The sequence below is a fragment of the Perognathus longimembris genome, chromosome 17, assembly GCF_023159225.1.
Source record: "Perognathus longimembris pacificus isolate PPM17 chromosome 17, ASM2315922v1, whole genome shotgun sequence".
Taxonomy (NCBI): domain Eukaryota; kingdom Metazoa; phylum Chordata; class Mammalia; order Rodentia; family Heteromyidae; genus Perognathus; species Perognathus longimembris.
The window spans coordinates 24051184-24614809 of NC_063177.1; the positions used below are offsets into that span (position 1 = coordinate 24051184).

Here is a 563626-nt window from a genome sequence, read left to right on the forward strand (position 1 = left end):
TAACTGTAAAAGTATATCTTGATTTAAAGTACTTAGTACACAACAATGCAGAATTCCAATAGTTTATAATTGTTTTACATGACAATACTTTTACATATATAGGATTAAGTAAAAATATTAAGATTAAAAAAAAAAAAAGCAAAGAGGAGGAAGCCCAGAACTTGAGATGCTAAGAATCGAGAGTTCACATCAAACCTAGGGTACCCAGCAAGACTCTTATAAATCAACACCCAGGAGACACACACCCATCCACAATACAAAGTTGAAAAGGTTTTCAATTGATGGTATATTTGGAAAATAAATTGTACTTATAAATATATATGTATCATTCATTCTTTACAGAAAAGTTGGAAAATACAATTAAGATTAAAAGACAACTGTTGGGGCTGGGGATATGGCCTAGTGGCAAGAGTGCTTGCCTCATATACATGAGGCCCTAGGTTCGATTCCCCAGCACCACATATACGGAAAATGGCCAGAAGTGGCGCTGTGGCTCAAGTGGCAGAGTGCTAGCCTTGAGCAAGAAGAAGCCAGGGACAGTGCTCAGGCCCTGAGTCCAAGCCCCAGGACTGGCCAAAAAATAAAAAATAATAAAAAATAAATAAAGACAACTGTTTGTAAATGGATACCCAGAATATACATATTAATTTCATAAGAAATTTTAATATGTCATTACGTCCCTGAGTGACTTAACACACAAACTTTTTTTTTTTTTTGGCCAGTCCCGGGCCTTGGACTCAGGGCCTGAGCACTGTCCCTGGCTTCTTCCCGCTCAAGGCTAGCACTCTGCCACCTGAGCCACAGTGCCCCTTCTGGCCGTTTTCCATATATGTGGTGCTGGGGAATCGAACCAAGAGCTTCATGTGTAGGAGGCAAGCACTCTTGCCCACTAGGCCATATTCCCAGCCCCACACAAACTTTTCTGCTCTCACAGAGTTGATGGGTAAAAATGCAAGTGTGTGTGTGTGGGGGGGGAGGATCCACATCTTGCTCTCTGGCCTCCCTCACACCTTTGAATTTTAGGGACAGTTTCATTTACCCTCATCAACCTCTCTCCAGTTCCATATCCTGGAACCGAGGTATTCATCTTGGGAGAAACCTGTAAGCTACAGATTTTATTTTGTAACATTTAGACTTCATTGAGGTTGTGGAGGCATAAACTTTCCTAGTCACACTCAGGGCAGGGATTTAAACTTATAGGAATTTATCCGAGAAGCCGCATATTGAAGGATTGAATCTGGAAGTTATTAGAGCATTAGCAATCTGCAGGCAGCCCAGTTGTTACAAAGGCCTGCAGCCCCCAAATATACTTAACACTATCAGGAAACAGGCCAGAGAGGGATGAAAGAACAAAAACACTACCAACAAACCAATCTAGTGCCAATGGAGAGCTGACTTGGGACACCATGGTGATCAGAGACAAGCCAGGACACAGGATAAGAACATGGAGACATGTGGTTTGTCCTAATGGTGCCTGAGGTAGCTTGACCCTGATAGGGTCAGGCCAGGGGGCAGGGTCACAGGAACCTCCCAGGCCCAAGCACTTAACAGATTCAGTAAACTATAGGCCCACCCCTGTCTCAGGATTCAGGAACAACCATCACCTGGGGATGGGACTTTCCTTCCTCTAGGCATCCAGGCACACCCATCAAGATGCCAGATAGTACAACTCCCATGTGGCCAATGGTAGCGCTGGCCATATCTGACCTCCATATTACAATCTGATGCTATCTCAATTTCTTTGCACCTCTTTCTTCGTGTGTGTGTGTGTGTGTGTGTGTGTGTGTGTGTGTGTTTTCCTGGCTGTGTCATCACTGAGGGACTCTGAGCCTGCCAGGATAATTTGTTTTAAAGAAAGGAACAAGATAGTTTACCCTCCATGTATTTAAGTTTGGAAAAGAACTTGCTTCTGCGAGGAAACAAATCCAGAGAATTGTTCCCTTGATCATCTTTTGAGGCTCAGGTGTCCAGGCCTTGGCCCCTAATCCAAGGAAACCTTTCCTTCATCTCCAAGGCAACCGCCTACTGGTTCTCCCGCGCACCTCGATGACGTCGCGCGACGAGGCTCTCTGACGTCAAGGTTTCCGGCCCACCATCTTTGTGCCTGGCAAATTGGGTTTTGCGCAGTGGAGACCTAAAGAAAGAATCGTGACGGGCAGGAAACCATTACAACCGCTCCCTGGCTGTGCTCTCTGACTGCTGCCGCCACCTCGCCCTCGCCTCAGGTGAGTTTCGAGCCGCTGTTTTTTGGGTGTGTCCCTAATTAATGTGAAAGCAGGGGAACCCCAGTCGGGCCGGGCCGCTGACCGGGCGGGGGTGGATCCGGGGAAGCGAGACGGTTGAGGATGGAGGCACCGTCGGGGTAACGGTTGTGAGGAGAAAGGTTGGCAGGGCTCTTCACGCAGCCGACCCTCGGGGTGGGAGCTGGGCGGGCGTGCTCTGGTGTGTCCGCAGGGAACTGGGGGGCTTTGGGAGTGAGAGAGGCTTCCGCGTCCGAGCTTTCGGCCGGAGGGCGGAGGCCAGGGGTGTGGCGGGTCGAGGCCGGAGTCGAGGCCGGGGGCAGCCCTTCCCCTTTCGGCGCGCTTCCCGAGAGACAGGGAGGTGGCCAGCGAGCAGAAGGGAAAAGGGGGTCCCCAAGCCTTTGTCCCCGCAGGCCCTTGGGGTTTTGAAGCACCCCTCTCTCCTTCCCACCTGGTGGAGGGGGGAGGGGATGAAGAATACACCCCGAGAGTTTCTGACCATCTGGGGGAAGGAAGAGGACTTCCTTGACACCTCGAGCCAGGCCAGAACGAACCTCCATAATTGACCTGTTGTGAGTGGAGGAAGTCTTTTTCGTCTTCTTCCTCCCCCACTCCCCTCCTGGTCTTGCAGGAGCAGTCTAGTTTGGGAAAGGCTGTAGATTCTACTAGAAGTAAAACAAACAAACAAACAAACAAAGAACACTAGAATTTCCTGTTATTTGCGAATTCTTCTCGCGTTCAGAGAATGTGTGCTGGTTTGTTTTCAAGACTGTTCTCAATTTGGCTTTTATTGAAGTCACTCAACTTGGCTTCTTAAAGAAGCAGTGGGAAATGTGGCCTCCCCCTTCATTAAACTTTTGACATTTTGGAAGAAAAACGCTTTGTAACTGCCTAACATTCTTGTAGCGGTTGTGGTTTAAAAGGAAGAGTAAAGAAAATGTTACTAGCTCAGAAAGATTGGATGACTAAGAAAGAAGGTGGTGTCAATGTGGAACAATTTAAATTATTAATTACCTTTCTTGTACAGCTCTCTTAGCCTTAGGGTGCACTTACAAAGTAATAATACAAAGCAGCTGTACAAGAAATCAAGTAACACTTTCCAGTGATGACTAAGCTGGTGGCAAGGTGAGAGCCATTTGCAGGTACCTTAACAGCTAGAACTCCTGGAAAATCAGAAAGGATAGTGTCCTGCAAACAGCCTCCTTGGAAGTTGGATGGTAAAATTAACATAAAATGAGCATTCTAAGAGACTCAAGCAGGTTCTCTTCTTTTAAAAAAAAGATCACTATTTTAATTGTGATTGAGGCACAGGTTTGAACTCAGTGGACACAGAGTATGTAGACAGAATAGTCTTCTCAGGCAGTGTCTTGGTATTTCATTCAGTTGGATGTAAAACTGCTGAGCCTTTTTTTCTGAATGATACTATATTAACAAATTAGTCATACTTAAATAAAAGTCAGGTGGTTTTAGCTCTCCAATCTTTCATGATTTCTATGGTCTTTTTTTTTTTAACTGAATATTTGAATGAAGATGAGCTTAGCACCTCTAAGACTTGTAATAAGAGGTGGCTTTACTATTTGCCTGACTTTGGTCAGTTTTTCAGTATGACACCGAACTGTGTAAAGATGAGTTTATATGGAAAGACAGACAATTTCCCAGAGTTATTTGAAATTAAGATCTTAATAGTTTTTTTCTGAAGTTGTATTATTAAGCTATTAATCTTGTTTCTCGTTGGGGAGCTGGAGGGAGGGGGGAATTGAAGGAGAGGAGGGACTTCCACAACCTATATTTGGCAGAAACTAGGTTATGTTAAATCTAGATATATAATCCTGTGTAGGTAGCTCTTCTGTGAAATATGGTGACATCACACTTTGGGCTAGGACAAGTAAGAGTGATTATGTGCTTTGCCTGGGGCAGCTTTATTGTTTAACAATGTCCCTAGTACATAATACCATCAGTCAGAACTGCAATGAGTGACTTTCCGGGTTTGGGTTTGATCAGAAAGGTAGTGGAGTTCAAATTCTATTACAACTTTATTTTTATTCTAGGCTCTTCTGAGGAACATTACTTCCCTTCTCTCTCAGAAGAACTTTTATTCTTGAGGCGCTTCAGTAAATTATTAGTATTTGATTTTTCTTTGATGGTATAGGAGGTTTGCATTCAGGTCCTCCTAGGGTTCAGGAACTAAGTGCTAGCTAGGCAGGTACTATGAGAATAATTTTTCCCAGCAAATTATTTTTCTTCAGCCTCATCCTGGCTATGTTTTCTGTCCCTTCTAGTTAAGGCATTGATTTTTACCTTCCTATATGTGGAGCATCTGGCTAAGATCATATCTGGCAAGTGATTGGGTATACTTTATTTTAAAAATATATGAAGTTTTTCGAGATGGCATTTTAATAACTATTTTAAGGTGAAAATTTCAGTGGCCTTTAGGGCATTCACAGTGTGTAACCATTTTCTCTTGTTTTTATTTACTTAGAGCCTTAATTTTTTTTTTTTGTTTTGTTCCTGTACTGGGGCTTGAACTCAGGGCCTTTTGCATTTTTCACTCACAGCTGGAGCTCTACCATTTGAGCCACATCTCCACTTCTACCTTTTTGGTGGTAATTGGATATGAGTCTCATGGACTTTCCTACTTGGGCTGGCTTTGAACTCTGATCCTCAGATCTCAGCCTCCTGAGTAGCAAGGATTACTATGCATTGATTCTTCTGGCTTAAGGCAGAGACTAACTTGTTAAAATGTTTCTCTGACAACATAGATAGGGAATATTTCTTTATAAATTGTTTTCCTTGGTGTCAGCTAACAGTTATGTTTTCCTCTCTTTTATTTTTTGCGTCTTGCCGGGGGCAGGGATACTGGAGATCAACCCACCAAGGTCTTTAGCCTGCTATGCAAGTTCTCTTACCCCTGAGTTACATTCCCTACCTGCCTGCCCCTGTGTGTCTCTGGCTATCTTTAAAAGAAACTATGAGACAAACTATGAGCCATCTCATAAACTGGGCACTGAGCTCATGTCACTGAGCTGCATCCTCAATTCTTCATTTTTATTTACTTTAGAAAAGATCTAAATACATTACCCCAGGCTGACTTTGAAATTACACTCTTCTTGCCTCAGCCTGCCAAGTAGCTGGGTCTGTTTTTTTTTTTTTTTAATTTTTTTTTTTTTTTTTTGCCAGTCCTGGGGCTTGGACTCAGGGCCTGAGCACTGTCCCTGGCTTCTTTTTGCTCAAGGCTAGCACTCTGCCACTTGAGCCACAGTGCCACTTCTGGCCATTTTCTATATATGTGGTGCTGGGAAATCGAACTCAGGGCCTCATGTATACAAGGCAAGAACTCTTGCCACTAGGCCATATCCCCAGCCCTGGGTCTGTTTTCTTGAAAGAGGGTCTTGGTTTAGGACCTGTGTTTTCGACTTCTAGAGATACTTGATCCTCCTCTTTTCCCTAATATTTTGGGGTTTGGTACATTATTCTCTAAGATAAAATTCTTTTTTTTAAGATATATTTTATTATTTGTTTATTTATTTTTGCCAGTCCTGGGCCTTCGACTCAGAGCCTGCACACTGTCCCTGGCTTCTTTTTGCTCAAGGCTAGCACTCTGCCACTTGAGCCACAGCGCCACTGCTGGTCATTTTCTATATATGTGGTGCTGGGGAATCATGTATAGAGGCAAACACTCTTGCCACTAGGTCATATTCCCAGCCTAAGATAAAATTCTTATAACGAAACAGTACAAATATATGCTTTAACACTGAAATTTGTTAGAAGAGACAATGAAATGAATAGAGTGACCACTAATAAAGTCATGACTTAAGACTAGGTTATTATTTAAGAGAATGTGATGGAAATTCCTGTTGAGAATTTAATGGGGGGAGGGGGCTGGGAATATGGCCTAGTGGTAGAGTGTTTACCCTCATACATGAAGCCCTGGGTTTGATTCCTCAGCACCACATATATAGAAAAGGCCAGAAGTGGCGCTGTGGCTTAAGAGTGCTAGCCTTGAGCAAAAAAAAAAAAAAAAAAAAAAGACAGGGACAGTGCTCAGGCCAAGTCCCAAGCCCCAGGACTGGCAAAAAAAAAAAAAAAAAAAAAAAAAAAAAAGGGATTTTGCAAATAAAACGGCACTTAAAAAAAGAATTTAATGTGGGTATATGTATGAAAACTTTAGAGAACAGAATAATTCTATGCATTTTTGGTGAAACTGGGTGAATTTTCAAATAAAAATTTGTCTTTAAATCCAAAGGAAGTTTTAAAAGTTTTGATGATGTTGTAGGATTTAAAATGTTTTCTCCTCAGGCTCTAATAATCATTTCTATATATTGGCTTTTCAGCTTGCATATGTAAATTCATAGATGATTTCAGGCTTATTCCAAGTCTTTTTTCTATGAAGATTTCTTCCATGAGTCTACTCCATATTTAGTTTACAATGTGAATGGATTAAGTGATTATAGTACTTTTTGAAGTTTTGCCACAGAGGCATTATGAAAATGTTGTATAAGGCAAATCTCTGTTACAGATTAACTTTAATTATAACTAATACCAGGACAGACTTTTTTTAAATATTTACTTATTTATTGTCAAAGTGATATACAGAGGGTTACAGTTTCATACATAAAGCAGTGAGTGCATTTCTTGTTCAACTTGTTACCTTCTCCCTCAGGACAGACATTTATATAATTAAAAAAAATTTTTTTTGCCTGTCCTGGGGCTTGATCTCAGGGCCTGAGCACTGTCTCTGGCTTCTTTTTGCTCAAGGCTAGCACTCTACCACTTGAGCCACAGAACCACTTCTGGCCATTTCTCTATATGTGGAGCTGAGGAGTCGAACCCAGGGCTTCATGTATATGAGGCAAGCACTCTACCAGTAAGCTGTATTCCCAGCCCAAATTTCTATATTTTATAATGATATAAAATCATAGGTTGTGAAGCACTTGGAGTCAGTCATGGTTTTGGTACATTTCTTCTAAGAAGGTAACTTAGAAAGGTTATGATACAACTTAAAGAACTATTGTATTAGTCAGGTACTGATGGCTCACACCTGTTATTCCAGTTACTCAGGAAGCTGAGATTTGAGAATTGTGGTTCAAAGTCAGCTCGGACAGGAAAATCTGTGAAACTCTTACCTCCGGTTAACCCCAGAAAACCAGAAGTGGCTCTGTGGCTCAATGTGGTAGAGTGTTAGCCTTGAGTGAAAAAGCTCAGGGATAGTGTCCAGGCCCTGAGTTCAAGCTCCATGACACCCCCCCACCCCCCCAAAAAAAAAACCAAACCAAAACTATTGTATTAGGATCCAGACCATAAATAATAAATGGTTGGCTGAAAGATAGCAAATTAATCTTCTTTCCATTAGATTTTACAAGAAGCATATCATAAAGATCATTTTAAAGCAGATTAATTTCATATTTTAGGTTTGGCTCTTTTTCCCTTTAATTACAATGATCTTTATTTTTTTGCTAGTTGGAGGTCCTTTTTCCCCTCTCATCCATATTTATTATTGTCAAATGTGTTTTCATTTGAGTTTGCACACGTGTGTGTGTGTGTGTGTGTGTGTGTATGTCCTTATGACTTGAACTTGGTCGTATGCTCTTGCTTAGCATGTGGCTGGAGGGCTACTACTTGTGCCACGCTCCCAGTTTCTGCCTTTTTTTTTTTCTTCTGGTTTATAGGAGATAAGAATCTCACAGATTTGTCTGCCCCAAGCTGGCTCCATGTAGGTCTCATCTTACTAAGTAGTTAGGTTTTTTTTTTTTTTTTTGGCCAGTCCTGGGCTTGGACTCAGGGCCTGAGCACTGTCCCTGGCTTCTTTTGCTCAAGGCTAGCACAAGGCTAGCACTCTGCCACTTGAGCAACAGCGCCACTTCTGGCCATTTTCTCTATATGTGGTGCTGGGGAATTGAACCCAGGGCTTCAGGTATACGAGGCAAGCACTGTTGCCACTAGGCCATATTCCCAGCCCCAGTAGTTAGGTTTTTAAGCAGGAGCCAGCAGCACCAGCTGAATTTGTGAGTTTGCCATTAGATTTTTGCTTAAGTTATATTGACATGATAGTAATGACTGCCAGATATCGCGCCTGAAAATTGGTAAGAAGCATTATTAATGATGGTGGCAATTGAGAAGATACACATTTTTTAGTGCAGAGAAATATTATTTAATGAAAATTGAATGTATTTAAAGAGTTAAGTACTTTGGACAAAGTCCAAAACATTGTCTCATGATTTCGGGGTGGGAAATGTAAGCAGTGCATTTTATCTTCATTTTGTTTATTTAAGTAGTAGAGACATAAATCCACAGAGTAAATTCTCCTGAGAATTAAGGCAGGAGAATTAGGGTTGAGGTTGAGATCTATATCTAATTATAAATCTCCCTCACCTGATGCCCTGTCTTTCTTTGATAGAGGATCTTGGTATAGTTTGGGTCCAAATTGGGAGTACAGTTTGGGAAAGATCTTCTAAACAACTTTTTTCTTACCTTAAATGTTTGGGTGAATAGTTGAAAGTGTTTTACAAAGAATTATAACTTTTGCCCTTGGAGAGATAATAGCAGAGAAAAATCACAAAGCAAGCCAGCCGGGCACTGGTGAATCATGCCTGTAATACTAACTACTCAGGAGGCTGAGATCTAAGGATCATGCTTCAAAGCCAGTTTGGGCAGGAAAGTCTATGAGACTCCCATCTCTAATTAACCACCAGAAAAGTGGTGCTGTGGCTTAAAATGCTAGAGCTCTAGGGTTGAGCAAAATAGCCTAGGGACAGCACCCAAACCCTGAATTTAAGCCCCAGGACTGATTGAAAAAGAAAAGAGGAAAAAGAAAAAAATCAGAATTCCATAATACTGCATGGAATTAGTATAGCGTTTTATTTGGCCTTTAGACTTTGCTCCTGTTTGTTCCCAGAGGCTGGAGGTTTATCTTTTATTTTCTATGTATGAATTGCCAGTATTGGTGGTCGGAAAAAGCTACTCATTTTTGAATGCAGAAATTCTTAAATAGAAATATTTTTTATGCTAACTGAATTTTTGTATGTGTTTTGTGGAATGCATTTTGATACAACTGAATGTTTTAAAAATTTATAAAGGGGCTGGGAATGTGGCTTAGTGGTAGAATGCTTGCCTAGCATGCATGAAGTCCTGGGTTCAATTCCTCACTACCACATAAACAGAAAAAATGGTGCTGTGGTGCATGTGGTAGAGTGCTAGTCTTGAGCAATAGAAGCTCTGAGACAGTGCCTAGGTATTGAGTTCAAGCCCCAGGGCTGGCAAAAAAAGAAAGAAAGAGAAAGGAAGGGAGGGAGGGAGGGAGGGAGGGAGGGAATCAGATGCCTTACTGGATATACATATACATAATTGGGATAAAGACATTCTTTTCTCTTGTTTTAGGTGCACATTAAAGATCCAAAATCATGACTGACTCCAAATACTTCACCACCAATAAAAAGGGTAAGTAGTATAATTTTATCACATATTTTAATATTTTATAATTTTATCACATATTTTAATATTTTTCAAAAATTGCCCCATGGAGAATGTTCCTGACTATTTCAGATATGCTATAAATTCTACAGGTAAGTATATTTAAGTTTTTACAGTTTAGAGTGTTCATTTGTTCTGCAGTGCTGGAGACTTCATATATGCTAGGCAAGTGTTCCATTCATCAGCAATAATTTTTATCTTTTTTACTGCCTTCATTTTTGTGACCAAGATGTAAGATTAGTTTTTACATATGCATATAGGCTCTAGAATAAGGGATTCATCTTGGGATAGTCAAACCTGTTACTTGTCCTCTTCTGTAAAATTATTCCTAATTAGCTAATTTGTAGAGATCTGGTTCGCCCTTCCAATCAAAGACAGATGAGCTTAGTTATTCTTAGTATACTGTACCCTTAGCTGAGCTGTTGTATTATGTGATTTTTGTATTCAGTAAGCCTCATAATTACTGATGTATTCTGGGAATGACACTGACTGCTTTTCTTGTTTTCCTCTTGTTCTTTAATAACTCGGCTTACTTCTCAAATATATGTTTTCTCCTCTCCTCCATGGCTATATTTCAAATTCTCTGGCCCCAAATTTATCTTCTTGTAGTATTCACTGGTACAGTTGTCTCCATGATTAGCATATTTTACATACTACACATCTATGTTTCACTGGTCTATAAATATTGAGCATCTATGTACATCTTAATGTTGAAGTTTCTGATTAAATAGCCTAATTTCATCCAAGTCAGAATAGATATAGGGGATTCCTACTACACAAATCTTAGTTTCCAAATACCATTTTTCACTAAAAGGAACCAGAATTTCTTGGAGAAATAACTTCTAAGGTTGGTTGAGGAAATGTACAGGCTGGACACGATTATCTCATAAGTTCTCAAATGATGGGACATACCAAAGAGCACTGAAACTTGAAGTGGTCCCCACTGGCAAGTGATCATGATCAGTGAATACTAATAATAATAATAAGACTATCTGGTGGCTCACATTTGTAATCCTAGCTTCTCAGAAGGCTGAGATCTGAGGATCAAGGTTCAAAGCCCGTCTGGCAGGAAAATGACCTTTTAAAATTTATTTTATTACTATTATTTTGTTGGTCCCAGGGCTTGAACTCTGGGCCTGGGCACTGTCCCTGGGCTCTTCAACTCAAGGATAGTGCTCTAATCCACTTTGAGCCACAGCTCCACTTTCAGTTTTCTGGTAGTTAGTTGGAGAAAAGAGTCTCACAGACTTTCCTGCCTGAGGTTGGCTTTGAACTGCTTTGAACTGTGATCCTCAGATCTCAGCTTCCTGAGTAGCTAGGGTAGCAGGCAGGAGCCACCAGAGCTGAGCTGACCTTTTTTAAATTTATTCATAAAAATTTGAGACTTAAAGATTGAGTCACTGCTAGATAAATACCATGTTTTAAAAATGGATAGACTGTGTTCTTTTTACTTCCTGCAACACCCACCAGAACTGCCACTGGAACATATTCCTTAAATGTATGCTCAGTACTGAAATAATTCCAGCTACATCCTGTTTTCATTCTGCAGCTCCTGCTGCTATTCACAGTTCAGACTTTCTGAACCGTGCTGTTTGTCTTTTATTGTTTCCAGAAGTCAGTAATGGGAGCCCTAAGAGCTGGATTTGGCAGCATAGGACTTGTTAAAGAGGTAAATGACTCTGAAGGCCCAGCTGTGCTATTTTGCAGCTGTTCATTAAATGAAATAGATTTTGTAGCATTTTGCTTGTCTTTTAGGGATGGATATTGATGAAACAAGCTTTTGTAGTTAGTGCTGAGTGTCTTTGTGTGCATTCATACTGGTGAATGAGGTCTGGGTAAAACCTGGAGACCAGTCTTCCCTTCCTCCTTTCTTTGAAAAACAGTTTTGACACCAGCATCTTGAAGTAGGTGGGCTTTTAAGTAAGTGGGAAGCTTCTGGCATTTTATAGTACTGGGTCTGAACAGTAAGTCAGGATTATGCTTTTAGAAATAACTGCTCTAGGGCTGGGGATATGGCCTAGTGGCAAGAGTGCTTGCCTCGTATACATGAGGCCCTGGGTTCGATTCCCTAGCACCACATATACAGAAAACGGCCAGAAGTGGCGCTGTGGCTCAAGTGGCAGAGTGCTAGCCTTGAGCAAGAAGAAGCCAGGGACAGTGCTCAGGCCCTGAGTCCAAGCCCCAGGACTGGCCAAAAAAAAAAAAAAAAAAAAAAAAGAAATAACTGCTCTGGGCTGGGAATGTGGCTTAGCGGTAGAGCCTAGCATGCATAAAGCCCTAGGTTCAATTCCTCAGCACCACATAAACAGGAAGGTAAAAAGAGAGAGAGAGAGAGAAAGAAAGAGTGAAAGAAAGAACTCTGCTCTGTACTATTTTTTTTTTTTTTTTGGCCAGTCCTGGGGCTTGGATTCAGGGCCTGAGCACTGTCCCTGGCTTCCTAGCACTCTACCACTTGAGCCACAGCGCCACTTCTGGCTTTTTTTTATATATGTGGTGCTCCTCAGGGCTTCATGTATGCGAGGCAAGCACTCTACCACTAGGCCATATTCCCAGCCCCCATAATTATTCTGTTTTTTTTTTTTTTTTTTTTTTTTTTTTGTCGGTCGTGGGACTTGAACTTAAGGTCTGGACACTGTCCCTGAACTCTTTTGCTCAAGGCTAGAGCTCTACCATTTTGAGCCATAGCTCCGTTTCTGGTTTTTTGGTGGTTAATTGAAGATAAAAGCTTCACAGAAGGACTGGAAATATGGCCTAGTGGTAAAGTGCTTGCCTTGCATACATGAAGCCCTGGGTTTGATTTCTCAGCACCACATAAACAGAAAACTCTGGGAGTGGTGCAGTGGCTCAAGAGGTAGAGTGCTAGCCTTGAGCAAAAAGCAGCCGGGGACAGTGCTCAGGTCCTGAGTTCAAGCCCCAGGACTGATTAAAAAAAAACCTCTCACAGGCTTTCCTGCCCCGGGGTTGGCTTTGAACAACAATCCTCAGGTCTCAGCCTCTTGCTTCGCTACGATTAAAGACATGAGCCACCAGTGCCCAGCTTCATAATTATTTTTGGTACATTGATTAAATAGATGAGACCTTAAAGATTATAACCTTGGCTTGGGTTTGGAGATGGGTGAGAATGTCAAAAGGGGTGAAATAAATGCATTGTATTCATAAACTCCATTGTTGAATGGCAACTCCTTTTTACAACTACTTAAAACTACAAATATTTTTAAGACTATAAACTTATTAGAGTACTAATTAGTACAAGGATTCATGGAAGAGATCTCCTTGATGTTCTTAGTGGAGCATATATATTGTTGTCCTTAAGTATTTATCGGGCAGTATGAATGTTTGGCCAAGTTTTGAACATCTGGATTCAAGAGATAGCTGAGCACTTGTGGCTCATGCCTGTAATCTTAACTACTCAGAAGGCTGAGATCTGAGGATCATATTTCGAAGCCAGCCTTCGAATGGCTGTGAGATTCATCTCCAATTAACCACCAAAAAGCCAGAAGTGAAGGTATGGATCAAGTAGTAGAACACCAGCTTTGAGCAAAAAAGCTAAAAGATAGTGCCCATCCCCTGAATTCAAGCCCCAGTATTGGCAAAAGAAAGAAAGAAAGAGAAAGAAAGAAGATGAGACAAATAGAGATTTCTAAACCTGTTCCCTACTACGTTTACTTTGTTCTTAGGACCTTAAAATTTTGCTGGGAGATTATCCCTCAGTATTCTCTCCTTATTATAGTTCTTTATAGTTCAATATATGAAATTTGCTTTTTTCTACTCTTACGGGTCCTAAACATCTACACTGTACATTAAAACTGTAATTTAAAAGGTTTTTATTTTTTTAAGCTTTTTGGTGGTAACCTTATCAGTTTCCATTCTAATGCTCTGAAGTTTACCTAACCCATAACTTTTTTTTTTTTTTTGTCAGACATGGGGCTTGAACTCAGGGCCTAGGTGCTGCTCCTAAGCTCTTTGTTCAAGGCTAGTGCTCTACCACTTTGAGCCATAGTGCCAATTCTGGTTTTCTGGTGGTTAATTGGAGAGAGTCTCACAGATTTTCCTGCCCGGGCTGGCTTTGAATTGCAATCTGCAGATCTCAGCCACTGAAGTGAGTAGTTAGGATTACAGGTGTGAGCCACCAGCCCCTGGCTCCATAACTTTTTAATAATTTATTTCAGTTTCTGCCTTGTTCTCCTGGTGTTACTGCATAATGCATCATTTAGTATTCTGTCCTGGGACCTCACCCACTTCCTCTCATCTTTTGTAGGGGAAATCTTTGAATTAAAAGCTGAACTCAATAATGAAAAGAAAGAAAAGAGGAAGGAAGCTGTGAAGAAAGTCATTGCTGCTATGACTGTGGGGAAAGATGTGAGGTAAGAGCAGTCACTCCATCATTGCTCGCTTTAGAGATACTCCTTTTAGGTCCTTTATTAATTGTACTTTAAAATCATAGACTTGTGGGGCAGTAATGCATGCTTGTAGTCTTAGCTTTTCCACAGGCTGAGGCAGGAAGATTCCTTGAACCCAAGAGTTGGGGCACTACTTGGGCATCACAGCCGGTCTCAAAACCTATAAAAAGTTAGTTTCTGTGGAAGTATCCTCAGGTAGTGTAGTGCTTTTATATAAATGCTCTGATTTAAGTGTTTTGTTTGCTGAACACTGATTTTTTTGCATTCAGACCTAGCATAAAATCTGAGAGCTGGTACAGTTACAAATATGTTGCATGAGATAGTTTTAGAAGATGATAAAACTATACTGAAGGGCTGGGAATGTGGTTCAGTGGTAGAGTGCTTGCCTAGCATGCATGAAGCCCTGGTTTTGATTTCTCAGCACCACATAAACAAAAAGCTGGAAGAAGCGCTGTGGCTCAAGTGGTAGAATGCTAGCCTTGAGCAAAAAGAAGCTCAGGGATAGTGTCCAGGCCTTGAGTTCAAGCCCCAGGACTGACACCAAAAAACAAAACTATACTGAAAAGTAAAAGCTCGCATAATATTGGCTTAAGCCAGTGCCTGCAGCTTTATAATTCTACATTTACTTGTTGAATTAAAGATGAAAATCAGTGCTTACAAAATTCATTAGGTCTTATTTTCTTGTTCATTTTTATAACAACACATTTGGAAATAAGTAGGGACTGTATATAGGCCCTTGAGATGTTTTCCCAGGGTCCCTGGGGTCTTAAGTTGTTTATTTATGATACTTACATATTACTTATCCTTTTCCTTATATTAATGTTTACACTGATGAAGTGAAGCAATGGAGCATAAAATTGCCAGTGTCTCCAGTGTAAACCAAAGCAGTGGAATTGGTCATTAGTCACTATGTTTTTTCACCACCACTGTCTTTCATAACACATTATACATTTATTTTCTTAAAACTTGAACTTTGGGCCAAACATGGTGGTGGTTCATGCCTATAATTCCAGCTACTCAAGAGATATATATCAGAAGAATCATGACCTGAGGCCAGCTCAGGCAAAAAGACCCAGTTCAAGCCTGGTGTGGCCACAGGTCTATAATCCTAGCTATGGAGACAGGATGGCCTACTTAGGTTGACCCTAACCATAAGCTACAGATCTTATCTGAAAAGTAACCAGAGTGATTAAGGGATGGGTGCATGGTTCAAGTGGTAGAACACTTGCCTAACAAGTGTAAGGCTTGAGTCAAAGCCCAGTACTATTCTTCAACCCATAAAAATTTGAACCTTGAGTACAGCTCTTTTTTAATATACTGTGATGATGAAATGGGAATTATGCATAGAGCTTATTTGTATTATAAAGGATGGTGATTAAGAAAAAAGCCCTATGTTATTAATTGAATTGTAAATACCCTTCTTATGTGAAAGAATGATAGCTGATGTTTGATCAGATAGTGGTATTTTGGGGACATTTGCTCAAAATGAACTGTTACTTCGAAGGAGAAATGTTGACAGATACATTTTGAACTTCAAAGTAAACATTAGAGCTCCTTGGTCTTTGAAATGTGGAAAAGGGGATGCACACATTGTAAGATGCACACATTGTGCAGTCCTGTAGTGGCAAGGCCTAGACCTTCAGAAGTTGGCCTGTGGCAAATGTAGCCTGAGAGGAAGAATAATTAAGGGTGCCAAGGCTAAGAGATGAAATACTGCAGGCACTGTGTGAATGAGAGCAATTCAGGCCTGGATTTTTGTGAAAAATAGCTAAACCCAAGAGGGGAGCTGTTGCTGCGTCCAGTTCATCTTAGAATTTCCTTGAGTGGTCACACAATACTTGTTCTGATTTTAAAAGATAAATATAAAATCAGGATTTTGTTAACCTTGTATCTCTCATCATTGAGCTTGTCAATTTCTTGAAACTTGAGCACCTATCTACTGAAATAGGTAGTGAAATAATGTAGTTATTTGTTGATACTCAGTGAAATGGGTCAATATTGTGAAGCTCTGCATAGCTCAGTGTTGTTCAGTGTGTTGCTGTGGACCACTGCCCGTATCACACAGATGCAGTAAAAGATCTGTAAATTATCACAGAATTATGCAGTAACAGATCTATTCAAAATGCATGATAATGTATAGATTTTTAATGCAATCAAGTATTGATGGAGTTTCAGAATGATTGCTCACTATAACTTGTAAAGAATTACCACTTGTGTACTAAAAAGAAGAAAAATTTTCACATCTAGTTCCTTTATTATAGCACATATGAACAAAAATTCTCTAGGATCTCAGCAATTTTTAAGTGTAAAAAGATTCTGAGAGGGGCTGGGGATATGGCCTAGTGGCAAGAGTGCTTGCCTCGTATACGTGAGGCCCTGGGTTCGATTCCCCAGCACCACATATACAGAAAATGGCCAGAAGAGGCGCTGTGGCTCAAGTGGCAGAGTGCTAGCCTTGAACAAAAAAAAGAAGCCAGGGACAGTGCTCAGGCCCTGAGTCCAAGCCCCAGGACTGGCCAAAAAAAAAAAAAAAAAAAAAAAAAGATTCTGAGATCCAAAAGGAGAGAACTGTTTTCATAACTAAACAGGAAGCCCAGATATGACTGGGCTGGGAATATGGCCTAGTGGTAGAGTACTTCCTCTTGTATTCCCTTCCTGTGGTTGTCCCCGTGCTATCACTGTATCTCATCTGACTGGATACTGTATATACTGGTATTAGAACTAGGGAAGGGAAAGAGAATATCAAAATTGAAAGATAAAGGATAAAAAGACAAATGACTCCAAAAGCAATACTTACAAAACCATTTGATGTAAACCAACTGAACAGCTCATGGGGGGAGAGGAAAAGGGGGAGGGGGTGGGAGGTAATGAGGAAGGAGGTAAAAAATTATACAAGAAATGTCCCCACTACCTTATGTATGAAACTGTAACCTCTCTGTACATCACTCTGACAATAAATAATTATTAAAAAAAAAAAGCTGGAAGTGGCGCTGTGGCTCAAGAGGTAGAGTGCTAGCCTTGAGCAAAAAGAAGCCAGGGACAGTGCTCAGGCCCTGAGTTCAAGCCCCAGGACTGGCAAAAAACCCCACAAAAACACAAACCAACAAAAATACAGGTGTTGTTGTTCTGAGGTGGGTGTGGATAACTGTTCTGTTCCATCTGTTAGCCTATAAGGGATATTTGGTTCTCAGGTAGGGACCAATAAATAGTAAATACTTGGAGTTAGCAGATCAAGAAGCAAAGCAAAGGCTAGCAGAATGGATCACATGGTTACAGCATACAGTTTTCAAGAAGCAAAGCAGAGGATTATTTATATAGGCATTTCTGTAACCAGGCCTGGGGGCTTGAATTCAGAGTATAGATGTAGTCTCAGCTTTTTTGCTCAAGGTTACTACTGCTCTAGCACTTTGAACCACAGCTCCACTTCCAGATTTTGGGTGGTTAATTGGAGATAAGAAACATACAGGCTTTCCTATCCAGGCTGACTTTGAACCTCAGTCCTTAGATCGCAGCTTCCTGAGTAGTGAGGATTATAGGTATGAGCCACTAGTCCCTGGCTCAAGAAATTTCTTCATGAAATTCATGTAATAATGATTAAGGTATTGTATTACAAGTCTACCAATGAAAACAATGTGATTCTTGTTTAGCAAGAGAAAACATTTTGTTTGACTGAGGTTTATAACTAGTATTTCCTGTCATCAGTTGTACATGCTCGTCTGAAAAAAAAAGTACTTTTAGCTCGTGGTTTGTACAAAAAATCTGGCCCACAGGCTGTAGTCTACCTACTTATGATCTTCCTCCTCCTATTCCTCCTCTTCTCTCTTTTCCTCTCCCATCTTTTGCTTTTTTTTTTTTTTTTTTTTTGAGACTAGCTCAGATTAGTTTAATGCTCTCAAGTGCCTCCTAATTGCTGGGGTTACAGATGGGCATTTCCATACCCACCCAGCCTGATCTTATTGATCTGTGTAGGTTGTTGGCATTACTTAGTCTCTAGCCAATTTACTATTAATGTTTGACATTTATTTTCTGGTTTTACAGCCCTTTTGCACATGGGCTATTCTAGAAAATGGAAAGCAAACTCAATTTAGGAAAGGGTTTAAAATGTATCTAGATGTGCATGAGATCTCACTAGGTATGCCTAAACTAATAACTTGTTCCCTTCCAAAAGAGAAGTTTGTGGTTCATTGGAGATGTGATGGATTGAATTTGCAATCTGCTTCCCTTTTGTAAATTTATTTCTGTACCCTATTTTTGTGTATATACAAAAGTTGTATGATGTGATCAGTTATTTCAGTCATTCTTTTACTTATCTAGAGAAATATACTGATGTTCTAGTGTAGAAGGAAAGATAATATATATTCTAATAATATATTCTAATAATATAATATATTCTAATAAAACCTTCAGGGGTGGTTAATTTACTTTCCATAAAATTATAGTTGGTCTACATTAAAAAAAATAGAGTTTAGGACTGGGAATATGGCCTAGTGGTAAAGTGCTCGCCTCGTATACATGAAGCCCTGGGTTCGATTCCTCAGTACCACATATATAGAAACATACAGAAATGGCACTGTGGCTCTAGTGGTAGAGTGCTAGCCTTGAGCAAAAAGAAGCCAGGGACAGTGCCCAGGCTCTGAGTTCAAGCCACAGGACTGGCAAAAAACAAAACAAAACCTAAAAAGTAGAGTTTAGGGCTAGGATGTAGTTCAGCAGCAAAGTGCTTGCCCAGCAAGTGCAACATTCTGGGTCCAGTCCTCTGTAGCAAAAAAGAAAAGACAAAAAAAAGTTTTTTAAAACCCCCAAACAAACAAAAATATAGCTTACACTTTAAAATCCAGCAAGATCAGTGCTTCCAAGCTAATGATGTTGTTTGTGAATGGAAAGAAATTTCTCCTTTGTGACCTACAGAAGTTAAATAATGAAATGACTAGTACTTGGGAACAGAATAGACTATGTTTATATTTGATTATTATAAAATCTCAGTACATATCAATGTGCAATGTTAAAGAAAAGTAAATCCCACTAAAAGGGAATCAAGATGTTTTTTAGGCTGGTCGCAGATCTCGGATTAGAACGGTCGACTTGAGTCTGGATGAGGTGTCATGTTATCTGAGAAAACAAATGATTGAAAATTCAGGGTCACAGCACAAGAACACAGGAACTAAGTTTCTACTGGTCAAGGATAGGCAAATATGAGCATGGAGAAGTGTAACTGCCATAAGTACTTAAAGACTTCATTTGACTGAATTGGTATTTTTTTGTGTGATAATGTAATGATTTTTCTTTTCTTTTCTTTTTTTTTTTTTTTGCCAGTCCTGGGCCTTGGACTCAGGGCCTGAGCACTGTCCCTGGCTTCTCTTTGCTCAAGGCTAGCACTTTGCCACTTGAGCCACAGCGCCACTTCTGGCCATTTTCTATATATGTGGTGCTGGGGAATCGAACCCAGGGCTTCATGTATACAAGTCAGGCACTCTTGCCACTAGGCCATATTCCCAGCCCATGCAATGATTTTTCTAAAAGATTCCTAAAGATGTACACTGAAATATTAATAGATGAAGTGATATGATGTGCAGAATTTATTTTAAAATGATATAGGGTTTGCAATGTGGCCCTGGATTTTATCCCTAGTAACTCTAAAACAAAAAGAAAGGAAGGAAGAGAGGAAGAGAAGGGAGGGAGAGAAGAGAAAAAGAATAAAGGAACAACCCCTATTTGAGACCTTGGAACTGTACTTTTATCTTAGGAATTTATTTCCACATATCAAATTATTTTTTAAGAATGTTTCTAACATCTGGCACCAGCCCCCTTTTACTTTGTCTCTTTCTGTCCTCAGCTCTCTCTTTCCAGATGTAGTGAACTGTATGCAGACTGACAACCTGGAACTAAAGAAGCTTGTCTATCTCTACTTGATGAACTACGCCAAGAGTCAGCCAGACATGGCTATCATGGCTGTTAACAGCTTTGTGAAGGTAACATATTCAAGGACCTCTACCTCAGATAACTGTGTGTGTGTGTGTCTGTGTGTCTGTGTGTGCATGCACAACAGTACCCAACAGTACCAAGGCCTGAAGGCAGGGCCATATACTCTTACTCAAGGCTAGTGCTATATATACCTCTTGAGCAGCTAGGGTTATAGGTATGAGCCACCTGTGCTTAGAAGATCTGTAGTGAAGGACTGGCAGTGAGTAGCAGTGTCATGTTTAAAGTCATCTATTTGCCAGTGTGTGTCAACTACGGAACTTCAAACCATATGGTGAACCGTCTGTGGGATTTGGTGCATGCATCTTTGCCAGATGGATAGAAGAAATCCAGGTGAAACCTCATTGTTGATACCTTCCAAGACTGACAAAGGTTGGGTATATCATTAGTTTCCCAAGGCTGCATCCTTGTAAAAATTAGGCTTTTGACTTAAAAGCTGAAGGTATTACTTTTGTTTGATTTAATGATTTAAAAAAATATTTGAAATTTTCAAGTAGAGGGAGTAGTTAACAAATTTCATGCAGTTTTAAATGTTACTCACATACTAATGATTAACTTATATTTTTATGTGTTTCTATACTTTCTAGCTACTTCTCTGGTCCCTATTCTCTTTCTTGGTAGATAAACCTATTGTTTCTTCCTTACATGTGTCAGAGTCAGATAATTTCCCCCATATCCTCTTTGTGGTACTGAGGTATGAACTTAGGGGTTTGCACCTTCTTGGCAAGTGCTCTACCACCTAGCTTTTCAGTAGGGTCTTGTGGTTATAGTTGGTTGATTGTTTTTTTGTCTGGAGCTGGCCTGAGATTTCAGTTCTCCTATCAGTGCTATCCACAGCTCCAATTATAGGAGTATGTATGCCGCCATTCCTGGCTTGTTGGTTTTTTTTTTTTTTTTTCAAATTTTTATTATCAAACTGATGTACAGAGAGGTTACAGTTTCATACGTTAGGCATTGGATACATTTCTTGTACTGTTTGTTACCTTGTCTCTCATGCCCCCCTCCTTCCCCCCCCTTTCCCTCCCCCCCCCCCCAGGTGTTCAGTTCACTTACACCAAACAGTTTCGCAAGTATTGCTTTTGTAGTTATTTCTCTTTTTTTACCCTGTGTCTCTCAAATTTGGTATTCCCTTTGAATTTCCTACTTCCAATACCAGTAAACACGGTTTCCAATATACTCAGATAAGATTACAGAGATAGTGTAGGTACAACCATAGGAAGGTGATACAAGAACATCCTCAATAATAGAAACTACACATACACATAGGACATTGAAAGTAGTTACAACTGTGATATAACAATTGTTTCCATAACATGGAGTTCATTTCACTTAGCATCATCTTATGTGTTCATAAGGGTATAGCTGTTGGGTCTTGTGATGCTCTGCTATGGCTTGCCTAAACCTGTACTAATTATTCCCAATAAGGGAGGCCATAGAGTCCATGTTTCTTTGGGTCTGGCTCACTTCACTTAGTATAACTTTTTCCAAGTCCTTCCATTTCCTTACTAATGGAACAATGTCATTCTTTCTGATAGAGGCATAAAATTCCATTGTGTATATGTACCACAATTTCCTGATCCATTCGTCTATGGAGGGGCATCTGGGTTGGTTCCAGATTCTCGCTATGACAAATTGTGCTGCGATGAACATTGTTGTGCTGGTGGCATTACTGTGATTTTGTTTGTGGGCTTTTGGATAGATACCCAAAAGTGGGGCTGCTGGGTCATAGGGGAGTTCTATATTGAGCCTTCTGAGGAATCTCCATACTGCTTGCCAGAGTGGCTGAACCAGTTTACATTCTCACCAACAATGAAGTAGGGTTCCCTTTTGGCCACATCCCCTCCAACAATTGTTATTATTAGTTTTCTTGATATATGACATTCTTGCTGGGGTGAGATGGAATCTCAATGTTGTTTTGATTTGCATTTCCTTTATGGCCAGTGATGTAGAGCATTTTTTCATATGTCTCTTGGCCATTCTCATTTCCTCATCAGAGAAGTTTCTTTGTAGGTCTTTAGCCCACTTGATGAGGGGGCTATTGGTTCTTTGCGGTTTTGTTTTGGAAGAAGGTAATTTTTTTAGTTCTGCATATATTTTAGAGATGAGGCCTTTGTCTGTTGAATGTCCGGTAAAGATCTTCTCCCAGTCTGTGGGCTTTCTGTTTATCTTGAGAGCTATGTCCTTTGCCGAGCAGAAGCTCTGCAGTTTGATGCAGTCCCATTTGTCCAACCTTTCTTTGATTTGTAGCCTTTCAGGGTCTTTGTTAAGTAAGTTCTGTCCTGTGCCAAGGAGCCCAAGTGTTTCTCCTACTTCTTCCTTTAGTGTTTTCAGGGTGCCTGTTTTGATTTCAAGGTCTTTAATCCATTTGGAATTGATTTTGGTGCAGGGTGATATATAAGGATCTAGTTTTAGTTTGTTGCATGTGTTGAGCCAGTTTTGCCAGCACCACTTGTTAAAGAGGCTATCTTTCTTCCATACTATTGTTTTAGCTCCTTTATCAAAGATTAAGTAGGCGTAGTTCTGTGGGTTCAATTCTGGGTCTTCAATTCTGTTCCATTGGTCTTCAGGCCTGTTCCGGTGCCAATACCAAGCTGTTTTTATTACTATAGCTTTATAATACAGCTTGAAGTTGGGTATTGTAATTCCTCCAGCACTGTTCTTTCTGCTTAGGAGTGTTTTTGCTATTCTAGGTCTTTTATTGTTCCATATGAATTTCTGGATTGCTTCCTCTATTTCATTAAAGAATGGTGTTGGGATATTAATGGGTATTGCATTGAATTTGTAGATACTGGCTTGTTGGTTGACATGGAGTCTTGCTAACTTTTTGCCTGGGGTGACCTCAGTACTGTGATTGCTCCCAAGTGGCTGGAATTTCAGTTTATGCCATCATGCTTTTAAATGTGCCTGACACTGTAACACTAGAAGAATTGTTCCAAATACTAGTTGCACTGCTCTGTTTATAATTGTTAATAATAGACAAACAGTAGACAATAGCAACAGCACATCAATTGCATTAGCGTAATATTGTCCTCATTGCATGTGTAGTTTGAATACACATCCCAAACTTACGACTGAGTTTCTTCTAGTCCAAGCAAAAGCTTCTCTTTTCTTTACTCAAAATAAAACAAACAATTGGATTCTCTGTGGAAAAAAAAATAAAAGAAATTTTCAAATACTCATTCTATTTCCATGCTGCTGAAGCCATGAAATAATGTGTTTTGTAATCAGTCTTGTTTTGTTTTTTGCTGGTCCTGGGGCTTGAACTCAGGGCGTGGGCACTGTCCCTGGCTTCATTTTTTGCTCAAGGCTAGCACTTGAGTCACAGAGCCACTTCCCACTTTTTCTATATATGTGGTGCTGAAGAATTGAAGCCAGGGCTTCATGTATGCGAGGCAAGCACTATACCACTAGGCCATATTCCCAGCCCTCAGTCTTTAAAAATCATACAGAAAGGGCTTTTTTGGTTTTCTTTCCTCCTGATTGGTACTGGAGCTTGAGCTCAGGACATGGGTGCTATCCTGAGTGTCTTTGTACTTAAGGCTAGTGCTCTACCACTTGAGCCAAAGCACCACTTCTTTCTTTTTCTGAGTAGTTTATTGGAGGGTAAGAGTCTCTTTCCTTCCTGGGCTGGCTTCAAAACACTATCCTCAGATCTCAGCGTCCAGAGTAGCTAGGATTACAGGTGTGAGCCATTGGTGCCTGGCTCAGAGAGGTATTTTTGTTATTGCCTGTTATTATGTTGATGTAATAGAGAAAGTGAAATTTATATAAACGTTATTACAGTTACACCGTATGCTGTTAACATACTCACATTTTGCAAAGTAAAAAAAAAACCTACCTTTTAAAGTCAGCTCTGAAACAGATGCATTTTCATTAATATATTCATCTGCTAGGTTTGTTCTTCTAAGTCAGGAAGAAATAGAGTTGTTATTTATTTATTAAAGAATAAACTCAAGCTGGGTGATGGTGGCTCAAGCCTGTAATTCTAGCAACTCATGAGGATGAGATCTGAGGATCATGGTTTGAAGCCAGCCTGGGCAGGAAAATCCATGAAACTTATCTCTAATAAACTACTCAGAAAAAGCCAGAAGTGGTACTGTGGCTCAAGTGGTAGAGCCCTAGCCTTGAGCACAGAGATGCCCAGGGACAGAGATCCTCCTTTCAGTATTTAAGGTTAGAATTAGGGTAATGTACACCTGTCATCTCCATTATGGAGCAAAGTATGAGACAGAAGGAGGTCAGTGTAGTAGGTCTGGGTAAAACCAAGGGTCCTATCTTAGAAATAACCTGAGCAAAAAATACTGGAGCATAGCTCAAGTAATTAGGCCCTGAGTTCAATTTTCACTACTAACAAAATTTCAAAACAATTACAAACACAAATGACTGTTGCCCAGCCCTTTCTAAACTCTTGAGCAAATGGCTTGGAAAGGAATAGATGGGAGGTCGGGTTTTGCTGCAGAATGTAACTGGAAACTTAATGAATGTAATACACTTAGTTTTTGGATCTGGGGATTAGAACTAGGGCCTCTTGCATAGTAGGAAGGCTGTTTACTTTGAATCATTTTGTATACTTAGAGCTGATGATTTTTTTTTTTTTGTAGGACTGTGAAGATCCCAATCCTTTGATTCGGGCCTTGGCAGTCAGAACCATGGGGTGCATCCGGGTGGACAAGATTACAGAATATCTCTGTGAGCCCCTCCGCAAGTGTTTGAAGGATGAAGACCCCTATGTTCGGAAAACGGCAGCAGTCTGTGTGGCAAAACTCCATGATATCAATGCCCAAATGGTGGAAGATCAGGGATTTCTGGATTCTCTACGGGATCTCATAGCGGATTCAAATCCAATGGTAATCAATTTCTGCTTTTATAAAGAGAGCAAACTGAGCATCAGTATGACTCAGGCCTATAATCTTTGCTATTCAAGAAACAGAGATCTGAGGATTGGGGTTCAAAGCCATACTGGGCAGACAGTATGCTGTGCATACTGGGCAGTGACTCTTACCTCCAAATAAAGAGTTAAAGAGAAATAGTTCAAGCCCCAGTACCAGGAGTATAACACAGACAAATGATAGGTAGGTAGGTAGATAGATAGACAGGTAGATAGCAAGCACATGTATGTGGGTGAATGAGTAGGATTAGGCTGGAGATGGAGTCAGTAGTACAGCACATGCCTGATGTGCACAACTCTGGATTTGATCCCCAGCAGTACAAAAGCACCCATGCAAATGAAAAAATAGAATCATTTTAAGACCAATGTAATAACTTCACATTGTGATCACTTCTGAGGCTGAGGCAAGGGAGGATGAAGATTTTGAGGCCAAAATTGGGTAAATAATGAATGACCTGAAAGGGACATATAGTGAGACTATCTCGAAAACAAACAAAAAAGAGCAATATTTAAAATGTACTCTTTTCGGAAGTGGTTCTCTGGCTCAAGTGGTAGAGCACTGTCCTTGGGCTGAAGAGCTCAGGGACAGCCCCCAGCCCAGAGTTCAAGGCCCACGACCCATGACCAAAAAAAAAAAAATTTACAAGAAGCATAAAATGCACTCTTTTCAAGGCATGACTCACACAAATGTTTTTGGACACTAGAGCACAGAATACCTCTTGGGAACATATTTTCTGCTTATCACTGATTGTCTCATACCCTACATGCTTTTTGTTTGTTTGTTTTTAAAGATTATTTCTTCAAATAGAAGTTTGTGGTATATTCTGGTATTATGAAACTAGAAATGAATCGAGGTGCCTAATTACTCTTTAAAGAAAAGTTCTAGAACAATATTATTTTAGCTAACATGATTATGTTGAGTGGGTAGCATGAACATAACACATTAAAACTCATTCGTTTATTGGAGATAATAGCCAACCTGCCCAGGTTGGCTTCGAACTGTGATCCTCAGATCTCAGCCTCCTTAGTAGTTAGGATTATAGGCGTGAACCACCAGCACTTGGCTACCTTTACATTTTTGTTTTTGTTATTTAACTTTCTCAAATGGAGGGAGAGTTGGAATTTACCTGAAATAGGTATCATCTCTCATTTGTCTTTCACTTGCTTCATATAGGTGTTTTGACATCTCTTCTGGTTCATTTTAGTCTATGGGTAGCCTTGGTTTCTGTTTATTATCTTCCTAGATTAGTAGTAAGATCAAAGGATGAAACAAGCTGCATTTAAGAAAAGATACTTCTGCTAGGCACCAGTGGTTCACATTTGTAGTCTTAGCTACTCAGGAGGCTGAGATCTGAGGATGGCTGTTCAAAGCCAGCCCAGACAGGAAAATCCATGAGACTCTTATCTCCAATTAAGTGCTAAAAAAAAAAGCCAGAAGTGGATCTATGGCTCAAGTGGTAAGATCGCTAGCTTTGAGCACAAAAGCTCAGGGATAATGCCCAGGCCTGATGTCAAGCCCCAGGACTGGCACAAAAAAGATAAATAAAAATATTTTTAAAATTTAAGAAGGCATTTCTTATACCAATTGTCAGATCAGATATCTTTCAGCCATCCTCTAGGCTTCAAGGTGGGATGGAAGAGCTACTTAAAAGTTTCACCAGAAGTACCAAAAGATTAACCCAAGCTTTCTGTTTCATGAAATGTCAGCTGATACCCACTTGTGTTTTTATCATTACTGTGATTCACACTGTCACTCTGAGCAGCCATCTTTGAAATTCTCTACTTGATGGCATGTGAGAAGATGACTAGGGTTCCAGTCACCAACCAGATAAACAGAGTATCATGTACCCTTTTGAAATAAAACTTGTTAAATATTCTGTGGTACTAAAGATGGCGTAAGGTAGAAATGAATTCTAGCCTCTGTAGCCAGTTCTAGTTTGAATGGAAAAGTCATCTTTTCCTCTGTCAATTCTTCCATACAGAACCTGTCAAATTCTGGGATAGGATTGAGGACTTAGTACTGTTTTTTATTTTTAAATTAATTAATTAAATAATTTATTTTTTTGCCAGTCCTGGGCCTTGGACTCGGCATGAGCACTGTCCCTGGCTTCTTTTTGCTCAAGGCTAGCACTCTGCCACTTGAGTCACAGCGCCACTTCTGGCCATTTTCTGTATATGTGGTGCTGGGGAATCGAACCCAGGGCTTCAAGTATACAAGGCAAGCACTCTTGCCACTAGGCCATATCCCCAGCCCTGTTTTTTTTTTTTTTTTTAAACACAGTAGTACTTGGAGATCTTTATCAGATCACTTCACTGAATACAAAGTTTCTGTAACCAGCTTAATTTGTTTATTTCTGTTTTTCTCTTGTAGGGCTTGTTTCATTTTTATCCAGTCCATGGTACTCAAGTGACTTGTGTATGCTGTTTGTTTATGGTTTTGTTTTGTTTTTTGCCAGTCCTGGGGCTTGAACTCAGGGCCTGAGCACTGTCCCTGGCTTCTTTTTGCTCAAGGCTAGCACTCTACCACTTGAGCCACAGTACCATTTCCGGCTTTTTCTATATATGTGAAGTTGAAGAATCAAACCTAAGGCTTCATGTATATGAGGCGAGCACTTTACCACTAGGCCATATTCCCAGCTCTTGTTTATGCTTTTTTTTTTTTTAATGCAAACCTTCAAACAGTTGAAATTAGAAAGAAGAGCTTATTTCTCTTTCCCCACCCTCATGCCTTTATTGATCAACAGCTTTCATTGAGATTGTCTTTTTCCATATATACTTCTATTACAAAATAATTGAATATATACTTTTATCTCAACAGTATCCCTTTATTTTTAACCTTAAAAAAAAACTGTTGCAATTACAAAGGAAAAAAAAAGAATTACCAAAAAATCAGCCTTAAAGTATTATAATTGTCACAGTTTTGTTGTTTGTTTTTCAAGTCAGTGGAGTCAAATGTTGATGGGAGGTGGTGCTGTGGCTGAAGTGGTAGAGTGCTAACCTTGAGGAAAAAATGAATTTCAGGGATAGTGCCAAGGCTCTGAGTTCAATCCCAGGACTGGCAAAAAGAAAGCTCATAGGAGAAGTAGATTAAGAGTGTGGGGGCTGGGGATATAGCCTAGCGGCAAGAGTGCCTGCCTCAGATACACGAGGCCCTAGGTTCGATTCCCCAGCACCACATATACAGAAAAAAAAAAAAAAAACGGCCAGAAGCGGCGCTGTGGCTCACGTGGCAGAGTGCTAGCCTTGAGCGGGAAGAAGCCAGGGACAGTGCTCAGGCCCTGAGTCCAAGGCCCAGGACTGGCCAAAAAAAAAAAAAATGAAAAAATGGGCTGGGGATATAGCCTAGTGGCAAGAGTGCCTGCCTCGGATACACGAGGCCCTAGGTTCGATTCCCCAGCACCACATATACAGAAAACGGCCAGAAGTGGCGCTGTGGCTCAAGTGGCAGAGTGCTAGCCTTGAGCGGGAAGAAGCCAGGGATGGTGCTCGGGCCCTGAATCCAAGGCCCAGGACTGGCCAAAAAAAAAAGAAGAGTGTGAATGCAAGGAACTACTTGGGGTCTAGTGGCAGAAATTAAGGTTCAGTAACTCAAACATCTCAGAAACTCCTAAGGCCGATTATGGTTCATGTCACTAGGAAAATATATTTAAATGCAGATGCCTTTTATGTCAGTCACAATAGTAAATACTTTTATGCACAGTATTTTGCTTACCTCATATCTGCTCTGTGAAGTGGAAGTTATTCCACAGTACATGGGAGGAAATGGATACTAAGACTAAAATATCCCCAACTTACAAAACTACTAGTAATGTAGCCAGGATTCTAAGGTCATGATCCTCATCAGCACACCGTATATTTACACTCTAGAATCAATATATACACATTTCACACACTTAGGTCTACTTCATTTTCTCAAAATGGCTGTAATTTTGAACATATAAATATCTAATTGTGTGGATCCTGTTCTATGAAATTATGTCAGTCCTCTTATTCTAATGTTGTAGATAAGTGCTCATTTTACTGCTCTTGAGGATTATTCCACATGGTGGCAGCACAGAACCAGCAAACACTGATTGTCTTACAGAAGGATGCTTGGGGACAAGCCTGGGTAGGAAATCTGCCTTAGTATTCTTGGAACTCACTTCAGAAGGGCTTCCTAGATGTGAAAGCACCAGAACATCTGCAGAAATGACTATGAAACCCTTTAATAAGAGAGTACAATGTTGACCAGAAGCTGACAGTTCTTAGGGTTATATTGATTTTGCCTAGTTCCTGGGAACAGTGCTTTGCTGTAAGGGGTAGAAATTTTATTAAATTTTTTATTCTCTGCCTTTTAAATTTAATTTATATTTTGTCAGTTGTTGGGCCTGGGCACTGTCCTTGAGCTTTTTTGCTCAAAGCTAATAGGGCTTGAACTCAAGGCCAGGGAACTCTTGTTTTTTTTTTTTTTTTGCCAGTCCTGGGGCTTGGACTCAGGGCCTGAGCACTGTCCCTGGCTTCTCTTTGCTCAAGGCTAGCACTCTGCCACTTGAGCCACAGCGCCACTTCTGGCCATTTTCTGTATATGTGGTGCTGGGGAATTGAACCCAGGGCCTCATGTATAAGAGGCAAGCACTCTTGCCACTAGGCCATATCCCCAGCCCCATGTTTTTGTTTTTTTTTAAATATTTATTGTCAAAGTGATGTACAGAGGGGTTACAGTTTCATACGTAAGGCAGTGGGTACATTTCTTGTACAATTTGTTACTTCCTCCCTCATTTCCCCACCTCCCCTTCCCTCTTTCCCTCTCCCCCCGTGAGTTGTTCAGTTGGTTTACACCAAATGGTTTTGTAAGTATTGCTTTTGGAGTCATTTGTCTTTTTATCCTTTATCTCAAGGAACTCCTCTTTAACTTTCTTACTCAAGACTGGAGCTCTACCACTTGAGCCATATATCCACTTCCTGCTTTTTGCTGATTAATTGGAGACAAAAGTCTCAGGAACTTGTCTGCCTTTCACCGGCTTTGAAATGTAATCCTCTGATCTTAGCCTCTTGAGTATGATTATAGGTGTGAGCCACCAGCACCCAGCTCAGATGCTGATTTTACTAGTCGATTATATGAAAGTTAATCTGTATCAAGAATGAGGAAACACTTTAAAGTTAGAGGAAAGCAGGTCTCCTATGAATTCTTCACAGATGCTAGAATTTTAGAAATGCTATCTCACAAGAAAAAACACATTTTTTGAGTGGTGGTTTCTCTTTTTACTCTCAGGAATTTAGGGTTATTCTAACTTCAGTTAACATATTGATATTAAATCTGCTAGAGAAACTTCTTTGGCATCCTAGCACATGTACTTTGGGGTTTGTTTTTGTTTTGTTTTGAGCTCAGTTATCCTAAGGCCCTTTTGCTTGCGATAGAGTTCCTGCCTTCCATCTTTTACGCCCTCTGTATCTCTTAGAGCTGCCCATGGGTTATCCCTTTTCAGTGCTCTGGTTCTGAGAAAGTTGTGACCTCATCAGTAAGAAACAGTTTCTGTTTGTTAGGGTTCTTTTAAGTAGGTGCAACATCAGAACAGCCTCAGTTTAGGCTGGGTGTAAAAGTTCTGGTTAAACTGCCAGCTCCTTTTCATTTGAACTTTTGCTGGAAAAGCATTTTATGGAAAACATTAAGGAAATTTGTGTTTTAATGGTGTGTTAGGAGGCACACACTACATGAAATCATGATGTTTTTCAAGCAGGGGTGATTTTTTTTTTTCTCCTAGCAAACTTTTGGAAATATCTGGAAATAATTGGTTGTTACAGCTGTGGGAGGAATATTAGCAGTGTCTAGTGGGTAGAGTTCAAGGATACTTTCAACATCCCACATGCACATGGGAGGCCCCATTATCACAACAAAGCTTATCTGACCTGTCAATAGTGTGAGAGTATATGTTTCCAAAATTGGAAATGTCTAAATTTGGAAAATTTTGAGAAATCCTATGTAGACTGTTATGGCTATACTATTCTAGGTCATCAAAATTATGTCCTGTTTCTTTCTCAGGTGGTGGCTAATGCTGTAGCAGCATTGTCTGAAATCAGTGAGTCTCATCCAAACAGCAACTTACTCGATTTAAACCCACAGAATATTAATAAGCTGCTGACAGCCCTGAATGAGTGCACTGAATGGGGTCAGATTTTCATCCTGGACTGCCTGTCGAATTACAACCCTAAAGATGACCGGGAAGCTCAGAGGTCAGTCCATTTTTTCTGAAGAGTATGTGGTAGTCTTCACAGATGGAATAAATTGTCATTTCTCCTATTACCCGAAGTCTGTCAGATTGAGGAAGGCCAGTAGATTTGGGGCAGACATGGTAAACCACCACCTGCCCCAGTATTTTTCTCACTGGGTTTAGGAACACTATAGATTGTGGAATAAGTCATGCAAAATTGCTGTTTCTAAGATGTATGTGTGTTTCTCATTTCTTGTTTGAACAGTACAGATTCCTTGGCTTCAAAACCCCTCCTCATTGTCTCCCATTTCCCATTCAATAACAAAAGTTATTGAATATCTCTGTCTGTAGGTACTTGCTTCATTCTATTATTAGATAAGTGCTTCATACTTGTTAATGAGTGGAATAACACCTGTGGTTTTGCATTAGAGAAAGTATATTAGTGTCAGCAAGTGTATGCTGCTTCCCTTTATATACAGAAATCATTCTGAGTTTGGAGATTCTGTAAGGCACATCTTGATCATTCTGCTTAGCCTTTTATCACTTTCATGTTACAAGTTTTCTACTTAATTCAATCATACATATATATACACATTTTAATTTGCAAATTTGTAGTTAACACCAATTTTTATTGAACATTTTGTGTAAACACTGTACTAGGCAAAGTACTTCTGAAGAAATGTTGGCTCTTCATTAAAGTTGACATATTTTAATTACGGTAGATAAGAACCCTCCTTGCCTGGCTGAAGCTGATTTCCAAGCTACTAGAATGTAAGTGCTCTTTGCTTGTCTGGGAAATTATTCCCTCTGGATGGACTGAACTAAAATGAAAGCCACTAATAGTTCTTTCCATTGTTGAAAATACAAATAGATTCTGGAAAGAACTTTATCTAGAATTTATTTTCCATTGGTCATTGATTGACATTACACTTGCTCATTCAGTTCATTCATTCAGCAAATAGTGGCACTTATGGAGTACTTAGTCTGAGGACAGGGGTAGGAGTATGCATATATGTATATGTTTGTGTATATGTTGAGATTTTTTAACACAGTATGTAATATGTCAGGGGTGGGTGATTAGTGTTAATTAAGATAAAGAAATAAAGTAGAAGAGATCTATGAAATATTGGGCAGGAGAGATAAAGAATTGTATCTTTTAGAAAAGTGAGGGTAAGGCTTCACTTTGAAGGTAGCATTCTGTAAAGATCTGAAGAAGTTAAGGAGGGAGTCAACCAAATAGATATAGATCAAAAAGAGAATAATACAGCCTACTTGGTTGAGGACCTACTCAGTAGATTGACCAAGAGCTTATCAAAATTAGATTGATTGCAGAGAAGTCTACTGAACTGATAGTTAAATAACTAAGATTTCCAGAGGAATACAAGCATAGGAAGGCCTGGGAGGAGAGGAATTGAGAGAATACTGCAATGATGTTCTTAAAACCAGCCAGTAGCTGGTATCTCATGCCTATAATACTAGCTGTTTAGTAGAAGCAGTAGAAGAGCTCTGAGGATCGTGGTTCAATGCCAGCCCAGGCAAGAAAGTCTGTGAGACTCTTAGCTCCAATTAACCACCAGAAAACTGGAAGTGGAGCTATGGCTCAAAGTGACAGAGCACTAGCCTTGAGCAAAATAAGGTCAGGTACAGCACCTAATCCCTGAGTTCAAGCCCCATGATTGACAAAATATAAATAAATAAATAAATAAATAAATAAGACAAAATCGACAACGACAACAAAAAAGAAAATCAAAGTTTTCATTGAAAGCAAAAGGTTGGATGGTGGTAGTTTTTCCTGTCCACCCACCTTCTCCTGTATCTTTCAGTGAAACCTTAAGTCACAGGTGGGTTGAAATCACTCATACTATGAAATATGTCTCAGAATGCTTAATTTGACTTCCTATAGGTTGAGTAGGAATGGGCTGTAAGGCAGGGAGCCCTAACATAATATGGGGAGACAGAGGACTGTAAAACAAGAAGGTAATTGGTGTGAGCTCATGTGTTTTGGGGTACTGCTAGTTTTCTTATAGTTTGAGCACCCCTTGTTGCTGGTTTTCTAAAGTCTTTTGGTGTTACTGCTCTGCCTGTAATTTGCTAGGCATGAGGTTTCTGCAGTGTTGGATCCCAATTTGACCTAAGCATGGAGCTTTAACTTTTCTAACTGATTCTTGAGTTTCTTGTTACTTGGGCCATGGGACTCTGAAATATTACCTTATAGAATAGAGTAGACAAAGAAAATAAAATTCAAGAGACTAATTTTCTTTTTCTGCCCCTAGCATCTGTGAGCGGGTAACTCCCCGGCTATCACATGCCAACTCAGCAGTGGTGCTTTCAGCAGTAAAGGTCCTAATGAAATTTCTAGAGTTGCTACCCAAGGACTCTGACTACTACAATATGCTGCTGAAGAAGTTAGCGCCTCCACTTGTCACTCTGCTGTCTGGAGAGCCGGAAGTACAATATGTCGCCCTGAGGAACATCAATCTCATTGTTCAGAAAAGGTTGGGAAATAGTGAATTGGTAACTGAATTTGAGTTCAGCTTAGTAAAACATAAATATTCAGTAGGCCAGTGTTAATGGAAATGAAAATGTTACACAGAGGAGCAACTCTGCCCAAGATCATTGGATTTACAGTTGATGTCATTGTATTTTTATAGTAAATGTCTAATGTTGCTCTGTAGTTAAGCTTGTTTTTCCAGGGGTCTCTTCCTGATATACTATCTATTGATAGGTTCGGGCTATAATTTAGAGCTAGTTTGTTGTTCTTCTAGCCATTCATCATGGCAGCATGTACCCTGCTACTTGAAAAGGATAAAAATAATCTGCCAGATGGAACTGATGAGGATAGATGGGCTGGGGATATAGCTCAGTGATAGAACGTTTACATAGAATGTGTGAGGCCTGGGGGTTTTGATTCCTAGCACTGGAGGAAAAAAGAGGATAGAACTTTGTGTGTTTTCTTTCTTCGTAAGAGGAGAAAAAGAAAGAAAAGCACTGATTAGGCATTAATACAAACCCAGAAGGATATATCAATGCGTATATATATATTCACTTATTTTTCTTTGTAACCACAGGCCTGAAATCTTGAAGCAGGAAATCAAAGTCTTCTTTGTGAAGTACAATGATCCTATCTATGTTAAACTAGAGAAGTTGGACATCATGATTCGTCTGGCATCACAAGCCAACATTGCTCAGGTCAGGCTTTATGCAGTCTCAAAAAATCTGGTCTTCAGAAGAGACTAGGCCATGAGACTGATATTTGAGAATCCCTGATGTTTATGTACTTCCTGGGTGTTTTAACAGGTTTTAGCAGAACTGAAGGAATATGCCACTGAGGTGGATGTTGACTTTGTCCGCAAAGCTGTTCGAGCCATTGGACGATGTGCCATTAAGGTAGAGGTAAGTGTTCACTGATAGTTGAAATTACGTTTTATAGTTTGAATGTTCTCTTTTTTCTCTCTCCAAGACCAGGACTGATACTTGTACTTGTCTTTAGGTGCTTTTAACACTGAAGCCACACCTCCAGCCCCCCTTTCTCTCCCAAATCATGGGGCTTGAATTCCTCAGGACCTGTATACTCTTTGGCTCAAGGCTAGCACTCTACCACTTGTAGCCAGAGCTCCACTTCTGGTTTTCTGATGGTGGAGATAAAGAGTCTCGCGGACTTTCTTACCCAGGCTGGCTTTGAATTGTGATCTTTAGATCTCACTCAGCCTTCTGAGTAGCTAGGATTACAGGTGTGAGTCACCAGCACTCAGCTTCCAAACCCCGATTTCCCTTTTTTGAAATACATTTTTAACTTTATCAAAACAGTACAGCATATAATCATATATTAAGGAATTTTTAGAGAAAGGCTGCTGTCTATAGTTTCTTTCTTCCTATCAGGACTATTTTTTCCAAGAGGGAATAATTTTGAATTCAGTTTTTATTCTTTTGATACTTACATATCTCTTAACACTTTTCATGATTTTGGATTATGTAGTATGGACTGGTCTAGAATTCACCATCTTACTGCTGCACCTTTTTTTTTTTTTTTTTTTTTGACTTTTTGCTAGTTTGGGGCTTGAACTCTGGGTCTAGGCCCTGTCCCTGAGCACCTTTTACTCAAGGCTAACACTCTACCCTTGAGCCACAGTGCCACTTTCAGCTTTTTTGTGTGATTAATTAGAGATGAGAATCCTAACAGACTTCCTGGCTGGCTCCAAACCATGATTCTCAGATCTCAGTTTCCTGAGTAGCTAGGATTATAGGTGTGAGCCACTGGTGCCCGCATCTGCTTCAGCATTTTAAGTGCTGGGATTACAGGTTTGCAATCTTACCTTATTACTTTGCAAAAAGAAGCTGAGTTCATATATCTCACCATCTCATTTCTCTATCATTGTTACTTTTTCTTTTGTTTACTGGGGTTTGAAATCAGGTTCTTCAGCTTGCTAGGCAGGCTCTCAACTACTGAGCCACATCTTCAGACCTTTTTCTTCTGCACTCATTATTTTGAGATGGAGTCAGTCTCTCCCCACCACCCTCAACTTTCCTCTCTCTGTGCCCGCTCCCCCACCCCCCAGGGTACATAGTCTTCTTACTTAGTTTTCAACATAGCAGAAATGATAGGCAGACACCACCATGCCTAGTTTCTTTTGTCAAGATACAGAGTCTTCCAATATTTTTTTTTGCCTGGGCTGGTCTAGAACCATGATTCACTTATCACAGCTTTCCCTTTTGGTGGGATGACAGGCTGGATGTTTTTGCTCAGTTTGGCCTCAAACTTCAGTCCTTCCATTCTCTGTCTCCTAAGTAACTAGGATTACAGGTGTGCGCTACAACACCCAGATTTTTGAGGTCTTTTGTTTCTGTGTTACCTTGGTAAATTAAGATCATAGGTCTTTATTATTTGTTCTTTCTACTATAGGCTTGTAAAAGTTATATGTAAATATGTTGGATACAATACAAATAGTTGTCTTTTTTTCCTAGAGATTTTTTTTTTCCTGGAGTTTCTTTAATTGAACCTTGTTTTCTTACATGTGTGTCTTTATTACATCCCTATCATCTTTCAGCTCCTCAAGCATAATATTAGATCCACAAACCACCTGTGTTCCTAGGCCTATCTCTTATCTCTCTCTTGTCTTGCTATTTCAGTCTGGCTGATGGCTTCCTTGGTCTCTGCCTTGGCAAGAAAAGAAAAAATCCTCTATCATATATATTAATAATGAGATTTTGTATATATGTAGTACTTCTCATATAGACATACATCAGATAGCCAACTTCCAGTATAGCTTGGTCAAAGTACTAGTTCATTTAATGTAGTTTATCGAATGGTATGTTTTATTGAAATGTGAAGAATGTGTTATTGGATACATCATCTCACTTCTCATTTTTTATGTTCCTTTTCCTAGCAATCTGCAGAACGCTGTGTAAGCACATTGCTTGATTTAATCCAGACAAAAGTAAATTATGTGGTCCAAGAGGCAATTGTTGTCATCAGGGACATCTTCCGCAAATACCCCAACAAGTATGTACAAATTTTTTCTCTTTCAAATCAGTTAGGAAATAATTAAATAGGGCATGATGACATTGACTAAGAATTACTGCTTTTATTATAACCAATCGTAATGGGATACTTAATTTAAGTCACAGATATATAAAGCAACCAGCTAGTATGGAGTAAAACTCTTGTTTATAGAAGAAATGAAATTCTGCTTGAATAGGCACTGAATATTGGCATAAAGTTATTATTTCCGGGTCTTTGATGACAAGGTTGCCACTGAGTAGGGAACATGTATTCCAGGTTGTGTGTACATACTCTGCTATACCTGTTATACAGACATATAGTGTCACAGTGTCTCAGTATGAATATACCATGTGGCCACTCAGTCATAAAAGCCAGGAAGGTAGCAGCTCTACAGTTATAACAATAAATTACCAGCCTTTATTCTGAGGTGTTATAACTGTTCCCATACCAATATGGAAAATCTGTCTTTTAACTTCACACTTTTTCAGATTGAGGCCTGTAAGTTTGTGAACCAAAATAACTTATGTTGCAAGCAATTAAGAAATCTGAGTAAGCTGGGTGCCAGTGGCTCACACATGTAATCTTAGCTACTCAGGAGGCTAAGATCTGAGGATCACAGTTCAACACCATTCTGGGCAGGAAAGTCCATGAGATTCTTCTCCAAGAAACTACTAACAAAAAGCGGGAAGTGGTACTGTGGTTCAAGTAAAAGGCTCAGGGGGATAGTGCCCAGGCCCTGAGGGTTTTTTCCTTCCTTCGCTGATGCCCCCCCCCCCCAAAAAAAAAACAACCAAAGAAGAAGAAAAAGAAAGAAATCTTGAGTGGAATAAGTCCAGATCTGTGACTATCACTGCCTACGTTTGGTGCTATAGCACTTGAGCTTTGCCTCTAGCTCACTTGTGAAGATCCTAATTCTCATTTTAGCACATAATTATGAAGATATTTTGTGTTAAAGCTTTTGATTAGTCTTTAAAGATAATGTTAAATGAAGCAACTTGTAGTAAAAATTTACTTAAGATTTAATAAATAGAAATATTTTGGCAAGGAATGGTTTACTAAGCATAAAAGTAAACATACTTTAAAAAAAAAAACTTAGAAATGGTACTTTTGGAACGAAGACTGTAAACTTTTACCATTCTCCCAGAAAAGGGTCAGGTTTCTAATTTTTTTGACTAAAGATGAAGATAAATATATATACATATATAATTAGTATGATTAAATAGAGAAATATGTCTCATTTGTGTTTTTAAAAGGTTATGATAGGGGCTGGGAAGATGGCCTAGTTGCAAGAGTGCTTGCCTTGTATACATGAAACCCTAGGTGCGATTCCTCAGCACAGACAGAAAACAGACAGAAGTGGCGCTGTGGCTCAAGTGGCAGAGTGCTAGCCTTGAGAAAAAAAAAAGCCAGGGACAGTGCTCAAGCCCTGAGTCCAAACCCTAGGACTGGCAAAAAAAAAAAAAAGAAGAAGAATAAACATTTAAAAGGTTATGATAGGTTACTTTTAAGAAAAGCAATCAAGAATCAGTTTTAATCAGTAAAAGTAGGGTAGTGTACATAGCCAAGGAGGCTAACACTCTACCACTTGAGCCATAGCACCACTTCCAGCTTTTTCTGATAATTAATTGAAGATAAGAATCTCATGGTCTTCCTGCCCAGGCTGGCTTCTGACCATGATCTTCAGATCTCAGTCTTCTGAGTATCTAGGATTAAAGGCATAAGCCACTAGTGCCCACCTGAATTACTTATTTCTTAGCGGTTCTCTCAGTGTGTGTGTGCTTTAGGGAGAAAGAATTTAAAGGTTTCTTACTGAAAAAGATGGGTACAATTAAGTGACAGTTACTGTTTCTAGTCTGGATGTTGCTGCTTTCTAATTTTATTTTCCTAAAAACAAGGTGAGATTTCTGGCAGCAAAATGACGAAAAAGGAAAGTTCTCTGATTTAGTTTTAACAATGATTGTTAGAAACTCAAAACGGTGGTATTATCTTACACCACAAGTTGCTTTTTTTTCTTTGAAATGACTACCTGAAAGGGTTTTGTTTGTTTGTGGGCAGTAGTGGGGTTGGGTTGGTTTTTAAACATTTCCCTGTGCTTGCTTGGCAGGCACTCTACTATTGGAGTTGTGGCCCAGCCAATTTTGCTCTGGTTATTTTTCCAAATAGATTTGCATTTATGTCTGGCTGGCCTATCCACCTATTTTGCACTTTCTGAAGAGCTGGAATGATAGGTGTGAACCACCATACTCAGCTTTTATTGGTTGAGATGAGGAGTCAAGACTTTTTTCCCAAGTTGACCTTGATTTTCAATCCTCCCAATCTCTACTTCCCAAGTAGCTAGGATTATAGGGATGAGCCACTATACTTAGCTGCGGTGAGTATTCACAACCTACCGGGTTCTAGCTGAACTTACGAACCTAGCTATTAAAACGTAGTTGAGGGGAAATTTAAGACTTTTTTTTTTTTTTTTTGCCAGTCCTGGGGCTTGAACTCAGAACCTGAGCACTGTCCCTTCTTTTTTGCTCATGGCTAGACTAGCACTTTACCACTTGAGCCACAGTGCCACTTCTGGCTTTTTCAATGTATGTGGTGCTGAGGAATCGAACCCAGGGCTTCATGTATACGAGGCAAGCACTTTACCAGTAGGCCATATTCCCAGCCCCAAGACAGTTATAAACTTCTCACAGACCATACAAGTCTCTTGACTAAGTGACTCTTGATAGTTTGGTGTGTAATCTTTTGTCTATAGTTTGCCTTTAAGCTTCCCTATTAAGAGTAGTTGTTAGTTTTGTCACTAGTAACCATAGTCCATTTTCTTGTCAGGTATGAAAGTATCATTGCCACACTCTGTGAAAACTTAGACTCCCTAGATGAGCCAGATGCTCGAGCAGCTATGATTTGGATTGTGGGAGAATATGCTGAAAGAATTGACAATGCAGATGAGTTACTAGAGAGCTTCTTGGAGGGTTTTCATGATGAAAGTACTCAGGTAAGTTCTCCTCTGTCCTATGCCCTAGTTCTCTTTGGGAAGATATCAGAGACAGTTAAAGACAGTTTCCTGTTTGTGTGTGCTTTTATGTATGTATGTATGTATGTATGCATGCATGCATGTATGTATGTATATATGTATATGTATGTATATGTGTGTATACATATACATATATACACACACATACACATAAGTATTCAGTTTTCTACCCAAAGCAAAAGGAAGACTTTTTCATTTGTACTGATGTCTAGTGTAACAAACTTGAATAACCTAGGTCAATGGTTCTCAAAATTTAATAAGCATCAGAAACACCTAGAGGGTTTGTTGAAGCATAGGTTGCTGAGCTTTTCCTCTGAGTGTCTGGTTCAGTAGGTCTGAGATGTGTCTATGCATTCACATTTGTTACAGGATTCAGACTACTACTGCTGCTGTTCCCACTCATGGTAGTTCAGGAACAAATATTTTTTTTTTTTTTTTTTTTGCCAGTCCTGGGGCTTGGACTCAGGGCTTGAGCACTGTCCCTGGCTTCTTTTTGCTCAAGGCTAGCACTCTGCCACTTGAGCCACAGCGCCACTTCTGGCCATTTTCTGTATATGTGGTGCTGGGGAATTGAACCCAGGGCCTCATGTATATGAGGCAGGCACTCTTGCCACTAGGCCATATTCCTAGCCCCCAGGAACAAATTTTAACAGCAGCTGGTTATAGTAGTCTCAGCAATAGTCAAATTTTTGTTTTCTGCCACATTAATCTTAGCAGTTGTTGTGGTTCATTACAGCTGTGGCAAGGCGTGAAAAGATTTCTCTGGATGGTAAGGTTCTCCTATCTATCCCTCTTACTTACCAAAGTAGAAGACACAGGCCCAGAGAAGCAGATCATTTATTAGGTCTTTTCCTCTCACAGTAACTAGGAGTTCATATATGTAATCTAATACTGTAATGTTAATTTTAATGGGCTTGATAGAAATTAATAGTGGCTCAGCAGTCCCCTACTAAATAGCTGTGCTATGACATAATTTACTGTTTTGGCCATTTCCCTAGTGTGACAGGTGATTCCATAATGCCCTAAACTTCTAGGTTTTGGTAGAAGTAAATAGTATAACATTTGATCCGGATCCAGTTCTATCACTATCAATATGTTAGTGTGTAGTTTAAAAAGTACAGGTGGTGGACTGGGGATATGGCCTAGTGGCAAGAGTGCTTGCCTCATATACATGAGGCCCTGGGTTCAATTCTCCAGCACCACATATACAGAAAACGGCCAGAAGTGGCGCTGTGGTCCAAGTGGCAGAGTGCTAGCCTTGAGCAAGAAGAAGCCAGGGACAGTGCTCAGGCCCTGAGTCCAAGGCCCAGGACTGGCCAAAAAAAAAAAAAAAAAAAAAAAAGGCAATCCTATCTGTTTACATTATTTATAAAACATACTTAGGAATAAATTTAACCAAAGAAATGGAAATTATAAAATACTGATTAAGGAAATGGAAAGCTTTCCCATATTCATGGATTGAATGAATTAGTCTTTCAATAAAGTTGGCTAATAAAATTGGATATCTTGCAAGTTAAAAAAAAAAAACGATTAACTAAAAAAAAAAAAAAAAGTACAGGTGGTAAATCAGTCCTAGAAACAAGCCATAGTGCCCAAATGTAATTTGAGAATAAGAGGCTAATGAGTTTTCAGAGCAGCCTTTGGTTGCTGTATTATTATTGGTGGAGTTTCAAACTTTGTCTATAACCAAAAGCAGAAAGACTCCTTGGTAATTTTTAGTCATAGAATCACCATTTTGGAGATGATTCCTGGGAAAAAACCCATATAACTTCTTTAAAAATCAAATCTTACCTGTTTAGGTGCAGCTTACTCTTCTTACTGCCATAGTGAAGCTGTTCCTCAAGAAGCCATCAGAAACTCAGGAGCTGGTCCAGCAAGTTTTAAGTTTGGCCACACAGGTAAGAAATCTGAAAAAAGTGAGAAGTTGATATTCCGTGTTTCATACTATAAGAGTTTATTAAATTCTTTTTAAGAAGGTTCATTTGGGATCTGTTAATTATGAGATGCAGTCTTAAATTTTTATGACAATGCTAAAACAATACCCTTTAACGCATTCCATTGAATTGTAACTGATTCTTACAGCTTTTAAATATTAGGTTGTCTGACTTCAGTTTAAATGATAACTCATAAATGAACTTAGACTTTTTTTTTAACTGACCCTGGGGCTTGAATTCAGGGCTTGAGTTCTGTCCCTGAACTTTTTTGCTCAAGGCTAGTGTTGTACCACTTGAGCTACAGTTCCTCTTCTGGCTTTTTATGAAATATATTGGAGATAAAGAGTCTCCTAGACTTTGGTGTGGGCTGGCTTTAAACAGCAGTTCTCAGTTCTCAGGCTACTGAGTAGTTAGTGAACCACCAGCGCCCAGCTGAACTTAGATTTTTAGTGTTAATGAAGGACCTGTTTATGTAAAAACAACTTTGAATCTAATAGCTTCAGGGTGATTTCAGCTTTCATATCAAAGTGCTTCTGCTGCTTCCCTGGATTTTTTTTTCCATACACAGAAAGAAAAATTTTCTTAATGTTACCAATAAGCAATTCCCACTTATAAGATTAGGAAAACATTGTCATTCATGATAACATAAAAATAACAAACACTTAGAAACAAATTTAGTAAAGGAAGTGAAAAAACCCAATACATTTTCAAGAGAATTAACTATCTCCATAGAAAGATATAGCCTGTTCACAAATTAGAAGCTTCCATGCTTCTTTCACATCCCAAGTTGATAACAGATTTAACACTGTACCTATTAAAATCTCAGCAATGTACCTGGAGGTTTTGACAAGCTGATCCTAAAATGCATGTAGAAATTCAAAGGACCCATAATGCCCAATAATCTTAGAAACAAAGAAGAAAGCTAGAAGATTACATTCTTGGATTTTAAACTTTACAAAAACTTATAGTACTCAGAAGAAAAGATGCCAGGTTAATGAAATAGGAAAGTGTCCAGGGATACTCCCTTCTACCCATGATGAAATGATTCTAGGTGAAGGTGTGAAAATACCTTCAATGAGGAAAAAAGTCTTTTTAACATGTTGCAACATTGACTATCCTCATAAAATAAGATGAACTTAGATTCTTACCATACTCATACACAAAAATTAACTCAAATGGATCACAACAAAACTTTTATTTCCTTCTTATCAAAGTGCTGTACAAAGGGGTTACAGTTTCATATGTAAGGCAGTGCATACATTTCTTATCCAACTTGTCAACTTAGTAACAACAAAACTTTTTGAAGAAACTATAGGATAGAAATCATTGTGATTTTGGCTTGGACCATTTTAAATATATCACTAATTCATAAGAGAAAATGGATTAACTATATTTCATCAAATATAGTAGAAGTAGTTTGCTTTCATAAAAATAGAACAATGAAATTATATTAACATTGAAATCATTTTAAAAAGAGGAAAGAGGGTCAGAGAGAGTGATAGAGGGAAGGGTACATTGTCCACATGTTAAGAAATGTTACAATGACCCCCACCTCTTATATATTCCTGATGTATGATAATAAGAAAAAGCCATTGAGAAAATGATGCAAAATGCAACTACAAATCACACTTCTATAGAAGACTTTTACCCAGGACTTTTCACACAGTGCGCCTTTTCCTATGAGAGAATGGTTACCTAGTATGTATGAGGTCCTGGGCTCAATCCCCAGCACAGCCCAAAACAATGACAAAACTGAAGAATTATGATTGTCTTTGTTTAGTCTTTAACTCACATTCCAAATGGCTAAATTCTTAAGTACTTTCTGAAATTCACTTTGTTGATTTTTTTAATTGCATGCATTTACATCTTGAATTCTTCCAGTTTTGGAGTCATTGTCAATTTTTTTTTTTTTTTTTTTTTGCCAGTCCTGGGCCTTGGACTCAGGGCCTGAGCACTGTCCTTGGCTTCTTTTTGCTCAAGGCTAGCACTATGCCACTTGAGCCACAGCGCCATTTGTGGCCATTTTCTGTATATGTGGTGCTGGGGAATTGAACCCAGGACTTCATGTATGGGAGGCAAGCACTCTAGCCACCAGGCCATATTCCCAACCCTCATTGCCAATTTTATACTGGGCAAAGTGTTGACTTAAGAGGGTGGAACTTTTCTTGAAGTCTCTTTTCCCAGTCTACACTTCCTTGATAAAATTCCACCTCCTTCTCCATTGCTTTCAGTCTTTCCTCCATAGCCTTAAATTCATGAAAAATCAGATAGCTGACTCTGCAGTACTTGCAAACTTTCTCTTCAGGAGACATCTTTTGGATTTCTTCAGGTAAAGCATGTATGGGAATGTGACGGTCCATAACTCCCAAAAATATTCAGAACTCCAACACAAAATATTCTACACCTCCCATTGGTGGGCACGAAACAGCTGGGTCTGCTTGCTTCCCTGGATTTTAAAAAACATTTTTAGCCCTCTGAATTATGTGAGTTTTAAAAAATATTTTTAGCCCTCTGAATTATGTGATAGTTTTAGTCAGAAGAAAAAGATTTGGGGCCAGACATGGGGGCACACACCCTGTAATACCAGGCACTCAGGAAATCACGAGAATCATGGTTTAAGGTCAGCCCTGGCAAAAAAGTGAACCCCTATCTCAACCAACAAGTCAGGCACATGTGCATTATGAAACTCAACTGAGAGCAGAGAAGCTTCTCAGACCCATGCTATTGTCAATTGTGTTTACTCTGTGTCTTCTGAGTGTGTCTCTGCTCTTACTAACTCCATAAGAGAAGATGGTGCCCAAAAAGCAACCAAATGTTATGGTAAGGCAAAAAAAAGGGAGGGAGCATATATGCTTAATTTAAATAATTAAGTGAAAACTTTAGATTTGTTGAAACGTAACATATCTTTAGTGGAAATTGGGTAATATTATGGGGAAAATCGATCAAGCATCCCTGGTACAGTACTGAATTGAGTGTAGTACTTAACAGTTGTGGATCCTCCTCAATGGCTTTGTCCTTGACCCATATACCTGAAGATACCAAGGGTCTACTGTAATGCCATAAAATGCACTTCAATGAAATAAAATATAAAAAGTAAAATAAATAGAATATGAGTTATGTAAACAATATAAAATGGCATTAAAGGTCAGATTACATGGCTGAGTACCAGTTGCTTATACTTGTAATCTTTGCTACTCAAGAGGGTGAGAACTGAGGATTGCGATTCAAAGCCAGCCTGGACAATTAACCACCAAAAAGCTGGAAGTGCAGCTGTGGTTCAAGTGGTAAAATGCTAGCCTTGAACAAAGAAGCTTGGCTGCTGCTGGACAGATGAATACCATACTGTTAATTAGGATTATTTTCGGGATGAGGAATTGAAAGATGAAAGGGTTGAATGATTAGGGGAGATTTCTTTCTGTAATGATATTCTCTTGTTTTTTTTTTTTGTTTTTTTAGCCAGTCCTGGGGCTTGGACTCAGGGCCTGAGCACTGTCCCTGGCTTCTTTTTGCTCAAGGCTAGCACTCTGCCACTTGAGCCACAGCACCACTTCTGGCCATTTTCTGTATATGTGGTGCTGGGGAATCGAACCCAGGGCCTCATGTATATGAGGCAGGCACTCTTGCCACTAGGCCATATCCCCAGCCCCTCTTGTTTTGTTTTTTAACAGTATTGAAGTTTGAACTCCTTGCCTTGGATTTGCCAGGCAAGCACTCTTAGTACTTAAGCCATGCTCCCAGCCCTATATCCACTGCTAAATTGTCTTGTATACCATTAATAATAATTTTTTAGAGCATGTAAACACTAAGTGACCTGTTCTCTTTAATGTTGTTTTTATTATTACTTTGACAATATTTTGGTACTTTGATAATAATTTTCTGTGTTGAACTGGGAGTGTGGCCAAGTGGTAGAGTGCTTGCCTAGCATGCCTGAAGCCCTGGGTTCAATTCCTCATTGCTACATATACAGAAAAAGCCAGAAGTGGCACTGTGGCTCAAGTGGTAGAGTGCTAGCCTTGAGCAGAAAGAAGCCAGGGACAGTGCTGAGGCCCTGAGTTCAAGCCCCAGGACTGGCAAAAAAAAAAAAAAATTCTGTGAACTCCTTAGGTACTTTGTGTTTCCACAGCCTAAACAAAGTCTGTAAGATGCTTACAAATTTTGAGTCAAGAAGGGTAGGTATGCGCTTGTAATCCTAGTTTCTCAGGAAGCTCAAGTCCATAGGATTGAGATTTGAAGTCATCATAGGCATAAAAGTCCATGGTTTTCCATTTCCAAAATGACCCCCATAAGGGTGGACTAGAGACCTGGCCAAAATGGTAGAGCACCAGACTAGCAAGCTTGAGATCCTAATTTTAAAGCCGGGTACCAAAAAAAGAGGGGTAGGGAAGGAAGGTTTTAGTGAAATAATGTAAGATACGTGTATTTTAAATAGTCTTGCTAATATTTGTAGTTTTAAAAAAATACTATTTTTATGCCCAAGGCCATCTCAAACCAGTTTACTTACCAATTTGAAGTTTATTTCCTTTTCCAACTTCCTTAGAATTTGGATCTTAATACTAACTTCATCTTAGTTTTTATTAAAATTCCTTAAAACACTAGACTACAAAATTCTAACTTATATTAAAATTTTATTGAGTCTCAATGAAATATATAATCACTAGCCTGCCTAAACCACTATAGCATAGCCTTGACATAGCTCTAACAGTCTTAACAGTTTCCATTTCTGTTCTAAACTGTGTGTGGGTATACACTATATATACACATATATTTATGAATACATTTACATATATACACTTATATATTAATGTATATTACTTCGTCTTTTCATTAGGATTCTGATAATCCTGACCTTCGAGATCGGGGCTACATCTATTGGCGCCTTCTCTCGACTGATCCTGTGACAGCCAAAGAAGTAGTCTTGTCTGAGAAGCCCCTGATCTCTGAAGAGACAGACCTCATTGAGCCAACTCTACTGGATGAACTTATCTGCCACATTGGTTCTTTGGCCTCTGTATACCATAAACCTCCCAATGCATTTGTGGAAGGGAGTCATGGGATCCATCGCAAACACTTGCCAATTCATCATGGGAGGTATGCAGGTGAACTCAATTTGAGTAGGAAGTGACTCTGTTTAGATAAAGTATCCTGGAAAAGAACTTTTTATGCATTTTGCAAACCTATTGCTATTACTGCCCTAGGGTCTTCCTCTGTTCCAACCTAGTAGCATAGTAAAAGCTTTAGAAAATTATGATGAAGACTTTCCAAGTAGTCTAAAAGTTGCTTAGGTCTTTAATAAAATAGGACTAGAAATATTCCGAGTTGAAAACTTGGCAAAAAAAAAAGCCCTTTTGTACAGGTGGAATCTTTAGTCCCTTATGGTAGCTTTGATTGAGGCTTATAAAGTTAGTGGATGCTGCTTCTCTTAAATGATAAAAATATTAATGAAACAATATTTGCAGGATTGTTTTATATGAACAAAATTCCACATATCAATATAGATTTTTTTGTTACTTGTGCCTTCTTTACCAAGTTGATTATATTAATAGGAAAAATATGTTATGCACATACTACCAGATAACATGGAACTCTTGCTTTGTAGCTCTCCTTTTAAATCTAAGTAAAATATGTTCCCAGGATAAAATAATTGGGCTTTTGTTGATGAATGCCTTCTACCATTGTTTCTGTTTTAAGTGGTTAGTAAGTGGCCAAAGAATAGAATTTATTGCTTTACAAATTGGCATAGTCTTCATTTTAGTGTCTGTAGTCACAGAGAAACAAAAGGGAAAGGGCACCACCCAAGCAAATGATTATTAGCCCGGTGCCAGTGGCTCATGCCTGTAATCCTAACTACTCAGAAGGATGAGATCTGAGGGTTGTGGTTAGAAGCCAGCCAGAGCAGAAAAGTCCCTGGGAGACTTTTATATCCAGTTAACCACTCAAAAACTGGAAATGCTGCTGTGGGTCAAGTGGTAGAGTGCTAGTCTTAAGCACAAAGAGGCTCAGGGACATTGCCTAAGCCCTGAGTTTTTTTTTTTTTTTTGCCAGTCCTGGGCCTTGGACTCAGGGCCTGAGCACTGTCTCTGGCTTCTTTTTGCTCAAGGCTAGCACTCTACCTCTTGAGCCACTGCGCTACTCCCGGCCTTTTCTGTTTATGTGGTGCTGAGGAATCGAACCCAGGGCTTCGTGCATGCTAGGCAAGCACTCTACCTCTAAGCCACATTCTCAGCCCATGTTTCACATTCTTTATAACTTCTTTAATCTGTACTTCCAGGTTTATATAGATGTGTGTTTGTATATTTATGTATATATGGGCATATATATGTATATATACATATATGTATATGTATATATATGGGCATATACACACACACACATATACATAGGATTTCTGGTATAACTTACCTATGTAAACATTCCCCATTCTAGCCTTTTGATAACTTGACCCTAATATGAGGTGAGGAAATTAACAAACAGAAATAACTCTTGAACACAAGGAAAGACTAATATTTAAACTACAACAGAACTGTAAAGTCATCATCTGAGTATTAGCCTTTAGTTTGTTACCTTCCCAAAGCCTTCTATAGTTCTTTTTGCAATAATCTTTTTGGGCTTTTTGCTTGCTTTTTGTTTTTATTTAAAGAATGTACAAATAATGGAAAATACCATTTGATATAAATGGGGATGATGCATTGCTGCAAATGTGTGTATTGATATTACCTAACTCATAGAATGCTAAGTGATACACTTCTGACATTAAATAAAGCAGTGAAGCCTTATTCTGCCTCTTGCATTGGTTAAAAATGCTTATTACTTTACTAGGTCTTTTAAAATCACTTAGGAAAGGAAGAAGTACTCTGTACCTACTGTATTTAATATTTAGCTACTATATGGAAGGGAGGTGGTAAATAGGTTTAATTTAGGAAAAGCTCATCATTAAAAATATTGCCTTGGGCTGGGGATATGGCCTAGTGGCAAGAGTGCTTGCTTCGTATACATGAGGCCCTGGGTTCAATTCCCCAGCACCACATATACAGAAAACGGCCAGAAGCGGCGCTGTGGCTCAAGTGGCAGAGTACTAGCCTTGAGCAAAAAGAAGCCAGGGACAGTGCTCAGGCCCTGAGTCCAAGCCCCAGGACTGGCAAAAAAAAATATTGCTTTGCTGGTGGCTCACCCCTGTAATCCTAGTTACGTAGGAGCCTGAGATCTGAGAATCAGAGTTTGAAGCCAGCCTACACAGGAAAGTCTGTTGACATTCTTATCTGTGGTTCTCTTAATGTTTTTTCATAAGTTGTCTTAGGATGTTTTTCTCTCTTTACTATTCTGTATTTATGTTCCTTCTCTGATTATAATCTTGGCTAATTCGAAAGCTCAGTCTGAGCCTTCTCTTTGCTTCCCCTGTAGTCCTTCTGGAAACTTGCCTGAGGAACTGCAGCTGACAGCTGTATAGCTTACAATGACATCTGCTACTGTACATTATAAAATTTACCATTTCCGCCATTGTTTTCACTTGGTTTTTGCTATAATATAGTAGAACCCTGGGTTAGGAATATTACTTTGTTTTTTTTGATGAGGAAACTGTCTCAGAGGAGTTGCCACCTGTTTAGATTACGGAGCCAACAACACATGATCTTAATCTGATTCTAAACACCCCCCCCCCCCCCCGCCTTACCATCACACCTTCCTCTGGTGACTCACTTGAGATGTGTATGTAAATTTATTCCCATGCTTACTTTCTATCTCTGACTACCACTCTCTTATTCTGACCTGCCTGGTCTTCTTATTTTTTGGACTTGAAACTTAATAGAATTAAGAACTGAGAATCTTGTAACTATGGGTATTGGTGGTAGAGCACTTTCTTAGCATTTGCAAGGCCCTAGAGGTTCAGGCCCCAACACCAAGAAGTCACACACACACACACACACACACATACACATACACACACACCTTGCATATACCCTGCACATCTTATTATTATTGTCCCTACACATTTCCCTGTGATTATCAGGATTATCATTAATTTTTTCCTTGTTTTTGTTTATTTTCTGTAGATTGATTCTTTATTCTTCTTGGTCTACTATATTCAAGTTTTGTCAAAATGTACCTAGGTTTTAAAATTTTTGTTTGTTTATTAAATGAAGTTTTATACTATTTGACAATTTGATATCTTACATTCACTTGCTGCTTTGTTATTTATGTCCCTGATGAAACTAACTTTACTCATTTCTCTGTTTGTATGTGACTATAGCACTGATGCAGGTGACAGCCCTGTTGGCACCACCACTGCAACAAACCTGGAGCAGCCTCAGGTTATCCCCTCTCAAGGAGATCTTCTGGGGGATCTTTTAAATCTTGACCTCGGTCCCCCTGTCAATGTGCCACAGGTGTCATCCATGCAGATGGGAGCTGTGGATCTCTTGGGAGGTGGACTAGATAGCCTGGTAAGTATCCCTCCCCTTTTTTCCTCTGGTTATTTATTTATAGTTCTTCATATGCTAAAGAATGTTATTCAGTTTTTAGAAGTAGACTATTCTTTGATGATCAACAGTGTCCTTTGATAAAGAATAAGAATGTTAGTCTTGAGAGAGTTAATAATAATCACCACTGGTATAGGGTATATCTGCAAGCATATAGGATTATTTTGTTATTCTGCCTCGAAATAGAACTTTTTATATTTATCCAATGTACTGTTTAGTAATCCAAATGATTAATATCCTTTCCAGACTTTTTTTTTTTCCTACTTTTTTTTTTTTTTTTTTTGTGCTGATACTGGGATTTGAACTTAGGGCTTGGGCCTTGTCCCTTGGCTTTTTGCTCAAGGCCATTGCTCTACTGCTTGAGCCATAGCTCCACTTCAGAGTTTTTGGTAGTCAGTTGGAGATAAGAGCCTCAGACTTTTTAGCTCTGGCTAGCTTTGAACCAGGATCTTCTGATCTCAGCCTCTTGAGCAGCTAGGATTACAGGCATGAGACACTGGTACCCAGTGCTCCTAATTGTTAACTCTGGATAACCACTGAAAATTTGACTTAAAGGTTGCTAAAGTGGTTTTATAATATTTACTCTATTTTGAAAGTTTAAAACCTCTTTATTTTAAATGTTTAATTGGCTTATTCCATATTCAGTTCTGGAAGGTTTTGCAGACAGTAGTTGAAGCCATTTTTGTATAAAACGTATTCTTATTACAGTTGAGAAAAAATGACTTTTTTTTCCCTTCCCCTTCTCCACTTTCTTCCCTTATTTCCAATTTAATTAGCTTCCAGGATTCTAATACTAAAAGGCTGGCTCCAAAGTCCAGAATATCTGTGGATAGGTGCCACCAATAGGAACCAAATTGTTTTGCCCTGTGTAAGATCAATGAGAAATATTAAGTGTGACTTTGAATCTGTAGAGAGAAAGCCAGGAAAATAACAGGTCTAAATACCTGGCTTCCCTCAGACTTGGTGCTTAACTGTAATGGAATTAGAAAGGATCTTTTGTCTAGGCATTTGAAAAAGATGTTTGACAACTCGATGACTACAGAGATACCCAACAAATTTGTTTCCCAACATCATTGGAAGGTAGATACGAAGATAATATGTTTTCAGAGATTATATAAACAGCTTATTCTCTGCTCATACTTGTCTCATACTTTAGGGACAATATTGTGACTGAAACATTTAATTTTGGTTGGCAGAGAATCTAAGGACATAGGGTTATGGTCATATGTCTGTGGGTTGAAAAGAATCATTACTGCTTCCAGAATATACACTAACTGGGCAGTGGACTTCAGTGATGACTCCTGTTGTCTCTCTTGGGAATATCACATTTTTTTCATATTCCTTAATAAATAGACCTGCTTGTCTGATTATATAAGCAGAATAGTTTCCTCATATGTTCATTCCATATTGTTGTATAGCCTTCTTATTGACTTGAAGGTGGACCAAGTGAGTATTTCAATATTTAGGGAAGTCCCAAAGAATCCTGTATAAAATGAAAATAGTCATTACTGGGGCTTAAACTTGGGGCCTAGGCCATGTCCCCTAGTTTTTTTTTGTTCACGGCTGGTGGTTCTACTACTTGAGCCACAGCTCCACTTCTAACTCTGAAGGTTTATTGGAGAGGTTTGGGCTGGCTTTGAATTGCAGTCCTCAGGTCTCAGCCTTCTGAGTAGCTAGGATTACAGGTGTGACCCACTGGTGCCTAGCTTTTCTTAGGTCTTGCCAGGCCCCCAAACCACAGGATATTGCCATGTAGCCCAGGCTAGCTTCAACTTTATTCTCCGTGTCAGTTGAGTCCTGGGATTATAGGCATGTGACACTATGACCAGAACTATCATGTTTCTTTCTTATCTTGCCTTCCCTTTTTTTATTTCTTTCTCCTTTTTGGTGGTACTGAGGATTGATTCCAGGGGCTCACACTTGTTAGGCAAGCACTTTAATACTTGAGCCATATTCCTAAATGCCTTAGCAGCTCCTTTTTTTTTTGTACTGGTCTTGGGGCTTGAATTCAAGGCCTGGACACTGTCCCTGAGCTTTTGTGCTCAAGGCTACTAATGCTCTACCACTTTAAGCCACAGCACATTTCCAGATTTTTAGTGATTAATTGGAGATAGAAGTGTCACGTATTTTCCTGCTTGGTCTGTCTTTGAACCTGGATTCTCAGATCTCAGCCTCCTGAGTAGCTAGGATTACAGGTGTTGAGCCATTGACATACAGCTTGACATATCTTAATATCAGAACAGAATCTCACCTTTAGAAGTCAGTAGTGTACTGCTAAGATATATTGCCTGACAGCTCCTAACCTTTGTATGGCTCTAAATCTAGCTGTATAGCATTAACACCATTAAAAAATACTATTAAGGGCTGGGAATATGGCCTAGTGGTAGAGCGCTCGCCTCGTATACATGAAGCCCTGGGTTTGATTCCCCAGCACCACATATATAGAAAACGGCCAGAAGTGGCGCTGTGGCTCAAGTGGCAGAGTGCTAGCCTTGAGCAAAAAGAAGCCAGGGACAGTGCTCAGGCCCTGAGCCCAAGGCCCAGGACTGGCAAAAAAAAAAAATACTATTAATACTTAGGGTAGTAGTAATTGAAACTGAAAGGTAAGACCTGGACATTACTATTTTTAGGAAGTTACAAGTGGTTTTAATTTTGCCACCAGGATTAAGAAATTAGTCAAAATTCTAATAGAATTAGATGGTTGATTTGTAAGACAACATAGTAACTTTTACAAATAAATATATGCATATGTATATTTACATGGAAAGCTTTTGACATCTTTAAAAAGCCAGACATCTGACTTTGCCTTTATTCTCTCCAGGATATTTTTACATTATAATTTTTGTTATCAGAAATTGACTAAAGTTAAATCTGACTTTTGAACTATAACATACTTTTGTTTTTTCCTTTTTATATCTTACTGTCCTTCCCATTAGATCTTTGTGTGTGTGTGTGTGTGTGTGTGTGTGTGTGTAAGGGTAGAGAAAGGAGGTAGAGGAGACACAGAGAGAGAAATACCTTTGATATTTAACCTACAAAACTGCCTGTTCTGGATGGGGTAGTGTGGTTTTTCTTACACTGTGAATTTTTCTTGTTTGGTGTAGTGTAGGTGATGACAACTCTTTTGTATGTGTTCCATGCTCAGGATTCTGACATCTGAGGATTGCTGAAGTAACCATTGAACCTCATTTATTTGTTGTCTATCTACAGAGTCTCATACTAAATAATCTTTCATTCATCCCAGGTGCTGTGCATGATTCTATCTAAGGTTGGAAACTTCTTTTCTACCAAGAGCCATTTGGTGTGGAATGTTAGCTAGTATTAATGTTCTTCTTTTTTTTTTTTTTTTAATTTTTACCAGTCCTGGAGCTTGAACTCTGAGCCTGAGCACTGTCCCTGGCTTCTTTTTTGCTTAAGGCTAGCACTCCACCACATGAGCCACAATGCCACTTCCGGCTTTTTCTGTGCTGCTGAGGAATCCAACCCAGGGCTTCATGCATGCTAGGCAAGCACTCTACCACTAGGCCACATTCCCAGCCCAGTATTAATGTTCTTGTTCCTATGAAAAAAAGCTCCAAATTTCTTAAATTTCAATATCTTAAGCAGACAAAGTGTAGGCTGGACATTCCCCACCTCTTATCTAGATAAAATGATACTCATATATTAAAAAGAAAAAATGGAAAGGAAACATCTCAAGTGTCTTGCTGTATGCTAGCAAAGGACTTCATTTTAGAGAAATATATTTTCATGCTCCAGTTCCTGGAGCATAGTAGCATGAAGAGGCTACCTTTTAAAAACTCATAGTATATGTTTTTCAGAAGAGTGCACATTATTAGTTGGTTGTTGTTTTTCCCCCCCCCAGTCCTGGGGTTTGAACTCCGGGCCTGACCACTGTCACTGGCTTCTTTTTGCTCAAGGCTAGCACTCAACTTGAGCTATAGCGCCACTTCTGGCTTTTTCTATATATGTGGTGCTGAGGAATTGAACCCAGGGCTTCATGTATAGGAGGCAAGCACTCTTGCCACTAGGCCATATCCCCAGCCCCCAGTTTTGTTTTTTTTAATCTTAAAAATACTTTGTCATGGAAGTGGTGCTGTGGCTTAAGTGGTAGAGTGCTAGTCTTGAGCTGAAGAGCTCAGGGACAGCACTCAGGCCCAGAGTTCAAGCCCCACAACTGGACACCCCCCCCCCCAAAAAAAAGATAAATATATATGTATGTATATATTAGATATTTTGTCATGAGCTGCTACATTAATAGTTTTGAGCTTTTTAGTCTACAAGAAATTCACCATCTAGAGGAGTTTTGCATCATCATTTTTCTTCCTTTGGAAGAGCTTTGCAGTGACTAAAGACCTTAGGGGTAATTTTGTTTTGTTTTGGTTTTTTGTTGTAGCAGCACGAGGGTTCAAACTGAGGGCCTTGTGCTGCAGAACTCAACACCATGCTGAGGTTTTAGTAACTTACTGAATTCATAGTAAAGTTCAACTCTGAGTCTCATGCTGTACTACTTCAGGTGTGGCAGACTGACCACTCTTAATAGCCATATGTTAGTTTTATTCTTCATGCCATTTAATGGCCACGAGTACTATAGTTGTGATTGAGGACTAGAGAGCTATCACTGTAGTAGAATAATTGAACTTGAGTATCAGCTACAATGGCTTTTAGGAAAATTCTTCTCATTTTTCAACATTTGAAATATTCTTTTCCTGAAATTGGCACCTTTTCTTCCTTCCTGTATCCTTATTCCATTGGCCTACAGTTAACATTACTGTCCCTTTTTTTTTCTTTCTTTCTTTTTTGAGGGAGAGGCAATATTAGGATTTGAACTAAGGGCCTTCTTGGTAGGCAAGCATGCTACCACTGGAGCCAGACGTCTAATCCAACATTATTATCTTCATGAGAAAGTGGCAGCCTCAAAAAGGGAATTCTGGGAAAAATGCAAAGTGGACAACTTGACACTTAAAAGATAGTATCTACACACCTAAGATTGTGATTAAAACTGTGCTCTTCAATTCAGGCTTTTTCACTCCTGTTTTCCATCAGTTGACAGAATAAGAAATGTTACTCTTGAGTTTTTCGAGCCCTTGTTTGATTGATTTGGTATGAGCCCGTAATTATGAGGTCAGAGTATTTCTAAATAGATGAACATGACTCCAAATAATACTAGCAACTAAACTGAAATTACTGTTGTCTAGTTCAAGTTATAGTATTAAGCATTTTTCTGAATTGCCTATTTCATCTAGCTTGTGATTGTAGTATATAAGTAGGGCCACTTCCTGCATTGTTTTCATCCCTGCTGACAGGTTCCCTCACATACACCCCCCACCATTGTACTGTCACCTTGCCATATTCTTTGAGAGGAGCACCACCTTCTATGGAATTTTTCTCAGTCAAAAAGAAAGATGTAAAATGAAGTCTGAATAAACTAAGACTTGCTACTTAAAAACATACACCAAGGTTTGTTCTTTTCCTTCACTCCTGGACATAGTACAATTAGAGAAACTTTTATATTGCTGCCAATATGACTTTTTTGTACCCTTTGGGCCTTGTTTGGGTCAGATCAGATTGTCTCTAATACAATAAACAAAGAGGGTTGTTTTTCTTTTACAGTTTTGAATAGAGTTAATCAGCAGCATAGAGACTATGTTCAGATTCTTTTCAATTCATATTTATAATATTCAAACACAAGAATAAAATTGAAGAAAATAAGAACTTCCTTTAGCCCTAAAGAACACTAAGTACCTTTTCTCAGTGCCTTTTATTGAATTTAACTATTTCCTTCCTTGCCATTCACTGAGTGTCATCCAGGTCCATGAAGAATTTCGTCTTTTCAGAATTGGGATGTAAACCTGTCTAGAAGAGGAACTCATGTGAGGAGGAAGTGTGAGCCTACCAGAAAGTCATAAAACCACATCAGAGTATAGGACAAATGAGATGTTTTATGGAGGCCCTTCCATGATATTTCTATATGGCTTTCTCACTTTCCTTAGAAAGGGTTTTTCTTTCTGCTCAAATTCTGTTCAAAGTCATTCCTGAACAGATGAATTTTGTCTGACTCCAAATAATAAATTCTCTAAGGTTGTGTTTCAACATTAGAATGAACTAGAGAAGCTTTTCAAAATTCTGATGCCCAGGCTATACCTTAGAACAATTAAATCACTATCTCTGGGTATAAGACTCAGGCAATTGAAGTTTTAAAAAGCACACCCTCCCCTACACACACACACACACACACAGGTGATTGATTCTGTTGTTTAAGGTTGAACTCATAATTACTGGGACATAATTACTAGTACTATTGAAAATCTAAATCTTAGTCTAAGAAACCTCCAGCTGTTTGTTTGGTGGGAGTACTAAGACTGGAACTCTATTCATTCAACTTCCTTGAAAATGACTTGGAGCTCTACCACTTGACCCCATAGCCTGCTCTATGCTGATTATTTTGGCACTGGAGTCTCATGGACGTTTTTGCCTGATCTCGCTTTGAACCACAGTCTTCCAGGTCTCTCTTTTCTCTTTTTCTCTCTTTCCTTCCCTTCTTCCTTCTCTCCTCCCTTTCCTCTTCTTTCCTCTCTTCCCCTTCCCCTCTTCTTTCCTTCCCCTCTCCTTTCTTCCTTCCTTCCCTCCATTTCTCCCTCCCTCCTTCCCTCTCACCAAGTAGTATTGGGGTTTGAACTCAGGGCCTCTCACTTGATTGACTTGCTTGCTCTAATGGTACTGTTAACACTTGAGCTATGCCTCTAGCCTGCTCCAGATATTTTTTTTTTTTTGCCAGTCATGGGGCTTGAACTCAGGGCCTGAGCACTGTCCCTGAGCTTCTTTTGCTCAAGGCTAGCACTCTACCACTTGAGCCACAGCACTACTTCTGACTTTTTCTATATATGTGATGCTGAAGAATCGAACCCAGAGCTTCATGTGTGTGAGGCAAGCACTCTACCACTAGGCCATATTCCTAGTCCCTGCCCCACGTTTTTATAAGGGGAAAAATAAAAACTAAAGATCTCCCAAAATTTTATTGACTTTGCAAAATGACTTTGTACTCATTTTTTTAAAATAAAAAACAAACCCACATATCTTCCATGGGCTTCAGTCTTAATTATTCTGTTTGATTGTGTGTGGGGGGGGGCGGGGGAGGTTTGTTTTTTTGTTTTTGCCAGTCCTGGAGCTTGAACTCAGGGCTTGGGCACTGTCCCTGAGCTTCTTTTGCTCAAGGCTAGCACTCTACCACTTGAGCCACAGTGCCACTTCTAGCCTTTTCTGTTTTATGTGGTACTGAGGAATCAAACCCAGGGCTTCATGCATGCTAGGCAAGCACTCTTTTCCACTAAGCCACCTTGCCAGCCTGATTGTGGCTTTACTCCTACTTTAGTTCTTGCGCATGGTATTTAAGAAATACAGCTGGGCACAAGTGGCTCATGCCTATCATTCTAGTTACTTAGGAGGCTGAGACCTGAGGATCACACTTCAAAGCCATCCAGGGCAGAAAAGTCTTGAGAGACTCCATTTCTAAAACAACCAGCAAAGAGCAGAGCTGGAGGCCCTGAATTCAAGGCTCCTTAAAAGGAAAGAAATGCCCTACACCTATTTTTGCTTTTTAAAAATCACTCCCATTATAATCGCTCATTATAATGGCTTTTGAAACTTCAGTTCATATCCTTAATGCAGAGGAGGGTCTTCCCTCCAGTATTCTCTTTTTGTTTGAGTATGTTATGTGTGGGTTTACATTCTTGTCTTATTTCTCCTGCCTGTTTGCAAAGCCTACTTCTTATCAGTGTAGTCCTTTTATTACTCTGCATCTTTGCATGCCTTTTGTGCAGTAATATTGTATAACTATTTGTCAGAATAAAAAGAATTTTATTCTTTTGCAATGTCGTGCTGTAGATGTACACTATTCTAGGACCAGGAAGAAAGCAGATATGTAATATCTTCTCTGTTTGCTTTCATGCTTTTCCAGTTATTCAAATTCTTGATGGGTATGACTTTTTCTATTTGTTTAAATGTATGATTTCTATCCTATGACCAGCCACTAAGTAATCTTCAGGAAGCAGACTCTGGAAATGTCAGCTCTGTGATTTGAGTGCCCTGTACTGCAAGGCAGAGAGCATGCTGTTACTAAGCACCTGCTGGATTTCTTTTCTGACATGAAAAAGACAATTTTGTCATAAACCTCACTGTTTTTTAGTGCAGTTTGATATTTATGCTTTTGCCAATGCTATTTTGTATACTACTTTCAGTTCATAGGGAATATCAATAAATCCTCATTCCTAAATTCTAAGGACACAGTACAATTTCTTTTTTTAGTACAACCACTGCACAATTTCTACCATTAAATGAGACTACAAAGGAGAGTATCTAGACTTCCAGTCTGTTTTTAGCACAGACAAAGCATTTGATGATTCAGAAGTGTGCCCTAGATGCACAGAACTAGAGAAGAAGAAATGTGGAACTATAGGGGGAAAGGAAGGTTTTACTTTGTAAACAGTGTCATTAGTTGCATGCCAGTTCTTTTTAGCTTCAGTTCCTCTTTAATTAATACTTTTGTTATGAAAGACTAACATAAGGATGAATTACCTATCAAGAAAAAAGGCAACACTAAGACTACGTGGAATTATTTTCCTGTCAGCTAGCTTAGTTATTTTAATTCTCCAGTGCTTTGCATCCCTTTGAGTGTTCTCCAAATAAATAAATCAGAGCCTTTTTCCTTAGTAGTATTGATTATGAGAGATGCCTCCCTACTTTCCCCTAATGGGGGCTACCTTTCTGTACCAGCTATTTTCTTTCTTAGGAATACTAAAAGTAATTTATGTTTCACCTATTGTTTTTGAAGGTCAGTACTAGTTTGCTACTTACCATCTCAGTGATGCAGTTGGCTTTGTAAATTAAAGTGTATTTACTTTTTCTTTGCTTTCCCATTCCCTTTCCCTTTTACATTTCTTTTTTAAGAAATACCAAAACATATCAATACCTTACTGCTTGGGAGTAGAGCTTTTTGGAATATGCAGACTCTAAATCTTGTTTGGGTTTGTGCCTGCATATCTTGATAGAAAGATTGGATCTGAAACATCCCTGAGGTATCCCAGTTCCGTCTTTCTAAGCTTTTGCAAATTCCCATAGCCCATCACTTCAACACTTGGTTCTCCTAGGGCATATTTGTAGCAATCCAGAATTTCCTTAGGCTTTGGGAGATAGGTGAATGGCATATATTTCCAGCAACTTGGTAGAGCAAATTTACAGATTCTATATGGGCATCTAGTACTTAGCTGAATGAACTCTACCTCTCTCTCCTCTCTCTCCTTTCTCTCTTTCAGCTTGGCAGTGACCTTGGCGGGGGCATTGGAGGAAGTCCGGCAGTAAGTGCCATCCGTTTTTTTCACCATGAGAAGCACTGCCCCATTTGATGCCTTTCCTTTGCACATACATTCAGACTCTCCACTGCTGCTCTCTAGCACTGCATGCCAAAACCTTTTTAGTCATGTGTGAGGAGTCTAAAGTAGAATAGGGTTACTTGGAATCTTGGGGGCCACGCAGCACATGTGATCTAGGGACATCTTTAGGGATTGGTATGCTTGGAACCAGTAGAGATCTTTGTGTTTCTGACATTAAAGAGCTGAAGGAAATGGAACATCCCATCTGGACTAGAGAATGCTTTTATTTCCTGGTGTCATCTATAACGCTTTAAGAGAGTCAGCTGGACTCAAAAGTGAGACTCTCCTCATAAATGAGTTGGTTTGGGAGTATGAATATCATCTCCCCTAGGAGAGCTTCCTTCTAGATATTTGTACCTAAAGTGGGTGAACCCAAGTGGAAATGGAATTTCTTATTACATAGGATGCTTCCCCCTCTTTCTGAAGCAAACTCTTCTTTCGTTGAGATATCTTATAGGCCTTTTGCACAGAATCATGGAAGCTAAAATTGGAAACAGATGCAATCTTGGATCACTGTGTTCCTATATCCTTCTGAGTACTTTGTCTTGATAAAGTTTCTGAAATGTGTGTCTTTTATTGGTGATGGAAAAATATCTAATGATTTGGCTCTGTACACTGAGTGTTGGAACTATGCTATTTTCTAATTGGTGTATAAATGCTTTTAAAATAGCAACATTTTAAGGACTATTAATCTGTTCTTCCTGATCTTCTCTCTTCCTTTTTTTCTTTCCCCTGCAGGTAGGACAGTCCTTTATCCCATCATCAGTGCCTGCAACCTTTGCTCCTTCACCTACTCCTGCTGTGGTCAGCAGTGGTCTCAATGACCTCTTTGAACTCTCCACGGGGATAGGCATGGCACCTGGTGGATATGTGGCTCCTAAGGCTGTAAGTAAAGAATTAGCACAACACTACTTAATCAGTGAACAAAACCCAAGTTACTTCTAATATCTGTGTTACATCCAGTAGTAATAAATGCAAGGTTTAGCCTTGTTCTGGCGGATATATGAGAAATAGGAAAAATGGCTTCAGACTGAGCAGAGAGCATTGTTAGCATACTTGTTAAACATTTCTATAATTAGACTTAAAATTAGTAATATTAAGCATTTGAGTTTTGGTCTCATGTTTAGAAATATTTTGCATAGTTTTTCAACATTGAAGTGAATATAGTAAAAATCTGACATCAGCAGGAAAAAAAAATACCATAGAGAAGAACAACCTTTTTTTGGTTTTTGGTGATGCTAAGATTTATAATTAGCCTTCCATTTGTTAGGCAAGGACTCTTAACACTTGAGCCACACTCTTCCCTCCCCACTTTTTTGCTTTTGTTTCTTTTCAAGATTTTGCCCCAATGGGGCTGGGGATATGGCCTAGTGGCAAGAGAGCTTGCTTCGTATACATGAGGCCCTGGGTTCGATTCCCCAGCACCACATACACAGAAAACGGCCAGAAGTGGCGCTGTGGCTCAAGTGGCAGAGTGGTAGCCTTGAGCAAAAGGAAGCCAGGGACAGTGCTCAGGCCCTGAGTCCAAGGCCCAGGACTGGCCAAAAAAAAAAAAAAAAAAGATTTTGCCCCAAGCCAGTCCTTCCTACCTGTGTCCTCTCCCAGGAGCTAAGGTCACAGGCACATTATTACCACCGTGCCCTGCTTATTCATTGAGCTTGGCTCTTGGTAACTTTTTTGCTGGGGCTTGCCTTGAACCATGATCCCGATTTCCTGAGTAGCTGGGATTTCAGGTGTGAGTTGTTTGATTACAATGTGGGAAGTAACATTTTTAGTTCTTATTACATCCATTTCACTTTCCTTGTTGATAATATGTATGGATTCTAGACTAATTCAAGGTAGATTCAAGAGTGCCATTCCTCCAGATTTGGTCTTTGTAGGTTTTTAGTGTACCTCCTTAAACTGCTGATTGGTTTGTGTCATTGTGGCTCTTCCAATCTCAACCTTGTTGATGTCACTCAGATTGAAACTGATGGCAAGAAACTACTAGTAAATGAAGTTCATATCATCTTTTTGGAAAAGTTGTAGCTAGACTAGGGTAGGCTTTGCATAATCTCAACATGCCTGATTGCTTCCTTATTTCTCATCTGATACCATGTGGGGGATCCTTGCTGTAGAGTATAGACCACTCTTCCATCCCAGAAGCCAGTAGTGTGTATATACATCCATTGAATAGAATAACCAAAAATGTGACTCAAGGGGCTGGGGATATAGCCTAGTGGCAAGAGTGCCTGCCTCGGATACACGAGGCCCTAGGTTCGATTCCCCAGCACCACATATGCAGAAAACGGCCAGAAGCGGCGCTGTGGCTCAAGTGGCAGAGTGCTAGCCTTGAGCGGGAAGAAGCCAGGGACAGTGCTCAGGCCCTGAGTCCAAGGCCCAGGACTGGCCAAAAAAAAAAAAAAAAAAAAAAAAATGTGACTCAAAACTGAACCTTAATGAGTTTTTTTTGTGCCAGCCCTAGGGCTTGAACTCAAGGCCGGGGTGCTCTCCCTGACTTCTTTGCTCAAGGAGAGTGCTCTGACCACTTGAGCCACAGCTCCACTTCTGTCTTTTTAAATAATTTATGGGAGGTAAGAATCTCACAGGCTTTCCTGCCAGTCCTCAGGTCTCAGTTTCCTGAATAGCTACAATTACAGGTGTGAGCCTCCAGCATTTGGCTGCTTAGTGTTTTTTTTATTTTTTGGCCAGTCCTGGGCCTTGGACTCAGGGCCTGAGCACTGTCCCTGGCTTCTTCCCGCTCAAGGCTAGCACTCTGCCACTTGAGCCACAGCGCCGCTTCTGGCCGTTTTCTGTATATGTGGTGCTGGGGAATCGAACCTAGGGCCTCGTGTATCCGAGGCAGGCACTCTTGCCACTAGGCTATATCCCCAGCCCCGCTGCTTAGTGTTTTGATACACGTTAGTAGCATTGTCATAAGGTCTACTCTGCCAGATAATATTCGAAAGTCTTTTTTTTCAATTGTACATCAGACATACATACATTTGTATTTTACTCAGAATAACTTTCTTTGTTGCCCTGTTGATCAGTAGCTTTCATTGAAAGTCCTTATCTTCCATCTTTTTTAAATTAAAAATCTATCCAGCTGGACCCTGGTGGCTCATGCCTATAATCCTAATTACTCAGGAAGCTGACATCTGAGGATCATAGTTCAAAGCCAACCCAGACAGGAAAGTCCATGAGACTTATATCTCCAGTTAACCCCTGACTACTGTTTCTGTTAGTAGAAACTCTTATCATATGTAACAGAAAAACATATTCTAATCGTTGGAATTCTCTTTTACTTGTTTATGGATTTTGTTTTTCAATTCAATTCCCAAATTAAACAAGGTATAAAAAAGGCTAGAGCTACTCATAGACTGTTTTGGTTTTTGGCTTGTGATTCTTAAATAGTTGAGATTGATCTCAAACTTCAGAAAGTAGTACTCTGTCTAGTCCAGAACCTTTCACCTTGAATTGTTATTTATAGTATAAAAATCATCGTAATTTCCTGAAGAAGAGAAATATTAATTATATTTTTACATGTTATAAAGGAAATAGCATCAAGATAAATTAGTTTTCTTGGGCTTTATATACTGTTTTAGGTCTGGCTACCTGCAGTGAAGGCTAAGGGCTTGGAGATTTCAGGAACATTCACTCACCGTCAAGGGCACATCTATATGGAAATGAACTTCACCAATAAAGCTCTGCAACATATGACAGACTTTGCAATCCAGTTCAACAAGAATAGGTAAGATAGTCTCCGGGTTGATGTCAACAGTGTACCTTGTATGCACTGTAAAAAACCTTTTAACACTGGGTAAAAAGTCACATATTAAGCCAGGTGCTGGTGGCTCATGCCTGTAGTCCTAGTCACTCAGAAGGCTGCGATCTAAGAATTGCAGTTTGAACCCAGTTAGGGGAGGAAATTTGTGAAACTCCTACCCCCAATTAACCAGCAAAAAGCCAGAAGTGGAACTGTGGCTCAAGAATACCAGCTTTGAGTGAAAAGGCTCAGAGACAGTACCTAGGCCCTTAGTTCAGGCCCTTAGTTCAAGCCCCAGTATTGGCACAAAAAATTAAAAGTCACATAATGGCAGATCCTGAATGTAGAGTGAGCTTTGGCTCTTGCAAGTCTACTTAGTTGTCAACTTCATTTTTTGTTTTTTTGGGGGTGTTTTTTTTTTTTTGGCCAGTCCTGGGCCTTAGACTCAGGGCCTGAGCACTGTCCCTGGCTTCTTTATGCTCAAGGCTAGCACTCTGCCACTTGAGCCATAGCGCCACTTCTGGCCGTTTTCTATATATGTGGTGCTGGGGAATCTAACCCAGGGCTTCATGTAGACGAGGCAAGCACTCTTGCCCCTAGGCCATATTCCCAGCCCTAGTTGTCAACTTCAATTCTTGAAGACCATAGAGAATATTTTAGGGAAACATCCATATGGAATGAAGAAACTAGAATTTATTTGGTTTCTTTTTAAAAAATCTGATAGTACAAGATTTTTAATGCTTTTAATTGGAACCTATTTATCATTCACCACATCATTGTTTAGATCTGTACGCTAAACATTTCTAGGTACTAGAGTAGTCAGTCAAGCATCTGAAGTTTATATTTTGGTAGAAAAAAATTAATATACTTTGATTGGTACCAGAAATATGAGAAAACAGACACTGCTTATGCCAACTAAATAATCATACACAGGCAATGAATTCTCTGCCTTAAAAAAGAAGAGAAAGGGGGGCTAGGAATATGGCCTAGTGGCAAGAGTGCTTGCCTCATATACATGACACCCTGGGTTTGATTCCCCAGTACCAGATATATAGAAAATGGCCAGAAGTGGCACTGTGGCTCAAGTGGCAGAGGGCTAGCCTTGAGCAAACAAACAGTGCTCAGGCCCTGAGTCCAAGCCCAGGACTGGCAAAACAAAACAAAACAAAAAACAAAAAAACAATGTGTCCAGGGCTGGGAATATGGCCTAGTGGCAAGAGCGCTTGCCTCCTACACATGAAGCTCTCAGTTCGATTCCCCAGCACCACATAGATGGAAAATGGCCAGAAGGGGCGCTGTGGCTCAGGTGGCAGAGTGCTGGCCTTGAGCGGGAAGAAGCCAGAGACAGTGCTCAGGCCCTGAGTCCAAGGCCCAGGACTGGCCAAAAAAAAAAAGAAGAAGAAGAGAAAGTATTGATTTCATTGTACTTGCTGAAGCGCCAGTTGCTTTTATCACATACCATGGTGGGAAGAAGGCGGAGAACTGGCTACCTGAGAGATCTGTCCTTTTTTGTGTGTCTGTGTGCCGGTCCTTGGGCACAGGCCTGGGCACTGTCCCTGAGCTCTTTTCCTCTGCCACTTTGACCCAAAATTCTACTTCCAGCTTTTTCTGCGTAGTTAGTTGAAGATAAAAGTGTCACGGACTTGCCTGCCCAGGCTGGCTTTGAACTGTGAACCTCCAATCTCAGCCCTCTTGAGTTGCTAGGATTACAGGTGTGAGCTACCAGTGCCTGGTGGATCCGTTCATTTATAAATACAAATCTTCAACTTATCACAAAGTGATACTGCTAGTCCTTCTACTTAATTATATTAAAAATGGTTCATATTGAATTGAAACCACTTTGTACAACTATTTCAAGACAATAAAAATAAAAATTTAAAATAAAAAGTAAGTTTAAGAAATTTTCTTTTCCTAGCACTACAATTTTTTTTCAATTAAGGTAAAAAGTCATTGAAACCTAGCACTGTGGCTAAATCTAGCCTCTTGATTAATGCTGTGATTTCTTCCATTCTCTCTCTAAGCTTTGGTGTCATTCCAAGCACTCCTCTGGCCATCCATACCCCACTAATGCCAAACCAGAGCATTGATGTCTCCCTGCCTCTCAACACCTTGGGCCCCGTCATGAAGATGGAACCTCTGAATAATCTGCAGGTCAGAGTTTTACTTCACTTGGATAGTACTGGATAACATTTTGCTGATATTTCACTTATATGTAAAACTGCCCCTCGGTTATAGTTTATTTTATGTTGCTTAATGCTGCATATAAAGAAAAGAGGGTGACTTACCTTGCAAGTTTGGTAGGTTCAAGAGCGTGATGCTAACATTTGCTTGTCCTTGGTTTTGTCCCATGTTATATAGCCTCATTGTGGCAAATGACATATAACAGGGAAAAGTCAGGTGGCAGGACAAAAAACCATAAAGCAGGAGAGGGGACAGTTTTTCATTTCTTTAAATGAAAATGTACTCTTTTGAGACTTAAGCAGCATCCCACAAGAACCTGCTATTAGGCCATTCCCCTACCTCAACCCCAGCACACTGAGGGAGGGCCCACTCTCCCAACAGGACAAGCCTTTCCTCCTTAGTCCTCTCTTGCTTAGGTTAGAGTTTTCTATGAGTAGAGTTTGAAATAATTTGTGGTGAGAGTTTATTTTCTTTTGTTCATAAGAAAAACAGAAGCCATAGAGAATAACTCATTTTTTTACTCACATTTATACACTTTTAAACTTCTTATTTGCATATTTTTTTCCTTTAAGGGCTTCCATAGCAAAAGTTGAATGCAATTTATATAACAATAGATTTCAGAGGAAATTTATGTTTTTTTTTGTTTTTTTCCAGTACTGGGCCTTGGACTCAGGGCCTGAGTACTGTCCCTGGCTTCTTTATGCTCAAGGCTAGCACTCTGCCACTTGAGTCACAGCGCCACTTCTGGCCATTTTCTGTATATGTGGTGCTGGGGAATCGAACCCAGGGCTTCAAGTATACGAGGCAAGCGCTTTTGCCACTAGGCCATATCCCCAGCCCCTGAAATTTATGTATTTATCTTTGCACATTGGACCACAAGTAGCTGAGTTACTTGGATTTAAGTGTCCCTGTTAATACATAGCTAAGATAAAGGTTGCAGCATCTTAGAAGAGCTGAAGATTTTATCTGATTACTAGAGCCTACAGTCTTGAAAATTGGAATTTATTAGGATGCTTAGGTTATTAGTTCTGTTTGAAAGTTTCCATGTATCTTTAATTTCTCTGAAAACTATAAACCTTCTGGGTTCAAGCAACATGCTAAAGCTGTAACCGTTTTGATGGGATATTTGCAGAGCTTTGAGTCCTATAGCTTGTGAGTTTTTTGAGATGAGATCTTACTCTGTAGCTCAGGCTAGCCTGCCAACTTCAGTCTTCCTGTCTCAAGCCTCCTCAGTAGCTGAGATGACAGCCATCTGCTATTTTTCCCAGCTGAGATTTGTGGGTTGAACACAAAAGAACAAAAGCAACACCATTAGGGCAATTTAAGATAAGGAACTAGAAAAATATTCCTGATACCTAAGTAGTGATAGTTTCCCTCTCAGAAGCCAGGTACCGATGACTCGGGCCTGTAATCCTAGAGACTCAGAAGACTAAGATGTGAGGATCTTTGTCCGAAACAAACCAGGGCAGTATAGTTTGTGAAACTCTTATCTCCAATTAATCACAAAAGGCCAGAATGGATGGAGCTGTTGCTTAAGTGGTAGAATGCTGTCCTTGAGCACAAAAGCTCAGGGACAGCACCCAGGCCCAGTGGTTAAGCCCTAGAACTGGCCAAAAGAAAAAAAAAGTTCTCGCTGGACTCTTGTAAGGCCCACTCATGACATACAACAATATATAGTCCAAACTTATACTAGCTATAGAGGTATCTAATCTAAGGGTAAAATTGGCCTAGGACAAGTGAAACCTAAGAGTACTTGGCAAAAGCAAATAGAGAACAGCTTAGCTATAGTTGCAAGATTTAGAGCCATTAGGACTCCCAACTGAGAAGAAAAAAAAACAAAACTCTAGGGCTGGGAATATGGCCTGGTGGCAAGAATGCTTGCCTCATATACATGAAGCCCTGGGTTCAATTCCCCAGCACCACCATATATAGAAAACGGCCAGAAGTGGCGCTGTGGCTCAAGCGGCAGAGTGCTAACCTTGAGCATAAAGAAGCCAGGGACAGTGCTCAGGCCCTGAGTCCAAGGCCCAGAACGGGGCGGGGGGAGGGGGGGACCAAAGCAGCAGAGAGAGGGATTAGCATCTCTCCTGCCTAGAAATTGAAATGATAGAACAGTTTGGATAAGATGGAAAAATGTTTAGGAAGATAATTGAAAAATATTGGCCTTCTACTTTCCCATCAAGATAGGTAGGATCCATTTCTTGGTCTTTCACAAAGAGCAGTGTTAGATACTAGTTACTGATTGCTAGAGAACAGACAGTAAATGAGCTTTAGAAGTAAGGCTAAACTGCCCTTAGTATTTCAATTCCAATGTACCCACTTGTTTGTCAGGTCACTACCTTGTTGCCACAGTAGTTGCCTGCTTTTTTTTTTTTTTTCAAAAGCAGTAACAATTTAGAGAGTAGATAAGAGAGTCACAATATATCTTGGCTCAGAATAAAATAAAACAAGAATTACTATGCAGATAGACTTGGCTGTTACTATGATGAAAGTAATGTGTTAACGTGCTTTTCCAGCTCATGGTCCTAAAGTAACTAACCCAAATCTTCATCTAATCTCTTTTCTTGCAATCTTACCTCCCATTGGCCTACCGAGCCTCAAGGCTAATATTTAAGGACAGTCAGCATGCATATGAGAATACTTTCTTCAGAAGTGGAAAAGAGAATTTGGGTCAAAGAAACCAGAGCAAATTCTTAACTCTTAAAAATAAAGTAAAAGCCAGGTGCTGGTGGCTCATATCTGTAATTCTAGCTACATAGGAGGCTGAGATCTGAGAATCATGGTTCCAAGCCAGAAGCCTGGGCAGGAAAACGTTCATGAGACTTTTTTTTTTTTTTTTTAAACTGGTCCTGGGGCTTGAACTTGGCCTGAATGCTATCCCTGGGCTCCTTTTGCTCAAGACTCGTGCTCTACCACTTGAGTCACAGTGCCACTTTTGGCTTTTTTCTGTGGTTAATTGGAGATAAGAGTCTCATGGACTTTGCTGCCTACTAGCTTTGAACTGTGATTCTCAGACCTCAGCCTCTTGAGTAACTAGGATTATAGGCCTGAGCCACAGGGCTCAGCCATGAGATTATTATCTCCAATAAACTACCAGAAAAAGCCAGAAGTGGTGCTGTGTCTCAAGTGGTAAGAATGCTAGCCTTCACCACAAAGAGGATTAGGAACAGCACTCAGGCTCTGAGTTCAAGCCCCAGTATCAACACACACACGTGTGTACACACAGCCCCAGTACCAACACACACACACAGACACAGACACACACACAGAGACACACACACACACACACACACACACACACACACACACACACACACACACACACACACACACACACTGTAAGTTTTCCCTTTCAGGAATGCCATAATCATGGCTTTCTCATTAATTGGTATTTTCTGATGGAAAATATAAGCAAAACTTGACAAAAAAAAAAAATTCCCCTCTGAACAAGTCTATTTAGCAACTGCTGGTAGAAATTGAAACTAATGAAAGATGAGTAAGTTACTTTGAATTTCAGCTTCCATCTGCACTTGTCCCCATAAGATCAAAAAGAATCAAAACTTAATTCCAGTGCTTGGAACACGAACACACACAAGCTCTGAATTCAATTCCTGGTACTGGATTTAAAATAAAAACCTAAAGAAAATCTTAATTCTAACAAATTAGATCATGTAGACCTAGCTAAAGCTAGGTCAAGATCAATTTAGCATTAAAATATGTTTGCATGTTTAGATTCAAGAGTGCAATTTGGAAAATTAGTATTTTTTTAGTTCTCTTAAGACCATAAAGCCAGGAAAGAAAAAAATACTTGGGAACTGAGAAAAAGCAACTTTAAATGCCATGTGGATTTTCACTATTTTAGCTAATTTCATATCAATGTGTAAAATAAAATCAGACACAGCTGTAAAAACTATAATGGATGATATTTTTTAAACTAAATAGTACATGCTCCTTAAACTGCTTAATGGCTTATAGTCTGAAATACTGTTTAAGGGTTTAATATATACCATTACTTCTTAAGATCTAAATAGTTATACCTTAGAGATAGAAATTAAATACCCAGTAGAGTTGTTGTTTTTTCCAATAGAGTTTTTTTTTTTTTTTTTTTTTTTTTGGCCAGTCCTGGGCCTTGGACTCAGGGCCTGAGCACTGTCCCTGGCTTCTTCCCGCTCAAGGCTAGCACTCTGCCACTTGAGCCACAGCGCCGCTTCTGGCCGTTTTCTGTATATGTGGTGCTGGGGAATTGAACCTAGGGCCTCATGTATCCGAGGCAGGCACTCTTGCCACTAGGCTATATCCCCAGCCCCCCAATAGAGATTTTTAACCTTGGAGAGTTTTTCTGCTATACCAGTCTTAGTTGTAGGCTAGGGGTTTGGCTCAGGATAGAGTGCTAACTTGGCTTTCATGAAGCTCCCCAGAAACCCCTTCATACACACATATAAGAACTCAAAGAATCCAGCTTATCCTACACAGAGTAAAGTTAAGCTTGTGCCCATTGTGAACCTCTTCTGAATTTATTTATATCATATAATTATATTCTTAAAGAAGGAAATTGATTCCCTCTATTTAAATAAACAAAAACCTGGCAAGTGACTGCTTCTTCAAGTCGGTGTTTACAAAGAGACAATGGAATTACAGCATACTGTGTGTGCATCCCAGGGTGATGCTGATAGTCTTTGCTTAGATGCTGTAGAATCCCCACAGCTGCTCAGCTTCCCTTTTCACTGAGCTGTTGACTCATGAGAACACTGAGAGCCTCATTCTTCTGAGCTAATATTTACCAAGGTTATAAAAGCTGCAGTTTAAAGAGTCAGCTAGTTCTATAATTAAGAAGAACCCTAGACCCAGCCTTTTCTGCCCAACATGGGCCCAGTTTTTCCTTCCACTGAGCCTCTTTTGCCTTTTAGTTGGTTCTTTTGGTATTTACCTATGTGTAAATAACATGTTTTCATTGGTACTTTGGGGCTTTAGGAATTCTTTGCTCTCCTACATGCTGCCATTGTTTGCATTCCTACTTTCCATTTTTCAATATAGTCACTTTGGACTGTTTAAATCAGTGCTCAGTATTAGAATAACTTGTACTCTTCAAAGCTGAGCCATATATGATTCTTTTTTCCCCTATAATACTTTTTATAATAATTGGAACTAATACCTATCTGATTTTTGTCTGAGTTCTTTTTTTTTTTGCCAGTCCTGGGGCTTGAACTCAGGGCCTGAGCACTGTTCCTGGCTTCTTTTTGCTCAAGCCTAGCACTCTACCATTTGAACTACAGTGCCACTTCTGGCTTTTTCTATATATGTGGTGCTGAGGAATCAAACCTACAGCTTCATGTATACTAGGCAAGCACTTTACCACTAGGCCATATTCCCAGCCCTGTCTGAATTCTTAATGTGATTCAGTCCCAGTTCTATCATTTTCAGACCCTTAAAATAGTCTCTTAGTTTTTCTTTCTTGAATATGTTAAACTAGACCAGTCTCTGATTTTCTTGAATACCTGTAACCTAGCTGTCATTCTGATATTTTCCTTTATCACCATGCTGAGGATTCATTCCCTTCATCTTTCTCCCATGTTAATTAAATTTCCCATTTTTAAAATTTTATTTTTCTTCTCTAGATGCATTTACACCTCTCCCTCCCTCCCCCTCTCCCTTCCTTCCCTCCCTGCCTTCATTGCTAATACTAGGAATTGAAGTCAGAGCCTTGAGCTTGCTGGGCAAGTGCTCTACCACTTAGCCATACCTCCAGCTCTTTTTTGTCTTGGTTATTTTTTTGATAGGGTCTTACTTTATGGCCAGGCTGGGCTGTGATCCTCCTTGTGCTTCCCCAAGTTGCTGGTGTTTAGAGGCACATGCCAACATTCCAGCCATTGGGTTGAGATGGAGTCTCCAATTTCTTTTTGCCTGGGCTAGTCTCAAACCACAATCCTTCAATCTCCACCTCCTAAGTAGCTAGGATTATAGGCTTGAGCTGTTAAGCGTGGCTTCACTCCTCTTTTTTAATGAAACATATCTTCCATTAACTTCTTTTGAATAGGGAAGTAGGGAAAGTTTTTAAGCTTTCACCTACTTTTTAAATGTCTCCTTTTATTCGGTCTTCATGTTTGCTTGGTGTTTTTTACGTAAAATTTTGGGCTAGAAATTATTTTCTGCCTAAGTCAGTATCATTCTTCATCCCTGTGTCTGTTCTCTTCTTAATGTAAGTTTATACAATCTATACTCCTTTCCAAAGCTTGCTCTATGTTATTTTGAAGTAAATCCCAGCCACTTACATGACGTGGTCTGTACATATATGAGTATGTATTCTAAAAGCACACAAAATTCATACCTGTACTCACTGCCTTATGTATGAAACTGTAACCCCTCTGTATATCACTGACAGTAAATTAATTCATTAAAAATTTATACCTTTAATTTTTTCTAAGAACTCTTTAATGTCAAATACCTTTTTATCATTCAAATTTCCAATTATTTTAATATTTGTTTTTGTTTTATTTACTACTGTTTAATCAATAAAGTAGAGTTATTATGATATTGATGTGTACTGTACCACATTATTAAGCTACATCCTCAACTTTCTTTAGCTATGCTGTTAAATATAACTACTAGCTTCATGTGGGTTTATAAATTTAGATGAATTAAAATTAAATCAAATATTCACTTCCTCCTGTCCATTAGCCATATGTAAAATATACCTGTGGCTAGTAGTGGTAGGCTGTAAAAACAGAACATCTACATCATAGCAGAAAGTTCTCTTGTGTAGTGCTTATTTCTTTTTTTTTTTTAATTAAATTTTTATTGTCAAACTGAGGTACAGAGAGGTTATAGTTTCATACATTAGGCATCGGATACATTTCTTATACTGTTTGTTACCTCCTCCTCTGCCGGGCTTCGCTCTACCCTCCCCATCCACGTGGGGAGGGGTCCTGGGCTTATCTCTCTCTTCCGTGTGGAATCCATACTCGCTCTCTCACGTCCCCTCCGGCTGGTAGGGATTAGACGCAGAAGCGGGGTCCCGGGTTAGCCTTGGTTAGCGTGTGGTTGCGAGACCCCATGCTCGCCAGCCCAAGGAAAGACACGAGCGCGTGGTGGTCTCGGAGACCGCCTCTAGGACGTCTGATTTGTTCAAACGAGGAGCCACTGATATACCCCCAAAGGCGGGCATAGGAGAGGGACTACAGGTTGGCCATGAGGGCTGTCCATCAAGTGATGTCAGGGGACTTCCTCTTTGGACGGGGGCCCAGCCCCCCAAGGATTAGGTTTCTGGGATCCCCCCTCCATTGCACACGTGCTCGACCCAAGGGGTGGGGGCTTCTCTTCCTGTTAAAGGCGGAAGAAGAGGGGACAGGCTAAAGCCAGCTGTGGCCTCTCAAAGGCACAGCTGACCCCAACATCTGCTCCTTTTTTTTTTTTTTTCTTATTTAAATAGCAGAGGATGTTGTAAACATATGGCATATGTAGGCATAAGGCAAATGCTGACATAAGACATATATATAAATATATAAGGGGTAGGTAAAGTGGCCATCTGTCTGGTGTCCAGAGAAGCTGGAGTCCTCAGCCGGTCTCTGCACCAAGTGCAGGAAAGTGCAGACATTCCTCTTTTGGCGGTGAGGTAGAAGCAGGCTTAAGTTCTGGCATCTCTGGTAGTCCACCACTGGTGATTTAAACACATGTGATTAGTAAAACATTCTTTTTATATAGACATTGAAGTGAAGGTGCTAAACCTTTGCGCTTACTTTTTAAAAACATTTTTATCATGAAACATTACGGTTGGGTGTCAGACCCTCAGCTCCTATTTCCCTCTAATGGGACCTCCCTAAACCAAACAGTAGGGGGAGAGGAGTGGAAGGAACACGGTGCAAAATTTCTTTAGTTTTTTGTACAAAACTTCAAGCGACATTACCACAGCTAAACATTGCGCCTCAAGAAACGCTCAAGGAATAGTTTAGAAAGCAAACAAACAGGGAAGGGAAGCTGGCTGCTTTTTTACTGCTACTACTGTTGTATGCAGGCAGGTTTTCTGTATTCTTTTAGAAGAGCAGAAGAAATCCAGTATGTTCCTTGTTTTCCTGAAGAGAACACAAAGAGACATTTCTCCAGAGCAAGTGCTCTGGGTTTAGTTTTCCAATCTGTAAAAGCATATACAAGGCTCTTTCCCACTGTTTTGGGAAGATTTAAAATTCCTTAAGATATTTTCTTAAGATATATAATATAAGCATAGTTATTATCCTTACTAATCATGGGGGCTACTCCCCTCTTTCTCTCTCTCCTTTTTTTTTTTTTTTTTTTTTAAATATATGACATGGCAGGGCACCAGGCTGGGCTGGGGATAATGGCGGCGGTCTTTCTTCTGGAGCTACTTCCTGCTGAAAGGGGGCGAGGTGGTCAAGGGCCCCTGGTCAGCCTGGCACCATCCAGTGTGGCTGGCAAAAGTTCCCATCATTACCACGAGAATAGAATGGCCATCCGGGCCAATGGGTGTCCTGGTCTCATCTGGGCACCCTGTAGCTTGGCACAGCAGTATGGAAGAATGAGGATGGCCTTGAACTGCAAGTTTCCAGGTGGTGACTTTAGGGAGATGTTATTCTGTTAAAAGAGACTTTTGAAAAGATCAAGCAAAGTATGACAAGTTCTCAGAGCTGGTTGGCATGAATGACATATAAAATATATCCTGGGCATAAGCCAGAAAAGTAGACTGGTTAAGGGCATTTACATCCCCCAACATATTCTGGTTGGTTGCTGAGTATTCCCTGGCCTTGTCGGCAGATGCCCTTTTGGCTTAAGCAGGGTGATGATTTTAAGAGATTTCTCTAGTTCTAAAATCCCAAGATAATTCTGTGGCTTTTAACAGCTATGGTGCCTTTGATCTGGCAAATGTTGGCACTTTGATTGTTTAAATTTCCATTTAGGAATGTACTTTCAGGCCTTTGTCTTAGCCTTGTTTGCATCTGAAAGACTTTGAACTCAAATGGCAATTTTTTTTTTCTTAATGCAGGAATCACAATTACAAATTTAGAGGCACTTATTCATTTAGCTTTTTAACAAATTAGTGAGAACCATTAGCTTGTTTTGCCATATTTTGTATACATACAGGGTTAACGAGAATTTACTCTTATCCCCATAATTAAACAAACATACTTTAGACACTTGCTTGATTATATATAACTTAAGATAGGAGTCTCACATGGAAATTCAGTATCTGGGTCATCAGACTAATATCCAAGATAACTTAATCGTGTTTACCAGGATTTAAACACAAGGGATTTTGGCCTCAGCATTTCACTTTTTCTAATATCTCCAAATTACGAGAATATCACAGGATCAAATCACTTCAGGCGAGCAAACTTTTTAACCATCCAGAAAAATTTTTTCAATTTCTGGTATCTCTGAGCTGGTAATTATCGGAAATCCAACCAAATTACTTATTGCTGTATCAGAACTATTGTTCGTCTTTTATAAATATCTCCAATCACTCCGTTTTTTTGTCGGAAATCTGGAGCTTTTTTTCTTGCTCTCTCAGCCTGTAGCTGCGAGTTTAACACAGGGAAAGGGTGCAGGCAAGCACAGTGGGGGGGTTTCCACAGACACAAGCACTAGCCCCGCCCAGCTGCAGCGAAATCGCTGGTCTCTTGAGTCCCCGCCTAGCTGCTGAGGCGGCGGGAAAATTTGGAATCTCTTATCTGTTAACCAAGTTTAGAATTTAGCCCGCAAACTCAGAATTAATGAGTCTCCAACTGGCAAACATTGACAAAAAACTGAGAACCCCTTTTGTCTCCTTTAAAGCAGATTAGCCAGCCTTCCCAGGCCTCAGAGGCGGGGCCGGGGGGAGGGAACCAGCTTAAAGCAGTTTCCACCTGCCGCGCTAGAGCTACTGCAGCTCTGTGCTCCGGTGGCGCTTGCCAGCCCAAAGATTTTTGCGTTAGGCGCTCGGCTCCGCCACCGTCGCTCTCGGCAGTCCCAGAGCGGGAAGAAAAGCAGGGGCAGGTGTAAGGGCAAGCCGCTCCAGGTGCCCCACGAGTCTCTACGCTTGCCAAGTCTCAACATTGCCGGGGTCGCAATCTCTCCATGGTGGGTGCGGAATTTGCGCCACTTGTCCCGGACCCCAAGCACTCAGCCGTCGCTGGCGCCCTGAGACGCGTAAGGGCTGCGCGCCGCCCCGCGGGCTGCAGAAATCTCTTGGCCCTTGGCCTGTGCCAAAAATTCGATCCGGTCTCTTGGACACGGATCAATTCTGCCCCACCTTCTCTTTCGGTGGGGACCACACGCCCGGAGAACTCATTTTCTCCAATTTTCCCGAGGGCTACCGATTGCCGCGGACTTACTCCCATGGGCTCTATGCCCCCACGTTCGGGTCGCCATTTGCCGGGCTTCGCTCTACCCGGTCCTGGGCTTATCTGTCTTTTCCGTGTGGGATCCATACTCGCTCTCTCATGTCCCCTCCGGCCGATAGGGATTAGACGCAGAAGTGGGGTCCCAGGTTAGCCTCAGTTAGCAAGTGGTTGTGAGACCCCATTCTCACCAGCTCAAGGAAAGACACGCGCACGTGGTGGTCTCGGAGACCGCCTCTAGGACGTCTGATTTATTTAAATGAGGAGCCACAGATATACTTCCAAAGGCGGGCATAGGAGAGGGACTACAGGTTGGCCATGAGGGCTGTCCATCAAGTGATGTCAGGGAACTTCCTCTTTGGGCGGGGGCCCAGCCCCCCAAGGATCGGGTTTCTGGGATCCCCCCTCCATTGCACACATGCTGGACCCAAGGGGTGGGGGCTTCTCTTCCTGTTAAAGGCGGAAGAAGAGGGGACAGGCTAAAGCCAGCTGTGGCCTCTTAAAGGCACAGCTGACCCCAACACTCCTCCCCCTTGCTCTTTCCCCCCCATGAGTTGTTCAGTTCATTTACACCAAACAGTTTTGCAAACATTGCTTTTGTAGTCATTTGTCTTTTTTACCCTGTGTCTCTTGATTTTGGTATTCCCTTTCTATTTCCTAGTTCTAATACCAGTATATACGGTTTCCAATGTACTCAGATAAGATACAGAGATAGTGCAGGTACAACCACAGGAAGGGTAGTGCTTATTTCTTGATACTTGTCACATCCTTTCATATGACTTTTAGCAATTTTACTTATTTTATTACAAGGATTTCTTTTATATTTACCTGTGTTGTATCTCACAGAGTTTTTGGTTCCTGTAAGTTGATAGTTTTCCCCAGATTTGGGAACATTTTGTTTTTTTTTTTTTCTTGCTCTGTTTATCTCTTCTCACATTCTAAAAGTATAATCACACACATATTAGAACAACTTAAATCATCCATCAGCTCTCTGGAACTATTGTTTTGGGGATTATTTTGTTTTATTTTTCTGTTCTTCACATTGGATAATTTCTACTGATCTGTCTTCAGATACACTGACTATAGACAACTAGGTTGGGAACATAGTTGAGTGGTAAGAGCTTGCAAATACAAGGCCCTTTGTTCAATCTTCAGCACACACAAAAAAGATAACCTTCTGGTAAGCCCATCAGCACATGTTTTATTTCAAATATTGTACCGTTGAGTTCTGGGATTCCATTTCTTTCCTTGCTGAATTTCTCCCTTGTGTTCATTCAGTTGTTCAACTGGAAAACCCTGTTTAGCAGCTTCCCTTTATCCCCACCCTTCATGCATTAGCCATTCTTAGGCCTAGTAATGTGTTTACTGATTCTTAGGAAAAGTGACCAGTGGAAGTGTCTCAAAAGACCCCAGTAGTAACTTTGGGGATATATGGCCAGAGAATTCAGTGTTGTGCTGGCTGGGCAATGCTGTTTAACCCTGTAGATTCCCCAGTTCATAGAAAGGGCAAGACCAGCAGAGGGTCAGAGTACTGGCCCTCTAAATCCTCAGGCCCAGGACAAGCTCTCCACCTGCCCTTCACTAACAGCAGCTAGAGCTCTTATGTAAATATTTTCCATGTCTTTTTACTTGGGCTAGCTTGGTTCTTTTAAAAATTATATTTGTGTCTCCTGTCTGGAATGTAAAGGCTTTCTGCCAGCATTCTGGAATCTAAATTGGGAGAGAAAGCTGGGGAAATCTTAGCATTTAGCGGAAGTTCACTTAATCCACTACCCCTCAGCTTTGTCTGGTATCTACTTCTACATGCCTTCTATCTTATCCTCTCTAAAAGAATTGATCTTTAATTTTACCTAGAGGCTGGGTGGATTCAAGTAGTTCCTATTAGTACGGAATGGAGGTGGAATTCTATGACTCTTCATGGCATCCTAACCCTCCTTTTTTCTTTTGTCTTTATTTTTTATTTTTGAAGGGGTGATTGAATCCATGGCCCCGAGCTTGCTAAACAAGCTGTATCCCCAGCTCCATTTTAAGGGCCCCTCCTTTCTATTCCATGTATTTCCAAACGTACTACAGTCTTAAACCTTTGAGAATTCTTTGGTGTTATTGCTAATTCATTTTTTCAGCTACAAAGATTTTTGTCATTTTTATGTTCCCCTCCTGACTATGAGTTTATGGCTTTAAATTTTTTAAAATTTTCACAGGGCATCAGTGGGTCATATCTGTAATTCTAGCTCCTTAGGAAGTTGAGATCTAAGGATTGCAGTTCGGAGCCAGCCTGAGCAGGAAAGTCCATTAGATTCTTTTTTTCCAGTTAGCCAGCAAAAAGCTGGAAGTTGAGGTATTTCTCAAGTAGCAGAGTGCTAGCCTTGAGAAGTGCAAAAGCTCCAAGGACAACACCTGAGATCCTGAGTTCAACCTCAGGACTGGTGCACATATACACACACATATACCCAATTTTTCCCTGTAATTATGGAAGAATTTCTGCCATAAGGAAGCTTAAATGTGATATTAAGTCTTTCTGGAGGACTGATTGTACTTTCTTAAAAATTCTCTTCTCTGTCTCTGCCTCTCTTTCTGTCTCTCTCCCTCCCTCCTCCCCCTCTTTCCTTCCTTTCTTCCTCTCCTTCCTCCTCTCCACCCATCCCTCCCTCCCTCTCTCCCTTCCTTTCCTCCCTCTCCTCTCTCCTTCTCCTTCCCTCCCTCCCTCCCTCCCTCTTTCCTGTCCTTTCTTTCTGCCTGCCTGCCTGCCTGCCTCACTATAAAAGAACCTTGGTGTAGTGAATTTGTATATAAAGAACTGGGCCTTCTGGATGCTTATGACTCACTCTTGTAATCCTGACTACTCAGGAGGCTGAAATCTGAGGATCTATGTTTGAATCCATCCAGGGCAGGAAAGTTGTGAGACTCTTACTCCAATTAACCAACAAAATGCTGGAAGTGGTAGAATACCACCTGGGCTAGTGGGGCGAAGAACTGGCTCTTTCTAACCACATATAGTTTTTAACTTTTTTAAAAATCTCTTTTGCTGCCTTTAAACTTCATAATCATGATTGAATAGAAGATGAATGTTAATTAGGGAGAAGAAATAGACATGGTATCTCTTGGCTTTTTTCTTGGAATGTCTCTTATAAAATAAAGCAAAATCAATCCATTCTGTTCATTCAGCCTTTGGATGGTGAGGGTAGGAAGTACTAAAGATAATAGCTACAGAGGACATGATCTTCCAATTGTGCTATTCTTGTTTTGTAAGATTTTTGTCAGCCAAAGGGGGTTTTGCTAATGTATGTCCCTGAGCAAATTCTGTCCCTTGTGACTCCTACATTTCAGTCCCAGCCTGGTGAGACAGTCAGTTGCAGATGGTGCCTGTCCCTGATATTTCATGTCTTGCGTATGTCCATTCACACTCAAAACCCACAGCTGTAGCTATTGTACCAGAAAAACTGGTAAATGCTTCCAAACGGAAGACCTTTTCAGCAGCTTCCATCAAATGAAACAAATCAGCTTGGCATTTACGCACTTTTCTTGACTGTTGCACAATCCAAACAAGTTCGGTGTTAAAGCCTGCATTGGTCTTCCAAGATCCACAGTTGAGGACTAAATACTCTGATGGCTTTTATGGACCTGCAGTGCTACTTGTATATGTACTGAGTCTTTGTGTGGTTCTAGAACAGTGCAGATATTCCGAGGTCATACAAATAGATCCATTGCCGATGCACACAACCCATGTAGTCCTAAAATATTCCAGAAATAATATGTAAGCAAATGGAATTTACATTATGAAAGATTAGAACATTTTGCTCACCAGAGAAAATTACTTTCTGTGAGTGCTACTTCAATTGGATGTATTTTTTCATGTCATCAGGATTATGCCCATATCCTTTCATTTTTGCCTGAAAAATGTAATATCTTATGTGTATTTAGTGTCTTTAGTATCTTACGAATATTCCTTTTTTTTTTTTACTTGATTGTCTTTGTTCATACTTTTTATCCTTTCTGTTAGAAAGAGGTAGAGTGCTTGCTTAGAATATGTAAGCGCCCAGGGGTAGGGGCCAGGCTTCTATTAAGCAGTACCTTTTGTCTTGCTTTAACTAATACTCGACTACACATTTTTGGACAATTAATAGTTGCTCGGCTTGAAATACCACACATAAGCAGTAAGGAAGAATTCTGTATAAGCAGAGGTGGTCTAATGGATCAGAATTCTGTGCACAATGACAGGAGATAGTTGTGTCTGAACTCAAAATTTAGTTCTCAAAACAGCAAAGCTAAAAAGCCAGCCACTGATGCCTCATACCTATAATCCTAGCTGTTCACTCAGTAGGAGGCTGAGACCTGAGGATTGCAGTTCAAAGCCAGCACAGGCAGGAAAGTCCATGAGACACTTGACTCTCCAGTTAACTACCAAAAAGCCCAAAGAGGGGCTGTGGCTCAAGTGGTAGAACAGCCTTGAGTAAAAGAGTTCAAGCCCTGAGTTCAAGCCCCAAGACCAGCACAAAAAAAACAAAAAGCTAAATTCCTCATTAAAGAGGCCTGCAATGTCAGAATACCCAAGGAATGGAAGCTATGTCAAGATCCTGAGTGAAAGATGTTGAATTTTATGTAGTAATGAAGTAAAAATACAAGTGATTTCTTTTATTAAAATTACCACCATCTTTATATGATGATTATAAGTTATATCATGAGGATAGAGAATGGCACTACCAGCACCCTGCCAGTGCTGATACACAAAACCTTTACACAAAACCTTAAGGCACATTATAGGTTAGAATTAAAGAAAATCACTGGGGTTCTCCTGAGCTGGATTAATATTCATTTTAGAGTCATATCCTGCTTTTATTTGTATTTACATGATTTAATTTGTATTTATATGATTGCTATAACATTATATATTACAAGTATGAAAATAATTTACTCGTTTAGAACCAAGACCTATAGATAGGATGCAAAATCAGTCTGATGTGGGCATATAATGAGAACATAAATCTGAATTCACTTTTATTTTATTTATTTATTTTTTAATGAGTCATTTTTGAAAAGTGTATGAATGAGTGCTAGAAGTGGCTTGGTAGCAGCCTTCATTTCCAGGACCCATTCAGGGAACTGGAGGACAAATATTCAGGAGAAGCCACAAGACTTAATCTATTCCATTGCTCAGGCGTTGCTCCTTTCAACCTTGTCCCTTGTATATATATATGAAGCATTTCTCTATTGAACTACCCAGAGGCAGCTCAGTGACTTGCCTGGCCAGGCAGTCTTGAGAGCCACATGTCCTCTGTTTATCTATGTAATGTTGGATAATACATCTGGAAGTATGTAGGCACAACTGGAATGCCATTTGACTTACAACTTGCAGCTAACCAATCTGAAACATTATGCTATTACTGAGGCCTTCTAGACCATACTAGACTGGTAGTTTACCAATATATTCTTTACTATCGTGTCATTCATTACAGTATTATTCAGTGTATTTTAAAGCTTAACAAGGGCTGAGGGTGTAGCTAAAAAGCAGAACACTTTGCTAGCATGTACAAGTTCCTGAGTTTCTGGTTTTTTGGTTTTTTTTTTTTTTTTTACCAGTCCTGGGCTTGGACTCAGGGCCTGAGCACTGTCCCTGACTTCTTTTTGCTCAAGGCTAGCACTCTGCCACTTGAGCCACAGCGCCACTTCTGGCCATTTTTTGTATATGTGGTGCTGGGGAATCGAACCCAGGGCCTCATGTATACAAGGCAAGCACTCTTGCCACTAGGCCATATCCCTAGCCTGAGTTTCATCCCCAGCTCTTCCAAAATGTCAATGTGAAAAATTAATCTTTTTGCAGCAGATAGGAGCTCATGCTTTCTCTTTTCCTGTCCCCCCAATATTACTGTAAATAATACTACAAAGTGCACAGGGCTATTATATTCAAGGGGGAAAGAAAGGTTGATAACTGTGGTTACGCTTTTTTCTTTGTTGGTGGTGTCTGTTGCATATATAAGGACTCCCAGAACCTGTTCAGAGAAGGATTTTAGGGTTTGGAGACTTACCTATCAGGCAGCTGAAAGGCCTGTAACGTTGCTTCCTATTTCTGGCAATTAGAACTGTATAGAGTAATCTGTTGGAGGCTACTAAAGGAGGAAAGAATTTGGAGTCTTAAAGGTTTCAAGACAGACATCAGATTGGTCAATAGAGTTTCATAGGTGTGTAAATATGGCAGAAAACGGCTACATATATACTTATTATAGTTTCCAGCTTATTTTGCTTAAGATATAAAGCTTTAAAAAGTGAAGAAGCTAAGCCCTCCACTGGTGGCTCATATAATCCTTGCTACTTAGAAGGTTGAGATCTGAGGATTGTGGTTCGAAGCCATCCCAAGGCAGAAAAGAGCATGAGACTCTTATCTCCAATTAACCACCAAAAAACTGGAAATGAAGCTGTGGTTCAAAGTGGTAAAGTGCTAGCCTTAAGCAAAAGAGCTCAGGGATTGTCTATACCTTTAGTTCAAGGCCCCCCACCCCCACAATGAAGAAGCTACCTGAGTGAGAACAGATGCAGTGTATATTGGAGGGTTTTCTTGACCATACAGTGCCTTGTGAGGCATCCTGCAGCCTCCATTGACATGGGAATGATCCATTAGAGATGTGAAAATTGCTTAACTGGTGGCCACTAACTTGTTATCCTCCAACTCATATCACCAGTCTGGAAGAATGTGCATCCTTAGTTTTCTAAACAGAAAAGCAAGAGTTCTATCAATCTGTACAAGACCATTGGCTGCATCTCCTCCTACTTCCCTTACTCCATTCGTGGACTGGCAATAGGCACACCTTGGATTGACTATTTCCTTGTCAAGGCTTCCACTGAGAACACTTTTCTCCCCATTACTGAGGTTTGAACTCCAGGCCTCTCCCTTTGCTCATCTGGCACTCTAACATTTGAACCATGCCTCCAGTCCAGCATTTTGCTAGTTGTTTTGCAGATGAAGTCTCACAGACTTTTCTGTGTGGTCTGTTCTGTTCGGTTTGACTTTTGATCCTCTGGATCTTAGTCCTCCTAAGTACCAGGATTACAGGCATGAGCCATAGGCACCTGGCTTTCACAGTCTTAACAGTGAATATAATGATCCAACGTCCTAAAGACAAAATAAGTATTGTCTTTTATCTAGGATGCACAGTACGTTGATACTGTTTTAGGGCTGCTTGGCTTTCATGTAATCCTCTCTGATCGTTGGATGGTCTAAAAAGGAATATAGAGAATTTAGAGAGTTCTTATTTGAATCTTAGCCTTGAAATCAAACTACATCTGCCATGCAGATTAGAGTTTAATTTGCAGAAGGAAAGTAAATCGACATTTTCATTTTCTATGGAGGGTTTCATATGTTTCTGCTATATTTTAACTGTATTCAGATATTGTTAAACATTGGGGTTTGAAATGGAAAAGACTGTTAGGATGGAAGCCATTTTTTGCTTTGACTAGGAATAGAGCTACAGGTTGATTTAACTCCTCTAGCTGGCTGGCACTTGTGCGTGGTCTCCAATGACATATATCACACAGTTGGAGTCTGTGCCATTAAAAACATGTCACTCAGAGCCATTCTTCTAGGATCTGTTGACTAGGTTGCATAGTGCTTAAAAAACACATCTGAGGGCTGGGAATATGGCTTAGCAGTAGAGTGCTTGCCTTGTATGCATGAAGCCCTGGGTTCAATTCATCAGCACCACATACACAGAAAAAGCCAGAAGCAAGGACAGTGCTCAGGCCCTGAGTCCAAGCCCCAGGACTGGCAAAAAAAGAAAAGAAAAGAAACACACACACACACACACACACATCTGAATCATTCCTCAGAGAACTGGGGATGGCTGGCGTCACTGCCTGGTCCTAACTTGGACCAGCCTGTAAATAATCTTTCCAAAAGCTAAATAGGGAAGAGAATAAAAGAAAAAACACTCAGAGGCTTGAAAGGTCAGAAGTGGCGTAATGGAAGAGTAGATGAGCTCATCTCAAAAGGTGAGCCCTGTGCTGCTGGTTGGGATAGTGCCTCCTTTGGTTACTTGTGCTGAAAGGTATGGTCAGAGGCCTGATTTGCCAGAGTTCACACTGAGTTCATCTCAGACCTTTTTATAGTGCTTTTGGAGTACACTGGAGCAAGGTTAGGATATTAATTTAGCCTGCTCGTCTCCAGCTGTGCCTCCACAAAGAGGCTGCAGTTACTGCGGCAGACTTTCTGTACTATGGAAAGAAACTAATTGGTAGGTACAGGCTGAAGCTGACAGGCTGCTCTTTCCCCAGCAGCCACTGAAAGTAACTTTTAAATAACATTATTGTTATTAAGCATTTGTAGCCTGCTTTTGTGTTTAAGTGCTGTTTGTTCTTCCTATTGGTGTCCCTGAGAAGCAAGTTAATATTGTTATGGCCACATGTCACACGTGACTTGCCAGAGGAACAGAGGCTTAGGTAACCCACTTCTTGGTGCCATCTGTGATCTGCTTTGGGCAGCTTCAAAGTGGAAGCTGAGGTGTGAGTTCTGTTCCTTTGCTCACTGAACTTATTTCCTCTCTCCTTTGAGTTTGAAGTGTGAATATTGTAGCTTTCATGCTTTTTAAAATTACAGCATACAATGAGAGCTGTATTTTACATCATACTCAACAATACATACACAAAAGTAAAACTGGAAATATTACTGTTTATGAGCTGCATGGTGGGATTTTCTTTCTTTTTTTTTTTATTTGGCATTACAGCACTTACTCTGTACCAGACGCTATTCTAGAAATAGGCAATCCTCTGGTAAACAAAAGACAAACAAAATTTCTTCTTTTGTGGTATATTCTCCTAGGGGTGCAGAATGTGGTATTAGGTCAAGCAGTAAGCCAAAAAGTAAGTTAAAAAAAATAGTATGTGGGACATATGTAGAGAGGACAGTGAAAAAAAGAAAACAAGTATTGGAGAGGTTGGAGGTGAATGATGTGATTTTGTAAATAAATAATTTGGTTGTGGAAGGCCTACCTGAAGATAAAATTTATTCAAAGGAAAGACCTGAAAGAGGTCGGGAATGCACCATGCTGATTTCTAGCCTGCCAGACTGAAGAAACAGAAAATGCCAAAGGCCAGAGTAGGAACAGGACTGGTTTATGCAAGAAACCGCAGTTTTCTCCAGTGGCCGCTGTGGAGCTGGGCAGGGGAAAGTAGCATGGTTTGTGAGTGAAATGGGAAGTCATTGGAGGCTTGAGCAAAGAAGTATTTATGAGGTAGCCCACATCTTAGGATCACGCTGGTTGCTTTGTTGAGAATAGATGGGGAAGCTAGGTGTCGTGAAGTGGGAGTTCTAGAAGAATCGCGAGACAAATGCATTAATAGGTAGATGTTAAAAGGCTTTGCTGTACCTGGGAGTGATGATGCATGCCGGTAATCCCTGCACTCGGGAGACTGATGTGAAGGCTTTGCTGTCTCTGCTGGAGGTGGTGATCCATTCCTGTGATCCTAGACTTTGGAGACTGTTCTAAGGATGGAGGAGAAAGTTCAAGGCCAATATGAACTTCTTGTTGAGACCCTGTCTGGAAAAGGGGAGGGGGGTGGGGGAGAAAAGGCTTTGTTGTCTTCCACTTGCTAATATTTTAAATGATAACAGAAAGCTGGTTTTGGTGGTGCATACCTATGACCCTAACACTCTGGAGGCTGAGTCTAAAGGACTGGAAAATCAAGGCCAGCCAGAAACAAGAGCTGGGGATACAGCTCAGTGGTAGAGTATTGCCTAGCATGCACAAGGCCCTACCACTGTATATATACACACAGAAAAAAAAGATTGTAAAAAAATGAATCTGGGTGCTGGTGGCTCACACCTTCTGATCCTATCTATTCAGGAAGCTGAGATCTGAGGATCATGGCTTGAAGCCAGCCTGGACAGAAAAGTACATGAGTGTCATCTCCAATAAACTACCAAAATGGAGCTGTGGCTAGAGTGTTAAAGCACTAGCTTTGAGCAAGAAAAATTCAAGGACAGTGCCTAGGCACTGAGTTCAAACCCTAGGATTGGCACACTTACATACATAGGAGGTTATATTTGGGGCTAAGAGTGGTAAATTGACACCCTGAGTACAATTTTCACTTCAGCAAAACAAAAGTTTGACTTTGGATGGGTTCCTCTTGGGATGTCTGTTATCAGAGTGAACATGGAAAGTTGGCAGATTTATACGGGTATGGTATTAAAAGTTCTTGGAAAATAGCTCTCTAGCGTTTCAAGATTATATCTTCCTATTCTGAACTTATTGGGATACTGAATCTTAAAATAAGACAAGGAATTCCCCTGAGTGCATTTTATTTCTGTCTCCTTCCCATCAGTCAGTATCATACACTTGCAGTTTGATTCAGTTCTGATAATAGTAGTAACCATCAGGATTGGAGTTTAACTGGTTCCATACTATGTTTCCCCTTGACTCCTTTTTTACCCAAACACCCAAAGAATGATTGGCGTATCTGTGGAAAATCTAGTGTTCTTTGGGCTATGATCCATTACTTAAGTTATTCTTTCTTAAAGTATGTAAATACTGTTTTAGCTCATTGATTTGAAACCAAAAGAACTTCCATACCATCTATTTCCCCCTTCCTCTCTCATTGAGAATCTGTGTTCCCAAGGTGGGATTATATCATGAATGAGGTGGTAGTAGTAGGAGAAAAGTTGAGAAACCAGTGTTTTATTCCCCCTTTATTTCTTCCAATCAGTGTTTATTAAGCCAGGCATTATGCTAGTGTCGTTGAGGGATGGCTCCTGCACTCTCAGAGCTCTGTGTATTTCAAATGAACCCAATATAAACAAATAGTATGTTCTGTTTTGTAACAGAAACATATACACTGTTTGCTAGAAGTGAGAAATTCCAAGACAGAACTGAGTCTTACAATTAAAGTAGTATTCTTTAGATAGTCAAGCTTAAGGAGTAGAATTGTTTAAGCAGAAAAAACAACTTTTTCAAAGACAGAGCTGTGAGCTTCAGTATTGGAGAAATAAATAATTTTAGTGGGCTGGGAATATGGCCTAGTGGCAAGAGTGCTTGCCTCGAATACATGAAGCCCTGGGTTCGATTCCCCAGTACCACATACATAGAAAACGGCCAGAAATGGTGCTGTGGCTCAAATGGCAGAGGGCTAGCCTTGAGCAAAATGAAGCCAGGGACAGTGCTCAGGCCCTGAGTCCAAGGCCCAGGACTGGCAAAAAAAAAAAATAATAATAATAATAATAGTAATTTTAGTAAGATTACAGTTAGGAAAATAGCCTGGAGATGTAGACAGGAGTCAGATCCCAGAGTTATTCTTGAAACTAACATAGTTCTAACCAAGTGTAAAAGTTTGAAACCACTGCAATCTTGAGTGATAGTCTTGAGTTGAAGACCTCCCAATCCCCCCCCCCAAAATAAGTTTGAAACCACACAATACATATACATATACACATATAGTATTTTGTTTTGATGAGGTGATGTACAGAGGAGGTACAGTTACACAATAAGGTAGTGAGTACATTTCTTATTTGTTACACCCTCCCTCATTTTTCTTACCCTTCCCTAGTTCAGGTAAGCATATATACAATATCCAGTGTACCAAAATCATACAGTAACCATGTAGATATGCCAAAGGAAATTCACCTAGTACATTAAACATAACGATAACAATAAAATCCTCCTGTTTCCTTCTCTTGGAGTTCATTTTGCTTAGCCTCATCTTATATAATCATATGTACATAGCTGTCGAGCTATTGTGATCCTCTATCCTAGACCTTTTTATGTTTATTTAGTAATTGTTTGGCTTTAGATACATAATGTAAAGTTGCTGGCCAAAACATTTGGAAATATCATTTGAAAAGAAGTTTGTTATTTTACAGACATGGTCTCTACTGTTCTCCCCCCCCACAATCATATATCAAGGAGACCATGCACCTTTGTCCTGTGTTCTAGGCTTGTCTTGCTCAACATTATTTGTTCAAGATCTGACCATTTCCCTGTGAATGCCATGATTTTATCATTTCTAATCGCTATGTAGTATTCCATTGTGTACAGGTACCACATATTTTGTATCCATTCATCTGTAGTGGGGCATCTGGGTTGTTTCCATATTTTGGCTATTGTGAATTGTGCAGTGATAAACATGGACGTGCAGGTGTCTTTATGGTATCCTGGATCCTGTTGTTTAGGATAGATAGGGCCTCATTCTTGCTTAGCTTTTTTTAAGACATTCTTCCACTTGAGCCACACCTCCCCCTTACAACTTTCATCTGGTTAATTGAAGGAGTCTCTTGTATTTATCTGCCCCATAGGGTGACTTTGAATCACAGTTCTCAGATCTGGGTCTTCTGAATAGCTAGGATTATAAACACCAGCCACCAGCACCCAGCAAGCATACAGATGTTTGAAATCTAAGAAAAGATTACACATTTTCCCAACTGATTTATGCATTTGGGCCTAAAAGATGATATTTTACCAAGACATGATACCAAGAAAGGTTGTTAAGCTTTTCCATGTAAATATAATTATATATATATATAATGTTATATATTAAATGCAATATAATTAATTTTTCTGAGTGCTAAAATTGCAACCTTTTGGGGAAAATTAAAATAAAATTGTTTGTTATATGACAAAAAGAAAAGTTGGCCCAGGCCTATAATCTCAACTACTTAGGAAGCTAATTTAAAAAGATTAGGGAGGGGCCTGGGAATGTGGTTTAGCGGTAGAGTGCTTGCTTAGCATTCATGAAGTTCTGGGTTCGATTCCTTAGCACCACATAAACAGAAAGAGCTGGAAGTGGCACTGTGGCTCAAGTGGTAGAGTGCTAGCCTTGAGCAAAAAGAAACCAGGGGGCTGGGATGTAGCTCACTGGCAAAGCAAGTGCAACATCCTGGGTTCAATCCCCAGTACCAAAAAAGAAAAGACAAAAAAATACAGTTTAAAAAAAAACAACAACAACCAACCCCCCAAAAAGAAAGAAAGAAACAGAAACCAGGGACAGTGCTTGGGCCAAGTTCAAGCCCCAGGACTGGCTAATAAAAAAACTGAATGGGCTGGGAATATGGCCTAGTGGCAAGAGTGCTTGCCTTGTATACATGAAGCCCTGGGTTCGATTCCTCAGCACCATATATATATAGAAAAGGCCAGAAGTGGTGCTGTGGCTTAAGTGGTAGAATGCTAGCCTTGAGCAAAAAGAAGCCAGGGACAGTGCTTAGGCCCTGAGTTCAAGCCCCAGGACTGGCACCCCACTAGGAGGATCCCCTGGGGCAAAAACTGGAGACCCTATCAGAAAAGGAACTAAAACTAAAGTAGTGTGGGAGCATGGCATAAGCTGTAGAGGCCTGCCTAGCAAGCACAGGACCAAGTTCAAACCACAGTGCTGCCAATAAAAATTTTAAGAAGCAATAAAAACTCCTCTTCTGATCTCTTTCTACCATAATAGCAATACTAAGATTTCAGAGAAGTCTAATGTGGTCAGTCATCCTTAACTGTGAAAAATTCTCAGTAAGAAGGTAAAATAGAAGATGGTAAAAGCAGAGGACTTTTTTTCTGTTGTTGAATAGATAAGAGTCAGGTGTTCTATTTGCTTCTTGGATTCTCACTCACCCATACGACAACACTGAGTTCAACACTGTTGTGACCTTTTCTAGAAGGACAGGAAACTGATGTGAATACTATTGCCCGGTGTCAAACGGCTAGCAAGTACCAATTACATACAGAATTTGAAGTCAGGTATTCTGGCCCCTCGTATAAGAGTGTCCTTGCTTCTCAGAGGACAGAGTCTTGGGGGAAGTTTTCAGAGTATCCTGCTATGCCTATAGTTGTATGTGTCCGATTATCACCTCAGTACTTTTCAATAGGATAGTTCCTGGTTTTTATCTGTTTAAAAGAGTTCAGAAGGCAGCTAGCATAGACAAATGTTTTATGGCCTTTTGCTAAAAGGTCTCTGATTGGAATAATGATCTTGGAAGAGCAGTTGTTTATGGACTCTTTCAGATTTCTTAGGAAACATTGTTCCAGACTACTTTTTCTGAAATACTCGTGCCACTAGGTCTCAGATATAGAGATTGTTATTCTTGCATTCAGGTCCTTGGCATCTGTCTGGGTAATTCTAAGATAAGAATTTGGTTAAGAACCAACATCTCCTGAGGGGACAAGGATTAGATTTTCTTTATCTAAATATCACAATAACAATAGATACTTGAATTGGTGGCATATTACAAATTATAATTGCTTTTTTATGGCATGTGCCAGTCCTGGGGTTTGAACTCAGTGCCTGGGCACTATCTCTGAGCTTTTTTTGCTCAAGACTGGTATTCTGCTACTTGAAAAGTTCTATTTTTGGTTTTTTGTTTGCTAAATGGAGATAAGAGTCTCATGGACTGGCTTTGAACTGCTATCCTCAGATCTTAGCTTCCTGAGTAGCTAGGATTACAGTCATGAACTACTGATGGCTTGGGTTATAATTGCTTTTTATTCAAAAACAAGAATAATGATAGTCAAATCAATTTCACATGAAACCTTAATGTGACCCACCCATCTCTCAAGTTTTCATTTTTAAATGTCCTTTACCAAGCTTGGCACTTTCTCAGATCTTCATGGTGCCCTGATTTGAAATAAATAAAAGTTCTCCTTTTCTCCAACTCACCTGCTGAATGCCAGATGAATTAGAAAATACCTCTTTCTCAGAAGCCTGCAACTGGTATACATCTTTGAAAATGATCCTCTGCTGAACCTTAATGTCTTGAGTTTCCTCCTTCTTACACTCCCTTACTTCACCACGTTCAGTCTTTGTGAGAATTCTGCCATCTCAGTGTTTTGAGTATCAAGCTATGTGATGTAGGTCAGAAACTCCTAGGCTTATTACCTTCATATAGTTAAATGTAAGAGCTTGGAAATCATGCAGTTCTGAAGCAGATCTGGCTAATTATTTAGACTGTGTGAAATCATCCCTCTTGTAATCTATAATAAGAAAGCTGTTAGAATAAACTAGTCTGTCTTTCTTTCTCTCTCTCTTTCCCTCCTTCCCTCCCTCCCTTTCATTTTTTGCCATTTTTTTTTTTTTTTTTTTTTGCCAGTCCTGGGGCTTGGACTCAGGGCCTGAGCACTGTCTCTGGTTTCTTTTTGCTCAAGGCTAGCACTCTACCTCTTGAGCCACAGCACCACTTATGTTTATATGATGCTGAGGAATCAAACCCAGGGTTTCGTGCATGCTAGGCAAGCACTGTACTGCTAAGCCACATTCCTAGCCCAAACTAGTGTTTCTTGCTCTCACAAAACGGGGGGGGGGGGGGGGGGGGCGCAGGAAGGAGGGAGGGAAGAAAGGAAAGGAGAAGGGAAGGAGGGAGGAAAGAACTTTGAAAGAAACTCCTAGGAAATAATTGAAAGGTTAGAAGCACAAGTGATAAGAAGGTAAATTGGAGGGGTTTTTCTGAAAGATATCAGAAAGACAGGTGCCAGGAGACATACCAGACAGTTATGAAGGGAGAAGGAAGAAGATGAGTTGGTAATGAGTATGAAGGGACTACAAGTATGTCATAAAGAAGGTATTTTGATTTCTTAGCCAACATTTTGATAAAGAAATAGATGTGGGGGCTGGGAATATGGCCTAGTGGCAAGAGCGCTTGCCTCCTACACATGAAGCTCTAGGTTCGATTCCCCAGCACCACATATATGGAAAACGGCCAGAAGGGGCGCTGTGGCTCAGGTGGCAGAGTGCTAGCCTTGAGTGGGAAGAAGCCAGGGACAGTGCTCAGGCCCTGAGTCCAAGGCCCAGGACTGGCCAAAAAAAAAAAAAAAAAGAAAAGAAATAGATGTGTAGTTGGAAGTGTAGACAATTGCCATAGAAAGGTGGAGGGAGAATAGTTAGACTAGATAAGCACTTCTTATTTTCTAGATCACAATAAACAAAATAGACATGGTTAGTGAATCACAAAACTTGCCCAGAGAAATGTTTTCCTGCAGTGCCAAGAGCATAGGTAGAGAAGTCAGTAATGATAGAACCAGTGGGAGGTAGTGGTTTAAAGCAATTCTCTTCCTCCTCCTCTCCTTTTTTATATGGATCCTATAACTGCTGCACAAAATCTGCCTGTTTAGAATTTCTGCCCCAATTGGTGTCACCCCACCCCAAATAAAAGTACCTCGTGCAGAGTTGAGGATTTTAAAAAATTCTGTTAGCACACTCTTACTGTGTCATGTATGTTTGCATGCATGTATACATTTGTGTGTGTGTGTGTGTGTGCATGCTGGTACCAGGTTTGAACTCATGGTCCTGAATTCTTGTTTTGCTTTTTCACTCACAGCTACCCTTGTACCAGTTGAGCCATGCTTCCACTTTTTCTAAAAGCCACATGTTCAGAATTGAACGAATCACCGTAAATCACAAATTTGTATTGTGAGAAAATTCATTTCTTTGCTTATTTAACTTTTCCTTCTAACAATCATCAAGTTTACCAGCACTTGATACAACAAGCTTTTCCCCACAAATAGGACCTGGGAAACAACCCTAACACCACCTTATTTGTTTGATTGATAGATAGATAGATAGATAGATAGATAGATAGATAGATAGATAGATGAATGAATGAAGAAAGAAAGACAAGACGGTCTGTAGGGTTTTTTGTTTTTTGGGTTTTTTTTTTTTTTTGTCTATTGTAGGGCTTGAACTCTCTCTTTGTGCTAGCACTGTACCACTAGATCCACAGTACCACTTCTGGTTTTTGAGTGGTTAATGGAAGATGAGTCTCATGGGGACTTTTCTGCCTGGGCTGGATTTGAACCTCCATCCTCAGCTCTCAACCTCCTGTGTAGCTAGGATTACAGGCATGAGCCACCAGCACCTTGTGGTTTGTGGTTTTTATGAAAGAAAAAACAGTTTTATGGGTCAGACAAATTTGTATTTGAGTCCTGATTCTTCTGGACAGATTATGTGACATAAAATGCAAGTTTCTTGGGAAATGATACTTCGTGATACTTGTAAAGAGGATTAGAAACAGTATTAGTAGGCACTTAGTAGTAGCATAATCATAGAAAAACTGTCATTAGAAAATTAATACAGAAATTAAAAAATAACTAAATAGATTGATCTGTATGTCGTAGTTGTACCATGAAGACAGCCCTCCTAGAAAGAGGCAAACTGCAGGTGGTCAAAGTTCTGACAGTGGAGTATGTGTTTTGAGGTATATGGGCTAGTGTGTCTTTAATTTGGAGAGGCATACACTGACTACAACGGGGAGGTAGATTTCTAGACACATACCTACCTGGCTTCCACATTGATGTCCTCATTTTCCCTGTTGCTTTTCTGGCAGGTGGCTGTTAAAAACAATATTGATGTCTTCTACTTCAGCTGCCTCATCCCACTCAATGTGCTCTTTGTAGAAGATGGTAAAATGGGTAAGTGTGTCTTCCAGTCCTTTGGCTAAATATACCTTTGCTCTTCCTGTGAATATTAGGCAGAGTATAGCCCCAGATGTACAAGTTATTTTGAGACTTTAAAAATTGGGTAAAGATATTTGAAACCTCTAATAATTGCTCATTATTTGTCAGAGTCACTGTTGTTCTTTTCCTCCCATTGGTGTCAAAATCACTAAACCTATTATCTGAATAATTGAATCATCCCAGGATATAGAGTGAGAAGTTTAGGGACAGATAGGTGTAGATTGAATCTTTGCTTTGACATTTATTGGCTGTGTTATCGTGGGTGAGATGCTTAGCTTTCTTTCTTTTTTTGGGGGGGGTGGGGGGGGTGGATGTAGGGCCTTGAACTTCCTAGGCAGGTACTCTACTACATGAGATATACCAACTACATGCATAGCTTCTCAGTTTCCAAGTGTGCAAAATATAAATTGTTTTTATAACAATTTAATGATATAACAATTTCATAAATGTGTGTATGGAGTTTAAACTGCTGAAGATAGGAATTAAGTAATTGTAATAAGCTCAACAATTTAAGAATTTATGTTTATAATATCCCCCAAATGGCTACCTAACATTTCTCTCTTCTTTTACTTTTGAAACCACCATCCAGTAAAACTAGCTTGTATCAGTACATATTGGCACTTACTTGATTTGATGTTATCAGTGGCTTTTTAAGTAGTCAGGACAGATATTATTATATGTGAAGAAATTAAGATGTAGGGAGGTCACACGTCTTGCCTAGAGTCACCCAAATTAGGAAAATCAGGGAACCAAACCTCTGAATGTAAACTCTTCCATATGTATAAGTGCTAATGATGATGGATTAAATGGCCTGAGTATGTGTATTATAAGAGTTGCATGCCAGAGGAGAAATGGTGATAGACATCAGAAATCATAGACTAGGTAACCACTTTCTTCTCTGCTTCCTCATGCAGAGCGCCAGGTCTTCCTTGCAACATGGAAGGATATTCCTAATGAAAACGAACTCCAGTTTCAGATTAAGGAATGCCATTTAAATGCTGGTGAGTAGTAACTTTTAGGTTTTGTTTTCATCTTAATAAATCAGACTAGATATTTGAATTTTTCACATTTCTTTCACCTGCCTTTTCTTTCTATGTCTAACATGTTTTTGGTGGGTATGTGTTACATATACTTGCAAACCTCTCTTTAAATAACTTGGGAAAGCTGGGTGCTGGTGGTTCATGCCTGTAATCCTACTTACTTAGAAGACTGAGGTTTGAGGATTGCAGTTCAAAGCCATCCCAGGCAGAAAGTTTGTGAGACTTGTATCTCCAGTTGACCACCAAAATGCCAGAAAAGGAGTTGTGGCACAAGTGATATAATGCTAGCCTTGAGCAAAAAAGCTAGAGAGAGCACCCAATTCAAGCCTCAGGACCATCAACTTAAAAACTTGAGATGTCAGCCAGTCATAGTGGTGCATGCCTGTATTGCCTATACTTAGAAGAAAGATACTCAGGGGGCTGGGAATATGGCTTAGTGGCTAGAGTGCTTGCCTCCTACACATGAAGCTCTCGGTTCGATTCCCCAGCACCATATATATGGAAAACGGCCAGAAGGGGCGCTGTGGCTCAAGTGGCAGAGTGCTAGCCTTGAGCGGGAAGAAGCCAGGGACAGTGCTCAGGCCCTGAGTCCAAGGCCCAGGACTGGCCAAAAAAAAAAGATACTCAAACAGAAAGATTAAGAGTTCAAAGCCACCCTAGGCTCCACAGTGATAGCTTATTTCTTAAAAAAAAAAAAAAAAAAAAATTAATTAAAAAGAAAACAAATATCTTGGAATGTTTTGATTAAGGCACTACATCATGCTGACAGGGTTTAAACATGAACTGTAAAGGATCCATCTACCTGGTTCTTTAGTAGTTGACGATATATGTGTTGGTTATGTCACTTAAATATCTTAAGTACAAGTAATTATAGTGGCACTTGGGGCTATATACCCTCTTAAGAATTAAAAAGACTGTTTCAGGCTAAGGGTATGACTCAATTTGTGCTTACTGCATATCAATCACAGTCTCCAGCAAAATTTTAAAGGAAGAGAAGGAGAAAAGGATCATTTCAGCTGGGCATGGCAGCTTAAGCACACAATACCAGCAACTTGGGAGACAGAGGTCCGATGACTGTGGTTTGAGGCCAGCCCAGGCAAAAAGAAATTTGCAAAACTCCATCTCCACCAATGCATTGGCAGTACACGCCTGTGATATCCCCAGTGACCCAAAGAAGTGCAAGGAGGGTCACAGCCCTGGCATAAAGCAAGAGCTTACTTGAAAAATTAAGAAGTTACAAAGGGGTTGGACATGTGCTCAAGTGGTAGGCTACCTGCCTAGCAAGCTCAAAGCTCTAAGTTCAACCCCCAGTAGAGAGAGAGAGAGAGAGAAATGAACGAGGAAGGAAGGAGAGTTTCGTGGACTTTCCTGTCTGGTCTGGCATTGAACCTTGATCCTCAAATCTCAGCCTTCTGAGTAGCTAGGATTATAGGTGTGATCCACCAGGCTTGTAGTTAATTTTACTACTTTATTAGAACATAAAAAAAGGATAATCCAAGTGGAAAGTGAACCAGTGCCAAGCCTGGGGTTTTGTTTTCCTGGAGTCCTATCTTTTGTATTACCTCTCGTTTGTCTCTCTCTTTGCATATGGCAAAGACCAAAGTAATTTTGAAGTTGGTTTTGTTTCAGAGATCCAATGTAAAAGAGACATGATTTTCCATAGAAGAAAGCTGTGGGGCATGCCTATTATACACATACTCAGGAGACTAAGACAAGAGGATTGTGAGTTTGAGGGCAATTTGGGCTGCACAATTGAAAGAAAACATATGTATTTCACATTAGAGTTTTGAACCCTTATTGAGCTTTGGTATATGTGATCTTGCCAAAAAGGAAAAGTCTGGCCTTTTGCCCAGTGAGGCTGTATCCTCTGATGTCGTCCTCAGAGCAGATGCAGTCTTGATTAATTCTGCCATGGCCTCATGCCAGTCCCACCTGCCTTAGGTGTTCCAAATACAGCAAGCCCATTTTCTAGTGGCACAATGCTCTAGAGCAGTGGAGCACATGGAGGCCAAGGCCAACATTTTTCCACACTAACTCACTGCCAATCTTACAAGACCACTTTCTACAACTAACCTTTCATAGCTCTGCCTTTGGCTTCTCCCTGAGGTCTAGAATGCCTTGGGCCTTACATTTTCTTCTAGTCTTAAAGGATCTATTAACAGAAGTGTTTGCTGGTTTCGTGCCTTCTGATTCAACACCCTGTGTCTAGCTGAGAGCTAAAAATACCATCTTTTCCAGCTGATCTGCCCTAATCACAATAGCACCAACACTTAAAATAGCTTTTCTGTGCTAGCGTAGACATTTACAGATGGAGTGAGTACTGAGGGCTACAGGAAGTCACAGCCTTAAAGGACTTTACCAACCTAGCCTTGAGCTTTTACTTTTGCTTTTTCATCTCTTTTTAGATGGAGAAAAAAAATGAAACATCTTCTCAAGTCTGAGTAAATAGTCAGATCGTGATAGAAAATTATAGATGATTAGGGGTTGATGACACTAATTATAAATACTAGAAGATTTTAGAAGTAGCCAGATATGCATGCAAGAAGTAGCTAGATATGCATGCTTATAGTCTCAGCTACTTGAAAGGCACAGGCAGACTAGCCAGGGCAAAAGAAGCAGCACCACCCTATATCAAAAAATAAAAATGAGAGCTGGTGGCTTGGTTTAAATGGTAGAACACTTGCCTAACAAGCACCAAGCCCCTGGGATTAAATCCCAGTACCACAAACAACAAAAATATACAGAAACAAAAGAGGTGGGGGGGCATAGCTCAAGCAGTAGAATACTTGACTAACATGTACCAGGCCTTGAGTTCAATTTCCAGCACTTGAAAACAAGTTGTTTTATTTTTAGGTAAGACAGGTCCTGAGCACCAAGGCACCATGACTCAAGTGGTAGGGTACCTGCCTAGCAAGCACAAGGCCCTGAGGTCAAACTCTAGTACAAAAAAAAAGCACAACCAAAATTTATTGCTTGGGATATAGGGCTAGGAAGAATAGTCTGGGCAACATTCCTTAGACTTTATCTCAAAAAAAAAAAACAAAAAGAAAGAAAGAAAAGAAAAGGATAGGAAAGTTCTAAAGGGACAGGACTATTCCTACTGCAAATTGTTTCTATAGATATTGAGATCTGTTTGAGCAATTAAGTGTTCTGAAAAGCTCAGAGACAAGGTTTCTCTGTTGTCACTAGTTAGGTACTATAGTGAGAAATATTTCTTCAAGCATAGGCACTAGGTAAGAGTGAGTTAAATTTCTGTTTCCTTGTGGGTCTTCCATTCCTTTGGAATATGGCACCCCTGAGTTCAAGCTCCAATACCAGAACAAAAAGAAAAACAAAAACTAGTTAGCAGTTAGTCTGGTTTGTTTGCTCAGATGGTAACAAATGATCTTTTCAATAGTCACTAGTGGTTTTGATACAAATTCTCCCATTCCCAAGCTCTGCTTTGAGAACCTTTTTGTGTGTAGGTGTGCCAGTCCTGGGCTTGAACTTGGGGCCTGGGCTCTGTCCTTGAGCCTCTTTGTGCTCAAGGCTAGTTAGTGCTCTACTTCTTGAGCCATAGCAGCACTTCGGGCTTTTTCTGAGTAGTTTATTGAAGAAAGAGTCTCACAGACTTCCCTTATTGACCTTGTCTAAAGAAAAAAAAGGTGAAAGATAACTGTATTCACACCTTGTAAGATCCAAAGACCTAAACTTATGCAAGGAAAGTGCATCTTGAAACTGGTGTGATTATATTTAACCATTTTTCTTTACTTTGTACTTTGGGGCAGATCTCAGTGTCTTTTGCCCGAGATTGCATCATTAGCACACACTGAAACAATTTACATTCTCAAAGACTCAAAACTGCAAGATTTCTATCCTGTTTCCCAGGAGGTCAGATAGCTTCTCAAGAAATCTATTTCTAAAGCCTCCTTATATCTGGCTCCCATTGCTACTTTTTTTGTTGTTTTTTTCCCCATCGTCTGGCCTTAGCTCCCAAATTCTGAGATTACAGGCATGTACCACTACCATTGTCACTCTGTACATTTAGCAGAGTCCAATTATCCTTTAATCTATAAATCCTCAAATTCAAACTTAGTATCTGGAATGTATAAAGCTGTGAGTATAGTTCAGTGGTACAGCACTTGCTTAGCATGTACAAGTCTATGGGTTCAATCCTCAGTCCTGCAAAAATTACAATTAAAAGTCAATAAAAGATCTAAAAACTGACTCCTACATGCTTTGTTATAGAACTATCCTTTCATTCAGTCCTCTAATAGAAATCACTATACAACCATACTGAAGGAGCAAAACCAAGTTCCTGGCCTGTTCCTCTTAACACAAGTAGTGAAGTTCTAATTAGTCTGTAGCATCTTGGCCTTGCTATGTGTGTAGCCTACAATATGTACCTATGCAACAGGATCACTCTTCAACAAAGGTTCCTACCATATGTAGCTTTCACAACTAAAATCAAGCCCCTGTGTGTTGAAGGCAGTCTGTCAAAAGGCAGTAGCCAAACTCCAGCTGGTGATGGTGCTTAGCAACCAAGTGTAAACTGTAAGAGCCCTTCACTGTAAGAACCAAAGTGACAGCAAGAGTTGTCTGACACCCCCCCCAAAGGTGATTGCAAAACATATTTAGGCCCCTTCTTTAATAGTATTGCAATATTGCGTATAAGTAACTTGAGTGGTAAGAATAATAAATGACATCTTAGTGCCTCCTCTGCATAGCTATTACTGATTTGAGTATCGAAGGACATCACAGTAAGACATACCTCCAAAAGCAGCTGTCATTGGAGCAGATGGTAGCATTATAGAATATTGCTAAGTCAGCACCTAACTCAGAGACATGGTCATGGATATTGATGACAGATATCTGTTGTATCCCTGATGGGAAATCTTCAGAATCCTTGTGCTGAGAGCTTACTGTTTAGGAGGGTAGTGGCCATCCATCATGACTTCCTTTTCCTAGAGAGCACACTAGAATATGACAGATTTTTATGTGGGAGAATTTAGTTCCTGGAGTAGGCATGAGTAATTTGAATTCTCATCAGAAATGAATATAACAAAGTTAACAAAGAACCTGTGTTTATCATATCTGTTCTTAATGATGCTGCAGCATATCACAGAAAGAGAAATGACCTTTACTTATGAACTACTGTGTCTCTGATGCTGTAATCCTGAGTAAGAGTCAAGTACAAATCTTTGCCTATCCTTTGACGACTCCAAAGACTTCCATCATGACTAGGAGTTGGATCTGGGATTTGAGAGTCTGACAGAAGTCACGGTTGTACATCCTGTCATCCCCAATCTTTTGTTGACACATTGTTTCATTATTTGTTTGAAGGCTTATTATAATCTTATGAATTTATTTGCTTGCTAGGCTTGGTGGTACATGCTTGTAATTTCAGCTACAAGAAAATCTAAATAAAAAATTTGAAGCCTACCTAAGCAAAAATTAACAAGACCTTATCTCAAAAACAATGCAAAACGAAAGGGATGGGGCCAGGGCTCGAGTGCTTACCCAGCACATGTGGATCCCTTGTTCAGTCCCTGATAAAATAATCTGATCCAGCAATTGCCTTTTTTTGTGTGCCAGTAGTGGGACTTAAACTTGGGACCTGGAGGGCTGGGAATGTGGCCTAGCGGTAGAGTGCTTGCCTAGCATGAATGAAGCCCAGGGTTTGATTCCTCAGCACCACATACACAGAAAAAGCTGGAAGTGGCACTGTGGCTCAAGTGTCAGAGTGCTAGCCTTGAGCAAAAGAGACTCACAGAGCCCAGGCAAAAACAAAACAAAACAAAAACCTCGGGCCTGGACGTTGTCCCTGAACTTTTTTGCTCAAGGCCAGTGTTCTACCACTTGAACCACAGCTCCACTTCCAGCTTTTTTTGGTGGTTAGTTGGAAGATAAGAGCCTCACTTTTCCTGACAGAGCTGGGTTTGAACTGTGAGCCTCAGATCTCAGCCTTCTGATAGCTAGGATACAGACATGAGCCACCAGCACCTGGCCCAATTGCCTTTTGTAGGGAAAAAGAAAACATTCTTAAGCATTCAGATGAACAAATTTGACTTGAAAGAACAGCTATTCTGTGTCCTTTTCTGATCCTGGCAATTGAGGCCCAAGTACATCACTCTACAGTAATGGTGACTTGGGAAGAAAGGTTGTGGATTTGATCAGAAGCTTGATCCAGTATTCCAGAATTAACACCACCAACAGCCACTGTAGTATCCCCCACACCTATCTTTTGTCCTTTTCACACCATTTTACCCATCTAACAGTTTAATCTTACTAAAACATCTTCAGGGCCATCTATTTCACAATATGCAATCTTAAACTAATAGTTAATGCACTTAATTCTTTTTCTGTCTGAGAATCTGATAGTTGGGGACTTGATAAACCTTTATTTTGCTGTTTGTGAGAGAAAGGTTTCCTGAAATGCACAGATACACACATGATGGTACTTGATCATAAAGAGTGTTGAGAAAGTGCATTTGTCTGAAATGTTCACTGAAGCTTTTGCATTTACATTTCTAGATACTGTTTCCAGCAAGTTGCAAAACAATAATGTCTATACTATTGCCAAGAGAAATGTAGAAGGGCAAGACATGCTGTACCAATCCCTGAAGCTCACTAATGGCATTTGGATTTTGGCCGAGCTGCGTATTCAGCCAGGAAACCCTAACTACACGGTAAGACCTTTCCCAGAACAGGTGGGATGGATTAGAGCATGTTGCAAAGCCTTAGAAAGGAGGTGCTTCAGATCAGAGAAACCTAAAACAAGCAGTCCACAGACCTTAGAAACTTAAAACTAAAGTTCACAGTTGCCTTGAAGAAGACCTCCCTGCTGCAGTGTCTGCCCCAACTGCAAGACGTAGGGCTGTGGCTCTGGAAGCAGGGGATGCAGCCAACCCATCCCTCTCATTCTTGGAGTTTATGACCTAAAGATATTAGGGTCACAAAGACATGACCTGCTTACCTGTCAGAGGTAAGGCAGAGCAGAAGACACACAGCAGTCTGTAAGTGAGCCTTCTCAAAATAAAAATTATGATATAGGAAGCATCAAGACACCCATCATTAAACTCCATAATTCTGAACAAGTCATTCCTCATTCTTAATCATGGTTCGCTAAACCTGTAGGGCATTTTCCAGCCTGCCAGTTTTTCCTTTAGTTTGGAAAACTTCCTTCAGTACTACATTCAAGGAACTAATATAGAAATTCTGGTACTACTTTATAGGGCAGAAGCTTAATTTAACAGCAAGATTGATTCCTTAAGTGTAAAATGTTTTCCAGTAGTCATCTGCATTTTGTAAAATGAAGGGCAGACCCTTGAGATGAAGTGAAATATCTTATCTTGTGTGATAGAATGTTTTAAAAGATGGGACAGAAAAATGACAGAGAGGAAGAGGCTCAGTAGTTATTAGTTCTAAGGAAAGTAAGTAAAATCAGTAGATTTGGGGAACCCTCTAAACACTTAGCTAAGAAAAGTATGTGGCCCCATTTTTCTTTGTTTTTTTTTTTTTTGCCAGTCCTGGGCCTTGGACTCAGGGCCTGAGCACTGTCCCTGGCTTCTTCCCGCTCAAGGCTAGCACTCTGCCACTTGAGCCACAGCGCTGCTTCTGGCCGTTTTCTGTATATGTGGTGCTGGGGAATCGAACCTAGGGCCTTGTGTATCCGAGGCAGGCACTCTTGCCACTAGGCCATATCCCCAGCCCTGGTTTTTTTTTTTAATTAAGTAATTGTACACAGAAGTTTCAATTCTATAAGTTAGGTTATGAGTATAGTGCATGTTGGTCAGTATCTCTTTCATCATTCTTCCCCATTTTCCTCTTCCCGTTCCTACCCTCCAGTTACATAGTTCAGTTTTTACATAATGTACATTGAATATAATGTGTGCATTTGTACACCCTTCCTCCCTCTATTCCTGTGCTTACCACTGCCCCCCCAAATCATGTTTATATATCCTAGTATTCATTTTGTTAAAAGGTTTGTGCAGAAGAGTCATACCATTTGGCTCCTCCCCAAAATATGCCATACTTTATTCAGTTTGTGTGAATATGCATAAAACCTTGTGTTGTTATGTATGTTTGTATTTTAGATCTAACTTCCACATATGAGATAAAAAGTGCATGTGACCTTATTGGTTAACTTTGTCAACTAAGTTTGCTTTCACTAGTACATATCCAAAATAGTATTGTTTTTTTCCCCTACTGGTTCTCTTCCTTGAAGTAAGCTGGAATGAAGCACTCACAAGTCTGTATGTGTTATGTACATGGGTGCACATGGGTGTGCGTGTGTTGCTGTATCCTGTCAAGTTAAATTTAAGGCCTCCTCCCTTTCTGCTCCTCCACCAATCTCTTGTCTTTTTGGACAGTAACTTACTCTGTCATTTGCCAAGTTCCTCAAAAGAGGAAAACCCTGAACTATGACTGAGAGGACAGATTTTCACTGTAAAATCCAAGTCCTGTCAGGTGTGTGCATGCGTGCATATTTCTCCAACTCTTACCTGACTTGAGCCATGTCACCAGTTCTGGCTTTTTGCTAGTTATTTGGAGATAAAAGAGTTGCTCAGACATGTCCTCCCAAGCTGACTTCAGTGATTCTCAGATTTCAGCCACCTAAGTAGCTTGAGTCACCTGTACCCAGCAGTTTGCATTTCTCTTTGTTTCTTTCTTTGTTTCTTCCTTTCTTTGCTTCTTTCTTTCCTTCCTTCCTTCCTTCCTTCCTTCCTTCCTTCCTTCCTTCCTTCCTTCCTTCCTTCCGTCCTTCTTTCCTTCCGTCCTTCTTTCCTTCCATCTTTCTTTCATTCTTTCTGTTGTGGGACTTGAACTCTGGGCCTGAGAGCTGTCCAGCTCTTCAGCTCTAGGCTAACACTCTACCACTTGAGCCACAGCACCACTTCCTGTTTGCATTTCTTAATGTTTACTGAACTATATTCCTTATTTTGAGAAGGGCTTTTTGGTACCTTGGTATCACTGTTATAAATATAGTTTGTGTAAAAATTTTAGAACCTTATGTCATGAGTTTTTTTTTTTAGTAGGACATAGAGTACTGTGTCTCTTTTTCCCAGTTTTTCCTATTAACATCTTATACACTGGTATTTTCAAAACTAGAAAATAGGGCCAGGCACCTGTGACTCATGCCTGTAATCCTAGCTACTCAGAGGCTGAGATCTGTAGATCTCAGTTCAAAACCAGCCAAGGCAGGAAAATACCTGGAACTCTTACTTAAAACTAATCACCAAAGAAGCCAGAAGTAGAGCTGTGGCTCAAGTGTGGTAGGTAGAGCAGTAGCCTTGAACAAAAGAAGTTTAGGGGACAAACTTACGCAGTTGTATACATGTGTTCCCACACACAAGCCTCAAATAGGTATGATAAAGTATGGTTAACTCATAGACATTATTCAGATTTCAACAGGTTTGTTTTTTTTGTCATTCTCTTTTTTGTCGGTTGTGGGACTTGAACTCAGGCCCTGGGCACTGTCCCTGAGCTTTTTTGCTCAAGGCTAGTGTTCTACCACTTTGAGCCACAGTACTACTTCTCCATTTTCTGGTGTTAATTGGAGATAAGAATCTCATAGACTTGGCTAGGAATGTGGCTTAGCGGTAGAGTGCTTGCCTAGGATGCATGTATGAAGCCCTGGGTTCAATTCCTCAGTACCACACACACAGGAAAAGTCGGGAATGGCGCTGTGGCCGAAGTGGTAGAGTGCTAGCCTTGAGCAAAAGATGCTCAGGAATATATGCCCAGGCCCAGAGTTCAAGCCCCAGGACTTGCAAAAAAAAAAAAAAGTTTCCCAGACTTTGCTGCCTGGGCTGGCTTCTCACCTTGATCCTCATATCTCTACCTCCTGAGTTGCTGGGGTTATAGGCATGAGCCACTGGTGGCCAGCCACTTGTTTATTTTACATACTCTCTTTTCTTTTTCCTTTTTTTGGATTGGGCAGTATGTAGTACTGTGCAATTTTCTCATGTGACTATATTTGTATAAATTTACCTACCACACCACTCCTCTTCTTTGCTGATTTTTTTTTTTTTTTTTTTTTTTTTTGGCCAGTCCTGGGCCTTGGACTCAGGGCCTGAGCACTGTCCCTGGCTTCTTCCCGCTCAAGGCTAGCACTCTGCCACTTGAGCCACAGCGCCGCTTCTGGCCATTTTCTGTATATGTGGTGCTGGGGAATCGAACCTAGGGCCTCGTGTATCCGAGGCAGGCACTCTTGCCACTAGGCTATATCCCCAGCCCCTCCTTTGCTGATTATTTTGAAGATGTACCCTAGCAAACTTTTCTGCCTAGAGTGGCTTTAAACTGTGATCCTCCAGATCTCAGCTTCTTAATTAGCTAGGATTACAGGCATGAGCCTCCTGCATCCAGCAATAGTTTGTTCTCTTTTTGTGATCATGAAGCTGTTGACTAGATGCATGGACCATGAGCTCCCTATTCACTGAATAGGAATAGAGACACTGGGGTTTTAACTCAGTTTTTCCTGAGCCCTACTACATATTTTGTTATTTTGTTTAATTCTTATTTTGAGAGTTATAGATTCACACATAGTTCTAAGAAATAATGAGCAAGCTTTTCCTATAGAAGCCTAGGAGTTCTCTGAAAATTATCTCTAGTCACTTAAAACATAAGCATGCAAATGAAGATATTTGGGTCTTCACAGGCACTTTCAGAACACCTGGAAGAACCCAGGCTACCAAAAGACATTCATATCCCAAAAGTTATACACGAAGTATTTTCAAGATGACACTTTGTGGAAGGCCTGTGTGCCTTTCCATATTACAATGGTTGATTTGGTAGGTGTGCCTAAGCCAAATAGTGGAGCCAAACACAGAGTCAGTGACCTAAAAATTAGAATGCTGGATGCTTGCTGCGCATGTGTAAAAATGCAGAATAGTGCTGAACTTAACACTTTAGCTGGGGTAGGGAACTGGGGTTTTTTTTTGCCCCTGACAATTAAGATACTTATAACATTCTGTGGCCATACAAAATAATCAGGCATGCAGACAGCTGACTAGAAGCAAACATGTCTGCCCTCTCATATACCAGATGATTTTGCCATATGGCCCATGGACCAGGAATTCCCCACTCCTACTTTAAACTGGTCATTAGATACGTCCAGATGAACAAAGACCCAAGATGAGTATCTGCAGCACTTGAAGAGCTCATAGTGAAGTTAACCTATGCATGAGCTTCTGCTTGTATGAGATGATCCTCACTAAAAAGACAACACCTGACTTTGGTCCAATCCATCCCCATAAGTGGTGTTCCAGACATCAAAACCACCCAGATCTATTCCTTCTCTCCTTCACTTTAAATGCCCATTACCCCATTGATCTTATCTCAGCTTCTACTTAGGAGGAAAGAAATCTGCTTGAATCAATAACAGTGCACTAAGAACTGATGATGTCTTAGTCTCCTAAGAGATAAAGCACTTTCCCCCAACCGAGATTCCTGTTTTATTTCCTTAAGAAAGTTATGTTTAAATCAGTACAGGTAATCTTAGCTTCTCAGGAAGCTGAGATCTCAGGATCACAGTTTAAAGCCAGCCTGGGCAGGAAAGCCTGTGAGAATCTTAATCTCCAGTAAAACACACACACACACACACACACACACACACACACACACACGCACGCACGCACAAAAGCTCAGGGACAGAGCCCGTGCCCTGAGTTCAAGCCCCCAGAAAACACACACACACACACACACACACACACACACACACACACACACACACACACACACACACACACACACACACACACACACACACACACACACACACACTTGCCTCTATAAGAAGCCAGAAGAGGGGCTGGGAATATGGCCTAGTGACAAGAGTGCTTGCATCGTATACATGAAGCCCTGGGTTCAATTCCCCAGCACCACATATATAGAAAATGGCCAGGAGTGGTGCTGTGGCTCAAGTGGCAGAGTGCTAGCTTTGAACAAAAAGAAGCCAGGGACAGTGCTCAGGCCCTGACTCCAAGGCCCAGGACTGGCAAAAAAATAATAATAATAATAATAAAATAAAATAAGAAGCCAGAAGACAAGGAAATGCCTAAAGTTGCAACTTGAACCAAACTAGGAAGATTTTTTTTCTGCACATATTTACAGTCTTATTATTGTTTGTTGGTTGCTGTGTTTTGTTTTTATATTCATTGGAATTACCTTCCTGGCTGATACTAAGCAGCATGCATGTCAGGAAATGCCTTAAAGAGACTTAAGTAAAGTTAAGCTCTAGTACAATATCTTTTTTCTTTTTTACTAGCATGTATTTGTTCTAGAAAGAGGTGTAGAGTATCTTTTAATGATTTCTTATGATTGGGTTTATTTTTATTCATTTTTACTTTAAGGTATTGCTTTTTTTCAGGGTTGGCCAGTATCTTTTTTATTTTTGATGCTATTTTAAATCATCCAGAGTCTCTAACGAGAATTAGGAGGTAATTTTTTTCTTCAATCAACTGGGCACCAGTGGCTTGTGCCTGTAATCCTAGCTATTCAGGAGACTCTGATCTGTGGATCACAGTTCAGATTCAGCCCAGGCAGCAAAGTGTATGAGAATGTTTGACATTCTTATGTACAGTGAAGCACGGGATAAGCTGGAAGTGGAGCTGTGGCCCAAATGGTAAAGCACTAGCCTTGAGCAAAGAAGCTCAAGGGCAGGTCCTGAGTTCAAGCCCCAGGACTGGCACCAGAACTTAAATGTCATAGAGATAAATTATTAAAGACAGCTTTTTTCTTTTTTTGCCTGTCCTGGGCTTGAACTCAAGGCTGAGGCCTGTTCCTGAGCACTCTACCACTTGAGCCACAGTTGTGCTTCAGGCTTTTTGGTAGAGATAAGAGTCTCACAGACTTCCTTGCCTAGGCTGGCTTTGAACCACAATCCTCAGATCTCAGCCTCCTGAGTAGCTAGGATTGTAAGAGAGAGCCACTAGCACCTGGCTAAAACAAGTTTTGTTTCCCCCCAATACATTAAACATTGATGTCAGTTATACAAAACATATATCTTCCTGGTTCTAAAATGCATTTCAAATGCTTATAATGTGCTATTATTGTTGACAGGATTTTGTCTAAGCTATTAGTATTTAAGGGTTAACCCTGGTTTAAATTTTGTCCTTATCTACTCACAAAGTTAAATGCTCACATTCAACATTGAAATCTTTTAATATTGATGTTTAATTTGCTAATTATTATACTAAAAAACAACAATAGGAGAGAAGAAGAGTGGTATTGAAAATAATTGACTTGCATGTCTGAGGCAGAAAGTGAAAGAATTATGTGTTTGACATGAATGGCTGTCTAGCCATACTGAGTGTCTTTTTGTGTTCTTATCATCCTCCATGATACTCAGAAGGCCTAAGTGCCTTGAACTTACCTTAGACTTGTATGCAGTGGCTTGGTATATCATTCTGAGGAACAGAGGCAGACAAGTGAAATGACTGTTGCTAAGCCAAGGGTTTCACTTGGTAATGACCCCCCCACAACTCTTGACAAAGCATCAGAGCATCTTTTCACCCTGTAATCAGGTTTTGTTGTTTTACTTAGTGTGGATTGTTTCCTTCCTCATAGACCCACATAGAATGCAGCACAACTAGACACTGATGACATTGAAATTACAAAACCCTCACTGTTAAACATAATCTCTTGTTGGCCACTCCAGAAATAGAAGGTTCTCACTCATTGTATCACAAGTTTTCTTGACTGAATACATGGGTAACTTTATAGTCAATGCTAAATAACCTCCATGCTAATCTTCCTTCTCCTTTTCCTCCTAACAGCTGTCGCTGAAGTGTAGAGCTCCTGAAGTCTCCCAGTACATCTATCAGGTCTACGACAGCATTTTGAAAAACTAATAAACTGATCCAGTAACCCCAGCCACCCTGTGATCGGTGCAGACCAAGAACTCTTAACTGGAAAGACATTGTACTGTTGTGTAGAATTTTAACCCAGTCAATCATACTGCAGCCACCCACCCAGGTAGTGACCAGTCTACCCTGTGCTGACATTAAGCATATCCTGTTAGATAGTTTTTAGCTTCCTGTGAACATTTGTAGCCACTACTTCAGTCACTTCTCACCTCTGCTCCTCTCCATCCTTGCTTATGAGCTTTTCCAGGCTGTACCAAATGGCTAGCTTTTTCTACACCTCTTTTGAGGGTAGTTTGATATTTTGTAATTGAAAGCTCATTTCAAAAGCAGACAGGACAATGAATATTAAAGCAAGGAAAAGTGTCACTGAAACATAAACTGCACTTTATTGTTTTATACTTTTGTACATAAGAGAAATTGAGACAGAATAACCAGGAGAAAGTGTTGAAACAACTGACCACAGTTAACTGCAGTCTTAGAGGAAGAGAAGCAATGACCATCCCATTCTGTGAGGACCGATCGTTGTGGCAGCCTTGTCCCTGGTCCTTTTGATTTTCAGAGTTTTTTTTCCTCTCTCTCAACTCCAGCCTTCATACTTCCCTTGCCTCTCTCATCATCTCATTAGATTGCTCTGCAATGCCAATTTTCATTGAATGGTGCTTTAGGATGCAATAAGTATAGGGCCTGGCCTGTCAACACCAAAGCTGAGAGAAATCAGAGCTTTCTATATTCCTTCCCACCAAACCAACCCATTAGCAATGCTGATTAAGGAGGCTGCGTAGATATGGAAAATGGGAACCAAGATGCCCTCTCCCAACCCTGTTCCCTACATTTTTCAGGTCCAATTCAGATCAAATTGGACAGATTCACAGTTGAAATAGACTTTACTGACTTAGCCAATCCCATTTTTCTATGAAGGAGAAAGCTAACGGGGACAAATGTCATTATTTCTGAAGCCTGTCAGCTATCAAGTAGCAGAGCTGAGGCTGGCTCCAACCATGCTGTTTCCAGGGCAGAACTGTCTCATGCTGTTCCTTTCAACAATGTCCTCCACTTTCTCTTTCCCTGCCTCTGCCCCTGCTCTATGGCTCTTACCCATGCTGACTTTGGTACCATGTCTGTTCAGTGGCATCAGATGGCAGCAGATAATCTTTTCAGTTACTTAAAGGTACATACAATGCCAGAATAAAGGTGTGACAAGTGTTTTGTGAGACCAGCTGGCAGGTACTTAGAGGAAGTAAGCTGAGAGATTTCCCTTTACCTTTAGCTCTTCTACATGACTTGGGCTTCAGAGCAAATTAGGATCATCCTGGAAGACAAGGTAGTTCTTATCTTTCAGAGGCCTTGGAGATGTGAAATCCTTTCCCAGACACCACATCAAGGATGATTTGCATATATATATACATATATATATATATGTCCTGTATACCTGCTTAGTAGTACTCACGGTTTTGTTCTGTGGGCCCTTGAGGCAGAGCCTAGCATTCAGTACTCAGGATCTCTGACCGTGACAAGTCTTCCTCAGATCTCTCGGATGGATTTAGAAGCACTCTAGGGTCCAGAGGCCTTGTGTTGGACTCAGACCTAACCCACAGGACTCAGAGAGGGTTGTGGAAAATGAGCAAAAGCCAACCCCCAGCCACTCTGTGCCTGACATGACCCTGTGTCACACCAGTTGCAAAGCTTAGGGGCAAGTGGGTACACAAGTTACAGTTACCTTGAGGATCTTCAAAAGAATTACTGGGTGGGGGAGAGGAAATATGTCCCTCCCTTCCCACCCCTCAGGCACGTGAGAAATAGGAAATAGCACAGGAGTGTGTGGGAAGCGGGTAGGTTGGTGATGTGTGGGGTAGAAAAACAAGTTGACAAAGTTTCCTTATTGGGACTCATTCATAGAGTCCGTTGGAAGCAAGTAGTGTAAAAGACTCATACTACAAACACAGTGTCCTCATTTTAAAGCAAACTAGTTCCAGAAGGAAGAGTATGTGTCAGGGCATGCAGGTAGAAATGGTGTTGGGCCAGGACATGCCCCCCAGCCCCTGAAGCAGATGTCTCTCCACCTCCCCACCAGTGATGGCTAAAAGCCTCTCAGCCCACCTAACTGCGCCAAGTGGTGATGTCTTTACTCCATGGGAAGGCTGCCTCCCATTGCACCCTGAGCAGGGTTAGGAAAGACTTTGCTTCACAAAGGACCTCTGTCCTGAAGAGATGGTGGTTACCTCCACCACGGCTTCCCTGTCCATCTAAGTTGGGTCAGGTTAGTGGGTAGGGTAGAGTTTGCCCAGCATCTTCCTCTCAGCCTAAGTATATCTAAGGACAAAGGAGCAAACTCACACCCAGTACTCTTGCTGGTCAGAGATTCCCTGACCATATGTCCTCACCCAAGCCTGGGCTGTGTGTGTGTGTCGGTGTGTGTGTGGTGAAGCTTGGGGCTATGGAGAGAACTGGGGTTGTGGGTAAGGGTTGTATGAATACTCATTCTGTTCTTGTTGGGATCTGTTCTTGGGGAGGGATGGGTTTGGGAAAAGCTTGACCTTGTGTCTTCGTCAATAAACTCATTTACACAAAAATAAAGTTTGTGGTGTGCACTTTGTTCCCAGAACTGACACTAGGACAGCACAGCTGGCCAGGGGAGAGTAGTTCTCGACCTTTTTTAAGACTCTGTTTTAACTGCCCTAGCCCTCCCAGGGATTCAGCCAAATGAAATTACAGTTGACTTGAAGAAGCAACAGGTACCTCAGGGAGCTCCTGCAGACCACACCTTCAGCCACCAGGCAGGAGTGCCAGGAGCCAGACTTCCTGGCAAGGGTTCCCAGGGGCAATAGGCAGAGCAGCAGCACAGAAGCTCTTGTCTGACTTGTGTAGCTGAGTTGTTCCTGGGTTTTCCATTATGCTGAATGAGGACCCTCATTCAGCTCTCAATTTCCAGAGCCTCAGACTTGAACTCCGGGCCTACATGTTCCCAAGCAAATGGAATTGCCACTGCTTAAGTGGGTGCCGGTGGGTCAATCCTGTTATTCTAGCTTCTCAGGAAGCTAGGGACTGAACATCCTGATTAAAGCCTGCTTAGGCAGACATACCCAATAGATTGTTATTCCAGTTAAGCAGTAAAAGCAGGAAATGAAGATGTGGCTCAGTGGTGAAGTGCCGGCCTTGAGCAGGAAAAAGAAATGTAAGAGTGTAAGGCACCAACAGATGCAGTGGCTTTAAAGCAAGCTTCCTAAGGACTTTGAAGTTAGTGACCTGTATTTTGTGTTGCTGGGGCACACAATCCAGGTGTTGACAAGGGTTTCACCCTGGATTCTGCTGAGCAGACAGCTGCTGAAACCTGCTCCAGCCTACAGCTCGGGCCAGAGCCTGGAGTGAGGGGCCCGAAAAGAGGCTTGAACAGGTCCTAGCACCACTCACACCAAGAGTCTAGGCATGCATAATGTATAGCAAGAGGTAGATCCCCGGAACGGACTACTTTTATTCATTGGGTGTTTAAACACCAGAAGTGAACTACCCTTGTAGCAAAGAAGCGCTGTACTGCAGTTAGCCTGAACTATAACAAAAATAATAACTGGGAGAAGTGAAATATGGGTAGATATAAGGGATAGGAAGAGCAGCCTTGAGTTCCAACTGGGGTTACCATTTAGTGATACAGATGTGCAAGTAAAGTCCCCAGAGAAATACTCAGCTTTTGGGTCTAGTCATTCTAGTGTGGGTCTGGAGAAGTTGAGTTAAACCACAACAAAAACTCCCCAGGGTTCCCCAGAATTAAGATTCACTGCCATAGATTCACTGTTGATGCTCATACCTATAATCCTAGCTATTCAGGAGGTTGAGGTCTTAGGATCACAATTCAAAGCCAGCTCATAAAATCCCACCAAATGTATCTACAGTTCACCAGCAAAACGCCATAACTGGAGCTGTGACTCAATTGGTAGAGCACTAGCTTGAGTGAGAAAAAGCACAAGGCCTTGAATTCAAGTCCAGCGCACATACAAATCTCTGCTAGAGACTCACCTCTGTTTACCTACACTCTTCCATAGTAAATATTCATTCTTCTGGCAGAGAGGGAATGAGAAAGCACTCCCCTGCACGTGACACCTGCTGATTCCCTTGCCTATCAGGAGTTCAGTATCACCTCCTCCCCACCTACCCCTGGTTTTCAAGTGAGAGGGAACAGAGCCACATCTTCAAATTCTCCAGCTTCCTCCTTCACTCTGTGGGAGATTCTCCCCCTCTGCTTTTGCTATACTCAGACATGCTAAGCCTTCCAGATGCCAGTTGCTCAGGGCACACTGACCCCAGACTTTTACTTTGATTGTGCTGTGATTTCTTCATGATTCTCTGCCCCTAGAATGGTAACTGAAGGAGACTGAGACCTCAGGTACATTGTTTCTGAAGCCAGAAAAACAGCTGAAGACTCTCAGGTCAGGCCTTCCTACTCCTACTTCATGCATTAATGCTTTTTCTGATTTTGCTTGGACCCAGATTTCTTTTCCCTGCCACCCCCAGCTCCAGGAGGCAAGAGCCTGTTTATTTTAATACCTGGTATGGCACTTGGGAAAGATCACACCTCCCCCGTTGTTACCCATTTCTATCTCCTGAACACTAATCCTAGAATCCAAACCAGCCCCCAGACATGGTATTAGCAACAAGGATATTTCTTGAAAAGTTTCCGAGTTGGCTCCAAACTTGCCATCTTGGATTCTCATTTAGCTTTTGCCCTGCCATTCTTGAGGCTGCCAGCCAGAGAAAGGCTAATTTGAGGGTTGGTTAGACCCAGATTCTCAGTTGGGCTTAATTTCCAGGAGCATTGTTTAGGGACAAGACTGCCATCTTGCCAGGTGCTGATAGCTCTTGCCTAGCTACACAGGAAGCTGAGATCTGAGGATTGTGGTTCAAAGTCAAACCAGGCAAGAAAATTCATGCGACTTTTACCTCCAACTACCCAACAAAAATCTGACAGTGGAGCTGTGGCTGAAGTGGTAGAACATTAGCCTTGAGTGAAAAGCTCAGGAATAGTACCCAAACCCTGAGTTCAAGCCCAGTACTGGCACAAAAAAACTGTCATTTCTAGGATTATTCTCCTTTGGGCAGGGCTCCAACACTTGCGCTAAGAGCACAGAATTCACCCTTTCCCACCTATGTTAGTATTGGAAAGAGGTTTAAGTATGGCCTCTGCCTTTCCTCCTTTAATCCATTCAGACTTCACTTAAAGGTCCTAGGATCATCAGCCAATCAGCTTTTGAAAGCTCAGTGTGGTTCCTCAACTATGATGGGGAGGAGAGGAATAGAAATAGGCAGGTTCCTGTCACAGTACTTTGTGCCCCACTTTAGTCTGGACCTCGGGGGCTGCAGATGGCCTTTGTGTTTGCTGTCCTGGAACCTGTATGCCATCAGGCATCCATCCTCCACTGAACCAGAGCCACAAGAGGCCCAAGGCCAGGACCTCTCCAACTTTTCCACAGAGGTAAATCCTAAGGACAGAACAGTATGTACTTTTGATCCACATGAACTTGACAAGCCAAAATGAATTAACCACACCTTTTGTTCAAATTGGCCACTTGAAGATATTATTATTGCCTGTTCTTCTTAAATTATCTAACTCCTCATCCCAGCAAATGGGGCCTTTGGGACTTCACCTGGCTCTTTTGGCCTCTTCCCTCACCACTCTGTCTGCCCACGTGCGGGGCTCCTGTCTGCTTCCTGGATATACTCCTCAAACCTTTGTAATTGCCAAAGACCTTCAGTGAGTCCTCTGAGGAGCTGGCCCACACCCAGTGCTCTTCCCCAATTCCTCAGGTCTGCATGCAGGACTGTGGCTTGTCTACTTTTGGTGCCCCCATTGATCTGTCAGCCATATGTCAAAGCCCCTCAGCTAAAGGCTCAATCTTTGTAATTCCACATGTTGTAGTGAAGCAAAAGAAGTTGCCCAGCTCCTCAGTTCAGCTATCTTATCTGTGAAATGGGGGGCGGGGGATAGAGTCTACTGGGTAGACCACCTGGAGATTAGATTTGAGGATGCAGTCACAGTGGGTTGTGGTGTTAGCTACTGATGATACAATGATGTGATGATTGTTGTAGAATAAATACAGGAGCGCATATGCCTTCAAGCATGGTAAACGCTGGTACCTCTCCCAGTCTGTAGCGGAGAGGGGACTGCAGCATTAGGGGAGTGGAGGTCATGGATTGGCAGGGGACCAGCTTGGCTTGGCGCTAGCCTGGTCTGCCTTTCACTGCCGCAGTGAAGGAAGGGTGAGAGTGGCCACCCTGAGCTCCAGCCTTCGGGGGTGGAGAAGAGCGTGGACAGCCGGCGCCCAACGCAGGGCGCACACGGGGACAGGCGCACACTGAGTAGCTGAGAGTGGACTGGTAAGGGTCAGAAAGATCTGGGGAGGTGAGGACTGGGAACTTGGGGGTTACGGGGTGCGCGGGGATACATGGACTCGAGGTCTAGATCTGAAGGCAGAGGCCACAGGGCTTTTCCCGTCCCTTTCTCCCCACTCTGCCAGGTTCCAGCTCCATGCTCGCAGGGAGAGTTTGGAAGGCAGCGGTGAAGGTCGAGGCTAGGGATGGAAGCATTGGTTCAGGGTTGCCCGAATGAATCTGTCGGGCTCGGGGACCCAGCGGAATCCGGCTCCCCCCCCCATCACCCCCCCACTCCCGGTCCGCCTCCCCCTCCCCTCCCCCTCCCGCCGGCGCGAGCGGGCGGCGCGCTCCGCGGGGAGAGCCGGGCTGAGTGCGACCCTCGGCGCGCACGGCCCCTGCGCCCACCCGCCGCGCCCGGGCAGCCCGGGGCGCCCCTCCTCTCTCCCCCCGGGAGGGGGGAGCCGGGGGCAGCGCCGGAGCCCGGGGGGGGAGCGCGGCCACCGCGGGGCGGCCGGCCAGGGCAGGGGGCCGCGGGGCCGGCGCCCGGTAAGCGCGGGGAAGGGGGAGGGGAGGAGGGGGCGGGGCGGGGGAGGGGAGGGGGCGTCCCGGCGGGCGGGAGGAGGGGCCGGCGGGGAGGCTGCGCGGGTCCACCACGTGAACGCCGGAGCTGGGGCCCCCGGACACCCGCGGGGTGCCGGAGCGACGAGCGCGCACCCCCACGCCAAGTCCTAGGGACCAGGCTCTGGGGAGCCGGCGTCGCCCGTCGCCTCCCATCCCCACGCGGTGTGATGGGTTCATCCAGTAGGTATGACCCTAACCCCGGCATCCGCCAAGCCCCTGACCTCTCCTCGGTCCGGGGCTGGAACTCGGGTGTCCAGGCAAAGGGAAGGGGTCCGAAGCCCGGCTTCGGCCTCGGTGTGTGACCCTGGTCTCCTGCCTGCTTGGCGGGCCGACGGGCGGGCGCTGTCTGCAGACTCACTGCGGAGCACAGGCCTTGGGGAGCGAGCTCAGGGGCCTGGGCCCTGCTTCCTAGGACAGACCCTTCTGTTCCCACCCCGCCAAACATGTGGATGGCTAAATGCTTAGACTCCGGATCGCTTCTATCTGGGAAGAGGGAGGGCACCTGTCACCTCTTGAGTTGGACCACAGGGCCACATTTAGGCCTGGTGAGTTCCAAGAGGCTCACCCTGCCTAGGGGCCTCTCTTGCACAGCCCACCCCCCCCCCCCAAGCTCCCAAGCTGTGCCCTGCTCTCATTTCTGCTATTCCCCAGGAAAACACACACAAAAACAAACAAACAAAAACTGGCCTTTGGGCGGGGAATATGGTGTCCAGGAAAATCTGTAAATAGGGTGCATCATGGAAACCTCAGTTGCCACACCCAGAGAGAGGCCAGGACTCTGGTGTTCCTTGCCCTCTCTCTTCCTTAGGGCTTCCCCCCTCCCCACCTGCTTATACTGTTATGTAATTAACCCAGCTGAGTCTCTCTGCCAAGCTAGCAGTATTCAGGGATGGCCTAGGGGCCTGGGGACCTGGAGGGACTTGTGAGGTGGACTGATTGTTTCTTCCCCAGTTGGGAATGGCCTCCAGTGCATGAACACCTGTTGGGGAAAGGACCTGCATAAGGCACATAAGAGATTAGGGTTCTGGACTTAGTTGACAACTCAGCTGGCTAAGAGGTCTTTGACTAAGTATCAGTCTGTCTCTCTTTCTCTTTCTCTTTCTCTCTCTCTCTCTCTCTCTCTCTCACACACACACACACACACACACACACACACACACTGAACCCATGCAATAATGTATAGTGACCCTTTGCTAGCTCTGAGATTATGGAACGCCATGTAACAGTAGCCACAGAATACCCTCTGTACCAGGCACTGGGCTTTGCATTCACAACCTCACAACACCCTGTGAAGTTTTTATGCAGACCTTTTACTTATGTAATACATGCACACCTGCCCCTAGATTCGTCCTCTGAACTAGAACCACCTGGGGGACCCTCAGCTATGAGTTGTGCATAAATGAAAAGAGCACATCCACCAGGAAAGAGAATTCATATATGCTGAACAGCATAGCCCTGGCTGGTCTGGTTTCAATCCACCTAACTCACATGCGGTGGACCTACTCAGCAGTCCCTGGGATCAGAATCCCCAATGGAGGAAGATAGGCTCTTTCCTCCCTGATAAAACATCTACAGGGATGGGTTTCAAAGTAGGGGCTATTGACCCCATTTTGCAAATGTTCGGAGCTCAGCTGTGACCAGACAGATGATTTGTCCACTGGCCCACAGCTAGAAAACATCAATGTTGGGGTTTCTACCCAAGCTCTGCAAATCATGGAAATAAGCATGGAGTTATTGAGTCCCTACTGAAGTCTAACCCCTTAGCAGCTGTGTGCCAGATCCTCTGAGCTTCAGACAGTGCTGGAGAATCAGAAGTAGCCCTTGGTCTGTAGGCAGTCACCATTTAAAATCACTTAATTTGAAAGTTGGAAGTGCTATAAGGTTGTGGAAAGGAGTAACTGTCATTCCCAAGGATGTGGCTTTGGCTACAACAAGTTTCCTAGCTGAGGGGGGAATAGTGCTACCTCTTGTTGGAGGGTATTGTATTGATCCAGGATAACCATGTGGGCTTTCCAACAGCAGGTGCTCTGCTATGTGCTCTCCAGAGCCAGTATAGTCATCTAGTGCAATGATTCACAACTAGGAGCATTGGGAAGTGGTAGTGGTGGTCGTGGTGGCGGGGTGTGTGTCTATTTAAGCCATTGTGATAACAGGAAGCTACTTCTGGCATTACTTGGGAGCCATGAAAATAAAATGTCCTGCATAAGAAGTGCTCTCCCACAAAAGGCCAGGAGAGCCTCCGCTGAGACTCACTTGCCCAGCCTCACCCTTTTAGGATGAGATAGAGACACAGAGTAGTTGCTGTCTTGTCCCAGGCCCCATGGGAAAACTGGGATTTGAACCCAAATCCCATGCTTCCTCCACTCTCCTGTGAAACCAGCCTTGGTTGGGGAGGTGGGCTGGTGGAAAATCAGGTCGTTACGCAAGTCAAGCCGGATGAACCAGTGGTGTGCAAGAAAAATGGAGGAGAGAAGATGGGGAGGTTTGGGATGGGTGAAGACGTGGGTTCTGAGAAAGGAGTGGAGAGTATTTCAAAGGCAGTGACAGCTCCATCAAAGACCAGCGACGGCAAAGTGCAGGGCACACACATGGAAAAGCCAGTACACTAAGCCCCACTCTTTTCCCTCCCCAGTTCAGGTGGAGGCCGCAGAAGGCCTAGGACAAGCAGAGGCAGCAATGATTGGTCCTGACGGTGGCTGAGCCCCCAGCCCCTGGAATATGCAGCCCGGGGGAGCCCCAGGCAAGGACGCGGTGGCGGAGTGGGGCGGGAGGCATGGTCTCCACCTACCGGGTGGCTGTGCTGGGGGCACGAGGTGTGGGCAAGAGTGCCATCGTGCGCCAGTTCTTGTACAACGAGTTCAGCGAGGTCTGTGTGCCCACCACCGCCCGCCGCCTCTACCTGCCTGCTGTGGTCATGAACGGCCATGTGCACGACCTCCAGATCCTAGACTTCCCGCCCATCAGCGCCTTCCCCGTCAACACGCTGCAGGTAGGCCATGCTCTGGGGCCCTGGGGTCCGGGAGGCTGGGGTTGAGAGCTCTGCATTGCACCTTGGCCCTCCTCCCTTAGAGCTATCCATCTCAGGAAGCCATTTGTTTCTGTGCTAGTTAATCTAGCAATTATTGAATGGCTGTTTAATGGGTGCCAGGCTTCCACTGGGCATTAGATCAGAATGGTCAGCAAAACAGATAGGGAAGTTACTTTCAAGGAACTCAAAGTCTGAAGAGGAAAGACTGACAGGCAGCTATTTCATAATAAGTGCTGTGATTGGGAATGAGTGAGCTGCAGCAGCCCTCGGGGAGGCATTAACCCACTCAGGTGTGGGGTCACAGGAGGTGACGTAGGTGTTAGGCAGGTAGGAGGCAGTAGGGAATGGGCAAGGAGCAAGCTGCTTGTTAATCTGGCCTCAGAGCCTCCCTCATCATCTGTAGAAGGGTCATTAGAACAGGCTGGGATCTGAGGAAGGGGTGTTAGCTGAGATCCAGGAGAGCCCAAGTGGTCTCATGTCCAAGACATTGTTCTTATAGGTGATATATACTCTGCTTGACTACCCCTCTCAATCTCCAAACCCACTACAGGGTTTGGATTTAAGTATCCCCAGTGCCTTCACTCATGGTGCCCTTCCCACCAGTAGGGACCCAAGTGAGGGACATGCTGTGGCCAGTGGGAACGGCAGATACAGCCGTCTCTCAGGCTGAGGCCTGGGGCTGGCAGGAGCTCAGAGCTCACATTGTCTCAGATGCTCCCTGGCTCAGCCTGACAGAGACACTTGTCTCTTCCCGCCCAGGTGCTTAAGCTGAGCACCAAAGGCAGAGAAGGATTCACACCTCTGTCAAGAAACAGTGAGGACAAGTGGGGCAGCGTGGTGGGTCTCCAGTCAGGATCTTCCCATCCTCCTCAGTTTCTGATGGTACCCGAGTGAACTCCGGATTGGGCTCTAACCTTGCACTAGGCTTTATTTCTTCTTCACATTTAGTTATCTTCAGTGTAATTTAAATTTTGGAATAGTAAGATACAGTTTTAAAATCTAAACTATGGCCTTTTTCTCCCCCATGATAACTAACATTTTCATTGACTTTTAATTCGTGCTTATAATATTGTGTGTGTGCATATGCGCATGCATGCATGCTGACATCAATGACAAATTGATGTTTGAACTCAGAGCCTGAGCACTGTCCCTGAGCTTTTTTGCTTGAGGCTGGGGCTTTGACATTTGAGCCACAGCTTTCCTTCTGGCTTTTTAGTGTTAACTGGAGATAAGAGTCTGTTTCCTACCTTTACTGACTTCAAACTGCCATCCTCAGATCTTGTTTTTTGCTTGTTTTAAATAAGACATGGTCTGTATAGCTTAGATTGGCCTCAAACCTTAAATCTTGCCACAACCACCTTCTCCTTCTTTTCCTCTTCCCCTTTCTCCTCCTCTTCTGCCTCCTCCTACTGCTTTTTACTGTTGTTTTAACTCAGGGTCTACCACTTGAACCATGTCCCCCAGCCCTCCTTGCTTTTACTTTTGCTGGGGCTGGCCTCAGACCACAATCCCATCACCCACACCTGCATAGCAGGAATTACAAGTGTAAGCCACAGCACCTGGTCCTTGGCCCTGGCTTCTTTAACAGAATCCAGAAGTTATCTCTCCTCGCTAGAGGACTTCTTCATTCTTTCTTGTGGCTATGCTGTACCTTACTAGTATATTCCATGGATCCCCTCTTCATGGACAAAGGATGTTTTCCAATATTGTGCTGTTTTGAGTACTGACACAATAAATTGTGAAGCACATAAATAGTTTTGTACATGGTAGGTGTATTTGCGGAATTGGTCCCTCAAAATGACATTGCTGGATCAAAGGGTACAAGCAACCAGAATTTGGAAGATGTCTCCTGATTCCCCTGTATGAAAGTTGCACATGTAGTTCTGCAAGTGATATTCCAAGAGCCTGTTTCCTTGAAGCCTCACCATCAGATACACTTTCAGACATCTGGATTGCTTTTGGAGTCATAGTCTCCCTACGCACCCCTCGCCTAGTCTGGGACCCACCATCCTCCTTCCTCAACCTCCTGAGTTACTGGGATTATAGGGGTGCATCACCATGCTCAGTTGAGTTTTTTTAAATAATCAGAGCGTGAGATAGAATAGCCTCAGTGTAGTCTTTATTTACCTCTCTGATTATGAGTGAAATTGAACATTTCCCTGTGTTTAGGAACCTTGGGCTTTGTGGTTTTTGTTTGTTTTTTTCTGAAAACTAGGAATGTCTCCTGCCCACTTACTGTTGGGGTTTTGGTCCTTTCTCCTTGGTGGACCCTTATCTTGGGCTCTAGGATCACTAAAGCTTTACTCCTGGAGAATACAGAAGGGGCTGTACATAGAGACATACTGAGAAGGGACTCTGGAAGCTGCCCAAAGATCAAATATAAAACTCACAAATCCTGTTGGTCACTATCTGAAAAGACTGCATTCTTCCCCATTGCTGGATGAGATGCAGCAGTGCTGTGTGCTTCAGCTGGTCTGCTCCCCCCGACAGAGGATGCTGAGATAGGGGGCATGTGAGACTTGTCAGTGGAATTAAGAGCATGGTTGAGACTCAGGAAGTAGACTCTGTTTTCATTGTTCATCTTTGTTTTGTTTCGATGCTAGGGATTGAACCCAGGGCCTTGTGCACACTAAGTATGCTGTACCACTGAGCTATGCACTCGGCTCCTCCCTCTCGCTTAACACAGTCAAGATGGTCTTTTTAAGGACAAATTAGATCCCTGCATAGAGCAACCTCAAAGGAAAGCTGAACTTTCTCCACTCCTTCCTTCAATCAAGGGATGAAAGGATGACACAGCCAATCAGAAGCTTTCTGCCTCTCCCTTTTAGGAGCCCCCAGAGAGGAGTGAGTGGGAGGCAGCCCAGGGTCCCCTCAAGGAGGCAGCATGTTGGGAGAGAGGTGGGGCTGTCACCCTTGAAAGCTGGCAGCTGCTCCCTGTCCCCAGCAGAGAGCTTGCAGAAAGTGGGAACTTCTCCTCCCTCCGCTTCCCACGGACTCCACTTCTCCTGTGGGTTGGGGGAGGAACCACCTACACAGGCAGCCCCTGACTCTTTGAGGGCATTGTGTTCCACACAGTGAGTTCTTCTCAGCAAGTGCATGGACTCCTACAGTTTTAGATTTGTCCTCAGCATCCTTCCCTTGCACAAAACTGAAAACCTCAGCACAAAGTGAAGATGCCACATCATCTCCTTGGGGAAAGCCACAGCAGCTTCTTCAAGCTCCGAAGTCAGAGTGCTCTTCTGAAATAAGACTTCCCACTCCAGGTGGAAGCCGAACTTGTGCTTTTGTATTCTTTCTCCAAGGTAGAGGACTGGCTGGAGTCCTCCCTTGTGTCCAGCCCTTGGCCTAACCCAACTCAAGCTGGGACAAGAACCATGCCTCCTCCTCTTTTAGTCTTTTTCCATTTTTTTCTTTCTTCTTTTTCCCTTTTTCTTTGTGCTGAAGATGGAACCCAGGGCTTCACAAATGTTAGACACATGCCCCTCCTCACCCCTCCTGGCATGAGTACTAGAGGGAAAGAGCCCTGGTTTCCATTGCCCTTGGAAACTTCTGCCCTCACCACTGCCGGGACCCCCTTCTTTCCTATATTGGCTGCCTGAAACTCCTCTTGAAATTGCATCTGTTGGCAGGTTAATTAGCTAATTAAGTTCTTAAGGAACCTTCTCTTTAGCACATCCAGCCTTTCCAGGGATCTATTTATCTTAAGCTGCAGCCCTCCCTGAGAAGTTGACACAACACACATACAGGAAGTTCCATCTCCCTGGAGCTGCCCTGGGGCTTTATCTACTCCTTTCCTCTTTTCACCCACTCTCTCTCTCTCTCTGAACTACACCTCAGTCTTTTTATTCTCAGGCCTTTTGCCTCTTGGTCCTGAGGACAAAAGAGGAGCCAACAAACAGGTAGTATCTTAAGGGTTGTGTGAGGGGTAGGATTTGTCTGGATCCCAGGCTGAAATCTGATTCAGAACCATGGACAGATCACTACCTGGCGGGAGCTCACAGCATATGTGAGGACCTGAAAAATGGAACAACCATATAAACAGGATATGATCAAAGGACGCTAGACACAGGAGATGAAGGGAGTAGTCCTCTCTTGCAAGAAAGGTGGCAAATCAGGAAGGCTTCTTGGAGGCGGACCATTAGAAAATCGGATTCCAATAGTTTCAATAAATAGTTCTGTGTTGGGTTCTTTGAGCCATTTAATCAATGGACTTGTTGAACAAGATGGAAGAGAGGGAGGGAAGGAGTGAGGGAGGGGTGGAGTGGGGAGGAAGGGAGGCAAGGAGGAAGGTTGGTCACAAGACAGCTGTTACCTCTAGATATACACAAGACAGTGAGATGGCCGTGTTAGTCATTCGTCCCAGAACCTGTGCTATCCTGGCTTGCAGGGCTTGCATTCTCCCAGGGCCTGACTTCCTGAGGATGGGTGTGTGCTGAAGGTCTCTGGTAGCAGTGGCAGATGAGAGCACTACAGTCTGATCGAGGGGGTTGTGGGGGGACCCTTGTGGCTTCTCTGACTGGTACTGTGGGGGGGATGTTGCAGGAGTGGGCAGATGCCTGCTGCAGGGGACTCCGGAGCGTCCACGCCTACATCCTGGTGTACGACATCTGCTGCTTTGACAGCTTCGAGTACGTCAAAACCATCCGCCAGCAGATCCTGGAGACAAGGTGAGGGTCTGCCGCGATCTGCGACAGACTGTCCGCTGTCATCCCCGTCGGTGCCCGAGGACCAGCCCGTCCCTGGGCGGAAGGGAAGGGGAGGGGACAGGTGAAGTCCGCACGCTCCCTGGTTCCCACATGCACGCACGCACGCACATATGCTCACAACTCACATTTATGTCCCCATTTCTGTTCATTTATTTGGGGGCCTTCATTTATTTGGACCTTGAGGGGTGCCTTGGCCTGAGGAATAGCAAAGGGCGAACGAGACTGCGAACGAGGGCGTTCAATTGCATGATTGGGAGCACTTCAGCCCGCCTCGGTCTCCAACTCCGGGGAGTGTGCAGGCCATATATAGTGCCCGGGTTTTTTTTTGTTTTTTTTTAATGTACATTGTGCTGATAAGAGACTATAACTCTCCCCCACACACACCCCCTGAGGACCGGGGGCTGCACCTGGAATGGAACCTACGGTGGTGGCTGGGAGTTGGGCCAAGTTCTGAGCTTCCCGCTCGTGTCCCTCAGGGTGATCGGCACCTCGGAGACCCCCATCATCATCGTGGGCAACAAGCGGGACCTGCAGCGCGGGCGCGTGATCCCGCGCTGGAACGTGTCGCACTTGGTGCGGAAGACGTGGAAGTGCGGCTACGTGGAGTGCTCGGCCAAGTACAACTGGCACATCCTGCTGCTCTTCAGCGAGCTGCTCAAGAGCGTCGGCTGCGCCCGCTGCAAGCACGTGCACGCCGCCCTGCGCTTCCAGGGCGCGCTGCGCCGCAACCGCTGCGCCATCATGTGACACGCGGCGCCCGCCCTGCGCCTGCGCGCGCGCCCTCCTCCTCCCCCCGCTCCCACAGGCACGCCACCGTCACGTGACGCACGCGTGCGCGCGCGCGCGCGCGCGCGCGCCGCCCTCGGCTGCTGCACCCTCTTCCACACACACACCCGTGCAGGGGCCGGGGAGGGGAGAGAGGGATGAGCAGCTTCCTTCGCGCCACGGGAATAAAACTCTAGAGGGTCCCGGCCCGAAAAGCCGCCTCTCCCGGCCCCCCACCCCCACCCCGCAGCCGCCACACCTCCGGGTGAGGGGTGCAGGGTGAGCCGGGAGCTCCCCTCCTCCCACCCCGGGCCTTCCCGCACAGCCACCGTCAGCGCTGACCGTAGTGTAGTGCCCGGCCTGCAGGGGGCGCCGTGGCCTCTCCTTGGCTTGGAGGTGAGCTTGTGAAACCGAGGTTGGGGCGAGGTGGTGCTGCTGCCTTGGCCGGACTCCCGCCCGTGCTCTCCGGAGTGTGTGAGTGCGAGTGCGCGTGTCTGTGTGCGATGTGTCTGTCCGTCTTCACCTGTCTTATCCCCCTCCCCGGTCCCCCAGCTCCGCTCACAGGGCTCTCTCATCTCCTCCCTCCCCTCCATCGCAGATCCTGGCAGCTCGGGGATGCCGGGCCTTCCGACCTTCAGCACCACTGGCACAGGGCAGAGAGATGCACGGGGCCCAAGGACCACAACCAAGGGGTCCGGAGTGCGGAGGTCCCAGATTAGTCAGGGGGAGAAGGCTGAGCTCTCCTGCTTTCCAGGAGACCTCCCTTCCCAGCAGCCCCCCCAGAGACACAACAACCTACCTTCCAGCCTTAACTCGATGGTCCGTCCCTGCCGGGTGCCCCTCACCCTCTACCTGACCCCAAAACCAGGTCACCCCTAGGTTAAAACTTGGTTTTGCTTTGACCGAGTGTGGACAAGGGAATCCCCCCTCCCCCTTCCTTTCCATGACGCCAGGTTCCATTCCTCTGTTACCTCCTGCACTGACTGGGTGGACAGCCAGATTGGAGGAATGTTGAGTTGTGTGGGGGGCTGTTGGTGGCGGGCGGGGTGGTGCCCGGGGGGGGGGTACGGTTGTACCAGTGACTATTCTGCCTCCCAGCCCCATCCCATTCTGACTACCCCAGACACTGCCTGCTTCAGATCTCAGATTACTCTGATTACAGTCTGGGCAGGGGCAGAGTCAGGAAAAGAATTAAGGAGAGCCCTGTGCTTGGGGGAGATACACCCGCATCCCCACTCACTGGTGGAGGCCCTCAGGATCTGTCACCCCTTGTCCCAGCAGCAGGTGGCCCTATGCCCTAACTCACCCCACCCCCATTTTCTCCGGCTGCCTGGCCGGGTTTCTACCTCTCGTCACCGGAGCTGATCACTGTCAGTTTTGTACCGAATTAGAAATAACAATAATAGTGAAGATTCCAGGAATGGCCTGAGGGATTTCTGGGGGACTTGGAGGGAGGGAACAGTGGTACCATGTCCCCTGCCCCTGACCAAGGAAATTCTCCTTGGGCCCTCAGTCCTGGTCCGGTGGGAGGACATCAAAGACCCTTGTTAAAAGACAGGCATATAGAACACAGCCTTGACCAAGGCTACAGCACTTAGACCAGGAAATCAAGTACTCAGAGGGGTGATGGAGAGGAGGCCGGGGGAATCTCTGATTCTATCTGGCTTCCCTCACTGCTTCCCATTCCCTCCACACACACTGGAGGCAGCGGAGCCCCACACTCGCCACCCTGACCTTGAGCAGTCTAGTGTTGCTGTGTTCTAGACCCTGCTGTGCTGCATGATTTTGGGCCCGAGACTCCCTCTCTGAGCCTCCCTCTGAGACAGAGGAGGTGGCTCCCCTTCCCCACACTTCAGAGTGGCTGGGAGGGTAAGAAAGAGGGTTGTCTCCTTTGGTCTCCCATAGCCCCACCCCTGGTTCACAGAGGGATGGGGTGAAGGATAGCAGCATCTGTGTGCCCCGATCATCCTCACCTTAGAGGCACCTGAGGTAAGGGTGGGAGCCCAAGCCTTTGGCTGCCCCTTGTGGGAGCTATTGGGATGTAGCGACCCCCGCCCCAACTGTCCCTGCTTCACCCCAGGTATTGAATTTCAGGTCTCCACTCTCATTCTGAGTCTCTGTCCTTCCCCTCCCACCACCAGGGTTTCCCACCACAGGGTCTGGAAGTATGTGTGATGCCCACTGAGCTGTTAACGGAAGTCAGATTAAAAATCAGGGAGTGGTTCCCTTGTTTCTGTATCACGGTATTGGCCCTGTTCCTCATGGAGGGAAGGGAAGGCCCCAGGGCGTCTGTGGGGATCGAGGGTGAGGGGGTGATGTGGGCACAGGCTCAAAGCCCAGATCTAGGAGATGAAAGGAGAAGGGCTTGGGATTCACCACTTCTCCACCTAACAGCAAAACCTCCAACTAATTGTAGGCAGGAGAACGGACCCTGGCTTCCTTACCTCTTCTTTCCACTCCAGGTTGGGGCTTTGGGACCTCTCAGTCACAATTTCTCGAATGTATATTAAGAACTCAAATCAATCATCCCTCTTGATGCTGAATGGACTGTTTCCCCCGCCCAGGCACAAACCTTTATTTGGGTGGCCTTGTCCTTGTCCATGGTGCTGACCCACCAGCCACTTCCTAAGGAGAGTGCCATCCAACAAGACAGCCTCCAAACAAACTCACCCAAACTCCTTCCACCTGTCCCCGCACCCTCCAGTGGGGATAGCACTTGAAGCTGCTCCTTTACCTCCACAGCTCTGGCTCGAGGGAGTCGAGAAGCTTGGGGCTTGAGGAAGACCTCCAAATGTTTAATAACTTAAAAGTGTGGAGGCAAATGGCCAGAAGTGGCGCTGTGGCTCTAGTGGCAGAGTGTTAGCCTTGAGCAAAAAGAAGCCAGGGACAGTGCTCAGGCCCAGAGTCCAAGGCCCAGGATTGGCAAAAAAAAAAAAAAAAGTGTGGAGGCAGGTGGAAATGGCTCCGTCAGGAGTTTGGGGAGCTTTTCTGGGGAAGCACAATATGATAGAGGGACACCCACTGGCCCTGGCCTAATGCTGGTATTGGGGTGATGGAGTGTGTTTTTTCTCAACTGAACAGATTCAGCTGCCCCTCCCCCTTCTTCCTCTCTTCCCCTCTCTGAACTCCTTCCTCCCTTTCCCTGCCATCCTTCCTTCTCTCCTTTTCCTTCTCCCTGTTCAACACCCCCCTCACACACACACACACACTGAACAGGGTTTCATTATGCAGCCCAGACATGCCTCTAATTCTTGATTTTTTTTGCCTCTGCCTCTTAAAGTGCTAGCTAGGCATTACAGACCACATTATCACACTTGACCAAATCGTCCGTGATGCCTTCTGGCTCCCTCCCGTAGGCCAAGGTCTATGTTGAAAGAGTGGATAGCCCCTCTGCTCTTGCACACATGTGTTCCTTTTTGCTTCCTCCCCCAGCCACAGGTTCTTCAGACCCAGGATTCCTCCTCAGGTGGAGGTGAGGCTTGAGCAAGCTGCCGAGGGCCCTGGCCCTCCAAAGGCTGGGGGCTGCTCTCCACTGGGCAGGCTCTCTCTTTCTTTTTCTTTTCTTCCTCCTTTTTTTCACTTGCATAACCTCTGTCTGCCTGGAGTGCCCTCCTGTCCTTGATCCCCAGCCTGGTTCTCAACAGTGTGCTCCTGGGGGGAGCCCTTGCAGGACCCAGGTAGAGATAGGCCAGCGGCTTGGGGATTCGTGAAGGCTGCTTCTCAGGTCTGTGGTCTTTCCGGGGCTGCATCCTAGGCCTCAGCTTCAGCTTATAGATGGATGGGACTCTCTGGGGCTTCCGGAGTGTTCTCTTGACCTTGCCCAGGCATGCCTTGGCTTTGTCAGAATGAGACTCTGAGAGTGAAGGTCCAGGGGCCTCCTGGCTGGCAGACACAGTAAGGGTAGGACATCCCTGCCCTCCTGGAGGGGAGACATTGCTCATCATGGTGTCCTTCCTGCTCAGGCTCGCCCTTTTCTTTGGCTCTCTCTCTCTGCCTCCGAGCTTCCCTTTTGTGCTTCTCTGGCGCACAGCAACAGCTGGCTTATGGGATCCTGAAGGGGTGATCTTCCAGGATTCCAAGTCCACTTTAAGGAGCGTTGGGGGGCTGTGAGCTAGTTCTTGGATGACTTTGTCATAAGGACCACCAGGTGCTGGCCACTGCCCACTCAGGCTGGGGACATATACCCCACTTCGAGGGATGACTGGTAAGTCTGTGTCCTGGGGACAGGCACCCCTTACTTCCAGCAGCTCCATGTTAGCCACAAGCTCTTCTTCCAGGCAGTGGTAGCTGGCTTGCTTCCCGGCCCTGCCAAGGGACAGGGAGGCATGCCGCCTCTCCCGCTCCTGTGGGCCCATGCCCCAGGGCTCCACAGCCTCTGCAGCAACCTGGACATCTGGCTGCTGGTCCCCTTGCCTCACTTCTACAGAGCAGTTTCCATGTCTGGACCCAGCAAGGGCACCAGTGACAGTCTTTGATGAGCTAGGGCTTCTCCCTACTTCTGCCATGAGACCTCCATTTGCAATGCCTGGACAGCTTCTTCCTGGGGTGACAGGGCTGTCAGGGGATAGCTGGACTGGAATCTTGCTGAATCCTTTGACAGGGGATGGAGAACGGGCAGAGGCTGGCTCCCTGAGCTGGGGGGAAGCACCCCGGACTGGCAGCCCGGGGCCTGGCGGCTTGGCTGGGTTTGAGGAACCATGCAGAGGAGATGGTCCTGTTTGTGATGTCACTTTGGTGGTGGCCTCAGGAGCTTGAAGTCTCTGGGGAGTAGGGGCCCTGGCATGGATTCCTAGGCCATCCGTCGCCTCATGAATCCTTCCTTTGGGAAATTGACCAGGGTATTTTTCCTCTTTCTTTCCTTCAAGGGCGCCCCGGGGATTTGGGCCCCTGTGGGTTGGTGAGGACTGAGGAATGGGTAGGCTGCCCCCACCTGATGGCTGCCTCTGAGATGGTCTGAGCGGCCTTTCCTGGGACCTGGAAAGGAGAATCATAGGCTGAAAGGGAAACCGCAAGGCCAGCAGGGACTTGGGAACATGGCCCTCTGGAAAGGAGCAATGCTTCCCCCATAGCTGGCCAAAGGTTTCCCTTGGGCCAGCCATGCTGAGAGAAGGCAACCTAAGCTGGGTGGGGTGATTCCAGACCACAGATTTGGCAACTGGAGGTCATCCATCTTGGGGGTCGATCTCAGTGTCATCTCTACCAGGAGGACCTGTGATATGTCCATTGCTTTTCTGGGCTTCCACCTCCTTTTTTTTTTTTTTAATGAAATCAGGGGGTCATATAAGGTAAGTAGATGATCTCAAAGAATGGAGTAATTTTTCTTGGTTTTCAATAATGGATTCTACATTGTATGGGTGTGTATATATATGTGTGGTATGAGGTTTGAACTCAGGGCCTCCTCTTCACTACACAGGCATTCTAGTGCTTGAATTATACCTCCAGCCATTGTTTTCTTTTGTTTTGTCTTATTTTTGAAGTACTAGGGATTGAACCACAGGGCCTTGCACATACTAGGTAATCACTTTACCAGTGAGCAACATTTCTAACTCCCTTCTTTGAATCTGAGATACATTGCACAGATTGGCCTTGTTCTTAAAATTCTTCTGCCTCAGTCTCCCCATTAGCGGGGATTATAGGTATGTGACACCACACCCTGGCATTCCTGGGGTCTTGTTGGAGTAGAAGCATTGCTTTGTTTATTTTGGAGTAGAGACACCCCTGAGAATATGGACTGTAAAGGACAACGAAATGCTTCCCCGTCCCTCTCCTGTACCTTAAGGATGGTGCCATCTCTCTCAGGCCTGCTGCTGTCTGTCCACCACGAGGTCTGGGGGAGGAGTTGGGAGAGAGTCTGAATCTCCTGGCTGAAGAAGTGTACGTCTTCCAGTCCACTGGAGGTAGAGGGCTCTGTGAGCGGCTGACGGTCATCACAGGCTGGGGTTTCGAGGGCCCATCCTCAACTCTCACTTCATGCTGAACTGGTACAGTCTGGGGTTTCTGGAACCTGCCCGGTTTGTGCGCTGCCAATAAAGTCCCCCAGAGAAAGGAGAAAGGGGAGGGGTTCCATTCCCGCCCATAGGACCTGCTGTCCCCCCTCCCCCCGCCAGATGCCCACATTCCCCCCACCCCACTTTAAAGACACAAGGACCCACAGAGGCTTTTTATATTTTTAGGAGACTGTGTTCAGCTATTGGACTTGCTTAATGTTGTATTTGTACTGCAGATCCACAGCTTTTACTTAGATTTTGTGCTCCTTTGGGATGGTGTGAAGGGCTGGTGGAGATTATGGAAGGACTAAATACCTTCAAAATCGCACACCAGGGCTGGGGATATGGCCTAGTGGCAAGAGTGCTTGCCTTGTATACATGAGGCCCTGGCTTCAATTCCCCAGCACCACATATACAGAAAACGGCCAGAAGCGGCGCTGTGGCTCAAGTGGCAGAGTGCTAGCCTTGAGCAAAAAGAAGCCAGGGACAGTGCTCAGGCCCTGAGTCCAAGCCCCAGGACTGGCAAAAAAATTTTTTTAAAAAAATCGCACTCCACGGAGGATCCCAAAGCCAGACCTTAGCTCTGCAGAGAACCCTGACAAACCCTGATTCTGAGTGTGCTGCACACCACCTAGTGGCTGTACACAGTACTGCGCCATGACTGCCAGGCTAGTGTCCTGTTCATCCTCTGCTTCCCTCCAGTCCTTGGAGGTCCCAACCACCCCTTCTCTCCCCCACCCCTGCCCCTCCAGTACTGGCCTCCCAACCCATAGCTATGCCTCTCCAACTGGCCCCACCAGGGAGGGTTCTCAGGGAACTCACAGAGGGACGTGCACCGGCAGGGGTCGTGTTTGTCCAGATAATGGGCCAGCGTGTCCCAGCCGCCCCCCACACGCACCATCACATGGTCCCGTAGGATCTGAGGGGGCAAGGGTGAGGTTGAGGACACAGTGGAGGGCACCTTGCTTCTTGGACCAGTTGGCAGGCTCCTGGTATGCACTCAGGGACACAACCATCTGTGTACTTGTATACCCCGCAGTCCTCCCTACACGCATGTGGCTGGGAGCAGACATAGTTTGCAGTCCAGTGTGGCATCAACTTTATGCGCACCAGTTAACCCTTGTTTTCAAAGGTAGGAGGCAAATGAGAAGCAGAAAGTTGCTCCCCTGCTGCACCAGAGACCACACAGGTGTTGGGTTTGACTGGCTCCAAGACATTCTTTTCTCTCTAGTCAGAGCAGAGGGGTCTGTGTCTGCTCACATCTTATATGCTTATATGATGTGGGGCCTAAAGGTCTCTGGCATTGCCTCTGGGGGCTGCCTGTGGGAGTCCTGCCCTACTTCACAATGGGGCAGATCACATAGCCCCTCCAGGCTTCCACATCCTCAGCCAAAGTGGGACCACTGGTTCCTTGCCCCAATCCATCACCAGCCTTTTACCTCAAGGTTTGGTGAGGGCTCAAGTTGCTGACTGCTCCCATGTATCCCCTGTGCTCAAGCAAAAAGGCCTTGGCCAGCTGGGTGCTGGTGGCTCGTGCATGTAATCCTAGATACTCAGGATGCTAAGGTCTGAGGATGGAGGTTCCAAGCCAGCCTGGCAGTCTGTGAGACTCTCATCTCTAATTAACCATCAGAAAACTGGAAGTGGGCTTAAAGTGGCAGGGTCCTGGCCTTGGTTAAAAGAGTTCAGGGACAGCACCCAGGCCCTGAGTTCAAGCCCCACGATGGGCTGAAAAAATAAAGGTCTTGGCTGTGCTGTGCTTGAGTTGCTGACCACATTTTGGGCACAGACCTTGTGTGGTGAGGTACTGCAGCCAATGTTGCCATACTGACCTGCACTGCTGCCCACTCTGCAGAATGTACTGGCAGGTGCGAGGGGTGGACTCGGGTCTGTGGCTGGGGCCACGCACAGTACATGGACCTGGGTTCTCAGGTCCCTTACTCTGACCTAGCATGTGGGTGGAGTGGAGTAGAATGGGAAAGTGAGGTACCCTCTTCATGCCCTGCTTCTGCCAGGAGGGAGGGGCACCAAGACATGGCTATGGTGGAAGCGATGAACGGTGGTGGCTTTGGCATCCCCAATGGGAGGGTGGGGTAGGCCTGCCAACTTCATCAGGAATTTACTAGAAATTTCTGAGAGAGAGAGGCAGTTCCAAAGACGGAGGACTTGGTGTGTATGGCGGCTTTCTGTCCTTGTCCCCCACACTTCCATGGAGGATGGGCATTCTGCTGAGGCCCCTCACCCTCCAGAGCAGACTTACCCGGATGAAGATGAGGGTGTTGGAATCTCCCACTCGGTACTTCCCCTCAGATACCTTGACCATGGAGAACTGCACTGGGCATGTGCAGCAGCTCACAAGACTCTGCACCTGTGGGCGAGGGTCACAGGGCTTAGCCCTCCTCCCCAGGGACACCCATGTCTTCCCTCATGCTGAGTCAAGCTAAAATGGGATCCTACCTGCCTTAAAGTTAGTCTGCTGTCCCCCCAGCTTGCTTCTTGGGGCTGAGGAACAAGTAGAAGACTTTAAATGACCCACGAAGACTAGACCTGGAGCATTATCTATGGCCCAAAGCCTTCAAAGGTCAGCTAACAGAGGTCATGAGGAAGTGGGATGTGCATTCTAACGAGCTTGAATCACAGTCCTGTGTCCTCTGCATCACAGGCCCTTAGTTAAGACCTTCCTGAAGAAGCTGGGCACTGCTGGCCCACGCCTGTAATTCTAGCTGCTCAGGAGGCTGAGATCTGAGGATTGAGGTTCAAAGCTAACCCAAGTAGGAAAGTCTCTGAGACTCCTATCTCTAATTAACCACGAAGAAGCTGGAAGTGAAGCTGTGGATCAAGTGGGAGAGCACCAGCCTTGAGTGAAAAAGCTAAGGGACAGCATCTAGGCTCTGGGTTCAAGGCTCATGACTAGCATATGCATACACACACACAGACACACCTCCCTGAAGGATTGCTTGCATTCCAAAGTTTGAGACCCAGCCTGGGCAACACAGCAAACGCTTGGAACAACAACAACAACAAAAAGGCAGGGAAGGAGGGGAAGAAAAGGAAAGAAAAAAAACATCCCTAAACTCTATTACACCCCCGCCCTCGCGCACCCCTGTGGAGAAATGGGGTTCATCACAAAAAGAGCTACTTCCCCTGGAGGAACCCCCTTCCCACAGAGAGTACCCATTCACTTTGCCTGGGCTGGCTCATCTAATAGGTGCTGTTCCTGTCCCTACCAGTACTTGAGCTGGGACAGGGGTAGGGTTCAAAGGGTAGGTAGCGCACCTGCCAAACAAGTTCAAAACCGGGTAAGGAGCACGGCCCCTGCCCACACGGCTGGGATGGGGCCCTGGTGGAAGTGGACTACTCACCTCCACACGGTGGAGATGGTGCTCCGCTGCGCGGCTGGGGTGGGAAAGGCGCCCGGAGGGCAGGGGGCGAGGCGGGCTGGCCCAGGCAGGCGCGCGGGTGTGTGTGTGGGGGAGGGGGACGCTCACCATCTGGTCCAGGTTGCGGAAGTGGGAGGGCCTGCGCCTGGGGGGCGCTGGCGGCGGGGGGTCGGGCGGGGGCAGCGCCAGGTCCTGCCGCAGCTCCTCCTCGATCTCCTCCTCCAGCTGCACCAGGGTGGGCGCCGCGACGCCGAAGCGCCAGGCGCGGCGGCCCAGCTCCAGCAGGCACAGCACCACGTTCTTCACGTTCTTGCGCAGCACCAAGTCCTCGGTTTCGAACATCAGCACCTCTTGGGGTGGGAGGCAGGGGATGGGGGTGGAAGGGGGGCGCAGGCAGCGTTGAGTGGGGTCCCTGATGACTACCCAAGGAAGCCTGGGCACCATCCCAGACAGGGGCGGCAGGCACGAGGCAAAGACAACCCCTAAGAGGGGGTCTGAGGAGGCGGTGTAACACAGCTAGGTCGGGGCCAGGGGAGAGCAGGGTGAAGGGTCCACGCCATCTCGCCTTTCCTCCACCCCCTCAGCTACCACCTTGATGGTCCAGGAGCTGGAAACAGTTAGGTCCACTTCCCACTTCCTCCCTCGGCCGTAATCCCAGCTCAGGTGTAACCAGGCAGAGCTGGGTACACTCTTTGGACAACCCGTCCCCAAGGCCGAGTCCTAACCCGCCCCCGCGGTGTGACCTTGTCTAATCTAATAGCCAAGGTCTGTCAGCTGAGACGTGGTCTGTTTCACCCGGCTGTTGTGAGGATTCGATAAGCTATCATCTGTTAGCATTTGCAGTGATGTCTACTATGGGGTAAGAGCTCTATCAAACGCCAATTTTAAATATTGTTATTATTATTTTGCAGTGTTGGGAATGGAATCCAAAGCCATGGCACATTTGAGTAGACGTTCTACCACAGAGCACTAGCTTTTTTTTAGCCCTCCAGTCCTGCTCTGTGCCACCCTGTCACCAGCTAGCAGCGGGGTTGCGGCCCTCCCCTGGTCTCACTCACACCCACCTTTGGCCTGGGGATGACAAGACACCCCACCGGTCCCATTCCCCCTTGGGTCCCAGGCCAGTGAGATGAGGAATCCTGACGGGTCCTCCCCGGAGTCCTGCAAACCCCAGGATGACTGGGCCTGCCCCTCCCGCCTCTGTGTCCTGAGTCCTCCCGCACGGAAGCCCCACCTAGCCCTGTATCACCCCCCCCCCCCCAGCTTCTCCCAGGCATTGCACTCAGTGCTTGTCCCTCACCTAGAATAACCTTCCCTAGACTGCTGGTTACTCCTTAAGGTTCATCCCACCTCTCCTCCCTCCATGCATCCTTTCCTAACATCAACAGGTCTGCTCCTCCCCCACTCACACCTGGTTTCTGAGTGTGTGTGTGGGGGAGGGGGGAAATCTTTCTCATTACAGCACACATTTCTTAGGCACCCAGTTTCATTGTCTTCTGTACTTTATGCCCACAAAAGTGCTCAGCACAGAAGAGGTGCTTCATACATGGATGCTGTCACATTGACCCATCAACCCTATGTACTTACTAGGAGGGAAACTGAGGCATGCAAGGAAAAGAGCTACCCCAAGACAAATCTAGAAGCAGCCAGACTCTTGCCACCCTCCCCCTCCCCAGTTCTAGCCTGAGCCTCAGAGAGGAGAAGAGTTGGGCATGGGGGGAGGGAGGTTTACCTTGAATCCCCATCTCCTTGCGACACCACTGGATGAAGTTGGACACATTGTCCCTGGCCTGGAAGCTACCTGGCCGGGCGGCCCCATTGCAGGAAACCCCAGTCCTGGGCATAGGAATCCTTTGGGCCCTAGCAGGTGCCTCTGCCAAGAAAGCCAGGGCAGCCTCGGTGACAGTGTTGGCATGCCGGCACAGTACCAGGCCTGTCTCCAGCACCTGCAGGAAGTTGGCTGCGTCAATGTTCAACCCGTAGAGCTCCTGCAGCCACTCAGCCAGGTCTTCCTTCATGGCCTCCAGGTACTGCTCGCTAGACTTGAAGGGCCGGATGCTGCGCACGGGAGCCCCCAGCGGGCTGGGTCTCCTCCTGAGTCCCCTGCGCTGAGACATGGCTGGAGCCTGAGCAGCAAAGGGGGTGGGTGTCTCCGGTCTCACACCTCAACCTTTTCACTCCTGCTACCTGCTAGGTCTTGGCCCAGTTCTCCCCAAATCAAGGGTCCCGGTCTACCTTCAGAGTGCCCAGGACTTCTGGCTTTGCCTCCGCTTGCTTCTGGCTTCAGCCTCCACACCAGGCCCGGCCTCCATCCCCCCACATTCCTCAGTCTCCACCAGAACTTTCCCGGTTTGATGGCCCCTGCAGTGACCTCACTCTTGGCGGGCAAGTCCACTTAGAGTTCAGAACCTCCCAGGATGGGTGGAAGGGCACTCCTCTCTCCCCCAGGGCTGGACAGGTCAAGCTGCTGCCTCCGACTGGCCACTGCTACCACCACTGGTCAGGGAGCCTGGCAGGGCTGCACCCTCCCTGCTCTGCTTTCCTTCCTCTCCTTGGAGACCGAGGCTGCTACAAACACTCCTTGTTAACTCTTCAGGCAGGCTAGCTTCTTGCAGTGGGCCCTGGAGCCTAGGAAGTGGGGCAGAGAGTCTGGGGCTGACCTCTCTTACCCAGCTAACCTGGTGGTGGTGGGGTAGACGGGGGGGGGGGGGGTGTTGAGGAAAGTCTGGAGAAAAGTTGGGGGCTATTGTGCCACTCAGGGTTCAGAGAGCACTGGAGGAGAGGTGTTGAAAAAACAGCAAAGAGAGATGTTTCAGCCCAAGTCCCTACATGAGCTGCATACACTCCCCAGCATGCTGACTGTAAAATGCCTGCATCTCTAGGGTTCTGAGGGGAATAAAAGAATAGTGTATGTGAAACATCAGAGCAGCAGAACATACAGGCACGGATGTAGGTAGGTGATTAGCTCTCAAGGATTCTCTGGGCAGCGCTGTGTGTCAACCAGGAGTCCCACATTTTCTGGAGAACCTGCCCCGTCTCTGCTCTAACCATGTGATCCTTTGGGAACAGACTGTCAATCCTAGCACCTTACCCCTAGGGCCACAACAGGGTGTTCCCTCAGCAAAGATTTCTTGAGCACCTACTCTATGTCAGGCCCTATTATAGGTCTAAGGATAGAGCAAGAAACAGGCCCTTGGACTCATGGAGGCTACTGCTAGGTTACTGGGTAATGGATGAACAACAGATAAATCTGACTGGGAATGGCAGTGCATACCTAGAATCTCAGCATTTGGGAGGCTGAGGCAGGAGGATCAAAAGCTCAAGGTCAACCTGGGTTCCAAAGCAAAGATGTGAAAAAACCCCAAGTCAACCAAAAGTAGTTGTTCACACCTGTAATTCCAGCTTCTAAGGAAGCAGAAATTTAGAAGGTTATGGTTAGAGGCCAGCCTAGGCAAAACATTCACCAGATTACCTATCTCAACCAATAATAGATGTGGTAAAACATGCCAACCAGGTGGGAAGTATAAATAGGAAGATCATGGACCAGACTAGTCTGGGCATAAATATGAAACTCTATTGGGAAAAACAACAAAAACAAAACATAAAAAGACCACCTAAAACAGGGATTCACATGAGCGATTATTTCTTTTTCTCAAATGTAAGTCCACCCACAAGGTTGTTCAGGACCCAGATTCTTTTTATTCTGTTGCATCCTTGAACTGTGCTTACCTGTCCAGTCAATGCTGGCTTTCCAGAACTTTGTTTTCTCCCAGCTTGCAGGAATGGGGCACCAGGCAGCTTCCTTCTTAAGGATGCAATGTGGAAGTTACGTAGGAGGTTCCCCCCCAGAATCTAGGCATTTGACTCCACTGCCCCTACCTAGCTGCAAGAGAGGCTGAAAATGCAGTGGACGGGTGTGTGTCTGGTGAATGTTCAATGACAAGGTCTTTTACTAAAAGGAAGAAGGGAAGAATGGAGGCAATTTGCAATCCCAAAGCAACATCTTCTCTGACTTTACCGTTGTCTAAAGTAGGAGAGACCAAGTGTCCTAGGTTTTTGAGATGAATCATCCTGTCTGTGTCACATAATTACTCTTGGTTTAAGTTCTTAAAAAAAACAAACCAGGAACCTTTCTTAGCTCAAGAGTCATACAAAAACAGGCTCTAGTTTTGGTTTTAGTTTTTTTTCCCCTTCTGGTCCTGGGGCTTTAATTCAGGGCCTGGGTACTGTCCAGTTGAGCCACATCACCACTTCTGGCCTTTTCTGAGTAATCTATTGGAGATAAGAGTCTCACAGACTTTTCTGCCTAGGCTAGCTTCGAACTGCCATCCTCAGATCTCAGCCTCCTACGTAGCTAGGATTACATGTATGAACCACTGGTGGGCAGCTTAATATTTTTCACTTCATTGTTCTCTTTTGTTTTTCCTGGATTGCCAACTCTTTGTTTTGTTTTGTTTTTGTTGCCAGTCCTGAGGCATGGACTCGGGGCCTGAGCACTGTCCCTGGCTTCTTTTTGCTCAAGGCTAGCACTCTACCACTTGAGCCACAGTGCCACTTCTGGCTTTTTTCTATATATGTGGTGCTGAGGAATAGAACCCAGGGCTTCATGTATACGAGGTGAGCACTTTACCACTAGGCTATATTCCCAGCCCCTTGGATTGCCAACTCTTAATTACACAAATTCATGAGTCTTTTTGCATGCCAGTACTGGGGCCTGGGCTCTGTTCCTTAACTTTTTTGCTAAAGGCTGGCACGCTACCACTTGAGCTCCACTTGCAGCTTTTTTGATGGTTAATTGGAGATAACAGTGTCATGGACTTTCCTGCTCAGGCTGGCTTTGAATCATGATTCTCAGATTTCAGCCTCTTGAGTAGTTAGGATTACAGATATAAGCCACCAGTGCCCTGCTTGGAGAGTCTTTTTTTTTTTTTTTTTTTTTTTTTTTGCCAGTCCTGGGCCTTAAACTCTGGGCCTGAGCACTGTCCCTGGCTTCTTTTTTGCTCAAGGCTAGCACTCTGCCACTTGAGCCACAGCGCCACTTCTGGCCATTTTCTATACCTGTGGTGCTGGGGAATCAAACCCAGGGCTTCAGGTATATGAGGCAAGCATTCTTGCCACTAGGCCATATTCCCAGCCCTAGAGTCTTCTTTTTATTTTTATTTTTTAAATTTAAATGCACTTTACTTTTTAAACAGTCTATATAGGATAGGAACTGTTATTTTTTTTTATTTATTTATTTTTTTGGCCAGTCCTGGGCCTTGGACTCAGGGCCTGAACACTGTCCCTGGCTTCTTTTTGCTCAAGGCTAGCACTCTGCCACTTGAGCCACAGCGCCCCTTCTGGCCATTTTCTGTATATGTGGTGCTGGGGAATCGAACCCAGGGCCTCATGTATATGAGGCAGGCACTCTTGCCACTAGGCCATATCCCCAGCCCAGGAACTGTTATTTTTTAAAATATTATTATTATTTTCAGTGTTGGGAATGGAATCCAGGGCCTTGCAAATGGTAGGCAAGTGTTCTACCACTGTGCTGAACCCCAGCACATGTTAAATGAAGAACTAGACAAAGGCTCTAGTCGGCTCTAAAGGAGGTGGGTAGAGATCATTCTTTTTGGAACATTTAAGGATGGAAAGAAAGTGAACTGGGCTTTGAGTAAGAAATGAGAAATTCTATGCTCATATTTTTACTAGGTCATAGGAGTTCTTAATTAGCAGGAAGACACAGACACAGATGGAGCAGTGACAGCAAGAGGGTCTACCCACTCTTTTATTCTTATGCTACTTTGAGTTGGTTTGCTGTCAGTTAACAGCACAAAAGGAATATTTGGAAGACAAAAGTAGAGCAAAAAAATTTTGTATGGAGCCTGTCAGTAACTTGTAAAGGACACATTTTGCGGTCTAGATTTTGAGCCTTCATGTTCATGTCGAGGTCAGCCTTGGAAAAAAAAACCGAGACTCCTATTAGAAAAAACAACCAAAGCAGAAAGATCTGGGGCATAGCTCAACTGGTAGAGTGCTTGCCTGTGAAGCTCTATAGTTTTACATTTGTTTGTTTGTTTATTTAGTAACATGGTTTTTCTATATAGCCCAAGCTGGCCTCAAATTTATAATCCACCTGTTTCAGCCTCCCTGATGAAATTACAGGCATGAATCACCATACCTAGCTTCTCTCTCTCTCTCTCTCTCTCTCTCTCTCTCTCTCTTTCTTTCTTTCTTTTCCTCCTCCTCCTGTTCCTCCTCGTCCTCCTTCTCCTTCTCCTTCTGTTGTCTTATTGTTATTATTTTTCTGGAACTGGGGCTTGAACTCAGGGCCTGGGCACTATCCCTGAACTTCTTTTGTTTTGCTCAATGCTATAATTCTACCACTTGAGCCACAGTATCACTTCTGGCTTTTTCTCAGTAGTTTGTTGGAGATAAGAGTCTCAAGGATTTTCCTGCCTGGGCTGGCTTTGAACCACGATCCTCAGATCTCAGTGTCTGAGTATCAGGTCCCAGCTTTATTTCTGATAACTGACTATGAGAGTTAGAAAAATAATGCTTGAGCTTGCCAATAAATGCAGCATATGCTCTTCTGTTGTGAAGCTATCATTTTTGGATGGAGATCTAGTCCATTCTGAGTTTGCACTGGTTCTCAGTGTAGCTCCTCCCTTCTCTCAGGGCTCTCCTATACCTGTGTTCTGACACCATCTTCTCCTTGTGCTGGTGCTCACACAGAAGATCATGATGAGGTTAGGGGATACACTTGCAACATGCTTTTAGCTAGTGTCTTTATGACTGTCCACGTTTTTATGAACGTCTCATAAGCCCCCAAACTGTCCCCAGGAAGAAGGAATGCTCATTCTCAATGGCAAAGGACTGGTGGACAGATTTGGGATGAGGAGTCAGTATGGATGGATGAGAAGATGGTGGTGTCTTGGTGGGATGCTCCCTGCAAGTCCTCCGCCTGGGCTCCATGGCACAGCTGTGCCTGCTGTAAGCCTGAGATCTTAGGAGCCACCTGAGGAGATTGCTCCTGGCATCTACATCCAGGAAGAGCTTCCAGCTGTGATCTCCCAACTGTGAAAAGATTTTTGCTGAAAGTCAAAAGACTTACACGTGTAGGTAGAGCTAGGATTTGAACCCAGTCTGTCAGGGCTCCAAACCGCTACCCGCGGTGGTTCCTGTCGTCCCAGGGTGGGGTGGGGGGCGGTGGATGTAGGAGGGACATGAGTGCTGAGTGCTTGAGAGGCTCTGGGAAAAGGTAGCAGTTCTTTGGCGGATTTCTATAGGAGCCGAAGTTCTAGCCCCGCCTCCAACGTTCCTCTACCCCACCCTCCCAATCCCCATGAGCCAATAGAGGCCCTAGAGACCATATCAAGTTCTATGGGCTCCCAGCTCCCCCTCACATCCCAGTGTCTGACCAGAAAGTGGGAGGCTCTGCCTTGGGAAGAATGGATAGACTTGGTAAGTGGGGTTCAGGGCAGGCTGGGGACTGGGATAAGGGCCTTTGTGGCCTACCTTGGACCAACCTGCCTATCAGCGTGGCAATCCCAGAGGAGAATTTGAGCTTTTGCTTAATGACCCATCTGTGTAATTACAAGTCCTCTCTTTTCTCCTTCCTGAGTATTTTTGAGGTTCACACCCTCATCACTCCGCCGACTGGGCTCCAATCTTTACCTTGTCTGGCCTGGACTTTGTCAGGCCTCTTCAGTAGTCCACTTGTGCTGGACAGAAGTAGGGAGAAGGAGACGCCTGTCCCTAATTGGCTCACTCGTAGGGCGGCCTTTTCCCAATTGATCGGCTCTAGCAGGGGGACCCTCTTCTGCTTGGACCTGCCCATCAGGAAGCATTTCATAGTCACACAGGGAGGCTCACACACTGCACCAGCGATCACTTTGAGGAAAGAAATGTCACTTAGAAAGCAAAGACAACCGATCAGGACAATCCGTGTTTATTAACTGCCTACACGGAGATCAAGTTTCCTCCTTGGCAATCTACAGGTTCTTGATGGCTTTCCAGCCCGCCTCCTCCTCCCACTCCCCCTCCACAAGCCCGAGGCCGGGGCACTGTACACACACTGTCTTCCCACAACCCTTGAGGTAGGCACTGCTTTCCCCATTCTACAGATGACCAACAAGAGCTGGGCAGACTCCAGGAGACCTGCCAGGATTCCTTATAGTTACGAAGTTACAAGAATCCGGGAAAAGTTGGGCTCAGCCTCTCTTGGAGTGGGGGTGGAGGTGGGGGAGAAAGGGAGGCGTTCCATCACCCCCCCTCCACACTGTCCATCAGGTACCTGCCGCCATCAGGGCGCCCAGGCCCTCCCCTGGGGGACAGCGGACCCGCACTGACCGCTTCCCGGCCCGCAGGTGTGAAGACCCCCTTGTGGAAGAAGGAACTGGGGGAGACCGTGGCCAGGAAGGCGGAGCGCGAGGAAGACCTGGAGCGTTCGGGGGAGGAAGAAGAGGAGGAGGAGGAGGAGGAAGATGAGGAGGATGAGGAGGAGCCGAGGCCAGGCGCGCCGGGCGCCGCGCAGGACGAGGCGGGGGCGCGCGAGGCCCGCGAGCGCAGCTCGGTGTCCTACTGCCCTCTGCGCCAGGAGCCCAGCACGCAGCAGGCGGCGCTGCTGCGGCGCGCCGACCTCGGCTTCTGGAGCTGGCTCAGCCCCTGGGCGCTGCTCGCCAGCCTGGCGGCCCCCGCCGACAGGTGAGGGGGAGGGTCCTCCTTCCCTCCCCTCCCCACCTCCGGAGGGATGGACGCCGGGGCACTGAGCACTCCGGGCCCCCGCCGGCAGGAAGCGGAGCCCCCCGGAGGAGCCGTGCGTGCTGGAGACCCGGCGGGGGCGGCCGCGCCACGGGGGCTGCGCGCGCTGCGAGATCCTGTTTTGCAAGAAATGCCAGGGTCTGCACTGCCATCCGGCCTACATAGCCCACTCTGTCCTGGAGCACCCAGATCTGGGTAAGGTGGAGACCCCGTCTCCCCTTTCCCTCCCGCGCGGGAGGGGGGAGGTACCCCAGTCTCGACCTTTGTGCCTTCCATTCTTGCCTGATACCCAAGTCTCCCCGAACTGCTTTCTCCACTTCCCCTGACATGGAGCACGTTCCCCCTTTCTCGGGAGCGAGCGCCCTCCCTCCGGCGGCAAGGGTGTGGGTGCCCACCTGTCATCTAGCAGAGCCCCGCATGATTGGGAACCCCGTTTCTGTCATTGCGTCACCTCCTGCGAGGACTCTCAGTACCTACCGCTCACCTGAGCCGCGTCCCCAGCCCAAGCTCACCTGCGTCTCTTTCAGGTCCTCCGGGCAGAAGTAAACCCTCCCGGGCGCCCTCCTTACTCTGAGAAACTCCCCACTTCCCTCACCCAATAAAGCCTTGAATCAAAGTGTCAGTGCACTGAGGTGAGTAATGAACAGGGCGCCCTCCCGTGGGTCCAACTTAGAGAAATGAGAGGGCCTGCAGGAAGCTTTCAGGACAAGGAATCTGTCTCCAAGTATTAAGTCAGAGGCCACCCTTTTTTGCTGTGCTGAGAAGAAAAGAAGGCATAGGGCCAGTATGGGGGGGGGGAGTGGAGGGAGGGGGCTGAAGGCAGGACCCCTGCCAGACCTTTCTCCCTTCTCTGGAAGCCAGGCTTGCTGAGGTCACTGTGTATGTTCACATGAGGCTTGGCAGGTGCGGTGGGGTGGAGAAGGCCGAAGACCCAGATGCTAAAATAAATGCAGAGACTGGCTGAGGCAGAAGACAGAGGCTGGGGAACTGATTCCTTCTCCAGGAATCCTAGCTATTCCTGGCCCCACAGCAGCAGTAGTGGGAATGCTCTGTGTGTGGCCTGGAGAGTGAGTTCCCGCCCCCCCCCCCCCAAAGCCTGGAGGCAGCTGCATTCCCCAGGCCTGGGGCAGGCAGACTTCAGACTTTTCTGACATCTCCTGGTTCCTCAGGTTCTCCATCTGGCCTCGGGGTGGCGGGGGGCGGGGGGGAGGGCAGTGCAGAAGGGGTGAAGATATTTTGTGTGTGTGTGTGTGTGTGTGTGTGTGTGTGTGTGTGTGTATGTGTATGTACCCACTCACTCAAGAACTGAGCCACAGGCCCTAAGGAGGCAGGGCAGTCTTGTAAAATACTCCTCACCCCTCTGTGAAGTTTTGGCAGCCTCCCTCGCTGGATTCCAGCAGTATTGCCTCCTCGAAGGAACTTCACCTTCAACAGAAGAAACACAATTCCCAAGGCCGAGGGAGGAGAGAAGCCTCTGGGGAAAGGGACTCTTTTGGTTTCTCCTGAGACACCAGGCTCTCCAGGGAACACATGTGTTCTGCTAACTTCCCACTGTTGCCTCCAGAGAGGCTGAGGCTTCTTAGATAGGCTCTGCCCCTAGGGCAGGGTTGGGCAGGAAGGCACCAGTGGTTCATTTGGGGTGAAGTGCCATCAGAACAGGGCACCCCCTGAGTTGGCATTCCAGCAGCCCATCCAAGGCAGTTCGGTGGCCCAGCGGCCTGAGGTGGTCACTTGCAGCTTAGCTTGGTCAAGGAGCCAATAGCTGTCATCTCTGAAGAAGATGATGGAGCCATCAGGCCTGGGTAGAGCACCGCTCACCTCCTCAGGGACTCCACCCCAGTCCTGCAGGCTGCGAGGGTAGTAGGGCTCCACTTGCAGCCCCCCTCGGGCCAGCACATAGTAGCGGGCACCTTTGAAGAGGACGAGGCGTCGCAGAGGTGGGAAGAAGAGGGCTGCATCGGGGTGGCGGGGCAGGCCCCCTCTTCGGCACAGCTGTGAAGACTTCCATACTGGCTGGGACCCCTGGAATCTCCAGCATCGACTCCCTGTTCAGCATTGGGAGAGCCAGGGTGAGCCGAGGCTCTCACCCACTGGTCCTCCACCTCTGCTCCCCTCAAGATGGAGCACAAGGTTGTTAGCACTGGGGACTACACTAGGAATTGGTTTTGGATAGCCAGGAAGAGATTGTCGTGGTCTAGACACCCGGTAGGTGTCAGCAGAGGACAGAGCACAAGGAACAATCTTACTTCCACAGTGCCACTTTAGCTTTTTCTAAGTAGTTTATTGGAGATAAGAGTCTTATGGATTTTCCTACCCAGGCTGCCTTTGAACCACGATCCTCAGTTCTCAGCCTCCTGAGTAGCTAGAATTACAGGCATGAACCACAGGTGCCCAACTTTTTATCCTCTTTCCCAATAAACCTGAAGTATCATCACTCTCCAAGAAATGCAAGCTCCAAAAGTTACTGACATCCCCGTTCTCACACAGCCCTTGCAGAATTCCAAGAACGACTCACTCTGCTGAATTTCAGAGCTCAAGAGCATCTTTGATTTCCCTCTAGACTCTTCTCAGAATGCTGCTGGGAACAAGCAGGACACCCACTCCATCACCGAAGGGCATCCATTCCCTCGGTCACAGGTTCTCCTGGTGAGAAGAGGCCCCACCAGGGCCTCACTCTCTGGACTCCCCTCTTTCAATCTTGGGCAGACCCTTCCCCCATTCTCAATTTTCTCAGCTTCCCCAGGGCTAGTACCTTTGAAGAAGTAGAAGTCACCATTGTCCAGTGACACTGCAGCAGCTTCAATGTTGGGGGGCAGCCCAGCCCACCTTTCCTGTAGTGGGCGGGGCTCTGAGACATTGCCATCAACAGCTACCTCCCAGAAGTGGCTCCCTTTAAAGATGTACAGTCGCTGTTGCCCATCTGCCCAGGGATAAGAGAGACGTGAGAAAGGGCTATCAGCCTTCTACCATCTTTCCAGGAAGGCACTGTCCTAGACGCTAGTTTCTAGGTCCCACAGCAGAAGGTGGGGCATGCACAGGCGCAGGGAAGGAAGTGGGCAGGAGAGAGCAGTGCTTTGCTTCTGAGAGCCTGGGATGTGGCTTGTATGTGGCTTGGGATTTCTAGACAGTAGAACCTACTCCTGGCCTTGTGCTCCAGCCCTGGGGAGCCCTGGGGTTGTGGAAGAGGAGGTGAGTGAGAAGGCAGGCCCAGGTGGGACCATCTTACCTATAGTGATGGCATCAAAGGAATAGTGGCAATATTTAGGACCCCGTGTTTCAGGGCGCCTGTCCTGGGAGTTGTGTGGGTTCCAGGCCTCAAAGTCAGTGAATAGTTTTCCAGGGAGCTGCATGGCCACTGAGCGCCCCAGGGGCTTCCCTTTAAGGGCAAAGAGAGAAGAGGGAAGGGGATTTGAAATGGGGGTATATTGAATGCTCAGGACTCCCCCCCCCACTCCTGTCATGATGATTTCACGTGAAGGGTGGGCAAGATGAAAGAGGGCAGGCAAGAGCTGCTCTGGTTGTTGATGCCGTCCATAGAGCATTAAACCCTACAGCTTGGGAAAGAGGGACTTACTGAGGTATAATTGAAGCAAAGATTTGGGGCTAAGGGTTGGGGGAGGTGGAGGGGTTCTTTCCTGAGTTCTGGGCAACACAAGTGGCTCCAGGGCAGGGTTCAGGTCCCCCGCCTGCTAACTACTGTTGTAATCGCAATCATTTCAACACTGTGCTCCACTTCTGAAGGGCTGCCAACAAGCTTATAATCGGGCACCAGCTCCTGAATCCTGCCTGGTTTACAATTTCCAAGTTGTGATCTTGGCCAACTCACCCAACTCTCACTGGGCCCCCTTTTCCTCAGCTGTGAACAAAGATACTGGGGGCATGCTGCATGCTTAAGTGCCTGGCCTATGATAGATTTCTTACTGTTACTCTGAGTGAACTTCCCAGTCTTGGCACTTGCTAGTACAATAGCAATGTGCGGTGTGGGATAAGCAGAGTCCCAATTAATGATCTCTCTTCACAGATGGTAAAATTGCTCTTGGAGAACAGGCTTCGGCTCGAGTGACCTGCGCCTCTCGGGGTTTGAAGTGGGGAGACAGCTTGGTAGAGAGCAAGCTTGGCTTGGGGGCAGGGAGGATGAGAGACAGGTGGGCTGGATTGGATCCAGGATAGGGCTGCGACCCCATGTGAGAGGCAGAATTCAGAACTGAAATGCAAGGAGTGGGGGTTGGGGTACCGGAACTGGTGTGCAGGGACCCATGGAGAGTTGGGGGTGGGTGGGAGTGTCTTGTCCTGAGGGGAGCAGGAGCCTGAAGATCTCAGGATTGGTGTCACCATGGAGACCAGGTGATGGGTGAGCTCAGGATGGGAGAATCCAGGAGGCGGGATGGGGGGAGGAGACAGGGGTAGCATGTGTGGGGTGCAGGGGCGGGAAGGGGTGCTCACCATACAGATTCTGCACTGCCAGCACGTCGTCCCAGCTGAGCAGCGCATCTCGGCCCAGCCTCTTGTAGTAGGGCGCCATGAGGGCGCGGGGCGCAGGTGAGTGGGTGAGGCCCAGCGTGTGGCCGATCTCGTGCGCCAGCACCACGAACAGGTTGCGCCCCCGGCGGCGGCTCAGGGACCAGCGCTCGTCTCCATCGAAGTGCGCTTCCCCGCGGCGGGGCAGGAAGGCGTGCGCCAGAGCGCCCCCTGCGGGCGGCGCGGGGAGTGTCAGCCCGAGCCCCGCCGGCCACTCCCGCCCCCGGCTCCCTCCTTCCCAGCCAAGCGCCATCAGGCTAGGGATCCCTTTCTAGTTCAGTCGGGTCAAGCCTGAGTGGAGATGGGAGCAGATGACTAAGCTGTGGGGTATGGAGCCATCTAAGAGGCAGCAAGGGGAAGGATCCGTCAGGCCAGACCCCCTGCGAACTTGGACAGGCAGCTTGACCTCCCCAGCTCAGCTTTCTGCGCTAAAAGGTGTTGTTAAGAAGGCTCAGGTGGGTGTGCCTGGGTGTGCCACATTTGATGCTTGCCCGCATTACTTTACAGAAGATCTAGGGGGAGGAATAGTGGCTGCTCCTAGGAGGAGCATCCTAAGGCATTCTGTTCTGCTTCTGAGCCTGGGTGCTTGGTGTGTCAGGATTCATCTTAAACTTAGGATAGGATGCACTTTTGTGTGTGTGTGTGTGTGTGTGTGTGTGTGTGTGTCCCTTCTCTCCCTCCCATCTTTCTTCCCTCCCTCCCATTCTTTCTGATGGGGTTTTGCTATGTAGCTCAGGCTAGCCTGGAACTCATGATCCTCCTGCTTCTGCCTCCTGAGTACTAGGATCACAAGTGTACACAATCAAGCCCAGCTCATACATGCGCTTGTGTGTGTATGTATTTTTGTTTGTTTTGTGTAATTCCCGGGGGCTTGAATTCAGGGCCTGGGCGCTGTTTCTCAGCTTTTTTTGTTCAAGGCCAGTGGTTGAGCCACAGCTCCATTTCCGACTTTTTGGTCTGTAATTGGAGATAAGAGTCTCATGGACCTTCCTGTCCAGGCTGACTTCAAACCACATTCCTCACATCTCAGCCTTCTCAGTAGCTAGGATTATAGACATAAGCTACCAGTGCCCAGATGTACTGGGGTTTGAACATGGAACCTCACACTTACTAGCCAGTTCTACCACTTGAACCACACGCCCAACACATGCATGAATTTTCTTGCAGTCCTACAATCCCTCTGCTAGGGCTGCTCTGGAGTCTCCATCTCCTTGCTCATCATAGGAGTGAGCACAGTGAGTGGGGCTGATCATTGATTCTCACGTTTTCCAAGGGGACATAGAACATGTTACATATATGGTTTCCAAGGTCCCTCCTCTCACTATTCACTTTCCCCAAGAGTATGTGACCCTGACACATGGGTCAGAAAACTGCACTGCTAATGTTGGCCTACAAGCTAGCCAAGGGTTGTCCTAGCTTCCTTGAAGCCCAGCCAAGCTGTGATCAACAAAGGTCAGGGGCCTGTGGTTAAAGGCAAGCCTCCTGGTGGGCGTGGAGAGCTGGCCAAGGGCTGGAGGAATATAAGCCTGCTGTTTAGAATATGCCTCAAGCTGCTTCCAGCCAAGTTCACTAGTTCACCTTTCCCTGTGAGGTGGTGGGCAGGTTTGACTAAAGTGAAAGAGATAAAGCATTTATCCCCAGAGAGTCGCTCATTAAATCTAAACAACTGATCAAACACTAATGCTGCCTTAGTAGTGCATTCTGTTATGAAAGTAAGTCACCTACAAGCACACATCTGCGCTACATATCTGTGCTGGCAAACCCCAGATTTCTCCCTATCTTGACCTGGCGGCTCTGAGCAGGACCTGAAGGGAAGGGGCTGTGCTGCATATGGGCTTGTTGGAAAACAGGATAGTGCAGGAGAGGTGAGAACCAACTTTCCAGGTAACACAAGACGGAAGTCTCCACCCTGATGGGTTCATCAGGTTTCCCTTCCTCATCAGGAAACAGATGGCAAATATCCCTTATTCAGGGTCTGAAAGGCAACGTTGGGTGGAATGGGAGAAGAACAGCTCATATTGCAGCCAGAAGCCTTTAAACCAGGGACAAATAGAACTTAGCTGTGGGTCTATGAAACACTCTGTAGCTGTCAGGGTAGGGGTAGGATAATGGTAGCGCTGAATCTCTCTGTGTGTGTGTGTGTGTGTGTGTGTGTGTGTGTGTGTGTGTGTGCACGTACGCCAATACTAGGATTTGAACTCAAGGTCTGGGGTACTGTCCCTTACCTTTTTTTTTTTGCTTGAGTTAATGCTCTACCACTTGAGTCACAGCTCCACTTGAAGGTTTTTGGTTAATTGGAAATCAGAGTTTCATGGACTTTCCTGCTCAGGCTGGCTTTGAACTGTGATCCTCAAATCTTAGCCTTCTGAGTAGCTAGGATTACAGGCATGAGCCACAAGCACCTGGCCAGCCTCTAGATTTTTTTTTTTAAGGCTCTTCTCTGGAGCGTAAGAGAAGCAGAAGAGAAGAGAAGCCTGCTAGAAGCAGGGAATAGATAAAGGGACTTCAAAACATCCTCCTGGAATAAGACATGCTCTTTGGAGTTTGCAAAGCACTTTCCAAACAGAGGCTCATCTGACAACCCTTCAAACAGGTAGTACCTTATGGGGCAGGGAGCATCGTTCCCACATTACAGGGAAGGAGACTGAGGAGGAGGTACAGCTTAGCCATAGACTTGGGGAGAGTGTACAATGCATTGTCACCCCCCCACACACACACACACTGCCTCTCCTAGTCAGGTTCCACTCCTATTGTGCTGTGCACAGCAGCTTTGTGTCAGCACCTGGGCCATCGAAGGCGTTGCTCAGTCCATCATTGTGGTCCCCTTGGAAGAAGGTGAGGCGGATGTCAGCGGGGCCCGTGGCTGGGGCCTCCCAGAACTCCAGTCCTGAGACGTTGCTCCATAACTGGAAGGCAGCATGCACGGCCCCTCTCACGGCGGGCTCAGGCAGCTGCTCAGGCCAGTTCACCAGGCGGTAGGAGAGGTGCTGCTTGTACCATTTGTGACCTGCCACCCAGAAAGGCCACATCAGCCACACCTGCTGCTGAGCCTGGGGCAGGTTCCCCTGGGCTCAGCAGGATGGGGAGTCAGCTTTGCCCCTTGGGGCCTCTGACCTGAGGAGGAAGACACAGCCTTTGCCCTGGACGGCCTCCATTTGACCCAGGTAACAGGCCACTGCCCAGGGGAGCACTCATACCAGGAGGACTACCCTTGCCCTGCAAAGTCCCCAGCCTAGTGATTTGACCTGGGGAGGATCCAGCCTGAGGAAGAGATGTCGCCTCTACCCAGGAGAAGCCCCTCACCCTAAGGACTTGGCATGAACTGAGCCAGAAACCAAACCTCTTGCTGGCAGCCAATGCCAGCTGCTGCCTCAGAGTTGGGGAACAAACAGTGGGGCCAGGGCACTGAGATCACAGCTAGGACAGTCCTAGGAGATCCCTCCACCCCCTCACAACCTCTGCCACCTCCCAGAGGCTCCATCTTGCCCTTGCCAGGGCCTCTGGGCCTACAGCTGGCCAACAATTGAATGACCCATTTGGTTGAAGTGCATTCCCGACCCCTTACTCCCTCGGCTTCCTCAGGGGCTCTGAGAGAGCCCTGAGGTGAAGACAAACAACAAAGTGCGTGTGTTGTCATGACCCAACCACAACTTTTCCATCTCTTCTTAATCGTCTTTAAATCTCGATTCTTCGTTGGGAGCTGGCACTCTAGCTTCTGTGCCAGCCCTGGGTGGCAAAACTGGGTCTGTCTACTTGGCCACATACCCAGGAACAGGGCAGTTTAGAAAGTCTGGCTCCAAGTTTCTCATGGCCTACTTTTGTGACCCGGAGTGGAAGGCTCATAGCTCAAAGGCAGGACTCTTGGGCTCTGGGGAGGTGGTAGGGGAGGAAACTGGGGCTTGGGGACTTGGGGGGAGGGGCCTGTCCAGAGCCACGGAATGAGTGAATCGCTGAGCCAGGCCCTGACCTCCCAGTCCAGTGCTCCTTCCATTACACCACAGAGATAAGCAGACCCTTTGCTGGGACGCCAGGCTCATAAATCTGCCAGAACATCACTCGCAGCTTGGCTGAGAGTCTCCAGAAGGAAAGGAGGTCTTCAGGAGCACAGAAGCTGGGCTCATTTGCTCCCCTCCAGGGAGAGAGGAGGAGGGTGGGTGGGGGAGTCCTTTCTCCCACTCTTGAGCCAAGCGCCATTCAAGGCAATGCTGGGCTTGTTTGGCCTGGCACTCACCCAGCCTCTGCCTCCCAGCCAGTAAGCAACCCTTAGGGAGGGAGAGGGAAGGATTATGAGGAAAGGGGGAGATAGGGAGGGGAAGGCAAGGCCTGGGGTTCCCTGGCTCATTTTGTTCAACGAATACTCTTGCCAGTCACTGTGAGACTTGGATGGGCACAGAGCAGCCTATGGTGGGCTCCTCCACAGCCGGCTGTGGGTGAGTGGATTCCAGACTCCACCCTGGACCCAATCATTTCATCTTCCAGCCAAGCGGAAGAGGCTCCTTCTGCCCTTCTGCAGTTCAGGGCAGGAATAGGGAAGGTAGGTAAGTCTTCCGTTTTTAGGGAGCCAGTGAAAGTGAAAGGTCTCAGGGTAAAAGTCATCTGTGAAACTCATGTATGTATGTGGGTGTGGGGGATGTGGTGTGTATGGTGTGTGTGGTGTGTATGTGTGCATGGTGTGTGGTGGTTTAGAGAAGGACAAGGAGGATAGACAGGCACAGAAACAGAGAAAGATGACTGCTCTTCTTGGAAGGAGACAGGGTTGGGGGGTCACTGGTATGCCTGCCAGGAACTAAGGAAGTGCCCCGGTTGGGTGGGGGAAGCCTGAGCCTTTTCCCCTGCCCTCCCCTGCTACCCTTCTGGAAACACACACACACACACACACACACACACACACACACACACACACACACACACACACACTCCTCTCTGGGAGAAGGCTGGCGGCTTCAGGCTCCTATCCTCCATTCCTAACTGGGCAGGGCTGTTATTCCTGGAGGCAGCCCCCAGGCATCAGTCGCCTGTGGCCTTGACCACCACACCCTTGCTTTAAAGTCCTGAAGGGAAGAAGAAAGGAAAAGGAGCTGGGGAGGGGAAGAAGGCTAGGAATCTTTGCCTGGGAGGGACTTGGAGTCTTGACTTCCAGTAAGCAACTGACACTATGGGAAGAACATGAGTTTGAATCCTGCTTCCTCCACTTACATCAATGGTAGACTCTCTCCAGGCCTCAGTCTCCCTACCTGGAAAGTGAGGTTGTCTGGCTTATTCATGGTAATGTCTGAAGCTCCAATGGGATAGCAATATGAAGCTGCCTGGCATACGCTGGGCACTCTGTAAATATCTATTCACAACCACCCCACCAGCTCCATGAAGGAACAGAGGGGACTAAAAATCAGACCTGGAGGTAGAGAAATGAGGTTCCAAATCAGCAAATAAGGATACAGGATGAGCCAGGTGCTGGTGGCTCATGCCTGTAATCCTAGCTACTCAGAGGGCTGAGATCTGAGGATTGCAGTTCAAAACCAGCCTGGGCAGGAAAGTCCATGAGACTCTTATCTCCAATTAATCACCAGAAAATTGGAAGTGGTGCTGTGGCTCAAAGTGGTAGAGCACTAACCTTGAACAGAAAAACTCAGGGAGAGCACCCACGCCCTGAGTTCAAGCCCCATGACCAAACAAAAAAGAAGCAAAAAGAATGCTTCTTTCTGGGGATTCCCAGGTGGAGCATCAAGACGTTCTGAGATGTCCCCTAATTTTCACTCATTCTCACCAGCTTTTGAACTTGGTGCTCAGGGATGGCTCTTCTCTACAACCGGACAAGGCTAGCATCCTGTACAAGGGAGAATAGGGGAATGAATTGCAAGGAGCAGTGACATGGCCAGGGTCATACAATTGAAACTTGAACCAGGGCTTCCAGCTCCAGGGATGATGGTGTCTCTGTTCTACCAAAAGTTCCTGAGCTCACACCTCTCCTTTCCTTCCCTTCTCATTCTTGCCCTCTGCTGCCCCCCACAAAAACATGCCCAGAGATGCAGAACACGCTGGCAGGAACATTCTGACCCCTTTGCTGACACTTTGCTCTATCAGAAATGGGGTCGGTCTATACAAGTTATCTCTGGCAGCTGGATGTAGAAGCAGCTGCCCTCCAGCTGTGGGTAGTTTCTTTAAGGATGAGCAAAGACATGAATGCAAACAGGGCCTGTGCTCCCATTCAGAATGAACACTGCCAGTAAATGTAGTTAGCACAATTAAGAGCCCCAAAGCCCCAGAGTGCTCAGAGTAAAATTAATTATAGATGGGAACTGACTGAAATAAAAAAACTCCATCTTGTTAGCAACCTTGAAAATTGGAAAAATTGATTGAAGTCAAAGCAATCATCATACTAAAATTACACCCAGTAAAATGTCATTAAAAAAAACTGACAGAAGAATCAAAGCTTCATAAATACTACATCTGTATCATTTGGCCCTGGAATAGGAAGGAAGGAAGGAAGGAAGGAAGGAAGGAAGGAAGGAAGGAAGGAAGGAAGGAAGGAAGGAAGGAAGGAAGGAAGGAAGGAAAAGCAGAGGAGGCCGGATGCTAGTGGCTTATGCCTGTAATGAGAGCCACTCAGGAGGCTGAGATCTGAGGACTGCAGTTCAAAGCTAACCCCAGGAAGAAGAGTCTATGAGACTCGTATCTTCAGTTAACCAGCAAAAAGCTGGAAATGGAGGTAAGGCTCAAGTGATAGAATGCCAGCTTTGAGTGAAAAAGCCAAGAGAGAGTATAAGGTTCTGAGTTCCAGCCTCAGTTTTGGCATTGGTGCGTGTGTGTGTGCATGCAAACACACAAACACAAACACACACACATATACACGACAGGAGAGAAGGGAGGGAAAGGACGTAAAAAGAACAAGGCTACAAAGAAAAAAAAATCACAGCAGATATTGCAATGTGTAGAATGTGCTACAATGAAGTGTCCAAACAGACAAATCCTCAGAGACAGAAAGGAGTTGATAGGGGCTGGCGAGAGAGGCAGTAAGGAGCAACTGCTAGGGGCATGCATTTCTTTGTGGGTTAAATAAAATGTTCTGGAACTAGGAGTCACTGTGGTCATGGTTGCACAATTCTGGCAATACTAAAAAAAAAAAAAATCACTGGCTCAGACACTTTAAGTGCGTAAATTGCATGGTAAGTGAATTACCTCTCAATAATGCTGTTAATAAGTGTGCTCCGAAGAAAATAAAACTGATTGATGGCTCATAACTTCATGGAATACTTACTATGAAAAGGAATTGATTCTGATGGAAGTAATTTCAGAAAACAGAAATGAAAAACGTTGGCAACCGGTTAACTGCCCTGCATTAAACAATGATCAAGAAATTACGTGGATTTGATAGGGCTTGATTTGGAAAATACTTACACAAAGAAAATTCACCAATGCAAGTCAGTTGCGATTTAAATGACTGTATTCACAACTATGCTTCTTGAATCAACAGGTCCTACCTGTCACCCATTCCTTGCCCTAGGGAAAGGTGGGTCTTGAGTATATTGAGTATATTGGGGATCTCAATCTGGAAGTCAACAGTGCTCACCTTGCTTGGCAAAGCGTTTCTTGCGTCTCATTTTGGCCTGGGGTCCAGCAAACAAGACACTGGTCCTCTCCCTCCAAGCTGCCTGACTGCCGGTGTCGGCCACCCCGCAGCGGGAACGTGTCATCTGGCGCAAAGTGGGCTCATCCAGCACACCGCTGACAGGGAGCTGTGCCACCCACTGGAACTCTCTGCCGGAAGGAATTGAAATAAAGGCTCACAGAGCCACAGGGGTGGGTAGCAGGGGAGAGAAGTGCATTCCACGGGGCATGGCCAGCCAGCCTTCCAGGAGGAGAGACAAGAAAGTGAGAACGTTGCAACCTGCACCCCTAAGTCCTCCACGTTCCTCCATCCTACCTGAGGGCATTGCTGAATCGAACGGAGGCTGGAGCTCTGGAAACCTTCTCATTGAGGTAACCATACTTCTCTAGGAAGGCCTGGGGGAGAGAGGAACATCAGCTCTTCCTACCACACAGCATCCTGTCCCCTGCCCTGGTATGCTAGTGGCCAAGGCACATACATCCTTCTCATGTACCATGATGGCCTGTAAACTATAGCAGAAACATGGCTTAGCGGTAGAGTGCTTGCCTAGCACGCATGAAGCCCTGGATTCAATTCCCCAGCACCACATACACAGAAAAAGCCAGAACTGGTGCTATGGCTCAAGAAGTAGAGTGCTAGTCTTGAGCAAAAAGAAGCCAGGGCCTGAGTCCCAAGCCTTAGGACTGGCAAAAAAAGAAAGAAAGAAAATAAGAAAAAACAAAAAAGAATTCCAGGATTCAGCCGGGCACTGGTGGCTCACACCTGTAACCCTAGTAACCCTAGCTACTCAGGAGCCTGAGGATCGTGGTTCAAAGCCAGCCCTGGCAGGAAAGTCCATGAGACTCTTATCTCCAGTTAACCACCAGAAAACTAGAAGTGGCTCTGCTAGCCTTGTGCTGGAGAGCTCAGGGACAGTGCCAGGCCCAGACATTAAGTGCCATGACTGACAAAAGAAAAAAAAAAGAATTCCAGGATTCAAGTCAAAAGGATCCAGTTCTAGGCCATTGTTGACTCACTTTCTGGATGGTCTCAGGCAAACTGCTCACACAATGCTTCTGAAGGCCTAGTTTTTTTTTTTTTTTCTGCCTGCCTGGGGCTTGAACTCAGGGCCAGGGCACTGTCCCTGAGCTTCTTTTGCTCAAGGCTAGTGCTCTACTACTTGAGCCACAGTGCCACTTTGGCTTTTTCTGTGTATGTGGTAGTGAGGAATCGAACCCAGGACTTCATGCATGCTAAGCAAGCACTCTACCACTAAGCCACATTCCCAGCCATGGCTTTCTTATCTTGAGGCATTATTAGATATCTAGCATGCATGCTGAACAGTTATGGGCTCTGGACTCAGGCTGGCCTACAGTTGAACTCCAGCAAGTATGTTCCTTCTAAACCACAGGTTTCTCCACCATAAAATGGACTTCATTAAGTACTCACTCTAACCACAATAGCAGTAATAAAGCACTTAACACAGCACCAATCACACAGGAAGAATTCCATACAGAGCAGCTATTAGATGTGTGATGTAAATACACACCATCCATATGTATCACATTTGCTCAGAAATAATCTCATCTCTGTAGATGATGCTCAGGTACTAATTGGGTGCTGTCAATCTGCCACAGCTGGGCAGAGAATCATCTCTCAAATTCTGGCTTGTTCCCAAACAACTCTTTCCACTCTCCCTACCCCATGCAAACATATTTAAGACCTTATGAGCACAAATGCACTTATCTTTAACCTTATCATTGATATAAAAAGTTGACTTTGTAGAAACGTGTGTTTTTTTTTTTTTCTTTTTTGTCAGTCATGGGGAGGCTTGAACTCAGGGCCCAGATGCTATCCTTGAGCATTTGTATTCAAGGCTAGTGCTCTACCACTTTGAGCTGTGGCACCAGTTTTCTGGTGGTTAATTGGAGATAAGAATCTCATGGACTTTGCTGCCCAGGCTGGCTTCAAATCATGATTCTCAGATCTCAGCCTCCTGAGTAGCTAGATGACAGGTGTGAGCCACCAGTACCCGGCAGAAATGTGTGGCTTTTTTTTTTTTTTTTTTTTTGCCAGTCCTGGGCCTTGCACTCAGGGCCTGAGCACTGTCCCTGGCTTCTTTTTGCTTAAGGCTAGCACTCTGCCACTTGAGCCACAGCGCCACTTCTGCCCGTTTTGTATATATGTGGTGCTGAGGAATGGAACGCAGGGCTTTGTATAGATGAGGCAAGCACTCTTGCCACTAAGCCATATTCCCAACCCCAGAAATGTGTATTTTTGAATTAGAAACCTAAACCTTCTTTTATTTGATTAAAGGAGGGCATGCATGAATAGCTAGAGACAGACAATGAAAATACTGGTAACAAGTAAACAGAAAAGAAAAATCAGTGCTCTGAAGAAGCTGGGTGACGGGACTGAGCAATCAGGAGGTCTAAGAGGGACACTTCTACCCAGGATCAATTATTAGACCTGTATCCTAAAGAATGACATGCATCCAGCTATGTAGTGAGATGGGGAAGGGCATTGCTGGCAGAGGAAACAGTACATGCAAAAGTCCTGATGCTGACCTGATCAAAGAACAGAAGGAGGGCTCATGTGGCTCCGTGGCTCACACGGATCCATGGCTCACGTCTGTAATCCTTACCTCAAAGCCTACTGAGACAGGAAAGCCGTGAGATTCTTCCCTCCAATTAACCAGAGAGAAGCTGGAAATGAGTGGTAGAGTGCCAGCCTTGAGTAAAAACAGTGAGGGGACAGCTTCCTGGCCTGATTTCAAGTCCCAGGGGTGTGAAGAAGGAGGGTAAAGAGAAGTTAGAGGGGCAGAAACGCAGGCTAGGGTAGGAAGTGCAGGTTTATTTCAGTCTTGCTGATGAATTCATTGTAGAGAATGCAAGAGAGAAGAATTCCAGATGGCTCCGAAGTTTGCTGTCTGAGGACACCTGAGGGGAGAGCAGGTGCAGCAGCCTGCTGTATCACCTTGTGATGTTGAAGCGATGCTGACTGTGAGATTAGAGCTCAAAGCAGCACCGTCTTTCAACATGGAGATAATGTAAATTCCCCTCCAAGGCAATCAGTATAATACAGCGAACATCTCATAGTCCAGGGATTTACACTGCTCTCCAAGTGAACAAGTTCTTTGAGAGAAAAATGGCTCAGTAGTGTCACTACTGTGGGGAGCTCATGCGCTTGAATTCCTGCTTGCCTGTCTCACTGATAAAGCCCCATAAATGTCACTTTGGGTAAAGGAAAAAAAGTTACCTCTACTGCTTAATTCTAATGAAGACACATGAACTTGCTTTTGATTTTTACCCCTCCTTGTTGTATTATCCAGACAGAAATAATTTTCAATCTTCCTTTACTCTAACCTTTTCTTCCCTCCCTCTCTCCTTTGCTTCTTTCCTTTCCCATCCCTTCCTTCCTCTTTCCCTCCCTCTCTGTTTTCTTTCAAGATCAATTGTCACTAGATATCCCAGCCTAACCACAAACTTGCTATGTAGGTTCTTCCTTTTTGTTGTTGTTGGTCATGGGACTTGAACTCAGGGCCTGGGCTCTGTCCCTGAGCTCTTTTGCTCAAGGCTAGTGCTCTACCACTTTGAGCCACAGCTCTGCTTCTGGTTTTTTTCAGTGACTAATTGGAGATAAGATCTCACAGGGACTTTTCTGCCTGGGCTGGCTTCAAACTGAGATCCTTAGATCCCAGCCTCTTGTGTAGGCAGGTGTGAGCCACTGGTGCCCAGCAAAGATCCTCCTTTAATGCTGGATTACATGCACACAACACCAAGTTTGCCTTCTTTGTTGTAAGTCTTAAAAGTAATTCCAATCAAAATTGCTGCCCCAAGGAAAACACATGGCTGGGAATGAAACTAGACACTAAGAGAGAAGACTGGCAAGTCCTTAAGTCATTGCATGTGTCCAGCCTCCTATTTGTGGATTTCATTTACATCCAGCTTCCACTGAAGGCTACTTTCATAAAATAAAGCTATTTTCCCTAAGGAGTTTCATTCTAGACAGCAGGACACTTTCCAAGTCTGTGTTGTTGTTTTTCTGTATTGATTTATTAGCATGTCATCAGCATTGTTTTCCTCTTCCCTTTTGTAAATGTACATTGCTTTCAGATGTATAATGGATTAAAGAGGATCCTGTGGCTTCAACAGAAAAATAACTTACTGCTCAAAAGAATGTGACCACATGGAATAGCCACAGGGCTGGAGATTGAGGATCTGTTCCCAATCCTGAGTCTGTTAGGTGGCTGGGAAAAAATTAATTGCCTACTCTGTGCCTTAGTTTGTTTTTTTTTTATCCCAGTGTAAGAGTAAGACACACTTCCCAGGATTCTCAAAGGATGAAATAAAGCAATGCACATCTAGAATAGGGCCTGGCAGAAAGTGTTCAATAGATATGCGATCTCATTCTTTACCTTGGAGGGAAAGTGAACTTTTGGTATGCAGCCTTTATTTTGTTTGTTTTGTTTTTTGGTGCTGGTCCTGGGGCTTGAACTTAAGACCTGGTGCTGTTCCTGAGCATTTTTTTTTAATCTCTCTCAAGACTAGCACTCTACCATTTGAGCCATAGCTCCACTTCCATCTTTTTGGTGGCTAGCTGGAGATAAGAATCTCATAGACTTTCTTGCCTAAGCTGGCTTCCAGCTGCAATCTTCAGATCTCAGCCTTCTGAGTAGCCAGGATTAGAGACAGGAATGAACAGGAAGTGTTTTTGAATAAAGCAGGGACAACTCTGTTTTCAATTCAGGAGCTATCGCCTGGTACCTGTCCCTGTTAGGCCAGGTACCTGTTCTCTTCCTAGCCTCTTCAGTTTCCCAGGAGAGAATGAACAGTGGGCTTTCTAGACAAGGCAGGGAATGAATATATCTCCTTTGAGTGAAGTTCTGTGGGACAAGTGACTTGGAAGGCACTAGGTTACAGGTCAAGCTGGCTGGTATAGCCCCGTTCCTCTCTCCACAACCCAGCCCAACCCTTATCGGAGCATTGGCTGGGGTCCTGGAACAGTGGAGCTTCGGGGGCAGTGAGGGCAGGAGGGTGGGGGAAAGTGGAAATTGGCGGCGTCTCCGGTTTCCTGGCTGGGCTGCAGCGGCCTCATATTCTCTGGCAGGCAAGGTAGGGTGGAGGCTGTTTTAAGTGCCATCAATGGGGCAGTGCTGACCTCTGGGACCCAGTGGTGGCCTGGCAGGGTGGAATTCCTAGTGAGCAGAATGAGCACCTCCCTGGGGGACCTGTTACCCAGAGGCATGGAAAGAATGAAAAAGGCATTTGAAATACTGCACAGTTTAGATGTCCGTAAGAGCACTTTAATCTTTTGATGGGGGAGTATCAGGATTTATGGACTCTCCAGCTATGAGGATGAATATGCACATATTAAACATTTTTAAACAGTCTGTAGGAAGGACCTTTGCTACTGTCAGTACTAAGCGTTCACTTTGTGAGGAGGCAGCAGAGTTAGACTCCCACTGACTCAACTCTTGACTGTGAGCCCACTTTCTGTCTCTCCCCATCCCTCTCTCTCTTTCTTTCCTTTTTATGTAGTGCTGAGGAATCGAACCTGGGGCTTCATGCATGGGAGGCAAGCACTCTACCATGAAGCTACATTCCCCAGCCCCTGTGAGCTCATTTTCTGTGGCTCAGTTTCCCCTTGCAAAAGTAAAATGAACACCCTACCCCACCCGTGGAAGGAAAAGGAGGGGTGTAGAGCATGAGCAGAGGTGGCCTCATGGTGGAGAAAGCACCGACAATGTGGAAGTAGGAGACAGTCCTACTTGCCGAGTCATTTCTCCCCTTGGCCTCTATCTCCTGAGGGCTTGTCCTGATGTCTTAGGAACTCTGAGTTGTGCCTAGGTCATCTTTTCGCTCCTTCACAGGGGCAGTGAGTGGGATGTTTCTCCTGCCTAGATGTTGAAGTTCACAGGGTTTTGTCTTCCCTGGTCTCCATCTTCCCTCTTTTCTGCAGAGCCCAAGGCTGTAAATGAACATAGACGGGCTGTGGCCCTTAGGTGACTCACTCTGTCCTGGTCTAAAAGCTTGTGCCAACAGGCTCACTCACTTGGGTACAGACGGAGCCGCTTTCCTGGGGAGTCACCTCTGAGAGTCTCTGGGAGTGGCAGAGGTGTTTAGGCAAATTGAAAACAGTTCTAAAAGACCAGCCAGAAGGTGGGACTGCCACTCTGGTGGCTCCAGTCCTGCCTCTGTCCTGACTTGTCATGAGAGGCTGTGCACAGTCTGGGGAAGGGCCATTTATGAGCAGGGTATGACCAACAGTGAGGTGTACCAGGATGAATCCTAGGGCTGAATCAGGAGCTCAGAGTCATGGGACTGGCAGGGCAAGAGCCACTGGACAGAGGGGCTTGAGTTTTATTCCTGATGTTGTTACTCTGTGTCCTGAGGTATAAGCTCTCTCAGCCTTAGGATCCTCTTCCCTAAAATGTGACCATTGGATGAAGGCCCTAAAATATATTCCAACGTTATCAATTATGGTAGCTCACGTATGTATCTGACTAGCTGTGTCACCCTCCCTGTTTCCCAATGCAAAAATCAAGGTTTTCTCACAGAAGCATTATAAACATTCAGTAATATAAACATTCAGTAAGAACGCTCTGGGAACCAGGTGCCCATGGCTCATGCCTGTAATTCGCAACTCGGGAGGCTGAGATTGGAGGATATGGTTCAAAGCCAGCTTGGTCAGGAAAGGCTGAGGCATGGCTCAGCAGTAGAGTACCTGTCTAGCAAGTTGTAGGCCTTGAGCTCAGACCCAAACATTATTGGGGGGAAAAAAGTGACTTTTTGGCTGGGTGTGGTGGCACATGCTTATAATTCTAGTTATTTGGGGAGGGGCAGAAGCAGGAGGATCTCAAGTTCAAGGCCAGTCTGGGCAAGGTTAGTAAGACTCAAAAAACAAAAACAGGTGGTAGAGTGCTAGCTTTGAGCTGAAGAGCTCAGGGACAGTGTCCAGGCCCAGAGTACAAGCCCCACAACTGACCAAAAAAACCCACAAAAAAAACCAAAAAGCAAAAACAAAACAAACAAACAAACAAAAAACCCCACCAACAAAAGAGGAAAAGACTAGGGGCATAGGACAACTAGTAAGCAATTTCCTGGCATGTTTGAGGCCCTGGCTTTGAACCCTAATACCACGTGTGTGGAGTGTGTGTGTGTGTGTGTGTGTGTGTGTGTGTGTGTTTAGTCACAGAGCTTTATCACTAGAAACTATGTTTGGTAGATGGTTGTAGAACTCAGGCCCCTGCTATCCTCTACATCCAAGAATGTCAGCAGCAGCTAGAATGAAGCCAAGAATGAAAAGATCTCATACTTGCAAACTTAATGCCGGGACCATGTTGCTTTCCCTATAATGTAGTCCATTTTATATTCTATTTTGTCATTATTTTTGTCTCATAGTGGCACTGTCAGTTTTGCTTATCATGTTAGCATTTCAAACAGTCAAGATGCCAGGGCTGATAGCTGGCATTCTGCCTTGACACGTTCTATACATAAAGACATTTGCCAGTAATCAGGAACACCACAAGCCCTTGACAGATGTAGCGACATTTAAAGATGGCCTCCTTTCTTTTCAACTTCACAATTGCCTTGCAAGTGGCATATCCAGGACAGGTGGTGTTAGCTTCTTTTTTTTTTTTTTGTTAGCTCCATTTTATTTTTATTTATTTATTTTTATTGTTTATCATTTTCTTCATATTTTTTTCAAATTTTTATCAAACTGATGTACAGAGAGGTTACAGTTTCATATGTTAGGCATTGGACACATTTCTTGTACTGTTTGTTACCTTGTCCCTCATACCCCCCTTCCTCCTCCCCCTTTCCCTTTCCCCCCATGAGGTGTTCAGTTCACTTACACCAAACAGTTTTGCAAGTATTGCTTTTGTAGTTGTTTGTCTTTTTTTACCCTGTGTCTCTCAAATTTTGGTATTCCCTTTCAATTTCCTAGTTCTAATACCAGTATACACGGTTTCCAATATACTCAGATAAGATTACAGAGATAGTGTAGGTACAACCACAGGAAGGTGATACAAGAACATCATCAATAATAGAAGCTACAGATACACATGGGACGTTGAAAGTAGTTACAACTGTGATATAACAATCGTTTCCATAACATGGAGTTCATTTCACTTAGCATCATCTTATGTGATCATAAGGGTATAGCTATTGGGCTCTTGTGATCCTCTGCTATGACTTACCTAAACCTGTACTAATTATTCCCAATAAGAGAGACCATAGAGTCCATGTTTCTTTGGGTCTGGCTCACTTCACTTAGTATAATTTTTTCCAAGTCCTTCCATTTCCTTACAAATGGGTGTTAGCTCCATTTTAAAGATAAAAACATTTAGTTCCAGGGGAGGACAGGGTCTTGTTGAAGTGATCCTGGTGATTGATGGACTCAATACTTGAATCCAGAGCCTCAGACATTACCCGAGGGCATTTTGCTTCACTTCAGAACAAGATTTTTTTTTTTTTGCCAGTCCTGGGGCTTGGACTCAGGGCCTGAGCACTGTCCCTGGCTTCTTTTTGCTCAAGGCTAGCACTCTGCCACTTGAGCCACATTGCCACTTCTGGCCGTTTTCTGTATATGTGGTGCTGGGGCCTCATGTATACGAGGCAAGCACTCTTGCCACTAGGCCATATCCCCAGCTCCTCACTTCAGAACAAGTGACTGAGGCTTTCACATTGACTGAGAGGGGCCAAATTGCTCTCCTCAAAAAGGAACAGATTCTCAACTAAGAAGAAGGGAAGGCTGGGATGGTTCTGTCTGTGTTGACTCCTTCTCTGAAGGAGGTCTTGGAGAAGAGTGAAGGAGAAGCTCCAGACAGTGGACAGCTTGGCTTTTAAATATAGGCAAGGATCACATTCCCACCACACCCAAGCATGGTGTCTGGCAAACGACAGGTTCCTAACTGGCCAGAAACAAGATATTCCAAAAGGCCAGCCTCTGCTTCCATGAGACTTTGCTTTCTTTCACTCCTGGCTTCTGGAGGCCAGAGAAGCTCTTAGTTCAGTGAGATCAGCTCAGCAACTTTCTACCTCTGGACTCCCACCTACTCCTTCTTTTATTTTTCCCTAGCCTCATGTTCCCAAAGTTCTGACCGGCTGTGTCCAAACCCTTTACTAGATTCCATTCCATCTTTCATTTCCTGTACTTAGGAAGATGTAAATATACAATCTTTCCTTTTTTCCCCTTCTTCCTTTCTCCCTTCCTCCCTTGCTTCCTGAACTCGAGTTTCAACTCAGGGCCTTGAGTTTTGTCCCAGCTAGCCTTGGACTATGATCCTATAGCTAGGATTACAGAGGTGTACAAACATGCCCAGTTTTATTTGTTGAGATGGGGGTCTGAACATAAGCCACCACACCCAGGGGCCAAGTTATTATACTTTTTTTTTTTTTTGGCCAGTCCTGGGGCTTGGACTCAGGGCCTGAGCACTGTCCCTGGCTTCTTTTTGCTCAAGGCTAGCACTCTGCCACTTGAGCCACAGCGCCACTTCTGGCCATTTTCTGTATATGTGGTGCTGGGGAATCGAACCCAGGGCCTCATGTATATGAGGCAAGCACTCTTGCCACTAGGCCATATCCCCGGCCCCTTATTATACTTTTTCTAATGCAAAGCAACCATATTTTATGGTATATGGACCTCACTAAGCAATGGAGCTAAGTTTAGGGCACCAAATAATGCTCCAAGATTGAGGTCAGGTAGCAGCACTAAGCTGACTCTCCCTGCTATGTTCCTGCTTCTATTACCCAGCTCTTGCCAGATTTCATGATTTTCAAACTGGCTTGACAAATGCTTTTCCACCAATTTGTGTTCCTCTGGGACTCTTTGGAGACTCTTCTGTGCTTCTATTCACCCCATACTCATGAGTCACTACGCTGAGCTCTTGGGAATGGCTTCCACACCCCTGGCTTCTGGGTTTCTGACTCACAAGTCAAATGAATGGCTCCAAGGTAGGAGAAAGACACTGCATGGGGTGGGGGGGGGGTTACTCCACTGAAGCACTGACAATGTACAACAACAAAGTGTCGCCTCATACTAGAAATAGTTATGTGGTAGATCCCTGAGCAGAAGGATAGACCTGGAACCATTGCCTGGTTGTTCTAAAGAAGGGCCAGGCAGGGCTGGGAATGTGGCTTAGTGGTAGAGTGCTTGCCTAGCATGCCTGAAGCCCTGGGTTCAATTCCTCAGTATCACATCAACAGAAAAAGCCAGAAGTAGCACTGTGGCTCTTGTGGTAGAGTGCTAGCCTTGAGGAAAATAAGCTCAAGGACAATGCCTGGGCGAGGAGGGGGAGGAGGAGGAGGAGGGGGAGGGGGAGGGGGAGGGGGAGGGGGAGGGGGAGGGGGAGGGGGAGGGGGAGGGGGAGGGGGAGGAGCCAGGCAAAGCCAATGATAATGATGGATAGATTGCTTGGGACAGGCTGGTGGCTGAAGCATAGAATAAAGTCTGGCTGAGAATGGGGGCTGGGGGAGGGAGCAGGGCAATGATGTCATTTATTAACTCTCAATCTTGCAACTCAACAGTGGATGCTTTTCCTACTTCTGAGTATTGTGAACAGCTCTAGTTTTCCCAAGTAGACAACAATGAGCTTGTTCATAACAGCTTTGTAAGCAGAAAATCTCCTCCCAGGCAAAGCCCACTCTGGAAAACCCTCAGCTTTTATTGTTGTGCACACAAGGGACCTGTAGAGCCATGCACACAGGATGTGGGGAAACACAACAAACACTTGGGAACACAGAACACAACCAGCCAGCCAGACATGGCTGGGTGTGGTGACACATGTCTGTAATCTCAAAACACTGAGGCAGTAGAATTTGAGGTCAGACTGGACGACATAGCAAGACCCTGTCTGAAAAACAAAACAAAACAAAAACTAAACCAAAAACAAGCAAAAAGAAACACATAACCTAGCTACACAGGCTAATATGTGTGTGCATATAGGAATGTGTTTGTGTAGGAATACAGCACATCAAAGCCAAAGTTAGAGAATCTTAGAGATCAGGAAGTTTAGTCCTCTTATTTTACAAAAGAGAAGCTATAGCGAGAAAAGTGAGGGGAAAAACTAGTGTATTATCACACAGCTTGCTTTTATTCTTTCTTTCCTTCTATGCCTTTTGAGTTTAACATGTACCTGTACTCTTTATAGCTGTTTGTTTTTTTCCTGTGCCAGTAATGGGGCTTAAATGCTGAACTAGGGTGCTCTCCTTTGTTTTTTTTTTTCTTTCTCTCAATGTTAGTGCTACAGCACTTGAGCCACACCAACAGTTCCAGTGTTTGGCTGGTTAATTGGAGCTAAGAGTCTCATGGATTTATTTGTTTGCCATGGTCATGACTTCAAACTGAGATCCTCAGATCTCAGCCTCCTGAGACGTTAGTATTACAGGAGTGAGCCGCTGGTGCTTGATTCTAGCTTCCTTAAAGTGAATGTTTAGGTCACTGATCTAAAATCTTTCTCTTTTCCATGATAGGCATTTAAAAGTGTAAATTTCACTCCATGCTATATCAGCTGTGATATGTAACCATAAAATGCTGTTATTCAGTTTCAAATATATTTTTAGTTTCTCTTGTGATTTCATCGCTCATAGTTAATTTAATTTCCAAATATTTGGGGCTTTGCTTGATATTTTATCATTACTGATTTCTAATTTAGTTCTGCTTTAGGCAGAGAACATAATCTGCCAGATTTTTACTTTTGAAATGTATTCAGACTTCTTTTATAGCCAGCATATGGCCTGTCTTTGTAGATTATTCACATATACGTAGAAAGAATGTGTATTCTGTATTTCTGGAGTATAATTTTCTGCCAATATACATTGGTCAAGATGGTTGACAATGTTGCTCAAGTCTTTTGCATGCTTACTGATTGTGTGTGTGTGTGTGTGTGTGAGTGTGTATTGTGTGTGATTCTGGGGATCAAACACAGAGCCTCCTGTATGGTAGGCAAATATTCTTCCCATTGAACTACAATTCCAGGCTGGTTTTTTTTTTTTTTTTTTTTTTGGCCAGTCCTGGGCCTTGGACTCAGGGCCTGAGCACTGTCCCTGGCTTCTTCCCGCTCAAGGCTAGCACTCTGCCACTTGAGCCACAGCGCCGCTTCTGGCCGTTTTCTGCATATGTGGTGCTGGGGAATCGAACCTAGGGCCTCGTGTATCCGAGGCAGGCACTCTTGCCACTAGGCTATATCCCCAGCCCCCCAGGCTGATTTAAAAAAAAAAAATCTTCTTGTTTTGCTTATTATTGGGAGAGGAGTGTTAAAATGTCCAACTATCCTTTCAGAAAGGACTACATTGGTATAATTTCATTTATATGGAATTTCCAGGATACATAGCTCTACAGAGGCTGAAAGGCATTATCAAAACTCTGTTTTAATTGGTGTGTGGGTTTGTGTGTGTGTGTGTATGTGTGTGACTTCCTTAATCTATCTAAGCACATCCTTAACCTATTTTAGTCGACTTAGAGTTAATATTACAACCATATAACAGCCCTTTACACTTCCCACATGACATATCCCATTTCCTACTCTCCATCTAACACTTGCATTTCACTAATGCATTAATCCACCTCAGTAGAATTCCATTTTCCTGCCTCCATCCCATGTTGCTGTTGTAACTTTTGCATGTGTTATGGAAGTGCAATTCATAATGTTATTTTAAAGCAGTTAGTTGTCTTTTTGTGTTTTTTATTTTTTTATTTTTTGCTAGTCCTGGGCCTTGGACTCAGGGCCTGAGCACTGTCCCTGGCTTCTTTTTGCTCAAGGCTAGCACTCTACCACTTGAGCCACAGTGCCACTTCTGGCCATTTTCTATATATGTGGTTCTGAGGAATGGAACTCAGGCCTTCGTGTATACAGGCAAGTATTCTTGCCACTAGGCCATATTCCCAGCCCCAGTTAGTTGTATTTTAAGAAAATTATTGCAGGAGAAAAAAAGCATTTATGTCCACCCATTTGTTAAAGCAGGTCTTATCCTGAGGTCAGAGTCCTTAACCTTGAGTTATGGTATCTTTAGGGTTTCACATAGATGCCAGGGGTGTTTAAAGTTTTGTGATTTGTTCCTCCCCCCCCACCCCATTTTGGCTAGACTATACCTCCCACACCATCTGGAATTCATTAATTCCTAAAATCTTTTTTGCCAGTCCTGGGGCTTGAACTCAAGGCCTGGGCACTGTCCCTGAGCTTCTTTTGCTCAAGGCTAGCTCTCTACCACTTGAGCCACAGAGCCACTTTGGGCTTTTTCTGCTTATGTGGTACTGAGGAATTGAACCCAGGGCTTCATGCATGCTAGGCAAGCACTCCACCACTAAGCCACATTCCCAGTCTACAATTTTTTTTTAAGACATTCTTTGGGATGTAACAGCTGTTCTTTGGTAGGCCTCACAGTTTCACTCTACACAGTCCAGCGTGGTCCACAGGCAAGGACCTGCATCCAACCAAAGTCTTTAGGGGCATGCACACCCTTCAGTGTACTTCCTACTCTGTGATGTTGCCTCACAGAGGCCAGCTGCTTCAATAGCCCTGACCTCTGGCCTTTGCCACCCAGGCTCTGCCTGGGGTCTAGTTCCTCTCACTGCATTTAGGGCATATTCCTGGAGGCAAGAACTAAAGTGAGGTTCTGGTTCACCCTGTGAGCATCCCTTTTGAGATGATTATATTTCCTGAAAAGGATGCATGACATTTCCCACAGTAGACTTCAATCTTTCTCCTCCTAAGTGTGGTCTATATGTTCCCTCCCCCTGGAACTTGGGCTGGGCTTCAGATTGCTTTAGCCAATAGAACGCAGCTGAAGTTGATAGAGTGCAACTTTCAAGTGTAGGTCATAAAAAGAATGCAATCTCAGTCTGTGTGTGTGTGTGTGTGTGTGTGTGTGTGTGTGTGTGTAAACATTCACCCTCAGGAGCTAGCCACATGTTGTGGGGAAGCTCAAAACATCACACAGGAGAGATCCTTTGCGTAGGCCTATGTGGAGAAGACCAGAGCTCTCAGCTCACAGCCAGCATCAACTGTCAGCTATCAGAGCAAGAAACCTCTAGTTGAGCCCATCCCTTGACAATGCAGGGCAGAGACAAGCTGCCTTGAGGTGTCCTGGTTGAAATTCTGGCCCACAATATGCATGAACTTAATAAAGGGTAATTTTACTTCACTAGTTTTTTTGTTGTTGTTTTTAACTTTTTTAACAGGTACTGAGGCTTCAACTTGGAGCCTAGGCACTGTTCTTTAGCTTTTTCACTTAAAGCAGGAGCTTTACCACTTAAACTACAGCTGCACTTCTGACTCTTCAGTGTTTATTTGGAGATAAGTCTCAGACTTTTCTGCTCAGGCTGGCTTTGAACAGTGATCCTCAAGTCTTAGCCTCTTGAATAGCTAGGATTACAGGCATGAGCCATCAGCACCTGGGAGTCATTCATAATGTAGCTGTAATAACCACACCACCCTCCCTAGGAGTGGTAGCCCTACGCTTCCTGTTGTCCATTGCTGACAATAGCTGCCTTGCATATTCGGTCTTGGGTTACTGTTGCGGAAGTAATCATCTCCAAACCAGGGCTTTCACCTGAGGTGCTGTTCTCTCAAATAATGATAAGGATAATGATAAGATCACCAACAATACTGAGAGCAGCTTTCTTCTAGAGACTGCTTTCAATGTACTCAGTTCTAGGCTGAGCATTTTACACACATTAACTCCATGAAAGCAAACAACAGTCTTAGGAAGTAGGTATGATTAACCTCCACTGGTTAAATGACTTACTCTGGTCCTAGGCAGGTATGGAAGCCCATGCAACTAGCCATATACAGAAACACTGATACATGCAAAATTTGCATACACACGTGCATCAATTGGCATACAGAGACACTTATATGCCCATTATACATTTCCAGATTGTGCTTTTAAAATATTTCTCATGCTCAGAGCTAAAAGTCTCCCCTTCCCCCACCCAATTTTGTTTTATTTGTTGTTAAATAGACTGAAAGGAACTCAGTCTGCTAGATATTAAGTTTCCAAATTCTCCTCACGATGAAATTCTCTCCATCTGGGGCCACCACAGGCACAGGCGGCAGTGATAATGGTCTCTGTTCCCTTGCCAAGGATTGCCTGGGACCACACGAGGGAGAGATGGGAGTGGGACTCTTTAACAAGACTTGGCTTGGTAGATGAAATTTTCTCCTGGGACCTTGGGACTCTGCAACTTGATGTTGTAAGAGCTTAAATTCATAAAGACAAAGTGAACTCTTGAATATGCAAACATGGAGAGCACAGAGCAAAGGGGGGGGGGGGTCCGCTTAGAAGGGGAGAGGTTGAAGGAGTTGGAGAAAGATCTCTTGTGGAAGCAAGGTCATTTCCAAATATTCCACAGCAGCGGTGGAAGCCGGGAGATGGCAGGAAATCCAAAGAGGGCCCTCTTCATTTTACAGGGTTCCCCAATTCACCTTGACCCCCTCAAGAGAAGGAGGACTAGGGAAGGTATGGAGACAGATCCCTGTCCTATTCTTGGGAAAAGACAGGAACCTAGAGATGCTGCTTTGGGAAAGAAGAGCTGCTGCTGCTATTTATGATCACCTTTGCCTAGAAAACAGACGCCTCATATGAATCCCACCCCTAACCTCGCAGCAAATTACCCGGCTCAGGGATGATGGAGTCCACTGTAGGAAAGTCAAGAGGGGGATCTTTTGAGCCTCAGCTACCCTCCCTGTCTCTTATCTCGTTTAGTTTCAGGGTACTGTTGTAAGCTCCCAATAAACACCTCTACAGACGCTTCCTATTCTCCCTCACTTTATGCAAGTGGAATAGTTGACAGCTTGAACTGCTCTAAGCAGTTTGAGCAGCTTGCTCCTGCCCAGGGCAGCTCAGGCCAGAAAGCCAGGACTGGCTCCTGAATTCAGGCTGGTCCATCTCACTAATCTGGGGCTCCTCCATGGCGCAGTGGGCTTCGGATGGATGAGACTCGGGGTTTCCCCGGACTAGGCGATAAGGCTGAGAGTGCCCGTTCATGTCTTATCTGTCCCACCCCATGCCGATCTCTGCCGGATGATCCGCTAGCCTGTGTGGTTCCACCCAGCCCTCGCCCAGGAACTCTTTGTGTTTCCAAGCGTGAAGAGGACAGCGAGAAAGGAACGCAGTTCGTGGTCTCGGGTGGATCGGCCAGGTGGCCCCACTGCCAAGTTCAGGCGAGTCACACACACACACACACACACACACAACCACACGTGTACCTCCGCCTCCTGGCGCAGTTACACACACACACACACACACACACACACACACGTACCTCCGCCTCCTGGCGCAGCTCCGGGGCTCCGCGCTCCGCAGGCTCCGCGGCGTCCCGAGCGCCCCACAGCAGCAGCGCCAGGGCGCGCAGCAGGAAGCCGCCGTGCGCCACCATGGCGCGGCCGCTTCAGCTGCGGGGGGCCCCGCGGGCGCTCAGCGGTGGCCGCGATCGGGGTGCACCATGCACACCGGCTCTGCGCCACCCTGTGCGGACGCGGAAGGCCCGGGGTGGAGGTGGGAGTGGAGGGTCCGCCCGAGCCCCGGCTCCACCGCGCTGGGTCGCCGCCGCGACTGCCAGAGGCCGTCCAGTCCCCGCAGTGCCTGCCCACGGGTCCGCCGGCCAGAGGACCGAGGGGCGAAGGGAGGGAAGAGGGGCGGGAGTGCCAAGCCCGGGCCCCACCCACCCCGCTCCGCACTGGAACACGCCCGCGGTCCTCAGCTTCTTCCGCCGCCGCCGCCGCGCGGGGGCCGCCTCGCCCCTTGCTGGCCACCGCCCCGTCGCCCTGATCTACCTCCAGTGGTTCGACATCTCTCCAGGGAGAGTCTGGAAATAAAAGTCTCTGGCTGGTCGTCGCTGCCGAAGACTTCGATGAAGAGGGGTCCCGGCGTGCCGAAAGGGTGTGGATGATCTCAGTCAGGAGTGTGGGAGAAGGATCTTTAAGCTGGAGTCAGAAGTTGTGAGTGGGAGATCAATTTCTTTGGTACAGGTGTGAATCTTGTCCCACCCACCTGCTGGCTGTTTGGTCTTGGGCCAGTCACTCACTCTCTCAAAAACTGCTTTTCTCCTCGAGAAATGATGATAAGATATGTAGCTCATGTGATTGCTGGGAGGATTTAATGAGTTAATAATACCTGGAAATAAATGGGTATGGTGCCTGAGATCATGCAAACAGTATGGAAAATAGTAGGTTGTAGTGGTGCGAACTTTGGCAAAGGATTTAGCCATTCCAAGCATCTGTTCCCTTGTCAAAAAAATGCGAACACAAGTCTGGGAATGTGGCTTAATGGTAGAGTGCTTGCCTAGCATGCAGGAAGCCCTAGGTTTGATTCCTCATTACCACAAAGACAGAAAAAGCTGGAAATGGCGCTGTGGCTCAAGTAGTAGAGTGCTAGCCTTAAGCAAAAGAATCTCCAGGACCCAGTGTCTAGGCCCCGAGTTCAAGCCCCGGGACTGGCAAAATAGTGATGATGATGATGATGATGGTGATGATGATGAAATATAATAGCACATGATATTTTCCAGAGTTTCGTGAAGATGGAAAAAGAAAATGAGTGTAAAATGCCTTATTTATTCCATAGGATGAGATGAAAAAGTTTCTTTCCTTCCTTCTCTCTCTCCCTCCCTCGCTCCCTTCTTGCCTTCCTTCCCTCCCTACCTTCCTTCCTTGCCTCCCTCCCTTCCTTTTTCCTCTCCCCTCTCTCATACTCTTCCTTTTTATTGTACTAGGGCTTGGATTCAGGACTTGGGCACTGTGTTTTAGCTTTTTCACTCAAAGCTGGCTTTACCACTTGAGCCACACCTCCACTTCCAGCATTTTGATCTCAGCCTCAGATCTCAGACTCCTAAGTAGCTAGGGTTATAGGAATAAGTCACCTACACGTGGCTGGATGAAAAGATTTCTGTGAAAACATTTGCTAAACTGATTCTGTGAAAAAGTGAAGCATTTGTTGCCTACCTTCTAAACTGAGCACGCATTGCCATCTCTCTTCTAGCCTATTCCACTCATCTGTAAAGTGCTAATGGAACCCTGGTGCCAACCCCTAGAGGTCCATGTCGGATTAGAGGGGCGTGTGTGTGTGTGTGTGTGTGTGTGTGTGTGTGTGTATGATAGTCTGGAGTCTATGAAGTACTAAGCAAAAATAATGCAGTGTTCTAAGCCTGAGGCTCAGGACCTCAATAGTGTGCAGAAGTTTTGTTCAATTTAGAAGACAGCCCACTGGGTAGAAGAATTGGAAAATGTTCTTTGAATGGTCATCTTTGAAACAGGAATTGCTGTGGTGACAGTAATAGGAAACAGGCCCTCTTTACCTTCCAACCAACCAGTCCTGGAAGAACCAATTAGAAATAGGTACTTCTCTGGATTAATGAGAAAAAAGCATCTGTGCATGGGGAAGACATCCTTGTGCCTGTCATCTACTGGTAGCACCAAGTTGAAAACGGATTTCTTTGCCCATCTGTGTCTCTACAGGTGCCCTCATGCACATCTGTAAGGAGCATCCCTTCCTGAGTGGCCACCTCAGAGAAAATAATGTTTGGACCTTGCCCTCAGAGAGCTTCCAGTCTTATTGGACAGACTAGAAATGAAGATTCTCAGGTAAGGGCCAGAGTGAAGCACTGTTGGCTGAAATAAAATCCTGTGGCAGCCCAGGAGAGAGATTTGTAAAAGGAGTAGGATAGACTTAGCAAATTTAAAAAAATAAAAGAAGAAAGAAAACCCCATCCCATTCAACTTGAATATCACATTACTAACAAATAATTCTTTTTTTATGACTTTTCAAGATTTTAATGTACAGTTCCAATCGGTGTCTGCTTCATTTTAGCTCCTTCACCACCAAACCTGGAGGCAGGGACTGCTTCAGCTTCTTGCCCTTCTCCTTGTCTGTGATGACCAGGGTGCACAGGTACCTGCTGCAGTGGACCTTGAACTTCACGTTGTCTTTGTTTTTCTTGATCTTGACGGACTTGGCATCCTTCTGCCTGGCCATGAACAGGAAACAAATAATTCGTTGGTATAGGTGGGTGCCATGCAATATTTGGATTCATCATAGTGGTTACTGGTGGCTCATGCCTGTAATCCTAGCTACTCCAGTATCTGAGATCTGCGAATCATGATTGGAAATTAGCCCAGGTAGGGAAATCCATGATTAACTTGTCTCCAGTTAGCCACCAAAAACCTAAAAATAAAGGTGTAGTTCAAGTGGTAAAGTATCAGCCTTTGATGGCAGTCTACTGTATGTGCCATTTGTGTGTGTGTGTGTGTGTGTGTGTGTGTGTGTGTGTGTGAATCAGAGGGAGATCTGAAGAGAAAAATAGAAGCCTAGAAAGGGCAGGCAGTTATCCAGAGTGGTAGGAGGGATTTGGAGTAGGGATTTTATTTTCATGAATTAAGTGTTTTTAATCAAAAAGCCAACAAGTTGTCTAGTTACAATTCTCTCTCCCCCGCCCCCCCCCCAAAAAATCCCCACATGAACTTGGTAGTAACTGAGTCTCCAGCAACATATTCAAAGTTGAGAAGATTAAAAATGAACAAGAAAGAGTCCTCAGGTCCAATTAAGAGCCCTGCTTCATACATACCAGTTGTCCTGGCTAGAGTCAACCTAAAAGCCCCACCAAGAACATTAACTTCAAGTAGCTTTTTTCCAGTTTCCAATTTGTGAATAGAGACATATTTTGTTAATTCTATCAGAAAATTTGTTGCAACTTATTTACAATGCCAACTTCTAAAAGCTTAACCAAAGTTAACTAGTCAATAAACTAGGCAGAAATTGCTCTACAGAGAGAAATCCTAAAGTGCCACTTTCCACAGAGAACCCAATTGTTTGTTTTATTTTGCGTAAAGAAAAGAGAAGCTTTTGCTTGGACTAGAAGAAACTCAGTTGTAAGTTTGGGATGTGTATTCAAACTACACATGCACTTTACAACTAGGCCATATTCCTCAGCCCTGGAGTAGGGATTTTTTTTTTTTTTGCCAGTAATGGGGCTTGAACTCAGGGCCTGAGCACTGTCCCTGGCCTCTTTTTGCTCAAGGCTAGCACTCTGCCACTTGAGCCACAGCACCACCTCTGGCTTTTTCTTTTTTTGGCCAGTCCTGGGCCTTGAACTCAGGGCCTGAGCACTGTCCCTGGCTTCTTCTTGCTCAAGGCTAGCACACTGCCACTAGAGCCACAGCGCCACTTCTGGCCGTTTTCTGTATATGTGGTGCTGGGGAATCGAACCCAGTGCCTCATGTATACCAGGCAAGTATTCTTGCCACTAGGCCATATCCCCAGCCCCACCTCTGGCTTTTTCTATATATGTGGTACTGAGGAATCGAACCCAGGGCTTCACGTATACGAGACAAGCACTTTTACCACTAGGACATATTCCCAGCCCGGGAGTAGGGATTTTTAAAGCAGATTGTGACAATTACTTGCTGATAAGTCCCTGTATCAATCCAATATTATTATTCTTTCTCTGGTAGGAGTAGGGGTGGGGATAGGAATGAGGAATTCGAACAAACAATAATGATTTCTTTGTTGTGGTTGTTGGTTGTGGGGCTTTAACTCTGGGCCTGGGCGCTGTCCCTGAGCTCCTTTGCTCAAGGCTAGTGCTCTACCACTTGAGCCTTAGCACCACTTCTGGCTTTTTCTGAGTAGTTTATTGGAGATGAGTCTTATGGACTTTCCTGCCTAGGCTGGCTTCAAACCGTAATCCTCAGATCTCAGCCTCCTGAGTAGCTAGGATTACAGGTGTGAGCCACTGGCTCCCAGCAACAATAATGATCAGTACTTGTAAATTTCACATGTGTAATGAATCTTTGAAACCTCATTATTGAGAATGCTACTATTATGAGCATCCCTATCTTCTTTCTCTTAAGTGTGTGTGTATGTGCTGGTACTGGAGCTTGATCTCAGGGCCTGGATGCTGTCCCTTAGCATTTTTGCTAAGGGACATTATGGGCAACTCTACCACTTGGTCCACAGCTCCACTTCTAGCTTAGCTTTCTGGTTATCTGAATTGAAGAGTCTCATGAATCCAGTTACAATCTTCAGATCTCAGTCTCCTGAGTAGCTAGGATTACAGAGCAGCATCCTTATTTTTAAAAGAGAAATAAACGGAGACAAAGAGAATTATTATTTTTGTTGTTGTTGTTTTTGGCCATGGGGCTTGAACTCTGGGCCTGGGTGCTATCCCTGAGCTCTTCAGCTCAAGGTTAGTGCTCTACCACGACAGCACTTCTGGCTTTCTGGTGGTTAACTGGAGATAAAGAATCTCTTGCCTGGGCTGGCTTTGAGTTGCAATCTACCAATTATTTTGTTTGCCCAAGGTCATAAATGGAGCCAGGATTCAAACCTGCACAGTATACTCCAGATCTTTGACCCTTAAACACTATATTATCTTGACTGAGGTCATATTTCTTAAATGGGATTCTCAAGTCACCTGAAGCGAATCATCAAAAGCACTTATTAAAAATTTGTATTCCTGGCTAGGGATGTAGTTTAGGGGTACAGGGTTTTTCTGACATGCACAAGGTCCTGGATTTGATCCCAGCATCCCCCCTTCACCCCCCCAAAAAAAAACAAACACAAGGATTTCTGATTCCTGTGACCTATTTCAGACTTCGAAATCATTAGCTACTCGATAGCACAGTTCAAGAGGAAGACAGCTCTGGGTTTACCCACGGTCTAGCGCTCACCTTTCCTCTTGCTCTATCTTGACTGAGCAGTTTCTGACCCAGCTGGACTGGCAGACTTTACTACCCGTCCTCTTCCCAAAGAGCTGCCTCCCTCTCCTTTCCACCCGCAGGTCTGAAGCGTGGCTCATCCCCTCAGGGCCTCCAAGCCCTCCCAAGAGTGGACAGGTCTTCTCTAGACCTCATGCCAGGCCTGCCAAGGGGAGTAGCTAGCAACTTCCCCTCCAGACCATTCTTCCTGCTCTGACAGAAGGCCACCACAGGTTCCCATGAGTGGAGCAGGACCTGGGAATCTGGATGAGAAATCTCCGTGTCTCCATTTCTCACTTGGTAGGAAGAACAATCAGCCTAGACTCTGCCCTTTCTATCTCCCCAGGAAGTCTGTAGAACATGAAGCATATGGTATCAGACAGAATTCTTGGCTCTGAAAAAAGGCACTCAGCATGGACCAACCTCAAGAACAGGTGTAATGGAGACAAAGCATGAGTTTGAGAGAGCTGAGGAGGCTTTCCTTGGGGCTGTGAGGATTCCACCTGGGATAATGTACATTCATTGCTGTCAGTAGCCTCCACATTTTTAGCTGTGATGCAGTTTCTGAAGCTCTGACTTCCTAGTAACTGCCTCTGCCCTCCATGGAAGCCAACTGTCCCCTCTCTAGCACAGCAGATGCAGTATCATGAGCCTTGGTCATGTTCACAAGTGTAGTACCTGCCTGTCTGCCTTTCTGAACACAAGCACACAATCATGTGAATCTGGAAAAGGCAAGACATTTGGGGAGAGAAGTGGTTTTCCATCTTGACCCTTTCACCTATGTGACCTTTGCAGCTTTACCTCTCTGAGTTTCTGCCATTTTCAAATGGGATCAAGAGAATGTTTGTCTTTTTCTACAATACTGACATGCTTTGGGGAGCGAGCTGGATAATTAGTATCTTTGACCCCATAAAATGCTGGCTCTTGGATGGAAAGATGTAAGTGTGCACTCATGTATTTTATTTTTTTGCCGTTTCACACCTGAGCATACTCACATCCTGGCAACATAGCCCAGAACAATCACAGCGGCACCTTCCACACCAGGCAATGCTCTCCAGCTCAGAACAGGCCTGTCTTTTCTAATGTACATCATGGTTAAACACAGTGTAAGTTTCTTCTGCTTTGTTTTTTACTCACAATCAGGACCCAGGAGATTTGTAAGGAGCACAATAAAAGCCTGGCCAATCTGGCCCGGTGCCCCATTTCCCGTCCACATTAGAGGCTGTCTGCCCGGCAGGCATCTGGCCTGAAAGGCTGGGCCAAGACCTGCTCAGCATCTGCTACTTTGCTTTAGAGACCTGCTAACAGGAAAGTGTCTGGTTCCTTTCCACCCCAAACAGGAAACGCCTGCCACAGTCAGAGGACAGGATAGGGCAGCTGGGTCACTTATAAGGAGTCTCCTGCTTAGGTACCTGGCCCTGGGAGGCCTGCTCTCTAGGAAGGCCAGAGGAACTGGGCTCCGGTGACACTTCCCTGGGGAACAGAGGGAGGAGAGGGTGGTGACAATGGCCACATTCTATCTGGAGCACTTGGCTCAGCGTGGCTGTCATTCTTTCAACAAATACTCATGGGACACTTTGTGAGGTGTCATAGGAAAGTTCTAGATGAGTTCTTGAATCTTGAGGAGTTTACTGACAAGTCAGAAATATGAGTCATGTGGTTTTGTTATTGTTTTCATTTATTTGTTTGTTCATTAAACACAAGGTTTTCTTCCTTCCTTAAAAAATGCCTATTGTTTTGGGCACTGTGGTAGACATTGGAGGGTTAGAGGGGAAGTATGTCACACCTAGTTCGAGAACAAATTGACAAAATATGAAAGCTTTGAATTTTGTGGTCTGACCATTGAGGTCCACAGGATTCCACTGTGGCCTGGGGTTCTGTGGTCTGACCGTAAGCTCTCCTTGCTTCCCTTCCCCTGCCTTGCCACTGACAGTCTACAGCATTCTCCAAACATTAGCCAGAGATACTCTGGTAAAACAGGTCAGGTGTCTGCTCAAATGGCTCTCTCAGATGACTACCTTTCAAGCTAAGTAAATTGTCAGTCCTGATACTGTCCTTACAAAGCCTACACTAGGGGGCTGGGAATATGGCCTAGTGGTAAAGGGCTCGCCTTGTATACATGAAGCCCTGGGTTCGATTTCTCAACACCACATATCTATAGAAAAAGCTGGAAGTGGCGCTGTGGCTCAAGTGGTAGAGTGCTAGCCTTGAGCAAAAAGAAGCCAGGGACAGTGCTCAGGCCCTGAGTTCAAGCTCCAGGACTGGCAAAAAACAAACCAAAGCCTACAGCAGTGGTGGGATGGGATGACAAGCTAAACAGGCAGTACAGGAGAAACTGTGACAAACTGAAAAACAGGGAGAAAAATACTTCCTTATATGTAAGGAACACACAAAAACAACACAACTCTGCCAGCCACAGATTGGAGGGACAAGGACAGGAAGCAGGTTCTATAGCCCAGGAGCCAGGGTTACCATAGAAACTAGAGCTCTGGACATCCCTGGTAAGTATAGCCCTTCTCTGTGGCTGGGATAGAAGACATATCTTCATCCCCTTCTAATTTTCCTTTCGTTTTCTTTGCAAGACTGGGAATAGAACCAGAGGCCTAGAGCATTCTAGACAGTACCTCTAGTCCTTCAGGAAGGAATTGTTTGAACTGAAACAACACAATCTTCAGGGATGGGTGCAAGCTCCTCAAGTATAGAATGTGTTGGAGGTAAATAGGTCTTGGTGTAGAACCAAGACCTTCTTGAAAATCTGTTAGAGATGATGTACTGATTATTGCAAATATAACCATTCTCAAGAGAGTCATCTATGAGGCAAAAAAAAAAAAACCCTTCAAGTCAGGAGGCACAGCACAACTTGCAGTCTGTGGTGGGGAAAGAAGCCTCAGAGCAGTGTGGACCAGGAAGGAATTTCAACTTGGAGAGAGGAGGAACACTATGAATAGATCTCTGAGCTTAGCTTAAAGGCCCAGTAGGAGCTATGCTTTTGTCCAAAATTGGCTATGTGAACTTGCTAAAGAATTTCATCTTTCAGAGCTTCAGGGTTCATCATCTACAAAATATGGAAAACAGCAATATCTATTTTTCTCATCCTTTCCTTTCCCCTCCAGCTTCCTTATATAGTGGTGGTAGGGGTGGGGTAGGGAAAAAAACCCAGCAGCCCCATTACATTTGTGTCAATCTTGATGTAATCCATTATACAAATGAAGGACTGGATTTGTACCAGTCACAGGTCTTCTGGTACTGCACTTGTGCTTTGGATACTGGCATGACCTAGCTGGTAGGCCTTTGCTGAAATCAGCCACCCTGGAGAAGGGTCTAGTAAGTGTCACTTAGGAAGTTGTCTTCCCAGTGCTCAGTATCTCAGTACATTTAAAGGCAAAAGTAATCTTATAAATAGGTGCTTATAGCAAAGGTTTATAATAGTTTAACATTATTTAACAATGCTTAACTTCTATCACAGTGTCCCAGGGAGAGATGGGTCTGTACAATCTATTTCAGTGATATAAACAATGAGTCAATGATGAGTAATACTCCCTGTATTTCATACTTTAACCCTCTGCCTGCCCTAAATACCTAAAACATTCCCTTCTTCCCGTTGTAGCCAGATTCTTTCCTGATATTGCACATGCTTATCTCCTCTGGACTGCCATCCTCAATATGGATGCTGAACAATTCATGGCTCTGTCATAACTTTTATTCCTGTAACTTTGCTTGTTCTGCATCTCCCTGGAAAACAGCAATTATCTATTTCCTATTTGCAGGGAGGGGGTTCATTGGCCCCTCTAGAGGTATAATGAAAAGAGATGGCCTCATTTTTTTCTTATCTAAAGGCATTAATTATGAACTTACTCTTTCCCTTCCATTTCATCCTTTTCTTCTTCCCTGGTACCATGAATGATACCTTCATCTGGCCACTTCTGCATGCAGGAAACCCAAAAGTTACCCCAGTCTACTCTCTCTGGGCTAGTCCTTTCCAACCAAACAGATCACCAGCTCCTGTCTGGTCTAGCCCAAAGTATATCTGGGAATATCTGCACCTGACCTCCATCTCCACAGCTATGAATCCATCCCTCAGCACTCTGATATCTCATTAGATGATTTCTTTGATCATTTAAAAAAATTTTTTTTGCCAGACCTGGGGCTTGAACTCAGTGCATGGGCACTGTCCCTGGCTTCTTTTTGCTCAAGGCTAGCACTCTACACTTGAGCCACAGCGCCACTTCCAGATGCCTTTTTCTGCTTGTATGGTACTAAGGAATCCAACCCAGGGCTTTATGCATGCTGGGCAAGCACTCTACCACTAAGCCACATTCCCAGCTCACTTAATTGGTTTCTAGGCTCATCTCCATGCATCCTTTATTCTGTTGCTGGAAAAATACAAATCTGATATTACTTTTGGTTAAATCCTTGGGTGGGTGATTCTTACTACCTTCAAGATAAAAGTTCAAACTCAAGTGTACTTTGCAAGGTTTCAGCTATTTCGCCTCTTTTCTGGCATGGTCTCTCCCTACTGTCCTCTGGAGGCTATACTCTAAACATTTCTGATTACTTGAGACACACTGAATTACTTTTTCTACAACTAGTCTGGACATATTTTTGTCCACATTTTCAACTCAGTCAACTGGAGTTTTCAACACAGTTACCTGGAGTTTGGCGCAGATAGCACACACTCTGGGAAAATGTCCTTGTCTTGTTAGTTTTTTGAGCTTTCTCAGCCCCAACCCTTTATCATTGAGCTGCCTGTATGTATACCATTATGACTAAATCTTACCAACCCGGGCGATTCACTTGGTCCTTTACTCTCTGTATGGCCCAAGGCAAGTGAATTCTACTTTATCTTGCAACATGGGGAAAAATTTCATCAGTCTGTTTTGAGGCTTAGATGACGTAACTGTTATGGTAGTACTAAGAAATAGAGCTCTGAGTCCATTCTCGAGGTCAGGATTTTGTGTGCTGGTACTGGGTGGCAGGTACTGGGTCTTGAACGCAGGGCCCATTCCTTAGCGTTTCCAAGTTTCTGGCTGGCTCTCTGTGACTTGAGCCACAAGTCCCTACTTCTGGCTTTTTGGTGGGCTGCTCACACTGGCCTGGAACTGCAATCCTCAGGCAGATGCGAGCCACCGCTCCTTTCCAGTCTCACCTAGGTATTCAGATCCGCAAGGTAGTTACTCATCCCAGGTCCTGAGGCGATCAAGTACCAAAGTTCGTCAGGAGCTCGGCTCGGTGGGGCTCTGACTCCGAACGCCCCCAGGTGGCTCCAGCGCGAATCCAATAGGCGAGAGAGACCGAGAGTTTGGGCCATACCATCCCAAACTTGAGGGGAGGATAGAGAATTTCCAAATAAATAGCTTGTGTTTATGAGGTGCCTTCTACTTAGTTTATTAACCTTGAGTTCTGAAAGCTCCAAATAAAGTGAGAAATAAGATAGTAAACGGGACAGAAACAAGAGTTGGACCCAACTTCCTCCCCCATTCTTACAATAATCTTGGTACTTTCCTTTCTCGGTTCCCTCTCAATAGTGGTATAGTCCATAGAGGGGAGAACCGGGAGAGATTCAGGGGCCAGAAGCTAGTGATAGTGAAGAACTACCCCTCTTTCTGTGGCTCTATGGTACGGTCTGCTTTCCGTTGATTGGCTGCCGAGGCCCCGCAGTAGGCTTCGGCCCGCCGCGCAGCCCTCAGAACAGCTCCGGCCGCCGTGCCGCCTGGCTTTCGTTTTCCTTGTTCTCCGCGGGCTGTGGGGGCTCCGCGCCGCGGCCGTTAGTCATGTCGGGTAGGTGACGCCTTCAGCAAGCAGCGGCAGCGGTCTGGAGGGGTTGGGCCGTCTTCCCGCCCTACCGGAGGGCCGTGAGGGCTAGCCTCCGGCTTGAGGGAGGCTTGGGTGGGGGGGCGGCCTCGGCGCCGCCATGTTGGAAGCACGCACGCTTTCAACGCTCTCTGGCTGCAAATCCCCGCGGGAGCGCTTCGGAGCCTCTGCTTTGGACCCCTGTCCTTGGAACCTGAGGAGACGTGTCGCTCCCGGGGAGGGATGTGTGTGTGTGTGTGTGTGTGTGTGTGTGTGTGAGTTGGGGGGCGGAGGCCGTCTACGCCATCCTAGGGGCGGGGAGGGGAAGTTAGGGGGGGGTCGAGGAAACACAGGCTTTTGGTTCTCCGTTCGCCTCACATCACTCAGCGAGGCTTCGGGCCGGACACTTCACCTCCTCGTTCCTCAGTTTTCCCGTCTGCGAAGTGGAGCTGAGCCTTCCTGACTCCCCCGTTCATCAGGTGGGGGCCTGGACGCTCAGGGAGCCCTTTCAAAGGACATTGCCTCTTACACGAGATCACGCTTCTCGCCATTACCTCTGCAATAACCACCCGGATTCGAGTTGAGGGCGGGTGTGTGTATGTGTGTATAATTCAGCTTCCTCTGTCGTTTTATCTTCCTTCTCCAGTTAAATCTGAAAGCACTTGGAAGTGAACTTTGCCGCTTAATCTTGACAAAACCATGTAGGTGTTAGCGGCTTCCCCCTTAAAACATACAGACCAAAGCAAAGGCAATTGCTTCTTCGAAGAAGTTAAATTGGTCGAAAAAAGTTAAGTTGGCCTAAAAAAGGAGGCGTTGGGCCCATGTGGACAGCCAGTTGGGATCCTGCTAAACCAGAATGTGGAGGTCTTGATTTAGCAGGATCCCATCGCACAGGTCCTCTATTGTTGGGCCACATATTACATCCCACGTTACCCTGACCAGAGTATCCACGTGCTAGTAACTCATGACAGGTAACACTTTAATGTCGAGAAAAACATTTCCTGAAATCTTATGGTTTGGGTGAGACAAAAACCCGTTTTTTTTTTTTTTTTTGTACTGTGGGTCTTGAGCTCAGGGCCTAGACTCTGCCCCTTAGACCTTTTCTGCTGAAAGCTGCTGTTATGCCCCGTAAGCCACTGCTCCACTTGGGCTTTTTGGTGGTTAGTAGTTAATTGGATAGCAGTCTAATATATTTTTCTGCTCAGGCTGGCTTGGAACTGCGATCCTCAGAACTCAGCTTCCTAAATAGAATTACAGAGAGTCACCCGTGCCAGTCTTAGTTAAGTTTTATTAAGGGCTAACATAATGTTAATGAATCAAAACACTCAGTAATCTAGTCCACTAAAGAGATTGAAGTGTATGACCAAAGGAAAAACCCAACATTTGGAGCAGTCCAAATTAGCAAGAGAAGTTAGGAGAATTATATAATTTCCTTAGTCCTGACTGTAAGGAGCCAGAATATTGGGGATCTGATGGAAAAAAATCTGTAAACTGCATTGGATTTCAATTCCTGTTTAGTTCACAATCAAAAAAATAGATGTGTGTGTGTGTATGTACACACACATTTACCAGGCATATAATTCAGCATGAAATCTGGTAAAGCTCCAGAAAAGGATGCAGAAGTACTTCCTTATGAGGGTGTACGAATGCTTTACCCATGGCATAAAATATAAATAAAATATTACAGCCATGGGGAAATTTACAAACATGCAGTGTTCATTAAAACAGCCATGTTGGCTTGGAGATGTGGCTTAATTACTAGAGCACCAGCCAATGAGCTGCTGTGTCTGATACTGAGTTTGAGTGCTAGTCTGGCAACAAAAAGCAAAAGAAAATAGGCCCCCCCCCCTTTTTTTTTGAATGGGTCATGAGGCTTGAACTCTGGGCCTGGGCGCTGTCCCTGAGTGTTTCTGCTAAACGGTAGTAGTCTACCACTTTGAGCCACACCTCTACTTCTGGTTTTCTTATACTTGATTGTAGGTAAGAGTCTCAAGGACTTTCCTGCCCCAGCTGACTTCAAACTGTGATCCTCAGATCTCAGCCTCCTGAGTAGCTAGGATTACAAGAATGAACCGGGATGACTTTTTTTTTGAGACAAGCTCTCACATGTAGCCTGGAACTCATATCTTGTTTTAGCCTCCCAAGGGCTAAAACAGGCATATACTACCATGCTCCCAATTCCACCCCCCTCTCTTTTTTTTGGTTGTGGGCTTTGAACTCAAGGCTTGGGCACTGTTTTTGAGTTCTTGCTCAAGGCTAGCACTCTACCACTTGGAGCCACAGTGCCATTCCTAGTTTTCTGGTGGTTAACTGAAGATGAGAGTCTCTTGGACTCCTGCCCAGGCTGGCTCAGCCTCCTGAGTAGCTAGGATTACAGGTGTGAGCCACCGATGCCTGACTCCATATCTCAATTTCTAATGTAATTGTTGATGAAACATTTTTTCTTTTTATAGAGCTGGGTAGTTTTAACAATATTAAGTTTTTCGAAATGTGCCATTTGCAAAAATCAGATTTTATTATATTGTGGAAGAGAAACACCCCAGATATTTGTCACCTTTGATAATGAAGACTGGCTTTCTAGTATGCAAAAGACTAGTTAACATGCTTATTTCTAAATTAATGTTTAGTTAAGTGTTCAATTTAAGTTCTTTTTAGACTTGATATATAGTATTGGTACATTTTGTTATATGTATATAAAATACTTTTAACTTTGTATAATGTTTTCAACTTGGTTTTTTTTTTGTTAAATTAATAAACAACAGATTAAAGTCTCCCTAAGCAGCTAATACTATTAATAAGTTACATCCTTTAAGCATTCCAGAGTACACTTTTAAATCTAATATATCAAATTGATTCAACTACTACAAATGCCTGACAGGGAAGGCCAGTAAAATACAAATATTTGGGCTGAGGGTGCAGTTCAGTGGTAGATCCTTTGGGTAAGATCACTTAGGGCTCTGGGTTTGAGATTTTTTTTTTTTGCCAGTCCTGGGGCTAGGACTCAGGGCCTGAGCACTGTCCCTGGCTTCTTTTGCTCAAGGCTAGCAGTCTACACTTGAACTACAGCACCACTTCTGGCTTTTTCTATATATGTGGTGCTGAGGTATCAAACCTAGGCCTTCATGTATGTGAGGCAAGCACTCTACCACTAGGCCATATTCCCAGTGGGCTCTGGTTTTGATCCCAAGTACTGGAGGGAAAAGAAAAGAAAATCAACATACAAATGTGTGTATTTATATTATAAGGTAGAGTCTAATATTCGGATACTGTTTACAAAGGCGAATTGTCCGAGTTATTCATAAGTATAATGTCAGTTTTACATAGAAAACACAAAGTCAGAATACTTACCTTTTAAGCATTGTGGCAGACCAAGATATCCTGAAAATCATTTTATCCCTCAAGATGGAAAAACTTAAGGCAAGCCACCGCTGTCAAAAGTGAAGCAAAAGCCAGCATGGTGGGGTTAGAGCCAACTTGGCAACAGCCATGGAGAGAAGGGTATATGTCTCGTTTTGTTTTGTCTTAGTAATGTCTTATTTTTTATTTTGTATGTAACTATAAGGACAGGTGAAACCTGTTGGGGCTGTTATACCTAGGTAATTGGGACTGGAACCCTTATATTCTAGTCTTACAAGTGATGGAGTTGAAGGACTTATATTTTCAGTGAAGGAATAAAGTGTGAAAGAAAACCTTCCTACTAACATAAACAAGAAGGAAACTTGTACTCTTGGAAGAAATTTTACTGAGAATTTGTACTTGGGACTTGTGCTTCATAAAACCTTAACAGAAATTAACAAATTATTCTGGGCTGATAACATCTTGTGTTTCCTGGTGAAAAGTGAAAAACCTTTTTCTGAAGCAAACTTCACAGTTTAGATCACAAATAATGTGGGGAAAAAACAAACCTTAGAAAAGATGAATTCACAGTAAATTGTAGAAAATTCAGAGACAGTTGGTTAAATGAGATGAGTGGTAAAGAAGAAAGTGTTACTGTTAAAGTTGACTAAAAGTGAATCAGGCACCAGTGGCTCACACCTGTAATCCTAGCTATTTGGGATGCTGAGATCTGAGGACTGCAGTTCAAAGCCACCCTGGGCAGGAAAGTCCATGAGACTCTGATCTCCAATTAACCACCAGAAAGCTGAAAGTGGCTCTCTGGCTCAAAGTGGTAGAGCACTAGCCTTGAGTTAAAGAGCTCAGGGACAGTGTACAGGCCCAGATTCAAGCTCCACCCCCCCACCCCCCCAAATATGAATCAACCCCAAGACTATGATGGAATTAATGGCCATAGAAATTTGAAAAGGAACCAAGTATAAGTGGTTGTGTAAGTTGATAAAGTGTATAAGTTGAATAGCAAACCTAGCAGGAGGAATATTGATAGAATGTTATGATTTCCCCAGAACTCAGCTTAGAAAGAGATGAAAATGGAAGATGCTTTGAGTCTGGTGGTACATTTCAGTCATTCCAACATTCAGGAAGCTGAGACATGAGCCCCTTGAGTTTGAGGCCAGCGTATGCAAGACTGAAAAAAAGGAAGTTAAAATAGTTGACTACTTTAAAACAGGCAGTAACACAAGACAAATTTATGTGAATTGATTTGAAACTTAGATTATGAAATGCCAATAGCAAATCTACCAAGGAAATAGGGAGCAATTACAGTATAACTTTTCAGTTTTTGGTGCTGGTATTAGGTCTTGAACAAGAGTTCTTGTTAGAATTCTTGTTTAGCTTTCTTATGGCTGGCACTATCATTTGAGCTACACCATTAATCCATTGTCTTTCTGGTTGAAGCTTCTGCCCAGGCTGGCTTTGAACTGTAATCCTATAAAGGTCTCAGCCTCTTGAGTAGCTAACATTGCAGATGTGAGCCACATGCCTGGCTCAGAAGTTTTAAGAGGATGGAACATAATGAAACTATTCTTAGAATTTAAAGGTAGCATAACTTGATTGAGAACTGGGGCTTGAATTCGGCTTTGTGCTTGCTAGGCAGGCTCTCTACCATGTGAGTCATGTTTCCAGCATTGACTGAGAATGTTATACAGAACCAAACTCATGTTTATCTCCAGAAGACTCCAATAAGTCTTTGCTACATGAGCTAATATTGAATCAAGGAAGGAAAAATGGAATTCAAAGAATATTGTAGAAGAAAGATGGTAAATAAGTGACTACTGGCTATACATCAGGTATGAAAATGATTATGTGTAGAGATTAAAGAAGTTGATAGGTGAAATTGTGATTGGCATTGAGTTGTTGTTTTTTTTTTTTTGTCCTGGGGCTTGGATTTAGGGCCTGAGCACTGTCCCTGGCTTCTTCCCGCTCAAGGCTAGCACTCTGCCACCTGAGCCACAGCGCCCCTCCTGGCCGTTTTCCATATATGTGGTACTGGGGAATCGAACCGAGAGCTTGATGTGTAGGAGGCAAGTGCTCTTGCCACTAGGCCATATTCCCAGCCCCAAGCCCGAGATTCTTATCTCTAATTACCCAAAAAGCTGTAAGTGGAGTTGTGACTCAAGTGTTAGAGCACTAACCTTGAGCACAAAAGCTCAGGGATAGTGACTGTGTCCTGAGTTCAATACCCCCTCCTACTCCCCCCCAGCAAAAAAATGCTGTAATCCCAGCAGAGAGCTGGAGGATTAAGATTCAAGGTTAGTTCCAGCAAAAAGTTAGTGAGGCATCCTCTTCTCATTTCAATTTATAAGCCAGTCTTAGAGCCTATCATTTCACTATGTAGGATGCAGCCTGAGGCCAGTTCTGAGCAAAAATGTGAGATCCTACCAGGGCAAAATAAGAAAAAGCAGGTGTTTACAGTGAGAATATATAATATACATACTGTTCAGACACTATACCAAAAGCAAATGTCAAAAGGTAGAGGAAGGTTGACCAGGGAAACACCATCCTAATGATGATTGTATAACTGGTGTTAATTTTGATGTAATGTTAAAAGGAAGTTTACCAGATTTGTAGTTTTCTGTGCCTAATAATGTAGTCTCAAAAGATAGAAGCAAAAAAAATGACAAGAAATAGACAAATCAGGGCTGGGAATGTGATTTCATGGTAGAGTGCTTGCCTAGCATGCATGAAGCCCTGGGTTCTATTCCTCCGCGCTACAGAAACTGAAAAAACCAGAAGTGGCACTGTGGCCCAAGTGGTAGAGTACTAGCCTTGAGCACAGAGAGGCATAGGGACAGTGACCAGGTCCTGAGTTTAAGCCCCAGAACTGGCAAGGGAAAAAAAAAAGATTAATCTGCCTGCAATCAAATGGAAGTTACAAAGGTTTCCTGGGCTTGGTGCATGCATACCTGGGGATTCAGACTGAAGCAGGATTACAAGTTTTAGTTCAGCTACTGGGATTCTGTCTGAAAAACAAAAAAGACCTTTCAGCAATTAATAAATAAGGCAAGTATAACATGACCAAACACTAAAAACCTGGATAATGCTGCAAATTTACAGAATTTGCTTAAAATTTAGAAACTAATTCTTTTGAAGCACATATGGGATATACACGAAGAGGAAAAAGTCCTAACCCGCAAAGAATAATGTAGAAAATAACTTATTTTTTGCCTGTCGTGGGCCTTGAATTCAGGGTCTGGGCACTGTCCCTGAGCTTCTTTTGCTCAAGGGTAGCACTCAACCACTTGAGCCACAGCGCCTCTTCTGTCTTTTTCTGTTAATGTGGTACTGAGGAACCCAGGGCTTCATGCATGCTAGGCAAGCACTTTACCACTAAGCCACCTTCCCAGCCCTAGAAAGTAACTTTTTTTTTTTGATGATCTTTTATTTATTTATTTATTTATTTATTTATTTATTTTGCCTTGGACTCAGGGCCTGAGCACTGTCCCTGGCTTCTTTTTGCTCAATACTAGCACTCTGCCACTTGAGCCACAGCGCCACTTCTGGCCGTTTTCTATATATGTGGTGCTGGGGAATCGAACCCAGGGCTTCATGTATATAAGGCAGGTGCTCTTGCCACTAGGCCATATTCCCAGCCCCCTAGAAAGTAACTTTAAAACAGATTTACCCCTACACACTTTGTAAATTTAAAAGCATTTCTGAATGATTTAATTTCAAGAACAAGTTCAATGTCAAGTGATCATTTGTTTTAGATGCCTTAACATTTGTAAGCTGACGTTCTTTATCAAATATAACACATGAGCTGGTGGCTCATGCCCAGCTACTCAGGAGGCTGAGATATGAGGATTTGTGTTCTAAGTCAGCCCAGACAGGAAAGTCTGTGACTTATATCAGTTAACCACCAGAAAACTTGAAGTGGTGCTGTGGCTCAAGTAAGTGGTAGAGTGCTAGCCTTGCACAAAAGAGCTCAGGGACAGTGCCCTGACAGTGTAGACTAAAAAAGAGCATACATTGTATCACTGAGATGTTTATACTAGCGGCCAGATTTGCTGATCATAATGTGATCATAAGACATATTTCTATTCCTTGAAGTTTTTTTTTTTCTTTTTGTGTGCTGGTACTTAGATTTGCCCTCTGGACCAGCAGCTTTTTTATATTCAAGATTAGTGCTTTATCACTTGAGCCACAACTCCACTTCTAGCTTTTTTGGTACCTTACTGGAGATAGTGTCTCTGTCTTCCCTGCCTAGACTACAAGGAATTGTTATCCTCAGATCTTGGTCTCCTGAGTAGCTAGGACTACAGGTGTGAGCCACTAGCCCTCTGCTTCCTTGGAGATTTGTAATTTCAGAGACCTGAAAGAACCAAGGACGGAGTTAAGGATCTAAGTACTTATTTGAGATAACATTACATAGTTTAGTTGCTGTATGTTTTATAGTTTTGCCTAAATCAAAGAAGACACTGGCGTATTTGACTGGATTCTTAGTGGGAGAACCAATATCGCAGGTTTACAGTTTAAGCCTCACTCCTTCACTCTACCATAATTGTTTTCACTCTGATTTATGTGAAGCAAAATTTTTTGCCATTTGATAGATGCATTTATTCTTTTTATGGTCCAGTTAGATACAGTCGTATCATTTTCCTGTGGGGATTTTTTTGTGGTAGTTAAGCTACAACTAGCCATTTAATTATGGAGACAGCAGTAAATGTATATTTTATATAATTAAAAAAATTTAGGTAGCCTAATGCCTTTTGTGTTCATAAAAATTGTCAAATTTAAGTCTTAAAATTAAGAGTTTCAAAAAACAGGTATCTTTGTGTGTGTGTGTGTGTGTACATGTACGTCTGTACGTGCGTGTGTGCATGCTCGCCAGCACTGGGGTCTGAACTTGGCCTTATGCTTTCACTTGGCTCTTCACTGAAGGCTGGCACTCTACCACTTGAACCATACCTTCCTTTCAGGTTGGGGATCTTCACTGGGGAATTGTGGCTAACCTGTGTCCCCCACTTATATGACCAGTAGCAAATATCTTTATGGCAGCTTTATAGTAATTGGACAAAAAAGTATTACTGATATTATTTGGTTTTGAGGAAGGTTTTAGAATTGTTGGACAAATGTATGTTTAAGATTGAGGCGGATCCTATAGCAGGTTGAGACAGTTTTTTTTACAGTTCGTGTGTGCTGGGGCTTGAACTCAGGGCTGCATACTTTCCCTTGGTTTTTTTGTTCAGTGTTGGTGCTCATACCTCTGTATCTGGCTTTTTGGTGGCTGGCTTTGGACCATGATACTCAGACCTCAGCCTCCTGAGCAGATAAAGTTACAGGTGTAAGCTACTGGCACCTGCTTATTTTATAACTGTAAAATATTTCATGTAATATTGATCTTGTTCATTCAAGTGGACAGGCCATTTGTTTGACTTTGACTAGAAGTCTAATGGATAAAGAGCCTCTTTAACAGTGGGAAGCCTAAAACAGTAGGTCCAAGCACAAAGTGGGGCAAGAAATGAGACTCTGATCTTAAAAATAACTATTGTAGCCTGGTGTTGGCTCACACCTGCAGTCCTAGCTACTGAGAAGGTTGAGATCTGAGGATCACAGTTCAGAGCCAGCCTGGGCTCCAATTAGCCCCCAGAAAACCAGAAGTGCTGTTGTTCAAAGGGGTAGAGAGCTAGCCTTGAGCAAAAAGAGCTCAAGGACAATGCCCAGCTACTGAGTTCAAGCCCTACTGACAAAAACAAAACAAAAACCCAATGTAGAAGGGCACTTGTGGCTTATGCTTATAATTCTAGCTACTTAGGAGGCTAAATCTGATAATAGCAGTTTGGAACCAGCCTGAGCTGGTTCTGTAAGACCAGTACCTCCATTTAAACAGTGAAGAGCCAGAAGTGGAGAAGTGGCTCAGGTGGTGGAGTGCCAGCTATGAGCAGGAAAATCCCAAGGGAGAATGCAAGGTTGGAGTTCAAGCCCCAGGACTGGCAAAAAATAAAACATCCACACAATAACCAGTGCAACCAAAAGGGATGGAAACATGGCTCAATGGTAGTCCTACTTAGCAGGTTTGAGGTCCTGAGTTAAACCCTAAAGATGAAAATGGAGACTAGAAGCAAGTATTGCTAACTTGGCTGAATTCCTGAAAACTTGGTAAAAATTGAAGTCAACATCTAACTGAGCAGCCATAGAACCCCTTTTATTGGTGTTGATAGCCAAAGCAGTCTGATACAGAGGAGTGGTATATATGTTGCCAGGTTTGTTCAGATGGGGGCTTGCTAACTTTTTGTCCAGGCTGGTTTTGAACCATTATCTCTGCCTTCTGACTAGCTGGGACTACAGATGTGAGCTACCTCACTCTGCCTGAAAGAGTGATTTTGTGTGTGTGTGTGTGAGAGAGAGAGAGAGAGAGAGAGAGAGAGAGAGAGAGAGAGAGAGTGTGTGTGTGTGTGTGTGTGTGTGTGTGTGTGTTACTGTGGTTTGCACTCAGGGACTCCAGCCTTATTTCAAGAACTCTACCACTTGAGTCTTTCTCCCAGTCCTCTTTTCTCTAATTATTTAGTTTTTGCCCAGAGCTGGCCTAGGATCATGATCATCCTCTTCCAGTAGCTGGAAGCAGTGACTTAGAAAATGTAGCTATTATTGGGGCTGGGAATATGGTCTAGTGGTAAAGTGCTTGCCTCATATACATGAAGCCCTGGGTTCAATTCCTCAGCACCACATATATAGAAAAAGCCAGAAGTCGCACTGTGGCTCAAGTGGCAGAGTGCTAGCCTTGAGCAAAAAGAAGCCAGGGACAGTGCTCAGGCCCTGAGTTCAAGCCCCAGGACTGGCAAAAAATAAAACAAAAAATGTAGCTATTGTTAAAAAAAAAAAGAAATTGCCACTTGTATAGTTTTCTCTGTATAGTATTTAACTTGTGTTTTTTCTTTCTGCAATTCATTTTTGACTTTCCTTGCCGTATTTCATCTGTATGAACTAAAGTCAGTCATAGAAGAAAGATTTTTAAATAAATTTAAAATTGTTTTTATGTGTTTTAGATTCTGGAAGTTACAGTCAGTCTGGTGGTGAGCAGCAAAGGTAAAGTACTCATATTTTAATAATACCAAGAAAAGCTAGAATTGAGAAAAAGAAATTTAGTTTCAAATTCTGGTAGGTTTCTGTTTTGGGACTTGCTATGTGAATATCCTAAAATAGTTAAATATTAGCTTCTCATTGGGAAGAGAGTTGTCCTATGTAAATAGGTGCTGTGAAGTATTTCCCATTTTAAAAGTGTGTTTGGATAACAAGTATAGATTCATCCTGGAGCTTAAGACAGTTCTCATAATCATTACTTAGTGTAATAATTATGTTTTCTTTAGGAAATTATTAAGTTCTCAGAAAAAGCATTTCTTTTTTTTTTTTTGGCCAGTCCTGGGCCTTGGACTCAGGGCCTGAGCACCATCCCTGGCTTCTTCCCGCTCAAGGCTAGCACTCTGCCACCTGAGCCACAGCGCCCCTTCTGGCCGTTTTCCATATATGTGGTGCTGGGGAATCAAACCGAGAGCTTCATGTGTAGGAGGCAAGCACTTTTGCCGCTAGGCCATATTCCCAGCCCCATTTCATTTTTTGATGGCGTATAATAATGCATAGCAGAATTTCTTTAAAGCACTAGAAAAAATATTTAGCAATTTTTGAGTCCTTATGTTCACAAGAAGAAAGTTTGGAGTAAATGCATACCTTTAGAAGTCTTTTTGCTTGCTAGAAGAAGAGCCTTCAACTTAGGCTATAAATGGTTTGTAGCCTAGTATGTGATATTCAGAATAGCATATCAGGTATCTGTGGTCATTAAGTTAGGAGCTTCTTGAAAACAAAATTGATTTAATTTGATTTTGGTAAGATTGTGTCACCTTCTTATTGTAGGCATCTGGCAAATGAAATGTACTTTTAAAGTTAGGGAAACTGGATGGGTGGCAAATGCTTGTAATCAAAGCACTTAGAAAGCTAAGACAAGAGGATCCCAGTTTTGAGGCCAGCCTATGCTACATAGCAAGACCCTATGTAAAAAAAGAGTTCACAAATTTTCTTAGCATTTGAAAGCTCTAAAATAATAGTTTTTTTTTGTATTTTATTCTTTAATTTACTATTATAGGAAGTTGTACAAAGGGGTTACAATTCTATAAGTCAGATTATGAGCACAATGCTTCTTGGTCAGTGTCACCCCTTTGTTCTCCATTTTTCTCCCTCTGTATCCACCCTTAAGTTGCATAGTTCACTTTTTTTACATAATGTACATTGGATGTAATGACTACATTATATGTATATCTATGTAAAATGACTACTCTCTCCAGTCTTGACTCCTCCTTCTTTCCCTCCCCTTCAAATGTTTATGAAAAGTTTTGTTTGCTTGGTTTTGGGATTTTTTTTCTTTCCCTTTGGATATTCGACTCTTAATTCAGAGGGAAAAAAAGATAATTTTTGAGCTTATATGCTGTAAAATTAATTAATTAAACATCTTAGGAAGATACATATATTCAGTCAGCAAACAAATATTTATTGAAGTACATGCCAGTGTTGTGGCACCGAGTACACTATAGCACTCTGGACATGCATATACTTCTAATTATAGAGGCATTTAAATTGGAATTTTAGTGCCACACTATGCCTTTCCTAGAAAATTTGTAAAACATTTAATGAAGGCAAATGGTGGGAAGACGTTAATTCATCCATATGTAGCTAAATTTAAAGTATCAATTAAACTGGTACTTTAACAAAAGTGTTATTGTGTTAAAGATATGGTTGGTCTTCAGATATTATGGGTCTTGCTATGTAGCTTATTATGTATTATTTGTAAATAAAAAACCCCAAAACATTGTTTAGCTACCATTTAAATATTAGAAAAATTTGAACCTCTATATCTGAGATTAAATAAAAATATACCTGTACAATGAAATTTGTCAGTGGTTACCTTTTGGCCATTTTATTTATCATAAATCTTTTGAGCTTTTGTAGTTCTGGTGAAGTTTTACTTGTGGGCAATTGTCAAAATAAAATTCCTGGTATTTGATGTATGAAAGAGGTCTGGGAAAGATATTTATGTCTTTCATGTCTTTTATGGACTTTGATCATCACATTTTGCAAACTGATAATTTTTCATAAAAGAAGCCTGAATTTGAAGTAAAAGTTGAAAATGCAGGCAGGGTGCTTCATTTAAGCCTTTAAAGTTTCTTCAAGCACATTTCTTTTAAGTCCTACATTTTTTATTTTACAGTTATTCTTCCTATGGAAATCAAGGCAACCAAGGCTATGGGCAAGCACCACAAGTAGGTTGAAAGATAAATTTTCTTTTTTATTAATAGTTACTTTTATCTTAAGTGATGAAACCCATTTACCTGAATTTCAGAGCTATTCTGGCTATGGGCAAACAACTGATTCTTCATACGGACAGAACTATGGCGGTTACTCCAATTATGGACAGAACCAATCAGGTTGGACTGGTTTGTTAACTTTGCTGTTTTAAAGACAGAAAAATCAGAGCTTTCTCTAAATAGTATTCCTATGCATAATCTTTAGGTTATTCACAGTCCTACAGTGGTTATGAGAATCAAAAGCAGAGCTCATATGGCCAGCAATCGTACAATAACCAAGGACAGCAAAGCACAGAATCATCATCAGGGTAAGAAAACAAGTAAGAGTATTGAGATTGTGTTGGGTAGTATAAATAGATATTATTAAAAGTTTTAGGTTTAAACTTCACTGCCTAGGCTGGGAATGTGGCTTAGTGGTAGAGTGCTTGTCTAACATGCATGAAGCCCTGGGTTCGATTCCTCAGTACTACATAAGCAGAAAAAGCCAGAAGTAGTGCTAGGCTCAAGTGGTAGGGCGCTAGCCCTGAGCACAGAGTCAGAAAACTGAGATCTCTAGTGGTTTCTGTCTGTAGTGAATGATATTATCCCTAGTGAAAAAAAAGGCAGAAGTAGAAGTGTAGCTCAAGTGGTCACAGACTTTAAAAAAAAAGTGTGTGTGTGTGTGTGTGTGTGTGTACACATATGTATATACATTTGTCTTTCCTTTTTTGGCACTGGGGATTGAACCCAGGATGTTGCTAAGCAAGTGCTTTGCTACTGAGCTTCATTTCAGCCCTAGCCACAGACTTTTCTGCTCCAGCTGACTTCAAACCTCAACTCCCAGATCTCTGCTTCCTGAATAGTTAGGATTATAGGCACGAGCTACTAGAGTCTGGCTTACTTTTTTTTTTTTTTTTTTTTAAATCACTTAACTGGGAGGAAAGGGTCTCAAACAGTATTCTTAGTTAACTATGGTGGCTCAGGGATAGTGCTCAGGCTCTGAATTCAATCCAGGACCAGCACCAAAAAAGAAAAAAAGTAAAGATCAGTTATTTCCTTGGTTTCTACAGTTCTCAAAGGTACTTGGGGTTCTTTTCCATAGTATGGCTTTTGTGTGAATAACATCTTTTCAGTGAGATAGTGAGATTGGTCTCTTAAAAGGGCATTCTAGTGGTGATGAGACATAGATATAAGAACCAAATAATTACCATGAGAAAATTGTATTAAATATGGTTCAGGTCTTCTACATTAGTTTTAGTCAACTTGCTACAGTAAACATAAAATCTCTCATATAAAGTCTCTCATATTCTTTGATTTCTCTTTAGCCAAGGTGGAAGAGCACCTTCATATGGTCAATCAGACTATAGCCAACATGATTCCTATAACCAGCAGTCAGGCTATAATCAGCATCAAGGCTCATATGATGAGCAATCAAATTATCAGCAGCATGATTCCTATAATCAAAACCAGCAGTCCTATCATTCACAAAGGGAAAACTATAGTCACCACACACAAGGTAAGGTATATTGATACTTCTAGTTTTCTTTTTCCTTTCTCACAATTACTTATATATTGAATTTGGATCAAAAGACTCAAACTAGAATGACTCATACCTGTTTATAAATATTTGAAGTGTCTTACAAGATATTAAAACTGTGGTTAGATTTCTCTTTGTTGATTTCATGGAAACTTGCATATGTTTACATGACTTTTTGATGGCTGACTACATATATTTCCTGTGCTATTTCAAGTGAACTCTGATCATTTGGCAGTGTTATTTTTGCTACTTTTTGGTGATAGAAGTGTACTTGACTTGGGGAAATTATTCTTTATTATCCCTTTCTAACTTTGTTAACAAAGATTAGTCATTACTTCCTCTTGTCCTATAGTGTTTTATATATACCATTGATATTTAAGATTCTGCCTACACCATGAAAATCAGTGATTCAAGGGGAAAGGAACTGTTTTATTTGGTTTTATACCTCAGTGCTTAGCTAGGACTTAGTTTATAGTTAAGTGCTCAATGAACGTTTGACTTTTCTTTTTTTCCAGTTCTGGGATTGAACCCATGGTCTTGCACATGTTGGGAAGCTCTCTGCAACTAAGCTATGTTCCTGGCTCTGTTGAATAATTGAGTGACTGAATAAATTAGAAATTCAGTATATGCCTTAACTATGCTTGATTTATAGTTTTAAAAGTAAAGAAATTAATACATTTCATGATTTGGGTTGTGTTTTATTCAAGTTACTCTTACAAGGTTTTGTTTTGTTTTCAGTATTGATGATTGAATCCTGAGCCTGCACTTGGGCTATGCCTTCAGTCCTCCAGAGCCTTGTGAATGCTAGTTAAGCACTATACCACTGCACTACACACCCAGCCCTTTTTTGTGTTATGTTTATTTTGAGACAGGATAGCGTTAAATTGCTTAGGCTGGGCTTCAGATTTGTAGACTTCCTGTCTCAGCTTTTCAGGTAGCTTATCAGGGATTACAAGCCTGAGCCCCAAAACTTGTCAATAAAAAGGTTGTATTTTAACTCAGACCACATCACCACTTTGCCTGTCTTGATTTTTCTGCTAGAATAGGCTACGGATAGAATTTTTAAATATTCTCTGTGTTTTGATGACTTAGATTTGAGTTCTGTATACATGTGCTTTTGTCCAAAAGACATAGTATCTGGCTGTAAGTGCATTTAAGATTATGTTATATAGCCAGGTGTGACAACCCATGCTTTCAATCCAGCACTTGAGAGACTGAGACAGGAAGACTGAGAGTTAAGGCTAGGCTGAGCTATGTAGTAAGTTGTAGGCCAGCTTGGACTGCATAGGAAGACCTTGCATCCCCTGCCCTCAATTGGTTTTGTTTGTATGAAACATGTCAGAAATGACAATTCTTGCTGGGCATGATGACATATACCAACAAATATTTGGAAGTTTGTTGTCCCTGCCTGTGGGACAAAGACTGTTGAGACTATGTCTCAAAGAAAAATGACAATAGTTATTTATGTATGTAATATTTTCTCTTTGTAGATGACCGTCGTGATGTGAGTAGGTATGGAGAAGATAATAGAGGATATGGCGGGTCACAGGGAGGAGGTAGAGGGCGTGGGGGATATGACAAGGATGGAAGAGGTCCTATGACAGGATCAAGGTAAGTATTTTAGATGCCTATATTTCTCTCTTGTTGCTCTTTTTATTACTTTGCTGATTTGACTTTGGTATCAAATTTAGTTAGAGGTTTTTAAGAGATTATGTTGTAGAAATAAGGGCAGAAATTAATTTATTTGCAATCCTGATACCTCTCAAATTCTTAGAATGAGGTATGTTAATATTTTATATGGTATATGTTAGACACCAGTAAATATGGTGTATATGTTAAACACTCCTACTATGCTTATGTTTAAACACTGGACTTCTTTTTCCAGCGTGAGAATCTAGACTTCCTTTAAAAGATGACTCTGAGATATCAATATTTTTGTATGTATTTGTAAAAAATTAAGTCAGTTCTATGTTGGAAGGCAGAGAGAGGCTACTCCTTAATTTTGAATTCCTTGGGCAAGGGATCTACTAGTCAATAGCAGAGTAGAAAAATGGGATTTGTAAATAAGAAGAAGATTTGATACAGTTATAATATTATGTCCCCCTTCAAGTAGATAATTAGTGGAGCACCACATATACATTTATATTTCATCTAGATAGAGTTGTGGTAAAGGAATAACTTTAATTTAGCTTTTTCCCACTACTAATATTATTAGGTGATATGTTGATTTACAATGTAAGTTATGACATGTGGTTTTAAATTTATTTGTTTATTTTCTTGTTGGTCCTGGGGCTTGAACTCAAGGCCTGGGCTCTGTCCCTGAGCCTCTCTGTGCTGAAGGCTAGCGCTTTACCACTTGAGCCACAGTGCCACCTCTGGACTTTTCTGTTTCTGTGGTACTGAGGAATTGAACCCAGAGCTTTATGCATGCTAGGCAAGCACTCTACCACTAAGCCACATTCCCAGCCCTAAACTTATTTTTAAATATATCTGTAAAATATATTTTAACTCTAAAATCTCCAAAAATATATATTTTAACTCGTAAAAACAAGAATGAAATAGCAATTTGCACCTGTCCTTGGGTCAGGTAAGTAGGTTGCAAATTTGTTTGTGAAATACACAGGCTTAAAGATAATTTATGTTCATTAGAAAATGGAAATTGTCAGTGGCCTGTTACTAATACTTAATAATATAATCAGTAGCAGTTTATTTTTTGCTCCTTAGGGACTAGATGTCTGTCCCTGAGGTGTCCTGCAAAATAAAACCAGTATGAACAGACTTACCTCTACAAGTTAGTCAGAAATTTGATTCACTTTCTTATATACCTCTATTTTTAGTGTATCTGCTTTGGTATTATTCAAACACTAGTGTAAACATATTTGATAAAATATGGTAGAGGTAGAGATTTAAGTCTTAAATGGCAGTCAATTTACAAATATAAGAAAAAATATAAGTGTTAGGCACTGGTGGTTTGTGCTTATAATCCTAGCTACTCAGTTTGAAGCAGCCAGTGCTGGAAAAGTCTGAGACTCTCCAATAACCATTAAAAAAAAAAAAAAAAAGCCAAAAGTTGGAGCTGTGGCTCAAGTGGTAGAGTGTAGGTCTTGAGCACAAAAGCTCAGGGAAGAACCTCCAGACCCTGAGTTCAAGCCCCAGGACCAGCTAAAAAAGAGAGAGGGGGTGGGGGAACCTCTTTATATTATTAAAGGCTTGCTTTCTACCTTAAACAGAATTCCCAAGTCAGGTTTATTTAATTTTCCAGAAGAGGTGTTTCAGGTAATTGGCTGCCTTGAAATGGTGTACATTTTACATTGTACACCATAGATTTAATTTTGTTTTCATAAGGAATTTATAATTATAACTTAATAGATTATATAGTCAACTATGATAGTGTCTAAGTAAGGAACAGATAGTAAAGTTTCTACAAATACATTTTCACTTGAGCATGGACTCATTTTACAACCAGAGGATTGAAAGGATCTTAAATGATTTTCCTGATAGAGGGAAAAAACCCAAAGTAACCTTGGCAATATATTTCAATATAGTTTGTAGTTCAGGTACTAAATTAAGTTTTAGTTTCAGACCTTTTCGCCCCCCCCCCCAAAAAAAAACACTAATCTTATTACTTAATTTTCTTTAATAAAAAAACATTGTTTTTGGTGTAAAAAGATCTGCATGACTTTTGAATGCCTTTGTTTTGTAATTTGACATCTTACAATCTAAATCATTTTTGTGGGGCTAGGAATATGGCTCAAGTAGCAGAGCACCTGTCTAGTTAAAGTGTGATGCCTTTGAGTTCATTCCCTAGTTTTGCCAACAACCCTTTTTATTTACCTGTTGAAACTTCTTTATACAAAAATTATGTGTTGAAGCTTGGTGCATATTTGGTCAAGATAATGCTGATCTGGTTTAAGTGAGGATAAGACTGAGAGAAATGTGTATGGAGTCTTGCTTCTTTACTTTCTCCCCTCCCCCACCCCAGTAAAAAGGATATTCACAAAAGATCTGTTTCAAAACTGTCTGGATAATTATTTTTTGTACTGGGCTGAGAAATTTCTTATGTAGAAGGCCAGGTAGTAAATGTCATAGACTTGGAAGGCCACATGGTTTCAGCTTTTTAAACTTGTCCTTGGAGTACCAAAGTAGCCATAATATGTAAATAAGTAAGCATGGTTTTGTCTCAATGAGTACTATGGATACTACAATTAAAAATTCATATAATTTTCATGTGTTACAACATCTTGTTTAAGATGTGCTATTTAGCATATTCAGGTGAAGTATTTTGAGTTTGAATATAAATGCCTAATTTAAGATTTTTTTCATAATTGGTTTTGTACTTGAATACCAGAAATACCATTTTTTCACTAATTATCATCAACACTTCCATTTTTGTTTCTAATCATCTTAATATGTTGGAAATACTATCTTGGGGCTCTTTGAAGACTAGATGCATAAAAGTATTATCTTGGGCTATTTAGTGGATTTATGTTTATAATTGAAGGAATAGGAGCTTAGTTTCAGATGAGGGCTGGATGTGTGGTAAAGGTTAGGATTTTTAAATTTTTTTATTTTTTTGGCCAGTCCTGGGGCTTGGACTCAGGGCCTGAGCACTGTCCCTGGCTTCTTCTTGCTCAAGGATAGCACTCTGCCACTTGAGCCACAGCGCCACTTCTGGCTATTTTCTGTATATGTGGTGCTGGGGAATCGAACCCAGGGCCTCATGTATTTGAGGCAAGCACTCTTGCCACTAGGCCATATCCCCAGTCCAAAGGTTAGGATTTTTTAGACTTAAATTCTGTGATTTCTTGGTTGGAAGAATTCAGATCAAAAGGAAGCCACCTGCTTTTCAAATATGGAAGAGATAGGGGAAGATTGTAAGGACAACAGGAAACCTTACTCCTTTTTTTTGAAAGCAATTATAGGAAAGAAGATTGTATTTTTTTGTTCTGTAATTCACATTGACACCTTAATGTAGTACAGGCTGCGACTATAAATTCTCCAATTGTTTTTTAATTTTACTGCCTTACATAATTGCCAAAATTTCTTAAGGTAATTTTTTTCATTATTAGTATGCTATCAAGTTAAGTGAATGTTTCAGACTCTCAAGGTAAAGTCCAAAATTACTTTGAGTATTTTCTCTCTTTTACAAGAATGCTTGATTAGTTCCTTTAAGAGAGTATATGTGTACTAGGCTGAGGATGTAACTCAGTGGTAATTGCCTGCCTTTCATGCTCAAGGTTCTGGGTTCTTATCTTAGTGTATGTTTTGGTGAGAATCTGGAATAGCACTGCCCAGTATCAAAACAGAGCTCATAAATGTGAGCCTTATATATAATTTTTATATATTTTTTATGCTGGTACTGGAGCTTAAACTCGAGGGCCTAGGTCTGCCCCTTAGCTTTTTGCTTAAGGCTGGTGTTGTACCACTTAAGCCACACTTCCACTTCTGGCTTCTGGATGGTTAATTGGAGATAAGTGTCTCATGGACTTTTCCTTCTGGGGCTGGCTTCAAACCATGATCTCTCAGATCTCAGCCTCCTGAGTAGCTAAATTTAGAGGTGAGCCACCAGTGCCTGGCTGAGTCTTAATATCCTACTAGTCATGTTAAAAAAAATCCAAACAGTAGCTCAATGCAGTGACATTTGAAATGGTAACTGAATGGAAGGATTGTGGTTCAAGGCCACCCTGTGCAAAAAATTTGCCAAAATCCCATTTCACCCAGTAGAAGTCTGGTGTGGCAGTGTGGATCTGCTATACAAGCAATGGAAATAGCAGAATCACAGTTCAGGCTAGCTGAAGTATAGACATGTGATCCTATTTCAAAAATCATAGCAAAAAAGGGCAGGAAGTGTGGCTTATGTAGTTGAGCACCTGACAATCAAACCTAAAGTCCTTAGTTAAAATCCCAGAACTACCACACAAGAGAAAAAATCAGCAGAGGGGTAAAGAGAAGAAGGTGGGTGGTTGTATAGCTGAGGGTCAGAGCACTTGTCTAGCATGCACTGTTCTCTGGATTCAGTCCCTAGAACCACAAAAGAGAGAAAATAATGGAAATATACTGGTAGATTAATTTTAGTAATTGTTTTCATTTAACCCATTACATTTAAGTAACGTCACGGAATATACAAAACCTTAGTGATAGAGAGTATACATCTTAGAAAATTATACATCTAGAGTTCATCTGGTTTTAGAGTAGCTATATCTTAAGTGTTCAGCAGTTGCAGGTAGCTAATGGATACTGTTTTAGACAGTGCAGCTGTAGAACAGTAATTTTGGTTTGAACTGTTTTTTTTTTTCTTTCTTTTTGTTTTTGTGTTTTTGCCAGTTATGGGGCTTGAACTCAAGGCCTAGGAACTGTCGCTGAGCTTCTTTTACTCAAGGCTAGCACTCTACCACTTGAGCTACAGTGCCACTTTTGGATTTTTCTGTTTATGTGGTACTGAGGAATTGAACCTAGGGCTTCATGTGTACTAGGCAAGCACTCTACCACTAAGCCATATTCCTAGCCCCTGAAATGTTGATAAATGCTGATAAAGGCTTTTTACCTCATATAAGATGATGTGGAAGGAAATAAAACATACATATAGGTACTATTGAGAAGGACATTAAAGTACAGTGACTCATTGACATTTGGAATTAATGTTAGATTTCCCTTATATCCCCAAATTTGAATTCATGATTTTCTAGTATGAAAACCCAAAGTACAGCACGAATATTTGAATTGCTTGTTTTCACATTGTAGCTAAGTTCATTTTTCTAAGTATTGAATTTTGTAGGAATAAAGATTCTTGCAGGTGGGCAAGGTGATGCATGCCTATGTAGTCCCAACTAATCGAGGAAATGGCTAGAGGTATGACAGAGGTAGAGCGCCAGCCTAGCAAGTGCAATGCTCTGAGTTCTAACTCTGCTTCTGCTTTTTTTTTTTTTAACGAATACTCAGAATACTGTAATGTATTCTGTGTATTTGGAGAAACCATCTCCATGAGTTTAAAATTTGCATCTAGCTTTCTTAGTCAGGAAGTACTGAACCAATAAAATTGACTATTGCTTACATTATATCACTTGAATACATCTACTACTTTACCTTAAAATGTCCTTACTTCAGAATTATTTGTGTATGTTTGCTACTTTTTCTTTCTTTCTTTTTTTTTTTTTTTTTTTTTTGGCCAGTCCTGGGACTTGTACTCAGGGCCTGAGCACTGTCCCTGGCTTCTTTTTGCTCAAGGCTAACACTCTACCACTTGAGCCATAACACCACTTCTGTCCTTTTCTGTTTATGTGGTACTGAGGAATCGAACCCTGGGCTTTATGCATGCTAGGCAAGCACTCTACTGCTTAGCCACATTCCCAGCCCGTTTGCTACTTTCGCTAGAATTGTAAAAAACCAATTTGTGTCTTGTCTTGACCCATAGATGTTTATGTCCTGTTTTGCTAATGAGGCTTTAGTAGATGTAGAGAAAGGACTTGTAACTTGACTGTGTTTGAAAGATCTATAAATATAGCACATCTCTTCTTTTATTACTAATTTGAAGTTTATTCACTATATTTAATGTAATTTCCTAATAAGGGAATGCAACTGATCAATATAGAATTTTCTACTGAGAGAGAAGATTGAAATATTTGGGTATGCGATTGATCTTTTGGATCACTACTTAGACTTGAATGTGCATTAAATTACCCAGAGATCTTCTATTTTTGCCAGTTCAGGGGCTTGAATTGGGGTCTGGCCTCTGTGCCAGAGCTTCTTTTGCCCAAGGCTAATGCTATACCACTTGAACCACAGTGCCAAGTCTGGCTTTTTCTGAGTAGTTTATTGAAGATGAGAGTCTCATGCACTTTATTTCCTGGGCTGACTTCAAATCTTGATCCTCAGATCAGCCTCCTGAGTTAGGATTACAAGAATGATTCATAAGAACCCAGGAGGAATCCTATTAACATGCAGCTTCTATTTCAGTAGTTCTCAATGGAGTCTGGTATCTTGCTTTTCTGAGAAGCTTTCAGGCTATGCTTATGATTATTCTTTCTTTTTTTTTTGCCAGTCCTGGGGTTTGGACTCAGGGCCTGAGCACTGTCCCTGGCTTCTTTTTTTTTTTTTTTTTGTTCAAGGCTACAGCGCCACTTCTGGCCATTTTCTGTATATGTGGTGCTGGGGAATTGAACCCAGGGCCTCATGTATACGAGGCAAGCACTCTTGCCACTAGGCCATATCCCCAGCCCCATGATTATTCTTTCTTTAGTAAAGATACAAAAGCTTACTTTGCAGAGGAGGAAATAGAACCCAGGAGAATGTTACTGACATGTCCAGATTTTCAAGAGTTATTAGTGATGATTGACTATATATCATTGAGTCTTTTGGTTTGAAACTTGTTCTTTTTCTAATGTGTTGGTATTTCCATATTTATAGTTATTGTTTGCTTTACTTTCAAAGCTAAAATTTTTACTCAGTAAAGATGGTACATTTACATATTATATTTTAAATATTGTTAGTTTTAAATATTTTTGGGAGTTCTAAGAATCATTAAAAGAAACCTGGGGTATCTTGGTTTATAGTAAAATTTTCAGAAATTTGTTCTCAAGAATTCTGTTGATTTTCCTTTGTTAAAGAGCTGTCACTTAGAAATATAGAGAAAGTTTGAGTGGGTAATATACTGATGTAGTGATCATTAAAGACTGCTACCAATATAATGAAAATTACTTAGCCTTCAAATAGCCTATTCTTCTGCCACAAAAGCTTCCTGCAGACCATAAAAAAATTAAAAGCAAATTGAAATGCATATGGCTATATCTGAAAAAGGGAAAACAGCTGCAAGGATAAATACTTTTATATCAAGGATATTGGATTATATTTATTATAAGGGGGAAATGCTTGCTTATTTATTTAGAGTGTTTCCCCCTTCTCTGGAGAGCTCAGAAAAACCACTTAACGTTGGGTGATTAATCACTAAAGCAAATATTTTTAAGCATCAGGAGACATTACTTTACTTGGATTAAAATCTTGAGTTTGGGGGGTAGCATGAAGATCAGACATCGTCATCTGAAAAGTTCATTATTTCCATGTTAGCACATAAAAAGTGTCTTAAGGATTAAGTATTTCAATAGAAACAGATGTATTTGATGGTTCTTTTAGAGAGAACCTTTTTGATATCTTAGCTAAAAATGACTGCACTAGGACCATTGACTTACCTGGCAATAGAAATTTGCTAAATGAAGTCATTTTCCTGCGGGCATCACTGTAGTACCTTGCATTCTGTCTCTTAATGTGTGTGACAGATATGTACAGACCATTTGACAGTATGAACCTCAGTAGCTATAATTCAAAGAGATCTCATATAGTGGCTGCAGAGGAGGTCGCTTTTAAGTTATGCTTAGTCCTCATTTTACCAGATTTCTGAATGGTTTGAAGTTTTAAGAGTACTTTCGTTCAAATTCACTTTTTTTTATATGTATTTGTGTGTCACTTAAAAAAATTCATCTCATAAAACCCACAGTTTACCACAATAGAACCTAGTACTCAAGTTTTTTACCTTTCCCATTCTATTATCAAAATCTTAACTTTATTTTATATTCCTCTGGTCTTTTTGCTTTTCCTCATATTAAAAAAAAATACTCCTTTGGAAAGAATACTTGTTCTAATTTGGTATTCTTCATGATGTGCCTCCAGCTTTAATTTGATTAGTTTGATTAGTATCCTTTTGTCTTGGGTTGGAAGGACTTAAAAAGAAGAATATATTAGATATGTTTGACATAGCAGCTTGAAAAAGCATCTTGTGGAAATAAACCCTTGGGAAACACTTAGATGGGAACGTTTTGGAATCTGAAATGGAATTTACTGGAAAGTTAGTGGTGCTACTGTTTTCCTAGGCACTCTACTTGTGACAGTTAAGTGTAGATTGAGCCCAGGGCTCAGCACATAAGAGACTTAAGGAAGAAATCATTTCTTCAATTTTTCCTCTGCAGTGGTGGTGACCGCGGTGGCTTCAAAAATTTTGGTGGTAAGTGCTGAGTATCCCAAAATGTTTCAGTGGAAATGCTATATAAATCTAAAAGCCACCAATATCCCTCAGATGCAGTGTATATGTCCTTTCTTACTCTATTGAGGCTGGTGTGGTGTGTGGTTTTTTTTAATAAAATAAAAGTATATATAGTCTACACACATATCAAAGTAAATATTAAAAAACCAAAGTTGATCTCAAATAGTCCAATGGGTTTCTACACAGTGTATATGCATGAAAGAATCTGGTGACCAATGAATAAGAACTTCACTGAGATTTGACAATGTTTTTTCTTTTATAAGGTAGCTGACGTGGTGTTTTAAAATTATTAGGGTTTTCCAATCAGCTTTTACAATCAGAGCTTAAGAAAAATGATAATAGCAATAATGATAAAGTGGTGGTGCCATCTTAAACAAGTTTAAGGAAATGTTGACGTTCATCTTAATTTCTTAAGCCTTTAGTAAAAAAGATTAGTCTGTAAATTTGTGATGATTGATGTTCAAGGATTTTGGAAGTATTGACTTTTTATACCTTGGTTATTACAGTATTGCTTTTTAAATACTTCATATGGTAATGTCTTAAAATAGCCTTTTCTTTTTCCTTAGGTCACAGGGATTATGGACCCAGACCAGATGCTGGTAAGGTTCATGATGGTTTGTAATTTTGCAGTTAAGAAGATGTTCATTTTCTGTTTATTGAAGGGGAGTGTGTGCGTGAGTAAGGATTAGTAGTGGAGAGATTTAATTTAATAGTACTACCCGAAGTGAGGAGTTTCATTTCTAAAGAAATGCCAGGAGAAAAAAATTCAAGGAGAATTTATGGGAAAATTTGCTAGGGAATTATGCTGTCCCATATTCTATTTTTCTTTTCTTTCTTTCTTTTGTTTTTCTTTTTTTCTCCAGTCCTGAGCCTTGAACTCAGGGCCTGAGCATTGTCCTCTGGCCATTTTCTATTTATGTTGTGCTGAGGAATAAAACCTAGGGCTTCATGTATACGAGGCAAGCACTCTTGCCAGTAGGCCATATTCCCAGCCCTCCATTTTTCTTAATTTTGGCTACTAACAAGCATTAGTTATTATTTCAATCAGATTTAATGAAATAATTGATAACCCTGGTAAATTAGAGGTAGAAAGCCATATTTCAGAAATATCCATATTATATAGTCATATATATTATGTGGTGGTGCCTATATTATATGGTGGTGCACAGCTATGATGTGGCTATGATGACAGGAGACACCAGAGCTCAGGAGGATAAGATTTGAGGCCAGCCTTTACAAAAAATTAGCAAGGCTCCTATTTTTACCAACAAGCCAGGCATTGTTATTTATACCTGTATCCGAGCCACATGAGGCATATATGTAGGAGTTTCTTGGTCTGAATCCAGGGCAGAAATGTGAGATCTTAAGCAAAAAATATAAACCAGTAGGTATGGCTCAAGTTGTGGAGCACCTGAAGCATGAAGCCCTGAGTTGAGAACCCATTACTGCAAACAAAACAAAAACTTCTGTAATGGATTGATATCTGTTTGGAGTGCCTCAGAAATTTGAGTTCAAACATGGAAGAATTGTTTTACTCTGGGAATAAGTCACTAATTTTATGTGGCTTTTTATTTTTAAATGAAATTTAAGGCTATAGATTTAGTCATGGAGCTTTTTGAACATAGTTATGATTTAGAGGTTAAAAAATCTATTTGAGCCAAAAATTTTAATATATATTGAAATCAGAACTTTTGTTTTTATTAAGATGCCAAAGTATTCTATATGGATGGCAATTTCTGAATTATCCCTTGATGGACTGAATTTTTATACATCTTTCTTACTTTGTTGTACTAATCCAAAAGTGTGCGTGTAAGGTAAGGTGTGTGTACCAGGTGCTCCTACCCTATCATATGTACAAGGCTTATTGCAATGAATGAGAAACCAGCATTCTGCTTGGCTTGCTTGGAAATCCACAGTGTTGGATTTGGGGGGAATTTTGTACTTGAGAGCCTCTTACAAAAACTGACTGGTCATAAAAAATTCTCCAGAAAAAGGAATCCTAATTTAAATTAACTCTCTCTTCATGAGTTTTAGTCTGTTCCTGAATCTGAAGAGTGAGATTTTTTTAATATATCCCTTAATTATTCTGTATGTATGTCACAGAGTGTGGACTTGATGCACTTTACCAAGAAGTGATTTACTTTCAACTAATGTGAACACTTCGCATGCTTATATAAGATTCTTCCTATGTTCAATGTTCTTTCGTTTTGTTCTTAGAGATGGTTGACTACTAGACAATAAGTTATTGTTCTAGATTACTGAATAGGTTGTAGTAGAACCAAGGAATATATCAAATTAACCATAATATTTTCTCCTTTAGATTCAGAATCTGACAATTCAGATAATAACACAATCTTTGTGCAAGGACTTGGTGAGGGCGTGTCTACAGATCAAGTAGGAGAATTCTTTAAGCAAATAGGAATTATCAAGGTGAGTAGAAAGTGGTATATGTTGAAAATTTCCTAATTCTTAAGATACTCTAATTATATGAATTACAAAACTGGCCTATGTAGAGTATTCACTAAGGATTATCTTAAAGTCCTCAGATGTATATGCTCATCATGTGCATATATCTTTGCTAAATAGAGGCAGATTTATTCCTTGCTTGTGTTTTAGCTTCAATCCCAGGGTTCTACAAATAGTCTCTGATATACTCCAGAAATTGTGAGAACAAGAGGAGATCATGAAAATAAACATTTTATAGATTCTGAAATGCTCATATATGCAAGCTCAAGTTATTAACATTTTCTGGCATTTAATGTGTATTGCATATTAGTGCAATGTCTAATGTATTATTTTGTGATTGTTTATTCTTCACTTGAGGGTACATACTTTGTTTCTATGAATTTTTAATCCTTTAACTCGAAAGCCTGCAGTGTTTTAAAGTAGTGTCAAAGGAATTGGTCTATTTCTATTTATACATGAAATGTATATCAAATTTTTGGGCTGGGATGTATTTCAGTGGCAGAGTACTTGCCTAGCAAATGCAAAGTTCTGGGTTCGATTCCTAGTACCAAGAAAAAAAAGACAAAAAATAGTTTTTAAAAAAAAATCAACTTTTTTCCCCCCTCTTACTCTTTCCTTTGCTTTTTCTTCTCACAGCTAGTGCTCTTATCACTTGAACCATACTTGTACTGTTTTTCACTGGCTAATTGGAATTTTGTATGCTTAGGATTATAGGCATGATCTAGTGACACCAAAATTGGCTTTGTAGATTGGAGACTAAACCTATGGCCTCACATAGGCTAAGCAAGTGCTTAGGTACATCTCCAGTCAGTCTAATAACATTTTTATAGCTTGGATTTTAGTTAATGTAGCATGTCCAAACCTATAGGTAATTATTTTCTCCCCAGAAACTTAATTTTTTTTTTTGGCCAGTCCTGGGGCTTGGACTCAAGGCCTGAGCACTGTCCCTGGCTTCTTTTTGCTCAAGGCTAGCACTCTGCCACTTGAGCCATAGCGCCACTTCTGGCCATTTTCTGTATATGTGGTGCTGGGGAATTGAACCCAGGGCCTCATGTATACGAGGCAAGCACTCTTGCCACTAGGCCATATCCCTAGCCCCAGAAACTTAATTTTTTAAAACTTACCTTTAAATAGTCGTACAAAGGGGTTTCAACTCATCAGTTTATAAGATCAGTGTTTCTTGGTCACTGTCACCCCTACCATTATTCTCCTCTATCCTTTTCCAACCCACTCATAACTTCAAGTTAATGTAGTTCCATTTTCATAAATGTACATCAAGTAGTATGGCTATTAGTCCACCTTTTCTCTCTTCATTTGTCTGTCCCCCAACCCCTGACAAAACATGTTTCAGCTCCCTGATACTCATTTTTGATAACTTTTTTTTAAGAAAGGGAAGAGAAAGTGACATTACTGTAAAGTGAATGTATAAGAAAAAAATATAAAACCAGTTTATTATGCTGTAAAAATTTCAATTTTGAGTTCATTATACATGCATTTCCCTTTCTGTACCTACTCATAAACTACAGTATCAGTGTCATCAACTCCCCTATCTTCTCATGACTTTGCATCCTGAGAATGAAAACCTAAAGGAGGACAGTTAATGCAGCAAAATAGTACATAAAATGAAATCCTTATGGAAGTTATTAGCTCAGTGATAAAAGCCAAAGATCTTTTTCCATATCATCTGGGTCAGGCACCATAATGAAGTGCTTGGGGTATCATAATATTGTAGTGTGGATGTGTAAATGCCTTAAAAATAATCTTTATATGACAATGGCACATGGCTTTTCTTTTTTTTTTTGTACTCTGACTGGGAATCGAAACATGGAGTACTAATACCAATTTGTTTTTTCTTTAGACAAATAAGAAGACTGGAAAACCAATGATAAATCTTTACACAGACAAAGACACAGGAAAGCCAAAAGGAGAAGCAACAGTATCATTTGATGACCCCCCTTCAGCTAAGGCAGCCATTGACTGGTTTGATGGTACGTCTCATTCATATAGTATTGGAAAAGTATTCTGTAAGATAGTGGTTCAGTTTATGCTTACTTTATCAGATACTTAAAATATAGGCTAGAGTTTTTGTGTACCTTTAGTAATGCGATAGATGCTATCTTTTTTGTCTAGAATATTTCTTATATCCCACCTTGCACATGAGGCCTAACACTGATAGAGATATACAGAGTTGATTTGGTTGACTATGAGAGTAGTTCTAAGAATTTTCAATTTTCTTTTGAGACAGGTATAGTTACTGTGTAACTCAAGGCTGTCTGGAACTCTTTAGACCTTCTGCTTCAGCTTCCTGAGTGTTGGGATTATAGACTTGCGTGTGTGCGTGTCATATCCAGTTATATTCCTGTTTTTTTATTTAACATTTCTAATTCTCCTTGTTATTACACATTCATTTTTGTACACTTTTAGTGTACAAAATAATAACTAACAGGTACTGCATGTTAGCCAAGGTTTATGAGCTAGACACAGTTATAAGAGGTATAGATAGATGTATTAACTCTGTCCTCATAGTAATCTTGTGAGACATTTTATAAATGAGCAGAGGCATAGAGAAGCCAAATCAGTTTCTTTTTTTGTTTTTGCCAGTCCTGGGCCTTGGACTCAGGGCCTGAGCACTGCCCCTGGCTTCTTCCTGCTCAAGGCTAGCACTCTGCCACCTGAGCCACAGCGCCCCTTCTGGCCGCTTTCCATATATATGGTGCTGGGGAATCGAACCGAGAGCTTCATGTGTAGGAGGCAAGCACTCTTGCCACTAAGCCATATCCCCAGTCCCCCAAGTCAGTTTCTTTGTGATTGCTAGGCAAGTGCTCTACACTGAGCTACACTTCCTGCCTGAGGCTATGTAGTTTCTAAGATCACAGAGTGAATGAATGACAAAGTCAAGACTTAAAATTAGGCAGGTAGGCTTCACTGTCTCAAAAATCCTTAACCATGCTGGAATGACAGATATGTAAGGCCCTTTCCACTTAATTAACAAGATTATTATGCCATTGTCACACTTGAGGGTAGAAAGCAGAGCTTCCTCTACTAGCTTATAATCTCTGAGGCTTTTTATAGCAGAAGGATAGGATGGTGGTCTTCGCAGTGATACTTCCCATTGCAGGGAAAAGGGATACATAAATATGGTATTCGGTAATAAACACTAAAATAGGAACTGTTGTCTGGTTGAGAGAATTTTTGTAAAATACTGGACTTCAGAAGCCCTGGGTTTTGTAGAACAGAATGGAATAAAAGCCTAAGCCCAGCATTATTTACTTAGCCCCTGAATCGATAGAGCCTAATTGAGGCTCCTGGGCACAGGAAGATAAAAAATTAAGCAACTTTATCTGAGAAAAGCCGTGACTCCCTTAAAGCAAAGAACATAGTCATGAACTCATTACCAAATACCACTTTGCCTGGAGTTTTTACCACATGTGGTGTTCCTGCCCTTAGCATAGCATGGCACCTTATCTTTTGAGTAGGGACCATGGTTTTTTTTTTGTTTGTTTTTTGCCAGTCCTGGGCTTGAAGTCAGGGCCTGAGCACTGTCCCTGGCTTCTTTTTGTTCAAGGCTAGCACTCTGCCACTTGAGCCACAGCGCCACTTCTGGCCATTTTCTATATATGTGGTGCTGAGGAATCGAACCTAGGGCTTCATGTATATAAGGCAAGCACTCTTGCCACTAGGCCATATTCCCAGCCCCCATGTTTTGTTTTTAACCAACTTACTTCTTGAAATTATAGCCTGTTTTCAGTGTCAGGGCTGTGATATATATTGTCCTAGCGGTATGATTGTGTGATTTTTAAATGACCTTAAATTGTTTTCCCACTACCTGGATGATGAATATTTAACTTTCTCGATTAAAAAAAAAAGATGCTGGTGTCTTCAAAACATAATCGTTATTTTTGTGTGTATGCCATTCCTGGGGCTTGAACTTGGGGCATGGGTTGCTGTCCTTGAGCATTTTTGCTCAAAACTGTCGCTCTACCACTTGAGCAATAGTTGTACTTCTGGCTATTTTGGTGATTAATTGGAGATAGTCTTTGACCTGGTCTGGCTTTGAACCGTGATCCTCAGGTCTCAGTCTCCTGAGTAGCTAGGATTACAGGTGTGAACCACCAGCTCCTTTACTTCAGAGATAAAATTATGAGTCTCTGTCTGTCCTCAACTATGTATTGATTTTTTATTTTTAATTATCCCTTATTACAAGTTATAGAATCCCTATGTCAAAGTATTTGTTATATATGACCTGGGATTGTGGGAGCTTGCGAGCTTCAGTGATTAGACCATTAGTCAGGAACAGGTACCTGGATTTACCATCATTATATAGATTCTTAGGTACCTTTGCTTATACTCTATTATTTGTTTAATATAAGATTAATTCCCTAAGATTCTAGGACAGTAGGATATATGTATAGGTGCTTATCTTTTAAGTAATTATATATATATGCATATTACATTTTTAAAGATAATACACATGACAAAAAAATTTAAATGGTACTAAAGGTATCTGATAAAAGATTAATTTCTTTTTCACTTTACAACACCTTTCCCTACCCTGTGATCTTTTTTCCTGTTGTAAAAGATAAGCTGTGCTTATACAAACATGAGTGAGTACATAGGTATATGTGCATGCACATGGACACATGCTCATTCCCTTTTGAAAGCAAATGAAACAAAAAGCATACCTTACTGTTCTATACTTGACACTAAGTGTATAGTGATCAAATATCGGGTTTTTGTTTTTTTTTAATCTTAGTAAGAAATGACTGTCCTAGTAACTGGTGGTTTGTCATGCGTTAGCACTATTACTCTGACTGCTTCAACACTAGTGTGTTTGAATTTGAGGATATGTCAGTTCTTAAAACTAAAAATTTTCAAGAGTCAGTTGTTGGGAGTTAGAGAGTAGTATAGAAATTTATTCAAAGATACTCTTTTTTCTTAGGAAAAGAATTCCATGGCAACGTCATTAAAGTGTCATTTGCCACCAGAAGACCTGAATTTATGAGAGGTGGTGGAAGCGGAGGTGGACGGCGAGGTAATATACTTCTATTACTTGCATCAGTTCTTAGTACCAAAAAAAAAGAAAGAAAATGGCTGTTCACAGGCTCTGTACATGGGTTTGAACTTGAGTTCATATTCCATTCCCCTTGAATCTTAAAATGAAAATAGTCTCAACTAGAGTATCATACCTAAAAAAGTAGTAGGAAAAAGTTATAGAAAGGAAAGCAATATAGCAGCTTGTTTGCCTGGAAATCAGGAGTAATTATTTAATTGATAGCTAGGTAGGTAGTTTTTCTGATTTAATTTTTTTTTTTTTTTGCCAGTTTTGGGCTTGAACTCAGGGCTTAGGCACTTTCCCTAAGCTGCTTTTGCTCAAGGGTGGTAGCACTATACCACTTGAGCTACAGCACCACTTCCAGCCTTTTCTGTATATGTGGTACTGAGGAATGGAACCCAGGGCTTCATACATGTTAGGCAAGCACTCTACCACTAAGCCACGTTCCCAGCCCTTAAAAAATTTTTTTTTTTATAATAGTTCATTATATAGGCAAGGCTGGTCTCAGGAACTCATCATCCTCCTGCCTCAGCTGCCTGAGTGCTGAGATTATAAACATAAGCCACCATGTCTCAGGAACTCATCATCCTCCTGCCTCAGCTGCCTGAGTGCTGAGATTATAAACATAAGCCACCATGTCTCAGTTTTTATCTTACTAAATTTAAACCCCTTGCTAGAGCATCCTTATTTCTATTAGGTTAATTTCCTCACATTTGTAATTTGTCTTATTACTTATCCTTTATCACTGAGGTTCTCAAAACTTAGTAGGGTATTGTAGAAAGAAGAATTCAAAGTCCTCCTGTTAATTTTGAGAGGGTTATGGGGTGGTCATTGTGGGAAGATGTGGTAGTGGTGGCTGTGGTGTAGGTAGAAATGGAAGTAGAGCACTTTTATTTCAGCTCTTCCCCTAATGTTGTAATGTCTACTGCTTCTTCTCACCAGGCCGTGGGGGATATAGAGGTCGTGGAGGCTTTCAGGGAAGAGGTGGAGACCCTAAAAATGGAGATTGGGTTTGTCCTAATCCGTAAGTATCTCATTTATTTTGCGGAAATAGAACTTGGGGTTGGAGTTAGAGGGTTCATGAAAGGATTCTGGATCTAGTGAAACCAGGAGCATTTTTTTTTCCTTCTCAGGTCATGTGGAAATATGAATTTTGCTCGAAGAAATTCTTGCAATCAATGTAATGAGCCTAGACCAGAAGATTCTCGTCCCTCAGGAGGAGGTAGGTCAGCCACTTTAGTAGCAACAATATGGTGCTTATTTTACATTATTCTGCTTGCTTCATTGATTTGCATTTCTACCTTGCAGATTTCCGGGGGAGAGGCTACGGTGGAGAAAGGGGCTACAGAGGTCGTGGGGGAAGAGGTGGAGAACGAGGTGGCTACAGTGGAGACAGAAGTGGTGGCTATGGTGCAGATAGAAGTGGAGGTGGTTATGGTGGAGACAGAAGTGGGGGTGGCTATGGTGGGGACAGAGGAGGTGGCTACGGTGGAGACCGAGGAGGAGGCTATGGTGGAGACCGAGGAGGAGGCTATGGTGGAGACCGAGGCGGTGGCTATGGAGGAGACCGAGGAGGCTATGGTGGAGACCGAGGTGGCGGATATGGTGGAGACAGAGGAGGTTATGGAGGAGACCGAGGAGGCTACGGAGGAGACCGAAGTCGAGGGGGCTATGGAGGAGACCGGGGTGGTGGTGGTGGAGGAGGAGGCTATGGAGGAGACCGAAGTGGAGGCTATGGAGGAGACCGAGGTGGTGGCTATGGAGGAGACCGAGGTGGCTATGGAGGAGACCGAGGTGGCTACGGAGGCAAAATGGGAGGAAGGTGAGTATATGAATGTGTCTGTGAATCCTTTACCTTACTGCTCTTAGATTTTATAGTTTAAGCTGCTTTGTCATGTTTTATTTTTTACATACAACCTTTTATAACTTGAACTCCCTACTGGTAGATTTCAGGATGAAGAAAATCCATGTAGTTCATTTCTTACCAGTTTTTAAAGTTGGGTTTGGAAACTCATAAATCTTTATATTTATCTGAGAGCATTTTTTTCATAGCTAAGGATAATTGGGATTGAGAGAATTTATACCTAATGATATTTGGATATTTAATATCAGTCTGAGAGAAGATTTTGAAATCTTGTGAGCCATCCTGCAATTGTTTCTCTATAGTCTGATAGTACCTGTTCCAGGTGAAAACCACTGATGGGAAGGGGTAGGCTAAGCATATAAATTTTAAAGTTACAAAAAATTGTGCAAAAAATACATGGACAGCACCCAGCCCTGAGTTCAAGCTCCAGTACTGGCACCTCTGGCCCCCAAATCAAAGAACCCATAGGTAAAATACTACTGTACTTGCAATACCTAAGGATTCATATGCCAGAGGCTGTATATGGCAATGAAAACCAATGTATTTGGTTAAGAGTGTAGAGGTGAGAGACAGATTGGGTTCTACTTCCACCACTTTATAGCAATTGAACTTAGACAAGTAGTTTAGCTCTTTGGAGCACAAGTAGTTTCGTCTGTATAATGCAGCTAATTATGACTCCTTTGTAGAGTTGTATTAAACTATAACAGTAACTGACCCAGAGAATATATTTTATAATGTTTTCTATAATAATTTTATAATGTTAGCTATTAGCAGTTATTTGTAGCCTAATTAATGACACTTGTCACTATATGCCAGATACTTATATATATTTAATACTACACTTATTGATCCCTTGAGGTTAGAGATGCAGTTTCCATTTTAGAATTAGAGACATTCAGTAACTTTTAAGTGGCAGCGAGTCAGAATTCATACATGAAATGAATAGGGTTTGCTTAATATTGCTTATACTTAGTATTACTGTGCTTACTATGCTATTCTGTCTGGAGACTGCAACTGGCACAGCTTGATCTGAAATATAAGTATTTGGTAGTTCTAGTTGTTATTAGCAGAGCTTCTTCAAGGAATTTGTATTAAAGGTGATGAGTTAGATATTCATTCATTCATTCCAGTTCTGAGCTTGAACTCAGAGTCTAGATGCATGCTGTCCCCAAGTTTTATTGTTCACAGTTGATGCTCTACCACTTGAGCTACAGCTGCGCTGCACCTCTGGTTTTTAACTGATTTAAATCTCATGGACTTTTCTGCCCAGGCTGCCTTCAAATGGTGATTCTCTGATCTCAGCCTCCGAAGTATCTGGGATTGTAGGCTTGAGCTACTGTTGTCCAGCTTAGACATTTATAAATTCCTTCTAGGAATATAGAAATAAATAATGTATGCTGCCAGCCTTATAGGAATTGTCTAGCTGATAGTAGTCACCAGCACTCTGAAAAGAAGTGTCTGGTCTTTTTGTAGAAAATTTAGTTTCTTTTATTTTTAATTTCTAGGAATGACTACAGAAACGATCAGCGCAACCGACCATACTGATGACTGTTACTGAATTTGTCTCCGACATGATTCATAGTGAAATCGCCAGAGTTTGGCCTGCTGCTTTCCTCGTGGCCTCTTGAGTAGTGAAATTAAATGACATTTGGATTCTTACTGGGTCGGGGGGGGCTGGGACTGTTTTTCTTTTAGGAATGTCCGTTGAAATTTCCCTTTTTAGTTTCCAACCTTTTCCTTCCCAACCTTTGAAGCTAAGTGCGTTGTAAAATATTGCCAAAATGGAAAATGTTTTGTAATATTGCAATAAAAGCTGCTTGTTTTTTGTGGACTTTACTGTATCATTCCATCACAGTTTTTAGGCATAGTCTAACCCTGAAGAAAATTAGTTCTGTTTAAGTTAAAATGTTACTTTCAACAATATTTATGTAGTTCCTGTTGTCTTTAGTAGTTCCCCAAAATGGCTTAATGCGGATTTGTTGGTAATCTGGCCTCACCCTAGGTCTGCTACATCAGAACTGAAGCTGTGGGAAGCAGCAGTACACTGAGAATATTTATTTAGATCCAGCTCACCAGGTGATTTTTATTTATTTATTTTTGGCCAGTCCTGGGGCTTGGACTCAGGGCCTGAGCACTGTCCCTGGCTTCTTTTTGCTCAAGGCTAGCACTCTGCCACTTGAGCCACAGCGCCACTTCTGGCCATTTTCTGTATATGTGGTGCTGGGGAATTGAACCCAAGGCCTCATGTATACGAGGCAAGCACTCTTGCCACTAGGCCATATCCCCAGCCCATCACCAGGTGATTTTTGATAAAGTTAGTTTAGTACTGTTTTGCAGTTAAGAACCATTTAAGGGCAACGTTCTAGATGTTGGGCATATGAAATTCTAAGGGGAAGAGTAAAATTCTATAAGCCAGGGTTAAGCTACCAATATACATGTTATACATGTTATTTGCTATTCATTGGAGAGGTAGCTCTCCTTTCCTATTGATGACACTGGATCACATGATGGATACATTGCTGCTTAAGTAAATAGCAGGTTGATAAGCCTAAGTACAAGGTCTTAGAGCCTTGGCTCAAGTGCTTGGAGGCTCTGGGTTCATGCTTCAGCATTTAGAAGGAAAATGAAATAGCCCAAGATTCCTTGGAGGCTGATTATAGGACACTTTAACCATAAGAGGAGGAAATCTGAATTAATAGAGAATAGGGAGCAGGTTCTGTACTTTGAGAGTTGTATATATTCCAGTGTGACTGAAGGGAAGAATTCAAAGGTGGAATGGAAGAGAGCAGACTGGAGAGAGAGCCCTTGAATTACATTTTTCACCTACCTTGAAATGACATTAGATTTTAAATAAGAGTGACATGATCTTATATGAGTGGCAACAACTGAAGTGATGCTGCTTTAGGAAAAGGCAGAACTGGAGACAGAATGGTAAGCTAGATGAGAGATTACTCTTGGCCTGAGCTGAGATGGTACTGAAGAGATAAGTAGATATGAAAATCGTGAGCAATTTGACAAGATTCAGTTGAATGTCATAATGGTGAAGAATAGTCAGGTTTCTGGCCTGGGGAGAAAACTGATGGAACAGTATTATGGGCAAGATGAGAATGAATTCCATTTGGGATATGTTGAGTTTAGGGCATTTGTGAAGTAGAAAGTTAGACTCAAATCACACTCCTATCTTTGCCTCATTGACTTGTGTATCTCATATGACAAATTCTTGATCTCTGTTGGAAATTTCTTAAGACTTGCTCTAAATTCCTTTATACTCCTTTGGGGCAAGTTCATTTAGGCTGTGTCTTTACGTACCATCCAATACTATGCCGACTACCAAATGTGTTTGCAGTTCTGATTTCTTCTTAAATTTTTTCTCTTCTAGTTACTTAAAGCTTTCTACTTGGTTGTAAAAATAGTTGCTTAAAACTTAAATATGTATTGAATAGGACTTCTGATCTTTCCTTGCAGATCTTTTTTCTTTGTCTTCCTAATCTCAGTAAATATCTTCAATATACACATAGGTTGGATACAATTAAAATTGAAGACTTACCCTTGATTTCTCTCTCATTCATCCTCAGCATTGTAAGCAAGGGTTTGAACCTCAATTCTCAGATCTTAGCTTCCTGAGTAGTTAGGCTTATAGCTGTGAGTCACTAGCACCTGGCTTTTTTTTTTTTTTTTAAAGAAGCTAATGATGCCAAATGTTCAAGCCAGGCCATGTCACAGGACTGAAAGCATTAACATCTTAGCAATATGGAAATTGTGAATTGTTAATTTTAGCATAGGATTTGGAGCTATTGACATTTTGTGTTGAACAATTATTTCACTCGCAATATTGCTTGGTGCATTGTGGGAGGCTTAGCAGCATCCTTGACCTTTTCTTACTGGATCCTAGCTAGTAGGTAGTAGGCCTTGTACACTGCACTAAAATTGTGATAGCCCAAGACACTAGGGGGCAGACTTGCTCCTTGTTGAATACCATTGTTTTAATAGAATTGAATTCAGTACCCAAACTAAAATGGGATAATCAGTAATCAAAATTGTATAAATGGAGAAAATTAATGTGGAAAAACTAAGATTTTTTAAAAAAAATTATTATAAAGGTGATAAACAGTAGGGTTCTTGTTACATAAGTTAGGTAAAAAGTATAATTCTTTTTGAACAATGTCACTCCTCTCCCAGTTTTTCCCTCCCATCCCCCCCCCGCCATGAGTTGTATGGTTCATTTTCCACAGTGTACAGTAAGCACCACTACTGTACTTGTCCACCCTTTGTCCCACCATTTCTGTGCCTCCCTTTATCCACCCAAAGACAGATAAATAAACTAACAAGATGAAAACAAAAATAGCCACAAAGAACAAAACAACTCTTGCTTCCATTTCCTGGAGTTCATTTTGGTAATTTTTTTTTTATCTGATCTGAGGCACACAGGTGTTGTGCCTTTGTCATTGTGTCTCTTTTTTTTTCCTTATTGTCAAAGTGATGTACAGAGAGGTTACAGTTTCATACGTTAGGCCTTGGGTACATTTCTTACACTGTTTAGTACCTCCCTCATTCCCTCCTCTCCCCTCTCCTTTTCCCTCCCCTCCCCCCACCATGAGATGTTCAGTTGGTTTATACCAAATAATTTTGCAAGTATTGCTTTTGGAGTCATTTGTCTTTTTATCCTTTGTCTCTCGGTGTTGATATTACCTTTCACTTTCCTAGTTCTAATACCAGTATATACAGTTTCCAGTGTACTCAGATAAGATACAGTGATAGTGCGGGTACAACCACAGGAAGGGGATACAAGAGTATCATCAACAATAGAAGCTACGGCTTCACGTGACATGTTTTTTTAAAAATTTATTAATTGAACAAATTTTTTGACAAGGTGTTGTGCAAAAAGGGTACAGTTACATAGTAGGGCAGTGTGTACATTTCTTGTGATATCTTACACCCTGTTTTTCTTTCCCTTCCCTAGGTCAGGTAGACATATATACAATACACAGTGTATCAAGAACATATGCAGTATCCACGTGGCCTATGCCCAAGAAAATTCGCCTAGGGCTTTAAATGTAATGCACATGACATGTTGAAAGTAATTACAACAGTGATATGACAGTCGTTTCCATAATATGGAGTTCATTTCACTTAGCATTATCTTATGCATTCATAAGGGCATTGCTTTGGGGCTGGGAATATGGCCTAGTGGCAAGAGTGCTTGCCTCGTATACATGAGGCCCTGGGTTCGATTCCTCAGCCCCACATATACAGAAAATGGCCAGAAGTGGCGCTGTGGCTCAAGTGGCAGAGTGCTAGCCTTGAGCAAAAAAGAAAGCCAGGGACAGTGCTCAGGCTCTGAGTTCACGGCCCAGGACTGGCCAAAAAAAAAAAAAAGAAATGCTGCTATTTGGGGCTGGGAATATGGCCTAGTGGCAAGAGTGCTTGCTGCATATACATGAAGCCCTGGGTTCAATTCCCCAGCACCACATATACAGAAAACGGCCACAGGTGGCGCTATGGCTCAAGTGGTAGAGTGCTAGCCTTGAGCAAAAAGAAGCCAGGGACAGTGCTCAGGGCTCAGGCCTTGAGTCCAAGCCCTTGGACTGGCAAAACAAAAACAAAACAAATAAGGGCATGGCTATTAGGCTCTTGTGATCCTCTGGTGTGACTAGCCTAAACCTGTGCTAATTATTCCCTATGAGGGAGACCATAGAGTCCATGTTTCTTTGGTTCTGGCTCACTTAGTATAATTTTTTCCAAGTCCTTCCATTTCCTTACAAATGGGGCAATGCCATTCTTTCTGATAGAGGCATAAAATTCAATTGTGTATATGTACCACATTTTTTTGATCCATTCATCTACTGAAGGGCATTTGGGTTGGTTCCATATTTTAGCTATGACAAATTGTGCTGCGATGAACATTGTTGTGCTGGTGGCTTTAGTGTGTTCTTGTTTGTGGTCTTTGGGTAAATGCCCAAAAGTGGGGCTGATGGGTCATAGGGGAGCTCTATGTTTAGCCTTCTGAGGAATCTCCATACCGCTTGTCAGAGTGGCTGAACCAGGCTGAACCAGTTTACATTCCCACCAACAATGAAGTAGGGTTCCCTTTTGGCCACATCCCCTCCAACATTTATTATTGTTAGTTTTTCTTGATAAAGGACATTCTTACTGGGGTGAGGTGGAATCTCAATGTTTTGATTTGCATTTCTTTTATGGCCAGTGATGTAGAACACTTTTTCATATGTCTCTTGGCCATTCTCATTTCCATATCAGAGAAGTCTCTTTTTAAGTCTTTAGCCCACTTGTTGAGGGGGCTGTTGGTTCTTAGCGAAAACTAAGATTTTTTTTAAGGACATTCCTAGGGATTGAACCTAGTCTCTTGCACATGCTAGGCAAGCACATGCTAGGCAAGTTTTTAAAAAATTATTTTTATTTTAACTTTGAGATGGAGTCTTGTTGGAAACATCTTAGTGCTTACTTAGCAAGCAGGAAGCCTTGCCTTCAGACTCTAGACCACCAAAAAAAAACAAAAGGGTCTTACTAAGTTGCCCACACTGGTCTCTAACTTGATGTTTTCCTGCTTAAGTCTGGAGAAGCTGTGATTACAGGCATGTTCCACCATACCTAGCTCAAGAACCTTAATTATGAAGGGTGATAGAGGTGGGGTGGTATGAGAGAAGGTAGCAGCTATGCAGGAATATACAGACAGACGGGCAGTTACTTTCAGTTTTTGAAATTTATATTTGAAAATGTTTTGGTAGAATCCTAGCCCTCAGGAAGCTGGTGAAGGTGGCTTATGAGCTTGAGGTCAGCATGGACTTAGTAGTTGAGGTTCTATCTCAACATAATAATAAAAAAAAGCTTTAATCTCTCATAGTCATCTTAGAGAGGTAAGTGTGTGGGTGGTGGGTAAGCATGTTAGAGGAAATGAAGGTTGCCCAATAAACTTCCTAGCATTTTCTTACTGTTTTTTCTCTAGGCTTGGCCTTAAAGAGGTTCAGTCTAGCTTCATCATCAAATTCTAAACCCAGACAAGGATTTGATTGGGAGGCAAGGTGGCTGTATAGAGAAGCCTTGGCTCTTTCCTCTAGTGGAAGGATATATGACTACATAGAACACCCACCAGGAGCAAGGAGAGAACAGCAGACCTGTGGTGGTATAATGATACTCATTTATTTGTGACAGAGAAACCTGGGTGATTTTCTCATGGGAGTGTTTAATGATCATCCTGAAGGAGACAGTAGACCTCACCATTTGTGGTCCTGGATCTGTTTTCTGGTTATGGACTGCCAAGGTCCCTTGGTCTGTGACCTTTGTTTTTGTGGTTTAGAGAAACAGGGTGGGAAAGCAGGCAACTTTTTCCTTTTTCCTTCCTTGTTGCAGAATTGGGAAATAAACAACGGGTTCAGCTTTGCAAGTCGAAAGTCTTGGATGTTTAACTCTTCTAATTTGTCAGGCTCTTTACGGAACCGTGTAGGCTCTTTCACCTTGCTAGTCTCAGATATTGCAGAGACAAAGAAAACTTTGTTCCGCAGCTTACTTTGGATCCAGGGATTCATGGAGGCCCAAAGGAGTAATGTTTCTTGTAGCTGTGTTGAAACAAAGGTCCAGGGCTGGTTCAGTTTGGGCTTAGGCAAGGAGGAGATGGAGGGGTTGGGGGTAGGGGTCCAGGGGAGTGTGACTCAGGGAAGGGAAGCTCTAGCTACATGCCACTATAGCCTCAAGGAATGAGATGCCAAGGCACAGTGTCTCCTGTTTCCTGATAAGGAACCAATGAGATGACTAGGAAAGCTTTGGAGAAGGGGTAGGATAGAGGAAGGTCTTACACTTTTCTTCACAGCCTGGTTCCTTTCTACATCTAGCATATCCAGGAGCAAGTGAAACACTTGTGGGCCGCGTACCCCAAGGACACCCTGACAGAGGCAAAATGAGCCTGCCTAAGTAACCAGCCTTGGGGAGACACCCCACCATCCTTCCCATTTCAAGCCCTTGTCACTTGGAGTTCTAGTTTCCATTATTTACCAAGAAAAGTCAAGACATTCTAAAACATTTAGTAGCATCTTTGATCCCATCTTCTGTCCTCTAGCCCACTTGCCCTGAATCCCAAAGAAAGGGTCATATTGAATTCTTTTTTTTTTTTTTTTGGCCAGTCCTGGGCCTTGGACTCAGGGCCTGAGCACTGTCCCTGGCTTCTTCCCGCTCAAGGCTAGCACTCTGCCACTTGAGCCACAGCGCCGCTTCTGGCCGTTTTCTGTATATGTGGTGCTGGGGAATCGAACCTAGGGCCTCGTGTATCCAAGGCAGGCACTCTTGCCACTAGGCTATATCCCCAGCCCCCATATTGAATTCTTGATAGGGCTAGAATTCTATAGTAAACAACCTACTCAGACTTTGTTTCAGTACAGCCTTTTCTTCCCCTGGGTGACTGCTCAATTGCCTGCTACCCCTGCCATCAGTATATATAGAAAATGGCTCAGAAAAGCAGAGCCTGCCTTACCAAAGAGATGACTGCTTCCTGGCGTTTAACAGCATTTGGGTTCATCAGCTCTCTGTACAGAAAGAAGTATGTTATCCAATTAAGAGGTGAAGAGGAAGAGGGAGGCTGATTGCTTCTTATATCCAGAGTTGGGTATAAGCAATGTAAAATTAAAATTCTCTTCCTTGTTTCTCAGGAAAGGGCTTGGGATGGGGAAAACAGGTGCTAGAGTTTGCTGTGGAACAATAAATATTGATCAGGACTTATCTGTCTAGAGCTTTATGTTTTAAGAATTCCTTTCAGGTTATTTTAATTTGAACTTTTTAACAACCCTGAGTGGTATTATGAGCTGCTTTTTTTTTTTAAAGGAGGAATAAAACTTAGGAGTCTAAATGTGAATTGGCTAACAACAAAGTGAGCTTTCAGCCAACCCTACTGTTCCCAACCCACCACCTAGGATTTAGTCTGGAAGCTCCCAGCCCAGGCCACTCACGCCTCCAGCATATTCATCATCATAGGTTTCATCTTGAGCTCTTCCACCAACTCAGCCACAGCCTTCCTTATAGCCTGCAGAAACCAAGTGTGGCACAGAGGAAATACAAGGGTGTACACTATGTGCTTTGTGAACTTTATTGAGCACTTACTGTTTTGTTCTACAAAGTCCCTGCCTTGGGGGAGTTCATGCTCAGATGGAGGCAGCAGCCAAGTAATTACAGAACTGTAGCATGCACACAGGAAGGTGTCCTGACTCAGTCTTGGGTATGAGAAGATTCTTGGAAGAAGGCAATGCCTCAGTTGGAACTTGAAGGAAGAGTAGAAGTTAATGCGGATTGGGTTGTAGAGAGCAGATTTTCTTGGCAGAAGTTGGGGCATATATAAAATCCTGGAGTCAGGAGAAAGCACGGGGAGAATGAGGAGCTGAAAATAGTTTCATTCATTAAGGCCATCAGATGGGTTCTTCAGAGTACTCTGAGTAATCATATTGGGGCATAGACATCCTAAGCATGGCTGGTATGTGGCTCTGGGGGAGAATGGACACAGATAAAGTTAGAGAGCTTTAGCTGGGCATTGGTGACTCGTGCCTATAATCCTAGCTATTTCCGGAGGCTAAGATCTGAGGATCAGTTTGAGGCCAACCCAGATAGGAAACTCCATGAGATTCTTACTTCCAATTAACCAGCAAAAAGCCAGAAGTGAAGCTGTGGCTCAAGTGGTAAAGTGCCAGCCTTGGGGGAAAAGCTAAGGGACAGTGCCCTGGCCCTGCTGAACTCAAGTCCCGGTACTGGTACACACGTGTGCACATACATACACACCCATGTGCACACACATGCATGCACCCCCCCAAAAAAAACAAACAACAAGAGGTAAGCCATACAAGCAAAAAGACAATAGGTAAGCAAGACTCAAGTTTTGGAGTAAGGTAAGCTGGCTTGAGGAACACTCACTGGGAGCCACTGAGACGTTTTATGCAGAGGTAAAATATAATCAGCATTTTACAAAAGTAGAAGTAGTGTTGTTGATTTCATAACAAGCTATAGTAAAGTTAAGGGGACATAGAAACCAGCACAGAGAAAAAGAATACAGAGAAAGAGTGTGATTTGGGAAACTTTCCCAAATCACCATATAAGGTTTCACCATATAAGGTACCATTTGGAATAGTTTTGAAGGACCAATAGCATTTTAAAAGGTAAAAGGAGGGAATGAATAGTATTAGATATGTTGAGACAACTGCCTAAGTGAAAGCAAGGTGGCTTGAAATCATGGGCTCCATTAGTGGAGCAGGTGTAGATTAAGATGAATGTAATACTAGGTGTGGGGTATGATGGGAGCCAACATCTCACAAGAAGGGAGAAAAGTAAAGGGTTGCCTGGGTATGGGAGCTAGGCTCTTCTTACAAGGAAGGGTTCATTGTGTGTCTTCATCTTGAGCAGGTTAAATGTCAATTCTTGTAGCCCCTGTTGCTTGATTTGTTCCAGTCCAATGGTCTTGAGCATCTTAATGGCTTCATATCTGTCCTGGAGAGAACAGGGAAGGAGGCAGGATGGGAAAGAAAGACTTCTCATCTTCCATCCCTGACCTAGTGCTGAGGAAGGCAGTCCAGAGCTTACCTCAATGACTACAGAAGAAGTAATCTGATCCAGAATGGCCCTGGTGACTTCAACAGAATGTACCTGCATAATCTTGATCAACATCTTAAGTGCCTGTGTAGGGTGAGATGGACCAGGGTGTACTTGAGGGCTAGGCCTCCTCATTGGGAGCAGGTGTGGGGGGGGCTCCTTTCTTCTGCCTCATTTCTTTTTGAGTGAAAACACAAGTTGTTGTATGCACATGTGCACACACATCAAACAAAATACAGATGTGCACACTTCTATTGTGTGCACAATACTCATACAGGGGCATATTTAGAGACACACAGAGGACCCTGCTGTTCCTCAGCTGAAGCTTATTTTCTTTGGGATGAGGATGTCAGGATTCAAACTCCACCCCAGCCAACAAGTAGTCTTCGCTTTTTGGGTGCTCATAGAGAGCCTAACATTCTGCCCTCTCCCCGCCCCCCTCCTACCTTCATCTGATGAGACTTGGGTCCTTGGCACAGGTACTTCACCAAAAACTCTTGGGCTGTGTTGCTGTGGGGCCTCAGGAAACCCAAGCACAGGGCTGCTTCCAGGGTGGTTTCACTCAATGGCTTTTTTATGAGCACCTTCAGCATGCACACCAGCTCTTTTTCATTCTCAACTTGAATCCTCTGAGGAGACAGTAAAGTGTAGGTGGTGTTTTGTGCTTTATTTGTATCTTTTTTTTTTTTGGAGATAGGGTCTTGTTGGCTAGCCCAGGCTAGCCTAGAATTCAATATGTAAGCTAGGCTGGCTTCAAACTTGTAATGCTCCTGCCTCAGCCTCCCAAGTACTAGTGTTATAAGTGTGTGTCACCATACCATGTTCGCTATACTTTTGAAATATAAAATCATGGTACCATTCTGCTTAAAACCTCCAACAACTCCCAATTCTACTCAGAGTAAAAGACTAGTACTTAAATAGGCCAAAAGACTACATGTAAGCTAGTCTCCTATTAACTCCATTGTCCTGAACTTCATGTCCTATTGCTCTCCCTATTTCTACTCTACTTCAGCTATATGGGCCTTCCTGCTGATCTTTGACCATGCCAAGCACGCTCCTATCTTTGCATTGACTGATCCTTCTGTCTGGAATGCCTCTCAGACATCTATGAGGCTAACCCCCTCATCTTCATGGCTGTGTTCAAATGTACCCTCCAAATGAGACCTTCCCTACCTAATATATTTAAAGTACAAACCACCTCCATCCCTACTCAGCATTCCTGAAAACTCTCCTGTTACTTAATTTTTCCTTTGTGAAATAGAAATTAGTTTCTAAATTTATTATTTATTGTGTGCCCTACTAGAATGTAAGCTCCACCAGGGCAAGGATCTTTGCCTATTTGATTCAGTGATATATCCCAAGGCCTATGATGATGCATGACATAGGACAGCTGACTGAGATGTATTCAATCAATAAGTAGATAAGTGATGGGTTTGTTCTCACATGGAGCAGTGATAGAGTCAAAAGAAGAGAATCTTAACATGGAGGGGACTCAGTAGTGTCAGAGGACTTGCTTGGCTTCTCTCCCCTGTTAACAGAGATTTTACTCCGATAGATTGTTTAAGACATGATAATTATGGCTACCATTTAAAGAGCACAGGCATTATATTAGGTGCTTTACATACATTGACTTATTTAGTCTCTCAAATAACTTAGCAAACAATTACTGTTTCCATTTTAAATATGAACACTCTTTAGCTCTGAAAGCTGCCTTTTCAGAGGTTGTCTGAGGACTGAGTGATGTATGCTGGTCATCAGCTCTACAGAAAACTCTGTAAGGTGTTCTATTAAAGATGAGAGCTGGGTTATCTTCTTTCTGACCATCAATCCCCAGCCAAACCCACCAATTTCCTTCTCCCTGTCACCTTGTCTTTAGGGACAGCAGCCCAGGAGTTCAAAGCCACTCGCAGCCCTCTCAGAGTCTCCATCTTTTGACACATATTTGGATTCTTTAACTGATCGATGACAGCCTGTATCACATACTTATTCAGGCAACCTAGGCAAGGAGGGTCCTCAGGTCAGGGCAGAAACTCAAGGACTCTTGTCTACAAAGACTCATAAACTCCATTGTACTCTCCAAGACAGCCCTTCTCTGAGTAGTAAGTTCCAGGTGTTTCCCATTCTCCCAAGGACGCCAGAGCAGCTGGCAGAGCATGAATAGTTTCCAGAGCTCTTCTCCCATTCACCCCACCTTTCCCTCTGCCCAGCAGTATCTGGTAGAATTTCCAGACCCTGGAAAATGCTAGGTTGGAGTGGGTTTTTACCTTGCTTCTTCATGTCTTTACCCAGAGGAGGAAGGGGCTGCACTTCTGCACCTAGTTCCTCATCTAGGGTGAGGATATACTCACCTAGTATGGCCAGGGTTCGATAGGCCTCAGACTTCACTTTCTCTGGACCAGTTTGGGCCTGATTGAAGAGACGTGCCATAAAGTGTTAGAAATGTCAGTGCTTTAGAGATTCTCATGCTAACTTTTCATTTATCAAAGAGAAACTGAGGCCTTGAGAGCATCTTGTTGATGCTCACATATGAACGGGATGCAGACAGGTTTGTACAGTGGAAGCAACACTGAACCTGGGCGTTAGTCTTGTTCAGATCTAACTGGTAGCTAGCTGCTCTGTGGGTTCTCAGACCCTTCTGTTTCTGTTTTTTTTCTTACAGGTACTAATTTAATGTTGTTTTTACAGGATTTAAGTGAAGTTATGAACCAGAATTCATGTTCCAAATTTGAACTTGACATGTGAACCTGGAGCTTTGTTAAAGGTGGTGAACTGGACGTTTCCATTCTTCTGTGGCCTTGCAGGCTGGCTGCCATCTTTTCTGTTAGATCAAGAGGATCTTCAGATTTCCCCTTTCTTCAAGCTGCTCTTTAGAGAGGCCAGGGCATAAGATTGGGGCATGCCACACACTGGAGGCTCTTTCTTCAATGTCACACAGTAGAGCCTCTTTCCTCATGGGACTTGACCTCTCATCCTGACACCCTGGCAAGCCTTGTCTTTGCCTATGTACCCATACTCTATACACCTCAGACTCTGTTTCCTCCTTTCCTGAGCTTCTTGCGGCCCCCAGACTCACCACCTGCCAGAGTGCCTCCATGACAAACTTGTCATTGATGCCCAGGCGCCTCAGAGCCTGCAGGAAAGGGATAAGAAAATTTGGATAGCTCCCCCAGAATTACTGTCCTCTGAACCCAGCTGGACTTTATACTATATCATGTCCCACCTGTAGCTGTTTTACTTTCCAGCTCAGCCACTTCTTAGCAGTAACCACTCCCTTCCATCCTTGCTGCTTCTTACCTGTGCAGCATACAACTGCTCCTCCTCCCGTGGAGATGTCAGGGTTTGTGTTAGTTCCTGCCATTCAAGGCAGCCGATGGGAAGGAAGAAAGAAAAACATAGCACTCTAAATTGAAAAGAGATCAACCACCCTGACTTCTTTCCCCAGCTCCCTCTGTTTTACAGGCAAGGATGGAAGGCTAAAGGATGCTAATGGAACCCACAAGGGAGGTGTCTCCCTGCTTTCCTCCCCACCAGAGTCCTGACCTTTAACCTTTTCCACTTCAGGAGGTCCTTGGTAGGGTCTAAGGACCTTGATGGCGCCAGAGGTCTTGAAATCAGCTTGCTCGTGGGGAGATGGAAAGTTTGGAATTCTTTGAGGAACCTATGCAAAAAACTACTCAAAGTCTTCTCCTCCCCGCCCTCCCAAGTTATAGCCCCACAGAGCCTCAGCCCAAATCAGAGACAGAACAAGACAAAGTTAGATGAGGGCTCAGGGATACCCACCAAGCCAAGTTGCCTTTCTACTCCAGTGTCAGTAGGCAGACTTGCCATCTGCCCCCACCCACCCTTTCCTTGCTCTTCCCTTCTTTCCTTGAAGACATGAAGGTGTGAGGAGTATAGAGGCAGGCAAAGCACACCTAGGCTGGTCTTTGTTTTTTTGCAACACCTTCAAGGTCTCCCGTTCTTTTTGCTTATCAACCAGGGTATGCCAGTATGTTAGAACCTCGGGTACATCGCAGAAACAGTAAGGAATCGCATTTGACCTTCTGGGGTGCTTCCGCCAGTGCTCTGGACTTGGGGGATACTCTTCCCTTGGCATCTGGAGGTGCAAGTAAAGAGTAATCAAAGGGGTCCCATAGGTCCTTACTTGAGCTGGGAGAAAGGGAGAAGGGGCAATGGAGGAATAAAAAGGTGGGAGTTGAGTAAAATGACCTTGCAGTCTCTTACCTGGGCTGGAGTCAGCTACCACCCTAACTCACTGGTGAGACTTGGGCAGATTACTTTACCCCACCGAAGTGTTTGTCTTTTCATTTGTACATTGGAACCAGTAATAATCCTTGCTTAGTCCCCTGTTCAAGCTCGTTTTGAAGATCAAAAGAGATCCAAATCCTAAAATGGTGTGTGTGTGTGTGTGTGTGTGTGTGTGTGTGTGTGTGTGTGTGTGCTGAAACTAGTGCTTGAACTCAGGGCCTAGGCACTATCCCTGAATTCATTTGCTCAAGACTAGCATTCTTTCACTTGAGCCATAGCTCTACTTCTGGCTTTTTGTGGTTCATTGGAGGTAATACTTTCACATTTTCCTGTCCCAGGCTAGCTTCGAACTAGGACCCTCAGATCTTAGACTTTTGAGTACTAGGATTACAAGCATGAGCCACTAGGCACCCAGCTTGAGATTCAGATTTTGAAACCACAGTTGGGTTAGTTTAGGATCTCAAAGCCTGTTGCAAAGGTCATGTGGCCAGGAAGATAAAAAGACCAAGGCTTGGCGGAGATGTGGAATAAAGGTAAAGAAAAGATCATTTTTGAGCTTACTCTATGTGCTAGGAATGCACTTATCTTCCCTGGGGGTTCACAAACTTCGCAGGTTTAATTCATTTTTTTTGTAAAAACTTATTTTTCTGTGCTGGGATCAAATCTAGTGCCTTGTGAACACTGTACAAGTACTCCTGAGATACAAGACTAGCCCTACACTATGCACTACAGGGCTTTTGGAGGCTCTGAGGATCTGGCTGAGACCCAGCCCCGTCTCCTTTCTTTCTTTTTTTTTTTTTTTCCGGCCAGTCCTGGGCCTTGGACTCAGGGCCTGAGCACTGTCCCTGGCTTCCTTTTGCTCAAAGCTAGCACTCTGCCACTTGAGCCACAGCGCCACTTCTGGCCATTTTCTGTATATGTGGTGCTGGGGAATTGAACCCAGGGCCTCATGTATACGATGCAAGCTCTCTTGCCACTAGGCCATATCCCCAGCCCCCCGTCTCCTTCCTTTACAGCACTTCTCTCTGTGCTATGGAAAAGAGGCTTTGGCCCATGGTTCCCAGCTATGTGACCAGAAAGATGAAAGATTTTCAAGTTATGGTTGTGATTTCAGAAAATGGAGCATTGACTTGTGGTAAGTAGTTTCCAGATTTATAAGCAAAACCAAAATAAAGCCTAAACTGGATGTCAAGTGAAATTTGGTTTTTGGGTAATGAATGAAATATTTAGGACATGATTATATGAAAATGAAATTTGTCATAGTTTATCTAAAACTTAAATTGGACATTCTGTATTTTATCTGGCAGCCCTAACTGAAGATCTTCTAACTAAGGATCTCCATGGCAAATAATATGTATTTGGAGGACATGTTGCTATGGCTCAAGTGGTAGAGCACTAACCTTGAGCAAAAGAAGCTCAGGGACAATGTCCAGGTCCTGAGTTCAAGCCCCAGGACTGGTAAAAAAAAAAAAGTATGTTACCTTTTGGGCTTGGGATGTGGCTTAGTGCTAGAGTGTTTGCCTAGCATGCATGAAGTCCTGGGTTCAATTCCTCTACCAGTGGCACTATGGCTCAGGTGGTAGAGTGCTAGGGATAGTGCTCAGGTCCTTAGTTCAAGCTCCAGGATTGACAAAAAAATAAAAAAAGGAAAGAAAGAAAAAGAATTTGATATTTCATTTGGCAACCCTGGCTCATAGTAGCAAGCATTCCCTGAATAGCCCAGGCCTTATAGACTTCTGTGTCATAACAGTTCTATATAGAGGAGTAGACAAGGATTTTCCTGTGATAAAGGAAGCTTTTGAGGCTCAGAAAGGGCAGGTAACTTGTCCTAGGTCATCCAGCACTAATGGCAGTCCTAGGAGTGAATGTCAGGGTTCTGTGAACTGGCCTGAATGGTAAGAGTCCTATTTTGGCATAATTCCTAGAGTAGTGAAAGAGATCTTACCTGGTAGCAGGACAGGGGCAGGTGAACGGGAGCCATGGCCTTTCTGAATTCTGGCAAGAAGGAAGGTTAAGAGTATGTGTATATGTTTGGGGGAGGGGAACACAAATAAGACAGTAGCTGCAAAGGAGTGTGTGTGTTAGACAAGCAATGGTTCATTTAGTCAGCATTCAGTATAGAAGCACTGGGTATTGTACCAGGTACCAAAGAAATAAGGCATAATTCTTGTTCTTAAGGGGGGCTTGTAATCATCTAGTAAGTACTGAGCTACTAGGTAGACACTGTATCGTTTGAGCTACTCTCCAGATATTGTGTTCTTCTAACTGCTATCTGTGGAGGAACAACACAATGTCGTGGCCTGGGAGCTTCTTAGAAATACTGGACCTCAGGCTCCTCCTCAGAGTGAGGCTCTTTAGTTTGACAGGATCCTCAGGTGATTCCTATGGAGTCAAAGTTGTAAGAAACACAGGACCAGCAGGGTACTTTCAACCCTAGATGAATATTAGAATAATTTAGGAGAGCTTTGAACATACCTAAGTCCTACATCAGACAATCATTCTGTGGGGCTAGCATGAGGAATTTTAGAATGTACTCTCAAAGAGTTAAGTAAGAGTGAAAACCATTAGTCTCATTCAGAAGTTTGTGTGTTTGCGTTCATGTGCGCATGCATGTATGCTTTAGAATAATCCGGACAGCTTGTTAAAATACAGAAATCTGGAAACTCATCCCTTAGTCTTTGGCTCACTAGATTTAGAGTGAGCTCTGTTAATTTACAGTTCTAACAAGTTGGTGCTGTTATTGCTCCTAGGATATTTGGAGAAGCTCTGGTCAAGTGGTGAAACCAGAAGTGTTTCACCATAATTAACAGAGAGAAATCATATATGGAGATAGATAGATACAGGTGGTAGACTTGAGAGGCACCTAACCTGGCTAGATCAGGGAAGTTTTCCCATAAGAGATTATATACAAGTTGAGTCTTCAGTATTAGCAGGAGTTAGCCAGATAAATGAAAGGGAGAAAGCACTAGACTTAGGAAAACTTTAGACAGAGATCTGGAAAGTGTAAGAGTTGGTGTGGAGAGCTGACTGCAGGTATAGGGGAAGCTGGAAAGACAAGGATCCTAGCTCTGCAAACTTTGCTGAAGAGCTGGAGATTTATCTGAAAGGTTTTAGGGTGCCATCAACATGTCCAGAGAACCTGCCTTGATGTTCCCCACACATTTGCTAAACTCACTCTTGTGCCTTGTCTGGCTGGGACTTAAAAGCCAGGCAGCCTTGCCTTTTCAAAGCTCCCTGCCCCTGACTCTATTCCTGTTATTTCATCCTCACCTTTGGCCCTGTCTTGATATTCCAGCCATGGATACATGAACATTGATTTGAAGACTTCAAAACCACTCATTGAATTTTCAGAGTTCATCTTTTTTTTTCTCTGGTGGGAGCCAGGGGGAACCTTGGCAGCTGGGAACTCAGGGATGTGGGAGAGTGAAAGAGATCATCCTCTGGCACAAGAGGGACCAAGAGGTAATCCAGACTTCCGGAGGCTTCCAGGTGCTGAGCAACCAGATTGACTAGGTAAACAGAAACGAAGTTCCATTCCTAAATTCCGTCCCTGACATCTGCAGGCCTGTGGGCTGAGCTGGCCTCTTTCCCTCTCTGAGCTTTGTTTTCCGCAACTGGAAAGTGGTAAAGTTGTTTTCCTATCTGGCTGACTACAGGCAGAAATTAAAAAAAGAAAACAGGTTTGAAGTGTCTAGGGCAAAGAAAACCATGTTAGGGGAGGTGTGGTTTTTAGGTTTAGTCATCACACAAATGACAGGGACAATGGGAAAGTCTTTTATATGCACGCTGTTCCCCTTGGTGGTGAGAGACTGTGTGATAAGGAGCTGCTTTTCATACCTCCTCCTCTGAAATATGCTACTCTCCACCTGTTAAATATGCTAGTCTCCTTCCGATTTGTTAAATTGTTACTCAAATCTTTCAAATTGTATATCAAGCCTCTCAGGGAAACTCAAGTCTATACTCCCAGCTATTTGGGAGGCAGGGATGAGGGGACCATAACCATATATATATATATATGTGTGTGTGTGTGTGTGTGTGTGTGTGTGTGTGTGTGTGTGTGTGAATATATATGGTGAGAATCTGTCTCTCTTGATGGCTGGGTGTGACGGAGCCTACCTGCTATCCCAGTGATGTGGAGAAGCACAAATAGGAGGATTACTGTCCAGGCCTGCTGGGATGGGCATAAAGTGAGACCCTATCTTCCAAAAATAGCAAACGTAGAAAAAACTTGTGGAATGGCTTAAGTGGTCAGGCACTAGCCTACTACAACTGTTCTGGCAAAACAACCACAATAAACATTTTGTATGAACAGATGCACACAGCTATTGAACCTCTGTGACCCTTTCCTAAGAATATCCTCCTCAGGTCTCACTGTGTGTATGTGTTTGGAGTCCAGTGTAATTTTTTAATGTATTTTTTAAATCATCCAGTGTGTTTACTTGTAGACTTATAGGCACTTTCTAGTTACAACAAATGAAGGAAGCTATGCAACCTATGTTTCCTTGGGTCTGGCTTAATTTTACTTAATGTAATTTTTTCCAAGTCTTTCCATTTCTTTGTGAATGGTACAATATCATTCTTTGTAATGAATTAATAGAATTCTGTTGTGTATATTGTTAGGTCTGCCCAGGAAAAATAGCCCCTTCTTTCTGGTTTTGATCCATATGAAACCACATGTAGACCCTTTCCCTTTGTTATCTCTCTGTGCAAGACTGTAGGTAGCCCTCCCTAGAAGTCCTCACCCAGTGCCTGTAACCCAGGTAACTGGTTGCTGTACACCTATGAGATAGTGAAAGGTCTCCCAGGCTCTGAGGTCACTTCCTTATATGAAGTCATACCTCCTTCTTGCTCTTTCCTATATAATCTCTCTCCACCATTAGTTCAAGCTGCTACATGCTACACCCTACTCTAGAGTGCAGACCAACAGTTTGGCTCTCCCAAATAAACTCTTTTCTGCCTGAACCACGTGGCAGCCTCCTTTCCACAATCTCTACATATATCTCCATATCTATCTATCTATCTATCTATCTATCTATCTATCTACCTATCTACCTACCACATTTTCTTGACCCATTTATCCATTGAGGGTTGATTCCATATCTTGGCTATGGTAAACAGTGCTGTGATGAACATGGTTGTGCTGGTAGCTTTAGTGTGGCCTTGTTTGTGGTCTCTTGGATACATGCACAGGAGTGGAATTGGTGGGTCATAGGGAAGTGCTTTTAGTCTTTTGAGGAACCTCCATACTGCCTTCCGGAGTGGTGAACAAGTTTACATTCCTACCAACAGTGTAGTTGTATTCCCTTTTGGCCACATCCTTGCCAGTTTGGAGGAGAGAGACTTAGAGATAACATTGATTTATGTTCTGTTTTTTAAAAATTATTATTGTAAAGGTGATTTACAGAGGAGTTACAGTTACATAAGTCAGGTAATGACTACATTTCTTCCCTCTTTTTCTCCTCCTCCCACACAAGTTGCATAGTTCATTTTCAACATAGTAACTAGTGAGTATCATTGCTGCATTTGTTCACCCTCCGTTCCACCATTTCTGTGCTTTCCTTACCCTCTCCAAAACAGATTAACTTACATACAAGACAATAGGTACAGAAAGCAAAAACAACAACAAAGGAGAAAAATAAAAAATTAAAACTTCTTGTTTTTATTTCTTGGAGTTCATTTCAATAAACATCATTTTATAAGAGATGTTAAACATCTCTGGCCATAAAAGAAATGCAAAATCAAAACAACATTGAGATTGTACCTCATTCCAATTAGCATGGCCATTATCAAGGAAACTAATAACAGATGCTAGAGGGCTAGTTAGACTCCATTATGATACATAAAATGAACCTGGTAATTCACACCTGCAATCGCAGCAAAAGGCAGGGAGGTTAGGAGGACCATGGTCCAAGAGTGGACTGGGTAAAAATATGAGCCCCTGTGGACAAAACTAAAGCAAAAGGGACTGAGAGCATAGCTCAAGTGCCTGCCTATTAAATATAAGGGTCTGAGTTCAAACCCCAATACTGAAGGAAGAAAAGAGTACATATAACCCAAATCTAGTAGTTTTAAACCCTCTCCTGTTTTCCCTCCCATTTTGGGAAGAAGATGGTGGGCTTTTGGGCAAGTTATCTCCATCTTATCAAGTGTTTTCTTGGCTGTAAACAGCTAATAATAATACATACCATGTCGGGTTGGAAAGATGATGAATTCAAGGGCTTGGCCAAGGCTTCAGACACAGTGAGTGCTCAGTTAATGCCACCTGCCTTTGGCTTATATCTGTTGTCAGTATGTGTTCATGGAGAGCAGCAGGTGGTGCTGCTGCTATTGTAAAAACCCACAAAATGCCTCAGCCTCCTTTCCACAAAGACCTGAGGCCTTTGGGATTGCCACTACATGCTGTTCCTGGGACAAGAGTGGTATTGGGGGTAAGTGGTGGGGTCCCTAAATTGGAAGGGTCAGATGAAGCCCAAGGAAACAGAGGGACAGTAGTGGGGATATAGTGAATGTCATCCCTCCATGGAGTGAATATCTCTCTGGTTACTTTACTGCGTGCCTGCCAATACCCACTTCCAGAGAGCTTCTGCTCCCAGCCCTGCTGACCTGGCAGTGCCCTGGCCCCTCGAGGCTACTGAGGACAACCAATCTATGTGGTTCTCCCAGGTAGGGGAGGCTGTTATTAAAGTGGTAGGATCTTTGCTCTCTTGGGGATATATTAAGTAGGAGTATAGCAAGAAGCTTCTTAAACTGGTTAGGACAAGAGCAAGCAGCCTGGACCCTAAAAAGAAAGAATGCTTATGAAGAAGGAGGATTCCCAAGATAGAAATCAAACCAGGGAGCCAATTGTCATTGCCCTGAGCATTTTTAATGATGAACAGATTTTACAGTTTCTAGTCAGCACTTGTGAAGGCCTGAGATGGGAACTTTTTCCTATGGGAACCCCCCATCTTCCTTCTTTGTCTCAAGAGGCATGCTAGAGCCATGGTCAGTCCTAGGGATCTGAAGTTCTGAGCCTAGAGACTTCCTGTTAGTAATTCTTCTAGCTGTTATTCTGGGGACACTATTGGGATTGGTGCTGTGTGGTTTTTGGCTTCCGAGATGACTGGCATAGGGTTGGGGAGAAGCTTCCCAAGTTAGACTTGAGTGAGCAAGTTAAACTAAGGTGTGCTCACACAAGGTCAGATTCGAGGTGCCTTCTGTCCTAGCTCATCTCCAAGGAGTTGATGTACTCCCGAACCCATTTCTTCTCAGGATTGGCACATACTTGGCGGTCCTTTCGGGTCACAAAGCTGGAGAGGAGGAGAGAGCAAGACCTTGTTAGAACTGGGACAGCCAGTTTTGAGAACAAGATTGAGGCACGAGGGACATGCTCATAGTAACAGGGAGGGTTTTTATTCTGGAGTCCTATAAGCATTGACTTATTCATTTATCTATTTTTTGTGCCAGTACTGGGGCTTGACCTTAGGCCTCACGCTCCAGATTGGCTTTTTCCACTTAAGGCTGGTGCTCTACCATTTGGTCCACATCTCTACTTCTAGCTTTCTGTTGGTCAGTTGGAGATAAAGAGTCTCACAGACCTTTCTTTCTGGCTTTTAACTGTGATCCTCTTATCTCAGCCTCCTGAGTAGTTAGGATTATAGGCATGAGTAATGTGAGATCCAAGGGCCTGGTGCTGGAGGCTTGTCTTTGCAGTCATGAAGCTCAGTCCAACTGCCTTCTTGCCTGCCTGCTGTGAGACTAGTTCTGTGTGGGAAAGGCATAAATCTGGACAGCAGTGCTGGCAAGGATCCCATAACTTTGGTTGGTGCAACATACTTGGCTCCTTGTCATTTTGGCTTCTTTAGGGTGTGTTCCTATACATTATTATCATATTATTTTAAAATTGCACATTGGCCAGGCATTGATGACTCACACCTATAATCCTAGAGACACAGGAAGCTGAGGATTTTGATTTGAAGGCAGACCAGACAGAAAAGTCCATGAGACTCTTACTCCAACTAACCAGCAAAAAGCCTAGAGTAGATCTATGGCTCAAGTGGTAGAGTGCCAGGCTTGAGTGAAAAAGCCTTGAGAGAGTGAAAAGCCCTAAGTTCAAGCCCAGGTACACAGCAAAGAAGAAACAAACACTGATTTTACTTACTTAGGACATCAATGTATATACTTTAGGAGTTTTCATAGGAAGAAATTAACTATTGTGCAGCGGTCTAGAAGTTTATTTTAAAAAACTTTGAAGTTTATAGGGTACTCTCAGAGGGCTTTGTGGGAGGATTAGCTCTGGGAGCTAGGGGTGTCCCTTCCTCATCCTTGCATCCCCTAGAGAAATCCCTGGGGCTGAGACTCACACGACTGCTAGGTTGGAGCACTTGCTACTGGTGTAGAAATACTCCTTGACATGGGTTCGAGGCAGTGGTCGAGAGATGTAGGCAAAACAGCAGGGGGTGGTGTCCGAGGCATCTGAGGAAAGAAGGAGGAAATACTTTCACTCATTGCAAATGTACACTGGGTAGCTTTGTGGATACTATTATCCTTGATAGAACGGGGCTTCAAGGGCACTGAAGTCATTTGGTCACAAATACACAGTGGCATAGAGGGGATTCTATCAGAAGGATCTATTTGACCCTTGAGTCAAGCTGGTATCCCTTCATATTATAATGCCTTATCCTTACTTTCCAGAAATTCTGGACCTTCTCCTGCCCTGTCTAGGATTCTCTGTCTTCATTCTTTTTTGTTGTTGTTGTTGGTCATGGGGCTTGAATTCTGAGCCTGGGCGCTGTCCCTGAGCTCTTCAGCTCATGGCTAGTGCTCTACCACTTGAGCCACACAACTCCACTTCCTGCCCAGGCTGACTTTAACTGGATCCTTAGAGCTCAGCTTCCTGAGTAGCTAGGATTACAGGCATGAGCCACCGGTGCCTGGCTTCTGTCCTCATTCTTGTTCTTTAAGGGTTCCCAGGTTTGGAACTTGGTTTCCAAATGTAGATAGATTATAGAGAGTCTTTCAAAACTGCAGCTCAATGGCTTAACCAGAAATTTAGTGCGACTCGCAAATATGTATGGCATCCTGGGAGCCCCAGGCTGCAGTGAGAACTCGGAATTGAGAACATGAAGTTACTTCATTCAAGATACTCATAAGAAGCTCATTTACCACTCACTAGCAGAGCTGTGGTGCTTATTGCCCCAGTCAAAGCTTGCTTGAAAACCCATTTCCTTCCTTCCTAGGCAACTAACTTAACCTCCCAGGCCTAGGTTTCTCTTCTGTCAAAAACAGCTACTCAAAGAGTAGTTGCATTAAATAAGATGCCATGTAGAGCAATTAGCACAGTTAGCCTGACCCATTTAGTTAGCCTTTATTCTTCCTCACACCTCATTTTCCCCATCTATAACATGATTGAAGCTGGCCATTGTTGGCTTACACCTGTAATCCTCAGGGAGCTGCCGTCTGAGGATCTCAGTTCAAAGCCAGTCTAGGCAGAAAAGTCCGTGAGGCCCTTGTCTCCAATTAGCCAACAAAAGCTGGAAGGAGAGGTGTGTCCCAAGTGGCAGAGCACCCGCATTGAATGAAAATGCCAAGGGAGAGTCTGGGGCCCGGGATCTAAGCATGAGCACACACACTTCAAAGAAAGAAGAAAGAAAAAAGCAGAAAGGAGGAAACAACTGTCCCAGTAGGTTTTTGTGAATTGTTTAGGAGTTTCTTAGAAACTCTGCTGGTGACAGGTGTGAGTCAGGCATTTTTTTCAAGGTCAGCTTGAGCTAGCCCTGCCAGTGTGAGCTCACACTCAGAGAGCCCCAGCAGGGCTTGGCGGCATGGACCTTGGAGACAGAAAAGCTGTTCATGGTTCTTGCCACTTACAGGAGCACCAGGACACCTGGATAGAACAATCCATAAGCGAATAGCAGGACCATGTGGCAGGCCTGGCTAGTGGGAGGAGGTGGGCCTTTTAGGCAAGAGGGTGGGCTGACTCCATGGACAGAGGCGGCCAAGGATGGGAACTTACATGGGGAGGCAGATGCCGGTGTGCAGAGGGCTGCAACTGTGAGAAGGACAGTGACAGCGAGGGCTGCTGCAGACATCTTCATGGTACCTGGGGTGCAGGATGTGGCAGATGCTCTGTGTCTCAGGATCCCTCTGCAAGCTCTGGAGGGCCCTTTATACAGAGCCACTTCCCCCATCCCCCCTAGGGGGAGTTTCCCAAACAATGCCCAGTGTGTTGGTTATTGTCATAAGTCAAGTTATACAAATTGGAAAAGAAAACCGAAATAAGTCTCTGGAAATGTGAGTGGCTTTCCATTTCCCACTGTTCTCCCATCCAGGGTGAGCTCATTGCCTCCTCTTTTGCTTCATCTTCTGGGGGAGCTTCTCCCCAGACAGCAGGAAGCTGCTGTTCTGCAGGGAAGAAGAGGGGAGTTAGGGTGGGGATCAGAGCCACTGGTCTTCACTTGGTTCCTTTTCCAAGCTCCTGCTTGGCTTTGGTTTTTCTCTCCCTTCTTTCATCTGCAGAAGGATGTTATTAACAGGATGTTTTATTGAGGAGGGTCCTTTGGTCATGAAGTCCCCAAAGGAGGTGGGTGAACCCACCCCGTGTTGGGGGGCTGTGGCTCTGAGTGGCATTGGGGTTCTTTTCATGGGATAGAAGTTGAAGTGATTCCTGCAGTGGTGTGGCGGTTGGAGTGGTGGGGGTGGTTCCAGGGGGAGTTTCTTCCTTGTGGCCGTAGGGTCACCAGGTCACTCCTATTTACTTGCTGAATGATCTTTGGGAAAATATTAAATATCTTAAATATTTATGTCTTAAAATATCTGATTTGTTTCTCTCTCTCTCTCTCTCTCTCTCTCTCTCTCTCTCTCTCTCTCTCTCTGTGTCCATCCTGGGGCTTGAACTCAGGATCTGGGCATATTGTCCCTGAGCAAAATTGTTTGCTTAAGGCTGGCACTCTACCATTTGAGTTATAGCTCCATCTCTCACTTTTTGGTGGTTAATTGAGGCTAAGAGTCTCACAGACGCAAGGAGATGGAAAGACCTCCTATGCTCATAGGAAGGCAGAATCAATATAGTGAAAATGGCCATATTTCACAAAATGTTATACAAATTCAATGCAATCCCCATCAAGATTCCAGCTACATTCTTCACTGAAATAGAGAAAACAACCCATAAATTCATATGGAACAGCAAAAGGCCTAGAATAGCCAAAAGCAATTCTAGGCAAAAGAAGCAGCACAGGAAGAATCACAATACCAGACTTCAAGCTCTATTATAGAGCCATCATAACAAAAACAGCCTGGTATTGGTATCAAAACAGACCTGAATGGGGAGGGGGGAGGGGCGAATGAGGGAGGAGGTAACAAACAGTACAAGAAATGTACCCAAGGCCTAACATATGAAACTGTAACCTCTCTGTACATCACTTTGACAATAAATAAGAAAAAAAAAACAGACCTGAAGACCAATGGAATAGAAGACCCAGAAATAAAGCCACATTCTTACAGTCAGCTGATATTTGACAAAGGAGCTAAAGACATACAATAGAAAAAACACAGCCTCTTCAACTACTGGTGCTGGGAAAACTGGGCAGCCACATGTAAAAAACTCAAATTAGACCCTAGCCTATCACCATGCACCACGATCAACTCAAAATGGATTAAGGACCTCAATATCAGACCTGAATCCTTGAAACTACTGAAGGACAGAGTAGGAGAGACGCTGGAACTTATAGGCACAGGTAGGAACTTCCTGAATATAGTCCCAGGGGCACAACAGATAGAGGAGACTCTCGACAAATGGGACAACTACAAAATAAAAAGATTCTGCACAGGGCTGGGGATATAGCCTAGTGGCAAGAGTGCCTGCCTCGGATACACGAGGCCCTAGGTTCGATTCCCCAGCACCACATATACAGAAAACGGCCAGAAGCGGCGCTGTGGCTCAAGTGGCAGAGTGCTAGCCTTGAGCAGGAAGAAGCCAGGGACAGTGCTCAGGCCCTGAGTCCAAGGCCCAGGACTGGCAAAAAAAAAAAGATTCTGCACAGCTAAAGACATAGCCACCAAACTAGAAAGACAGCCAACCATGTAGGAAAGGATCTTCACCAGCACAGCAACAAAGGCTTAATATCTGTCATATACAGGGAACTCAAAAAACTAATCCCCTCCAAACCCAGTAAACCAATTATTAAATGGGCAAAGGAGCTAAAGAGAGACTTCACAAGAGAAGAAATAAAAATGGCAAAGAAACATATGAGGAAATGTTCAACATCCCTGGCAGTAAAAGAAATGCAAATAAAAACAACCCTGAGACACCACCTCACTCCAGTTAGAATGGCCTATACTCTGAACTCAGGAAACAACAAATGCTGGAGGGGGTGCGGGGAAAGAGGAACCCTTCTCCACTGTTGGTGGGAGTGCAAATTAGTACAACCATTTTGGAGAACAGTATGGAGGTTCCTCAAAAAGCTCAGCATAGACCTACCCTATGACCCAGCCATACCACTCCTAGGCATCTATCCTGAACAATAGTCTCAAGATATCAAAAAGACATCTGTACATCCATGTTTATTGTTGCACAATTCACAATAGCCAAAATACAGAAACAACCCAGATGCCCCTCTACAGATGAATGGATACAAAAAATGTGGTACTTATACACAATGGAATACTACATAGCGATTAGAAATGATAAAATATTGGTAATCAAAGGGAAATGGTCAGAACTTGAACAAACAATGTTGAGCGAGACAAGCCTAGAATACAGAGAACAAAGGGGAATGGTCTCCTTGATATATGACTGTTAGGGTCAGAGGGGAGGGGACAGTAGAGACCAGGTCTGTGAAACAAAAAACTTCTTCTCAAATGGTATTTCTACATGTTTGGGTCAGCGGCCTTACATTATATATAAGCAAAAACAACTCCAAGAGAAAGACACAGGAGGATTCTATTGTTGACATTACATTTAAAGTTCTAGGTGAATTTCCTTTGTCGTATGCTACGTGGTTACTGTATATGATTTTGGTACACTGGGTAATATATATATATTATATATTATATATATTGTATATATATAATATATATGCCTACCTGATCTAGGGAAGGGAAAGAAAAATGAGGGTGTAAGTTATCACAAGAAATGTACTCACAGGGCTGGGGATATAGCCTAGTGGCAAGAGTGCCTGCCTCGGATACACGAGGCCCTAGGTTCGATTCCCCAGCACCACATATACAGAAAAAACGGCCAGAAGCGGCGCTGTGGCTCACGTGGCAGAGTGCTAGCCTTGAGCGGGAAGAAGCCAGGGACAGTGCTCAGGCCCTGAGTCCAAGGCCCAGGACTGGCCAAAAAAAAAAAAAAAAAAAAAAAAGAAATGTACTCACTGCCTTATTATGTAACTGTACCCCTTTTGCACAACACCTTGTCAACAAAATTTAATTAATAAAAAAAAAAGAGTCTCACAGAGTTTCCTGTTTGAGCTGGCTTTGAACTGTGATTTTTGGGTCTCAGCCTCCTGAGTAGCTAGGATTACAGGCATGAACCACTGGTGCCCAGTTTTGATTGCTTTTTAATTTTTTTTAATTTTTTTTTTTTTTTTTTTTTTTTTTTGGCCAGTCCTGGGCCTTGGACTCAGGGCCTGAGCACTGTCCCTGGCTTCTTCCCGCTCAAGGCTAGCACTCTGCCACTTGAGCCACAGCGCCGCTTCTGGCCGTTTTCTGTATATGTGGTGCTGGGGAATCGAACCTAGGGCCTCGTGTATCCGAGGCAGGCACTCTTGCCACTAGGCTATATCCCCAGCCTTTGATTGCTTTTTAAATGAACTGTATGAATTAATTGTACAAATTGCTGTGAAGCAAAAGTGTACTAGGCACTGTGTGGTGAGCAACACGTCAGAGGCTTGCTCCTGGAACGACTCTGTGGGAGGGAGATGTAGAGAAGGGAACAAGATAAAGTATATGTGTGCTCCTTGATTATGAGTCAGCTTCTCACTGTCTTGGTCTCTCGTGACCAAGCATTCTGTGACCATAGCATTCTTCTCTTTTCTGTTTGTCTTTGATATTCTTCCACCAATGTTTTAGACATGAGAGATGCCAAATTAATGTTGAGTTAGTCTTAATAACTTCTCTTAACATTTGAGTAAGTACATGAGCATACCAGAGTTCAAAATCCAGCTGTATTATTTTGCTTTTAAGTAAAAACTGTATATACTTGAGATGTAGCTCATGATTACTGCAAGCATAGGTCTCCTTGCCCACTTACCACTTTGTGTGTGAAGTGAGCAACTGAAGTCTCCCTTAGCAGATCTCTACTGTATAATACAGAATATACTTATATATAAATATAATTTCTGTTCTCAACTAGTAACCCAACCTAGCATCTAGTAAAAATCTAACAAAATTCCTTTAAAGAGAAAAACTGAGATCAAGGAAAGGAAATAGACTTAGAGCTCTCAGAAAACAAAGCAAAACTGAGCATTGGCGAGAGTTGCAGGTTTTCTCTGCAAACAACACAGTGTGTTAGAAATTTCTAGTATATAATTCCAGTATGCATTCCTGCAGATATCTGCAACTTATTATAGTTCTCATGCTACTTATTAGGTGCTATGGTTCCCAGGCTGATTATTAGATCTTTAGATGCATTCATCTTTTTTTTTTTTTTGGCCAGTCCTGGGCCTTGGACTCAGGGCCTAAGCACTGTCCCTGGCTTCTTCTTGCTCAAGGCTAGCACTCTGCCACTTAAGCCACAGTGCCACTTCTGGCCGTTTTCTGTATATGTAGTGCTGGGGAATCGAACCCAGGGCCTCATGTATACAGGCAAGCACTCTTGCCACTTGGCCATATCCCCAGCCCCAGACTCATTCATCTTATAGTACAACTTTGTAGCTTTGTCATCATCACCCCACTTTCCCCACCTCCCAGCCCTGATAATCAGCCCTGATAATTGCACCTCTACTCTTTGCTTCCATAATTTTGACATCTTAATATTCCACATATGAGATCATGTAGTATTTTTATGTCTGTTTCTGTTTGTCCATTGTTTATTAATAAAGACTTTAAGCAAGCTGATTACTTCCTTTCCTTTAGCCTAAATTTCCTCATTGGTAAAGTGAGACATTGCATTCAACCAATTTTGAGTAGTGGACTATTCAGAGATCTGATGAAAGCCATAGGCAATTCCATCAATACATAGAGACCTATACCACACACTTGTTGTTTTGCATATGGGCGTTCTTAGATGTGGCCTCGATGGGTGCTGCCAAGCCTTTATTACTTCTGTCATCCTTTTCCCACAAGCCTCTGTGAAGCCACAAGCCTCTCTTTTCCAGCCAAGTGCAGCCTGCCCAGCCCAAGTTTGGCTTTTCCACTGGCATTCACGTTTTTCCTAAGCAAAGATGGCTGGCTGCCTGCCAATTTCACACTGTGCTGTTAGGAAACTCAATGCAGGCTGAGAAACTGAAACCTTGTTCCGTGTAGATTCCGGTGTGTAGGCAGATCTTTTTACAAATTACGAAAGCAGGGAAAGTCCACCCAGCCTCTAGGAATCTGGGTCCCCAACAGAAATTAGATGCAAAGCCACTTTCTACCTCTGAGTGCTATAATTTTCCTCATTTACAAATAGGAGGCTTGGTCCATCCTTCAGAGGAGGGAAAGAACCACCTTCCCAGTTGGGACAGCAAAGCATGGGTAGTGGTTAGGGACCTACAAGAGGCAGTGTCATTGCAAATTGAAGCCTCCTGGAAGGCTCAGGGGATGTGCCCAAGTGGAGAAGAGATTCAGACAATTATATCCTACCATTGTCTTTGGATCTGGTTCTGATTTGCTCTTTCTGTGTTATTCTATCTGTGTTGTCTACTTTTGTTTTTGTTTTTTTTATTTCTTATTTCTAGTCCTGGGGCTTGAACTCAAGGCCTGGGCACTGTCCCTGAACTGCTTTTTCTCAGGGCTAGCATTCTACCACTTGAGCCACAGCACTACTTCTGGCCTTTTCTGTTTATGTGATACTGCGGAATGGAATCCAGGGCTTCATGCATGTTAGGCAAGCACTCTACCACTAAGCCACCTTCCCAGCCCCTCATCTACTTTTTTCTCTCCTCTCCCTTCTTTGCCTTCCCTGCCACCAAATATGTATTTCAGTAAGTCAGGGGTACTGAATTGAACAGCTGCTTTCACAGTTCTCACCACATTTGGGCTGGAAGGTTGCAGCTTGACCTTTCCCATTCTTCTCACCTCTACCACACAGGGCAATGACTGTGCACCCCCACTTGTTTTCTGCAGATGGAACCAAATGTGGTATGTTTGTTGATGTGCTTATTAGCCTGGGGTTACAGGAGGGACCCACACAATGTACCTTAGGGGTTATGTGGCTGAGTGAGTGAGGCCTTGGGGTATGAACTGGTTCTACAATTGCTGGGCCCTAGTCCTAATACTTTGGAGTTCTTTTTTCTTCTCTTTTTTTTTCTTTTGCTAGTCCTGGGGTTTGAATTCAGGGCTTGGGCACTGTCCCTGAGCTTTTGTGCTCAAGGCTAGTGCTCTATTACTTTGAGCTACCATGCCACTTCTGGCTTCTTGGAGATGAGAATCTCATGGACTTTCTTACCCAGGGCAGCTTTGAACCATGATCCTCAGTTCTCAGCCTCCTGAGTAGCTAGGCTTGCAAGTATGAACCACCCACACTTAGCTTGGAGTCCATTCTTGTTTTCTTTAGCATGGTAGCCAGAGGCCTTCCCTTTTCTTCATGCATACTCTTTCATGAAATCCCCTGTTCTTCACTCTTCAGGAACTCTTATTGTCAGAGCACTGCCCTCCATTTGTGCTGTCCTTGCTTTTCAGCAGAAAGCCTGATGAGTCAGAACAAACTTGAGCTTGAAATCTGATAGCACTTTGTATGTGTCTGGTTAGACATTGTCTATATGTCTTTGAGTGAACTATATCTCTTCGCTATGGGGCCAAGAACACCTAGCTGCTAGAACACCTCTGAAAATTAAATAGGTGCCACAAAATAGGTGCTCAGAAAGCAATTTCTTACTCCCTGCCCCCCAGCCCCTGGAATTTCTGGGCTCTAGCATTTCTTCCTTCACTGACCTCTCTTTCCTGAAAATGATGCTTATCTCAGCTGAGACTTAGGAGGAGCTGGGGTGAGGGAAGAAGAGAACAATGATTTTCCATCAGTGGTCAGATGCCATTGTCAGACTTTGGATGTGTTATTCTTTTATTAGGAAGAAACACCTCGAATGCGGTCTTGACTCAGACTGCCCTGAGTCTTGCACCCTCTGTATAGCTTCCTTCAGACACCTGGCTTCATGTTCTACCCGTCACTAGACCTCCCTTTCAGAGCCTGGCCATGGACGGAGGCATAGTTACTTCCTTATTCCTGGCTGTCCTCACAGGCCAGCACACAGATACTTCTAGATGAGTTTCACATACAGACTTACAAAGGAAGTGACAGAACTTTCAGAATCTAACCGAAGTCTGTAGTTGTGGTCTGGATTCTGCTCCTTTTAAAAATTTTTGTTCTGAGACTTGAAATCAGGGCCTGGTTGCCATCCTCTAGCATTTTTTGCTCAAGGTGAGCACCCTACCATTTGAGCCAGACTTCCACTTCCAGCTTTTTTGCTGGTTAATTGGAGCTAAGCATCTCATGGACTTTCTTACCTGGGCTGGCTTCTAACCTCAATCCTCAGATCTCAGCTTCCTGAGTAGCTAGGGATGTGAATTTGAGCCTGAGTTTGAGCCTTTGGTGCTTAGCTTCTATGCCTTTTTTGATCAGATTCCAACAAGTCCCTTGGCTTCTTGTCTATTGCCTTCAGTCTCAGAGATGTAGGTCCCCAGTGCCTTGTTTCTTTTCTATACTGCTTCCCCTGCCCTCTCTGCCCACATTTTCCCCAGCTCTCAGCTCTCTAGAACATTCTGGCCTGAATAGTGGGAATCTTAGGAGCTCTGCAGCTATTGCATATTTGAGGAACTCCCCTGCGAATGTGAAAATCCCTCTAATTAGGATTTGGAAATGCTGCACTGAGGTCAGCTATTCCTTCTAGACTGGTCAGCCTTGGTGAAAGAGGAAGACACTGGGAAATGGGAGGCTTGAATTTAGTCCCAGTTTACCTTCCATCTTAACTGTGAGATGCTGGCAAACTACTTCTCTTTGCAGACCTGTTTCCTCATCTTGGAATCAGAGGACCAAGAACACTGTTTCTGAGACCCTTTCCTTCCCAGTTAAATGATATGAAAGTAAGCCAGGTGCCGGTAACTCATGCCTGTGATCCTAGCTGCATAGGAAGCTGAGATATGAGTACTGAAGTTTGAAGCCAGCCTGAGCAGAAAAGTCGGTGAGACTCTTCCTTCCTTCCTTCCTTCCTTCCTTCCTTCCTTCCTTCCTTCCTTCCTTCCTTCCTTCCTTCCTTCCTTCCTTCCTTCCTTCCTTCCTTCCTTCCTTTTTGTCAGTCATGGGGCTTGAACTCTGGGCTTTGGAACTGTCCCTGAGCTCTTTAGCTCAAGGCTAGTACTCTACCTCTTTGAGCCACCGCACCACTTCTGGTTTTCTGGTGGTTAACTGAAGGTAATAGTCTCACGGATTTTCCTACCCAGGCTGGCTTTGAACAGTGATCCTCCGATCTCAGCCTCCTGAGTAGCTAGGGTTACAGATGTGAGGTACCAGTGGCTGGCAAGAGACTCTTATTTCAAATTAACCAGAAAAATGCTGTAAGTGGAGCTGTGGCTCACCTGGGAGAGCTCCAGCCTTGAGTGAAAAATCTAAAGGATAGTGCTTGGACCCTGAGTTCAACCCCCTGTATGAGGTACATGTGCTGTGTGTGTGCAGGTGGGCGCACGTGTACATGCATGTGTTCTCTTTCTCTCTTCTCTCTCTCTCCCTCTCTCTCCCTCCCTCTCTCTCTTTCTCCAAGATAAAAAAGAAAATGACCCTGGTGTACTAGAGATCCATGTGGAGTTGGAGACTTGCTGCCCTAAAATTAAGTTCACATCACTCCCCCTGTGGCTGAAGGGTTGTCATCTTTAGTTTCCTACTTTTCCTTCCAAGGCTTGGATTCAGCTTCCTACTTACCTCCACAGGCAATGCCGCACTCCTCCATCTACCCACCACATCAGCTTTTACCCTCTACTCACTCTCCCCTTCACTCCCCCCAACCTTCAGTGCATCCATCCTTTCCTCCACTCATTCATTTCCACGCCTCCTGTTGGTTAAAATTCTTTGTTCCTAAGTGAGTAAAATAACATCAGCTCATTTAGGGAGGCAGTGTATTGGGGAAAAATGTGAAATAACTCATGGAGAAAGCATGGGCAATCCTGATTTGGAGAAAAGATAGGTAAGAAATCAGAAAATCACTGGTTGAGTAGCAGAACAACTCGTGACAGAACTACTCACTAGGGCATCACTGTTTAACTAGATGTACTCCAGCTAATTTTCCCATGCTCATTTCACTCTACTGAGAATCACAGTTTGGGGAGAGGGAGTGTAACCAGCCAACCTTTCATCATTTTCTTGCTTCCTAGCTGGAAGAATACAGACCACATGTTTTTCAGGGTCTCTGGGACTGTATGCCCTGAGGTGGGAGAGTTATTCCAAAAGGATGTCAAGTGGTATTGGCAATGGAGAATAGATACTGTGAAAAAACCCAAAAACAAAACAAATGGACACACCAATACTCCATCCATCCATCCTTCTATCCATCTACCTTTCCACCCACCCACCCATATATTCTTGTATCTATCTAGTCTCTTATCCAGTCAAACAACATGCTTTTTATTAAGTACCCACTGTGTTCTATAGCAAGCACTGGAGTATAGTGCAAGCCTACTAATTAGAAACATCTATTGGGGGATGTAGCTCAAGTGGTAGAGTACCTGCCTTGCAAGCACAAAACTTCAAGCCCCAGTACTGTCTATCCCCACCCCACCCCCAATTGGAAAGAATGACAATAAGAATCCCTGCCTTGTGGAAGTGAAATGAGTTGTAGGATGAGTTAATGGATCTTTAGTCCCAAGAAAGAAAATCACTTGACTATGGTTACTTCAGATTTCCAGAGTGGCTGATAAGGAGCAACTCCTGTGGCTCATGTGTGCTGATATGTTTTGACATCTCGTTGCCCACCATCCAGTTGTGGTCTTGGAGAGGATCTGTTGAGGTGTTTCAGTTCCTTAGGCTAATAGTGAATGTCTAGGGTTATCACTATAGCTCACCTCTGAGAAGTGGATGGACAAGGCTCTGGAGAGGTCTCAGGAAACAGCAGCAAGGATGTAGACGTGAGACTGCTCTTGTTTTTTGTGGCTGGAAGGAATGACCAGCGGAAGCTCTGAGCCTTATTTTTTAATTTTTTGACTATCCTATACTATCTATACATGTTCTTATGGCTCTTTGTGACCATTCACCATTTACATACTGTGAACATTGATTAAAATAAGCCTCCTTGTATCCAGTTTCCCCTCCCAATATGTAGTGATTACTATTCCACACTCGGGTTGACTTGTTGCCTTGTGCATCTGAGAAAGAACATGTACCATTTGTTTTTCTGAGTCTGGCTTATTTCACTTAGCGTAATGTCCAGTTCCATGCATTTGCTACACATGTCAGGATTCTTTCCTCCTCCTCCTTCTTTCTTCTTTTCATCTTTTTTTGTGTCCTGGTATTAAGGCTTGAACTTGAGGCCTGGGTTCTATCCCTTAGCTTTTCCCTAGTGATCTACCACTTGAGCCACATCTCCACTCCAGTCTCTTTTGCTAATTCATTGGAGATAGTGTCTCTCAGATTTGTCTTTCCTAGGCTGACTCTGAACTGTGATCTCAGATCTTAGCCTCCTAAGTAGCTAGGATTATAGACATGAGCCACAAGCACCCAGATTTACCCTAGGTTTTATGTGTCCTCTATTTGTGACTTTGAATTTCTCTCTGTTGATCAGTCTCAGGTCATGTTGTCTGGCTGTGTGTGTGTGTGTGTGTTTCAGACAAAGTCTCCCTATATAGCTGAAGCTGGCCTAGAATTTACTATATAGCCTAGGCTGCCCTTAAACTCAAGATCTTCCTGCCTTAGATTTTTAGTGCTGGGTTTATATTCAGTGCCTTTCCTCAGCCCTCTCCCTTCCTTTCTCTGTTTTCCTCACTGTTTAGCTTCCTGTCACTTTGTACGCAGAATAGTTTCACTTTCCCTTTTCCCTCTCTTTTTCCTCTCCTTTTTCCATTTCCTTTCCCTCTCCTTTTCCCCTTTCCTTTCCCTCCTCCTACCCTATGCCCTAGGATTCCCAATTTCCATTTACATGATTTGATCATGTAAGCTGTTAACTAAACAAAACCAGTTCCCTTTTTAAGAGCAACTCTAATGCCAGCTGTTGGGGTAACTGGGCTTTGCTTCTTATTCTGTCTCTTTCAGATGCAGTTACCTCTAGCCAGAAACTGGGTGCATTGGAGTTCTGTGGGCACATCTCTGCTTTGGAGAAGGAGCTGGCTGTATTTTAACAAGTTAGAAGAGGCAAGGCTCTATTGATCTCTCCAGAGTTTAACTTCTACCCATCTTGGTGATGGAGGTGATTATATCTCTCAATACCTGGATGATTTGCAAGTGTAACTTAAAGATGACATCAGGAGGGATTTTGTTGCTATGTCTTCATTACACACCTACACATCCCCTGCATAGACTCAAGGTGAGGACATAAGAATCACGTACGTGTGTTTCTCTGTGTTCCTGGGGCTAGCAGGCATGCCCTGCCATGCCCAGCCATTGTGCTTTCCTGCTAGTTGGCATAGCAGGCTTGTATTACCTCACCCAGCGATTGGTTGAGATTCTGGTTTTATTCTAGAATCCTAAGATCTTAGGTTCTGAGTGCTTCCCCAAACCAGAAGATTTAAGATCCAAACTTGCTCTTGAAATTGCCTTCCAGGAGCCTTCCCCCAGATGCTGAGCTCCACCCATGTTTGTCCCCCTTCCTCTGACAGATGTATTATAGCTTATCTGCCTGGCCTTGAGTATCTCTGGCCTTGAAATATTCTTGGGCCCGTGTTCATCTTGACCCTTGGGGCCCACTATTCACCTGAGCCTTATCACTCCTTGGAGAGTATCCTCAGGTAGCAATCCACCTTTGGCTCTTGAAGCAGGTCTGGCTCTTGTGCCTGTCTCCCTTTGGGTGCAGGGGACAGGCAGTGTATAGTGGAGAGGAGAGCTTTAGTACCTTCTTACTATCTCTCAGCCTAATTGGCTGAGCATCATTAGCTCACCACGGGCCTGTACTTTCCACTATTATTTTGCTTCTTCCTAGGTAAAGTCAGTGAAGACCCTTGATAATAATACCAATAGCTAATCAATAATGGTTAGTAAAACCTAGAATTGAAAATTTGTTGAGCCATAATTTTCTACTTTGCAGACACTCTGTTAATTGCTTTGAATGAGTCATCTTATTTAACTCCCCACAATAACCCCATGGGGGATGTACAATGACTAATTCTACTTTATAGACTGAGGGGCTGTGAGGTTAATTAAATTGTCTGAAATCACATAGTGCTGGAGCTATGATAACGGACAGCGTATCAACCACACTTCATCTTATGCACAGTAAGTATCTCCTATCTTTATGGTTCCTATTCTATACACAAATTCACTGAGATGGGGTGACTCTAAAATATGTCCACAGACTTTATGATATTTCTCCCATCCAGTGGAACATATGTCCTTGGACTCTGTGTGTGTGTGTGTGTGTGTGTGTGTGTGTGTGTGTGTATGTTTGTATGTGAATACTGGAGCTTGAACACAAGGCTTAGAACACTCACTTAGCTTTTTTTTGCTCCAGACTGGTGCTCTACCACTTAAGCCACACCTCTACTTCCATTTCTTTGCTGGTTAATTGGAGATAAGAGTCTCATGAACTTGTCTGCCTGACCTGGCTTTGAACCATGATCCTTTTATCTCAGCCTCCTGGGTAGTTTAGGATTACAGGTGTGAGCCACCAGTGCCCAGACCTTTTTGACAATCTCAACTGGTGGATATGGAGTGGCTAGGTTAGAAGAGGTTATGTAGCTTCTTGCTATTCTTTCTGACATATTTTCTCTGAAAGTGTAGCACATTGGAGAGACCATGTAGAAAGAAAGACAGAGACAAATATGAGTCTGATTGCAACCACGTGAGAGAGACCTCATTCCAGAACTTCCCAGTCATGCCTTTCCTGAATTCCTAGCCTATGAAAACTAGGAGCAGTAACATGGCTGCTGTCTTATGCCATTAAAAAAATATGTTCAATGGCTGGGAATATGGCCTACTGGTAGAGTGCTTGACTCATATACATGAAGCCCTAGGTTTGATTCTTCTGTACCATATATAGAAAAAAAAGCCAGAAGTGGCACTGTGGCTCAAGTGGTAGAGTGCTAGCCTTGAGCAAAAATGAATCCAGGAACAGTGCTTAGGTCCTGAATTCAAGCCCCAGGACTGGCACAATACATATGTATACACACATACATACATATATACATATATATACACACATACACACACATATATATACATAGATATACATAGTTATATTTATCTGATGACATATGAAACATGCTACCCCAAGATAGGACACCTTCGCATGCCGAGTTAATTTAAGCTGAAGGAAATTGAGAAAAACCACAGAAATGGAAAGGCATCTCTCTGACCTTTCTCTGCCTTTTCCCTTGAAGCATAAAATAAATCTTGACCTACCTCCCTGAAAGTAGGTCATAGATCTTCATTCCATAGAAGACCTGCCTTACTCAAGACCAAGAAATATCTGAGCAAACAGGTTTCCATTCTGCCTTACCCCAGCTTATTACCATCAGGACCTGTACATTTATTTTTTCATTCATACTTCTGCAGGACTGCCCACAAAAATACAGCATGGCGGGTGGGGGGTGGTTCTTGAGATTTTTATTTCTGAAGGATCCTGATGTCACAGGAAACAACACTAAATAATTTTTCATGTTTTTCTCTTATTTTTGCATTTTTCATAGGGGTCTGATGAACCTTGGCGCCTTGGAGCAGGTGAAAAAAAAGCTATTTTCTAGTACAGTTTGTAATAAGATTTTTCAGATTTCCCAACTCCCCTTCAATAAATAACTCCTTATTTCAGAAAAAGAGAACTCTGACCCCTCTGGAGGCGAGCACTTTATCACTAGGCCATATTCCCAGCCCACTCTGACCCCTCTGTAGGGCATTCAGAAGTTGTGATAGGCTCAAGATGACCTCGTCATCACAAATTCCACCTACATCAGCCTGTGACTTCAACCTGAGTTTTGGGGGCTGAGGAGAAAAGCATAAACTTTGGAGAGAGTGGTATTGCAGAGGAGAAAAAGTAGTTTTTCCTTTTACATTGCAAGCTTCATAGTTGATACCCTAATAACAAAGATCAACAGGACCAAGCCCAACAAGTTTATCTAACTGAAGTTTTATGTGCCACAGGAACCTTCAGAAATGAAAACCCAGGGGAAACTGTATATGTTTATGCTTTAGGGTTTTTTCTTTTTTTGGTGGTGGTGGTTGTTCTTTGTTTCTTTATTGAGAGACAGAGTCTCATTGGGGAGTCCAGGTTGGCTTCAAACTCTGAAGTGCTGGGACTATAGATGTGTGCTAGCACATTCAGTTTGTGCTTAGGTTTGATGGAAAATGGATGCTTATGTTAATGCTCAATTAGATAAAAAGGGACTATGCAAAGTGCCAGTGGCTCATGCCACTGACTTAATTCAGTTCTTTAAGTTTTAGTGACAAGCAGTTGCTTTCCGTTTTACACAAGTTTCTGTGGTACAAAGACTTTAGGATTCCTTTTTGAAGATTTTCTCTGTTCCGGGCTTTGCCTTTGTTCTCTTGTGGTCACTGCTGCCTCAGGCTCATTCTGTCCATCTGTCCTGAAACACCACTCAGCAAAATTGCTTTTCTTGATGTGGTTTTTCAAACAGTACAATCTTGTTTTTTGAAATATTCACTAGCATACCAACTCTGCTTCATTTTTCTTTATAAAACTTGATGTCATGCATGTGGGTTTGTATGTGGGTTTAAGATGTGTGTGTGTGTGTGTGTGTGTGTGTGTGTGTGTGAGAGAGAGAGAGAGAGAGAGAGAGAGAGAGAGAGAGAGAGAGAGAGAGAGAGAGAGAGAGAGAGAGAGAGAGAGAAAGAGAGAGAGTGTCCTGGGGCTGGAACTCAGGGCCTGGGTACTGTTCATGAGCTTTTTTTCCCCCTCAAGGCTAGTGCTACCACTTGAGCTACATACAGCTCTATGTCTAGCTTTTTGGTGCTTAATTGGAGATGAGAGTTTCATGGACTTTGCTAACTGGGCTGGCTTTGAACTACAATCCTCAGATCTGAGCTTCCTGAGTAGGTAGGATTGTAGGTGTGACCCACCACTACCCGGTTTTTATGTGTTTTCTTTATCCTACTGAAAGCAGTTTGCTTTATGCAAAGATTAGTCTTCCATACATACCAATACCTTACAGTCTAATGGAGACAGGTCATTGAGGCATTTAACCTCTAGATGGCACTGTCTACCAAATTTTCTAAGATTAGGGTAGCCTGTAACTGCTTTTCAGCAACTTAAATCTTTGCCATCCACCAGGGCCTTCTTAAATTACTATTCTGCAGGACATCCCTGCCTGACTTCTGTCTTGCAGCCAGAGATAAACTGAATTCATGAGAACATGTTTTCCTGAGGTCCAGCAGGTGCAGGGCCCTGGATGGAAGAAGGGTTAAATCAGCAGTGGGGTTTGCCTTCTAAGGCCGCCTTTTTCAGCTGGGTTCACCTGGCTTAAGCTATGAATGGGTTGTAATAGGCTCTCTTCTCCCATGCTTCCAGAATGGGGCAGTTACATATCACCCCTAAGAGAACTGAGAAAGTAGTACTCAAGTCATCCATGTGGTGTGCAACGTGAGGAGCCCAAAGGCAGCATGTGGAGGGAAGCCTCCAGTTTTGGAAGGAATTCAGTGGAGGAGGGTTTGTGGAGGGGTTGTGAGTGTACCTGGGTGGAGGTCTGCTGTTCACGACATGGTTCCCTTCCTACCAGCTTTGTCTCTATTGTCACCAACCATGTGGGAACTGAGATCTCCCTATTCAACATGGCCACCTGGACTCCTAACAGTTAGCATCTTCCCATTAAGATGGCCCAGATAGGACTCCTGGTTTCAATTCCTAACTTGCTCCCTTCCCTCGCACCCCTCCATCAGACTTTCTCATTTCTATAAACTATAAATTGCACCAACATCCACCTAGTGGTCAAAGCCTGTCTTTCTCCGTGAATCTCCTCAGCTGACAAGCTAGTTCCTGCCTCAGGCCCTTTGCACAGGGTGTACCCTTTTGTGCCTGGAAAGTTTTTCTTCCTCCATAGCTACACACTCTAGACAGTAAGCTCTCAGGTTACATGATATTCCCTTAGGGAAGCCTTTGCTGCCCAGTCCCATATAGCCAGCTAGTCCTGTTCTTGGGCTTGGAGAGCTGTTTGGGATTCTTTTTATTTTCTAGATTCTAAAGTGTGACACAATGTCTGTAGTTTTCCCCAAGGACTTTGTTGAGAGGAGTCAGACTGACTCCATCTCAGATTAGATAAAGAGAGCAGAAGCTGACTCCGTCTTCACTAAGATCTCCCCTGCCCCAGAGCTTCAGGGTTGAGGGCTGCACCCTGTCTGCTCGGAATCCAGGGAAGGTCCCCCTCACTGTGATAAGAAACTGCTTGACCACCTGTGTTGTGGAATGTTCAAAGTTAAGAATAGTACCCCACCCCCATGAGTAAGTGTATCTGCCTGCATTGTGTGAGGCCTGCCAAATTCGGCTGCCAATTCTAACTAAAATGATAGGTTGGTTCAAACAGTTACTCTGAGGCAGACTGTAACTCCATTGGACGTCTGAGTGTGGCTAGGCATGCCTATGTGGTTTTCTGTAAGTGTTGTAACCTCATTGGCTACTTGTGTGTGGTCAGGCTTGACCATGTGGTATTTGCCTTTATAACCCCAGCTTGAGCACCACTGAGGTCACAGTGTCAGCCCTCGAGTCTGCCCTGTGTCCCTGGCTGGTCAGCCTGCTTTTTTATGGTCGCAGTTTCAGCTCCCGAGTCTGTGCTGCATTTCTGGCTGGTCAGTTCACTTTTTGTTTCTCCAATAAATCTGTAATATGGAGGTCAGATCTGGCCAGCGCCATCATTGGCTGTTGAGGGGTGGCAGATTGACTCCATCTCAGATTAGTTAAAGAAAGCAGAAGCTGACTCCATCTATGCTACAATCTCCCCTGTCCTATCCAGTGAAGTTCCCCTTCCAGCGAAGTTCCCCTTTGCTGTGATAAAATTGTGCAAACTGCTTGACCACCTGAGTAGGAACGTTCAAGGTTAAACCCATGCCCTCCCATGAGTAGGCGTATCCTCCTGCATCATGTGAGCCCTGCCAAATCGTGCACCAAGTCTAACTAAAATGATAGGTTGGTTCAAACAGTTGCTATGAGGCAGATTGTAACTCCACTGGCCACCTGTGTGTGACCTGGTATGCTCTGTAAGTGTTGTAACCTCATTGGCCACCTGCGTGTGGCAGGCTTGACCATGTGGTATTTGTCTTTATAACCCAGCTGAGGGTGGCCCTGGGTGCGAGGTCCCAGCTCCCGAGTTTGGGCTTTGGCCCTGGCTGGTCTGGGCTGCGACCCTGGCCAGCCAGCTTGCTTTTTACAGTGGCAGTTTCAGCTCCCCAGTCTGGGCCGTGACCCGGGCGGGTCAGTTTACTTTTTACTTCCTTAATAAATCCATCTTTTTACATGAGACTGTCTCTGAGAGGTGGACTCTTGGAGGGATGGGGAATCTCCTCCCTGGAACCCCATAACAGACTTGCTCCACAACTCTCAGTCTCCCGAAGAGATTGGATTCCTCCAAAGCTGGCTACATCTCATAGTTGCCTCACATGGATGGATGATGTGGAATTACCACCCTCCTCATTTTCTGCAAATCACTCTCAGCCTGTATTCCAAGAGTCAAATAATTGGTGGAACTTGGGGGAGGGATTTAAGAAGGAAGGTAAAAGTTTGCTCCTACACCACCTCCAGCCTTTCCCTCCTCTCTCCCCTCCCCCACCTTGAACTCCCAGATCAAAATTCTCTCCTTTTCAGTTACTTTGCAACTGTATTCTGGAAGTTTCCTGTCCCACTTGGAGTCACCAGTGCATTTTGGTGGTGAAGCTTATTTTATCCATGGGAGAGATTCTCATTTTCATTTTTAAGAGTACCAGCAATAATGGCAATAGAATTATGTAGTTTTTTTTAAAAGAGTACCAGGCTGCTCCTGGATTGGGAGGATTAACATTGTGAAAATGGCAATATTTCCAAAGGCTATCTACAAATTCAATTCAATAACCATTAATATCCCAACACCATTCTTTAATGAAATAGAGGAAGCAATCCAGAATTTTATATGGAACAATAAATGACCCCAAATAGCAAAAACAATACTAAGTAGAAAGACCAGTGCTGGAGGAATTTCAATACTAAACTTCAAGCAGTATTACAAAGCTATAGTAATAAAAACAGGTTTTGTATTGGCACAAGAACAGGCCTGAGGACCAATGGAATAGAACTGAACCAGAAATGAACCCGCAGACCTATAGCTATGTAATCTTTGATAAAGGAGCTAAAAGAATAGGATGGAAAAAAGACAGCCTCTTCAGCAAATGGTGCTGGCAAAACTGGTGCAACACCTGTAACAAACTAAAACTCAATCCCTATATAGAATCCAGCACCAAAATCAATTCCAAATGGATCAAAGACCTCGAGGTAAAAATCAAATACCCTGAAAACACTACAAGAAGGAATAGGAGAAACACTTGGGTTCCTTGGCACAGGATGAAACTTTCTTAATAAAGGCCCAGAAACTCAACAAATCAAAGAAAGATTGGACAAATGGGATTGCATCAAACTACAGAGCTTCTGCATGGCAAAGGACATAGCTTGCAAGATAAACAGAAAGCCCACAGATTGGGAGAAGATCTTTACCAGCCATACAACAGACAAAGGCCTCATATCTAAAATATACATAGAACTCAAAAAATTAAATTCGGCTGGGGATATGGCCTAGTGGCAAGAGCGCTTGCCTCGTATACTTGAAGCCCTGGGTTTGATTCCCCAGCACCACATATACAGAAAATGGCCAGAAGTGGTGCTGTGACTCAAGTGGCAGAGTGCTAGCCTTGAGCAAATAGAAGCCAGGGACAGTGCTCAGGCCCTGAGTCCAAGGCCCAGGACTGGCAAAAAAAAAAAAAAAAAAAAAAAAAAAAAAAAAAAAAAAAAATGAATTCCTTCAAACAAATCCTCAAAGAACCAATGGCCCACTCAACAAATGGGCTAAAGAGGGGCTGGGGATATAGCCTAGTGGCAAGAGTGCCTGCCTCGGATACACGAGGCCCTAGGTTCGATTCCCCAGCACCACATATACAGAAAACGGCCAGAAGCGGCGCTGTGGCTCAATTGGCAGAGTGCTAGCCTTGAGTGGGAAGAAGCCAGGGACAGTGCTCAGGCCCTGAGTCCAAGGCCCAGGACTGGCCAAAAAAAAAAAAAAAAAAAAAAAAAAAAAAAAAAATGGGCTAAAGACCTAAAAAGAGACTTTTCTGAAGAGGAAATGAGAATGGCCAAGAGATACATGAAGAAGTGCTCTACATCACTGGCCATAAAAGAAATGCAAATCAAAACAACACTGAGATTCCACCTCACCTCAGTAAGAATGTCCATTATCAGGAAAACTAATAATAACAAGTGCTGGAGGGGATGTGGCCAAAAGGGAGCCCTACTATATTGTTGTTGGGAATGTAAACTTGATTAACTACTCCGGAAAGCAGTGTGGAGGTTCCTCAGAAGGCTAAACATAGAGCTCCCCTTTGACCTAGCAGCGCCATTTTTGGACATTTACCCAAAAGATGACAAGGAAAATCACACTAAAGCCACCAGAACCATTATGTTCATCGCAGCACAATTTGTCATCGTTAAAATATGGAACCAACCCAGATGCCCCTCAGATGAAGATCAAGAAAATATGGTACATATACACAATAGAATTCTACGCCTCTATCAGGAAGAATGACACTGCCCCATTCATAAGGAAATGGAAGGACTTAGGAAAATATCATACTAAGTGAAGTGAGCCAGACCCACAGAAACATGGACTCTATGGTTTCCCTCATAGGGAATAATTAGTACATGTCTAGGATAGTCTTAGCAGAAGGTCACAACAGCTCAATAGCTATGCCCATGTGAACACATAAGATGATGCTAAGCAAAATGAACTTCAAGTTATGGAAACAAGAGATATAACACTATTGTAGTTATTTTCAACATGCCATATGAAACCATGCCCCTCCCTTTTTTTTATCATTCCCTTCACGTGGTTTTACCCCTGATATCACTGTAACTGATTTTATTTTTTTATTTATTTTTTATATGTTTAGTGGAACTAGGGAAGGGAAGGAGAACATCAAAATTGAGAGACAAAGGATAAAAGACAACCAATGCAACTGCAATACTTACAAAACTACATGCTGTAAGCTAACTGTACAACTCATGAGGAGGAGGGTACTGAGGAGGGGGGGAGGTAGGGGGGGATGAGGGAGGAGGTAACAAGGTAGATAAGAAATGTACTCACTGCCTTATGTATGAAACTGTAGCCCCTCTGTACATCACATTGACAATAAATGAATACATTAAAAAAAGAGTGTGTGAGAAAAATAAAGAAAATGGATTTGGTGAAATCACAGCTCTTTCAAATAATTTTGAGTGCTATGGTTTTTCTTGAATGATTTATTAACAATTGTTGTTTAGGGGTCAGCAAAAATATTCTCACAATGGTTGGTGTAACTGATTTTAGTACCCTGGATATTGTATATATGTGTACTGGAACTAGGGAAGGGAAAGGGAATACCAAACTCGAGAGACAAAGGATAAAAAGACGAACCAATGCAATAGCAACACTTACAAAACTATATGGTACAAACCAACTGTACAACTCATGGGCAGTGGGGAGGGAAATGGGGAATGGGGAGGTGGGGGGAAATGAGGGAGGAGGTAACAAGTTGGATAAGAGATGTACTCATGCCTTACGTATGAAACTGTAACCCCTCTGTACATCACTTTGACAATAAAGTGAGTTAAAAAAAAAAAAAAGAGTACCAGGCCAGGCGCTGGTGGCTCATGCCTGTAATTGTAGCTATCCAAGAGGCTGAGATCTGGTGACAGTAGTTCAAAGCTAGCTTGAGCAGGAAAGTCTGTGAAACTCTTTATGTCCAACTAACTACCAGAAAACCAGAAGTGGTACTGTGGCTCAAAGGGGTAGAGCAGTAGCCTTCAGCAAAAAAAAAAAAAAAAAAAAAAAAAAGAGCTCATTGACAGCCCTACAACTGACCAAGAAAAAAAAGTACTAGCATTTTCCATTTTCTTGTGGGGCTTATTTCAGCCCAACTGGTTCCTCTTGTTTTCTTGGTATGGCCTTTTGTTTACCCAGAGCCACTGCTTTTTTTTTTTTTTTTTTGCAAGTCCTGGGGCTTGAACTCAGGGCCTGAGCACTGTCCCTGGTTTCTTTTTGCTCAAGGCTAGCACTCTACCACTTGAGCCACAGCGCCACTTCTGGCCATTTTCTATATATGTGATGCTGGGGAATTGAACCCAGTGCTTCATGTTTACTAGGCAAGCACTCTACTACTAGACCATATTCCCAGCCCCCGAGAGCCACTGCTTTTTTAGCACAAGAGTGGAAAGAAAGCCACTAATAAGGCCCTTGTGGCCCATGCCCTCCCAATTGGCCATCCACATTCTCCAGGGCTGGAAGGCATGCAGAGTGTTTGGGAGTAGATTTATGCAAGTGAGACCCTCACTTCAGGATGGACATGGCTGGAAAACCCCTATGTGTAAGAGGAGTGAAGAAGTAAGTGTGTGTGTGTGTGTGTGTGTGTGTGTATGTGTGTACATGTGTATGTGTATGTGTTTTAAAGTCTGACATCCATCTGCCTACTTTGAAAAGACTAGGAATTACTCCCTTTAAATTGACAATTGACTGCCTGGCCGTAGTGGCTCATATCTGTAATCATAGCTACTCAGGAAGCTGAGATCTGAAGATTGTGGTTCAAAGCCAGCCCAGGCAGGAAACTCTTGTTTTCCATTAATCAGCAAAAAGCCTGTAGTGGAGCTGTGGCTCAAGTGGTAGAGTGCTAGCTTTGAGCAAAAAAGCTAAGGGACAGTGCCCTAGCCCTGTGCTCAAGCCCCAGTACCAGCACAAAACAAAATAAATGAAAGAAAATGGACCACATTTACAAACAGTCCTTATACTGAACCTATAGGAGTTTTTGGTAAGCTTCATACTATGTGCTGGGTGGGGATTTCACTTTGTATATACAGAGTCCAATGTTCAAACTAACCTTGCAGCCTTGAACTCCTTTGATGACTAGAAAATAAATAGACAATGGACTTCAGTTCTAACTTGCCTGAATCATGGCCCTAAAGCTTCCTGTTTTCATCCCTTTCCTGATCTTTAGGACTTTGAATTCTGGTTCCCTAACTTTGGCCCAAGTGCTGGCTAAGGCTTTGGAACTTCCTGCTGCTTACAGTGTGCACTTTGATATGTGGTTCTGGCTCCTCTATCATTCTGGGTCCTACTGCTTTCCTGTCCCTATGTCCACTCTGGCTTCTGCCAGTGAAAGTTTAGGGCACAAATAACTATTTGCTGGTGATTCGGTTTTTTTGTTTTGTTGTTGTTGTTGTTTGTTTTTGTTGCCAGTCCTGGGGCTTGAACTCAGGGCCTGAGCATTGTCCCTGGCTTCTTTTTGCTCAAGGCTAGCACTCTGCCAGTTGAGCCACAGCGCCATTTCTGGCTTTTTCTATATATGTGGTACTGAGGAATAGAACCTAGGGCTTCATGTATACGAGACGAGGACTTTACCACTAGGCCATATTCCCAGCCTTGTTGGTGATTCTGTCACCCTCAGGCTATGAGATCTTGAAGGCAGAGGTTTGATCATATTTTGTTGCAATCTTGAGTTCTGATAACTCTTGTTCCAGAGAAATCCCTGGAACAAGTAGCAAGATCTCACTGCTCAGGCAAGAACTAGAACACATCACATAGCCCTTGTCGAGAGGCAAAGAGCAAGAAGGTGGGGAAAGCTGCCAGTTCAGGGCATAGTGGTGACCAAAGGGTCATTGTACAGGTTAGTGTTCTACTGGTACCAGTGACAGAAACCAGGATCTGCTAACTCTGGCTAATATAAAGAAAAGGGAATAGTGCATGTCTATCTATGGATGATAAATAAACTGTGGGAGAGACATAGGGTAGAATATTGTTCAGACTTAAAAGAATGCCATTCTGACACATGCTACCACATGAATGGGCCTTGAAGACTTTTCATTACATTAAGTGAAATAAACTAGTCACAAAAGGGCATTGTATTTATGTGAAGAACCCAGGGTCATCAAATTCATGGTGACAGATAATAGAATGGTGGGGTTATAGGTATGGCTCAAGTGGGAGAATACCTACCTAGCATGTACAAGGTTAGCATTGAAAGAGAGGGGGGACAGTAGAAGGGAGGGGGAGAGGCACAGAGACAGAGCCAGGGAGAGGGTCAGGTAGCTCTGGGGAGTGGGTGAAGTTGAATCGACCAGGGAAACAGGCTCCTGTATGGCTAGCTTGGCCATAAGGGGCAGTTATGAGTCATTTCACCAGGATCAATTCACTGGCCCATTTTCCAAATGGACATTGTTTTTTTTTCTCAGTGATCTGACATTAGTTAACCAAGTTTTGTTTTGAACTCACAGCTGCATTTTGGGGGAGTGTTGCATTCTGTCAGAGTTGGCTCCCTGCTGTGGAGCTGGAGGCAGAAGAGTTGAGAGGAGGATGTATATGGCTGTCCTCTCCAGCCCCCGAACTTAACTAAACCAGACCACAAAAAATTCTTAAAATCCTACCCATAGAGGAAGAAAGGAAAAATAAAACAAGAAAATACAGGAATGAATGAAGTCTACTAGAAGAATAGATTGACAAAGCAGGAAGAGGAATGGAGCAAGTATCACAAAAACAAAATATGACATGCCTTTAATATTAATGTTTAATATTAATGGTCTTAGCACTCCAGTCATAGGATATAGAATGGTAACTTGGGTCAAAACACAAGATCCAATCATGTGTTGCCCAGAAGAAACATATCTCACTGACAAGGACAAACATAGGCTTAGGGAGAAAAGATGAAAGAAGATCTATGCAAATGGATCCTGAAAGCAGGCAGGAATAGCCATACTTACATCTGAGAAAATAGACTTCAAGCTACAATCAGTGTCAGAAGGGACAAAGAAGGCTACTTCATATTAATAAAGGGAAAGATCCATGCAGAGAAGATCATAGATGTTAACATATATACACCAGCTGGGTGCTGGTGGCTCACACTTGTAATCCCAGCTACTCAGGAGGCTGAGAACTGGGGATCATGGTTCAAAGCCAGCTCAGGAAGGAAAGCCTGTGAGACTCTTATCTCCAATTAACCACCAGAAAACTGGAAGTGGTGCTGTGGCTCAAGTGGTAGAGCACTAGTCTTGAGCTGAAGAGCTCAGAATTGGCATCCAGGACCAGAGTTCAAGCCCCATGACCAACAAAAATCAACAACAAAAATATATATATGCACCAAAGAGTGGTGCACCCAGATTCATTAAACAAACACTCTGGTATTTCCTCTCAGGGTCGAGACAATATCCAAAGTACTTTATTTTATTTTGATCATATGCCTGTTTCTCTGATTGTGACCCTGCTGCCTTATGCCCATGTCCCCACAGGTTAATCCTTCCTCCCTCCCCTAGATCTGAGGTTCCACTGATGCCTGATCTTAGGGAGGAGCACTGGCTTTCCTTTGTATTGATTACTGTAAATGAGACCAAATTTTCAGAGGGCATCAAAGGTATGTTGGGATCCTTGATATACTCTTGGACCCAGTTGCTGTTGGGGTTGGTGCAGACTTCCCAGTTCTTCTTGGTGACCAAGCTGTGAAGACAGAGTTCCAGTCGTGGCTGGGGGACCGGAGGAGTCTGGATCACATGCCCCTTCAGCTCACATAGCATGTGTTCTTCATAGCTTCTCTTTGGCTCCTCAGCATACATCCCTTCAATCCTCTCTAGTCTCTCTACCTGAACTTCTCTTTTCTCAGGCCCTTCCTCTCTCAGACTAGACCATCCATTTCATCGTGGCACCATTTACTGGGCCATCTAGATGTAACCAGTAAAAGTAAGAATTGAATCCAGGCCCTCCCATCTTCATAGAATGCTTCAGAGATGTGCTTACATGATTGCGGGCAGGTGACAGTTGAGGGCCTTTCTGTAACCCGCCACCAGTTTCTTTGGCAGTACTTTCTCTTGATACTTTACACAGCAGCTGGGTGGAGTGTTCACCCACTCAGGCATTCCTGAAGGAATCACATTGCAAGTTGAGCCAGGGAGGCAGAGAGGGAGACATGGATGCCCATCTCCACCTTGTAGCAGTTGCATGCTGTTTCTTTGATACCAGGATCTTCTATTTGCAGGGACTGGTGTATGCTTGGTGGATAATGGGGAAAGCAAGAAACATAAAAGATGAGTCTCTTTGGGGATACACACATGGAGACTTCAACTTCCAGATGGAGTGCCATCCAGTCCAAAAAGATCAGGAGGAGCTGGCTCTTTCAGTTACTAAGAAAAGAGCTGACTCTTTTAGTTAGTGACTCAGTTGGGCAAATATGTTTGGAACTCCTGTTACATGCCAAGCTCTGTGGGGGTAAAAACATGAAGGAGAGATAGACATTCTTGAAAAGTTAACAGACCAGTCAGGGTGAGAAGAACATGAAAAATTTAAGCACTACAATACAGTGTGGTTCAGGATAGGACACGTTTCCATGCAAGGTACTTTGGGAACAGAATGAGGGCCACCTAAGCCAGCCTTGGTTTTTGAGAAGGAGTCCCAGAGCAGGTGATGAGTGCTGAGTTGTTTCTCAAAGGATCAGTGGAATTTGGAATATGGGAAAGCAATGTGAGAAGGCCTGAAGGTGGGGGAAGCTCAGTGTGTCTGGTGAGCACTGAGCAGCTTGGGATGGCTGGAATGCAAAGTGGGAAGGAAGGGAAAGGAAGAGACAGAGAAGTAGAGGGACAGGGGAGGCCAGGGTACACACTGACCAAGCTGGGGTGAAACCTGGAATCCATCCTAGAGGATGAGGATATATAAGAAAGGCTAAGGTTGGGGAGGAGGGTGAAAAGTGGAGTCATGAGTGAGAGGAGTTAAGGCACAATGAAAAAATGTACAATTTAGGCTTTGAGTCAGAATTTTGGGTAGTCTGGACCATGGGAACTTCACTTCATCTCTCTAAGTTTCAGTTTCCACATGCATTAAATGGGATCAAAAGATAACTTTCATCCTGGGACCATGGTGAGAATATTTGAGGAGATGCCCAATTTGGATCCTGGCACACAGATCCACTCAGTCTGGTACTTACTGTAATTGGGAACAAATGGCGCTGATCACTTTGCTTAGAAGTGGCTCTTTTCCTTCTCAGTGCTGCTTGAAGGATGTAGGGCTTGGTAGGTTGTGGTTACTCTTGGGCCCCCCCCCCCTGACCATTTGCTTGTTGGAGCTACTACACTGGAGATCAGGCCAGAGACCTCCTCCAATCCCCAAACCTGACCCCATGCCTGCCTGTGGATGGTGAAAAAGATAGAAACATCTTGAGAGCCCCATCTAGTTGATTCATTCTTTGAGTAGGCATTTTATCCTTTCTTCTTTCCTTCCTCCTTCCATCCCTTCCTTTCTCCTTCCCTTCTCTTTCTTCCTTTTTCCTTCTTTCTCTCCTTCCTTCCTCCCTTCTTTTCTTTCATTCTCTCTTTCTTTCTTTCTTCTTTCCTTCCTTCCTTCCTTCCTTCCTTCCTTCCTTTTGCGTGCGTACTAGGACTTGAACTCAGTACCTGGCCTCTGTCCCTTAGCTTTCTCACTCAAGGCTTGTACTACCACTCGAGTCACAACTCTACTTCCAGCTTTTTTTGGTGGTTTATTAAAAATAGGAGTTGCATGGAATTCCTTCCTTGGCTGGCTTTGAGCCATGATTCTCAGATCTTGGCCTTCTAAGTAGCTAGAATTATAGGCAAAAGCCACTGACATGCAGCTCATTTCTTTTTCTTTTTTTTTTTGCCAGTCCTGGGCCTTGGACTCAGGGCCTGAGCACTGTCCCTGGCTTCCTTTTGCTCAAGGCTAGCACTCTGCCACTTGAGCCACAGCGCCACTTCTGGCCGTTTTCTGTATATGTGGTGCTGGGGAATCGAACCCAGGGCCTCATGTATACAAGGCAAGCTCTCTTGCCACTAGGCCATATCCCCAGCCCCTAAGCAGCTCATTTCTTAAAACTTGAACCGACTACATGGTGATGTTTGACCTTTCCAAGGGGCATGACTACCTGTTCTACTTTCCCGACTCAGTCTCTTTGTAAGTGACTGCATGCAGTCCCTCTGTGAATGATGTTCACATCCCTGCTTCTCAGCCAAGTTTCCAAAGCCCAGGGCATCCTGATTGGATGTGGACCGGTTGCACTTGACTTTTGCTTGTACAAGTGGAGCCTTGTTAGACTTCATGGTTAGGATAGACAAAGAGAGAAGTGAAGGGTTGGAGCAGCCTAAGGCAGTACACAGAAGGGCCTAGTGTCTTTGTGCCTTCTCTGCCATCAGGTCCCCATCAATGATGGTAGAGACAGGCCAAACACTCCCTGCTCCCCTAAATCCCCCACTCCCTCCAGCTCTGTAGCCTCCAAACTTTTTCAACCCCTTTCCTCTTCTCTGCTGACTTCCTTAGGTGGGGAGTGATAGTGGGGATGGGACATAAACCTCCTAACAACACACTTGGCTGTCCCAATAGGTTTCATTTTGGAAGACTGTGTTGGTTCAGGTAGACTACACCTGATAGTCCCAGCAATCCATGCCGGCCATTGCCAAGGTAGGACTCTTTAGGTAGATTGAGATGGTCTCCAGGAATCCCTTCAGCTTGCCTCATCCTCCCCTAATTGTTACCTACAGTTCCTATTGCATTCTCAGCATCTTCCTTAGCGCCCTCGCTAAAGCAATCACTCCTGCTCTCCTGTCTTTGGACTCATGAGGAATCCCAACTCAGCTTCCTCGAACTGCCTGCCTACCTTCAAAGGCTTGCAATTGAATCTATTTACAAAGGGGAGAAATTGAGGAGAGTAGCTGGGCAGGAAGGCAGAAGAAGCCCTGGGGGCTGGTGCAGACACCTGACAGCACTCTTGGCATCACCTCTACCAGCCTGTCCCTTTTTATATCATCCCTGCCTTATAGGGGAGCGAGGGGACTCACTTAGCTGACTGTGAACAGCAGAAATCATGATGAGGGTGAGGAGTAGGAGGAGGAAAAGAGCAGCCACAGAGACCTTCATCCTCTCAGTAGGCGAGTACAGCTTCTGGAGCATTGAGCAGAGGCGTCTGCCTTGCTGCTGGTTGTTGTTGCACAACCAGAGCTCTGACCCTAGAGCCAGTGGAGGAGGGGAAACTGCAGGCCTCTGTGTTGGCTGAAAGTGAGGGAGGCAGAGGAAGTAGGGGCTGGTGCAGGGTTGAGTTCAGCAGGAATTGGAATTCATGTGGGTTGATTAAAAATGGCAGACTGTGCAACAGTCCAGTGCCATCGGACACTTTGCTTACCCTTTCTTAGTTAATCTTCCAGCATATACTAAGAAGAGCTTATAAATTGGGCAGGGTCCTATGCATTGGAAGTGGATGGCTAGGCAACACTGAGAACTAGATCGTTGGCTCTCATTGGTTTCTGCTACCATCTCTGTGATGGGCAGATGAGAGAATGAAAGGTCCCTAGTTTTCACCTGGCAATTTGGAGGGTTAATATAAAGCAGAGTTAGAGAGAAGGTAGCCTGAGGCAAGGGCAGAGTGATCTCTGAGAGGATGCCCCATATTCCCCAATCCAAGGACACGTGGTTGAGCTCACACATGAGCTTTCTTGCCACAAATTATGCTACTAATAATACTCTGATAAAAATGCCTAGTCCCTGAGTGTCCTATGTTGCTGAGGCATGTGGTTTGCTAATTTTCTTATTTATCTCTTTGGCTCTCCAACATCAAACAGTAATGGGGGGGGCCAATAATGACCAGCAGAGGGCGCTCCTACACAGTACACCTGATGACCAGCAGCTGTGTGGTCCTAGTTACCATCTATCTTCACACATGGCCTTGGGTTCCAGCTGTTTCTGCTTCACAGCATCTTCTCCCTTTCCGTTGCCTCAGGATCTAAGTACAGGCTGAAGGTAGTGTTCACAGAAGACACAGAAGATACAGGGGAGTTTGCTGTGAATGGCCTGTGAACCTTGAGGTTGAGAGTTGCCGGGCTTAGCTCTACCACTCCATCCGCGTGGAGGGTCTCGGCTTGTCCGCCTCTCCCATGTGGTGTCTCTTGCTCTCTCGCGTCCCCTGGCCAGTAAGGATTAATCATGGGAGCGGAGACCCCAGGTAGCCTCTGTCAGCGTGTGGTCGCAGGACTCCCCATGTCCTTCAACCAAGGAAGACATGGAAGTGTGGGGGTCCCGGAGAAGGCCTCAGGGGTGTTCTGGTTTAATGAAGGGAGGGGCCAACAATTTATACCCCCAGAGGCTTGCGCAGGAGAGGGGCTACTGGATTTTAATGATTGGCTTGATGGACTGTCCATCAGGTGACGTAAGGGAACTTCCTCTATGGGCGGAGACCACAGCCCCCCAAGGACCGGGTTTCTGGGGTCCCTGCCATTACTCACGTGGCTGAGCCGAGAGGTGGGGGCTGCTTTGCTTCTCTTCCGGTTGAAGCCGGAAGGTGGGGGGGGCGGGCTAAGTGGGCCGTCCCCTCTTAAAGGCACAGCTGTCCCCAACAGAGAGTTATGAGAATCAGGAGGAGAACAGGTTGTGTGTAGATTCTTAGGGGGCTTGCTACTTGGTGTGAATACTCATAAATAGGTAAGCCATGTAATGCAATCCATCCTGGTGGGTTTGGAACAGCTAGTGGTGGTGAAGCTGTGGCTTTTAGGGTAGGGAGGTTGCAGGTATGGGCTTCTTTCTTGACCTATGTGCTTCAGAGATTTGAAGAAGCCTGGTTGTATCCTTACTTAGCATGCATGCTAAGGTCCTTGCCTAGAACCACAAACCCTTGTCTGTGAAAGACTGGAGGCCAGGGAAAGGTGGTCATGGTTCCTATATTGAGTACGCTCTTACTCCAGGTAAGTGGAGCTCCTTGAGTCCTGAAGATAAATTTAAAGCCAGTTCTTGGAGCACAGATGTCTTATTCCTTTCTCTTCTTTCTTCTTCCTCCCTTCCTCCCTCCTTTCCTCCTTGCCTTCTATTTCTTGAGTACCTGGCATAGGCCAGATTCAGGTCTAGTGATAGACACAAAACTAAGTAAAATAATACAGCAAAACTTGGCATATATAATTGGAGCGGTGAATGTTTACATAAATTTATTCCTATCCCAGATTGCAGTGAAAATAGGCCTTGAGAGTTACATGCATGCATGCATGTGCGTACACACACACACACACACACACACACACATACACACACACACCCTTCTGGAGTCTAACTGCTAAGGAAAGACTTTTATAAAGATTTATCTATAAAATCAGTTGGTAAATCTTAGCTATTGCACTTATGGTGAAACTTACAGATGAGAATGCAAATAGACTGCCTGGCAAGGACTGCTGGCGGGGGGGGGCACTGAGAAAATGATGTGTCACTAGTGAGTTTCTCCCTCACTCTCTGTTCACGTTTTCATTACCCCTGTCTGCACAGTAAAGCTCAGTGCTGAGGGTGCCACACCCAGGCTGGGCTCCCTGGTGTGTCCTGTCCACTTCCAGTGGGTAAGTTCAGGAGAAATAAACGAGGGACAACGGCAGGGAAGGGCATGAATAGTTTTTAATGGATGACCGGGAAATCCCCAGGGGCTGGCTATGGCTGGGGGTTGGGTATGGAGGAGACACTTGGCTTTTTCTCTTTAGGGTGCTGGGCTGTGACCTTCTGTCGTGCTTCTGGACCCCTCAGTTCTCCCCGAGTTCCTTGATGAGGTCCTGGACCCACTCATTTTCGGGGTTGGCACAGATGGGTTGGTTCCTTTTGGTGATGAAGCTATGGAATTAACCAGAAGGGATTACAAACCAAAAAGGATCCAGCAGCCAAGAAGAAACCTCCTCCCTCTCATATTCCTTGCCTCCTCTTATCAGAGGCAGTCCAAGTTTCCCTTGGGGACAGGCTCTTCAGCCTCTCTCCCTCTTTTTATTGTGCCTAACCTACGGCTTGAACTTGAGGCCTGGATGCTGTCCCTGAGTTGTTTTTGCTCAAGTCTAGTGCTCTACCACTTGAACCATAGTACCATTTCAGCTTTTTTCTGAGTAGTTCATTAGAGATAAGAGTCTCACAGACTTTTGCTGCCTGGGCTGGCTTCGCACTGCGATCCTCAGATCTCAACCTCCTGCGTAGTTAGGATTATAAGTACAGGGCCTTGTGTCCTCATGCTTCCTGTCTATGGGCATCACTCAGGTGACTCGGCAGGCTTCAGAGAAAAGAGTCCCTAGATTGTCCCTGGGCTGTCTCTCCTAGAGGCCCTGCTTCTTCCCTGCCTTCCAATTGTGAAGGGAGGCGGGGTGGATACCTACATGACTCCGGGCCTAGAGCACTCGCTGGTTGTCTCATAGTAACGAGTAACACGCTGGTGTGGGATGGCATGCGTGATGTAGTGGAAGCAGCACTCAGCCGGGTGGTAAGGCCCCCCTGAGGAAAAAGCACAGGTCAGTGAGATGGGTCTTTCACTAGCACCAATGTCGTCCCTTGTTAACTTGGAGAGAGGGCTTCAGTGGACCTCCCTCATCTTCTCCCTCTCCCCCATGCTGTTTGGGCTCCTTTTCCCTCCTCCTTCAATGGCAGCCACCCTCATTCCTTTTGCCTAAAACCTCCTAGGAAGATCAGCTGGCAACTTTCAACCCCAGGCTTGAAGCACAGCCAACCCACCTCTGCCCAGTTCCCTGACACTATCCAATTCGGAGGGACCAACTCGGAGAAGGCTAGTGACTTGTGGGTGGTCACCCAGCCCTCATAGGAATATTTGGAAGAAAAACCAATATAATGAGAGGTCATCTGGAGTTGCAGATCCAGCCCCTCCCAGCCTCTTGTCCTGTCCCCAGCAAACTCGGGGCCTGCAGAGAGGGCACAGGGAGAGAAGGGTGCCCCCATCAGCCCTGAGGACATTGGCCAGAAAGCTGGGACACCCAAGTTTCAATCCAACTGAGCACTTGCTTCCTTCACACTGTGACCATTTCACTTTTCTTCTCAGTTTCCTCTACTGGACAGGAAACCTTTCGACAGGTGGGTAGTGATGGGGTTCACACTGAGCTTCTTGGGGCTACCCTGGGAAGGGAACTATTGTTTTTGAGAGTAATGTATTGAAGATGTTCCCTGTATTACACATTACATACATTTTTTCCTGTGAAAAATAAAAAAAAAGCACCCAACTAGGTTAGATGACTTTTCAACTCTTTTCTGGCTGTGGAAGTTCATGGCTCTTAAAAGAGAAGCAAGAGAATGACAATGAGGTTGCCAGAGGTTTAGAAGATAGAGGTATAGGGAAAGGGGCTGCAGACAAGGGGCCTGTGCAAACCAGCACACAGTGTGCAAACCAGCATGCTCTGTGTGTAAACCAGCACACCATGTGGCTATGTGGAAAAGTCAGGCGTGTGCGCATCATGTGGCCATGCTCGGCAGAGCAAGAGTGTGTATCCCAGTGTCCTCTGGGTCACTGAGAGTGGCCAGGTGCTTGGGGGTTGGGGGCGGGGGAGAGAGGGCATTACCTTTATCTAGTATCACCTTAGGGAGAATCCTCACTATCCAAACCTTGGAATAAGGATTCCCTAGTTCCCAAGATCCACTCAGGGCTCTAATTCTCCCACCTTAGCCCTCTGAACTGACAGATGACTTCTCAGGGAATCAGATCAGACTGTCACTAGAGTCCCATGTGCATTACACCAGTTTTGGTTCAACAGCCTTGTGTGTTCCTCTCAGTTTCTAAAAAGGAAGTGGGACATAATGGAAGAGTGAATAACAGTTCTGGCTGTCTCATTCTGTGAAATAAGCTGGAAAGTTGTGGTCTGGACAGAACCCCCACTCTCAGCCCATACCTAATCACTGCTGTACACGCAGGGCATAGGTGAGGCTGGTGACAGGCTGGGCCTAGATCTCAGGAGGCCAGTAGATAAAATGGCTTTCAGGGCTTCCAGACACTGCTCTGTAGTCTCTCTGGGGGAAAACATCTCCCTGCTGGGTGGGCCACCTCTACTTGATGGCAAAAGAGAGGGACTGAGGGAATGGCCAGGCATCACTCCATGGTCTTAGGAGGAGGGGCTCGAGTCCTGGGGGGAGTGGGATGGAAACAGTTTAAGAAGACTCAGATCTCCTTCTCTAGGTCCTCTGACCTTGCCTCCCAGCTACCTTACTTCTGCTTATTTACCCATTGGGAAAGAAGACAAAGTGTTACACTCACGTGATGAGGAGGATTCAGCCTTGAACTCTAGGCTGGTGGAGATGAGGAAGAGGAGGAGGAAAGAGATGGTAGCCATCAAGACCTTCACCCTTCAGGTGCTGCTTCAGGAGGATGGCTGGCCTGCTGGGGGCTTCTGAGGCTCCTGGGATGTGGAAGTGTTGAGAAATGATCTTGCTGGCCAATTTTTTTTTTTTGTAGATAAGGAACTAAGATTTTGAGAGGAAGTAGAAACGTAGAGATGGCTCAGCAGTTTCATGTCCTGTACATTTGTTTCTGGTGATATGAAGGACACATGAAGAGCAGAGACTGAAGGGAGGAAATTGCTCCTTGTGGGAATCATCCTCCCATGGAAGCCCTTCTTTAGGTGTTGGCTACTTGCTTAGGGTCTGGGGCACCGTCTCATACTCAGCCAAAGATCTCAAGGCTGGGATGTGCTCTGTGCCAAATTCCACCTTTAAGTCTGGAATATGGTCATGTGACACCTTGTGATTCGGGATCCGTTCATCCAAAGACCAGAGGTTCATTGGGAGATCAGAGGGCATTTTGGGGAGTAGTGAGATGAAGTTTGGAGTGCCCTAAGTCAGGTCTCACCAGTCAGAACTACGAAGTCCTTACACACTGAAGCAGCCTTATCTTCTCCCCTCCACCCCCGCCCCCCTCTCCACACCCAGTGCTAAAGAGGTGCTGATGTGTAGCAGACAACTCATTTACGCAATGGTTGCCACTCACACTAACCACTGTCCCAAACGCTTTGTGAATACTTTAGTCCACTTAATCTTTATAAGAGCAGTTGGAGAAATAAAGGCTCAGAAACAAAGTCCGTGCTTTGGAAGTTGATAAATTAAACTGTGCGCTTTTTTTTTTTTTGGCCAGTCCTGGGCCTTGGACTCAGGGCCTGAGCACTGTCCCTGGCTTCTTCCCGCTCAAGGCTAGCACTCTGCCACTTGAGCCACAGCGCCGCTTCTGGCCGTTTTCTGCTGGGGAATTGAACCTAGGGCCTCGTGTATCCGAGGCAGGCACTCTTGCCACTAGGCTATATCCCCAGCCCCTAAACTGTGTGCTTTTAAGAAACATGGGAGCCTCAGCTAAGCTCTCTAAAACTGCCTTGGCTGGCTTGGGTTCTCTGTAAAGTCTTCAGTTTGTGCCTTTTCTGAGCTTGGGGAGTTGGTGCCTTTGGCTTTCTGACTTTGCCAGAGAGAAGGTTGGTGGGAATGCTTAGTTCAAGGATAGCAACAGGTGTCATTGATCAGTGATGAGCTGGAGCCTTGTGCCCGAGGCAGTTCAGAAGCTGTACCCATGGGGTGAATGCACAGTGATGGATGGGGTATATTTATCACATGCAGCTTGCATGCTGTGTACTTGAAATCCTCCAGTTGCTCTCAGCTGGCCTTTTCCTGGATGGAAGCTGGGGCTCAGACAAAGCCAGATGCATGTTCATGTCCACACCATGATTTGACCGAAGGACAGATCCCACCTTGGGGGAGGGGGCGTTCAGCCTAATGATCTTTATCATACTATTCTTGGGGACACTTTCTCCTTTCTCCTTGCTGTTGTGGTTAGGTGTTCTTAATCTCTTCTCACCTGGAATCAATGGGACAAGCAATGTCTATTAGTTATCTTTGCCCATTGACACAGAGCCTAGACTTTAGGAGATAATTTAGAATTATGTGTATTTTTCTTTTCCGTGTGTGTGTGTGTGTGTGTGTGTGTGTGTGTGTGTGTGTGTGCATGCCTGGGCGCGTGCAGGTTCTAAGGTTTTGGGACATGAACTCTGTGCTTGGGTGTGTCCCTAAGCTTTACTCTCAAGGCAGGCACTCTACCACTTGAGCCACACTTCTACTTCTGGCCTTTTTTAGTGGTTAATTGGAAATGAGAGTCATAGGGACTTTCCTGCCCAGGGAAGCTTTGACGTGCAATTCTCAAATCTCACCTCCTGTGTAGTAGGATTGCAGGCATAAGCCACTAGCATCAAGCCTATTTTTCTTTATTATTATTTTCAGCACAAGAACCTTATGTATGCTCAATAAGTATTCTACCATTGTGCTGCACTTTCAGCCCTAAATACATGTTTTAAAAGGAGAACAAATAAATAACCTGAGCCAAGTTAGCATACATCTTTCAGGTGAATTCTTATAGTTAGATGTAGAGGCAGTCATTAATTAGGATTTTCCATAACAACACTGTCAAAACTCCCCAAACAAGATGATAGAAGTCATCATTATGAATAATGCAGAAAATAAGTGGTTTCTGGGAGGAATCTGAGAAGGGAAGAGATACTACTAAGTTTTCATGTCGATTGGCCAATCTGCCAAAATTTGACTCATTGCCTTACAGGAAATCTTTTTTTTTTCCCCTCAATAATGATTGAGTTCCTACTTCTGCAGTTCTTCTCTGCTGAACCACCCAGAGAATTCGAGGAGGGTTCACAGTCCAGATCAGGTCAGGTGTAGTAGGGGAGTGTGTGCTGGGAGAGCTTCCCCTGTGCTCATTCAGAAATCCAGGTTGCTTCTACCTTGTGATGCCACCACTTTGATCACAAGGCCACCACGCCTGCTAGGCAAGGGAAGTTTTTATGGGCCAGTTCTGGAAATGGTATAAAGTTGCTGTCACATTCCGTGGTAACATCAGAGCTACACAGCTCCAACCTAATGACAAAAGGATGGAGAATATGTAGTCATGGTGATCAGGAAGAAAAGGGAGCAGGGGTAGTGAGACCATTTTACTTCTTTGCCACAATATCATATGCTGTTTTTTGGCCTTTTCCTAGTCCTACTGAACCCGTAAGAGTAGGCTTTGAGAAGTCTGTGTCTTGATGAGCCGTGCCAGTGGTTCCCATGCATGCTAAGGGTTCAAAAGTCCTTATTGATATCACAGATCTATCTAGGCCTTGGGAAATCCAACGGGGGAATAGGGAAGATTGAGTCTCAGACTGATTGTCTCCAAAACAAATAGCCTCCTGGTTTCATTCCAGTATTGCACTATTATTTGGAGAGTAGGTGATGAATTAGATGTGATTCTTATACCAATATACATACCTTATTCTTTTTTTTTTGGCCAGTCTTGGGGCTTGGACTCAGGGCCTGAGCACTGTCCCTGGCTTCTTTTTGCTCAAGGCTAGCACTCTGCCACTTGAGCCACAGCGCCACTTCTGGCCATTTTCTATATATGTGGTGCTGGGGAATTGAACCCAGGGCCTCATGTATATGAGACAAGAACTCTTGCCACTAGGCCATATCCCCAGCCCCTACATACCTTATTCTTAGTCTTTTTTTTTCTGGCTGCACTGGAGTTTGAACTCATGTCCTCAAGCTTGCTAGACAGGAACTCTTACTGCTGAACCATATCCTCATGCTTTTTGCTGGTTATTTTTGAGGTAGGGTCACAGCAAGGATACAGGCACATGTCACCTTACCCAATTCTATATTCAGAAGGGGCCTTGGGAAGTTTTCTGCCTAGGCTGGTCTGAACTATGGTCAACTTAAGCCTCACAGTAGTTAGGAGAGTCACCCAGTAACCAAGGCATTGTTGTGAGCAACTGGTGCCCAGATGGATTGAATTTTTTTTTTAATTCAAGGCCTCATATTCCTTCAATGTATTTGCTCTGCTAGCACACTTCTACTTGAACCATACCTCTAGCCCTGCTGTTTGCTGGTTTCTAGTAGACTGAGTTGGACTTTTCTTCCTGGGCTGGCTGTGAACTTCATACTTCAATCTCAGACTTCTTTGCAGCTAAGATTACAGGTTTGAGATTCTGGCACAAGGTATGATTGAAATATTTTTTTTTTACTTTTTTTTATTAATTGAACATAATTTTTTTTACAAGGTGTTGTGCAAAAAGGGTGCAGTTACATAGTAGGGCAGTGTGTACATTTCTTATGATATCTTACGACCTGTTTTTCTATCCCTTGTCTAGGTCAGGTAGACATATATGTAATATACAATGTATCAAGAACATATACAGTATTCACAGACTTGGTCTCTACTGTCTCACCGTCTCCCTTTGTTAACAGTCATATATCAGGGAGATCATGCCCCTTTGTTTTCTGTGTTCTAGGCTTGTCTCACTCAACATTATTTGTTCGAGTTCTGACCATTTCCCTGCGAATAACAATATTTCACCATTCCTAATCGCTATGTAGTATTCCATTGTGTATAAGTACCATATTTTTTGGATCCATTCATCTGTGGAGGGGCATCTGGGGGTTTTCCATATTTTGGCTATTGTGAATTGTGCCGCGATAAACATGGAAGTACAAATGTCTTTTTGATATCTTGGGGTTTGCTGTTTAGGATAGATGCCTAGGAGTGGTATGGCCGGGTCATAGGGTAGGTCTATATTGAGCTTTTTGAGAAACCTCCATACTGTTCTCCAAAGTGGTTGTACTAATTTGCACTCCCACCAACAATGGAGAAGGGTTCCTCTTTCCCCACAGCCCCTCCAGCATTTGTTGTTTCCTGAGTTCAGAGTATAGGCCATTCTAACTGGAGTGAGGTGGTATCACAGGGTTGTTTTTATTTGCATTTCCTTTACTACCAGGGATGTTGAGCATTTCCTCATGTGTTTCTTTGCCATTTTTATATCTTCTCTTGTGAAGTCTCTCTTTAGCTCTTTTGCCCATTTCCTAATAGGTTTATTGGGCTTGGAGGGGCTTAGTTTTTTGAGTTCTCTGTAGATGACCGATATCAGGCCTTTGTCTGTTGCTGTGCTGGTAAATATCCTTTCCCATATCATTGGCTGTCTTTCTATTTTGGTGGCTATGACCTTAGCTATGCAGAAACTTTTTAATTTGTAGTAGTCCCATTTGTCGAGTCTTTCCCCTATTTGTTGTGCCCCTGGGACTCTATTCAGGAAGTTCCTTCCTGTGCCTATAAGTTCTAGCGTCTTTCCTATTCTGTCTTTCAGTAGTTTCAAGGATTCAGGTCTGATATTGAGGTCCTTGATCCATTTTGAGTTGATCTTGGTGCATGGTGATAGGCTTGGGTCTACTTTGAGTTTTCTGCATATGGCTGCCCAGTTCTCCCAGCACCAGTAGTTGAAGAGGCTATGTTTATTCCATTGTATGTCTTTAGCTCCTTTGTCGAATATCAGTTTGCTGTAAGAGTGCGGTTTTATTTCTGGGTCTTCAATTCTAATCCATTGGTCTTCTGATCTGTTTTTATACCAATACCATGCTGTTTTTGTTATGATGGCCTTATAGTAGAGCTTGAAGTCTGGTATTGTGATACCTCCTGCACTATTTTTTTTGCCTAGAATTGCTTTGGCTATTCTAGGTTTTTTGCTGTTCCATATGAATTTGTGGATTGGTTTCTTTATTTCAGTGAAGAATGTGGCTGGGATTTTGATAGTTATTGCATTGAATTTGTATAACAATTTGGGCAATATGGCCATTTTCACTATATTGATTCTGCCTACCCATAAGCATGGGAGGTCTTTCCATCTCCTTGTGTCTTCTTTGATTTCCCTTATTAGATTTTTGTAGTTTTCATTGAATAGGTCCGTCACGTCCTTGGTTAAGTTGATCCCTAGGTACTTTATTCTTTTTTTGGCTAGTGTAAATGGAATTGTTTCCATAATTTCCTTTTCTGTTTGTCTATTGCTGGTGTACAGAAAAGCTGCTGACTTTTGTGGATTGATTTTGTATCCTGCTACTTTGCCAAATTGGTTTATTAGGTGTAGGAGTTTGGGTACTGAGTTGTTTGGGTCCTTCAGATATAAGATCATGTCGACTGCGAATAGGGATAACTTGATTTCTTCCTTGCCGATGTGGATCCCTTTGATGTCCTCCTCTTGCCTTATTGCTATGGCTAGGGATTCCAGCACTATGTTGAACAGAAGTGGGGAGAGTGGGCATCCTTGTCTTGTTCCTGAGTTTAGGGGGAATGATTTAAGTTTCTCTCCATTTAATATGCTATTAGCAGTTGGTCTGTTGTATATGGCTTTTATTGTTTTGAGGAGTGTTCCATCTATTCCTGTTCTCTCCAAAGCTTTTAATAGGTATGGATGTTGTATTTTGTCAAAGGCTTTTTGGGCATCGACTGAGATAACAATGTAATTCTTAATTTTAGATCTGTTTATGTGGTGAATTACGTTGATTGATTTACGGATATTGAAACATCCTTGTGACTGAGGGATGAAGCCTACTTGGTCATGATGTATGATTTTCTTGATCAGTTTCTGGATCCTGTTAGCTAATATTTTATTGAGGAGCTTTGCGTCTGTGTTCATTAGTGATGTTGGTCTGTAGTTCTCTTTTTTTGTTGGATCTTTGCCTGGTTTGGGAATGAGTATGATATTAGCTTCGTAGAATGAGTTTGGGATTTCTCCCTCTGTTTCTATTTTGCGGAAGAGTTTGAGGAGTATTGGTATTAGCTCCTCACTAAAGGTTTTGTAGAATTCGTTGGTGAATCCATCTGTGCCTGGGCTTTTCTTAGTAGGGAGGTTCTTGATTACCTCCTGTATCTCACTGTAAGTTATTGGTTTATTTAGTTGATTTATTTCTTCTTGGTTCAGTTTGGGCAGTTTGTACTTCTCTAAGAATTGATCCATTTCTGTAAAATTATTGTTTTTTGCCGAGTAGAGGTTTTGGAAATAGCTCTTTATGATTGTTTGAATATCGTGTGTACTTGTTGTAATTTTTCCGGTGGTGTCCCTGATTTTACGTATATGAGTCGCTTCTCTTCTTTTTTTTTGTAAGTCTTGCAAGGGGTCTGTCAATTTTGTTTATTTTCTCAAAGAACCAGCTTTTAGTCTTGTTTATTTGTTGAATGGTCTTTCTATTTTCAATCAGATTTATCTCTTCTTTAATCTTTGTGATCTCTCCCCTTCTAGTCGTTTTAGATTCTGTCATTTCTTGTTTCTCCAGTTGTTTTAGTTTCATCGTGAGGGTATTCACCTGCTCTGCTTCCATTCTTTTTATTTATTTATTTTTTTTTATAAGAAAACTTTAATTTAATAATGATCATTGTTATTCTATTGGCCACATGATCTTTGTGATCATCATGAAATGACTAGGTTGTGGATATTTTTATAAAACTTTTTCTTATGCAGATGACTGCTCTATTTCTTTTTTCTCAATTTTTTTTTATCAAACTGACGTACAGAGAGGTTACAGTATCATACGTTGGGCATTGGATACATTTCTTGTACTGTTTGTTGCCTTGTCCCTTATGCCCCCCCCTTTCCCTCCCCCCCTGCTTCCATTCTTTTAATGTGGGTGCTGAGTGCAATGATCTTGCCCCTCAGTACTGCCTTAGCTGCGTCCCATAGGTTTCTTTGTGATGTGTTTTCTTTGTCATTGTGGCTTATGAATTCGTTGATTTCATCTTTAATTTGGTCTGTGGCCCAAGTGTTGGATAGCAGCGTGGGGTTTAGCCTCCAAGAGTGTGTATAGGCTCTGTGGTATCCTTTGTTGTTGAGGGTTACCTTTAATCCACTGTGATCAGATATAATACATGGGATGACGTCAATACTTTTGTATTTGCTGAGGTTCTTTGTGTGGGCTATGACGTGGTCTATTTTGGAATATGATCCATGGGCTACTGAAAAGAAGGTGTATTGGGTCTCTGTAGGGTGGAAGGTTCTATATAGGTCTGTTAGATCCATTTGGGAAATGGTGTTATTTAGGTCCTCAGCTCCCTTACTAATCCTCTGGGTGTTGGATCTGTCTCTTGGAGAGAGAGGAGTATTAAAGTCACCCACTATGATTGTGTTTGTGTCTATCTTGCTCTGTAATTCTGTGAGAATTTGCTTGACATATGTAGGGCCTCTTTTGTTCGGTGAGTATACATTTATCACTGTGATTTCTTGATTCTGGATTTTTCCTTGTATTAATATGTAGTGTCCTTCTTTGTCTTTTTGAGTTGACTTTAATGAGAAGTCCAGCTTGTCTGAGATCAGAATGGCTACACCTGCCATTTTGGTGGGTGCATTTGCTTGGTAGATCTTGCTCCATCCTTTTATTCGAAGCCTGTTTTTGTCCCTTGCTGTAAGGTGGGTCTCTTGTAGACAGCAGATATCAACTTTTTGTTTTCGAATCCATTCTGCCAGTCTGCTCCTCTTTATCGGGGAGTTTAAACCATTTATATTTAAAGAGATCAAGGATAAGGGTGTTTTTTCTCCTTCCATTTTCTTGTTGGGCTGTTTTTTCCTCTTTTTTATTTTTTCTTGTCTTTAGTGAGCTTGTGTTTCTGCTGGACTTTGGCTATTGAAGTTTCTTTCTGATTCTGTCTGTGTGTCTTTTACGATCTCTGTTGGGTGGGGTTCCCCTCTTAATATTCGCTGTAGGGCTGGTTTTTTATTCACATACTCCTTTAGCTCCTCTTTGGTGTGGAAAGATCTGGTTTTCCCCTCGAATGTGAACTCCAATTTCACTGGATATCTGATCCGAGGTTGTAAATTGTTATTCTGAAGTACTTGGATGGTGTTCTTCCACTCACTTCGAGCTTGGTAAGTTTGTGTGGATAAGTCAGACGTTATTCGAATCCTCTTCCCATTGAAGAAAGTTTCCTTCTTCGCTTTGGCTGAATTCAGAATTTGCTCTTTAATCTTGAGGTCTGTAGTCTTGAATATTATGTGCCTTGGGGTGGCTTTCCTGGGGTCTGGTCTGCTAGGTGTCCTATAGGCTTCAGTTACCTGGATGGGGTCCCCTGTGAGGTTGGGGAAGTTTTCTGCAATAACTTTATTGAGAACATGATTAAGCCCTCTGTTCTGGTATTCGGCTCCTTCTTCTATTCCAATTATGCGCAGATTATATCTCTTGTCTTTGTCCATTAGTTCCTGGATTAGTCTTCCCTGAAGCTTCACCTTTTCTTAGAGTGTGGTCATTTTCTGGTTGTTGTCAGCTGCTTCATCGTCCAGGTGAGAGATTCTGGATTCTATATGGTCCACTCTTTGTGTTATGGTTTCAATTGCGGAGTTTATGGATGTCAGAGAGCTATTTATGGTTGTCATATCAGCTCTGATCGTGGAAATTTCTTCCTTTAAAGAGTTGTATTTTAAATCTATTTTTTCATGCATCTCAATTCTCAGGATGTGGAGATTTTCTTTAAAGCAGGCTTGCATTGTATCCATTTTTGCTTCCATTTCTTTAAAGGAGGCTTGCATTGTATCCATTTTTGCTTCCATTTCTTTCTTGGCTTCCTGGGTGTCCTTCCAGATTTCCGCTCTAAATTCCTGGAATTGTTTTCTGATTTCATTTCTGACGCTTTCGATCATTCCTGTTAACATGGCCTCATTTGCTTTTTTAGTCTCCATCTCCTTTTCAGTCGTGCTGCTTTTTGGAGCTGGTGAGTTGGCTTGCCCTTTGATGAACTGAGTTATGTTTCTTTGTGATTTGCACATCTGGAGATCACCCCTCCCTTCTGTGTAGGCGTGTCTACGGCAGCAGGTGCTGTTGCTGTGGCCCCGCCCACCAGTGCAGGGTACGCCTACCAGAGCCTGCGCTGTCGCCCAGAGCCCCGCCCTCCTGTGCGCTGTGCGTCCACTACAACAGGCACTTTAGCGGGATATGCCTCCCAGAGTGAGCCCCGGGTTGTTGGGTTGTGCTTGCGCCCTCCCGGGAGTCCGTTGGGGGGGGCGGTATGTGTGGGGCCCAGTGGGATCGACTGTCCGGGTGTGGCTTGGCACCCTCAGACCTCGCCTCCGCTGCAAGGGGGGGGACGTTATCAGGCTCAGGTGACCCTGCTGGGCTGGTATTGCCCACCAGCGCCTGTGATTTTAGTTGTAAGAGTCTGTGAGGTCCAGGCGCCTAGGGTGGGGCTTGCACTGCTGGCCGTCCCCAGACCCCTGTTGGGAAGGGGGCAGGGACGGTTCTGCCAGTTCAGGAACCTGTGGGGCCTTGGGGCTGCTCTGCCCTTCCCCTGCTAAACTGACTTCCCAGTGCCTGATGGGAGCTCCCCGCCTGATTTGGGGGTTCTTTGTTCCCTCAGGAGTGGGGAGGGGGAGGGAGGGAGATCTAGCTTCTTTGTCGGGCTTGGGTCTCTGATAGCTGGTCTCCCATTGGGGGAGGGGATAATGGAGGACTCACAGTTGCTGCTTTGTGTGTGTGTCCCGCGCAGCCGTTGGCCCTTCAGGGGTTGGCGAAGTGTCGTCGTGGCTTCCCCGGTTCCCTCTTTCTGCCGCGCTGGGTTCCCTTGTCCGAACCCAGTGTGGACCCGAACTTCTCGTCGCTGCCGGTGTGTGTCTTGGTCCGCACCCTGCCTTGTGTCCGTGGGGTCTCCCGTTATCTGAATTCTGCGCTCCTGGCAGCCTGTCTGCCGATCGCCGGGTTCCCCTTTCCCAGCCTGGCTCTGTTTGGGCCAGGGTCGGCTGGTGGGGGGGAGGGTGCGCCGGAGATTCTCCGGCTCCGTGTAGGTTTTCGGTTCTTCTTTTTTGCTCCTTTTTGTTTTCCTGCGTTTCTCCACTGCTTCTGGCTGCTGGTTTTGCTGGGTTCTTGATGGGGTGTTGGGTGTTGGAGTTCCCAGCTCGCTATTCAGTTGGAGCGAGTTGGGGTGCCTCCCTATTCTGTCGGCACCATCTTTCTCCTCCGATTGAAATATTTTTGATGGATAACAATCCAGTGTGTTTTCCTTCTCATGGTTTTTCCAAATGCCTAGCACAGTACATAACATTCAGTAGCTACTCAGTAATAATCTGCGTGGCAATAAATATTTGTTTTCAAATTCCAGAGAAAGGGAGATAGGTACTTTTGGTGAGGATAATAGAGGAAAGATTTCATGGTAGCATCTAATTTGACCCATGGAAATTGGGGCTCAGTATTGTTGGGTAGAATTGAGATGAAGACATTCTGGAAGAAAGCATTGCATAAAAGCAAAAGAAAAAGTATATTCGCTGAGGAACTGTGAAAATAGAGCAAATATATAGTTTTGTTTGTTTTCTCAAGAGATTGGTCTCAGGGTCTTGTGTGTGCAAGGAAAAGGCTCTATTACTGAGTACTCCCCTTAGGGTATGTGAGTGAGTATTATACAAACATTAGACCTAATATTCCCTTGTTTCCTCCAAGGCTTCAAAGATGTATGAATCATCAGATGCTTTGTTAGGAAGGAAAATCTTGTTGTTGTTGTTTATTAGTCCCTCCTTCTATAGATCTGCCATGTCATAAGGCAATACCTAGACAAGGAGACACCTGGTCCCTCGGTATCCATAGAAGTTCAGGTACACTATTTTACCCATTTTGTTCTTCTGATCTAACAACACAATCTTCCAGAACACCTGGTGAAGCACACACATTCCCTATGGGTCTAGTATAGTTTGTTGTGTGCTTTCTTTTTGTCGGGTGTGGGGCTTGAATTCAGGGCCTCTTTATGGTCAAGGCTAGCACTCTACCACTTGAGCCACAGTGCCACTTCTGGTTTTTGAGTGGCTAATTAAGGATAAGAGTCTCACGGGGACTTTTCTACCTGGACTGACCATGATCCTCAGATCTCAGTCTCCTGAGTACAGGCATGAGCCAATGGCACCCAGCTAGCATAGTTTTTTTTGTTTTTTTGTTTTTTTTTTTGCCAGTCCTGGGCCTTGGACTCAGGGCCTGAGCACTGTCCCTGGCTTCTTTTTGCTCAAGGCTAGCACTCTGCCACTTGAGTCACAGCGCCACTTCTGGCCATTTTCTGTATATGTGGTGCTGGGGAATCGAACCCAGGGCTTCATGTATACAAGGCAAGCGCTCTTGCCACTAGGCTATATCCCCAGCCCCATCGGCTAGCATAGTTTTAATCTAACAGCCCTTTGAGAATTTCCCCTACGTCTATGAAACAAAATATCCATGGAGAATTCTGAAAAGCAAGATTATATTAGAATGAAATTCAATATATACCTTTACTTCTGCTAAAACAAAAAGGGAAAGGAGGAGAAGGAAGAGGGAAGCTGATGGCTCTGTGTCATGACAGGATGAACTTAGGTGTGTGATTGGTCTTTGTCAGGTCCACAGTAATTTCTCTAAATGGGAATAGGAAGTTCAAAGATGGTGGAAGAATGTTTGCTTTTAGAATGAAATAGCCACCATAGAAGAAATGGCGAGAATCTTCAAATGAAAACAGAAAAATGAAATCCATGCTAGGACTGTTTCATGACTAATAGAAAGGAATTGTAAGAAAACCAAAAATCTAGAATAGATTATTATGGGGAAAAAATGGAAGCAAACTAAAACATAGTGTGATTGTAGTAAATGGTGGAGTGGGAAAAATTCTGTTTTCTGAAATTGTAGGCAAGCCTTCAAAGCTTAGCTGTTTCAGAAAAGAGATAAGACGTAACATCAACTTGTGTTTCATATCTTTGAGGTTCTCAGCTTTATTTAAGTTTATTTTCTTCTTTACAATTCCAACAAAGGTAAACTGAATATGCTTGATTCAATGTATAGTTTGTTTTAACAAGAACTCATCAGTAAGAATTTGAAAATTAAAAAAAAGAAAGCCAAAGTTGAGCATGTAATGTAGAAATGGACAGGGTTCAGAAGGTCCCTATTTGATTATAGAGCCACACAATAATATCAGTATTTAGGGGGTAGACTTGGTCAATGAGGATGCATTAATTAAATGGCTTTGATTTGTAAAATAATTTCAAACTATAATTCAGGCCAAGAAATTCATGGGAGAGTTGGAGGCAGGGTTGCTAGCATTTCCTGTCCTCTTCCTGGAGGAGAGCTTCAACATTTTCATACATTTTTGAACGGATCGTTCTCTGGGATTGGCACAGACACGTTGCCACTTCTTGGTAATGAAGCTGGAGGAAAAGGGAGAGGCAAATTACCAAAAGGTGTCTTCAGTAAATGAAAATGAGGACCCCTGAGTGCCTACCTCCTCTTTGGGACCTACCCTTAGCCTTTGAATTCTCCAGTGATTCATGAGAGAATCCTTTTTTTTTTTTTTGCCAGTCCTGGGCCTTGAACTCAGGGCCTGAGCACTGTCCCTGGCTTCTTTTTGCTCAAGGCTAGCACTCTGCCACTTGAGCCACAGTGCCACTTCTGGCCGTTTTCTATATATGTGGTGCTGGGGAATCAAACCCTGGGCTTCATGTATACGAGGCAAGCACTCTTGCCACTAGGCCATGTTCCCAGCCCCTCATGAGAGAATCCTTAGGAAGCCCCTGTCACTCTCTTCCTCCTCCCTCTCCTCCTCTCCACTAGGAGATGGACATTGTGGGATACAGGGGGAGGATACAAGCTGCCATTACATGACACAGCACAGAAATGGGACTTTTCTGGACTTCATCTGCCAAGTTCTCTCTCCAAAGAGAGAACTCTTGGACTCTCAGAGATCTCCAAGAGAAAATTCTCTCCTGCAGGCTCCCTTTCCTCCAAAACATGGGGAGTGAGCTTGGCACTTACATAACACCTGGCATGGGACAGCCACTGCTTGTTAAGAAACAATCTCTCATGAATGCACACTGGATGCTTCGTGGAGTATAGAAGAAACAGCAGTCAGAAGGTTGGAGAAAGGCTGTGGGTAGGGAAAGAGCCATTTGAGGGCAAAGTCAAGAGTACTATGGAGGGGGCTGGGGGCGGTGAGAAAGCTCAGGGCTCAGAAAGGAAGTTTCCTCCACTTCTGCCGGCACTCACTGTAATCTCCTTGCTTTACATGTTCCCCAGGGTTGGCTGCGTTTCTAAGGATACCCAGGGTGAGCTACAGAGGCCAGAGCTGAAGGGGAAGGCATTTGCAGATACCTGTAGGTATCAGAGAACAGCTTCTACCCCAAGGGGAAAGACGCAGGAATCCAGGTGGAAATGGAAAAGGTATCTTTGGGTGTGGTACCCATGGCCCATGCTGATCTTTATGGAGATGGAGATGACCACCATCCTCAGGATCTTCCCACCCCCTCATGTTCTTTAAGCAGGTAAATGAAGCCAGTGTTGATCTGTACCTACCTGTTACATTCAAATATGTGTCATGTCTGGTCATTTACCTTGGGGTAGACTCATGGGCAATTTAGGTTGATGCTTCGTCATCATGGAGTCTCCTGTTTCTGTATTTAGGAGAAACAGGTTTGGGGGAGAGATTACTTGAAGGCAGCCATGTCTCAGGATCTTCACTCACCCCTTCCTCACCCCAATCCAAGGCAGGCGGGCCCTGAGGCTGAAGCAGTGCCAGTTTTCTATTCCACTTCCAAGCACATTTATCCCCCTAGTATGCTGACAGCTGTATCAGGAATCTCTGAAAAATGTTTAAGATATGAAAACATTTTCTTTCTAAGACAATAAAAGAAAACTGTAAATCTACCATGGCTAAGTTATTTGAATGTCTATAATATCATACATATAAAACATAAATCTTCCTTAATATTTCTAAAATACATTGGACTCTGGAAATAGCAAATTTGTCATCAACTCATTTAGTGGCACAATGTCCCCTTGAAATGAAGTAAGGCTGTTTAATCTTTATTCATCTAACTTTGTATGAGAATTCTTAGGTATTTGATTAAATTATGCTCCCCAATCACCACCAAAAATATTAAAGTAATATGCAGACATGTATTACTGTCCCCAAACCATAAACATTCTGCAATCTAAAATATATCTAACCCTTGTATTAGACATATTTAGGTAGATAAGAGGTTGTTGATGTACATTATACTAATTAAGCTAATGAAAGGAAACTTCAGTTTACTTCTTAGATACATATGACTCATATTTAATAAAGAATGTGGATACTTCCTATGGGAATATGGGCCTGGAATCAAATCTGAAACAGCCTTGTCTTTTATAACTATTTCTTTTTTTTCCCCTAAAAACAGTCATACTTTATTCATTTGAATTGCTACTTTTAGCATATTCTAAGCCAATCACTGGAATTACAAATCACATAACTGCTCATGATTCAAGGAACAGCAAACATGTACAGCAATTTCCCATAAATACAAATTGTTTATAAACATAAAGGAATGTATTAACATAGTTTGTTCAAGGACAATAACTTATAGTTCTTTAGAGAAGTATGCCTGAAATGTCAAAACTGAAATCACTGGTTTTGTTTATAGCCAGCTCAGTGAGGATGTTGCCCACTGCCTGACATCTGTAGGACAGTTGGGGTATTTCTGTAGGGCATTCATAATTTGAGTATTATCCAAAAGTAGTTTCATCAGCTGGTACTCTCTCTGTGAATTTACTGAAGTTCTTTCCATGGGCTTTATTAATTTTAATTGCTGTAAGTGTTCAAAAGCCTTCATTATAACAGGTTTCTCAAAATTATAAACAGAATGGGCCTTTCTTTGAACAAATTTCTGAAATTCATTATAGACCATTTGAAAATTAAAAGGTTCCTCTTCATAGATATCATTTAAATACTTCATTGCTATTATAAGGCAGATTTCCAAGACTGATAAACCATGCACAATATTTGCTTTAGAATCCATGCTACACAGCTGGTTTGTTTGTTTTTTGTTTTTTTTTTTGGCCAGTCCTGGGCCTTGGACTCAGGGCCTGAGCACTGTCCCTGGCTTCTTCCCGCTCAAGGCTAGCACTCCGCCTCTTGAGCCACAGCGCCGCTTCTGGCCGTTTTTCTGTATATGTGGTGCTGGGGAATCGAACCTAGGGCCTCGTGTATCCGAGGCAGGCGCTCTTGCCACTAGGCTATATCCCCAGCCCTGGTTTGTTTGTTTTGACAACTTTAAAATCTTGACAGCTTCAAAGGCTACATCTCCCAGAGCCAGCATATTCTTAGAGACAGCAATGAGATCAAACACACAAATTCTGAGCCCTGATGCCCAACCACCCCTTTCATTTCATCATGCCAGTATTGCTTTTGCTCCACATCATCCTGAAACCAGGTGTCAGACCACAAGCGATCACTACTGTCTCCAAAGGCTGCGGGACTTATTTGCACTAGCCAGTCCTACCCTGTGTGCTGTGCTTTGCTCTAGCTTTCTCCCGGGGTCCCCAGAACGCTCACGCCTCTGAGCTGCATCCTGATGCCTTCTGTGGCCCAGTGGAGCATGCTGTTCCTCTTTCTCTCTTTGGGGAAATGTAAGTAATGAGCTCTATTTCCAGTGGCCTTAAACTCTCTGTGTTGAGACTCAGTCATCTCTGTGAATTAAAATCCCACAGATTCAAATGAGAGGGTGGACTTGGAGTCATTTGCCTGGCTGGTTCTACTTCCTCTCAAAATGATAGCTTTATACAGATGGTATATCATACTTGTAACGTCATAGAATTCTATTAAAAAAACTTTTGATCGAGTACTTTTTTTTTTTTTTTTTTTTTTTTGGTCATGAGGCTTGAACTCTGGGCCTGGGCACTGTCTCTGAACTCTTCAGCTCAAGGCTAGCACTCTACCGTTTGAGCCACGGCGTCACTTCTGGTTTCTGGTGGTTAATTGGAGATAAAAGCCTCATGGACTTTCCTGCCCAGGCTGGCTTTGAACTTCCATCCTCGGATCTCAGCCTCCTGAGTAGCTAGAATTACAGGTGTGAGCTACCAGGGCTGGTTTGATCTCGTACTTAATAGTTCATCAGCCAAGAGAACGTATACAACCACAGCTGGTCTCCCCATCTGTGTAGTCTTTCCCAGGGACCACAGGCTGCAGAGGCAGGTCTGTACTATGCTGCTGCTTCTAACCGAAGTTTCAGAATCATGTCTGAGATGGAGAGTATGCAAGAGAGGGCAGAGCTGCCTTCCTGAATTTCCTCCCCATCTCCAGAGACTGTGAGTTACTGTAGACTAGAGAGAAAGCTGGAGGTACTCACCATGTATAATCTGGGTTTGGGTTCCTAGGACAGCAGTAAGGGTGACGAAGGAGAGAGCAGCCATGGAGACCTTCATCTTCCTGGTAGGTAGACAGAGCTGGCCTGAGGATGCCTGGGCTCTCTATTCCCTGACTCTTTGGCTTGCCCTTGTATTTATAAGAGGAGGATTAAGGAATTACAGGACAGAGTTCAGAATGCTGGTCTTTCGCTATAGAAAAAAAAATGGGAACAGGGCCAAGAATGCAACTGGAAGTAAAGGACAAAAGTGAATTGGGGCTTTTCCAATTGTCCCAGTAGATTCTACCAGCAAGTACTAACTATAACTACTTCCCCAACATCTCTAGCACTTGAGATTGACTTTAGGACCCCTCACTTGAAGCCACTGAAGGGTAGATGTGAGGAACTCTTAGACTACGGTCAGTGTTGGACTTGGTAGACATCATCTTATGTCTATTTCCCGTTCAATTCCTAGAATCCCCACCAGAAAGGAATCAAAAGGTCAAGCTGGCACTGGAATAAGAGCTGCAACGTCTCAGGATTAGGGACCCTGAGATCTCCTATGGCTCTGATGATCTCACAGTCTAACCACTCCACTTTGGACCTTTAGGTCTCCGCAGAAGTGAGTACTCTAACACATAAACATGGCCATGGGACTCCTTCACATAGTACTAGGAAGCTGGTGGCTTTTTGGTTGGTCCCACAACAGACTGTTTACAGCTGGGCATACCTGGGGTTTTGCCTGGTACCTATATGTGCCTGGGATAATAGGGTAGGGGTCAATCCTTCATTATCAGCCAGTTAACTTTAGGTCAACTCCAAAGTTATCTGAGTATGGAAGGCCCTTCAGAACTGGATTCTTTTTTCAAGTATGGCGTTTCCATTTCTTAGGATGATGATACTTAAGTTTGTATTAAATTGAAAGTGAATACACTTACTAATGTAGATTTTTTTCTTTTAGAATGAATATATATATTTCAGGATCTGATACCAGTGCCCAATGGATAAACTGGTCCTTTTAGTCCATCATCTTTATTCAGGAAGACTTCTTGGCTCTCACTGTCTCTAAACTAGGCCAAGTATCTTTCTAAGGTCTTCAAAGCATCTCAGTCTTAATCTACCTATAGTTTCAGTCAGGGTTTATTTTAAATATCTACTTAATGCTATCCTCTTTGTATAACAATTTTCTGGTATGGGTGTGAGTGGGGTTAAAAACACTGAACATGGGGCTGGAGATATGGCCTAGTGGCAAGAGAGCTTGCCTCGTATACATGAGGCCCTGGGTTCAATTCCCCAGTACCACATATACAGAAAACGGCCAGAAGTGGCGCTGTGGCTCAAGTGGCAGAGTGCTAGCCTTGAGCAAAAGGAAGCCAGGGACAGTGCTCAGGCCCTGAGTCCAAGGTCCAGGACTGGCAAAAAAAACCAAACAAACAAAACAAACAAACAAACAAAAAAACACTGAACATGAAAAAAAAATCTACCCTCTTAACAAACTTCTAAGTATAGTTACAAGATTCTTGAACATTTCCAAGGATGAAGTAGGTATCCTAAGATAGGTTTTGTGAATCTCCAAGATCAAGTGTGGAGCAATGATAAGGAAGTTCTTTTGTTGTTGTTGTTGGTTGTGGGGCTTGAACTTGGCCTGGGTGCTGTCCCTGAGCTTTTTCCGCTCAAGCCTAGTGCTCTACCACTTTGAACTACAGTACCACTTCCAGTTTTCTGAAAGTTAACTGGAGATAAGAGCTTCACAGACTTTGCTTTTCTGGCTGGCTTCAAACCGAAATCCTCAGATCTTAGTCTTCCAAGTAGTTAGAATTATAGGCGTGAGTCACTGCTACCTGGCTCAGTTCTTTTTTTTTTTTTTTAAATTAAAGAAAGATGAATGTGGGGCTGGGGATATGGCCTAGTGGCAAGAACACTTGCCTTGTATACATGAAGCCCTGGGTTCAATTCCCCAGCACCACATATATAGAAAACGGCCACAAGTGGCGCTGTGGCTCAAGTGGCAGAGTGCTAACCTCGAGCAAAAAAGAAGCCAGGGACAGTGCTCAGGCCCTGAGTTCACGGCCTAGGACTGGCCAAAAAAAAAGAAAGAAAGATGAATGTAATGAAAAACTATTGGAAAAAAAGGAATGTACATGAGATTTTCATGGGTGAACTATTGAGTAAACAAAAATGTGTTATTTGAAAGCCAGTCAGTCACTGGCTGCTCAGGCCTATAATCATAGGTACTCTGAGGCTGAGATGTGAAGATGGAGGTTTGAAGCAAGCTAGGCCAGACAAATCTTAGGAATTCTTATCACCCATTGATCAGCAAACGCTAGAATTGGAGGTGTGGCTGGAATGGTTAGGCATCAGTCATGAGCAAGAGCTCCAAGCCCTGAGATCAAGCTCTAGGACTGATGCACGCATGCGCGCACCCCCTCCCCCCCACCATTTGAGTAAATTATGGTAAAAATGTTTTCTAAGTTTTCTTCAAACTTCAAAGATTAGCTTAAAGTTTGGTAGAGTTAGAAGAGATGAGACATGTGAAATTTGGTTTAATCTCTTTGGGATTACAATCATTCTCATCTTTTTAAAAATAAATCTAGGGCTGGGGATATGGCCTAGTGGCAAGAGTGCCTGCCTCATATACATGAGGCCCTGGATTCGATTCCCCAGCACCACATATACAGAAAATGGCCAGAAGTGGCGCTGTGGCTCAAGTGGCAGAGTGCTAGCCTTGAGCGGGAAGAAGCCAGGGACAGTGCTCAGGCCCTGAGTCCACTGGCCAAAAAATAAAAAATTAAATCTCTTCTTTTATTTCAGGACTTTTAAAACAGTGCAGATTTGTCGGGGTTTTTAGCCCCCCCCCGTGCTCCCCCAACCCGCGGGAGAGACTGGGAAGGCATGCCCTGACCGGACGAGCCAAGAAAGAAAAGGGTCGGCAGACCGACCGCACCCAGCCCTCCCTCACTGGAGGACAATCAGACACGTCTGGGAGTCAAGTCAGTGCAAGATCTCATTTATTGGGGAAGTACATGCCACTGATATAAAGCACAGGAGCCAATCAGGTCTAAGATCGGCAGGAAAGGGCGGGGTGTGCACCTATCTAGGGACTGTAAGGGGAGGCATGAGCTGTCTATCAAGGGCGGAAGAGCCAGGCGTCACAGCCCACAGAACCGCCTCCAGGTTATAACCAAAGACACTTGTAGCAGCTGCAGGTTGTTGTTAGGCACCGTCATCTTAGCGACACGTGGCCCCAAGACTGAGAAACAGGAGGGGCCAGCTAGTTGACTTCCAGGTGTGCCCCACACAGATTAATTGTAAAATGTGAAGAGTTTCATTGTAACATTTCCATACATGTATATAATATAGTCTGTTTCTATTTCCCCCCTCTTTTTCTTTCATGCCCCTTCTTTTTTTTTTTTTTTTTTTTTTTTTTTTTTTTTTTTGGCCAGTCCTGGGCCTTGGACTCAGGGCCTGAGCACTGTCCCTGGCTTCTTCCCGCTCAAGGCTAGCACTCTGCCACTTGAGCCACAGCGCCACTTCTGGCCGTTTTCTGTATATGTGGTGCTGGGGAATCGAACCTAGGGCCTCGTGTATCCGAGGCAGGTACTCTTGCCACTAGGCCATATCCCCAGCCCATCATGCCCCTTCTTTACCTATCCTTCTTAATTATTCTTGCAATTTTTTTAAAAAACTGGGCTTTATTATTATCTCTTCACAGATACATACAAAGTATCATATTCCTCCTCCTCTTCCTGCCATCTCCCCCTACAATAGTTTCCCTGTTTATATTACCCATCTCCTCTTCGGTGATACTGGGATTTGAACATAGTGCCTTGAGCTTACCAGGCAAATCTCCCTGAAACTTGAGCCAGCCCCTCTCTACCCCAGTTCTTTTTGTGTCAGTATTTTCCAAATAGAGTCTTGTATTTATGCCCTCACCCAGGCTGGACCATGACCCTCCTGTTCATTCTTCCTAATTGCTGAGATTCTGATGTACACTGACACATCCAGAATTTATTGTTTGAGATGGGGATGTCACCAACTTTTTTTCCAGGCTAGTCTTGAACTTTAGCCTTCTTGACCTTGATCTCTGACTCCCGAGTAGCTAGAGTCATTGATAGGAGCTACCATGTCAAAATCCCCTCTTCCCCCCTTTTTAGATATAGATTTTTGCAAAGAGGAAAAAAGAGTGGTATTTATCTTTGTGAGACTGACATTTTTCACTTAACATGATGATCTGCAACTCCATCCATTTTTCCTGAAGATGACCCAATTTCACTCTTCTTTATGGATATATAGTACTCCATAGTATATATAAATCACATTCTCTTTATATGCATCATCTGTTAATGGGCATGTTGGCTGATTGCATAGTTTGGCTGTTGTGAACAGTGCTGCAGAAAATGTGGATGCGCAGGTGTTTCCATGGTACACTGACCTACTTTTAATCATGTGTATGCTCAGGAAGCCAGCAGTGATCTCCAGGCCAGTTTAATAGTTCTCTTGTCAATGGATCAAAAATATCTTTGGCATAGACTCAACCTGTACTTGAATGAGCCATGGTCCTAGCTATTTAAAAATCAAATGACAAAGTCTCTTGTTTTGAAGATATTTTCTAAAGTGGAGTACTTGCTTCAGATTTTTTTTTGTCTTAAAAAATAGTACATTAGATACTACCTCAGAGCAATCCAGTGCTAGAGTTGGAGAACTGTTTCCCCAGATGCTGCAAGACCGAAAAATGAAGGATACACAGATCTAGGAGTGGGTGGAGTGAGACTTTTTTTTATTTTTGCCAGTCCTGGGGCTTGGACTCAGGGCCTGAGCACTGTCCCTGGCTTCTTTTTGCTCAAGGCTAGCACTCTGCCACTTAAGCCACAGAGCCACTTTTGGCCTTTTCTATATATGTGGTGGTGAGGAATCGAACCCAGGGCCTCACATATACAAGGCAAGCACCCATATTCTCAGCCCTAAGTGGATTATGTGTGTGTGTGTGTGTGTGTGTGTGTGTGTGTGTGTGTGTTTTGCCAGTCCTGGTGCTTGAACTCAGGGCCTGAGCACTGTCCCTGGCTTCTTTTTGCTTAAGTTTAGCACTCTGCCAACCTGAGCCACAGTGCCACTTCTGGCCTTTTTCTATATATGTGGTGCTGAGGAACCAAACCTAGGGCTTCATGTATAGGAGGAGAGCACTTTACCACTAGGCCATACTCCTAGCCCCTGGAGTGAGATTTAATGGGGGCACTGACTGAAGGAATGGTATACCTGGGTGGCTGTGAGATCAGTTAAATCCCCCTAATTGGAATCATAAAGAAGGCATGTACATAAGTAAGGATACAATTATTTCATCCTAGGTGAATTTATCTTATGCGAATGGCAAAAAGGCACATTCTTGAAGCCAGGTTCCCATGTTAAAGCACTCCACACCATTGTAATAGTTTTATTCACATATAGTTTACTAAGAAACAATGCTAGAAGGGGCTGGGGATATGGCCTAGTGGCAAGAGTGATTGCCTTGTATACATGACACCCTAGGTTCAATTCCCCAGCACAAGATATACAGAAAATGGCCAGAAGTGGCGCTGTGGCTCAAGTGGCAGAGTGCTAGCCTTGAGCGAGAAAAGTAGCCAGGGACAGTGCTCAGGCCCTGAGTCCAAGCCCCAGGACTAGCAAAAAATAAAAAAAGAAAAAAGAAAAAAAAGAAACAATGCTAGAAAACACAATTAGAGTGATTCTGGGGCAATTCTGTGGTTACAACTCTAGAAGCCTATAGTTACATCAAGCTGAATGCACACAGACTGTTTATTAGGTGCATAACTTTAAACCAGAACAGAAGAATAAACATTTAAAAAAATAACAGTAGAGGCCAAGAAACTTCCAGAAGGTCGTTAAGGTGAGAGAGCTGGAAGTGGGATGAATGAAAACTTATGATTCTTCTCTTTCATGAACACGTAGGTTCACAGTCCTCGTGGTCACATTCAGCATTCCAAGGCAAGTCTGAATTCTTGGGTCACGGGGGTTGACACAGACACGTTGCCCTCTCTTGGTAATGACACTGGGAAGCAAGGAGGAGAACGATTACAAATTGAGGTGTTGTCAGCAAATAGAGGAGGGGATCCACAACCTCCTGCAGTTCTCCCTTCAACCCATTTGTTCTTTCCTTTTCTGCAAAAGATAGTTCAGGATCTGTCTCTTCGCTGAGATGCCCCAGTGACTCATGGGAGTAACCCTGGCAAGTCTTCTGCCAACTCTCTCTCTCACCCCCCTCCTTGCCACTAGGAAGGCCTCATTGCTCAGGACCGTGGTGGAGACATGAGCTGTCCACCTAGGCAGGACACTTATCCTATGTGGGATTCACTATGTAGGATTCGTAGGTGGGACTTTTCTGGGTCCCATTCATCAGGTCCTCCCAACAAGACCCTGCAGGCTCCTTTCCCCCCAACACATAAAAGGTGAGCGTGGCACTTACATGATACCTGGCTGGGGACATCCATTGCTTGTTAAGAAATAATCTTTAATGATTGAACATCGTATTCTCCGTGAAGTATAGGAGAAGCAGCAGTCAGAAGGGCGGCTAATACCTGCAAGAGGAGAAAGGGTTGCTTAAGGCCCAAGTATTTTCCCTCCAAAGTACTGTGGAGGGGTTGGAGGAGGGCGAGCAGGCCCAGGTCTCAGAAAGGATGCTTCTGCCTCCTCAGCCAGCACTTGCCGTTATCTCCTTGCTTCAAGCTCTCTCCAAGGTTGGATTGCATGTCTGAGGTACCCCAGAGTAGGCTACAAAAGCCCAGAGCATTGTGCAGAAAGGCAAGACATCTTCAGACACCTGAAGGTATCAGAGAACAGCTTCCAATTCATGGGGAAAGACTCAGGGATCCAGGGGGAAATGGAGAAGGTATTGGCCCATATGGATGATCTTCATGGAGATGGCAATGGTCACCCTCTCAAGACCTTCCCACCCCCTTCTGTCCTGTAAACAGATAGGTAAGCCAGAATGCCAATCTGTACCTGCCTGTTGCTTTTAAATATATGTCCTGTCTGGTCACTTACCTTGATGAATAATTGTTGGTCCATGCTGATGCCTTGCCTCCAGGAATTCTTCTAGCTTTGATTCTGGAAAAGACCAATGGGTTTATGGGAGAGATTGCTAGAAGGCAGCATTTCCATTCAACTTTTCCTTTGCCCAGGCTGGCCTTGAACTCTGTGATTCTCCTGCCTCAACCTCTCAGGTGCTGGGATTACAGAGGAACAGCATCATATTTGGTTCCCTTTATCCCCCATTCTAAGGGAGATTGACATGGATGCTGGAGCCCCTTCACCTGTGTGAGTTCTAGGCCTACCACTGGCTATTTCCCTCTGGTGCCCTAACATTTTTTCAGGGTGCTTTTGAAAAATTTTTAAACATGAAAACATTATATAGATTCTAAAATGCTGAAGGCAAATTGCAAATCTAACATGGACAAGTTAATTGAATGTCTATATAGTGGGATACAGACAACATTTTTTTTTTGTTAGTCGTGGGGCTTGAACGCAGAGCCTAAGCACTGTCCCTGAGCTTTTTTCCTCACTGCTAGTATTCTAACACTTTGAGCCACAGTGCTACTTGCAGTTTTCTGGTGGTTAATTGGAGATAAGAGTCTCATGGACTTTCCTGCCTAGGCTGGCTTTGAACTTCTATCTCCAGATCTCAGCCTCCTGAATAGCTAGGATTACAGGTGTGAGCCAGTGGAGCCCAGATCAGAGAACAATTCTTATTACACATTTCTAAAGATGTCTGGAATTGGCAGATTGTTTATCAACTCATTTTGTGGCACAGTGTTCCTTGAAATAATGTGAAGGTATTTACATTTTTTATTTATGAATAGTCATACTATATTTGGTTTATGCATAGTCATAATGTGTTCGATTGAAATATACATCCCAGAAAATGGTAGTTTGCATATATGAAAATTGTACAATGAAAACTGCCGAAATTATTTTAGAAGCAGGAGGGAAATGGAGGAGAATGATGGAGAGGGTAAGATCAATTGGGATACCTGCACACATGGGTGAAAATATCACAATGGAACACTCCATGTAAAAAATAGAGTATGTTAATTATTTAAAAAAAGATTGAGGTCAGGCATCAGTGGGTCATGCCTGTAATCCTAGCTACTCAGGAGGTTGAGATCTGAGGATCACAGTTCAAAGCCAGCCCTGGCAGAAAAGTCCATGAGATTCTTACCTCTCTGATTAACTACTAAAAAAAAAAAGGCCAAAATGGCACTGTGGCTCAAAATGGTAGACCAGTAGCCTTGAGCACAAAAACTCAGCAACAGTGCTCAGGCTCTGAGTTCAAGCTCCATGACCAACACACACACACACACACACACACACACACTCACACACACACATACAATTGGGTTTATTTCCATGTAAAAAAATTTTAAAGAAGTAAAATTAAGATAAGGAATGCACCCCAGACCCCACCAAGGACATGTATCACTCAGATTTGCATGTATTCCATCTATCTATCTATCTATCTATCTATCTATCTATCTATCTATCTATCTATCTATCTATTTATGTTGGTCATGGGGCTTGAACTCTGGGCCTGTGTGCTGTCTTTGAGCTCTTCAGCTCAAGGCTAGCTTTCTACTACTTGAGCCATAGTGCCACTTCTGTTTTTCTGGTGGTTAATTGAAGATAAGAGTCTCACAGACTTTCCTGCCTGGGCTGCTTTGAACCATGATCCTCATATATCAGCCTTCTGAGTAGCTTGGATTACAGGTGTGAGCCACAGGCACCCAGCTTATTTTATTTATTTACTTTATTTATTTAAAGTTTAATTTTATTGTCAAGGTGATGGATATAGTAGTTACAGTTACATAAGGTAGTGAACACGTTTCTTGTCAAATTTGTTACCTCCTCCTTCATTTTTCTCCCACCTTCCCTCCTCCCCAATTCCCTACCCCCCAAGTTGTACAGTTAATTTTTAACATATTGTCTTCTAAGTGTCGCTGTTGCATTGATTCAGTTTTTATCCTTTGTCTCACTATTTTGATGTTCCCCTTCCCTTCCCTAATTCTGATAACTGTATGTATATACAATACCCAGGGTATCAAAATCAAATACAGTGACAACAGAGGCTAAACCATAGAGAAGAAAAATGTAAGAAAAAAGAACTAGTTTTACATAGTACATTAAAAATAACAACAACAAAAAAGCACTTGTTTCCATATCTTGGATTTCATTTTGCTTAGAATCATCTTACAAGATTATATGTACATAGTCATTGAGCTATTGTGATCCTCTGCTAGGACTATCCAAGACATATACTAATTATTACCAATGAGGGAAAACAGAGAGTGTCTATGTTTCTTTGGGTCTGGCTCACTTCACATTTTTTATTTTTTGTGCTGGTCTTTAGACTTGAATTCAGGGCCTGAGTGCTATCCCTGAGGATTTATTTTTCTCAAGGCTAGTCACAACTCTACTTCCAGCCTTTTCTGTGGTTAATTGTAGATAAGAGTCTTAAGTGGCTTAGCAGTAGAGTGCTTGCCTAGCATGCATGAAGCCCTGGGTTTGATTCCTCAGCACCACGTAAACAGAAAAGGCTGGAATTGGCACTGTGGCTCAAGTGATAGAGTGCTAGCCTTGAGCAAAAGGAAGCCTGGGACAGTGCTCGGGCCCTGAGTTCAAGCCCCAGGACTGGCAAAAAACAAACAAACAAACAAAAAACAACAACAACAAAGAGTCTTAAGGACTTTCCTCCCTGAGTTAGCTTCACAATCCTCAGATCTCAGTCTCTTGAGTAACTAGGATAACAGGCACGAACCACTGGAACCTAGCACTAAACTTTTTTACATCTTTATTTTAGGGCTAGAGCTGTAGCTCAGAATTTGCTGGTATGTTCAAGGTCCTGGATTCAGTCCATATCACCCCCACAAAAATTGTTTTTTTAATTGTGTTAAAATATTTAACAAGGCTGGGAATGTGGCTTAGTGGTAGAGTGCTTGCCTAGTATGCATGAAACCCTGGGTTTGACTCCTCAGTACCACATAAACAGAAAAAGCCAGAAGTGGCATTGTGGCTTAAGTGGTAGAGTGCTAGCCTTGAGCACAGAGAGGATCAGGGACAGTACCCAGGCCCTGAGTTCAAGCCCCAGGACTGGCAAAAAAAAATTCAACATTAAATTTACTATTTATATAATTTAAGTAACTATAGTAGCTTTAAAATACATTGAATAACAGCTAGGACAGCCATCCATTCCTATAATTTTTTCAGCTGAAATTCTGTCCCCATTGAAGACTGGCCTCTTCGTGCTCTTTCCTCTTAGCCTAAGCCACCTCCTTTTTGTGAATTTTTCTCTTTTTGAGAAAAAAATCTTGCCCAGGATAGCTGGAACTCAGTAGATAACCTACAGTGGCCTGAACTCAAGATTCTCTTGCCTCAGCCTCCCAAGTGTCTGGATTGTAATAGTGATCCACCACTCTCTGCTTCTGTCTTTATGAATTTAAGTGTAATTCATAGCATAGTATTGGTCCTTTTGCAACTGTCTTATTTCACTTAATATAAATGTCCTCAAAGTTCACCCATGCTGTAGCATGAATCTTTTTTTTTTTCATTTTAAGGCAGAATATAATATTCGTCTCTACATACGTGTCTACCACATTTTATCCATCCATCCATCCAGAAGTGTTTGAACACATCCATGTAGAGTGTTGGAACCTTTTGCCTAGCGTGAATATGCCCTATAAACATGAGCATATTAAAATCTTTTCATGTACCTACCTTCAATTTTTTTATTATATACCCGAAGTTAGAATTGCTGGGTATACTATTAACTTTTCAACCCCCCGACAATTATTCTGTATTCTAAAATTTTGGTAGCCCTAAAGAATTTGGATATGGAATTGGAGACCTGAACAATGATAATTAGGCAGATTCAGTTCAATTTTCAGCTTTTCTTTCTTCCTTCCATTTTCTTTCCTTTTTTATTCTTTCCTTTCTAATTTAAATGTGGTTTAATTCCACAATTCAGAGAATAAAATAGCTTTAAAATTGATGTTTATATTAATATCAGAGCATACTGGTGCATTGTGCTCATAATCTGACTTCTGGAATTGAAACATACTGTATAACTACTTAGTAAAAATAAGTAAATATGAAAAAACCATAATGGCAATAAGGACTCAACTATCAACTTTGTCCATCACTAGTTTTGTGTTGTTCTTAACATTTTTTTTCCGGGCATGGGGCTTGAACTCAGGGCCTGGGTGCTGTTTTTGCTCAAGGCTAGCATTCTACCACTTGCAGCTGTAGCCTCACTTTCAGTTTTTGGGTGGCAAATGCATCTTGTGGACTTTCCTGCCTGGACTGGCTTTGAACCCTGATCCTCAGATCTCAGCCTCCTGAGTAGCTAGGATTATAGGAGTGAGCCACCAGCACCTGGCTCTTAGCATTTCTTATATATAACCTTCATATCTGAGGTGTCTCATCATGTAATCAAGCAACTCAGGACTGGAAATACTCTTTTTTGGTTTTATCCAGAGATGAGGACTGAACTCGGGGCCTTGCAAGTGCTCTTCCACTGAGCTAAATCCCCAATCCTGAAAAAAATTCTTTAAAAATGTTGCATCAACATTATACTAGAACCCGACATATGGAATTATAATCTCTTTGTACAACTACTTAATAATAAAGTTTAAGAAATGTTGCATCAGTACTGACTATGTAGAGATCATGTTAAATATTACAAGTAACTAAGAGATCTTTCTTTCAAGTACCGGAGAAGGTGTACACAGGTTATATAAGAACATGAGCATACAATTCTAGCCATGAAAAGAGAAATGACTGTGTCCAAATGAAACTATTTGTGTAGAGTTTTTCCTAGGGACCACAGGCTGCGAAAGGCAGGTGTGTACCCTGATGCTTCTCCCAAGAAAGCCCAGAACCACGTCTAGAGAGAGGGAGAGAACGTATGGGAGGGCAGGGCTGCCTGTCCATGGCTCCTCCCTAGGCTATGAATTACCACAGACCTGACCTCCAGGGAGAAGCTGAGGTACTCACCTGTGACCCAGGCCTGGAATCCAAGGGTAGCAGCAAGAAGGAGGAAGGAGAGGGTAGCTATGGGTATGTGCATCTTCTTGGTGGGTAGGCAGAGCTTGGCTTGAGGATGCTGCTGGGCTCCCTGCTCCCTAACTCCTCCACTCGCCCTTATATTCGTGAGAGGAGGAACCCTAGGAAGTCACAGGGGCAGAGTTCAGAGTGCTGCTCTTTGGCTACATAATATTCAACATACTATTTCTAAAACAAGGAACAAGACTATGAATGCAATAGGAAACAGAAGGCTCAGAACGCAACAGGAAGTGAGTATAAAAATGGCCGAGATGGTGCCCAGGGAGTTTCTTAAACTGCTCTAAATGGGTCCAGGCTGAGAAATACTTTGAAGAGGATCCTTCTCCCAAGAGACTCATGAATCCTGTAAATCAGAGAAGTTTTCTTTTTTCTTTCTTTGCACTTAACCACCTTGAAGTACCCAGTATCCTATCAACATAGATGGAATCCACCAGTGAGAACTCGAACTAATGAGAGTGTGAGTGCTCACACAGTCCCTGGCGATGTATTTGATGTTTTCTTGTTTGTCTCACATCCCACACCCAATTCATTGATAAGTCCTTCTAACCCTCCCTTTTAAAACATATGCAGAATCTTACTACTTTTTGAAGGAAGAATCCTTTTCTTCTCTACCTTCTATCATTCTAAATACTTCTGGTTCTGACACTATCAACCTGGGTTTAGTGTAGAATTCAATGGTTAAGGGCTCAGCCCTACAAATCTGCCTCCAGGCGTCAGTGGGAGTGGGCAGGTCCCCAGGTTTCTCACACATTCTGTTTTACTTGACTTCAAATCAGAATATCCCATGATTCTCTTCACGGGTTGAATCTTTCTAGAACAGTTCCTAGAAATCAAGAAACCAGTTTACTTACTAGATTGTCAGTTGATTGTAGACATTACAAAAAAGCAGCTTATTGAAAGAGATTCTGGTGATCATTCCAAATTAAAGAAAACTCCAAGAGATTAAGAAGGGCTAAGCCTAAGTGTGACTGCTTCTTTGGGACTTGTCCTTGGCTGAGTTACTATCCCTTCCCCTCCTTTTGCCCTTCTGCTGGTTTGCTTCTTGTCCTTAATTCTTTGGCAAGGATTTGCCCAATATTCAGAATTCTAAAGAGAAGACACATTTGAATGGTTAGGATATTAGCCACTAAATCAATCCCTCCCTCCCTCCCTCCTTCCCTCCCTCCCTCGCTCCCTCCATCCTTCCCTCCCTCCCTCCCTCCCTCCCTCCCTCCCTCCCTTCCTCCCTCCCTCCCTCCCTCCCTCCCTCCCTCCCTCCCTCCCTCCTTTCCATCCTTCTTCCTCTTCTTCTTTCTTTCTTTCTTCCTCCTCTCTCTCTTTCTTTCCTTCCTTCCTTCCTTCCTTCCTTCCTTCCTTCCTTCTTTCTTTCTTTCTTTCTTTCTTTCTTTCTTTCTTTCTTTCTTTCTTTCTTTCTTTCTTTCTTTTCTTTCCCTTTCTTCCCTTCCTTCTTTTCTTTTAAATCAGTACTGGGATTTGAACTTAGGGCCTCATGCTTGCCACACAGGTACTGTATTACTGAAGCCATTCTACCAGCCCTTTCTGCATTGTTTGTTTTTGTGATAAGGTCTTGTATTGTATCCTGGCCACCCTGAACAGTGAACCTGCTGTTTATGCTTCCCCAATAGCTGGGATAACAGATGTCTGCCACCACTCCCAGTAATTGTTTCAGATGGAGTATTTCAAACTTTTTTCCCCAGTCTGTTCTTGAACCAGCTATTCCCCCAATTTCTACTTCCCAGGAAACTAAGATTTCAGGCTTGTGCCCCTGTACCTGGTTTATATAGCCATGTCTTGAAAACATAATGTGAGTGGCTTTTGTGTGTTTCCTGAGTCTTTTATTGCTTTTCCTCTTCCCTCTCTGCTAAGCATCATTGTGTGAGAGTTAAGATTCAGCTCAGGTGTGAATCTGAACTGTTCCAAAGCTTGGCATAACCAAGTAAGTACACTGTACTGCATCATAGGTTGCTCCAGGATAATAAAGTCAGTCAGTATTTTCCATGTTCCACACACGGTGCTAGTGGCAGACATCTCACAACTATTCTATAGGGTGGTTACTGTAATTGTTTTGCAATATTGCCTGCCACACCCCACAACTTCTGCCCTTAGAGAAATACCAAATATCCTGTAAACATAGCTCTTACCACATCCCAGAATATAAGCTTGCACAGTATGCTTATCTAGCCCCAAAGTTGAGAGCTCCCCTATAATATTACAAGGGAGTATATAATCAAGGGTCAGAATACTTGAGTGAAAATGTTCCCTCCTTGGGAAAGCCTCCCTTCCTTCTCAGCTCTGCACTGAGTCTAGAAGTTTTCTCCTGTTGCTTTCACTTTGTTTTTCATTCATTCCTTTATCCACACCTCGGGAATAAGTAATCCCAAGTGTCCACTCAGCCTCAGAGTGGCTGCCTCCAAAATCGCTACCTTTAGAGGAAAGGGACCTAACATTGATTCTTCCCTACACAGAATGCTTTTGCTTGAGTTTCCAAGTAAACTCCTCCCAGGAGCTTGAGTTCATCTGAGGGACTAAGGACTAGACAGAAGCAAAGTTACTGGTACAGGGTGTGAGTCAAACAAGCTGTCTCTGAGCTGACTTCTCAGGGACTCTTCCCACTAGCCATTATCCATATTAAAGGATGGCACAACGGCCCAATAAAATTCAGTTCTAGTGAAGTGAAAAGGCTTGGTGAACGAAGAAACTTCTGCTGACTGTTGCCCCAAACAAAGGCAAGGGAGTGTTCTAGCATTCTCTCTGGCACATCCTGTTAGGAAAGGCAGTCATATGCATGCATCACTGGAGCATTGCACAGAAGGGCATAGATGTGTGACCTTCGGTCTAGAATCCTTCTTTACCAATATGACTATGCTGTGCATATTGCCTGTGGGAGGATCTTCCTTTGTCCCAGACACAATGTGAGCTCCTGTGTTCTTTAGCACTTTTGTCATAGGCATCTGGTCAACCTCACTAGTATGTTCATTACTGCTGGGGAGGGAATAGGTCACTGCCCTTTATTGGTTGTAGGATTGGACCATTGGCCATGGGGAACCAGTGCTTACTATTGAAACAGATGCACCCACCAGTGAAGGACTGTTCTATTCAGAGCCTGTGTAAGCTGTGTCTTTCTTTGGGAATCCTGACAGTCATAAACAATGCATCTTGAGATGGCTGTCTTGTATCCCATGCTTTAGAGAGCTCTTCATATCTCAAATACACTGCATTAGTCACTTTTTTTTGGTCACTGTGACAAAACACCTGAGAAAATCAACTTAAAGCAGGAAAGGTAGTTTTGGCCCAGGATGTAGGTTTCAGTCCACAGTCCGCTGGCTTTGTTGCTGTGGGCCTGTGGTGAGGTAGGGGTAGCATGTGGCTGGGAAGGATGCTCTCCTCATGGCAGACAGGAAGTAGAAAGATTGGGTCACGATATACCCTTCAAAGGTATGCACTTCGTGAACTACTTCCTTCAAGTAGGCCCCACTTTCTAATGGTCCATTCAGCTATGAACTCATCATTGGATTCGTTTGATAAGGAAGTTTAAGTGATGCAAATATCTTTCAATGGTTCCACCAGCTGGAGAGTGAGCCTTTAACATGTGTGCCTTTTAGGGGGATCCTTTATATCCAAATTATAACATACATAAAACCTAAAAGATCAGTAAACACATGCAAAAGCCTTCTCTCTCTCTTTCTCTCTGTCTGTCTGTCTGTCTGTCTGTCTGTCTCTCTCTCTCCCTCCCTCCCCCCCCTCAGGTTATGACAGTGCTAGCTCAGCTTGGCTCATATACTAAAATCTACAATTGAATCAAATATGGTCATGCCTGCCCCATGTCCTTCAAAAGAGATATACAAATCTGGGTGCTAGGAAGGTATCTGGGTGGTGCCCCTGCCACACTGGAGACAGACATTCTTTTTGGACTGTAGGGAGGACTGAAGAGCCAGGAGTGTGTTAGGAAGGCAGTGTTGGAAAAGTAGTCAATATACCTGCCACAATCTCATCTCTCTGATAGCAGGTAGAAATACCTTCTAGCATAATAAAGGTTGTTCCTCAATGCTTATTTTTCTGGTTTATTTTTGTCTTCTAATCTGCAGGATTCACAAACTAAGTCATGTATTCAATAGCTGCAATATTATACAACTTGTTTTGCTATTGAATTTGTGTGGTAGCTTTGTTTATAAGTTTAAAAGATTGTCACATCAGACATGGGAGCCTCCTTTTGAATTCTTTCCCTGGAGTGGGCCCTATAAATAACAAGGGTAGACATATACAGGCATGTAGCTGGTTAGGAGAGTTCCTGGGGCACATTATCTCCCACACATCCTTATTGCAAATGTCTGTGATTGGAAATAATCATGTGTCTCTCTTTGTGCATGATCTGATATGGTCTGATGATTGCATGTGAAAAGTGGTGTTCTTAAGTAATAAGAGGAGTAACAAAGCTAACCAACCCATCTCTCCCTCTTCTTTTTTCCCGACGTCTATAGGCTTAATTCCTTAGAGAAACCAAATACATCCAGACAAAATCTCCTCAAAGAGGTTCATAGTTAAACTGTATGCTGAAGTCCTTCAACTCTCTTTTGGCCCATTCTTGGAGACTTCAGAGAAGGACTAGATAGATCCCTTCCAACAAGGAGAATGAGAAAACTTCATGAATGGTCTAGCACTTGACCTGGATTTCAAAAGTTGGGCAGAGATTATTATCTATTTCAAAAGTCAGATAAAGGAGGAAGAATATTCTCATTAGAGGTAAGTTTAAATAATAGAGACAATAAGTATTTGTGCTGACATAGAAGCCACTGTAATTTAGAAGCATTTCCCAACCGAGTCCTGATGACCATCATGTGAAATAGGAACAGCCATTATCTTCTTTTCTAGATGTGAGAGAGAGCATGGAGACTAGATCGCTGAAGTAATTTGCTAATATTTGTTATGTGTGCACACAGTGGGTTGTGAATCAACGTCTGTCTGACACTCAAGACAAAGGCTTGGGAATTTAAGCCATAGTTTGGGCATGTGTACCTCACAATAACGTGTAAATAAGAATTACTATTAAGGACTGGGAATAGGGCCTAGTGGTAGAGTGCTTGCCTCATATACATGAAGCCCTGGGTTCGAATCCTCAGCACCACATATATAGCAAAAGCCAGAAGGGGAGCTGTGGCTCAAGTGGCAGAGTGCTAGCCTTGAGCAAAAAGAAGCCAGGGACAGTGCTCAAGCCCTGAGTCCCAAGCCCCAGCACTGGCAAAAAAAAAATTACTATTAACTCTTTTTGGTGGTGTTGTGACCTTATTTTTGTTTTGTTTTGGCATGTTTTTATTATTATTTTGCCAATATCAGGGCTTGGGCTTGAACTCAGGGCCTTCCACTTGCTCAGCTTTCTTGCTCATGGCTGCCACTCTACCACTTAAGCCATGCTTCCAGCCCTACCATTTAAAAATGAAACCTCTATTTTGAGATAAGTGTATATCTATGTACAATTGGAAGGCATAATACAGAGGAATTTTGTGTAGTCTATATTCAGTTTCTCCTAATGGTGATACAAGATACTTTGCAAGAGTATAATGCATTGTTATGATCAGGACATCAACAGTGACCCAGTTGAGATACAGAGCAATTCCTTCATCACAGGGATCTCTTAGTGACCCTCATGTAGCCACATCTACCTCCTTCTTCCCCCTTGCCCCATTCTCAATTTCTGGCAACCAGTCATCTGTTCCTCCTTTCCATACTTTTTTTTTCATTTCAAGAATAGTATAATGGAGTCACACAGAATGTCACCTTTAGGGACTGGCTTTTCTCACTCAGCCTAATTTCTTGGAGCATTCTTCAGCTTGTTTAGTATCAACTTCATCCTTTTTACTACTGAGTAGTTTTCCATGGTACAGACGTACTGAAGGTTGCTCTATCATTCTTCTGTCGAAGGACATCAGGGTATTCCCAATCTGAGGCTGTTATGAATAAAGCTGCTATTAACATTCGTGTGTGTGTGTGTGTGTGTGTATGTGTGTGTGTGTACACACACAAATATGCCTTCATTTCTCTAGAATAAATGTTCAAGATGTAATTAATGTTTGACATGATTATCAATACTTTAAGACCTTTCCTATGATCAGTGGGTTTTTTTTTAAAGTAAAGTAGGAGTTTCTAGAACATTCTTCTGGGAAGATGCCCCTTCTTTGAGGGCACTGTTTTGCCTGTGCTGCTATGAAGTTTTCCATGGGGCCTTGCCAATCACAGTTACCTCATTCTTTTCCAGAGGGGTGGACTCACCTCCCTAGGCAGATGGTTGTGGGATTTTTTTTCAGATTGTCCTCAAGGGAAAAGTTCTCTTAGGCAGTGAAGGAACTGTGTCAACCCACAGATGCACACATGCAGCTGGCTTCTGAGTTCTGTGAAGAGCTTGTCTTTTAGCCAGTTTTCCCTGAATGACATCCCTGTTGTTCAACTGAGTATATGAGCCCATCATCTCTTTCCATTTATTTCTCGGGTATTTTCAGGGAGTTTTCCCATGATGGGAAGTTAACTTCAAGGACAGCTCCTAGACCTAGTAGAGATGGAAGGATGCATCCTGAGTCAGAGGTTCCAAAAGTCCCAGCTGCAGTGTGGTTAAGATTACTTTTAGCCCACATTAGAGCTGCATCATGGGTCCTGATCTGTGTCCCCACACAGAGCTCTGCTTTGTTTTATTCATGCTGTATAATCTCTTCATCATTTTGACCTTCTTAAGTGTTTGAACCAGTGGCCCTGTGCTTTCTCATTTTGCACTGGCTCTTGCTGCAGATCAATATGTAGACATTGCTCCAGGATGTGGGATTGGTACTAATGGGTGATATGTCCTTTAGATGGTGAAGCTTAGGAGCAAGACTTCCATTCGCACTTTCCATATGAATGTTGTGATTGGATGAGCCTCTTCTCAAGAAACTGCTCCCTACATCCCAGGACCCAGACACTTGGGCTCAGCATCCTCACTAGTGTTTCTGGTGGGCCTCTTTTCATCCTCTCTGTCCACATGTGGCTCTCTCTCCTAACTGGGTCCACTTCCCATTCTCTCTCTATAGACTCAGCCCAGGCTAAAGGTGCCCAGCCTCTCGCTATGTCTGTACACAAGGCAGGCGTTTAGAAGGCCACACCTTCCCTGGAAAGTACCCAGCCTTCCTCACTTTTCCAGACCCTTGTGACTTTTATCACTCCAGAGGTAGTCAGTGCAATCTGATTATATAAATCCTGTACTTGTCCCATTACGTCTTGCTCCTCATATGGTAGTAATTATTTTAACAATAGATATTATTTTTTAGGCTCTTAGCATACGCAGGTCAGGACCAGGATGTGATGAGTCACTGGCATTGCATATCAATGGGACACTAAAAAAGAAAACAAACAAATTTGGTAATCAAGACAAACAACAGTCTATCTTAAATATTTAAATTAATTTAGAAAATCAAGGCCAATAATCCATGATGAACAAAATATTTAAAATTTTCAAATAATTTTCATTTACAGTGTAATTTCAAGCCATATTGGAATCAAAGGCATAAAGAAAAGTCAATGGGAACTTCATGTTAGATTATCCATGTGTCTAACAATACATGCATACAAACATACATACATCTATCCATCCGTCAATCATCCAGCCATCCATCTAACATTTATCCCTCCATCCAATTTATTTATTGCCTGCTGTGTAATCATCATTCTGTTTAACATCTGTACTAATGTCCCATTTCTTGTAGAAATAAGCATGAAATGATTTATCTAAATAAATATGTCCTTAGACAGTGTAATGAGCAGCACATTGGAAAATAACATATAAAAGGGATCAGAGAATTATTTATAATTCTTTATAAACAGAATTATCAAGTGAGCAATACTGGTTGAGTTGACAGGTAAAGGAAGTTGTTTGTGCGAAGGTGCTGGGGAACTTAGGGGATTCATGCTTGCTAAGTAGATACTCTACTACTTGACCCACACCTTTGGCTATTTTTGAGATAGTGGCTCTCACTCATTGTCTGGACCAATCATCCTTTCATTTACATTTCCCACCATAGCTGGGGTGACAGGTGAAGGTACATGGTACTATTCTCAGCATTTTCTGTTAAAAGGGGGACAAAAATGGATTCTTTTTTTAAACCTAGGACAGCCTGGAACCACAATCCCTCTGACCTTAGCCTTGTTTGGATTACAGGTAAACATGAGCAAGCCTAGCTTTATATTGGTGGAGCCAGGGTCTTAAACTATTGTCTGGTGTCAATCTTCTCCATCCCTGTCTCCTCAGAGGTTAGTATTACAGGCTTGAGCCACAGCTGCTGGCAAGAAGTCATAGCACCTGTCAGGAACTAGTTGGTTTTGAGAGCAATTAGAAATAATAATTTTGAGAGCAATTAGAAAAGTCATGTGACCTGCCTTGTGTTTTATCCAGGAGCAGAGGAAGAATCCACCCTTAGAATTAAAGACATAGTGTGAGACCCAAACACAGGTGCTATTATCTAACATACTCCTTTCTTTTTCTTGTTAGTGGGGCTTGAACTCAGGGTGCTGTGCCTCCTAGAAAAGTGCCCTACCACGTAGACTGTACCTCAAGCCTAGAGTTTGCTCTCAAGGTTGTTCCTGTGGAAGGTACCAGTGGCACAGCCACCCAAATGATCTGTGCAGTGCATCAGGCATCTGCGTCACTTCCTGGAAGTGTGAGTCTGACCTGGAGGGTGGGGTCTCCCAGGACTGCTCCTGGGGAGTGGGGAGCACACTGGTGGTCAAGACTCCCCAGGACCTTCTTTGTGCTCATTTCCTTTCAGGCAGAGTCAGGTCAGCTTCAGGCCTTAGCGTCATTGCAAAAGCAGCCACAAGCAGACCTGCCAGTTTCCTCCCAACTTTTTCTTGTCTGTTCCTTCCCTTGCCCTCATAATTGCCACACTTTCCTGTATTGGCTTCCGGAAGTTCCAAAGAGGAACAGGCTAGAGTCCCTGACTCACCAGCCCATCCTTTCCATCCCAGAGTTGATTTTCTCTGATCTTTTGACAATGCTGTCTTTCAAGTTAAAAGTAACAAACTTCTTTTGTTAAGAAGACAAGTGGCTTGTTGCTTCTGCTTTTCTCAAAAATAAGCCTAAGGTCTGGAGGGAGGGACGAGGTGAAATTTTATGACCTCTGCTTTTCCTTTGGCATCCAAGCAGGACTCTAGGAAGGAAGTCCCTGCTAAAGAACAGGCAGAGTCCTGGGGATCTGCAAAGGATGCAGACACTGCCGCCCAGAAAGCAATGACCCAGGGACCCTGTCAGCTGGGGTGAAAGCTTACAGAATGCCCTCAAGGTGTACATTTATTCCCTGGCTCTCCTTCCTCCACCAGTTAGTTTGTCCTTTGCAAAGAATAGATCTTCAATCCATGGCCTTCTCTTCATTTCCACTGTCACCATCTTAGTTCAGCCTCTCACTAGACCATTACAGAGGTCCTCTAATTGTTCTCCCTTCCTTCCTTCCTCCCTTCCTTCCTTCCTCCATTCCTTCCTTCCTTCCTTCCTTCCTTCCTTCCTTCCTTCCTTCCTTCCTTCCTTCTTTCTTTCCTTCCTTCCACCTTCCTTTTTTTATTGGTCATGGGGCTTAAACTCTGAGTCTGGTCACTGTCTCTGAGCTCTTCAGCTCAAGGCTAGTGCTCTACCACTTGAACCACAGCACCACTTCTGGTTTTCTGGTGGTTAATTGGAGATAGGCGTCTCATGGACTTTCCTGCCTAAGTTGGCTTTGAATCCTCAGATCTCAGTCTCCTGAGTATTTTGTCAAGATGTTGACTACATAGGAAACAGTCTTGAAAAAATGTTCAACTGGGTGCCTGTGGCTCATGCCTGTAATCCTAGCTACCTATCTGGTGCTGAGGAATCAAACCCAGAGCTTCATGTATACAAGGCAAGCACTCTTGCCACTAGGCTATATTCCCAGCCCAAAAGGTCAAGGTTTATTTAAATATTTATGCATATCTTTCAAATGGCCACTTTATAACTGTGGTTAAACAATTATTATTTTAGAATTATTCTACTACTTTTAACATCCTTTGTCTATGCCTAGAACATGTAGAGCTATGTGTCTGAATTTATCTAGATATTAGTAACATCTGAAGACTTAAAGATATGTTAACCAACAAATGATGTGTGCTACCCCAGTATTTGGTTGTGAATTGTGATTTTGAGGAGAGAAAAAAATTGCATTTTCAGTTTGAGTGTTAGCCTAAATTTTGTTTCTTAGGAAATGTAGTATCTGAGGGAGAATTCACAGACTTGTCTTGAAGATTTTGTATTTGAAATGTTTCATTTTTTGTTAGCAAAAAAACCAAAAACCCTTTGATTTTTCTGACTGGCTTTTTTTTCTCTGTAGGGAATTTCAGATCAAGTTCCTTATATAGGGGGATTTTTGCTTGTGGCTGGCACCATTTGAGCCACATCTCTAGTTGTAGCTTTTTTTTTTTTTTTTTTTTTGGACTGGTTAAGTGAAGATAGTGTTGTTTGGACTTTATTTTCTGGTCTGACTTCAAACCCATGATCCTCTAGTACTAAATGTGTGTTATCCAACCACCTTCTTTTGATTGCTTAGATCTATGAGCTTGCTTGCTTGATTTCTTTCTACTTTCTTTTCCTCCTTCCTTCCTCAATAAAATCCCAGTGTTCTCTTCCGTAATGATTCATTGCTGAGGTCTAGAGCCACCTGCAGGTCAGGTGTGCACTTATTCAATTCTTCCTACCTTTTTAAATTGCTGAATAACCTGGCAACACCCTGTAGGAACAAAGCTGTGTTTATGGATGAAAACTTACTCCATACCAAGTCCAGGCATTCATTCCTGGGCCAGGCAGCCCCAAAGTGCTGGGAGAGATACCCTTTCTATGCTTGGATAAGCAACACTTGCTTCCTTCCAGAGCCTCAGCCTTGCCTGACTAACTCCACTTCCTGTCTCCAAAGGAAAAGCGCTGAGTGGAAGAGGAGGATAGAGGAGGGGAGAGGAAAGCTCAAAAGTTTTTATTGTTTTTTTTTTGATAAAGTTGTTTTTGTTTTGACACATGGGCTGATCCCAGGATATTTCTTTTAAATTAAATGTGAAAATCAAATCTTTGTCTCAACTCTTTCTATCCTACCCTCCTTCCAATGGCTGTTGTTGACTTTGAAAAGGAAGCAGGAAAAGTCCCATCCTGACTCACTCTGGCCACTTCCTTTTAAAAGTGCCACTAAGGAGTTTTTCAGCTTTGGTAGGGATCTTATCCCAAACAGAATCCATCTTCTGGGTTTTGGTTTGGTTTGGTTTTTTCCACTACTGGGGCTGGAACTCAGGACTTGGGCTCTGTCACTGAGCTTTTACGCTCAAAACCAACAGCCTACCACTTGAGCCATAGCTCCATTTCTCGGGGTTTTGTTTTTTCTTATTTTGCTAGTTAATTGGAGATAGTCTCACAGACTTTCTCGTCCAGGCTGCCCTTAAACCACAATCCTCAGATTTCAACCTCTTGAGTAGCTAGGATTACAGGGGCGAGCCACCAGTACCTTGCTTCCACCATTCTGTTTTGGAAAATGTGTTGCTATTTGCTTGTCTTGACTATCCACAGACTGTCTGCTTTCCAAGAATGTGCAAAGATTGATAATCTGCACCGTGCATTGTCTCAGCTACTAGGAAGGACTTCCTCTAAGCCAGGGAGCAGAAAGACCACCCTTCTTGGACTTCAAATTCTTCTTCTTGTTGGGTGTTATTATTTCTCTTTTCATTTGTAAGGGATAGAGGAGAAAATGAATAATTGAAGATCAAATATTCTACTTTATCTCTTGGACTTTGCAGAGAATAATCTTATTCATTTATTAACTTATGTACTATTTGTTTATTTTGTAAAAACAATTATTCACCAGTATCTGTTGGAGAATTGACTTCCCAGGCCCCTGAGAGAGGATACTTGATTCCCTTATATAAAGTACCGCAAAAATTTGCATATAACCTACAAATGTCCTTCTTTAAATCCCAGAGTACTTACTATACCTAATGCTATGTAAATACTGTGCATGTAGATTGTACATTTTATTGGTTAGGGAGTAATGGCAAGAAAAAGTCTGTATCTGTTCAGTTCAAATGTGGTTTTAAAAAGCATTTTCTAATCAGCTGCAGTGATTTAAGCCCATAATCCTAGCTACTTGGAAGGTGAAGTTCCCAGTAATCATAGTTCTAGGCCAGTCCAGGCCCCCAAAAACAAAATGACAAGACAGTGTGTCTCATCTACCCACTGGGTATGGTGGCATGCACCTGTCATTCTTGTTGATACATAAATAGATTATAGTCCAGGCCAGCCGGAGCATAAAGAGAGATTCTACCCTGAAAATAACCAATGCAAAAAGAGACTAGAGGTATGGCTTAAGAAGTAGAGTGCTTGTCTAGCAAACATGAGGTTCTGAGTTCAGTACTCAGTAAACCATATGTAATATATGTATAACATATATATTCCTGTTGTTGGTTGAATCCATATAAGTTGAGCTCATGGCTATGCAGTGTTGCTGCGGTGTCACATGTATTTACTGAGTACATACTATGAATCTGGAGATTCAACCAAGAGCAAGATGCACAAGGTCTGTCATGAGTTAAGTGAACAGTAGGTCTTTGGCATTTTTTTCCTTAGGGCAAAATGAAACATATAAGCAAAAGGAAGTAAAAGATCCCCATGATTCCACAATAACAGTCAGCTGAGAAGGTCTTCTCTGGAAATCAGTAGCTGAGTAGAGATATTTTGCTCGACTGGCTTGTCAAGGAAGAGTAGAATGACATGATACACTGGGAGAGAGTGGAGGGCTGAGCCATCCTGCCATTTCCCCATCCAACAGGATGATTCTTGCCTGGTGTAGGATTTCTTGTATCAGGGAACTGTGTTTTCCTGCTAATTCAGGGGGCGTGGACACCTGGAGAGACACTTTCCCAGTGGTTACTTCAGAGGGTAGAACTGGTTATTAGCTGTAGATTTGAGCTCAACATTACTAAATGTCTAAACTTAGGCAAATGTTTCAAATTCTCAGAAAATATAAAACTGAATGATAGCTTTGAGACTAGGCAGGTGAGTCCTCAAAAATGGCTGGGCCTTTATTCTCCAGAAAGCTTCATGTACGAAAACGCATATGTAAAATGCTTTGCTTTGGTGTTTATTCAAGTGGTGGGTTTTTCTAGTACAAATAAATTTGCATTTGTTTAAAAAAGTTTGCTTTTTCAGTCTGTGGGGAATGTGTGGCCAGCATAAAGCCTAGTGTTGTTAGATTGACACTTAAAACCTTTTTCTCTTTTTGTTTCCTACTCAGGATACCCAACATTTCCTCTCATATCTTTCAGCCAATGAATGTGATTTGTCAGGAAAATTAAAACAAAAGCATAGTAGAAGTCCCAGATTTCCTGAGAAAAACAAAAAGAACTTTTATTTATGCACACATATTTAATACAGTGAAGAGCTTATAAAACAGTGAATATCTGTTGATATTTTTGGTTCAGTGACTACTTAGAGAGAAGAACACATCATTCACTATTATTCTAAATACAAGCCAACTACTGACTGGGAGTGGTGCTAGGAATAAGTGAGTTTTCTATGACTTCTCAGCAAAAGCATCAAGTAGACAAAATGATTTGCGATATTTAAGTTGCTTAACTAAGTTGAGTTAAGATTTCAGAGTGTGATTAATGGAGGGGAGGGATTCATAAAGGAGAAGGAGAAGGCTTCTGGGAACTTCCTTGGTTCCCCATCTATCCACATCTCTGATTCCTGCAGGACCATTCAAGGATTCGTGCCAAGGTCTTGGTTATGTTGCCAGACCCAGGCATCACTGGGATTGGCACAGGCATGATGGCCCCTTTGGGTGAGAAAGCTATAGAGAGTAGAAGTACACAGCTAATAAGTAAGGCTATTCCTTATTCTCTGGCCCCTTCAGTCTTCATCCCTGTAGCCTATTCAGGGTTCATTCACTACTAAGATCCATTCTTCAAAACCTTCTCCACACCTTCTCTGAGTGATTGGTGGAGATGCTTTCAGGTCATTTCCTTTCTGCTGTACCTTTCTGTCTTCTCTTCCCTCTAATTCTGGGTAGGTGGTCCCTGCATGCTTATCCCATGTCAAGAAACCACCCAGGGGCTGGGACTGCAGTGGTAGAGTGCTTGCCTAGCATTCATGAAGCCTTGGGTTCGATTCCTTAGCACCACATAAACAGAAAAAGCCCAAAGTGGCACTGTGGTTCAAGTGGTAGAGTGCTAGCCTTGAGCAAAAAGAAGCCAGGAACAGTGCTTAGGCCCCAAGTTCAAGCCCCAGGGCTGGCAGAAAGAAGAAAGAAAGGAAGAAAGGAAGGAAGGAAGGAAGGAAGGAAGGAAGGAAGGAAGGAAGGAAGGAAGGAAGGAAGGAAGGAAGGAAAAGAAGCAGCTCAGTAGCCTCCCTCAGTGATCAGCATGTGCTATAGGACCATCCCTCCCCCAGCTCCTAATCCACTGTCTGATGCCCTTGCTAGTTGCCTCAGCTCCACTCCTGAAGGATCCACTCCTCCCTCACATGTCCTGTACCTCCTCAGGGGTGGGCAGAGGGACTGGTACTTACACGATACCCTTTGTGGGGCAGGCACTGTTGGTCTTATAATAGAAAACCACACGATTGGACGGTACTAGCTGGGAGACATAGGAACAGCAGCAGGTGGATGGGGTGTAAATCTTGTCTAAGTGAACAAGACACAAGGTTTGTCAGAACAGGCAAGCTGAAGAGGGTCAGGAAGGAGTGACAGAGGGTCTAGTTCAGAGTTGAGGCTTAGGGGAAGAGAAAACTAGAAATCATGCCATTTTTAGCTTACTTCGCATTGTTTTCCTTAGATTTGGTTTTATGGTCTTTGGTTTTATGTCTCCATTTTGGTCCCTGTGTTACTCAGAAAGAGATCAAGTTCTCTAGCGTTAGGTACTCTCCCTGAGGGCTCCATGTAGATGCCCCCACCTCATTAAGTCTCCACCCAGTTACCTGGGTAACCTGCAGACCTGGAGGCAGTTACCTCCCCTTTCCCTGAGGTCACATCCTAATCCACCTGGCCACACCTCTTGCCCCTGCCCTAGATATAAGGCAGGGCTGGGTGGGGGTCGCTCTCTCTCTCCCTTCTCTCGGGCCATGGGTCATCTTGGCCACAGGCCAGCAGTTTGGTAATAAACTTTCTCTCCTGCTTGAATACCGCGTGGTGTTCTCCTTTACTGGCTACCTACTTTAAAAACCTAACATAAAAGATATCTAAAAGTTCGTTTCTCTAGCATTGACCACGTGGTAGATATTGGGTTTAACATGCACCAGCTCAGGCGCCATTATGCCATGCCACGTGTTCTCTGTTAGTGTGTTTGTGTCCTCCTGCCACCTCCCTCAACATGGCATCCAACTGGAGTTTATCAAAATATGGTTTCTCCATTTTATAATCTGAAAATTGTTGCTTGCTAGCAAAATTGTTTTTCTAACCAACCACGTGGTTCTAAAATATTGGGCAAAAAAAAAATGTCCTTTACTATTGGAATTCCAAAAGTGTCTACTGCTGAAATTCATTTTTGCATGCTGTAAAACCTATGTGCACAGTGTTTATGTCTGTGTAAATGTCATTTGTTAGTATGTCCATCTAGCTATATATCTGTGCTAAAACTCATCACATCTACTGAGTTTTGTCATTGCAGAATTCTGGTGAAGTGCCAGACTTTGAAGTCAGGCCCCATTTTTACCACGTGAACCCCATTTTACCACACGAACCCCACTTTACCATGCGAACCTGAGATAAGCAGGCCCTGTGAGCAGACCCAGGACAAGCTCATTAGGGCCCAGTCGGTCTAGAACTCTAACCGCTGGGAATGCTTAACTCTGATCACCCCTAGAATGCCTCGAACCCTGAGCCAATCAGATTTGTACCTGTGTCCTAATCTTGCTTGCTTGAACATCTGATTGTTGTAACTTTGTTCTTTGCCTTTATAAGCCCTGTGTAATCACAGCTCGGGGCTGGCTCCTAACCTCCGCTGTGTCGGTGAGTAGGACAAGGCCTGGGCCATGGCCCCGCTTGAATAAAGTCTTGCCTTGCTATTGCATTTCGGAATGTCTGAGTCTCGGTGGTCTTCTTGGTGGTGGTCTTGTGACTTGGCATTACATTTGGGGTTTCATCCGGGATAGCCCCAGAAACCCTCAAGACCCCAGACTCTGATGGTAAGAAAACAGCCTCATTTGTCTTGTAATGTGTCTGTTTGTCTGTTTTGCTTTGCTTATTTCTTGAAGGGGTTGTCGAAGCAGACGCGCTTACTCGGCAATCCTAGGGAGACTGGGGGATGCTCCAGATTCCCCACCTTTGAAGGGGGACCTCTGGAGCCCCACTTCCAACTTGAGTTCACTCTTTCTGTGCCCTTGCAGGAGGATGTGTGGGCCAACTTGGGAAATCGCCAGTTTTTCTTGTTCTTGTTCTTGCCTATTTTTTTTTCCTTTTGTATTAATTGTTTTGGTTTCTTTTATTTTGTAGCCTTTTGGACTAAACATCTGATCAGAGCTATGGGTAACGTTCTATCATGGGGACCTCCATCTAGCCCCTTAGATCTGACTCTAGCTCACTGAAGGGAGATCAAGGAGATAGCTCAAACCAAGGTGTGGCCCTTAAGGAGGAAAAATGGATTACCCTGTGCAAGTCAGAATAGCCCACCCTTGAGAGAGCTAATTGGCCACCTGAGGGGAGCTTTGACATAATTAAGATCAGGACTTTACAAAGCCTAATCGAAACCCCTCATTGAAGCTATATAGACCAGATTCCTTATGTAGACACCTGGAGGGAACTAGTTGACAGGGACATTCCAGCTTGGGTTCGGCCTTTCTTACCCACTCCCTCCTCCACTCCTTCCCCTACCCCAATATTCACACAAAAGATATGGGATGACAAGAGAGAAACTAAGAGGGGAGAGAAGAAATTATATCCACCTTTCCTTCAGGGAGGAAGCACGGAGGAGGAAATGCTTAGCCCACCATACTCCCCACCCCAGTTAACTCTCCAAGAGGAGGACTCTGAGGAAGATGTTTCAGCTCTGCCCTCCACCCCGGAGGGCCCCGCTCAATCAACTCGCCGGCGCCGGAGAATTACATCTCTTCATAATTCTGTTGCCCTTCCTCTACGCCCTATAAGTCCTGTGGATGCAGATGGTTGACAACAATTCCAATACTGGCCATTTGCTACTAGTGATCTTTACAATTGGCGTGCCCAAAATGCCCCCTTTTCTGAGAAACCTCGGGACTTAATTCGCTTGTTTGAAACTATACTTTTCACTCACCAGCCCACTTGGGATGATTGTAGCCAGCTTTTACAGGTCCTTTTCACCACTGAGGAGAGAGGTCGTGTCCAAGAAGCGGCCCGGAGACTTATCCCCGGCCTCAACGGAACGCCCATCACGAATCCTGCCTTGATTGACACCTATTTTCCTGAGACCCGACCAGCATGGGACTACAATACGGCTGAAGGTAGGGAGCGACTCCTTGTCTATCGCCAGGCTCTGCTGGCAGGTCTCAAGGCAGCGGCTTGCCGACCTACTAATATGGCCAAAGTTTATGATATTAGGCAGGGAAAAAGTGAAAGTCCGGCAGCCTACCTTGAGCGGCTTGTGGAAGCTTTTAGTCAATACACCCCGTATGATCTTGAGACCCAGGAATCTGCTCAGATAATTATGTTTGCCTACATAAATCAAGCCACACCGGACATAAAGCGAAAGTTGCAGGCTCTAGACAGGCTTGGTGAAAAATCTATTAGGGATCTAGTAGCAGTGGCGGAAAAGGTTTATAATAAGAGAGAAATAGGAGAACAAAGACAGGAAAGGAAGGACAAAGAACGTGGAATCGAGCAAGAAAAGAGGAACAGAGAGCAGGGAAAGAGGAAAGGAGTTTGGCTAGAATTTTGGAGCAACAATGCAAGGACCTCAGGGAAATCTTGACCTCTATGCAGGCAGGAAACTTTAGACAGTCCTCCTCTCCAAGTAAGGAGCAGGAGCCCAAACCTCAATCAAGAGTGGGGAAGAATCAGTGTGCAAGGAAGAGGGGCATTGGATCAAAAAATGCCCAGAGCTAGCCAAGAAAAAGGAGGAAAAACATAAAATAGGATCAAGAGTGTTGTCAACCTTAGAGATGGCTGAGGACAGTGACTGAGGGAGTCGGGGCTCAGATCCCCTCCCTGAGCCCAGGATAACATTGAAAGTGGAGGGGAATCCAGTCATGTTCATGGTAGATACGGGAGCAGAAAATTCAGTATTACTAGCCCCGAGAGGGCCGATGTCCACTAAAACAACATGGGTCCAAGGTGCGATGGGCACTAAACCCTATAAATGGACTACTCGAAGAACAGTGGACTTGGGAGCGGGCCGGGTAACCCACTCGTTTTTAGTCATCCCTGACTGCCCCTATCCATTGCTTGGACATGCTCTCTTAACAAAATTGAAAGCTCAGATACAGTTCACAGGCTGTGGGGCTTCTGTAACGAACTCAAGAGAAAAGCCTGTTAGTAATACTAGTAACTAGCAAGTTAGAAGAGGAGTGTAGGCTATACCAGCATCTTAAGCCTGAGTCTCTGGAAAATGAGTGGCTACAGGCGTTTCCCCAAGCATGGACAGAAACTGGGAGAATGGGACTGGCAAAACATCGTCCTCCAATCTTTGTGGAACTCAAAACCGGGGCCGACCCAGTAAGAGTTTGCCAGTACCCTATGTCACTAGAAGCAAAGAAGGGGATCAGTCCTCACATCAGAAAATTGTTAGATTTAGGAGTTCTGAAGCCCATCCAGTCAGCCTGGAATACTCCACTGTTGCCTATAAAAAAGCCTAATTCCAATGATTACAGACCAGTGCAAGACTTGAGAGAAGTTAACAAGAGAGTAATGGACATTCATCCAACAGTCCCAAACCCATATACCCTGCTGAGCTCCCTGTCACCGAGCCATGTGTGGTATACTGTGTTAGATCTAAAGGATGCTTTCTTTAGCCTGCCCTTAGCCCCACAGAGCCAAAGCTACTTTGCATTTACTTGACACGATCCTGAAATTGGGATAAGCGGTCAATTGACCTGGACCAGGCTGCCTCCTAACCTCCGCTGTGTCGGTGGGTAGGACAAGGCCCAGGCCGCGGCCCCGCTTGAATAAAGTCTTGCCTTGCTATTGCATTTCGGAATGTCTGAGTCTCGGTGGTCTTCTTGGTGGTGGTCTTGCGACTTGGCACAACACTGGTAAGTATTTGGTCAATTCTTTTTTTTTCTTTTGTGCCAGTCCTGGGCCTTGGACTCAAGGCCTGAGCACTGTCCCTGGCTTCTTTTTGCTCAAGGCTAGCACTCTGCCACTTGAATCACAGTGCCACTTCTGGCCATTTTCTGTATATGGGGTGCTGGGGAATCGAACCCAGGGCTTCATGTATACGAGGCAAGTGCTCTTGCCACTAGGCTATATCCCCAGACCCTTTGGTCAATTCTTTTTATTTGTTTATTAATTGAACACAAATTTTTTTTACAAGGTGTTGTGCAAAAAGGGTACATTTACATAGTAGGGCAGTGTGTACATTTCTTGTGACATCTTACGTCCTGTTTTTCTATCCCTTCTCTAGGTCAGGTAGACATATATACAATATACCTTTGGTCAATTCTTGACAAGGTACAGGTAATCTCTAGTTCCCTTGGTCTCCTTGTTGTTTTAATTGGAAATAAAAAAGGGCTTTTGTGGCAAAGACACTTGGATTGCAGTTCGAAGCCAGCCCGGGCTGAAAATCTCTCTCACACTCCATCTCCCAACTAATCAGCAAAGAGCCAGGCTGGAAGCAAGGATGAAGAGACTGATCTCTTACCAGCCAAATGCTGGAAGTGGAGCTGTGGCTCAAGTGGTAGAGTACTAGCCTCGAGCAGAAGTGCTCAGGGACAGTGCCCAGGCCCTGAGTTCAAACCCTGTGAATGCCAATGGAGGCAAGCCATCCCAGCAACAAGCACCTAGACCCCTGGGACTCAACCAGTTCAGGGAACAAGGATCATGGAGAGGAGTAAGAGGAGAATGATGTCACATCCTAAATGGAGTCACTTTGTCTCTCCCTTTCAAAATTAATCAGCTGGGGATCAAGAGATAGTAGCTTGTCCATCTAATGTCCATACCTGAGTATAAGAACTAGCCAAGTCACCCAATTTTTACTTTTGTGCCCTAAGCCCTTCTGTTTGCCTTCATATTTTTTTTTGTCCAGCCCCTGTTTCATGAGACTTCTTCCAGGCTTCATTCAAGGACAGGCATCTACCACCAAGGGACCCTGCTGCTGCTCGCCTTCTCCAGGAGAGGCCACATTTCTGCCTTTTATCCCTAATGCCAACGCCCCTTGTCAGCAGGAAGCAGCCAGAGACTTTGCCCCTTTTCATAACTATTAAAAGGCTGGAATGTAAGGTCCATCCCTGGAAGGCTCTATGTAGATGCCCCCACCTCATTAAGTCTCCACCCAGTTACCTGGGTCACCTGCAGACCTAGGGGCAGTTACCTCCCCTTTCCCTGAGGTCACATCCTAATCCACCTGGCCACACCCCTTGCCCCTGCCCTAGATATAAGGCAGGGCTGGGTGGGGGTCTCTCTCTCTCTCCCTTCTCTCCGGCCATGAATCATCTTGGCTACAGGCCAGCAGTTTGGTAATAAACTTTCTCTCCTGCCTGAATACTGTGTGGTGTTCTCCTTTACCAGCTACCTACTTTAAAAAACCTAACATATAGCTGCTCTATTCTCTTCTTTTAGTACTTCAGGAAAATTTCTTTTCTCAATTATAAGAAATCTGAGAGGGTTGGAGGCATGGCTCAGGTAGTAGAATGCCAGGCAATGAGCAAAAGCAAACATAAGATAATGAGTTTAAGCCCTGGTTTCCAACAAAAAGAAACAAAGTTGAGAGGTAGGTATTGGTAGCTTACACCTATAATCCTAGCTACTCAGGAGGCTGAGATCTGAGGACTGCAGTTCAAAGCCAGCCCCGCAAGCAAATCCTTGAGACTCTTATCACCAATTAGCCACCAAAAAGCCAGAGTGGATTTAAGGCTCAAGTGGTAGAGACAAGATTAGAGGAAAAAAAGCTCATGGAAAGTGCCCACGCCTTGAGTTCAAGCCCCAAGACTAGCACAGACATGCACACTTACACACACACACACACACACACACACACACACACACACATGCACACACGCACACACGCTAGAGACATTTACAGGTCACCCAAGGAACTGAACTGGAATCTTCTGAGATTGTGTGTGTGTCTGTGTCTTTGTGCCAGTAATGGGGCTTGAACTCAGTGCCAGGCTGTTGTCCCTTAGCTTTATCACTCAAGGCTGACAGTCTACTACTTAAGCCACATCTCTACTTCTAGCTTTTGGTGACTAATTGGAGCTAAAAGTCTCATGAACTTTCCTACCCATAGGCTAATTTTGAACCATGATTCTCAAATCCCAGCCTCCTGAGTAGCTAGGATTATCGGTATGAGCCATGGGCACTCAGCTTGGTAATTCTAAAATTTACCAGGACAATGGAAATGAAGTGCACCTAGGTTATAATTCACGTGAATAATACAATATGTTTGATTTTCATGGACTCATTTAAAAAGCAGATCAAACCTCTACCAAGTCTTATCCTGCAGCTCAGCCCAATAGGCTGCTTTGGAACCCTCTGGAAGAAAACACCAGTGTCATTTTGAAAGTAGAGAACCTCAGTTGAGACCTCAGGAGACCTGGGGCCATGGCACCTGGAAGATGTGGTCATACTTCTGACTGGGGAGCAACCATTAAAGGAAAAGGGATGACAGACTCACCTTTTATACAAGAGCAAAAGGTGGTGGTGCAGAGGACAAAGAGGGACACTTCCAGGGCCTTCATGATGCTGGCCCCACAGGGGAGTGGAGTGTGGATGTAGCTGAGATGGTTTCTCAGGACTGCTTGTCTCTTTCTAGGAGCTGACAGATCTCTCCTGTCTTTTATAGGCAGCCTGGTACCAGGTGAACATGGAATTTGCAGGTGTATAAACTGAAGTGCCAGACACATGAACCCCATTTTAGAATTAAACCCTGAGCCAATCAGATTTGTACCTGTATCCTAATCTTGCTTGCACATCTGATTGTTGTAACCTTGTTCTTTGCCTTTATAAGCCCTGTGTAATCACAGCTCGGGGCTTCCTCCTAACCTCCACTGTGTCAGTGGGTAGGACGAGGCCCGAGTTGCAGCTCGCTTAAATAAAGCCTTGTCTTGCTTTTGCATTTCGGAAATGTCTGAGTCTCGGTGGTCTTTTTGGTGGTGGTCTTGCAACTTGGCACAACATTAGGGGTTTTTACCGGGATGGCCCCAGAGACCCCTGAGACCCCAGACTCCGAAGGTAAGAAAATAGGGCAGTTCATTCTGTGTGTCTGTGTCTGTGTGATTTGTAGTTTTGTTTTCTGTTTAGGCCAGCCGCTTGAATCTGAACCTGTAGGTAGTGAAGGACGAGCCGAAGTGGACATGCTCGTATGGGCAGTCCTGAGGGACTTGGGGGACACCTCAAGCCCTCCACAGGGGGCTCAGGCTTCCCACTACCACCCTGAACCTGAAGGACTGGACCGAGAGGCCCTTCTAATGGGTGTCCATCTAGTCCACTCTATATTTGGGGTTGTCTGGTCCGCTCCTACACAGGAACGGGAGAGAGAGAGCCTCAAGACTGTGTGGTCTGCCCCCTCACAGGGGCAGGAGAGACACAGTGAGACTGTGTGGTCTGCCCCCTCACAGGGGCAGGAGAGGCACAGTGAGATTGTGTGGTCTGCCTCCTCACAGGGGCAGGAGAGACACAGTCAAACCTGTAAGCCGCGGCTCCCTAAGTCTGTCTGTAAGTGTTGTCTGGTCTTTGTGCCTGTGATTATTTTTGTGTGTTTCTTTCTTGCACTGTGCCTGACTGACAAACGGATGATGGGGAACGTTCCTTCCACTCCCCTGGACTTGACTTTATCTCACTGGAAAGATGTACAGGTAACAGCCCACAATCAGTCAATCAGTGAGAGTGTCCGCAAAAAAAGAACTCTAGGGGGACCCCCACCCAGCCTTCTTAAGCAGAAAATTGTTTGGTGCACTAAAATGTTTTACTAAGACTAAAAATGTTTTACTAAAACTATCAAGCCCTGGAAAATGAGGCTGGAGAATGCTAAAATCATTTTTTAAAGGTTTTTTTCTTAAAATGTACGGCCGATGCTTATTCAGCGCGCTTTAAGATCTTTTGAAAATGTATGTGTGTGTGCATGTGTGAGTGTGAACATGTTCAAGACTGCAGTATGATGCAAAACTAAGTTTAAATTCAAAGGTCTTCATGCCATGCAGTAACTGGGACTGAAGAAAAAAAAAGAAAAAAAGAGGCTCTTTTGAAACAAGCAGCCCGTAAGCAAAGGGCGGCACCTGGTTTCAGATTGCCCGTGAGCTTCAGTTTTTCCGATGCAGATAAAAGCTAAAGTGTTGTGTTAGTGTTAAAAAGGCTTTGGAAATCAAGAATACATTTCTAGATAAGAAATTTGGAAGTAAAATTGTCCTAAATAATTATTGCAAAGTGAGAAAGGGAGAATTATGGCTACCAAAATGTTTAATTGCCATTCCAGCTTCTTTGTAGGTTTTTTGTAACAGTTTCCAGCAGGCCCACAGAGAAGCACAGGTGATTCCTATAAGTTTGTCAAGATCTAATACTGACCCTTAATAAGTTCCAGGTAAGAGAGCATGCTTAAAAACTACTTCTGTGTGGACCACCTTGTTGCTTATAATTGGAGTAAAGTGGCCCCTTATAAGACTCATTGATCTGAATCTGCAGTTCGAAGCCAGCCGGGCAAAGAAAGGTCCCTGTGAGAGACTTGTCTCTAATCAGCCAGCAGAGTGCTGGGAACGGAGTGGTGTGGAGCTCAAAAGTGGTACGGTGCTAGTCTTGAGCTGGAGAGCTGAGGGACAGCACTCAGGCCCTGAGTCCAAGTCGAAAGTCATTCCTCCTGGGACAAAAGTGATGGAGCATCCAGAGGCAGTAAGCCACTGCTTGGATGGCAGAGATGGTGTCAGATCCTAGAGTCACTACTGTTGGCCTTTCAAAAGTTAAAGCCGGGAAGTCCTAGAAGAATAGTTCATAAGCATGCCTTTCCAATGCCCATGTCTCTACTGGGCAGGAATTTGCCAGTCATCTGTGATAGTGGTTAGTAAGGGTAAGTTTGTCAAATGAGAGGATAGATTAAAATCTCACCCCCCCGCATTTACTCAAAGCCCTGACTGGCAGTGAGAATTTTAAGCTCATACATCTGTTTAGTAAAGAAAGCTTGTAGACCTGAGATTGTGTCCTTATTGAGATCTGTTAAAGGCCTGCAAAGGTATATTGTTAAAAATTGCAAGACCTGTCAGCTTGCCAATGCCCCCAATCAACAGATTACTAAAGGAGCTCGCCTCTGTGGGAATAGGCCAGGCGTGTATTGGGAAGTAGATTTCACAGAAATTACAAATATTTGCTAGTTTTTGTAGACACCTTTTCAGGATGGGTTGAAGTCTATCCAACAAAGCATGAGACTGCGAATGTAGTGGCTAAGAAGATCCTGAAAGAAATCCTACCCAGGAGACTGAACTCCTTAGAACCACGGTGGAAGGGACCCTAGACGGCATAGCCACTTGGGTTCATTGCTTCCACGCCAGGCCAGCTGACCCCTTTGCCCTGGATGACAACTACCGTGATGGAACATGGGAGGTCTCCAAGCACCCAACTCAGCCGCTTTGCCTTCGCCTCAAGAAAAGAAAGTTAGATTGAATATTGTTATAATTTTCTTTTTGCCTTCTTTTCTTACTACCCTGGCTAGTGTTAATGTTATTTTGGCAGCTCACGCCAAAGTGAGGTGACCTCCTTATTTTAGGTAGTTTTGGGCTTGCTCAGGAATATGGGTATAGCCACCCGACCCTTAGAGCACAGTTAAGAAGTTTATGTATTATTTTGTTGCTTACATTTGGATACTAAACACTATACAGCTAATGGCAAGTCTGTATAGCTGAAAGTTAATTTTCAGTTTGCAGTAATCCTGCAGTCCCTTGGTAAAGTAGACTAAGGTTATAGGTTCCTGGCTAGGTAAGGTCTACGCCCCTGAGTCAGCCTGAAGAAGTTACAGAAGATGGATGATCTTCACCCATCAGCCCCCCTTTAAAATCAAGGGACCAGAGTTGTTTTTGGGAAGATGAGGCAGGATAAACTAGAGACATGCAAAACAGAGGTACAGAGACTAATCTTGTAAGAAATGGTGACAGGCCCTTTGGTTACTACATTGGGCCCTACTGGCCCATGCCTTACCTCTATATCATCCCCTAGACATGCAAGCCATTGAAATGGACAGAATGGAGCCATGATTGGCTCCCAAGGTACCAAAAAGAAAAAGGGGGAAATGAAGTGCCAGACACGTGAACCCCATTTTAGAATTAAACCCTGAGCCAATCAGATTTGTACCTGTGTCCTAATCTTGCTTGCACACCTGATTGTTGTAACCTTGTTCTTTGCCTTTATAAGCCCTGTGTAATCACAGCTCGGGGCTTCCTTCTAACCTCCGCTGTGTCAGTGGGTAGGACGAGGCCCGAGTTGCAGCTCGCTTAAATAAAGCCTTGCCTTGCTTTTGCATTTCAGAAATGTCTGAGTCTCGGTGGTCTTTTTGGTGGTGGTCTTGCGACTTGGCACAACATAAACAAGAAATTTTAAGCAGAGCAGTGTCATATGACTTGTACAAGCCAGAATATCTACGGGTGCTAGAACTTTCAGGGTATTCACAACAGTGACTCAGAGATTCATCTGATTGGGGTGCTTACAGGAAGTTGCGTCTTCAGCTGGGTGATCAGGAATTGGCCTCACCCAGGAATCATGCTGAGCTGTTTCCTCTTCATATTTTCTTTCTCTGAAGTAAGTGGTCTCAGCCTCTTATGTAGAACTCTAATGGCTGGGAATGCTTAACTCTGACCACCCCTGGGGTACCTCGAGCCCTGAGCCAATCAGATTTTTACCTGTATCCTAATCTTGCTTGCTTGAACACCTGATTGTTGTAACTTTGTTCTTTGCCTTTATAAGCCCTGTGTAATCACAGCTCGAGGCTCCCTCCTAACCTCCGCTGTGTCAGTGGGTAGGAAGAGGCCGAGTTGCAGCTCGCTTAAATAAAGCCTTGCCTTGCTTTTGCATTTCGGAATGTCTGAGTCTCGGTGGTCTTCTTGGTGGTGGTCTTGCGACTTGGCACAACAAGTGAAGATGGAGTCAGCTTCTGCTCTCTTTAATTAATCTGTGATGGAGTCAATCTGCCACCCCTCAACAGCCAGTGATGGAGCTGGCCAGATCTGACCTCCATATTACATGAATTATCTACGGATCTAGTAATTCTTTTAATTTAAAAGACATTAGATTAGGGTTCTCGAGGAAACCTCTGAGGGCCCTGATATATAATTGGGGAACTGACTTATGTGATTCTGAAGGCTGATAAATTTCAAGATTAGTAGGGTGTGTTGGCAGGCTAGAGATGCAGAAAACGAATAGCATTGTCCAGGTTCAGTCCAAAGACAGGAGAAAAATCAGTGAAAATCAGTGTCCCAGTTTGAAGGCAGTCACGAAGGAAGAATTCTCCCTTAGAGGCAGGTTAGTCTTTTTGTCTTATTCAGACCCCCAGCTGATTGCATGAGACCCATCAACATTAGAAAGCTTGATCTTCACTCACTTTACTGACTTTGTTGTGCCAAGTTGCAAGACCACCCCCAAGAAGACCACCGAGATTCAGACACTCCGAAATGCAAAAGCAAGGCAAGGGTTTATTTAACGAGCTGCCAACTCGGGCCTCGTCCTACCCACCGACGCAGCGGAGGTTAGGAGGAAGCCCCGAGCTGTGATTACACAGGGCTTATAAAGGCAAAGAACAAGGTTACAACAATCAGCTGTGCAAGCAAGATTAGAACACAGGTACAAATCTAATTGGCTCAGGGTTCGATTCTAAAATGGGGTTCACGTGGTGGGGCCTGACTTCAAAGTCTGGCACCTCATTTCCCCCTTTTTCTTTTTGGTACCTTGGGAGCCAATCATGGCTCCATTCTGTCCATTTCAATGGCTTGCATGTCTAGGGGATGATATAGAGGTAAGGCATGGGCCAGTAGGACCCAATGTAGTAACCAAAGGGCCTGTCACCATTTCTTACAAGAATATTCTCTGTACCTCTGTTCTGCATGTCTCTAGTTTATCCTGCCTCATCTTCCCAAAAACAACTCTGGTCCCTTGATTTTAAAGGGGGGCTGATGGGTGAAGATCATCCATCTTCTGTAATTTCTTCAGGCTGACTCAGGGGCGTTGACCTTACCTAGCCAGGAACCTATAACCTTAGTCTACTTTTCCAAGGGACTGCAGGATTGCTGCAAACTGAAAATTAACTTTCAGCTATACAGACTTACCATTAGCTCTATAGTGTTTAGTATCCAAATGTAAGCAACAAAATAATACATAAACTTCTCAACTGTGCTCTAAGGGTCGGGTGGCTATACCCGTATTCCTGAGCAAGCTCAAAACTACCTAAAATAAGGGGGTCACCTCACTTTGGAGTGAGCTGCCAAAATGACATCAACACTAGCCAGGGTAGTAAGGAAAGAAGGCAAAAAGAAAATTATAACAATATTCAGTCTAACTTTCTTTTCTTGAGGCGAAGGCGAAGCAGCTGAGTTGGGTGCTTGGAGACCTCCCATGTTCCATCACGGTAGTTGTCATCCAGGGCAAAGGGGTCAGCTGGCCTGGCGTGGGAGCAATGGACCCAAGTGGTGACGCCATCTACTTTAAGGGCCGTGGGAGTAGTCAGTAGCACCACGTAGGGTCCCTTCCATCGTGGTTCTAAGGATTTGGAGTTATGCCTCCGGACGAACACCCAATCTCCTGGCCTGAATAAATGGGGGATAGGGACAGAAGCAGAATCATATAATGCCTTGAGTTGGGGCCACATTTTCTTGTGCACGAGCTGCAAATAATCAAGTTTACACAAAAATTCAATATCATCCAAATCAGTGAGCAATTCAGTCTGAAGGCTAGGGATAATGGGCGGAGGGTACCCGTACATTATTTCAAAAGGAGTAAAGCCAAGTTGATAGGGAGAATTTCTTACCCTAAGTAGAGCAAAAGGAAGGAGTGACACCCAGTCTGCGCCAGTCTCTAAGGCCAATTTAGTTAAGGTCTCTTTTAGAGTCCGATTCATTCTCTCTACCTGTCCTGAACTCTGGGGTCTACAAGCACAATGCAATTTCCAATCTGTCCCCAGTGCAGCGGCTATTCCCTGACTTACTTTTGAAACGAAAGCCGGTCCGTTGTCCGACCCAATGGTGGATGGGAAGCCATACCTGGGTAGGATTTCTTCCAGGATCTTCTTAGCCACTATATTCGCAGTTTCATGCTTTGTTGGATAGGCTTCCACCCATCCTGAAAAGGTGTCTACAAAAACTAGCAAATATTTGTATCCAAATTTTCCAGGTTTGATTTTTGTGAAATCTACTTCCCAATACACGCCTGGCCTATCCCCACGGAAGCGAGCTCCTTTAGTAACTTGTTGATTGGGGGCATTGGTAAGTTGACAGGCCTTGCAATTTTTAACAATATTTTCAATAAGTTGATCTCCTTGTCTAATTTTTACTTTGGAATGTCGGAGCAAGTCCTGCATTCTTCGGGTTCCCATGTGAGAAGCTCGGTGGATTCTTTTAAGGATCCCCTTACCTAGCCTTTGTGGCAAGATAAGTTTCCCTTCACCAGTTTTCCACCAGTCATCGTTTCCTTCTCTGTCCAGGGTTTTGTGGGTCATGGGAATTTTTTTTATCCACTCCAAGTCTTCCTGGGAATACTGGGGTACAGGAGGCAAAGCTCGTGGTCCTGGGTCTACTACAGTCAATACTTCTGCTCTGGGATGGAGGGCTGCTTCCTTAGCTGCCTGGTCAGCCAGATTATTCCCTCTAGTCACCGAATCAACTCCCTTTTGATGACTCGGGCAATGCATAATGGCAATCTTTGCTGGTTCCCATAGGGCCCGGATGAGGCTTAAAATCTCCTGTCTGTTTTTAATGGCCTTTCCTTCAGCTGTCAGTAGCCCCCTTTCTTGGTAAATGGCTCCATGGATGTGTACAGTGGCAAAAGCGTACCGGCTGTCCGTATAGATATTTAGTCTCATTCCTTTTCCCATCTGTAAAGCTTTTGTTAGTGCCACTAGTTCTGCTCTTTGTGCAGAAGTCCCCTGAGGGAGTGCCTCTGCCCACAATATCTCAGTGTCCGTAGTAACCGCCGCACCCGCATACCTTTTTCCATCTCGAATGAAGCTGCTGCCATCGGTGAACCAGGTGTGCTCGGCATGTGATAGCGGCAAATCCAGCAAGTCTGGCCGGAGGCTATGTGTTTGGGCCAGGATCTGGTCACAATCATGCAGGGGCGCTTCCAGATCCGGATCCGGCAGCAGAGTTGCTGGGTTTAATGCTGTTGGTACACAGAAGCTGATACGTGCCGGGTTAAGTAACAACGTTTGGTAATGGACCATGCGGGCATTGCTCATCCATCGGTCAGGTGGTTGTTTTAGCACCCCCTCTAGAGCATGTGGAGTGGCTACAGTCAGATTCTGTCCCAGAGTCAACTTATCTGCATCTTTTACCAAGAGGGCTACTGCAGCTATTATTCTTAAGCACGGAGGCCACCCAGCGGCGACAGGATCCAATTTCTTTGACAAATAGGCGACCGGTCGTCTCCAGGGCCCAATTGGCTGGGTGAGCACCCCTTTTGCTATTCCTTTCTTTTCGGCCACAAACAATGTGAATGGTTTATTCACGTCAGGTAGGCCTAAGGCTGGGGCTTCTAGAAGGCTTTTCTTGATTGCCTCAAAGGCTTTTTGCATCTGCTCAGTCCAATGAAATTCTGGGAGGTTTTTGGTGGCTTCATATAAAGGCTTGGCCATCTCAGCGAACCCAGGTATCCACAGCCGGCAAAAACCCGCCGTTCCCAGGAATTCTCTGACTTGTCTCGCTGACTTAGGCACAGGAATTTTTAGCACAGTCTCTTTACGTGCATCTGACAGCCAACGCTTGCCCTCTTTTAATATGAAGCCCAGATAGGTGACTTCAGGTTTACAAATTTGTGCCTTTTTAGTGGAGGCCCTATAGCCCAAATTGCCAAGAGTCTTTAAGAGCCTAGCTGTTCCCTTTAAACAACTATCCTTGTCTGGAGCAGCTATTAACAAATCATCTACATATTGCAATAGACTTATTTCAGTATTTTGGGAGCGGTACTCACTTAGGTCTTCATGTAACGCCTCATCAAAGATTGTAGGCGAATTCTTAAATCCTTGAGGCAGTCTGGTCCAGGTCAATTGACCGCTTATCCCGATTTCAGGATCGTGCCAAGTAAATGCAAAGTAGCTTTGGCTCTGTGAGGCTAAGGGCAGGCTAAAGAAAGCATCCTTTAGATCCAACACAGTATACCACACATGGCTCGGTGACAGGGAGCTCAGCAGGGTATATGGGTTTGGGACTGTTGGATGAATGTCCATTACTCTCTTGTTAACTTCTCTCAAGTCTTGCACTGGTCTATAATCATTGGAATTAGACTTTTTTATAGGCAATAATGGAGTATTCCAGGCTGACTGGGTGGGCTTCAGAACTCCTAAATCTAATAATTTTCTGATGTGAGGAGTGATCCCTTTCTTTGCTTCTAGTGACATAGGGTACTGGCAAACTCTTACTGGGTCAGCTCCGGCTTTAAGTTCCACAAAAATTGGAGGACGATGTTTTGCCAGTCCCATTCCCCCAGTTTCTGCCCATGCTTGGGGAAACGCCCGTAGCCACTCATTTTCTGGAGACTCGGGCTTGAGATGCTGGTATAGCCTATACTCTTCTTCTAACTTGCTAGTTATTAGTATACTAACAGGCTTTTCTCTTGAGTTCGTCACAGAAATCCCACTGTCTGTGAACTGTATCTGAGCTTTCATTTTCGTTAAGAGATCACGTCCAAGCAATGGATAGGGGCAGTCAGGGATGACTAAAAACGAGTGGGTTACCTGGCCCGCTCCCAAGTCCACTGTTCTTTGAGTAGTCCATTTATAGGGTTTAGTGCCCGTTGCACCTTGGACCCATGTTGTTTTAGTGGACATCGGCCCTCTCGGGGCTAGTAATACTGAATTTTCTGCTCCCGTATCTACCATGAACATGACTGGATTCCCCTCCACTTTTAATGTTATCCTGGGCTCAGGGAGGGGATCTGAACCCCGACTCCCTCAGTCACTGTCCTCAGCCATCTCTAAGGTTGACAACACTCTTGATCCTACTTTATGTTTTTCCTCCTTTTTCTGGGCTAGCTCTGGGCAGTTTCTGATCCAATGCCCCTCCTTCTTGCAATAAGCACATTGATTCTTCCCCATCCTTGGTTGGGGTTTGGGCTTTTGCTCCTTACTTGGAGAGGAGGACTGTCTAAAGTTTCCTGCCTGCATAGAGGTCAGGATTTCCCTGAGTTCCTTCTGTTGTTGTTCCAAAATCCTAGCCAGACTCCTTTCCTGTCTTCGTTCTCCTGTTTCTCTCTTATTATAAACCTTTTCCGCCACTGCTACTAGATCCCTAATAGATTTTTTCCCCAAGCCTGTCTAGAGCCTGCAATTTCCGCTTTATATCCGGTGCGGCTTGATTTACGTAGGCAAACATAATCATCTGAGCAGATTCCTGGGTCTCAAGATCATATGGGGTGTATTGACTAAAGGCTTCCATAAGACGCTCAAGGTATGCTGCCGGACTTTCACTTTCTCCCTGTCTGATATCATAAACTTTGGCCATATTTGTAGGTCGGCGAGCCGCCGCCTTGAGACCTGCCAGCAGAGCCTGGCGATAGACAAGGAGTCGCTCCCTACCTTCAGCCGTATTGTAGTCCCATGCTGGTCGGGTCTGGGGAAAATAGGTATCAATCAAGGCAGGATCCGTGATGGGTGCTCCGTTGGGGCCAGGGATAAGTCTCCGGGCCGCTTCTTGAATACGACCTCTCTCCTCATTGGTGAAAAGTACCTGTAAAAGCTGGCTACAATCATCCCAAGTGGGCTGGTGAGTGAAAAGTATAGTTTCAAACAAGCGAATTAAGTCCCGAGGTTTCTCAGAAAAGGGGGCATTTTGGGCACGCCAATTGTAAAGATCACTAGTAGCAAATGGCCAGTATTGGAATTGTTGTCGACCGTCCGCATCCACAGGACTTATAGGGCGTAGGGGAAGGGTAGTAGATTTGTGAAGAGATGTAATTCTTTGGCGCCGGCGAGTTGATTGAGCGGGGCCCTCCGGGGCGGAGGGCACAGCTGAAACATCTTCCTCAGAGTCCTCCTCTTGGAGAGTTAACTGGGGTGGGGCGTATGGAGGGGGAAGCATTTCCTCCTCTGTGCTTCCTCCCTGGAGGACAGGTGGATATAATTTCTTTTCTCCCCTCTTAGGTTCTCTCTTGGCACCCCGTGTTTTTTGAGTGAATATTGGGGTAGGGGAAGGAGTGGAGGAGGGAGTTGGTAAGAAAGGCCGAACCCAAGCTGGAGTGTCCCTGTCAACTAGTTCTTTCCAGGTGTCTATATAAGGAATCTGGTCTATATAGCCTGAACGAGGGGCTTCGATTAGGCTTTGTAAGGTACTGATCTTAATGATGTCAAAGCTTCCCTCAGGTGGCCAATTAACTCTCTCAAGGGTGGGCCATTCTGACTTGCACAGGGTAATCCACTTTTCCTTCTTAAGGGCCACACCTCGGTTCTGAGCTATCTCCTTGATCTCCTTCCAGTGAACTAGAGTCAAATCTAGGGGGCTAGATGGAGGACCCCAAGATAGAACGTTACCCATAGCTCTGATCAGATGTTTAGTCCAAAAGGCTACAAAAGAAAAGAAACCAAAACAATTAATACAGAAGGAAAAAAACATAGGCAAGATCAAGAACAAGAAAAACTGGAGATTTCCCAAGTTGGCCCACACATCCCCCTGCAAGGATGCAGAAAGAGTGAATTCAAGTTGAAAGCGGGGCTCCAGAGATCCCCCTTTAAGGGTGAAGAGTCTGGGACATCCCCCGGTCTCACCAGGATTGTCAAGTAAGTACATCTGCTTCGACAACCCCTTCAAGAAATAAGCAAAAGCAAGACAAACAAACAGGCACATTACAGGACAAGACAAATGAACAGCGCTGTTTTCTTACCTTCGGAGTCTGGGATCTCGGGGTCTCTGGGGCTATCCCGGACGAAACCCCAAATGTTGTGCCAAGTTGCAAGACCACCCCCAAGAAGACCACCGAGATTCAGACACTCCGAAATGCAAAAGCAAGGCAAGGGTTTATTTAACGAGCTGCCAACTCGGGCCTCGTCCTACCCACCGACGCAGCGGAGGTTAGGAGGAAGCCCCGAGCTGTGATTACACAGGGCTTATAAAGGCAAAGAACAAGGTTACAACAATCAGCTGTGCAAGCAAGATTAGAACACAGGTACAAATCTAATTGGCTCAGGGTTCGATTCTAAAATGGGGTTCACGTGGTGGGGCCTGACTTCAAAGTCTGGCACCTCACTTAAATGTTAATCTCATTGTCTTCACAGAAGCATCTAGAACAATATACATTAATATAAATTGTAATATGGAGGTCAGATCTGGCCAGCACCATCATTGGCTGTTGAGGGGTGGCAGATTAGTTAAAAAGAGCAGAAGCTGACTCCATCTATGCTAAGATCTCCCCCGCCCTATCCAGTTAAGTTCCCCTTCCCCTTTGCTGTGATAAGATTGTGTAAACTGCTTGACCACCTGAGTAGGAACGTTCAAGGTTAAACCTGTGCCCTCCCATGAGTGGGTGAATCCGCCTGCATCAAGTGAGCCCCGCCAAATCCCCGCGCCAAATCTAACTAGAATGATAGGTTGGTTCAAAGAGTTGCTATGAAGCAGACTGTAACTCCAATGGACATCTGCGTGTGACCTGGCATGCTCTGTAAGTGTTGTAACCTCATTGGCCACCTGTGTGTGGCAAGCTTGACCATGTGGTATTTGCCTTTATAACCCAACCCTGAGTGTGGCCCGGGGCCTGCGGTCCCAGCTCCCAAGTCTGGGCTTTGGCCCTGGCCGGCCAGCCTGCTTTTTACATCGCTGTTTCAGCTCCCGAGTCTGGGCCATGACCCTGGCGGGTCAGTTCACTTTTTATCGTCTTTTTACTTGAGACTGTCTCTGAGTGGCGGACTCTTGGAGGGATGGGGGATCCCCCTCCCTTGGACCCCATTACATTGTGGTCCCCTCCTTGGAGGGATCCCATTACATAAATAACATTAATAATATAAATATAATAAATAATATAAAGTTGATCATCATATCATTTCCCTGTTGCTTTGCAGTGCTTCCTAGGGGTGTGGTATGTGTTAGGTTTTTAAAGTAGGTAGCCGGTAAAGGAGAATGCCACGCAGTATTCAGGCAGGAGAGAAAGTTTATTACCAAACTGCTGGCCTGTGGCCGAGATGATCCACGGCTGGAGAGAAGAGAGAGAGAGAGAGAGAAGAGGGCGAAGAGAGTGGGGAGAGAAGGGAGAGAGAGAGGAGAGAGAGAGAAGAGGGCAAAGAGAGTGGGGAGAGAAAGGAGAGAGAGAGCAGAGAGAAGGGAGAGAGAGGAGAGAAGAGAGAGAAGAGGGCGACCCCACCCTGCCCTGCTTTATTAAGGGCATGGGCAAGGGGTGTGGTCAGGTGGATTAGGATGTGACCTCAGGGAAAGGGAAGGTAACTGCCTCCAGGTCTGCTGGTTACCCAGGTAACTGGGTGGAGACTTAATGAGGTGGGGGCATCTACATGGAGCCTTCCAGGGATGGACTACATTCCAGCCTTTTAATAGTTATGAAAAAGGGGGAAGACTCTCTCTCTCTGGCTGCTTCCTGCTGGCAAGGGGCGTCGGCATTAGGGGTAAAAGGCAGAAATGTGGCCTCTCCTGGAGAAGGCGAGCAGCAGCAGGGTCCCTTGGTGGTAGATGCCTGTCCTTGAATGAAGCCTGGAAGAAGTCTCATGAAACAGGGGCTGGACAAAAAAAAATATTAAGGCAAAAGGAATGGCTTAGGGCACAAAATTAAAAATTGGATGGCTTGGGTAGTTCCTATACTCAGATATGGACATTAGATGGACAAGCTACTATCTCTTGATCCCCCGGCTCTGATTAATTTTGAAAGGGCAAGACAAAGTGACTCCATTTAGGATGTGACCATTCTCCTCTTACTCCGCTCCATGATCCTTGTTCCCTGAACTGGCTGTGTCCCAGGGGTCTAGGTGCTTGTTGCTGGGATGGCTTGCCCCCATTGGCATTCACAGGGTTTGAACTCAGGGCCTGGGCACTGTCCCTGAGCCCTTCTGCTCGAGGCTAGCACTCTACCACTTGAGCCACAGCTCCACTTCCAGCATTTGGCTGGTAAGAGATCAGTCTCTTCAGCCATGCTTCCAGCCTGGCTCTTCGCTGGTTAGTTGGGAGATGGAGTGTGAGAGAGATTTTCTGCCCGGGCTGACTTCAAACTGCAATCCAAGCGTCTTTGTCACAAAAGCCCTTTTTTATTTCCAATTAAAACAACAAGGAGACCAAGGGGACTAGAGCTTACCTGTACCTTGTCAAGAATTGACCAAATACTTGCCAGAATTCTGCAATGACAAAACTCAGTAGATGTGGTGAGTTTTAGCACAGATATATAGCTAGATGGACATACTAACAAATGACATTTACACAGACATAAACACTGTGCACATAGGTTTTACAGCATGCGAAAATGAATTTCAGGGCTGGGGATATAGCCTAGTGGCAAGAGTGCCTGCCTCGGATACACGAGGCCCTAGGTTCGATTCCCCAGCACCACATATACAGAAAACGGCCAGAAGTGGCGCTGTGGCTCAAGTGGCAGAGTGCTAGCCTTGAGCGGGAAGAAGCCAGGGACAGTGCTTAGGCCCTGAGTCCAAGGCCCAGGACTGGCCAAAAAAAAAAAAAAAAAAAAAAAAAAGAATTTCAGCAGTAAACTCTTTTGGAATTCCAATAGTAAAGGACATTTTTTTTTTGCCCAATATTTTAGAATCACATGGTCGGTTAGAAAAACAATTTTGCTAGCAAGCAACAATTTTCAGATTATAAAATGGAGAAACCATATTTTGATAAACTCCAGTTGGATGCTGCGTTAAGGGGGTGGCAGAAGGACACAAATACACTAACAGAGGACACATAGCATGGCATAATGGCACCTGAGCTGGTGCCTGTTAAACCCAATATCCACCATGTGGTCAATGCTAGAGAGAACTTTCAGATATCTTTGCTGACAAAGCACACTGGTGGTCAAGCCTCAGTTTCGGAGGTCTGTGAAAAGAGGCAGCTTTGTGAGCAAGGCACATTATCAGGATGGTACAACTTGGGAGTTTTATAAAGTAAGCAGGCAGATAAGAGTGGGAGAAAAAGGAAGGGAAAGAGAGGAAAAGAGAAAGAGAGAGAGAGAGCCTGAATATAAGCGACTTCTGACCATTTAGCATTGCAGTGTCAAAAACTGTATCTGTTTGAGTATTTCGAGCAGGCCCCATTGCACTGTCAAGAGGCGTGCTAGCAGTGTCCCGGCTCGGGTGTGACTGTGATGCAAAACCCAAAAAGCACGGGAGAGAGGCGCCTGGTGAATGGATGAGAGCTTACCGGGCAGAAGCGGCAGAAGTGGCAGACAGAGCGGCAGAGAACCGGAGCAGCAGTAGTTTCACTCACCAGGGTAGACAAGTGGTGTGGAGGTGGAGGTGGATATGGAGGCCAGCAATGGTAGTGGTAAAAAGTCCCACGTGGCAACTCACAGCAGTTCGTTTTGTGGAAAAAGGGCTGTCAGGACTGGGGATACTCCCAGAAAAAGAAGAAAAATAGAGGGGAATTCCGCCTGTCCTGACTCTTAAGCCCTATCCCGAATCACGACACCATATATGTTAGGTTTGTAAAGTAGGTAGCTGGTAAAGGAGAATGCCACGCAGTATTCAGGCAGGAGAGAACGTTTATTACCGAACTGCTGGCCTGTGGCTGAGATGATCCATGGCCGGAGAGAAGGGAGAGAGAGAGAGAGAGAGAGAGAGAGAGAGAGAGAGAGAGAGAGAGAGAGAGAGAGAGAGAGAGAGAGAGAGAGAGAGAGGAGGGCGAAGAGAGTGGGGAGAGAAGGGAGAGAGAGAGCAGAGAGAAGGGAGAGAGAGCAGAGAAGAGAGAGAGAAGAGGGCAAAGAGAGTGGGGAGAGAAGGGAGAGAGAGAGAGGAGAGAAGAGAGAGAAGAGGGTGACCCCCACCCTGCCCTGCTTTATTAAGGGCAGGGGCAAGAGGTGTGGCCAGGTGGATTAGGATGTGACCCCAGGGAAAGGGAAGGTAACTGCCTCCAGGTCTGCTGGTTACCCAGGTAACTGGGTGGAGACTTAATGAGGTGGGGGCATCTACATGGAGCCTTCCAGGGATGGACCTTACAGTATGTTTCTAGACTCCATTCTTCTCTATTGGTTTATATTCTCATCTGTGTGCCAGTACCATATTATGGTAATTGATCGGTTTATTTATGAGTCTCCAGTGTGGGTAGAGTATATCCTCCTGTTTTCTTCTTTTCTGTCCTGCTTGGATATCTTTGGTCTTTTACCTTTCTGTATAAACTGTAGGTTCAATCTTTTTTTTTTTTTTTTTTTTTTTGCTAGTCCTGGGGCTTGAACTCAGGGCCTGAGCACCGTCCCTGGCTTCTTTTTGCTCAAGGCTAGCACTCTACCACTTGAGCCACAGCGCCACTTCTGGCTTTTTCTATATATGTGGTGCTGAGGAATTGAACCCAGGGCTTCATGTACACGAGGTGAACACTTTACTACTAGGCCATATTCCCAGCCATGATTTAGTCTTTTTAAATCATATGTGTAACTATTCAGTTAAAAATATGTTCTAGTTTCCATTGTGGCATCTTCTTTGAAATATATTTTTTCTTAATTTTCAGATATATAAAGATTTTATTGTTTTTATATTAAAAGAATATGTTCAGGTTGTTTTATTTTTGTACCAGTACTAGGACTTGAACTGAAGGCATATTCTCATTTGGGTTTTTGCTCAAGGCTGATACTCTTAACACTTGTACTACAGCTCCACTTCTGGCTTCTTGGTGGTTAATTGGAGATAAGATTCTCTTGGGAGGTTGGGAATGTGGCTTAGTGCTAGAGTGCTTACCCAGTATGCATGAAGCCCTGGGTTCAAGCCCAAAGTGGGGCTGTAGTTCAATTGGTAGAGTGCTAGCCTTGAGCACAGTACCCAGGGCCCAGGCCCTGAGTTCAGTCCCCAGGACCAGCAAAAATAAATAAATAAATAAAATCTCCTGGACTTTTTTCTGCCTGAGTTGGTTTCAAACCTTGATCCTTAGATCTCAGCCTCCTGAGTAGCTAGAATGATGGGTATGAGCCACCAGAGCCCATATTCTGATGGTTTTATCCCTTCATAGCTCAGGACATGGTCAAAACCAGCAAATATTTTATGTGCTTTAGAAAAAGTATATACTATGCATTGCAACTTATAAGCTATGTAATGATGAGAATCTTATTATTCTGAAGGTCTGAAACACAAGGAAAGGCTCCAATCTTCAACGAGTATTTGTTTGCTGGTAGATGGGCCCCCATTGCTACATCAATTGAGATGACTGACTGTTGGGGTTCAGCTTTGGCCTTGAGGGGGAAGGGCAGAGGAGAGCGCTCCCAAGATGCCGCCCTTCTCCCAGCCCTGGGTCGAATGCGGAAGCAGGCCACAATTCTCTGGGTCCAGAACCAGAAGAACTGGCTTTGCGACCAACCCCCAACTTTCTCGCCAGCCCATATGTTCCCCATTTTCATGGGCTTTGCACATGGGGTGGTGCTATGCAGGTGACGTTAGCTCATGAGGGGGTCTTCTGACAAGCTCTCCAGCCTATCACCAGCTCCTGGTCTATCACCCCTTTTCTCGTCACCCCTACTATATCAACTGTTAGCCACTGCCTTATTAAATCAGATTTGCTCTTGAAGCGTCTCCGAGACTCCGTGTGCCTGGCTTCCTTCGTGAGTAAGGAGGGAGGAAAAGGGATCTCGTTCGGCCACGTGCACCTTAGGCTAGCCGTGTCCCTTCACTCCACCTTGGCCGCCTGCTGGTCAGGTGCCCAGGGGAGATGGTGGAAAGGGGAGCACTGATAGGGGAGTAAGCTTAGCATCCCTGCATCGGGGGAGGTAAATCTAGCCCGGCAATTGGCGGCCCGAACATGGGGTTTGAACCCGCAGGAGGGAGTCCGGCAGCTATTGGCAAGCCGTAAGGGAATTGGAGCAGAGTCTCCGGGACACGTGGTTCTCCCATCAGGTCAGCAAAGACGATGGGACAGATTCAGAATAGGTGGAATAATTTGCCTCCTGAAATCCTGAGGTTAACCCTCCGAAACGCGGGGACGAATATCTCAGAACCCTGTGCCATGTGTATTTGGCAGGAGCTAAATCTCAGGGTCCCGTGGCTAACTGGAGCCAAACCACTTTTGTGGGAAACTTGGGACCGGCTAGAGCAGGAGCTAGAGGGGATGGAATGGGGAGAAGAACTCCCACTTGTGGCCCTGCAAGCTATTAAGACCCTCAAGGCTTGCTTCTCCTCGGACCCAGGGGAGAATCCCTTGATTCAGGAGAGGGCATCCGGAGGGAATTTTGGTCCGGAGGGGGCCCCGACGCCCCCCTCCAAGAGGCCCAGGGATGAGCGCGAGCTTAATCCCCGGGACCCCAATCCAGACGCCTCTTCTGCGGCAGCCGAGAGGCGCGCACAGCTGCCGTCTCACCACCCCTCCCCCACCAGACACTTGGCTCCGCAGTATGCAGATTCCGGGAGCCCCGCTGAGCGGCCGCTTCACAGCCGCGGCAGCAGCAGCGACGACGCTCCGCCACCGAGCGCAAACGGCCCTGCCGGTTTTAAACTCGGAGCCTTTACCACTTCGCGGGAGTTGCAGGAAACTAAAGATTTCCGTGAGTTCAGGAGGGTGGTCCTTGTGAGAGGCAGGCCGAACACGCCCTGGGCGGAGCATCTGCTTTACGGCCTGACTTACTGATTCTCCACCAATCAAGACAATAAACAGCCTGAGGCCAAGGCCCTCTGGGCAGTCCCAATAGTCCCAGGAATGAGGCCAAAGACAGAAATTGTTATAGCTGGAAAGAAGTTCCGATTCTTAATTGATACTGGAGCAGATCGGACTATATTAGAGAAGGAACTAGTGCCTCCATGGTGGGACCTAATCCTCGGCCCCCAGACCTTGGGGGTGGGAGGCACAGTTGGGAGTGAGACAACCAGGGACTGGCTTCCCTGGGATGATATGAATGGTGTCAAGGGAATAGTACATCCTTTAATAATGACAGACTCACCAGATAACCTGTTGGGACAGGATATCTTGGGAAAGATTAAGGCCGCGGTCATCACAGGCCAGGACCTGTCAGGTGGCCCTAGTGGCTGCTAAAAAGCGCCTCCTTCTGAGGCCTCAGGACAGGAGGCTCCTGATTCTTCTACAGGGCCTCACCCCCAATTCTAAGGGCCACTGTTCCTACTGTCCCTGCCATTCCATGGCTTCCGGGTCCCCCGGTGTGGGTGGAACAGTGGCCACTTCCCTCAAACAAGCTAGAAAGATTAAAGGAAATAACATCAGAACAACTGTCCCTCGGGCATATTAGACCTTCGCTGAGCCCTTGGAACAGCCCTGTATTTGTTGTACAAAAGGCCTCAGGCAAATGGAGGATGGTACAGGCCCTAAGAAAGATTAATGAGCGGATAATCCCCGCTGGCACTCCTTTACGGGGGCTGCCATGGATCCCCTCTATTCCTCGGGATCTTAATTTCATTATAATTGACATCAAGGACTGTTTCTTTTCCATTCCCCTTGACCCCCAGGACTGTGAAAAGTTTGCTTTCTCTGTGCCCTTGGTTAACTGCCAGGGGCCAGACCAGAGGTATGAGTGGGTAGTCTTACCTCAGGGCATGGTTAATAGCCCTGCCTTCTGCCAACATTATGTGTCACAAGTTCTCCAACCTCTTCAGAACCAGTCAGACATTATTTTATATGTTTATATGGATGACATCATTATTGGAGCAGCAGATGTCCAAGTGCTAGACGTTACCTATAGCAAGCTACAAACACTCCTACAAGAAGGAGGACTGCATATCGCCAGTGACAAGGTTCAGAAAGTATACCCCTTTAAGATCTTGGGGGCAGAACTTAAACTAGACTCTGTGTGCCCCCTTAAGTCCCAGTTATCCTTCCAGTCATCTTATACTGTGGTGGAGATGCAAAGACTGTTGGGGGAGATTAACTGGTTAAGAACCTGGCCTCACCTGCCTACAGAGGAGCTGCTTCCGCTCCATGACTCTTTGAAGGGCAAAGCGCCCACTGATGTTATTACAATAACTCCATCACTTCAAACAGCCTTCCAGAAAATCCAAATGGCCCTAAATATGGCACAGCTGGCACGCTACAAGCCTGAATGTCCTCTTTGCCTTTGGATCCTCCCTGGATCCGAACTCTCCTCAGCTGCTATTACCCAATCAGGCGAGCCCCTTCGATGGGTGCAAGCATCAGTGGGAGGAGCTCCCAGGGTTTATTCCCAGCTAGACCAGCTAGCTGACTTGATAATCAAGGGCAGGGATACTTCCCTGAGACATTATGGAAGAGATCCCGATGTGCTAACCATTCCCTACCGGCTGTCAGATTTTGAATGGGTCAGAAGGAATAATGCACGTGTGTCCAGTGCCCTGGAGGGCTTTATGGGAAAGGTAGATTGCCACTATGGCACCTCGAGGTGGGTGACCTCATTTTCCAGGCTACAATGGACACCTCCTGTACTTTTCTCTACCAGGCCTCTTGTCAAGGCTGCCAATGATTTACAGATGGGGGAAGAGCGGGGACTGCCGTAGTGGTGCGCTCCGCCTCTCCCCCTGCCGGTGGGAAAGAAAACACCCATTACTTTGAAGCAGTTACTGGATCTGCACAGTTTAAGGAACTGTACGCAGTCGCCCTGGCACTGACCCATGACAGCCAATGAACTTGTTTTCTGATAGTCTGTATGTGGTTAATTTGCTACCCAACTGGTATTCTCATACATTAAATTAGATGAAAACCCAATCACCCCTCTGATGATCCAAGTCAGGTCTCTGTTAAAAGAGCGGGCTGAGCCTATATTTTTACAGCACCTTCGTGGACACCAAGGATTGCCTGGGGACCTGGCACAAGGTAATCCTATGGCAGACCAGCTGGCCACTAATGGGACCATTATAGCTATGGCCATTGTACAACCTCAAAACCTTCAAATGGCCCAAGGACTCCATGAGCATACTCACTTAAATTGGAGAGGGTTACATCAGAGATTTCCTTCAATTCCTATAAAAGACTTAAAAAAGATTATAAGGACTTGCAAATCATGTATGCCCTTCCTGCAAGTTCCTCCCCTGCAATCTCCTGGGGTTAACCCCAGAGGCCTAAAGCCTAATGTTTTCTGGCAGACTGATGTAACCCACTACGCTCCTTTTGGAAGGCTAAAATACATATTTATGTCTATTATACACATTCTCATGCCTGCTGGGCCTCTGTGCATGCAGGGGAAAGAGCCCGGCATGCTGAAAGCCACTTCTTACAATGTTTTGCTATCCTAGGGCTTCCTTTACAGGTGAAGACAGATAATGGACCTTGCTTCACCAGTAAGCCTTTACAGGCCTTTTTCCAAATGTGGAATATTAAACATACCACTGGAATACCATACAACCCAAAGGGTCAGGCCATAATTGAGAGGCATAATAAGACCCTGAAGGATCAATTATTAAAACAAAAAGGGGGGGAAGCCCCCATGACCAGCTGAGGACAGCGATGTTTACATTGAATATTTTAAATTTCTCTAAGAACCAACCTCTGTCGGTTTTCCAGAGACACTGGTCAAGCCAAACACCCTACTTAAAGGTGCAAGTCCGTTGGAAGGACCCCCTCACAGGGGCATGGCGAGGCCCAGACCCACTTATCAGTGTGGGAAGGGGCTTCGCATGCGTTTTCCCAACTGGGGAACTGAATCCAATCTGGATACCAGCTAGAGACTTAAAATATTGTTCATCAGAATGACCACCCAAGGGCACCTGCCCTTGAGGGATGTCTTTCCTTGTTTCCTCTCAGGAAAGCAAAGACTGTGGTGGATTTTTCTATGGAGAAACAGGAAAGCCTGCCTGTACCAGCGATGGACCCAGTGTCGGCCCTGTTTCTTCCCTGGACCTTGCCTGGCGTCCTTTGGAGTAATGTTTGCTGTGGCAGCGTGGCCCACAGCGTTGCACAAGAACCAAAGGGAAATTTTGCACACTGTTGTTCATCCCTTCACTCCCCCCTTTGCTGCTTATCTTAGGGGCTCCCATTGGAGGGAAATAGGAGCTAAAGGATTTGGACACCTTAATGTTTTATGATAAATGTTTACAACAAGCAAGGGATTGGCACCTTGCTGCAATGTTTACTATAAAGTGTTTACTAACCTCAACCGTTAAGTTACCAGCACCCTGGCTGCCAAATCACCAGGGCCTGAACCTACCTCTACCTCACCATCGAGGAAAGAGAGAGCCATCTGCACTACCTTGAGTGACACCAGAATGGACCAGGATTCCTCTATTTCCTATGGACTAAGCCAGATAAGAGACCCTCCATTGCTTTGTGCCTGTGTTGTAATTGCTCATGTGTTACAGTTGCTCATGTTTGCATTTGCCTTGTGTTACAATTGCTTATGCTCATGTCTGCTTTATGCTCCCATTTACATTATGTTTACATTGTCCTGTGCTAGACACATGGGTCTCTTATATTGTAAGCGATAGGCCAGAGCTGTCTAGATAACAAGTGGCCTTTGGCCTTCTAGCCATCTAGGAACCCCATAAGGCTCATCACATGACCATTAGGATCTGCTGCTCACTGAGGTCTGCTGGCATGAGAGAAAAATTATCAGGGCTTTCTTTCAAGTGCCAATCCCACTCTCCCCGAGTCCTCTCATCGGGCTGGCCAGCCCGGCAGGCAGGTTAGCCTGAAGTGCAAGTGCGTTATCCCAGGATGGGTACGACTCCCCATGGGGGGGGGGGCAACCTAAGACATGGCGCGCCCTCGAGTAGGGCGCCTCCTGCTGTTCAAAGAAAAAATAAAAAATAAAAGTAAAAGGGGCAGATGTTGGGGTTCAGCTTTGGCCTTGAGAGGGAAGGGCAGAGGAGAGCGCTCCCGAGATGCTGCCCTTCCCCCAGCCCTGGGGGAATGCGGAAGCAGGCCACAATTCTCTGGGTCCGGAACCAGAAGAACTGGCTTTGCGACCAGCCCCCAACTTTCTTGCCAGCCCATGTGCTCCCCATTTTCGTGGGCTTTGCCCATGGGGTGGTGCTATGCAGGTGACGTTAGCTCATGAGGGGGTCCTATGACAAGCTCGCCAGCCTATCGCCAGCTCCTGGTCTATCACCCCTTTTCTTGTCACCCCTACTATATCAACTGTTAGCCACTCCCTTATTAAATCAGATTTGCTCTTGAAGCGTCTCGGAGATCCATCTGCACCTGGCTTCCTTGGTGGGTAAGGAGGGAGGAAAAAGGGATCTCGTTTGGCCATGTGCACCTTAGGCTAGCCTATGTCCCTCGCTCCACCTTGGCCGCCTGCTGGTCAGGTGCCCAGGGGAGAGGGTGGAAAGGGGAGCACTGATAAGGGAGTAAGCTTAGCATCTCCACACCAGGGGAGGTAAATCTGGCCCGGCAACTAACCATTATCAACTTGAATCAAGCACCATGTGATTGAATGGTGGAAGAGCTAAATAAGGGGGCACTGTATAATTTTCCAAAGTAGCTTTGTAATGAATTACTGAGTTTAGTATTGGCAGTCACTTACAATACTTAACTGATTCATTTAAACTAAAATTTGTTAAGGGGCCTCAGATTTGGCTGGGGAAGGTCAACCTGTGGCAGCGGTAGCTTTGGGTTACAGATCATTTTCTTGGCTCAGATTCTTGCTTTCCAATTTTCCTTCCTTGTAATTTCAGGCCTCCTAGTGACTCGGCACCAAGTCAACACTGTTTTAGATCCAGACTCACTGGTGTTGGCACAACCTTCTGCTTTCTTAGGTGAGGAGGCTTATGGAGAGGGGTAGTGGCACCACTCAGAAGCCCACTTGACCAGATTGAACTACATTTCCCAGGATTCTCTTTCCTGTATGTTTCCGGTTAGGGTGGGCCTCAAGAAACATTTTACACACAGCTCAAAATCATGGTGAACACAGTGCTGTTCTCATGCTGGTTGCTTAGCTGTGCCTGGAGTTATTCCACCTTCAGGATTCTCCTTTGGTTTATCCAAATCCTGGGCCAGGTGGTGGTGTGACAGCTCCTCCCATAGGATGTCCCCTGTCATCAAACTGAGGCACTTAGAGGCTGACAGGAGGCTCCTGTCACTCATGTGGGCTCTGCTTTGTGTCCTTGCTTCCAGTGCTTCCTCTCTCCTCCCTACTTTACCTCCATCTTCCTCACTGCCTATTCAACAGCCTGTGTGAAGACCACAGCCTTAAGGGAAACTGAACAACCCATCTCCCACTACTATTTGGAGTCAAATCCCTCTTGTGCAAATGTAACTCTTCTGACTTGGTTGAATTCTGACTGATACAAAGCAGAATGATTTGCCAGAAGGTCTTAGGCCTCCATGACTTCTCCCTTTCATTCTCTCTGTATGAAGCTTGGAACCAATTCACATTTTCAAGGATCCCCTTAAACCTCTAGACCTCATGGTCCTGAGTGATTTACAGTGCAGTCTCTCTTATTGTCACTTCCTTGCCTCTGTCTCTTCTGCTCTAGACCAACTTCTCTGATTCCTTCAAGGCCCCAGACAGTGACAATGAGCCAAGGTATGAACACTATCTGCTGGTGTCACCATGATCACCAATGTATTCTGAACAGACCTATAGAAACACAGCAGGCAGTGGGGTGTGAGAAAGAGGTTGATGGAGCCACCACTCACTGCTCAGGGCTGCAGAGCTGGACACAAAAGGAACCATGGGAGTCAGATATTTCTTCATTTTGAATATCTGTTTATTATTTGTTTACTTTTGTCTTAGTACTAGGACTTGAACACAGGATCTTGTGTTTTTTCTGCATGCCTTTTTCTGCTCCAAGCTAGCTTTCTGCTGGTTATTTGGAGATAAGATCCTCAACCTCCTGAGTAGCTAGGATTTCAGTCATGAGCCAGTCATGAGTCATGAGTCAGGTGCCAGACTATTGAATGTTTATTTACAATCTTTCTCTCTCTCTCTCTCTCTCTCTCTCTCTCTCTCTCTCTCTCTCTCTCTCTCTCTCTCTCTCTCTCTCTATCTATCTATCTATCTCTCTCTCTCTCTCTGCCAGTCCTGGGTCTTGAACTCAGCCTGGGCACTGTCCCCCAGCCTCATTGTGCTCAAGGCTAGCACTCTACCACCTGAGCCACAGCACCACTTCCAGCTTTTTCTGTGTATGTGGTAATGAGGAATGGAATCCAGGGCTTCATGCATGCTAGTCAAGCACTCTACCACTAAACCACATTCCCAGCCCCTATTTACAATCTCTACCTCTGTTTTTCTCTCTGTCTCCAGCTCCCTCTTCAGGAAATATGGTTATCTGAACAAGCTGGTCCTTGATCCTTTTCTTTTGGAGAAACTTTCCAGCAGATTATCTTCTGTAGATCACCCTGAAGATGCAGTATCTTGCTTAGGAAGAAATGAGAGGAATCTGATTCTTGCTCACTCACCCTAGGAACTATCACCCTGTGTGAAGAACACAGCCTTAGAAGAAACTGAGCTGAGGCCACGGTAAGGAGATGGTTGATAGGGAAACCATGAAGACCTAGATAGGCAGAGGAGTGTGGGCAAAGGCAAGGTGTTGCACTCAGGGTTGACTGCATCGTTCTAGAACTCAGATTATGTCTTCTCCCATTCTAGGCAGTCCTAGGCCAGGAGGAACTGGAGGCTCGGATGACCAGAGGGAATCATGTGATGCCCGGAGTCATTCTCTGTGTTGCACATTCTGGATACTCTGGATTCCATGGAGGTTCAAGGTGTACTAGCATAGCTCTGCCACTCACTTGTTGGGGGCTCACTCTATAGAGATGTTTTTGACATTGAGAGGAAATGAGATGTTACTGTTCCAGCACTGTGTACACAGAGAGACCTACAGACTAATGCTTTCTACCATGGAGCCAATCCCTGACACTGAGCCACAGCTCTTCTGACCACACAAGGTGAAGTACGAGGTGATGCTACAGCCTCTCAGGCAGCACAAGCCACACTTGAACCACACCCTGGGTGCAAAGGGCTGTGATGTCATGTAGACTGGAATGCTTCTAAGAAGAAAATGTTAACCATTTAAATGTTAAATGTTAGGAGTTGGTGGGTGAGCTACAAGCAGGAGAATGATGAGCTGAGCTGAGCACATTAGTGCACTCTTACAATACCAGTTCCCAGGCCTCAGAGGCAGGATGTGCGACATACATACATACATATACACATATAGATGTGTGTGCATATATATACACACATACATGTATATATACAAACACACATATGTAGCACAGACCCAAAATATGAGACCTAGAAGCATGGCTTAAATGGTAGAGCACCTGTCTAGCAAGTACAAGGCTATGAGTCCAAGTCCCATACTATCAGGGATGGATGGAAGAACTTTTCTGTGATGCTAGGGTTTGAACTCAGGGTCTCACACTTAATTAGGCAGGAACTTTACCACCTGGAGCCATACCTTCAGTCCAAGAAGTTTAATTATTTTTCTTTTAGTGCTGAGGACCTCATTCATGCAAGGATCTCATACAATAGTTGTACTTTCCACTAAGCTATATCCTAGACCACAAGTCACCTGCTACTTGTTACAGAGAAGCTATGACAGAATTGCCATTGTGTGTGTGTGTGTGTGTGTGTGTGTGTGTGTGTGTGTGTGTGTGACTTTCTTCATCTTTGTGGCCATAGCTCTAGGACAGCTCCCTGGTGTGCATCTATGGAGGTCATGATAATCGCATCCCCAACTCTGACGCCCTCTTCACAAAGAATATGTTGTTGCTGTGATGGATACTGTCTCTACAGGCCCTGTCTTTTCCTAGAGGTTACCTGAAAAACCAACTTTCTCCTGGAACTGCTCGTTGGTTTCATAATAGTTACCTACTAATTTCTAGGTTTCAACTTGTTGGGGTGGGTTCACAGGAAAACTATCGGATGCTTAGGGCCAGAGCCCACTTTGAGGGAAGGGATACATGAACCTAGTCTTTAAAAAAATAAATAAAATAAAATAAATGAATGAAACAGCTCCTATTCTCCCTTATTGGGAATAATTAGTTCAGGTTTAGGCAAGTCATAGCAGAGCATCACAAGGCCCAAGGCTATACCCTTATGATCACATAAGATGATGCTAAGTGAAATGAACTCCATGTTATGGAAACAATTGTTATATCACAGTTGTAACTACTTTCAACGTCCTATGTGTATCTGTAGCTTCTATTATTGATGATGTTCTTGTATCACCTTCCTATGGTTGTACCTAAACTATCTCTGTAATCTTATCTGAGTATATTGGAAACCGTGTATACTGGTATTGGAAGTAGGAAATTGAAAGGGAATACCAAATTTGAGAGACACTGGGTAAAAACAGACAAACAACTACAAAAGCAATACATGCAAAACTGTTTGGTGTAAGTGAACTGAACACCTCCGGGGGGGGGGGGAAGGGAAAGGGGAAAGAGGGAGGGGGGTATGAGGGACAAGGTAACAAACAGTACAAGAAATGTATCCAATGCCTAACATATGAAACTGTAACCTCTCTGTACATCAGTTTGATAATAAAAATTTGAAAAAAAAAAAAAAAAAGAAAAGAAAAGAAACAGCTCCTATTGCCCAATGATAGAGTAAGAAGAAAGCCGATGGACAGAGCGCTGTTTGTGAGGGAAGGGCTTGGGGATGAGCAGAACTGGAAGGAAGTTGGAGATTTCTTGTTCACTGTCCACACAGCCCAGTTTTATGCTTTAAGCACAAAACATCTTACATTGATCTCTATCGCCCTCTGCAGGAAACACAGATAGATGAACAGTCTACTTGGTCTAGCTCTACTGGAGAACTTTATATAGGCTAAAACAAGATTTTTTTTTTCCTAGTAAGAAACCAACTTAGCCAGCCACCTACTAGGCAAGTTTATTATTCATCCACTAGGAAACCATCGAGCTAGGTTTTCCTTGTAGCTAGAGTTTGCTTCTTGCTGAAAAACCATTCACTTTTCTCATTTCCTTGAGGTTTATAGAACAGAGAGCTAAAGCTGAGAGAAAGCAATGGAAGGGCTTGGACACTGTCCTAAAAGAAATATACTCTTATGTGATTGCAACTCCTCTGTACCTCACCTTATAATAACAATAAAAATTTAAAAATAGAATAGAGAGATACGACTTTGGAAAGATCAGATAGCATTTTTCTAAATCCCTTGGGAAGTTGCTTCCCTTGGGTGCCTTTGTCCATAGGACTTTGAAGATGTGGTCTGACCTATGGCAGAGACTGGGGGGAAAAACAAAAAGCAGATGAGACCCGTGAATGGAGGGATGGTAAATGAGGAGACAATGAGGATCCCAGGGTGTGGGCAGAGTGATAGAGGATCTGAGCATGCATTGTTACTTCTGATATCCCAAGCAGGTCCCTCTTCTCTTAACACATAAGCCCTAGACTACAGAGAGATGGAAACTGAGGTGATGGGAAAGGCAGGTTTTAGCATCCTAGTGTCTTGTTAACTTGTGCATGTAAGGGTGGTCTTGGGTAACTACGGGGCTCAGGGTATTTGCAAACATAGTTCACTTGCTCACTTGACTTGGGGTTATGGATGGGGAAGTGGTTTCCACCACAAGAGGCGGTACAATATCAGTGTCGTGCATAGTTCTGTAGTCATAGTTTCCCCTGGTAGAGTTGGAACTTTTGTATTGTTCCCCAGTTGTTCTAACCACATAGTGGAACCAACTATACAAAGATGCCACAAGCCTAGAACAACCTAACCCAAATGAAGCCAGAAGTCGGGGGCTGGAGCTGCATTAGTCAAGCCAGGGCCACAGAAGTGATGGCAATGACTAGCCATGCAGACACCAGATCCGTCCAGAGACTCATCGAGGGCCCCAAAGCACATAGGAAAGATGTGTTCAATATGAATGGCAATATGTATGAGGAACCTTAAAAAGATCTTAGCCATTGACCAAAGAAGTCCATGTCTAAGGAAATTATTTCCTGTATAAAGACATTCAAAGAGTATTTGGCATCTGGCATATTGACAGATATTTAAAACTGAATGTAATTTCAATAATCTACGATGTGGAAATGGTCAGGAGAATGATAGTATCTTCATTTAGTTGTCTCTTAGGATTTCCAAATAACACGATGTCATGAGACATGCTTGTGTTATCATGATATGCTTAAAAACTCAAAAAAGAAACTGGCTTATTTTAATCAAGACTCATCCACCCAGTTTCTAAAGGTATGGTTAATCCTACATGTTTTTGTGTGGGGTGTGGGGTGTGGGTGCTGTTATCAGAGAAGTAGGAAACTAGAGGCTGCTAATATGATATGCCCCTTATGTTAACACATTTGTTATCTGTATTTGTCCATCCCCTTCTTTCTCCATATGGACAACTTCCACAGGGACTTATGAGTTCTCCCATATTCCTGATCCCCAGTTCCTGCTCACGTGAAGGCTGTGAGTGTTTCTAGGAGCAGAGCCAGTTCTCCCTTTCCTTGTATATTCTACAGTGCAGATGTAGTCCCACATCCTGGTGGCTATCAACTGCTTTCCCTTGACAGTATGAAGAGTTTTATGCCTGATTATTTCCATACCTGGGTGATAGTTATTTGCAGGGCAATAGGAAATACACAAGACAACACCTTCTTAAAAATAAAGTATTTCATGGCTAGTCACCAGTGGTTTATGCCTGTAATCCTAGCTACTCGGGAAGCGGAGATCTGAGAATAGCTGTTCAAAGCCAGCCCAGGCAGGAAAGTTATCTCCAAGTAACCACCAGAAAGCCAGAAATGGAGCTGTGGCTCAAATGGAAAATGTCCAGGCCCTGAGTTCAAATCTAAAGATGGGTGCAAAAAAAAAAAACCAAACCAAGTAAGTTAGTAAATTAGAAAAATAACCTTTTCTAGTCTAGAGAACAAAGGAGAAGGAACATTCATCACATGCAAAATGCTAAAGCCCCTTGTGTATCAAGAGAAAAAGCAACAAGAAAAAGAAAACACATTATGAAAACATAATTTTCCTGACCTGAATCTCTTCCATATAGCTTTTTGATAGTGGAAACCTACATTTCCTTTGGGCAGCCACCCTTCATTATAGTTCTCAGATGGAAGTATGTGCTTGATTAATATAAGCAGATCGATGAACTCTATCCTCATAACCACAGCAATAGGTTAGGAATTGGATTCCCAAGTCAGTCAAATCTAGAAGAGCCTACACATATTTTCTCAGCAAAAGCAGAGACTTGACTCTGCTTAGTATAACTAAGCTGTGCTACTCTATTTGATTGGCAGGTTTCTTTTTTTTTCATCAGCTTCCTGTCGGTATTACAAGATATTTAAGAAACTCAACTTAAAGGTAGGAAAGGTCTGTTTTGGCACCTGGATTCCAAGGTTTCAGTCAGGTTTCTTTTTTTTTCATCAGCTTCCTGTCTCTATTACAAGATATTTAAGAAACTCAACTTAAAGGTAGGAAAGGTCTGTTTTGGCACCTGGATTCCAAGGTTTCAGTCAGTGTTTGCTTGACCTGGTTGCTTTTAGGTCCATGGTGAGGCAGAGCATCTTGGAGGAAGAGTGTGGTTGAGGAAAGCTGCTACCTGTGGTGGCCAGGGAGCCGAGAAAGCAGAATCCATCCATTACTTTCATAACAGAATCCATCCATTAATCCATTAAGCTATGATCCCTAAGTGGGTTAATAAATTCATGGGGTTGGAGCTCATGATCCAATCATGTCCCAGATGCCTCTCCCCTGAACACCTCCTGTACTGGGGACCAAGCCTTCACCTCATGATCTTTAGGAAGACATTTAAAGGCCCAAACTTTAACAGGAGGATCAAACAGACATTCACCAAAATCACTGTCCCAAGTAAGCCTCAAAAGCAGAAGCAGTTGTTACAAAGAAAGCTTGATTTATTATAAATAGGCACTGCAGAATATTCTTAATAAGATCCAGTCAAATAATGAATTTTCAGCTGGGTGTAGTGGTGTATGCCAGTAATTAGTCTCAACATTCTGGAGATATGAGTTCAATACCAGCCTGGGCAACATAGTGAGTTTCAGACCAACCTGAGCTATATAGTTAGACCCTGTCTCAAGAAAAAGGGAGGGCTGGGCACTGGTGACTCATGCCTGTAATCCAAGCCACTCAGGAGGCTGAGATCTGAGGATTGTGGTTTGAAGCCAGCCTGGGGTCGGGGTGGGGGCGCCTGGAGATGGTGTTGTGGCTCAAGTGGTAGAGTGCTAGCTTTGAACAACAACAATCACAGAATCACAGAAACAGCAGGACAAAGGATGAACTAATGCAACATTGATGCTCACTTGACACTATATTGCACTTGACACTATATTGGATATGGACCTTACACTTGGAGGGGTGGGTAGAAAGGTGTACGCGGGAGAAAATGAGGGATGGGGTAACAGTGTTCAAAAATCAAATGTACTGGGGATCCCAGGCGGCTGGGGCTGAGCACAGCGTGCGGGCTCTGTGATGTGATCCTCCCGACCGAGGCAGGCAGGTAAGAGCTGGGATCCGAGGGTCTTGGGTTTGAGACTCAGAGTTGACTGCCTGGGACCCCGGCTGCCTGCTGGGCGTGTTCTGCTCTGCGGGGCGCACCGTCCTGGCCGCCTCGGCGGGGTCCCCCCCCCCACTCCCGGCCGTCCTCCCCCAGCCCTGCTCATTCATCTCCCCCCCCCTGCCCCCCAGCCCGCCCGGCCCTCCGCCGGACCCTGTTGCCCCCGGTCTGCCCTGCGCACCCTGGGAGGGACAGAAGTTCTCACCATCTGGAGATGATGAGATGGGGCCGAGACTAGGCAGGCCAGGCGGCCTTGCAGGTGCTGTCGACAGGTGCTGGCTTCTAAACCGGCGCTGGTGGCCACAGCTGTCATCCCAGCTACTCAGGAGGCTGAGATCTGAGGATCACGGTTCAAAGCCAGCCCTGGCAGGAAAGTTAATGAGACTCTTTTAATAATAAACTACTCAGAAAAAGCAAAAAAATAAAATAAAATGTACTCATTAACTTACTTATGTAACTGTAACTCCCTGTTCATCACCTTTTCAATAAAGATTTTTTTAAAAATGACAGATTTCAGGTCCCTGAGTTTACACCTTAAGACAGCGTGGGCCATGCGCACAGAGAGAGAGAGAGGGAGAGAGACAGAGAGACAGAGAGACAGAGACAGAGAGACAGAGAGAGATTTTCCTAGAGTGGATACTTTATGAGTTGAAGTTTAAAATGTTCAGTTCTGTCTGTGCCTCCAGTGTAAAATGGAATGACTCTGTGAGCCTCACTTCTCTGACCCCCCCCCCCACAATGCCAGATGCATCTTTTCCACATTTTCCTATCTTTTGCTATTATTCTTCTGTACCACTAGTTCTGGTTTATCAGAAAGACAAAGCCAAATTCGATGCCAGTTTAATTTTCAAAAGAACATTTTTATTCTGCCATTGGCTTAGACATGTCACAGAAGAAAAGCATCTACAACCTATTTGCTAGTCTGCTGACCATGTCTGCTTAAAATAAAATGATAGCCACCCAGTTGTCACCAAAAAAATGATATGTAAGAAAGTTTTCTGGGAGTCCTCCAGCAAATAGTCACAAACACAATGCATCAATAAAAATAAATCAATCATAAATATTAAATAACATAAATAAATTAAAATTCCAGGTAAAAAGTATGGCCCTTTGGCAACTCATAGGAGAGGTAGCTGTAGAGGTTACAGGGGGGGTCACTGTGTCTTCTGCTGTCTATTTGCCTTCAGCTCCAGGTCAGAGATGTACTCTTGCACCCAGTCCTGGCTGGGGTCAGCACAGATCTTCCTGTTTCTCTTGGTTAGGAAGCTGTGGAGAGAGGCAGAGGATCAAAGACGGAGGACCACCACAGGGGAGTCCTGGGGCCCCTGTGACCCCCTTATCCCACCCCGTGTCCTGAGCAACCCAAGGATGCTATCACGGACTCAGGGGCCCTTCACCCCTCACTTTCTCTCACTGCCCATCTCACCCTCCCTCTCCTCCACCACACCAGGGAGAGCTGGGGCTTAGATCCTTGATAGACTCTACAAGGCTGGGCCTTTCTTGGGTGCTCTTCTAGCTTGTGGATGCCCCCTGGGGTTGCTCTGTCCTTAGGAATGGGAAGGAGGACTAGTACTTACATGACACCCAGATGGAAGCACTGACTGTTGGTCTCAAAATAATCAACTATGAATTTGCGTGGAATTTGGTGGTCAACGTAGGAGAAGCAGCAGGCAGCCGGGGTGTTGGGACCAACTATAGAGGAAGGGACACGCCAGGGTTCAGAAGGGAAGGCCAGCTGACACCTGCCCCTCAAGTGGGTAAGGAAGGCAGCCTCACTCAAGGTGAGGACTGGGGCACGAGGCCCTGGTGGGCATTTGGGCATATTTCAGAAAGTTCCCTGTTGCTCTCTTCATTTCTGTATCCTTTCTCTCTGGCCCGAGCATTTGCTTTTTCCCTGAGTCAGATGCCCAAGCAGGCTACTCTCTTACTCCAGTTCTTTTTAGGAAGATTTGTCTGGTTAAGGAAGTCATATGAGAAGTCTGGTCATCTCTTAAGATATCCCCAGAACAGCCCTCTTGGGGAAACCAGGACCAGTGGTGAGCAGACACCACTGCCAGTAAGTTGCTAGACCTGGATTCTGCCTCTTACAGAATCACTTGTTTAGGGCCTTGTTTTTCCTTTACCTGTCTTGACTCTCAGAACTGGGGACTCAGAAAATTAAGACCCCATGTACGAATGAAAATTAAAATCTCGAAGAGAAAGATCAAGATGTTTTGTAGCCCTTGGAAAACTTCTCTTTTTGCTTGGAAACTCTAGGACCATGGAAGAGATTGATGTGGCCTATACCTGGCTAAAGAGAGGAGGAACACCTGCCGCAGGTGCTACTCACATGGCATAGAGAAGGCCTGGTGACAGAGAGCCATGGCGCAGAGCAGGACAGCAAGGGCAGCCATGGAGACCTTCATGATGACGAATGGATGGCGAGTGTGAGCTGAAGTGTCAGCAGAGCCAAAGATGGGGCTGGGTACTCACGGAGCCAAAGATGGGGCTGGGTACTCGCTGCTGCTAGTGACCTGCTGGCATCTGAAACCATCTTCCCATCTCTTTATAGTAGCCCTGGTGGGTGAGGAAATGGAATCTGGGGGCAAAAGGGGAAATTTTTTAAAGCATAGTAATGTTGTCATACTGAGTATTGGGCAATTGTTAGAGTCCCTAGTGACCACAGGGGCTCAGGATATCCCAGAATAGCATCTCTGAGCTGTAGGTCTTAGCTCTCCACTCGTGACCTGCTCTGGTTTCTTATGGGGAAATAGTTTCTCTTATGAATACAGAAGAGAAGAATATGTTAACCTAGAGCTATTTTTAGGTGGTCCCCTTCTCATAAGAAGTGATTTATGAATGAAATCTCCAGCCCCATTCCCTCCCCACTCCTCAAAACTGAAACTCTGCTTTTTCTGCCTTTCTAACCACACAGATGGGAGCTTGGGATAATAGTACCCCTCCCCCAACTCCAAATGCACAACTCATTAAAGAATACTGGGCTAGAGGAACAGAAAATATGAAGTCATGTTTCAGTTATTCTGTCCAATCACTGAACTATCACAAGTGATGAAGGCCCTGGAAAAAATACTAGTGTTTTTACTAGTGTATGTCAGTGGATGCTAGAAAATGTATTGACCTAGAAAATGTATTTTTAGGGCTGGGAATATGGCCTAGTGGCAAGAATGCTTGCCTCCTACACATGAAGCTCTTGGTTCGATTCCCCAGCACCACATATATGGAAAACGGTCAGAAGGGGCGCTGTGGCTCAGGTGGCAGAGTGCTAGCCTTGAGTGAGAAGAAGCCAGGGATGGTGCTCCGGCCCTGAGTCCAAGGCCCAGGACTGGCCAAAAAAAAAAAAAGAAAATGTATTTCTGGAAAGCATTCTATGGGAAGAACCAAATATAGATAGATGCATCTTCCAGCATGGGTAGTGCATCTATAATGAAGAAATAAAGAAACCTAAATTTTTCCTCTATAATAGAGTGATGAAGCCATTATAGTATATTCACTGGATTGTTTATTATTAAGCTCTTAAAAATGGATGAAGAATCCAGGTTCTGGTGGCTTATAACCATAGTCCTAGCTACTTGGGAGACTGAGATCCAAGGATCAAAGTTCAAAGCCAGCTTGGGGAAGGCAAATCTGTGAGATTCTTATGTCCAGTAGAGTGCTAGCTTGGAGAAAAAAAAAAAAAAACCTAAGTGACAGTGCCCTGGTTCTAGTACAAATAAAACCTATGAGGAGGGAGATGTGGTCAGAAAGAAAGTGAGAGAAGGTTTCATGGAAGGAGTAGAACTTTGGTTGGGTCTTGAAAGCCAGGCAGGGTTTGAACATATGTGGTTGGGTGGGAGGTGGGGCCCAACTGATGCCAAGCTGCAGGTGTGACTCTGTGGGGTCCGCAGGAAGCAGGAGTTCCAGAGCTGCAGAGATGTGGACAATAATGTGGAGCCAAACCAGGAAAGGTCTTGAATTCTCCCCAAAGGAATGAGAGTTGATATGTTGTATGTCAGAGAACCATGGAGGTTCATCAGACAGAAGCGAACCAAACTCCACTTGAGGAATCTTCTTTCTAAGTGTTGGTAGAATCACATTTTCATGGGTAGTCCTGGAGTTTGAACTCAGGGAATCACACTTAGGCAGGTACTCTACCACTTTAGTCGTGCTTCCTGTCCATTATTTTTTAGGTAGGATCTCACATTTTTGCCTGGCAATGGCCTTGGGTCTACAACCCTCCTACATAATCTCTAAGCCCCTAATTACTTGGTTATGAATGCATACCACCATGTCTGACTTGTTGGTTGAGATGGGAATCTTGCTTTTTGTCCTGGCTGGCCTCAAACCACTGTCACAATCCCCACCTTCAGAGTATAGCTGTGATTACAGGCATATGCCACCATAGTCAGCCCAGGAGTTCCATTTTTAAGCAATCAGACTCTGTTTTCATCCCTTCTTATGTTGCTGATGCTGATAGCAAGGAAGGTGACTGATCCTATATCACTATCAACGCCAAAGAAAGGACTTGTGGTCACTGGTTTCATTAGTGTTTATTTGTTTTGTTTTTGTTGTCAGTCCTTGGGTGTGGACTCAGGGCCCCTGGCTTCTTTTTGCTCAAGGCTAGCACTCTACCTCATGAGCCACAGCACCACTTCCGGCTTTTTTCTATGTATGTGGTGCTGAGGAATTGAACCTAGGGCTTCATGTTTACCACTAGGCCATATTCCTAGCCCCACTGGTTTCATTAGAAACTACATCATAGATGATGCTTCCTCCTCAGTTTACCCTTCCTGTCACTTACTCCTGGTTGATACCCCAAATATACTCTCATTTCTAGGGGAACCACCTTCATATTCATGACTTGATCTCTGCAAGTGGACTTCTAGGAGCTGGGAAGGGAGAAAAGAGGAAATGGAAATGTTGAGTTAACCACTTTCCAGAGAGTGCACAGTATCAGCCTTCCAAGATTACAACACTTACCACAGAACATCCTTTTGCCATATATGTAAACTTTTCTTCTAAAAGTTAAATAATATCCTGTCACTTTTAAGTCACATTCAGACCATGTCCTGATGGTTTGGCTTAGCGAACCAAATCTTAGCTCATGATAATTCTAACACAATGAATATCTCAGCCCAGTGTCTGTTTCTTACAATTTTGTTTCTTTTAATAAAAATGCTTTATTAAATATACAATTGTGTCCTAGTGTTTATATATTTGTAAGACTTTCATATCAATTACCAAATCAGGAAATAATCTTTAGACATAGGTTTTAGCTTGGATTGGCAAACAATACACTTGTATGCTTATAAGCCTCATCTACATGTTGATTTATAATGGAAAGGAGCTGTAGGGTGGTTGAGTTGGGAGAGACTTAGAAATTTCTCCGGTGGTAAATTGATGTCCCCAGATTAAATTGACTGTATTATTTATCAATGTGTCTCCAATGACAACCACTATTCTTGACACTTAATCAATGTCTTGTGAGTGAATAAACTAGATTTTACTAACAATATGTGTTCTCCCTAAACTCTCATTATGGTGTGAGAAGGAAGGATAAGAAGGCTGTGGTGTCAGGGTTGGAGGCATGGCTCAGTGGGAGAGGGCCTGCCTAGCACCCAGTACAAGAAAGAAGGGAAGGAGGGAAGGAAGGAAGGAAGGAACAAAGGAAGGAAGGGAGGAAGAGAGGGAGGGAGGGAAAGGAAGGAAGAAAGGAAAGAAGGAAGGAAAGGAGGAAAGGAGGGAAAGAAGGACTGTGATGATAAGGTCTTGATCTTTGGGGGCGTTCCAGAATTGATGGGGTAGTTGTGATGGAATGCAATCGGCAATCAACATGGCAGAGCCCTCAGCACAGAGGGGGCTGATTTATGCTCTAGATTTCCAGCTCAGTCCAGCTTCCTCAAGGCTCTCTCTCAGTCCAGTGGAGCATCCTAGCTATGAGTCCAGAGAATTCTGGCTGAGAAATCATGTTCTGTTGTTAACCTTGGTGTTTTGCTTGCCTCCTCAATTTATCATGCTTCTTATGCTCCCTGCTCCATGTCTTCCTGTCCTATTTAGGCCAAAAACTGAGGCCAAGAAACCTGGGAGTCACCCTTCATTCTCTCTCCCCCATCCCCTTGCCCAAATCTAGTCTGCATTGGAAATCAAATGCCACTGTCTTCTCGGCCTCATTGCTGCTGTCTGAGGTTTCTGGTGGTTGGTTCCATGAGTTTCTGTCTGTGACTATAGACAGTGGCCACTCTTGGCTTTCTTCCCAGTTTTGCCTCTTAAACCCATTCCAGCATACAGCAGCCAAGGCGATTTTGCTAAAACTCATACTGGTCTCTGTCTCTGTCTCTGCCTCTCTCTGTCTCTGTCTCTCTCTGCACTGTTTCCAGCATGAGTAGAAACTTCTGTTTCACCCAACCCCTGCCTACCTCCTGGGCTTTGCAGCTTGCCCTCCTGACTTCAAGGCCGAGTCTCAGTCCTCTGACCCACCTGTGGTTCTTTAACAAGGTGGCTATCTTCCCTGCTTTTAATAAAGTGTCAACTTAGCAAAGGTGTCCCCTTCCTACAAACCACAGCACAGAGTGACACATCCTAGGCACCAGCACAGTCTGTGACAGCCACAGGAATTGATACTGAGAACAAAACAAAACTATTATTTAATTCCCTAAAGAAAAGAGAGAAGTCTATGGATTCCACTGCTCAAAATCATGTGAAACTGAAACATCACACTAACAGGACCTGGCTGTTAAATTGATGAGAGCACATTTCTCTTTCTAGTTTATTTACCCTCTGTAGCCAAACTTGCTACATTTCATTTTTGTTCTTCCATAGGTAACTTACCTCTCTGTGCTTCCATGTCTCTGTATATAAAGGCAGGTAGTACTAATATGTGCCTCAAAGGGCTGATGTGGTGAGTCTTCACTCAGGAATCAAACATACCCCAATGTCACTGTCTTTACCCTTGACAGCCAAAGAGCCCACTATGACAGGCTAAGTCCCATTTCCACATTAGCAAGAATGAGACTGGATGACTTGCTTCCACCAGCCTGCTGTCCTACGGATCCTTCTTGGATAACTGTGTATTTTTCTCTCCCATCCACAATTCAATTTCTGCTCCCATTTCCCCCAAATACCCAAATATTGGCTTCTACCCTGGTCTAACCACTGGATTTACCTCTTCTTGGTTTACTATCTCACAGACTATGTCCCAGCTTGTTTGGCTGCTCAGTCTCAACATATGTTCTTGTGTCCCAGGCACTGTAGCTCCCAGAGGTGCATGCTCCTGGTCCTGACACTCCTGAATCACAGCACTGTCCACAAAGAGACCGGATGTCCTCCCAGCACTTCTGTCATTCCTTCTCAGTTCCCACAGATAACTAGCAGACAGTCAATAAGATTCAAGTTCCACTTATTTTTTCTTTTTATTAGTGCCCTAACTTTGCTCCCAGCTAAGTTCCACTTTTCTTAATAACTAACAGCCAAGCTGAGCATGGTGGCTCACACCTATAATCCTAGCTGTTCAGGAGACTGAGATATCCAGGTTCAAAACCAGCCCAGGCAGGAAAGTCTAGGAGACCCTTATCTCCAAATAGCTACAACAAAACAAAACAAAAAACAAAAAATGGAAGTGGAGCTGTGCCTCAAGTGGTAGAGAAATGGAGGGACAAAGGGTGAACAAATGCAGCCATGGTACTCACTAGACACTATGTTGAAAATGAACTGTACAACTTGTGGTTGGGGACAGGAGGGAAAAACTGAAAGTGTATGAGGGAAAGGGTAACATTGTCCAAAAAGAAATGTACTCATTATCTGGCTTATGTAAGTGTAAAATCTCTGTACAGCACCTTTATAATATCAATTTAAAATTATTTAAATATTTGAAACCTAGAAGTGGAGCTGTGGCTCAAGTGGTAGAATGCTAGCCTTGAGCCACAAAACTCAGGAACCACACCTAGGCCTTGAGTACAAGCCCCAGGACTGGCATCGTAAAAGAAATTTTAAAATAAAGAACCAGTAGGGGAAAAAGGATGTGCTAAGCAACCAGACTAGTGATTGCCTCAGCCTGTCTTCATATCCTGCTTTCGTGGTACACGCGAAAACAATGGGACAGGCTATGACTTAATCTAGTCCCAATCCTCTAGCATTCTTGTTTTCTCTGAGGATCCTGTAAGCAAAATCAGACTCCTACATTACAGCTCAGTCCTCCGGCAACCCAGAGGAAATAGCTCCCCAATCCCTCAGAAGATAAGAAATCATTACAGCAGGCCACAGAGATAGATTCTCCTCCTCATTATACTCTAGGTTTAGACCTATCTCAGAACAATTCACCTTTATCCTCTGGCTCCCTGTCACTTTTTTTCCTGCCCCTAGTATATCACTTACCTTATTCTTATGGGATGGTTGTTCTGTCATGTCATTGCCATCACTAGACCAAGATCTCTTTGAGGTCATTCAGCTGTTGTCTACTATGACCAATAGTTGGGCTGAACTGCAGTGCCATGGAAAATGGAGTCTGTGTGAATCTGAAGAACCCAAGCTGCTTCCTCCTAAAGCGAGGTCCTTGAGTGGAGACAATGAAACTGCATTGGCCAGGAGAGAGCATGAGAGATGAATATACTTGCTACCATAGAACACAGCATGGTAGAGCTAGGGTCTTAGTACAGATCAGAACATGTAATACAAGCTCTGTACAAAACAAAGGGAGGACAGAAAGAATAGAGAGAAGTGAAGAGAGAGAGGGGTACTTACATTTGTGCATGGGGAGGGAGGGGACAATGACATTTGAGAACCTTGTATTTTATCAGAGGACCCTGAAGCACCCCTAGGATGCGTCCTGTCCCATAACTCAGAAACATCTAGGAACAGGGCTCCATTCTCTCATTCTTCTAGTTTTCTTTCTCAGAGCAGAGCAGGTCATAATGCACAAGCAGGGAGTGAGAGGAGTTGAGCAAAAGGGTGAAGTGTTGGTCCAGTTACCTGGATTGCCTTCATTTGCCCCACTTCATGCATTCCTGTATCCTCTGGCCTGGATGAACTTCGCCTTCTACACAGGAACCTGAGGCATTCCTCAGGGACTGACTGGGACAACACCTATGCACATAATAAATTAGTTCTATAACACAGATGAACTTTCCTAGGTAGTCATAGAAGAACATTCTAAAACATACTAGAAGAGCATTCTTTGTGTATCCCAAAGTTATTCTTATAGACATTTTTTTTCTTGATCTTTTTGGTGGTGGTGGTGGTGGTGGTAGTGGTCATTATGGGACTTAAACTCAGGGCCTGCACATTGTTCCTGAGATGGTTTTTTTTTTTTTTTTTGCTCCTTAGAGCTCAGCTTCCTGAGTAGCTAGGATTGCAGGTATGAGTCACCAATGCCCAGCCTCCTGATCTTTTATCAATCAAAAAAAATACCTTGAAATCTTGATTACTTTTTCTTTCCTTCCTTGTTCTAAACAGGATATCTGGACTTCTGTCCTGGGGTGATTATGTGTGTAATAATGAAGAAATGAAGCTGATTGTGTGGAAGAGCCCATTGTGGTCAACAGTTTCTTTCCCTGGCCATATTTTGTTCTGGAAACTATAGTCAACCCAGAAACTATAGTCAATCTGGAAAGACTGACATATAGCCTTGAACTTCTGGGTGTCAACCACCACGAGCTGTTGTCCACAAGGGCTTTCTAGAAGGTGTGATTGTCTCTTCCTTCCCCTCTGGTTGGCACCTTCCTCCCTAGGCTTGGTCACTGTCTTTGGTATATCACTTCCCCCTTAGCAAGTGTCTCACTTCTTCCCTCCTGCTCCCTCCTCCTCTTTCTTCCGGTAATGACACCACCACCCCGGGGAAGGAACTCTTCTCTCTCAACAAACTTAACTTTCCTTCTGGCACCATGACATCATCTCTGCCCTGGAAATTCCACTGGCCTCCTTGTGTCTCCAACCACCCTCCTAAGCCCCAGACTCCCTATAAAGAGGGACTCCAGACACAGATCAGCACAGGACCACAGCCAGGCTCTGAAGCTTCTGAGCTCTGCCACCTCAGCTCTGTGCAGCCTTCTCCTCCACCAAGACCATGAAGTTCTGCGTGACTGTCCTTTCTCTCCTCGTGCTTGGAGCTGCCTTCTGGGCTCCAGGTCTCTCAGGACCAAGTAAGTCCATTCTTCCTGCTGTTACTTCCAAGAACTGGTGTGGAGGCAGGCTCTACTTTTACAGCTGGGGCTGACCCAATGGTGGGGTGTAGTCAAGAGACAAAAATGAGCTGGGATGATTTCCAAGTATTCTGTGGTTCAATAGAGAGGCTAGTAGGAATTTAATACCACTCAAGCTATTGTTTGCTAAGAATTAACAGCTAGGGCTAAGCGCCAGTGGCTCACCCTTATAATCCTAGCTACTCAAGAAGCTGAGATCTGAGGAATGCAGTTCAAAGCCCACCTGGGCAGGAAAATCTGTGAGACGTTTTGCTCTTCAATTAATATATATTATATTGTATATATTAAATTTATATATAAAATTTATACATATATATTTACTTATCTTTAAGTAGTTGTAGTCTGCAAGACTCATCTCCAATTAGCTACCAAAAGCTAGAAGTAGAACTGTGGCTTACATGGTAGAGCATAAGCCTTGGGCAAAAAAATCCAACAGAGAGTGCCCTGGCCCTGAGAACAAGGCCTGAGAACAGTATCAGCACCACAAATAACTAATAATAATAATAATAATCAGAAGTAGTTCAGACTCAGAAAAGTGACCTTATCATGAAGAATAAGCAACTAGCAGAGGAAAAAGATAGGCTAGAAGGCAGGTTGTTAGATTATCTGTCTCTGACTACTAGCTAAGTCCTTCCCTCTCTATGGCTTTGTTTCCCCATGTGTAATATAAAAGAAATGAGACATGTTCTGAAATTCAGTCCAGTTCCAATCCCCTAGAATTCTTTCTCATCCCTTCTCTATTTAGAAAAGAGTCTTCTCCAGGGTGGGTGTGTGGGCCTAGATATGGGGACCATGTTTGGGGTCTGGAAGTTCACACAGATGCTCATTAAAGATGCACAGCTGGCAGCCCAGATGAACTGTTGTTTCCCAGTAGAGTTTTGATCTCACCCTGACCTTTTTTTCCCAGTGGGCTCGGACCCTCCCACAGCATGCTGCTTCGCTTACGCTCCGCGGCAGATTCCTCGTAGGTTTCTGACAGATTACTTTGAGACCAGCAGCCTCTGTTCCTGGCCAGCTGTGGTGTGAGTATGAGCTCCTGGGCTTCCCTGAGCAGCACGGGGGAGGGTAGGATTCAAAAAGAGGCAGGCCAGATGGGAAGGAGGCCAGAGGTGATCAAGCAGATGGGAAGGCAGCTTCCTGGGCTGAAGCAGAGCAGTGAAGAAGAAAGCAGGGAGGTCACGTTTAGTCTTGAAAGTGTCTGGGTCAGAGGCAGGCTCCTTCCTTTCTGGGAAGAACAATATTCAAAGGCCAGGAAATCAGGAAAAGCCCAAAATAAAGTCACATAAGAGACATGTGATGCTAGCATAAAAACATGCTAGGAAAACATGTGAACAAAGTAATTGCTAGAAGTAGTAGGAAATGGGATACATCCATATTGGCTGCAAAACCCACTGGTTCCTAATCTGGGAAGCTTCTGGGACCACAGCTGAAGTCAATAGGTAGAATTTACAGAAAGTCAGATGCCAAGGCCACCCAGAAAAGAGCCCACTCATTACAGATGCCCAACATGTACCATGTTCGGAAGCGAGGGGGGGTAGAGACCTACCAGAGCCAGACATCATAGATGTCCTCAGAGGACATAGCATTTTAATCTGTGCTTTTTTTTTTTTTTGCTCTACAGATTCCAAACCAAAAAGGGCAGGCAAGTGTGCGCCAACCCCAATGATACCTGGGTGCAGGAGTACATGGAAGACATGGAACTGAACTGACTGCTCCAGGACGGAGACATCTTCAAGGAATGTTGCCTGAGCCCAGATGCTTCTCAATGAGATGCACCTTATCCTCCATGCCCAAGATGCCTATCAGTAGTTCCTGCCCCTCACCTTAACTTAATCTTTATTGCATGCCTTGTGATTGTATTCGGTGTATTTTCTAGTATTTATGTTTGATCAAAGGACATGTGTCCCCTATGGGGATGGTCTACCATCACTGTTTCTCTGCTATTGTGGACACATAGTCAATGCAGTTGATTTCATGCATGTTTTTAATAATAAAATATCTTCTTAAGTGTAGACTATTGCTTTGTGATTTTTAACTTGACTCGGAGTGGAGGGAATTGTCTGGTGCTATTAGTAAGGAAAAAAGTATTGCTGCAAAACCAAGAATAAGTAATTTCTGAGTCCTTAACATGTGCTCCAGGCTAATATGTGATCTCACTTAAAACTGTCAACAAGGAAGTATTATGTTATTATTATAAATATTAACATTATATATTATATAACATATAATAGAGTATTTAGTATAATACAATATCATATATGTTAATATTGTTGTATAATATTATAATTATGTTATACATATTATAACATCCTTACAAGGTGGGGACTGTTGCCCTCAATTTTATCAGTGAAGGAACAGAGGTGCAGAGAGGTGAGCTGACTAGCTCATCCAAGTGGGTAACATCATGAAAGGATGATGCAAGAGAGCAGCTGTGATCTTAAGTGTTGTAGGCTTGATATGTCCTGGGGAAATTGTCAATAGGAGACAACAGCACAATACAGAGGGAAGCAGAGGTAGTTCAGAGTCAGAAAAGTGACCTTATCATCTTATAATCAGTGTAGCATTAGGAAATTCTTTTTTGCCAGTCCTGGGCCATGAACTCAGGGCCTGAGCACTGTCCCTGGCTTCTTTTTGCTCAAGGCTAGCACTCTGTCACTTGAGCCACAGCGCCACTTCTGGCTGTTTTCTATATATGTGGTGCTGAGGAATCAAACCCAGTGCTTCATGTATAAGAGGCAAGCACTCTTGCCACTAGGCCATATTCCCAGCCCAGGAAATTCTTTTATCCTTCTATAATAAGTGTATCAGCAGAAAAGTCATTCTGTCTTACTGGGCCTCAGTTTTCCCACCTGTGAAATGGGAATAGTATGACCCATTCTACAAGGGTTCTTGCATGAGCCAGATCCCTGAAGACTCTCTCCCTCTTTTTCTGAGCCTCAGCATCTGGCCTCTCAAGGTTCTGAGGGTCAGATTAGTTCAGAGATTAAAGTGAACATGAAGTGTCTGAAGGTCTGGTGGGCTCTGAGTGTTGTGGAAGAACCTACCCAATCATTCTCAGAATTCTTTCCACAGGTCAGAGGGCACACAGATTTGAAGGGGAATTATATACACAAAAAGCCTGATCTGAGCCACTTAGAATCACAGTATGTTAAAGCTGCAAGGACCTCTTAAATCACCTGGCCCAGCCAAATGGTTTGCAGTTTATGGGGGAGGGGGGGGAGTCAAGGATGGGGAAATAACTTGCCAAAAGCCACTCAGCAAATGTGGTGCCAGAGCAAAGGTTCATACCTTTTCCTGTGACCAATTTCTGTGGCTCCCCAATGGGTGGCCCACTAAGTACGACAGACAAAGAGGAAACTACTTAAAAAAATCATATGGGCTGGGAATGTGGCTTAGTGGTAGAGTACTTACCTAGCATGAATGAAGCCCTGGGTTCGATTCCTCAGTACCACATAAACAGAAAAGTGGCACTGTGGCTCAAGAGATAGAGTGCTAGATTTGAGCAAAAAGAGGCCAGGGACAGTGCTCAGGCCCTGAGTCCCCAGGACTAGCAAAAAAATTACATTAAAAAAAGAAAATATATCATCATTCAATCTAAACAAGGGTGAGCTACCTTCTGAATATTTATGTCTTGAAATGCTGGTCCAGCTCAATGGGAGATAGTGGATAATCCGCATGCTGTTTCTGCCATAGCCATGAAAGGAATCTCCTATGGCAATGTGTTGTCTGTACTAATAACTCTTCTTTCATCACACAGCTATGGAGTGTCGTGCAGTTAGGGTGTGGGTGCTGGTGGTCTGGCTGCTGAGCTCAGGTTCTTACCTACTGTGATCTCTAGGGCTGGTACAGGATGCTGAATGTGTTTATGGCAAGACACATGTTTGTGATTCATTATAATGATGTCAAGATCTTATCCTGTGGGCCCTGTCAGTAACCTGAGCCTTCAACTACTACCTGAGTTTCAGAGCGTAGGGGGCAAAGAGACTGGTATGTGGAACAGCTGAATATTCACTAGTTGTTGTTGGAAACAACGCCCTCACCTTGCAGAGGTTCTCATCAGGAAAAGGAGCCCCTTGGAGGAGGGTAATTCCTTCTAAACAACCGCTGTGCTCTGCATTATCTTGTAGAGGAGTTATATGATTACTTGTAAGGAACAGGGGTGTACCTCAATGGTAGAGTGCTTGCTTGCTTACCATGCACAAGAGACCTGATTGTCCTCATCTGCCAAATGGCTATAATAATGCAGGCTTATATGAAAAAACATGTGTGGGCTTCCAAAGTACAATGGCTCCTCAATATATTTAATTAATATATGGCAGCACAAGGTACTGAGGACAATTGTGCAGCCCTGGGAAACCCTTTTTGGGGTTGTTGATTCTTGCTTGGGCAGGTGGGGAACCCAAGCATTCCTGTAAAATGAAAACCGTTTCACCCTTGGTAGTCTTGGAGGAAGGAGGTGGCATTTGGTCTCCATTTAGAGTTTGTTTGTGTAAATGAGACTCTATCTTTGTCCCTCAAAGCAATAGTTCCCATAGACTGTTTAATTGCATCTGCCCACCTATACTGGATAGAAGCTCTCTAAGAACAAGTACCATTCCTGCCAGCATTTGGCATGCTCCAGAAAAATCAATGTGTTCAAAAACAAATACAACTCTTTATTTTCTAACATGAACTGTTGGCTACCATCACACCTCTGGAAAGTGGATTCCAATGGAAGTTTCTTCGGGTTCAAAGCTGTGTCCTCACAACTGTTGGTGATCTCATGGAACACCTAATCTGGGAACTAAAAGACCCCACTATGGGTCCTCCTGTAGACCCATCTTCAGCCTCTGGCTCCCCAGTGCTCTCCCACTCTTCCATTCTCTCTACCATTACCATTTAGTCAAAAATCACCATGTATGTCTATCTCACACACACATTTTAATAATTGCTGAGGATAATAAACAACTCTCATTGACAAAAGTTTTTGTTTTTGTTTGTTTGTTTTTGTTGCCATTCCCAGGGGGCTTGGACTCAGGGCCTGAGCACTGTCCCTGGCTTCTTTTTGCTCAAGGCTAGCACTCTACCTCTTGAGCCACAGTGATACTTCCGGCTTTTTCTGTTTATGTGGTGCTGAGGAATCAAACACAAGGCTTTGTGCCTGCTAGGCAAGCACTCCACTACTAAGCCACATTCCCAGCCCCAAGACAAAAGTTAAGTAATATCTCATCCTAGCCACCAAGATACTGACAGGAGAGAAATAAAAGATGATAATAATCATAACCAGGTATACATGAATATGGTAACTACTAAGAGAAAGTTACTCTCCCAGAGGTTGGGCTAAGGAAAGTTTCAGAGGTGATAGTCAAGTTAGGATGCCAGATAAGCCTTCATAGATAATGAGCTTTGATAGACAGGATTTGGAAATGCAGGATTAAGGGAGAAGGAATTCCATGTTCAGGGCACAGATTGAGCTGGGTAAGAAAAACATAGAATACTAGTGGGGCACCTGTGGCTCATGCCTATAATCCTACCTACTCAGGAGGCTGAGATCTGAGGATCCTGGTTTGAAATAAGCCTGGGCAGGAAAGTTTGTGAGACTCTAATCCCCAATCAACCACCAGAAAGCCAAAAGTGGAGCTGTGGCTTAAAGTGGCAGAGTGCTAGCCTTGAGAGAAAAAGCTCAGGGACAGTGCCCAGGCTCTAAGTTCAAGCCTCATGACTGACAAAAAGAAAGTGAGTGAGAGAGAGAGAGAGAGAGAGAGAGAGAGAGAGAGAGAGAGAGAGAGAGAGGAGAAGAAAAACATATCATACTAGATAATATCAAGCACCAGAGGATCCCAGCTGCCTGGACAGTGCGGGGATGGGTGGGGAGCAAGATTGGAGGAAGGGGAGCAAGCTAAGGCTCTGAGGGCCCCATTCAGCTCAGCCAAATAAGCACATACTTAGGATGCCCCTCCCATCCCCCAAAAGAAACAAAGGTAGCTTTAAAGAGAGAGAGAGAGAGTGAGAGAGAGAAAGAGAGAGAGAGATTAATGGCAACAAGCCTACTTTATTTTTTTACCCGTTCTGGAACTTGAACTCTCGGCCTGGGTGCTGTACTTGAGCTTTTGTGCTTGCGGCTGGTGCTCTATCACTTAAGTCACAGCTCTACTTCTAACTTTTTGTGGTTCATTGGAGAGAAGAGTCTCATGGACTTGCCTGCCTGAGCTGGCTTCGAACCACCATCCTCAGATCTTAGCCTCCTGATTGGCTAGGATTGATTACAGGCATGAACCCCTGGCACCCAGTAGCAGACACACTTTATTCAATGTCAGAAAACGTATTTGCTTTAAAAAATATTTTAAGCTTTTGAAATTGCATATGGGGACATTGTTTTAAACTTGTTTAGGGTCTCTAAAAGTTGTGTCAAAATCTTGGCTTTGAAATGAACAGAACAGAGTTAGGGCACTTTGCAAAACTGCTGTTTGAGCTTGAGCACTGGTGGCTCATACCTGTAATCCTAGTTACTCAGAAGGCTGAGGTCTGAGGATCCAGTTCAAAACCAGCATGGGTAAGAAAGTGTGTGAGACTCTTATCTCCAACTAACCACAAAAACGCCAGAAGTGGAGCTGTGGCTTAAGTGGTAGAGTACCACTCTTGAGCTAAAACAAAAGAAACTGAGGGAAGCACTCGGGCCCTGAGTTCAAGCCCTAGTATTGGCACACACACACATACACACACACAGACAAATGGTCTATATCTATATCCCTTTATCCCCTCAGGAGTTGTATGCCTAAAGGATCTCTGACATGGCATTTCAGGGACTGGTGACAAGCAAGGTAAAACAGGGAGGGCCTGTTCCTGCAGCCCCAGGTTTAGGAGATGGGGCCCTAGTGGAACATTCGGCCCTCTTCTCCTTCCATCTCCCCAGGGGAAGGGAGAGGGGGAGGGGCCCTCAAAGAAATTTTAAACTGGCCCTGCTGCTCTTAAGGAGCCCATGTACCCTCATCTACATTAGGTGGTATCTTTTAAGACAGGATTCATGGTCAAAAGTCATATGTGCCTTCTCTTGGGGAAGAAGACTTGTCCCCACTCCACTCAAAACACAACCCTCAAAACAACCCAAAACACTAAAGTGCTGTGTGTGTGTGTGTTTTACTCACTCATGTGTGTTAGCAATGCCCAGAAGAAGGAGGAAATGAAATTTTATACCTGGCCCCGTGGTGCCTATAGCTTACCCTTAGTTGCTCCACAAGGCTACAGCATAATACAAATCCCACGAGGCTTTAACAAGAATATCCAGAGTTCAGGCTCTCAGAAATGAATCCAGACAAGGCAAAGTGGAACTCGACCCTCCTCACCCCAAATCACATCTAGCATACCACAGCACCTGCCCAGAGAAAAAAAATGACCAAGGCAGAAGGCAAATGACGAAGCTCCAGTCATCAGTATCAGATGATGGGAAAGCACCTCTGCTAGCTTTCCCACTAGCTCTCCCCACCTTCAATTACAGGGGTGACCATCCTGGAGAAGGGAGGGGAGAAGTGAAAGAGCAGACCACACCCTTGCTCCCTAGTGTCTGTCATTTTTGAGCTGTCATTTCTCTGAGGACATATTCCCTTGTGCCTAGACCAGAGCATGCATTGAATCCACGTGTTGAATATGAGTGAATAGAAGTCCATGCCCCCCACCGTTCCCAGATTTCCTGGATTTGGAGTTTTGTTGGTTGATAAGAAGTGGGTGTTTCCTTGGTGCAAAGCCTGGCTTAGGTAACATGGTATTACCCAGATACACACGGGGTGTCTCCAGTAATGTGGGTTTCTGGGTGAGGCGTAGGCTTCCTCAGCCAGTCTCTGGTCCTATATTCCAGCTCAGTGGGTGGGAGGGTATAAATTTGCCCTCTTGTTTGTTTACCAACGACTTCGGCAGCATCATGAAGCTGGGAGGCTTCCTTCTCCTGCTGACCCTCATCACCCTCAGCCTGGAGGTGCAAGAGCTTCAGGCTGCTGTAAGACCCCTGCAACTTTTGGGTAAGTCCAGTAAGAAAGCCTCACTGCCATTTTTTGTTTGAACAAAGGAGCCAGGAATTAGGATATTGGGAACTAGTGTGCTCAGAAAGAGGAGGGGAAAGGAAGGAAGGAAGAAAGAAGGAAGGGAGGGAGGGAGGGAGGGAGGGAGGAAGGAAGGAAGGAAGGAAGGAAGGAAGGAAGGAAGGAAGGAAGGAAGGAAGGAAGGAAGGAAGGAAGGAAGGAAGGAAAACTCTCCTTTGGGGCTTTAACACAAGGAGCCTCCTAGATGGCATCCCTTGAGTCACAAAGCAGAAGCACCCTCCTGCCTCCATATCATCCCCTTCCTTTCCCTGAGTCACTCCTGCAGCTGAACTCTCTGCTCCTTCCTGCCTGCCTATCATCACCCAGCAGCTCCCTCTCCACCCTCTTCTTCCTTGGGTCTATAGGAAATAGTGTATGGTGTGTGTGTGTGTGTGTGTGTGTGTGTGTGTGTGTGTGTGTGTGTGTGTGTGCATGTGTGTGCTGGTATGAGGATTTGAACCCAGGGCATCATGCTCTTCTTGTTTGTTTTTTCACTCAAGACTGAAGCTCTACCACTTGAGCCACACCTCCACTTCCATTCTTTTGCTGGCTAATTGGAAATAAGAGTCTTTTGGATTTGTCTGCCTTGGCTGTCTTTGAACTGTACAGCCTTCAGATCTCAGCCTTCTGAGTAGCTAGGATTACAGATGTGAGCCATCTGTATCCAGGCAGAGTGTATTTCCTTAGTCATGTTAAGCATGATTCATATCAATCTCTAATTTTCCATTTACCATCAGCGTTTTCAAAGGAATTTTCTTTTTTGAAAAAAACTTAAGTTGTTGCCCAAAGAGGTTACAATTCCATAAGTCAGAATAGTAGTACAATGCAGTCTTTAAAAAATATTTTAGAGACCAGGTCTGCAAAACAAAAAACTTCTTGTCAAATGGTATTTCCCACAGGTTTGGGTCAGCGACCTTACATTATGTAACTAAAACAAAAAAAAATTATGATCTTTACATGGTTGCACAAAGGAATTGCCATTCCACAAAGCAGTTTATGAGTAGTGTGTCTTGGTCAATGTCACCCCTTTCAACATTCTCACCCATCCCTCACAACCCACCTGGCACAATGTATCTTGACCAATGCCAACCCTTCCATCGTTCTTCCCCATTTCTCCTTACCATCCCTTCACTCGATGCATGTAATTCAATCTTTACATAATTTGTATTGCATAATTTCTATCCTTCATTCATGTCTCCTCCATCACACCGCCCTCCCAAACATGTTTCTACTTCCTAGGATTCATTTTGTTAAACAGTTCATTAGTTGTTCAGAGGAGTTACACCAGGGGATTCTTCTCCTAAGTATATCACCCTCAAAAGAATCTTAAATTCTCTGCCTTTTCTTCTCTGTCATGGTTCTTTAGCTCTCAAAGTGATCACAGTCTAACTCCTTCCCCCTCATTCTCCTGGAGCTTCTCTCCCGGGTCCAGTTGATGAGTCTCCTGACTCTCCTCAATTGCAAAGTCTTTAACTTTTACAGCATCGGATACTACTTGCCTCTCCATCTTCTAAGTTCCTTCTCACCTGGATTATCTTTCACTGCTTTATTCTTCTCCTTAAATAGTCTTGGATTCCATTTACTCTTCTCTCTTCTCTGCTCTCCTCCCCACTTCCTTGAGCTGGTTGCCAAATCCTGACCATTCTTTGAAGCCCTTGCACATCTTCTGTCCTTTTTCCACTCATTATACACTGTGTCTACCCCTGATCACCTCCCCTGCCAGTCAATCTTCAGCTTCCTAATGATTCTCCTGGCTCCTCTCTTCTTGCTAGTTGAATCTGGCTCCATTCTCTGCGCTCACACCAGAATTATCTTCCCAAGTGATCAGCAATTACCCCCATTTCTTGACTCATCAAATGAAATTCTAAATCCACAGGTCTTGGGTGTTTGCCTTTGCAGCTTGTTCCCTGATACTTTTCCTGCTTAATTTCCAGCTGTTCCTTAATATTTGCCTGGCTTTCTATTGGCTGGAATAAAGTAAACAGGATGCAAAAATTTGAAGAAGCCCTCAGTCTCAGGGTTATGCAAGTACCTTCTTAAACTTGGTACTCTAGCACCTCACAGTTTCTCCCACTGCCAGTTCTGTGATATTTGCCCCTTGTAAACTTTTGCTAGTAATTCATTTCTCTTCTCACAGGACTATACCTTCTGCTTTAAGAAGATCGCTGTACTTCAAGACTTGTCTTTTCTGATTAATCTAATTAGAAATAATGTCTTATCTCCTCTCAGCTTCTTGAATCCTCTGAATCTACTTCTTTATGGCCACTTGAGAAATAATTGCTTTGTTTTTTCCAATTTTAAAATAAAGTCTTAATCTCCATTGTTAGATTCTAAGCAGATTATCTTACATCTTTGTTATTCCCCAAATAATATCTCCTATAATTTATATGTAGGAAGCAACTGTACCAATCTTTTCTTAAGACTAAGGTATATTTTAGACACCTTACCCTTTTTATAGGCCTCATATACTGCTAAGCCAGTATGATAGCCACTCTCTCTCTTAGCCTAGACAAGTGACTCAACTTGTTCACACAGCCCAGAGAGCAGCTCTTGATTGGAGCTGACCCAGGAAAAAGGATCATCATTTCATCCATTGGATCCATGGGTTCTGTTGTACAAATCAGGGAACAAAAGCCCAGGGAACTGTAGAGATAGAACCAGGTAAAGAAATACCTGATAATAACTGAGTAGATGCATTTAGATGGGACACTGCCTGGTATTTTGCTAAAAGCTGGCATGGTAACCAGCTTTATAAACCGACTTCATTGGTTCTCAAAAGCAACCCTGAGCCTGGAAAGGTCAAGAGTGACTCCTTGAAATTTGGAATTGTGTTCTTCATACCAGGGTCAGATTCACTGTGGGACACAGAAGAAAGAGCTCAGGCCTGGTGGCCAGGCAGGTCTGGGTTGAATCCACATCTGTCCTTATTGGAAGGCAAGACACATCTGCAATCCCAGCTACAGAACCAATCACGGGGACTAGGAAGTCACTGCACAGATCTTCTGTCAGGCACCCCTAATGGCATCCAGTAAATGCGAACCTCCCTCTGCCCCATTCCCTGAAGTATGAAGACGTGCGGTGGGGGGGGGGGGGGAGGACTTCTCTTCTACAATGACTCCACCTCAGTCTCTAAAGGTGGCTTTCCTTTATTGAAATTATGTGAAGGTATTGTTTTAACTGAAATAGATATGGTGCTTTTCTTTTCTTTTTTTTTTTTGGCCAGTCCTGGGCCTTGGACTCAGGGCCTGAGCACCTTCCCTGGCTTCTTTTTGCTCAAGGCTAGCACTCTGCCACCTGAGCCACAGCGCCCCTTCTGGCCATTTTCCATATATGTGGTGCTGGGGAATTGAACCGAGAGCTTCATGTGTAGGAGGCAAGCGCTCTTGCCACTAGGCCATATTCCCAGCCCTGGTGCTTTTCTTAATTATGCTGCCAGCAATGATCTGTAAATTCTGTTATTATATTATGCATTGAGCTAAAAGGAAAAAGTGGAACTCTGCTTGTTCAAGGGCGTTGATCCCCAGCACGAGAACCCAAAGCACAGCAGTGTTTGTGTGGTTTGCTCTCCCATAGGGACCTGTATGGAGCTCTGCAATGGCGACTGGGACTGTGAGCCTGGCGAGCAGTGTGTCAGCAATGGCTGTGGCCATGTCTGTGGTACAGACTAAGAACAGGTAAACACATGCACCCTTCCTGTTTTCCTGAACCTTGCCAGGCTTGAAAGGTGGTACATTTGACCCCCACGGGACCTTCCTGAAGTTGGATGGCACAGAGTCTACTTGGCTCCTGGTAGGCCTCTCTCTCTCCTCCCCAAGCAAAAGGTTCATCCACTAAACATCTTTGGTGGTTTCCAAACTTTTAAAAACATTTTCCTTGGGCAGCATATCCTGGGGAGAAAAAAAATAGATTTCTTTTTTTGTGTGTGTGCTATCACTGGGGCTTGAGCTCAAGGTCTGGATGCTGCCTCTGAACTTTTTTGCTCAAGGCTAGTACTCTACCACTTGAGCCCCATCTCTGTGTCCAGCATTTTGGTGGTTAATTGGAGAAGACTTCTCTGCCCCAGCTGGCTTCAACCTGCCATCCACAGATCTCAGCCTCCTGAATAGCTAGGATTACAAGTGTGAGCCACTGATGCCTGGTTTAAAAATAGATTATTATTGAGTGAAAACAAGATTTTAAAAAAACCCTATAATTGCCTACTCCCAAATGATGTCTTAACACAATGGTACATATTCTTGAACAAATACACGACTCTTGTATTGATTTTGATTTCTTTCTTTTTTTTTTTTTTTTTTGGCCAGTCCTGGGTCCCTGGCTTCCTTTTTGCTCAAGGCTAGCACTCTGCCACTTGAGCCACAGTGCCACTTCTGGCCGTTTTCTGTATATGTGGTGCTGGGGAATCGAATCCAGGGCCTCATGTATACGAGGCAAGCTCTCTCGCCACTAGGCCATATCCCCAGCCCATCGATTTCTTAATTATTTCCCTTTTTTTTTTTTTACCATCCTGGTGCTTGAACTCAGGGCCTAACCACTATCCCTGGCTTCTTTTTACTCAAGGCTAGCACTCTACCACTTGAACCACAGTGCCACTTCCAGCTTTTTTCTATATATGTGGTGCTGAGGAATGGAATCCAGGGCTTCATGTATATGAAGCGAGCACTTTACCACTAGGCCATATTTCCAGCCCCTCCTGTATAAAAATACTTTGGAGGCCTCATATGATAGTTTATTTTTGGCAGCCATTAACTGAAAAGGAATAATTGTAAAAGCTGCTCTGACTCAGATTTGATTATAAATTAAGTTGTATTACATACAACAAATTAGGTAATACTTCAAAACAAATCAACATTTTGCTCAGGATGTATTCTTTGTTCAGTCTACCTGCAATCCTTGATGTTCAGGACCTTATTGGGTCCTTGTGCATGCTGTAGACTTCCAGAACCGGGAGCTGTTTATTGCCTCTCAGTTGTATTTTGTGGAGCCAGACCCCCAATGCAGCAGGTCTCATATATAAATTGTTTCTCAATTCTCAAAGAGTTACCTTAAGAGCCCTCCTCTGTAATCACTGCTTATCTCTTCCTGTAGTTTCTACCTGCAAAGATGTCACTGGAACTCCTTGCCTGAGAAGACAGATGAAAGTCAGAGAAAGACAGAGACTACATGGAGTAAGGGGGGAAGGTGCTTATTTTAATAAATCATCATTGTTAAAGTCTCCACACTACCTGAGTAACTTGATTAATCTGTTATGGTTTGAAAATAAAATGTTCCCCACAGGCTCACATGTTGAAGGCTTGTTCCTGAGCAGGTGACACCATTTGGGGAAGAAGTAGAAATCTTTGGAGTTGGGCCCTAACTGGAAAAAGCAGGTCATTTGGAGGGCATGTCTTTGAAAGGTATCTCCTCCCCGGCCACTTCCTGCCCCTCACTCTGCTTCCTGATTGTTTCCCACTGCTATAGTATTATGCTCACCTTAGCCCAAAGCAGTGGATTCAGCTGGCCGTGGACTGAACCCTCTGAACCAAAAATAAACCTTCCCTCCTTTACGTTGTTTTTCTCAGGTATTGGGTCATAGGAACAATAAAGCTCACTAATACTGAGATGATGGTGAAGTTGAGAAAGAAAACGCATGACATTCGTTGAGCACTTTCTATGCCACAAAGATGATGTTACATTTTCCACATGCATTATCTGGTTTATTCTCAACAACTGCTCCGGACCACTATTTCACATGTAACGGTACCTGAGTTTGTGGGGAAATTAAGGAATTTGCTCAACATTATATAGCAGATATGGGAAGAGTGGAAAGCTGTCAGACAACTAGCAGTTTCGGCCACTGCCATCCTCTGCAGCCTTTCTCCAACTCTAGTAGGGAATCTGAAACTCTGGTGTTACACAGAGCCATGTCAGCCCTGCCCCAAGAAACAACTATTTTACAAGGGGGGGGGGACAAAAAACAACAACACAGGACTCCGTTTTTTTTAGCCAGACTTAAGAGAGATGGACAGCAAAAGTTCCCAAGCTAATTTCATAGCGCATTTACAGAATACCATAATCAAACAAAGCCCCCCCAGCTTGCTCTCCTAGTCTAAATAAGGAATTTCCGGAAGTAGCCGTAAAGCCCAGAGGATGCCCCGGAAGTAATTCCCGGCGACTTTTACATTAGGAAAAAACATGGCGGCGGTGCAGGTTGCCGGCTCGCTGCTGTGTGGGCAGCAGCCACCTTTGTCGCCGCGGGAGCCGCCCGCTGAACAGAGCAGCGCGTTCCGCCGCTTAGCGGCCAGGCTGCGCGCCCTGCGCCCGGATGACAGTAACTCTGCCCGCACCGAGATCCACTTGCTCTTCGATCAGCTCATCTCGGAAAACTACAGCGAAGGCGACGGCGTTGACCCGGAGGTAGGCGACCTGAGGTGGGAGGCCGAGGCCACTCCCGCTGCTCTGTCCCCGCCCCCGGCCCTCGGGACACGCCCCCATTCCTACCCCGCCCATCGGCCCTCGAGCCGCGTCCTCGTCCAAGTCTTCTCCCTCACTCCGCCCCGTCCCCCGCCGCCCATCAAACCTGGAACCCCGCCCTCTACAATGGCATCGGTCTTCTAGCCCCGCCCCCGGTCCCAGCCCCGCCCATCCCTCGCCCCTTGCCCAAGGCCCTCCCGCCCATCAAACTTCGAACCCCGCCCTCCGCAATGGCCTTGGCCCTGGGGCTCTGCCCCCTTACGGCCCCGCCCCTCGACCCACGCCCCACCCATCACCCTTTGAGACCGGTCTCCTGCTCTGGGTTCCTCCACCTATCCACCCTCCGAAGCTCTCTACCTTGACCTCGGTCCTCGAGCCCCACCCGCTGCCCTGGCTTCGCCCCTTGGCCTTAGCACCCCGCCCTCAGCCCTGGCCCCCATTGCTCGACCCCCCTCCCCCAGCCGCACCCGCGACCCTGGGCTTTATTCCTTGGCCCTCGAGCTGCGTCTGCCTCACTGCCCCGACCCCATCCTTTGGCCCTCCCGCCGGCTTCTCGCAGAAGACTCTGTTTCTACCACCACCATCCCCCGCCCACACCCACCCTCAGAAGTTACAAGCTGTCTGTCTTGCCCTAATGGCACCTTCTCTGCTCTCCTCCATCAGAGGAAAGAGGCAGTGCTTAGCGGACTAGCGTCTTTCAAAACCTAAAGTGGTGAATTCCTCAGCTGTCATCTCTGGAATCACCTTCCTAAAGATGAATACATTATCTCCACACACTTTATCCCCAAGTCTTCTTCCAAACTATCTCAAATACGTTTCTCTTAATGCATATTCTCTCTTTTCTCATTGCCAGTACCTTGGGCAAGATGACTACTGCCTGGATATTCCACCACTGATATCTAACTGGTCATATTCTAATCTAATCCTTCTCCAGACCATTCTTTGCTACAGAATTACCTTTGTTCTTTGTTTCATCTGACTGTAAAAGTAAACATCTGATCTGGGAAGATCTTCAATGTATACTGTTAAACAGTTGAAGCAAGCGGCAAAACAGTTCATATAGTATGAGAATAATCCCCTTCCAGAGGGAAGGGATTATAAAATAAGTGTACTTTATATATGAAAAAAAAAAGATCCAGAACAGTAATAGGTTACTTCACTATGGGCTTGGTAGGATAAAGGGAGAAGCAAGAGAAATTTTTGATTTGTTTGTGTACTTTGATATTTTTGAGGTAAAAATGTGGGCCTTTCCAGTTTTCTCTCCTGCCACTTCCTTCTTTGTGTCTTGTGTGTAGTCACTTAGCACTTGCTGTCCTTCAAACACTGGTGGCTGTTCCACATTTCCAGGTCTTCACATACTCTGTTCATTCATAGTGTTTTGGTGCCCTGTCTGCCTGGCAAAGTTCTATCCATCCTTCACATCATTCCAGATTTTGCTCAAAAAGATCACCTCCATGCTGGGTGTGGTACTGCAGAAGGATTGTGAGTTCAAGGCTGCCCAGTTAAAGTTCATGAGACCTTATCTCAAAAAAACAAAAAGACCTGGGGATAGTACTCTAGTGGTAGAGCCTTGCCTTGCATGCTCAAGGCCCTGAAATCGGTCATCCCACAGATCCTCCCTAATTACTAGTTCCTCATTGAGTTTGTAATTAATACTTTCAACATTTAATTTACTTTATTAATTATTTGTGTGTGTCTCTCCCTTTGAGGTTCAGGAAAATGTTTCAACTTTGTAAAAATGTATAAATGGTGTGATTTACAAATAGTTTCCTCTCTCAAATGTATTTTACAGAAGATTAATATAAGTGTCATTTCTGATTTTCCCTATGGTGTTAAAAATCTATTAAAAATTTTTTTAGCTTCAGCATGCTGGAAGCCTTTCTTTGGTTATTCAGTTGTATTGTCTGCATGGTAGAAACTCTGGAGCTTTTAGCTTGAGAAAAACTCAATTAGTTCTTTTCCTTTATTTTAGCACATCTTATTTTTGTGCTTTTATCTTCCTCCCTAACCCTGTAATTTCCTGCCTCAATTTTCATTCAAATGATATCTTCTCCCAGTCTTAGGTATGCAATTTAATTTTCCTATTTGGCCAGGTCCTGGGTGGTCTTCACTTGGCTTACAGGTACATTACCATTGCTTTATCTTCTTTTCTTTTTTAAAATAGGATGTCAGTGCCCTTCTTGTTCAAGCTTGCCGACTTGTGCCTCTTAATCAGAATCATCTTGTCAGCAAAGTGTCTCAGCTGATTCACCATTTACTTAATACACTACAGGTAATCAGATATATGTGACTTCAGGACTCATGAAATCTGAGAATAAGTGCTTTGAGGTACTGCACACGTGGAAGGTATTAAACTAGTCTTTTAGATGCTAGAAAAAGTAAATGTCTTGGGCTAGGAGTATAGCTCAGTGGTAGAGCCTTTGCTTAGAACATTTGTGTTCCTGTATTTGATCACCAGCAAAACATATATACACACCAGAACCTTAAATAAGAATATATTAAAACAACCTCTGTTGGTCGTTCACATCTGTAGTCCTAGCTACTCAGGAGGCTGAGACTTGGAGGACGATGATTCAAAGCCACCCACCCTCATGTAGAGACTCCATCTGCAATTAGCCAGCAAAAAGTCAAGCTGGAGGCCTGAACTAAGTGGTATAATGCCAGCTCGTGGCTGGCATTTTACCAAGCAAGCCAAGCAAGCTTCAGTCTCTGAGATCAAGCCCAAGAACCAGCTACAGCTAGCCTCTCTCCTGTCATAAGATGACTGCCTGGATTTTAGGCTTTATTTTATTGTGTTGGTCCTGCTGTCTCTGGATTTTTTTGTGCTCTAGACTAGTGCTCTACCACTTGAGCCACAACTCCACTTTCAGCTTTTTTTTTGGAGTGGGCAGTTAATTATAAATAGGAGTCTCATGGACTGGCTTTGAAACACAATCTTCAGATCTAACCTCCTGAGTCGCTAGGACAGGTGTGAACTACCAATGCCCGGCTCTATTCTAGACTTCTTATGAAAAATAATGTTTAGCAAAGAAGCATTTCTTTTGTGTCTCTTTTATTTAAGAATAAGAAAGGGGGGCTGGGAATATGGCCTAGTGGCAAGAGTGCTTGCCTCCTACACATGAAGCTCTCGGTTCGATTCCCCAGCACCACATATATGGAAAATGGCCAGAAGGGGCGCTGTGGCTCAGGTGGCAGAGTGCTAGCCTTGAGTGGGAAGAAGCCAGGGACAGTGCTCAGGCCCTGCCTGAGTCCAAGGCCCAGGACTGGCCAAAAAAAAAAAAAAAAAAAGAATAAGAAAGGTTGCTGGGTGCCATTGGATCACACCTATTATCCTAGTTACTCAGCAGGCTGAGATCTGAGAATTGCAGTTGGAAGCCAGTCCAGGCAGATAGATCTGAGAGACTTTTATGGGGTTTTTTGTTCGTTTGGTTTATTTTTTCCCAGTCCTGGGGCTTGCATTCAGGGCCTGAACACTGTCCCTGGCTTCCTTTTGCTCAAGGCTAGCACTCTGACACTTGAGCCACAGTGCCACTTCTAGCCATTTTCTATATATGTGGTGCTGAGGAATCGAACCAGGGCTTCATGTATACAAGGCAAGCACTCCTGCCACTAGGCCATATTCCCAGCCCCTGAGAGACTTTTATGAAAGGCAAAAAGTTGGAAGTGGACATGTGGTTCAAGTGGTAAAACTCTAGTCATGAAGGAGTGAGAGTACAAAGCCTGGAGTTCAAACCCCAATACTGGTGCCAGAGACAGAGACAGAGACAGAGAGAAAATGTGTCCTATAGATTCTCCAGCAGACTTCCCTAATAGGTTGCAGGAGACATAAGATGAATAGTTCTGGACCAGTTTCTGAGCAGAATGAATGAATGGTAAACCAGTGGTTCCAGCCTTGACTATACAATAGAATCAACTGGAGAGCTTAACCTCACCAATTACTGTGTGCAGCTAGAATGCCTTTAGCCCCTAGCACTTGATATTTTGGATTGGATAATTCTGTTATATATGATACTGTCTTGTGTATTGTAGCACATCCTTGTCTCTGTCTATAAGATGCCAGCAGAATCCTTCCAATTTTACAATAAAAAAATTTCTACAGACATTGCCAAATGTTCCCAGGGATCATGATTGTCCCAAGTTAAGAACCACTGTCTTAGGCTAATTAGGACCTGTGGGTCTTACGTGGAAGAGAGAAATGCCAAAAACAAACCAACCCAGAACTCAGTCCTCAGGGAAGGAGATGTGTGCTGTAGGTAACTATCGATATCTGCTAACTGAGATGAGGCGGATTTTGTTTAGAATATTTCTAATGGATATAAGAAGGCTTCAGATGTGTACTGTTCTTGCATGTGATGTTTTGTGTCACTGACGGAAAACTTCTTGATCACTTATGGCCCCTGTAATTCATCACCAACTTTATGCCATTTGATGAATTTATTTAAAATGTTCATAAAATGATATTTAGGTTATTCTAATGTATCCCAACATTATAAATTTCATGAAGACAAATATATCAGCTCTTCTTGTAACAAACTATAGAAATGATCCCTGAAAGTATAGTCTTTATCAGCTCTTCTTATATTCCCCACACTATACTAGAGACTAGAGACATGGCCTCTATAGGCCCTGAGTTCAAATCACATTACCTCCAAATGTTTTTGGACATTGTAGCTATTTCGAAGATATATTCATTTACTGTGTATTTGTTGAGAGATTACTATGTTTAAAGAAATTTAGTTGAATTAAGACATTTCAATGGGCTGAGTATTATATCTCTATTCACAGCTGCCAGTTTCTGGTTAATTTAAGGAAAAGTTTGAAGGACAGTTTTGAATGGAAGGACCAAAGGGGAAGAAGTGAGTGAGACTTTAGGGATAGGAAAAGACCTCTATCTTGGTCAAATTTTAGAGTTAATTATTTTGACACGAACAGATACGCACACTCTACACAGCTTTATTCAGGCAAGCATTATACTATAAAAGGATGAAAATGGTTTTGAAAGCTAAGTTACCTCTATTTTTCCTCTGTCTGTAGGTGATTGTTGATGAACAGAACTTGGATTTCCTATTGGCATATACTATTTCAGCTATCCACCAATGTAGTTCTTGGACACACATGAAAATTCTTCAAGCCCTGGCAGCTCTGGTATACTACAATGGCTCAAAAAGTCAAAAGGTAATTGTAACTGTGTTCTAACTTCGCTTTGAAAGGATAGCAGCACAGTCTGTGGAGCCAACAGACCTTGCTCAGGTTTCTATCTTGCCAGCAATTGGATGTATATGCCCTTGAGTAATGCTCATGAGGCTCTCTGAGCCTTGTTTCCTCATATGTCAAAGAGTTGTTCTGATTAATAAATTGATAGAACCTTTGTAAAGTGATTGGCATTCCCACAATATGAACAATAATTATCATCACCATTGTGTATGCATTATTGTCTATTACTCGATCCTTCCTGCAGTTTTTTGGCATGTTTTTGCATCCTGTCTAAAAGATTTGCTTAATAGCTTTTCTGGGTTTTTTTTTTGAGGAGGAGGAAGAAAAGGTATAAAACAGGTTTATTTGGTTTTTGAAGGGCCTATATTCCCTACTCACCCACAAACTATTTAACCAAAGTTGATTCACCTTAACTTAAAAAAAAATAGTCAAAAGGAAAGACAAGTGGAGATAATACTCTTGTGTATTATTATTTGGCAGAAAGTCCTACCTATAGTGTAACATTTTCTCATTATTCATAGTGAATATATATATATATATGGCTGCTCTTTGGTTAAAAAATAAAATCACTTCAATAAGTAGTATTTTTCAAGAAGCTTTCATTTGACTAACATTGCTGTTGTTTTGTTTTAGTACCTCCCAGACTTGCTAGGCAAGACTGGCCTGTTAACAAAGTTGAGTGACTTGGCGCAGTCTGACGCTGAAGTTAGGAGAGCTGCAGTACATTGCATGGCAAACTTATGTCTCAGGTATGTAGACCCTATCAGCTCCCCCAACAGTAAGAAGATAGGACCTCTCTTAGGTAGGCTTTTTGTAGGTTACTCTATCCTTCTGAAGCCACAGCCAGTGTAGAAAAATAATCTACTTTAAGCTAGGCATGGTGACACATGAAATAGTTCCTGCACTTGGGAGGCTGAGGCAAGAGGATCTCAAGCTGCAGTCTGGGCTACACAGTGAGATAAGACTTTGTCTCAAAAACATAAAGAAAAGAAAAAAACATATTTTGCATTTCCTGTCATCTCTTATTATTTTTTTGTGCCAGCCCTAGGACTTGAACTTAGGGTCTAGGTACTTTCCCTGAGCTTTGGTGCATTCTACCTACCACATGAGCTACAGGCTCCACTTCTGGCTTTTTGGTGGTTAATTTGAGATAAGAGTCTCATAGACTTTCCTGCCCTGGCTGATTTCATACCCCAGTCCTTAGATCTCAGTCTCCTGAGCAGCTAGCATTATAGGCCTGAGCCACCTGTGGCCATTATTGTTTGTTTTTAATTTTAAAATGATTATCAAGAAATAGAAGGTGAGGGCTGGGGATATAGCCTAGTGGCAAGAGTGCCTGCCTCGGATACATGAGGCCCTAGGTTCGATTCCCCAGCACCACATATACAGAAAACGGCCAGAAGCGGCGCTGTGGCTCAAGTGGCAGAGTGCTAGCCTTGAGCGGGAAGAAGCCAGGGACAGTGCTCAGGCCCTGAGTCCAAGGCCCAGGACTGGCCAAAAAAAAAAAAAAAAAAAAAAAAAAAATAGAAGGTGAAAGCTTATCAAGAAATGAATGGGGTGGGGTGCTAGCAGCTCATACCTATAATCCTAGCTACTCAGGAGCCTGAGATCTGAGGATTGTTGTTTGGAGCTTCTTACTGCCAATTAACCAGGAAAAATGCTTGAAGTGGAGATGTGACTCTGGTGGTAGAGTGCCAGCTGTGATCAGAAAAAACAAGTGAGGGCACAAGGTCCCTGAGTTCAAGCCACAATACCTGCAAAAAGAGAGAGGATAGAAAGAATGAGAGAGGACAGAGAAAGAGAGATAGGAGAGGAAGGAAGAAAGGGAGGAAAGGAGAGAGGAAGGAAGCAAGGAAGGAAGGAAGCAGACAAGGAAGGAAGGAAGGAAAGGAAAGAGAAGGGAAGAAGGAAGGAAGGAAAGGGAAGGGAAGGGAAGAGAAGGAGGGAGGGAGGGGGAGGCAAGAAGGAAGGAGGGAAGGAAGGAAGAAAAGAAGGCTATATTCATATTAAACTCTGGTGAGATTTAAATGTCAGTACCAGGGAGGGGCTGGGAATGTGGCTTAGAGGTAGAGTGCTTGCTTAGCATGCATGAAGCCCTGGGTTCAATTCCTCTGCACCACATAAACAGAAAAAGCCAGAAGTGGCGCTGTGGCTCAAGAGGTAGGGTGCTAGCTTTGAGCAAAAACAAAAGAAGACAGGGACAGTGCTCAGGCCCTGAGTCCAAGCCCCAGGACTGGCAACAAAAACAACAACAACAATAACAACAAATGTCAATACCAGAAAATGAAGCCAGTCTCCAATAGGCAGTAAACAGTGAGCAGCACAAACTTAAATTTGCCTCTGCATTCCACAAGGCTGTCTAGTGGCTAGGAAGCCAGGTTCATTGGCACAGTTCTCATAGCACCTGTTGCTATTTCTCCCCTCTTAGAACTGAAAAGCCAGTAATCCTAGCTACTCAGAAGGCTGAGATCTGAGAATTGCCATTCAAAGCCAGCCTGGACAGGAAAAGTCCACAAGACTCTTATCTCAGTTACCCACTAGAAAATTGGAAGTGGCACTGTGGCTCAAAGTGGTAGAGCTCTAGTCTTTAGTGAAAATGCCTAGGGACACTGCTGAGGCCCTGAGTTCAAGTCCCATGACCGTCAAAAAAAAAAGAAGTCTCTCTTTTTTTATACTTCTTCCGCTAGAAACTTCTTGGGCTTCTCCCTATAGAAGCCATCTTTTCTTCTTCCTATTTAAGCCTGATCCTGTATAAAGCAGTAACTACTTAGCCAAAGTGCAGTTTTCTACAATGAAGTGGTAGAGTATATCTCAACTCTATTAGTCTGTATTGCTATTTTAAATTCTTATTCTTTTGGAAATGTCATTTCAAAAGCATTAGTTTGAATTGTTTTCTCTCTGTGTGTTTCAGTGTGCCAGGACAGCCATATTTGGAGGAATCCTACCAAAATATCTGCTTCCAAGTCTTCTTGACCACTTTACAATCTCCAAAATCGTCTGACATGGATGATATAACATTTTGTTTGGTAGGTAGTACTGTGATCTTATTGAAGGTTACAGGTTTGTAAGCAGGACAAGAATAGAGGCTGATACCACACAGTTGAGTTTTATTCATAAGTGAATTTGCATGCATAAGTGGAATGTGCATAAGCCATAAGAACTTAAGTCATATCTGTGAGTTTAAGTGACGAGAAACTGCTTCTCTACTGATTTGTTTTGCTTTGATTTTAAAATGTTTTTAGAAGTCTAGGTTTTTTAAAAAGCCTGGAGCCAATTGGCTCATGCCTTTAATCCTTGCTACTTAGGAGACTGAGATCTAAGGCAGATGGATGGTTCAAAGCCAGGAGAGTCCATGAGACTAGTATTTCCAATTAATCACCAAAACAACAACAACAAAACCCAAACCCCAAACACCCCAAAAAACAGAAATGGAGTTGTGGCTCAAATGAGCTCTAGCCTTGAGCAAAAGAGCTTAGGGACAAGCACCCAGGCCCTGACTTCAAGCCCCAGGACTGGCACACAAGAAAAAATGAAAAAAAAAAAGTGTGTGTGGGGGGGAGTCCCCCTTAATTTTTTTTCCCCTCCTAGGTATAAAAGCAATAGCGTTTTGAACTAGTAAATGACTTTAAAACATAAAAGGAAAGAAACTGCATTTCAACAATATCTGCACTATTTTATTTCTTTAAAAAAATCTCCTCATACAAATGACAATTTCTTAACATTTTAAATGACACATTTCAAACATTACAGATCCAAGACAGAGAAAACTCTTTTTAGTTCCCTGCTCTACTCTAAACAGGAAAGACAATTCATTCTTAGTCCTTCAGATTACTTTTTTTTTTTTTTTTTTGCCAGTCCTGGGGCTTGGACTCAGGGCCTGAGCACCGTCCCTGGCTTCTTTTTGCTCAAGGTCAGCACTCTATCACTTGAGCCACAGTGCCACTTCTGGCATTTTCTGTATATATGTGGTGCTGAGGAATTGAACCCAGGGCTTCATGTATACAAGGCGAGCACTCTACCACTAGGCCACATTCCCAGCCCCAGATTACTTTTCTATATATGAATGAATGTCTTCATTATTTTCATATGGAGTCATATTTAATACAGTTTGCAGCTTTGGGGGTTTTTAAATCTCAATGTCCTTAAGGCATCTTTTCTATTAATATAACTCATGCTTTGTAACTGTTATAGCTTGGACAAGTTATTTAACCTCTTGGTGTCTCCATGTCCCACTTCATCATAGGATGCTTTAAAAAATTTTTATTATAAAGGTGATGTACAGAGGGGTTATAGTTACATAAGATCATGACATCTTAGCATTCTTATGAGGAGAATATAAAATAAGACTTTAAAATATTTAACAAGAACTGGAAGGTAGAACTTAAGTGGGAGAACACCTGCCTAGCAAGCATGAGACTTTGAGTTGAAAGCCCAGTACCATCACCAAAAAAGTGCTTGACAGAATGCCTGCTAGTATTAGTATTAAATTTCACATTTAGTAGTCATAATCATCATAATAGATGAAAAGTAATCTTTTTTCAATGTTCCCACTACTTCAAATAGGACAGTAGTTCGCATTGTGGGGAGTACTTCTGAAGGACAGAGCTCTAGACATGAAATTGCTGAGTTACAATAGCAATGTTAACAGAATTGCTCGCCAGAAGCACATTTTATCATTTAGTTTCCTCTAGCATCTATTCCTCTGTGTGTAAGAGCTTCTGATCACTTCTGCCCTCTGCTGCCACTTTTGCCATTCCATTTTTCCAGTCCACTATCCCATTCCATTCTACCCACTGCCTCCTCTTTTATTTTTTAAATTTTTGTTGACCATTTGTACATACTTGTTTATATCAGTCCAGTAAGATCATTCAATCAAACTACTCTTTTCTAGAAAATAACTCACTGTAGTTAATCAATTTTCTAGTCATCCTTTCTGCTTTGTGCATTTGAGAGGGGTTTTTCATCATCTAGAGAGAGACTTTCTTCTTTGTAGTAGTAAAAGGTTGATCCTTAGACAACCAAATTTTATCTTTTATTTTCTTGGTGTCAGTCTTGGGGTTTGAACTCAGAGCCTGGGTGCTGTCCCTGAATTTTTGTATTCAAGACTAGTACTCCACAGGGCTGAAGATATGGCCTAGTGGCAAGAGAGCTTGCCTCGTGTACATGAGGCCCTGGGTTCGATTCCCCAGCACCACATATACAGAAAACGGCCAGAAGTGGCGCTGTGGTTCAAGTGGCAGAGTGCTAGCCTTGAGCAAAAGGAAGCCAGGGACAGTGCTCAGGCCCTGAGTTCAAGGCCCAGGACTGGCCAAAAAAAAAAAAAAAAAAAAGACTAGTACTCCATCACTTGAGTCACAGCTCTGCTTCCCCTTTTGGGGAGCTTAATTGGAGATAAGAGTCTCATGGACTTTGCTGCCCAAGCTGGCTTTGAACTGTGATCCTCAGATCTCAAGCCTCCCGAGTAGCTAGGATTACAGGAGTAAGCACCCAGCACTTGGCATGTTCTGCCTTTTAACTTGCTCTTTTCCCTCTTCCCTCTTGCCCAGTTGTTACAGAGTGCATTAAAAGGCATACAATCACTCCTCAATGGTGGGAAGATGAAACTGACACAAACTGATGAACTTGGAGCTCTTTTAGCTGTGCTAAAGGTAAGTAGAGTTTCCATTACAATCAGTGGTTTTCCTCTTTTCCCAGCCACGAGGACCATTTCATATCATTGTTCTAAGGCTACATTTAAGATATTGAAAATTTTAAAAAAAGATATTGAAAATTCATATGTTTTATATATATATATGTATGTATACACACATATTTATATTTAAGAGAGCAGACCAAATAAGATGCTCATAGTCAAGCATACTTAGGATTAATAACATAAGATAATAAGCAATAAACATATCAAGCTGTGAGCCAGTGGCTCATGCCTATTATCCTAGCTATTTGGAGGTAACTTAGTTTATAAAATTATTGATAGATAAAATAATTGGGTAAAAGGGATTGAATACAATAGATAAATAAAAATAATAAATATACTAAAACCACACCTAATCTAACGTGCCCAACCAGATCTAGCTGGATGCTAGATGAAATTAAGCTCTTTTTAAGCCCTTGAGAGTTCATTCAAGAGATCTATTTTTCCTTCCTATTTTTATTGTTTTGTAGGTTTGATTTTTGTGGGTTTTTTGAGTCAAGGTCTCACTATAATTTAGGTTGGTCTTGAACTTGCTATGTAGCCCAGGCTGACCTCTTAACTCACTATCCTCCTGCCTCCAAGCCACAGTGCTGATTACAGGTGTGCTTTATCATACCTGGCTTTTTTTCTTTTTTTTCTTTTTGTTTTGGCAGTACTGCCATTGAATTCAGGGCCTTGCAATTGCTAGACAAGTGTCCAACCATTTGAGCCATGCTGTTTAATAGTCCTTTAAACACTAATCAGTTTGTGTTCTGATTGAGGACATGGAACATGCTAAATGTGTTTTGTGTTTTATGTTTTGTGTGTGTGTGTGTGTGTGTGTGTGTGTGTGTGTGTATGTGTGTCTGTTTGTGTCACTCTTAGAAAGCCATGTTTCACGGACTTCCTGGACTAAACATAGAGATGCCCACAGTGCTGTACCCAACTCCACTTCCTCAGTATGATGGGAGACCACCTCAGCAATCAGAATCTAGTACTGCTCAGCCAACTACGGTACATTTACTCTATAGAGATTTAAGTTGTGGATTGTTTTGAATAGTGCTGTGTATTTTCTATAATTTGTACCACTCCCACTCCCACTTGATTTCAATTTAGTATAGTTAATGCAGGAGATTAAATTTATGAGACTGCTAAGATATTAGTTAAAACACCTTATGCTTCTAAGTTGAGCTCTAGGCAAGTAACAGCTACAAAAAGGAGCATTAACCTTCCATTCAAGGCCAAGCGTCCTCATCCCTAGACTTGTAAAGGCCAAGAAGGATAGACAAACTTCTCTAAAGGATTGGCCAGTAAATATTTTAGGTCTCTGACACACCACCAGCCCTGTCATCGTAGGGCAAGAGCAGCCAGAGAGACACTGGAGAACCTGATGGGCATGGCTGTGTTCTAGTAAAGCTTCCTTTACAGAAACAGGTCATGGGCCTGGCCACATTTGGCTATTGGACTGTATTTTAATAGCTCTTCTGTAAACCAGGAGACACCTTCTTACTAGTCAGCTCATCAGCTCCAGACACATTAATACTACTTCTCAGTTTTTCCAGATAGCTGCCATCTCACTCAGGCTTCTGGAGGTGAATCTGGACAGTTACAAATGTGCAGCCAAGGTTTTACCTCCAAAAGTGTAATGCCTGACCCAAAATGCTTAAAGTAGGAATTCTCTCATCAGTTTAATTTATTCAGTTTTTATCAAACATCTGCTGTATCACAGACATGGTGCTTAGAAGCATTAGGGATACTGGGACAGATAATTCTTCAGGGTGTGGGGAGAGGTAAAGATGGATAAACCAATAATTATGGTGCAATATCATTGTTTCATTCATCAGAACATTCACAGAGTATTCAGACAACACAGTCAGAGTACTCAGTCCAAAGGGAGGAAGAAGAGAAAGCTTTTTATGAGATGTGGTAGCTATACTGAGACTCAAGAATGAATAATAACACAGAAGTGGGAAGTTTCTTCCTGAGAGGCCAAAGGTATATAAACACAGAATAATAATGTGTATAGCTTGTATGTAATCTAGTAGAACTAGAGTTTCAGGTAGAGTTTCTGGGATCTTATGTAGCATGTGAGACTGTTTACTTATAGGCCAGGGAATCTTATCTAGCAAAATGTTGTGATCAGATTTGCCTCTTAGATAAGCCACCAAAGTAGCAAATAAAAGTCTGGGTCTAAGCTGATATAAGTGCTCCAGGGTGGAAAAGATGAGAACCTTTCTTTATCAGGACTAGCTAGAGACTTGGTGTGGAGGAAGGCACAGGTTCCATAGACATTTGGATATCAGAAAGAAGTAGGAGAAAAAAAACTGACTTTTACCTCATAAGTGCTACTACATAGCCTCGCAGCCCTAGAGCCACGCATTATGCATAGTGGTTACTGGCTCCTGCACATGCCTTTAGAAGGGTCCTAGTTATCTTATATAAGAACTGAGAAAATAAATTCTTGAGTTCTGTTCCTCAGGCCTTTATTTTCTTGTGTAATCTCTTCAGAAGCTTGACTGTTTTCATTATAATTAAACAAAGTAGCTTGTATTAACTTCATACTCAAGGATGAGTAAGGTCAAACTCAAAGAAGTGAAATATTTGCCTAGAATCACTAAGGTAGACTTTAAACCCAAGCCACAAGTTTTTGTCTGTCTCAGGGCCTTTATTCCTTATTTCCAAAGTCCAGTAGAAGCCATGTAAGTACTTAGCTCTGTGCCTGAGACAGAAGATATCAAGTAGCACTTTATTCTTATATCCTCTTTTTCTTGCATCTCCCTGTTGGGAACATACTTAAATCATTTGCGAACGAGGAAGTGCTAGGATTCAGTTAAAAGTTATTTTGAAATAGCTATCTTATGTGTCTTCTTGTGCTCCTGAAATCAGAATAAAAAGAAAAAACACAAAATAAAAGCAAAGAAAGCCCAGCAAGGGGATGAGGAAGAGGAAGAAGACTCCAATGGAGAAATGGAAGCGGCCTCAGGCTCCAGCTCCAGCAGAGTGAGCATGGGTGGTAGGGACGCCTTGCATTCCTCCTCCCGGGGCGCCCCGAGTCTTGGAGCTGGAGGGAGAGAGCAAGTCTCCTCACCCTTCGCTTCTTCCAGTTGGAAAAGAATCAGTAGCAGTGAGTCTGACTATTCTGACGCTGAAGGAGGCATCCAGGGTAAAATGAGGTAATAATGTTTTACTATATTTTTATACCTGATCTTCTAAGTTGCATGTATTTTATGATTGCTTAAGAACTGACTTCCAAGGGTGATTGGACTTGAAGATTTTCAGTGATGAGGAGCTTTGCATTACTTGGAACATGCTTTGCTCTCTTGATCTGTGCAGTTGGGAGAGAGAGAAAGAGAGAGAGGGGGAGAGAGAGAGAGTATTCCTCTAAGAAATAGGCTTTCCTTCACTTTTTTTGTCTTTTAAAACACTACTTATTTTCAAAGTGAGCTTAGAAATTACATTGTCTGGGAAACTTTTTCAGATCCCATCCCCATCCTGGTTTAAGGACCCCTCCTATGATCCTTTGATGTACCTCTGCCTTAACACTGTTCACTGCCATACTTGTCCAGGGCAAGGGCTTTGTTTATGTCTGACCTCCTTAGTGTAATACCTGGTGTGGCACCCACATAAAGGCATTCAGGGGATATGTTGTTGAGTAGATGGGTGTATTCTCTGCATTGTTTCATATCGTGTACTAGGTCCCAAACATCAAAATGTTGCTCCTTATTAGCTAGCTTGTGGTTTTTGTCTGCCTTAATACCATGTTACAGGGCTGGTAGCATAGCGCAAGTGTTTGAGCATTTATTTACCTAGAATATACACAGCCCTGAGTTCAGTCCCTAGTAATCCCCTAAATCAAGACTTATTTCAAAAGCAGATTGCCTCAACATATTTTGAAAAATAATTTTTTCAAGATCCTAGTAATATCTTTAGGGAATATTGATAATGTTTAATTTCTCAATAACTAGAATAAGTAAATAAATTACAGAAAACGCCTAAAAACTTTTTTCTTCCTTACTCTGGTTGTGAAAGGTCCTATCAAGCCAAAGTTCGCCAAGGAGCACTAGCTTGTTTTCTTTCTACTATAAAATCAATAGAAAAAAAAGTTCTTTATGGCTACTGGTCAGCCTTTGTTCCTGATACACCTGAGCTTGGAAGCCCACAGTCTGTGTCCTTAATGACACTTATATTAAAAGATCCTTCTCCAAAGGTAAGAATATTTAGCCTCTAAGATTTGGAAATTTACATGTTTTGTTTTGTTTTGTTTTTCTCTTCTCAGCCCTATCAGATCTTTTTTTTTTTTTTTTAATTTTATTTTTTTGCCAGTCCTGGGCCTTGGACTCAGGGCCTGAACACTGTCCCTGGCTTCTTTTTGCTCAAGGCTAGCACTCTGCCACTTGAGCCACAGCACCACTTCTGGCCGTTTTCTGTATATGTGGTACTGGAGAATTGAACCCAGGGCTTCATGTATACGAGGCAAGCACTCTTGCCACTAGGCCATATTCCCAGCCCCCCTATCAGATCTTGTCTGCTCTTATTGATAGTGAGAATGGTTGGCTAAGCCAGAGGAGAGTAGGAAACAGGGAAGGAGATCCTAGAGGTTGTTTCAGGCCTGCTTGAAGCCTGATCACCCTGAGTTATAACTTCATTGTCCTTGAGCTATGCTTTGCTTCCTTTTATGAAAATGAGGGTTGCATGGTATTTCTGATAGGAAAAATGATCAGAAATGGCTTCAACAACTCAATGAAGTATTTGGTTCCTACTGTTTATAAATGATATATAGGCTTAGAAAAATGCTCATAAAGTATTGTGAAGACACGGGATAAAGAATTGTATAGGGTTCCAACAATGTTTTTGCTTTCAATTTTTCCAAATTTTATGAAATCATACCTAATATTTATATATTTTAATGAGAAAAACATACTTTTAAAAAAGAAAATAGGGCTGGGGATATAGCCTAGTGGCAAGAGTGCCTGCCTCGGATACACGAGGCCCTAGGTTCGATTCCCCAGCACCACATATACAGAAAACGGCCAGAAGCGGCGCTGTGGCTCAAGTGGCGGAGTGCTAGCCTTGAGCGGAAGAAGCCAGGGACAGTGCTCAGGCCCTGAGTCCAAGGCCCAGGACTGGCCAAAAAAAAAAAAAAAGAAAATAGTTTGGCAGTCTTAGATAGCTACAACATGATAGCCCTCGCAACTATCTGCCTCTGCTTAGATATGTTTATTTCTCTCTGGAAGTTAACTTCTTAAGTAAGGAAAGTAGTCTTTCTATTAAGAGTCCTTTTACAAGAATGAATATTAGACTGGGAATGAATATTAGACTGGAGTGCAAGAAGCACTAGGTTTGATTCCTCAGTACCACATAAACAGAAAAGGCCAGAAGTGGCGCTGTGGCTCAAGTGGTAGTGTGTTAGCCTTAAGCAAAAGAAGCTCAGGGACAGTGCCCAGGCCCTGAGTTCAAGCCCCAGGACTGGCAAAAAATAGTAATAATAATTGTAAAAGAATATTAAAAAGTCCTGCTGAATGAAATCTGGGTATCCTCAGGTAGTCCAGCTACTCACCAAAAGTGTATTATTAGGTCAATTGTATATCCCTGTTTTTTAAGATTTTTCCTTAAAAGAGAAGAAGTAGTAATTCCTTAGAAGAAGTAGATTGGAACACCCTATGCTCATCTCCTTGAAGTTACTGACCCTGTAAAAGCGTAAGTTAGTGTTAATTATACACACACACACACACACACACACACACGTGATATATGTGTCTAAAAGGAACAGCAAAGTACCAATAAATGTAACCTGGTAGGCTAGGGGGTATAGCTCCGTGATAGAATACTTGCCTAGCATGTGCAAGGCCATGGGTTCTATCCTCAGTATCACACATACAAAAAATGTAACCTGACTAATGCAAGAATTTCTTCTATATGATTTCCTCAGGTGTTACACAGACATATTGTGGAGATCTATCTGGGCTTCAGTCTAAGTGAAAACTGTAGGGCAGATCTTCCTCATGGTACCTTGAGAATTCCATTGCTTTTCAAATCCCATGCAGATTTTGTTTTACTTCTCCTTTAGATAGCTATGAAAGGCAGAAACTAATAAAAATTCATACCACAGCAAAAGTCGAAAAAAGAATGAAAAGGTTAGATTTTTAACTTTTGAAGTATCAGGTAACCAGGTTTTCTTTTATAAAGAACTTTACTTTTATAAAGTAACCCAGGACTAGATAACTTTTACTGGTCTGACTCTAAATCAAGAGGCCCTGACACAGTGTTTAAGAGCCCCTATTTAACCAACACCAACGATAGGGGTGTGATCCAATAAAATAAAGTCTGAAACATGTAGATAATAACTAATACTGGAGGCTGGGGGGTGTACTCAGGGGTAGAGTTCTTGCCTAGCATCTCTAGTGCCACATAAAGAATCGATATACTTAGAGAAAATGAGAAAATAAAAAAGAAAACAATCTGGTGGCCTGCTTTGATCCTCAATAGTTCCGCACTTCCACAAGGGACTTCTTAATCACACTGCCAAATGTATTCTGAGATCATATACACAGAAAATGGAAGAAACAAAAAGCAAAGGAGCTACCTCAGCAAATATTTCTGCTATATTCTGAAGTCAGAGCAAAAATAGAAAAGGACTTTTCTGTTTTATTTGCTTTACACAAGCCTTCGTATCCAAGGAACTGAAACTACACACTAGTAAAACTGAACACCTTGAGGCTTATGATTTCAGAGTCATCTAGCATTGCAATGATCAGACAGTAAAATGCAATCAACAAATAAGCTCTCGGGAGAATTACGCCTGCTCTGATTTGCTTGTGCATCTGGGCTTTCTGCTCCAAGTGCTGATCAGGATATTAAGTACTAATAAAAGAACAAATGAAGCAAGACTTGAACCAAAATCAATGTCATAAGTAATAACTTTAGAACAAAGGTTATTAAACAGGACTTAAAGGAAATTAGCTATGAAAAGTATAATGTTAGATACATCTAATTTCTATGTAGATTTTATACTGCAGTGGGGAAAAAATAACAAATTTCAATCTGTGATAGAAATAGATGTTTTCCCCTTAGGGTTCCAAAGTTAATTGAGCTAAAATTGTTTGACTTTTTGGACATCAATTCATTTCTTTCCACAGTTTGATTTTAACTTTGTTTGGTTTGTAAGTCTTCAGGGTTGTGATTTTTAATTACCTTCTGAAGAAATGAAGTTTTAGCCTAACATCTGTCTTTTTCAATTCAGACTAGCCATCAGTCAGCTGATGGCAAACAATGGTCTATAAACTAAATCTATTTTTGCATGACATATGAGCTAGGAGTAGCATTTACACTTTTAAATGGTTTTTTAATTATAGAAAGAAGAATAAAATTTCATGACATGTAAAAAATACATGGAATTCATTATTGATGTTATTGTCTGTAGCTAAAGTTTTGTTGGAACATAACCACATTGATTAATTGATTGTCTGCATCATTAGAGTTGAGTATGACAGAGACTCAACCCGTAAACACCAAAATGTAAGGCATGTACTACTGTCCCTTTAGCAGAAAGAGTGCCAGCTGCCCCATCTGCATCTTGCACCATATGCTTTGTGTTTGTAGTATTGCTCTTCCCACATGTACAGGTTCCTAATGCAGTCGGATTCCTCATCTAAGTGATTTTGCAGATTCATGAGTCTATTCAAAGAAGAAATCTTTAGACTTTTCAGGACCCACTCTACAGAAGGCTTGCAGAAGTGATTGATGACTTGGTTTTTTCCATGATAATGTGGTTAAGATTCTCTGGGATACCATTTTCTTTCTAAACTCAATTATGCCTCTGTTGAGTAAATATGTTGTTTATATCTTTGGACTGAAATGTTGATTCCGTGGCTCATGCCCATAATCATAGCTACTCTGGAGGCTGAGATCTGAGTCTCACAGTTTGAAGCCAGCCAAGGCAGGAAAGTCTCTGAGACTCTTATCTCCAATAAACTATTCAGAAAATTGATGCTATAGCTCAAGTGATAGAGAGCTAGCCTTGAACTGAAGCTCAGGTATAGTGCCTGGGCCCCAAATTCAACCCCCATGACTGACAAAATAAATAAATAACTAAAAAATCTGACCCAAAGATTTTTATCTGGCATTTTTCAGTGAATTGGCTAAAGAAGATACAGTATTATTCCATGTTAATAGTCCAGTATTTATTACTTGTATTCCATTATGATTCAGTTGGCTTTCTTGCTATTCTTTTTCTTTTCCTCATTTCTGATTTTCAGTACCACAAAGTCATCTGAGTACCTAAATAGAGATTTTTACCTTTTAAAGAAAACCTTGATGCAGTAACACTTTTCCCATTCTATAGAGCAGCCCATGACAAAGTTGTACCTTGTTCTTTTCCATCTCTAAGATTACATTGAATGGCATTTCTTTCTTTATCAAACATATTTACTTTAAGCTGTGACATTTTCTACACCTAAGAATGTGGCTAAGTTGGGTTTAATCATGCCTGCCAAATGGTTGCACACAATGGTCTAAATGTTCTACCTAACTTTGAACAGTCATATGTTTCAAACAGAATATTTAGCAGAATGTTCTCAGGAACTTTGATAGGAAATAGACAAGCCTCTAATCTTTAAATTATTCTCATACTTAGGATTTAAGGGGTTTTGTTGTGGTCTAACTTAGATTTATGCCTTACAATAAGAAAACCAAGCAATAATGTTATTTAAGTTTTTTTAAGTATGGGGTACAAATGGCCTAGTTCTTAGCTACATTCAAAACTTGATATGTAATTCCATGGCCTTTGTTCTTTTAACTAAGATGGTTCTAATTATTTTGAAATTTAAATGCATACGGGAAGAAGAGAATCTATCTTCTGATCTTTAACTCACCAATAGGAATTATCCTGAAATTTCAGACTCGTGCCTGCGCTCTGCAAGTTTTATCTGCCATCTTGGAAAGCTCAAAGCAATTTCTTTCTGTTGCGGAAGACACCAGTGACCACCGAAGGGCTTTCACTCCCTTTTCTGTAATGATTGCTTCCAGCATTAGGGAGTTGCACAGATGTCTTTTGCTGGCTCTGGTAGCAGAGTCATCCTCCCAGACCCTAACACGGATCATTAAGGTAAATGTTCCAGGTTCCTGTGGGTTCCAGAGAGGGTTTTTCTGTTTCAGTTTTATATAACATGTTGCATAATCCAAAAGCAACCCGATCCAAGAACAGAATTAAGTAATAATTTTATTAAAGACATTGTATTTAGAAGTCTGTACCTCTTATCTAATACAACCTACAATCTATGTCCACATGATTAATTAAAATACTTTGAATAATATTTTATGATAATACTTAATAGTTTTGTGTTAAGGTACCAATGTATTAAGTTTTAAACAAATACTAGTTTTCAAAAGACAAAAAAAGGGAGAAAGACTAATTTTTATTAAGCACAAAAACCTTTTAAATTAAATGTTTAAAATGTTGTATCTTTGCCAGGCACTGGTGTCTCATGCCCATAATCCTAACTACTCAGGAGGCTAAGAATCACAGTTCAAAGCCAGCCTGGGCAGGAAAGTCTAAGAATCTTTTCTCTCTGATTAACCACCAGAAAACAGGAAATAGGGCTGTTGCTCAAAGTGGTAGAGTGCCATCCTTGAGCAGAAAAGCTCAGGGACAACTCTCAGACCCTGAGTTCAAGCCCTGTGACTGAAAAAAAAAGAAAAGTTGTATTTATGCTTCTCACCAATGACCTCTTTTTTCTTTTTTAATGTTTTATAGTGCCTTGCAAATTTAGTCTCAAATGCACCATATAATCGTCTGAAACTCAGTCTACTGACCAAAGTCTGGAACCAGATAAAGCCTTACATTCGCCACAAAGGTTAGTAGTATTTTTTAACTAGCTGCTTCTTAATACCAATCAAATGTAGAATATTACTCATTAAAAAAGTACTCAAAGCATTTTTACAGTTTTAAGTACTCAAAGCATTTTTACAACTCGGAGAAATCTGTATTTATTCTCAGCATTTCAAGGGTATCAACTTGAAAGGTGGCAACTTTTGACTCTCCAGACTCTAACAGAAAGACATGAGCTAAAGAATTCATTATGAAGTTTAATTGCTTCTGAATTTCAGGTCAATGGTTAGAATGTAACATCAAAATTAGGAGTGAACCAACTGAAAGTGGCTTCCCTCAAATGTATAATAATATCTTTTGTCATAAGTAGAGGATGGATGGGTGGATGGACAGACGGATGGTTAGATACCATCCTATAGTACAAAATCTGACTTCTTAACATTATCTCCTCTAAAGTTTAGAGAAAATCCTTACTAACTCTAGTCTTATTTCTTGCCATTTCCTGTCTTACTTCCACAGATAATATCTATGTGCCATAAATACCTGCCTTTAGAATATTTGTTTTCTTTTTGTTTGCAAGCTTTCAGATCAGATCACATCTGCTGTGTTGAGTTTTCATTTAGTATTATAGAACAAAAGAAAAGTATGAATGTTTTCTGTGACATAATAGGAAGTATTGGACCTGGAGTCCGTCTGAGAGTCAGTAACCCAATTTCATTTTTGCCATCTTATAGCAGTGATACTCTCTGAACCAAAATTCCTTCCAATAGGAAGTATTATACCTACTCCGTAAGATTTTCATGAGACTCAAATGAGATACTGATAGGTAAATTTAAGTTCCATTCCTTATATTAGTATGTAATACAGGTATATAGAAAGATAAGATCTGCCCTAAGATCTTCCATCACATTAGTGGAAAACATAATATTTGAATACCCCAAGTCTCCTGACTCAGCCCCCTGCTTGTTTACCACACTTGCCTTCTTTACTTGTGTCTTTAACTGAGGAGAAAGGCCCATATCTCAAAAATCTTTTACAAGTATCTGATTTTATACTGCAGTAACTTTTCATTGTTAAAATGTCCAAACCTTGTAATACTTAGAATAAATCTAAGAAAATGTGTGCAAATATATATATGAAGACTGTCAAACTTTATGAAGAACTAAATAAAACGAAGAGCTAGTCCATGTTTATGGATAGGAAAACTCAGTAATAGCTAAAATATCAGTTCTTCCCAACTTGGTCTATAGATTTAGTGCAATCCAAGTCAAAATCCCAGCAAGTTAGTTTGTAGATATCAATAAACTTAAGGTTTATTTGGTAAGGAAAGACTTAGAATAGCAAGCATAACAGTGAGGATTTTTTTTTCAGTACAAATGTTAGTGCTTGTTGTATACTAATGAGTCCTGGGATTACAGGCATATGGCACCACACCTGACTAAATTTAATTTTTATGTTACTGAAGTCGTGTGTGTGTGTGTGTGTGTGTGTGTGTGTGTGTCCCCTCCATAATACTGGAGGACTCCCACATCAGTCAATTGTCTTATAGAATGTTCTATGTGTTCTTTTTGTTCTTTTTTTTTTTTTCTGGCCAGGCCTGGGCTTGGACTCAAGGCCTGCGCACTGTCCCTGGCTTCTTTTTGCTCAAGGCTAATACTCTGCCACTTGAGCCACAATGCCACTCTGGCCATTTTCTATATATGTGGTGCTGGGGAATCAAACCCAGGGCTTCATGTGTAGGAGGCAAGCACTCTTGCCACTAGGCCATATTCCCAGCCCTCTATGTGTTCTTAATGTTCTCAATTTGTCAGTTGTTCCTTGATGATATCTCATGTATTTCCTGTGAACTGAAATTAGGTCTGGAAGTTTAATTAGATCTAATCAAACAAGCATCTAAAATTCTTAATTGCCTACATGGATGATTACAATCATGAGAGTGGTTCCCACAGCTCTGTTTCCTTTGACAGACGTTAATGTTCGTGTGTCAAGCCTCACCCTCTTGGGAGCTATGGTGTCCACTCATGCGCCTTTACCTGAAGTCCAGCTACTTCTACAACAGCCCTGTTCTTCTGGCCTCAGCAACAGCAATTCAGCATCTCCTCACCTTGGCCTTCCTGATTGGTGGAAGAAAGTCCCTTCAGGGTCCACTCAGGAAGAAGCATCTATTAGCTCACCTAAAGCATCCTCAGAGCCCTGCTGGCTCATCCGACTTTGTATCTCTATTGTTGTGTTGCCCAAGGAACATTCCTGTTCAGGTAGCAATGCTGGCTCTGCAGCAGGAAGCACCTATGAGCCATCCCCCATGCGACTAGAGGCCCTACAGGTAAGGAGATTCCACTTTCTGCTCTCTGAAAGGAAGTAGCCATTTATTCTTCAGGTACATAAAAGTGGTGTAAACCAAGACACGTACCAGCAGCATCAGTAAGAAGTGTAGCTTCAAGTGTAGGTGGTTTGTTATTGTTTTGCTTAGAGGGATGTCCTTGGTTGTGAAATGTCAGACTCATTTCCTTTCTGTCACTTTTATTTGTAAGCCATATAGTCATCCTAGGTATTGTTTACTAAGTAGGTACAACAGTAGTTATGGAAAATTGCATGGCTATTTTTTATTTTTGTTCGGTGTTTGTCTATAAATTCCCTCTGGTCTTGTATCTGTTTAGTGAAGCAAAACGATTGTTCCTTCAAGGAAAAAAAAAAAGCCTAGATTAAAAAAACAACAAAACTTGCCAACAAAACTTGGGGCTTGTACTCAGAGCCTGAGCACTGTCCCTGGCTTCCTTTTGCTAAACTCTACCACTTGAGCTGCAACACCACTTCTGGCTTTTTCTGTTTATGTGGTGCTGAGGAATTGAACCCAGGGCTTCATGCATAGTAGGCAAGGATGACTTTACCACTAAGCCACACTCCCAGCCCCAAACTTGCTTTTTCTTTATTCAAATATGGTCTTAGACCTAGGTTCGATCCTGGCAGCTGCTACTAAACCTCTGGATAAAATTTAACACATCCTTTAGCAGTTTCAGCCTTGTTGTCTTCAGCTATAAGTTCAAATACTTAAAGAATTGTTCTGAGACTTAAGTGAGATAATATTAATGAGAAAACAATCCTAAACTATAAAGTGTCATAAAAAACTGATGTTATTTTAGCATAGGTTAAAGATTATGGTCATTGTTGTTTTTTTCCCATCTTACTCAGCATCAGATTTCAGGCCCTTTTTCAGAGTGACTGGCTTTTGAAATATTGGAGCAGTTTTCTAGGTATTATAGCTTTGCATTCCGATGATGGAGTAATTCCCTCCTGTCTTTGTAGCTGTTGGCGCACCTGGCAAGAGGCTACTTCTCAATGGCACAGCTTTACTTGATAGAGCTTGGTGAGGTGATTTGTAAGTGCATGGGAGAAGCAGACCCATCCATTCAGCTTCATGGGGCCAAGGTAATTTCATTTAAAGCCACATGTGTGTTTTCTTAGAAGGAAACCTCTATTTTTAGTTCTTACACATAAACCAAAAGAATTGATTTTGTGCTAACAACATATCACTCATTTTTACTCCTTGAAAGACTCCTGTTGCTCTAAGGGTTTGTGAGAAAAGATGGAAGAACATCAGTTAGCAATTACTTTTCTTCTTGATTTGAGGAGATCCTTAAACTGAAGTGAAGTTGTTTTTAACTCCATAGTTTGAATGCTCTGTTTTAATGGTTACTTCTCTTTCTTTGGCAGCTTCTGGAAGAACTTGGTACAGGCTTAATACAGCAGTATAAGCCAGATTCTCCTACAGCCCCGGAGCAGAGAGTACCAGTCTTCTTGGTATGGAAATATCAATCCATAGTGTTCTTTTTCATTAGGGCTTCAGAGGCACTTTTATTTTGAGACTCGGTGATAAAGTGCACGTTATGGTTTCTTTCCATGTCAAAAAGATGCAGCTCATACTGTATATGTTCTTGATACATTGTATATTGTATATATGTCTACCTGACCTAGAGAAGAGATAGAAAAACAGGACGTAAGATATCACAAGAAGTGTACACACTGCCCTGCTATGTAACTGTACCCTTTTTGCACAACACCTTGTCAAAAAATTTGTGTTCAATTAATAAAAAAATTAAAAAAAAAAGATGCAGCTCAGCGGAAGAGCCTTTGCCTAGCATAAATGAGGGCCTGGGCTCAGTTCCCTGCCTGGAAAAAAACAAAACCATGAAACTAACACCTGCAATTCATTGTATAATAGGATTATACCTAATTATGTAGTACCTAACCAATAATAGTAAAATCAATATTTGCTTTGCATAAAACCTAAAAGTTTGGTTACTCACCCTGTTTATGAGGCAAACTGGAATGGTTGAGTATGCCAGGGAGGGGGTTTAATCAGAGCCATGGGATAAGGTTTAGAGAGCTTCATGGAATCAACATGGTTCTGGGCAGAGTTTCTTTATTGTAACCTAGAATAGCAATAAATCACAGGGCTTCTGAGAAATGGACAGAAATGTGAAGATACTAGGTATTTAGTGAGTGCTAATCCCCTAACTCTTCAACTCTTGCCACCCATAATTCCTGTTAGAGCCCTCTGATCTCAGTTTTACACTGCTGTCCCTGTTGTCCCCAAACTGCCAGATCTTTGGATTAAGCATGGGACACTACCAAAAATGCCCAAAACAAAATCAACTCAGTGTTGGTAATGTTTCTCCTCTGCTTTTCCTACCTGCTCTCTTCCCTTTACAATTCTATCATCCTTGTAGCGAATTAAGTCTAACCTTGGTGCCTTCCTACCACCAAAGCTTCTATGTAACCACATAGGGAAATGAGTTGAGCTTTTCTGTCAAGCAAAAGTTGATGGGAGTCCAGACTTCTCTGGTTGCGAGACAAGTTACTGTGGGCATGCCACTTCACTGTTCACACCTGGTATTGTTTCACCTGTACAGACAGACTTTCTGTATTAATTATCTATTGCCCACTATTAATTAATTATCCCTGAACACATAGCAGCATGTATTTGGCAAGTTAATGCTGGCTGCTGGCAAAGGGTTCACTGGCATCCAGCACACACGCATGCATGCACACACACACACACACCTTATATAAGTGATCTGAGAGAAGGAGCAAGGCAGAAGCTATCCTGTCTACCATGTCTCATGACCTAGTCCTGGGGTTGACAGTCATTTCCCCAGTGCCCTACTGGTTCCCCAGGCTGGCCTGGCTCAGAATGGAGGGGATGACACAGAGGCATAAGTTCATTAGTAGGTGGGAATACTTGGGCCGCCCTGGAGGCTACCATACCTGTCCACATTCTTCTGGACCAGGATGGGGAGCTTCCGACTGGGTTTCCAGGAGCTGAGGTGGGAGAAGGACAGAAGCAGTGCACAAATATGTGGTGAAACCCCGGGCCACATCAATGGGACAGAAACTGGAGATGCACTGCCGCAGACATTTGCAAAAAAAAAAAAAAAAAAAAAAAAAAGTGAAGTCACAAGGTTCCACAAAGCATTGGGAAAGAAACTGTTCAGCCACCTACCAGTGGGGCTTTGAAGTAAAGTACCTACTCAAAGCACTGGTAAAAGACTCTGCTGCCCAAGATAAGTGTCCACTTTATACCAATGCTAGGAACTTTATATGCGGTATAACATTGTATTGTCCCACAGACACTGCAGTGTATATGATTTCACCCTGTATTTCTGAGGAGGGACTAAAACTTAGAAGGTTAGTCACTCATCCAAGGTTGCAGACAGAAAGAGGCAGCCAAAGAATTCAATTCCAACCCTGGATCCTTTACTCTTTGAATAGAGCTTTCTGACTGCTCAGGAACTCTGTGTCTACATGAGATGGGTTGAAAGAGCCCTAGCTGGATGTTAGATGTAGATTCTAGTTGGCCTCTGCTTCTGATGAGCAAGTTATATTGTCTTTTTGTGTCTCTTTTCATGCTTGAAGTGAAGACACTGCTGTAGAGTTCTGTCAGTCCTGCTGAGGACTCAAATGATTGATGCTCTTTGAATATTTATGCCAGGCACGTGGTGCAATTCAGAAACAAACATACACTATTATTAATGTCATTGTCATCATCTCCATCCTCTTCATTGTTGTCACTATTGCTGCTGGACTTTAATTAATTAATTAATTTTGTCCGCTTGAACTCTGGGCCTGGACGCTGTCCCTGAGCTCTTCAGCTCAAGGCTAGCACTCTACCATTTGCGCCACAGCGCCACTTCCCTGGTTTTCTGGTGGTTAATTGGAGATAAGAGTCTCACAGACTTTCCTGCCTGGGCTGGCTTTGAACTGAGATCCTCAGATCTCAGCCTCCTGGGTAGATAGGATTATAGGTGTGAGCCACTAGTGCCCAGCTGAGCTTTATTACCTTGTAGTCTCCTACTTGATAAAATGCAAAGATTTGACTAGGTCACTGTGGAAGAGACTGGGAAAGGGTTTACCAAAAGCTGCTATTTTCAGGAAGCATGTCTCCTATCTAAGGCCAGATGCGTGGCTGTGTATTCAGTTGTAACTATTTCTTGGTTCCAGGTGGTGACGTTCTGGACCATGATGCTGAATGGCCCTTTGCCCCGAGCCCTGCAGAGCGCAGAACACCCGACTCTCCAGGCGAGCGCCTGCGATGCCCTGTCTTCCGTCCTGCCCGAGGCCTTTAGCTATCTGCCGGTAACAGCTGTTTCCTTCCCTTCCAGCCATGCCCTGAACTGCAGGGCTCAAGTTTGATTCTTTTTTTAATTTTTTTATTTTTTGAACCATGTTCAGCATTATCTCTGAGGAAAAAAGCTTCTACTGAGTTTGGGGGAGGAACAGATGAGAAAACATAGAACCTTTCAGTATCAGGAAAGCTATTTTTCTGTGTGCTTCAGAAAGGAGGTGGCATTCCTGCGCGATCATCAGGCAGGGTTGCTTCAGCCAGATGTCATACCCAGAGATCAAAAGACCTCTCAGGCTGGGAAGGTGGCTTCGCGCTAGAGCGCTTGCCTAGCATGCACAAAGCCCTGGGTTCCATTCCTCAGTACCCCATACACAGAAAAAGCCAGAAGCAGTGCTGTGGCTCAAGTGGTAGAGCGCTAGCCTTGAGCACAGAGAGGCTCAGGGACAGTGCCCAGGCCCTGAGTTCAAGCCCCAGGACTGGCAAAAAATATATATATAGACCTCTTTCTCTTTGATCACCTTAATTTCTCTAAAACCTACTATTACCTTAAAATGTAAGTCGTGAGAAATAACATAAATCATGTGGAAAAAGAAAACTTGCTCTCTATCTTAGTCTGTCTGAGCTTCTAGATAATAAAAATACCATAGACTGGATGGTTTCTAAACAGGAATTCTTTGGGGGAGGCATATTAGGGATTGAGCCTAGAGCCTCCTTACATGTAGGCAAGTGCTCTTGATATTGAGGTAAGGTCTCTCTGCCTTCACTCAGATTGGCCTTGAACTCATGATTGTGCTGCCTTTACCCAAGTTGCTGAACTTACAGGCATGTACCACTAAATCCAGCCCCAACATTTATTTCTAACAGTTCAAGAGACTGGAAAGTACCCACAGAAGTCTGGCTTTCTTCTCCCCAGTTAGTGCCTTCCAGTGCTCTTAGTATCTAGGGTTTCATTTGTAAAGATATACAATCCCTGTTCTGGGAGGGTTCTGCCCTCATGACCTAACCACCCCTGAAAGGGCCTGTTTCCTAATGCCAGCAACATTGGCGAATCTGAACATGAATTTGGCGATGACATAGCATTACTCCTTAGCAGTGTTCTAACTGCTCCTCTATAGTCTGCAGTGGTGTTTATGTCTACACTTGTATGTGTATGCATAGCCCTTACAAAGGAGGCAGCTCCAGATAATAGCTGTGTTGCCTTTCAACTCTTGAATGTGGACTTCAGCATGAGCATGTATTTACGGTCACTTTCCCTTTTGTCTATCTTCTCATACAGAACGACAAACAGATTCTGTGTATCACAGTGTTGCTAGGCCTGAATGACAGCAAGAACCGTTTAGTGAAAGCTGCTACCTCCCGGGCCCTCGGAGTCTACGTGCTTTTTCCCTGTCTCAGACAGGTCAGAGCGAGCCTACTTTGTTCTCCTATGCCCCAGTCTTGTGTGTTTATAGAGCTCCTGTGTTGGACAGTAAAGGAAATTAACTTGTTTTGTAATCTTCTTAATTGCTATTAAATATAGTAATATCTCTCATTCATTTATTTTTAATTACTGAGCACACTGCCTGGGTCACTTGATGCCTAGTACTGAAAATTACTGAATGATTGAATGAGAATGAAGTGGGATATCACCATTGCTATTACGATTTGAACAAAATGAAATAGTAATCGTTTAGAAAGCTAACACAGAGGTTTACTAAGAAGGAAATAGAGCGCTCCCTTTCGGCCACGTGTGGCATTTCTCTCACTGAAGAGGACGTGTTTGGGGAAATGTATTCAGTGTCAGAATGTTGTTTCCTGGAAGTGCAAAGCAGCCTCAGCACAGAGTTCATAGACAAAAGTCACAGGTTCTGAGAAGCCCAGGATCGAAGCCCAGCAGCGCCTTGCCCATCAAGGTGCATATCGAAGTCCCAGGACCTTCCTTCAGACTGTATTGAGTGGCCAAAGTGCAATGTATAAGACGGGTAATTGATTAAGTGAATTTTATTTTCCAAATTAAAATGTGTAATGAAGGCTTCTATCTTTAAGTGAAGATAAATGTGAGAAGGCTGAAGGCAATAGCGTGAACTCCTAACATGATGCAGTGTTGGTTTGTCTTACAGGACGCCATGTTTGTTGCAGACACAGCAAATGCCATACTGATGTCGCTTCAAGACAAGTCTCTGAATGTTCGTGCCAAGGCAGCCTGGTCCCTGGGCAACCTGACAGATACTCTGATTGTCAACATGTAGGTAACTCACCTTTTTTCCCTGAGTGACTTTTGGAGACAGGGTCTTCCCCCCATAGCCCTGGCTGGCCTTAGCCTTGTGATCTTCTGGCTTTAGCCTCTTGAGTGCTGGCATTACAGACACTTATCATCAGGCCCAGCTGCTCTGAGTGACTTTGGAGGCAGAAGTCCCAAGAGGGCACCTTTCATCCTACTCTGAAAGAATTAGCAGGAGAGCTTCCTCATTATTCTGTAGTCAGTCTTACTCCTCTTATTTTGTATTCCTTTAAGTAGTACAGTTAATAGCTTATTCTTAATATGTATCAGAAATATAATATATAATAAGTACTATATGTCAGTACAAGTAACATTTGTACATTATAGAAAATATAAAATTAGAGATCCAAGGCTAGGGGTATGGCTGAACTGTGGTCTTGTGTTCAAACTCGAATACCCCCCCACACACACACACACAAAACAGAAACCCAAAACCTTTACTTTAAAAACATAGTGTTTGTATTTTTGTGAGTAATATATTCCACAGGTTAAAAAAATTCAAACAGGCCAGGCGCTGGTGGCTCATGTCTATAATCCTAGCTACTCAAGAGGCTGAGATCTGAGAATTACAGTTTTAAACTAGCCTGGGCAGAAAAATCTCTGTGATACTCTTAGCTCCAATCCACCACCCCAAATCTGGACATAGCACTGTGGCTCAAAGTGACAGAGCACTAGCCTTGAACAAAAGAGCTCAGGGACAGTGTCTAGGCCCTGAGTACAAGCTTCACAACCACCAACAAAATTTCAGACAGCATAAAGGGGTACTCCTACCCTGCTGCCCCCACTTCTGTCCCCACTAGTAACTATGCTCTTCATACCAAGTCACTTAACTCTTAATGAGACATCTGTAAGCATTCTCTAGTGATTTTAGTAAGTCCTTCCTGTGCAGTCACTGCTGTGTGACAAGCCTTTAGCCATTCCCCCGTTCTTCCACATATGTTTAAGGACTGAGACTTATAGGCCTCTGGATGTAGAGACCATGTATGTGCATAAAATTTCTGCTTTGAGATATTCCCTTTGAATACATTCCTAGATATGAAACTCCTGGGTCATGGTAGTACATGCCTATAATCCCAGCACTCAGGAGACCGAGGCAGGTAGATCATGAGTTCAAGGCCAGTCTGGGGTATGTATCAAGACTGTCTCAAAATATAACATGCTATGAGTTCTTGTTGTGTTCTGAACAATTTGTTAAGCTATTTTTCTGATTTTTTTTAGTTATGCTTAGTGAATATCTTTTTCTTTTTTTTTTTATTTTGCCAGTCCTGGGGCTTAAGCTCAGGACTTGAGCACTGTCCCTGGCCTCTTTATGCTCAAGGCGAGCACTCTGCCACTTGAGCCACAGCACCACTTCTGGCTTTTTTTATATATGGTGCTAAGGAATTGAACCCAGGGTTTCACGTATATGAGGCAAGCTCTCTACCAATAGGCCATATTCCCAGCCCTGTGAATATCTTTTTGTATGCTTATATTTCTTCTTTTAACCTGTTTTGTGTGCTTTGGGTGGAACAGGGAAACACCAGATCCGAGTTTCCAAGAAGAGTTCTCTGGGCTCCTGCTCTTAAAGATGTTGCAATCAGCGATAGATGCCTCCAAGGACAAAGACAAGGTAGGCTCCCTACAAAAGCTGGTACTGCTTGTTAGACCCTGTGATGCTGTAAGCTTCCGCTGCATTCTGAGATGGCCTCCAGCTGTCTTGTGAAAGACATGCTTAAAGTGTAATATGGCCCATATTATACCTGCACAGTGTTTTGTTTTATTGTATTTGCTTTGATATTTATCTACTATTTCCTTCCACTGCCCCCCCCCCAAAAAAAAAACCCTGCAAACCCTTTTTAGGTGAAATGAACAAGTAAGATGGATAAGGGCCCCTGGCTTTGAATGTCCCTTATTGCACGATAAATGTATAGATAGGCCTGAGCTTTAAGATCAGGAGATCATGGACTCAAGGCCTGGCTTGCCCATTAGTAGCTAGGAGACCTTACTATATTGCTTAGCCTCTCTCCTGGTCACTGCAACATGGAAGTCCTTGTGAATATGTCCCTTGGAGATGCTTCATGGCAAAGCACCTAGTACAGGACCTCCCCAAACCAAGAGCTTAATGTGCTTCAGTGCTTCTGAAAACCTGGCTGCCCTCCGGAAAACAATTCAACCAGAATTCGGGGCTCAGGGTCTGGGAGTTGGTATAACAACAAACCCGAAACACCTGCCCAGAGGAATCTGCTACACTGCAGGGAACTCTGTGCAGTAGAGCCCACGGGGCTGCAGTTAGGAGCCTAGCTCCTCCTCCTTACCTTGCTGTAGACCAGCCGGATCTCTGGGCCTCATGCCTCATTTCTGAAACCTCCGGGATACAGGCTGGCACTAAAAATCTAGGGGGGAGACTTTGCAAGCCCTCGCCTTTCTGAGGGCTCAGGAGGTTAACAGACATGGCCTTTCAGGCCTCCACACCTTTCCCGGATGCGTTAGCTCTCTTGCTTAGAGAAATCTAGACTCTCTTGAGTTTTTGTGTCTGTCCTGGGACTTGAACTCAGGGCCTAGGTAATGTGCTTGAGCTATTTTGCTCAAGGCTAGTACTCTACCACTTTGACCCAGAGTTCTACTAGTCTCAAAGTTAGACTTTCTGAAACATCTCTGGCAAAAACAAATTTCAAAGGCTTTTTATGTCTTCTAGGTAAAAAGCAATGCAGTCCGGGCCCTTGGAAATTTGCTTCATTTTCTGCAACCCTCTCATATAGAAAAACCGAGATTTGCTGAAATCATCGAGGAATCTATCCAGGCCCTGATTTCTACTGTTCTAACCGAGGCTGCCATGAAAGTGCGGTGGAATGCTTGTTATGCGTTGGGAAATGTATTTAAAAATCCGGCTCTTCCACTGGGTAAGAATGTCCCTCTCCTCTGGTGGAGCCTCTCTTAGAAAGCACATGTCAGTCTGCCCAGTTGTTAAGGACATTGATCACAATGTCCCCTGTCACAGTTTCACAGAGGGGCCCTGGGGTCAGCATTCACTGCCCTGATCACATGGGATTACATCTTGACCCAGTGGCACATGCCTCCTCCACCCCTCTCTCATACCCCACTTCTTGCTAGGTCTTTACTCGTTTTGGTGACTGTGGATTCTTCCTAGGAACAGCCGCATGGACCTCCCAGGCCTACCACGCCCTGACATTGGTGGTAACATCGTGCAAGAATTTCAAAGTGCGCATCCGATCTGCCACAGCCCTTTCCATCCCAGGCAAGAGAGAGCAGTATGGGTCTGTGGAGCAGTATGCTCAGATCTGGAAAGCACTGCTCACTGCCCTGCGCAAGAGCGAAGACACCACGGACTTCCTGGAATTCAAGTACTGTGCCAGCCTGAGGACCCAGATCTGCCAGGCACTGATTCACCTCCTGAGCCTGGCTGGCACCTCGGACCTGCCCTGCATCAAAGAAACCCTTGAGCTGAATGGGGATCTGGTCCGGCCCTATATCCTGCAGTTTTTGAAGTCAGGAGCCAAGGTTGATGACTCTGGGGTAGCCCACGGTCCGCAGGAAAGAGACCAAATGGTCAGAAGGGCCCTGAAGCATGTAAGCAGCATGCAAGCACTGGCTAAGGACACAGCCAAAGGGGCCATCGTGGACTTCTTAGAAGATATCCTGACTACTTACTGTGATTCCTCTGGCTCACAGGTGGCACTCTTCGAGCCATCAAATCGGTGACTGCTCCACCCCGCTTTCCAGATGTCACGTTCAGGAATAGGAGGCCCAGGCTTGAGTGCATGATATATGGAATTTAATCTGGGGGCAGTATCAGCCCATCCTCCCCATTTAGGAATTAGCAGCTGTCTGAGTTCTCCACAAAGGGCTTGGCCACTGTGGAGAGTGGGTTTACTACGCAGGCCACGGTGGAGCTTGCTGGCACCTCCACCCTGGGCAGGCAGGGGTCGGGGTCTGTGGCTGGGATATGTAGCTGAGCTGACCAGAGGTCTCAGCAAAAAAGAACATAGAAAGACTTAGATGTTGTAGATGTATCTCCAAGAATTGGCTTTTTCTTAATAAACTGATGAAACACATTTCTACCATATCCTCTTTTCGCCAACCGGCCTGAATAGAATAGAATTGGTGAGCAGAACAGATGCCAGCCCTGTCTAGGGCACTCAGAGCACAGCTGCCAAGGCCAGAGCCTGTTCCTCATAGCGGGCGTGCAGCCCAGCCTTCAGCACTGCACTCCCTGGCCAGTCAAGCCTGCGTCAGAGGTTTTTGAGTTACATTTTTTTTTTTTTTTTTTTTTTTGGCCAGTCCTGGGCCTTGGACTCATAGCCTGAGCACTGTCCCTGGCTTCTTCCCGCTCAAGGCTAGCACTCCGCCACTTGAGCCACAGCGCCGCTTCTGGCCGTTTTCTGTATATGTGGTGCTGGGGAATCGAACCTAGGGCCTCGTGTATCCGAGGCAGGCACTCTTGCCACTAGGCTATATCCCCAGCCCCTTGAGTTACATTTTGATCACACGAAAGTAGTTTCTTGCTGCATAATTATTTACATATAGATTTTTTTTAATCTCTTGACTGGCAACCATTTATTGGAATTGATCTCTCAGAAATTCAGGGATCTATTAAAGGATTTCACACTTGCATTTGATGTGGGATAAATAAGAATCAGGATACAGAAGATAGGTGCTGGAGATATGTTATTTACTGTTCTTTAGCTTGAAGTATCTAAGGGCTTGTGTGTACAGCTTTTGTCCTTTGCCCTTCTTCTTGTCCTCTAAACTGTTGTCTACTCAGGGATTGAAGAACAGAGCACCCAGGCTCACCAGTCTTCATTTCCCATTGACAGAGAACCAGTTTCCAAAGAATTAGGACAAGTAAAAAACATACCTAGAATTCTCTGGAAACTTGTTCTTCTGTGGAAATGACTCTGAAGTGGATTCCTAGCCATTCAAGAGGCTGGAATCTGAGTATCAAGGTTCAAAGGTACATGAATCTATCAGACTTTTATCTCCAAGTAACCAGTAAAAAAAAGCCAGAAGTAGTGGTATGGCTCAAGTGGTAGAGCACCAACCTTGAGTGGAAAGATAAGGGATAGCACCTAGGTTCTGAGTTCAGGCTTCTGTACTAGTTCACAAACACACACCGACACACGAAGACTGCTGCTCTACCACTTGAGCCACAGCTCTTCTTCCTGCCATTAGGTGGTTAGTTGAAAATAAGAGTTCCACAGATTTTCTGTCCCTAGCTGGCTTCAAACTGTGATCCTCAGGTCTCTGACTCCTGAATAGCTAGGATGACAGGCGCCAGCCACTTGCATTCAGCTGAGTGCCCATCTTGAGCAAAGGAGTTAACCAAATGCATGAGGTCCTGAGTTTAAGCCCCAGTATGAGCACACACAAAGAAATTCAAAGAATCAGGTTTATAACCATCACAAAGCAAGGGGAAAAAGGAATTTCTCCCTAAAGCAGTGTGTCCTAAGGGAACATGTAATTTTTGTTTTGTTTTGTTTTTGCCAGTCCTGGGGCTTGGACGCAGGGCCTGAGCACTGTCCCTGGCTTCCTTTTGCTTAAGGCTAGCACTCTACCACTTGAGCCACAGCTCCACTTCGGGCTTATTCTGTTTATGTGGTGCTGAGGAATCAAACCCAGGGCCTCGTGCATGCTAGGCAAGCACTCTACCACTAAGCCACATTCCCAGTCCCGAACATACACTTAAAAAAAAAAATTAACTCCATTCTCATTTACTAAATATAAGTTCATCTCACATTGTCATTCAGTCAGATTTCACCCTGTCTCTCCCTCTAAACAACTAAATGCATGGAGCAGCTAGCTGGGAAAAGACCAGGCAAAGAAAGAAAGTCAAACTGGCAGTCAGCTTACCAGCTTCTTCCCTCTAATGTCTCCTGGCCCAAACTCAAAAGCTGACCAAAACCAGAAGCAGTACCCAGAGGCAGACAGCTGGAGCTGCAAGCCTTGTCTCTGGCCCTAGAACAGCATCTCTGACCCCGTAGGTCAGAGCAGGGGACCTCTGGCTTGTTGACCTCTACCCAAAGAATCTCTAGCCTGTGGGCCTCTGCCCAAAGAACAGAGGCTGCAGCAGTAAGCAGGTACTACCCTGTCCTTCCTCTCTCTTCCCTCTTTGACTGGGCCCACAGGGAGACTGTCTGAACCTGCAGAGCAGAATAGGAAAATGAATATTGATTCCTCTCTTCCTCCACCACTGTCACAGAGAGAGACAGACAGACAGAAACTGGCACATTCTCCTTGCTGTACAGACCACATCTGTCTACCACTGACCACCCAAGGCCAGAAGCACACCATACCAGCTAGGACTAAATATACTTGTGATATAAATCATTCCAGAGGGGCTGGGGATATGGCCTAGTGGCAAGAGTGCTTGCCTCATATACACGAGGCCCTGGGTTCAATTCCCCAGCACCACATATACAGAAAATGGCCAGAAGTGGCGCTGTGGCTCAAGTGGCAGAGTGCTAGCCTTGACCAAGAAGAAGCCAGGGACAGCGTTCAGGCCCTGAGTCCAAGCCCCAGGACTGGCAAAAATAAATAAATAAATAAATCATTCCAGATAGAAAATCCTAGATGCTTTGATGCATCTAGTGCTCTTAGACAAGCCTGTTGCCTGTTACACATAGTATATACTCTGTGTCATCTTTTTTTTTCAAATTTTTATTATCAAACTGATGTACAGAGAGGTTACAGTTTCATACGTTAGGCATTGGATACATTTCTTGTACTGTTTGTTACCTTGTCCCTCATGCCCCTCTCCCTCCTCCCCCTTTCCCTTCCCCCCCACCTCCCGGAGGTGTTCAGTTCACTTACACCAAACAGTTTTGCAAGTATTGCTTTTGTAGTTGTTTGTCTTTTTTTACCCTGTGTCTGTCAAATTTGGTATTCCCTTTCAATTTCCTACTTCCAATACCAGTATACACAGTTTCCAATATACTCAGATAAGATTACAGAGATACTTTATTTTTTTTTTAAAGAGGGAATAGCTATTAGGGCTTACCTGTACCCAGCTATTTTTTATTACTTAGAATTTTCAAGTGTGTGTGTGTGTGTGTGTGTGTGTGTGTGTGTGTGTGTGTGCATGCATGCTTGAACTTGGCCTAGGCACTCTCCCTGAGCTTTTTATACTCAGGGCTAGTGCTCTACCACTTGAGCTACACCTCCCAATTTCAGGGTTGGTTTTTTTTTTTTTTTGTCTCGTGAACCTTCCTGCCTGAGCTGGCTACAAAATACAACCCTCAGATCTCAGCCTTCTGAATAGGTAAGATTATAGGCAGGAGCCACTAATGGCAGGCTTGCTTTTTCATTCTTTTTAAAGCTCAAGATGCAGCATGTTTGTGGTACCCAGAGTATAGGTAAATTACGGCAGTGTGGTAGAATGGCCAGCAGATGGAGACAGAGAACACAGAATATTCCAACACTGAGCTTCAGTATCAGATTGTTTTCATCAGGAACAGTAGCTCAAAACTAGCTACAGTTAAAATCACCTGGAGGAACTTTCAACTACTTGTGGATCCCTCACAGGTGCTGAGTTTAGTGGTGAGGAATATGGGACTATTAAAAGTTGCATAAGTGATTCCAATTTGAGGCTTCTGAACAATGGTCACAAGCTGGAATTACTTGGGGACCTGGGCTGTTGTCTTCATTCTTGTGAGAGTCAGAATGTGTTCTGAAGTGATGTGTAACAAAAAATACACACACTCACACATATACATATATATACACATAGTCAGGACCACATGTGATACTAATACATCAGAGAAACCATAGGCTCCAAATGCTTAAAGAAAATATTTTTGTGATGTGCTGGGGATGCAACTCGGAGCCTGACATGCTACATCCCAAAATCCTAAGAGAATTCTTTATTCCAGTACTGGGACCTCTCATTATTGCTTGGATCTTTTTTTTTCCACTCAAGGCTAACACTGTACCACTTGAGCCACAGCTCCACTGCCAGCCTTTTGCTGGTTAATTGGAGATGGGAGTCTCACAGACTTTCCTGCCCAGGCTGGCTGTGAACCATGATCCTAAACTTACAGGTGTGAACCACCAATGCCTCAGCTTCTCGGAGAAAATTTTTTATTGAGAGAACACAAACCCGTGGCTCTGTTTTTCTTCAGGAAATAGAGGTAAGATTTGCATGGAGCAGTCTTTCACCACCCAGCACCCAGTGTTTCCTCTCCAGAGAGGTGGACAGGCTACAACTGGTGCTGAATTTCTGCAAGTCTTCTATTTTACCTAATAATAGGTCTTGAGCATTGATGATTCTTCCAAAACAACTTTAACGACTAGATAAATAGTCCATTGTACTCATGTCCAATGATTTCACAATTCCCTATTGCTGGATGTTATTTTCCATTTTGTAGTTGATTTATACGTAACTCTTATGTGGTGCTACTGTTCTTTGGTTTTGTTGTTGCAGTCTTATTTGTTTTTGAGACAAAATCTCATTCTGTAGCCCAGCTTTGCTTAAATTCACAAGCATCCTGCCTCAGTCTCCCAAGTTCCGGGATTACAGGTGTGCACCATTATACCAGCTACGTAACTCACCAGTAAGCATGTGAATCTTTGATGTGTGATGTAGGGCTGATGGAACTCCTTGACTTTTTAATCACCTAGCCAGTTGTCTCTGCATCACTGATCTAACACTCAAGCCCTCCTTCCCACAGTTCTGGGATGTGGCGGGCAAGGCCTGTTACCTTGAGCTTCAGGTACCTTCTTTGGAAGAGTGTGGTGAGGCATCTGGTGACATTGCCTCAGTGGTCCTGCTCTGCATAGCGCAGGAAGCACTCGGCCCCTTCACCCCTACCCTACCACTTACTAAGGGCCAGGCAGACACAGGGTTTTTGGTGGTTTTGTTTAGGTTTTGTGTGTGTCTGTTTTTGCTGGTGGTACCGGGCTTGAACTTGGGGCCTCTATCTATCTCTTGGCTTTTTTCATTCAAGACTGGCACTCTACCATTTGAGCCACAGCTCTACATCTGGCTTTTTGGTGGTTCATTGGAGATAAGAGACCCACGGATTTTTTCTGCCCAAACTGGCTTCGAACCATGATCCTCACATCTCAGGCTCCTGAGTAGCTAAGATTACAGGCATGAGCCGCAGATGCCCATCAGGTTTTGCAGATGCATACAGAAATGCTGTCCTGGCTCTGGCCCTGAGGAGCTCTTTGGTTCAAGGATAGCAGGCCCACTGCTGGGATGCAGCCTGGGAGGGGAGGTTGAGGCAGAGGCCAGCATCAGGCCTGAGGAGAGTCCTGAGCAGTCGGCCAAGGAGAGAGGCCAGGGTCGGTGGTCAGACTTCCTTGAGGAGCATGAAATGGTGAGAAAAGGTCCCAGGCAGGAGGGCCATGATGCCCACGGCTCAGCATAGAGGATGGGCGGAGATCACATGAGTGCATCTGGGAAGCCTGGACTGTGTGGGAGGATTTCTAGAAGGATTTCTGGAACCGCCAGCAGGTTTGCTTTAGGGAACGCACTGGTCCTGGAGCCCAGGCTGGGAAGAGATGAGACAGCAACAGGCAGTGTCTGGAAAGGTTACTGCAGAGTTCTCATGGGACCCTACAACTCCACTCCAGAGATGCTGGGGGGGCAGGGGATGAGCATGTTATGTGCACCCCAAAACACACACACGATGTCCACAGCAGCTTGCTGCGGGGCACCCATCCACTGATGATTTGATCAACAAAATGTTGGCTGTGTGTTCCACGGATTCTTCAACTATAGAAATAATGAAACACTAATGTATTCTACAATGCGGTGAACCTGAAAGCATTCTGTATAAGTACCGCGCGCTAACCGATTGCGCCACTGGAGCTCCACGAAAGTATTCTGTTAAGTCAAAGAAGCCAGTTACAAATCACCTAGGATTCTGTTCATGTGAAATGTCCAGAATGGACAGCACTGGTGAGTTGGAAGACAGATGAATGCTGGCCAGGGAACTGGTGAAAATACAGCAATGTGTGAGAAATGGGGGGTGATGAAAATATTATAAAATTTTGATGATGGTTCCATAACTGTTTAAATACACCAAAAGCCATTGAATTATACCCTTAAAAATGTTGAATTGTATGGCCCATGAATTACACCCTCTCCATTCAAGCATAGTCCTCAAATTAGATTTAATGCCTGAGTGTCAAAAAAATAGCAACTTCATAAGTCAGACAGGATAAAAGATTATATTGCTTAATCACTTCATTTATTCATTCAGAAATACAATTTTTGAGCACCAGGCAGTGGGAAAATGCCAGTGAATGAGAGAGAGAGAGAGAGAGAGAGAGAGAGAGAGAGAGAGAGAGAGAGAGAGAGAGATCCAATAAACTAATTAGAGAGGAAGTGCTTTTATAGAGCCTAGACAATGGGAAGATCATGCTGGACACAGCCTGAGGCTTTAAATGAGGTGCTCAGGACAGGCCTACCTGGGAAGATGACCTTTGAGCAGAGACTTGAAGAGGTGAGGGGTGAACTTGGGGGTCCCAGGGCAGGAGCATTACAGGCAGATGGCACATACGGTGCATGGAGTACATTACAGGAACAACAGTTGAGCTATTCTATGCATTGTGGGACAGTCAGCCCCACTCCTGACCTCTACCTAGGAGATGTCCTAAAGAACTTCCACCCTAGCTGTGACAACAAAAATATCCCTGGTAGGCAGGTGCCACTGGCTCATGCCTGTCAAGCTAGCTACTCAGGAGGCTGAGATCTGAGAATCTCAGTTCAAAGCCTGCCAGGACAGGAAACTCTGTGAGACTCTTATCTCCAATTAACCTCCAGAAAACTGGAAGTGGAGCTGTGGCTCAAAGTGGTAGAGTGCTAGCCTTGAACAAAAAAGCTCAGGACAGTGCCCAAGCCCTGAGTTCAAGATCCCACAACCCCTCCTCTCCCTCCCTCACCAAATGCCTGACACTGCCAAATGTCCCTTTCCCCAGAGCCAGGGGGAAGTGGGTAAAATATGCACAGCTGAGAGCCACTGTTCTAGTTCATAGGGGATGTGGCCTCAGAGCTCAGAGCTAGGCTGGATTTGCAATGCCTGTGGGCCCTGCAAGGTGAGATGTCTCTTGAGCGTGGGCAGGGCAGGAACTCAGGGAGCTCTTCCATCTTCACACTCAGAGACCTTTGGGACAAGTGTGACAGAAAAGAGGAGCAACACCCCAAGGGTCTATTCAAATTCACCCAATTCTCAAGTGCAGATTATGTTACAGGTGTGAGGGAAGCTATCCACATGAATAACTAGAGCTTCTTTCTGACCCCACTGCACATGCACAGAAACCTGTGCTTCAAGACCACAGTAAAGGGCAGGGGACATAGCAGGGGGCTGGAGGAAAGGGAAAGGAAACCCTAAGGTGCTCCTTCACATCTGAGGATGCATTTATAAAGATATAGAAAACATTCTGGCCTATAATAACCCTGGCTACTCAGGAGACTGGGATCTGAGGATCATAATTCTACACCAGCTCAGGTAGGAAAGTCCATGAGACTCTTATCTCCAGTTAACTACCATAAAAGCCAGAGTGGAGTTGTGGCTCAAGTTTTGGAGCACTAGTCTTGAGCAAAAAAGCCCAGGCCCAGGCCCCAATGCGCTCTCTCTCTCTCTCTCTCTCTCTCTCTCTCTCTCTCTCTCACACACACACACACACACACACTCACACACACACACACGAAAGCTGGAAGTAGTGATATGGCTCAAGTGGTAGAACACTCTACCCTGTAGGATTGTGGTTAAAGCTAACTTTTCACTTGGCAGTTAATAAGTTCCTTCCTTAAATCCACAACCTGGAACCTCAAATGTCTCCCTAATTCAGCCTGGCAATCACACTGGATCTCACTTGATCCTATTGTCCCAACTGGATCCTGTTTAACCTGCTCCACTCAGGGATGGTTGAATGAGTGCACTGAATAAGTAGGCTTCTATTTAGGGTCCAAGTAATGCTGTATTTCTTCCTGTAAAACTGTGTGTGTGTGTGTGTGTGTGTGTGTGTGTGTGTGTGTGTGTATGCCTGTGCCTGTACTTGTACTCTTATTTGAACTCAGATCCTGGGTGCTGTCCCTTAGCCCTTTTGCTCAAGGTTGACCGTCTACCACTTGAGCTACACCTCCATTTCCAGCTTTCTGCTAGTTCACTGGAGACAAGAGTCTCACAGTCGTGCATGGCTTTGATCCTCAGATTTCAGCCTCCTGAATCGTTACAGTTGTAGGTGGGCTACACCCACACCTGGCTTATCCAACTTGTAGTAAGTGAATTTTGAAACTGGGTTGTTCTTGCCCAGGCTGCCGTGGTCTCGTCCCCTGATAGGAAACTGTCTCCAAGACATTTGCTTGGGCTGCCGGCACCCACAGACAGGGTTGGTTCCCTCTTGACTTAGCTTGTTTGAGCCAGTGCTCTGGGGGGGTGGCGGGGGGGGGCTGAGGCCATTCCTTCCTTTTCCCTCCTCCAGAAGGAGCTTTTGGAACAAATCTAGGGGTCGGTCCAGAGCTCAGGAGCTGGGCCTCAACTTACAAAGCCTTTTTATAGCACGGTTGCATGAGTAAGCAGTTGGCCACCTGCTCTGAGAAAGGACTTGTTTGTTCTCAAAGCCACTTTGTGTCCTGGCGCACGCAGCCACTCTGGAAAACACACCCCTGTCCTCCTGAGAGGGTTTTGAAACTGCCAGGGCTGTGTGGATACTCCTGTCACAAGAGACAATTGCAAGGAAAGCCAAGCTCCATCAGGCCGCCTGTTCACCCTTCTGTTTCGAATCCAGCCGATTCCTACCTGGTCGCCTCCTTTCCACTCATAGTGGGGCCCATGCAGGCGGCACATGTCCCTTGCTTTCCATTGATGTCAGCAGTGGTAATGATTAAGGGGAAACCACTCCATTCACAGCTCAGATCATCACTGTGGTGTGAGCCTTCCAACTTTTCTCCGGAACTCGCCACTGGAAAGCATGGGGGGTGAAACATAAATTATGCCACCACTCTTCTGGTAGCGGCTCCACATGCCTGCCAGCCTCCTCAGGGGACAGGGGTAGAGAGGCTGTCCTTAAAACAGCCCAGAACAGCTGGGAATATGGCCTAGTGGCAAAAAGTGCTTGCCTCGTATACATGAAGCCCTGGGTTCGTTTCCTCAGCACCTCACATATAGAAAAGGCCAGAAGTGGCGCTATGGCTCAAGTGGTAGAGTGCCAGCCTTGAGCAAAAAGAAGCCAGGGAGTGCTCAGGCCTTGAGTCCAAGCCCCAGGACTGGCAAAAAAACAACAACAAAAAAAAAAAACAGCCCAGAACAGATATCTCAATACCCTTCCCAGTGGCACACAAACAAAAGCTGCAGTTACATGTGGAGCAGAAGGCAGGCATCAGGGACTCACACCTGTAATCCTAGCTACTCAGGAGGCTGAGATCAGAGGATCTTAGTTTGAAGCCAGCCAGGACAGGAAAGTCTGTGAGACTGTTATCTCCAATTAAGCACCAAAGAGAGCCAGACGTGAGATGTGGTTCAAGTGGTAGAGTGCTAGCCTTGAGCACAAAAATTCAGACCCAGACCCGAGTTCAAGTCCCAGGAGCAGCATACACATAATAATAATAAAATGTGAAGCAAAAGAATATGCCTATATGAACGTTTACCAAACTGTGGGCTTCAGCTATGTACCCTTTACAAATGTAGATCATAACTTGGTAGTAATTTTTGAGACAGGGTCTCATTCCATAGCCCAAGCTAGCTTCAAATATGCAAATCTTCTGCTTCAGCCTTCCAAGTGCAGAGATTACAAGCATTTGCCACAGTGCCCAGCTATGAAAAGGAAAATTAATAACACAGAATTTAGGTCATAGTCTAACTAGAATCTGTGTTCAGGGGCGGGGCTAAGCAAGAATGCAATTACCCACTTTAAGATCTCTGTTTGGGTCGCCTTTGACAAGAGAATGCTACAACAGTGAAGAATAAATGCCAATGGCTGGTTTCAAAACAAAAACAATAAGAAGTAAGGCGCCCTAGCCTTGTTTTTACCTTTACATTCTCAATCCCTATAAGGGATTTTAAAAAAGAAAGAAAAAAGCCCAGGAAATTCCAAGCACAAATACCTCCCTAGATAAGACAGAAATTGGAGAAAACCAAACTTCTGAAAGTAAGCATTTTGATCTTCATGCAAACACAGAGTTAATCTTGGGACAGCTAAGCACAATTACACAGATGAATTCATTGTGCAGAATGGTCATTGAGCGTAGAGAATGCTTGGGCCGTTCAGAGTCCACACTCAGTAGGGGTCACGACTGAATCTGCTGAGTTGAGCGCATATGGAAACCTTTGTGTGCGATCAGCCTTGACCATACTTTTTCATTTATTTCAGAGTTGTTCATTGGCGCAAATGCAAATTAAGTGACCCTGGAGGTGTTTGAAGACTTGCATGTTTTTGATATATGTAAAGCTAAAAATCGTTGGTTGTGGGGCTTGAACTTGGAGTCTGGGTGTCATCCCTGAGCTCTTTCGTTCAAGGGTAATACTTTGCGCCACAGCACCATTTCTGGTTTTCTGGTGCTTAATTGGAGGTAAGAGTCTCACTGACTTTGGTGCTACAATTGCAGGCATGAGTCAACAGTGCCTAGCAAACTAAAAAGAATTTTTTTTTAAAACCAGGCCTCTGTTTATGTAGGTTAAAGTTGTTCTGTGAATTATGGGATGCATTTTATAATCTTTTACCCTTCCAAATGGCTTTTTGGTTTTTTTTTTTGTGTGTTGGTGCTGGGACTTGAACTCAGGGCTTTGCCCTTTCAACTTAGCTTATTTGCTCAAGACTGGGACTCCAACAGTTGAGCCACACCCCCACTTCCAGCTTCTTTTGCTGGTTAATTGGAGATAATAGAATCATAGACTCCTTGACTTGTTTGCCATGCTAGGAATTGAACCAAGTGCCTACTCTACCACTGAGCCACAAGCCTGATTCTTGTGCTGCTTTCAAAGCTTGAATAGGAGCATTGTTATGCTGTGGCCTACCTATGGGAAATCGGTTTTGGAGTAAAATTCACACGGAGTTGGGTGTGGTCCCCAGATGCCCCTCCCCTGGTTCACTGCTGTGGGAAAGGGCCTGCTATTTCCAACATTCTCAAATGCTTGAGCCACCAGCGCATTTGTCTTCCATAGGCAGAGCTAATACTGAAGGACCTCACATGTATTTAAATGTGTCTGTGGGCCCTCTGGGGAGGAAGGAAAATCAAAGTCAAGTGTGGAGAAGCTGGTAGGGCACTGTGAAAACGCACAGAACCAGAAGTGCCAGGTTTTGCTGCTTTCCAGCTCAGCAACTTTGGACAAAAGCAGAACGTGTATCCTCGGTGTGCTCATCTGTGAAATGGGAGAGGATCCTACCTTGGAAAGCACCAAGGACAGGATTACTGCAGATAGCACGCATCCTGTCCCCTTCTTTAACAGGATATCTGCTCAGAGCGGCTACCACTTGCTGGGCACCCACTGAATAGGCCTCACTATTGGATACGCATCTCCAGATATCAGACATGACAGACATGGAACCTCATAGGCTATCATGATGTAGGCCTGCAGTCACAGCTGAGTGGGAGGCATAGGGAGGAGGATCTAAGTCTGAGGCACAATTGTGGGAGACACTATCTGAAAAATAACCTAAAGCAAATAGGGTTGTGGGCATGGCCCAAGTGGTAAAGAGCTTGCCTAACAAGCACAAGGCCTTGTGTTCAAACCCCAGTACTATTTAAGAGAGAGAGAGAGAGAATAGAAAAGGAAGATAAGCAAGGGAGGATGTTGCTTTGACATCTAGCCCTTTAACATCCCAAAACAAATTCTTCCAGTCACTCATGGATCAGAGATAGGGCACGCGACCTCCTTGTGTCTTTTCCTGCATCCTTGAGACCAGTTTCCATCTTCCTCTTGCCACTTCCAGTGCTGGGCTGGGAATGGTGCACCCCTACCTGCTGAAGGGACACTGTTGGCGTGGTGACCCCACTTGGCCCTTCTCCGTGGGGGAGCTTCCAGCACCAGGTTTAGGCTCAAAAGACAGCATCTGTTAGGTACCTGTCAGCTTAGCTCTGCCACTCACTGTGAAACCTAAGCCAATCTGCTCTGTCCCTTCCAGCTTCAGCTTCCCCACTGGTATACATGGCAGGATCAGAGGAGGTGCTTCTCAAAGGCCACTCCGGCTCCAGGCTCTGATTTGTGAGTGTGTGATTAGCACTGTCCTCCCCAGACAATTCTTTTCCTAGCTGCCAAATGTACCAATGCTTCCTCTACCCTTTCCAGGTGCCACATATAGGACTTTTTTTTTTTTTTTTAAATCTGGTTCTCCCAGGTCTTTGAGACTTAATGACATTCAGAATGCAAATTTATCCCAGTGTCAATGGCTAAAAGCAAATCAGATGAAAAAAAAAAATCCCTGTTCCTCATCTAAATCCACTTTCTGCTTTGAAGCACATGCCAAGTCTGGGGCTTATCAGCCAGCCTGTGTGTGAATTACCATATGAAAGGGCTCTCTTGGATCATATTTAAAAGAATCATCCTTTCAATTTAGATAAGGAAAACACCCAGTTCTTCCAAAAATACATGTAAATCCCTCTATAAATGTCCAAACAGATTTATGCCCATGGAAGATGTAATTCTGTCCTTGAAGTATAAAGGGATCCTTTAGCTGTGAGGGACAGCCAAGAACCCAGAATGTTCTGTTCAAGAAGAGATGGATGCAGGGATCCCACAGAAGGTTTTCCAAGTTGTACACTGCCCAAGGATTCTTGGCTGAGAAAAGCAGGTCCAAAAGTGTGAGTAGGAGCTTCAAAAATCAAGCCAGGCACTGGTGGTTCACACCTGTAATTCTAGCTACTCAGGAGGCTGATATCTGAGGATCATGCTTTGAAGCCAGCCGGGGGAAAGAAAATCTGTGAGCCTCTTTATCTCCAGTAAACTACCAAAAAAGCCAGAAGTGGAGCTGTGGCTCAAGTAGTCCAGCGCTAGTGGTGGAGTGCTGGCCATTAGCAAAAATTAAATGCTCAGGGATAGCATGCAGGTGCTGAGTTCAATCCACAGGACAGGCACACGCGCACGCACACACACACACACACACACACACACAGAATCAATCTTGTACTCTGCTGGCCACAATATACAACCAAGGTTCTGTCAGTTCCAATGGAGGGAAGCCCCTTTGGAATCCTCCAGGCCCACTGAGTAGGTTAGCAGGAGGCCCCAGCATGGAGTAAAGGGTCTTCTCTTACCAACACAGCCTTTCCCAAAGGTCTGTGCCAAGAGCAGGAAAGAAGGCTGAGAGGTGGAGTGCATGTGGGGAGACACTTATCTGGGAAGCCATGATGTTGATCAAGGGCCTCAAATCCCCAGTGCCCCCTGTCCAAGGCAGTATGACCAGAAGAGTCATTTGATTCAATATGAAAGCATCAAGGCTTATCCTGGGCATAAAGATGAAGCCCCAGAAGGGCCCACACAGCAATTCCATCTTTTTGAGGGGAGTCCAGAAGGAAGGAGCTGGGAGTGGAGAGATAGGGGCCATGAATGCACAATGGGAGGGCAGATCCCCAAAGTCTTGACTCCCTGGCTGACTCAAGCTGTAGGAACCTTTTCTCAGCCTAAGCTCCCATCCCTCCTTCATTCTCCCACACTTTTTTTGGGGGGGGTGTTGTGGGGCTTGAATTCAGGGGCACTAACCCTGAGCTCTTTTGCTCAAGGCTAGTGCTCTACCACTTTGAGCCATAGAGCCACTTCTGGTTTTTCTGGTGGTTAATTGAAGATAAGAGTCTCACGGACTTCCCTGCACCATCTGGCTTTGAACCATAGGATTGTAGGCATTAGCCACCAGTGCCCAGCTCTTCTACATCTTTTGATTCCATTCTCCTCCTCCTCTTCCCTCCTTGCCTCCAGTCTGACTGGCATGTCTCGGCTGGGTTAGCACACAGGTGCACCTCCTAACCAGACTTTCCTGAGGGGCTTGGCTGTGGCCTGGATAGGTCTTCTATGACAAACAGATGTGCAGGAGGTAGGGGAGGGGAGTCCCCAGCCATTGCAGAAACAACGCAGATGCGCAGTTCCCAGCCTTGGCATCGAGACACACCCAGGTATCTTCTGAGCCATGCCTTGCGCCACAGTTCAGTGCCACCCTGCCAAGGCCTGAATTATCTTGTCTGCTGTCCAGTTATAAATTAATCTCTGTCATCAGTGATTAACTTAGTCAAGCCTTGGGAGTTGCTGAACCAAAACAGCCCCCTTTGGGGGTGAAAAGAGTCTCCAGTGCGGTGTGCGGCATAGATCTGCCTGTGACCCTGGTTATTGCTGTGTCAGCAGGAGTGTGGGGACAGCTACAACTGGGGTCCTGGCAGGCTCCCTGGGGGCTCTTGAGGTGGGGTCCACACTACAAAGATCCAGGGCCTGTGTTCTTTGTGTATTTGCCTACCAGGAAGGAGTTGAGATGGGTCAGGGGTGGGGCTTGTGTCTACCTTGCATGGCTGGACCACTACAGAAGAAAAGGGGGAGGGGATGGGAATATGGCCTAGTGGCAAGAGTGCTTGCCTTCTACACATAAAGCTCTCGGTTCGATTCCCCAGCACCACATATATGGAAAACAGCCAGAAGGGGTGCTGTGGCTCAGGTGGCAGAGTGCTAGCCTTGAGCGGGAAGAAGCCAGGGCTCAGGCCCTGAGTCCAAGGCCCAGGACTGGCAAAAAAAAAAAAAAAGAAGAAGAAAAGGGGGGACTAACAGGAGGGTTCCCTGGACATTAAGGGAATTTGGATGCATTTCTTTGAACCTAAACTACATAGTGGGAAGACGCCTTGCAGTTGACCAATCTCATAGGGATAATCCAAAAATTCATATGGAATGACAAAAGACCTCAAATAGCCAAGGCAATTCTAGGCAAACAAACAACAACAGAAGCAATGTGGGTGGTATCATAATCCCAGACCTCAAGCTCTCCTACAGAGCTATAAGAACAAAAGCAGTTTGGTATTAGCACAAAAATAGACCTGGAGATTAATGGAACAGACTAGAAGTCCCAGAAATATATGTACTCTTATCTGATATTTGATAAGGAAGCCAAAGATAAATGATGTGGGGGTGGGGGAGAGATAGACTCTTCAATAACTGGTGTTGGGAAAACTGCGCATCCATATGCAGAAAACTAAAAGGAAGAAGGAACTTAACTGTAACCATCCAACAACTGATAAACTGTGGTATGTCCATACAGTGGAACATTATTTGACTACAAAAAGAAATTAAGTATTGACATATGCTACAATGTGGAAGAACCAAGGAATAGTATCCAAAGTGGAATAAGTCAGAGACAAAAGACCACATGTTGCATGGCTCTGTTTCCATGAGATGTCCAGAGGCAAATAAATCCATTGAATGCAAAGCAGATCAGTGACTACCAGAAGGGGGAATAGAGAGTGAGAATTCCTGGGTATAGGGTTTCCTTGATGGGGTGATGAGAATATCCTGAAATATCCTGTAACTAGTGCTGGTTGTGCAGCCTTGCCAACATGCTGACACCAATACTTTAAAGGGGCGGTGTTTTATGCAATAGAAACAGTAAATTTTCAAATGACATAAACGAAGGATTTAGAAAGTCAGTATAACTGATTTCTAGCCTCAAGGAGCTCACAGTGGACTCGGGACACCTTCATCCAGTCTAGGTGACTGTAAGCCATGCCCTGCCCCCTGTAAGTGGCAAGGGACAGGAGCCATGGCTATTTTGTTCATCCTGGCATTCTAGCATCCAGAAGGGTGCCTGGTCTCTCCTTCATCGAATGAAGGCATTGTGTGTACAGGTACTGGGGCGGGGGGGTCACTGAGGAGACACTAACTTTCCAAGTGTTCAGAAAAAAAAATCCTCACAGGCTGTGATGTGGACCAGCTCTACAGCATCCCGACATTGTAGAGCTCTTCAAAGCTCTCCGGAGACTTGTCTATGCGATGCTACGTTCCCGGTGGCTCCTCCCAGCCCTGCTGCCCACCCCATGAGGGCACGTCCTCTTGGGTAACTCCACACTCACCAAGGAAGTTTGATCTGATCCAGACCTACTCTTCTCTGGCCTTGGAGGTCCTGGTCCAGAGAAGGTGGTGGGCATGTGTGCACATGCGCCACACCTCACCTCACCCCCACCCCCCCATACACACACTACACCTTGCCTTGGCGGGCACAGTGGGTTGAGAGGGAGAGCAAAGGCACGTGGGAAAGGTAAGGGGAACCCAGACAGCATTGTTCATAGACTGGGCAGAGGCAGGGCACCTCAGGCTTCCCAAAGGAGGTGACCTCATGACATCACGTGGGGTCCTGGAACACAAGAAACAGACTGGCTCTGACGGTCTTGATATCTAGGTTGGTGTACCTCTAGTAAACCCAGAAATGGTTGGCTGCTTCTGTGCTCATCCAAGAGGATCGCCTCAGATCTTCAGATAGAGCCTTTTACTTCATCAATAAGACTCCAGAAAGAATGAAAACTAGCCAGGCACTGGTGGCTCACACCTATAATCCTAGCTACCCAGGAGGCTGAGATCTGAGGATCATGATTCAAAGCCAGCCTGGGCAGACAAATCTGTGAGACTCTTACCAGCAAAAAGCCGGAAGTGGAGCTGTGGCTCAAGTGGTAGAGTGCAGGCCGTGAGCTAAAAAGCTAAGGGAACCCACAAGGCCCTGAGTTCAAGCTCCAGTGCTTGACTTAAAATCAGTTTACAAAATCATATACAAAATAGTGTCAGTTTGGTGAAGCAGACACTACAAAGTGAAGAATTCTAGAAACAAATACTACAAAATATTAATAATGGCTCTCTCCGGGATGAAGTGATTTCCATTTCCATTTTTATATTGTGTCATAAATTCTACATTTCCTGCCTGCACACGCATGTGTGCATGTATGTTTGTGTATGTGCATATGTACATGCATGTGTGTACACATATGTGTGCATACACACACAAGCTACCCCATCCTGGGGCTTGAACTCAGGGTCTTGGTACTGTCTCTGCTTTTTTGTTCAAGGCTACTGCTCTACCACTTTAGCCACAGCTCCACTTCTGGGTTTTTGGTGGTTAATTGGAGATAAGAGTCTCACAGACTTTTTTTTTTTTTTTGGCCTGGACTGGCTTTGAACTGTGATCCTAAGATCTCATCCTCCTGAGTATCTATGATTATAGGCACAAACCACTGGTGCCTGGTTTAGACTTTCCACTTTTATAGGCAGAACTTTACTTTTTATAAAAAATGATTATAATTCACTAAAGACCTGCCTTCATAGACAAGGCCCTTTTAAGGCTCATTCGTATAGGGCCAAGAACCTGGTAGGACTTCAATGTCCCTTTCCTCTCCTGTGACAAGACTGGCCCAGTGTCCAGGTGTTGAAGCTCACCCCACATCTGGATTTTCTCCTCCAGAGTGGTAGGACTCTAGCTCTATGCCTGGGTGGTGTGCATATGGGAACAGGTTAGCATGTGCTAATGGCAGGCTAAATGCATGCATGAGTTACCACTCTTAATCGACCTGAGGACCCTAGCATGTTGCTTACATTCTATCTGTTTAACAAAGGAGAAAGCTGAGACTCGGGGAAATAAAGCAACTTGCTCAAAGAGCATGCCTCTTCTCAGTTTGTGCCACTTCAACCAGCATGAGGAAACAAGCCTGGTTTTATTTTACAGTCTTCTTGAAAACTTAAAAAAAGAGAGGAGAGAAGAAAGGGGAAAGAAGAGAAGGAGAAGAGAACACAGAAGGGGAGGGGAGAGGAAGGGAGAAAGAGGAAGGGGAAATAGGGGAAGGAAAGAGAGAAGAGAAGCCAAGAGAAGAGAAATTAAGTCTCAGCACCACTGCATATCAATGAAATCATAATTCTGATGGTAATGCCCAGACACTGGTGCATTTAGCACCCAAGTTAATTCCAATGAGTAGCTAGAGACAATGGAATGATAATTCCTTTGGCACAGATCCCCGTCTGCCCTGGCAAGAGAGCCAACAGGAAATACTTGCTGCTTCTGTCTTCCCCAAGCTCAGCTTGTGTTTCATTAAAGTGCCTGACACTGTATTTGGTAGATACTATAGGATGCCTCAGGCTTACTGTAAAACCACTAGGAACAGTAGGAACCATAATAGATCAAGGTCAAGGTTGTGTTACTACACAACTACATATTTACATGTTAATAGAGGAATAGAAGGCCTCAGCCACAGATGGTTGCTATTCGCACACTTGGTGACCTACAAGAGATTTCAAATATTCCCTGGACAACCTAAGATTGATGTGTGATGTGTGATGTGTGTGTGTGTGTGTGTGTGTGTGTGAGACAGAGAGAGAGAGAGAGAGAGAGAGAGAGAGAGAGAGAAGAGGGGGGTACCGTCTCTTAGCTTTTTACCACTCAAATCTATCACTCTACCACTTGAACTACCTCCACTTCTGGCTTTTTGCTAGAAGAGTCATACGTACTGTCCTGTGCAGGAAGGCTTCAAAGCTGATCTCATCCTTCTAGGATTACAGGTGTGATGCACTAGAAGCCAGTTTTACTTATTTTTATTTTCAAGTTAAGCATAATATTTCTCTTCTGCTTTGTCGGGCTGCTAATTCAGGTTTCTTTCTTAGGTCTCCTGTGCTCCTGCTTTTTCACACATGTCACCACTAGATGGTGCACAGGACAAAACCTCGGCATTGCAGGGAGCGGCATTTGTCACTTGGCAGTGACTAGAAGTGAGTCATCAGAGGAGTCACCAAATTCAGCAAATTAAATTAGAATTTCAGATAAAGGGCTGGGGATATAGCCTAGTGGCAAGAGTGCCTGCCTCGGATACACGAGGCCCTAGGTTTGATTCCCCAGCACCACATATACAGAAAACGGCCAGAAGCGGCGCTGTGGCTCAAGTGGCAGAGTGCTAGCCTTGAGCTGGAAGAAGCCAGGGACAGTGCTCAGGCCCTGAGTCCAAGGCCCAGGACTGGCCAAAAAAAAAAAAAAAAAAAGAATTTCAGATAAAATATCGTATGAGGAAAACTTATACGAAGAAGTTGCTCATTTATATGAAATTCTAATTAAATTGGGTGAGCCATCTTTTATCTGACAAACCCCCATCAAGGGGGACTTTAGAACTGGAGGTGTGGCTCAAGTGGTAGCCCACTAGCCTTGAGTGAAAAGGCCAAGCAAGAACACAAGGCCCTGAGTTCAAGCCCCAGTACCAGCACATTCACGCAAAACAAACAAAAACAGATAAAGGGGGGAGGGGCGGACTTTAGGGCAGAAGAAACTGTCAGTGTTTGCAAATGCCATGTTTGAAAAAGACTCAGAGGGGCTGGGGATATAGCCTAGTGGCAAGAGTGCCTGCCTCGGATACACGAGGCCCTAGGTTCGATTCCCCAGCACCACATATACAGAAAACGGCCAGAAGCGGCGCTGTGGCTCAAGTGGCAGAGTGCTAGCCTTGAGCGGGAAGAAGCCAGGGACAGTGCTCAGGCCCTGAGTCCAAGGCCCAGGACTGGCAAAAAAAAAAAAAAGAAAAAGACTCAGAGCGACATGAAATAAGCTAGCAATTATTACAAGCACACCTATTATGTGACATTGTCTTTAGGTTCCAAAAGCCTTTATGCTCTCTGGCCTCTGGTTCATCCCATGGCATATTTCTTGTCAAGAGCACATCTTTTATGTAATCAAGGCAAATTCTCAAATGCACCAGCAAATTCTCTTGCTTTTTTTGGCAATGGCTAATGTGACTTTACCTTATGTGCCCTACATTAGCTCGAGCCCTACAAGCTCAGTGCTCAATTTGACTGAGAATAGCATAGATAGAATGTCGTGTATAAGAAAAGCTTCACATTGATCAGAATTTAAATGGCGTCCAGATAATGCATGGCATCACACCTCTTGCCCATAGCTGACATCCCTTGGCCAGACTCAAGTTCAATACTTTATGAAGAAAACAAGCAAAACAAAAGCTTTCCCTTATGTTCCGAGTTCTCTTTCTTCATATGCATTGGCCAGTCTCCTGAACTTGACCAGTTGGCTCTCTAGGAAGGGACTTTCTTTCCGGCATATAGGAAAAAGCTCTCGTTTTTCACAGCACTGCAACCCCAATCAGCGACACACTGGGTGTGCGGTCTAGAGCCTGGCTGTCCCATCTTTACAACCCAAGGATCCAATTGTCTATGGGACAATTGTGTCCCTGGGTGACAATATGAGGAGAAGGCAGAAGAAAGAAGGGAAGTAGCTCACCTCCATCCCCACCCTTCCACACAAGAGCAAAGCTCAGTTCTGAAACATTCCTCTAGGTCATTTACCAGTCAGATCCCACTGATACCCAGTGACTCTACTGAGAGAAGTGGCCTGAGGGTTAGAGGATTTAGTCTCAACCACTCCATAATGATCCTCTTTCTTTCTCTCTGCAGGGGACACATGGCAGAATACCTCGGTGCTTCTGTCCATTCATTTCTTATACAGACTAATGCGCTACCACTTGAGCCACTGCTCCATTTTTTTTAGCTTTTTGGGGTGGTTAATTGGAGATAAGAATCTCACAGACTTCTTGAGCTGGCTTTGAACTTCAGTCTTCACAGCTGAGCCTCCTGAGTAGCTAGGATTACAAGTGTGAGCCACCAGTACCTGACTAGGAGTTGCCATTTTTAAAAGCCGTATATGAATATATATAATGCATCTTGATCAATGTCACATCTTCCAACGTTCTCACACATCCCTCCCAACCCAGACCTTCCCTCACTTTTCTTAATTTTTTAGGATATATATTGAATTCTTGATTTGGATTAAGCCCAAAGCCTTTATATATATTAGTCATATATTAATATGCTTAGGAAAATTTGGGTCCTAAATTAATACCTTGTTTGATAGTCTCACGAAGATGGCCAGACCATAAAGTAGTTTAGATCTTTTTGCTCTGTGAGACTTTCTGAATTCCTTTAGTCAATACATGGCTAAATAGGAAGGGGCGGGGAGCTGCATTTTCTCAGAGGCAAAACTGTCCTAACGAAACACCCCAACTGTATAAGGGACGGTGGCATGAGGATGGATGGAAGTGAGTCACTACTTCCCTCCCTCACAGCTTCCTGTCCCAGGATGTGCCAATTTGCACAGATTCACCCTCCCCCCCCCACATTGTGGAGCACCTTTCCTGCATCAGGTGCTGCAGACATCAGTGCCAAATCATTTTGCAAGTGAGCCATTACAGAAATGGCAACACTTAAAATGCAGCCCCTCATCTCAAGAAGATAAAGAGATCAATAAACAGAGCTGTGGTCGCGGGAGCAGCGCGTCGGTCCTCGGCCTCGGCTGCTCCCGCGACATGGCCTTCAACTTCGGGACTCCCTCGGGCACGGCCGGCACCGCCGCGGCCACCGCGGCGCCTGCGGGAGGGTTTGGAGGATTTGGGACGACATCGACCAGTGCAGGTTCTGCATTCAGCTTTTCTGCCCCAACAAATACAGGCACTACTGGACTCTTCAGTGGCACTCAGAACAAAGGTTTTGGATTTGGTACTGGTTTTGGCACAGCAACAGGAACTAGTACTGGTTTAGGTACTGGTTTGGGAACTGGCTTGGGATTTGGAGGATTCAATACACAGCAGCAGCAACAGCAGCAAACTACGTTAGGTGGTCTTTTCAGTCAACCTACACAAGCTCCTACCCAGTCCAACCAACTAATAAATACTGCAAGTGCTCTTTCTGCTCCAACATTATTGGGAGATGAGAGAGATGCTATTTTGGCAAAATGGAATCAACTGCAAGCCTTTTGGGGAACAGGAAAAGGATATTTCAACAACAATATTCCTCCAGTGGAATTTACACAAGAAAATCCCTTTTGCCGATTTAAGGCTGTAGGTTATAGTTGTATGCCCAATAATAAAGATGAAGATGGTCTAGTGGTTTTAGTTTTCAACAAAAAAGAAGCAGATATTCGAAATCAACAACAGCAGTTGGTAGAATCACTTCATAAAGTTTTGGGCGGAAACCAGACCCTTACTGTAAATGTAGAGGGCATGAAAACACTGCCAGATGATCAGACAGAAGTTGTCATTTATGTTGTTGAGCGTTCTCCTAATGGTACCTCAAGAAGAGTCCCAGCTACAACACTCTATGCCCATTTTGAACAAGCCAATATAAAAACCCAGTTGCAGCAACTTGGTGTCACACTTTCTATGACAAGAACAGAACTCTCTCCTGCACAGATCAAACAGCTTTTACAGAATCCTCCTGCTGGTGTTGATCCTATCATTTGGGAACAAGCCAAGGTGGATAACCCTGATTCTGAAAAGTTAATCCCTGTACCCATGGTGGGTTTCAAAGAACTGCTACGGAGACTGAAGGTTCAAGATCAGATGACTAAGCAGCATCAGACCAGATTAGATATCATATCTGAAGATATTAGTGAATTACAAAAGAATCAGACTACAACCATGGCCAAAATTGCACAGTACAAAAGGAAACTCATGGATCTGTCCCATAGAACTTTACAGGTACTCATCAAACAGGAAATTCAAAGAAAGAGCGGCTATGCCATCCAAGCTGATGAGGAGCAGCTGCGGGTTCAGCTAGACACAATTCAGTGTGAACTGAATGCACCGACTCAGTTCAAGGGCCGACTAAATGAACTGATGTCCCAGATCAGGATGCAGAATCATTTTGGAGCAGTCAAATCTGAAGAGAGGTATTATGTAGATGCAGATCTGTTACGAGAAATCAAGCAGCATTTGAAACAACAACAGGAAGGTCTTAGCCACTTGATTAGCATCATAAAAGATGATCTAGAAGATATCAAGTTGGTAGAACATGGATTGAATGAAACCATCCACATCAGAGGTGGTGTCTTTAGTTGACAATTAACTTGGGTTGTGGGTCTGTGCTTTCTCTTACTACATCAGCCTTCCTCAAGATAGTAACCACCTGGAAGAAAAAGAAAGGAAGGATCCTGTCCTGGCTGGGATTTCTGAGATTACTGGCAAATTCACCTCACAGTTCTTCAAAGACTTATGCCTAAAAAAGAGAAGTATATAATTCCCCCAAAGTCTATGTACTTTTGTACATTTTTACAACAACTTTGCACGTAATTACAGTGTTTAATTTGTATATCAAGTTTACACGTAACAAAATTGGGTGATTACTTGGCGTCTGGAGATTTGTACTTCAGAGTGTAAATCAGTTTTATATGAGTTCAACTGTAGGAGGAGTAAAGAAAATTCAAAAGTATCTAAATGATTAATGTGGTTTTCTTTTTGTTCTATAAAGATTTGAGAATATATTTTTATATTAATTTACAGAACACCTAGACAATTAGGATATAACAAAATTACCATTTCTGCAAAGTTTTTGTTTTTTAAACTTTTTATTTCTAAAAATATGAAAACTTTAAAATAAATTCTTAATTTTTAATTAAAAAAAAAAAAAATAAACAGAGCTGTGTCAGCACCAGGTAAGCTGTGGAGGCCCAGCAGATGCCCCAGCGGCTAAGGGAGTTTTCCTGAGATAATGAGCCTGGCAATGCAGGCAGGGATCTAACTGAGAAGAAAAGGAGGCAGCATTTCCTGTCAGAGACAAAATGGTTGGTGCAGAGTTTCTATTCTAAGGTAGAAGAAGAAGGTAAGAGCCGAGTGTCAGTGGCTCACACCTGTACTCCTAGTTACTCAGGAGGCTGAAATCTATGCATCAAGGTTTGAAGCCAGCCTGGGAAGGAAAGTCTGTGAAACTCTTATCTCTAATTAACCACCCAAAACTCAGAAGTGGAGCTGTGGTTCAAGTGGTACAGCATTAGCCTTGAATGAAAGAGGTAAGGCATAGAGTTCAGGCTCTGAGTTCTAATCCCAGTACTGTTCCAGGACAGGAATAGAAGCTAAAACCACTAAAAAACATAATCCGAAGCTGCTGCGGTCTAAGCCGCTGAGGGGGAAGATGGGTGTATTGCCATGGTAACACTTCCTTCACTGACTTCCCACATCCGGTCTTCCTCTTCCTACCCTTGGCTTATTGGACTGGGTTTCCACATTTTAAAAATCCCTTTTAAAAAGTTGATTTGTGGGTAAAGTTGCTGACTTGTAGAACTGTCTTTACTCTGCCCTTACTTCCCCCCCATCCCCCGGCAGTTTTGCCATGTAGCCTTGAATTTGCAACCTCTCTCCTGAGGGTTGGGATTACAGTCATGTGTCACTTCCAACTTTACTCTTGATTGATCATCTAGCTGGGTACATGGGTACAGAATTCTGGCTCTGAAAATATTTTCTCTCAGATCTTGGAAGGTCCTGCACCACTGTCTCTGGCAAGCTCAGTTTGCTTCCCTTTTCTTTGATCTCACATAGGTAAGAATCATCTTGTACCACATGTCATCTTGGCCATCATTCTTCAGCTGCACTGGCTTTTTTATTTTTCTAGGTCCAAGACCGGGAATGGAACTTGGTACCTGCTGCTTTTACTCATTGGCTAGTACTCTACCAACTGAGCCATGCCTCCAACCCCAGCACTGACCTTTTTGTTGGTATTTAAACCTATCCAATGTTTGCTTCTTCCTGGAATGCCTCTCCCACCAATTCATTTTATGATAGGCTTCCTCTTATTCATCAGGCCTGAGTTTTCTGAGAGAATTTCCTTCCCCAACTGAACTAAACCTGCAAATACTAGGTACATCTTCACTAAAGGCGCTGCTTTTTTTTTTTTGTCTTCATAGTAGAATCTGCTATTTATCAAGATCTTTATGGTTTACAAAACATTTGCCAGGCAGATAGCTTTTGCTGTGGCTGCCTCCCCACGAAAGCATGTAGAATTTGCATTATTATTCTCCTTAACTGGATTTACAAAAATCGAGAGAGGATCACCTTTGACCAAAGACCCTCAGCCAGTCATTGAAGGGGACCAGAGCCTGGGTCTCTGATTCCAAACACACTGATCCATCACACCATAGTCTCTGCTCTCAATTCTGCAAATAAAAGGAGGTAGACACATGTCTAACCCACCTGCTGGCCTCTTCGCCTCCCGTTCTCAACAGCAGTGCTTGCATGCTCCAGTCCTGGGCTTCTGTGCAGTTGCTTCAGGGGGAGGAGCAAGGCTCCTGGGATGTCTGTGGGGCAGTCATGCAGGAGATCATTTTCCTTGTGGTTTCATTGATTTTATGGCGAGGGAGTGTGTATGATCTTAGTTGCAAATATTTATGCTTTTAAGGAGAGAAACTCAGGAGTGTCAGCCTATGTTGTTAGATCCGTCACTCCTGGAGACCTTCCTAACTCAGTGATTCCTCCCTGCGGGCCTCCCAGTGTGTCTATCTCCTCTCAGGCAGGGCTGGGTGGGTGCTGTATTTATGAGAGTGGGCCCCCGAGCCCACATGGAGGAGTAAATTACAAGTGAGTGCACCTCCGGGACGAGAGTAGACTCCCCAGTCCTGGCAGCACTTCAAAGCTTCCCAAAAGTTCTCCAAGGAGAACGGGTTGGGCCCCATGGGGTTCCCTTCAACCCTCTGATGGGTCTACCTGTCTATGAAGTCTCCAAGATTTGCAGGTTGAAACTCATTTGTTTCCAGGCCCTTCCCAAAGAGTTAGCTGTGCCTTTCTGCAGATGAAGACACTGAGGCCCAAACTGTAAATGTAGTAAGTTCAATGTCAGTCTGGGCCTTCACTTTCCAGTGCTAATAGCTGTGGCTTTTAATATGTCTTTGCATCATGGGCTATTTTACTGTCTGGGTCTTTAGGCCACATTTGATTCAAGTCCAATTTGATTTGCAATTCCTTCAGGCCACAGAGAACAAAGAGCGTACAATGCTCACAGACATTGGATAGTGTCCAATCTGATTCATCAGTAACTCCTTCAGGAACCCAAATAAAAAATACTGTAGGGCTGGGTGCTGATGGCTCATGCCTGTACTCCTAGCTATTCAAGAGGCTGAGATCTGAGGAATGCAGTTCAAAACCAGCCCAAGCAGGAAAGTCTGTGGGACTCTTAATCTCTAATTAAACAGTAAAAAAGCAGGAAATGAAGCTGTAGCTCAAATGGTAGAGCACTAGCCTTGAGGGAAAAAGAAAACAACAACAAAACCCAGGGACAGTGCTCAGGCTGTAAATTCAAAGCCTAGTTCCAGCACCAAACAAAACAAAGCAGCAACAACAAAAACCTTTATGTTAGGAAAATTGCTAGACAACACAGTCACAGAGAAATTAGATAATTTGCCCAAGGTCACATGGTTGGTAAGTGGCAAAGGCAGGATTCAAACCCAGAGCTTTTTCCCAGAGCCCAGTGTTTCTGCTGCATCCTAACAAGAAGTGTTTTTTGTTTGGTTGGGTTTTGTTTTTGTCTTTGTTTTGAGTGCGATCCTGAGGCTTGAACTCAAGGCCTGGGCACTGTCCCTGAGCTTGGCTTACTTATTTATTTGTTTATTTATTTATTTTGCTCAAGGCTAGTGCTCTACCACTTGAGCCACAGCAACTTTTTGGTGGTTAATTGGAGATAAGAGTGTCACAGACTTTTCTGCCTGGTCTGGCTTTGAACCGGGATCTTCAGATCTCAGCCTCCAGAGTAACTAGGATTACATGTATGAACAACTAGCACATGGCTCAAGAGGTGCATTTTTATGGTTGCCTTCCAAGAGGCCTGAGAGGCTGCTGGAGGAGGATGCTGGAGTTGAGGATGAGGAATCTCCAGCTCTCCCTAAAGCAATGGAGTAGAAAGATGGTGAAAGATCTTCACATGTATCTCATTTTCCAGGCTACAGCACTATACCTGCTTACAGGGAAATCGAGGCTCCAAGCTTCTCCCCCTTTCAGGTGCTTCCTTTCACCCTGATTAATGAATGCCACTACTCAAAAAAAGTGTTCTCAGGTTTGACAACAACACTAAAAAGTATCTGTGATGTTGTATATAGCAAAGTAAAGCTGAAAAACATAACCCAAACCCAGTTTTAAGCATCTGAACTAAGGAAAAACTGAGTTACCTTTCTCTTCCAACAATGGAAAGTATTGCAAAGCTGGTTTCATTTTGAAGAGTCATCAAAAGGGATGCTGTTAAAATACTGGAAAGGAAGTATTTTTTTTGAAATTTTTAACTGTTATTATAAAGGTGATGTGCAGAGGGGTTACAGTTACATAAATCGGGTAGAGAGTATATTATTTTTCTGGACAATATCACCCCTTCCCTTTTTCTCTCTTCCAGTTTGTCCCTCCTGTCCCCACCCATAGTTGTACAGTTCACTTGCAACATAGTGTCTAGTCAGTACCACTGCTGCATTTGTTCACCCTTTGCCCTCCATTTCTGGGCCTCCCAGAAAGGAAATATTCTAAGGAAATGTGTTCGAGTATTTTTTAGTAGTAGTAGTAGTAGTAGTACTGGGGCTTTAACCTAAGGTAACATAGGACCTCTTGCTCTCATTGTCTTTTGGGGTTCAAAGTTGGCACTCTACCACTTGAACCATACTTGTAGTTCTGGCTTTATGCTGGTTAATTGGAATCTCACAGACTTTCCTGCCCAGGCTGGTTTCAAACCGTGATCCTCAGATCTCAGCCTCTTGAGTACCTAGGATTATAGGTGTGAGCCACCAGTGCCTGGCTGAAGGAGCCATCATGATCCTCCAGCCTTAACTGAGCCCTGTAGGACTCTGGCCCAGCCAAGATCCTAACTGCAGCCTCACCAGAGAGCCTGAGTCAGAACCACCCAGGGCTGACCTGCCCCAGAGTCCTGACCCTCAGATACTAAGAGATAATAAACACTTGTTTTCAGCGGGGGTAATTTGTGATTCAGTAATAGATTACTGCTCTGGGAACTGTGTAGTGTTGCTATGGGAACCCTGGACAACTGTGCCTATCGTGTGTTTATGGAGGCTGAGATGAAGCAAAGCCACCAGCACTGGAGAACAATTTCACACCCGTAGCTCGTGGATGGTGAGTAGGCACATCTTTCATCCCGCATCTTCCAACCTTGAGTGAAATAGAGGAGTTAACGTGCTACAGGTACTTTGTGCTGCAGTGATTTCTTTACATTTAAGGCAGAGTTTCAAGAAAAACTTTTTTCCCCCCAGTCCTGGGGCTTGAACTCAGGGCCTGAGCACTGTCCCTGGCTTCTTTTTGCTTAAGGCTAGCACTCTACCTCTTGAGCTACACTGTCACTTCTGGCTTTTTCTATATATGTGGTGCTGAGGAATCGAATCCAGGGCTTCATGTATACGAGGCGAGCACTTTACCACTAGGCCACAATCCCAGCCCCACGAAAAACAATTTTTATTTCTCAACTGAGGAGGTAGCTTGGTGGTAAAGCACTTGTCCAGCATACACATGGTTTGATCCCTACCACTGGGTGGGGGGGGGGCGGGATTCTTTTCACATAAGAACCCATGTCAGCCATATGGCAGAGGATTGATAGCTGTCTTTCTGAAGCTATTCACATTACAGCCTGCCCTCTATATCTGTGGCTTTACACTGGAGGACTCAACTAACTCCAGCTTGAAAATATTTGTCAAAAAGTATTCCAGACTGCCTTTGTATACATCACCTTTATAATAGCCATTTAAAAATTAAGGGGCTGGGAATATGGCCTAGTGGCAAAAGTACTTGCCTCATATATATGAAGCCCTGGGTTCAATTCCCCAGAACCACATACATAGAAAATGGCCAGAAGTGGCGCTGTGGCTCAAGTGGCACAGTGCTAGCCTTGAGCAAAAAGAAGCCAGGGACAGTACTCAGGCCCTGAGTCCAAGGCCCAGGACTGGCAACAAATAAATAAATAAATAAATTTAAATAAAACAAATATTTTATTGGTGTTTTACCTGTCTTTTAATGTTTTATAAGCTTCTTTAGTAAAACAACATTGTAAGACAAAACAAAACAAATTCCAGAAAGTTCCACAAAATCAAGACTTGTATTTGCCACCTCCCCAAGTACTACCCTGAATCTACACAAGGGAAGCATTGTATTTGGTGCTAAAATAATGTAAAGATACTTTAAAGTGTAGAAGGGATATACATAAGTTATATGCAACCACTGAACTGTTGTGTTTGGTTTTTTTTTTGTAAGGGAAGTCAGCATCTGCAGACTTTGATAGCTTTAGTGGGTCTGGAACCACCTTTATAAAGGACAACTTTATGTTCTTGCAGCATACAAAAAAAAAAAAGAAAGAAAGAAAGAAAAGAAAAAGAAAGCAGCAAACAATGTAAAATCAAGCTGGGTATTGGTGACTCCTGCCTGGACCTCTAGCTACTCAGGAGGCTGAGATCTGAGGTTTGAGGTTTGAGGCTGGTCCAGGCAGGAAAGTCCATGAGACTTTTATCTCCAATTAGCCACCAAAAAGTCAGAAGTGGAGCTGTGGCTCAAGTGGTAGAGCATCAGCTAAGGGACTCTTTGCATATCTCCTGAATAGTAACAATAATAATATTTTTTTCAAAAGAAAATGGAAAAGCCAGAAGAAAATAAAAAGCTAAGGGACAACACCCAGGCCCAGCATCAGCACAAAACAAAACAAAACAAAGGAAGATGTATATCAGGACAAGAGAAAAGGAGGAATGTACTATGCAAGCCAAAGATTCTTCAAAACAAGTCGTTACTTTCCACCACCCCCCACCCCGAGCTTCCCAGAGGCAAAAGAGACCCCAGAAGAAAGCAGTCTGAAAATTCCTAGGGTTGAGGCCAGCTTCCTGTGTCTCCAACCAAGGCAGCCAGGCAAGGCCCTGCACTCAAAGGGGCTTCACCCGTGGGGGCTAAATAAGGCTGTCAGAGAACTGCATTGCAATGCTTGATGAATTTTCTCTTTCAGTTTGGACATGACACCTGACAGCTCAGTGCAGTGCACTCTGGGGGCTTGTTGCCTCCCCTCACCTGAGGTTCTGCTTCCTGCTGTCTCCCTACCTCCTTAGGACAGGTTCTCCATTGCTGGAGCCCCTCCCCACTGGCCATTTGCTCCTGCATAGCCTCCCTTCCCACTGGATCACATTGACAGAAGGAAACAATGCATCCTTCTCCCTGCAGAGACCTGGACATAGACCTGAGAGAGGTGGAGCCCAGGCCTGTAATACATGGTGTTGGCTGATGAATGGGACCAAGTGGTAGCAGATCTTTCCCATCAATCCATGCCAGGGCACCGTTGGCTACCAACGTAGTAGGGGGCCTCACATTCATCCCTGATCTAGGTACCACGCATCCCAGCACAGAGCTTGCAATTCTTGCCTGTCCTCTGTGGCTTGGGACCACAGGTCCTTAGAAACGGGCATTGACTTTTCTTTTTTTTTTTTTGGCCAGTCCTGGGCCTTGGACTCAGGGCCTGAGCACTGTCCCTGGCTTCTTCCCGCTCAAGGCTAGCACTCTGCCACTTGAGCCACAGCGCCGCTTCTGGCCGTTTTCTGTATATGTGGTGCTGGGGAATCGAACCTAGGGCCTCGTGTATCCGAGGCAGGCACTCTTGCCACTAGGCTATATCCCCAGCCCGCATTGACTTTTCTAGCCCTGGCCAGGACCCTGCATTTTCATCTTCTACTCAGGGGGAGTAGAACAGTGGGGAGGGTAGAACAGGCTGAGCTGCCTTCATTGTGGCCTGAAACACCAGCATACAGCGCAGCAACTCAGCAGGTCTGAGGACATCACAACTATGAGGGACATCGCCGGGGACAGGTGGTAATGTCTGTAATCCCTAGCTACTCAGGAGGCTGAGATCTGAGGATTTCAGTTTGAAGCCAGCCCAGAGTGGAAAGTCCATGAGACGCTTATCCCCAATTAACCATCAAAAAAAAGCTGAAAGTGGAGTGGTGGCTCAAGTAGAAGAATGCCCACCTTGAGCCAAAAAGTTAAGCCAGACAGTGAAGCCCTGAATTCAGGTCCTAATACTGGCGCGCGCGCGTGCACGCACACACACACACACACACACACACACACACACACAACACACATTTTTTTATTCCCTTCTCTTCTTCTCTCTTGTAACAAAACAAGGAAATAAAAGACAGGCCCTTTCATTGGAGGTATAATTGCAAATCTTTGCAAGATAAAGCTTGGGCAAAGATGAGCTGAGCAGGGGGCCAAAGAAGAAGGAAAAGTAATTGGGTGGACAGTCAGTTTTGAAGGTGAGAAAGAAGATAGAGCAGATTAAGAAGGTTTTCCAGAAAGGCTGACACACACCATTGCTCTCTTCTGAGCTATGTTTACTCAGTGTTACACCCCAACAATACTCATTTGCCTCGAGGTCTGTTGTGTGTGTGTGTCCCCAACTAGAATGTCTGTTCCATGAGAACCGCTGACTTTACACTCTGTGATATGGCGATCATTCAAGGGACAATGCCTCTCACACAGCATTACATGAATAGGGAGTGTCATCAGGTCTAAGGTAGAAACTGAACAATCCTGAGAAGAAAATGATAATGAGGCTTGAGAGGACAGACTGCTGAAAATATTAAGAAATGTATTAGGCACTGGTGGCTCATGCTTAGGATCCTAGCTTCTCAAGGAGCCTGAGATCTGAGGATCAAAGTTCAAAGCCAGCCCAGGAAAGTCTATAAGACTCTCAGGAAGTGGAGCTATGGCTCGAGTGGTAGAGCACCAGACTGGAGTGGGAAGAAAATAAAAGGCTTAGGGACAGCACACAGGCCCTGAGGTCAAGCCCCAGGACTGGCACTAGTTGTTTTTTTCTTTTGAAAAATGCAACATTTGGTGCTTATGTATGCAGGGCTGGAACTCAACCATTTCCAATAGCAAAAAGAAGGTCTCTGCTGTGGAGAAGTCAGGGAGCTGCACTCCCTGGAAGGCCCACATTCCTGACCTTTGGTCAGCTCCTATCATACTTGGACCAACTGGTGAGCCCAAAGAGACAATCCCCACCCCCTTGAGACTTTGGGTGACTTGAGGTCAGCATCTGATGTCTCCAGTAATTCTCAAGTACATCTGACTTTGTTGAGGGTTGGCCCAGCAAAGTATTAGAGAGAGAGAGGATAGTCAGAACCCACAGGAACATGGTTAAACCACTAGGTACCTTGTTTGTGTTGGATGATGAGGTAAGCTTTGAGAGCCTTCACCCATAAAACTGTCTGCAGAACTGAAAACAAATTTCATTAAAAAAAAAAAAAACCTCCCTGGTGACCAGGAATGTATCCTTTATGTGGGAAGTGGCTAAAAGCACTTTTCAAAAACAAAAACAAAACCAAAAACCCTAAATGACTAACTGGTTGCCCCATTTATGCCACTGTGCAGTAGGGGGAGCTGTTGACACAAATTGCATCAAGAATCCATTGATTCCATGCACTAACTAGCTAGAGGTTTGCTATTTGCAGCATTGAATAGACATTTAGCCCTGGTTCTCAACACTGAATACTTAGGTGTATCAGAAAAGAACAAAGCTTACTCTGTGTGAAGGATAACATTTTCCTGTTTGACATTCTATGGGCTGAAACTAGTTCTTTTTCTATTAATTATTTCAAATTTCTTTTTATTGTGTAAGATTGACTTTTGTCTAGAAGAAATCACTGATGCTATTTACCCACAAAGATTAACGTTTGACTCCTGAGAAGTCCTGTGTCAGTGGAATATTGAGTTGTCTGAAATGAGGGAATCCCACATTGTACCCACCAGCTGGAAGAAAATCTGAATAAATAGGATGTCCTAAAAGATTAATTTAATAGGGATGCAAAGGGATGTGTTTGGAAAACTGTTCTTGGGTTCCTTAGAAGTGATTTAGAAGAAGAAATCGGCTCCTAGAAATCCCAAAGTGAGGTACAGAAGAGATTCTGAATTTCAAAGCTTGTAGGAATATTTACCTTGCTAGGCACTGGGTTGGTAATTCTGCTTTTCTACCAGCCCCACATTTACAGACCAAGAGGTGAGTAGAGATGATGCGTTCCTCAGCTCCAACCCTTCACCCTCGTTTAGGCAACAAACCTTAAAAGTGGTGGGCTCAGCTTCGCCAAGACCTAGCATGAGCCATGTAGAGATGCCCAAGTCAGCACAGGGATAAAGGAAACACCCAGATTTGGGGGCAGGGAAGGATACTAGAACTTTCATTGTCCTTAACAAGCTTGCTTCCATTTCTAACAAAAGGGGGCAGTAAGTTCTCAAGAAGTTCAGAAGCTCCTCCTGGATCGAGGACCTGGAGATTGAGGATCCAGGAGGACTGTGTCTTAGGACAGAACCAGGTGGCAGCCCCTCAGTTCCCTCCCCTGACCTCCAAACAACAGCAGGGAAGGAGGTGCCAGAGACACACCAAGAGAGAAGCTTGGAAACAAAGGTGGCTTTCACCCAGAGCCCTCTAAGAGAGGCCCAGCTGTGGTGCAATCTGCAGCCCTGAAGCGGGGTGGCGTCCTGTGACTCGGAGCTCAAAAATGTGTGAAATTTCTTTTTGCTGGGTATTCCACATCAAGCGGAACCTGTTCTCAGAGAAACATTCCATTTCACAGACCCTAATGGCTTTCCTCTGTGCCGATGCATTAATGAGGCTCTGGCTCATTCTAATCAGAAGGAAGCCATGCAGATAATTGCCTGAATTTTTAATTCAGGGTTATGATAGGGGAATCAAAGTCACACTGCAGTTGCTGAGGCTGCCTCTGGTTCCAGGCCATTGACTTTTGCAATTTTCTTTGATTTCCCCCTCCCCATCCCCATCTCTTTCTCTCACTCCCACTTTCTCCTCAATCTCTCTCTCCCCCCCCCCGTATGTATATGTGTGTGTGTGTGTGTGTGTGTGTGTGTGTGTGTGTGTGTGTGTGTCTTGGTCTCTGTCTGTCTGACTGTCTCTCTGTCTCTCTTTCTCCATGTCTCTGTCTCTGTCTCTCTCTGTCTCTGTCTCTGTCTGTATCTCTCTCTCTCTCTCTCTCTCTCTCTGGCTCGATGGAGCTGACAGTTTCGGGTTAGGATAGGGTGGAGGAAAGGGACTGCCCTTAGGGTCTCCTATGTGGTCTTTCTCCCTCCTCCTCTTTTCAATCCCTCCCTTCTCCTGCCCATGAGATTGTCTGTTCTGTCTGCACCTGTCCCCTCAGGGCTGGTTCTGGGAGAGTGCCCTTCGAGTGGCCTCCCCTCTTAGGGTCTCTATGCAGTAAGCAGACAGGAAATTTGTCCCAGGAGAAGATCTCCCTTGGCAATTTGCTCCTCATTTACATCTTACTTTTTGAGGCAGAAGAGAAATGCAAAAGGAAAGAAGGAAGAAATAAGGTGACTAGAATACTTTGGCATCTTGCCTGGTAGATGGGTACTAGGATAGAAGGCAGAGAGGAGGCTGGAGTTCTAATCCAGGAGGCCTCTCTGGACTGGCTTGTCTCCTGATCAAACCAGCACTAGAGGCTAGAATAAAAAAGAACTCCCAGAACCCTGGCAGCTATAAGCTGTAGAATGTGATGAAGACAAAGCATTGTATTCTAGTTCACTAACCCACAAATGAAAAACCACCCAGGGGCTGGGACAAAGCAAGGTTCCCAGGCATTGGCCAGTTTCTAATAAAGAATTTGGCTGTACTGGGATTTGAACTCAGGGCCTCAACATTTGCTAGTGTGGCACCCTATCACTTGAGCTATGTCTCCAGCTCTGCTTTTTTTTTTTCTTGATTCCTTTTTGGGAAGAGGTCTTGCTTTCTGCCTGAGGTAGCTGGGCTACATTAAGCTTCCTAACATTGTCATGATCATATGTGATTATAGGAGTATGGCACCCCACCCAGCTTCCCTCAGTGGAGATAGAGTCTCTCAGACTTTTCTGCCAAGGCTGTCCTAGAACAACACTCCTCTCAATTACAGCCCCCCCCCCCCCCGCCTCCATGAAACTTGGGATCACAGATACATGTCACTTCACCCACTGTGGTTTGAGAGGGGTATTTGTGACCATTGTGCCTAGGCTAACCTCAAACTGCAATCCTCCTGATTCAGCCTGGTAAGTAGCTAGGATTCACAAATGTGAGCCACCTGCAACTGGCTGGGCTGATAGAGAACTGGCAAAGGCACCAGTCAGATCTTTAGGAGTCAATGCCAATCAAGCAATTTGGCTTTCCCAAGAGAACACATTTTCCTGCAAGGGAAGTTTCTTCTCCCAGAATCTTCTAGCATCACCTATTAGCATCACCATAAACAAATGTCTCTATGCAAGCCAATATCCGCAGAGAGAACCTTTCCCTTGCTGACTGGGGTCTGAGTTGTTGGGCACCATTTTCATTCTGGAAGAGCAGATTGGATCTCTAGGGGTCCAGAAGAGAGAAGATACCTCACTCTGAACATCTCCTAGCTGCCCAGAACTTCAGGTATCATGATGGTGAGAAATCTTGACAAGTCCCTTATGAAAAAGGTACTACATCAGGATGTGGTTCATTATCAAGAGACGGTAACCTTGCTGCTGGTACCTGCTGCTCACCATTCAAGGGCACCGTTTCCCTCATGAAATCTTTCCCCAGGGGTAGCAATGCTTGTGCTAGCATCATCTGTCCAGTTGCAAGCTTTGGGTCTCAGAAGCTGCAGGAATGGATACCTTGATTATACTCCATGAGGCTTTGGTTGCCTCGTACGTGAGTAGCATCCCTCTCCTGAGAGGGCCAGAGCCCTGGAAGGTATGCTCTGCACTCATCTAGATGCAGGGGAGAGAGGAGAGATGGCAGTCTGCCAAAACATCTGTCTCTTTTAGATCAGGACCCCACCCTTCATGCTATGACCTTTTACCATACCAGTGTCTCAAGAGATATTTGCTAACCTCTGAATTTCTCTTAAACAATGTCAGTGTCTATTTCTTTCCATTAAAAAGGCATGTGGGAGGAATAATGGCCAGGAACTGGTAACTCACGCCTGTAATCCTAGCTTCTCTGGAAGCTATGACCCAAGGATTGCCATTCAAGGAAAGCCTATGACTCTTTTTTTTTTTTCCCCCAGTCCTGGGGCTTGGACTCAGGGCCTGAGCATTATCCCTGGCTTCTTTTTGCTCAAGGCTAGCACTCTGCCACTTGAGCTACAGCGCCACTTCTGGCCATTTTCTATATGTGGTTCTGGGGAATTGAACCCAGGGCTTCAAGTATACGAGGCAAGCACTCTTCCCACTAGGCCATATCCCCAGCTCCTATGAGACTCTTATCTCCAATTAACTACTCCAAAAACAAAAAAACAAAAAAACCCAGAAGTGGCACTGTGGTAGAGTACTAGCCTTGAGCACAGAAGCTCGGGGAAAGTGCCCAGGCTCTGAGTTAAAGCCTCAGGACCAGCAACAAAAAAAAGAAAGACATAGAGACAGGAAGGAAAGGAAGGAAGGAAGGAAGGAAGGAAGGAAGGAAGGAAGGAAGGAAGGAAGGAAGGAAGGAGAGGGAAGGGAGGGAGTGAGGGAGGGAGGGAAGGGAAGGAGAGAGAGAGGAAGAAAGAAAGAAAGAAAGAAAGAAAGAAAGAAAGAAAGAAAGAAAGAAAAAGGAAGGGAGGAAGGAAGAAAGAAAGAAAGAAAGAAAGAAAGAAAGAAAGAAAGAAAGAAAGAAAGAAAGAGAGCAAAGGGAGTATGAAGCTGGGCACTCCTGGCTCACACCTGTAACCCTAGTTACTCAGGAGGCTGAGATGTGAGGAGCATGGTTCACCAAAGCTAGCCCAGTCTGTGAGACTTATCTCCAATTAACCCTCAAAAAAGCAAGAAGTAGAGCTGTGGTTCAAGCGGTAGAGCATTAGTCTTGAGGGAAAAGTTAAGGGACAGTGCCCAAGACCCTAGTTCAAGCCCCAGTACGGGCCTACAGGGAAAAAAAAAAGTGTATAGAATATTTTTGGGCAAAGTGAGGGTCTCGTGTATTCAACCAGCAAGTATTTAATGAGCACCCACTGTGTTGCAGCCTGTGCCAGGCGCTGAGGATGCTAAGGTGAAGGATTGAGTCCTGCACGCCAGGGGTCACAGCCTGCAGGGCAGGAGAGGGAGCAATTCTCCCCATGCAGAGTGAGGGCTGGAGGAAACAGAAGACTGAATCTACTCTCAACACGGAAAGGAAATTCTGAAGCCAGCATGTAGATCTAGTCAGGCCTAAGGAGCCCCATGCTCAACTTTGGTCCCTTCTCATCTCTCCAGCCATCTTTTTCTGGGCTCCCTGGAGACCCAGACTGCTCCCCACATCCTGTGCATTCCAGCTTCAGGCCTGTGAACTTGGAGTTAATGATTAACCCTGACATTGGTGCAATGGCTGGAGGCTGAGGCTTCCTTGGGGTGAGCTGGGCAGCTCAGCCCTGGAAACTGCCCAGGCCCTGGCTCTGCTCCAGCCCAGGATAGGCTAAAGACAGATCCGGCCCCCACAGCCCTGGGCAGCCCATTCACCAAGTCAGCTGGACAGCCTGCAGTCACCGAACGTCCTGCTACAAACCTAAGGCACTGGGGTACAGTGGGCCGGGGGGGTTCGAGGAGATGGGATATCTTGGGTATGGATCCTGGTTCAGCTGCTAAGTAGCTGGGTGACCTTGGGGCAGTCTCCTTACCTTTTCTGGGCTTCAAGTTCCTCATCCGTAACCAAAGAAGACTGAGACAGAATGTGCCATGTTCCGTGCCTATGCACAAGCTGGCACCCTTACCTCATACCCCCCCCTTTTTTTTTTTAAATTTTGAGCTGATACTGGGACTTGAACTCAAGGCCTCATCCTCTTGCTTAACTTTTTGGCTCACGGCTGGTGCTCTAACATTTGATCCACATTTCCACTTCTGGCTTTTTGCTGGATAATCGGAGATAGGAATATCACAGATTTTCCTGCCTGGGCTGCTTTTGAACCATGATCCTCAGATCTCAGCCTCCTGAGTAGCTAAGATTTACAGGTGTGAGCCACTAGTGCTGGGTACAACTTAATTTCTCTCACTTTCCTACTGTCCCCAAGTCCCTGGCTCCATGAAACTGCTACATCCTGGATGCTAAAGAGCCTGCTTATTACTCTACCGCTATTATTGCCAGATTCTATCTTCTTACCTCAGAATGCAGCCGAGGGGTCTCCATCTTTAGAAAGTCACCCCCGACCCTCTCCCCACAGGCAGAATCAGATGTCCCATCTTGTATCCTCAGGTACTCTATTTCCCTTATGCAATGACATGCAGACTGGTGCTCTCACTTGCTTGTCCCCATCCCTACAATTATCTTATCCCTGCCAGACCCGGAGCTCTGACAGTAGGAGTTGCCATTCGTCTGTTTTTGAATCCTCAGTACATAGCACAAAGTCTGGCATCTAATCGTGTGCTTGTAAATGTCAAGTTTCAACCAATTAGAATCATCACAATGAGTGGTATTTGTGAACTAAATTTTACCATGTTGTTTTGTGTTTCCTTTATACTACTTTAATTTTCTACTCTCTTTCACTCTGTGTCATTCTCTCTCTGTGTTTCTCTCTCCTTCTCTCTTTCTTTCTTTCCTATCCCCCACCCCCATTCTAACAAATAGACAATATTTTATCTTTCTTTTGGTTTCGAAGTTTTACATTCTATTTTTATTCTTTCAGTGAGAGCTTTTGGAGTTTTGATATAAATACATACCTTCATGAGTCTAAAGTTAATCAAAAATGTCAGCCTTTCCTCCAAGTATAAAAACCTTAGAGCACTTTAGTCCTTCCCAAATCCCTATTGTACCCTAGTACTTTAGTCTTATTTTTTAGCCCATTAAAATTCTGGCTAAGCATTTTAGTAGTAAATGAATACTTAGCTATAGAAGTATGTTTACATGTATTTTTAAAAAAATCTTCTTTCTTACTATACCACTCCTTCCATCTGAGTTTAATTCTTTTCTTCTTGAATACACCCTTTAGTACTCTATTCATAGAGAGTTTGTGATCAACTGTCTTTGCCTGGAAACACCATGGTTTTGTCATCACTCTTGAATCATACCTTAGCTGGGTACAATTTTCTAAATTGGAAATAATTATCCTTGTGCACTTTAATTAATTAATTTTTATTTTATTTTATTTTTCATTGGTCCTGGGGCTTGAACTCGGGGTCTGGGTGCTGTCCCTGAGCCTCTTTGCATTTAAGGCTAGCGCTCTACCACTTTGAGCCACAGTGCCACTTCCAATATTCTGCTGGTTAATTGGAGATAAGAGTCTCAGGGACATTCCTGTCTGGGCCGGCTTTGATCTGTGATTCTTACATCTCAGCCTCCTAAGTAGCATGAGCATGAGCATGAGCTGCCAGCAGGCCGAGCTCTTGTGTGCTTTAAAGATTACTCTTACTGTGTCCTGGTACCTTTGGAGATGAATGTCTGCTGTCAGCCTCACTGACATTCCTGCATGGCAAATCTGTTTGTATTTAACTCCAGTGAGTTTTAGCTTTGGTCTCAATTATCCCTGCGGCTTTATTAGAGTGAATCTATGGTAGAGTTGCTTTTGTTTCTTCTGAATGAGACTCCGGATAGCCCTCTAATCTGAGGTCTTCTATCCTTTTCGATTTGGGAAGCCAAGATTTTTAATCATTTACATTTCTTAATTGTCTCTGGGCTCTCTTTGATAACTGTTAAAGTATCTTTCAAGTCTCCTCCCTCTCTTTGGTGATATCTCTGTACTGACTCTCACTTCCCGTGGAGTGGCTTATTCGGATTCGCTTTTCATGTCCTGAATACTTCCTTTGCTCCTCTATTAGGTTTAAGTGTCAAGGAGGATAGTCTCGTTTTGTTTTTAATTTTCACCTTTTTAGTTGTACTTGTTCTATGCTACTGTCCTGTTCTTGACCTGTTTCAAATATGTTGATCATGTATATTTTTATCAACTGTTTCAGGATGTTCTATTATCTGTAATTTTGTGGACAGAAGTTCCCCTTGGTGTTACTGCTAATCTTTATAGTGCTTTATTTTTCTGTGTAGCTTGTAACTTCCTTTTTCTGCTTTCTCATTCCCCCCCCCCCAAATTTTCTGTTTTGGGGTGTGTGTGTGTGTGTGTGTGTGTGCACGCGCGCGCACAAGTGGGATAGGGGTGGTAGGCAGTGAGTGACTTATTTTTCCAGTCCTGAGGCTTGAACTCAGGGCCTGGACACTGAGCCTCTTTATGCTCTAGGATAGCACTCTACCACATGAGCCACAGCACCACTTCCAGCTTTTCCTGAGTACTTTATTGGAAATAAGAGTCTCATGGACCTTCCTGCCTGAGCTGGCTTCAAACAGTGATCCTCAGAGCTTAGCCTCCTGAGTAGTTAGGATTTCAGGCATGAGCCACCAGCACCTGGTAGATTTGCAGTTCTCTGGCTGTCCATTTTTCCACCCAGAACCCTTGTGGCTATCAAGGTTCCTTGTACATCTCCTGGCAGGCTGGCAGGCAGTTTTCCAGTTCTGACCCTTAGAAGCTGAGCCATATCTCATTTCTGTCAGTCCTCAGAGCTGCCCTTCTGCCCTTTATGAGGTATTAAAAACTTAGCTCTCCTTATCTTAAGTCTGTCTCTCCATCTCATACCCCTCTTAACTCTTTCTTATAAGCCCTATAGTATATTTGGGGGGAAATGGTATTCTTCAACTTAGTCCAGATTTCTTGTAGTCGAAAGAAGCCATGTTGGTCAGTCTCATTAAAAAAGCCTTCAGAGGCTGGGGATATGGCCTAGTGCCAAGAGTGCTTTTCTGGTATACATGAAGCCCTGGGTTCGATTCCCCAGCACCACTTATACAGAAAACGGCCAGAAGTGGTGCTGTGGCTCAAGTGGCAGAGTGCTAGCATGAGCAAAGAGAAGCCAGGGACAGTGCTCAGGCCCTGAGTCCAAGGCCCAGGACTGGCAAAAAAAAAAAAAAAAAAAAGCCTTCAGAAATTTCTTTTAGATAAAGAAATGATAGGCAACTTTCCTTCAAGTTCTAAAGTCTATCAATTTAAATGTACTCAAGAAGAAGCTTAATGTCAGAAATAAAAATCCAAGCTGGTTGTCATGTCTCAGGCCTATAATCTTAGATATTATAGAGGTAGAGGTTAGGATTGTGGCTCTAGGGCTAGCCCAAACAAAAGTGAGTGAAACCTCGTCTCAACTAATAACAAAATGGAGTGCAGTGTGTATATGTCTTTCCAGTTATGCAAGAAGCTTAAATAGGAATAATCCTACAGTCCTAGTTACTCAGGAGGCTGAGATCTGAGGATCACCTTCAGAGCCAGCCCAGGCAGGAAAGGATGACACTTCAAAGCCAGCCTGGGCAAACAAATCTGAAAAACTCTTATTTCCAACAAACTAGCAAAAAGCCAGAAGTGAATGCCTGGCTCAGTGGTAGAGTACCAGACTTGAGCAGAACAAGCCAAGCGTTCTCTCTCTCTCTCTCTCTCTCTATTTCTCTCCTTTTCTCACATATACACACACAAGAATCAATTGTATTGGACTCTTAGAAGAATCAAATCACTATTTTACCAGTTTTACAGACAAAATTTCTGTGAATCATAAATTATCTTTAACAAGGCCAACAATCAAACATCATGGGGCCTCATGATAAGATATTCATGGGCATCAAAAATACCCAAGGTTGTTGGAGGGAGACTGCAATGTGGTCCTTAGAAAATTCTATCCTAAGGGGACAGGAGGGGAAAAACTGGGGGAGAACAAGGGAAGGGGGTTACAAAAAAGAAATGTACTCTTTACCTGACATGTAATTTAACCCCTCTGTACATCACTTTTATAATAACAATTTAAGAAAAGAAAGAAAAAGAAAATTCCATTCTTGCTTAAGCAATTGCAGAAAATGTTTTCCTGAATGAAGACAAGATAAGCTTTTGTCACCCTGTGGGATTTTGGTCACACTGCCTTGTAACTATCCCCAGAGAAGGCTGTGTCCTCTAGCCCAGGGTTTGCTCATCTCATCATGAGAACCATCTCAGTCTGCTTCTGCTCCACAGACAGCGGCTGTGCTCTTGCTGTGGCCCCTGCAGGATGTCCACCTGAGCTCACCAGGAATGACAACAGATCAAGGACTCTAACCTTCCTGAATTCACAAGATGGGTGATGCCAAACAAGGCAGAAATGGAAAGCTCTCCCATGCTCTCATTTTTCATTTGATTTCCACTTCATATTTATTTGTTTGTTTTGTTTTTTTGGCCAGTCCTAGGCCGTGAACTCAGGGCCTGAGCACTGTCCCTGGCTTCTTTTTTGCTCAAGGCTAGCACTCTGCCACTTGAGCCACAGCGCCACTTCTGGCCATTTTCTGTATATGTGGTGCTGAGGAATCGAACCCAGGGCCTCATGTATACGAGGCAAGCACTCTTGCCACTAGGCCATATCCCCAGCCCTCCACTTCATATTTAGAATCTTGGACCTGCCTGTTAAATAATTTCCTTCCTTGCCACAGTGGCATTCAAATAGGTGCCGTGGCAGCTTGTTATAGCTAGGAGTGTCTCGATCAGCCTCTCCATGTAGACTTCTTGTTCTTTTAGGGCCATGGAAAAGCAGAATGCAGGACCCTTCTCTTACCCTGAATCCCAGAGCACCATCTCTGGCCCTTCTCCTGAGGCACTGCCACATTTTGTCCTGCATTGTCATTGATTATGTATTTGTCCCATCTGCATCCCTGGAGATGAGAAAATAATCTTGAACACAAAGTTTGTGCCTGGTCCATTACAGGCTTTATAAAATTTTGCTCAAAAATACTTTTGTATCGTTTGATATTGTCCAAAGATTTCATTTCACAACTGAAAACGTGTTGCTTGTAGCTCATGCCTGTAATCCTAGCTACCCAGGAGGCTGAGATGGGAGGATCACAGTTCAAAGCCAGCCTGGACAGGGAAATCCTTGAGACTCGAATCTCCAATTAACCACCAAAAGGCCAGAAATGGAGATGTGGCTCAAATGATTGGGTGCTAGCCTCGAGCAAGAAAGCTCAGAGACAGCACCCAGACCCTGAATTCAAGCCCCAAGAATGGCACAAAAAAAAATTGTGTGGCCCAATGCTACTCAATGAGTTGCCTGCATACAGAAGCAGCCATGGCTCTTGGCTCCCCGTGATTTTGTGCTCAGCAAACATTGGTTTTCTAACTCAGAACTTGCCAAGCTTCCATTCCCTATAACTCATCTGGGAGATCTGTAAATTACAAGCCCTGATTCCTTGGGTCTGGGTGGGGCCCAACGTCCTGTATGTCTTATAAGCTCTCAGATGGTGCTAGAGTCACTGGTCCACAGCCCATAGCTGGACTAGCCAGGATCCAAGACAAGGTGGATACCAGCAGAGAACACAGGCAGCAGGAGTGGGAAGGGATGAGGGAAAAAGAGCTAGGAAGTTTTGAAAGACTAATCTCTCAAAGCTCAAGAGTTCAGAGGCTCCAGGAAAGTAGAGGAAACTAGATGTGGTGATACCGAGGGTCTAGTCTTTCCTCACACAGGATTCTAGGTGCATGATGAAGAACAGAACAGAACCACTGAAAAGAAGCCTTCATCTATTTCTACGCAGGCCTGTGACCTTACTCTGTAAGTGACTCATGGAAAGCACTGATTTTTCCCTTAGTCCTCAAGGAAGTCCTCACTGTAATGGAGGACCCCCTCCCCCAGTCATGTTTGCTGGTGGGCTGGGGGAATCCACACCCTCAGGTCCCCTCAGATGCTGCACGTGGGACCACAGCTAGATTAGACCCTTCATCAGATTACATTGGCTCAGAGTTCCACCGCTCAGGTCACCTGCTCCTTTTTTTTTTTTTTTTTTTTTGGTCAGTCATGGGCTTGAACTCTGGGCCTGGCACTGTCTGTGAGCTCTTCAGCTCAAGGCTAGCGCTCTACCACTTAAAGCCACACAGCATCACTTCTGGTTTTCTGGTGGTTAATTGGAGATAAGAGTCTCATGGACTTTCGAATCTAGGGCCTCGTGTATCCGAGGCAGGCACTCTTGCCATTAGGCTATATCCCCAGCCCCCCCAAGTGTGTCTTTGCAATAGGGTAAGAAAGAGAAAGAAGGAGAGAAGGAAATGCTTAGGAGGCCTACACAAAGTTATGTGGAGGCAAGGAGTCCAGCTCATCAACAGTGAACATTTAATCCTTTCTTTCTGGAAGCTTGAGATGGATAAGAAGCAGTGCTATAAAGCCCCAAGTTCCAAGGGCAAGGTCAGAGACAAAGCAGTGGCTAGTGCAGCCAAGCTATGGCAACCCTCAATATTACCACCAGGTGGTTTGTGGGGGGAGGGGTGGGCGTGTTTTTAACCCAAGTGATTGCCTAAATTTAACTGCTTGGTTTGTTGAGAAACCAAGACCCGATACCTTAATAATAATGATAAATTTAGATTTTAAAAAAGAAAAGACTACAACGCAAAGAAAAGAGGGATGACTTCTTGCATTCTACTCATAGATAGGGTATTTTAAATGCATGTATTAAAATGTAGGTATGGTTCTTTTATTAAAACCCCTTGCTGACAGGACGCTGTGGTCCTAGCTACTCAAAAGGCTAAGACCGGGGCTGGGGATATGGCCTAGTGGCAAGAGTGCTCGCCTCATATACATGAAGCCCTGGGTTCGATTCCCCAGCACCACATATACAGAAAATGGCCAGAAGTGGCGCTGTGGCTCAAGTGGCAGAGTGCTAGCCTTGAGCAAAAAGAAGCCAGGGACAATGCTCAGCCCCTGAGTCCAAGGCCCAGGACTGGCCAAAAAAAAAAAAAGGGGGCTAAGACCGAGAGGATAACAGTTTGAGGCTAGCCCAGGATAAAAAGTCTGAGAGACCCTATCTCCAATTAGCAAAACGGCCAGATTGTAGTTCCTGGCTCAAGTGGTAGAGTGCCAGCCACGAGCTAGAACGCGGAGTCTAGCTAGCCTTGATATTGGCACAAACAAACAAACAAAAAACTTGCTATATTGCTAAAAGAACTTCAGAACTGATCAACTTTAAAAGCTATACATCATCCATCACCAGTCACATGGATGTCCAGCAGGTCGTGGAAGGTATCAGAAGCCCAGAAATGAGTAGTGATTTGCCCCCTATTGTGTTGTAAGGCAGTGAAAGATTCAGTCCCCAAACCAAGATCAAGCAAGTCCCAACTCAGTGCTTGCTCTATCCACTGTGGAGATGTGACATAAAATGCCAAGTATCCCCCAAAATGCCATAACTCTAACTCCACACCCCTAAAGAGTAAAATGTGACTTGTGTGCCAGGTTTGTTAATTGGCTAAGCAAAATATAAAAATAAGCAAACTGATGTGTTTTTTTTTTTTTTTAATCAAGCTTAAAGCCAGGCACTGGTGGCTGGCAATCTAAGCAACTCAGGAGGCTGAGATTTAAAGATCAGGGTTTGAAATCAGCCTTGGCAGAAAAAATGCAAGAGATCCATCTCCAAAATAACCAGCAAAAAGTGGACTGGAGACATGGCTCAAGTGGTAGAGCACCAGCTATGAGTGCAAAAACTGAGGGAGAATGCAAAGCTCTGAGTTCAAGCCCTATTACCACCACCAAAATAAAATCAAGCTTCAATGTATTATAAGAATCAAGGTAGATGAGAGTGAACTTTTTTCTTTGTTGTTCTTCTAGAATTTGAACCCAGAGCCTCGGGCATACTAAGGCAAGTGCTTTACCACTGAGCAACACCATCAGTCCTTGGGTTTCCGAGAAAGAGTCTTATTAATGTTGCTCAGGCTGACCTCAAACTCATCATCCTCCTTGCCTCAGGCTATTCTGGAATGCTGAGATGATAAATATAAGCCATCACACCTGTTCAGAAATTTATTTTTGACAGCTGAACAATTTCCCCCGTAAAGACCTTGAAAGCAGTGAATAAAGGGAGAGAATTTTTTTTTCTATAAACACAAGACTTAGGGTAGAAATCCCCTTTTAGGTATTAAGGCAGAAATGAACTTGGGAAAAGTTAATATAAATCATTGAGACTTGCCCGGCCCCTGTGGCTCATGCCTGTAATGCTAGCTACTTAGGAGGCTGAGATCTGAGGATCAAAGCCAGCTTGGGCAGGAAAGTCTGTGAGGCTCTTATCTCCAATTAACCACCAGAAAATCTGAAGTGGCACTGTGGCTCAAGAAGTGGTAGAGGGCTACAGCACCAGGACCAGAGTTCAAGTTCCACAACCAAAAAAAAAAAAATCATTGGGACTTGATGGAGCAAAAATGTTCACCAAACCCAGGGCATTCATGAGTTCCTTCAGCAACTCTGAACTCTGCTCAGTCTAATTGTGTGTGTATGTGTGTGTGTGTGTGTGTGTGTGTGTGTGTGTGTGTATTGAACTCAGGGCCTGGGCACTGTCTCTGAGCTTTTTATTCTGTTTTGGTCAAGGCAAACACTCTGCCACTTGAGCCACAGCTCTACTTCTGGCTTTTTGGTGGGTAATCGGATATAAGAACCTCATAAATCCTCAGATCTCAGCCTCCTGAATAGCTAGGATTGTAGGTATGAGCCACTAGTGCCTGGTACAGCCTAATTTCTGTTGCTTTCCCACAAACTGCTGTATCCTGGATGCTATAGAGCCTTATTATTACCCTACTGTATTGCTTTTTTTCCCTACTGCGTTGTTAATGTTACCAATCTTCCTTCTTTATCTGTTAGCTTTGGATCAAATACTAGTTCCACCAACAGCTAGGTGAATTTGTATCTGTTTTCTAGAAGGCAAATTGGCTGCAAAAACCATGAAACTAGCTATACCCTTGAGCTAAGTAATTACTCTCCCAGATTGCTGCCCTAAAGAGAAGACCAAAGGAGAAAAAGAGATTATGAAAGATGTCCATTATGATGCTCCTCCCATCTAGCCATCAACTTGTTGAAGAAATTCTCCTCTAGTTCTTTCTGTACTTTACTTCTAAACCTCATAGCAAGACTGCCATGGCTCCAGCTCCACAGATGTGGAAACTGAGGTTCAAAGTACAAAGCATTAACCAAATCAAGGTCACATAGATAGTCAATGACAGAGCAAGGCTCCAAGCCGAGGCTTGATGACAGCAATGTCTCTGATGGCTCTCCTCACCTTGGAACTGGTGCCAATCAAGGTGCAACTGCTACAAAACCTCAGAGATGAGCACCTGAGCTCACATGTGTAATCTTAGCTACTTAGGGGGCCAAGATCAGAGGATCATGGTTTAAAGCCAGCCTGGGCAGGAAAGTTCCTGAGACTTTCATCTCCAATGAACCACTAAAAAGCCAGAAGTGGATCTGTGCTCAAATGGTAGAGTACTAGCCTTAAGAAAAAAAAAAAAAGAAAAAGAAATCCCGGGACAGGCTCTGAGTTCAAGTACCAGGATTGACATTAATTTTTTTTTTTTTTTTTTTTAGTAAATGCTGCTAGAACAGTAGTAAGCCTCTGGATCCAGCCTCCACGAGAAACCTCCATGACAAGCATAGAAAAGGCAGAGCAGTGTCCCCACAGAGCTAACATGTGGGGGCCGGGGAAAGTCAAGGTGCTTTATAAGATCTATATTTCCTTACGTGTTGTTACTTCTTAGGCGAGAGAGCCTTAAAAAAGAAAACAACTGGTTTGGCCAATGACTTGAGCTGAATGAAAGAGCACATGAGTGTTGTTGTTTTTTTCTCTCCGTTACCTTTGAGTAACTCCTTTGCCCTGCCAGCTCTCCTGTCTCGGTTTCATGATGCCTGTACCTTGCTGAAACCACACATTCCCCCTGGGGCTTGCTGGGTGCCCAGGAGAGAACCACTGGCCAGTCTTTCTCAGTAGAAGTAGGAGGAAGCTGAAAAATAATGATGTTGCAATGCAAATGGTGGAGGAGGGAGGGGGAGCACCACACAAGTTCACGGCAAGGAGAAAGCCAATGACTTTGGGGTCCCTAGGAGGGGCAGTGCCTACCAACTGAAAAGTCAGGGGCTGACGTGTCTACCGGCACTGGAGCATTGCATGAAATGGCAATGATAGAACCTTATAAAAATTAATAAGCTCATGAAATGCCCACTTGATTGTACAGGTTAGGGGTACTCGTGGTCAGAATGGTGTTACATTCTAGAGAAATGTTAGCCAAGATGTTCTCAGCCCTTTTCTTAGTAAAAGGATGCTGATACTATATGATGCATTGAGTATTTACTGTATTTTGTGAAGCAATTCCTGCATTAATTGACTTAGTCTTCATGTACAACCCATATATGTATATGCATATATATATATATATAATGTTGTTTTTCAGGTGAGGAAACTGAGGATTAGAGATTTAAGGTATGTTAAGGCAGAGATCAGAAGGATCAAAGCTCCAGGCCAGCCCAAACAACAACAACAAAATTTAGCAAGACTCCCATCTCAATGAACAAGCCAAGTGTGGATCTGTTCTCTCGGCTATGTAAGAAGTATGAACAGGAGGATGGAGGTCTGAGGTTGACTCCAGGCCAAAAAAGAAGAAGAAAAGAAAAGAGAATGTGAGATCTGCTTTGCAAGAATGAGATCCCGAGTTCACTCCCCCACATGCCAAAATAAATAAATAAATAAGCTTTAAAACTTGCCAATTCAGGCCTGGGAATATGGCTTAGCGGGAGAGTGTGTTTGCCTTGCATGCATGAAAGCCTAGGTTCGATTCCTCAGCACCACATAGACAAAAAAAAAAAAAAAAAAGGCAGAAGTGGTGCTGTGGCTCAAGTGATAGAGTGCTAGCCTTGAGCAAAAAGAAGCCAGGGACAGTGCTCAGGCCCTGAGTCCCAAGCCCCAGGACTAGCAATAAAAGAAAAAAATGCCAAGTAAGCTGGGCACCAGTGGCTCACACCTGTAACCCTAACTACTCAGGAGGCTGAGATCTGAGGATCGTAGTTCAAAGCCAGCCCAGGCAGGAAAGTCCCTGAGACTTATCTCCAATTAACCACTACAAAACTGGAAGTGGCGCTGTGGCTCAAAATAGTAGAGCTGAAGAGCTCAAAGACAGCACCCAGGCCCGGAGTTCAAGCCCCACCACCAACAAAACGAAATAAAACAACTTGCCAAGTAGAGACTTGAGCCTAGATCTGCAGCCTTTCATGATGCTAAAGGTCATCAGTTTGGTATGTTCCTCCCCGCAGCCCTGTGGCACTAACTGTGGCCTCCTTTCTGTGGACAATACAGCCACAGGCAGCCCCTTTGCCTGTGTCCCCAGGTCTGAGAGAAAGTTCATTGGACCTCTTACCTTACCAGTTTAAGAAAGAGAGAGCTCAGCCTGTGATGGAGAGAAATGGGGCCCTCAGAACTCAACAAATCCAGGCTCAATTCTAACTTCTGCATTCAGTCATAGGATTGGATCCCTGGATATCTCTTAAGTCTCAATTTTCCCAACTGTGAAAGGAGGGCCCCCACTCACAAGGCTGAGCACTGAAGTTTGGCCTGCAGATCTAGAACTACAGTTCTGGAAGAACCTGCCAGACCCAAGGAAGCTTCTGGTGATGTTTTTGTTTCTTTTTGTGAAAGTAGCCCGTGTTGCTTTTATTCACTGTTCCAAGCAGAGAAAATCGGTCAGTGACATTAAAAAAAGACACACATGAGGCTGGGTAGGGTATGTGGATTAGTGGTAGCATGCTTGCCTAGCACGCATGAGACCTTGGGTTCGATTCCTCAGCACCACATAAACAGAAAAAGCCAGAAGTGACACTGTGGCTCAAGTGATAAGAGTGCTACCCTGAGCAAAAAGAAGCTCAGGGACAGTGGTCAGGCCCTGAGTTCAAGCCCCAGAACTGGAAAAAAAAAAAAGACACTCACAAGTGTGACCCAAAGGTAGGCCATAGGGTCCATTTACTGAACTTCCCTTCTGAACCCCTGAGCTCTTCTGCTCCCCACACCCACTTTGATTTAAGCAGCACGATCATACACGTCTCTAATGTGATTGACCAAGCCATATCTGCAAACATCCCATCAGCCCTGCCCCTCCTCCCATGACAGAATTCCCTCAACAAAGACTCTGAGAACTTTCCTTTCAGAAGAGCTAGTTACTTCAAGCGTTCTCCCAGGGATAGAGGATGAGCAGGACACCATTACAATAAGCTCTGGTTACCGAGACTCACCTCCGGGCTGCTCTGTGTGGCCATTTGCTTTCCCTGCAAATTTATAACCACCAAGCTTGGCCTGATTTATCCATCCCTTGGATTTCTCTTTTATTGATGGGTGTTTTCTAATTATCTTAACCCTCATTGGGTGTGGTTACTGATGACGGTGTTTTTCCTCCCTTTTCGGCTGGGCTGGGTGATTTATGTCTCTCTTTCTGGTCCTCAAGCTCAAGCAATACACCTGATATAGGAGGTGCTCAATAAATGGATGAAAGAACAAATGAGAGCTTAGTAAGTCATTGATATGGCCTCAGTGTGAAGTGGTTGTCCTTAGAGAGGATTTATTGTTGGCTAAGGAGAAAAGAGTCACAAGACAGAACTGCTGTTATGCCACTGGGATTTCATTTAATCCCCGAAAGAGCCAAAAAATGTGAATGAAAACCCCATTTTACAGATAAAAAGAGAGTTACTTTGTGCCCAGGGAGATGAAGATTCTAACCCATATCTTCCTGATTCAAAGCCATTATCTCATACTGGAGGCCATTTAGTATGGTAGTTGATGTTCATGGCGCTGATGTCAAGCAATCTGGATTTGTGTCGCAGTTGATCTCTTAGTTGTGGGAACTCTGACAATTCATGGGACACGCCAAGCCTTCATGATCTTACCTGAAAAAATAGGGATAATAGTGTTTCCAGCTTCCAGGGTGGTTATGAGAATTAAATGAGATGACATAAGTCAAAGACCCAGAGCCAAGCACTCTGTAAGTCTCCTGTAGCAGTAGTGAGAATGTGGCAGGGTAGTACCATGATGATCTTCATTTCTCTGGACCCAGAAAACACAGTGATAATTAGACAGGGTCACCTGGGCTTTTTATTCTCCACTTGAAGACACTGAGAGAGACTAGGGGAGGGATTCAGATTAGAATCCCCAGGACAGGGGCAGAAATGAAATAGAAATGTGTAGTCTGGGGGCCCAATTGAGCAAGAAAGCTGCAATGCCCAAACATCACCACAAGGTGGGGCAGTGCTTTGGCACGTCTGACGCCTGAATCAGCCCAATGGAAAATGGGTTAGGAAGTAGAAACAGGAATCTCCAGACAAATTACTACTACCTAAGCTCAAAGAGCAGCTTAGGACACAGGAAAAGACAGGGGTGTGTGTGTGTGTGTGTGTGTGTGTGTGTGTGTGTGTGTGTGTGTGTGTGTGTGTGTGTGTGTGAGAGAGAGAGAGAGAGAGAGAGAGAGAGAGAGAGAGAGAGAGAGAGAGAGAGAGAGATAGGCAGAGAGCAATAGGAAAACAGTGGTGGTTTTCAATACATTTCCTCATGACCAGTGATGTTGGAACAAGATTCACATGTGTCTTTCAATTCCAGCTGAGGCAGACGCAAATGGGACACAGATCCCAAGCAGCTGCCCTCATTCTTTCCTATTCATTTGGACCCTCTGTTATGTGGGAAGTATCATAGCTTAGGACCCACTGATCTGGACCAGGATGTGTTGACCTGGGGATGGAGAGACCGTGAGAGAAAAAGGTAGAGTGAGGCTGAAGGAACCAGGTACACACAAAAGACTAGCGAGGGCACAAGACTGTGGGTGGGCTGTGGGTACAAGGCTTAGGAGTGAAGGGAGCTTAGCCTCAACTGACAGTTCTGTGCCTAGAACTATGTGATCTTGAACAAGGAGAGAATATTAGCTCCAGCCTAGTGTTTTGAGGGTGTGTGTGCATGTGTGTGTGTGTCTGTCTGTCTGTGCTGGTATTGGGACTTGAACTCAGGGCCTGGGTACTGTCATTGTTAGTCCCTTAGCTTTTTCAGTCAAGGCTAATGCTCTACCACTTGAGCCCACAGAACCACTTGAAACTTTTTGGTTGTTCATTGGAGATAAGAATATCTCTAATTTTCCTGCCTGGTGAACTGTGATCCTCGGATCTCAGCCTCCTTCCTGAGTAGCTAGGATTATAGGCATGAGCCATCCATGCTTGGCTTCCAAGCTAGTGCTTGGCGGATGAAATGAGCCAGTATCTGGAAGATATGGGATAGTCTCAGTAGTAACCACAGTAACTGCTCAGAGAAAAGCAGCTTTTCTTGCTCCTGTCACTGGGAGACATGGGCCCGAGGAGGAGGAGGAGGAACAGAGGCTGCCACCCAGATTCCAGAGTCTTACAGGAAATAGCCTTGTAGTTTTTTCAGTGTGTGTCATATGGTAGAAGAAGCCTCCCAATGAAGATTTCAAACCCTTGAAGAGGAAGACTAGAAAACATAAGTACAGAGCTTGATGTCTGCATAATTCCAAGTATAACTCAACATAGAATAATAGTTGGATGACCAAGACACTTGACTAGAGCTCTGCAGTGAAACTGGTAGCCTCTGAGTTTTCCAGCTTGGCATTTAACAAGGCAAGCAAACACACACTCATTTGCTCAGCAATAGTTGTGTCAAGCTCCCTGGGATAGTCTACTTTGGGGAGGCAGTCCAGGGTGACCCTTTTCCTTCAGTGCTAAGGTATGGCTCTAAGGGAGTCTGTTTACCTCGTTCCCCAACTTTGACCAAACTGACCCTCGTCCTGGACAGAAACACTGGCATGGAACAGAAGGGACAGTACAAGAAACTAACTTGGTTCAGTGAATTTAGGCATGTGTATTTGCAAGTTCACGAGGCCATTTCCTGAGGGACTAGATGAAATAGAAATATAAGGTGCTTTGACATTTTGAAACAAAGGAAGAGAGAAAGAACTGAAACTCCCATTTAAATAAATCCAAGGATTGCTGAAGGGGTGAAGGTCATTTTTAAAGTATATTCTTTGACCTCCAAGTCTTTCTTGGCTGCACTGATCTCTCTGCTTTATGAATCTCTTGTTTCCTCATCTGGAACATGAGGGTACCAGGCCAGTGGGGTCACAGAGGACATTTTAGTGCTCTGGATGTTATACTTTGTGAAGGCTCCAGATGAGAGAATTCTGGCTCCCTCCCAGTCACTAATGCCCCAAGAGGCCAAGGGTCGACTCTCTGCCCCTCATCTCCCCCAAGGTGCAGGAGATTTCAAAACCTTTCACCATTCCAACTGAGACAGCTATGCCACTTCGTGTGTGTGTGTGTGTGTGTGTGTGTGTGTGTGTGTGTGTGTGTGTGTCTGTCTGTCTGTCTGTCTGTCTGTCTGTTAGTACAGGGGCTTGAACTCATGGCCTGGGTACTATCCTTTAGCTTTTTCACTCAAGATTGGTTCTTTACCACTTGAGCAACAGCTTCACTTCCAGCGTTTGGGTGATAAATTGGAGATAAGAGACTCACAGAATTTCCTGCCCATGCTCTCAGCCTGATGAGTAGTGAGGATTACAGGTGCCTGATCTGCCACTTCTAAAGTTCTCTGCTCCGATCTCACCCTCACTCAATCCTGAGTTGGAGTGATGGGTGAGTTTCACTTCTCCCTGTCTCCCAAGGGTGGGAGACTTCACAATGCTGCACCCTCCACAAGGAAGGTGAACAGCACACTCCTTGGGTACTAGAGGTGCAGTGGATTGGAGTGTTTATTGTATGTGCCCTCCATGGGGCTATTTCCTCTACTCCTGGGGCTTGAACTCAAGGCCTGAGTGCTGTCCCTGAACTTCTTTTCCTCAAAGCTAGTGCTCTACCACTTAAGCCACAGCCCTACCTCCAGCTTTTTGGAAGATAAGAGTCTCAAAGACTTTCTTTCTGGCAGGTTTTGAGCCATGATCCTCATATCTCAGCCTCCTGGGTAGCTAGGATTACAGGTGTGAGTCACTGGCGCCTGGCTTTGCTTTGTTCTTAAGTTGGCAGCATTATCCTCCCCACAAAGAAGTGTTGAAAGACAATTGTATTATCAAATGTCTCCAGTAGAAACCTTGACTCCTTTGTAAATTGTGCTCTTGCCCTGTCTCCAGCCCAGAAATATGGGGGGGAGGGGCATCATTTGATGCCCCTCATAGAGGGAGACGAGGCATGGACTTCCTCTCTCTTACCTCCATTTCATTGCTGGTTGACTATTTCCCCAGAAAACCCAGACACATTTGAATAATTACTATTTGGCAAGTTCAGTGGTTGACCTTTAACAGTTAGTGGGCTCCTAAAATCGAGAGTGTGGCTTGGGGAGGCAGGGGCTGACGGAGGCAGCAGGAATGGCATCCAGGCTGAGTGTCCCCTTCGATCCAGGAGAGGTCAACAGCTGCTACCTCATTGTTCCAGGTTGTTTGGAAGGCTTCTAGGGTACAGCTGGGCTTAGGGCTGACGCAGAGATGCATGAGTGACAGATGTCCCAGTGATGTGGGAGAGATATCTATCTGTCAGGGGGCAGGGAAGTTTCATTCATCACTTAATTTTTTTTTCTTTTTGCCAGTACTGGGCCTTGGACTCAGGGCCTGAGCACTGTCCCTGGCTTCTTTTTGTTCAAGGCTAGCACTCCGCCACTTGAGCCACAGCGGCACTTCTGGCCATTTTCTATATATGTGGTGCTGGGGAGTCGAACCCTGGGCTTCATGTATACAAAGCAAGCACTCTTGCCACTAGGCCATAGTCCCAGCCCCCATTTAATTTTTTTTTTAATGTTCTCCAGGCACTGGTGGCTCATACCTATAATTCTAGCTCCTCGGGAGGCCGAGATCTGAGGATTGTGGTTCAAAGCCAGCCTGGGCAGGAAAGTCTGTGAGACTCTTACCTCCAACTCACCACCAGAAAATCAGGAGTGGCACTGTGGTGCAAAGTAGTAGAGTAGTAGAGTAGAGAGTAAAAGAGCTCAGGAACAGCACCCAGGCCCTGAGTTCAAACCTCACAACTGAGAATAAACAAACAAACAAATTTATTGCCAGGCACTGGTAGCTCACACCTGTAATTCTAGCCATTAAGAAGGTTGACATCTGAGGATCACAGTTTGAAGCCAGCCTGGACAGAAAAGTCTATGAAACTCATCTCCATGAACTTCCAAAAAGTCAGGAGTGGAGCAGTGGCTCAAGTGGTAGAGCACTAACCTTGAGTACAAAAGTTTAAGGACGACAGTGCCCAGATCAGGAGTTCATTCTGCAGCATACTTGCAAACATACATACACACACACACACGCACGCGCACACACACACTAAATGCAGTATGTTCTAGAGACTAGTGTAACAGCAGTGAACCACCCAAAGCCTCCTCTTCCCTTAAAAGAATCTCCATCTTTGCAGAGCCTGGATTCTAGCAGAAGAGTCCTTAAATGAACTGATTCACTATATACTTTGGTGGTGGTAAATGCTTTGAAGATGAAGGGAAAAGGAAGCTTATAAAACATCAGCTAAGAGTTGAGCTGCAATTTTAATAAGGGTGGGCAAGAAATTCCTCCTTGAGAAGATGACATATTCTCTAGAGGATGAGGAGATAATGTAGGGAAAAACATCCAGGCTAGGGAAACCACAAGTACAAAGGTCCTGGACAGAAATGAGTCTGCAGTATTCCAAGAATAGCAAGGAGGCCATGTGGCTGAAGTAAACACATAGCATTGCACAAGAGTTTTACTCTGAACGAGGTGGGAAATCATTGGGTTATTTATCAGCAGAGAAGTGTGAGCTGATATTTTATTTAGCAAAATCTCTCTGGCTACTGTACAGGCAGCAAAGGAAGGGCTAGGAAGTGGCTTAGTGGTAGAGTGCTTGCCTAGCATGCATAAAGCCCTTGATTTGATTCCTCAGTACCACATACACAGAAAAAGCCGGAAATGGCCCTGTGGCTCGAGTGGTAGAGTACTAGCTTTGAACAAAAGAAGCTCAGGCTCCAAGTTCAAGCCCCAGGTCTGGTGGAAGGAAGAAAGGAAGAAAGGAAGGAAGGAAAGGAGGGAGGGAGGGAGGGAGGGAGGGAGGGAGGGAGGGAGGGAGGGAGGGAGGGAGGGAGGAAAAGAAAAGAAACAGGGACCAGAGTGACCATAAGAAAGACAACTGACTTCATTGAAGTTGATATTGATGAAGAAGTGGGCACATTCTGGATGTATTTTGAGAGGAGATAGAAGTGACTTTGCTGACGGATGAGCTACAGGAATAAGAGGAAAGAAAGAGCCATCACTTGGCAACATGGGCAGCGAGAAGATGGAGTTACCATTTATGAGACACAGAGGGGGTAGGGAGAAGGTTTGGGAGGAAGGAAAGAAAACTATGTGTAAGCAATAGGGCCAGGGAGTATATTGGCATGACTGCTCTTCGAGAAGGGCAAAAAAAAAAAAAAAAAATCTAAGCGTTTCAGTGTCTTCTTAGTATGTATGCAGGAGGTCCTGGGTTTCATTCTCAGCATGCCCAAAACAAAAGGAGAGCCAGAACATGCTGCCTCAGTGAGGCAGACTGAGGCAAAGCCCTGGTTTTTAAGTCAGAGTATCTGACTACAAGTCCATGCCTCCCTTTCCAGCCAAACCCTCTGCTAGAGATAGAGGGCTTGCTTGGCAAATAAAATTCTAAGTTCAACAAATAATGTTGAATGAGACAAGCCTAGAACACAGAAAACAAAGGGGCATAATCTCCCTGATATATGACTGTTAAGAAGGGTTGATGGAGAGACAGTAGAGACCAGGTCTGTGAAACCAAAAACTGCTTGTCAAATGGTATTTCCCACAGGATTGGGGCAGTGACCCAACATTATGTAAATAAAACCAAACAACTACTCAACATATAAAGGTCAAAAATTGACCTCTCAGTGGAATACAATAGCTCAAAAGCTATGTATGTACATTCATATAAGACAACTGTCAACATATTGTCTAATATCGACATTACATTTAAAGCCCTAGGCGAATTTTCTTGGGCGTAGGCCACGTGGCTACTGTATATGTTCTTGGTACATTGTGTATTGTATATATGTCTACCTGACCTAGGGAAGGGAAAGAAAAACAGGGTGTAAGATATCACAAGAAATGTATACACTGCCCTACTATGTAATTGTACCCTTTTTGCACAACACCTTGTCAAAAAATTTGTGTTTAATTAATAAATAAATTACAAACAAAATTCTAAGTTCAAGTCCCAGTACCACCAAAGGAATAGTTTTTCTCAACCACTGTGTGTGTGTGTGTGTGTGTGTGTGTGTGTGTGTGTCTTGGGGCTTGAACACAGGGCCTTGGCACTGTCCCTGTGATTATTTTGCTCAAGGCTAGTGCTCCATTCTGGCTTTTTGGTGGTTAATTGGAGATATGAGTCTCCCAGCCTTTCTTGCCCTGGCTGGCTTTGAACAGTGATCCCCAGATTTCAGCTACCTGAGTAGCTAGGATTACAGGCGTGAGCCACCAGTGCCCAGCTATTCAACTACTTTTATTTCAAGTAAGAAAACCAGAAAGGATCATTTAGCTGCCATGTAACCCAGCATGTAAGAGGCAATAGAGGGCTGATATTAAGCTCTCATGGCTCCTGGGTCAATAGCCATCCTTTCTACCTGTCCCAGTTGCCCAATGAGTGAAACAATCACAGCAAAATCAAGGTTTCATATGGACTTGGACCTATCTGATGTCACAAAGACCCAAAGGGTTCCCTTGTGGTGACAATCAGATAGAGCAGGGTCCTCGAAGGTCCTGTGAGCCTCTGGGATTTCTCTGGGGCCTGCTCTGTTTGCATTGGTCTAGACATTTTCCACCAAACCTCCCGGCAAATATTTGAAGGCCTTGATACAATACCATACAAATAACCGTATCTAAAGCTCTACCGTGTAAACAACCTAAAGTCCTTGGTCAGTCAGCAGGTATCTGAGGGGGGGAAAGCAACAAAGCCACAACTGGCCCCCATTGAAATTGTTTTCAGAAAACAAACCACAAAGACGATCTTTAAAAAATGTGGTATCTTTTTGTGGTGGCTAATGTCACAATTGTGATTTATACTGTTCATTGAAAGATGGGGGAGAGAGAGACAGAGAGACAGAGAGAGACGGAGAGAGAGAGAGAGAACATTTGCAGCCTGTCCAAAATACAGAAGAAATTCCTTCTACTAGCCAATGTCTTAAAGAGTAACTTCTAAATTTCCAGGATTCATCTGCCTATTTGTTGTGGCCCGGATATTTGTGTGTGCAACACTGTTACTTCAGTAAGGAGTAGGACGTTTTGGAATTTGATGACATGAAAAGAAATTGTGGAGGAATTCAGAGATGATTCCTACAAGAAGCTGTCTGATGTAAGCCTACAATTGCCAAGAGTCACACTTTAGCACATCCCACAGGGGCACTGAAGATTTCTATGAGCAGAGTGAGACGGACACATACATTCTCAGCAACTATTGTTAAAGTTTATACCCAAACCCTCACAGCCAGTAACCAAGGGGTTAGAAATTCCAGGAACATAACCTCGCTTGACTGCTCTGGTACACCATAGGAGGAGAACAGAATACTAGAACATTTGACCTTCTGTGTGTGTCTTCCTTCAAAGCATTGCTCCCTGCTGTGGTACTGTCGGAATCCATTCCATTTTCAGACTCACTCACATTCTGTGGCATATGCATTGCCCAGATTACTTTTTTTTTTCCTTTCTTTCTTTTATTTGTCAGCCTTGGGGCTTGAACTCAGGGCCTGGCAGCTGTTCCTGAACTTCTTTTTTTCCAGTCAGTTGTGGGGCCACCAGCATCCGACTCTAATAATAATTTTTCAAAAATTAAAAAAAAAGCAGGTGGCTCACGCCTGTAATCCTAGCTACTCAGGAGGAGATCTGAGGACTGCAGTTCAAAGCCAGTTCTGACAGGAAAGGCTGTGAGACTCTATATCTCCAATGAACCACCAGAAAACCAGAAGTGGCACTGTGACTCAAAGTGGTAGAGTGCTGCTTTGGGCAAAAGACCTCAGGGACAGTGCTCAGGCCCTGAGTTCAAGCCCACCACGGAACAAAAAAGAAAAAAAATACAACCCTACATTCAATACAAGACAAGGAATCGATAGCAAGAATGACAGGCTTAGGGGGTCACTGTAGTTGTGGTGAACTCTTGGGTATCTGTTAGGTAGTAGGTTTCCACCATATCACCTCCACGTCTGTCCCCCATACATGTTCAATGTCCATCAACCAAATCTGGCTGTCCTAAAGGAATGAATGACATCACCAGAACACCTAGTCAAGCAAGGAATCTTCTAAAGGAAACCAAAGGACATGTGGAAGCCGTGCCCTGTGACCAGCAGGGCCATACAGTAAGACTTGCCACTATTCTCTCCCTGTGTCTCCTTGACCTTGGACCATTCACTTTTCCAGTCTCAGTCCCCTTAGGTCCAGAAAGACACTGCCCACTTTGTATCATGACAAGATTATTGTGGAAATTGGTTGTTCATCCAGCCCCTCAATAGATATCCTAAGCCTTCTGATCCAGGGCTTCAGCAAATTCAGAAGAAGAAAGCATTCCATTAGCAGTGCTTGTGTTTTTCTTTTGTGTTCTTGTGAGGCGTTTGTTTGCTGTTCACTTGTTTACTTTGTATTCTTTGATTGATTTGACATTGAAGTGCCTTATCCTTTGTGTGTGTGTGTGTGTGTGCGCGCGCGCGCATGCGCACGCGCACATGTACGCACATGCACATGCACATGCACATGTGTGCATGTGCACACATGCACGGGTACTAGGGTTTGCATTCAAGGCCTCTCTGAGCTTTCTCAAAGGCTGAAACTCTACCACTTGAGCCACACCTCCATTTCCAGCTTTTTTGCTGGTTAATTGGAGATAAGGGTCTCACAGATTTGTCTGCTCAGACCAGCTTTGAACTGTGATCCTCAGTGGCTGGGAATATGGCCTAGTGGTAAAGTGTTTACCTCGTATACATGAAGCCCTGGGTTCGATTCCTCAGCACCACATATATAGAAAAAGCCGGAAGTGGCGCTGTGGCTCAAGTGGTAGAGTGCTAGCCTTGAGCTAAAAGAAGCCAGGGACAGTGCTCAGGCCCTGAGTTCAAGCCCCAGGACTGGCAAAAAACAAACAAACAAAACTGTGATCCTCAGCTCTCAGCCTCTTGAGTAGTTAGGATTATGGGTGTGAGCCACTGGCACCCAGCCTTGTTCTTTGTTTGTTTTAATGCGCAAACACTGCTGGGTTAGGGGCTGGGGATATAGCCTAGTGGCAAGAGTGCCTGCCTCCGATACACGAGGCCCTAGGTTCGATTCCCCAGCACCACATATACAGAAAACGGCCAGAAGCGGCGCTGTGGCTCAAGTGGCAGAGTGCTAGCCTTGAGCAAAAAAGAAGCCAGGGACAGTGCTCGGGCCCTGAGTCCAAGGCCCAGGACTTGCCAAAAAAAAAACCCAAAAAACAAAAAAACAGTGCTGGGTTCTGTATGTGCAGGCATTGAACAAGACTTGCTTCCAATGCACTACAAGCCAGGCTGAATCCCCTGGCCTGCAGGAACGAACACTTGGTTTTTGGCTTTTTTGTTTTTTTTTTTTTTTTTGGCCAGTCCTGGGCCTTGGACTCAGGGCCTGAGCACTGTCCCTGGCTTCTTTTTGCTCAAGGCTAGCACTCTGCCTCTTGAGTCACAGCGCCACTTCTGGCCATTTTCTGTATATGTGGTGCTGGGGGATCGAACCCAGGGCTTCAATTATACGAGGCAAGCGCTCTTGCCACTAGGCCATATCCCCAGCCCAGGAACGAACACTTGGTGCAGGAGCTTCTGGGAGGACACACTGCTCCGCACTGCTCTGTCCTGGGTAAGATCTGATTGCTTTTCTGTCCCATTCAGAAAATGGGAAGTTAATGAGGCATTTGGGACAGTGATGGGAAAGAGGCCGATTCTCCATCACTCTTGACACTACTGCCAAGTGAGGCCATGTGGCGGGGCACTAGCTATAGGGGGAGAACAATATCACCTTCATTAGCCTGCAGTTCTAAATGTGTAGAAAGAGGCCAAAGTCCAGCCTATACACTGTGACAGAACATTCCTAAGACGACAAGGGGTCTGAGCAAAGGCCAGATCCCAAGCAGACGCCTACTTCTGACCAGAGGTCTCTGAGAACATGTTTCCTGTCCTCTTTGTGTCTATCCCTGTCCTTCTCTCTCTCCTCCCTTCCTGTCTTTCTTTGTTCCTTTCTTCTTTCCCTCATTTTCCTTTCTTGCTCTTAAAAGTTTCTCTTATCTCTTTTTTCCTCATTATCCTCCTCCTGTCCTCTTTGTTTCTTTTGTCCTTTATAAATTTCCTCTTATTTTCCCCCAAATCTTAAGGGGGAAAAAAAGGCTAGGCACCAGTGGCTCATGCCTATCAACCTAGCTACTCAGGGGGCTGCGATCGGAGGATCACAGTTTGAGGCTAGCCTGGACAGGAAAGTCTGCAAGAATCTTATTTCCAATTAACCACTAAAAAGCTGGAAGAGGAGTTATGACTCAGTGGTAGAGCACCAGCCTTGAGCAAAAAAGCTCAGGACAGTACCCAGGCTCTGAGTACAAGCCTCAGTACCAGGCCACAACCATACACACACACACACACACACACACACACACACACACACACACACACAATCATCAGAGATAGCATCTTGTAACTTCTATCCAGGTTTGTGCTTATGCAAGAATAAAATAAAATGTAGAAGTTTTGTACATGAGAACAGGAGTACCTAAGTTTGAGTGGACAAGATGATTTGTGAAAGGCATGGAAAAAAGTCTGAGTTCTTGCTTCAATTTGCACTAACACTTTTCTCATTTCTGTGTTAGGTTGTTTGAGTTTGTCAGTAGTGGGGCATAACTCAGGAGGGGATGGTTGTAGCACCCTTCAGGAGTCGTTCTTCCTCTCCCAGCCTTCTTTGGATTGCCTTCTTTGCAGGACTTTGTTAAAAGGTTAAACAATAGGAAAGGGCTCTTTGAATATCACAAAACATCTTACAAATATTATGGTTGTGTGTTGAATACCTCCTTTGACAGGAAAGAGTTGGAGCACTCTCTCTCTCTCTCTCTCTCTCATTTCTCTCAATGCTCATTATTTAAGATATTCCTGTGTGTTTTCCATCTGTCTGTGTGTTTCTCTGGCAGAGCTGTGGAAGGTATAAAAGCCCAGAAGCTGAGTATTCAACATGGCATTGAGGACCCTCAGTCTACGTCCAAGGATTTGTATAATCCTTAACTATTTGTACGTTGTTGCTCTGCCAATTTCTTCAGTGTCCTCCTTTTCACAGATGAAGAAACTGAAGTTCAGAGTGTCCAAGGTCACTCACAAGACCACTCTGTGGAGTGACACTTTCTGTCCACTTTTGCAAGGAGGAAAGGGTGGTGAAGATGTGCCAAAACACCTCAATAGCACTTATTTGAATATTAATCTGAAAACAGATTCTAAGGAAGTTTAGTAAAGGTTTAAATTGCTTTTGCTCTAAACTCTTAGCAATTATTCACTACCCATTTGTGGAATACCTACTGTGTATCTAGTCCACTATTCACTGCACATGTACAAGTGCCACTGTGTGCCAGGGCCATTGCTGATCTTGCTTCTCATGGGTGTTACAGAAGGAAAAGGGGGGGAAAGGAAGCAATGCCCTCGAGCAAAGGCTCTCCATGCTAGGTGTAGTATTTATTAGTTTAATATCATACTAGCTCACTGGGTTTTTTTTAATTTAATCTTTTACAAGCTACTGGGAACACCCTATTTCTACAAATGACCTAGCACAGAAGGATGTGGAGTTGTTGGAGCAAAAGGAGAGACATCTCATAGCAGCATGTGTGGGCAATGATAGCTTTGAACTGGAAGGGATTTCTAGAAAAGAAACCGCTGGCGGGGGGGGGGTGGAGAGGGAGAGGGGGTTGGTAGATTCCTTTGGTGCCCTCCCTAGAGGCTTTACACCTAGGGAACACTTGGTGGTGTTTGTGAGTGAATATACCCCACACGTTGTGCCTTCTAGAAGAGAGGGAGAGCGATAGCCTAAGGAGAGAGCTTCAGGCTAGGTGTTATGGGAGAGCAAGGCCTTGGTTGGTGCGCTGCTTGGGCTAGTCCCATGCAGTGTTTCTCTTCATTTAATTCACCCATAAATTCCCTTATTGACATTTACATATGATCATAATATGAAGACTGAAGGAAATGATCCCCCAGTGTCCTTTGTGATAGTTCTTGGGGAATATTATTTCTCCTTCCATTTGAGGGAGCTACACCCCCACCTCAAAAAGGAAGAAATGAAGTCAGACAGCTTTTAAAGGTCCCTTTTATGTCAATAGATTTCAACACGTATAAATGCTGATCCAGGGTTGACAAACTGTGGCCCAGGGACCAAATCTAGCCAGCCAGACACTTTAATAAAGTTTTATTTAAACACAGTATACACACTCATTTTTGTTTTGTCTAAAAGAGCAGAGTTGACAGAGTAGAGCAACAGAAACTTTATGGCCCATAAAGTTTAAAATATTTACTATTTAGTCCTTTACAGAAAAACTTCTGCGTCCTGGAAAACACTAGATTTTTTTCATGATAATGAACTGTATGTCGATTGAGGGCCACACATCAAAGGTAAGAAGGTAAAGGGTTAAGAGGGAATAAGGAGATAACTTCCACTGTTTATGTCTTATACTTTGGAATTGCTTTTAAATTACTTTTTACTAAGTTATAACTTACATGAAATAACAGATACAAATAAAAGGGGAAAATGGGGGCTGGGAATGTGGCTACATGCATGAAGCCCTGGGTTCAATTCCTCAGACCCACATAAGCAGAAAAAGCTGGAAGTGGCACTGTGGCTCAAGAGGTAGAGTGCTAGCCTTGAGCAAAAAGAAGCAAGGTCCTGAGTTCAAGCCCCAGGACTGGCAAAAAAAAGAATCAAAATGTACATGACCTGCATGTACAACTTGATGATGTATCCGCCATTTTGATCAAACCATAGAACCTTCTTCTAGCAGTTGAGAAACTTCTATTGCTGTGGATTCATTTTTCTAGCTTTTAACTTCATACAACTGAAACCACATAATATATGTTCTTTTGTAGGTGTATCTGTAGGAAAGTTATTTAGACTATAACTCCTTTGCTGATAGTACAATAAAACTTGTATAAGAATGCTTGTCAGATTTTCCTTATAGTAAGGGGAGGAGGGATCTCTGACAGGACTCCATAGATGATCACTTATCCATTTATTGAAAAAAGAATTTGTTGATCCTCTACCATGTTTCTGCACCTCTCCAGGCAGTGGAGAGACAGTTGTGAGATGGTCCCTGACCTTCATGGAGCTTACTGACAGTGGTATATTTTGGGGGGGCCAGCCAAAAAAGTCTCATAACCACCACTATAATTGGTCTGGCCTGAGTCCCCTTGCCCAAATTCCTGGATGTGGATAGCCCAGTAATTTCAGCCCTTTTAAGAACTTCAAATCATAGAAAAGAGTTGGGAAAGTCTAGAGAAGGTGACCCAGAAAGGAGTGATATGGCTAGATCTAGAACCTTAAGATCCTGACCCTGAAGTCTAGAATGTTCTCCAGGCTATAATGCTGCTCTCTAATGATAAGGCCTCTAATCTCCTTCAAACTGGATCATGGTAGTATTTATGGGTTTCCTCTGAAGCTTATTTAATTCTGAGGCTTTCTAGACATTCCACCAAATCAATGGGAAAACCTTGGAGAGCAGAGCAAAAGAGACTGGAAAGATCAAGGTCCCTCTTCTGAAAGCAAGGCAAGGTAATCAGGGAGAGCGGGTGGGGGAGCTCAACAAATATTACTTCCACCGCCGAGTTACAGAAGAGGTAAGTTCACAGCAGCCGCATTATCTGGTCTGTGAAATCACCAACAGGAAACTGGATTCCAATCTACTTTACACCAGGAACTGCACCTCCTTTGAAAACCCATGAGATCTGAACTACAAACTTAATTATGTGAGTAGTAGAGCCCGGTGGTCCCTTTAAATTCAGTAACTTATGAATAAGCTGAGACTATACAAGGTTAGCTACCCTATTTCTTTTTTTTGTTTTAACTGTATTTTTTTGTGTTTTCTTTTTTGGTACTGGGGGTCGAACCCAAGACGTTGCACTTGCCAGGCAAGCGCTTTGCCACTGAGCTACAACCCAGCCCTACTCTATTTCTTGGCATGATTATTTCACTGTATATTTCTTTTGTCTAAGTATGTGAGAGCTTACCTATAGTCCAGGAACCTGCATTTGCTGTTATTTCATTCTCATAAAAACGCCTCATTCTTTCTGCACCTTTAATTGTTACCCTCTGCTCTCCCTCCTCCTCCCAAATAGAAACTCCCTTTCACCAGCTAATCTCCCAAAACCATGTCCCAAAGTCCTGGTCATTAACTCCTGAGCCCCAATCTCAGCCTTTCTACTAATTCACTCCTCAGATTCTCAACATCTTACTTTCCAGTTCATCCATCACATTACACTATGTGAAGCATAAGACGAGATTACTTTGATCATACTGTGTCTTCCTTGCTTGAGGGCAAGATTTCCTGAAGGATTTCATGAGAGCGTTCACTTACTTAGCCTATATTACCCACACTATGAAAGGCTATCTGCTGGTCTACTTACACTTTTCTTTTTAAATTTCCTTAGGAAGGGATAGGTAGGTATTCATGATGTGGTAAACACCTATATTTCACCAAAGTAGCAAAGCCAAAGTAGATACATGAAAGAGTATTTCAGAAGTTACTGGATATGAATAGCCAGATAATGTGGGAGACATACCTGAACACTCATGTGGAGTTTACCTTGTCAAGTCAATGTGTAACTCCCTGGTCATTCCCTAGAGTTGAGGGAAGAATGAGTTTGCTGACATCTGAATTTTGATAGAGAAGGAAACTTGGGAGCCTAATGGGATGGTGAGGGGCTCATAGCCTTTAGAATTACAATTTAAAAAACAACAACTGTGGGCTGGGAATATGGCCTAGTGGTAGAGTGCTTGCCTTGCATACATGAAGCAGCCCTGGGTTCGATTCCTCAGCACCACATATATAGAAAACAGCCAGAAGTGGCGCTGTGGCTCAAGTGGCAGAGTGCTAGCCTTGAGCAAAAAGAAGCTAGGGACAGTGCTTAGGCCCTGAGTTCAAGCCCCAGGACTGGCCAAAAATAAATAAATACATAAACAAATAAAACATTTTTAAAAAACTGTGCTATTGAAAGGGAAGCAATGACAGGCTCTTGAATGCTTTCCTCCAGTACCACGCAGAAAGTGATCTTCACTCTACTGGATGCTTGCGTCACCAGAACAAGTAACAGACAGAAAAAGAGGTGGTTCTTCCTGGACAGTTATTTGGAATGCTTCATTATCCTGCTTGAGGGGCTGAGGAAGTACAAAAAACTTGTCCAACCCAGCCTAATTACAACAGGTAAGTATCTGCCCTATGTCCCAACAAACTAGAAGAGCAAGAAGGTGAAATGAAGGTCCTCATTGAACTAAGTAGTTAATGAACTTACTCAGGGGAAGAAAAGCAAACATGAACAAATCGTTTGAAGCCTGGAAAAGCCAACCTCCTTCTTTCTCCTGGCTCCCAACACAGGTAGCCTGGGTTTCCTTTGCTGTATATTTCAAAGAGGCATCCTCACTTCTTAGCAGCCCTTCTTGGATCAATTTCACCATCATCCTTCATACATGTTGGATGGTTGGGGTTGGTCCCTAGCAGGACATTTCTTCCTCCATACTGAAATCTCCCTTGATCCCTAACTCCAACTTCTTCCTAACCTCCTGATAATTGCTGAAGTCGGGAGGTGTTTATAGAGGCTCTTTTGCAATTCTGCTCACTTTGAGTTCTTGTCTCTAACAGTCCTCTGGACTCTAGCACACTGGATCTCCCCCCCCCCCCCCCCAGATGCTTTTACTACTAGGAACTTACTGGCTAGGTTTTACTACTAGAAACAAACTGGCTTCCTGGCTTCCCAGACAGGAAAATGTGAACTCTAATAACATTAGACCAAGACTTTGCACAGGTGGTCTCACTCTAACCCTCCCCCACACCCACACCCATGAAAAGGAGCTATTAGAATCCCTTTCCACAGATGAGAAAACTGAGGCCCCAAGAGTGGAAGGGGCGGCTCTGCCTCAGGAGCTACAGGCCGGTGGGTGTAGGTCACCTCTATCCCTGTATTACCTATCAAGTCTTGGTGCCCTGGTGTCTCTCTTCCCCTCAGGGTCCCTGGGGAGAAGTGGCTGAAACTTCCCACGGTGCTGAAAGTCCCAGGGTTTCCTTCCAGGCCAGACCTGAGTGGAAAAAAACAAAAACACATCTTTCCTGCAATGGCTTTGTCAGCTCCTTCTCCACTCGGCTCAAGACTCAGGGCCACAGAGGCAGTGAGTGTGACCTTGCCTCTGCAGAGTGCATCTGTGGCTCCAGGCACCGCCCAATGACCTGGAACTGCGAAGGGGAACAAGGGCTCCAAGGGACACCCCCCCACACACACACACCCCACCGCAGGCCAAGCTTTGCTCTCTGTATCCCCCCCCCCCCCCCCACACACACAAAGAGTTCAAGTTTTGCCTCCAGACCCCGGGCTCTTTGATCTTCTGGGTTTAAGCTGTAGGGACTCCGGCCTGGTGCAACCGGGCTGTGGGGGGGGGGGGGGGGGGGGCGGGGAGCTCCACTCCCGGCTACTCCCTCGGGCCATTCACCAGCCGGTGCCCGCTTCCAAGTGTCCTCCGGGGCCTCCTGCGCCCCTTGCCTACGCGGTTTGGGCCAAACCTGCGGTCCTGCAAATCCAATCGACCAGGCCTGGCAGGCCTGGTGAAGAGGGCTTGAGGCCCAGGTAGAAACATCTATGGGATGCCTTTAATCCACACTCGCCGGGTCTCCAGGCCCATTTCCTAAAGGGCCAGTTTCTCCTCCACACCCCTCCGTCTTTCAGACTGACCACCTGTGGACATTTTAGAGTCTCGCTCTATCCTTCTCATCCTCTCCCTTCTTTCCAGGGCACCCCAATTTTCTCCAGCTCTCACCTGAACCCCGGAAGCGTAGTTTCTTCTTTTTTGGATCCAAGCCGAACCGATAGCCAGTGGAAAAGCCCCCGCGCCCAGGCTGCAAGCCACTCGCTGCACGAGTCCAAAGGTCAGCCAGAGTTCGGCTGATAAACAGAACCTGTAGGGAGAGGTCTCCAGTCCCCCAGCCGTGAGCACAATGGGCGCGGGCAGGCCCGGCGCGCGGCCCGGCTCCCCGGCTCCCCGGCACTGCGCCTCCGGCTGGCCCTCTCGCAGGGTTTTCCCCCTCCCCACCACCATTTGCATCTTGCCGAAAGCCGGGCCCTCCCCGCTCATTTGCATATCTTATATGGCCTAATGGTGGCGGTCATGGCAAGTTAGAAGTTTTCTGACTCCTCTCGGAGGAGACTCCGGGACCCCAAGGGAGGAACAGGTGTTTGGAGGTTGAAGGGTGGAGGGGTTCCAGGCCTTGGGGGTTCACTCGTGAAGCTCCCCTCCACCCTCCTTTATCACACCCCACCGACATCCACCTACCCTCTCTGGTCCCCCCTCCCCCCATTTTTTTTTTCCTGTCCTTGGAAAATGGTGTCCAAGCTCACGTCGCTCCAGCAAGAACTCCTGAGCGCCCTGCTGAGCTCCGGGGTCACCAAGGAGGTGCTGGTCCAGGCCTTGGAAGAGCTGCTGCCCTCCCCGAACTTTGGGGTGAAACTAGAGACGCTGCCCCTCTCCCCCGGCAGCGGGGCCGATCCCGACACCAAGCCGGTCTTCCATACACTCACCAACGGCCACGCCAAAGGCCGCTTGTCCGGGGACGAGGGCTCCGAGGACGGCGACGACTATGACACCCCACCCATCCTCAAGGAACTGCAGGCGCTCAACACCGAGGAGGCGGCCGAGCAGCGGGCCGAGGTGGACCGGATGCTCAGGTAGGCCGGCGGGGTGCGGGCTGCGCGCGGAGCTCCTGGAGAGATCCCCCCCCCCCCGGGCTTTGGGCTCGAACACCCTGCGCTGCGCATTTCTCTCACCAAAAAAGCAAGCAAACAAACAAAACCGCCGGATTCCCACCAGGGGAAGTCCCCTGAAGGGCGTTGGGCTTCTCTCCCAAATGGATCCCTTTGAGTCCTTCAGCTAGGTGACCCTGAATCCGGCCTAGAACCTCCATCTCTTTCGGCCCACGCCAACATCCAGGACCCAAGGGCCTTCGGTTCCTTGGTTCTTTCGTTCCTTCCCCGTGGGGCTGGAGCTCAGCCGGGAGTTGGGGAGGTGCGGAGCCTTGGGGCCCAGAGGTTTGCCCCGGTGATCGAAGGGGTCAGTGGGTGAAACAGCTGGGATGTCCCGGGAACAGAAGCTTGGGGTGCCCGCCTTCGTGCATTTTTCTTCCCGCCGCCGCCGCCGCAGCTGTGGAGCACGGGGCGTTCAAGCCGGCCCCGGGGCCGAGCCACCGGGAACCGCGGGGTTTAGGTAGCAGCCGCAGTGGCTGGGGCCTGAAAGGCCACCTCCGGGGTGGGCGCTCCCACCTGCAGCGCCCGTGCAAGGTTCAGCTTGATCGCCTATTCCCCCAAACCCGTTTTGATTTATTTGCAAAAGGGGGGATTGTTTGCCCGCAAAGGGTAAGGGTGGACCCGCGCGGGCTAAAAGAAACTTAAGAGTCTAAAGCAAAGCCGAGTGGGCTGGGGTGCACGTGGCTAAGACCCCATGGTGTGTTTGGGGGCAGTGGATTGGTTTTAATATGAGAAAAGGAATGGGTGTGTGTGTGTGTGCAACTTCTTCTCTCCGACACCTTGGGGCCCCTGCAGAGAATTCGGGCTGGTTGGCTCGGACCCGTCTCTTTCCAGGCCCTCATCAGTTTGCCGGGTCCTTCGCGACCGGCACACGCTTTGACAGCTAGTTACTAATTATCCAAAGAATCCTGCGGTTCCAGGAGACCTCCCCGGGGCTTTAGGAAGGAGCCCCACCGACTCAGGCCCCTGGACACCTGAGCGCCCGCCGGTAGTTTCAAGGTTTCCAAGGCCAGGATTGCAGTTTCTCTCGTGACTTCTCAGTCCACACAGCGTGTGTGTGTGTGTGTGTGTGTGTGTGTGTGTGTGTGTGTGTGTGTGTATGTGTGTGTGTGTTGGATATGACCTTGCCTTTGAATTTGCACCCTGGGGACCTACCTGGTGGCTTACCCTCTTGCTAAGACGATCGGCATGATTCCTACGGTTCCACCTTCCCAAAATGTCGTGCTAGACAATTCCTAGAACTGATATTCTTTCCTCACCGTTTCCCCGCGTGTCATGACTTCTGCGGGGCCGGAGTTAGGGAGCGGGAAGGAAGGTGTGTCTGGCAGAGGCTAAGAGGGGTCAGTAGAGGAGCCCGCCCCCCTGGGGCGGCTGGGGCGCCAGGGAGGCCTGGATGTTGACCAGGGGGCCTGGAGAATCAACCGGACTCTGGGCGCCGGCCACCGGAGGCCTAGGCCCTTCCGCCTGAGGCCGCTGCCTTTAAAAATCCAGGAAGCCTGGGGACCCTGTGCGCCTCTCTCTGCACCCGGGCCCCGCGCAGGGCTGGACGCAGAAGAGATGTAACATCAACTGCAAGCACGTGGAGTTGGGGTGTTATTAATTTATTCCTATAAATCATCAACAGAAAGATACACAAAGAGCAGTGATTAGGTTGAAAAGAGAAGCGGGTTATTCATTGGTCAAGTTGTAAATGCGGCTTAGAAAAGGGAAGGAAATCAAAACGCAGATGCGGGGGGTGCTCGCGGCTCGCCGGGCACGCTCCACACCCACCCACCCACCCACACCCACACCCCCGCTGCGGAGCGCCCCCAGCCTGAGTCCCAGCCTGCCTGTGCTCCCCAGCCTCCCAGCGCAGTCCCGGGGGCCACCCTCGCCCGCCCGCAGGCCCCGCCGGCGGAGAGCCAGGCCCGCCCTGGGCTCCGAGGACCTCAGCCTTTATCCCTCGCCCAAAGACCCTCACTAGGGTGAGGTGAGGGAAGGCCCAAGACAGACCCTGAGGCTTCAGTCTCCCCATTCGGGGGCCGCATTCCATTTACCCCCCCCCCCCGCAACTCTTGGAGTGTGGGACTTTATTAAAAGTAATTCTTCACGAAATCGCTAGCGGTTCCCAGGTCTGCGCCGTCGGCTCGAGTGCCAGGCACCCCCTTCCCCTCCTACCAATCCTGTTTCCCCCGCAAAGAGGAAAGAAAAGAAAGCGGGGCGCAGGGGGGGGATGTGGGGGACACTTTGTGCCGCTCCCGGTTGTCCTTTACACGCCTTAGAGGAGAAAGGCCGTGGAGAGCCGGGCTGGGAAGTGCGCGCGCCCCGCCGGAGCCCGCCTGCGGGGCTGGGGCGCGGGTGAAGTTTGGGAAGTAGGGAGCGTTAAGCTGGGACTCCCCGGGGACCCCCACGGGACCCCTGGCTTAGTTCTGATCGTGGGTGGCACAGAGTCATTGTTTGGGAAGGAGCCGGGGAGAGGGCGAGGTGGGCGCCAGGCTCCGGCGTTTGACACCTGCGCTGGCTCGGAACACAATAGCCCCGCGCGGCTCGGGCTCCGCGCAGCCACCCGGGCTGGGAACACCTGGATGGCTGCTGAATGTTCAAATAAAACGCCCCAGGGGCTCTCCGGGCTCCTCCCGGCGAAAACCCGGGGCATCTGGGCTTCCACAGGTAGAAAAGGTGTGACTACGCCATCTTACTCCAAGCCGGGGAGTCTTTTCACCCTGAGAGTCAAGATTTCTTTTGCCTTAGTGGTTTCTAAGGTATTGCGAGCTCTTTTATTTTGTTCTTTCTGAATCATCTAGATTGCTGAGCGAATTCCCCTTTTCCGCAAAACCTTCATACTTTATCCTCTATTTCTCTCGGCTTCTTTAAAGCTCGCAGAATGACCGCAGGTAAAGAATTGAAACAAAGAAAACAAAAAGAGCCAAAGAATCTATAAGCGATACGGGTTTGTAATTTTTAAAATCCAAATACGTTTTTTTTTTTCCTCCTCCTAACATTTGAAGCTTTTGTTTATACCTGGTAAAAGTATTTTTCCATCCTAAGGTATCTGTGGAAATATTTGCAGAAATAAGCTTTTAAATGATCTCTGTCTGTTTACATGGGCCTGTCTAAAATGTTTATTACCTTATTTTTCTCTTGCTCAAGGTGAATTTTCCACGTTTGAAACTGGAACGCATTTCTTCTGGGTTTTTTTTTTTTGTTTCTGTTCACATAGTTATTTCAAGAACTATGTTGTATTACTTAGAAGTAATTTTATAAGTATTGAATACAGAAGAAATTTGTTATTGGCTTGTAATTAATTTGAAAGTTTGCAATCCTCAAAAACATTCTTTCAAAGCTCAGTTTCTCACAACTGTAACATCAAAGGCTTGCTTTTTAAAATCAACTATTCAAATATGTGGATGCTGATTTGATTGTTGAAGCTTTTAATACATTAAACAAAAATAATTTTATTTAACATACAGGCACCATTTGTAAACAATGTTTATTATACTACCATGCTGTATCTATTGTGGCCTCTGTGTTTACACCCGTTTTTACCGTTTCACCTGAAACCAATTTTCCCTTTACTTTTTTCCCTGTCACATTAAGGTTATTGTGTGTGTGTGTGTGTGTGTGTATGTGTGTGTGCGCATGTGTGAACATTCAGTCAAGAGCCTTTTTCGTAAGTCATTTTAACTCACCTAATAATGGGCAAGAAAAGACATTAGCCAAATTGAAGACGTTTCAAATCAGTGAACCTCAAAGACACTAATATAAGAGTTTCTTAACATACCTGTGTTTAAAAGAAATGGAAAGTTCTGAACCCAAACTTGAAATTTATGAGAAACATTACCTTCCTGACTCCCTTACCCTATCAAAAGAGAAATGTAAGAACACAGGAAACAAGGCAGTTGGGATGGTTAATGTCTTATTCTGAAATTGAAATTACTTGTCCTCGTTAGGTTTTATTTAGGAGGTGGAGCTGTGGATATTTTTTTTTCCTTGCAAATAAAATGTGATTCCTCAAAGCCAGGGAGGAAGGCTACTATATTTGTGAACATTTTCCTAAGACTTTGGAAACCATTTACCATTTGGCTAAGCTAGCTAGCTCCTCAGGAGAGGGCCATATATTAAGTACCTTGTTACCCCTATTTGATAAGAGGCTGAGACACCCTTTCAGAAGGAATGTAATGTAGGAAAGGTTTGAGCAGATGAGATCCCTATCACTGAAGGTTCAGTGTGCAGCCCCTCAAGCTCCACCAATGGGACTCTTCCCTTCTAAGTATATGGAATTGGAGGAAAGGGAAGGAAAGCAAATTAAAACAAGTTTTTTTTTTTTGTTCTGCTTAATGGGTGCAAGTGCTGGTGGTCCTGGCTCGTTCCTGAGAATGAGCTTTTCCCCCCATGCTAATCTCAGAAGAGAGGGTATATTCCATATAGGGGCTTTCAGTGCCTCTTCCACTTAGGTTGTGTGTGTGTGTGTGTGTGTGTGTGTGTGTGTGTGTGTGTGTGTGTGTTGGGACTTGAACCCAGGGCCTAAGGCACTGGTGCTCTATCACTTGTGCCACAATTTTACCTCCAGCCTTTTGGTGGTTAATTGGAGAGAAGAGTCTCATAGACTTTCCTACTTAGGCTGGCTTTGAACCAAGATTCTCAGATCTCAGACTCCTGATAGCTAGAAATACACTGGCTCCATGTGGGCTTTTTTTTTGCTTTATACCTCTCCTAGGTGGAAAAATATGTGATCACTTTTGAGAGAGAGGATAGGCAGAACCCCTCTAATGTGAATATTTCTCCCTGGCCATCTCCACCGACACCCTAACCATCTGCTTGTCTGTCTAGTGAGGACCCTTGGAGGGCTGCCAAAATGATCAAAGGCTACATGCAGCAACACAACATCCCCCAGAGGGAGGTGGTGGACGTCACAGGCCTGAATCAGTCACATCTCTCCCAGCATCTCAACAAGGGCACCCCCATGAAAACCCAGAAGCGAGCAGCACTGTACACCTGGTACGTCAGAAAGCAACGGGAGATCCTCCGACGTAAGTGATTTAACTCTGCTTTTGCCTTAGTCTGGAGGGATTTTGCCATCACCTTGACCCCTTTGGGCTGCCTCAGTTTCCTCTCCATCCAAGGGATCTTCAGGAGCCCTTGGCAAATACAAGGTGACAGGTGACCTTCATTGATGCTGTCCGGTGGATTGGCTTGTGTTGTTTTCTTCTCTCCTAGTCCCTTGCTATATATCCAGCCAGTTGCTTTGACAAGCCCTTTGGTGACGGCAACATCATTTGAAATTTTTTGGTCCTTCGTAATTTATTTTTTCCAACATCCTTGTCTTTGGAACTTAAGTAGATGACAGGGTGGAATATCTGCCACAGAGCAAGCAAGCATGTCCCTTTGATATAGGACCACAAATTAGTCTCAAAAAAAAATCATTTCAGCTAGACACCAATGGCTCATGCCTATAATCCTAGTTTCTCTAGAGGCTGAGATCTGAGAATCACAGTTTAAAGCCAGCTGGGGCAGGAAAGTCCCTGGCACTCTTATCTCCAATTAACCACCAAAAAAGCTGAGTGGAGCTGTGGCTCCAGTGATCGAGCTCTAGCCTAGAGCACTAAAATTCAGGGACAATGCCTAGGTCCTGAGTTCAAGCCCTAGGACTGGAACGAGAGAGAAAGAGACCTTTCAAAGCAGTTAGCAATATTGGTTATTGCTACTGTTATTTTCCTCCACTATAGGAGGAAAGAAGTTATTTAAATGGTGAAGACGTTTGAATAATCAGAGCCCCAAGCTGTTCTTTGAATGGGAGGGAGTGGGAGTGAGCCCTGAAGCAATTTAAAATGCTGACTCACCCTTACCAAAGTTAGTGGAGTTTGGGGACATCTGTTGGTGACCCTCTCTTAGGAAGAAGGCACTTCTAGCTGAGTCAGGTGAGAGAGACACAGTGAGAGTGCTACACTGGGAACACTATCTGGCCCATCAATTCCTGTCATTCCCAGTCTCATTCCAAAGCTTTCTCTCTGTCCTGAGTCCTTTCACCTTGTAACATGAAGAGATTTTTGTTTTGAAGTTGAGTGATAATCAGACTACACTGGAATGATAACAGTATGAATAGCAGATTTTTTTAAGTTTTGGAAATTATCCTTTAACATTACACCTGAATTATTTTTGATCCAGACCTTTCCCTAGGAAAAAAAAACAACATTTTTTTTTGTATGAGCATACACATTATTCCCTGAGCCATAAGTGTCTCTGTCTTGGTTACAATGTTAATTTCCAGCATTTTCTGGGTAGGCTTTTCCTCCCCACCCGCCTCCCTCTCTCTGGATGGTCACTTTATTCTTGTTGTTTGGGGGAGATTGTATGTTACACTGCTCTGAAATGATTGTGTCTATATTTATTGTCTCAGTGTCTTGGGGTTAGAGGAAAGGTTTGGGGCATGCTTCTTGTACTGTGGTTGTCTGTGCTTGCGTTGGAAGCATGGGACAGAGGGACTGGAAAAAGTCAAGTGAGAATTGTTTGCTACTTAGGAAAAGAGACCCTATCAAGTTTGGGCTAACCTCCAAGCACAATGACTGGCTCCTGAAGGGTTTGTGTTCCTGACATGAAGCAACACTCTAGTTCCTGCAATATCTGGGAGTCCTTGGGTGCCACCATCTCCTGGGACTCACCTGCCCAAGGCCCAGGGTGTGCTGACTTCTGTTCACCAAGCCTTCCCTCAGGATGGACAGGGCAGCACAGGTTCTAGGACACTTTACAAAGTGGATGACAGTGTCTGGAAGGGACATTTTCCTAGTCATTATCATTGTTTTTAAAAGGCACATGAATCATGAAGCTTAAGAAACCTTTCCTCTATAAATGTATATCTTTTCTACACCAAGCAAGATGCTAGGCTGTGGTAAACATGGCTCTTTTTCTCCAGGGGCTGCAAAGCATTTACTCAGTGAGGGAGTTGAGATGTTTGAATAAAAAGTGACAAGCCCCTTTCTAAGAGCTGTTAGAAAGGTATGCACAAGGGGCAACAGGGAATTGCTAAATCACCAGGAGACATCCTGGAAGGCTTCCTAGGAGGGTTGACATTTGAACCAAGTCTTACAGCATGGGAAAACAATTACGGGAGATAAATAAAAGGAGAAGACACAAGGGAAGAGGGTAAGAGGAAAGAGAAAGAGATGGAGGAGAATAAAAGTCAGATGATGCATGAGTATAGATTTTCCTGGAAAAAAAAAAACCTATAAAAACTGATGGATGGTGGCATCCATGTGCCTGTGTACATACAGAATCTCTTCATCCGAGCTCTCTCCCAAGTCCATGAAGTGACTGCCAAGGCCAACTGCTTCAAGGTGATTTTTACAGGCAATGAACATTTCCTGCCCCTCTTCCACTCCTCATTAATCCAAAAGGAAGTGGAGGGGGCATTGGTGGTGGCTAGACTTATAGCCCCGCCCAGCACTGGGAGGGGCAAAGGGTTAAGCTGCTGAGGTCTGTAGAATGCCAGGCAAGTCCCCTCTCTGGCACAAGTGTGTACTGGATTCTAAATACAGCACAGGTTGTACATCTTCCAAGCACAGGGGAGAGACTGAAGCAGGCCCCACACAAAGGGGCACTTGTGTGTCCTAAACCCACCATAGACAAAGCCTCAGGAGCTCGTTTTGCCACTTCTAAACAAGTTCATTGTGGGAATCTGCGGTGTTTTGTGGGCTCTCTTTTCAGCCAGTGGTGATTCTTAACCTGGTAGTTAGGAGTCTTGGAGTCTACAGGCTAAATTCACACCCAAACTCCTGCCTTGAGCTCGTGTGACTTTAAGCAAGTCATTTGACCACTCTGAACCTGTTTCGTCATCTGTCAAACAGATCTTACAATACTTAATTATACTGAGAGTTTCTGAGAATTGGAGAAAGGGATACACTTAAAGAACACTGAGTAAAACTCACCATAGAAGTTCTTGTAGGGCATTAGTGTTTTACACCTGTAATCCTAGCCAGTCAGGAGGCTGAGCTCTGAAAATCACAGTTTGAAGCCAGGCCAGGCAGAAAAGTCTATGTTCCTATCTCCAATAAACTACTTAGAGGGCTGGGAATATGGCCTAGTGGCAAGAGTGCTTGCCTACTACACATGAAGCTCTCGGTTCAATTCCCCAGCACCACATATATGGAAAATGGCCAGAAGTAGCGCTCTGGCTCAGGTGGCAGAGTGCTAGCCTTGAGCAGGAAGAAGCCAGGGACAGTGCTCAGGCCCTGAGTCCAAGGCTCAGGACTGGCCGAAAAAAAAAAAAAAAAAAAACAAAACTACTTAGAAAAAGCCAGAAGGGGTATGTACTGTGGCTGACAGGGTGCAGTACTAGCTTTGAACACAAAGAGACTTAGGGACAGCACTCAGGACTGGAGTTCAAGCTCCAGGACCAGAAAAAAACAACTTCTTTACCTGTTAACTGTTATGACATAGGTTTGTTTCAAATGAAAACTCTCGAACTGATCCCAGGACCTTGGGATTATCCACACTGACTCTGGCTATGGCTCATGTGGTACGTAGGGCACGCATAGAGAACTGCTGTGAAAGCCAAATATACGAGCAGTGTGAGAACTCTTTGACAAGTCTGACTACCAGGAAAATGTGAGTGCTCATTAACTCCTGGCCTGGGGTTAATGCTGTTAAAGACTGGTTAGTTCTCCTTTAGCTTTCTGCCCATCCATTCCCCAGGTGAGGAAGTTGAGGGACCAGGGAATCAAGCAATATTATCTCAGGGAGACAGTGACTCCCTGCTCATAAATTAGCAGGTTGTTAAAGGCATTGTTGGGGACCCATGAAAACAGAGTGCTCCAAGAATCATGCAAAGTGAGTGACAGGTTCTGTCCACCCACTAGTCAGATCATTCATGAACTTGGCTTAAGAGTCATTGGTTAAACAAAGCCTAGCTGGGATTTTAAGTTCAGGCTTCAGAGCCATGACCAAAATGGAACTGGATGCTTTGATAGATAGCAAGACCTCAGGTATATGGACTGCAAGACCACAAGGAAGGCTGTTCTAGAAGTTTAGATACCAACTCATGACCTTTTCTTCAAATAGATTCAATTCATGTTTATTCAGAATTATTTCTACATAATTTGATGCAAACTCAGCTGCATGAGAGATATAGAATAATTCTGGAGATTTAAAAACATACATGATATTATCATGTATAATCATTCTGAAAACTTAGGGGAACAAAAACTTGGTGAGATGTCTTCATTTGTTTTTTTTGTGTGTGTTTTTTTTTACCATTGTAATTGCTATGGGCCATGGCTATGGTTCCAATTAATGAATTGTCCCCCTTCAAAGAACACTAATTTCTCCCTTGAAAACTACAATGTTTTCTATGCTTCTTTTTTAAAATTTATTTTTATTGTAAAATAAATTTAAAAGTCATGACTCTTGAACTTTGAATTCATTGGATCCAGTTGTCCAAAGGAACATGAAAACACTTTAAAATGATGGCACAGCCATCGTTTCAACATGTAGCTCGAGTGGTAGAACTCTTGCCTTGTTGAGTCTTGAGTATGAAAAAAACCAAAACACACACAAAAAATGATGGCACATTCAGGCTTATTAGTGTGAGCGTTGAGGGTTGTATCCTCTAGGGCTGAGACCCATGGAGATCTGTAGGAGTGACTTCAGGAATTAAAGAGGACAACATTACAAGCCAGAACATGGGGACCAGAGGTAGGAAGTAGATATGGTGTATGTCCTTCCACAGCACAGTGCCTGGTTTCTCTATTCATCTATAAAATGGAATCAATCAACCCGATGAGCCCTGCTTCATGCAGATGTAAGGAAAGGATAGCAAAGCTCTCTTCTTTAATAAAGTGAATATCAAATCTCATTTCAACAGAGGCTAACATGTCACCCCTAGGTCAAGCTGCCCTCTTGTTTCCTTCATTCAACCAAAGTGTGTTGAGGATCACTGTGCCTGGACCCTGGGAAGGGACAGACAGAGAGCAGTACCATTCCTTCCAAACATGGAAGGTCCTGTATTTTGGTCTCTGTGCTTCTTCTAAGCCTTTTTCTTCATGAGTTATCTCCCTTATAAATGGTCCCCTGGAGACCTTTGAAATTGTACTTGAGCTCCAAGGAGCATCCTATTTTTCAAATACAATGCTCCAGGAATCTCTATTTCAAAACATTATATACAGGGGCTGGGGATATGGCCTAGTGGCAAGAGCACTTGCCTCTTATACATGAAGCCCTCGGTTTGATTCCCCAGCACCACATATACAGAAAATGGCCAGAAGTGGCGCTGCGGCTCAAGTGGCAGAGTGCTAGCCTTGAGCAAAAAGAAGTCAGGGACAGTGCTCAGGCCCTGAGTCCAAGGCCCAGGACTGGCAAAAACAAACAAACAAAAACCCATTATATACAGACCCTGAATGTGTTGTATGGGAGTAAGCTATACCTTTAAGTGGATTTCCCTGGGACCTGAGACTTAGTCGAGCTCATCCCCTTTTTGTTATCAAAATTAAGAGTTCAGGACTCAGAGTATTGCTTCATGTTTAAAGGCCAGTGGGCCAAAGAAAAATAATGGTCTTAAATACAAAATCCTTGGTTATAGTTGAGCCAAGCCAAGCAAAGAAAAAGCTTTGCTGGAGCAGCTGGGGTGGGCATTGAGATATCTGTCATCAGCCATACGCCCTCTGGACCCACATATATCAAGAGCAGGTGGAAAAGCTTAGGAAGGGGTCTTCGTCTGTCTGTCCGTCCCTCCGTTCGTCTGTCTGTCTGTCTGTCTGTCTCTGTCTGCTGAGTGAAGGCTACAGGCCCTATCAAATCTACTCCTTTCTCTTTTCAGAGTTCAACCAGACAGTCCAGAGCTCTGGAAATATGACAGACAAAAGCAGTCAGGATCAGCTGCTATTTCTCTTTCCAGAATTCAGTCAACAGAGCCAGGGCCCTGGGCAGTCCGATGACTCCTGCTCTGAGCCCACCAACAAGAAGATGCGCCGCAACCGGTTCAAATGGGGGCCCGCTTCTCAGCAAATCTTGTACCAGGCCTACGACCGACAAAAGAACCCCAGCAAGGAAGAGAGGGAGGCCTTAGTGGAGGAATGCAACAGGTAACGAAACCATAAGCAAGCAAGCAGATGGACCCAAGATCCATCCCCTTCATCCTGGAGTAGTTAGACACTGATTATTCAAATAAGTGTGGCTAAGTTGGGGTTTCCCAAAGTGTGATCACAGAACCCCAGTTTCAGTTTCTTGGTAAATAAGCTTAAGAGATATCACATGGATATTTCCTCTTAGGGCATCACAGCACACACTAATATAGTCAAGGCTCTGAGAAGCCCTATAGTTCAGCTTCCTACAGCTAACCTTCCCAGACTCTTTCTTGTGTGGAGTACTTACTAATACCCCCCCACCTCATGCATGATTGTTCTAAGGAATTGACTCTGGAGAATCCTAGTGTAAAATATGTCAGCAAAATGAAAGTCACGTCTTTGAACTCCACATAGGCCAGGGCAAGACTGTCCCTTAGCTGCAGATTCTGACCCTGGCCTCCACCAACTGTACATCTGTTAGTTCCCCCCCCCCCCCCACACACACCCGCAAAAAAATAGAAACTTAGGTTGGGTGTGGTAGAGTACACCTATAATTCTAGCACTCAGGAGGTAGAGGCAGGGGAATTGAGAGTTCAGGCCAGCCTGGACTATATCAAAAGACCCTGCCTCAAAAAAAAAAAAAAAAAAAAGAAAGAAGGAAGGAAGGAAGGAAAGAAAGAAGGAAAAATAGATTGGGCAGGAGAGTAAGAATTGGTTGGATCTGTTTGGTTTGTTTGGTTTTCTCTGCCTACACTGACTCAGCAAAGTTTATTAAGTTACTGTGTCATTGAAGAAAAAAAAAACACTGGTAATCCTTAGAATATCATTCTGTTTTTTTGTTTTTTTCCCCGGACTTCCATAATGACTTAAAAATAAGACAAAACAATTCTTTGCTCTGGTCAAGGCCCATAGTCCCTTTCTCTGTCTCCTGCCTGGCCCAGCTGGGGAAGTGGGAAGACAGAGCCAGGGAAGCTAGAGGAGGAAACAGGAGGCAGAGCAAGTGGCCTACACTTGTCACAGACACCTCAGGCTGCCATGCAGATGAGGACTCTCAATTTCTCTCTCTCTCTTACACACACACACACCACCACCACCACCACCACCATCTAGTGCCATCGACAAAGACAACTCATCCCTGGGTGTGGAGTTTCTTCAGCACTAATAAGTGAGGGACCACTATTTCCAACTGCCTCCTTTAGATCCACCCAGCCTGCCCTTTGCGGGGGCTCTGGGTATGAATAAAAACCTGCCTTCCCTGGCACTCTGGGGTGTCTAAACTCCGAAAGCTCAGAAGTCCTCTAAGAGGACTTGGAAGGGACTGCGTAAGATAGCCTGCGAAGGACTTTGCCTTTTGTGTGGTAGGAAGAATGGAAAACTAAGGAGGTGTCAGGGAGCCCTATCTGGGCCTTCTCTTAGAACTGCCTGTCCCTGCTTGCTCTCCTCTGACCAAGAGCCACACTGGAGACCTTTGCCCTTCCATCCAGGACAGCACATCATGTGCTGGGCTTGTGCTATAGGCCTTCCCTCCAGTCACCCTCATTAGCTTGGGATGAGGCTTCCCCCCAACCCCCTACCCCCACTTGCTCTTCCACCTCTACACATTCCTAACCAAGGCCTCTTTGATTGTGTGTTTGGGGCCAAGCACCAGCAACTCCCAACCATCCTCATTGACTGTCACCCTCTGTCCATTCCAGGGCAGAATGTTTGCAACGAGGTGTCTCTCCCTCCAAAGCCCACGGCCTGGGCTCCAACTTAGTCACTGAGGTCCGTGTCTACAACTGGTTTGCCAACCGTAGAAAGGAAGAGGCATTCCGGCAAAAGCTAGCCATGGATGCCTACAGCTCCAACCAGACACACAACCTGAACCCCCTGCTCAGCCATGGCTCCCCCCACCACCAGCCCAGCACCTCTCCTCCAAACAAGCTATCAGGTAAGCAGAATCTTGGGCCTCACTGCCTCTAAATACTATACTGGCTGGGAGCCAGTGACTCATGCTTGTAATCCTAGCTATTCAGGAGACTGAGATCTGAGGATCACAGTTCAAAGCCATCCTGGGCAGGAAAGAAGCCAGAAGTGGAGCTGTGGCTCAAAGTGGTAGAGCCCTAGCCTTGAGCAGAAAAAGCTCAGGGACAGCGCCTAAGCCCTGAGTTCAAGCCCCACATCTGACAAAAAGATATCATCCTGGTCCTTTCTTCTAGTCTCATTTGGTTCAAGATTATTTCAGAGGAGTAAATGCTCTGGGAGGTCCCTTGGACTGGTCTCTTCCCATTGCCAGAATTTTCTCATAAAAGAATGTGTGCCTTAGCTCAGAATTCTTCCAACTCTTTGTGATATAAGGGATAGCCTGGCCCCCAGGGAACCCATTTTTCCTATTCTTCTCCGGCCTGTTCTTCTCCCTGTGTGGCTGCTGACTCAGCCAGTCAGGATTTTGCCTAGGAATGCCTTGTTGGCATGGTAAGGTCTGAGCTGCAAGCATAGGGGTTGTGGTGATGGGGAATGGCATCCTGGCTACCTTCTACCATCCCTGGTCAGGCCCAGCATTCTTCTCTGGCTCCATCTGAAGCCTGTGGCCTTTAGGGAAGGGCTGCACTGGTGGCAATCTCATCTTGTTGGCATCTGTAGGGGAGGGTTGGCCAAGCTTTCCAATGATGAGTTGGCTAAGACTAGTAAAGTTTGTTTTCTGTGCCCAACCCTGGCTTGTGGATTGGGATGTCTTCACTATGGGGTCTGGGTTTACTAGTATGGGAGCCTACATTCTTCTTATGGAAAAGCACCCCCAAACACTGAACACTGTGTAGCCACAGGCTGAGGTCAGGTACTTCTCCTGGGCCTTTATTATCCCAGGAAATCTGCCTTCCTACATTTGATATGTTTATGAGTGTCTGTTTGGTACCCATGCAGGGAGAGCCTAGCCTAGCCTCCTACCCTGGCTGAAGGATTGTGACGTAAAATCCAGCAACCACCCTGTAACTCTAGAATAATTCTGAAACCTGTCCTCCCCTCACTGGCAGAGTGTGCTTATGAAGGGAAAGGCCTAGAAATGGATCCAAACATTGGGGTGATCTGTGCCATCAAGACAGACTCAGAGTCATCAGCTGAGCAGTCTATAGGCATTTTCTCCAAGCCTGGCATGCCTATAATATGGCCTCTCCCATGGTCTGATAGTGCTAGAATGAAACATGGGTTTGAGCTAGGGTTTTTCTGAGTCCCGCTCCCTTTCAGACCCAAGGGAAGAAAATTCTGGCTGTTTTAAAAGACAAAGATACCCCCCTCCCCAGGCAAATGCCGGCTGGATAACAGAATAATCGAGCCCCTTTATGGCAATTCAAAGCAGGGTTTTGAGGGTAGTTGTTGATGGTGTGTGGCCCTCACCTAACCAGTCCTGAGTACTTGCCCACCATGGTGATGTGGGGAACTGAATTTGGGAGCTAGGGGGAGGGGTGTGGTCAGGGGCAAGGGACATTGTTGAAAAGACAATGGCCATTGTACTGGGACCTGTGATCTCCACACCAAAGTCAGGGAGCCTGCAAGCCAAACAAAAGCCCAGCAGCTTTCTGACAAGCTGGGGTTGTGCCCAGGTCACTGCAGGGTCAGTGGTTAGCTTAGGCTTTCTGTATCCTGACTGGAGATACCACTGAGAGCTAGGATGGTAGGGAAAGAGCAGGTATTCGAAAACTCCAAGAAGGCAGCAGAGGGGGCATGGATACCCCCCCCTCCAACCTCAGGTATGAGACTAAGAGGGGCACATCTCACTGGAAATGGGTCCTCTGCAGTAGCCCAAAAATCTGAACCTTTATAAAAACCATGGAATGATTTTTAGAGCATCAAAGAAAGAATCTGAGGCCTAGAAAGAGGCAGTGAGTTGGCAAAGCAATACAGAGTGCTGATAATAAACATGGACTAGGTATCAGGTCTGCTGATTGCTGGGTGCCATACTTTCCTGTAATACAATCAATCCCTGAGTGCTAACCAAGTCCTGCCAATACACTAGGGTCAGGCTGGGACATCAAGCTCACTGGTAGAGAGTTTGTCTAGCATGAGCAAGGCTCTGCCCCAACATGGAACAAGAAATTCTAGGGACACACAGTTTGTCCTTTTGGAGTTCAGTGTTTTACCATGTCAGTCTCTAGAATTAGGATCACAGTTATCTTTGGGGGTTTTTGTAGGGGCAAGAAAGAAGATCCGACTGCTCTTTCTGAAGCAACAAGTATGGGTCACTGCCAATATTTTCAGTGGCTGCTTTCTCTCTGGCTAAATTTTCACTAAGGACCCAATCCCAGAGACTGGGGTTATCTGAGTCTAATTTTGAATGCTTTAACCAGCCAGGTGTTAAAAGTGGATGTTTCCTGACTGTAAAGGAGAAAAACAGGACCTACCTTAACTGAGTGAATGAATGACTATCACCTTTCCCAACAAACCACACAGTTAACATCATCATCATCACCGTCATCATCATCATTCTTGGTGTTATGGAGCGTTAAACAGGTGGCAGTGGAAAGGAAGGGCAGGCAGCAGAAATCCACCTTCTTTTTTAAGTTCCCGTGCTGGGGTTATTCCTAAGAGTCTGTGGTATATCCTAGCCCTGGGACTGGAAGCAGAGGTGGCCTGTGGGAAGCAGAGGATGCTGGGGATGAGCCCCAAGTCCTTGTTTCCAGGCTGCAAGATGGCAGCACTTGAGCTAGGACAACACTCCTAAGCCATGTCCCCAGGGCTAGGCAAATCACAACCTGGAGTCCAGGACTTAGGCAGGCTTTGACGTGCAGAGCGTCACAGTGTACTTTCCATTATGGTACCCTCTAGTCCAGGCACGGTCTCTGTCTCTGTCCAAAAACATAAGCGAAGGTAGAGCACGAAAAAACTCCTGTTTTGCTAAGAGAAGACCAACACCCAGCATTAGCACTAGTAACTTCTTAGGCTGGGAGCTGGGTGACAAGACCTTTACCCTCAATTCTCCACCCTCTCTTCTTTCCAAACTAGTGTATGAGCCAAGATCTTGGGCTAGCCACACCTGCGAGAAGAATCTTCCCCTACAACCCTCTCCTGGAGAGGCCGAATCTTCTTTCCCTAATGAGTCCCCTCCCTCCCAGCCACACTTTGTGGCCCACTTGCCCACGATGACCACAGTGTGACCTTAGGCCTGGAATGTCCGGCACAGTGGGGGGGGGACAGGAGGGACACTTTGCCTCTGTCAGCAGCTGATTGGTTACAAGATGCCCTACTAACACATTGTCAGCAGAATCAGCTGTTTTCAGCCCTGCCCCTCCTCAGCTTTACAATCACACACCAGCATGCAGCCAGGGGTTGTCATGGCTTTGTCTCCCTTATGCATGCTTAATTGATAATTAAGTTGGGGCTTTGAACCAGCCTGGCTGCCGCTGATAGGCCTTCATCTTTCCAGTGAGAGTCACAGGGGCACCCTTTGTCTGCTATTCTTGGGGGCCTGAAGTTACTGTAGCAGGCTGCAGGCAGCCATTTATCTTCAGCCTGGAAGGCCTTTATCTTACCCCTCCTCCCCATTCCAGCAGGAGTCATCCCTGGTTATAGGGCCCATGACAGCCCATTCTGCATCCATTGAGCAGGCCCGGAGTGATGGCCCTCTACCTCCATTCTGGAGCTGAATCAAGAGAAAGGCCCCTAAAAGGTCAGAGGGCAGGGCTGCGGCAAGAAAAAGGACTGGTTGGAGACTGGTGCTTGTATTGATCAGCTTAAGGAGGAAGTTGGCTGTGAGATGGGAGCTAGCCTAGTCTTGGCAGCAGCTGTGCTATCATTTGCTGCCTGATCCTGGTGTCCTGGCTTATGGTACACTTTGCTCTAGTCCCCAGCTAAGTCACCTGGTCACAGCTCCAAGGAGGCACAAAAGGTCTTCATCTGTCTTTACTCTCCCACATATCATGTCCCTCACTCCTGTGTCACCTTTTGAGGAGGAAGTAGGGATTCATTCTCCTGGAAAGTGAGGCACAGGAAAAAGAACACACCCTTCTGAGAAACATTATTTTGGTGTGGCTGCTTTTCCTCCCTCTCTGGTGAACCTCTATTTGTACCTTTCCCAGCCCACCAGTCTTGGCGGTTTTCCTGCCTTGGGATCAGCAATGGAAATGAGAATTTTGCTTCCCTTTTCTTCATCCTCCCTCTGCCTCGGCCCCAGTGGCCTGCAGGAATCTAACTTTAGGTCTTCAGCAAAGTTGATTCTTTGGCAAGGTACCTGCATGGATACTTTTCTCCCTGACACAGAAATATGCGGGACCCAAAGAAACTTCCAAAGCACTCAGTGAAGAGTTAGAACAGCCAGCATTGATTGAGCACTTCCTGAGTACCTGGTCCTGGGCTGCGCAGCTCAGTGCATCATCTCATTTAACCTTCCCAATGACCTTGGAGGGTTGATGTCATCTGTATTGGCTTCCTGGATTTATAATCAAGTAAGACATTTCAGAATGTAGATGATTTTGTTTAATTTTTTAAAATTATTATAAAAGGAATGTTCCAAGGGGGTTACAGTTACATAAGTCAGGTCATGAGTACATTTCTTTTTGGACAACATTACCCCTTTCCTCACTATTTCCCAGTTTTTCCCTCCTGTCCCCACCCACAAGTTATATAGTTCATTTTCAACATAGTGTCTAGTGAGTACCACTGCTGCATTTGTTCACCCTTTGTCCCTTTATGCCCCCCACACCCTCCCAAAGACAGATAGACCAACAAGACAAAAAGAAAAGAAAACAGAATCAGCAACAAAGAAAGAACCTTGTGTTTCCATTTCCTGGAGTTCATTTCCATAAATGTTTTATATGATCAGAGGAGAATATAGATATTGCCCATGTTTATAGAGTTAGTAAGTAGCTTGAATAGATGTTGAGTTGTTGTGAGACTCTAAGAACTTTTCAGGCACAAAAACTACACACACACACACACACACACACACACACACACAGCCTAGAGTACAACTTTTTCCCACACTCCTGCTGTTCCCTTCTGAATGAGAGAGGTTTTGTGAGAGCATAGCAAAGAGCTGGGGTCAGGTTGGGGGTTCTTGTAGTCTGGTGAGTTTACCATTTCCTCACTCCTTGCCCCTGACCAAGGTGGACTCTGTGGGAAGAAATCAAAGCCCCCTTTTCCACAACCCCATCCTCATCTGTGTGGGGATTTGAACTGCCCTTGCATTGAGCCCTGTCTGGGGCACTAAAAGCCTTAACAACTTAATGGGACTTCTGAGACATTGCAGGCACCTCAGCTCACCTCTGGGCGCCCCACCCCCTCCCTGGAAGACAGATCAGGAGAGGGGATTTATGAGGGCAGTTGGATCCTCAGAGTAAATGAGCATCATCTTCCCTAAGTAGCAGATCATCTCAGTTTGGAAGAGAGATGAAACCCGGACTGGGAACACCATCCTAATGTCCTAATTTATGGCTGGGGTAGACGTGGCTCCCAGGTTCTACTTCTTAGAGACTTTATCTGACTGCTATTTTATCTCTTGAATTTAAAGGTCATTTTATCTTGCGGGTACCACCCCACTAGATTGGAGAAAACAATCAGGATATTAATGAGATCAAGAATCCCAGCCTCCAAGGCATTCTGCTGTCAGCCTCCCCCTGATAGGGGACTAGCCCCCGTCTGCATACAAAGAAACCAAGCTGGTGGGGCTCCTACCTCAGCACAAAGGGGCCTGGTCAGCAGATACTATACTCCTATCCCAGAAGGCCATCCTACTGGGCATGCCTACCCCCCTCCCCCCCCCCAAGGATCCTAGAAGGTTCAAGGACTCCTTGCCACCTCCAGTTCTCTGAGGAGGAAGAAAGCTACCTGTGAGCGCTGATCTCCAGCCTGTAGCTTGCAGAGAAGTGCTCTTGGAATCTGTTTGCTAAGGGTTTGATGGGAAATGACAGGAACTTGGAGAGAATTAAGCACTAGAGGTGGGGGAAGGGGAGAGAGAAGAGAAAAAGGAAAGAGAGAGAAAGGAGAGAAGAGAGAGAGAGAAAGGTACAAGGACCTTTGAAGTTTCCTGCTTCATAGAAGGCATAAGATCTAGCTTTATGCCTCTACCCACTTTTCAAGGGGAAGTAAACTCACATAAGAAAGGAAGCAGGAAACACACACACACAGACACACACAGACACACATACAGACACACAGACAGACACACACACACACACACACACACACACACACACACACACACACACACACACACACACACACACACACACACACACACACACACACACACACACACACACACACACACACACACACACACACACACACACACACACACACACACACACACACACACACACACACACACACACACACACACACACACACACACACACACACACACACACACACACACACACACACACACACACACACACACACACACACACACACACACACACACACACCTTCCCCCTAATAAGATACAGTCAAATGAAGCATTCATCTTGGTCATCATCCTGACTATCCACAAGTATATACACTTTTTCTATAAAGGTCAGATAGTAAATATTTCAGATATCAGCCAAGTTTTTCCTGTAAAGATGTGTAAACGAAAGATTTTAGGCTTCTCAGGCCATTATAGTCCCAGTCCCGGCCATTCATCTAGGCCTCTGTAACACAAAAACAGGCATAATCTGTACGTAAATGAACAGCATGGCTTGCTTTCAGTACTACTCTATGGATAGGGACAGAAATTTGAATTTCATGCAATTTTTCACACAGTGTGGCTTTAAAAAATATATTTTTAGCCATTTAAAAATGTAAAAGGGGGTTGGGAATATGGCCAGTGGTAGAGTGCTTGCCTTATATACATGGGTTTGATTCCTCAGCACCACATATATAGAAAAAGCCAGAAGTGGTGCTGTGGCCCAAGTGGTAGAATGCTAGCCTTGAGCAAAAAGAAGCCAGGGACAGTGCTCAGACCCTGAGTTCAAGCCCCAGGAATGGCAAATATAAAAAAAAATACTTCATATACAAACAAGCTGCTTGAGCCAGCAGACTTCAGTTGACTGAAGCCTACCCCTTTCCCTGGACAACAGCCTTTCAGCTTTGCCTCTCTTTAGAATGGCCCAGGGAGTTTCTGATCATCTTGGTACTAAGGCTGTAGCCCAGCCATATTAAGTCAATATTTCTGAGGATCTGGATAGACCTTATCCAAATTATGCAAAATTATCCAAGTGAGCCTCATATACAGCTGAATTTGGGAACTAACTGTAAGCCCATTTCCTTAGGTATGTGTTCAAATGCAGATTCTGGTTGTGTGGCTATAGGATGAGGCCCAAATATCTGCCAGTTGGTGCTGTTGGAGAGAATGATTCAGGAAACTTACCTTGAGTAACAGTCACCTTGGAGCTACTCAATTGGCTTCTGGTTCCCACCACCCAGCCTGCTTTTGCCTCCCATCACCAACCCCAACAAGCTCTTATCAATCCAGTAGATAAAGCCACAAAATCATGGGCTGCGGAGATGGTCCCAAATTCCAACCTCACCTTGGCCACTTATTGCTGTATGGCCCTGGGTAAGTTTCTGGAATCTCTGAGCCTGTTGGTCAATGTGTCAAATGAGGACACCATTTGTGCGGGGGCTGGAGAGATGAAATAGGATCTATATGATTGTATATGGTATGTAGCAGAACCTTATCAATGATAGCTAGTCTCGTTCCTTGAAGAGGCTTATTTTTTATTATTGTCATTTGGGGTTTGATTTCCTTTTCCCTTGTCCCTCTTGGAGGTTTTATTCAATCTTGATGTTTATAGAATTTGAATATTTTCAACTAGGGGGCTTATCTCAGCATGTGTAGCAGACTCAGGCTGGCTTTTGTCACATATTGGGTAGAAGGCAGTTTTCCATGTTTCCTGGGCCTGCTCTGTGACATCCACTATGCCATTGCCAGTGTCATAAAGAATTTGGCACAAACACACAAAGAGTGAGAGGAAGCTGAGAAGGGCCCTGGACTGATTGGTATTGGGAACGGATGCTCATGACCATGGAGAAAGAGGTCAGGTTCATAAGATGACCATGAAGTTCTGCCACCACTAGGGCATTTTCTTTCCTGTTAGTGAATGAAGGTGTGAGTACCCCATTTGTGTATATTGTTCATTAACAATTAGTTCTGGAAACCTGCCAATTAGAGGGGGCAGGTGCGTTTTGCTGGTGGAGGCCAGCATTTGAGAAACCCACTGCCCTTTGTTCTTAGACCTTCCTGTCTCCTTAGGGCTGCTGTGAGACTTCATTGTGAGCTCTGCAAAGGAGATGTAAGAAAGGCAGAGATACAGCTAGCAGTGAGCCCGGAAGGCTTCTGGGGGCTGATTTTTCTGGAAGTCACTTGGCTACTCTGTGAGATGCATTTCCTTGTCCTCTGCTCTGACCCAGCAGCCTCCACAAGAGCACATGTGCTGCGTCACTTCAACCACAGAGGAGTCACCAGCCAGGGAGGACTCCATCCTTCAAATGCTTTGGGAACCATAAAAGCCAAGTTTTGCCTGGGCACTGGTGGGCTCACTCCTGTAAAACTAGCAATTCAGGAGGCTGAGATCTGAGGGTGTTGGTCCAAAGCTAGCCCTCACAAGGAAGTCCGTGAGTTCTCCTCCTTCACATGTTGGAGGAACATGGTGGAGAGGGTCGTTAGCATTTAAGGGCATTCCAAAAGGATCATTTATGGGATGATGGTGTGGTGCCCACAGGAAGTCTCTTCTCAGGACCAGACTGTGGTGGTGGATGTGTCTGAGAAGCAAGATACAACTCCCCAAATTATGCTTTGTTCTGGTAGTGTGACCTCATGTACAGTCCTTAGTTCTCTGAGCCTTTGCATCTCCCTGGGTGGGTTCTTGACAATGGTGTGGTTTTGCTATTTCGCCATGGGATTTTCCTTTCCTTGAACTTTGGTTGTCATCTAAGACATCAGATGACAAACACTTAAGTATTAGCAAGATCTGTGATTCTCAAATCTCCTTCCCAGAATGTATAAAAGTCATCAGGGGAACCTGTTAAGGAAAATCTGCATGGTTTCTGCACCCAGTCACAATTATAGGATCAGAATTGGTGAGATATGATGCTGTTTGGGCTTGGAAGTTGGAAACATGTGCCCTAAGAGATTTGGAAACACCACTAGGATTGGACATCCCTAGACTAGAGAGAACACGTGTTCTCATGGATTGATCATAGTTCTAATTGGTTCAATGAGGAGATAAGAGCTCTGGATTAAAATTCAGGAGACCAGAGCCACTAATAAGCAGGAATGACCTTAAGCAAATCATTTAACTTCTTGGGAATCTGGCAATGGAGGTGTTGGGCAAAGGCCTTTTTCGCTCTAATGGGGTATGACTTGAAGAGTGTGTGTGTTGCTTCCAGTCTAGGGGCCCAGGACTCTATGGCTTGAAGTGCAGAGGGAGGTTTACCATTGTGATATTTTATTGGTAAGCTCATCATCTGCTTGCCTCCTTTTCCCTCCCTCACTCCAGTCCCATTTCAGGAACTGTGTGCTGTTAGAAGCCTTCTACCTTTATTAGGGACCATTAGAGCTTTATAGCACCCGCACATTGGGTAGGGCCAGTCACAATAAACAGATTTATACTGGGGTATAAACGAGACACCTATAACTGTTGGAGGTTAACACTTTCAGGGCCTTTGAGTGGCAGCCTACATACCCATGCCTTTGGGTCCTGTCTACCACAGGATGCCTCTTCCTGATTGGCACCTTTTAGCCTGGGTTGGCAGTGAAGCCCAATGGAGACCTAGTTCAGCAAGGGCAGAAACCCTCTCAAAGATATCTCTGGTCTGCATAACCGTGGGCACAAAATAAGTACTTCATGTATCTCTGGGTTTGTTTTTGTTGTTGACTTGGGAGGGGTGTGTGTGTGTGTATGTGTACATGTGCACACACGCTGGTACTGGGCTTAAACTCAGGACATGGATACTGTCCCTTAGATTTTTCATTCAAGCTGGCCCTCTATCACTTGAGTCACAGCTCCACTTCTGGCTTTTAGCTAGTTAATTGGAGATAAAAGTCTCACAGATTTTCCTGCCCAAGCTGGCTTTGAATCCTGATCGTCAGATCTCAGCTTCCTGAGTAGCTTAGATTACAGACTTGAGCCACCAGCGTGCAGCCTCTCTGGGTGTTTTATAGATGAAAAGAGAAACGAGTGGCACGGTTTCTTTGGTTATCTGAAATCCTGCTACCAGGTGAAACACAGGGTTTGCATTGCTTCCTATAAAGAAAAATAAGTGGGCCTTATTCCTATTGTGGAAAAAGACAATGCGCTCACTGTGTATGTCCACTGAGTGATGTGATTCTGAGGTATATACCAATATCTAAGCCCAACTTAGATGTCTTCATCACTGCCTGTCCAGTTCAGGTCCAGCATATGGCAATCATTCCACAATTATGTGGCGTGGAGATATCTGTTAGAGTTTCCTGTCCAAATGCTTCATGTATAAATATTCTGTTTTATGGTTGTTATTCAAGTTGATAGTTACACTGAGCATAAAAGCCAGTTTGGCTTTACAAACATCTGTCTATATTATTCAAGTACATCTCCCCTTTTTCAGAAATAATGTCATCTTAGCCCCATCTCCATTGATACTACCAACCTAAAGTACATACTTGACAAAATGATGCCGTTAAATACTACTCTTTGAAAGTTTTCAAAGAGCATAGTAGAACTTTCTCTTTCTTTTCTATGAGTTTAGTTAATGAAGCCAAGTAAGCTAGGTTTAGTCTACTCTTTTAGTTTTACTAGTTTTGTGTTCTACTGGTTTAGTTCCTTTTTTATCTATATGATACTTTATCGGTATTCCTTAAACAGGCACAGAGCTAGAACTCCTCTTTCTGAGTTCCCACTAACTGAAACTGAGATCCAAACTCACTGCTCATCTGAGCTATCTGGAGGACAGAGGCATAGCTGCTCAGAGCCCTCGGGTATCTCCGGTGATGCTCTCTGAGCACTTGACTAATGCTTCTGTTCTCCCAGCAGAATAGAAGCCAGTCCCCATCCACCTGCCAGAGTGTCCATGCACAACACCTACTTGGTGCTCTGTGATACCAGTAGCATGAGCCTGCTGGATGATCAACAGCCCTCTGTCATGGTGATGTTGATGATGATGGTGATGATGATGGTAATGGAGCTGCCCTAGTGATGGTGATGAAGAGGCTGGGGATGGCCAGGCAAATTCCCATAATGAGGCAGCTTTGACACTTGCCAGGACTCCAAAGGATCTTGTCGCTGGGTGCCACCTCCCAGTAGGGTACTGCTTATGAATAGGTCCCAGTGGAAACACTGTCTTTTCCAAGGCAAGTTTATTAGCCCTTCAGTCACAATGCAGATGTGTTTATAGGAGCTGACTTTGTGAGGGAACTCAGTGGCTCAGTCTACTGATGGCTTTATAGCCTCTCCTCCATTGCCCAAACCCACTAGGGGCATCACCATTCTCCTTGTCAGCCAAGCCCAAGAGCCTTTGTTGCAGCCACATTATCCCTGCCTGCCTCTCAGAGAACACCCCAGGGGCCAGGACACTGTCTGCCCCCACAGACTTTTGGCCTAACAAGTCTACCATTAACACTTCTTGGTTTTATCCTAATTTCTTTAGAGAAAAAAGGCATTTCTGTTGCTCATGTTGCCACAGTAAACCTCCATTAATTAACCCTTTTGTCTTACCCCCAGTGGCCCTCAAACTTGGTGTTAATATGGTAAAGGTAAATTTAGATTCTCACCCAAAACCTCAAAGCTTTACAAATGACCAGATTCTGTGAATGGAAATGAGTTAGGCCTCAAATGATCAGGTAGAACTCAGTGTAAGAACTCAGAGCAGAAGGCAGCACCGTACATCACACCTAACCTACCCCTCAATGTACCTGGTTTGTGCCTTCAGACATGAAAGTTTCATGAATCTCTCTTCCCCTCTCTTTTCTTTCTCCCCTTTCTTCTTCCTTTAAAAAGGGGGTTTGCCTCCCCTTACCACAAAAACAACAATAATAAAAAAAAAGAGAAACAAACAAGGTAGGTATGGTAGCACATGCCTGTAATCCCAGCTACTTGAGAGGAAGGGGCAAGAGGATCAAGCCAACCTGGGCAAGTTGGTGAGACTCTATTTCAAAAAAAGAGGAGAGGTGGTGGTGAAGAAAATGTGAGATGGAGTGGGAGGGAACAAGAGAGGGAAGAAGAAAGAAGTCCAGGAGAGAAAGAGGACAATGTATAATACAGTCATTTCTCCATCACTAAACAGACTTTATAGTGAGAGGGAGTGTGGAGCCCTCCTCATTGTTGAAGCATAGGTCACTTATTCTCACTGACTCATTTAACAAATATTTGAGTATCTGGCCTAGGCCAGGGTCTGTACAAGGCACTGAGGAGACCATGGAAAAGACAGATGAGGCCCTGACCTTGTGAGGCTTCCAGTCCCTTGCAGGGCACAGCCAAGACACAAACCCATAAAATCATTTCAAACTATTACTGTGTCACCAGAGAGTGAAATTAATTTAGGGGTGATGGGGAAGAGGGAGATGGGCCCACTTGGAAATACCACACTTTGCTGATTTAAGCAAGCTCATCATCTCAGGCCCCCAGCTTTCCACCCTGGCTGTTGGGGCACCCTTAGAAGAGACAGTGTAAAATACTGCCATGCATGAGCACTGTTCAAGTTCAAGGGCCAAGGCAGGGAGAGCTCTTTTCTCCTGCAGAAGTGGTCAGCAGGTTGCAGTGGCCATTGCAAACCACCTGATTTTGGCCTGTAGAAACCCACTCTCAGGCAACCCTGGGGGAGGACTCACCTTTGGTGTCTTTCCCTTGTTCTTCTGTATGCATCATGTTTTCACGAGCTCAATGCACACACAGTACAACCGAGATGTTTTTGGTGGCAGACTAGTGTTGTCTGTCTGTCTGTCTGTCTGTCTGTCTCTCTCTCTCTCTCTCTCTCTGTTGCATTTGCTTGGATTTTTTAAAATAAGAAAACCAGTTTGTGGGCTTCCCTGAAGTATCACTCAACTTTTTACTCCTTGAGTCAAGAGTGTTTACCGTCCCCCTGCAGATCTGTCTGTGTTTCTCCTTTCGTATGAATTGGGCTCCTATCTAAGCCAATTTCCACTCTAGGATCCAGCAGGGAAACCAGCCCAGTGTTTAAACTGCTTTCATCTTCCCTCAGCTTCTTACTCCCAGCCTTTCAGATTTTTAATCCCCTAAACACTTTGCAAACATTCTACCTGTATCCTTTGAGGGAAGTATTATAAAGAACTGGTGGTGCAAAAAATAAAACCCCTGTGTTGCACAAATGAGGAAACTGAGGCAGCAGTGTTCATTCCTTTAAAGGGCTTTCATTTCTCAAGTTCCTAGTTTCAAGTCCAGGAATTGTTGACATTCTTTTAACTCCCAATGAATGTCTCAGAAGTTCACCAGACTGAATCATTTTTGTTTCTCTGCTGCTGTGCTCACAAAGAGAGAGAGAGAGAGAGAGAGAGAGAGAGAGAGAGAGAGAGAGAGAGAGAGAGAGAGAGAGAGAGAATCTCATGCTTAGGTGGGGTAGGGTAGAGGAGGGGTATCGATGTTGTCCTGTGTCCTTAAGACTGGCTCAATCCCTCCCTAGTAGCCATTTCTGGCTTCATAGGAAAACAGTTCTTTCTAACCATCCTTAATGGCTATGGCTGCTGCTTTTTGAAAGTGCTTCCTCCTTGGAGTGCTGGCTCCCTCCTACCTGAGTTTAAATTCCCAGTTTCCAGACTCAAGGGGTTGGGCTGTGCGCTGCATGAGGTTAGGAACACACGGGAAGAATGTGTGTGACAGAACCCTGGCCGGTTGAGTAATGTTTACTCTGCTGGTGACTGGGGACGCTCACTCATGCTGGCAGAGGTCCACCAGCCGGAGGAACATTCCTGCATTATCAGGGATGGGAGATTGGCTTTGAAATGTCAAGGGTGAAGGCATCCCACCAGGCTGGGTGAAGCTCACAGACCCCCCCCCCCCTCCCGCAATGAAGGGAAGCCCTTGAGTTGCAGTGCCAATCAATGGTCACATAGGAAACAAGCTGCCCCCACACTGCCCGAGACTCCCCAGTCCCTCCTCTTTTACTAGAAAAGAAGAACTCTGGACATGACTTCCTGGACGGCATTGCTCTTCTGCTTACCTCATAGTTTGTCTCCCAGCATTTTGTCTCCTGGTATTGGTCTGGCATTTTTTTTTATTCATTTGTCATCGTAGCATCTAAAAAACTGGGGTGTGGGGGGGGTGTCTGTGTGTCCATTTTAATGAAAGGAAGGCCAAGGGCCCAATCTTGGCTGGAGGACAATCTTCAGAGAATTAGGACAGGCAGAGGGGAAGATAAAGAAGGAGAAAGAGTGGGAGAAGAAGAAGGAGAGGGAGATGAGAGGAGGAAGTACCTAGTATAGTAGTGTGCACCTATAACCCTGGCTACTCTGTAGATAGAGAAATAGGAGGATCACAGTTCCAGACTGATCTCTGGCATAAAGGTGAGATCCTATCTGAAAAATAGAGGAAAAGAGCTAGGGGTGTGGCTCGAGTGGTAAAGTGCCTGAGTATCAAGTCCAAGGTCCTGAGTTCAAATCTGAGTATCACCTGAAAAATATCTGTCTAGGGGCTAGAGATGCATTGATCTTTCAAACTGTGGGACTGGATTCCTAGCCAGTTTGCAAAGCACCTAAGAAATCTGGATTGGCTATTCAGGGCAGTACAAGTTGAAGTCGTAAGCACTTTCTGAAGTTTCTGAACCCGTATTGTGCTTAACGACACACTGAGCTCCTCTCTGGGGTCATCCTGTGAAACAGTTATGTCTCTTTCAATGCATTCACATTCAGTTCTGTATAGCCCCATAGATGCATCCTAAAAATCACTGTCCTTTGCCAAGTTGAAAGAGAGAGAGAGAGAGAGAGAGAGAGAGAGAGAGAGAGAGAGAGAGAGAGAGAGAAAGGGAAGGGAGGAAGGAAAGAAGGAAGGGAGGGAAGGAGGGAGGGAGGGAGAGAAGGAAGGAAGGATGGAAAGAAGGAAGAAGTTACAGGGCTGGGTGGAAGGCACTCACAAAAAGATCACCAGTGACACATTTTAAAAAGATAAGCACCCAGTCAGGCACTGGTGGCTCACACTATAATCCTAGCTACTCAGGAAGCTGAGATCTGAGGATCACAATTCAAAGTCAGCCCAGGCAGAAAAGTCCATGAGACTCTTACCTCCAATAAACCACCAGAAAACTAGAAATGGAGTTGTGGCTCAAACTGGTAGAAGAAAGTCCTTTAGCAAAAAAGAAAAGAAAAAAGCACAGGAACAGTGCCCAGGCCTGAGTCCAAGCCCCATGATGAACCAAAATCATCATATCATCATCATCATCATCATCATCATCATCATCATCATCATCATCATCATCCAGTAAAACATTAGCAGGGGTTTTATAAGAGTTAAACGGTTAAGAAGTACATTCATGCTGCCCAAAAGTAAACGTGATACCTGAGCTTGAAAAGGTCCTGAAATTTGCCTATAGAGGTGGGTGACAGCAGGGCTCCAGGCTGTTAGGGCGAAGGGACAGAGGATTCTCTGAGATCAAAGGAATGTCAGGGCTCCAGATGGGCATGGAGGAGTGGTCGAGGTGGCTGGCAGATGTTTAAGATCTGTCTGTGTGCGTGCACAGTGCATTCAGTATATTCCTGCCTGGCCTCATGCAGCTGGAAGCCCATTTCAGAACTCATCTGGTGTTTCTCAGAAGTGGGATTCACGGGCTGGGAAGATGGCCTAGTGCTAAAGTGCTCATCTCGTATACATGAAGTCCTGGGTTCGATTCCTCAGCACCACATATATAGAAAATGGCCAGAAGTGGCGCTATGGCTCAAGTGGCAGAGTGCTAGCCTTGACCAAAAAGAAGCCAGGGACAGTGCTCGTGCCCTGAGTTCAAGCCCCAGGACTGGCAAAAAAACAAAACCAAACAGAAGTGGAATTCACATGGCTTTCAAAGATTCCCTCATCTAGCAGTGGAATCAGAACAAATCTATACTGGCAATACAATTGCTGCTGCAGAACTGACTGTATTTTCTCCTTCTGCTGGAAGGGACACCTCTTGTTCTCCGGTATGTGTACTTAGAGTTGCTGAGGTCTCATTCCTCCATTCAGTAAATAGTCTCAGTGCCAGGTGCTCTGCTGGACTGAGGCTATGACAACGAGTAAAAGCCATCTCTTCCTTTTAAGAAGGAGAAGTAAACATATCAGAGTACAGGGTGACCCACTCCTGATGTAAGAGTCCCTAGAGCATTTAAACTACAAAAGATAGAGGCGCTAACTACAAGGATGAACCAAGAAAGGGTACCCAGTGAGCCAAGCACAGGGATTACACGCCTGTAATCCTATGTGCTTAGGAAGTAGAAATAGGAAGGTTGCAGTCCAAGACCAGTCCAGGTCAAAATACATAAATAAATAAAAGACCCTATCTCAACATCTGTAATCCTAGCCATGTAGGACCCATAGGGAGATTCACTGTCTGAAGCCTTCCTAGGTAACAAATCAGGAGACCTTACCTGAAAAATAGCTAAAGGGGGAAAAAAGCTGGGGGGGTGGCTCAAGTAGTTGAGTACCTGCCTAACAGGTGTGAGTCCTTGGGTTAAAAAAAAAATCCCAGAGGAAATGATGTTTGGTCCCCTTAAGGGATATGTCATGGAGAACAACTTTTCAGACAGAGAACAGAAGCATTGGGTACAGAAGCCAGACACACAGCAGAGACATGTAAGAGAGGGCAGCACTGTGGCAAGGCTGTATGGCATGTGGTGAGGGAAGATGGAGCAAGGCAAACTGTAGTTGAGCACCAAGGCCCAATTCTGCCAGTCTCAGGTACTGGAGCTTTTCCAGGAAGCAGTGAGGGAGGAGCCATCTGAACTTCCCAAGGGAAGTGATCTATGCAATTCTGTTTTAGAAAGGAATGCCAAGCTGCATCAGTTCTTCTCCAAATGGGAACAGCTGTTGCACTGAGAGCATCCGTTACCTGATGAGCGTGGCCTGGTTACTGTCACCTCCCTGTGCTCATTCAGACTCCTTCCCAGCAACCTAAGGAATAGGTATATTAAAGCTGAAAGAAAAGAAGAAAAATCACCTTTAGCCCAGTCCTGGTGGCTCACACCTATGGTCCTAGCTAGTTAGGAGACTGAGATCTGAGGACCACAGTTCAAAGCCAACCCAGGGAGAAAAGTCCGTGAGATGCTTATCTCCAGTTAACCAAGTGGCTCAAGTGGTAGAGCACTAGCCTTGTGCAAAAAAATGTCAGGGACAACACTCAGGCCCTAAGTTCAAGCCCTAGGACCAATACTGCCCCTGCCTCCCCCTCCACACACACACAAAAGAGAGAAGGCAGACTGACAGAGAGGAGGCTTAATTGTGCTCTGTATGGGAGTCTAGCTCCTCTCCCACTAAGGACCCTCAGCAGGACAGGATGCAGGAGGAGTCCAGCTAGTGATCTGCTTCCTGCCTAGCTCTCTGGTCCCCACTGACCACAGCTCCCATCCCCATAGCGAGCAGTCCTAGGGTGAGGAGATGAATGGCAAAGCTGTGGTCAGAACAGGAATCCCCAATTCCCAGCCAACATGCCATCTCTTAGCTAGAAGTCTTAAATCGAAGGTTCAGGGGTACCCTTGTCTTTAGCAGAAGGGTTCCCCACTTGTATTTCTTTCTTTCTTTCTTTTTTTTTTTTTTTTTGGCCAGTCCTGGGCCTTGGACTCAGGGCCTGAGCACTGTCCCTGGCTTCTTCCCGCTCAAGGCTAGCACTCTGCCACTTGAGCCACAGCGCCGCTTCTGGCCGTTTTCTGTATATGTGGTGCTGGGGAATCGAACCTAGGGCCTCGTGTATCCGAGGCAGGCACTCTTGCCACTAGGCTATATCCCCAGCCCCCCCCCCCCCCCCACTTGTATTTCTTATATTAACAAAGTGTATTGGAGAAGAGCCTTGGGTTCTGCTGCCCGGATTCTAACAAATGACTCTGGCTCTCTCCTTCCATTGCTCCCTTGTGAAGAAGGCTTTTGTTTCCTGCGGATATCCTTGGTTAATTATTTTTAAATAAATAATTGTGTAGCCTGTGCTAGAGGAGAAGCCTCCCTGGTGACCCATATTCGATTGTCTGAGGGCTGGCCCTTTTCCTGCAGCCAAATTAAATAGGCTAAATCCAGAGACTGTTTGATTTGAGAGCGAATCAATGACAGGGAAAGGCTGAGAGGTGAGGACCGGGCTGACCCCTGCATTATCACTGCTCGCTTGGGAGCAGGGCATCTTGGGGAGGCAAACAGCTGGTCAGGAAGCCAGAAAAAGCAAGTGAAAACCAAGGTGAAATCCAGATTCTCCAAAAGGAAGGAATCACTGGGCAGCAGCCATTTCTCCACTCAAGTTGCTTTAGAGGCAATGCATCAGTAATTCTGCCTGAACCTGGATCCTCCGGCGACTGTCTCCATTCAGAATTTAGGATCCACTCCACGTTGTCTAGATTCCTAGAATCTCAGGGCCTGCCCACAATCGCCATGTTAGCTGCCTGTTAAAGATGTGATTGCTAATCTCCAAATAGCCCTGTTGAGGATCTAGTCTCTCCCTTTTATGAAAGGCTCTGAAAGGGATAACCATTTCCCCATCATCACATATCTATTTTAAACAAGGGCAAGCTGGGTGCAGTGGCTCATACCTGTCATCCCAGATACAAAGAAAGCTAAGATGGGAAGATTGTGGTTTCAGGCCAACCTAGAGAGAGAAAAAAATGTTTGCAAAACTCCATCTTGACAGAAAGAAGCTAGGTGTGATGGCACAAGCCTACAGCTTCAGCAGCAATCATAAAATAGGAGTGGTCCAGATGCAACCTAAGCAAAAAGCAAGAACCTTCTCTCACAATAACCAGTGCAAAAAGGACTGGAGGTGTTGCTCAGCAGTTAACCAATTGCCTTTCTAAGAGTAGAAAGCCTTGAGTTCAAATCTCCCAATACATGGAACTGGGAATATAGCCTAGTGGCAAGAGCACTCCCCTCGTACACATGAAGCCCTGGGTTAGATTCCTCAGTGCCACATATATAGAAAACGGCCAGAAGTGGCGCTGTGGCTCAAGTGGCAGAGTGCTAGCCTTGAGAAAAAGAAGCCAGGGACAGTGCTCAGGCACTGAGTTCAAGGCCCAGGACTGGCAAAACAAAACAAAACAAAACAAATCGAATCTCCCAATACCTCAAAAAAGAAGGGGCAAGGTTTGAACAAGTCTGTCTAGTCCTAGACCCCATTGTCTTCCCATTGCCCCTCATTGCTAGAAAATTATTTTATTGATTGGAAATCTGCCTCCTTAAAAAAATATTATTATTGGATCTACCTCTGCCTTTGTTGAGTCTTCTGCCTTCATATGGTTCAAATCTTTTTCTTCTACATATATCCTGTTGAACTATTACTAGGAACCCAATGGCCAATGAGAGTGGAGAAAACCCAATGTCCAATGAGAGTAGAGAAAAATGACCTAACAAGCCAATAGAAAGTAGTAGAAGGTTGTAGATAGGAGTTGTAAAACTGTGCAGAAGAAGGCAGGATCAGGGCCAAGCTGCTGAAGAGGTGGAAGTTCTGCTTCCTTTTAATTTCATGGCTTTCATTCTTTCTCAGAAATGTAATCCCTTGGACCAATAACCATTGAATTCCAGTGTCAAAACCATTCCCAAAGCAACCAATAGGAAAGCCCATAGTACAAGCATCAAGCAGGTCACCATCTAACAAGTTGCTCTTGAATATTTTAACTCTGTTTTAGTCAGGCACCAGTGTTTTACATCTGTATCCAGCTACTCAGTTCTGGAATATCACAGTTCAAAGCCAATACAAGCAGAAAAGTCTGTGAAACTCTGCCTTTAAAATAACCAGCAAAGAGCAGTGCTGGAGGCATGGCTCAAGAAGTAGCATGTCAGCTGGCAAACAAACTGAGTTGTGAGGCTTTGAGCTTAAACTCTAGTACTGCCCCCAAATTAAAAGAACAAGCAAATTAAAAAAAAAAAAACACTGATTTAGCATTTGTTTTTCTTTTCTGCTCCCCTGCTCCTAGTCCTCTTAAGCTTTAGGTCATGACAGTGTTGGGTAATATCCTCAAGAGACTCTTGGGGAAATGGATATGAGTCTTTTCTTGGTAAGTTTTAGCTTAGTGAATCATATAGGTTGCTGGCCACGACCGCTTACCTGGCTGGCTCCAGAGGAGACTTGGTAGCCTTCCCTGGAAGGTGTGGCAGAAGACAGGATGGGATGGTTTGCCTTGGAAAACTGGACAACAAGAGAGTGGCAATCCAGGTTGGCCCACCTCTCCACCTGATTCCAGGCCTGGTGCATGTGGTGAGCCCCTTGCAGGACAAGTCTTCCTCTCCAAACCTTTTCATCAGATCCAAGGCAAAACAAAGCACACCCCCCCCCCAAAGAAAAACATTGTATGTGGGTGTGGGTGAGATATTGCCAAATAGCTCCAATCTTCTCGGCTTTTTCATAGACACATGAGCTTTTCTTCTACAAAGTAACCCTGGTTCTTTGTCTTTTGGGCTTGCTTCAGTCCCTTGGTCTCTGTCCAGCACTTATGCTTTCTGAGAGCAACAGCAGTGAGGCTATAAACAAGCTTGCTTCCCCGCTACCTAGCACACCAAACTGCAGTGGGTCCCTAAGTATCCATATCCACCCCCAATGTGCTGCTTGCTTCACCCATCTTTGAGCAGTGCTCTGGAAGTTGGCCAAATGGGACCCCATCAAAGGAATATGAGTCCCAGAATGAAAACTTGCTAGCTGCCGCCCTGTTCCTATCCTTCTTGGCCTGTGTCTCTGGGCATTTGTGGGTTGGCCAAAACTGGTACCCAGAACAGAGATTGCCTGAGCACCGAACTCTCACAAGGGCCACAGGACAAGTGCATCTTTGCCAAATGTTCTTTCTACTCCTCTTACTCTGTGGCCCCACACCACAGACATAAGGGAAGTGTTTCTAAAAGGTATTTTGAAGAACAGGACACTCCAGCCAGTAATAGAAAGCCAATCTCAGCTTCTAAATTGTAACAAAACTGTGCTGAAGTGGTAAACAGAAGAATGTGTTCATTCAATAAAAGTTTATTTAAGCCAGATGCTGGTAGTTCATGCTTGTAATCCTAGTTACTCAGGAAGCTGAGATCTGAGGATCAGGGTTTGAAGCCAGCCCAAGCAGGAAGATCCAGGAGACTCATCTCCAATTAGCTAGCAACACACACACACACACACACACACACACACACACACACACACACACACACAAAAAAAAAAAAAAAAAACAACCGGGAAGTAGAGCCTGTGGCTCAAGTGGTAGAATGCCAGCCTTGAGCGAAAGAGCTAAAGGACAGTACCTAGGCCCTTATTTCAAGCCCCAATACCATATACACACACAAAAGTTTATTGAGTGGTTGGTTACCAGGTGCGAAGATACTGAGGCTACATCAACAAGCCAAACAAGACAGATAAAAACGTTCTACCCTTTTGAAACTTACAATCTTCAATTACATTAGAGGCCATGCCACCCTTACCCTGGGAGAAAGACAGCTGGTATTTCCTGTGGGTGGACAGGGGAGGAGAAAGCAACTTTATTTTGTTGTTATCCAGCCTTGAAAACAAGGAGCACTGAGTCAGTGTTCCAGGGCCCTGGCGACACTAATGTTCTCTATTGGGTTCCTGTTGTTTTGCAGGAGTTCGCTACAGCCAGCAGGGAAACAATGAGGTCACTTCCTCTTCAACAATCAGTCACCATGGTAACAGTGCCATGGTGACCAGCCAGTCAGTTTTACAGCAAGTCTCCCCAGCCAGCCTGGACCCCAGCCACAATCTCCTCTCACCTGATGGTAAAATGGTGAGTACACCTGGGCCATTGTAGCTCGGGAGCTGATAAGATAAGAGGCAAAACAAACACAACTTCTCACAAGGCCTGCCTCAAACAATGAACCATTGTAGCCCCACCAGGGAAAATGGGGGCTGTCCAGAGTTGGAAAGGAAAGGTAGGCTGGTGACCCAGCCTTTGGCGGGTAGAAGAGGTGTTCAGTTTGAACCTAGCCAATAAATCTGACAGAGCTCTGCTCTCATTTTATTGATTGAATGCCTCATAAAGGAGCAAGCCGGGTGGGACGCTGTTTGTTTTGGGGCTGCCAGTGACATTTGTGTTGATAAAATGTTCATTCATCCCTCTCCTCCAAGACCTCCAAAGCCAGTTTTCCCCCCTTTAACCTAGAGAATACCTCACTTTGAGACAAGTCCCCTCTTTATCCATTCCCCCTGGTACTGGGGAAGAAAGCCATTAGCGAGACAGAATTGAGTGGATGACAGAATAGGGGAAGCTTCCAGAGCTATGATTGTGAAGGACACAGCCCACACAAAATGGCAGGCTGGGTGGAGCAGTGCTTAGAGAATGAGAAACCCCAACTTTGAAGTTACAGTGATCTGCTGTTCTGCACTGAGTGGTGTAACCTTGGGCAGATTACTAAACCACCTCTTTTCCTCATCTATAAAATGGGGGTAACAACATTAGAGTTGGGGATGGTAAGCTGGAGACAACATTGGTACAGCTCCATAAATATTTCATGAACAGCAGTGTTTTGTTCATGTCAATGTCATTTCCATTAAATGAAGCTCTTAATATCCATAACCAGAGTACTCCTCCCCCCATACCCAGCTATAAATTTAGCCCACTTGCTAAGATTCTTAGCACTTCTAAAGTTCTTATTCTTTAGCAGGGAGAGGGACCTGTGGGACAACAGAAGGATTACATTAGCCACTAGGGAGTATAGGAAATGGAAAACTTTATTCTTTGGGTCATGCTCTGTTTCAGGGGTAGGAGGGGTGTAAGGTGGGGCACACACATTCCCGCAAGGTGTCTGACCCTGAGGCCCTTGGGGGCCAGAGTGGGGGGGAGGGCAGGGAGCAGATGCCATTCTAGACTTTGACGTGTGTACTGTGTAGGCAACACAGAAATAGCAAGTGAGTCACAGGTGATCAGGCCCCCAGATCCCTGGAGGAAAACAAAAAAATAGTTCCTAAACAGACATGGCCCAGCCAACTCTAGTTCCAGGGGGACCTGAGCTGGTTGACCTGGTGTGAGTCCTTGCAAACAAATGAAAGGGCACTTGCTGGGAGGCCTTTAGCAGCCCCTGTCTCCCCCCTCCCCCAACTCCACCATCCCATAGGAAAGATCCTTCTTCCGGAAGAACAATTTATGTCAGCTACCTTGTGAGAGGCACCGGCAAGTCTTTATGATTTCTCAAGAGAGTCATGTCAAGACCCAAACAAGTTTGAGTTAAGCATTATCCAGGCTTCTTTTTAAAAAGGTTGGAGGAGTGGGGGAGGTTGTGGTAGAGATCTTCACTTCCTTCCAAGTCTTAGGCCAGGGATGTGGCTCAGTGACAGAATCCTTGTGTAATATGTGTGAGGTCCTGGGTTTGAGTCACAGCACATAAATAAATAAATCCCAGTCTTTAACTTCTTGAAGGCCCTAGAGTTACTCTTGGAGCTTTCCAGCTGCTCTTCTAAGAGGCAATCTGCTTCACTCACATCCTGGCTGCTCCAAATACTACCTGCCAACACTTTTTTTTTTCTTTCTTATGTTCTGCTCTGTGGCATACTAAATGGGAAGTATATTATTGGATTGATGATTGACCAAAACAACACACCTCAACGTTAGCAAACATCTGGAGGCTTGTTTGTAGGGACTGGCTTCATGCTTGTTTCCAACACTGCCTCACAAGTTATGTCACTATCACTGGATGCCCCAAATTCAAGAGTCTATTCTCTGTTAATGGATAACAAAGTCATCACAGATCTTGGCCCACCCAGGCAAGAGTGGATTAAAAAGGAACAGGACCAGAGGGTCCAAGCCTTGGTGTTTATTTATTAGCAATAGGTGGAAAAATTATTTCTCTATTTTCATCTGTACAATGGGAGGGAAGGGTAAGCATATCCATGTCATAGAGTTGCTGTGAAGATTGTTTATAGCTCCAGCCCAGGGTACACTAATTTTCAGTAGAACATACTCCAAAACCTTCCCTCAGGCGTTGGTATTTCAAATAAGGCCATCCATTTGAGCTCTTCAAATGGAAAAGCAGAAAGTGATTCCATTGCAGAAACTCTGACTCCATGCCAAATTGGTATGCTTTGACAAAAAAACTAGCCAAGGGGCTGGGAATGTGGCTTAGTGGTAGAATGCTTGCCTAGCATGCATGAAGCCCTGGGTTCAATTCCTCAGCACCACATGAGCAGGAAAAGCCAGAAGTGGCACTGTGGCTCAAGTGGTAGGGTGCTAACCTTGAGCAAAAAGAAGCTAGGGACAGTGCTCAGGCCCTGAGTTGAAGTCCCAGGACTGGCCCCCCCAAAAAGTAGCCAAATTGAGGGTTGCAATCTGTATATGTCTGTAGGTTTATTTATTTTTTCTTTTCTTCTTTTTTAAACATCTGCTGAATGTTTTCACAATATTAAGCAGAAGAGCCTAAGGGTGAAAAGCTCAAGCCTTGGCAGGGAGACTGCCTTTTTTTTTTTTTTTTTTTTTTTTTCTAGTCCTGGAGCTTGGGACTCAGGGCCTGAGCACTATCCCTGGTTTCTTTTTGCTTAAGGCTATAGCACTCTACCTCTTGGGCCACAGCTCCACTTCTGTCTTTTTGTTTATGTGGTGCTGAGGAATTGAACCCAGGGCTTCATGCATGCTAGGAAAGCACTCTACCACTAAGCCACATTCCCAGCCCTGCCAATTTCTTTTGTTAAAGTCTAAGGCCAGCACTTGGATTCACTTCTTAACTCCTCTAAATTTCAATTTCCTTGTGTGAAAGATTCGATAACATCATTGGTTATAAGGGACATAAAGGAATTTTTAAAAAGTGAAGGGACTATAAAGGGTAGTATTAATAACTCAGACCCCCCCCCTCCCCAAATTACCATGTAGGAGTTGCTACTGAGTTTTTGGGAACCCTAATTTCATCAGTCCTGGAGGCTAGAGGAGAATAATGATTGCCTTTTAGAGCAGGAGGTAACTTGGTCAAGGTTGTCCAAACATAGTTAAGTGGATAGATTTAAACTCCAGGAGAAGAGGGTGTGAATTCAAGCTTCCTCATTTACTACTCACATAGTCTCAGGGCTTCTGAAGATCAGCTTCATAATCTGTAATACAGAAACAATCATCATACTCTCTTATACTCTTTGTACTCTCTTTCCTATCTGTGCCATCATGGACTGAGGACAATTGGCAAAAGCAGTTTAGAAACTATAAAGGCAAACACATTTAAATTGATATCCACATTTCTCCTACCCCATCAAAAAGCAAATGTTGAAATGGCAGAGAGATGACCAGCCCTTCCTTGACTTTATCCAAAGGACAGCATTACCCCACCGATTCAGTCTAAGGACAGGTCACTGATTTTTTTTTTTTTAATGACTCTGACATTTTGAAAAACAAGTCCAGCAAACAGGCTGGTTCTCTCTTGTTTGATGTGGCCAGAATTCCTTCTTGGTCATGTGACCTCTAGTTCATTTCTTGATGCTCATTTAAAAAACACCAACAAACCTGTTTGAGGTATTTTCCTCCCCTTTCTTTTTTTTTCAAATTAACCTTGGAAACTATGAGTTGACCGGAAGGGTGGAGCTAGGGCAGCAAATAGTGTCTTACTGGGTATTGGTGTGAAATGTAGAATATGAAGAGCTCTGGGTAGGGAAAATGGAAAAAAAAGGAGCTGAAGGATAGATTTCCTAAGGCCTCAGTAATCTCTGAGTTTCTTTAGGATGAACAAACCCTTGCTGAATAATAGCTTTAGAAATTGTTTAAAAAGGGTAAATAGTAAACTGCTTTATCATGAAAAAAAAAAAGAAGTGTGTACAACAGCTCCATTGGGAAGCTATTGGAAGAGATTAAAAACTTGGGCTCTAGGGTCAGACCAACCCGGGCTTGCGTAATAGGAATATCGTTTACTAGTTTCAGAATCTTAGGCAGGATTCACCTCTACTCTGAGCCACAGCTTTTCATCTAGAAAATAGGCACGACAGATGTATGACTTCCTAGGCCTGACCTGAGGTTTGCAAGTTAACCCAGTGACCACTTCCCTGTGTACGGGAGTCTGGTCCCAAATCCACTCTAGCAAATCCTAGGGCATATCTTCAGTCATTATTTTTAGCAGTTATGCATCCCAAATACCAGCATCTAGAGCAGTGTCTGTTCTACAGTAGGTCTTGGATAGATGGGTGGATGAATGGACAGGTGAGTGAGTGAATGAATGAATGAATGACTTGGTGCTGAGGAAGGCTAAGTGCCATTCTGAAAACTGCCCTTTGTGAATCTTGTCAGTCCCATTCATGCTGCTCTTATTTTCCAGCAGATATCAGTCTCGGGAGGAGGTTTGCCTCCAGTCAGCACGTTGACGAATATCCACAGCCTCTCCCACCATAATCCCCAGCAGTCCCAGAACCTCATCATGACCCCCCTATCCGGAGTCATGGCCATTGCACAAAGTAAGTCCTATGCTTAATCAGTAAAACTGGGGCAGGGGAAAGAACGATGAGAAGCAAGTCAACGTGATTTAAAAAAACAACAAAACTATTTTGTACTTGTAGATTTGATTTAACTTCATAAGTTGTTTTTTCACTCCATTCAACAATATTCAGACTGTTCAGCCTAAAATAAGAGAAAATTTTGGAATGGATTTGAATCCTGGTCACAAGTTAACTAGCTGTGCAGCCTGAGTCAAATCACTGAGGCTCAACTTCCTTATTTATAAAATTGGTACTTGAAGCCATCAAAATGACATAAAATATCAACCTACCTGTGAATCCAGAAAGCATGAATATTGGGTTAGTTCTTATTCCAAAGTCTGTGACAAATTTTTTTCCAGGAGGGTCTTTGTATTGGTGAAGATAGAGCAAAACATTCAAAGGGTTTCCTTCCAAACACGGAACTTTATGTTGTAGACCAGACCTCCTTGGTTAGTGGTGCACACACAGAGGGAGACACCAATGCTGGGATGTCTCTGAGGTTTGAAAACTCTGAGGAGAAACAGAGGTTTTTCCAACATGACCGAATACAGGGAGATAGGTCCCATCCCTCCAGCTCCAGGAGGCTGGTTTATTCTACCACAGGTGGACCATATTGGGCCACAGGAAGGCTGAAGCAGACAAGCACGCTGTAGCTGTGGATGTCTCTGAAAATTTCATTGTTGGAGGGTGTTCAGTATATTTGCAGCTTTACCATGACAGCTCAGGCCAGGACATTTTTTTCTCAAGACTCTCATTGTGACCCTTACAAGTATTTTTTTTTTTTTTAGTATTTTTGACCTAACTCTAGAGAGATCTAGAGGGTACATCTGTCATCTTTTAAAAATTGTTCTCATTGTTCCCTTTGCCTGTCTTGTGTCCAGTACTTATGTTGATCCCCTCTTGTCTGGTCCTGTGTTTTGCTTTCCTGCCCTTCTGTCTCTGAATCAGTTGTAGCTAAGTAGAAACTCAGATCACTTCTGAAGAAAATGACTCACACATCCTGGGACTATTGGAGGTACATAAATGTATTGAGTGGTGTCTAGTTCTCCCCTGACTCTTAGCCCCCGGGAAATGACACTCTGCATCATTTATTTCTGCACAGAGGAAATGTAGATGATTCACAAAGTAAAATTATTTTTAACCTTTTTAAAAATTGTCTTTTAAGTGAGTTGTACAAAAGTATTTCAATTCAACATAATCAGTTTATAAGCACAGTGCAACTTGATCAATAACCCCTTTCATGGTTCTCTTCCATCTCTCCCAACCCCACCTATCCCTTCAAGTTACCTAGTTTAAAATATTTTAAATCTGCTGCATTTTCTCTAGGCCCTCTAGTACCTGGACACTAGTAACAAAACTAATGCCAAGGTTTGGGCTTGCCAGGGTTTGCTTGCCTCCTGAGAGATTTAATTGGAAGGTTGTAAGGGTGAAAGAAACTTGTGCCTTATTTCTACAACCAAAACCATACATGAACGGTCTCACTTACCTCACATATATTGTTTTAGGTATTCTCTGAACTAAAAATCTCCCTAGGACCATTCCATGTTTTCCCTTTTGTTCATACGTGTCTACAATTCACAGTGCTCTCCTCCACCAGGTGGGCAGCTCCAGACTGCACGCTGATCACAGGAGCATGCATGTGGGTGGGTGTAATTGTGGTGGGCAGATCACCAAGGATAGGATCATCTGGAAACTTTGCTCTTCTCTAGAGAGTCAGAATATACAGTGGGTTCCTAACAACCTCCTTCAGCGCTGGATCATTACTGCAGGCCCCCCCTACAGGGCTCAGGATAAATGACTTATCAGTATCAAGTCCTCATTCTCTGTGCAGCTACTGGATTGCTTCCAGTAGATGTTCTTAATCAGGATGTGTGGCCAGAGAACAGAAGAGGGCAAGAGTCACATACTTTGGGAGCTAGAATGACATCAGAGGCTCTTAGTTCTAGAAATGAGGCATCAGCATCACAGACCGTTGAACATAAGATTCCCAGACCCCACCTTAGAAGGATCTGACTCATTAAATCTTGGGTGGGACCCAGGAATGTGTATTTCTTTCTTTTACCCCTCCTGATCTTTCTGCCTCTACTTGTTGAATTTTTCTTGCTCCTTCTCTCTTTCTCCCTTTCCCTTCCTCCTTCCCTTTCCTCCCCTTCCTCCCATCCTCACTCCTTCTTCCTCTCCTATCTTCCCTTCTCCTCCTCCCCCTCCCCTTCTCCCCCTCTTCCTCTCCTCCTTCTCCTTCTCCTTTACCTCATCCTCTTCCTCCTCCTCCACCTTCTTTTTCTGTCTAACACTCTTCCCCATGAGCTATTTCAATTGGCCTCTACAGAATTTCTTACAGAGTTCCCTCAGATGGCTCTGGAGCTCATGTGCATTTCAAAACTACGTTCTCAAATATAATCTGCTTTAGACCAGTTAGTTTGCTTTCCCCAAAAAGAACAGTGGCCATGGGCTCTTGGATAAATAGTAGATCCATGGGGCTTCCTAGGAGGGAGAGACCATAAAGGAGGTGGGAAAAGGAATCAGGACATGAGGATATCAGGGAATCATGAGCTGAGCTCCTCCATCCAAAATTATTCTGAGAGTGATCAGAGTCTCACTCTCCACTCCCACCACCAGGAGAGCCCAGAGAAGGGATTTCCCCTTTGCTTTCTGCTCACAGGTCTTGTCTTTCAGATTTCTGATAAAGGTATCAGCTAACAGCAAGGAGACAATTGTTGAGGGCTCTGCTATCTCCATTGAAGATTTCCCACAATTCCCTTACGGAAACCCTCTCCCTTTTCTGAAAGGCTCTCAGATGCCCTTTATGCATCCACCCACCACAGATCTTTTTCTGGATTTCCTTCCTCATCCTAGTCTTCCCCTTATTTCCCAGAAATAAGAACAAAGTAGTATTGGCTCTTCCGGTGAAAAGATTTGGGGTGTCATCCCTTCTGACGCTCTGTCCCCACTCCACCATTACCTCAGCTGTCTTCACCCAAGTCCCATTCAAGGAATAACTAGAGTGTGGGTACTAGGGGACCTAATCTGTGCCTGAGTTCTGAAGAGGCCTCAGGATATAGTCCCAAACCACACAGGCACTCACACTCCTAAAACAGAAAGATGGCCAGACCCATTGGTCACTGTCAAGGGATGGCTGACCTTTAACTTACTGGTTCCTCCTCAAGCCTGTGTGTACCACAACCCCAATGGTATATGCCCACTTTACAGATCAGCTGAGCCCCTGTGTTTTCTTCCCATCTCTGCTATAGTCATGAGAGTCAGCTTCAGATCACTCTCAGGGTCTCTGTACTGTCTATTAAATAATGGTTTTCAGTTTCCATATTCCCAGGACAATGGAGCTTGTTTCCTTCTTTTGAATCAGTGTGGGTCTCTGCACGTTGCTGCCCTCTACTGGCAAAAAAAGGAGCTGGGCAATTGTCCATGCCCAAGAATGGATGTGGTGAATTCACCTTACCCAGGACAACCTGGGCAAGAAGTCCAGCATGGACAGACTGGACAAGTTAGAGTCAGTTTTCCCATGTGCCCTGGAGATCACCATGTTCTGTAGTGACCTCAAGGAAGCTGAATTTGGGAAGTCACAGGACAACTTCTTTGTTTTGTTCTTGTTTTTTGCCAGTCCTGGGGCTCCAACTCAGGGCCTGAGCACTGTCCCTGCCTTCTTGTTTTTGCTCAAGGCTAGCACTCTACCAATTGAGCCACAGCGCCACTTCTGGCTTTTTTCTATATATGTGGTGCTGAGGAATCGAACCCAGGTCTTCATGTATACAAGGTGAGCACTTTACTACTAGGCAATATTTCCAGCCTACAGGACAACTTCTTAAGTGATCTCTTTCATAACAGGCTGGGACTGTCATTGGGCACTTAGAGCCAAGGCTCCTGCTGCCATTTATTCCCCTCTGTTAGCCCTGGCACCATCTTTAATCTTGCCTTCTTTCTCCCACAGGCCTCAACACCTCCCAAGCACAGAGTGTCCCCGTCATCAACAGTGTGGCTGGCAGTCTAGCAGCCTTGCAGCCCGTCCAGTTCTCGCAGCAGCTGCACAGCCCCCACCAGCAGCCCCTCATGCAGCAGAGCCCAGGAAGCCACATGGCCCAGCAGCCCTTCATGGCTGCAGTGACTCAGCTACAGAACTCTCACAGTAAGGACACAGGCATAACGGGGTGTGATGGAACATGATGGGGCAGGGAGTACCCCCACTGCTTCCCTCTCTGAATTGAAACTTTCTTTTTTTTTTTTTTTTTTTTTGGCCAGTCCTGGGGCTTGGTCTCAGGGCCTGAGCACTGTCCCTGGCTTCTTCTTGCTCAAGGCTAGCACTCTGCCACTTGAGCCACAGCGCCACTTCTGGCCATTTTCTGTATATGTGGTGCTGGGGAATCGAACCCAGGGACTCATGTATACGAGGCAAGCACTCTTGCCACTAGGCCATATCCCCAGCCCTGAAACTTTCTTAAAGAGTTATCCATTTGGTGACTTTTCCTTGACTGTAAAATCAATGGAAACCATTGCTCAAGCACAATTTCTCCTCTTTGTATAGTCCTCTTTCCTGCCCCAAAGATTCCCCTGGGGGCAGTTTTTCAGTGGACAGTGGAGTCCTACATGTAATCAAATCACAATTTCCCATTCCGGCATCCATGCAGGGAAAGCAGCTCACCAATCAACCACAGCACTTAGTCCCGTGAGCTTCTGCTTAGCTTTTCTATCCCAAAACCCAAGCAGCCATTACCAAATACTCAGAGTTGGCAAATGATTGATTTCTTGTTTGCTTCCCTAAAATGGGAGAAACTTCCAGAGTCCCTAGATCCCCAGATTTATGCTACCCAGACATTTCTAATAAAAATCAAAACCAAAAAAAATCAAACATGAATGTAGGAGCAGGTGCCAGTGACTCACCTGTAATCCTAACTACTCAGGAGGCTGAGATCTGAGAATTGTGACTTGAAGCCAACCTGGGCAGGAAAGTCTGTGAGACTCTTATCTCTAGCAAAAAGCTCAAAGCAAAATGCTGGGTTCAAGTGGTAGAGGTCCAGCCTTAAGCAGAAAGGGGGTCAGAACCCATGCCCTGAATTCAAGCCCCACTACAAGAATCAAAATAACAACAACAAAACATGAATGTAGGTAGAAAATACCACCTACTGGGGTAAGAGACATAACTCAGGTGTTAGAGTGCCAGCCAATGAGTGAAAGCTTCAGATACCAAATTTGAGGCCTAGTGTCAGAAAAAAAAGAAAAGAAAAAGGAAAAACCACCCACATAGCCATCCAGGGTGAGGAGTATCTGAGTTTCTGCTCCTGCACTGAGGGTCTCCCCACCCAGTTTCTACACTTCCCCTACATCTATCTCTACCTTCTACCCAAAGCCAAGCCTCTGCTCCCCTAGCCAGCTATAGCTACAATGTCTGGCCTATGAATCTGGGGAGGAATCATGGAAAGATAGATGGCTTGCTTCCTTCAGGAACACCTGGTGTTTCCTCCATGTCTTTCCTCCATGAATTTGTCTCCATGTTCAGTAAACAGGACCTGAGGCATGTCTAGCATATGACCTGTCTTAAATCAGACAGACATGGATTTAAATCTGGGCTCTGTCTGACACTTCCCAGCTCTGTGGCAGGTTACTTAGCTATACTGAGTTTCCATTTCTTCATGCATAAAATTGTAGTTCGTCATAGGGCCATTATGGAAATGATTTAGCAAGCCATTAGTGTTATATTAATGCAAGTGATTGTTCATTAAGGAACTTCCAGGAAGCAGGGCAAAGTGGATTTGGGTTTCTTCCCCTGGCTGCCTTAGCCAAAGCTGTGACTGAAGAACAGCCAAGTTCAGCCTTCTGTCCTCCGGGTTCAGTCCCTATTCAGGTTTGCAGAGCTGGCTCCTGAGCACCATCTCACATTCCAATCACATAGTCGTGGCTTCTAAAATATGCTGCCACGACTAGTAGCAGAGTCTGGAACCACATGTGCCTCACTTCCCTTCCTCCCAGCGTGCTTCTTACTTGCCCCTATAATTCTGGCCTCAGCAGGCTAGGGTTGGGGATGGGGGAACATCCCAGAAGGAATCACCATGATCTATAGGTTAGTGAGGCCCAGCAGATTTGACTGGCCAAAATAAATGGAGAGTCCATAGTGCCCTTGCCCAGGAAATAACCAGCCTCACTGCATAAGAGGGGCAATCTGAGGCACAGCCAGAGAACTTCATCTTTATCCCTACAGGAGGATTCCTTGGTAGAGTCTGTGTTCTGAGAACAGGTTAGTCCCTGCCCCATGGCCAAACATACCCATACTTTCATTAGTTGGTTATGTGACTTCGAATATACATGATTCTTGTGGATAGCTAACATGAGCCAAGGGGTTTCCGATGTGGTATACTAGAAAAACTCAAATTTTAGGCACACGCTTTCAGAAGTTTTATTTGAATCTAGTCTCCTTTTGTTTTTCTTTCATGTTTCCATGATATCATAGGGCTATGACATCATTACATGCAAAATAGAATAGCCCAGAGTGATACATTTGATTACACAGGTGTCTAATTATGATTGGTAATCAGTCCATAGCCCTAGCCAAAAACTCGACATTTGAGTTGTGTCAGAAATAGTGAACATGTGCTTTTGGGCAGATGTTTCATGTTGGCCAGCTACTTAAAATATTTAAAATCACAGATGCACCACAATACCTATGGGTCACCTCATTAGGGTAAGACCTAAACATCTCATCTCAAAAAGTCAGGGAAGTAGAAGTGGCTCTAAGTACTCCTGCACACTAGGCACTATGGGAGGCTATATACTTGTGACAAAGTAGTTTGACCATGACGTCTCCTACAGATGAGGAAACTGAAGTTAGGTAGTTTCATTAAAGAGGCAGGATTTCACCATATCACACTGCCTTCCCAGACATAACTACCACTCTCCTTTATCTACCCAGGGAAAGAATAGCTATGGCATGGATGGAGGGAGGGGAGAGCGGTAGCTGCCTATGTTCCCGGGTATGCATCTTGAATTTGTCTTTCCTGTCTCCCCAGTGTACGCACACAAACAAGAACCTCCCCAGTATTCCCACACCTCCCGGTTTCCATCTGCCATGGTGGTCACAGACACCAGCAGCATCAGTACACTCACCAACATGTCTTCCAGTAAACAGGTAATGGGCAGCTGGATGGGGCAGGTGGAGGGGTAGCATATGAGTAAGGGGTGGCAAGTGTGGACTCAATCATAAGTTTGTCCTTCCAAGACTCCCTCTGAGGCCCTTTGAGTTACTTGCTATAAGAATCTCTGAGAGCCAGGCACTAGTGGCTCATACTAGTAATCCTAGCTACTCAGGAAGCTGACATCTGAGGATCATGGTTAGAATCCATTCTGGGCAGGAAAAGTTCCCTTATCCATATCTGTGTGACTTAAGACACACAGGTCTATATGCCGGACATGCTCAGGTCCTACTTACTGAACATGGAGACAAATCCATGGAGGAAAGACATAGAGGAAACACCAGGTATTCCTGAAGAAAGCAAGCCATCTATCTATCCATGATTCCTCCCCAGTTCTATTTCTAATTAACCACCAGAACATGGTGCTGTGGTTCAAAGTGGGAGAGCACTAGTCTTGAGCAAAAGAGGTCAGAGACGGCTTTTAAGCCCTGAATTCAAGCCCCATAACTGATTTTAAAAAATTTCTGAGGTCTCAGGGCAAAAAAGATGGGCCACAGGTCAAAGGGGCTTATTGCTCTCCTGCTTTCCCAACAAAAGCACTAAATAAGGACTAATGTCTAATAGGTGGCTGGAGATTGGTTCCACCAAGCACTTAGGCCTCGAGATTGAGCGTTCCCTAATGAGATGACTGATCACCCGTGGAGAGGGTATTTCCAAGATGGACTCAGGAGACAAAAGTGCTGAGCTGCATGCTTTGCAAAGGTAGTCAATGGAGAAAGCATAGTGAGTCAGAGCTAATGGCTCCTCAGGAGGCTAAGGTCTGAGATTCAAAGCCAGCCTAGACAGACAAATCAGAGTCTTATCTCCAATTAAACAGCAAAGAGCTAGAAGTGGAGGAGTGGTTCAAGTGGCAGAGCACCAACATTAAGCAAAAAAACTAAGGGAGAGTAGCCTGGCCCTGCTGAATTCAAGCCCGAGTATTGGCACGCGCGCACGCACACACACACACACATACACACACTAGCCAGTCTGGGGTCCTGGAGCTGATCCTCTCAATCCAAGACCTCTGCTAGACTCAGACACCATAAAGTTGAAAGAATGACCCAGTTCTACCAACCGATGGGTTCTCCCCTGGAAATAGCATGGCCTTGTCCAGGAGTCTGCATTAATTTAGAGTTATCAAGAAACTTAGAATTCATTTTGGGTGCACTAAATAAAAGAAGGGGAATCCAGAGGCTTAGTCATCGGCTCAGTAATGCCTGCCTTCTCTCAGAGGTGATGAACTCATAAAGACAAGCCAGGCTCACTGCAAGGGGCCACCAAGAATCTGAAAACAGGACAAAAATGTCTGAACATGGATGTCAATTCTAGAACAACACAATCATTCCTTTTAGTAGCTGGGGTCTGTGCAGTGTGGGAACTGTTTGTGCTTTTATTGATTACTAGATAAGGAACTGGCAACCCTGAACTTCATGTCAGAGGCACTAGGCAGGATTTGGTCTTGTTGATATTCTTTCCACCACCACCACCCCCATCTGAGCAGATTTCTTTCATGGGCTTGGGAATCTCACTTCCTTCCTTTGTCCCATCTTCTTCAACCCTACCATGTTAGTGGGTTCTATTCCTAGCTCTGCTGGGTTTTTTTTGGAGGGATCATCTTGACCTCTCCAAAGGGAGAGTTATAACATCTACTTGTTCTGAGGATTCCACAAAGTGATGTAGCTTCATTCAATGTGTGACTTGGGTGCTAAAACATTCACCCAGCCTGGGCAGCTGGGCTCTGGCATTTGGGGTGGAAGGAGGGGTTGTGGGACCTGCTCAGCCACTCTTCTCTCACCCAATAGAAGATTAAAAGACAACTCCTGTTGCCCTGCCCTCCGACTCCCAACTCCCGTGTGATTTCCCACTCTTTGTAGTAAGCAGGGAAAACATTTATCTGTGCTTACAAATCTCAATCAGGAGGGCAGCCAGGCACAGCAGCTCTCCTTGGGAATATCTTCCTCTTTGAAAGGTTTATCAATCCATCTGCCGCTTGGGTAGCCCTCCTCAACAGGGTCATGATTAATTATTCCTGTCTTTCCCAAGTTGACTTTGATGCTTGCTTTTGAAATGAGTCATCTCAATTCAGGAAATAGTCTCTTAATCAAAATAGTGCAAAAGGCTCCCTGAAATGCTGCTATGGGCCCCTGAGTGTCTTCTCCCGTCCAGTGGACAGAGTGGCCAGCCAACCTTGAAGCTGCACGAGCAGAGCTCCCACCCTCCCAATCTACACCGAAGTTTTCTCTATGGACCCAGACATTTCAGAAGTCTTAATAAGAGATTCATTTCCACATAATGAAGATGATTTATTACACTTCATAAGAATTTTTTTAAATACCCATGTAGGCTGGGTGCTAATGGCTCACATCTGAAATCTTACTTACTCAGGAGACTTTTGAGATCTTAAAATCATGGTTCGAAGCCAGTCTAGGCAAGAAAATCTGTGAGCCCCTTATCTCCAATTAGCCACCAAAAACAAAGCAAAACAAAACGAGGTAGCGCTATGGCTCAAGTGCTTAAGCACCAGCCTTGAGCAAAAAAGCTAAGGGACAGCACCGATGCCCTGAGTTCAAGCCCTAGCCCAAGCATGGGCACATGCGCACACATGTGCACACACACAAATAACTCACACAACCTTTTACTTAGTTTAGCCTTCTTGTGAACTAGCTCCTCGATTTCTTTTCTTTTCTTTTTTTGGCCAGTCCTGGAGCTTGGACTCAGGGTCTGAGCACTGTCCCTGGCTTCTTTTTGCTCAAGGTTAGCACTCTGTCACTTGAGCCATAGCACCACTTCCGGCCATTTTCTATATATGTGGTGCTGGGGAATCAAACCAAGGGCTTCATGTATACAAGGCAAGCACTCTTACCACTAGGCCATATTCCCAGCCCCCGCTCCTCAATTTCTTTTCATCACAGTAAACTGAAACCTAGTGAGTGACTTGCCCAAGGTCAAACATGGTAATCCTACAGCTTGACTTCCAGACTTTGGTCTTTGACTCCAAGTCCTAAATTCTTTCCACTTATCAACACTTGTACCTCTCTTTGAAATCCCTTTGGTAATTGGTGTTCATCTTGTTTTTTTTTCCCCAGAGCTGAGGACCAAACTCGGGGCCTTGCACTTGCCAGGCAGGCACTTTTCCACTGAGCTAAATCCCCAGCCCCGACAATCTTGTTTTTAGTGGTCAGGAACCAGAGCGGAAGCCCAGAGCTGGGTACCTGTGGGCACACACCTGTAATCCTAACTACACAGGAGGCTGAGATCTGAGGATTGTGGTTCAAAGTCAGCTAGCTATCTCCACTTAATCACAAAAGAAGCTTGAAGTGGAGCTGTGGTTCTAGTGGCAAAGGACCAGCCTTGAGCAAAAAAGATTAGGGAGAGCACTCAGGCTCTGAATCTAAGCCCTAGGACTAGGAGGGGATTGGGAGGGGAATTAGACCTATGTGCTAAGTTCCAGCCAAAACGCTTTCTTCCTGCCCAGCTAAGGAAATGGAAGGATGGAAAAGGCAGGATGAAATAAGGTGGGGTTAAAGGTGCCACCTTCTGACAGCAGAAGGTATCCAAGGTGAATGAAAATCATCTGTACAAACTCTGTTCCTAATGCATTAGAGTCACAAGTAAAAATTTCCAAGCAGACTGGTGGCAATTGTTCCAAAGCATTGTTTTCAAAGAAGCATTTCAAAACCATTGCTATGTATTAGAAGTGTATGGGGCAGTGGGAGAGAAGGATTCCTTAGGGGAATTGCTAGATTAAACATAATTAAATGCTGCTGGACAGGGGCTTCTCAGGAGACTTTATGTACTGATGTGTGCATCAGACCCGACAAGAATTCCTGTGCATAGTGCTCAAGACACATCCTGGACCGTGACACTTCATAGACATTGTTACCCTGCTAGGAAAGGCTAGAGACCTGAGCCAATCTTAGTGCCATCACCTTGAGCTATGGGACCACAGGCAACTAATTCCTCACTGTGAGGTTCAATTTCTTTTTATCTACAAACAGGGAAACCCTACCCATCTCACAAGAGATTCAAAGTGCCTAACAGAGTACCTGGGATATAGTTAAGTAGTGAAAGTGAGAGCTCCCTTCCTATTCCTTCTTTCCTCTCTCTGGGAACTTTTACAAGAGAGCCTGTCATCTCCCTTTCTTTCTTTCCCTCCCCTGTTTAAGTCACAGCTTGGTTTACATGTGGTCGAAGCTTGTCCAGACAGTAACATTTCTGAAGTTACGACCATCTCTCAAGCACATCTTTTCTCTTGGGTCTGGGCTCCAGGTCCCTTTTGTCCATTATCTGACACAATTCTCCCTACTCCTTGCTGCCGAGGCAAGAATCAAGTTCAAAGGCCACGTAAACACCCAATGCCCTTGAGTTTAGCCAAATGTCTAGGCTATGGATGGTAAATGCTCAGTAAATAGGGATGGGTGGATGGATGGATGGATGGGTGAATGAATGGATGAATAGAGGGAGAGAGAGATGGGGAAATGGATGGATAGTTGAAGAGATGGATTCAGAAGTGGTATTTCTTTTTTTTAATGTATTACTATTATTAGGGTCATGTACAGAAAGGTTATAGTTACATAAGTCAGGTAATGAGTACATTTCTTGTTGGACAATGTCACCCCTTCCCTTGCTCTCTCCTAGTTTTCCCCGCCTGTCTCCACCTACAAGTTGTACAGTTCATTTTCAATATAGTGAAGTGAGTACCACTGCTACCTTTGTTCACACTTTGTCCTCCATTTCTGTTTCCCCAGAACTGGCAGATTTTTTTTTTCTGTTGTTTTAGTTTTTGCCAGTCCTTGAACTCTGGTCCTGGGAACTGTTCCTGAGCTTCTCTTTTTGCTCAAGGCGAGTACGCTACCACTTCTGACTTTGTTTTTTGAGTAGTTTATTGGAGATAAGAATCTCATAGACTTTCCTGCCCAGGCTGGCTTTGAACCTCAGATCTCAGCCTCCTGAGTAGCTAGGATTACAGACATGAGCCACTGGCACCCAGCTATAACTGGCATTTTTAAGTATCTCCAATTTTCCAAGACTTATCATGCAAGATAGCTATTTCTATGCCTAATATACAGAACAGAAAACTGAAGCTTGAGATAAGAGGGAAATGGACAAGTTCACATAGATGATAAATCTCAGAGCTGGATTTCTGGACTTGTTTAGGCCTCACTCCAAGTCCCTTAAACAATACTCACCTTTCAATATGCATTTCAAAGCACCCATAGTAATGACCCCAAGGTTAAACTGTATAAGGCTAAAGCCAGAATGTGAACTTGTATCTGTTCCCAATACTTCCAGGTGTCACCACAGATTCTCCACGGGACTTGGGGTATCACATTTCAAGAACCCCAGGCTAGGGCCTTTCTTGCTGCCAAGAATCCTCCTGCAGCTACTGCCCTCTCCTTTCCAGACCACAGGCCTCTCTCCCTCTTCAACTCTTAGTGGCTGTCGAGTGGCTGACAAGTTACCTTCTGAGTAAGTTTGTGCCTAAGCTCCAGAGCCATGCCTCATCAGGCTGAAACAAGACTGCAGCAAGCACTGAGCTCTGTTAGGACAAGTGTGGGCAGGCTGTGAGCTGACTCCTGTTTCCACAATGTTCTCTACCCACTGCTCTACTCCCTAGTTTATAGGGAGGATGAGAGAGGGCCCCAGAGTAATCACCAGTAAGGGGTGCTGACAGGAAGGAGGTGGCAGCCTCATGGTAAATCCCCTGCAGCTGTACTTTCCCTTCACCCTTCTGCACTGCTAGTGGGGCAGAATGGGGTGATGGATAGGATGCCAACCTGAGAGTTAGGCAGACCCAGCCTCAAGATTCTACCACTTTCTTCCCATTTGCCGCTCTGGGCCTCTTTTCTAGCCTGTAAAGTGAAGATAATGATACTCCTTTCACGGGATCATTGCAAGAACTAACGGCAAAAAAATTTGTAAAACTTGTCATTCTGTGCTTGGGCCCAGGGAGCACCCAGTCTGTGGAAGCTGAGTCACAGTCAGCTTCACTGCTAGCAACTCTGTCTCCAGATTTGGGAAGGTTAGTAAATGACAAAGGACATTTATTTCCCTCATTGTCTCATGCAGAAGATGGAAGGAGATGATCGTAGATAGGGGGTAAAAGCACAAGCTTTGCTCTTGTGAAACTTTATAATAAATATTACTTATAATCTCTTTTGGATATACTTCCCTTATCTATAAAATTGGAATTATACAGCTGAGCACCAGTGGCTCAGACCTGTAATCATAGCTACACAGAGTGCTGAGATCTGAGGATCATGGTTTGGAGCCAGCCCAGGGAGGAAAGTCCTTGAGAATCTTACCTCCAATTAACCAGAAATGGAGCTATGGCTCAAGTGGTAGAGTGCTAGCCTTGAGCATAAAAGCTCAAGGACAATGTCCAGGCCTTGAGCTCAAGACTGGCACACAGATACACAGACACACAGACACACACACACACACACACACACACACACACACACACACACACTGGTATTTTAATTATTGCTTTCAGTTAATTTCAGGGAAGTTAATAACAGCTGAAGTGGGCCATCTGTATTCACTGTCTACCTGCCTTCACCCTGAATTCTCTCTTGATATCAGCACATACATGCTTATGTCTCACATTCCTCTCTGTCCAGCTGACTGACATCTTCATGCTGCTAAGTCTGGCTGTCATTGCCAATATCTTTGCTATAGCCATTCACTCCTGCCTGTCCTATGAATTTTAGGACACCATTATCCTCTTGCAGTTACACTCCTCATTCATCTCCCTAGCTCCAACACATCTTTGCAACACTGGAGCTTAGAGGGCCAGGGTTCATTCTTTGGCCTCTTCTCATCTGTACTCACTTCTGAGTTCTCTCTATTCACATCACCTAATGGCCAAGTTCTCACACTGATGGCTGCTAGAATTCTCTCCAGGCTGGCCCTGCCCATGGAGGAAACATTGACAAAGGCAGTGCATCTTTGGCAGAGGCATGTACATGCCTCATTTATCCAATATGCCTGTCAGATTGAGCAGACCTAAAACAGGAAGTCTTCATTAGGCTCCAAGTTCTCCCTACCAATTACTTCTTCCTCACACTTCTTTAGTTCCAAAATAAAATCATATTCTTTGTTCACTGAGAGATACATATCCACATTCTCTAGACTTTTTTTCCATATCCCAAATCTAGCCCATCAGTAAGTTTTAGAAGTCCCTCAGAATGCATTCTAAATCTGTACAACTGTCAGCATTTCCATTGATCCACCCTGGTCTTTGCTCTTCCCTAGCCCCACCCTTGTCCAGATCTGATCTCCTGTGGGCACTGACTCTGACTTCTACACACACAGTGCTGTGGACTGTCAGACTCCCAACAGATAAAGCAATCTGTTAAAAAGAGAGAACAAGCCAAGCACTGGTGGTCCATGCCTATAATCCTAGCTTAGTCAAGTGGCTAAGCTCTGAGGATCAAGGTTTGAAGCTAGTCCCGGCAGGAACATCTGTGGGACTCTTATCTCCAATTAATCACTCAAAGACTGGAAGTGGCTCTGTGGCTCATAGTAGAGCACTAGACTTGAGCACAAAAACTTAGGGACAGTGGTCTAGGCCCAGAGTTAAAGTCCCAGGACTGGCAGAGAGAGAGCAAGAAAGGGGGAAGCACATTCCTCTCCTGTCTCCTTCCCCACAGGAGTTTCCCATTACAATCAAAATGGGAATGGAGACTACGAGGTCTTGTGTGATCATGTCACTGCTGGTGTCCCCATCCTCCTATCCCTCCACCTTCCATGCTCATTTTGCTTCAGCAATGTTAAGACTTTGCATTTGTCCTCTTGTGCTCAGAACACTTTTTCATGTGGGTCTTTAAAAAAAAAATTGGGGTTTGAACTCATGGCCTGGTACATGGTAGGTATCATACTACTTGAGTCACATCCCTACCTTTTTTTTGCCTTAGTTATTTTTCAGGTAGGGTCTAATGTATTTTATTTGCATTTGACCTCAGACCAAGATCGTCCAATAATCTCCCAAGAAGCTAGGACTTCAGATACATAGCATCACACCTGGCTTGCTTTGTTGAGATGAGATCTAGGACTAACTTTTGCCCCAGGCCTTGAACCATGATAGTGTTCATCTTTACCTCCCACATAACTGGGATTACAAGCATGTGCCACCATGCCTGGCCAACATGGTGAGTCTTTACCTGCTTTCTCCTTCATTTCAATCAGCTCAGATTTCACTAGTTCCCTAAATTATTCTCTTTCCCTTCATCAGCTTAACCTCCTACCGTGCTTACAAAGTACTCATCTCCGCCTAAAAGGTGATTTATATATGTATTTGTTTACTGCTCAAAACTTACTGGAGTGTAACTGTGAAGTTGTGGGCAGGTCTTGTTCATAATCATGTCCCCTGGGCTCACAAACAAGCACATAGCAAACACCCAGCAATGTATGAAATGAATGCATGACCACCACCTTCCTCAATAGGTTGATGGAAGAATTCAGTCCAATGAATTCAAAGCCCTGAGCACGGTGTCTGCACATAGTAGGGCCTTGCTCAGCACATGTTTTGCTAGTACCAGTATGTAATGTGTCCTCTCAAGATGAGGACATGACTACCATCCTTTTCAGATGGAATATGCTGAGCCTCTAGCTCTACAGGACCACAGTGCACACCTTATCAGATGTTTGTGTTTAGACTCTGGAGGGGGCAAATAACTCTAGTTCCTTTGACAACATTTAGGGCTCTGCCACCATTTTATTATGGGAGCAAACATTTGATAGCTGGGAAGCCCGGCCCTAATGACAGGTCATAGAATCTTGCTGGCGTCTCCTTATCTGCCCTTCTTGTTTGCTCTTCTGTTGAAACCTGCAAGGTCACCAACCATTTTCTCTCCCCTCCACCTGAAATCTGAAAATGGGGGGGAAAAAAAGCTGATAGTGGGGAGTTAAACTCGAGGGTGGGGGTGGGTAGTGGAAAGAAGAGGCAAAGGGTATGAGGAGAACCCTCCTCAAGAATGTAGGTGAGTCAGAAACTTGTCCCCCCTCACATGAACAAGCATATGTCCCAGATCTACCTCTAAAGAACCCTCCAGAGCAGCATGGAAGAAATAATCCAAAGCAGTGCTAATAATGCTAATAATGACTATGCCAAGCACCAAACCCACTATGACCTCGGTTTTATAGGGGGGGAAACTGAGGCACAGAAAGAGTAACCCACAGCCAAAGTTTAAGTAGACTCTTAGCCCCAATGCACATGCATGCTGGGAGACCACCCAGAACCATTTGGAATCTCTGTCTCTAGGTTCTCCCAGTTCTGAAGCCTTGGATGATCATGAACTTACTTTGAGCCTTATTTTCCCCATCTGTGAAATGGACAGAATGGTAACCTCATAGGGGGTCATAGTTGGGAGCACTGACTAATGAGTAATAAGGGGATAAAAGGCCTGTGATAGAAGTACTAGGCATACATGAATGTGTGCATATGGGCATGTGTCTTCAGAGAATAGGCCTCTAAGCCAAAAGACTGAGTCTTAGATGTCAATAGAAGGAAGAAAGAAACAGGGCAACAAGGAGTTACTCTAGAAGTAAAAAAGAGTAATCATGTTCTAGAAGATCTGAAATGAATGAAGCCAGGACTCTAGAAGGTAAGGCTGGCTCATGTGGATGGTGTGGCTTCTCAGGAGGTTGCTCCAGCCATGGGAGAGTCTCCTTTCCTTGCCCGCCCAGAGGTCATCGGCTCTTAGCACCTATGAATGGTTCTCTGAGTTTCTCATCCTAATAGTACCAAACTTGGAGAGATGATTTAGAAATTTCCAAGCCTGCTTCCCCACTGCAATTTCTGAGTAAGGGGTCATTTCTGGCATGTTTTAGAGTCTTGCTACTCCAAGTAGTTCAGCAGCATCTGAAGTTCTTAGAACTGCAGACTCCTAGACACATCTTATGCCTGAGATTTAGAATCGAGCTAGAATCTACATTTTAATAGGATCTCTATAATCTTAGTTCTATTGGAAAGCAGCATAATAACAGGCAATCGTGTTCTTAAAGGTTAGGAAGACACTATTACTTCAGCAAGAAATAATGGTGCAAGAACTTCCCACCCAGCTGTCTTTTTTTGGCCAGTCCTAGGGCTTGAACTCTGGGCCGGGGTGCTATCCCTGAGTTCCTGAGGCTCAAGGCCTAATACTCTACCACTTGAGCCACAGCACCACTTCCATAGCTGTCTTTGCAACTTCATGGAGTGCTCTACAAATACCATTCTTGAAGAAAGAGGAATCCAACTTCAAAATAAGATCAGCCAGTTGGGATTGGGACTATTACAAGTAATATACTTTTCTAAAGTAGCCAAGGAAAGCCATCTCCAAGGTTTTCCTGAAGGAAGCGCAGAGTGGGGTGACCTCTCCAGCTCTCCATCTTCAATTCTTTGTTGGCTCAATTGGGTGTCATCTTTGGAGAAGCCAAACTAATGACCATGTCCCTACCCAGTGCACACAGCTGAGCTCTCTCTCTTCTTTCCTTCTTTCCTACAGTGTCCACTGCAAGCCTGGTGATGTCTGCATATCACTTAATTTGTGCGCAGCAACAAGGACCCTATTTTCTGCACCATCACCCTTTGGACAGCTGTCATGGAAAAGTCCATTGAGCTGACAAGCACCCATGAGAGGTCCCTGCTTGCCTGACACCTGGCTGGTACCTTGGACAATCCGCTCTTAGGAGGTGCAGCCCAAAGCCCAGCTTTCTTGCTCTGCAGTATTGTCATGGCGCCTCTCCTAAGATGTCAAGTGCTCCAGTCTGACTCAAACATGGGTCACCTGAAACCATGCAAGAGGAAGCAAGAAGGTGGTGGAGTCTCTATGAACCTTCGTCGGACAAACTGATGTCAGACAAAACTTGAATCTGTTACTGAAACAAGGAGAGATGGACCACGTGCTATTGAACTGAGCCAAACACATTGTAAATACCAACAAACTCCCTCTCCTGCCCCCATCCTAAGTGATCTGGAGATTTCTTTTAAAGAAGTAAATTTGTCCAATGGGTGTAATGTAAACTGTAAAAAAAAATACTGTAATTAAGTGCAATTTCCCCCTTGACATCAACTCCCCCCATCCTGTATATAATAGTAAAATGTCTACTAGTTTTCTTTGGAAAGGTCAGAGTTGAAATTTCAAAAGTGATTTTTCTCCTCCTGCTTCCCACCTAAAGTGGGAAGTGAAGTACATTCTCCCCTTGCTCAGGCCTGACACACATGATGGCTCCAATGTCCTGATCTTAACGAAGACCTTTGCCTCCTGGAGGGGGGTGGCACGTGGTGTCGGAGGGATATCCTAACTTCTTAAGGGGCTAGGTCTAGCCAGTGTAGTCCCAATGAACCCCAGGGCAGGGACAGCCATCTCAAGGAGCCTCCCATTAAAGCAATTTATTTTGTCACTGTCCAGAGTCCCATATTTCTGCCTCTGACACTTCCCTTGCCATTACTGCACCAAGAACCCCTAGTTTAGTCTCCTTGGGACTTTCCACTTTCTCCTGGAATATAAAGGATGGGTGGTCTGCACTTCCTATCATGTTCCTGATTTGTCTTACCATTCCCACTATTTAAAGTAAAGGGGAGTTGATTTCTCATTCAGACTCCCCAAGTCCTGTGAAGAGTCCTGGCTGAGCAGAAGCAGGCACTTTGTCTTCCCTGCAGCACACAGGGGCAAAGCATAGAAGCCAGAATTGCTTCTGGCTATTTGCTGGTTTCTTGGAGATAAGAATCTCTGCTTGAGCTGGCTCACAACAGTGACCCTCAGACCTCAGCCTTCTGAGTGGCTAGGATTATAGACATGTGACACCAGTGCCCACTCTTTTTATACTTCTCTACAGAGTGCTATCCAGGGAATGTGCAGGCAAAGGAACTGTGCTGACCAGACCCTGATGTAATGAGTGGAAGAAACAATTCCTAGTGAGCCAAGAATTTTTGCTGTGTATCTACTATGAGCCCAGAGCAGGGATGGATGAATACAAAATATTGCCCATCTTTGGTTCCTAGTTCCCCCTGACAATGTAATTGGGGTTAAAGGGCCCAGGACAAGCACTGTGAAGAGTTGACAATATGGCACTAGCTGAGAGGATCCAAAAAGAACATCTTCCAGTTTCAGCAAGAGCAAGGGGTCTAGGCATCAAGTCCCACCTCAACCTGAGCCTCCAAACCAGGTCACGTGGTTTCTGGAACAGCAAGTGTGTGCATTTAGAAGTGTTGAGATCTTGTTTTGCAATAACCCTGAGAACACAGAAGGTCATGCTAATCTAGGAGGACATCTGAGCAGAGGTAGAGGAGGAGGAGAAGGAACATGGGAGAAAAGTTTCAGAACTTTTCCTAACCAAACCCTTTTTGAAACAAGGCCTATAGAAAAGTCCCAGAACTATTAGCCACTCCTTTCCAATCATCTCTGGACCTCCCTCCTCCCCTGTGTGTGTCCAGGTGGGAATTACTCCTTCTGAAGATTCATTTGTAATTCTCCCAACCCTTCCTTCCCCACACCTTTATAGACCAACATTTGCCAGGCTAACAGCTGGTTCCCTTTTTTTTTTTTTTAACCAGGACCTGTTGTTCTGTTGTAGGATTGAACTCAGGTGAATGCACACTTCATTTTTAACATCCAGGGAAAGGAACTGAAGTCAGTGATGGAAAAGCTATCTTAGCTGGGTGCTGGTGGCTCATACCTTTAATCCTAGTTGCTCATAAGGCTGAGATCTAAGGGTCATGATTTGAAGCCAGCTGGGACAGCAAAGTCCACGAGACTCTTACCCTCCAATTCACCACCAAAAAGCCAGAGATGATGCTGTAACTTGAAGTGATAGAGCACCAGCCTTAAGTGAGAAAGCTAAGGCACAGAGCTCAGGTCCTGAGTGCAAGACCCAGTGTCAGCATGAAAAACAGGAAAGGAGGAAAAAGAAAGGGGGAAGGGAAAGAAAGAAAAGAGAAAAGAAAAGCTCCCTTAAATTGGATTAGACTATCCCATGTCAAACAGTTGTGGGGTCTTCCCTCCAAAGGCATAGATAACCTGGCTCTGTGCTGAATTGGGGTGGATAAGGGTACAATGTAGTAAGAGGTCTAAGCCTTTGGCCCGCAGCTGGAGGCAAGTCTTTGATATTATTCTTGGAGCCAGAGCACCTTGATTAGAATTAATGGCCTCTGCAAAATGGGACTGGTGGTCATAAGGCCTACTGTATGAGGTCATTTGAGAAGTGAGAGTTAATGCATGTGTCTGCCTGGGTGTTGAGTATTTCCTCATCCCAGAGCACCTTCTCACAAAGTCTTCTGGGTGTGGTTGATACTAATATTCCCAGATAACCTCATCACCATGTTGGTGCTTGGTAAGAGAAAACTGCCAGTCAATACTTGTGTTGGTTTCTATGGCATAGGACAAACCAAATAATAAACTACAGCTTAGGAAAGCCAGGCCCTGAGGAGAGGAGAAAGGTTAAGTGGGATGAAACTTTGTCTTGCTCATGGAAAATGTGAGTGTGCCAGGTGGCTGTCCCTCAAAAGGATGCTTTTGGTGGGATCTTCAGAGGGGAGAGATCTGGGGAGTCGGCAGAGAGGAAGAACAAGAAGAAGCAGGAGCTAACTTCTGTCCAAGGAAAAGCATAAGTTCCCCACTTTGAATCAGAAATTAATAGAAATAAGTGGCATCAATAGCTCCTCTGGAAAATAAGTGGACAATTCAGGACAGTGCAATGGAGTAAGTAGGCACGTTCATGCCTACAGAGCCCAACATAAGCTGAATATTTATGAGAAATTGAGGTCAGCTGAACTTAATGCCTGTAAGGTCCCTCCCTCCTTCCCTCTCCCCCTCTTTCCCTCTCTCCCCTCCTCTCTGAGGTGCAGAGGTCATTCCGGTTAAGCAAATACTGGTTTGTCTGCTGAGATTTATAACATGGCTATTTTATAAACGAATCCTTGGCATGTGCAGGACTTTGCACACACCTGAATGGACTTCTCTTTTTTCCTGAGTGTATGCAGCTAGAAGAAACACCTTAGAAGGGAGAGTAAGCAAAGCCAATACAGACAGCTACATCAAAGCAGAATTTGCAAAGGTTTCAGGGGGCCTGTTATGTACTTACATGTCAATAGATCATACCATCCAAATACATGATGTTTCTTTTCAAAATATTTTCTGATCTGTACTGTTATATTCCCAAAGGAAAAATTTCTTTCCTGTGCCCTAGTTTTTTGTTGTTGCTGTTGTTGTTTTTAATTTTTTATTGTTATTATAAAGGTGATGTACAGAGGGGTTATAGTTATGTAAGTCTGATAAAGAATGATTTTTGAGGGGCTGGGGATATGGCCTAGTGGCAAGAGTGCTTGCCTCTTATACAAGAAGCCCTGGGTTCAATTCCCCAGCACCACATATACAGAAAACAGCCAGAAGTGGCGCTGTGGCTCAAGTGGCAGAGTGCTAGCCTTGAGCAAAAAGAAGCCAGGGACAGTGCTCAGGCCCTGAGTCCAAGCCCCAGGACTGTCAAAAAAAAAAAAGTGATTTTTGATTGGTGGTGGTGGTGGTTGTAGGGTTTGAATTCAGGACCTTGGCGCTGTCCCTGAGCTTTTGTGCTCACTAATTTGAGCCACAGCACCACTTCTGGTTTTCTGGTGGTTGATTGGAGATAAGTCTCACATACTTTCTTGTCTGGGCTGGCTTCAAACCTCAATCCTCAAATGTTAGCCTCTTGAGTAGTTAGGATTATAAGCATAAGCCATTGGTGCCCTGCAAGAGTAAATTTTTTTTTGGACAATGTCACCCCTTTCCCTTGCTCTTTCCCAGTTTTTCCCTCCCTTCCCTACCCACAAATTGTAGAGTTCATTTTCAACATAGTGTCCAGTGAGTACCACTGCTGCATTTGTTCACCCCATTTCCCTCCATTTCTGTGTGCCGTACTGTCTTAATATCCTTGAGACTGACACATGAAATTCTTCCAGATTAATTAGAAAGCTGGGCAGTGATGGCTCATACCTGTACTAGCTGCTTGCTTAGGAAGCTGAGATCTGAGGACTGAGTTTCAAAGTCAGATAGGACAAATTCATGAGACTTGTCCCCAATTAACCAAAAAAGAAAGAAAGGAAGAGAAAAGAAAAAGAGAGAGAAGGAAAGAAGGAAAAGAAAAGAAAAATGGGGAAAAAAAGAAATGGAACTGTGGCTCAAGTGGTAGTGTTCTAGCCTTGAGTAATAAAACTAAGGGACAGGTGGGCGCCAGTGACTTACACCTTTAATCCTAGCACCCCAGGAGGCTGAGATCTGAGGATTGTGGCTCAGCCCAATCAGGAAAGTTCATGAGATTTTTATCTCCAATTAATAAGCAAAAAGCTAGCACTAGTACTAGGTATTGAATCTAGAGCCTTGCATATCTTAGATAAGCATTCCACTTGAGAAACCCACAGCCCTTTTGTTCTATATTTTGTTTTTAAGATAGGGTCTCCCTAATTTTTTCCAGCTGGCTTTGAATTCTTTATTCTCCTACAGATGAGCTGTCACACACTGTATAAATTAGTTCCTTAAAGTAGCACCTGAGGAAGCATCTAGGTAATATGTCCAGTGTATGTCATGCTATGATCACATCCAATATGATGTCAGTTCTGCAGTAATATGACATTCATTCACACATCCATTGATGTTTACTATGTGCTACATACTCATGCAGGAATAAGAACAACAACAACGAGGGGCTGGGGATATGGCCTACTGGTAGAGTGCTTGCCTTGCATACATGAAGCCTTGGGTTCGATTTCTCTGCACCACATATATAGAAAAAGCCAGAAGTGGTGCTGTGGCTCAAGAGGTAGAGTGCTAGCCTTGAGCAAAAAGAAGCCAGTGACAGTGCTCAGGCCGGGAGTCCAAGCCCCAGGATTGGCAAAAAACAACAACAAAAACCTCCAGGTCCCTTCTCCCTGGAGTTTATAATTAGACTTGGAGGAAGCCAACAATAACTACACAAACAATATACTACATATGCACTCAATAAATAGCATCAGGTGTTAATACATACTAGAAAGCAACCAAGGAAGAGAAAAAGGAGAGGGGAGGGAGGGGAAGGAGATAAGTCCTTTTGCATGGGGACCACTTTACCTTTGCTTTGTAAGCATAGGGAGTAGTTCAGTGGTAGAGCACTTGCCTAGCATGTGTAAAGCCTGGGTTTCATCTCCAGCACCATTCCCTAACCCCTCCAAAACAATCAATTAATTAATCTCGGGCTAGGGAATCATTTTAATCTGGTTCAACTCCTGGACCTACCACTTACTAGTGTGAAACTTTGAAGTCTCTTTCACCCTTCTGAAAATGGAGTTGGCTAGACACTAAATGAGAGAGAAGGTGCCTAAAACCTTTGGCCATATTAAAAAAAAAATGCTAGCAGACCTGGATGCTAAGAACACACAGCATGAACTAGCATGGGAGACCCCATCCTTACATCACTGAGTCTCTGCCTTCTGGTAGAATGTGAGTTCTGAGAATGTAGGGATGGGATGTTTTGTTTACTACTTGGTCCCCAGCCTCCAATGCATACAGTAGGTCCTCAGGAACTATGTTTGAATTCATGTATGTATGTATATTATAATGTTTTGGGGTCTTATAACTGAATATGACCTAAATATATACCTACCATGATCATGGTCACTACCATTCTCTGGGACCTTCCAAGATTCAAAGGAGTGAGCTAGTCATAGATGGAGATAGATTCCTAGATGGGATAAGCAGAGAAGAAAGAAAAATGGCTGTTCTGGTTGGTGCTTTATGACTTGTGGCAAAGTTAGAGTGGTAGCTTGTTTAGTATATTCTGAAAGTAAAACTTCAAAGGATTGCTGGGTGCCAGTGTCTCACACCTGTAATCCTAGCTTCTCAGGGAGGCTGAGATGTGAGGATTTCAGTTCAAAGCCATTCCAAGTAGAAAAAGTCTGAGACACTCTTATCTCCAAATTAACAGCAAAATGCCAGAAATGGAAGTGTGGCTCAAATGGTAACTCTACCAACCAGCCTTGAGAGTAAAAGCTAAGCATATGCATGAGGCCCTGAGTTCAAGCCCCAGTAGACCTATTTTCAAATCTATTTCAACTTCTAAACATCTACTCAGAGAAAAGAGCCCTTCCACTTATCCATGTGTCCAATCCCTATATCCTGTCTTCACACATCCCTGCCACTTGCAGAAATATGACCAGATTAGACTTAAACTTCTTTGAGACAGGTCCTATATTACACCTAACCTAGGTATTCCTTTGACTTCAGTATATTCTCTATTTTCATTTGCAATATTCAAATTACCTAAGTGTGGTACAGAGACCTGTTCTATGTGCTTAATCATATATCTATTCAACAAACTTCTTTAGTATACTAACTTTGAGCTGGGTACTATGGTGGGGGTTGGGGGCTCCAAGATGCCCTAAAGGAGACCCCAGCTTAACTGGAGAGATGGACAAGTTAGCAAGTGATCTCAATACAGCATGTAGACATTAGAATCTTGCTTGGGTAGACATCAGAGAAGGTTCCTTGGTAGCTACCTGTGCTGTATCATGAAGAATAAGGTGTTCACTTGGCAGATAGAAAGGTAGACCACAGGCCAAAGGACCACAAATGTTTCAATCAAGATATTCCTGGGAGCTGGGCACTGGTGGCTCATGCCCATAATCCTAGCTACTCAAGAGGCTGTGATCTGAGGATTGCTTTTCAATGCCAGCCCAGGCAGGAAAGTCTATGAGGCTCTTATCTCCAGTTAAACACCAGAAAATTGGAAGTGAAGTGACTCAAAATGGTAGATTGTTAGTACCCAAGCCCTGAGTTCAAGCCCTATGACCAAACCACAAAAATAATCATGGACCTGTTTTAATCCCATTTTTTGTGTGTCCTCATTGAGTCTTCCAAATATCTTTGAACACCTAAGAGGACCCTTGCCTAAACTTCTGCCCAGGATCTGTAAATCAGGTCTTCTCTAGCCTGCAGGGTCCTCGGGTCAAGGTCAGGGGTCACTAGCCAGCTGGTGCCTCCATGGAATGAACCAGGGTCAGAGAACCAAATCTAGGGGCCCATAGCTCACACAAGGTAGAGTATGGGGTAAGACATGTGATGTTTATGTTCACAAACTGCAAAGTGTCATTACGTCTGCAGGTGGAGGGTAATTTGCCTGTGACTCAAGGACTTCTGATTGGGCTCTGATAGGTTTGGGGTAGAGGGGGGGAGGGAGATTGCTTTATGACCCAGAGCCAGGCAATGATAGGAGATGTGGTTTGGTGGGCAGAAGTTTACAAGGCAGGAAATTGCTTCACTGGGCACAACCATTCATAAGAAACACCTCTGGGAAAAAGAGACCCAGGTTCTCTGTACGTACATAGGTCTGCCCTGGTCTCTTGTTTACATCTGCAACAACCCGTGTTCCTGGTTACACAATGTGGCAGTGTCACTTTGAGTGGGGGATCTTTGCCCCTTGGAAGAATAAACACATTCTTTCCTCTCAATGGAATTAGCAGACCTCACAGACTTTTCAGTGACTCTCCTGGAGACCTTAATGACATCGGAAGGCGGCCCAAAATGTGATTCGTCATACAATTGATCTTACTCCAATTCCAATTGAATTTTCCTTTCTAGAAGTAAAGGCTTCAGCAACAAAGATATTCCAAAAGGTGAAGAATGGCTAACAGTGGCAATCCTTGGTCAGACAGTTGCCATGAGCCATGGCAAGTTTCTTAGGAATAATCCAGCCACTGGTTTCAGGTTCATTGGTGATCAATTTTTTTAGGGGGAGGGGATAGGAGTGTGGGCTGGTTGGATATGGCCCAAAGCTGGCAGTTTCCATTGTCCTACTAGCACTGAAATTCTTTAATTGAATTCTAGAGTCCAGAAGTTTCACCACCTAGAGCCACTCAATCTGTACAGGCTGTAGGGAGGAGAGATAAAGAGCAGTAGCTGGAATCTCAAGAACCATAGGGGGTCTGTCTGGCAAATTCTTGACAGCCAGTAGGTCAGCACTGTTCGTAAAGATCAAGAGTCACACCCTGAGTGGGGCGCCAGTGGCTCACACCTGTAATCCTAGCTACTTAGGATACTGAGATTTGAGGATTGAGGTTCAAAGTCAGCCTAGCAGGAAAAGTTCCTGAGACTTTTATCTTCAATTAATCACCAAAACACTTGAGCTTATGGTGCAAGTGGTAGAGTGCCAGCCTTGAGCAAAAAAAGCTAAGCAGGGTCTAGATTCTGGATTTAAGCCCTAGTGCTAGCATAAAACCAACCAACCAAAGTCACACCCTGGACCCCACTTCTCCTGCCTCCTGTTTGAACTCCATCCCAGTTCCAAGCTGGCCCTGAGCTTTAGCAAGCTGCCTCACCTCTCTCAACCCTCCAGTTTTGAATCTGAAACATAAGGAACATTGTTCCACTTCATGCCACAGCCTTAATTCGGATGAAATAAGAAGACAACAAATTTCCACACAGAGTTTGGTGCATTTCTCTTGGAGCAGTTGGGCAGGTAAAGAGACTTGAAAGGAAATGTCATTTTATCATTGGGATTTTTTTTTTAACCATCAGGTGAGAAATTAGCAAGACAATTCAGCATGACCCCTGACTAGATCTGGAACCTAACTATTTATTTAGGAAACTGGGCAGGATACCCCTAATACAGGCAGCAGAATGTCCTATGTGCTAGACCTGTACACGCTTGGCTTGTTCACTTCCCTACTAATCATTGGCTTGATTCTGTCTCCATCTTACAAATTTGAAGGGGGCTTGAACCATTGCCCACTCCTTTGTCATCAGGACCTGGGACACTGTCTGCTGCACAGTAGAAGAATTACTGAGTGAAGAAGCATATTTATTAGTACATAGATGAATAAATGAAGAGATGTCACAACACTTGTTTCAAATTTTGAACTGCTGATATAACAAATCTATGACAAACCTACTCTGGACTTTGGATCACCTAACTTCTCGGTCATCTGATAAGCTGGCAGTTTGGATTCCTAGCTTCCTTGTACTGATAAAGCCCATCTAGTAAGGAAAAGCAAAGGGAGGCATTATGCTAAAGCCCCCCAAGGTAGATAAAAGAACAATCCCTAGCCTAGGACCTTTTAGATAATTAGTCCATTAAGTATCTACTGGAGTTGTTAGGTGTTGTCAGCTTCCCTCAAGACCCTATGCTAGCTGCTGCCCTTCCTATACTCCCTTGTTTGGTTCATTCATTCATTCCTGTATTTATTTATTGAAGTGATCCTGCTATATTGTCCAAGCTAGCTTGATCTCCTGTTCTCAAGCAATCTTCCTGCCTTGGTCTCTTGAGTAGCTGGAGCTATAGGCACATACCACCATGCCTACCTTTGTAAGAAGGGTTAGAGCCATTGCCCCAGACATTTGGGGCAGACATCTGGTCTCTAAACTCTGCTAGAGAGACCAGGACCGTGGAGACACAATCCTGTAGTTGTCAAATTGGAGGGGAAGTTTTGGCCCAGGTAACTTAAGACTGATTCATAGGAGTGGTTGCAATTAAGGACATGAACCATGCAAGTGTGTTAGAGGTTCACACTAGGGCAGCCTCTCTAAATGTAGTGCATGTGTTTGGGCCTGATGACCTAAAGGGCAGTCTGGAGTAGTATCTGGTGAACCAAGGGTACAGAAGTCACAGGAAAACAGCTAATCTTCCTGAGTTATCTTTTTCCCCAGAGCTAAGTAACTCTGTGTGTGTGTGCACGTGCGTGCACACACGGCAGTCCTAGGGCTTGAACTAGCACTCAGAGGGTTGGGCTGAGCTACACAGTGAGACTCCCTCAAAATATAAAATAAAATAAATTAAATTAAAGCCTAACATGAAATAAAATAATAAGTTAACAAAATAAACAAAACAGAGCCTGAGAGCTGGTGGCTCACACTTTTAATACTAGCTACTCAGGAACCTAAGATTTGAGGATCTTGGCTCAAAGCTAGCCTAGGCAGGGAAGTCTATGAGACTCTTATCTCCAATTAACCACCAAAAAGCTGGAAATGGAGCTGTGGCTCAAGAGGTAGAGTGCTAGCTTTGAGCATAAAAGTTTAATCCCCAGATCCAGCATGAGAGAAAGAAAGAGAAAAGAAGGAGAGAAGGGAGGAAGGGAGGAAGGGAAAAAGGGAGGAAGGAAGGGAGGGAAAGAGGGAGGGAGGGAGGGAGGGAAGGAGGGAGGGAGGGGACAAAAGAAAGAAAAAAAGGGAAAGGAAGGAAGAAAATAAAGAATAAATCTCTTTCTTCAAAGGTCACATGACTTAGTAGGGAAGCTAGTGCAGAAACAGCTCACTGAGTGGACACTGCATAGTGCCCATTGTGCAAGGGTCGTGTCTGAAATAGAGGTAGCACTAGAACCTTCCAGGTAGTACAGGTGTTTCCTGCTCACTTGTAGCTAGAGTGAGGACTCCTAAGTCTATGGAGATGGGCTCACCCTCCTGTCCTTGAAGTCATGGTAGGCAGAGGAAGGGTCACATTGAAAGATGGAGCTTTATAACTACAGGCATGCCCAGAGAGGGTGGGCTGAGGGTGACCTCCCCATCACCCTATAGGAAAGTGAGGCCCAGCTAACACCTGTTGAGACAGGTTGCCCATTGTCCTGTGTTTGCAGAGGAGGAGCAAGGAGCTCTGGCAAGTAAGAAGGGATGGGTCACAACCAGGTGAGCCTCCTTTCGGCACCATGAGCATTAGCACAGATAGGGCAGCTGTCCTGGGCAGGATTTATAACTCCAGATTTCAAGGCCTTATCGCAAACAAGTTCTTTCTCCATCACAATGTGTCTGGGTAAGGGGAGTTGACAGGCAGGGGCAGTTTGGAGAGCAGGGCTGGGTGGGGCTGTGGACCTAGTAGCAATAAGCACAGTAGATTGGGGGCAGATGGAGGAATTAGAGAGAAAGTAGGAGAGTGAGTGAGAGAGAGAAAGAAGGGTGGGGCTACCTATGGCCACATATTGTATGGGACATTTAACTGGTTAATAACAATGCATTACTTCATGCACCATTCTCATGGCCCAGACCTGAAAGGTAGTAAACAAGTACAGTAGCACATGGTGAAATCCTAGGGCAAGCCCAGAGAACAGACATAGAAGCATTGACTCAGCCAGAAACTAGCTATTTCTCCCTATCCATACCCCCACCCCAGACACCCCACCCCATGATCCCTCCCCAGTACATTACCTAAAGCTTCTGGGTCAGGAGTACAGCAGAGCTGTCCCTGGGAAATGTCAAATTGCCCATCCATGCTGCTTTGGTAATGGAAGAGAAAAGTGACGCTGTGGTACTGGAGTGGCTATCCTAGTCTATGTTCTCAGCAGGCCCCAGGGCTGCCTTCCTTTAGATCTTTCCTTGACTCTCATTCTTGCCTGATGCCACCAGAAAGGGAAAGCCTTACTGCAGAGTATGCCCTGCTACTTGCCCAGGTCATGCCTGTGTAAACCCCTCTGTAGGGGTCTCTTCCCATGACAGTCCTGTCACCAGCCTGCTGGATTCAGGCTTGGCTTGCCTCTTGCTACTGTTGGGACTGCAGGCTCAGCAAGAATTGGAAGATGTCTTTCGAAGCACCCCCCCCCCCCCCCGCCGCCCCGGGTGTTCCTCCCTCCTCCTGCTTCTCCAGAGACATCAAAAGCCTCAGGCCTGATCAAGCAGGTGGAGTTAATAAACACAGAGAAACTTGGGGGAGGCTTGCAGACCTCTCCCTCAGACTCCCAACTCCAGTCTGAGCAAATTCCCCTTGCAACTTCAAAGCGAGTAGCTTGTTTGCCTGGCCACAGGGCAGCAACAATGCTTTCCCTTTTGACCTAAGAAAGCATCCCTGGCATGGCTGCGGGAGGACTACTGGCCAAGGGGACAAACATAAACATGGAACCTTGTTTTGGAACTCTGTCAGTGGGCCATCCTGCCAACCTGCACTGCTTCCCTAAGGCCAAAAAATGGGTTGGGCAGGCCTGATAGGAACTGTGTCCCCACACTTCAGTAAAGATGACCACAGTCAGGTCTCAGGACAGAAAGGACAGGCTCCTCTTAGACCTGAAGCTGGGCCTGTCTGGCCTTGTCAGTGCTTCTGGGATCAGAGTGTTCAACACTATGTGCTTTGAGAAGTGATTCCAGGCTGGAGCATGTGTCACATACATATGTATAATATACACAGCACTGGCACACACAGCACTGTCCTTATAAATTCTGCACCAGCAAAGTTGTGTTTTGTGAAGATGAGGAACATGGGTTGGAGGAATGTTTATTGGTTTGCAAGTACAGGTCTGTGAGAGGGGTGGGGACAAGCGAGAGAAGTGAGGCTAGAATTTCAGACTCAAAAATAAGCTGACATTGATTTGTACTAGTCCTATGGAAAAGTGGATGGCAAACCCATAAACTTGGGACTGTAAAGCCGAGCTGAGCTGAGATCTGTCTACTTCCAAAAGCTCTTCCATCATCGATTAAGGTTTTTTTAAAAAAAGAGATTTTTGGTTTCACATAGAGAAATGAATTTTAGTTCTGTAGTGAAAGTCTCTGAACATCAAAGTTCTGCAGTTAGAAGACAGTGCTTCCTTCAGTCCTCAGACACCAGTTCTATGGCCCTCACCTACTCCTGACAAGTAGGTACTTTCTCATTTCCTTCTTGTGGCCCTTCAAGCTCCACTTGCTCCCCTGTTTGTCTCCATAGCAGCATTACTTTCCCAACCTCATCCTGACTTATACAGCTTCCAAGAGCTACAGAAAAGGGTAGAGAAATGGAAATTTAAAAAAAAAATAGAAAAGAGGGGCTGGGGATATGGCCTAGTGGCTAGAGCGCTTGCCTCGTATACATGAGGTTCTGGGTTCCATTCCCCAGCACCACATATACAGAAAATGGCCAGAAGTGGCGCTGTGGCTCAAGTGGCAGAGTGCTAGCCTTGAGCAAAAGGAAGCCACGGACAGTGCTCAGGCCCAGAGTCCAAGGCCCAGGACTGGCCAAAAAAAAAAAAAAAATAGAAAAGAGAATACCACCATGGCTTCTGGCCTGAATGCTTAAGCAATTCCTAAGAATTCTCTTGCATTCCCCAAGTCCGGAGCTCCCTCTATGCAGAAGGCATGCTTTATGTCATTTATCAATGGTGGATTATGAAGTAGAATATAATTCATATAAATTCCTACCTATGGATGCTTTTTTTCCTATTTTAAAAGACAACCATTCCATTTTCAGTAATGCATTTCAAATGAAAAAAATAGTGGGCTTAATTAACCCTAAGCTGAACATAAAGCCCTCAATGTGTCATTCTTACTAAAAAGTAACTGTGTCCCCAGATTGTGTGATTAGAGTCTCACTTTTCAACCCATGGCACCTTGAAGTCTTGGCATCACTTTCAAGATTGAAAGCATTGCTGGGAGAATGGCCAGGATAGTGAGAAGTCTGGAACCCATCTCATTTGACAATAACTAAATATCCTAAAGACACATAGTCTCAGAAGGGAAGACCTAAAGCTGTACACTGCTGGCTCATCCCTGTAATCCTAGCTACTCAAGCAGCTGAAATGATGAGGACTGTGGTTTAAAACTAGCCCAGGAAAATACAAGAAACTCTCATCTCCAATTAATCAGCAAGAAGCCAGAACTAGAGGTGTGGCCCAAGTGATAGAATGTCAGCCTTGAGCAAAAAAAAAAAATGCTAAGCAAGTACATGAGGTCAGGCTGGGAATATGGCCTAGTGGTAGGGTGCTTGCCTTGCATACATGAAGAAGCCCTGGGTTTGATTCCTCAGCACCACATATATAGAAAAAAGCCAGAAGTGGTGCTGTGGCTCAAGTGGTATAGAGTGCTAGCCTTGAGCAAAAAGCCAGGGACAGTGCTCAGGCCCTGAGTCCAAGCCCCAAGAATGGCAAAAAAAAAAAAGTTTAAAAAGGAGGAGGAGGAGGAGAAGGAGGAAAGAAAAAAGGAAGGAAGGAAGGGAGGGAGGGAGGGAGGGAGGAAGGGAGGAAGGGAGGAAGGGAGGAAGGAGAGAAGGAGAGAAGGAGAGAAGGAGAGAAAGAAGTGCCCTGAAGAGAGTAAATACAAATACACCTAGAGCTGTTATGTGAAGGAAAAAACATACCACACTAGATCTACAGGGAAATTACTTGACTGCTTGTCAATGAGCTGAACTTGTCCTCATAGGCTGATAAATACTGGGGGGACAATTTGTCAGGCATGCAGTAATGAGGATGATTATCTCAAATAGGGGTTTGGGTAAGAGAAGGTGTCATTCAACTGAAAGTCTATGAATCTGCTTTTTAAACAACAACAACAACAGAAAGCAATTAAGCCATGTACTTAATGGCTCACTCCTATAATCTTAGTCCTAACTACTTGGGAGGCAGAGATTGGAGGATAGTAATTTGAGGCCAGCCCAGGCAAAAGTAAGCAAAACCCCATCTCAACCAACAGACACTGAACATGGTGGTCCAATCAAGACCACCTAGATGGATAGGCTCTAGCGTTCTACTATATTTCTGATACTACACTAAGCACTTAAAATTTTGTTTAAAGGATATCTCACATTCAGATCACAGCTGTGTTATCACAACAGAGTGAGATAAAAGTTCATGTATTACAGAGATGGCATCACAGAGTGTGCATACAGTTATCTTAATTTGGTATGCTAAGCTAGAACTTCAGAACTCTTAGAAGAAAGAAAATGGTGAATGGCTTTGTGTCTTTAAGGTATAACAGGATTTCTTAGTTAAGACTAAAAAAAGCACATATCATAAAGAATAAATCTAGCTATAGCTAAATGAAAATTCAACACAGTACTAATACATTAACTATATTAAAATGGAAAAAACACTATAAACAAAAATCATTTTATTCTTTGTACATTATACTTCAAATCATAAATGGATGAATGATGGACAGATGAATAAATAAAGATCATGTAATAAATGAGAGTTTCAAAATTAAATGTTGGGTAGAAACTCACAGAAACTCACAATATTTATTTATGGCCAGCACTCTACCTCTTGAGCCACAGCGCCACTTCTGGCTTTTTCTGGTTATGTGGTGCTGAGGAATCGAACCCAGGGCTTCATGCATGCTAGGCAAGCACTCTACTACTAAGCCACATTCCCAGCCCCTCACAGTCAATGCTTTGTGACCCTATAAGCGTCAGTAATGTAAAGACACCTTGCGGCATGGGACAGTCAACATTCACAGACATTCTGGCTACATTTCTCTGTACTTTCATCTTTTTATCTGCTCCAGAATCTGTGTGCAACACATGTACTGAAGTGATGTTCAGCTTTAGATTGCTGGGAAGAGCTGAGCTGTGCCTAGTATGCTACACAAGAGCTAAGTAGAAAATTAAGACCCAAGCTTCATTTAGTCTAGCCTCTATCCAGTCCATTCCTGAAAAGAGTAAGTTGATCTTATGTTTGAATCCCTGTAGTGACAAAGAACTGTCTTCCTTTCTAATTACAATAACCACTGTGCCTGGTCCCCTTTTAAGCTCTTTGCATGTATTGATTCATGGAGGATTAGGTCATTCCAAGTTCGGACAGCTCAGTCTGTTGGAAGTTGAGAGGGAGCTATAGAAAGGACTCCAATGGGTCTATCCTATCCCTGTGATTCATTTAAGGAGGAATAAGATTTGATCTTGGAGGGGCTGGGAATATGGCCTAGTGTCAAGAGTGCTTGCCTTATATACATGAAGCCCTGGGTTCGATTCCTCAGCACCACATATGCAGAAAATGGTCAGAAGTGGTGCTATGGCTCAACTGGCAGAGTGCTAGCCTTGAGCAAAAAGAAGTCAGGGACAGTGCTCAGGCCCTGAGTTCAAGGCCCAGGACTGGCAAAAAAATAAAAAAGATTTGATCTTGGAATGAGAGGTTCCTAGGAGGAAAGATTATGATAGTAATAGCAAATAATGTAAGTGTGTGCTACATGTATGTACATCACTTAACCGTAGACATTTTTTTTACAGATGAAATAAAGGATACTTGGAAAGATTAAGTAACTATTTTAAGGTCACAGAGCAAGTAGCCAGCATTCTAGTCCAGACTCTTAGACCCAGAGGCTGGTTAACCATACCAGTTTACACAAATTTTCAAAGTCAGTATGTTTCTGGCAGAAGTATGTAATGACAAAAATTTCTGACATGTGATTGAGAAGGCCCAAATTTTGCTCCATCTTCTGCTACTTTCTCTGTGAGCTTTAGCAAATTTCTCTCCTCATTTCCCTAAGTATGGATAAAGAAAAATGATATAGATGTTTGTAAAACCCAAGTCTAACTCTGGTAGTTTGTATTCCAAGTTAAAGGTACCAACAATCCATCCTCATCTGGAATCTACATTCACATTTCTTAGTGTATCTAATTAGCACATCGAGATGACATTGGAGATGATAGTGATGATGATGATGATAAATTAATGCATGGATGAATTAAGACATGCATAGATGAAATGGCATATTTAACATTACTCTTGAAAAAAAAAACTAACACCTGACCAGAGGGAGGAGAGGAGATGATAGAATTCAGTTTCAGTTGCATTGGCCTCAAATCTGCTGCATAAACAAACAAACACATACATACATACATACTACAGCCAGCTCTTCCCATGCCTTTCTCTCAGGACCCAGCTGTATAGGCTGGTGGCAGAAAGTGAATATGCAGAGTGGCCAATTAGTTCACTGTGGTGCCCTCATGACCTCTGACACCTGCTGAGCCACCTCATCCATTAGCTGTCTCCTTCCCTTTCCTCCCTCCTGGCTCTCAGTTTGAATCGTTGTCCTGCCATTCTCTTTCAGCCAAGAAACATGCTCAGGCATTGGAGGAGCAGCTTTTCCTCTTAGCTCCTTTGTCTCCTTCTGTTGCTCTTGTTGCTAACCTGGTCACCACTCCTTGACCCTAGTTCTCTTCTCTCCCCTCCTGGGGTTGGGGAGGGGCAGTATGCCAATGCAGGGAGTGCTGGAAGGAAGAAGGCCAGCTCTTGCTTTGGGTTCCATTCTGTGAACAAGTTTTGATACTAATTTTGCCCCCCCCCTCAAATGCCCTGTCTTCCTTTGCCTGGGATGATGATTTCTTTCGAAAGCAAAAGTTCTGAAAAACAACAACAAACATACAAGTAGCACCCTATTCCTTCATGATAACTGGCTATTCCTCTGGAAGGTTGGGATATGTGTATATACAATATTTATAGTATTATAGTCTATTAATTAAGAAGGATATCTAGTTCAGAATTACATGTGTATGACTATTATTTCTGAACAAAGATAAAACAATTATCAAAAGAAGAAGATTAATTCGTTGATTGTATTATACTTGAAAAAAAAGTGTTGATAACATCTGCTAACTCTGGCATTCCAGCTTGAAGAGAGGAAAAGCTTTTATCAGAAAAGGACAAGTTAGACTCATTCGGTTTAAATACAATCTTGCAACTCTTCAACTGGGTGACTTTGGGGAATAATAGCAATTCCCCTTTTCTGAGTATTCTATGAGCCAAGCCCTTGTACATATTGTAAAGTCTGCCCCTGGGAAGGCTCCATGCAGATGCCTCCCCCCCACACACACACACCTGTTTAAGCCTGCGCCCAGTACCTGATCCTCTCATCTCAGAGTAGGTATCCCCTCAGCAAAGTAGGTATTATTGTCAAATAGAATCCCTGCTTTACATATAAAGAAATAATGACCAAGAGAAATCACTGCTTACAGCTAATTCATAAAGGGCTGTTTTCTGCTCTGGTGTTCTTTAATCCAATGTCTTTCTGCCTCTAATTTATAAGGTTCTTAAATTATTGGATCTTTATGAGCTTGGGCTTCCTCCTTGTAAAATTATCAACCATAAGGGAACAGTACCTAATAGCAATGACTAGCAACTGAATGCATACTGTATTCTAGGCACTTTTCAAAATGCTGGCAAATCTTATTTAATTTAATCCTCCCAAAGTTTCAATGAATACCAACTACAACCCTCATTTTACAGAGGAAGAAATCTAAGGTTTAGTGGCTAAGAACTGTACCCAGATCACATATAGTTACTAGAGGGTGGAACTGAGATTCTAAAATGATCCTATTTTTCCCCAAAGCCTGTGCTCTACCCAATAGTCCATGATAATTACCTGAGCAGCCCACAGAGGAACAGACCATATATACACAAAGAAGACAGGAACAACCAAGAAAATTAATTCCAACAGTGGGTAACAGGGACAACTTTTATAGAGAATGTAGGTGGAATTTTACCTTCTTCACTTGATGGAATTTTACCTTAATCCCTGAAGAGCTGAGAAACGCATTAGTTCCACAAAGTTATACACACACATAATATGTACCCATGTACATGCTAAAGAAGCAGTTGAGCCCTTGTCACAAACATGCCTAAGAAGCCATGCACTGGTGGTTCACGCCACTAGTCCTAGCTACTTAAGAGGCTGAGATCTGAGGATCACAGTTCAAAGACAGCCCAGGCAGGAAAGTCCTTAAGATGCTTACCTCCAATTAACCACCAAGAAGCCAGCAATGGCACTGTGGCTCAAAGTGCTAGCTTTGAGCACAAAAGTTCAGGGACAGTTCCCAGGCTCTGAGTTCAAGCCTCAGGACTGTCATTAAAAAAAAAAAATTGGGCTGGGGATATAGCCTAGTGGCAACAGTGCCTGCCTCGGATACACGAGGCCCTAGGTTCGATTCCCCAGCACCACATATACAGAAAACGGCCAGAAGCGGCGCTGTGGATCAAGTGGCAGAGTGCTAGCCTTGAGCGGGAAGAAGCCAGGGACAGTGCTCAGGCCCTGAGTCTAAGGCCCAGGACTGGCAAAAAAAAAAAAAAAAAAATCCTAACAAACAAGGCAGGCATTGTATCTCATTCATCTGATCCTTCTCACACCAGTAGCTCCAGAAATGTGCCTCACACAGAGGAGGCTCCCAATATCTATTTCCAAGATGAGTAAGTGAATGATGCCTCTGGAAAGATTAGGTGGGGGGCCCTTACTGCTTTGGAAAATACCACAACCCCAAAGGCTTGACAATCCCTTTCCCTCTCAGCTCTTTCCCTGCAGCTCCTCTGACAAGCCCACAGGCTGAGAGATAGGGGGCCCACTGTACCAGAGATGATTTATGGTTCTTTGTTATACAAATCTTTTCACATTCCTGAGTTCTCTTTCCCCAACCAATTCATCATGATATTGAAATGCAACTTTGAATAGTGAAGTATGGCTCATAATTCGCAAGATGTTCAGGGCACTGTTGGAATTCAGAACTAAAGAGACCATCTTTCCGTGAGGGTTATCTTAGATTTTTCTGTTTTTCCCAAGGGCCCAGGTAGTGTTAGGCCTGAGCAGTGATTTAAAAAAAAAAAATAAGAATAAGAAAGGGAGCGACTTGTAGCTTAAAGGCACATAAGCCAAATCTCTGCAGTTGTTTCATACTGAAAATCACAGGAAGCCTTAGGGAAAACATGATTGCAATGTCTGTCTGCCTTTCTTCTTCCTTTCTTTCTTTCTTCTCTCTCTCTCTCTCTCTCTCTCTCTCTCTCTCTCTCTCTCTCTCTCTCTCTCTCTCTCTCTCCTTTCTTTGTCTTTTCTTTCTTTGCCAATACTAAGGACTGAACTCAGGGACCAGGGCTCTGACTCTTAGCTGTTTTACTCAAGGCTTGTACTCTACCACTTGAGCCACAACTCCACTTTTGGCTTTTGAGTAATTGATTGGTGATAAGAGTCTCACAGACTTTCCTGCCCAGGCTGGCTTTGAACCAAGATCCTCAGATCTCAGTATCCTGAATAGCTAGGTTTATCCACATGAGCCATTGGTGCCTAGTGACAGCACTGTTTCCACTTTACAAAGATATCTCAGAGATGTTCTGGGAGCCCCAGCAGTGTTGTGTCAATCTATCTTGAAAAGAATGACAGTTGCCAGGCACGGACGACTCACATCTGTAATCCTAGCCACTCAGGAGACTGAGATCTGAGGATCACAATTTGAAGCTGGTGAAGGCAGGAAAGTCTATAAGAGTCTTATCTCCAATTAACCATGAAAAAACTGGAAGTAACACTGTGGCTCAAAGTGGTAGAGCATTAGCCTTGAGCAAATTTGCTCAGTTCAAGCTCTGTCTAAGACAGAAAAAAAAAAAAAAAGACCCTCCCCCCAAAAAATGATGATGGCGGGGCTGGGGATATAGCCTAGTGGCAAGAGTGCCTGCCTCGGATACACGAGGCCCTAGGTTCGATTCCCCAGCACCACATATACAGAAAACGGCCAGAAGCGGCGCTGTGGCTCAAGTGGCAGAGTGCTAGCCTTGAGCGGGAAGAAGCCAGGGACAGTGCTCAGGCCCTGAGTCCAAGGCCCAGGACTGGCCAAAAAAAAAAAAAAAAAAAAAAAAAATGATGATGGCAAAAGTGAAGCCTTTTCACTCGCGCGTGCCGGTGTGTGTGTGTGTGTGTGTGTGTGTGTGTGTGTGTGTGTGTGTGTGGTGCTGGTGATAGACAGAACTTAAAAGTTTTCCACATGCTAGGCAAATACTGTGAGGCTGAGTTATACCCTCAGACCCAGAAATGAAATGTCAGCCTCTTCTTGCCATTACTGTGGGCTAACATTAAACTAGTCTAAGTCAAGTTTTATTTGGTAGTTCTTGGGTTTAAACTCAGGGCCTTGGACTTGCTAGAACCTATTATAAGACTTGAGCTACACCTCCAGCCTATTTCTACTTTAGGTTATTATTAAATTATTACTATTGTTGTTGTTGTTATTATTATTTTCAGTTAAGGTCTCACTTTTTACCTAGCCCAGCCTGGGATCATGATCCTTCTACTTTGGCCTTCTGCATAGCTGGGATGACAGACTTAGACCCCCACATTCAACTTGTTCTGCTGAGAGAAGGTCTCACTTTTTGCTCAGGCAGGCCTCAAAGTTTAATCCTACCAACCTTCACCTTCCAGACAGCTAAGGACTACAGGCTGGAGTCACTGTGCCCAGCAAAGTAAACTTTTGATCATGGGTACAGAAATAAAGTAGAAATAAGTTATTTCCCTGTACCTGGCATTAAATTTATTCTAGTCACCATCACTCATGCCGTCAGTGATCTGAATGTCAGGATTCAGTTAGAAGTGAGACTTAAATCCTTGAGCAAAAATCTCATATGCACTATTGATTTTAATGATTGATTATTCTACACTCTCACCTTGTTGTGAAAAGAACTGTAGCTGTTACATGCTAATTTTACAAATTTCTATAATTTGAATAAATTAGTAGTTTCTAGTTTCCTACTAAGTATAAACTCACTGTTTTCTATATACCTCATTTTCCCTTAGTTTACAATGAATGCTTGCTTCCTGTCCTCCCAAAAGTCAAGAAAAAAATCAACAAAGAGATAGATAGATAGATAGACAGATAGGTAGGTTGATTCTCTTTTTTTTTTTTTTTTTTTGAGACAAGTCTTGCTATAAAGCATAGGTCAGCTTCAAAACTCACCATCCTCCTGCCTCAGCTTTACAGCTGCAGGTATTATACAGGGGTGTGCCACCATGCCTGGAAAAGGTATTTTATAAAAATATGTTTGGCTAGGCACCAGTGTATCACTCCTGTAAAACTAACTACTGAGGAGGGTGAGATCTGAGGACAGCTATTTGAAACTAGTCCAGGTAAAGAAAGTCAATGAGAATCTTATCTCCAATTTTAAAAAGGCAGGGGTTGGGAACATGGCTTAATGGTAGTGTGCTTGCCTAGCATGTATGAAGCCCTGAATTCAGCTCCTCGTTACCACATAAACAGAGAAAGCCAGAAGTGGTGCTGTCGCTCAAGTGGTAGAGTGCTAGCCTTGAGCAAAAGAACCTCAGGAACAGTGCTTAGGCCCTGAGTTCAAGCCCCAGGACTGGCAAAAAAAGTGCCAAAAAGCCAGAAGTAAAGCCATGGCTCAAGTAGTAGAGCACCAGCCTTGAGTGAAAAATCTACAGTGGCCAAGCCCTAAGTTCAAGCCCCAGTATATGCACATGCGCGCGCGCATGCACACACACACACACACACACACACACACACACACACAGAGTAATCATGAAAATTAGGTATACACTTTTAATTTCAGAAAACAACATTGTACTTTAGGTGTATAAAGAAGAATATAACATATTATTCTTTCATCCCTTGTATACTAGTTTAGAACATTTAACATTTAAAGTAGTAAGTTTGGTAGGTTCAATTAAACCTTGTTCAAGTTCACCCTATGCACTTGATTGTATGAACTATTTTATGACATATAATCACATGAAACATTTATCATATATTGTCCGTGATTCTCACTTCTTAAATACAACCATTTACTTTTGATCTATATGATGTTGACATTTTATTGATCATTCCAAATGATTCTCTTTCTATTTTTGTGGTCATAAGATGGCTTTATCTACTTTATGTATATATAACTCATTTCATTATCTTTAGATAAAACAAAAGACACGTGTTTAAAGAGAAATGGAGAGCAAGATTTAACCAACCTTTATTTAGGGGTGGAGTGTCAGTCCTGGGGCTTGAAATTAGGGTCTGGGAACTGTCCTTGAGCTTCTTTTGTTCAAGGCCGGCAATCTACTACTTGAGCCACAGCTCTACTTCTGACTTTTTGCTGGTTAATTGGAGATGAATATCATAGACTTTCCTACATGGGCTGGCTTCAAACTTTGATCCTCAGATCTCAACCCCCTGTGCAGCTAGGATTACTGGCTTGAGCTACCAGTGCTCATCTCTATTTTTTTTTTTATTTTTTTTGCCAGTCCTGAGGCTTGAACTCAGGGCCTGGGCACTGTCCCTGAGCTTCTTTTGCTCAAGGTTAGCACTCTACCACTTGAGCCACTTCCGGCTTTTTCTGTGTATGTGGTACTGAGGAATCGAGCCCAGGGCTTCATGCATGCCAAGCAAGCACTCTACCACTAAAACACATTCCCAGCTCTCTAATTTTTTTAAAGTCAAAAAAAGAAGAAAAAAATTTAAATCCCAATCCTTTCCCTTCAATCCCCAGCCTCTCACCCTTTCACTGTCTTCCTATCCAACATTTTGTTCTTCTACCAGGACTTTGTGTATACTAGCTGAGTCTTCTATCCCTGAACTTCAGCGCCCCCCCAGCCCATTTTATTTATTAACTTACTTTTATTTTGACACAAAATCTTGATAAGTTCTCCATATTGGCCACAAATTTGGTCCTCTGGCCTCAGCCTCCCAAATAGTTGGGATTATTTATAAGCATGCTCTATCATGCCAAATTCCACCGACCCTTCCCCCACCTCCTCTCTTTTTTCATTTCTGGGGATTGAACCTAGGGCCTTGCATATGCTAAGTGAGCTTTCTAACCACTGAGCTACATATCCTAGCTTTTCCCATGTTTGTGTGTCAGGGGAAGGTATTAGGGCTTGAACACTGGGCCTGAAACTTTCACTTTTTTTTTCTTATGGCTAGTGCTCTACCACTTGAGCCATGCCTCCAGTTCTGGCTTTCATCAGATAGTTGGATGGCGATAAGAGTCTCTTGGAGTTTTGATGCTTAGTCTGGCTTCAAACCATGATTTTCAGATCTCAGACTCCTGAGTATCTAGGATTATTGGCATGAGCCACTGGTGCCCTGGCTCCACTCATTTTTCTTTTCCATCTTTTTCATCCATTCTTTATATATAATCATTTCATCATACATAAGTCATTTCATTCTGCTTTGTCCTTCCTATATTTCTCTTCTGGTCAAAAAAGCAGATACATGTATATTTTGTCACTACCTTTTCCTTTTTATCCTAAATGTAGCATAATAGAAACCTCCTATATTTTGCCTTCTTCATTAAACAATATGTCCTCAAACATCAAAGGGATCCACATCAGCAAGGAAGAAATCAAGTTATCCCTATTCGTAGACGACATGATCTTATATCTGAAGGACCCAAAAAACTCAGTACCCAAACTCCTACACCTAATAAACCAATTTGGCAAAGTGGCAGGATACAAAATCAATCCATAAAAGTCAGCAGCTTTTCTGTACACCAGCAATAGACAAACAGAAAAGGAAATTATGGAGGGCTGGGGATATAGCCTAGTGGCAAGAGTGCCTGCCTCGGATACATGAGGCCCTAGGTTCGATTCCCCAGCACCACATATACAGAAAAACGGCCAGAAGTGGTGCTGTAGCTCAAGTGGCAGAGTGCTAGCCTTGAGCAAAAAGAAGCCAGGGACAGTGCTCAGGCCCTGAGTCCAAGGCCCAGGACTGGCCCAAAAAAAAAAAAGAAAAGGAAATTATGGAAACAATTCCATTTACAGTAGCCAAAAGAAGAAGAATAAAGTACCTAGGGTTCAACTTAACCAAGGACGTGACGGACCTATTTAATGAAAACTATAAAAATCTAATAAAGGAAATCAAAGAAGACACAAGGAGATGGAAAGACCTCCCATGCTCATGGGTAGGCAGAATCAATATAGTGAAAATGGCCATATTGCCCAAATTGTTATACAAATTCAATGCAATCCCTATCAAAATCCCAGCCACATTCTTCACTGAAATAGAGAAACCAATCCATAAATTCATATGGAACAGCAAAAAACCTAGAATAGCCAAAGCAATTCTAGGCAAAAAAAAAGCAGTGCAGGAGATATCACAATACCAGACTTCCAGCTCTACTACAGGGCCATCATAACAAAAACAGCCTGGTATTG

General features: G+C 44.1%; 18 protein-coding genes, 3 long non-coding RNA genes and 2 pseudogenes across 31 annotated transcripts; 10 read left to right on the plus strand and 13 right to left on the minus strand.

Annotated features, from left to right (window-relative positions):
• The first annotated feature begins 2071 nt into the window (after window positions 1–2071).
• Ap2b1 (adaptor related protein complex 2 subunit beta 1) lies at window positions 2072–108432 on the plus strand. 2 transcript variants are annotated; one of them, XM_048367145.1, is made up of 22 exons: window positions 2072–2225; window positions 9615–9674; window positions 13966–14071; window positions 19941–20076; window positions 24688–24933; window positions 30994–31184; window positions 33436–33657; window positions 34231–34351; window positions 34460–34555; window positions 36547–36662; window positions 39483–39648; window positions 41487–41585; window positions 46450–46709; window positions 49864–50056; window positions 59401–59442; window positions 60256–60402; window positions 63102–63247; window positions 65284–65413; window positions 93038–93122; window positions 94082–94168; window positions 100721–100875; window positions 107965–108432. In XM_048367145.1, exons 2-22 carry the CDS (start codon window positions 9638–9640, stop codon window positions 108037–108039), a joined length of 2856 nt encoding a protein of 951 aa, XP_048223102.1. In that variant the 5' UTR covers window positions 2072–2225; window positions 9615–9637; the 3' UTR covers window positions 108040–108432. The 2 variants fall into 2 exon arrangements, with proteins under 2 accessions (XP_048223102.1, XP_048223103.1); XM_048367146.1 differs by lacking the exon at window positions 59401–59442.
• On the minus strand, window positions 43382–43981 carry LOC125366452 (annotated as a pseudogene).
• On the minus strand, window positions 54695–82089 carry LOC125366453. The gene is made up of 4 exons (XR_007213841.1): window positions 81648–82089; window positions 75819–75829; window positions 70939–70949; window positions 54695–54704 (listed from the first exon to the last, which is right to left on the minus strand). It is a non-coding gene; the product is annotated as an uncharacterized LOC125366453 (long non-coding RNA).
• Window positions 108433–117670: 9238 nt separating the features above from the next.
• On the plus strand, window positions 117671–123521 carry Rasl10b (RAS like family 10 member B). The gene is made up of 3 exons (XM_048366234.1): window positions 117671–118024; window positions 122606–122730; window positions 123246–123521. Exons 1-3 carry the CDS (start codon window positions 117809–117811, stop codon window positions 123514–123516), a joined length of 612 nt encoding a protein of 203 aa, XP_048222191.1. The 5' UTR covers window positions 117671–117808; the 3' UTR covers window positions 123517–123521.
• A 3456-nt stretch (window positions 123522–126977) lies between these two features.
• Gas2l2 (growth arrest specific 2 like 2) lies at window positions 126978–135018 on the minus strand. Its single transcript, XM_048366478.1, has 6 exons — window positions 134634–135018; window positions 133010–133251; window positions 131782–131889; window positions 130344–130440; window positions 129308–129554; window positions 126978–128508 (listed from the first exon to the last, which is right to left on the minus strand). The coding sequence occupies exons 1-6, from the start codon at window positions 135016–135018 to the stop codon at window positions 126978–126980; spliced, it is 2610 nt and encodes an 869-aa protein (XP_048222435.1).
• A 3804-nt stretch (window positions 135019–138822) lies between these two features.
• On the plus strand, window positions 138823–143216 carry C17H17orf50 (chromosome 17 C17orf50 homolog). Its single transcript, XM_048366118.1, has 4 exons — window positions 138823–138830; window positions 141173–141586; window positions 141675–141838; window positions 143044–143216. Exons 1-4 carry the CDS (start codon window positions 138823–138825, stop codon window positions 143214–143216), a joined length of 759 nt encoding a protein of 252 aa, XP_048222075.1.
• Window positions 142887–170284, minus strand: Mmp28 (matrix metallopeptidase 28). 3 transcript variants are annotated; one of them, XM_048366341.1, is made up of 8 exons: window positions 170016–170284; window positions 154083–154162; window positions 153729–153916; window positions 148944–149168; window positions 146087–146332; window positions 144870–145019; window positions 144396–144563; window positions 142887–143688 (listed from the first exon to the last, which is right to left on the minus strand). In XM_048366341.1, exons 1-8 carry the CDS (start codon window positions 170127–170129, stop codon window positions 143294–143296), a joined length of 1566 nt encoding a protein of 521 aa, XP_048222298.1. In that variant the 5' UTR covers window positions 170130–170284; the 3' UTR covers window positions 142887–143293. The 3 variants fall into 3 exon arrangements, with proteins under 3 accessions (XP_048222298.1, XP_048222300.1, XP_048222299.1); XM_048366343.1 differs by lacking the exon at window positions 142887–143688 and adding an exon at window positions 144034–144218; XM_048366342.1 differs by lacking the exon at window positions 142887–143688 and adding an exon at window positions 144034–144221.
• A 10820-nt stretch (window positions 170285–181104) lies between these two features.
• Window positions 181105–216673, plus strand: Taf15 (TATA-box binding protein associated factor 15). Its single transcript, XM_048365288.1, has 16 exons — window positions 181105–181215; window positions 191607–191646; window positions 193817–193868; window positions 193949–194033; window positions 194119–194221; window positions 195218–195408; window positions 196920–197040; window positions 205386–205420; window positions 206026–206058; window positions 207780–207889; window positions 209784–209913; window positions 212865–212957; window positions 213921–214002; window positions 214112–214200; window positions 214287–214800; window positions 216348–216673. Exons 1-16 carry the CDS (start codon window positions 181209–181211, stop codon window positions 216385–216387), a joined length of 1725 nt encoding a protein of 574 aa, XP_048221245.1. The 5' UTR covers window positions 181105–181208; the 3' UTR covers window positions 216388–216673.
• On the minus strand, window positions 202444–211528 carry LOC125365297. The gene is made up of 2 exons (XR_007213686.1): window positions 211499–211528; window positions 202444–202668 (listed from the first exon to the last, which is right to left on the minus strand). It is a non-coding gene; the product is annotated as an uncharacterized LOC125365297 (long non-coding RNA).
• A 4561-nt stretch (window positions 216674–221234) lies between the features above and the next one.
• Window positions 221235–233005, minus strand: Heatr9 (HEAT repeat containing 9). The gene is made up of 15 exons (XM_048366120.1): window positions 232936–233005; window positions 231611–231660; window positions 229260–229513; window positions 228958–229003; window positions 228712–228768; window positions 228491–228547; window positions 227766–227823; window positions 227283–227413; window positions 225864–226046; window positions 225409–225501; window positions 225196–225315; window positions 223794–223867; window positions 223322–223373; window positions 222651–222737; window positions 221235–222413 (listed from the first exon to the last, which is right to left on the minus strand). Exons 1-15 carry the CDS (start codon window positions 233003–233005, stop codon window positions 222072–222074), a joined length of 1674 nt encoding a protein of 557 aa, XP_048222077.1. The 3' UTR covers window positions 221235–222071.
• A 3503-nt stretch (window positions 233006–236508) lies between these two features.
• On the minus strand, window positions 236509–239769 carry Ccl5 (C-C motif chemokine ligand 5). Its single transcript, XM_048366209.1, has 3 exons — window positions 239660–239769; window positions 238008–238119; window positions 236509–236954 (listed from the first exon to the last, which is right to left on the minus strand). Exons 1-3 carry the CDS (start codon window positions 239739–239741, stop codon window positions 236867–236869), a joined length of 282 nt encoding a protein of 93 aa, XP_048222166.1. The 5' UTR covers window positions 239742–239769; the 3' UTR covers window positions 236509–236866.
• A 213-nt stretch (window positions 239770–239982) lies between these two features.
• Window positions 239983–268023, minus strand: Ccl16 (C-C motif chemokine ligand 16). The gene is made up of 4 exons (XM_048366123.1): window positions 267945–268023; window positions 264904–265024; window positions 264489–264606; window positions 239983–240048 (listed from the first exon to the last, which is right to left on the minus strand). The coding sequence occupies exons 1-4, from the start codon at window positions 268021–268023 to the stop codon at window positions 239983–239985; spliced, it is 384 nt and encodes a 127-aa protein (XP_048222080.1).
• A 2518-nt stretch (window positions 268024–270541) lies between these two features.
• Window positions 270542–289887, minus strand: LOC125366046 (C-C motif chemokine 14-like). 2 transcript variants are annotated; one of them, XM_048366439.1, is made up of 3 exons: window positions 289812–289887; window positions 271266–271380; window positions 270542–270738 (listed from the first exon to the last, which is right to left on the minus strand). In XM_048366439.1, the coding sequence occupies exons 1-3, from the start codon at window positions 289885–289887 to the stop codon at window positions 270651–270653; spliced, it is 279 nt and encodes a 92-aa protein (XP_048222396.1). In that variant the 3' UTR covers window positions 270542–270650. The 2 variants fall into 2 exon arrangements, with proteins under 2 accessions (XP_048222396.1, XP_048222395.1); XM_048366438.1 differs by lacking the exon at window positions 289812–289887 and adding an exon at window positions 273143–273282 and having other exon boundaries at window positions 270544–270738.
• Window positions 289888–295580: 5693 nt separating this feature from the next.
• Window positions 295581–302078, minus strand: LOC125366045 (C-C motif chemokine 23-like). Its single transcript, XM_048366437.1, has 4 exons — window positions 301843–302078; window positions 296844–296907; window positions 296266–296377; window positions 295581–295851 (listed from the first exon to the last, which is right to left on the minus strand). The coding sequence occupies exons 1-4, from the start codon at window positions 301915–301917 to the stop codon at window positions 295722–295724; spliced, it is 381 nt and encodes a 126-aa protein (XP_048222394.1). The 5' UTR covers window positions 301918–302078; the 3' UTR covers window positions 295581–295721.
• Window positions 302079–315305: 13227 nt separating this feature from the next.
• Window positions 315306–323884, minus strand: LOC125366047 (C-C motif chemokine 3-like). Its single transcript, XM_048366440.1, has 3 exons — window positions 323709–323884; window positions 316477–316591; window positions 315306–315760 (listed from the first exon to the last, which is right to left on the minus strand). Exons 1-3 carry the CDS (start codon window positions 323770–323772, stop codon window positions 315670–315672), a joined length of 270 nt encoding a protein of 89 aa, XP_048222397.1. The 5' UTR covers window positions 323773–323884; the 3' UTR covers window positions 315306–315669.
• Window positions 323885–355886: 32002 nt separating this feature from the next.
• On the minus strand, window positions 355887–357180 carry LOC125365863 (C-C motif chemokine 3-like). The gene is made up of 3 exons (XM_048366127.1): window positions 357062–357180; window positions 356310–356424; window positions 355887–355998 (listed from the first exon to the last, which is right to left on the minus strand). Exons 1-3 carry the CDS (start codon window positions 357135–357137, stop codon window positions 355887–355889), a joined length of 303 nt encoding a protein of 100 aa, XP_048222084.1. The 5' UTR covers window positions 357138–357180.
• Window positions 357181–364589: 7409 nt separating this feature from the next.
• On the plus strand, window positions 364590–366913 carry Ccl4 (C-C motif chemokine ligand 4). Its single transcript, XM_048365775.1, has 3 exons — window positions 364590–364841; window positions 365809–365923; window positions 366523–366913. Exons 1-3 carry the CDS (start codon window positions 364766–364768, stop codon window positions 366608–366610), a joined length of 279 nt encoding a protein of 92 aa, XP_048221732.1. The 5' UTR covers window positions 364590–364765; the 3' UTR covers window positions 366611–366913.
• A 5882-nt stretch (window positions 366914–372795) lies between these two features.
• LOC125365660 (protein Wfdc21-like) lies at window positions 372796–378183 on the plus strand. Its single transcript, XM_048365872.1, has 3 exons — window positions 372796–372892; window positions 376526–376626; window positions 378038–378183. The coding sequence occupies exons 1-2, from the start codon at window positions 372796–372798 to the stop codon at window positions 376618–376620; spliced, it is 192 nt and encodes a 63-aa protein (XP_048221829.1). The 3' UTR covers window positions 376621–376626; window positions 378038–378183.
• Window positions 378184–379104: 921 nt separating this feature from the next.
• Heatr6 (HEAT repeat containing 6) lies at window positions 379105–413047 on the plus strand. The gene is made up of 20 exons (XM_048365871.1): window positions 379105–379345; window positions 381567–381674; window positions 384437–384577; window positions 385250–385365; window positions 387528–387642; window positions 390163–390264; window positions 391173–391301; window positions 393174–393460; window positions 394317–394494; window positions 399184–399390; window positions 400039–400138; window positions 402081–402436; window positions 403417–403539; window positions 403825–403911; window positions 406612–406746; window positions 408012–408134; window positions 408835–408959; window positions 410508–410604; window positions 411670–411874; window positions 412123–413047. Exons 1-20 carry the CDS (start codon window positions 379124–379126, stop codon window positions 412692–412694), a joined length of 3528 nt encoding a protein of 1175 aa, XP_048221828.1. The 5' UTR covers window positions 379105–379123; the 3' UTR covers window positions 412695–413047.
• LOC125366641 lies at window positions 383868–383966 on the minus strand (annotated as a pseudogene).
• A 21147-nt stretch (window positions 413048–434194) lies between the features above and the next one.
• LOC125366011 (nucleoporin p54) lies at window positions 434195–443992 on the plus strand. 2 transcript variants are annotated; one of them, XR_007213769.1, is made up of 2 exons: window positions 434195–435824; window positions 443982–443992. XR_007213769.1 is itself a non-coding variant. In XM_048366390.1 (1 exon), the coding sequence occupies exon 1, from the start codon at window positions 434236–434238 to the stop codon at window positions 435763–435765; it is 1530 nt and encodes a 509-aa protein (XP_048222347.1). In that variant the 5' UTR covers window positions 434195–434235; the 3' UTR covers window positions 435766–435943. The 2 variants fall into 2 exon arrangements, 1 of the variants encoding a protein (XP_048222347.1); XM_048366390.1 differs by lacking the exon at window positions 443982–443992 and having other exon boundaries at window positions 434195–435943.
• A 36655-nt stretch (window positions 443993–480647) lies between these two features.
• On the plus strand, window positions 480648–539467 carry Hnf1b (HNF1 homeobox B). 6 transcript variants are annotated; one of them, XM_048366736.1, is made up of 9 exons: window positions 480653–481330; window positions 486215–486414; window positions 492270–492456; window positions 494133–494368; window positions 516087–516247; window positions 520740–520875; window positions 524843–525037; window positions 527910–528028; window positions 538565–539467. In XM_048366736.1, exons 1-9 carry the CDS (start codon window positions 480987–480989, stop codon window positions 538583–538585), a joined length of 1599 nt encoding a protein of 532 aa, XP_048222693.1. In that variant the 5' UTR covers window positions 480653–480986; the 3' UTR covers window positions 538586–539467. The 6 variants fall into 6 exon arrangements, with proteins under 6 accessions (XP_048222696.1, XP_048222695.1, XP_048222693.1 ...); XM_048366734.1 differs by having other exon boundaries at window positions 480654–481330; window positions 492192–492456; XM_048366737.1 differs by having other exon boundaries at window positions 480654–481330; window positions 520743–520875.
• Window positions 509808–511487, plus strand: LOC125366201. Its single transcript, XR_007213813.1, has 2 exons — window positions 509808–510128; window positions 510353–511487. It is a non-coding gene; the product is annotated as an uncharacterized LOC125366201 (long non-coding RNA).
• Window positions 539468–563626: the final 24159 nt, after the last annotated feature.

What these genes read in the sequence shown, in the direction of transcription:
- Ap2b1 (XM_048367145.1), top strand. Translation starts at nt 9,638, where the DNA reads ATGACTGACTCCAAATACTTCACCACCAATAAAAAGG. An exon ending in GATGTGCCATTAAGGTAGAG is followed by an intron (nt 34,556 to 36,546) that starts GTAAGTGTTCAC and finishes TCCTTTTCCTAG; the next exon opens with CAATCTGCAGAACGCTGTGT. An exon ending in GGAATGCCATTTAAATGCTG is followed by an intron (nt 94,169 to 100,720) that starts GTGAGTAGTAAC and finishes TTACATTTCTAG; the next exon opens with ATACTGTTTCCAGCAAGTTG.
- Rasl10b (XM_048366234.1), top strand. Translation starts at nt 117,809, where the DNA reads ATGGTCTCCACCTACCGGGTGGCTGTGCTGGGGGCACGAGGTGTGGGC. An exon ending in TCCCCGTCAACACGCTGCAG is followed by an intron (nt 118,025 to 122,605) that starts GTAGGCCATGCT and finishes GGGATGTTGCAG; the next exon opens with GAGTGGGCAGATGCCTGCTG. An exon ending in CAGCAGATCCTGGAGACAAG is followed by an intron (nt 122,731 to 123,245) that starts GTGAGGGTCTGC and finishes CGTGTCCCTCAG; the next exon opens with GGTGATCGGCACCTCGGAGA.
- Gas2l2 (XM_048366478.1), bottom strand. Translation starts at nt 135,018, where the DNA reads ATGTCTCAGCGCAGGGGACTCAGGAGGAGACCCAGCCCGCTGGGGGCT. An exon ending in CAAGGAGATGGGGATTCAAG is followed by an intron (nt 133,252 to 134,633) that starts GTAAACCTCCCT and finishes TCCCACCCCAAG; the next exon opens with AGGTGCTGATGTTCGAAACC. An exon ending in ACACCCTCATCTTCATCCGG is followed by an intron (nt 130,441 to 131,781) that starts GTAAGTCTGCTC and finishes TTGCCCCCTCAG; the next exon opens with ATCCTACGGGACCATGTGAT.
- C17H17orf50 (XM_048366118.1), top strand. An exon ending in CTGGCGGCCCCCGCCGACAG is followed by an intron (nt 141,587 to 141,674) that starts GTGAGGGGGAGG and finishes CCCCGCCGGCAG; the next exon opens with GAAGCGGAGCCCCCCGGAGG. An exon ending in CCTGGAGCACCCAGATCTGG is followed by an intron (nt 141,839 to 143,043) that starts GTAAGGTGGAGA and finishes GGATTCCAGCAG; the next exon opens with TATTGCCTCCTCGAAGGAAC.
- Mmp28 (XM_048366341.1), bottom strand. Translation starts at nt 170,129, where the DNA reads ATGGTGGCGCACGGCGGCTTCCTGCTGCGCGCCCTGGCGCTGCTGCTG. An exon ending in GAAACGCTTTGCCAAGCAAG is followed by an intron (nt 149,169 to 153,728) that starts GTGAGCACTGTT and finishes TCTGGGTGGCAG; the next exon opens with GTCACAAATGGTACAAGCAG. An exon ending in TGACTTCTACTTCTTCAAAG is followed by an intron (nt 143,689 to 144,395) that starts GTACTAGCCCTG and finishes AATGCTGAACAG; the next exon opens with GGAGTCGATGCTGGAGATTC.
- Taf15 (XM_048365288.1), top strand. An exon ending in AGCAAATAGGAATTATCAAG is followed by an intron (nt 207,890 to 209,783) that starts GTGAGTAGAAAG and finishes TTTTTTCTTTAG; the next exon opens with ACAAATAAGAAGACTGGAAA. An exon ending in GGAGGCAAAATGGGAGGAAG is followed by an intron (nt 214,801 to 216,347) that starts GTGAGTATATGA and finishes TTTAATTTCTAG; the next exon opens with GAATGACTACAGAAACGATC.
- Heatr9 (XM_048366120.1), bottom strand. Translation starts at nt 233,005, where the DNA reads ATGAGTGGTTTTGAAGTCTTCAAATCAATGTTCATGTATCCATGGCTG. An exon ending in TGCCCCTGTCCTGCTACCAG is followed by an intron (nt 229,514 to 231,610) that starts GTAAGATCTCTT and finishes TTGCACCTCCAG; the next exon opens with ATGCCAAGGGAAGAGTATCC. An exon ending in AAGGGAAGAGCAAGGAAAGG is followed by an intron (nt 229,004 to 229,259) that starts GTGGGTGGGGGC and finishes GGCGCCATCAAG; the next exon opens with GTCCTTAGACCCTACCAAGG.
- Ccl5 (XM_048366209.1), bottom strand. Translation starts at nt 239,741, where the DNA reads ATGAAGATGTCTGCAGCAGCCCTCGCTGTCACTGTCCTTCTCACAGTT. An exon ending in ACCGGCATCTGCCTCCCCAT is followed by an intron (nt 238,120 to 239,659) that starts GTAAGTTCCCAT and finishes TTCTTTCCTCAG; the next exon opens with ATGCCTCGGACACCACCCCC. An exon ending in TGCTCCAACCTAGCAGTCGT is followed by an intron (nt 236,955 to 238,007) that starts GTGAGTCTCAGC and finishes CCTCCTCTCCAG; the next exon opens with CTTTGTGACCCGAAAGGACC.
- Ccl16 (XM_048366123.1), bottom strand. Translation starts at nt 268,023, where the DNA reads ATGAAGGTCTCTGTGGCTGCTCTTTTCCTCCTCCTACTCCTCACCCTC. An exon ending in TGTCACCTGCCCGCAATCAT is followed by an intron (nt 264,607 to 264,903) that starts GTAAGCACATCT and finishes CTGTCTTCACAG; the next exon opens with CTTGGTCACCAAGAAGAACT. An exon ending in AAAATTTGGTCTCATTTACA is followed by an intron (nt 240,049 to 264,488) that starts GTAATCAATACA and finishes TCTTCCCTGCAG; the next exon opens with AACAGCAGCTTCCTGCTGTC.
- LOC125366046 (XM_048366439.1), bottom strand. Translation starts at nt 289,887, where the DNA reads ATGAAGGTCTCCATGGCTGCTCTCTCCTTCGTCACCCTTACTGCTGTC. An exon ending in CCAAACCCAGATTATACATG is followed by an intron (nt 271,381 to 289,811) that starts GTGAGTACCTCC and finishes CTTTTTCCTCAG; the next exon opens with GGGGGCCTTACCACCCGGCT. An exon ending in TGCTCTAGGCCCGGAGTCAT is followed by an intron (nt 270,739 to 271,265) that starts GTAGGTATCCAC and finishes TTAATTCCATAG; the next exon opens with CTTCATCACCAAAAGGAACC.
- LOC125366045 (XM_048366437.1), bottom strand. Translation starts at nt 301,917, where the DNA reads ATGCACATACCCATAGCTACCCTCTCCTTCCTCCTTCTTGCTGCTACC. An exon ending in TCCAGGCCTGGGTCACAGGT is followed by an intron (nt 296,908 to 301,842) that starts GAGTACCTCAGC and finishes TGGTCTTTTCCA; the next exon opens with GAATCAAAGCTAGAAGAATT. An exon ending in TGTCCCCAGCCAGGTATCAT is followed by an intron (nt 295,852 to 296,265) that starts GTAAGTGCCACG and finishes CTTGCTTCCCAG; the next exon opens with TGTCATTACCAAGAGAGGGC.
- LOC125366047 (XM_048366440.1), bottom strand. Translation starts at nt 323,772, where the DNA reads ATGAAGGCCCTGGAAGTGTCCCTCTTTGTCCTCTGCACCACCACCTTT. An exon ending in CTTTTGCTCTTGTATAAAAG is followed by an intron (nt 316,592 to 323,708) that starts GTGAGTCTGTCA and finishes TTGTTCACTTAG; the next exon opens with ACAAGATTTACACCCCATCC. An exon ending in TGCCCCACAAAGGGTATCGT is followed by an intron (nt 315,761 to 316,476) that starts GTAAGTACCAGT and finishes TACTCTCTATAG; the next exon opens with CTTTCTCACCCAAAGGGGCC.
- LOC125365863 (XM_048366127.1), bottom strand. Translation starts at nt 357,137, where the DNA reads ATGAAGGTCTCCATGGCTGCCCTTGCTGTCCTGCTCTGCGCCATGGCT. An exon ending in CCAGGCCTTCTCTATGCCAT is followed by an intron (nt 356,425 to 357,061) that starts GTGAGTAGCACC and finishes CTTCCTCTATAG; the next exon opens with TTGGTCCCAACACCCCGGCT. An exon ending in TGCTTCCATCTGGGTGTCAT is followed by an intron (nt 355,999 to 356,309) that starts GTAAGTACTAGT and finishes CTCTCTCCACAG; the next exon opens with CTTCCTAACCAAGAGAAACA.
- Ccl4 (XM_048365775.1), top strand. Translation starts at nt 364,766, where the DNA reads ATGAAGTTCTGCGTGACTGTCCTTTCTCTCCTCGTGCTTGGAGCTGCC. An exon ending in TCCAGGTCTCTCAGGACCAA is followed by an intron (nt 364,842 to 365,808) that starts GTAAGTCCATTC and finishes TTTTTTTCCCAG; the next exon opens with TGGGCTCGGACCCTCCCACA. An exon ending in TGTTCCTGGCCAGCTGTGGT is followed by an intron (nt 365,924 to 366,522) that starts GTGAGTATGAGC and finishes TTTGCTCTACAG; the next exon opens with ATTCCAAACCAAAAAGGGCA.
- LOC125365660 (XM_048365872.1), top strand. Translation starts at nt 372,796, where the DNA reads ATGAAGCTGGGAGGCTTCCTTCTCCTGCTGACCCTCATCACCCTCAGC. An exon ending in AAGACCCCTGCAACTTTTGG is followed by an intron (nt 372,893 to 376,525) that starts GTAAGTCCAGTA and finishes GCTCTCCCATAG; the next exon opens with GGACCTGTATGGAGCTCTGC.
- Heatr6 (XM_048365871.1), top strand. Translation starts at nt 379,124, where the DNA reads ATGGCGGCGGTGCAGGTTGCCGGCTCGCTGCTGTGTGGGCAGCAGCCA. An exon ending in TTTTTCCCTGTCTCAGACAG is followed by an intron (nt 408,135 to 408,834) that starts GTCAGAGCGAGC and finishes TTTGTCTTACAG; the next exon opens with GACGCCATGTTTGTTGCAGA. An exon ending in AAATCCGGCTCTTCCACTGG is followed by an intron (nt 411,875 to 412,122) that starts GTAAGAATGTCC and finishes GATTCTTCCTAG; the next exon opens with GAACAGCCGCATGGACCTCC.
- LOC125366011 (XM_048366390.1), top strand. Translation starts at nt 434,236, where the DNA reads ATGGCCTTCAACTTCGGGACTCCCTCGGGCACGGCCGGCACCGCCGCG.
- Hnf1b (XM_048366734.1), top strand. Translation starts at nt 480,987, where the DNA reads ATGGTGTCCAAGCTCACGTCGCTCCAGCAAGAACTCCTGAGCGCCCTG. An exon ending in GAGGTGGACCGGATGCTCAG is followed by an intron (nt 481,331 to 486,214) that starts GTAGGCCGGCGG and finishes TTGTCTGTCTAG; the next exon opens with TGAGGACCCTTGGAGGGCTG. An exon ending in AGTCATGGCCATTGCACAAA is followed by an intron (nt 520,876 to 524,842) that starts GTAAGTCCTATG and finishes TTTCTCCCACAG; the next exon opens with GCCTCAACACCTCCCAAGCA.